The 576,716-nt window shown below is 39.9% G+C and overlaps 1 protein-coding gene and 1 long non-coding RNA gene across 5 annotated transcripts; both read right to left on the bottom strand.

The window, feature by feature from the left end:
• Window positions 1-60,699: 60,699 nt before the first annotated feature.
• On the bottom strand, window positions 60,700-459,810 carry nrg2a (neuregulin 2a). 4 transcript variants are annotated; one of them, XM_041266715.1, is made up of 11 exons: window positions 459,195-459,810; window positions 165,777-165,939; window positions 140,048-140,166; window positions 112,965-113,085; window positions 88,353-88,411; window positions 79,151-79,174; window positions 74,096-74,198; window positions 72,082-72,205; window positions 68,482-68,609; window positions 67,725-67,949; window positions 60,700-64,810 (listed from the first exon to the last, which is right to left on the bottom strand). In XM_041266715.1, exons 1-11 carry the CDS (start codon window positions 459,601-459,603, stop codon window positions 64,153-64,155), a joined length of 2,133 nt encoding a protein of 710 aa, XP_041122649.1. In that variant the 5' UTR covers window positions 459,604-459,810; the 3' UTR covers window positions 60,700-64,152. The 4 variants fall into 4 exon arrangements, with proteins under 4 accessions (XP_041122649.1, XP_041122648.1, XP_041122646.1 ...); XM_041266714.1 differs by lacking the exon at window positions 88,353-88,411 and adding an exon at window positions 88,633-88,709; XM_041266713.1 differs by lacking the exons at window positions 88,353-88,411; window positions 459,195-459,810 and adding exons at window positions 88,633-88,709; window positions 183,684-183,899 and having other exon boundaries at window positions 60,703-64,810.
• LOC121324626 lies at window positions 272,315-289,571 on the bottom strand. The gene is made up of 3 exons (XR_005951251.1): window positions 289,337-289,571; window positions 285,259-285,262; window positions 272,315-272,325 (listed from the first exon to the last, which is right to left on the bottom strand). It is a non-coding gene; the product is annotated as an uncharacterized LOC121324626 (long non-coding RNA).
• Window positions 459,811-576,716: the final 116,906 nt, after the last annotated feature.

A 576,716-nucleotide genomic window follows, 5' to 3' on the forward strand; every position in this document is an offset into this window, starting at 1 on the left:
GTTTTTACAAAGAAATGATAAGACAACAATTTACACATGCTAACCAAGATCCTGCAGCAGTCTTTAAATAACTTTAGCATAACTGAGGCAGAAGTGTTAAAGGGACTAGGAGCTCTTAAAATTGCAAATCCCCTGGGCCGGATGAGATCCACCAGTAGTAAACAAAGAAATGAAAGAAGTAATTTACAAACAGCTAACCAAGATCATGCATGCAGTCTCTTGACACTATAATAAGTACCGACAGACTGGAAAATTGCAAACGTAATACCGATCCACAAAAAGGGAAACAAAACTGAACCAGGTAACTACAGACCAGTAAGCCTGACTTCTATTATATGCAAACTTATGGAAACTGCAAATCGATAATGGATAATTCATATGACATGGTAATATTAGATTTCCAGAAAGCTTTTGACAAAAAAATGGAAAATTACCTATATGGTAACAGGGTCCTGGGAGACAGTCAACATGGTTTTAGGAAAGGGAGATCGTGCCTAACTAACTTGCTTGATTTTTTTGAGGATGCAACAGGGACAATAGATAACTGCAAAGCATATGAAATGGTTTATTTAGATTTGCAAGCAGCTTCTTGAAGGATCCCAGGGTGTCAGCTTCAACAACATTACTGGGGAGTTGATTCCAGACCCTCACGATTCTCTGTGTAAAAAAGTGTCTCCTATTTTCTGTTCTGAATGCCCCTTTTTCTAATCTCCATTTGTGACCCCTGGTCCTTGTTTCTTTTTTCAGGCTGAAAAAGTCCCTTGGGTCGACATTGTCAATAATTTTTAGAATTTTGAATGCTTGAATTAGGTCGCCACGTAGTCTTCTTTGTTCAAGACTGAACAGATTCAATTCTTTTAGCCTGTCTGCATATGACATGCCTTTTAAGCCCGGAATAATTCTGGTCGCTCTTCTTTGCACTCTTTCTAGAGCAGCAATATCTTTTTTTATAGCGAGGTGACCAGAACTGCACACAATATTCAAGATGAGGTCTTACTAGTGCATTGTACAGTTTTAACATTACTTCCCTTGATTTAAATTCAACACTTTTCACAATGTATCCGAGCATCTTGTTAGCCTTTTTTATAGCTTCCCCACATTGTCTAGATGAAGACATTTCTGAGTCAACAAAAACTCCTAGGTCTTTTTCATAGATTCCTTCTCCAATTTCAGTATCTCCCATATGATATTTATAATGTACATTTTTATTTCCTGCGTGCAGTACCTTACACTTTTCTCTATTAAATGTCATTTGCCATGTGTCTGCCCAGTTCTGAATCTTGTCTAGATCATTTTGAATGACCTTTGCTGCTGCAACAGTGTTTGCCACTCCTCCTACTTTTGTGTCGTCTGCAAATTTAACAAGTTTGCTTACTATACCAGAATCTAAATCATTAATGTAGATTAGGAATAGCAGAGGACCTAATACTGATCCCTGTGGTACACCGCTGGTTACCACACTCCATTCTGAGGTTTTTTCCTCTAATCAGTACTTTCTGTTTTCTACATGTTAACCACTCCCTAATCCATGTACATGTGTTTCCTTGAATCCCAACTGCGTTCAGTTTGAGAATTAATCTTTTGTGCGGGACTTTGTCAAAAGCTTTCTGGAAATCTAAATAAACCATGTCATATGCTTTGCAATTATCCATTATCGATGTTGCATCCTCAAAAAAATCAAGCAAGTTAGTTAGGCACGATCTCCCTTTCCTAAAACCATGTTGACTGTCTCCCAGTACCCTGTTACCATATAGGTAATTTTCCATTTTGGATCTTATTATAGTTTCCATAAGTTTGCATATAATAGAAGTCAGGCTTACTGGTCTGTAGTTACCTGGTTCAGTTTTGTTTCCCTTTTTGTGGATCGGTATTACGTTTGCAATTTTCCAGTCTGTCGGTACCACCCCTGTGTCAAGAGACTGCTGCATGATCTTGGTTAGCGGTTTGTAAATTACTTCTTTCATTTCTTTGAGTACTACTGGGAGGATCTCATCCGGCCCAGGGGATTTGTTTATTTTAAGAGCTCCTAGTCCCTTTAACACTTCTGCCTCAGTTATGCTAAAGTTATTTAAAACTGGATAGGAACTGGATGACATGTGGGGCATGTTGTCAGTATCTTCCTTTGTAAAAACTTGTGAAAAGTAATCATTTAACATATTTGCTATTTTTTTTTCTTCATCTATGATTTTGCCATTTGTATCTCTTAAACATTTAATCTCCTCTTTGAATGTTCTCTTGCTGTTGTAATATTGGAAAAACATTTTGGAATTGGTTTTAGCTCCCTTAGCAATGTTCATTTCTATTTCTCTCTTGGCCTTTCTAACTTCCTTTTTGACTTGCGTTTGCAGTTCTGTGTACTCTTTCTGCGTACTTTCTTTTTGGTCCTTTTTTAATGCTCTGTAAAGTGTCCTTTTTTCGCTGAATATTTTTTTTAATTGATCTATTAAACCATTTTGGCAATTTAGTTTTACATTTAGATTTGTCTACTTTAGGGATATAATTGTTTTGTGCCTCTAGTACTACATTTTTGAAGAACAACCATCCTTCTTCTGTGGGTGTTTTCTCTATTTTACTCCAATCTACTTCTGTTAGTCTCTGTTTCATACCTTCATAGTTTGCTTTTCTAAAATTGTAAACCTTAGCTTTAGTCATTTCTTTTGGGGATTTAAAAAACACTTCAAATGAGACCATGTTGTGGTCTGAGTTTGCCAGTGGTTCTCTGACCTCTGTTTTAGTTATTCTATCTTCGTTATTTGAAAAGACTAAATCAAGGCATGCCTCCCCTCTAGTGGGTGCCTTGACAAATTGTGTTAGGAAGCAGTCATTTGTCATTTCCACCATTTCTATTTCATCCTTCGCGCTACCCACCGGGTTTTCCCATTTTATTTGGGGGAAGTTGAAATCCCCCATTAGTATGGCTTCTCCTTTGCTACACACATTTCTAATGTCATTGTATAACAGATTATTGTGCTCACCGTCTGAATCTGGCGGTCTATAGCATGCTCCTATTATTATGCCTTTTGAATTTTTGTCTGTTATTCTGACCCATATTGATTCGGTTTTATTTTCTTTGTCCAGGTTTAACACCTGGGCTTCAAGACTGTTTCTTATGTATAGCGCTACCCCTCCTCCTCTTCTGTCCTGCCTGTCTTTCCTATACAGTGTATACCCACAAATATTATATTCGTCCCCATCACTCTCAGACAACCACGTTTCTGTAACACCTATCACATCATAGTTACCTGTTAGTGCAGTAGCTTCAAGTTCTAGAATTTTGTTTCTGATACTTCTAGCATTTAGATAAATACATTTAATGGTTGTCTTACCTGAGTTGTTGTTCTTGTTTTGATGCGGTCTCCCTTCTGTTTTTTTGTTGATTTCTCCCCCCTTCCTTTCTAGTTTAAATGCTTCCGAACCTGCTCGAGGATCTTTTCTCCGAGTAGACTGGTTCCCTTGTTATTTAAATGCAGTCCATCCCGTCTATACAGATAGTCCTCGTTGTAGAATGTGGTCCAATGATCAAGATAGGTGAAGCCTTCCCGTGTGCACCACATCTTCAGCCATGCGTTTTGATTAATTATTTCCAGCTGTCCATATGGTCCTTTGCAAGGTGCGGGAAGTATACCAGAAAATACCACAGTTTTGGTTTTCTCTTTTAATTTCCTTCCTAGCTCTCTGAATTTGTTTTGCAGGGATTTTGGTCTGTCTCTTCCAATGTTGTTTGTACCAATGTGGACGACTACTACCGGGTCGTCTCCTGTTCGTTCTAGGAGCCTGTCCACGTTTTCAGTGATGTGCTTGACCGAGGCTCCCGGAAGGCAGCACACTGTTGTAGTAAGGGGGTCCAAACTGCGAATTGAACTTGCTGTGTTTCTCAATATGGAGTCCCCAACAATCATGACCTCCCTTCTTTTTGCTGTCTGGTCACCACTGTCAATAGGGTCCTGGATGTTGTTCCTTTCATTCTCTTGTTGTTGGTTCTGCTCATCAAAATTCTGAAGTGACTCAAATCTGTTGGTTGTTTTGATTTCTGGTGGTTGTGTTTGACGAAGTTTCTTTTTTTCCCTGCTTCTGCCTACCTGAACCCAGCTGTTCTGACCTTCTATCTCCCTGGTGGCTTTCAGTCTGTTAGGGGTGATGCAGACTTCCATGAATTGTGGGTGTGCCAGTTCCTCAAGATCCTGTTGCTGTCTCACTTCTTCCAGTTCCATTTCTAGCATACTTACTAGTTTATGCAAATCCTGGATCGCGCGGCACTTTACGCACACTTGGTTTAGCTCCGCTGGGTTTTCTCGGATTTCCCACATCAAGCAGGTTTCACAGATTACTGGCTTGAAGACCATGTTGAGGTTTTTTTTTTTTTTTTTGAAGTTTAGTTTCTTCTGCAGCCGTCAACCTGCTTTCAATCTGCTTCTAAACTGCTCTGTACTTTTCCACGCCTGTACTTCTCCCACTCGCTGTCGCTTCCACTCGCTGTCGCTGGGAAGACTGCCTCGTTTAACTTCCTGCTGCGATGCGGAGCGGCTGGCAACCCCAGGCGAAGCTATCCCAGAGACCCCAGGCGATGCTGAGCCTCAGGCGATGCTGACTCCGCTACGGCAACCCCAGGCGACTCGCCCGAGCGGGGGGCTACGACCCCAGGCATACGCACTGGCCTTAGTCCTGTTCAACCCCAGGCGCCAAACTTGGCAGGGAATCAGGACAAGCTGGGGTGCGGTTGATGGCCCTCGTCTCGGCCACTGCGGCCGGACGGTTCTTCCCCGTGCTTCCCTCAGCAGACTATACAAGGGCTGCTGAGGACAACCAGCATCTAGTCTGGGTCCTTCTGGTGCAGGGAGAGGCAGCTCCTGCTCCTCTCCCCCTGATGGCGATGGAGGCAGAGGCAGCTCCAGCTCCTCTCCTTGTGATGGTGGGGGAAGTGATACCAGCAGGCATTCACCCTCTGCTGGTGGGGGAAAGTGATACCAGCAGGCATTCACCCTCTGCTGGTGGGGGAAGTGATACCAGCAGGCATTCACCCTCTGCTGGTGGGGGAAGTGATACCAGCAGGCATTCATCCTCTGCTGGTGGACACGGACCCAGCAGGCATTCACCCTATGCTGGTGGACAGGGACCCAGCAGGCATTCACCCTCTGCTGGTGGCGGAGGCAGAGGCAGCTCCTGCTGCTCTGCTCCTGCTGATGGAAATGGTGGAGGAAGAGGTAGCTCCTGCTGATCTGCTCCTGCCGGTGGAGGTGGTGGAGGCATGTAGTCTCCTGGCGACGGAGGTGAGAGCGGCGTGTAGTCTCCCCCTGTTGCAGGGGACTGGTACGGCTCTCCCTCATCTTGCAGGGGACTGCTGTGGCTCTCCCTCACTTGCAGGGGACTGGTGCGGCTCTGGAGACAGCAGTGGGACCTCTCCCTCTGGCGCTGGAGACGGCAGCAATGGCTCCTCTCCCTTTGGCTCTGGAGATGGCTCCTCTCCCTCTGGAGGCAACACCAGCAGGCATTCTTCCACTGCTGGTGGAGACTTGGGCGGTGGACACTCTGTGGTCCTCTTCCCCTTTCCCCTTCTCTGCCTCCTCCTCACCTTCCTCTCCTGTGCAAGTTCATTCTCTCCCTCTTGGTAGGGGCAGCGGAAGGGACAGTTGTCAAACAGATGGTCCTGGTCGCAGAGGAGGCACCCCGGCAAGGGCTTGTTACATCGCCGGGGATGTCTGGCCCTTAGGCGGCACTCCTCCTCCCTGTCCCTCACCTCTTTATCCTCCTTCCATCCCATTTTTTTTTGTAGTTGTTTTTTCTTTTTTTTTTTTTTTTTTACACACACACAACACCTCTCCTGGTCTGACGCTTGGAGGCGCTGTTAAATCCCACCCAGGACACCACGTGTCACAGAGACGGTCGAAGTGGGCGGTTTCAGAACCAGGAAAAGGAATGAAATGACAGAGAGGTGTTTTGGTGGAACTGAGAGAATGTTTCACTCAGCATTTAATAAACAGAACAGAAAATAAAAAGGTGTACAAACAAACACAAACACAGGACACGACACACGTCGCCAAAACAAAAAGACAAACAAAACAGACTAGACAGACAAACACGGTGAGCAGATACTTTAACTGAGCTGCAAGTTGAGGAGGTTTGTGGGGTGGTCTCCGAACGTGAGTTCACAGTTTCCATTCCAAGCGGGTATTTCTGTGGTGGACCACTTATGTTCTATTCTGTATTAACTAATAAAGACAAACATTTAACCGGGTATGATTCAAGCATGCCACTTTCATGGGTGTAGCTTGATTGTTTGATTGTTAGCATTGCACATGTTGGTTTTGTTTCTACTTTCATGCCAATTCAGTTAGTAAGCTTAGGCATAAATGATTGTAAGGTGATTTTGAAATTATTGCAGTGTGACGATTGAATAACTGGAGTGTTGAATGTAAAGTTGGAAACGCCAGCTCACTTATTGATCACAATATGGCCTCAAACGATTGGCTAAATTATTGACAAATGTTGAGATATTGATTCACTGCTAAAACAAAGATCAGCAAATATACGCGTTACTAAACCCAGAGAGAGGCTGAATAACTTTATTGTATAGTATCTGCAGCCGTAAGACCCACATTCCAGATAAGTGGAGCGGGGGGGACTAAGACAGATCAAAATATTTAGTTACGTGCTTGATGTTTGAAGAATTATCAGCCATACCAGGGTGTAATCGCATGACCAAGCTGAATATTGTAAAGCCACATCGAGTTTCAATTTGAATGTTAAAAGTAAGCCAGTTGTCACGTAGCTGATTTGATCAGTTATGCAAACAACTGTCCTTCAATCAATCGTGTTAACAGAATAGGTACTCACCTTCTTAATCAACCCTTACAAATAATGAAACCTAGTGAAGATTAACTGAAATGTGTTGTATTCCTCAAGCAGCATAGGAATAATTTAGATGTGTTGTTAATTGTCAAAGGCAGTGGAATGTGTAATTATCCATTTAACCTGACTATTAACTCTTGAATTCCCTAATTACAGGCTATACAAAGTATTACACTTGTATTGTTCCTGTGCTCTTTTATTTTTGTTTTTATATCCTGCAAGCAGTATAGGTATAACTTGGATGTGTTGTTAATTGTAAAAGGCAGTGGAATGTGTAATTCTTCACATGACCTGATTATTAACTCTTTAATTCCCAAATTATCCATTAAAAGAAATTTGTTCGCTGCAAACAGTGTAGAAATAATTTGGATGCATTGTTAATTTATTCAAGGTAGTGGAATGCATAATTCTCCATAGCATCCAGCTACTTAACTTAAATTCCCAAATTAACTATTAACCTCTTATGAGATTGTATTGTTATGCTCTTTATTTTTCTCTTTTTGTATTGTTTGTTATCCCCTTGCTATCTCATCCTTGTTCATTGTCCCTAATTTGCTTCTATCAATTGTTTGTAAGTACTTTATTATTTTATTATTTTGTACTTTATTACTGCTGCTAATCTGTTTGTCCTCTCTTTTTGTTACTGTACTATTTTGTTTCTCTTGTTTACTCTCATTTCATTTCCATTTTATTTTATTTATTTAGATTTATTTTGATTCTTTCCTTTTTATTTATTTTTGTTAATGTTGTTGTACCACAGAGTACACAATTTGAACACTCAGCAAACCAATCCTTTTTCTGAGTTTTTGTATTTCTAAATTTAGGAAGTAAATTCCTTGGCTCTGAAATTGTTAAATATTCAAGATAAGATTAGGAATAATCCAATTACTCTTTAGGGACAAGATAAATTCTTCCTAAAACAATAGTTTAGTGCCATGGAGTAGGTAATATTCAGAGTCAATAAATATACAGTATATTACACAGATGTTATTCCTGTGATATCTTTAATTCCTTAAGCTATATCCCAGATAGATCTATTTAAGGAGGAATAATTTATAGGGAACCCATTGTTCCCCTCTCTGCCATCTAGTGGTGGAGTAGTATTTATTAATTTGCCCTTCCTATTTTCAAATTTTGTAGTCTGCATTGCCTGACTAAAATAGGATACATTTTGCTATTAGATTTCCCATAGAAGCTTACTAAACAGGAAGAGAAATTCCCTGCTTCTTTTGCTCTCCATCTCTCTCTTGATCCGTTAATGACTGCTGTTAGTTCCTTGAGAATAACTCTCTCTATTTTCTTCCCCAAGCACATAGCGTAGGAGAGCCAGCCATCAAGAGACCTAGTAGAGAATCACCATTATCCTAAGAGCTACTCTCATAGGGAGGCTTGTGCTAATTCATCTGGCTGGACACCCCTCATAGAAGCGTGAGTACCCCTAGTTACACACACACACACACACACACACACACACACACACACACTACAGATTAAGTTAAGTCAGATTTCACTTGAATACTGAGTGTTACCTTCTAACTCCCAACCAATAGAGCCCCTAGTTAGAGTAGTGTAGGGATCAGAAATGGCAACCGGACATCTCCACATTCCTCTACCATGCTGCAGTCCGAGAACCCAACCATGGGCCTTATATCATCGAATGGAAAAGTTGCACCGTGGCTGAGCTGGAAAGCTACCAGCAAGAACACGCCTGGCAATGTGAGGACAACCCCAAAATGAGATCGGCATACAGAGCAACACACTATGCTGCTGTTGGTTTGCGGCCCACTGTGGATGGCAACAGGCCCTCAATGACATTGAACTCCAAAAGGACACAGTCAGAGAGAAAAACACTGAGATTAAAACACAAACAAACCTGATTGCCTCCCTCACTACTGACATAGACAGACTGGAGAACAGAGTCAAGGAACTTGAACAAGAGGTGCAGCTGAGGATCTACAAGACAGAGAGCAGCAGATAAGAGACCTCCAGCAGCAGATATGAGACTTCCAGAGACAGATGGAAGACCAAAGAGAGCAGTACAACTGCCTGGGCTCGCTGCCGCAACAACAAGATGAGGAAATCAACAGGCTCCACGAAGAGCTAGAAGAAAGTAAAGAGGATCTTGTAAAAGCAAATACAGAGATTTGCAACCTCCAAAAGATAAGGCTGCAGGTGTCAATTCAAAGACTGTCCACCAGAATTGAATCAACCTCTGCACCTACTAATAATTGAGAGCTACCTCCCAGAGAACTGGATTACCTAAGAAGGTCAGATCAGCGCTCAGACCAAGGATCCAGAGCTGGAATGACCTCCCTAACCACGAACAATACTGAGGCAGGAAGCCTACAAGAAGTAGTGAGCCAGCTCTCCAGAGAAGTGGCACGGCTCCGAAACAGAGACCAATGACTGCAAGAAGCTGCCTCAAGTGCACCACCCGGTGTGCAATGCTACACACTCAGTCACAACGGTCTCCACTAAAACGCTGCCGAGAGTGTGACCTCACTACCTGAGTACACTCCGCTACCCAGAAGGCAAGTCCCTGACAACAGAATGCAGAGCCCAGCTTATACCTCTGCAATGCACAATGGTGAAACAGGGCAACCTGAACTGAGAACTAATGGTTTGTATCAAGTGGACAGAGCACCTCACCGCTTGCTGCAATCTACCTGCCTTGGAGAAAAAGAAATCTACCGAGTCCACAAGCTAGTGTCAACCCTCAACAAATTTGACCCAGATAAAAGAGACATCACCATTGAGGGACATATCAATCACATTAGGGACAATGTAGAAGATTGGAGACTGACAAAGGACCGGCATAAAGCCAAGTTGCTGTCTCTAACACTTGTTGACACAGAACAAGAATGGACTTATACATTATCAACTGAAACTAGAAAAAACTTTGAGAAACTGTGTGAAGCACTAACACAGAGACATTCCAGCTATGGTGACTCCTGCACGGCCCTGCACACAGCCTGTCTCAGACAATGCAAGAAAGATGAGGACCCAAGAGACTTCTACGAGGAACTTAAACATCTCTACCATTTTGGTGAGCCCAACCCTGGAGAAAATGTGGACAAATGCTTCAAACAATTGTACATTTGCAACTTGCCCCAAGAAGTCAGAGTTGCTATAAGTGCAGTGGTAAATGCAGACACGCCCATGCACGACATCCTGAAAGCTGCTAGGACAGAATGGCAAAATGCACAGGTTTCCAAAATGCCTGCAAGAAAAGTACAAGAAACTCCCCAAGTAGTAACAGTTACAACCACATCAGACTTCCTTGAACCTGAGGGGGGTGAACTGCCCCCAAATAATCTTACTTGGAAGAACACACTGCCATCTAACAGCAGCCAGACATCCACAGAGAGAAACCACCCATGGTGACAAGAATATTCTGATGGGCCCCACAAGAACTACAATCAACACAAAAACTACAAACCACCTAACCATGATGGATACCACCAAGGAAACAGGAGAGCAGATGATTGGAAGGAAAAGCAACAACAGGAACTTGAACAGGAAGTGCAACACTGTGTCCGACAACACATGCAGAATTTGATGTCAACTCCTCCTCCTACTGCACCATATGCTACTGAGATGCCCCCTAGTGGATCTAGAAATTACCAGGTCAACACCTCTAAACACGCACCTGACAGCTGACTAAGCCAAGATCCCTCTACACCTAGTAAAGTAAAGGAAATACACTTGCAAGGTGTGGAGGAGGAGCTCCAACCACTCACAGAAACTCCAACACTGGAAGACAATGCACACTCTCTCCAAGAAGAAAAAGCATCCACAATCCAGGTGGAAGCAGAAGTGTCTAGTTCGACAAAACTAACTGTCACATCTCAAAAGCAAACCTATCTGGGCACCCTTATTAGGAAAGGCGGATCTGAAAGATTGTTTTCATTCAAAGGTATTCATTCAAGATGTTCTCGAAGAATAGGCCTTCCTTGACCCAGGTGTCGAGATTACCCTTATAACGAACAAACTGTCTGAGGCACTAAAAGCCAAACTGCAAATACAGGGTAGAACTACGGATGAACACCCCAGTGAAATAAAGTTCACTGGATATGGTAGCAAAGAGGTGCAGCGACCCAGATGTAAGATTTGGTTAGACATCACATTTAATGGGACAAAAATCCATCATCCAATCCACGTCAGCTACAGCGAGGGAATAGAACTACTAATTGGCATGGACTTACTGCTCAGACTGAAACCCATAATAGACTGCGATCAGAATGAACTATGGGCAGGCGGCAAAAATGGAGACAACTACCCACAAATATGCAAAATCCACACAGACCGCTACACTCCAAGTGGCAAAAGCGATGAAGATGCCATTGCAGCACTGGGTTTTGTTGTCACTGCCCCACAGAGCCAAACAGCCCATGCAGATGAGAATCTTTTAGACTTGACACTGCTGTTCCCTCCTGACTCCCAAGAGTTAACCACTAGCAGTCCCAGTATAAATGCAGAAGATGCTGCTGCAGCAAAGCCCAAGCAAGAAGACTGCTCAACCCAGGCTGCTTGTCTCCTAGATGCGGAACCAGTACCCTTGCGCACAACTATCAACAAGGGGGGAGAAACCCAGTCCTACTACAAATAGAGGACACGGTTGCTAAACTTTATCCCCTCTACTTAACATATGAACGGGCATTGATCAATGTAAAACCATTTGACAAACTTCAGAGGCTGAGAAGAGACCTTACCTTCATTGATAAAGCAGAGGACTTGCACAGTGTTCCCAACAACAAGGCCTGCAGAGCTGCAGGTAGATGCAATCTGTGGATTCGATTAGGAAACAGGAGACTCCTGCACACTGTCTTTGTGCTCCCAAACTTCAGTAAATCTTGGTGCAGACTTCCTAGTGAGACTCGACATATGCGTGGATAGAATTGGTGAACAGCTGTGGACCAGATTGCGAGGTGACCCTTCCCCAATCACAGACAGCACAGAGCAGTTGTTTTCTGGGCAAACAATTCCACAGGTCTGCCACATTATCACTGCACAAGACACAACACTCCCAGCACAACAAAGGGATATCCTAGTTCAAATCGCACCCCAAGAGGGACAAGGATTCCCAGAAAAGGAAAAAATTTTCCAACCAGGGATCTACTTCTCCAAACTGAACCTTGCAGTAGCTAAAATGGAACACATAGAGTTTACATCAAACTCTTCTTACCTTTTGGTGGACAATCTCAGTGCAGAATCAGTCACAATCCCTGCAAACACTGAAATAGGACTGGCAATTGCAAAGAACTTCCATTATTTGAAACTCACTGTCCCAGTTAAGAACATAAGAACATAAGAAAGTTTACAAACGAGAGGAGGCCATTCGGCCCATCTTGCTCGTTTGGTTGTTAGTAGCTTATTGATCCCAAAATCTCATCAAGCAGCTTCTTGAAGGATCCCAGGGTGTCAGCTTCAACAACATTACTGGGGAGTTGATTCCAGACCCTCACAATTCTCTGTGTAAAAAAGTGTCTCCTATTTTCTGTTCTGAATGCCCCTTTTTCTAAACTCCATTTGTGACCCCTGGTCCTTGTTTCTTTTTTCAGGCTGAAAAAGTCCCTTGCGTCGAAACTGTCAATACCTTTTAGAATTTTGAATGCTTGAATTAGGTCGCCACGTAGTCTTCTTTGTTCAAGACTGAACAGATTCAATTCTTTTAGCCTGTCTGCATATGACATGCCTTTTAAGCCCGGAATAATTCTGGTCGCTCTTCTTTGCACTCTTTCTAGAGCAGCAATATCTTTTTTATAGCGAGGTGACCAGAACTGCACACAATATTCAAGATGAGGTCTTACTAGTGCATTGTACAGTTTTAACATTACTTCCCTTGATTTAAATTCAACACTTTTCACAATGTATCCGAGTATCTTGTTAGCCTTTTTTATAGCTTCCCCACATTGCCTAGATGAAGACATTTCTGAGTCAACAAAAACTCCTAGGTCTTTTTCATAGATTCCTTCTCCAATTTCAATATCTCCCATATGATATTTATAATGTACATTTTTATTTCCTGCGTGCAATACCTTACACTTTTCTCTATTAAATGTCATTTGCCATGTATCTGCCCAGTTCTGAATCTTGTCTAGATCATTTTGAATGACCTTTGCTGCTGCAACAGTGTTTGCCACTCCTCCTACTTTTGTGTCGTCTGCAAATTTAACAAGTTTGCTTACTATACCAGAATCTAAATCATTAATGTAGATTAGGAATAGCAGAGGACCTAATACTGATCCCTGTGGTACACCGCTGGTTACCACACTCCATTCTGAGGTTTTTCCTCTAATCAGTACTTTCTGTTTTCTACATGTTAACCACTCCCTAATCCATGTACATGTGTTTCCTTGAATCCCAACTGCGTTCAGTTTGAGAATTAATCTTTTGTGCGGGACTTTGTCAAAAGCTTTCTGGAAATCTAAATAAACCATGTCATATGCTTTGCAATTATCCATTATCGATGTTGCATCCTCAAAAAAATCAAGCAAGTTAGTTAGGCACGATCTCCCTTTCCTAAAACCATGTTGACTGTCTCCCAGTACCCTGTTACCATATAGGTAATTTTCCATTTTGGATCTTATTATAGTTTCCATAAGTTTGCATATAATAGAAGTCAGGCTTACTGGTCTGTAGTTACCTGGTTCAGTTTTGTTTCCCTTTTTGTGGATCGGTATTACGTTTGCAATTTTCCAGTCTGTCGGTACCACCCCTGTGTCAAGAGACTGCTGCATGATCTTGGTTAGCGGTTTGTAAATTACTTCTTTCATTTCTTTGAGTACTACTGGGAGGATCTCATCCGGCCCAGGGGATTTGTTTATTTTAAGAGCTCCTAGTCCCTTTAACACTTCTGCCTCAGTTATGCTAAAGTTATTTAAAACTGGATAGGAACTGGATGACATGTGGGGCATGTTGTCAGTATCTTCCTTTGTAAAAACTTGTGAAAAGTAATCATTTAACATATTTGCTATTTTTTTTTCTTCCTCTACGATTTTGCCATTTGTATCTCTTAAACATTTAATCTCCTCTTTGAATGTTCTCTTGCTGTTGTAATATTGGAAAAACATTTTGGAATTGGTTTTAGCTCCCTTAGCAATGTTCATTTCTATTTCTCTCTTGGCCTTTCTAACTTCCTTTTTGACTTGCATTTGCAGTTCTGTGTACTCTTTCTGTGTACTTTCTTTTTGGTCCTTTTTTAATGCTCTGTAAAGTGCCTTTTTTCGCTGAATATTTTTTTTAATTGATCTATTAAACCATTTTGGCAATTTAGTTTTACATTTAGATTTGTCTACTTTAGGGATATAATTGTTTTGCGCCTCTAGTACTACGTTTTTGAAGAACAACCATCCTTCTTCTGTGGGTGTTTTCTCTATTTTACTCCAATCTACTTCTGTTAGTCTCTGTTTCATGCCTTCATAGTTTGCTTTTCTAAAATTGTAAACCTTAACTTTAGTCTTTACTTTTGAGGATTTAAAAAACACTTCAAATGAGACCATGTTGTGGTCTGAGTTTGCCAGTGGTTCTCTGACCTCTGTTTTAGTTATTCTATCTTCGTTATTTGAAAAGACTAAATCAAGGCATGCCTCCCCTCTAGTGGGTGCCTTCACAAATTGTGTTAGGAAGCAGTCATTTGTCATTTCCACCATTTCTATTTCATCCTTCGCGCTACCCACCGGGTTTTCCCATTTTATTTGGGGGAAGTTGAAATCCCCCATTAGTATGGCTTCTCCTTTGCTACACACATTTCTAATGTCATTGTATAACAGATTATTGTGCTCACCGTCTGAATCTGGCGGTCTATAGCATGCTCCTATTATTATGCCTTTTGAATTTTTGTCCGTTATTCTGACCCATATTGATTCGGTTTTATTTTCTTTGTCCAGGTTTAACACCTGGGCTTCAAGACTGTTTCTTATGTATAGCGCTACCCCTCCTCCTCGTCTGTCCTGCCTGTCTTTCCTATACAGTGTATACCCACAAATATTATATTCGTCCCCATCACTCTCAGATAACCACGTTTCAGTAACACCTATCACATCATAGTTACCTGTTAGTGCAGTAGCTTCAAGTTCTAGAATATTATACGAACAGTACCAGACAATGTGGAAATGCAAAACAATGTCACACTACCTCAAGGACTAATCTTCATTCAATCCATCTGCCCTATAAACAAAGACAATTTATACAACAGCAGGATAATGGAACACATAGAGTTTACATCAAACTCTTCTTACCTTTTGGTGGACAATCTCAGTGCAGAATCAGTCACAATCCCTGCACACACTGAAATAGGACTGGCAATTGCAAAGAACTTCCATTATTTGAAACTCACTGTCCCAGTTATACGAACAGTACCAGACAATGTGGAAATGCAAAACAATGTCACACTACCTCAAGGACTAATCTTCATTCAATCCATCTGCCCTATAAACAAAGACAATTTATACAACAGCAGGATAGAAAGGGGGGAATTGGTCCTCTCCGTCCAGGTGACTGATGAGGAGATAAACTGCCAGCCACACCACGTAAACAAAGTAGTGCCAATACCTGCAAAGGACTTATTAGAAGTCACAAAAGACAGAGTACAGACTGAAGAAATCTTCCCTGGATTTTAAGAGCAGCTGAAAGAACAGATCTCCACAGCTAATGCACTGGAGACAAATACACAGCGGCTACAACTGGAGCAGTTGATTTGTAAGCACACAAGACTTTACTCCAGAGATTCCTACGACTGTGGGGACACCAATGTACATATGGTCAAAATACCAACTGACACTGGACAAAAACCAGTTTACGTCAGACAGTACAGGATCCCCATCACAGCCCAAGAGTCAATACAAGAGACAATTGACAAACTATAGGAACGAGGCCTTATCAGGCAATGTAACTCCACCTATAACTTGCCTATCTGGCCGGTCCTGAAGCCTACAGGAAAGTGGAGGATAACCATTGATTACAGGTAGCTAAACAAACAAGTTCCACTATCTAGATGGCCCGTGACCTATTTAGATGAAACCCTTACCAAGGTTAAACAGGCAAAGTTCTTCATGGCCCTTGATGTGTCTAATGGATTTTGGACCCTGAAAGTGGACCACAGAGACCAGTACAAATTGGCCTTCTCTTTCAATAATCATCAGTTCACATGGAATAGGTGCCCATTTGGTCACTCATTCAACTCACCAGCGGAATTTAACATCTCTCTGCACAAAGTATTCCCGGATGCAGCAACAAGGAAGATTTCTATCTATGTGGATGACATTTTAACATGGAATGACACCTGGGAAGAACACCTTGAGACACTTGGATATGTACTACACCAACTAGAAAAGGCAGGTGCCAAAATATCACTTACTAAAGGACAGTGGTGTAGAAAACAGGTGAACTACTTTAGCTTTGAAATAGGAACAGAAGGCATACGACCACAGCAAAGCCAAACAGAAGCCCTGCGAGCTGTAAGACCACCTACTTCTGTAAAAGAACTCTGCAGTTTTCTGGGCATATGTAACTACTCATGTCACTTCGTGGATGACTATGCAAGGATTGCAAAACCTCTCTTAAGTTATTAAAGATCTTTCTTCAAAACAGAACTTTGGATATGGGGGCCAGAGCAAGAAAAAGCCATGACGGTACTGAAAGACTGTAATACACAAGCCCCATCCCTAGCATATTCTGATAAGAGTAAGGAATTCTACCTCACAACAGGATTCACAGATCAGAGTGTCAGTGCAGTCCTGTGCCAGATGCACGACAATGAAAAAACGGATCATAGCATACGCAAGCAAAACTCTGAGTGAGGTAGAGCTCAAATACTTGGACTGCGAGAAAGGTTTATTTGCCACAATATGGGCAATACAACACTTCAAGAATCTTGTGTGTGGCGTAAAAATCATCCTGGAGACACGGCACCGTACCATTGCCTTCCTTAACAGCTAGACAATCTGAGATGGCAGAGTGTCAACCAGCCGGATTGCATCCTGGATTTTGGCAGTTGAAGGACTCCCGATAGAAGTACTATATGCCAAGGACAAGAAGAGTGAAGTAGCACAAAATCTGGTGGAACTTCAGGACTGCACTATGTGCGAACCCAGTGCAGAAGCAGGAAACCTTACAGAAGATCCCCCGGAACCTAATCCCCATTTGAACTACAATGAGGATGTGTGCCGGGGACTGCCGAACATCTACATAGACGGCAGCGCAACCAGGAAGGGAGGAACACTGAAGGCAGGAGTAGGACCAATTTGGGAACATAACTCGTTCCAAAAAATTTACCACCTGCAATCAAAAACCAGCCAATATGCCGAGTTGGTAGGAGCTTTGCTGGCTGTCCAAACAGCTATCCAGCAGGACATTACAGAATTTGTAATCTGTACAGACTCTGCATACACAAAGGACAATTTTTTTAACTACCTGCCCAGCTGGAAACGAAAGGGCATGAGGAAACCCGACGATAAATCAGTTGCAAACCCAGAGCTGATCCTTGACTCTTATAATTAGTGTACTACTGTTGCTTGTATGGACCTGTATCAAGATTATGTATTGTGTGTTATTATTTTAGAATTGTATTTTCTTTTTTTTTCTTATTTTGTTAGATGTAGACAATGTTTTAGGAAATTGGACATTTGCTTGAACTGCACCACCACCTTCCTTGCCAAACAAAGGCAGTAACTAGGTTCTGAAGTACAACAGCTTTTTCTAACACTATTCTTCTTCAGAAAGGGGGTAGTTGTAGGATCTAGAGACATTATCATCACAAATATATTGCAAATGTCATGGACCTTCCTATGTTATGTTCTTATGATGTTATATTATCAGGAATCAACATTGAATGAACCTTAAGCTAATTTGTCTAGCTGCCTAGAGATAACGATCAACCTAACACCTTGAATGCACCAGGCACTCAGGAAACAAAAGGCTAATCAAACCAGTCTTTGTGACATAGGAGTCTGAAAAAGAGAGAAAAATAGCTTAAAAGATTTAAGACAAATTTCACATCTGTGGAAGGGTGGTGGGTAATTCACTGACACAGGAGACAGACAGGTGGATTTGGCAACACCGCACAGGTGCCCAGTTTTATTTTGGGGTGCTCTTTTTCTTTTCGCCCGCAGATGGCACTGTGGGTCCGTGGTCCGCTTACCAATGATGGTAAACAGAGCCATGGGAATACCAAGCAATGGTACACAATACCGGCACCCTTGCAGGTGCTTCGAAACAATAATTCAAAACAGAAGGCACAAAGAAACAGGAAAAATAAAACAGTAACAAAACTACAAAGAAAAAAGGTGCTGCACTTGACAGCTATATCCCAGTCGTTGCTACCTGTGCGACCCGAATCACCGTCCTACACTGCCGGCTAACTAGCCTGCTCTTTTACAATACTCCGGGGTCTGCCCAAGGGTTCCCCGCTCTCACTGTCTCGCTGTGAAACTATTTCTTTTTCTTTTTCTCCCGGCTGAGTCCCAGTCCTGGACCAGAGCTTCTGCACTCTCGGCCCGTCTAAGTGGGCAGACCTGAGGAAACAGCGGAGCATTACTTTATAGGGCTAACAATCTCCCAAGACTCGCCTCTCAGCCATTCAGAGAGGGGAAAAGCCACACACCCACTTTCCCACCTCCCTGTGTCACTGCCATGACTCACAGGCAGTTGTTGGACAACTGCCGCCCTCTTCCTGCAGCCCTGTGAACACGCTAGCAGAGTCAGCACAGATCTCCCCCTGCTACATATCCTTCCCCTCAGAATGACACCACCGGTTCATTCGAAAATCCTACACCCCCATGCCTTCCCAAGAGAAAAAGTCTGCATTTTGATGCAGCTTTCCTGCTTGGTGGACTACCCTGAAGGCATAGGGCTGCAAGGCCAAGTACCACCGTGTGATTCTGGCGTTGCTATCTTTCATCCTCTGAAGCCATGCTAAGGGGGCATGATCTGTAACCAGGGTGAAGTGTCGACCCAGGAGGTAGTACCAACTGCCCATTTTACCGTGAGACACTCCTTCTTAATGGTGCTATAATTTTTCTCGCAGGGAAGGAGCTTCCTGCTGATGTACTGGGTGCTCGCTTCCCCGAACCTCCTGCGACAACACTGCCCCGAGACCTGTCTCTGACGCATCCGTCTGCAGGGTGAACCTCTTACCAAAATCTGGGCTGCATAGCACTGGCTTACTACATAGCCTCCGCTTCAAGGCGAGAAAGGCCCTCTGGCACGACTCTGTCCACTGAACCGTATTTGGGGCAGCCTTCCGGGTGAGGTCTGTCAAGGGAGCAGCGAGTGTAGCGAAGCTCGGGATGAACTTTCTATAATAACCCGCTAGTCCCAAGAAAGAGCGCACCTGGGTTTTGGGTGTAGAAACCGACCAGTCAGCCAAGGCTTTCACCTTAGCAACCAGGGGTCTGATCTGGCCGCCCCCTACTAGATACCCCAAATACTCTGACTCACTCTTCCCAATGGCACACTTCTTTGGGTAAGCAGTGAGCCCCGCATCCCACAAGGATTGCAGCACCGCCAGTACCTTACAAAGATGACTCGGCCAATCCTCACTGTGGATAACCACATCATCTATGTAAGCAGCGGCGTACTGCTGATGGGGCCTCAAGATGCTATCCATCATCCGCTGGAAAGTGGCGGGTGCTCCGTGCAACCCAAAGGGCATGGTCCTAAATTGGTATAACCCGAAGGGAGTCGAAAACGCCGTCCTCTCTCTAGATTCAGGAGTCAGGGGTATCTGCCAGTACCCCTTCGTTAAATCCAGTGTCATCATAAAATGAGCTGTGCCTAGATGCTCCAGCAACTCATCTACCCGGGGCATCGGATAAGCGTCAAATTTTGATTTCTCATTGATTCGTCTGAAATCAATGCAAAATCAAGTTGACCCGTCTGGCTTATCGACTAAAATGATCGGACTGTTCCAGTCACTTTGGGACTCTTCTATTACCCCCAGTCTCAGCATTTCATCAATTTCTACTTTTATTACCTGTCTTTTACGCTCAGGTATACGGTACGGCCTCTGGCGAACTACAGCCCCCAGTTCAATATCAATGTGATGATGGGCTACTTGAGTCTACCGGGATGGAAGAGAAAACGTCAGGAAACTCCGCCACCAGACCGCGAGCCTGACATTTCTGCATTGGTGTCAGATTCTCAGCAATCTGTACCGATCCTTTTCTTGCCAACATAGAAAGATCAGGTCCCAGGTCCGTGACATCATCTGCATACACCACTAACAACGCCTCTGGTTGCAACCAAGGCTTTAAGAGGTTGATATGATAAACATGTTTCTCTCTCCGTCGCTCCGGCTGGCAGATCTCATAGTCCATCTTCCCAACCCGGCGTGTAACCTCAAAGGGTCCTTGCCACTTAGCCAAGAGTTTTGACTCAGAACTGGGTAATAAGAGAAGTACCTTATCCCCCAGCTGAAATGTGCGCAACCGGGCTCCTCGAATTGTCCTGCTGCTCCTCCCACATCGCTCTGACCAGATCGAGCACGCCCTGGGGTCTCCACCCATACAACAGCTCGAATGGTGAAAACCCTGTAGAAGCCTGGGGTACCTCTCTGATCGCAAAGAGAAGGGGAGGAATCAGCTGGTCCCAGTAATGCACATCACTACGAATAAACCTGCGCAACATGCTCTTAAAGGTCTTATTAAAGCGTTCCATCAGACCGTCGGTCTGAGGATGAAACACCGAGGTCCTAATTGTCTTAATTCCCAAAAAGCTTACATGTTCCGCGGATTAGCCGGGACATAAAATTGGTGCCTTGATCGGTTAGTATCTCCTTGGGAATCCCCACCCAGGAAAAAAACCTTTACAAGCTCGTTGGCAACAGACTTAGCAGACATAGATCGGAGGGGAATAGCCTCTGGATAACGCGTAGCGTAATCCAGAATGACAAGTAGGTGGGTGTATCCTGCCGTGCTCCTCTCTAATTGCCCAACTATGTCCATCCCAATACACTCAAACGGAGCTTCCACTAGGGGCAAAGGCAACAGTGGGTCTTGTAACGGCTCTAGGGCTGGCCTTTTGACATTCCCCACAACTCTCACAAAACCATTTGATATCGCCATCCAGCCCCAGCCAGACGAACCGTGACACAAGCCTTGCTTTAGTTTTATCCCTTCCCAAATGACCAGACAGGGGAATAACATGAGCCAGCTGCAACAAATCCTCCTTAAAGGGCTGAGGAATGAGCAACTGATGACGTACTTCACCAGTCTGGGGTAATTAATCAACATGGTACAGCAGGTCTCGATCAATTTCAAAGTGGGGGTAGGTGGCGGTGCGTCTGGGCTCAACCACCCGACCATTAACCATCGCTGCTTGGTCAAAGAGCCTGCCCAGCATGTCGTCACACCCTTGCTAAGAAATCAGCTCCCATGGCTTCCAACTCGGGGTCAGGTCAATACCGAGCAGAGGCAGCCGAGCCAGACCCCTGAGCTGGCTCCGCGACCTCCCCCCCAGACTCTTCACCAACCGCCCCCACCTGAAACTTCTCCAACTCCCTCCATTGCCAGCCCTCATTCTTAGCGATCCGGCGCTCCGGTTTAGTTTTACAGGGTTTAAATTTATGGCAAAACCAATCTGGATCGCGAAAGGGAAAAATCTCTCCAATTACTTCCTCTTTCTTCGACCAATAAAGAGGACGGGGCTGTCAGGGCAGTCAACCAATCTTTAAACTGCTCACAGTCCCGTCCCAGAACTAATGGTACCGCAATTGAGGACATAATCCTACCTGCACCTGCGTCACCTGCTGGCCAATAGTCATACACACATTGATCTTGGGATAGGAGCGGACATCCCCATGAAAACATTTAATATGCCCCCATCCCAATATACATTTATGCCCCGGTGAGATTAGGCTCTACTGTACTAGAGACTGACCACACCCTGAATCCAGGAGAGCCTGGGTTTTTGTACCATCCACTGTCACAGGAATAACAAAACCCGTGTGCTGAAGTGACTGAGGTAATTGAACGCACCTACCTGGTCGGCTGAGGTCACACTCCATCACGGGGCAGTCCCGGGCGAGGTGGCCCACCTCCCTGCATGTCCAACACCTCGGTGGGCTGTTTTCTCTCCCTGAAGTTTTGGCAAAAGGGGGAAACACTGGAGCCATAAAAGAGGCTTGCCGATAAGGCATCCGGGTGAGACCCCGGTCCGACACTGCAGCAGCCTGTGGGTATCCCCATCCTGCCCCAGTTCCCGGGCCGGGAGCTCCCGCCGACACCCCCCGACCAAATCCTGGACTACCCCTTCCCCCCAGTCCCTTCGCCCTCTCCGGGGCCAGTTGAGGGGACGATCCAGTAGCCGCACTCCTCCCCGGCAGTTTCGCAGGCGTTGGCTCCGCTGCCTGGTACTGCTCGGCTAGTTCGACCGCCCGATCCAGAGTATCTGGTGCCTGTCGCTGGACCCATAGCTGAGGTCCCGGGGCCAGACACTCCAAAAACCGCTCCACCACCCTGGCTTTGGTGACCGCGTCTGGGTTCAGCCAGCCCATGGCATAATCTTTTAGCCGGTGGGCAATAGCTCGGGGTGCTCCCCTGCCACAAATTGCTCCTCCCAGAATTTCTTCCGGTAGCCCTCCGGTGTGGCCCCCACACGATTCAGGATGGCTGCCTTCAGCAGGGGGTAATCCAGCATGTGCTCTGGGGACAGCGTCCTTGCAGCTGCTTGAGCCTCCCCGGTGAGTTGGGGCAACAAACAGCTAGCCCACTGGGCTTGGAGCCACCCCGCCGAGATTGCCATGGCCTCAAACACCTCCAAGTAGGCGTTAGGTCAATCCTCGGCTGTCATTTTGGTGGGTCTCTGTAGGGAGTGGTCTGGAGCTACGGGTCTAGCCGCCCCCTGCACTGCCGCGGTGAGCGTCTGTCGCAAGAGGTCCATCATCGCGGCAAACTGGGTAGCATCCATTGCCAGTCTGCTCCTTCTGTAGATGCACTGCTTGGGGCAATGCCAGTGAATCCCACTTCTAACACCACGTGTGGAAGGGTGGTGTGTAATTCACTGACACAGGAGACAGACAGGTGGATTTGGCAACACCGCACAAGTGCCCAGGTTTATTTTGGGGTGCTCTTTTTCTTTTCGCCCGCAGATGGCGCTGTGGGTCCGTGGTCCGCTTACCAACGATGGTAAACAGAGCCATGGGAATACCAAGCAATGGTACACAATACCGGCACCCTTGCAGGTGCTTCGAAACAATAATTCAAAACAGAAGGCACAAAGAAACAGGAAAAATAAAACAGTAACAAAACTACAAAGAAAAAAGGTGCTGCACTTGACAGCTATATCCCAGTCGTTGCTACCCGTGCGACCCGAATCACCGTCCTACACTGCCGGCTAACTAGCCTGCTCTTTTACAATACTCCGGGGTCTGCCCAAGGGTTCCCCGCTCTCACTGTCTCGCTGTGAAACTCTTTCTTTTTCTTTTTCTCCCGGCTGATTCCCGGTCCTGGACCAGAGCTTCCGCACTCTCGGCGTGTCTAAGTGGGCAGACCTGAGGAAACAGCGAAGCATTACTTTATAGGGCTAACAATCTCCCAAGACTCGCCTCTCAGCCATTCAGAGAGGGGAAAAGTCCACACACCCACTTTTCCACCTCCCTGTGTCACTGCCATGACTCACAGGCGGTTGTTGGACGATTGCTGCCCTCTTCCTGCATCCCTGTGAACACGCCAGCAGAGTCAGCACAGAGTCCCCCTGCTACAACATCATATTGATTTAATACCACTATGAGTACAAGATGCAAGTGTTTTTATTCTCAAATTGCCTAACAAGTATAGAATAACCCAGGTAATAAATCCCTAAGAGAATTAAACTGTTTGCAATGCCAAACCATAACCAAAACCAAACCATAACCAAAGTCGCAACCAGACATGTTTGGTGTCTAAAGAAATGTAATTTCTTATGGTAAAAATAACGGGAATTCAGAATAAAATCTGAATTATTTAGCAAAAGTTATGCACGTTTTAAAGTTTCCCCTCTCCACATTATGATAATCAGACAGAGGAAGAGGGGAGGGGCAATCAATCAAGATTGCTTTAATAAATACCATCTTTCTAAGAAGAGATTCCCAGTATTGAATCATTTGCTCATGTTGAACAAACACGATTCATGAACTTTGAACAGTCTGGAATGTGGTCTATTTTCGGCTTGTTGTAACGTGTAAATCCGCCATCGTTTTCAGAGAGCGATATTAAAAACAGGTTTGTACATTCCAATAGTACCCACAGCTCGTATTGGAGATCCCACCGAGATCTTGACTATCGAAGGTATCTCTTTATCCCCTACAGTTCTTGGAGGTCCTTTAATGTATTGCTCTTAAGAATATATTAACTGCCTACAATAGTACCCACAAATTGTATGGGTTTGATTACGAAAGAGAATGTACACTGCCTATATCCTGAGTTTGTAATTACGATCGTGTGAATTTCGGTGTAATAGTGCTGTATATGAATTCTTTCCTGTTTTAGACTTTTAGAGTAGCGTCTTTGTCCTGATTATTCCAACTGTAATTGTATATGTGTTTATTTATAAGCGACCTGTTAACTCTTGATTGCACCCTTGCACTTTATCATCAACCTGTGTATTAACTAAAATAGCGGCTATTGGAGTGGTTAGGCATTAGGCATTTTTAGGTTTTATATGAAAATCACTGTCTACTACTAGTTTTTAAAGTGTGTTATTTAAGTGCTTCATATTTTACTGTTTGGAATTATGCTTGTGGAAATCATTGTTTTTTTCTTACTGAGAAGTGTTGGTGTGACGTCACCTAGTTTAAAGTATCCTAATATTTAGGGTCTGATGGGATCACTCTTTGTTTAAAACCTGCAGTTATAGTTAAAGGTTGCTGCTATCGAATCTGCTGCTACAGGTAAAAGCTGTAATATTTTGTCTGAATAAAATCCTTGTTGTTTTTATTCCTTGTTGTCCTCACTTTACAGACTGAGCTTTCTTGATTTTTAAAGAACCTGTTATTTATTTGGAGTTATATTACGTTCAAATTGGCATAGTCATTAACTCTAATTAATTGGTCATTTAAAATAGTCAATTTAATTATAGTGATAGCTGAGGGGGTTTGTCGCTGGGTTAGTCTTTCAGGGTGTTTTGGGGGTCACTACACTTGCAAACAACCTTGCTGTGGCAGGGTCTTCCTTGGGTCACACGTGTGGGTAGCCGCTGTTTAAGCATACAGAGAGACTGAGGTGGTGTTGAAACGCCGGCACAGGCGCGCAGGATTTATTAACAAAAACAGAAAAAGAAAGTAAAATAAAGGCGGTCATGTGACGTTACCAGCGATGGTAACGCACAGAGGACAAATACAGCAAACTGTACAAAAAGTGCAAAATAAAACACAATACAACAAACTATAACTTAAAAGGTGCCATGAAAACGGCAGGCCTTGCAGCAGCTGCGATCACAGCGATCGCCATGCTTTTATATTGACGCTCTGTTGAGACGCGCCCACCTGCCTGCTGGAACAGCTGATTGCTTTCAGCTGCTGCTCCACACAGACGGGTAATCGTCCCCAGCGGAGCGCCACAGCAGCTAAACCATTAAATCAATTGTAACAATTAACACAAAAACATACAATAAACTACATATTTCCCATTGTGCAAGGCTTACGCTTTGCCACATATCCTCCCGCTCAGAATGGAACCCATAGGGGTCCATTCGACAAAACAAAAAAAAAAACACAAGGGTGGGTGGGAGGGAACATTAGAGCCAGGTGCAACCTCCATACCATCATACCAGACACCAGGCTCCAACGTTAGCATCGCTATAAACAATAAACATGCACACACATACAACCACTATCCACATACCAATAATTAACAACAATACACCCAGAATTATTATCCCCTAAACCCAGTGTCCCTTCACAGAGCTCCTCTCCGGATGATTGCCCCTCCTCATCCCGAGACGATCCCCCACAAACGACAGGTCCTCCTTCGCTGATGCTCGGCAGGCAGTTCCTCCCGCTGGCGTCCGGGCAGGCAGTCTCTCCTCCTCCCTCGCCAGCTTCCAGGACCGGAACTCCTCCTTCTGCAGCTCTCGGGAACGGACCCTCCTCGGCCTCTCTGGCATTCGGGCGGGATGTCTCGGCTCCTTCACAGTGCCTTTAAGGACAGCGGCTCCATCCCTCTCCTTCAGCAGCCCCTCAGGGTTACCTGCGGTCTGCCCTTGTCCCCCCCAAAAAAATTTCAGGGGTTTGCTCCTCCTGTCTCTCTGTAGCCATCTAGCCTTGCTTTGGCAGGATGCAGCGGAATCCACTTCCGACACCATATGTGACAAGGTCTTCCTCGGGTCACACGTGTGGTTCGCCGCTGTTCAAGCATACAGAGAGACTGAGGTGGTGTTGAAACGCCTGTACAGGCGCGCAGGATTTATTAACAAAAAAAGAAAACGAAAGTAAAATAAAGGCGGTCATGTGACCAGCGATGGTAACGCACAGAGGACAAATACAGCAAACTGTACAAAAAGTGCAAAATAAAACACTTCCTCAAACTATAACTTAAAAGGTGCCATGAAAACGGCAGGCCTTGCAGCAGCTGCGATCACAGCGATTGCCATGCTTTTATATTGACGCTCTGTTGAGACACGTCCACCTGCCTGCTGGAACAGCTGATTGCTTTCAGCTGCTGCTCCACGCAGACGGGTAATCGTCCCCAGCGGAGCGCCACAGCAGCAAAACCATTAAATTAATTGTAATAATTAAGACAAAAACATACAATAAACTACATATTTCATTGTGCAAGGCTTAAGCTTTGCCACACTTGCATTATTATTATTATTATTAGGCTTCCAAGCAGAATGGCTGTATGCCTATTGTTCTTCAAAAGATGATGATTATTATTATTATTTTCTTTCTCTCCGCTGCAATGGTAAATCTTTAACAGCCCATAAAATGAAAACCACTGCACGCAGAGACTTCTTGTTTGGAACTTTGGTAGATACCTATGGGAAGTTGATCCTGAAGTAAAATGGAGCACGTAGATAACATGGTTTGGCAGCCATGTTGGATTTTTGCAAAATTTGGGTCATTTTCAAAACTCTTCTCCTCCAAAGTGGCTTATGCTAGATCTGAAACTTGCTGTACATGTTTATGAATGGTCAATCTTTAAGTTATTAAAAGAAAAAGTTTTTGTCAATGGTGGCCTTGTTTATGACATCAGAGGTCAAAAATGAAAGTAGTCGATAACTCCTTATAGAATGCAGATAGGGCCACCGTTACAATGGAACACATATAGGAACACATAGGTGTTCTATCAAAAACAGTCATTGCCCATGACCTTTGACCTCTCAAGATAGAATTGTCATTGTTGTTATTTCTTATCATCTGCCAAGGACTTCTTATCATCTGCCTAGCCCATTAAACAAAAACCTTATCATGAAGTCGCTCACAGTTTGGTATGGTGGTACATGACTATCGCTATTTGACCCTGTGAACAGGATGACACTAGTGGTGACGTCAGACCCGGAAGAACACAGAAACCAAAACATGTAACGGTGGATGAAAACTGACTGTGGCGCTCAGTAAATTTATTAAATAATAAATAAACAAACAAAGTGTGAACAAAACACTCACACAAAACAAAGAGCGCATTGGCCAAACGAATAAACAAATAATAAACAAAACCACAGTGAACGAATCAAACAAGTATCGTGCTGGGTTTCACATATAGCAATTATTTGTAGTTTAGTTTTAAATCCCCTCGCACATACTTACATCTCTCCTCACTCTTACACTCCACCTCAAGTGCAGACAGCTGCTGGCTTTTATATTCTGGCCGATGGGATAACAAGTTATTAATTAAATTACCTTATTACCCCTCAGCCACAGTCTGCACGAGATTAAATAAGGATGCGTGACTGTCAGCTAGTTAAATAATCAGTAGCTGATCAGTCACGCATCCTCACAAGGTTTTCAAAAATAAAAACAATAACCTGGCGGACGGCGTCTCGCTCGTCCAGCCAAACAATACATAATAATAATAAATAATAATATTGGGCGGCTTTCGCCGTCGCATTAATATATAAATGAAGACAATAATAAACAAAGGGGTGGGACACTCCGTCACAGACCCTGAAAAAAAAAAATTGAGTGAATAGGTCACATGGTTTGGCAGCCATATTGGATTCTGTATATAAAAAGCAATCAGTCTTTTGGTATATTCCCCTTTAAGAGAGGCGAGCTGTGTGTGCTTGTCAGTGATCTGTGTAGCAGTGACAATTAAATACAACAGTTAAAGTGTTTTACTCTTGTTTTTGTGCAATGTGTTTATATTATAGTGCGCACGTTTGCCGACACTGGCAATGTGTTTTTGTAGCTTTTAAATGCATCTGAATTAAACAAAGCAAGCTTTTAAATGAAATGCTCATTTGTTTAAAATAGCCTTAGCAATACTCAGACCAAACTTCTTATTGTGTTGGCAATATCAAGAAAGAACACAGAGTACTGTGTCAGAGATATTAAAAAAGCAGAACTAGGGAGGAAAGAAGACATCAGTTGCAGGTTATTGTACATTTACGTTTGTTTTGATTTTTTTTTAAATCTTTGCGTGGAGATGGCTTATAGTAAACATAGCAGCACTGTATAAGTAGTCTTATTAATCTTTTTTACGTTTGTTTAGTTTTGAAGCAAATAATGTCCCCCTGCACAAAGCAGCTTGCATGTTTTTGTTTACTAACATTTTTATTCACTATGCATTTATTCTATTTATGCAGCATGTGAAAATGACATTTTCTAAATGGAGGAAAAACAGAAAGATAATAAAAGCTTGTCTATCTTTTGACTGATGAAGAGTTTCTCTAAAAACCATCAGCATTAAGCTCTACTCTGAAAAAAAAACATCTTAAACATAAGACATACAAAACTCTCCAACATTACAGCTTAAAAGCTATTAATCAGCCACAGAGAATTATATATCTCAATATTGGTGACTATCTTCCATCACTAGAACTAGTGATTCCAGATTGTACCATGACTTAATGTTTGCCAGGGCTGGGGGGCCCTCAATCTAAGCGTAGATTTTCCATAGCACTGGGTAAAATTAAGAGCACAATGCAGTACTCCGTTGTGCAAATACTCTTTCATGGACATGGTTTGAATCCAACATGGGACCATGTCAAGTTGTTTTCTTTTCTTCCTTTTCGTTTTTTTTATTATTACTAAAATTGTTTAAAATATCTTATTTAAAAATCTAAATGTTTTAGTGTAATTACATTTAACTGTTTAAGCTGTTATAAATAAGAGTTTACATTGACAACTGTACCACATTACACTACGCAATATGCAAAACCTGCTTCCAGAGTCCTAGCATGGGAGTGTCTAAATACCACAACACATAACCTGTAATAAACTAAAAATAATGTTTTGTGTTATTTTTAAAGTTCGTAGCTTGGAAGCCTTATAGTTGCTGGCAACTCTAATTATTATTATTATTATTATTATTATTATTATTATTATATTATTATTATTATTATTATGTTGTTATATTTAATATATGTTACAGCAATTATGTTATGATTTTAGTATTTTATATAAATTGTTCTGGGAGTGCTGTTTTTATATTTTGTTGACAAGTTATGTGTTCCTACTAGTAAACTGAAACATTTACATTATTTACACATTCTAAGAACTAATATTGAATAAGACATAATAGTAATAAAGGGATGCATGACTAAATAAATGTCTGGAGCTGCTGCTGCCGCCAATGCGCATTAATAGAATGAATAATTGAGATGATTAAAGGAATCGGGAGATTATTAATTAATAAGTGGTTTAATTAAGCAGAATACATGACCACCTTGCAGTGGAAGGAATGAAATGCAGCCTAAGAAAGCAGGTTGAGTAAAACGCAGGGCCCTACTTATAAAATGCTACTGTTGATTAAACATTCCTTGTGTCTACTCGTGAATGTCTGTTCATAGTAAATCCTCGATCTTTGTAACATGTCAATTAGATATTATTAATAAGAAAATTCATAAACCCAGATAAACATAAATGATCAATTATTGAATTTCTCCTACATTAATTGGTGACACGGATGTGATAAGAGTGATTTAGCACAGCAACTGCCAGGCTTTGGAACATACAGACACAAATAATTAAACTTGGAATTTAATTTGTAGTAGCATTTTTTCCCTTCCAATTATTTGTAACAAATGGGGTTGGAATTGAAAACTAGAGTGTTGCAAAGTAGATGCTTTTCCCTCATAACAGAGTATTACAGTGTTGTTAGAATAATCTTTCTGTAAACCGCATTTGTCAAATATTGATTGCCAGAATGTTGTTTGATTTCTTGTGTATTTTTAATGGTGCATAACCATGGGGTGTTTAATTTTGACTTAAACCAAGTTAAAAAGTATAGCCATGTCCGCAGTTTTAGATTCAGACACTGATGCCATGGTGGAGATTGGAAGATAGATTGGAATCTGCTTCCGAGCAGGGGCTATATGAATATTTGCTAGAGGTGATTAAACATGATACATCGAGGGCTCCTGATCCAGGGGATCTTGTCATTTCTCCCACAGAGTTGAATCTCAAAAAGGCTCAGGAAAATGTGGTTCAGCAACTTCAAGTTAAGGTTGTGAGACCTATTAGTGGAATTGCTACTATATAGTATCTATCACTAAAAGGTTGGAATTGGCACAGGACAAATGTCAAGTAGTGCAGGAGAGATGTTAGGTTTTAAGGAGAAATAATCAGGAGCTTCAGGCTGTAACTGGAGAAAATCATACGCTGAAGTGAGAGCATGATCATTTTAGAGATGAAACAGTAGCCGAAATCTAAGATCTGAGGATTAGTTAAATAGGTGTCAACTGCGTTCATAGAGTTTAACGAAGCAATGTGTAGGAATAATGAGGTTAATGGTGGTTTGATCAGTGGTAAGGCTGCTTAAAATATACACTGAACAAAAATATAAATGCAACATGTAAAGTGTTGGTACCATGTTTCATGAGCTGAAATAAAAGATCCCAATAATTTTCCATATGCATAAAAAGCTTATTTTTCTCAAATTTTGTGCACAAATGTGTTTACATCCCTGTTAGTGAGCAATTCTCCTTTGCCAAGATAATCCATCCACTTGACACATATCAAGAAGCTGATTAAACATCATGATCATTACACAGGTGGACCTTGTGCTGGGGACAATGAAGGCCACTTTAAAATGTGCAGTTTTGTCATACAACACATTGCCACAGATGTCTCAAGTTTTGAGAGAGCATGCAATTGGCATGCTGACTGCAGGAATGTCCACCAGAGCTGTTGCCAGAGAATTGAATGTTCATTTCTCTACCATAAGCCGCCTCCAATTTGAGAATTTGGCACTACATCCAACCGGCCTCACAACCGCAGACCACGTGTAACCACGCCAGGAATAAAGTTGGGAGATATCATAATCAAAGGTAATCTACCCTATTTTCCAGTTATGATGCAGGGAGCTGTAACTTGTGAGGCGTTACTAGATTTAGGTGTGGATGCTACACTAATGACTAAAGAGATGTTTGATCATTTGAATCAGGTAATTGGAAACGCAAATAGACAGGTGAGACTGACACCCAGCCAGAAGGAGTTTCATAGCTGTACGAATGATTGTATCCACCCTCTAACTGTGTCTGTTTTGAGTTTGAGAAACTCAGAGTTACCCATACTGTGTATATTACAAGCACAGCTGCAGAAAACGTGTTGATTGGGGCTCATCTATTGATAAGACTCTGACCCCTGATTGATTGTAGTGGTAAGGTGTTATGGGCCAGTGTAAAGAAACCAATATCCTACAAGAAACTGGGTTTGGCAAGTGAAGTCAGAAGTTGAAAAAAAAACAGCGCGTAAAGAGAAAGGTCAGGGTTGAATGTAGTTTATGATTGTCACCTAGAGCCCCGGTTTTCAATATGATTAGAGTCCTGATAGAAAAACAGTTCAAGCAGACCCCCCCCCCCCCAAAACCAAAACAAATGGCAATTATCCGTAGCTGACAGGCCTGAAGGCAGTCATGGGGCTGAAGAAAGCTTGGTGAAAATGCATGTCCCTCTTGACCTTAGAGCTGACAGGATGTGTGCGTGTGTGAAAGTAGAAACCACTGAAGTGGCTGATGGTGTTTTAACTCCACAGTATGAGAAAACTTTGGTCAGTCTCTTTTTGAACAGATTCAAGAAAGTAACTCACAGCTGTTATAGGTAAACAAAAGAGAGATGTTAAATGACGTCCCCTACAGTAAGCACCCCGTCATTAGCATAGGTATTAGTGCTATTAGTGTTGGGATTGGAGATAGGATGTTTATGCATTATGTGCATGTGTTCAGAGGCTTGCCAGTAAACTGTGTGGTCAGAGTCCAATTGACTCATAAGAATAGGGACACAGATTGACTTTAGATCAGGTACACTGCATGCAAGGGTTGGAGACATACATGACACAGACATAGGCATGGTAAGGGGGAGTAATTTTATGATTTTGAATTGACCAGTCCCATTTTGGGACCTTGTCCTAAATAATTGGAAAGGGGGAAAGAAGAGGTTAGTTATACTAAACCCCATCAATGGATCCAAGTGCAGTATATTTGCAAGAATGAGTCAAAGCCAGGTCCTGTTCTCTCCCCCATAGCACAGGATGCCAGGATGACTCTCACAGCCATACAGCAACCAACACAAGAAATCGTACAGCCCTTGAAAGTGCATTTAGCCTAAGTTTAGGAAGTGCTGTCCCAACATACGTGGATGCAAGGGCAAGAGAAGTCGTCTTTTTTGGTTAATTTGCCAGTGGTGAATCCGTGAATGTCTATCAATTGAAAGCTGTCTTGAACATCGGGTTCAGCATGTGCAGTTAGTCACACCACCTGTGGTGGCGGACCTGCCTACTTCCACCTACCCAAGGGAATAAAGTGCCATGTCTTTGATGAGAGCACCAATTTGGTTGATAGTGCACAGCTGGCGATATTTGTGAGAGGTGTTGATGGTAACTTTCAAGTTACGGAAGAACTGCTAAGCTTGTCTACAATGCGTGGTTGAACAACAGCAAGTGAGATCTTTCAAAACCTTAAAGACACACTAGAACACGTTGGTCTGCAGTGGCATTCTTTAGCAGGCGTAACAACAGAGCTCCAGCAATGATTGGGAAAAAGAATGGGTTGGTAGCGCTTGTGCAAAAAAAGATGGAAGATGGAACAAAACACAGAGCAACCAGTAGCATTACACTGCATCATTCACCAGCAGGCACTATGCAGTAAAACTCTGCCTCTGTCAGAGTTTGAAGACACAAAATGGATGCTTTCCTTGTTGATATCACCCAAGAGTTGAATAACCTAAACCTGAAGCTGCAAGGTCCTGGTCAGCTTGTGACAACAGTGTTTGATGATGTGAAAGCATTCACAACTAAACCTGAAACTGTGGAAAAATCAGATTTCTCAGAGTAATCTCATTCATTTCTCATCATGTAAGTCACTTCTAGAAGACCAGAACATTGAAATGCAGTTAAGTGGTGCTGAATACACTGCTAAACTTGACATGCTTTTGGAAGAATTTGATCAGCGGTTGCAGATTTCAGAAACCAAAGAGCAAGCTTCCAGTTGTTTGCTGATCCATTTTTAGTTGATGTGGAAACAGCACAAAGTGATTTACAAATGGAGCTCATTGATTTTCAATGCAACACACCTTTGAAGAATAAATTCAAGCCCAAGGAGATGTCACTCAATTCTTCAAGCAGCCACCACCATCTTTCCCACAGCTTTACAAAAGCTTTAGAAAAACCTTGGCTCTGTTCTGCAGCACATATATTTGTGAAAACTTTTTTCCACTATGAATATAAACAAGTCAAAATACAGAAAAAAAATCAACAGACTCACAGAACTGAAGTGTTGCCAGGTGTCTGGCAAACACTAAAAAATCTTTGGCAAACCCAAACTGTAAAAAATTTCTATGACAGTTCAGTGTAACAGAGAAGTCAGACAAGTGTTTTTCAATCAAAACCAAATGTTTATTAGTTTAAACAGAAAAGACAATCCCTTTGTTCAGAAGCATTCCAACTGGCAATGAACAATTCAAACGGGATTAACAGCTGGTGGAAAAGTGTTTTTGCCTGGCAATGCCTGGCCAATAACTGTCCCGACCGTTCATGCATGAGTCTCTGTCTCCGTCCCATTGTTGTCCCTTTACATCGGCGCACTCTGTCTCTGTATCCCCCGGTTGGAAGGGTGTTTGTTTACAAGTCCCGTGGTCCAGACCCCAGCCCTGCAAGTAGGTCTCTGTGGATTAGTCCTGGATCCAAATGACCAACCCCACAGTCTCTGTAGCAAACAGGGATTTACAGACACAAACAAACCGGACAGCTTTTCACAAGAGCTATGCTTAATTCTAAGACTGCAGTTCCCGGCATGAATGAAACCAGTTTACATTGGAAAAAGCCAGCCGATTAGCCATGCAGGCTCTTTTTTACCAGCCCCTCATCAGCCAGAAACTTTGTTGATAAAGGCTACAGGTGTGGGCCAGTTAAGACTAATGCTATTGCACTGTGTTTAAACCATATTCACCTACCGAACCGCACCTGCAGCCTGTTTGCCCATTAATCCCTTCACATCATGGCAGGCATGTAGCGCTGCCCACAGGTCCCTCTGATCTTTATTGGCAACACCTGTTGGCACGCCCCCAGCCTACCATGAATGCCTCCTGGTGGTGAACTTGGTAGCTAGCTCACATTCCCTCCCCGTTTGTGGCTGCATATTCCTGGAAAAGACAATAGAGTCATCATGCAGCCTTGATATCACATCAGTATTTACATGTTTCTTACCAGCCCGGTGTTAGGGTTAGGGTACAATAAGGCAAAACAATAAGGCTGGAGGGTGAAGAACCAACGTGTAAGACGTGGGTTGCTATCCTTTTGGCTATACAACCACCTAAGAGTGTAATTGTCGGTGATGAGTGTGAAAAGGTGGCCCCACAAGTAATACCTGAGACTTTCAAAGGCCCATCTTATGGCCAAGCACTCTTTTTCAATAGTTGCCTAATTACGATCACGGGGAAGGAGCTTCCTACTTAAGTAAATAATTGGATGCTCCTCACACTCGACCTCCTGTGCTAAAATTGTGCCCAGGCCGACATCTGATGCATCTGTAAGAAATGGTTTAGAAAAATCAGGATTACTCAAAATGGGTGAGAGGACAAAGCCAGCTTGAGGTACTGAAAGGCCGTTTCACAATGATCTGAAAACAGAATGGGTTTCCTTTGCATGAGTTCTGTGAGGGGTTTAGAACAAGTGGAGAACTGTGGAATAAATCTCCTATAATATCCTACCAGTCCCCAAAATGCTCTAACCTGCTTCTGGGTTGTAGGAGGAGAATAATTATGAAGGACCTTGTGGCAAAGTGTCCGCCCTTGTGTATATTTTGTGTTGTATGTTGTGTATTAATGTTGGTGTACAGTCATTGGTACACATGATATAAACAGGTCTAAAATGTATATTTGTATTTAGGCACGAGGATTGCACAGCACTTCACATGCAAGTAAAAAGTATTAATATATGAGCACAGGGAATTGCACTTTAGTGGAAGCGACAGCGAGTGGGAGAAGTACAGGCGTGGAAAAGTGCAGAGCAGTTTAGAAGCAGTAAGGAGAAATTGCATCTTTAATTGCTTTAATCAGAAAACACAGGACATTGGGGAAACACAGCAGCTCAAAGTCAAACAGCCGCGTGTGTTTTCCTGATAACAAGCTGAAACTCGTAGCAGCTGATTCAAATTCAGCGCCGTTCTGAGACACGAGCGAGGGGAGGAGCCAACAGCACAGCAGAACAACGCGGTTAAACGAGGCAGTCCTCCCAGCGACAACGAGTGGAAGCGACAGCGAGTGGGAGAAGTACAGGCGTGGAAAAGTGCAGAGCAGTTTAGAAACTAAACTTCAAAAAAAAAAACTCAACATGGTCTTCAAGCCAATAATCTGTGACACCTGCTTGATGTGGGAAATCCGAAAAAACCCAGCGGAGCTAAACCAAGTGTGCGTAAAGTGCCGCGCGATCCAGGACTTGCATAAACTAGTAAGTATGCTAGAAATGGAGCTGGAAGAAGTGAGACAGCAACAGGATCTTGAGGAACTGGCGCACCCACAATTCATGGAAGTCTGCATCACCCCTAACAGACTGAAAGCCATCAGGGAGATAGAAGGTCAGAACAGCTGGGTTCAGGGAGGCAGAAGCAGGGAAAAAAGACATTTCATCAAACACAACCACCAGAAATCAAAACAACCAACAAATTTGAGTCACTTCAGAATTTTGATGAGCAGAACCAACAACAAGAGAACGAAAGGAACAACATCTAGGACCCTATTGACAGTGGTGACCAGACAGCAAAAAGAAGGGAGGTCATGATTGTTGGGGACTTGTGGCAAAGTGGCTAGTGGAGGGGAACAGGTATAGCGGTGATGCGATGCAGGAGTGACAGGCAGACAAAAGTTTCCAGTGAAAAGGTGCTTTTATTTATAATCCAGGTCTGGTGACCGTTAAATAATAAATCCCTGGCTATACACAACAATGTGTAAAGCGTGGGGATAGCAATAATAGGGCACAGTCCCGAACAAAACGAACACACGGTCACCAGTCCTGGGTGAGTGCAGACATGCTTGTGGTGGGTGAAGACACTGTATTTAGTGACAGTTCTGTGCAGTGGTGATCCGGATTGTGCTGACCCTGGTCGACAGCTCCGGATAGGTGAGTTAACTGTCTGGTGGTGCAAAACGCAGACAATTACAAACACAACACTTAATTCTCTGTAACAACGAGAGCTCCTCTCTCGCTCCTTCTCTCTCCGAACGTTTACCTAAATGAAGGAAAAGATCAGCGTTACCCTGGCCACTATATGTAATCCTGCATGATATCTAGGTAAACGGTTGCAGCTGCCTTATTACTTGCAGCTGCTTCTCATTTACCTTTCAAATCAATACGGTCTTACAACAGAGTCACGCTTCTTTCCAGGCTGACCCACTTCCCTGACCTGGAAACGACCTGGAAACGTCAGGCCAGCCCTTCCAGATACTTCTCCTCTCGTTCTTTAGCGCCCTCACAGGTCGGGAGGAAGATTCATCACCAGAACTCATCTTTCCATCACAGGACTCCATATTGAGAAACACAGCAAGTTCAATTTGCAGTTTGGACCCCCTTACTACAACAGTGTGCTGCCTTCCAGGAGCCTCTGTCAAGCACATCACTGAGAAAATGGACAGGCACCTAGAACGAACAGGAGACGACCCGGTAGTAGTCGTCCACATTGGTACAAACAACATTGGAAGAGACAGACCAAAATCCCTGCAAAACAAATTCAGAGAGCTAGGAAGGAAATTAAAAGAGAAAACCAAAACTGTGGTATTTTCTGGTATACTACCTGCACCTTGCAAAGGACCATATGGACAGCTGGAAATAATTAATCAAAACGCATGGCTGAAGACGTGATGCACACAGGAAGGCTTCACCTAGCTTGATCATTGGACCACATTCTACAACGAGGACTCCACTTAAATAACAAGGGAACCAGTCTACTTGGAGAAAAGATCCTCAAGCAGGTTCAGATGCATTTAAACTAGAAAGGAAGGGGGGAGAAATAAAAAAAAAAACAGAAGGGAGACCGCATCAAAACAAGGACAACAACTCAGGTAAGACAACCATTAAATGTATTTATCTAAATGCTAGAAGTATCAGAAACAAAATTCTAGAACTTGAAGCTACTGCACTAACAAGTAACTATGATGTGATAGGTGTTATTGAAACTTGGTTGTCTGAGAGTGATGGGGACGAATATAATATTTGTGGGTATACACTGTATAGGAAAGACAGGCAGGACAGAAGAGGAGGAGGGGTAGCGCTATACATAAGAAACAGTCTTGAAGCCCAGGGGTTAAACTGGACAAAGTAAATAAAGCCAAATCAATATGGGTCAGAATAACGGACAAAAATTAAAAGGGCATAATAATAGGAGCATGCTATAGACCGCCAGATTCAGATGGTGAGCAAAATAATCTGTTATACAATGACATTAGAAATGCGTGTAGCAAAGGAGAAGCCATACTAATGGGGGCTTTCAACTTCCCCCATGTAAAATGGGAAAACCCGGTGGGTAGCGCGAAGGATGAAATAGAAATGGTGGAAATGACAAATGACTGCTTCCTAACACAATTTGTCAAGGCACCGACTAGAGGGGAGGCATGCCTTGATTTAGTCTTTTCAAATAACGAAGACAGAATAACTAAAACAGAGGTCAGAGAACCACTGGCAAACTCAGACCACAACATGGTCTCATTTGAAGTGTTTTTTAAAACCCCAAAAGTAAAGACTAAAGCTAAGGTTTACAATTTTAGAAAAGCAAACTATGAAGGTATGAAACAGAGACTAACAGAAGTAGATTGGAGTAAAATAGAGGAAAAACCCACAGAAAAAGGATGGTTGTTCTTCAAAAATGTAGTACTAGAGGCACAAAACAATTACATCCCTAAAGTAGACAAATCTAAATGTAAAACTAAATTGCCAAAATGGTTTAATAGATCAATTAAAAAAAATATTCAGCGAAAAAAGACACTTTACAGAGCGTTAAAAAGGACCAAAAAGAAAGCACACAGAAAGAGTACATGGAACTGCAAACGCAAGTCAAAAAGGAAGTTAGAAAGGCCAAGAGAGAAATAGAAATGAACATTGCTAAGGGGCTAAAACCAATTCCAAAATGTTTTATATTAAAACAGCAAGAGAACATTCAAAGAAGAGGTTAAATGTTTAAGAGATACAAATGGCAAAATCGTAGATGAAGAAAAAAAAATAGCAAATATATTAAATGATTACTTTTCACAAGTTTTTACAAAGGAAGATACTGACAACATGCCCCACATCTCATCCAGTTCCTATCCAGTTTTAAATAACTTTAGCATAACTGAGGCAGAAGTGTTAAAGGTACTAGGAGCTCTTAAAATAAACAAATCCCCTGGGCCGGATGAGATCCTCCCAATAGTATTCAAAGAAATGAAAGAAGTTATTTACAAACCGCTAACCAAGATCACGCAGCAGTCTCTTGACACAGGGGTGGTCCCGACAGCAAACGTAATACCGATCCACAAAAAGGGAAACAAAACGCAAACGTAATACCGATCCACAAAAAGGGAAACAAAACTGAACCAGGTAACTACAGACCAGTAAGCCTGACTTCTATTATATGCAAACTTATGGAAACTATAATAAGATCCAAAATGGAAAATTACCTATATGGTAACAGGGTCCTGGGAGACAGTCAACATGGTTTAGGAAAGGGAGCTCGTGTCTAACTAACTTGCTTGATTTTTTTGAGGATGTAACATCGATAATGGATAATTGCAAAGCATATGACATGGTTTATTTAGATTTCCAGAAAGCTTTTGACAAAATCCCGCACAAAAGATTAATTCTCAAACTGAACGCAGTTGGGATTCAAGGAAACACATGTACATGGATTAGGGAGTGGTTAACATATAGAAAACAAAAAGTACTGATTAGAGGAGAAACGTCCGACTGGATTGTGGTAGCCAGTGGAGAACCACAGGGATCAGTATTAGGTCTTCTGCTATTCCTAATCTACATTAATGATTTTGTTTCTGGTATAGTTAGCAAACTTGTTAAATTTGCAGACGACACAAAAGTAGGAGGAGTGGCAAACACTGTTCCAGCAGCAAAGGTCATTCAAAATGATCTAGACAAGATTCAAAACTGGGCAGACACATGGCAAATGACATTTAATAGAGAAAAGTGTAAGGTACTGCACGCAGGAAATAAAAATGTACATTATAAATATCATATGGGAGATACTGAAATTGGAGACGGAATCTATGAAAAAGACCTAGGAGTTTTTGTTGACTCAGAAATGTCTTCATCTAGACAATGTGGGGAAGCTATAAAAAAGGCTAACAAGATGCTCGAATACATTGTGAAAAGTGTTGAATTTAAATCAAGGGAAGTAATGTTAAAACTGTACAATGCACTAGTAAGACCTCATCTTGAATATTGTTTTCAGTTCTGGTCACCTCGCTATAAAAAGATATTGCTGCTCTAGACAGAATTCAAAGAAGAGCATCCAGAATTATTCCGGGCTTAAAAGGCATGCCATATGCAGACAGGCTAAAAGAATTGAATCTGTGCAGTCTTCAACAAAGAACACTACGCGGTGACCTAATTCAAGCATTCAAAATTCTAAAAGGTATTGACAATGTCGACCCAAGGGACTTTTTTGACCTGAAAAAAGAAATAAGGACCAGGGTCACAAATGAAGATTAGACAAAGGGGCATTCAGAACAGAAAATAGGAGGCACTATTTTACACAGAGAATTGTGAGGGTCTGGAATCAACTCCCCAGTAATGTTGTTGAAGCTGACACCCTGGGATCCTTCAAGAAGCTGCTTGATGAGATTTTGGGATCAATAAGCTACTAACAACCAAACGAGCAAGATGGGCCGAATGGCTTCCTCTCGTTTGTAAACTTTATTATCTTCTTATGTTCTAATTCACATGCAGTTGTACTGCGACTCCAATTGGATGATTGAGTAGCAATCGAGTCTCGTACAGCTGCATAAAAGCAGCATGTTTTCACTCACTCTGGGTTGTGTGTTCGGTGAGTGGAGAACGGGATTGGAGACGGAGGTAATGATAATAATAATAAATAGTAGTTAAAATATCAGCTCACCGTGTTTGTTTAGTGTTAGTCCGTTTTGTTTCATTTCTTTGTTTTGGCTACCAGTCCCGTGTCCTGTGTTTGTTTGTCTTGCAACCTTTTATTTTCTGTCTGTCTGTGCACTATTAAATTGCTGAGCAAGATCATTCGCTCAGCTTCACCAAACTCCATCTCTGTTGTTTATTTCCTGGTTCCTGGGATTCTGGTCTGATGTCACCCACTGCAGCCGTCTTTGTGACAGACCTTTTTTTTTTCTTGCGGCTTCAGCCACACCTGCCCCATAGAATACCGTAAATACTGCATCTCGGAGAAGGCTAATCTGCACTTCTTTGGATTTGCTGTTAATCCCACCTCTCAGACAGCACTGCTTGAAACCTTTTTAAATGGCTTCGCCAGTCATTACTAAAGATAACGACATCATCTAAATACACCCCAGAATATGTGACGTGAGGTCCTGGTCCATTAACCAGAAAAGGCAGAACCACAAATTCAAACAGGCCGTCTGGGGTGGCAAAGGTCGTTTTTTCACAGGAGCTCGGGGTCACCGGCACCTGCCAGTGTCCCTTAATTAAATCCAGGGTGGAGATATACCGGGCAGTTCCCAGTCACTCCAGGGGCTCATCTACCCTGGGCATAGGATAAGCATCAAATTTAGATGTTGTATTCAACTTTCTGAAATGTATACAGAAGCAAATGACCACGTCTGATTTAGACACCATAACTACCAGGCTGCACCACTCACTATGTGACTCCCGAATAACCCCCAACTCTAACATTTTACACACCTTCTCATCTAGCCTCCAGCACCGTAATGTATCTTTGTTGTACTTTTGTTCCTGGTTCAGTCTCTGTCCAGTGTTGTGTGGGGTACATGGACCCTGGGAGGTCTCAGATGATTATCCTGGATCAGCTTGTCTAATTTGACCTGTTGTTGCTTACTCAGGTGACCGTCCATAGCTACTGTCAGGGAACCCTCTGGTTGATTCTCTCTCCCTTCTAGGTCAGGCTGTCTGGGGAAAAAAAATCAATCCCGGTCTTTCCCGGGCTTCAACAAATTAATATGATAGATCTGGTGGGACTTAAGCCTTCCTGGTTGGTGCACCTTATAGTTAACTGGGCCCACTTTCTCTATAAATTCCACCGGTCCTATCTACTGGGCCAAAAACTTATGGGGGTGGTAGAAGACCAGTACCAATACTTTTTCTCCCACCTGAAACTCTCGGACCCGAACTCCTTGATTATACTTGCGCTGTTGTGTTCCTTGTACCTCCCTGAGATTACTGGACACCAGATCAGCCATCTCTGCTAGCCTACTTTAAAGTAAAGTAAAGCTCAGCCTCCCATGCTTCAGGCAATACATCGAGAAGGCCCCTGGGTTGAAGGCCAAATAAAAGCTCAAACGGGCTAAAACCGGTGGACGCCTGTGAAACCTCTCTATATGCGAACATGAGGTAAGGTAAAAACACATCCCACTCTTGCGGTTGATTAACTGTAACCCTCCGCAACATCTGTTTTAAAGTTTGATTAAAACATTCCACTAATCCATTGGTCTGTGGGTGGTAAATGAAAGTGCGCAGGGTTTTAACCTTCAGGAGCGTGCAGAGCTTTTGAAATACAAGGGACATAAAAGGGGTGCCCTGGTCTGTCAAGACCTCCTTGGGTAATCCTACCCTACAAAAGATATGCAGTGGGCTATAACTTTTAAAGAGGTCAGTGGAAGGGACATTGGCAGCAAGTGCACATAAATGCCCAAGAGCTGCAAGCAGTGAACCTGGTGTTATCTCTTTTTTGCCAGCAGTTAGTGCATGTGCTGGCCCAGACAGAAAATACTACAATGGTAGCCTACATAAACCATCAAGGCGGCCTGCGCTCGCCAGGCCTTCACCAAGCAGTGCACAGACTCCTGTCCTGGGTTCACAGAAACTTACGTTCCATTAGGGCAGTTCACCTCCCCAGTTTGGACAACAAGGCAGCAGACCTTTTGTCCAGTAGAGCTCCAGACAGCTCGAAGTGGAGGCTGCATCCTCAAGTGGTGAAACAGATTTGGGAGAGGTTTCGACCTGCACGAGTCAACCTCTTTGCCACAGCCAAGTCCACTCATTGCTCCCTATGGTTCTCCATGGAGAGAGACGGGGGCCCCCTGGGAGTAAATGCGCTAGCTCACCCCTGGCAACAGGGGCTATTGTATGCGTTCCGTCCACTACCATTGTTAGCCCAGAAACTAGAGAGGATGAGGGTGGAGAGAGCACATGTTTTGCTGGTTGCACCCAGATGGCAGAGGACCCCTGGTTTGCGCTCATCTCCGACATGTTGTCGGATAAGCCGTGGCAGCTCCCGCTGCGCAGAGACATTCTGAGCCAAGCGGAGGGGCTATTATGGTACCCAAACCCAGCCCAGTTCCAACTCTGGGTCTGGCCGTTGAACAGAGCCATCTATTCAGACGAGGTTTGCCAGATGCAGTAATAGAGACACTACAGTCTGCTAGGGCGCCGAGCACTAGAGCCCAGTACTCATATAAATGAAAAGTTTTCCAAGACTGGTGCCTTGCTGAAGGTCACAATCCTGTGAATTGCCCGATTGAGGCAATATTAACCTTCTTACAACACTTGTTTGACACAGGAAAATCAGCATCCACTTTGAAGGTATACCTGGCAGCAATATCAGTGTGCCATGACAAAATTGATTCAGTGTCCCCTGGGGCACATTTCCTGGCAGTGCAATTTCTTAAAGGGGCTCAGTGGTTTCATCCTCCCATGAAAAGTATGGTCCCCAAGTGGGATCTAGAACTGGTACAGTGGGCCCTTATGGGTCCCCCATTCGTGCCCATGGCATCAGCAGAATGTAACATTTTTAATAGCCATTACATCTGCCAGACGAGTAAGTGAGCTTCATGCGCGATGACACATCGATGGCATTCACTGGAAGTGACTCACGGGTAACATTAACAACAAATCAATCCTTTTTGCCAAAGGTGTTATCCTCATTCCAGGGGCCAGGGAACTTTGTGGGCTTTCCTTCATGTCGCCTCCTTAGATGAGTTATGCAAAGCTGCTACATGGACAGGTAGTCAGACATTTGTGCGTTTTTACCGCCTTGATGTTACAAATCAAACGAGACCCTCTGTGGGTTCTAGTTGAAGGCAACATGCCCTTAGGCGTCATGTGGGCTGTACTGTCAGTAATCTGAGGCATGACAGCTTGGTACAGCTTTCCCATTCAGAATGAAAGGTAATGTTAGGTTATTATCGTAACCCTGGTTCTCTGAAAGAGAATGACAACCATTACCCTTTGAGGTTGTGTCCCCAGCTGGCCTCTATTTTCGAAAGAAAATGGCGATGTGCTACTGTGAGGATGTTCCTCTTCAACAGGAGGCGGGAGGGGCATCCCCCTCACAGCAGGGCCCTCATAGGGCAGCTTTTTATATATGCTCAGTGATTGACGGTCAGAGAGGCTCTTCCCATTCGGTAATGGTTGTTATTCTCTTTTAGGGAAGTTTAAGTTATTTAAACTGGATAGGAACTGGATGACATGGGGCATGTTGTCTGTATCCTCCTTTGTAAAAACTTGTGAAAAGTAATCATTTAATATATTTGCTATTTTTTTTTCTTCATCTACGAATTTGCCAATTGTATCTCTTAGACATTTAACCTCCTCTTTGAATGTTCTCTTGCTGTTTTAATATTGGAAAAACATTTTGGAATTGGTTTTAGCTCCCTTAGCAATGTTCATTTCTATTTCTCTCTTGGCCTTTCTAACTTCCTTTTTGACTTGCATTTGCAGTTCCGTGTGCTCTTTCTGTGTACTTTCTTTTTGGTCCCTTTTTAACGCTCTGTAAAGTGCCTTTTTTCGCTGAATATTTTTTTTAATTGATCTATTAAACCATTTTGGCCATTTAGTTTTACATCTAGATTTGTCTACTTTAGGGATGTAATTGTTTTGTGCCTCTAGTACTACATTTTTGAAGAACAACCATCCTTTTTCTGTGGGTTTTTCCTCTATTGTACTCCAATCTACTTCTGTTAGTCTCTGTTTCATACCTTCATAGTTTGCTTTTCTAAAATTGTAAACCTTAGCTTTAGTCTTTACTTTTGGGGTTTTAAAAAACACTTCAAATGAGACCATGTTGTGGTCTGAGTTTGCCAGTGGTTCTCTGACCTCTGTTTTAGTTTTTCTGTCTTCGTTATTTGAAAACACTAAATCAAGGCATGCCTCCCCTCTAGTCTGTGCCTTGACAAATTGTGTTAGAAAGCAGTCATTTGTCATTTCCACCATTACAATTTCATCCATCGTGCTCCCCACCAGGTTTTCTCATTTTATATGGGGGAAGTTAAAATCCCCCATTAGTATGGCTTCTCCTTTGCTACACGCATTTCTAATGTCATTGTATAACAGATTATTTTGCTCACCATCTGAATCTGGCGGTCTATAGCACGTTCCTATTATTATGCCCTTAGAATTTTTGTCTGTTATTCTGACCCATATTGATTCAGCTTTGTTTTCTATAAAAAAGATATTGCTGCTCTAGAAAGAGTGCAAAGAAGAGCGACCAGAATTATTCCGGGCTTAAAAGGCATGTCATATGCAGACAGGCTAAAAGAATTGAATCTGTTCAGTCTTGAACAAAGAAGACTACGTGGCGACCTAATTCAAGCATTCAAAATTCTAAAAGGTATTGACAGTGTCGACCCAAGGGACTTTTTCAGCCTGAAAAAAGAAACAAGGACCAGGGGTCACAAATGGAGTTTAGAAAAAGGGGCATTCAGAACAAAAAATAGGAGACACTTTTTTACACAGAGAATTGTGAGGGTCTGGAATCAACTCCCCAGTAATGTTGTTGAAGCTGACGCCCTGGGATCCTTCAAGAAGCTGCTTGATGAGATTTTGGGATCAATAAGCTACTAACAACCAAACGAGCAAGATGGGCCAAATGGCCTCCTCTCGTTTGTAAACTATGTTCTTATGTTTATGTTCTTATGTTCTTTGTCCAGGTTTAACACCTGGGCTTCAAGACTGTTTCTTATGTATAGCGCTACCCCTCCTCCTCTTCTGTCCTGCCTGTCTTTCCTATACAGTGTATACCCACAAATATTATATTCGTCCCCATCACTCTCAGACAACCAAGTTTCTGTAACACCTATCACATCATAGTTACTTGTTAGTGCAGTAGCTTCAAGTTCTAAAATTTTGTTTCTGATACTTCCAGCATTTAGATAAATACATTTAATGGTTGTCTTACCTGAGTTGTTGTCCTTGTTTTGATGTGGTCTCCCATTTTTTTGTTGATTTCTCCCCCCTTCCTTTCTAGTTTAAATGCTTCTGAACCTGCTCGAGGATCTTTTCTCCAAGTAGACTGGTTCCCTTTTTATTTAAGTGCAGTCCGTCCCATCTATACATATAGTCCTCGTTGTAGAATGTGGTCCATTGATCAAGATAGGTGAAGCCTTCCCGTGTGCATCATGTCTTCAGCCATGCGTTTAGATTAATTATTTCCACCTGTCCATATGGTCCTTTGCAAGGTGCCGGTAGTATACCAGAATATACCACAGTTTTGGTCTTGTCTTTTAATTTCCTTCCTAGCTCTCTGAATTTGTTTTTGGTCTGTCTCTTCCAATGTTGTTTGTACTGATGTGGATGACTATTACCGGGTTGTCTCCTGTTCGTTCTAGGAGCCTGTCCACGTTCTCAGTGATGTGCTTGACAGAGGCTCCCAGAAGGCAGCACGCTGTTGTAGTAATGGGGTCCAAACTGCGAATTGAACTTGCTGTGTTTCTCAATATGAAGTCCCCAACAATCATGACCTCCCTTCTTTTTGCTGTCTGGTCACCACTGTCAATAGTGTCCTCGATGTTGTTCCTTTCATTCTCTTGTTGTTGGTTTTGCTCATCAAAATTTTGAAGTGACTCAAATTTGTTGGTTGTTTTGATTTCTGGTGGTTGTGTTTGACGAAGTTTCTTTTTTTCCCTGCTTCTGCCTCCCTGAACCCAGCTGTTCTGACCTTCAATCTCCCTGGTGGCTTTCACTCTGTTAGGGGTGGAGCAGACTTCCATGAATTGTGGGTTTGCCAGCTCCTCAAGATCCTGTTGCTGTCTCATTTCTTCCAGCTTCATTTCTAGCATACTTACTAGTTTATGCAACTCCTGGATCACACTTCACTTTATGCAAACTTGGTTTAGCTCTGCTGGGTTTTCTAAGATTTCCCTCATCATACAGGTGTCACAGATTACTGGCTTGAAGACCATGTTGATGGAGTTTAGCTTCTGCTAGACACTCCAAAATACCACACCCTCACTCTCCGAACTTCCTGTCTGGATCAGGATTCTGCAGCATCTCTTATTAGCCAAAATACCATGCATACACCCAAAACAGAAATCCACTAAAGAAACTTAAATAATAAGTCGATTACGTAATTGAAAGAACTGCATTAACTCTTGCTAATTGATATATATATATATATATATATATATATATATATATATATATATATATATATATATATATAGAGAGAGAGAGAGAGAGAGAGAGAGAGAGAGAGAGAGAGAGAGAGAGAGAGAGAGAGAGAGAGTAGTGCTGCTGTATCAGTACATAGTGCTATGTACCTACGGTATATTTTGTTTGTTTGGGTTTGTGGCAAAGTGGTTTATTTTATACAGGTGCAGGAGTGATGCAGTGTGTGAAAGAAGCAGACAGAGATAATTGTTATCCAGTTTTAGAAATGGATTACAATTTCGTATTTCCAGGTCTGGCGACCAAACAATAGTTCCCTGGCAGTACACACTAATGTGTACAGCACAGGGTATATAACAAGAACAGACAGCCCCAAATAATAAACAATATCCTTCCCACAATAATACAAACACGGTCACCAGTCCTAGCTGCGTGCAGTAGTGCTCGTGGTGGGTGATACAGATTTATATTTGTGACAAAGGTACAGTGTTGTCCGGTTTAGTGCTGGCCCCTGGCGACAATTCTGTAACTGTGTTAACTGTCTGGTAATGTACAAGACAAGACAATTACAACAAAGAAAACACAACTCTCACAATTTCAGAAACTGTATTTACTTTTACTGTCCTTCTCGGTTCTTACTCACTACAAACCAATGCGAAGGAACAGATTAATATACTCTGTCCCCTTATATGCTGTCACGCATGACCCCTTGGTAAACAAGTGCAGCTGCCTTTACAATCTGCGGCTGCTATGTCTTTTCCCTTCCGGATTAATTCGTTCTTGCAACTGAATCTCGCTTTTTTCCAGACTAACTGACTTTCTGAACCGGTCAGCCTATCCAAAGAATTCTGTTCCTGCTGTTTAGCGCCCTCACAGGTTGGGACGGAGATTTACAACCAAGATTCATTGTATTTCTGTCACAGGGTTCCATAAACTTTACAGTAAAATACTGGTATGCTCCAGTGTGAAATTGTATTCTTTTTAATGCATCAATGAATTATGTTTATATTTGTAATGTTTTGCCATACTGTGTTTTCTATGCATTTCTTTATTAAGTGCTGCATTTTTTTGAGCTGGGTTAGGGAAAAAATGTACATGTTTCATTACTGAGAGAGGCGTTTATTCGACAGCGGCGTCTATTACAAATCTGATATCTGAGCGAGGCGCTTATCCAAGGGATGCAGTAATTCAGTGTAATATGGTAGTGGTGAAACTGTAGATTTGGCAGGTCAGATGTTTTTAAGGAAGTAAAATCTTTTGTTTGGGGTGGGTGTTGAACTGTATAGTGAAGGCGAATGTCCAGTCTATATTGTTTTGTTTGAACTGTTTATTTTGGCCTCTGTGCCTTTTTGTTTCTTTTGTTTTTTGTTTGTTAATAAAGTGTGCCTTACGCTCAACTGCAGATGTCTTTGGGTGTCCTTCCTGCTGGGTAACAAGCCTTGGCCACCACGCTACCCTTTCACAGTTGCAAAAACAAATGCATTTTTATCCAAAGATTTATATCAAACTGATAGGAGAAAGGTAAGAAAAGTAATTGCAGATTACAATGTGTGGTTTAAGTTTGACCACAGTAGGTTCTAAATTAAGTCACACTCTCAGATTGTTATTGATTGGTACTCAATAATTGTGTAGTGGCAGCTTTGTTTTTGTGTTGTGCAATGAACACTTTGTTCGGGTTTAATTCAATTTTAATTAATATCTAAAACCTTAAACCATGCTGAATGAAATCACTTTGTAAACGAGAGGATCTGCACAGCCCTGATAAGAAGCTTGGATGAAAGCTTCCAAACGCTGTGTGGAAATGAAACATGTCTGGGCTCTGGCTGGACTGTTAAAATTCACACCAGCACTCTTATCTCACCAGCACTGTCACAGCACACTTCTGTCTCTTCCATTTTAAATTAAAGTCATTCACAATAAAAATAAAGGCTGTGAAGACACAACTGTAAGGAAAAGCACACAGAGGTAGAAATAGACTGCTTATCAAAATGCAAAGAATGCCATCAAGCCTAATGCCACCCAATTCTAACTCACAGACTGCAGATATTGAAGAGGGGCTAGTAATTCTTTCATTTAAATGATTGTTTGGGTAATTGGTCCTGTCCTAGTTCTATGGTTTCTGTTATATCGTGTCTATACAATCCAGTGTGTGTGTGTGTGTGTGTGTGTGTGTGTGTGTATATATATATATATATATATATATATATATATATATATATATATATATATATATCCTTATTCTTTCTGATACAGTTTCTGTCCCAGTGGGTAGGCTAATCCTATAGAAAGCCATCTTTAGCAGTCTCCTTGTCAGTGACACATAAACACAGGGCTACAGATACAATGATAGTATAATGTCAAACAGGACAGAAATGAGACCTCCTTCTAGTCAAAACCTTTGTCATTGAACTGAAGAAGTTTCTTTTAGCATTTCTAAGCTTAGCAATATTGATTGTTTAATAGTTATGGATGACCTCTGAGATGCCATTGCCTTTGACTGACACCAGTCTTTTACAACATGGTAGAGCCTGCATCATATTACAAAATTATTTATTTCTTTATTTTCTCTTAGAAAAATCTTTAAAACCTATATTTACCTTGAACTTCAGATATTTTCCAGGTAACCTTCCGCTGAGGAAAATTGTCCCTCATATAATTAGAATATAAAAACAACATACATGTAGAGAAAACATTATTATTATTATTATTATTATTATTATTATTATTATTATTATTATTATTTGGCTGATATATTTATTTATTTATTGGGGTCTTACTCTTTCTTAGTATAATTTATTTGGACATCAATTGTTGAATAGTCTATGTAGTATTGAGTCTGACTCAAAACTTGTTGTTGGAGGCGGGGCGTCATTCAAGCAGGCAGGGAGTGGATTGGCTGGTGCGGAAAGAACTGAAACAGTTGGCAGTTTGACTGTCTAATTTTGAGGTAGGATGTTGTCTGGAACCAGCCAATGACAGAATTGTGGACCAATCATGTCTTCCCTGTTGATTTGCTGTCCGCTAGCTGTGAACTGAGTCTTCATTATGGTGTCCTGTCACAGACATGATTTCACTTGTCTCTAGACCAGTGCCAGAAAGTATGTTTAAGTATTTTGTTATGTTATCAGATTCGTTGTAGATTAGAATGTTAAGGAAAAAGCAGGTATTCATGGACAGACTGATATAAAATTGAATTTGCAATTAACCACTTCAACCTTCCAGCGGGCATCTATGCAAAATAGAAGGCCGCTAGATCTGGAAGCTGATTGGCTTTTCGAACACGATCATTTTATATATATATATAACGACTGGAATGGAATGACAACAGAGAATTGAAATAGGAATAGGAGCCTTGCTCATGGAGGTGAGCCCGATCCAATCGGCCTCCAAGGTTAGGAAGCAAGTGTTACCTCTCCCAAGGAGAAATGAAGGGAAGGATAGTGGATAGATTAAGGAGGTGGGTGTGACCAGACTTCAGAGGCTGAGCCATGCAGGGCGACATGAACGCTAAAAGAGAGAAATAAATGGTATAGATGAAACAGATGAAAGCAAAGTGTTAGTAGAGGACAGGGTTTCTCCTTGGCTCACAGAGAGCCACTCTCGCGGAGGTGAGACCGAACCGATCAGCCACCAAATTAAAGTATTTGATTTATCTTTTATTTTATGAATAATCTCACTGCTTGAAGAAGAAGACCTCCCCTCTAGAAGGAAACCTGTGATGGTCCCACTATGTATAATAGCAATATTCTGATGTCCCAGATTCTTTATTGTAAAAGCATAAGAAAATGTAACTAAGTGTAGCAGACTGTTAAATTACCCCCCCCCCCCCCCCCCCAATAAATAAATAAATAAAATACAAAACCGAAGTTCACCAAAATGTTAAAGATCTTGATTTATGACTGGAGGGTGTTATTCTTGTAATAGGTTGGGTGGCAAAACATGTTTTTTCTAATCATCTTTCCTCTCTCATCAGCTGGTCTTCCTCTAAAGCAGGTCTGCCCCCCAATTCTATACCCCCTCATTCATTCTGTATTGGTGCAGCAACCTAATCAGCAAAAAATAATATCAACCAGTATTCAATCAATAAATGGGCTGCTGGTCCTGTACAGCAGTAGAATCTTGCAGCCACTCTTCACTCCAAGATATATCTCAGGCTCAACATAGCATAGCTAGTGTGCCGGGAGTCTCTGTCGGGACCACCAGAGGTTTCCTCCCAAAAGGTTTTTTTCCCTCTCCACTGAACGATGAGATTAGTCTTCATTAAAAAGAATCATATTTCATAATGCATTGGTAGTGCAGTTGTGTGGTGCTGGGGTCCTCTTTTGGGGTAAGTGAAGCTCAACAGCCCAGCTGTGCTGGTTTTGTCCTCTGCGAGGAAGGCTCTCAGCAAGACAAGGGGGACCCTCGGCCAAATCTGTCTGTCATCTTTCCACTTTCTCACCTCTAGGTTCCCCTTAGGGGAAGTATCACTTGCTTCACAGCCTTGGAGACTGAACCGTTTGGTCTAACCTCAGTGAGGGCTCTCCACGAACCAAGGGGAATCTCCTTACTCATCTTGAGGTTATAAGGCACATATCTCCTATTATCAATTCCCAAGGTTTTTCTCCATGTAACTCTCTGTCAAGTCCAGTGAATGGTTATTTAAATAACCATCCGCTCACTTTTAGTATAATCTTTTTTTATTTTTTTTTAAAGCAGCCAGCTAATTTTAGTACACTCCTGTGTGTTTAATTTGTGGCTAATCACTTAAGTAGCCATATTGTGTTATACTGAGATCAATATCAACAAGAACAACAACAACAACAACAACAACAACAACACAATAATAATAATAATAATAATAATAATAATAATAATAATAATAATAATAAATTAAATACGTTTACGTTTTGGCATTTTCTTTCCTTTTTTTACTCACTGTGTCAGACTCTTTTTATTGACGTTATTTTGACGTTTAACCTGGTGGATTTGGATGCTTGCAATCTCTCGCTGCTGTGTATTACCATGCATTTAGAAAACTGCTTATTAACAGTGATGTTAATATTAACATTATTTAGCATACATTGCTGGATTGCTTTTCTCCACAGAGTCTTCAGAATAGCAGCAATCACCACAAACCCAAGCAACTGTTTTGTCGCTAGTTTCCCTTGCAATAGTACATTAACCCAGTCAAGACAAATGACCCTCATCTGATTGTCAGCCCCTGATTTTCTCTGGAGCGCTCAATCCGAATAATGGGCTTGTGCAGCTCTACTCTGGAGGTTTCTGGGATCCACCAGACATCATTCCTCATATACAGGTTGTGATCAATGAGCAATTACTGCAGGAGCTCCACCTGGTGGCTGTGTTTCCCATTGTGTAGTCATACCGCTGGGTGAATTTCATCACATTTCTTGCTGGCACCACAACAAACAGATTCAAGTAAATTATGACTAATGCACTGTACAGCTGTGGCCAAAATTTTGCATCACCTAGAATTTTAGAATTGAGACATCATTAAAAAAAAAAAAAAAAAAAAAACTACATGAATATAATTTAGATCTTTTATTTAACATCATTTAATCAAAGAAACTACAAAATGATATCGCAAAAGAGTACCAGAAGCCATAATAATAGTACAGTATTTCATGTATTAAAAGTTAAAGTATCTGGGAAACTACAAAGCTGAACATAATTCAACATGTTAACATAACATTATTCAGCAGGTTCATTCGAATTTATGAAACACAATTAGCTCTATAGGGCGAAGCAACATGTTTGACCAGAGCTGTAGCTTGAAACATTGACCATGACATTATAACTGCACTTGCATTAATAATACAAACCTCACTGAGCATCTGAAATCAGTGTGGTAGTGCCTTGCATTCTGACACCCTCATTCACCAGAAACATTTAACATTTAATTTGCTTTCTGTTGAGCCTTAGGTTTAAAGTACAACTTGTATCCAATTCTAATGCATTTTTATAATGTGTGCAGGTGTGTGGCACACTTCTTAGCATGATATAGCAAAGTACAGAAACCAGGAGATAGACGAAGGACAAGAAGAATTACTTGGGCCCTTTAAGACCCAACTCGACAAAGTTTTGAGATCAATCAACTGCTAGGAACTGAATGAACTTAAATTGGACTACGGCCTCTCATTCACAAGTGTTCTTATGTTCTTGAAAGCAGCATTAGGCTTGCCCACATTGTCTTTTTGTTCTTTACTTATTTTGTAGGGTCTTCATCACGTCAGTCTGTCACACTTTACATGGTGAACTGCCTTGATTTTGCATCAGTTTCACCCAACTATTATCATGACTTCTAGCCTCTTACGGATGTTTTAGATTCCATTTGGCTGTAATTTATTTTATACTAATAACTTATACAATACTGATTTCTATAGCATCCTTAATGTGCAAGCATCCCATTCTTAATTTCTTAAAAAATTAAGAAATTAACAGTTAGCCAAAAGAGCGATCACTGCTCGCTAGTGAAAGACCAAATCAAAGAGATATGTTTTGAGCTTAGATTTTAGAATACTGACAGACTCAGCATTCCAGATAAAATTTGGAAGTGAGTTCTAAAGTGAAGAAGCTCAAACACTAAAAGTACTTGAACTGTAGGTTTTTAATTGAGTTCTTGGACTAACCAAGAAGCCATCATTTGCAGAGCCAGTTTATAGGGAATAAGTAACTCATGCAAATAGACAGGGCCTGAACTGTGAATAGTGAGGAGCAGTTTTTTGAAATCAATGCCCTGCTTCATGGAAGCCAATGAGATGACCTTAAAACTGGAAACATGTGGTAAATAGAGATTACAAAAGTGTGAACCAGCGTCTCCGTGTCAGCCTTGACAGCATAGGCCTCAACCTAACTGTACTGTACCAAAATCAAATCGTCAAAAGTCAAAGCAGGATCAAAAATAACTCCTAGAATCCTGATTTGAAACAGGAAGCAAAAGGCTACCATCGAAAGGAATAGCAAGGAAGGGAGCTGTGCCAAGGTGACTCCGTGGATTGAAAAGTAAAATTTATGATAATCCTGAGACAAAACACATCTATCTCTTAGTAGCAAGCACAGTTATGGGTTTCTGTTAGTATTGGTTTAGTAGGGGTAACAGAGGGCATCTGAACTCTGGTATTCTAAGTTTTGCTCATAAAACAGTTAAGGAAGTGCTCACATAGAGCTTCTGGATGGAGCACAACCTATCGACTGGCTTAAGAGTTAAAATACTATTTATAGTATGAAAAAGAGTTGCAGGTCTGTCCTTGCCAGCAGAAATAACATGAGAAATATAATGCCCCTACACTAGCGAGGGCTGCATGATAGCGAGCCCAGTGTTGTTCCCTTTCAGTTTGAAGATGGCCACCAAACATCGTTATGGGATACACCCCTGCCTATTGGTAGGTGTCACTGAGCTCCTATATCAAAACTGCCAATAGGCCCTCTTCCCCCAGTGACCTCCTTGGTCCCGCCTCCCGAGGGTACTTCATCATCAAGCAGGGGAAGAAAGACCCTCTCTCGTTTCTCACATTGGTAAGGTAAGACCTCTGTGTTGGTTATATAGAGCCCTATCTTCTTATAAAAAGTGTCACGTAAGCTACTGTTAGTTCCCCTGCACTTTGTGCTGAAAGCTGGCATCGCTGCTTTCCCGGAATCAATAGTTTAAAAAATCGTAGCCTTTTTATACTGTTTCTGACTATCAGCACCTGCACGCTCCACATGTCAGGCTGCTTCTTTCTGTCTGTCCGTGGTAAATATTATTATTAAGAATTGTGTGTGTTTTTCACCCCTTCTTACTTTGGAGAGCACTATTACTCCATGAGACGGGGCTTGCCTTGTTCCTGTTGTCAAGTTTGCCCACCAGCTGTCTGCGGGCCGTGGCTGGGCCATGTTTTGATTCTAGCTGAACGCGTCCCCGTATTCATGTAGAGCGCTAGAAGCTCCGTGGCTGCTTTCACCAGGCCGGCCATATACTCCTCACCACAGCTTCCCTCGTTGTTGGGTTGAGACGTAAGCGGGCTGCGCAGGCCTTCACCTTGTTGTAGGTCACTCAATCAATAGACAGAGTGCTCTCCCCCATCTGTCCTGTAATATTGAACTGTTTTTTGTATTTTAAAAACTGTTTTTATTACTGTGTGTGTAAGTCAATCGCCCGCCGCGGCTTCGTTCCTGTCCCCCTGTTGTACTCTACACGCTGCTCAGACGTGTGACCATGCGGTCAGGGTAAGCACCGCACACAGCTGCACTGGTGTTTTTAATACTGCGGTGTGTAAGACTCTGCTACTTCGGTACCATGGTGCCCATGGTGCCCATTGTCTCGCTGTACCGATACAGGCTAGCGCACTGGTGCTGCACAGTACGGGGTGCACACAGTACTTGGTGCGCTCGGTGTGCGTGGTGCCTGGCGCTGCACGTACTCTGTGCACACAGTACTTGGTGCAAGCGGTAGCCTGGTGCTTGGTGCACGCGGTGCTCGGTGCACAGGGTTATCGGTGCACAATGTGCGCACGGATTCTGGTGCCTGTGTGGGAATGCAGTGCTGCATGGTACACGTTGCACATAGTGCATGGTACTCTGCACATGCCGCTCGGGTCACATGGTGCATGCAGTGCACACAATGCTTGACCACTGCTTCAGACCTAGCGCAACAGTACCTTGTCGCCTCTACCTGTAGACAGTGCTCCACTCTGCTGTAGGTGCTCCACATACTGCCTCGGTCATGTGACTGCACATAGTCCAGGCTAGATACCCCTGTCCAGCCACTATTCTGTGTTACTCTTTTTCTGTGTAACAGCCTGCTTCACTTTGCGATTGCAGTCTACTTACCTCACAGCGCTCGCTGTTTTGCATTTTCCTCTGCTATTGCAGTTTAAAAGAAAGAGACGCATGATCCTCCATCAGACCCCGGCTCTGCCCTGCTCCACTGTAGAGTTGACTCTGCTGGACTGCCTCAGCCGCCTACTTGGGGCGCTGTTTTAAATTGGGTGTGTACATATGTGTTTTCTTTACTGCCTTGCAGCTTAAAGAGAAAATGTTGTATGGGTTCTACCGGGATCTAGCTTTGCTGCGCCCGTTGTCGTGTTGCATAGGCCGGCTTGGTCAGCCCGCCTGTATGTATGTGTATTCGTTTCTTTCTGCGGTGCAGTCAGAAATAAGTAATAATAAAGGGGATTCCTCCACGGGAACCCAGCTCTGCTGTGTCCTGCTGTTGAGTTGAATCCGCCAGCTTGTGTCAGCCCGCCGTGGTGACTGATTTTACACTCATAATTGCTGTTGTGTATATGTGTTTTTCATTACTACCTTGCAGTTTAAAGAGAAAAAGTAGCGGCTGTGTTCCCATTATTGAGTTGAATCCACCAGTTTTTTCAGCTCGCCTAATCGGCACGCGGTTTATAAAACAAAACAGAACAGTCACAAGCACTGCCGTTGTGACTGGTATTTTGCACTCACAATTGTTGTTGGGTATATGTGCTTTTCTTTACTGCCTTGCAGTTGAAAAGAAAAGGTAGCGGTGTGACTCCTCTACCAGGTCCCAGCTCTGCTGTTCTCCTATTGTTGAATTGAATCTGCCAGCCTTTTCAGCCTGCTTACTTGGCGCGCTGTTTATAAAACAAAACTGAACAGTCACACGCACTGCCTTGATGACCTGTTACTTTACATTCATGTTTGTTGTTGTGTATACATGACTCCTCTACTGGGTCCAAGCTCTGCTATGTTCCCGTTGTTGAGTTGAATCTGCCAGCTTGTTCAAGCCCACCCACTCGGCGCTACGTGGTGACTGTTATTTTACCCTCACAATTGCTATTGTGTTTGTGTGTGTTTACATGTTTTTCTTTACTGCCTTGCAGTTTGAAAAGAAAAAGTAGTAGCAGCATGATTCCTCTACCGGGACCCAGCTCTGCTGTGTTCCCGTTGTTGAGTTGAATCAGCAGGCTTATTTAAGCACACCTATTAGCGTGCTTGGTCACCCGACTGGCATGGGGAATGTATCACTTTGTTCCTGCATAACACGCCGCAGCTCCTTGAGCCTGTGCTCCACACTGGCATACGTTATGCGCTGCCACGTGGTGTGATGGCACGTGGCCCAGAACTAGGTTATCGCCGCAATGCACCATGGTGCAGTACCGTGTGCTCCCCTGTACTGCTCTCCTGATTGCCTACTGCAGTCACTCAAGCTATGTATCCACCCCGATGTATGGTATGCGCTACTCCAGGTTATGTTGACTTCACATCCACGCCTCTGTGCTTTGCGCCACAGCATGTTAATGACATTGTGTCATTAATGACATTGTGTCATTCCCGATGCTCAGTGCACCAGTAGTGTATTCCACCTCACTCAACGTCCTCGGTGCGCCTGCACCCTTGGGGCCTAAATGTTTCAATACACGGCTGAGCCGTATGGTGGCTCACCAGGTCATTGGCTCCTTCCCCCACACATTTCGAGTTCATGGATGTCACCCACGCTCCCTTGCGGCGGCAAGTGATCAGGGTGATGGATTACCTGTACGACTGGTTGATATGCCCAGTCACAGGAAGGAGTGGTGGCCCACACAGCTATTTGTAATGAAGCATCTGGTTAAGACTGGGTCTCCCCTTAATGATGCTAGAGCCAATTAATAGTAATCTCACCTGTCAGATGACAGAGTAGCAGCTCTCCAGCCCAACTTTCCCTGTTTCGACTGGATCGAGGGTGCCCCTTGTCTTGTGCCGCAGCAATATCAGCAATGGGATGGGTTTACTGTGCATTCGCCTGCTGCAAGCGTGGCTCGATGCGTTCCATCTGTATCCCTAGTGCAACAGACAACGGCGTCTTGCTTGATGAGCAAGGAGTCCGAATGGGGGCGGTTTACACCTGCAGGGTAGTGAGGACAGACCCCTCCAACTCGGGTTGGGGCATGGTCTGCGAAGGCAGAGGAGTCAGCGGACCCTGCATATCAACACGTTGGAGCTGCAAGTGTTCCTTGCTCTCCAGTACTTCCTGATCTGCACAGACAATACATCAGTGGTGGCATACGTCAACCACCAGGGTGGCCTTTGGTCCCCAGGGTTGCACCGCCTAGCCTTCAGGCTGCTGATTTGGGCCCAACAGAACTTGCTGTCCCTTCGAGCGACGCATGTTCCAGGCATAGGGAATTGAGTGGCGGACGACCTCTCGAGGGAGGGTCTGTACCCATCAAAGTGTCGGCTCCACCCTCAGGTGGTGGTGCGCATTTGGGAACGTTTTGGGAAAGCACAGGTCAATCTCTTCACCTCGGCAGAGACGACACACTACCCCCTATGGTACTCCCTCCACTGATGCGGCGGTGCCCTCGGCGTCGACGCCCTAGCCCACGTATGGCCCAGAGCGCTCCTTTACGTGTTCCAGCCTCTGCCATTGTACCCGGCCTTTCTCGAGAAGGTCCGGTCAGAGAAGGTGTCAGTTCTCCTCGTGGCCTCCAGGTTGCTCAGGAGAATCTGGTCTTCATCCCTATGCCATCTATTGAACGGCCACTGGTCAGCCTTAGGGCTTTCAGACTCGTTCATGGGTACACTGCAGAATGCTGGGGCACATTCCACTAGGTCACTGTATGCCTGTAAGTGGAAATAGTTCAAGATTAATGCCGTTCTAACGGTCATGATCCAATCTCCTCTGCAAGATCTGCTTGAGGCTGGTAGATCATCTTCCACACTGAAGGTTTACCTAGCAGCTATTTCTGCTTGTCATGCCCCCATTGACTCTGTTTCCCCGGGCAGGCATTTTTTGGCTACCTGATTTCTCAGAGGTGCTCGGCAATTGCGCCTTCCTAGGATGGTCACTCTCCCCAAATGGAGCCTTGAGATTGTACTGGAGGCTCTCACGCAGGCCCCGTTTGAGCCTATATACTCCATCGAGTTGAAGCACCTGTCCATGAAGACAGCCTTCCTCTTGGCTATCACCACCGCAAAGTGGATTAGTGAACTGCAGGCGCTAACTGTGCATAACTCTTGTATGCGTATTTGGGATGACCTGCTAGGGTGTCACTGTGGGCAAACCCTGCTTTCCTCCCCAACGTGGTTACAGCCTTCCACGTGAATCAGTCTGTGGAATTGGAGTCCTTCCATCCTCCTTCGTTTGCAACGGACAAAGATAGAAAGTTGAACCTTCTCTGCTCAGTTTGGGCATTGAGATGTTATGTGGATAAGACAAGAATGCTGCGTCAGTCTGACTAGCTCTTCGTCTGCCATGGAACACGGACCCTGGTCCCTATCCAAGCAGCGGCTGTCGTATTGGATTGCAGCCGAGTGTCATAGCACTGGCTTACCCCCACCTAGGCGGATAGCCGCACATTCCATGAGAGGTGTGGCTACATCATGGGCCCTCTTCCAAGGTGCCTCCATGGCTGAAATATGCAATGCGGCTAGCTGGGCTACCCTGCATACCTTTGCCTTGTTCTACCACCTGAATGTGATAGATCCCTCATTGCTCTCTCTGGACACTAGGGTCCTCGAGGTTGCACGCTCACGCCTCTGACCTTGGTCAATTCAACGATGTGGGGGAAAGTAGAATTATGAAGCTCAGCCGCATCATTGACAGATGTAGGAAGAGGCCCAACTAATTCTGAACTGGCAGCCAGAGTAGAAAAAGTGGCTGGAGACAACAAATGAGGCCAGTAGCTCACTACAGAACAAGCTAGTTGTGGTCGGTGGGAGACCAAGTCAAAAGTGATAAGAAAATGATCAGAGAAAGATAGACCCAACAAGTGTGATAAAGGCAGACGTTAGTCACCAAGAACCAAAAGTCTTGGCAATACAATGATTTGATCAAACATTAACTGAGAAATCAGAAATAAAACCAGGGGAACAATTTGGTGGTGGGTAGTTAATAACAACAGTGAATGTGTTGGGACAGAATAGAGAAAAATCAAGTGCTGAGTGAAGAAGAGATGCCAGCCTTCTGCCATGAACACTAAGACGTGTTTGACTTCTGCAGGACAGACTGACATCATTTAAAAATGAGTAGCCTTCAGGAAAGTCTGACATCATCATTTAAAAATGAGTAGCCTTCAGGAGAGTCTGACATCATCATTTAAAAATTAGTAGCCTTCAGGAGAGTCTGACATCATCATTTAAAAATGAATAGCCTGGAGGACAGACTCCCGAGAGACTGAAGCCATAACTTTGCCCAAGCCACATCTCAGTAAAACAAAATAGAGTATGATGATGTAATTAATGAGCAATTACTTTTTGGCTACAGACCTGGCATTTAATAATCTCACTCAGATCAGTGTGATTATGAGGAATCTCTGTATTGTGCTTGTAATGGTTATACAGGGTGCGTTAAGTAACTGAGTAGCTCAGAGCCAACAATTTTCCACTCACTCCGATCACGGATGAAATTAGCTCTGAGCTGCTCAGGGGGAGCGGAACTGAACATGTCATTAATTGGGTTCTTTCACTGAGCTGCTCTGAGTGGCTCATTTACTTAACGCAGCCACAGTATTTCAATGTAAGATTTTCATGTACAATGCAATAGATACAAAGCCTAAAATGATGTTGCTCCTGGAATCTACTCATTTCTTATGATGTAAGTCACTTGACGTGATTGCAGGCACGTGATAATGAGCAGCACAGAACATGGTTTTGTACTCTAAGAAACAATTACACTGACAAAGGCAGAAAGTGAACTATTATCTTCTTGATTTTGAGTCATACTTTCAAAACATTTACACCAGTAAAACATTTAAAAAAAAACATGAGTTTCTTAAAGTTTTGTCTTTAGCAGACAGGAATTTTGCATTAAAAAAAACTATACGTTAGGTTAACTGATAACAGTTGCTCTGTAATGCATAGGATAAGGGTTAGGGTTAGGGTTAGGATTAGGGCTCATATCTTCAGGTAGCACAGATCTGAACCATCGTAATTTGGCCAAAGCTTTCCTAACCTGTACCCACTTGCATCAGAACATCAGAACCTCATCAATGAGCTGATCTGGGTGTCCAATAGCCTACAGGTACTACAAATTCTGTATATTCTGCATTACCATGGAAATAGGAATCATGACCTCGATACAATTTGACTTTGTTTCCAATGCTGTCGTTTTACTTTTAAGATTGAGTGTTAATGTAATGAATTCTTGAATAATTATAATCTATATAATTGAAGCCTTTGGTTTAAGTACTTGATAAGTTCCACTTTTTAAAATATGTGACTGGTTTAATAAGAGTCGAGAGATTCATCCACACATACTTTGTTTTTTTGTTTTGTTTTATGGAACTATACAATTAAACTTCCACACACAAGGTAGATGGACCTGTCCCAGAAACTCTACTGTGTAAACTAACAGGGCGAAAACGGGTTCACTATCAATACACATTGGATAAAGCTTGATGGAACGCCATCATAGAAGAGGGTAATGTAATGCTACTATATTAATCTGATCATAGCTTTGGGTCCAGCACCCTGAATCCAGTAATCAATTGAGCTCCCAGAATTATACAAGTGACTGATAGCTAGGGATGCTCCTAGGGGTTCACACAATACCTTAATAAATCACTCACCTTTTAAAGTTACATATTTGTTTCTAAGCCGATCTCATCGAGTTGCAGGGGCTTTGCAAGTTAGTGAGATCATTTTCAATGTGTTCTTTGCTTCTGACCAGCAGCTGACTAAATACAGCTGGGGTAGATATCCAAACTAAGGAAAACCTGATGAAATGGGTGTCAATTAGACCTGACGCTTTCTTGTTGTTCACTTTGGCTACCAGTGTCTCTGCCCCACTCAACCACAGAATGTCGTTGTCTCGGCTGGTTAGAATCAACCCATACACTGAAAGTGGTGAAACCTGTTGTATAATTAACAGGGTTCATGGTGTTTCAATGAAGAACCCAGGTCACATGAGCACTCTGAAAGGTGAGTGATACAAAGAAACATTCAAAAACATCAAGTCCTAAAATAAACTAATACAGAAGTCAAAACAAGTTTGTGAAAAGGCTCAATTAGAATGATCAAAGCCTAATGACCTCCATAACTTTAGAAACCCTGTCCTGATAGAGATAAAGAAATTATGTTAAAAATGGTATGAATAAAGATTTATTTTTTCGTATGAATAGGTGGTTTAGTTTTTATTTTACAAGTATTTACCACAATCTGGCAAAATCTCCAGCAGTTTCCAGTAATGGACATGAAAAAGGCTTTATTGCTGAATGTTAAATTAAACACACTTTCATTTCTTAAGACTGGAAGTCTTTTCTGTTGCAACTTTACCATGCATCCGTCACTCTGAACTGCCAACGACATGCAGAAAGAAGGTGTTGCTTTTTGTTTTGTTTTTCTGAAAAAGGTCAAGCTCTAAAATAAACAAAACAACTAAAATATCCTATTGGGGCACGTTGACATGTAAACAACTAGAAACACTGTGTTCATTTGCATTACCCAAACACAAAAACAAACCAAAAAAAAAAAAAAAAAAAAACACATTGCAATTTACCAGTGACAGACTTAAAAAGGAAAGCAGATTCTATTCTAGGAAATCTTTTAATTATTATGCTAATAACACTGTGCCTTCGATAAGAAGTCATTTATATTTGTTGTAGTTCCATTTTTTTCTCAAAGAAATTGAGAATTTTGCCTTTGTGTTAGATTCACTTTATACCAGAGCAGTGTCATCATCTTATACTTGCATGACTTATGAGGAATATAATGGTATGCAGAATGCACAGCTGCTACATACAGTCCACCAGTCAAACAGGCCAGGGCTCATAGCCGGGCTCCTTAGTAGTCGGGCCCAAGTAAAACGTCATCCAACATTTTAACTACCTGTTTTGACCAGTTTAAAATAAAATACAGAATTTGTGTAAATATCTCAGCCTAAACTGTGACCCAATCATAATCTTTCTAAATCCCTTGTGAGCATTTATAGATTGGGAAGGGGTACAGGCATTGGAGTAGGGACTAGATTTAACAATAGGGTTGAGACAATCCCTAGCAATATAGGGTTTACAATTCAATCCCATATATATATAGGAGGTGAGGAAAAAGTTGTGTGCCATTGGAAACATGGATAAAGAAAAGGCTGGCCACTGGAAAGGATACCTTTAGACTGCTTTCTCATTTCAAGAGGCAAGTACTAAGAGAATGAATGGCTGGCTCCACACATTAACCAGAGGCATCAGAAGAACGAAATAATGGGGCTCAACACAAGCTGCCCTAAATAGCCTTTTATGATGTGCAACTTTTGGCCCATCCTGTATGTGTAAATATATACATGAAGAGCCAAAACGTGAAATCACCAAGTCGCATTTCTGTGATATTAAGACTAGATGTGAACTTGTGTTGGTGAAACAACAGAGGCCACTGTTTTGTAGTCAGTGCTCTAGCAATGCCCCATCGTGGTGTTAATATTAGGAGGTGGCGTCCTTTAAATAGAAGTTAAACTGTCGAGCTCATGAATCATTATCAAGGCCAATACCCTTTGTACTTATCAAAAATAAACCGCCACTCCTCTCTACTATTCTCCAGGCCACTTATTTAAATGATCCTCAACTCCCCTCCCCTATTCTCCAGGTCCCTTCAATAAAAACCTACTGTTGAAATTAAGAGTTTTAATAGATTTAACAACCCAATCAAACTACAATAAATACACTAATGTAAAATGTTGCCAGATAAGTGACTTTGATCATTGACGTTGGCACTCTTCACAGGTTTCATGTGTGTTGTATCATTACACCTTCTGTTGACACATACTCACCTCTCAGAATTACAATAGCATCCTTTTGTTAAAAACTGATTAATGCATCCATGGGTTTTTAATGTAAAAATACTGACTTATATTGCATGACAGCTTAACCAGCATGTATGACCATATTCAGCAACACTGTTAAAATGGGAAAATGCCCCCTGAAACAGAATTGGGAGAAAATGTGTCTATAAAAAATGATGAGTTTGTATAGAAAGGATACAAAAAACTCAAACCTTAGCAGGAACTCTGGCATTAGCATACAGCAAAAGGCACCACAATATTATTCTATCTTTAAGAAGTGAAAAATTGGCACATCTTCTCTCTTTTTTTGTAAGCTGTAAATCAAATTTTACATATAAATAGTTTTCCCTATAAAAAAAGTCTTTGCTGTTAGCTAGTAGACAACTTTTGCTAAAATGAAAATAAAACATTTCCTTTGTTTCGAATATCTGTCTGTTATATAAAATAAAGATATTTGTGGGAGGTGCAGGTCTCGAGCAAGTTCGTTCTTTCTTCCTCATTCTTTTTAAAGAGGAGCAGAGTCTTGTTTTGCTCTTGTGTGTGTTCCTCTGGTTTGTACATTTCCACGTGCATTATGTCTGTTAGATGAATAATAAGTCCTGCTCTCCGCCGGTCTGTATACAGTCGGCGGTTCTGTATTTTCCGCCATGTTCATGTTTTGCATACTTAAGAATGGAGTGCTTTCCCCAACGTGCTCCTCCTCCGAATCACTTTCAGACATGCAGCTTCGTGAACTATCGTCCCTCATGGCATCTCCACGGTGGGAGATATGCCCGTTGAGTTTGGACTTTTTCCACCGTTTGCTGTTGCTGGCTGTTTTCTTTGGTTGCTCCAGCGAGGAAAGGTACTCCTGGGTGGTCTCGTATTCGTCATCCTCCACCATGCGGAGGGGGCTGGATGGCAGGCTGCCCGTGCTGTCATTGAGATAGCTACGCCGCTGCCGGTACGGGTCATGTCTTTGGACATCCTGCAGCGGCACCTGGTATCTGCGTAGCAACGGTTGTTCCTCTTCCACACGGTAAGTGACGGGGGCAGCGGGGGGCAGGGAAGCAGCATGCTTGGAATTGGGAGAAGTGATTTCAAAAGTAGGCACCTGGGTAGGCAGTGAGTAATGGAGGTCCACGGGAGAGAGCCTGGCTGGTGTAGTCAGAGCCGACACGTATCTGCAGAAAGGCCAAAAGAACGGTGAGTTCAGCTCCTGCAGCCTCACCCTGCTGCATGGCTTTATGGCCCGTGTAAATCACATTTTACAACGCAATCAAACTCAGCCGTATCCTACATTCCACTGTACATCTTATTATCAAATGTTGTTGACTTTCTAATACATTTTACATTCAACAAAACTTAAATAATTTAAAAAGACTGGAACAGTTTTCACTACCGCCTTATTTCTTGTTTGACTTGAACATTTAAATGAAATGAAAGCATTTGGAAAGGCCTTGGTCGTGAAGACCGTTCCAGTCTCAAAATCCTTAATAGGCTGCGTCAGGGTACTCCAGAGTGTAGCAGCATTGCATCTAAAAGCCCTATCACCCTGCTTGCACCTCCTAGTCATTAATAGGGTTTGCAGATAAAAGCTCACAGAGCAAGCCCAGCTTAGAGGATGGAAGAGATCGGAGAAACTAGTAGAGACCAGCAGGTCAGACATGCATGAAAGTGCTTTTGATTGCATTATAGGTCAAAAGCGTTACATTAAAATGAATCCCATAATGCACTGGCCCTCAGTTCAGACCCCATGAGATATCTTCTAGGAATCAGATGAGATCTCTTAAATGAGGGCTGTTTCAAACATAGGATCTTTTCTGAAACTATTTCATGAACTGCTCTGTTTGTTCTGGTGGCAGCTTGCATATCTAACTACATTTAACTGACCACTGACCAATAACTGATCAAATGTGCAGAAGAGGGGAAGCTATTGTGGTAAACATCTCCATCACATTGAAATGAAACAAAATGATGGTCATGAAGATTCTATGCACCACCAAAATGATAGAGGGTCTTGGTGAGTTATAACAAGTGCCTAATAGGAGCATCCTTTGCAATGGTTGTTTTCTATTGTCACCATTTATACAGAAAGTGTTTCCTGAGTCTAAAATGCCTTCATCACTGTGTATAGATGTTTAGTTTGTATGATACTGTAACTAAAACCATGACCAATATTTATTTCCTGAACTTTTCTGTTATTGGTACGTGTCTATCTGAAAAGCCGCAAAGTAACATTTTAGTTATGTGGTACAAGTTGCTGCTGTTATTTCTATGGACTGCTGGGAGGGACGTGAAACATTACACAATATAAACCCAGAGCCGGACGCACTGGGATAACGCGGCTCTCACTAAAGCATTGGTCAGAACGTCAGTAGGGAGACTGTTGGTCTTCTAACAATCATATTTACTGGCAATTGTTACAGATTTTGCTTCTCCTACTAACAGCACCAGATCAGGTAGCCAGGTTTCCTCTCCTGCTGGTAAATTGCACAGTCCCTACAGCTACAGTAAGCCCTAGTTTAATTGCAGTAATGCCATTGCCCATTGCGCAAACTGCACTTTTGAGAAAAGAGAATAGAGATGATATATTTTTTGAGGAGCGTGATCGCAGCTGCTAAACTGGAAAAGATGGATATGACTTTGCTGCTGAATTTCAGAATGGTACACGTCACTGAGATAAACTTGATACCCAGGTACCAGAGTGAAGATTTGGGGATGGGCTGCTGGTGAAAACACATTGAGAAACTGGCTGTGGTGTTTCGGCTCAGGAATGCGAACGGGGCCTCTGCATGGGGGAGAGTGAGGCTCACTGACAACAGATTCAAAAGGAATGTCTCTGTGCAGGCTAGCCCTTTGCAGTCCATTTATTCAGTGCTTGTCAGGAATGTCAGGTCCAATTTATTTTCACACTTGCTGTTTATTTTACACTTGCTGTTTATTTTTATTTTTTTTCAGAGTAAAACAGTTTCAAAAGGCATTGAATCGCAATACGACACTCAATGCTGTATCTCCAGCTAAGCCCCAGTGCTGTATTTTTCACATACCTCTTTATAGACGTGCATACTGATAAATCCTCTACTGATCACTCGTTTTATCACCAAACTCCTCAATAATGTGATCCAAATCATTATTGTATTACTATAACATCTCAAAAAGCTCTGCAAATGTATGTGATATTCTTTGAGTGCTGGATGCAGAAGCATCTCCTTTGTTTATGTCCGTGTTATCTCTGTGGTGCATGGGGCTATCAGATACGCCCCTTTTTTTTCGGCTTCTCCTATCGGTTTCACTCAGCCATTGAAAGGCTTTGTCTGCTTTTTTCCAGAGAAAAAACAACTACAGACCTGTGCTTTACATCTTTTTGATGGACTGGAAAGGGAAAATTATAACGTCGGACTTGGTCCAACATAGGACTGCAAGGGGTTAAGGAATGCCTGTGTGCTGTTTGGCTGTGTTGTTACTGGCAGTACTCAGGAAGTAGAGAGAGGAGGGTTCATGAATGATGTCACTACGAGGGCGTGTATTTAAAGTTATAAACACGTACTTGACTTCAATAATATTGTTTATCAGTTTTATTTTACCCTACGTATGTGTATTATGCATTTCAGACTTCATTTATGCATCAGTTTCCTTTGCATGATATCTTTTTTGATATAGCCAATTATAAATCTGTTATTGAAACAAATATAAACATAGTAATTTCTGCCTCACCTTATTCACCTTATCTGCCTCTGTATCACCTTATTAACTTCCCTTATTGTAAACGTCATCCATAACTATAAAACACTTAATAGTGCTAAATGTATAAACACTAAACATAACTTAAAACATTCAATGGACAATCCCTCTCGAGGTGAAATGACCAGGAAGTGCAAGACAGTCTAAAAGCATTGCAACAGAGACATTTTTTTAACCTAGGGTAATACCGGTACCATGTTTTTAAAATGTTTACTCTAACATATGTTACTATCATAGCTGCACATTTGAGACCTGTATAATGAATACTGTGTTGTGGAGAAATGTTCTGTCACTATTATCATTGACCTTCTTCTCGAGGTGATGCGGTTTCAGGAATGGGAATGCTATTCGAACCTGTCGCTGTGTGGTGAGTCTAAGAGGGAGTCGATGGAGTCTCTGTACTGCATCATGGGCCGTGGGGGTTCTTTGATGCCGCAGTGAGCTGCGCGCCTGGTTCGAGCCTCGATACAGGCAGGACTGTTGCATTTACTGGTCCCCACCGATGATGACATCATGCCAGAATGGGAGTCTGAAATAATGCTCTCAGTCCGGTCCAAGCTCCAAGTGCGGTCTTCGTGTCTGTAGAGAAACAGATATAGAGCTACATCTCACAGACTTATTCATTCTAAATATCTTCCTTACTTAACTATTAAACACTCAATAACGCAATAGTGCCAGCATTAGAAACATAATAAATACAATGGCAAATGCTTCGACTAGAGGACTGGCCACTCTATAGTATTGAGAGTCTGCTTAGATAACAGTGACAGGAACTATGAACCAGCCTCATGGCTCAAGTGGGGTCCTCTTATCTGTAACACAGAAAATTGATTTATAGTGGTGAGACTATAGGAAATGGACTACAAGTGAAAAAAAATCTGAAAAATAGCCAGGGACTTTTGAGAATATGTGAGGGGTAAGAAAATGTGGTATTTTTGCATGGCATCTATAATTACGTATCAATTAGATCCTTATTTATGCCAAGCACTACCAAAGATTGTAGGGGCCTTAGTTATCACATCATACAGAATACTAACTAAGCAACTTTTCTCCAAGTGCGTTTCATTAGCAGATTTATTAACGTGGTGCGATTTCTAGATGAGGTCATTACCTGTGACTGGATGTGTGGGTCACTGTCGAAGAATGATGAGACACAGATGAAGGGTGGCTACCAGAAAATGAAGTGTCCGCGTCATGCCGTATCACATGTTCAGTAGCTGGAACGCTTTTCGAAATGTACTGGAACGGGAAAAGAGACCCCAAAGTCAATTAGAAGAGGCTATGCACACCAGCGTCTGCTTTCCAGTCCTGCTGCAGAGAGCGCCAAGCTGTAATAGCAAGGGTGTCGCCTAATGTGAAAGTGCACACCACACAAAGAAACTGCATTTTTATTTCATTTATGAAACATCCCTATGAGTTCATGACATTCCATGCCCTTTAACTGCTATGGCAGTGCATCAAGTGCTGGCTTTTTCTTTGATGCCAACACCAACACTAACAGATACACTCTAGACTACCATCGGTTACTCAGATGTTTTATTGCAATCAAATAGAAATACACTCGAATGCATTTCTCATTGTTTTTGCTTTAATTTGAGATGTAGGTACCTATTCACAGGACTTTAAGAAAAGCCAATTTTTGATTAATAAAATTAAGTTTACAGTTGCTTTAGGAAAAATTTGTTAGCTTATCTTCATTTTTCAAAGCACTGTTGACCTAAGACAATGTTTATAAATGTTCAAAACATGCCTTAAAATAATCCTGTGAATAGGGACCTAAATATCACTAAAACTATTGAATATAATGAACACATTTAATTAATCAAAATTTTTAAAAAATAATAAAAAATATAAACAAAATTAAATCCCAGAATATTTTATAAAACAATACTTTAAGGACTGTTTTTTGTGTGTTGGTGTTTAGAAGCATTCTCCTAGGTTGAAGTGTGTGTGCTTACATTTTTTTTTTTTTTTTTTTTTTATAAAAATGAGTTTATAAACAATCCCTAACCAAACATTCTGTGAATGTCCCTGTCAAATAAATACTTTTTTTTTTTTTTTTTCCTGAGAGGAATACAGCTAGATATAAAACTAGCACTAATATGATCTTAGTTGCAGGAATGAGGTGGTCAGTGATTTTTCAGAGGTGCTTTCTTATTAGCTTTCTTTATAGCCTTAAAAACACTACATTATGACTTCCGGGAAGGCTTTCACAAAGCTTTACAACATGACTCATTTGAACAATCGAGCTGGGGTGGGTTAAATAAGTGGAACTTTTCTAGACTGAAAGAAACCCAGAACTGTCTGGAACAGACGAATGCATATCAAACTGTATTTAATCCATCTTAAATAAATCACACATTTTGTGAATAAAGCTGTATGTTGCTAGTGCTAATTAAAGTCATACAGTCTTGATTTAATGCTAATTTAACTAGCGGTGCCAATTTTTTCTCAGTCTAAGTATATGCAGTGTTAACATGTACTCTCGTCATTAGCAGCTCTCACGATGAATTCAAGTCTATTTGGCCTAGCTATAAACTAATGTTGAGGCAGCTGTTCACTTCCATTTGATTGAAGGTGGCATAGTGTTACAGAATGCTGATTAGCACAAGCACCACAGTGCTGTCCTGACACTAGGAAGATGCTGCACAGACTGAGATGCAGAGTCATAGTCACTGGGCTTATGAAGACAATTGATCTAGGGTTGCACAGAAAGGCTTGCAGCCTTTCCAAGCCGCTTTTCTATTGCTTAAAAAGCACTCTCTCTTCCTAGCAGCGCAGCCAGCTCCTAATGCACTCAGTCTCATGCTACTACATTCAGCAGCAGGGAGCATGGATTAAGCTTAGCTGGAAACCACCTCATTACTTAGAAATCCAAGTCATTGATGAATGTACTTGCAGACACATCTGTCTGATGTCGTTGAGTTTTATAGCTATATATTCACTAGATGAGCCATCGCCCTGCTTGCCGCGCATTCACTAGATGAGCCATTGCCCTGCTCACTCCATCTTCCCCAGACAAGCTATCTCCCTGCTCACAGCGTCTAAACCAGACAAGCCATCACCCTGCTCGACGTGTCTTCACCAGACGAGCCATCACCCTGCTCTCCGCATCTTCACTAGATCAGCCATCACCCTGCTTGTCGCGTCTTCACTAGATGAGCCATCGCCCTGCTCGCCGCCTCTTCACTAGATCAGCCATCACCCTGCTCGCCGCACCTTCACCAGAGGAGCCATTGCCCTGCTCCCCATGTCTAAACCAGACAAGCCATGACTCTGCTCGCCACATCTCCACTAGAAGATCCATCGCCCTGCTTGCTACGTCTTCACTAGACGAGCCATCACTCTGCTCACCATGTCTTCACTAGGTGAACCACAAGTTTGTTTCTGTTGCTTCAGAAGTACCTACTCACAAATTGAACACATTGCTTCTGTGCACAAATTGATCACTGTTGTGTATTGTTATTGTATTGCACTTCCCTTAGCTACATGTGCAGTTTCAAAAGAAGCACATGGTATAGCACCGTGTATTTTCATTTCAAAACATGGTATCTGGTATCTACTTTAGGTAAAAGGAAGCTCTCGTTTTTGCTCTTGCACTTCCTGGGTCATTTCATCTCAGCAGTGTATTCTGGGTCAAAGCATGTTATTAGTTGAAAGCATGTCAATCAGTAGGGGAAGTAGCTGGTTGGCTATCAACGGGAAAGAAGCCAGTGAAGGGTGGAGACAATTTCACCGGAACACTTACTGAAAGCAAGGCTTGCAAACAGAGATGTCTTTAACTAAGTGTAAGACCATTTCTCATGTTTTTAAATAAAAATAAAATTGTACTACATGTGCTTCTTGCAAAATTGGACAGTTCAACAATATAAGTACAGAACCTGTAAGATAATCAGCGAATCCCAAAGTAACAATGAAATAGCAGATATAACCGTCCCTTTGTGATGTTCAGTTTGTGGGTAGAAATTCTTGGAGTTGTTCCCAGAGCCTTTTCCACTGGCCAAACCGACACACTACGAATACTCCTCATGTGTGTATTTTAGTTATATGAACTCCCTATATTAAGACAATTGTACACAATCTCTGATGGTGAGAATAGAATAACTGTAGTGTTTATGAAAGAACTGGTGCAGGTGCAGTCTTCACAGAGTTAGGGTTAGCACCAAGTATAACACTAGAAAAGTGCCGGCCCACCTCAGACACTGGTAGTGGACTAATCGCTGTCAGGTGCCACCATCAATACAATCTCAAAGCTTGACCCAACTTGACATCATCTGCTATGAACCATGGCAGGCTTAGATGGGCCAAATGGCCTCCTCTCGTTTTAAGTGTTTTTATATAAATTCGATTTTAGAACATTAATAAATTGTTTTAAAAGATTCCAGCACTCCCTATGAAATTCCCAGTGAAGGTTGTAAATTTCCCAAACCCAGGCTTCCCTGGCTGTACAACTCCATGCCCTCACCCCTGCCTTTATTAGGTGAGCCACTCAAGGACCTTTGCTATGGACTTGACAAGTGACACTTGAATAAGTGCATAATAATTATGGTATATGGGGTATGAGTATCCATTTTTGATAAGCATTTTTTTTTTCCACTGTAATAAAAGAGGGGTTTAGATGTGTTTTTGAACCTTTCGAAGAGAAGCAGTAAATTACAGCCTGGACAAAACCATTTTGAGAATAGGGGTGTTAAAATACTGTGGTACTCACATCGACCATGGGGATCTCCTCGGGCCCCGGGCCAGGGTGGTTGGGTCCATTCGCAAGGTTTCTGTTCTGATGATCGGCACACATGTTCTGCCTCAGATGGTTATGCATCTTCTTTCTTTGCTTCCTGTACAGAATCACACAGTGGACAACTCTCAACTACGCAAGCAAAACAAGCTGGAATTCAGGCGCCTAACCATTCATTACTGCAGGGAACACACTGCCGCCAAAAACTATTCAGGCACTTAGTAGTTTTACTGTATGGAGTAGAGTCTGACTGTGAAGAACAGGGCTACACTTGGAATGGAGAAGCCAAAATGATTTTACCTAAAGCTATGTATATTAGTAACGGTCATATTGCTTACTGCAGCAAGAAGGCAATATGCTACAATGTGAGGGAGGAAAGCTGTTTTTAAATAGTTACAGAGCCAGCACCACGTCTATATAATACCTGTAAGATATATTAGACCTTGCAGTTGTGTTCCTTTGTTCCGCATTCACCTGTAATAACCATGTTATTCAGGTATTATTTTGACATTCCTGTCTTTGTAAATTCATGCATGCAAGCCACCTCAGGTACTGCAGCTGCTTCTTCCAGACTTGTGCCTTTCTAAGCCCTGAGAAACCACAAAGTATTCACTGTGGTAGATTAGCATGCTAATTTTGACATGATTTTCCCAAGCAATGCATGAACCACACTGTACCATAGTGATTCCCATAATATGCTTTCAATGTGCTTCTTACTACACTAAAATAGTCTTCCATTGCTTAGCCTTCTATGTTTGCTTACAGCCACCAATTATAGTTTTATAAAAAAAAAGAACAATTTACCTCACTATTGATAATTATGGATGTTTTTTTATAGTTGAGCTGAACTGGTATGCTCTGGATATTAAATGATAAAACAATTCAATACAAATTAAATGTTGTTTTATCTATAACAGAGCTTCAAGATGTTATTTATAACCTCCTATAGCTGCACATGAGGGAAGAATACTGTTTTAGTAGCAAAATATATCTTTGTGCAATATAAAAAATACTAAATAAACTGCAGCTTTAATTAAAGCCAGGAAGAACACAGGTTCTTCATGTTTGAATATTTTGTTAGAATTGAAACTTTAATATTTTAATATTCTTTCATGTTGAAGTAGCTGGAAAACAAAATATAAATGATCAATATAATGGAAAAACTTGGCTGTAGTTCTGGAAGGAGAATCCGCCCACTAATCAACACATCATATCCAACCACCATAAAAACACTGTGTGGCTTTCATTCATCTCGTTTCTTTTTGTTTCAGTCATGTGCGGCGAGGCCAAACAGGGAGCTGGTTATCTTTAGAGCCTGGAGAAATGGCTACCCATGGATTCCCTAAGCTTTCCTCCTACCATCAAGCTGGAGAGGCCAGGTTCTCCCTCATTGCATTTCATGCACGGAGGGGGGGGGGGGCCGTGTTTCAGCTGCTTACTTTTCATTCATCCTTTTCCTGTTCTAGGTGTAGGTGGCATTGCACCACTGCAGTTTTTGCGGTAACCATTCATCATTTTCTTTTTTCTAGTCAAGGTTTGGTGGCCTTGTGAGCCACTTCCTATCAATGGCACTAGACTACTTGATGTCATCGTGTATTCACTAGTCAGCCAGCATTGCAGATAGCTCAGCACCCACAGACAAGGTCTCCGACCAAATTCATTATCATCATTAAAACGTCTGTTTAATTGCAATTTAAATCATCCACATTGCGGATTCTCCATACTGAGTATTAAAGTAAAAATGAATTTGTACCCCATGAAATGACCTATTAAAAATGGTGAGAAGCACTCCTGTGTACAGTAGAATGTGTGTTGTTTATTTCTGATCTCATTTATGCATCGGTTTTCTTTGCATGGTATCTTTTCTGATATTTTTAAATGATGTCACATGTTTGTTTGTTTTTGCCACTGAATACATTCTATGCTGTGTTTGTTTGAATATGTAACTTTATTTAAATATTGAATTGAGGTAAGCATACGACACACTTACTTTGTTTTGCAGTAGGCCACCACACACACAATTCCAACCACAAGCAGCGCGACACAGATACCGGTAATTGTCAGGACCCTCTTCTGATAGAGTTCCTCTGCTTCTGTGAACAGCAATCGACAAAGCAGGGTTTCAGCCTTTCTACAATATTACATTTGGAATACTTTGCCACATTTATATAATTTTTCTGTCTGCATGTCTGCATTTATTTTATAAAGCTTTGTTTTTCATTGTCAAACCTTTTAATATCACTTTAAAGGGACTCTGTAACATTGAGGACAATAAATAACCTCAAACAGAAGACTTGTTTCAAGCACTATAGACCTCACTCCATAATGCTGTTTGGTAATATCTCTTACTTTCAGAACTGTTGTACTTATGAAATGTATAAACAAAATGTAATGTTTTGCTGTGGTATATGTTTCAACATTCAAATGCTGTTTGGAACAGCAAATGTACTTGTTAGTGATCCTTTAGTATTGTTTTTACTGACTCCTATTATAATTTGAGGGAGGAGGTGTTGACAGAAGTGATATTAAACAGGCCTGACTGTACTGGTACCCACATCACTATTTCACTAAAGCTATAACATGATAGCAAATGCAGCAGTTTAAACATTTCATGTTGTAAAATACCAATACAAATAATAATAAAGTGGTCGGTAAGAATTTTAGTGCTAACCAAGGCTTTAAAATGAATTTCTTACCTCTAATTAGCTTCAGGAGCATCATCACTGGTCCACCTACTGTTGAGCCGAAGATCATTTTAATCTTTTTTTTTTTTTTTTTTTTACTTTAAATAGAGCTATGTATATACAGTGTATATTCCATGTACAATGCATAGATATTGTACTTAATTCCATACATTTTCCCACTGTGCAAATCCACTCACTATATAGGTCTTAATTGTGTAGTTTTAAAAGAAACACATGTGGTAAACTAGGGGAAAGAAATCTACTTGCAGGCCATTTCACCTAGCATGTAAAATAGGCCCCATCCCTTTAGGGCCTTCTTACCTGTCAGTAACCAACCATCTGCTTCTTCTAGTGACTGACATGGTTTGCAGCAAGTAAGAGGCTTTGACCCTGAATACACTGCTGGGGTGAAATAACCCAGGAAGCAGTAAAGCAGGCAATGCAGCTGTCAACTTTCTAAGTAATGTAGCAGGAGAGGACATTCACACTGAGACCTATATAGTGAATACAATTACACAACAGATAAGATTTATGAAATAATTTTTCAGCTACACCATTTGAAGTTGCTGCTTCCTAGTACCCAATAACTTCCTGTACTGTAGGTGACTTGATAACAGCCACACAGCTTAGGAAGTGATTTGGCACCAGGAAGGACCAGTTTAGTCCTTTGCATTGTACGCATGTACAAATCTACACAGCTGCATTAAAAAAACAAAAGAATGAAAAGATCTTCAACGCAAGAGAGGGGGGTGATAGTGCTACTGGGAGGTATAGAATACATGTTACCACCTTGTTCAGCTCTCATGTAATAATGCATAGAGAACAAACACATCAAAAGGAAATTAGGGCTAATGATATTGTAGCTAACTGACCTTCAAAATCAGGTGGTAAAGTCTGCTAGAGTTTCTGCACTCACATTTATTTATCTCACATTTCAATGTATCAAGAGGTGATCATCATTACAGTAGCTTAACCTTAAAGCTGCTGAGAATTTGCTCACTGATGTACAAAATGATTGCTGAGCACCAGGTCCCACTGAATACAGTCCAGGTCCAGACAAGGGTGCAGTGTGGATAATCAGTGTTCAGATAATTAAGGTTTTACTCTATGCTGAAGATTTGAAGTACAGTGGTAGATCAAAATGCTATTTCTATTTTCACACTGAATGTTGTCTTGGTAGCCACCATTGCAGAAACCAATTGTGTGAGCTGAACTGAATAACAGATTCCATTTGTTTTTCACTGGTAGCCAGGGGTTACAATGGGCAACACTTCTCATCTGTCCCAGTATATGGAGCTATAGAGATAATGAGGAGACAATACTGATTGTTTTATCTTTGTTCTTTTATTCTTCCTTCTCTGAATCCATTATTGCCTCTGCAACAGGAGAGAATTCTGGGAAATGTAGTTTTTTGACACATTTAATTAAAAACTATATTCTCAGCAGTCTTAAGGAGAAGTATTTTGTTTAAAGAAAAAAAAAAAACATATATCAATAAGAAATAAGACTGCCAGTCCTGTTTTACTATGAGCGTAGTCTGACAGGCCTGGGCAGGTTTATCTAATCAGGCTCAGGTGGGCTGTGTTAGACACATAGTAGAACTAGACATGGCTTAGACATTGCTTTGCCATGGGAGTCTGTATTTCCTTTCCGGGTTTAATGATCGCAAACAAAGGAAAAAAGCGTTTTTTCTAAAATTACATGCAAATGGTAATAACATGTTTTAGATATGGCCTCATCCAACATCCACTTTGATACAATTTCCATATTAATTTTCATTTTAAACATGATAATCTGACCAAACTCTGTTGGAAAAGGGATCTCTAAAACATTAACCGTTTCACCCTTTGGAACGATAACAAGATTAAAACAGCTGTTTGCAGTTGCATAACAGCAAGGAGACACTAGCGGGTGCCAGAGTGGTCACGTGGCCATGGCTAGGAAACTGTGGCTTACTTTTTGGAAAGGGGGAAAGGGTTACATTTCTTACACAATTGAATGCTTTTGAATCACAGAAACAAGAAAACAAGAAGAACATGAAAGAACGAAAGAAAAGAGAAAAGGACACAAGTATAAGATGGAAGTCATGGATGAGTTGACGAGGTGTAAGATGGTCACAGGGACTAAGTCAACTGTAGGCCTGGCATAGCATGCTTGTTAAAGAAGAAGAAAGGCAGGGGAATTAAAGGAAGAGACTTAAAGCAAACTAGAGATAGATGTGCAAGACTTCTAATAAAGCACAGGAACCACAGTTTAGCTGTTGCGCTTTTTAGTTTTTGTTTTAGTTTTCCACTCGCAGCACTCATTTATAATGTGATTATTTTTCATTTCTCTTATAAAAATGGGAAATTTTGTAATTTTGTAAAGGGAGCTCCAGATTATATGTTGGCAATACGTGTTGTGCAATGTGCTGGCACTCCCTCTCAAGACAGTTGTTCACCCTGAGAGAGAAGGGGCTGTGAGAGGTGTCTCTTTGGGCTACTGTCTCTGAAGTTTGACTGCCGTTTAACTAGGGCTGTCACCTGGGCCCATTATTACAGAAGACTTTAAGACAGTTCATGATTTTGAACTTGCCTGTAAACCTCAAATGAATTCACTTTCATGAACATGTAAAGAGTGTGAATTTTATGAGTTGCTTATTAAACAGATTGTTGTATTGCTGGAGGTGGGGATTTCATCCTGAACAATATCCTACTGGCTGAAAATGCTGGCTCTGAGGATCAGCCTTGATTTGGCCTCCCCAGTGCATCAGCATGCACAACTTTTGAACACATATATAGTGCAATTGTAACATTACAGGGAATTTTTCTTGCATTTCTGTTATTTAAAGTGTCCATAATTATGGGGCAAAGTGCCATGTAGTTTTTCAAGTAAATGACAATTAATTGAATAAGCAGCCACATTGTTCTCAAATGTGTATTGGTGACCTATGTACAGGATTTCCATGACTATAGAATGATAATAAATGCTTTTATTGATACATTGCACTTATTTATTGTCATGTTTAACAATGTACTGCTTGTTTGCCATTCAGTTTCTTTTCATATAGAATATCTAATGTTAAGGGCAAGGTTTAGGAAGATGTTGAGACACAATTTCGTAAAAGTTAAATTAATTACAAAATGTATGGTCTGTGGCCATCGGTAAATATACGCTTAAAAGTAAACTTCAGGTTAGTTTATAATTAATGATTCTCTGAAAACGACAACTATGCAAACATCTGGTACTAATTTGTTGTATCAAATGAAAGCTATTTCTTGAGCTATAATAGTGAAGTTATTGTAACGGTTTAATCTTGTTCTAATAAATGCTTGAATGACGGTGACTTTTGCGGTACCTAGAGGTCATACAGGTGCATTTACTTTGTTGAATTCTAAGAACAGAATATTTTTAATACTTGAACTGTTTTTGTGTTTTTTTCCCCAAGAAAGTCCTCTAAACATTCAAGTGGCAGATTAATTTTGCTTTCAAAAAGACTTCCAATGCTCTGTATTCACTGAGTGATAAAATCAATCTCTCTCCTCTCTGTACTTGAAAAAACTACCTTTTTTACCCAAGACATGTTTAGAAGATGAAATGAGGGGACAGTGATAATGTTTCTTGTCATCATAGTATGAGCACGACAGCTGTCAATACATCTGCATGCTAGAGCAACTACTGCTTAATACATGTATTAAAATGGGATCTATTACTAAAAGAGCTGGGCTGTCTCAACCTGAAATGGTTTACTTTTTAGAATTAAAAAAGAGCAATTCTTTGCAATGTCTTGCAATGATTACTTTACCTTAAAAATAAGCTTGTTTGTTTTAATGTAGGTTTGCGTGTGCTCACAAATGGGATAACGGTCTTATTTTCTGAGTTGTTTGCCATAAAAGTTGTTTATGTCGCTGGCAGCCTTCTGAGCGACATTATGACCTGTGGCTTTGCAGATTTACAGCTGAGAGAAGCCACTTTAGCATTCAGTGTAAACCAATCGTGAACTTCAAAGAGGTCTTCAGACTAAAAAGCAGGCACACTCCTTTAAGGGTAACTGCATGTATTTGCCCACATACATCTGCAGCAAGATTATTACAGGCTGAAATTCAGCCAAGCTAATTTGAGCTGTAGTAAAATGTACACCACTTGTAAATGTGGATAGAGGTTTGAAGTATTCACTTGCAAAATGAGTGCTGCTGAACAAAAAGCAATAGTCCTTTATGTTTCAAAGAGTTTGATCAAAAAGGATCAGATAGCTGTTTTGTATTTGTTTGGAATTGTTATTATTTCTGGATCAACCCTTCAAAGGAAAAAAGAGAAGTTGCTACAAATTATTTGTAGGCAGCTTTTGATTGTCTAGATTAAAATGAATGATTGTTCCATACCTATAAATTCTAATCCAAGATGCTCTGCCAATGCAGAAAGTTGACAAAAAAGAAAGAAAAAACAGTTTCAGAAAAAGAGTATTTTAAACATACAAAAATATACGTGTCGTGATTAGTGTGACTCGTTGATACAGTCAAACGTGGCAGGTGTTGTCTTTACATTTATATGCTAACAGAAATAGCTCTAACTCAAAGAACAGTCATCACATGGACAAGCAAGCACTGGACATGCAGAACAAAACAGGGAATCAGCAACACACTCTGCATCTCTAAGCACGGGACATGCAGAACAAAACAGGGAATCAGCAACACACTCTGCATCTCTAAGCACTCTGCTGGCCATTGGTTTAGGATTCAACTGCACTTTGTTTACACATACTGAACCCAGGGTTAGCAAAACAATACAGTACTTTCATTATTTAGTGATACTGTACTTTAAACTTTTGCCATGGCATGCGTTCCTTGGTTTAATGATTACTTAGGCAGTTCAATGTTAATGAGGCAGTTAAACATTTCTCACTGAATGCAGATTTCTGCTCTCTCAAAGCCGCATACAACTGTTCCGTGTACTGTATTTTCTCTTTCTTTTTATAAATAGAGGCTAAAAATACATATTTGTATTTAATTATCCTCGGCTGCTCTGCTGACCTAAAAATAAAGGCACATAAGGCAGCATTTCGTTTTCTCAGCTTTCTGAGCTAGAGCTCAGGGGACCCCTCAGAGATGTGACAGCGTTCATTATTTAGTTGTACATAAAAATACTGGCGAAGTACATGTGTAACAGTGCATTATACTGTCCCTTTAAAAGACATCACGTTTCCTTAAACTGTCAGCAATGTGTTACTTTACAGTTACAGTGGCTCTCAAAAGTATTCACTCTCCTTGGACTTTTTCATATTTTATTGTGTTACAACTTTGAATCAAAATGGATTTAATTAGTTTTTGCCACTGATCAACACAAAAAAGTCCATAATGTCAAAGTGAAAAATAATATCAACAAATTGTTCTAAATTAATTACAAGTATAAAACAGAAAATAATTGATTGCATAAATTCACCCCCTTTGCTATGACCTAAATAAGCTACCAATTGTCTTCAGAAGCCACATAATTAGTTGAATGGAGTCCACCTGTGTGCAATTAAGGTGTTTCACATGATTTCAGGTTAAATATACCTGTCTCTGGGAGGTCCCACAGTTGGTTAGTACATTTCCTAACAAAAACTACATCATGAAGATGAAGGAACATTCAAAGCAAATACACAATAAGGTAAGATATAAGAACATGTTCAAGGCATTGAATATCCCCCGGAGCACAGTAAAGTCCATTATTAAGAAATGGAGAGAATATGGCACAACTGTGAACCTGTCTATAACAGGCCGTCCTCAGAAACTGAGTATCTGTTCGAGAAAGGCACTAGTCAGGGAGGCCACCAAGAGGCTTATGGCAACTCTAAAGGAGTTACAATCTTCCACAGCTGAGCTGGGAGACACTGTGCATACAGTAACTACAGCCTGGGTGCTTCACAAAACTGGCCTTTATGGGAAAGTGGCAAAAAGAAAGCCACTGTTGAAAAAAACTCGCATCAAATCTCAGCTAGAGTTTGCCAGAAGGCATGTGGGAGACTCTGAGACCAAGTGGAAGAAGATTCTATGGTATGATGAGACCAAAATAGAGCTTTTTGACCTCAAAGCTAAGCGCTATGTTTGGAGCAAGGCTAACACGGCACATCATCCTGAGAACACCATCCCTACCATGAAGCATGGTGGTGGCAGCATCATGCTATGGGGATGCTTCTCTGCGTCAGGGCCTGGAAAGCTCATGAAGATAGAGAGCAAAATGGATGCAGCAAAGTACAGAGAAATCCTGGAGGAAAACCTGCTGAAGTCTGCAAGAGACCTGGGACTTGAGAGAAGTTTCATCTTCCAGCAGGACAATGACCCCAAACATACAGCAAAAGACACACTGGAGTGGCTTAAAAACTAAAATGTCAATGTCCCGGAGTGGCCCAGTCAAAGCCTGGACCTCAATACAATTGAGAATATGTGGAAAGAGTTGAACATTGCTGTAATTGCTGCCAAAGGTGCCTCTACCAAATATTGACCTAAGGGGGTGAATACTTATGCAATCAATTATTTTCTGTTTTACATTTGTAATTAATTTAGAACAAATTGTAGATTTTATTTTTCACTTTGACATTATAGACTTTTTTGTGTTGATCTGTGCAAAAACACCTAATTAAATCAATTTTGATTCCATGTTGTAACACAATAAAATGTGGAAAAGTCCACTTTTGAGATCCACTGTAATAGAAGATATCCACCTATTAGTGTTTGGAGCTCACGCTTAGCCTAGCTACTTGGTAAGTTTCTAGTCTCTTTGTTTATTTTAGTCTTTGTAACATTGGTTATGCTGTTTATTGCTTATGGCTTAATATATGTTATTGCCCTAAAATTACATATTTGAGACATGTACAAGTTCAATTGAATTGATTCAAATTCAGTCTATTACAGTAGATTGCATAAGTCAGCACTTTCACCTAACACTTTCAATTGGTTTACACATTTGGAATGCATTTATATTTCAGAGCTTAATTTTGATTTCATAATTTAAGAAGTAGGCTATTACTACAGGCTGATAAATGCAGTTTTATTAAATAGGTGCTTCAGCAAATTTCTGACTGAAGTTTGGTTGAATCAGTGACGTTTAGACAGACAGGTTTTCATACGCCCCATATCATACAGAAATAAGTGGTCAACACTGATTTATGACCACGGATTTTTGAATAAAAATCAATCATGATAAGGTTGAAAAAGATACAGTATGCTAGTGATTGGTACAGCACAGAAGGCAGCAATGACAATGGGGTTTGTTATAAGCTACATATGTGTTCAGCAACACTGTTAATTTGGTCCTCTGAGGTGGGGTGGCGAGAGTCACCACCCCCCACCCCAAAGACAGAAATAGGTGTTGGAATTGAAAAGGAGCTAAAAACACACATAAAAAAGGTAGAAATGATTGATTTGGATTGATAATGACAGATGCTATCACAGCCAAAGCCATAACTAGATGAGATTTTTTTTGTATATGCTTAATTAAAATTTTTACTTTTTAAAATGACCCATATTGTATACTAGTATTGCTATTGCTACTTCACAGCAACATGCTGTCTCTTGATGCTTCGGATCATAATGCTTTGGATCATGATTTCTCTACAGGGGGCCGTGACAGAAAACAAACAGCACTGATTTGCATTGTGACTCCACAATGTGAAATGAATTGCTATCTGCAGAGTAAGCACTTTAATTAATAATAGCTTTATCGCTACTTGCTTGCGCATTTGAAATTTGCTGCATGTGTTTTATATTAACTAATTGTGAATATTTTTAAAAATGGGTGCCATTGTTTAGTTCTATATTTGTACAAATTGACCAGGTTCTGCAGTGTTAAAACAGTTATATATACTGTAATCAAAAAACAAAAACTCAAAAAATAAATGTGCTGCCATTTTTCAGGTTCTAAAAACCCACCTAGGCTACTAATTCTCCCATGCTTGTGCTACTAGATAGAAGTGCTTGTATGTGTTCAGTTTGTTCAGTCTGTCATCAACTGTATCCTAATAGGGGCAGCCCCACATGGAGAAGGAAGTGCTCTAGAGTGTTACAGCTTCAAAGAGCTCCCAAAGACTGCAGTGCAGATCACTACTGATGGTTTCGCATCAGAACCAGGTACATAAAAAGTACCAAACATTGGGTTGGTAATAACACTTATCACACTGGTGTAGACACATCACCAGCATTGCTAGGGGTAAGGGGGTGAAGAAAATCTGAATACAAAATAATAGGGCAGTTGTAATATTCTCCAAAAGCAAAAGAACAATAAATAATCGGTAATACAAAAGGAAAAAGTGAAGGTAACAAACGCTTCAAGATGCCTTTTGTTGTCTTTAATTCCTGTTAGATTGAGGTAAAGCAAATACTTATTTTTATTTCCTTATAATGTTAATCCTGAATCTATTATGCTGCTATTCTGGAATACATAGTACATAGTCCCCTCCACCTGTAACAATGGTTCGCAAAACTTGTTTTCTGTTAATGTTGGGCTGGAGAGTGGTTATAGCTCATACAACAGAACTGCCCTGCATTCTCATCTTTATATGCTTTATACACTGAAATTTTTAAAATGTGAAACACTGTTGCTATAAATAAGCCATGGGACCTGTCTGTCTATCAGACTGGATCTGGCATCACCTTGGTGGGGCTTGTTCTCCTGCAATACCCAGGTCCCTGGAGTGGGGCTTGTTTTCTTGGAATACCCAGGTCCCTGGAGAGGGGCTTGTTGTCCTGGAATACCCAGGTCCCTGGAGAGGGGCTTGTTGTCCTGGAATACCCAGGTCCCTGGAGAGGGGCTTGTTGTCCTGGAATACCCAGGTCCCTGGAGAGGGGCTTGTTGTCCTGGAATACCCAGGTCCCTGGAGAGGGGCTTGTTGTCCTGGAATACCCAGGTCCCTGGAGAGGGGCTTGTTCTCCTGCAATGCCCAAGTCCCTGGAGTGGAGCTTGATCTCCTGGAATACCCGGGTCCCTGGAGTGGAGCTTGATCTCCTAGAATACCCAGGTCCCTGGAGAGGGGTTTGTTCTCCTGGAATACCCAGGTCCCTGGAGAGGGGCTTGTTCTCCTGGAATACTCTTCATTACTCTGGAAGGCTAAATGTTGTACTTTACTTCAGCTTCATTGTTGAGCAAGTCCACCTGGTTTGAGGATCATAACTTCAGGCCTCTTCCACGGGCACCAGAATCATTCCTCTTGTGCATATTTGGGATGAACTTCAACAATTGTCATCACAAATTGTGTGGCTACCGCTCTGCACCAGGTGTCTGAAATAATACTGGGTGAATGGCTTAACATCCCTTGAGACACCTTCCAGCATCTAGTGGAATCTATGTGTCTCGTCCCGATATTGGGTACAGATCCAAATAGAGTGGCTAGACAGCGTACTTAATTATACATATTAACAGATGACATCCATTTTTAACCTTTGGTTATTCAAAACTCCCATCTTTTATCAGGTTCTAATGCCCTCCAGACCATCTATTACCCTATATATTACTTTAAACTCAAACTAATTTCTTCAGGTGCTTTTCCTACCCCCCCCCCCCATTTTGCCACTGCTTTTTTTTTTTTAATTGGCTGTTTATCAACAAATCACATTGATGCAATCCTTCTTTTAAGACACACAAACCTAATGACTTACTGTACAGATGAAGGCATTTGAAATGAAACGTTTGTCTCCTTGACACCGTTCCTTTTAAGTTTTACCTTTCATTTGCATTCCAGGAACGACTAAGGACAATCAGACCTTGTTACTAGTCAATGTGACTTGTTTTAAAAGAAGTTAATGAGCTTGGCACGGGACTTGATTGAGTCAGTGGTTTCTCAGCTCATGCCTGAGACAATGGCAGTGCCTTGGCTCGAGCAGCTCTCGACTCATAATGAGCTGATTATAGTCCCAGGCAGCAGTCTGCCAGGAGCTCTTATTCATGTAATGCATAGTAACAGTGTTCCTCAGTATAACAGATTGGGTGTTTTGTTTGTCTCATTAACCACATCTCCTGCCTCTTGTGTAGGAAACAAGTGCTATTAATAATTATGTTATGTTACACATTTTTTTATATACACTGTTTCATCATGCTGCCTGTTAATAAACATTTAATTTGATCTCATGCACCATGCCTCAAGCACTTCCAATTGCTTTTTATAGTTTTCAGATTATTCTAGCTTCGTATAGGCATGCCGATTTGTTTTCACTCAAACTTGACATGCTGGGTCTACCAAAGTGACACTGGTTTTAAAATGCTGTTGCAGGCAAAATAATTTTTAGGGCTAACATTCTGTTTAAAAATAAGTTCATTGTTTTTTTTTGATAAGATTCTATAACCAACTTGATTTGAAATAAATATGCTGATTAGAAATGTCTTGATAGCTATTATTGTGGCTACCAGAATATTTCCATAACCTCCCAGGTTGTGTGTGTTATCTCAATGGTACAGTTTTGAAAGAATCACATTCTTGTAAACAAGTTTCTTTAAAAACACAATGGGCCATATTTTCAAAGCGCTTCATCCAGTCTTTAATTAACTCTTATTGTTCAAAGTAATATATTACTTGGCTGTTTGGTTCAAGTTTTATAAAATTACCAGTTGTTTTACCTCTTTCCAAAAACAGGACTTTATTAAAGAGGAAACGGTTTGAAAATATGGCCCAATATCTGGTACTCCACTTGGTTAAAGAAATCTTCAGTTACTGCTGAGTCAAAATGACCCAGCGCATGCACAAGCATACATTTAATAACCTAAGGTAGTACCAGATATTATGTTTTTAAATGAAAAAAAAAAAAAAAAAAAACATTTACAAGTGTTTCTTTCAAAACTGCACAATTGAGAATGTTTAGCTGATGCACCTGTAAGCTACCCTGAGTTTCAGTATTTATCTCAATCATTTCTGTACACACTACACTTTGAAATATTCTTTGACACCCTTATATTACATATTATTGAATATTTTTTACTGGAGTCATTATTTATTTAAAGCGTTACATGTATATACCCCAATAACCTTCAAGTTTTTTTTTTTTTTTTTTTTTTTTTTTTAATATTTATGAGATCATTGAAGGACACTGTAATTACAAATTTGTCCAAAGCAAATTATGAAAACGCTGTCACATACATTTTAATCTTCTAGTATCCTATTAACATTTGGGAAACTTCATAGAGAGAACAACAGAAATATATAGCAGAAGTGCCATCAGTCGCATACATTACAGGCCTAACACTTATATGTCCTTCAATTTATTGACTACTAGTACCTTCTGGTGCACCAGTGATCTTCTCTATTGATGATATTCTCCATTATGATTTGTACGGATGCATCTTATTGAATAGCCATTTTCTAGAACTGTTCTGCTTGATAAAGGAATGCTAACAAAGATGTTTATGTTGTGTTGGGTTTGCTCAGAAGATATTTTCTCTTATTTTATTTTAATACAGATATTTTCAATTTATAGATCTCTCTCTTACTGCCTGTGCTGTGGATCAGGTTCAATACAGAGATATCCCTCTTACTGCCTGTGCTGTGGATCAGGTTCAATACAGAGATATCCCTCTTACAGGCTGTGTTGTGAATCAGGTTCAATCCAATAGCCTGACTATATGAGACCTTGTTACCTGCAGTACAGGTAGGATTATTATCAGACCTTGTTACCAGAATTACAGGTAGGGTTATTATCAGAGGGTTATTATGTTTAAATGTGTTTCGTTTTGAAGGAAAACTCGATCTTAAAAAAGTAAGGGGCATCTATCGAAGGAGGCATTGATAAAGCATGTATCGAAGGAGGCATTGATAAATCATGTATCAAAGGGGACACTGATAAAGCATGTATCAAAGGAGGCATTGATAAAGAATCTATTGAACGAGGCATTGATAAAGAATCTATCGAGGGGGACATTGATACAGAATCTATCGAAGCAGGCACTGATGAAGCATGTATCAAAGGGGTCATTGGTAAAGTATGCATTGAATCAGGCATTGATAAAGCATGTATCGAAGGAGGCATTGATAAAGAATCTATCGAAGGGGACATTGATAAAGCATGTATCGAAGGGGACATTGATAAAGAATCTACCAAAGGGGACATTGATAAAGAATCTATCAAAGGGGACATTGATAAAGCATGTATTGAAGGAGGCATTGATAAAGAATCTATCGAAGGGGACATTGATAAAGCATGCATTGAATCAGGCATTGATAAAGCATACATTGAATCAGGCATTGATAAAGCATGTATCGAAGGGGACATTGATAAAGAATCTATCGAAGGGGACACTGATAAAGCATGTATTGAAGGGGACATTGATAAAGACTCTATCAAAGGGGACACTGACAAAGCATGTAGGAGGCACATTTTTACACAGAGAATTGTGAGGGTCTGGAATCAACTCCCCAGTAATGTTTTTGAAGCTGACACCCTGGGATCCTTCAAGAAGCTGCTTGATGAGATTCTGGGATCAATAAGCTACTAACAACCAAACAAGCAAGATGGGCCGAATGGCCTCCTCTCATTTGTAAACTTTATGTTCTTATATTCTTATGTTCTTATGTATCGAAGGGGACATTGAAAAGGATCTATCAAAGGGGACATTGATAAAGCATGTATTAAAGGGGACATTGATAAAGCATGTATCGAAGGAGGCTTTGATAAAGCATGTATCGAAGGAGGCTTTGATAAAGCATTTATCGAAGGAGGCTTTGATAAAGCATTTATCGAAGGAGGCTTTGATAAAGCATGTATCGAAGGGGACATTGATAAAGAATCTATCAAAGGGGACATTGATAAAGCATGTATTGAAGGAGGTATTGATAAAGCATGTATCAAATGAGGCATTGTTAAAGGAAGGACTTGAAGGAGACATTGATAAAGCTGCTCATGCTAATAAGATGGGTTTTATAAGCTTGGGTAATAAGATGGGTTTTATCAGCCCTGAAATATTTTACTGAATCTATGATTGTGTCTTCTATTCAATACTGATACGCTTCCAGGTGTTTAGAATATTGCTGTTTAAATTAAAACAGTGCTCAAATATGGAATTTGGTGCCATTGCTACTAGTATTGCACTAATGTTATAAGAAATAAAAATAAAACAAGAATCCCTTATTTGTACAAGTCTCAAAGCTAAAGCAAATGGCTGGGTTTGAGGGAATATATTGGTTGACTCTTTGAAAGATCTGAGTTTTACAATTACATTAAAGTTTCATCCAATTTAAAAGACTTCTGAACTAAACCCGTTGCGCTATTCCATGGTGCATTCCCATAACCTTAACCATTTCATTTTTACAGATTAGTAATTCACCAGTAAGCACATGCTGTTATATGTCTTTCTCTTATGTCCATTTGCATGCTGCACTGGAGAATGTTAATTAGGATTTAATGCAGCAAGATGCGAGATGATTTCTGGATTGGTTTTAAATTCAAGTCTACTTGATGCTTGGTTTAGATATCTAAAACTGTTAGGGGCTTCATAAGGAAGTAGCAAACAGACAGACAGACAAACAAATGGGCAACAGTTACATTATACAAACAGAAGCATGCTATATTTCAACATCACCATGCTACACCAATGAAGGGCAGACAGAAGAAGAAATGAACATACTGTAGAAACTGGCCATTACGTAGGTTTGACAGCGTTCACCTGTAAATTCATTGGGACACCTAACGGAAGAAAGAAAACAAAAACCACAGAGAAAGGAACAAGAAGCAGAAACATGACATTAGAGCAGAGTAACCACGGACAACAAACAGGCTTTGTGAAAGCACAGGGAGCCACCGCCGCAGGCTTCCTGCCACCTGATCAGGAGGAATTTAGAGATGAAAAGCGTGTTATTGAATAATCCCAATCAGTGGGACCCCAATGAGAGCTATCATGAACATACTTTTATTAGGATTGGGCATGTATGACCTCAGAGGCTCAGTCTGCAAGCATCGCGGTCCAAAGAATCCTGTGGGACATCTGGAGAAAGAAAAGGGGACAAATCACAGAACAAATGAAGATTATTGAACCAACGCAGGCTGGGAAACCAATGGACATGATATGAGATTAGAAACTGTTAAGATCTGGTCATGCATAGAAACTGTTAATGAAAAAGGCATTCCTACAGCCAGCACTGACTGAAGCAAATGAGCCAGACCCTTTTCCTTTTCAGCCTTGATAGTAAAACTGAAGGAGCATCTTAAATAACGTGCTAATGAAGCAATGTCATATATCTAACCCTAACCCTATGTCTTACACTCGTTGAATACACCATAATGTTTATTGTTGAAAGCAACAACTTATCACAAGCATGTATTTTATTTAACAGATACTGCTGCAATTCCTTCAACATCTTCCGCTAATGACTGATATTTTCTGACAGTAACATGCTTCTACTAAAGACACTGGTGAAGTAAAATGTCCCAAGATGTGTAAGGCATGGAAACTGAGATCTTTCTTTAACCTAATGTAATACCAGATATTGATCCATATGCATAAAAGTTCATCATATCCTTTATCATGCCAGTAATAATGTTGACAGTATTTCATCAGGTGATAATGCATAAACTCTATTTGCCTTCAAAAAACATCACTCCTCGCAATGTTAGAATAACTTTCTCTTAGAGACCAATTTTCTCATTAGCATATTATTCGTCCGATTCTTAAATCTGTGTTGTGCCTTTAATTTACCCTTACCGGCATCATAATTAACACCTCTCCCCAGACCAGGCAGAGAACGAAATGCGTCTTAATGGTATCATTTCCGAGCTTAATTTCTGCATTTAGGAACATTTATTTGGCCTAGTAATAAATCTATGTAACTCATACATTAAATTGCTTTGTTAATTCGCCTGAACAGGTTAGTTTACTTACTGGTTGGAAAACACTAAGCTGAGAAAATGTCAGGCTTCGGTGTGCTTGTGTGGGCTGTACATCAAGGTGAGAGAGATATCTTGGAAAATGATCCTCCCAGAAAAGAAAGAGAAGACCCCGTAGATCTGAGCTGCAACTTGCTCTGTATTACTCTGATGATGTCATAGCAGGTATCAATTTAACAGGAGCACAATTATTCACCTTTGTGAAGAACTAACATGAACTGAAGAGTCAAACTGCTAGAAACAAGGCTGTCCCTCTTTAATGAAAGTTACAAATTAAATTTGGATTCTGATGTTAATGAGTTTTGTATATTAAATCACTGTCCGGACGCACAAAGCTAGTACTTCAGTTTGTATATTTTTCATAGCATTCCATCTACCGATAGAGGAGCTCAAATCATTTTAAATAAATTGTAAGTCCCCCAACACATACGTTTGTTTACTATTTTCAGCTATGGCCAAAAGTTTTGCAGAAACCTATAGAATGAACTAATGCTGCTTCATAAAGTCAAATGAAACCTGCTGAATAATGTTATGTTAATTGAATAACCGCTTTGTAGTTTTCCATAGACTTTATTAAAAACTGACACAAATTTTTTAAAAAATGACATTTTGATATATCTAACATGAAATACTGTGCTACTATTATGGATTCCAGTACTTTTACAATACTGGTATCATTTTTAGTTTATTTGATTACATGATGTTAAATTAAAATCTAAGTTATGTTCATATAGTTTTGTTTTTAAATTATGACAATGCAAAAATTCTAGGCGATGCAAAATGTTTGGCGATAGCTGCCTGTATATTGAAAATTGTATATTTACCTCAAACAGAATTATTAGTTCAAGACATTGTATTTTAGTAACTACAAATAAAATACCAAAAAAATATGTAGCATTTTCTAATCCAATTTCACTATGAAACCGAGTAGTATTGTATGACAGGCAGAATCTTTCAAGCTACCTGCACTTATTTATTTATTTATTTTATATGGCAAGGTGTACTGTATGAGAAACAGATTTCAGATGTACTAGTATTGTATGTATGAATTGTGCTGGTATTTGCAAACTGAGGGAATAGAGTAACAAATAAAAGCATAGGCTATTTTCTGCCATTTAACAATTAATTGTTTTTTAATGTAACTGTGAGGTGCTTTCTTTCTGTGCTATCTGTCTCAAACAAATGTTTTTTAACCCTATTGTAGCGTGTACGGGGGTAGGGGTCAGGGCTGGTAGGCGATGCAATCTAAACATGTAGACATAAGCCCAATATGTGCTCCTGCAAGGGCGCCTGGCTCTTTTGCACAGCGGTATCGGCCATTTACTCAAAGCGGGGAGGAACCGAGGTTCGCCACAATATTATGAGAAAAATAACCAGAGCTTTCTGATGCTGCAATGCCTTCTATATGTTCTTGTGCACTGGAAAGGAAGAGTACAAAATATTTCCGATGATTACAGTTTTTTTTTTTTTAGGAAGGCATGTGCACATAAGCAGCGTTACAATATCATCATTTTTAAAATCAAAAACCCTACACTGCCCCTAACTTAACCTCTCTCTCACATCCAGCACCTTTGTGTGGAATTTATTAAAAATAAATAAATAAATAAACCTGACATCTCGATATTTCAGGCAACCTGTCTGTCTCCAGACATGTCCTCCCCAGCCATAACATGACAGTGTAAACAGACAGTGTATGCCACTGATGTTTAAGTAGGGAACAGAGCTCATTTTCATACCTGACAATTGGTTAAATAAAATCTCTCGGCAACAATACGTGATGATAAATCACATCTAAACCCATTACTAGTTTTACAAATCATGTGTTAAATATTGCCCAGTCAATTTTTTTAATGGACGTAAATTTTAAAAAGCTAATGGAAGTGCAAACGAGATGAAACAATGAAGAATCCAGCTGGACCAATGTCTCTGCTGATGAAGAATTCAGCTGGACCAATGTCTCTGCTGATGCCATGATGAAAACATTAGCAGAACTCTCCATGGCTACGGTTTTACATTACTCTAACGTGCAGACAGACTCATGTTTAGGTGGGGCTGTGATGTTTCTTGTGTGTTTGTCATTTACTGTACAGTAATGTTACACTTTCATAATAAGACAAGGTTTAATACTGATACCCACGTTATAAAGCTGTGTCCAACGGCACTCTCCTCACAAGTTTGATTTTCAAAGATTTTCTAAACCTGGACTCACTTTATAATTAATTGAAAAGAAGAAAACCTGCGTTAAACTAAAATCTATAAACTAAGGTGACACATGAATTCACAACAAACTGGAGAAAAAAAAAGTGTTGAACACTAAATGTGATTACTGTATAAATCACAGTAAGTCTGCATCCAAGAAACCAACCAAATCAAAAGCACACCCTTTCCATGCTTCGCTTTGCAGCTCTCTCACCCAAACTGCATTGGGCATTATCTCAAGATGTATTAAGTGATTGTAGAACCGCAAACCTAAATGTCTGCTATCTAGCTTCATGAAATTCCTTTGCAATGTTGTGTTGAGTGAAATATTTTCACAAATAGCATCTGTGAACGGGAGAGAATGAATCTAAACTGTAAATCTACCTTCCGACTAGATACAGTGCGCGGTGCTGCAACTGGATGGATAGAGCTCTATGCAGCGACCAGATAGAGCATAGCGCAGTGACTGGATAGAGCGCACTGCAAAGACTGGACGGAACGCAGTGCAAAGACTGGACAGAGCGCAGTGCACAGACTGGACAGAGCGCAGTGCACAGACTGGATAGAGAGCAGTGCACAGACTGGATGGAACGCAGTGCAAAGACTGGATAGAGCGCAGTGCAGAGACTGGATAGAGCGCAGTGCAGAGACTCGATAGAGCGCAGTGCAGAGACTGGATAGAGCGCAGTGCAGAGACTCGATAGAGCGCAGTGCAGAGACTCGATAGAGCGCAGTGCAGAGACTCGATAGAGCGCAGTGCAGAGACTCGATAGAGCGCAGTGCACAGACTGGACAGAGCGCAGTGCACAGACTGGACAGAGCGCAGTGCACAGACTGGACAGAGCGCAGTGCAAAGACTGGACAGAGCGCATTGCACCTGCACTGCCACATCTCCTCAACCTGAGAGCATCTCAAAAAGCTAAATCTGGAGAAAAGACTCTTAGACATGCATTCTGCAGCAGGTTTGTGCATAAAAATAACCATTGAAAAAGCATTTCATATATTTAATTTATAGTATAATACCATAGCTGTGGGCTTTCTAAACTGGTACAGTTCCCTCCAGTTTTTCTGTCAGCTTACAAGAAGCAAATCTCCCCCAAATCCAATCAACTGCAAAGTAAGTCACAGAGGGTGCTGTTGCGCTGCGGTTTGTGTGTTCCCCACGCAGTTTGAAAGGGGAGCTAATGAGCGTACAGGTATGTATGAATCTGTAACACAGCTGGTCAGTGTGGAAAACGTAGCCATGAGGAGCAAATTATCCAGCGTGGGGTATGCACATGTTATGTAGTGAAAGCCTCACAGGATAAGGCTGACAGGAGGAGGGGAGGCAGAGACTGCTCCCAAGTCATCAGAATCAGAGAACCACTGGCTGTAGAAATGTGGTAAAGGGGAAGAATGTTTCAGGTTCAGCAGCGGCAGTTCACTTATATTCATCTGGGTTGGAAAATGGTGTGGCTCTGTGTTGCAATATGTTTAAGATAAAACAAATACTTCAGTATAGTTGTGACTACAGTATATGCCCTATTGTCCCAATATTGTTTTTAAATTAAAAAAGGCTAAATAAACGTATTGTGAAACAATCTTTATATATTGTATACTGTACATTTAAGACATTTTTATATGGGGCATTTGACTGGCTTGTCAAATAATATTGTATAGTGATATGTAAATCAAGGCACTAACGATTGGTTGCAGATGCAACCCCGGTTCCCTGAAAGAGGAAATAACCATCAAGGTATGGGACATTGCCATCAGGCAGTAGGGATTGGCTGAGCTTTATAGCAAAGCTGCCGATAGGCCTTTGCACGAGCTGACGTGTAAGCCCGCCCACCTGGGAGCTTACTATATGCAGCACGGAGACTCTCTTCCTCGTAAATCTCGAAAAACTACTCACATATAAATCTTTTGTAGTCATTTTTGTATTACTTTAGTATAAATACATGTTAATTTGGATTCATACGTTGTTTTTTTCTGACTTTATGTGAACAAAAAGACACACATTTGCCCATTTTCCCATTGGAAATAGTGATATTTTGAAATATCACTGTCCTGGTCACAAAAGCAAAGTTTGTGGGGAATAATAGCCATTTTCTATACTTTTGAGGCATAAGCAATTAGGAAATAACACTTACTACCCAGAAACAAAAATTGTGTTACATAGTGTTATTTTTTCTTTCAGGGAACCAGGGTTGCATCTGCAACCTATCGTTCCCTTTCAATTCGAAAATAACCATCAACGTATGGGAACAGTGTACCCAAGCCGTCGCGAGGGAGGATTCTCGGCAGTAGGACAGACTTACGTCATAAAACAATTGCGTAGGTAATACATCTAGGCATATGCGGAGCTGCGCCTCAGCGTCTATGCTCGCAATGACATCTGTCCCGAGTGGTAGCAAACACCATACTGGCATCCTAGGGTGCCATAGAGTGTAGTACAGAAGCTCCAAATAGTGGAGCAGAGCAATCCAATACATTTAACCGGTAAAACCTCATAAAAGTATGCAGTGTAGCCCAACTGGCTGCCGCGCAAATGTCAGACACCGGCACTGCCTTAAAGAGGGCCCAGGATGTCTCCATACCCCTAGCAGAATGCGCCTTCATCTGCCCTGGTGGTGGAAGGCCTGCAGATTCATAAGCTAATTTAATAGCATCCTCTATCCAATGGGAAAGGCGTTGTTTAGACAACAGCTGACCCAAGGTCTTAGAACCATGGCATATGAACAATTGCTCTGTTTGCCTCACAGTCGTTGTACGGTCAATATAAGACCTCAATGCCCACACAGGGCAGAGCATGTGTAGCCGTTCTTCCTCTGGGGAAGAAAAAGGAGGAGGATGGAATGCCATCAACTCGACTGGCTGGTTCATGTGGAACGGGGATATGACCTTTAGCAAAAAGGCTGGATTTGGGCGCATGGAGACCTTAGAACCATCTCCTGAGAAACGAGTACATGAAGGATGCATTGACAGTGCATGTAACTCGCTGACAGGCTTAGCTGACACCACTGACAGCAGAAACGCAGTTTTAATAGACACAAGCCTCATATCCACAGTGTGGAGAGGCTAAATGGTGCCTTGGTGAGGGCTTCTAGCACCACATCAAGGCTCCATGACGGTAAACTGGTCGCCCTTGGAGGTCGCGAACGTCTTGCGCCTTTGAGGAACTGCGATGCCAGAAAATGGCAACCTGTTGATAACCTGTCAATGCGTATATGGCAAGCTGATATGGCGGCTAAATACACTTTTAGTGTAGAGGGAGATTTCCCTTCATCTAACAGTTTCTGTAGAAACTGTAATATCACTGCCATAGGACAAGATATTGGGTCATGGCCCCCCGTCAGACACCAATCTTGGAACAACTGCCACTTGTACGTGTACTGCGACCTAGTAGAGGGCGCTGAAGCGCTCTGAATGGTCGAAATCTCTGCCGTCGAAAGCCCTAAGGCTGACAGGCGCTCCCGTTCAGGGGCCAAGCCCATAGCTACATGAGCTTGGGGTTCGGGTGCCAAAGCCATCCTTCGGCCTGGGACAATAGGTCTGCTCGCAGGGGAAGTTCCCGCAGTTGACCATGCAGTAACTGCACCAAGCTCGGAAACCATATTCTCCGAGGCCACCGAGGAGCAAACAGGTTCACTGTCGCTTGCTCTACCCTGACCTTCTCTAAGAGGGCGGGGAGCATCGGAATCAGTGGAAACGCATATAGGAGGACTGGTGGCCATTCATGAGCCAGTGCGTCGACTCCTAAGGGGCTGTCGGGGTCCCTCACCGAGAACCATAGGGGGCAGTGCGTGGTCTCTCGCGAAGGGAAGAGATCTACTTGCACTATGCCAAACCATTCCCAGATGCGCTCTACCACCTGAGGGTGGAGACGCCATTCCCCTGCAAGAGGGCCTCCCCTGGATAGGAGGTCCGCTGCGTAATTGGCTCTGCCCGATAGGTGAACCGCATGCAGAGAGGTCAAACGCGACTGTGCCCATAGCAACAGCCATGTTACCATTCGGTGAAGGCAGGGGGACCGTAGGCCGCCCTAGCTGTTGATATGCGCCACAACACGTGCTTGTCTAGAAGCACTGGCAAGAAGTGCTGGAGGGCGAGGTCCACTGCTCTGAGTTCCAGAGCATTGATGTGGGCTGACCTCCAGGGTCCTGACCACACTCTGTGGGTCCCAGAGCCGTTCCAGACTGCTCCCCAACCTTGGTTGGAAGCGTCAGTCGTAACCACCTCCCTCCGGAAGATGGGACCCAAGAGAACGCCCTGGCGGATATTTGACGAACTTTCCACCAGTGTAATGCTTCCCAGCAGGTTTGGGATACCGTCAACCTGCGGTGTTTGTCTCTCCGTGGATGTAATGCAAAAGCATTGAACCAGGCCTGTAGAGGTCTCTGGTGTAATAAGCCCAAAGGATGCCGATTGTTTCTCTCAACCTAAACAGGGAGAGACACCGTTCCAGCGAGGCAACTCTTTGTGTCGATAAGGTCGCTTCCATGGACACTGAGTCCAGATGCAGACCCACGAATTCGGTCTGTTGGCTTGGCACGAGGCGGCTCTTCTCTGAATTGACCTTCAGGCCTAGCAGCTGAAAATGGTCTGTAACCATCACTGTGTGCTTGTGACAAAGTGCCCGCCCCTGTGTATATTATCTGTTATATGTTGCATAGTATTAGTCATTGGTACACGGGACATAAACGGGTTTGTGTAACACAAGTGTTTAAAATGTATATTTGTATTTAGGCACGAGGATTGCATAGCACTTCACATGCAAGTAAAATGTAATAATATGTGAGCACGGGGAATTGCACTTTATTAATTTACGTGCAGTTGTACCGAGACTCCAATTAATGATTTATTAGCAGTCGAGTCTTGGTACAGCTGCACAAAACAGCATGTTTTCACCCACTCGCGGTTGAGTGTTCGGTGAGTGGAGAACGGGAGAGTGAGGAGAAATTATTTACAACTGCTAATGCGTGCTGGTGGGACCAGCATGATACTTGTTAAATTATCAACTCATCATGTTTGTCAGTGTGTCTGTCCGTGCACCGTTTTGTTAAGTATAGTCCGTTTTTGTTTGTCTCTTTTATTTTGGCGTAGAGTGCCGTGTCCTGTTTCTGTTTGTTTGTTAAACCCTTTTATTTTTCAATAAACCGGCATAAGCAAGCGCCATCATCATTTCACATTCATCCGTCCTGTTTTGTGTATTCATTTCCTGGTTCTGACGCCGCCCACTTCGGCCGTCTCTGTGACAGTGCTGTACCAACTGCTCCTTCGACTGCGTGCAGACAAGCCAGTTGTCCAGATAGTTTAGCAGTCAGACACCTTGAGCCCGCAAAGGAGCTAAAATGGAATCCATACATTTGGAAAAGGTTCGAGGAGCTAGTGAAAGACCGAATGGGAGGACACAAAACTTGTACACTGCTCTGGAAAGCAAAATGCAGATACTTTCTGTGACCCGGGCAGATGGGAACGTGAAAGTACGCATCTGTCAGGTCCACAGTGGTAAACCAGTCGCCATGTCGGACTGACTGGATGATGTGCCTGTGCGTAAGCATCCTGAACGACAACTGCTGTAGGTATCTGTTCAGTACTCGCAGATCTAAAATAGGGCGGAACCCGCCATCCTTTTTGGGCACTAGGAAGTATTTGGAATAGAACCTCTGGTCGATCAGAGCAGGGTCTACTTGTTGAATGGCACGCTTCCTGAGCAAAGCCTGTATCTCCACATTCAGAGCTGAGGACTGAACCGAGTCCTTCACTGCAGTTATGACCACCCCCCTGAAGGGAGGAGGCTTTAACCGGAACTGAAGGGTGTACCCGGTGGAAATGAAAGTTTTGTGCACCCAGATGTCGTTGGTGCATTGCTGCCAGCAGCAGAGCGCCGACGCGTCGAGGCAGCACGCGTCGAAGAGCCGACGCGTCGAGTGTGTAGCCTCGAAGTGGCGAGCGTGTAGCGTCGAAGTGGCGAGCGTCGAGCACGTGGCATCGAAGCGCAGAGCGTCGAGCATGTGGCGTTGAAGTGCCGAGCACCGAGCGTCGAAGCGCCAAGCATCGAGCACCGACGCACCGAGTCCCAATCGCGGAAGCGCTGCACCAAGCGTCGAAGTGCTGACACCATGCAGAGCGAGTACCGAGCATCGACACGTAGCAAAAGACACCTAAGCGTCAGCTGACCCGCACAGCAGAGACGCTAGTGCTGGTACAGTGTCTTATTTGGTGAAATACTTACCTTGGTGCTTAAGGGAGTATGTGCTTGGTGGTCGTCTTCTTTATGGTGAAAATTGATTGATTTTTTTTTTTTTTTGGGGATGTACTGTCTGAGAGACTGTAAGGCAAACCGTACAGCTACCACGCGGTGGGGAACATACAGTAGTGGAAGATTCATAGAGGGCTGCAGAGCAGACTCCACACACACGCGGTCTAGCTAGGCAAGACCGAGGCTGCAATACATGTGTGGCCAAAGCCAACAACGCGCGTCCTAAAAAAAAAAAAAATATATATATATATATATATATATATATATATATATATATATATATATATATATATATATATATATATATATATAAGAACATAAGAAAGTTTACAAACGAGAGGAGGCCATTCGGCCCATCTTGCTCGTTTGGTTGTTAGTAGCTTATTGATCCCAAAATCTCATCAAGCAGCTTCTTGAAGGATCCCAGGGTGTCAGCTTCAACAACATTACTGGGGAGTTGATTCCAGACCCTCACAATTCTCTGTGTAAAAAAGTGTCTCCTATTTTCTGTTCTGAATGCCCCTTTTTCTAAACTCCATTTGTGACCCCTGGTCCTTGTTTCTTTTTTCAGGCTGAAAAAGTCCCTTGGGTCGACACTGTCAATACCTTTTAGAATTTTGAATGCTTGAATTAGGTCGCCACGTAGTCTTCTTTGTTCAAGACTGAACAGATTCAATTCTTTTAGCCTGTCTGCATATGACATGCCTTTTAAGCCCGGAATAATTCTGGTCGCTCTTCTTTGCACTCTTTATATATATATATATATATATATATATATATATATATATATATATATATATATATATATATATATATATATATATATATATATATATATATATATATATATATATATATATATATATATATATATATATATATATATATATATATATATATATACACACACACACACACACACACACACACACACACACAAAACCCCACACACAATTAAATATTAGAATATATAATAATAAAAGAGAAGACGAAGACCACGAGGTTAAACAAAAATGCAATGCCGAAGCAAAGCGTGAAAGGATATATAAAGTAATATAAATATATAATAAAATATATCTATAATTATATAACCAAAAATACCAATAAGTGCAACTGAAATAAACTCGGAGAATGGGCAAAAACCGGCTTCTCAAGCCTAAGCTTAGTGAGTACAGTCAGTTACAAGCTCTACTACCTACCGCTCTGATGCTGAAGACAAAAGAGGAAGAGAGTCTCCGCGCGCTGTGTATAGTAAGCTCCCAAGAGGGCGGGCTTATATGTCAGCTCGCGCAGAGGCCTATCGGCAGCTTTGCTATAAAGCTCAGCCAGTCCCTACTGCCTGACGGCAATGTCCCATACCTTGATGGTTATTTTCGAATTGAAAGGGAACTGGTGTTATCAACAATCTAATATTCCCTCTAACCTTTTAAGGTCGGCCCAGTGTTAAATATCCCACCGGCGACCTGGCAGTTTAACTCTTTTTACCCAGGCAATGTGAGAGACAGCCCTGCTTGCTATATGTCACTGGAAAGAGTGGATTTCGACCTTTAAAACGAGGTCCTACTTATGTATTTCCGTTAGATGACCATATTAGGAGATAACCTTGAATGCGAGTGTTTTGGAATGTTTCTGCTGCGCTGAAGACAGACCTGCCTCAGTGCAGCGAGTAAACATTTTCACATAAAATCCTTACAAAATAAGAGAAATGGCGACACTGAAGGCACAAGGACATATTTTCCGATAAATATATATTTGTTCTTCATGTTTGTGGATCAGAAGCACAAGACCAGAGCTATTTAGGGTTATGTTGCCCTGGTCGCCACCTTGCTGGCCATTCAAGCCACAGTGAACAGCCCCATCTTGTGCCACATGACCAAGGTGCCTAGGACGAATAATTTGAATAGGTTTTATTAAATCTTTTTTTTTTTTTTTATTTGTTTTCTTTTGCACATTTTCAATTAATCATTGGTTGATGTTGGTCCATTTTGTATATATGGCCATAACTCCTTTATTTTGTATCCAATTTGTTCAATTTTTCATGTTCCCTTTCCATGCTGAAGTCTCACTGTGCCCTGTCAGATTTGATCAGGCTATGCTAAAAATATTTTTTACAAAAAAGAAATAATTTTTTGTTTCTAAAAAGCATCTCTCTTTTTCTGTGTTTTTTGTTATCTGTATTGAACAGGTGAGTCTCGGACTATTTTTTTTTTTATTATTATTATTATTTTTTTAAACGAAAGCCTAGTGTGTGCACATTCATTGTCTGTATGACATGTACCTGTAATCTGTATAGTCAAAGAGCAGGGTTGGGGAAGCTACTTTGAAAAAGTAGCTAGCTAAAGCTAAAAGCTACTTCTAAAAAAAAGTAGGTAGCTACACTTAAAGCTACTTGGAAAAAGTAGCTTACTATTTTCAAAGCTACTTTTCCACTAATGAAATGATACTGTGGTTTTAACATATTTATAAGCTGTACAGAACTGTGTTTTTTTGTTTTTTTTGCTGATACTATGGTTATCATTATGGCATTAACTTACAGGTTCACATGCTGCAATCCACTGAAGAACATCTCTGTGTCCTTAACCCAGATCTTTTTATACACATAGCCATTATGGTATATATATATATATATATATATATATATATATATATATATATATATATATATATATATATATATATATAAAACAGTGATTATTATTTCTAGAAAATAAAGATCTTCTGTAATCCTCAGTTTCAAGTTTAACTCGACACTGTTCTCGTTGCACTTGGCACACCATCAGATAAAGCAATAACAAGAATTGTACTCCAACCCTTCTAGAAAATGTGCACTTTTTCACCACGGGAGACAGCAGACACTGAGCAGTGTTATTAATTCGAATCAATAATTACATATTTATACTAGCTCCATCTTCGTACTGTGATGTCCTGTTTTTTGGGAGGTTTTTTGGAGAAGAAAAAAAATCAAATGAAACGGTTTTTGCAGTTATTGTGCACAGTGTGTTTGTTTCTGTAGGCTGTATGCATATGTGCTTTTGTATTTGTAGTGTATACGTGCAGCTATTATAAGCTGCAAAAAGCTTGCCTTGTTTCACTCGACACCATACATTTTCAGTCTTGGCTACTTCGCTCTGCTTAAACTCCGGGGAGATCTGTGATGTACTCGGTTTTAATTGATTTAAATCCTGTTTGTAATGCAAAATATTTCATATGACGTCAGACCTTTGGTAATTTCCATTCTTAGCTACGCCTCTGCAGCTGTAGGTAAGTTTTTGCTATATATACATGGTGACAGTTACTTGTTAGATTTAAAAATGTGCTGCAAGAGGAAATCTCTAAATGAGTATTGTGCAACATACCCTGACTTTGAAGTGAAAACTGTAAAGAAACGTAGGGCAGGAGGTGAAGAAAATATCCTGGTATGTAAACCGATATGTAACTGCAAAGCAGAAGTCACCGCGAAGGCAAACGGAATGGTTGAACACATGCAACCACAAAGGTCATAAGAGTAGGAAGGATAGCGCTCTAAAACTGTCTTTAAAAAAAAGTACAATGGAAGCTTGCTTGGTGAAAATGCAAAATACTAGAATCCGGTGCTGGTTTCACTCCTGATTTTAATGCGTGGTCTGTGTTTTGAAGTGATTCTGCTCAATGCTACTAGTTGAGAGAGAGGTGTGGAAACATGCTATCCGAGTCCAGCTGTGAGAGGGGGGAAGCTCAGACTCCGAATAAGTGCACGTTAATTGTGTTCAGCTATCCGTTTTGTTCTGTGCATATTCTTTACTAGTAAATGTATGTTATAAAGTTCTGTGTAATCAACATTTTATATGCTGCGTTTTCTGCAGTTTATTTGTGACTTTTTTTTTTTTTTGTGTAGGATCTTTTATCTATACAGGGCACAACTCCACATTGACCAAACGTCATTTCAATTTGAATATTCTGTTAGAATGTTGGTAGGGTGGTCAAATCTAATTTTAGATTTCAACAATAAATAGTTATCGGTTTTTACTTCACTTAAACATATCTAAAAATAGAAAGTGATTTAAACGTGTAAATACTTTTTGCTTACCAAATCCTGCTAGTTTTTTCCGAGCGGCCATCTTGGATTTAAGTGTAGCACTCTACTGACTTCAGCTTTCCAAATTAAAAATAAATGAATAAGAAAAATATTAAACTTTTCAAAGAAAGTTTACTCCAAGCTTGGTTGTGTTTTTAAATTGAAAGTCAGTTGTTTTTTAATGCAACAGCCTGTCCCTAAATACGCATCTCTTCCCTCGGGCAGGATTGCCTGGAAGGCGTCGCATACACACACACACACACGACCGTGCAATAAAATGGAAAGGGGTCGTTTTTATATTCACAGGTTTTGTTTATAATTGATCGAAACATAAAATATAGCATTTTTAAAGTATTTTTATTTGTCTTAAATCATAACTATTCCAGTTTTGCAATATGTGGCAATAACAATATTTTACGTGTTAAGAATTTGTAAAGAACATGATTGGTTAAGTGCATTTACCATTGAAAGTAGATAATGTGATTTATATATAAATAATACATTTAAGCTTTTAGAAATATATATTCATTTTATTTAAACTTGTGTAAATTGTTACACAGTTGCAACTTAAAGATATATTTAACATTTATACTTTAGTATCATGCTATTTAAGAGTAGTTTAAAACAACAATGGTTAAAAATATTGATTTAATATCAATTGGCCATTTGCTGAAGCATAGTTACATGTTAAAACTACCAAGTCTAAAAAAATGTTCAAAATACATAAGAAATATGAGCTCAAACGGCAGTCTAATGACACACACAGGCTTCAATGGTCAATTGCATATTAATTATATATATATATAAAATTAAGGATGCAGTTATGATTTAAAATATCACAACACATTTCAGGGGTATCGTTTTGTCTAACAACGGCAAATACATATTTAATGTATAAATCCATTGGTCAATCTGCACATTTAACTTAATTTACATTTTATAGCAGAATTAATAACTAACTCTATTCCTAATTCCGTACAATAACTACTGATCTTCTGCTGTACTATTCTCTGTCAGAATGCTGGCGTCTGACTGGAATCTTTCTCAGCCACTGTATCGCAGATATCTGTGACGAAAACGACAAGCTTGTCGTTAGCAAGCGCATATGAAAACGCCCTAATAGGTAAAATGTCGACCATGATCGGCTCCTGGTTTAAATTACGTTTTATTATATTCACCTTCAACAACCAATAGTATAAATCATAGCTCGGCCCTGGTTGGTTTAGGTTTTGAAATCTTCGAGTACAGGAAATAAAACTAAACGAAAACACCATTTTGTATGTCATACGTCTAAGGGCCTACAATGACAGAAAGCTTATGCTGTCTAGATGTAATTTATTACATAAACACAAATGAAAATCAAAAAGGACTCATCAAACAGGAGTTTAAAACAGTAAACAAAATAAATTAAATAACTCTGTGCCTCGGACTTGCTGGTAACTCAAATGTTGCTCTGTCAGAAAGCAGCTTCAGCCGTGATGCGCTTTTTTATTTTTAAGATCACTATGAGAAAGAACTATAAGCAAAAATAAATTACATTGCACGTGTTATGTCATCTTCAAATACTATACTCAAATGTGTGTTTTAGATTAATTTTAATATTTGTATTCATTTTATACCAGCTTGAGACAATTTTTTTTTTTTTTTAAAGGGAAGTGAAACAAAACCGTCAATGTATGAGTATTGTGACTGTTATTTGTTTACCAGAATATTTCTACATATACAAAATACAGAAAGATAGTGCTGCACTGTTTTGTATTTAATTATACAACGAGTTGAAAACTGCAAAGTCCATGAGTACCACAGAGCGCTCTGAGCAGAGTTCTCCATAGAGGAAAAATCGCCTGCTTCACCCACCCTAATGTTGGGGACCATGGTTTTGTTGCATGTTGAATAAAGGGGTTTTGCAATGGCATAAACAATCCACCCCCCCAGTAATTTCTTTAAAAAATAAACGTCTATTAGTCATCGGTTCGGCAAAAATAAAAATTGAATAGTAGCAAGCCTACTTACAGTGCAGAGAAAGTTTGTGAACACCAATGATAATTATGGAAATTCCACAGTTTTACAATGATAACCCTTCTTGAATATCCAGTAGGGTTTATATTAACCAGTTGTCTTTTGAAACAAAATGATGTACGAATTAGACAACAGACGAGTAATTAAGATTCAGGGTAAGTGAGAGTGGGAGGCCCCCCCCCCAAAAGATCAGAAACTTTGTGAGTTTGGTCTTCGCCATACAGGTGTGTGGAAACATGTCATGCAATTGTACATGACCAGATAAATTATAGTAAGAAATACGTCTGTTTTAAACTTAATTTGTGTAATAAAATTTGGTATAATTTTGTGCAATTTAAAACACACAAACAAATCCATAGGAAGTGTAAAAGCATGTTGATTTGAAAGATCTTTCTTTAATCATGTACTGTACAGCTCAAAAAAAAGCCTGCATTCCTGAACAGGAGTCAAGCTGGGGACAATATCATTTTTCAAATAGTGCCTTCATTTCAGCTTCATAAAACATGTGGCCTGCTTATGGGCTTTTAATTTATTGATTAAAATAATTTACAGACTCTATTACGAGCTCTTTCATAACAAAACCATGCATCTTTACAGACAGCTTTCTGCCTAAATGAAAAACGTGTGTGTTTTTCTTTTCTTTTTTTTTTTTCTGAAGCATCTGTTCTGGCCTGTTGAGGTGCTAATGTACAGTTCTGTCACACTACGCAGTATGGCTGGGCCAAGTACTCCAATTCGCTTCGTCGACTCCATTAAGAGCTTTTTAAACCAACTGGCAGTAATTAAAACTAGGGTTGTTAAGCGATTAAAACTATTAATTTCCATTAATCTTGAGATATATATTTTTATCACGGTTAATCTTACTACATCCATCTCATTTAAGTTTATTTTATTACTGATATCATTATCATCATCCAAAAAACAACCCAGCATAAAAAATCTGTTCCTGTTCTGGATTCTCTTTTATAGTTTTATATTTATTTACAATCCAGCATTGTTAAATTGTTTGAAACTGCTAAATCGCAATGGAGTCAGTTTATTACTCGCCTTACTGCATTTAGAATGATCAGTTTCCTTTACTCATAAACTAATGTTTTTCATTGTTATAATATTGGTGCTTAATAGTTACTGCCAAAAAGTCCTTTCTTTTTATCTTATTTAGTTGTGGCAATTTGTAAACTAATCATGATAATAAAAATTACACTAATGCATGTAATCATTTCATACTGTTTCCATAATTAAGACTGCACAATCGTGATTAACACCTCCAAAATCACAAGCAGAATAGTGCAGCAAACTGTAATGCATGCAGAGCCAGCTTCTTTTAAAGAACGTTCCCCTGCACTTCATTAGCTGAAGTGCCTTTATTAAATCCACATGCCTGTGTACTGTACTTGCTATTTTAAGTCTGAGGGGTTGATTCAATCCATAACAGTGCTGTTGATGGCCTGCTTAATTTCCTGTTTTATGTAGCTATTCAATCAAACTTTGTCATACAAGTTCAAATACTTGTGGAAGTTTGATAATTTCCACCACAGATTTTATTAAAAAAAAAAAAGATGATTAACTGTCTCTGTAGAAAAGGGAAGAAACATGGATGTTTTTGATTTTATTTTATTTTATTTTTTTTACATATATAACCCCAAAGTCTAACTATGGGTCAAACCTAGTGGGTTTTTTTTTTTGTTTTGTTTTGTTTTGTTTTTTCCCTGTGCAAGTGGACATGACTAAGATTTGAGTTGCATCCCTACTAACCAACCCCGTTTTTGACAGTTGTCTGTCTGGAACCAAGAAATAACACCATCAATCTGCACAGCCTTCCACAGCTAGCACACCATAGCCTGCATGTGCACATTAACTCTGGTATGCATTAGATACAGTGCTTATCAAGGAACCAGTGTGCAGTATCAGGAACAGATGACTCCTGGCACAGAGGAACGCACTGCACAATAGGAAATAGACAGTAACTAAAGTTAAAATACATGTTTAAAAAAAATTGAGTGGGATTGAAAATGGAACTACACTGCTCTCCTACAAGGATTGGGCCAGATGAATACCTGTAGAACAACCCCACCCCACTCAATATCTTGGTATCCCTGAATAGATCTCTGTGACAGGGCAGGGCCCTGTCTGTAAATATTGTTGTGTGGTGATTTGGTGGTGGTTGGCAGGGATGGGGTTAATTTCCTATCCCTGCCAAAATACAAGTGAGAATGTGGCTGGAGCTAATTGAGTAATTGATAATTAGGCTCCAGCCACATGCTATAAAAAAAGGGGGAAATTCCTTTGTTTGGTGGATGTGTTTTGCGGTGAATGTTTCCGAGTTGCTAAATTTGTTTTGTGTTACGAAGTTCAGTGAAGGCTCTGCCCAACCTGAACAGTTTTTGTTGACCTTTTATTTTTGGCTCTGTGAGCAGTGTTTTGTTTGTCTTTCTGATTTATTTTTGTTGATTAAAACAGCACAGCAGCGCTTTAACTGCAGTTTTACTGTCTCAGAGTCTCTGTCCTCCCATCTATCTTGTCACAATCCCATATTCAAATAGATGTACTAGTGAACAACCTGTCCCACAAGTGCAGCGGTACCCCATATATCCCTATATCAAGTACCTTAGAATCCATTGATTCAATAGCTGACTCCTAGCTGATTACAGGGTGATAATGGCCCTGGAATTACAAAAACTTGCCGTTGCTTTTTGAACTACGTAATTCCAGTGGTCAAATGAAGGTGAAATGAAGAACAAATGCTTCACTCCAGATAGTCTGCATTCACTCACCTGTCCTCATATTGAAGCAGAGCTCTGAATAAGTGTCAGTAGCATCAATGGAATTTCCATTGCTTCATCCCTGTGCTATTGCACCCTGTTTGCACTCCTTCTGAGTGGATCTGGGTGCTGTTTCTTTGTTTTCTTTAATTTTGCCTTTACCTGACTTTGAGCTTGTCTACAGAATCCTAAGGACTAGGATTGAACAGACCTCATTCCATTCAAGTCACGTGACAGTGACCTTTCAACTTCTGCCCTCCCAACTCTGTCTATATAAATGTAGAGTAGAAGGAGCTGGCAGAGTTGAAAGGTCACAATGTCAAATAATTTGAATTTGACATTGTGCATGTAAAATCCAGGTAATAAACATTTAAATAAGTCAACATTGGGACAAAAGAATAATAAAATGAAATATGAAGATGTCTTCCAGTTACAAAAGCAGTGATCTTGCCTTTTGGTCCAGGTCAGAAATCAACCAAAGTCAAGTGATGCGACCCCCCCCCCCCCCCCCCCCCCCTGTCTTTTCAAGGATTGGTCTCACCAGGATTTAGTGTAGTAAGCTAAGCCTCTCCTCTAGAATAATACCGAGCCTCTAATTTGTTGAGTTCATGTTTACTAATTTAAGACAGACTCTGAAATAGGACCAAGTGCAACATTAAAGTGCCACAGAATGAAAGTCTTCATCTGGCTATAAACGATCATAGTCTTGGAATCAAAGTCCAAACATAGTGCCACCTACCATGGCCTTTAAGCACCCTGACTTGCATGAAATGGTTGGGTTAGGTAAAGCATAGCATAATATCCAGTCAGGAGAGTAGAGAGCAGTGGTTGAGGTATGTGTATAGCATGTTCAAAACCTATATAAAAAAGAAATACACTGAATCATTTTTATACAATGAGATTTTCTGAGCAGGTCCTAATAGAGGGATATCTTGAAATGCCTCTAAGAGAAACAGTCATGAAGAGGTAGTCAATTGTATCAAAATTCAATCTAAAATGTACCAACTTTTGGACACTTTATATTTTATATATGAACATAAAATATGGCTTTAAAATATCATAGATAAGTGTGAAGAAGATAGCCTAGAATATTCACACCTAAAAATGTACTTTTAAATATGCCAGCTTGCATGTTCGGAACGACCGAACAACAAATCTGCTGTATTTCAAACATAAGATACTATACAATAAATCTTTAACATGAATGTCTAGAGTGAAGCCAATTTACACATTTGTAAAATAACCAGTTTTACAAATACTGTTAAATTTGCAGTTGCTTCAGACATATTTCATTTTTTATACAGGAAGAAATGTAGCATGCAAAGTAGACAGGTATAGAAAAAAAGGTGAATGTTTTCAGAGATTTGTTCTGTAATTTCTCCTGTTTCAGTTCCCGGCATTCATGCTAGGTAGCCTGTGTGCCCTGCAAAGACCTCTGAAGCCGCGGTGCGTTAGATTAAAGTGCGTGCAGAGAAGGTTCAGGGCCCGTCCACCACCACACTTGGACACAAGGTGCAAAACAGACATTGAAACATTAGTGAACAGACAGTCCATCTTTCCACACACAGCAGTCTTATATCAATACAAGTCATTAAAGATGCACTTCCCTTTTGTGTTCTGCCAGAGCCAATACAGATTCTTTCAAACTCTGTAGTGAGAGGGCGTGGGGGGGTTTCTAAGTAAACACTTTTCACTGGGACAGCAGTTTTCCCTTGAGCAATTCTATTAAAATTCATTATTATGATTATCCTGAAGAAACCCTAGCAGGACCATGAGCAGATCATGGATTGGGAACACATATTATACAGTCGCCCTGATCCAGTGGTACTGCTATGAAAATTGCAGTGTAGAGTACATTGGTGATATTTCTACAGTTTGGACACACCAGTGGTATTATCCAATCAATGCACACTAGAGACCCAATGGTACAATATTATACAACCTTCTGTAAGTGTTATATAGATCATAAAATAACACTGTTTACTTCCTGTGCTGTCGGTCACCAGACCAATTGACAGGTACTGACAAATAGCACAGGAAATGATTAGGTACTGTGTCGGAAAACAACAGCAACATTTTATAGTAGTTATGTCTTTATATCCCAAATAATATGCAACACATGAAAATAAAAAGGGATTGGAAAGTGGATGTTAAAATCGTGGCTAGTTTAATGACAATTCAATTCACAACCTCCTGATTTGTCACAAGAATAAAATCAAAAGAGTGCTCTTCTGCTAAAATTTGAGAACCAGAGCCAAGATCCCTAGACAAACAGAACAGTACGTCTGGACAGTTTATTAAAGAGATAATACTAGGGAGTACAAAAGGACAAAGGCTCTTCTTGTGGATTGTTACATTAACATGGAAGTCAACAACATTTGAGAAAACAGTGCCGAAGCTAAGAATTCAATTATTCTGAGGTAAAACTATGTTAAGCAGACAAATGTTTCAGCCGGGGGCCGGCATCAGGGGGGGATTGCAACTGCACCCAGGCCCTGTGTAAGGCCGTTTCTTTTCTGAGCCCACTTTAGGCTAAACGTAAAAAATATATAGACGGCGTCTAATCTACTGGGATTAGAAAAATAAACAGTAGCAAGCTGGTATTGGCAGACACACAAATTTGCAAATCAGAGCTCACAGATTGTCTGTTTGTAGGTGGGACACAGTGAGCGCTTTGGCAATAGGTCATTGTTACGGTCATGTGATTGCTGTGTGGCGGATATGATGCTAACCAACGGATGGTCAAAATTCAGCATTTAAGAAAAACAAAACACATGCTTGTGGGATTAATTTAAGTGTGTTCATAGAATGTTGTTTGCACTTATTAGATGTGTTGAATGCATTTGTGCTTAGGGATAATTTTTGAGATGCAGGCATGTTTTCTTTTTATAGAAACATTTCGCCACAATGCTCGTCTCCTTGATGATTCAATGTATAAAGTCGTGTCTGAATTCCTTTTCACGACAGACACAAACTGCCCTCCTTGCACTCCTGCAGACCTGCAGCTCTGAGCTCGAGTAAATAATTTAGCAAAGAAAAATAAAATCTTAATTGAAAATACAAATTTCTCTTGGCATAGTGGACATGTTATACCTTATTATCTCCCCATCGCTTAGCCAGGGCTACGCTTCTATTTTGGTACCTGAACATATTTCTGGCAAAAGGGAAAGGCGGCACATAACTAGTGTAATCGAGCTTGTGGTCTGTACAGAATTTAGGGACAAACCACAAATACTATATTACCTTAAAGTAAGTACATTTTCAGGGTAATGTTTCAGATTTAACATTATTGTCCCATTGCTATATTTGCATTTACCATAGTTTACCATGATTTGACGAGTTATGGTTTACCATGCTGTCACTATGCTTTAATATACTTTGCAATGCTTTTACTAGGAAAACTTTAACAAGGGACACCTAGGTTCAAGCAGACTATTTCAGCCACAGGAAAAGTGAAATGTGTTTTATTATTATTATTATTATTATTATTATTATTATTATTATGACCCTTTGCCAGATTGAAATCTTTTATATTAGAATAAGCTTTGTAAATTAATAGAGTCGGTATCTTTGCTAGACTATAAAATAAAATCATGTGTCGCAGGAAACTGGGTGATGGAATCTAAAACTGCACCGGTACGCCAGTTAAGCATTGCTTCTAGATCATTTGTTAAAGTTGCCTCTAAAGAAGTTTATATTTCAAAGTGAAAGACGGAGCCATAAATAAGGGGCAGCCTGTCGTTCCTGCTTGTAAGAGAATGAATAATTACGTAGACAGACAGTGCTTTATTGAATGAGATAGCTACAGGCTACAATTCCCCACAGGCTTCAAATGCATTCTCTGCTTTTCTGAACTTGTGCGGTTCTGCAAGTGAATTACCTGTAAGAATTGAGCTACTGCGAGTTCCAATTTGTACACAACGTATCGATGGGCTGTTTCAATCCCAGCAGGATGATACAGAATAGTGTACATGAATGGTTTCTAACCCAGAGGACAGGGAGGTGCAGACAGGCAAGGTAGATGCCGTTTGCTACAGTGCAGCTCCTCTTTCCGGTGCAGGACAAGGTACAGCCGACAGCGCTCAACGAACACTAAGCATCTTTTCAGAAGGTTGGGCGCCCCTCCACTTTAATATGTTACCCAAAATTATTCAGACAGTTCTATTAGGTTTCAGTATACATTGTTTTAGATACCCTCAGTTATTTCTTAGTAAACCTTTAATTTATTTTTAAAGAACAATCTTGAGGGAGAGTAATACCATACAATTTAAAACAATTTGAGACATGGGAGAAAACACTAGAACTGGTTGTAAAGGAGACTGCCTCGATATTGTGTGACAATATCACTTCATAATATAGGTATCTAGTTTTGAGCAGTAATGGACATATGTCCTACAGAACGAAAATTGGACTTTGTGAGGTATATATCGGCAAATGTTTTTTTTTTTTTTTTTTTTTTTTTTTTTGGTGTGTGTTATTTTCAAGCTTTTAAAAAAGTTTATTTGAATTATTTTCTCTTATTGGTATGAACGTTGTGTTTCGGAGTTCCAGTTTTAATGTCTTTATTTCTCCACAGTAGCTTCAAAAGCTTCAGACAGGAAAGCATTATAATGTAGGGTGACATATTTACAGGAGTACAATGATATATGTAAATAGTTGTAAATAAAATAAATATTGTATATATGGGTTCGGGGCAGGAATTTTAGAATGAGTCCCTGTCAATTTAGCCTGAGCACATATAAGCACATATAAAGAAAGAGCTGGGAGACAGATCCTCAGTTTAAGCCTGGGACTCAAATTAACTGTCTGTACGCTCTGTCCTTTACACTACCATAGCAGTGATCCCAGGGACTCAGATAAATTAGCTGTCTGTATGCTGTGTTCCTTATACTGCCATTGCTGTGATCCCTGGGTCTCGGAGAAACTAGCCGCCTGTATGCTGGGCCCTTTACACTGCCATAGCTGTGATCCCTGGGACTCAGAAATTAACTGTGTACACTATGTCCCTTACACTACCATAGCTGTGATCCCTGGGTCTCGGAGAAACTAGCCGTCTGTATGCTGGGTCCTTTACACTGCCATAGCTGTGATCCCTGGGACTCAGAAATTAAATGTGAACACTGTGTCCCTTACACTACCATAGCTGTGATCCCTGGGTCTCAGAGAAGCTAGCAGTCTGTACACTGTGTCCCTTACACTGTCATAGCTGTGATCCCTGCAGCTATACCGACGTGTCCCAATAGTGTATTTTGCAAAGGACCAGGTCTAAATTCGGCAAAAAAAAGGAAAGTGCATCTTTAGGGTATACCACCATTGTTTCTGTTATTCAGATTTAGTTACATTGAGAATCTTAATTGAAAAACAAGGAAACCTGTTAATTTCACATCTGAATCCACTGTCTTTATTAAATAATGATGCTATCCACACTACCTAAATAAGTCATTTCACAATCTTGGTCAAAAAAATCTGCATATCAGCCTAAATATCACTGACAGACTTAAGCAGTTAATGGTCTAATACTTGCACCTCAATTAAAATATGCACTAACCAAGGCTTCAGTCACATTACAATGTCCCCCTTCATGTTTTGCTGTTAATCTTCAGTTTCACTCAGGCGATGTCCCTTTCCCTTGCCAATTCAATAAAGGACAACACTATCATTAGGAGGAATTACAAGGAATTAGAATCTCTTACAAGAAATACTTGTAATACCAGAAACACAGTAAGTGAGCAAACTGAACGCTACCATCTAACAAAGAGTGGGACAGGAAGCGGGCTTCCCTTCAGTCTGAGTGAAACATTAAATATCAGCAGTAAAACAATAGGGTGAACATGTGAGTCCAAAATTCAGAGACTAAAAGGTTGTTTTTTTAAAAAACCTTTTATAGCATTAACAAGTTTCCTTCAGTTTGAATTAATACCGTCTAAAAACACCTGTGAAGCAAATATGAACAATCAATACACTTACATAACAGTACATAACGTGACTGAAGAGAGGAAATTAGCTGTATTCAGAGGATGTAAACGGAATTGAAAGACCTAGCACAGAGAGCTGCGAGAATAGGAAGATTACACTCACTTGCAAGAGAGTTGGTTTATACCATCTATGTAGTAACACACGCCTCCATTCACACAGAAATTTTTTTCTGTTTCATTGCACCTTCTTGCATGGCCTGAACCAGGTGACAAGGTTGTTGTTACTGTAAGAGAAAAACACAGAGAAATGTTATACGATGGTGGAGAAACGATACAAAGAGAGCACACAACTTTGAATACGCCATGTACTAGCACTGCACCAATAGGGGGCACTGGTAATTTACAAGTACCAGTACCTGCTAACATGTGTTTTAAAAAGAGATACTACATTTTTGAAAAGGGCATTTTGGTGAATGTCTGCTCGACTCTTGATTTGCTCAGCATACACCCTAAGGTGGATTTGTTTGGGCATTTATCAGCACAGCAATCCCCTTGTGGCTTGTCAGGAATACCCTCTGCCATTCAGTCCTGGGATGCTCTCAAGCAGAGAGGGCTGGATTGTGTCCTGGCTTTCATATAAACAAACATTGTCCACTCAGGAGACCGGCAGATCCCTTTCACCGGTGACCTGACGCATCAGAGGTGAAAGACACAATGGGGGTGCTGCACCATATTGCCCACTAGCTTTAATTTATTGTAATAACAGAAATAATGATCATGTAACAACAATGAACCAGATCACATGAGCAGAGGATGAACTGTAACTTTTCCAAGAAAGGATAGTCCAGCATTCTGTTTGTATTGCATTGTATGTTCAAGAAAAGCATGTTCATCCCTATATCCAGCAGCTGAATTCAGAGAACTGCTTTCCTTAGATCAAGCTCTGTGTTTGGCCAGCAATGCAGCGTCCTTTGGAACACTGAGGTTCTCCCAGTCGTACTGTAGCTGGATTTGAACGAATCATTCATAACTATTAAAGATTCACTAGTGCTCAATTTAGAAATTTAAATTCAATGACAAACGTTTCGACTACAGCGTTACAAAATGTCAATTAAGTGGAAGTTTCTTTTCGTACTTCTGGATTTGAATGAATGTAAGATTACAAAAGAAAGTCATTCTGTAGAGTTGAATGTATTTATTCAACACTAGAACTACTATTACAATTGCTTTGCTAAACTGAGAATAAAATCCAGTAAGCAATCAAAGCAATACACTTCTAATTAGATTAATATGTGAATGGATATGAACTGAAATAAACCCTGTCCTTTTACTTAGTCTCCAACTTAAAATCACTCTATGCATCTGGGACCAGCAAGGGAAAGTAAATTGAATGACTGGAAACTAGGCAAATATCTACAAAACCATAACCAATTTTGTTTTACTAGATCAACAGATTAAGTTTGCCTGTTAGAATGTTGTGATTTAAAACTCTTACATATTTTACCTATGGTGACTTGCAACTTTTATACATTGTAGAATATATAATGAGTGTAGTGCAGCGGTTAGCACTAGAGGGGAGCAGTGATAATGTTGCAAGTGTTAATAGAAGGTAATATAATGATTGTAGTGCAGCGGTTAGCACCGAGGAACCACTGAGGAATGGCCAGGCTGTCTGGCTGGATTTAAATACATTACAGACTGAATCACTGCTGTCCTGGCTGCCCATGGCTGCTATAAACAACACACATATTTAGATTGGCTTGTGGTATTTTGTATAGTTCAGCTAAGTAACTATGACTGTCTCCATGAAGGTTTCAGTACCCTGGATAGCAACCTCATTGGAAAAGACATTTAAAAAAGAGGCACAAGATGGAGAACACAACTGTTTATTATTCTGCATTTGTAAAACCGAGCCCACTGACTAAGAGCCATGTCACTGCTGAGGAGGGGGTGGGTTACCTGTAAAGATGATCAAAGCTCATCTCTGAACAGCCCTGAAGAGTGTACATGGTGCCACCTAGTGTTCTCACTACTGAAATACTGACACTGAAATTGTTATTTATTCATCTGCTTATCATTCAAATCCTTGTATATAATTAACAGGTTTGAGTACAATCCCAATCAATTCCCTTGGTTGTATTTTTATGTAATCATGCAGCAGCAGCTGGCTATTTATCAATGTATTTATTTTTCAAATGCTAACAAAACAAAAGCAACATTTATTTATATGTTAAACCAATTTCTTTTTTTTTTTTTACATCGTCTTGAACTGATTTAAAAAGATCCGCAAGGCCATCTTGAAGCCTCAGTCTACAGTGTTGAACGTGGTAGTTCTACAGGTACACAGACCCCGTGTGAATGATGTGAGCTGGCACTCGACGTGCAATGCACAGAGTAAGCACCTTGGGGGAAGGAGTTAAAGTGCACAATTGGCACACTACCCTTGTGGTGAGACAAGGCTATGAGTCTGGCTCTGTTGTGGTGAAGCGTGTTCACTGGTTTGCAAGCAGCCCGGCCTGTTACACACACAGAACAGCTATTTTATAGTGCAGTGACAGGATACCTGGGCTACAAAGTGATAATAAAGAGGTCTGAAAATAATCTCAGTTGAAGGGGCTGATATTGTAACATTGCATAAGTAACATTTTTGTATAACAGATTTATGTTAGGACACAATACAACAGCTGTTTGTGTTTATGATCTTGAGGGTTAATGCCTCCTTTAGAAGATAATGCAGTTTGGTTGCCTTGCACTATACTGCTTGACAGTGACAGTTCTGCTTGACAGAAACACATGGGCCAAACATCAGAGCTTTTTCCTTCCCCATCTCTCCTCTAAAGTGCTGCCAGCCTGGGCTTTCCAAGTGCATAATTCAAGGCACACATGTCCTGATCTCTTAATACAAAACACCCTTCTAGTTTGCGATGCATCAAAAGCTGTTTTTTACGGGAAGGAAACATAATTTGGGTTGTCAGAGGTGGCAGCCCATTGATATGGACTTCATGACTTGCATTAATAATCGTTCAGCTAGGGGGATCCGGGACTGGCATGGAGCCATGCCCATGAAGCAACTGCAGGCTGTAAACACAAGTTGTGCAATGTTTGAAATGTCTTCAGATATCTCCTGCTTTAACAGGACCTGCATTTTACTGGCAGGAGTGCTGACAGATGAATTATGAGCAGTATTGCCAGCCATGGCTGTAAACACAGGACTGAGATACTAGCACTGCATGCTGGTCTCATTTTCTTTTTTAAAAAATCTGTTAACAAGACAGAGTGATCCTTGGTGTTAATTCTTCCTCCCGCCTTGTGAGGTTCCAGTGTAACGGGAACAGAGTGCCCTGGACTGGATGGCCTGATGATTCATTCCCAGGGTTAGGTGGAAGTCGGACATCTAGAAAGGGGGCACAGCTGTGGTACATTAAATCATCCCTCCAGAGGGAAAGCGATGAGGCAGCCGCGGATTGGAGGAGAAACGGCTGCACTCGCTAACCAAGGGAGCATGACTGAAGTTACAAATAGGGGACGTGGCAAGGTGATCTGTTCCTTTGTTTATGGTTAATTGAGAACCGCTGAAGGATGAGTGTAAAATAACCGTTACTGTTTTGTTTTTTTGTATAGTCATATTGTACTGTTTGTTATTTATTAGTTGGCTAAGGACTGAAGTCATTGTATTTTGTATCTTGCTCTTAATTGTACTGTAATTCTTGATATGTATTTTTTGTATACAACTGTAAGATGCCATGGGTAAGGGCATCTGCTAAGAAATTAAGAAGAAGAAGAAGAAGAAGAACAACAACAACAACATGATCCAGAGCTGTTGCTACAGGACAAATAAATTGTAAATCATCACGAGCACAACACTAATCACTCTGGACTTGTGAACGTGTGCCTTTGTATGTGTACAGCTGTGTTTATTCAATACTAACTGTGTCTTTATTTCGGGACTGCAACCCATTGTGTTTTTGGAACAGTTCAATACAGATTGCTTTGTATTGACAAGGGATTATTCTTTGTGGTCGCCAGACCAGAATTACAAAAAAAAACCTTTGGATCGTGAACTTTGTTTGTCTTCTGTGTCCTAATCACATCACCCCAATACTCCTGCGCACTGAAAACCACTTTGCCACAGCATCTTAAATAAAAACTTGCTTCAAGAAGTCTGTGTGTGTAACACTGAATGTGTTTTGGCTGCTACACCAAGGGTTTGGCTCCTATTACAGTAACCCTTGTAAAAATCATGCCTTTTATTGTATAAGTACCAGGCTCTTTCCATCTGTCAAGCTGTCATCCCCATTCACCTGTTTGGTTGCCCTATGACTGTACTTAATTCATGGTGTGATAACAAATTGTCTCTGGTTTGCTTTGCTGCCACGGTAACGGTGATACTGTAGCTCAATGTTCCATATCCTGGGTAGTTTAAATACATAGAAAAACACGAAGATGTATTTCTTAGTTATGAACTATCCCTTGACCCTGGATTTAAACCTTTAAAATCCTGAGGAAATCAGAAACAATACCAGCTAGACCAGAGCTGTCCAGTCTCTCAGGTAATAGAGCCATACGAATGATTAGGGGGAACTTAGAGCATTGAAAGGGCCTGCACTCTTCTTTATCCTAAGACTTCTTAATATTAACCTACATACCTGTCTGACAATTGACATAGTGCATATTATTTGTGTTCTGTTCACAGAGCCTTAGCTAAGGTGACCAGATATCCTGGATTGACCATGACCGTCTCCTTTTTTATCAGCTGTCCTGATATTTTTCCCAGACCCCGAACCTTAAAAAAGTCCCTGTTACCAATGGCGCCAGATTGCACTGTTTAAGTTAATTACAAAACCAGTTGCATATTGAAATGAGTTTCCAGAATAATATTTTCATATATGCTACTATACTAATGTAGCAAGTGGTTAAATTGGCTGTTTTACTGGTCAGTAGGCAGTCTGAACAGCTTGGTTTCTTATCCCATCCTTTTGATTGCTTATGGAAGCATCTACAATAAACATTGTTTTAAATGATTGTGCTGTGAGGCCTCTGTGTGTGGAGTCGTTACTGGTAAATTTTGTATCTAAAACTTTCTTTCATGTAAGTTGTTGCTGTTGTAATGTTTGCATTCTGTTTAGTGTGTAATCTACGAGTGCGTTTATTTTGCTGGAAAGCAATGGAGAATCTTTAGCACAGTCTGGGTCAACTGCAATGTACCACAAACGAGTCTTAAAAATGACTGTTCTTTGAGCTCAGTTGCAATGTACCAATATAGACCATAAGATTTTGCACAAAAATATATGCAAATCTTATAGCATACAAACAGGTTTCCAGCAAACTGGATTCTAGTAAACAAAGAGCTGTATGTAATGACATCACAAGTTTAAAAAAAAATAGTTAGCGCATACATTTTCTTGATCCGAACAAAAAAAACATTTTTATGCATTTTCATCCATTTTGTTCTATTCGCTCGGCAGACTACCGTATAGACTAGCATATAAACATTAAAAATAATCACTATAATACTAAGAATAACCATAGACGTATCTTTATTTGTTTTAATACAATGGGTGGGCCTGTTTCTGTGAGCAAAGTTATTTTAAAATTGGAGTTTTAAGAATGGTTCTAGTTTACTTTTCATAACACAGATTTACAGAGAGGGGGAAAAAATTGATTGTTTTTCTTTTGAATTGATAATTACAGCAGAAGTTGAGTTGTGTGAATTAATACTCTGTGACGTTACAACACACCCAGGTACCAACAGTCAGAGCTATGAATCTCCAGCTACAATTTTTGGATTGGCTGATTGGATATTTTTACCGTGCACCTTATTTTTGCCGAAGCATAGTTCAATGAATAAATTATCATGAAAACATTGAAAAGCTCCAGTTTAATGTTTACAGCAAATATAACCTTGTCTGGGGGATTATCTTGTCTCCAAAGCGGAAGGATTTACAATAAAACTTTATTTTTATTGTATTTGTTTTATAAGCGTGATAACACTTCAGGGCTTGTATGTTGTGTTGGTTCTCTTCGTGCCACCAACCCAACTACAGCGGTATGTTAATGCAACACAATACATGCTCTGCCATGTGTTATCCTTTACTTTACAAGCTGCTGTATTCAGTGTGCACGTGAGCGCAATATATGAAAACATCCCAGTAAAGAATACATTTTAGACACTCCAACACTATGCTCGCTGATTATTCTGGTAATATAATGTGTAGCTGGACTGAAAAAGACCACAAAGGAACCACGTATTTTCAAGAATTAACAATGAAATAGGGCAAATGTTGATTTTTTTATATATTGTAAACCGGTCGGCAATCATGGTCGTTCCAACACACAAATGGATTTTTAAGTGCTTACGTGCTATTTTTTCACAGCAAAACATGACAACGAATACCACAAACCCTTTCACTGCAAACACGACAACAAATACCAGGAACCCTTTCAAAGCAAGCACGACAATGGATACCAGGAACCCTTTCACAGCAAACACGACAACATATACCAGGAACCCTTTCACAGCAAACACGACAATGAATACCAGGAAGCCTTTCACAGCAAACACAACAACGAATAGGAATCCTTTCACTGCAAACATGACAACAAATACCAGGAACCCTTTCACAGCAAACACAACAACAAACACCAGGAACCCTCTCACAACAAACACAACAACGAATAAGAATCTTTTCACAGCAAACACAACAACAAACACCAGGAACCCTTTCACAACAAACACAACAACGAATACCAGGAACCCTTTCACAGCAAACACAACAACAAATACCAGGAACCCTTTCACAGCAAACACAACAACATATACCAGGAACCCTTTCACAGCAAACACAACAACGAATAGGAATCCTTTCACTGCAAACATGACAACAAATACCAGGAACCCTTTCACAGCAAACACGACAACAAACACCAGGAACCCTCTCACAACAAACACAACAACGAATAGGAATCCTTTCACTGCAAACATGACAACAAATACCAGGAACCCTTTCACAGAAAACACGACAACAAACACCAGGAACCCTTTCACAGCAAACACAACAACGAATAGGAATCCTTTCACTGCAAACATGACAACGAATACCAGGAACCCTTTCACAGAAAACACGACAACAAACACCAGGAACCCTCTCACAACAAACACAACAACGAATAGGAATCTTTTCACAGCAAACACAACAACAAACACCAGGAACCCTTTCACAACAAACACAACAACGAATACCAGGAACCCTTTCAAAGCAAACATGACAACGAATTCCATATTAGGTACCGTCTGTCAAAATTAGCAAATTAATTGTTTGTGGTAGAATTGACATTTGAGACTTTACCCTATATAGCTACATTATTAATAATACATGGCAACAATGGGTTTCTGCTTATTTCTGATATCCCTGTTGATCCTGTTGTGAGTTTTGGAAATCTGGTCACCCTAGGTTCAGCGCAGGAGTTATTTATTAGGAATGAAACACAATTTGCCATTCATAGAAGTGTCTTATACGCTTGATACAATATCAGTCTTTACTGTATTTACAGACCCTTATATTACCTTTAAGTTTTCTGTTTGTATATATGCAAGGTCATTTTTATTAATTTTTTTTTTTTTTTTTTTTTTTTTTTTTTATATCAATTTCCTGAGAAATTAATCAATGTATTTACAAAAAATTATATATTAAAAAAATTATATAAAAAAATAAAAGTGATAAAAATTTTAAAGCAGTTCTCCTGCATCTCTTCTTTGAATGTAAACTGTAAAGCTGCTCAAGTTAACCTGCATTAGCACTTCAGTGCGTTAAACAGAAAGCCCATGTTAAACTAAACTGGTATTTAATAACTGTATCTACCGCATGTAGGCACTGGTGCAGATCAGATCTACTGTATATAGGTGTATGTAATGCAGATCAGTATTCTCTTGAATGCCAAGTTTGGGTAAATACTGAACTATAGCTTTTGTAAAACCTGGCCATTTTTCAGTTAATTTTAAACTGAAGATAAAGGTGTATAGAAGATCAATTCTGATTCAGTTCAGGGATATTTACTGTTTCCAGTAAATACATAAATTAATAAACTCAAATGAAACCATACAGAGTGCAACCTGTCCACTATGCATTCTCATCACTGATGCAGTCAAACTCTTTCTAGTACAAGCTAAAGAACAGTGCGCATAACATTGAAGTACTTGTAACACAATGATTTCTCAAATGTGCTTCTGCTTGTTTGTGGCACACAGCTGTAAAGTACACAATGAGAGTACACAAACTGTAAGACCAGTGGAATAAGATTTCAATGAATGCATGGGATGTGAGCAGAAAAAAAAAAAAGCCTTCTCAACATTCCGCCATGAAAGCTTTCCCAGACATTGTAACCTAATAGAGTTCAGACGGCTAAACGCAGTGCTATCTCATAACACAGTAAGTACTGCAGGGAGTAGTGCAATGAACATAAAAGGACACACATAATAGAGTAATTGGGCTGTGTTTAAACAACATGCAGTATGTCTTTGTGCTTTAAGAGCGTGGTAATTCAATCTTTTCAGTTCAAGTCATGCTGTCTAGTGCAGTGGTTCTCAAACTGGGGGTGCGGTATGTACCCTGGGGGGCATGAGAAGATTCAGGAATATTATTTAAAAATAAATAATTACCATGCACATCTTTACCTACATACATTAACTTAAAGCAAATCTTACTGCTGAGCTTGCTGACAAAGTTTCTAGATGGCGCTGTGCGTATGACTGATGCCTTTTATTTAAGCTTGCATATTATTGGACAAAGTCTGCTGCCATCTGGTGATGTACGTTGTTTATTGGCTTACTACGTGGTGTGCACATTAGTAAGCATTGGGCACAATCGGCAAACTATTATTTGCCGTGTTAAGTTTGCTCTTATTAAAAATAGAAAAAAGTTTGCTCTTATTATGATGGATTGGCTGGTTCGTGCAAAAGAAAAAAAAACACAACAGCAGTTAACTACAGAGAAGCCAGTGGCATGTTGGATTTTAAAATGTTTATTACCGGGGATCAAGTACCACAGACAAGAGGAAGGTGGGGGGCACAGTCCAGACAGTTTGAGAATCACTGGTCTAGTGGACAGTGCTTTGAATAGACACAGCTTTTCTAACTGGTTTATTAAACCGTAAAGGTGGCTTATTCTCAATTTGGGATTGTCAGTGGGGCTTGATGAAGGAGCAGGCTAATTCACTACTGTAATACAATGGAGAGCATGCAGAGAGCAGAGTAGCAGTGCAGCGCATCTCCTCCCCCACACAGAGAGCAGAGTAGCAGTGCAGCGTATCTCCTCCCCCACGCAGAGAGGAGAGTAGCAGTGCAGCGTATCTCCTCCCCCACGCAGAGAGCAGAGTAGCAGTGCAGTGCATCTCCTCCCCCACGCAGAGAGCAGAGTTGCAGTGCAGTGCATCTCCTCCCCCACGCAGAGAGCAGAGTAGCAGTGTAGTGTATCCTCCCCCACTCAGAGAGCAGAGTAGCAGTGCAGTGCATCTCCTCCCCCACGCGGAGAGCAGAGTAGCAGTGCAGTGTATCTCCATCTCCATGCAGAGAGCAGAGTACCAGTGCAGTGTATCTCCACCTCCATGCAGAGAGCAGAGTAGGAGTGGAGTGGGCAGCTCACAGAGCAGGACAGAGCGAGATGGAGCAGGGCAGGAGTGTGAGGGTAAGGCGGGAGTAACTGTATTCTGAAGCCAGTAAAAGAACAAAGAAATGGTTCTGTGAAAATGGTATGTGTGCCTGAAGCTAACCTGCCTAGTTATGTACATGTGTAACACACAAACCGTACACCACCACTATACAAACAAGCTGCATTTATCACTATAGAGACTTTAACCTCATCTAATCTCACTGACAGCAGTGTATCACATATCACACAATTCTGTCCATTACATATGACCAAATATTTTACAATAAATCTGAGTTACTGCAACTTCTAAGCTTCTGTCAGCTTTTTATGGGCCAGTATGTGCCTTTTACCTCCTAACACAGACCCTTACACACATCTCTGATTTCCACCATTTTTATCAGCATAACATGCCAGTAATTTGCAGTTTAAAATTGTCAAACAGTATTGAAACATATACTGTAAACACAGGAGACTGAACGCTTCAGATGTAGAAAAAGTACATTGTGTAAACAGAATACAGTACAGTAGAAATGTATTTCAAACAAATTGTCTACAATAGAACAACACATTTTATAATGCAAAAAAATTTGACAAAGTTAACATAAAACAATTACTTCATGTTTTAAGGGGTTAAACATTAACAGATATGATTGTTATCAATGCCAAACTTAATGCATTGTACCATACAAGTATGTGGATTTTTGCAAAGTAAAAGAGGTTTATTAACATAAGGTTTATCAACATAAAAACAAGAGATTGAAACATATAGAGCTTTAGTAGAAGCTACTTAATACAAGTGTAACAGGGCGGGGGGCACCACGCATAACGCAAGCGAGCATCTTAACCACTGTGCAAAGGTCACTCAGCACCACCACCCTGTAGTTTAGTGAGCAGTGAGTTTTCAAAACCCAGCAAGAAATGTATGGCAAAACTCCAATGAAATTTGGCTCTTGTGAATACTGTTGTTCAGGCTGGGAGCCAAGAGAAAGTCTACAGAGATGCAATCACTGTTTACTAGAATGGGAAGCCAACTGAGTAATTGTTCTGCTACAGAATGAATGGAAATGTACAAACACAGTCCTTTTAGCAACATTCTCTCCTGTGTACCAATGTGTCCCTCTGTCTGAATCTTTTAAATTCTACAATACTGTTTCTTTACTGTTTGTTATCACTGCTGTTAACTAGACAGAGTATATATCAATTGCATTTTGCAGAATTTCAAGAGGAAATTGATTTCAAATTAAATACACAACATTTCCCTTTGGTGATACCTTTTCTATAGAATCAACTGCAGAGTATATAAAATACACCTTATTAAAGTTTACCACAGTGATTTTTCACATTAATGTTGCAGTTGTCCTGTGCTTTCCCCATGGTTATACGATGAATTTGTCATAGTTAACCATGGTTTGTCATGTTTTTAATGAACATACCTCTAAATGCTTTACAATGCTTCCACTGTGCTTTTTGACACTTTGCTTTTACTATGGTCTCTTCTTGAGAAACTGAAGGTAAAGAATGTCCCTCTTACTGGTCAGTCCAGCCTCAGAATGTATTTCAGATCCTATTAAATGGTCAAAACCCTTTGTTGTACTTCTTGTATATGGACCAGCCAAGCTTATCCTGTTCTATACCTATTAAAAACTGCAGAATTCTGGGGATGTGGCATGGGCATTTCTGGGGGGGGGGGGGGGGGGGGGGGGGGGGTCCTGGGGGTTCCCCCCTTCATTAAAAATGTCAAAATATTGTTTACTTTAACAGTATGTTTTGGATCAGGTATCCCCCCGTCATGACAATCTTGGACACCCCCCTCCTTCATAAAAGTCTGGATCCGCCCCTGTACCTGGTTACAAACTGCCTTATAAACGCACTGCCCCATAAAAGCTATGCAGAATTCTGGGGATGCCTGGAAGTGTCTCTATGACACCTCTTTTTTGCATATATGTGCAGAAATGCTTTTCAAATTGTGATGATTAAAAATAGCATGTTACTATTCTGTATATACAGTACTGCTGATATATGGCATGGTTACCAGCTTGTGCATCCCTTGAATTTACACCAGTAATGGGAAATGTAATGTTCCTGACATAATATACTTGATTGTACTATATATTTTTTGTTTCCACAGTGCTTTTCCCTGAAATAAGCTGTAACAAGTGTCTTGTCAAAATAGTGAGCAGTGTTCTCATATCTAGCCCCTGTTTTGTCAGATTTGCCTTGTTCTGACGACAGTACAAACAGAAAATGTTTTAAAATCATAAAAAAGTGCCTTTGGGGTTTCTCACAGGTTTCAGATGTCAGCTGCTCATCTCTGCACACCGAAAGCTCATCCACAGGTTTCAGAAGTCAGCTGCTCTGCTCTGGACACTCTCGGCAGTCAGTCATGTTGCTGTTTGTGTATTCGGGTAGTCACGCTTTTGTTAGTGATTTTAATCACTATACTGTACTCAAATTTAAGACACAGGATTAGGATGCATGCATGAAGCAAAGCAACACAACATACAAGCCCTGAAGTGTTATCACACTTATAAAACGGATACAATAAAAAATACTAAGTAACTGTATGAGACGGAAGTCTCCATTGAAAATCAGCGGAGTCGAAAATCTTGTTAAATAGAATATCTTTTGAAACGCCCTTCTAAATATTATTGACTGAAAGTTAAGTGAGGCTGGATTTTCTTTGATTAAAATATTAGCGTGTGCTCCCCTTGACTAGAAAGGTTGCAGTGTTTTCGGCACAGTGCGAGATTGACAGTTGGAAGTTTGCTTGGTTGATTGGAAATTTGCAGGTCCGTACAGCCTTTCCTACTAATCAATTGACAAATTAATTAATGAATTATTAGATGAATTAACAAATATGTTTAGGAATTACTGTATGAACTGACTAACAAATTGACAAATTCACGAATTATCAAAGAAACTGACAAACTAACAGCTGGATAGTTTTGGCACAAATGGCACTCCATACTGGTATCTGGGTGTATTGTAACTTCACAGATTATTAATTCACACAACTCAACTTTTCAGTTGTGACTTGAGAAGCTGGATTAAAGATGTAAACAACAACGCTGGTCAACTGGCCTTCTGTACTGTGCAATAGAAAGCAATGCAGATTGAAAGTGAATATTTAGACCTGGAATGTATTGGGCCATTGGTGCCAGATTTGGCCAGGAATTACTACCTGATTTAATATCATACTGGAGAAGCCCATAGGGTATATTAAACTCAAGGCCTACATTGTGGGACAAGGATAATAGGAGATTTATCACCTCTTCAAACATTGGCAGCATAGAATGAAAAGCAGAGTTCTGCTCCTTAACTAGCAGTTAAAGTTGGATTGCAGGAGGCAGCAGGGGAAGGGAAGAGGCTGGATTGCAGGAGGCAGCAGATTGAGGTTGGATTGCAGGAGGCAGCAAGAAAAGGGAAAAGGCTGGATTGCACGCGGCAGCAGGGAAAGGAAAGAGGCTGGATTGCAGGAGACAGCAGATTGAGGCTGGATTGCATGCGGCAGTTGGGAAAGGGAAGAGGCTGGATTGCAATAACTTCATCATTAGTAATTGAGATCTCACTGTGAAAATATTTCCACTAATCCCCCATAACTGACTCAACGATGAGAGTATTCTGTAAGACTGATCGAGACGATATGGTCTTCTTATGCTCCCTAAGCAAACAATACCCATGCAGACAGTGGCAAAACAGAGACATTGCATTAGTTGTATGAGAGTGAAATATGAGCATATAGAGAGATACAACTGGAAGAATGGTTCCATATGATAGAAGGGTTTTCATACATTTACCTAACATATGCATCACAGTGGTGGTTATTCACTTATACATGTTTACCACTGTAATTTTGCATAGTAAATGAGCAGTTTTCCCATGTTTAAACATTTACCATGGTGTATTAATATTCTTTACCATACCCCTCTGGGCTTACCTATACTTTGCCATGCTTTATAACACTGTTTACTATGGGAAAACTTTTATAAGGTAATCCAGTGTACTTATATGGTACCATATCAGTACCAGACAATGTGTTATTCAAAGCCATCACATTCCTATTGCTGGTAATGATGTGGTCTGATAATGGTTCTATCTGGGTTTCTACAGGGTAATACTAGCATAGTAGTAAACATTTTCCTTCATAATACATCATTATGGCAAAATGTACTGAAATTACCCAAAATATGACAAACATGTGACCATGACCAATCGATCCCCTCAAATCCATCAACATCGAATGTGCCAAAGAATCACAGCCCATCATGCTGCAAAGAGTTTTAAAATGGTTTGTTTTTAACTGCATGTTGGCCTCATTAGAGAGCTCACTGAAAAGAGCCTATTTGATGCAGCTGGGAATGTCAGTGGGTGCCAGGGTGGTCTTAATATTGAGGGTGACTGTATGTTGCTGTCAAGCTAATCAGGAGTACAAATTGTGGCCTTTATCCTGAGGTGGCAATTAAAGAGTACAGTGCAAATTATGAACATTGCCAGAATCTGCACAAACCTCACATTATTAATAACACAAGCATACACTGGCAGAAAATCCACAACAGACATAGCTGAAGAAATCAATTGCAGCTGTCCGTGGTGGACAAATGCTGGTAATTTACAGATTAGTAAAACTATGGCTCTTACACACAAACAGGACCACTGGCAATGGAATGACAAATAACTGCTAGACTCTTTGCTGCAGTGAATACAGCAATTATTCACTAACTGCTTCTGTTAACCTCCCCAAAACATAACTTATTACTTGATATACACCTGACCTACTATTAATCTTACTTGCACAGTACCTGCTGCAGATTGTAATACTGTAATAGGGATACGAGAAAATAATGCAAGGGTGTTACTAGGATTTCAATACAAATATTACAATGTAATTATGCAGTAACAATGAATCTTTACCATACTCAAACGTGGTGCAACAAAAATATTGTTGCTTAATATTTTCTATATTTAAAATCACACGACTGGTTTCACAGATCCCGCTTAGAACTATTCTTGGACTACCTTATCTAAGGTAATGTTACGTAGTCCAAGATTACTGATGAATCCAGTTCTGTGAAACAGGCTGTGCAGTGCAGTGAGTATTTTGTAGAGAGTTGTGTTATGAAAGTCAATGAGGTTCAGAATAATACAATTTTTTTTTTAATGTTAAAAAAATGATATAACAGATTCTGCCGAGTTGTTGTTAAGACAAATGAGAGGGGGTGGGGGGAAGGGAGTTATATGTAAGGTGTACGCTGTATTAGGGGGGTCATGACAGAACCAAGACATTGCAAAGGGGGTCCCAGTTTGAGAACCGCTAGTCTAGAATCAACTTAATCAGCAAGCAAACTTTGCTGAAGCATGTTTTATATCATGTATCTTTACAGGGGTACAAGATTACATTAAAATATGTATACAGTCGTTAATATAAACAAGGATCAAGCTCAAGCACTTAAAACCGTTTTAAAAATACTCTCTGCACTGTGTTGTGAATTTCCAGTGCACTGTGCTCTGAAGTGGAAATACAAACAGCCCACAAGATTTAAAACAGATCTGGAGTGCAACCAGACTAAGGCCATAAGCTTGTAGGACCAAGTCATTTGTCTGCGATTAGCAAGACAGGCCATGGCATCTTTCTGGCAGCTTTCGCCTTAATAAATCACACAGGAACAGCACATGTGCAGGTTATCACTGCACCACTGCAGACTAGTCTGGAATTCAGAGACCTGGAAAACAATATACCACTCCCTGTGGGGCTGCTGCATCTGTAAGGGACCCTGCAATCCCCTCTCGAAGAACTCAAACATACAGCGTCTCTCAAAAGTATTCACCCCTCTTGGACTTTTCCATATTTTATTGTATTACAACATGGAATCAAAATGGGTTTAATTAGAAGTTTTTGCCACTGATACTAACACAATAAAATATGGACAAGTCCAAGGGGGTGAATACTTTTGAGATGCATTGTATACTGGTCTATTATTCTCAGTATAATCAGAACCTACATTATATTTGAATCAATTACCTTCTAGAACACCAGCATCGACCTGTAGATTGAACCACATTAACAAAAGAGGGGTATTTTTGTTCAGTCCAATTGTTTGGTTTATCAAATTTGTGTTTCATCATTTAATTATACATTTAATAAAACTGTTCAAATCCATTAGGATTTAGTGGCTTTGTTTAAAGTGTTGGGTGGCTGTCTCCAATCATGTTGGGAGTCAGTTATTTTGCCCTCTTTGTGTGATAAACCTTACAGTTTGCAAGGATTTGTGTTTTTTTTTTTTTTTTTTTTTTTTTTTTTTATAAACAGTCACATTATTGTAACTGCTATAGCACGGAACCCAGTTAAAATGAGCTATAATTCTCTACTATGTAATGTACTATCTCACAACATTGTATGGTGGCATTAGGAGTCTCTTGGTCTACCCTGTCTTGGTTTGGATAATGAAAGTGGTCAAGGGTGGTCTCCCTTTCATGACGTTCTGCTTAATTAGCGCATCATTGACAGGAAGGCCACCAGCATAGTGAAGATAGCAGCTGGACGGGAGCTTGCTGAGTTTATCAAAGCAGTGGTGAATCTACATATCAGCGCTGTTTAAATGATTATAATAGAGCTCTCCTTGCCAGTTTACAAAACGCACTGAAGAGGCTTGTTTGCATTGCCTTGGAGCACAACGCAGGCAGGCCCTATGTTAAGGATGTAACGGTGACAGTGTTTAGATTCACTGATGTTGAGATTCCTGGGGCAGGCCCCCAGGTCTATCAATCACCTTTTGTTTCAGGGCTAGGAATGCTGGCAGCAGAGACTCAATGACCCAGCTGTCATAGGTTACTGAGATCAAGAGGGTAATAGTCAAAATACACTCCAGGACAGTTTTGCTTTGCTAATAGTCTGTCAAGTAGCAGCAGCTGATTTGGTGACTTTTTTCCCCTTGTTATTATTTTAAGGAAACATCTGGTAGATTTCATAAGGAATTGTTAATCTTTCATTGTTCTTTTTGGAGGGAAAAAGCTCTGGCCTTGAAAACTAATGTGAACCCCATCGCTAATGGCAAATATAATGGAGACTGGTGTTGTCTGGTGGTGTGTGTTTAATTCATAGAGAATAACATCTAAAAGGCCTAAGACTTTTACTGAGGGAGTTGGGAAGAGTAACAAAAAGACAGAAACACATATAATACTAGAACACTGCAATTTGATACTGAGGAGGGCTATGACGAAAAGTTATGTTGCCTTGTAAAAAGAAAGCGATCAGTTCCTTAACCCTGTAATGCCCAAGCATTTTTGAAAGAGAAAAGCTAACTTAATTTATTTAACTAGATTCTGTTTCTTGTACAAAACACCATTTGTTTGTTTTCTGTGCCCGGCAACACATATCAAAGATTCTGGCTTGTGAGGCAGGAATAAAAAAATAATAGGAGGTGGCTAAGCATTGTATCATATTTATTGTATAATAATGCACTGTTCTGACATCAAAAAGCCACAAGTCACTGTTGCGATGTCAGAATTATTTATTTCAGTGCCATACTCAAAAACAAATTTGATCAAAGGTTTGCAGTTCCATACTTATTAAAGCAACACTATATTGTGAAAATGAGGAGGTCACTGAAAACTGGAGTAAATGATTCAAAATACGGTCCACAAATCTAATATGAATTAAAATTCTGCTTTCTTTTATTCCCCTGTGTAAATCCAGGAACCATGTTTTTATTTTATTTGAATACAGCTCTTGTCAAAAGTTTAGTATCACTTAGGATCTCAGGATTGAGACATAATTTAAAAAATATTAAAATAATGTATATGAACATACTTTAGATGTTGTACTTAATATTATGTAATCAAAGAAACTACACAATTATACTGCAAAAGTCTACAGGAAGAGATAATAGTTTTCAATTTTCAATTTTTGTCAGTTTTCTCTTAAGTATATGGAAAACTACAATTATTACTACCATTATTCAACAAGTTTCATTCAACTTTATGAAGCAAAATGAGTTAATTCTATAGGGGGATATAAAACTTTTGGCCATAGCTTGTCATTCTTCTTCAATAGATTGTGTAATTCTAAAGAAAAAGAGCTGCAAATCCAGTAAATGATGTCACAATCAGTCCCTTGGATGGGATTATTTTCTGCATTATTATATCAAGTTGTTCTTACCTAGGACATCGACATGCAAATTATATACATCTGTACCAAACACTGGACTCCCAATGCATTGTAGCCTTAGCTAGTCCATATTTCATTATGCTTAATTAGCCACATGCTCATAGCGTTATGTTTGTGGATGCCTCAATGACAGTCACTGCTATATAATGGGAATAATAATGCAGTAGCTCAAATATCATGCCTTAAACTGTGTGGACTAACCTGGCAGTGGTCTACAATTTGGAGGACAAAAGGCCTTTTATCCAGAATGTTTTAAGCACAGGCCTGTTTCTGAATTGTAGTCCTGTGTTTAACGGTCTATTTGCCTAGTGCCTGTTAGCATGTCCCTGCTTTATTACGGCACACTTAACCCATTCCTCTGATTTCACTGGCACAGGCAGCAGTTATTATTTTATGGAGGGGTCAACAGCTATTACATGCATTCTGACTGATTTGTTTTTCATTATCTGTGACACTTCTATGCACAAGCAGAAAGTGCTGAATTGCAGGGACCCGTGTGAAGGTGTTCCACACAGTCTCTATGTCAAAATGATCTTGTAAATTGAGTATAATAACATTGGAATCATGCATTCCTTCTGTTACTGCAAGTAGGTACTGCGTGTCTCACAGACTGATATGGCTGCATGCAGGTTTCAGGGAGTGTGGTTTAATCAAAATGGACTACCAATCTGATTTGGTTCCTGATAGCGCAGAGAACAAAAAACTATAGAAGCCTTTAGTAAAATCATATTTTACTCTTTAACAAAACATGATAGAACAGTCTTTTATATTTTATTAGCTGTAACATTCTAAAATGACAGCAGCACACGACTGGAAAAAATGAAAAGCAACAATACATGGAGTTAAGGTGCTTGTTTGCTAAATATTAATTGCAGAACCTTTGCCGACTTGTTACAGGTTATGGAACATTTATTTATTTATATTTACAAAAAGGGCAAAATTGCACCATTGTTTATTTGCTGGTATATTTAGACGTAAGCCAGGCTTTTCTCATGCTGAATGCACGTATGTTCGGTTCTGCACCTTGATTAACCACGTTTTATTTACCATGCTTTACCACAGTCCCATTGATTCTCTGTGGCTTGCCTATGCTTCACTATACGTTTACTGTGCTTTTTTTATCATGGTGTGTCTGCTCACAGAACAGCCACGACTCCAGGAGCTAAGGAGCTCCTGGTAAAATGCTGATGATGATGATACACAGGATCTCTTGGGGTATTTCAAAAGTGCTGCCCTGGGGAGGCCTGCCCGCATAGAAACTGCTAATTCTGACATTTCCCTCACATAAATGTTTAGATGTCTTCAAATGTATCGTACTTTTAAAAGTTCAAGTTAAACAATAACAAAGCAAAACACATCTGGCTCACTGACATTGTGAAGAATGCGTGACAATATTAGTAAGCGGTTTAAACCAAGGTCCGGGGAAGGGCCAGCCAGCTAGAATATTATCTTCTAGAAGCACCACAGCAGGCCTTATAAACAAAGATATTAATGATATTGCATTCCAAACCAGCCTACATGAACGGAACCCATTATGTTTGCAAACAATGTGCAATCCCCAGGGTAAACAGCCAGGCCCAGTTGAAAAAGTGCAACATGAACTCTGTCCTTTTTCTTCTTTTTTAATGTGTCTTTCTCCTATTACCTTAATCCCAGCCCTGCTGATTTGCCTGGTCTTGTCTGAAACTTTGACAGAGTGGTGTTAAGAAAACCTTAAAACAAATCTAAGGAACATGTTATTACACAACACAATAAACAAGAAAGGCAAGGATGTACTTACAAAACTCCTCTGCTGCGTGAATGTTTTCTGTTTGAGATATAGGCTGTGCTTGGATCTGTGTAGCCAGAGAAAGATGGGTTCTGACCTGCTTATCTGTATGATCCAAGGTAAGGAAGGTCACGTTGGGAGTCGGAGATGCAGAGGAGCTAGAGCTCAGAGCACCTGGTGTCAACACATCCACAGACCCTTTACCAAACTGTTCTGACAGAGCTGTGGTTTGCAGGTAAGCCTCTGTCGGATACTGTTTGCCACCTTTTAGGTCCATTAGGTCTGAGGGTTTGCTTCGAAGCGATCCGTGGGCCAGTACCCACTTTAAGAAAATAATACACATCCCCAAACTGAGCAAGCAGAGTAAAAGCGGAATAAGGCAGACCTTGTCAGAAAGGAAGCACTTGGACACTTGGTTTCTCTCCATGTACGAGCAGCTGCAGCAGCAGCTCTTGGAGGGCCCTCCTGGGGAGTTTATCGTGCCACTTTGTACGTGAGATCTGGTCTCCCCTTCCATGTCTCTGGGGCAAAACGAGACCAGGAGAATCTGGACAGGAGCAGATGGCCTGAACTCCACCACTTTAGCCATTATCCTGTTTCACCGACAGCATCCAGAAACAAAAAACACAAGGCAAAATAGAAGGATGTCCGTCCACATTCAGTATATGGGCTTCCCCACAAGACTCCCCATTTCAACCTCATTAAAACGAAACACTTGTTGTTATATTATGTTTCATGCCGCTGAAAGCTCTGAAATAGAAACCTTTTCCTTCCGTGTCCTTGTTATTAATCAAAAGTGACGGGGTGAAAAAAAATTCTGTCTTCTGTTAAATGTGCACAACATCTCAGATAATACCTATATTATCTTCCAAAGCAGTAGCTGGAGTTTATCAGCTTCTTATCGGATACAACTGTATTCCTTGTGTGCAGCTTTTGCTTCTTACTTATCTGCCACATGAAGTGTTAACAGAAAGCAGCCCTGTGAGGCAGCACACAAATTCAAGCCCCTCCGATCCCTCTGTTCCTACCACTGCTGACACACCACTCCAAAGCATGCATCATCAAATTAGAGCGAATCCTCTTGACTCGAGTGCCACGGACGTGAATATGTCTTTTCAACAAGGAGGGATGAGTAATCGATTATAGCAATACCAAAGAGACTCATGCTAGTGGGCTGGCAGCTCTGACCTCGGCTCTGGGGAATGGGTCTCTGGGGATCAGCAATCAGAACTTGTGTACCAGCAGGGAAGAGCAAGCAAGGTTCATGCTCATGCTGATCAAATTTCAGTCGACCCTGGCAGATTAGGCACAGAGAACAAGGTGAAACCTGCTGTGCCGAGGCTGTTCCTTTGATTCTTTAGCCCAGTAAGCTCCAGCTGGTTAGTATGATTTAAGAAGAAGTGGTTTTGATGCTCCTGTTATTAAGCTTCCCTCACTGAGTGACTACAGGGCCCTTAGGAGTTCGTAGCGCCTGGGTGCAGATGTAGAAACCAGGACACACACAGCTGAGAATGCAATTTGCACCCCCCTGCCCCCCACCCCCATGTGACATGGTGGTCCGTAATTTCAGCAGTGGAATGGATTAGACGAAACATTTGTCTGCTTCTAATACCTCAAAATGATATGTTTCTGAGACAGATAAATCAGTCTTAAGTCTGGATTTATCTGAAAGGATAGTAATGCTCTTTCTAGACATGTTATTCTTTTTGTTTATTTCATTCCTATTCCTTGCTAATACTATATTATACGTACAGTGTGTTTATTAATGTACGGTAGTATTGTAAATCTACAGTTTGTGCATTGTCTTTAAGCTGCACAATTTATTATCAACCTCAGCAACACAAATGTTCTCTCCTATACTGTATTCTAGGGGCAATGTTAAAGCTAATACAATCTTTTTCAATACTGTGACCTCGTTTACCGTACCACCCTATTCCTTGGGTTTCCTGCAGCCGGTAATTTAAATGTATTTGCTTTCTGTCTCAATTACTGAAATACATTTCTGAGCAGCAGCCTCGTAGTCTGCACATATATCTACCCTGGCTGTGTTCACAAACAGGCTGTGAGATACCAAATCAGTCTATCGAAAGCAAACGCTGTGCTACACAAATGCTGCATTTCAGTCATACAGTAAAATAAGGATGAGTCGTGCATGGCCTCTGGCAGCTGCGAAGGGATCTCCAGCATCCAGCCACTTCCACAGCCAGAACATCAACAGGGGTTCTAGGACCACACACCGAAAGAACAACATGCTGGAAACTGACACACTGCCCCCCATTGGCCCTGAACACAGTGTTCAGGAGCAGTTACTGATGGAAAGGGCCAGGTCCACTAACAGCTAATCTACACACCAGCTACTCCTTATAGGAACTTTCCATACATTCAAAGCACCCGAGGCAGAAGTACAGTCAAATGCACAGCATTCTGGTGTTTGTGATCCAATTATATCACAGTGTGATAATATATTCTGACCCATATAATATGTTTTGTACATATTATAATATAATATTTTACCACTTTTTTTCAGTACAAATTGCACTATAATTATTTTTTTTTAAAACTTATTCACAATCATATTTTGCAGAAAACTTGAAGGATTGAAATCCAGCTTGATCACTTTCCATGGGTGTTTCCCGTGGCCTCTGTTTTGAAGATGAAGTGAGCCTTGTGGGAGGTGCTGGGGCTCTACAGGAGACGAGTGAGATTCAGTTCTAAAGAGAAGGCAGAATCAGCAGAGATAATACCACTGGGGAACTGGAGAAGGGAGGTGTTTACAACCCTGCTTCAGCCTGAGCAAGCCACAGGTAAAAGCTGTATTTATACACAAGAAAACCACATGAAAGGGACACACGCAGATATGTTTGTGTCTCAGCTGTAGTGTGACCTTGTACACACCTCCACCAGTGGTGGCATGGAAACTGTGGACTTGTGGAGGGCTCTGCAAAAATAATGTGTTCCAATCACCCATCACTATAGGCTGTCGCCATCCGTTGTAAACAAAACCATATTTCCATGGAAAATGAAACCTAGACACTTATTTCCAAAATGATTTCCTATATGGATAGGGAAGACTCCATTTCATTGTTAGTTGGTTGTAGTTCAGATGTAGTTCAGAAAACACATGTCGGCACATGCTGTCCTGAAAGTCCACGCCACTTCACTCCACCGGAAGAGACGAGGCCTCCAGTTCCAGAGACAGACCAAAAATGATATGTTGAGATGCCACAAGAACTCATGGAGTATTTTACAAGTTTTGCCTTTATGGTAAATTCACCATATGCTCCGGAACAGCATTTTCTATGAATCATGTTACGACCACATGGAAAAAAAAGTTGTATTAAGCTAAAAATGGATTTAGAAAAATTACATTTCTGAACACCTTGAAAGGGAAGCAAGGCTAAGCTGTCATAACTCCTGTTACTTTCACTCCCTCTACTTCTGTGAGGTTTTCTAGGCGTGCCCACACTCGAGCTGAGCACAAACCCGATAGAGTACAACTGAACTCTACACTCCACACTTATCACTGTGATCCCTTCTGATTGAGTACTGCCTGAACTCTACACTCTGCGCTTACCACTGTGATCCCTTCTGATTGAGTACTGCCTGAACTCTACACTCTGCACTTACCACTGTGATCCCTTCTGATTGAGTACTGCCTGAACTCTACACTCCACACTTATCACGGTGATCCCTTCCAGAGAGGGCATCAGTGCAGTGTGACTGGTCTGAGCAGCTCAATGACACATGCATGAATCATAAGCAGCAGCATCACTAATGCAGGCTGGGGTCAGTGATGACAACCACATGTGGATTAGACTAAAGCAGCTGTTAGCATGTAGTGCCATTAACTTTTCAGGGTTCAGAATTAGGTGTATTGATCATTTTAAACAGACTTGTGACCCAGTCGGTCTATGATTATGAATCTCTGATTATATAGTCCATTTGGCAACTGAACTGCAATTAAAGTCCACTGTCATCAGTGTTTGTGTTACAGCTCAGGATGTAATGGTTTAAACATTTAAACAGTAATGAAAATAAGAATTCTAAACCATGTGATATTTTACTAATCATTTAACCAAAAATGGCCTATTTTATCTTGTATTCATTTTTAAAAAGGTTTCATTACATATAGTACCTCCTCACACATTGGAAATCACTGTATTAAACATGTTAAATGTCAATGTTTGAAAGAAACATATGAATATGACACTACAACATTAAAACACTACAACAAGTCTGCTTTCAATGAAAATGTGTACAATCATTTACACAGATGGTATAAATGTTTAATTTCTTAAACATATATTTACAGCCTTAATTACAAAGTCAGTACACATATACACAGTGGACCTAGAACAAAGACACCTAGTCTTTATGAGTAATCAGATCCAGAAATCCTGAATAAGGCTGCCAATTTTAAACATCGTCAAAATAACAACCTATTTTATAAGACAAATTAGGTAAAGCTGGCAATTCTGCAATCAACCAATTTAAATACCCCTTACCACAATTAGCGGTGGAGAATTACCCACCTCTCACAATAAATACCGGGTTTGGGTAAAACCTGCGTGTGTAGGCTACACATTCCAAAAGAAAATGAATGGCACACAAAGATGAGGATGAGGATGCTCGGAAGCGAAAACTTAAATTTACCAAAATGGAATTGGAGATTTTGGTACAAGCAGTGCTTGTAACACATGAAGATGTGTTACAAGCTCGAAATACATCACCAGGACAAATGAATAAAATACGGACTGTGTGATGACTTCTTAATAAACAAATGTACCACTTCAAAGTTTGTAATAGGTTGCTACGACGCATAATCCAGTTACTGTGCTTCAGATTTATATGTTCAGCTTCTTGTTTCATATAGAATAATTCCAGGCATATAGACTTTCAAACTTCAGAAACAAGAAGTTTTACTTATTAACATCCAAGGCACTCAAATGGGTGGATAATCCTTCCACTGTTGTACAGCAATATGTTCAGCAACAATACAGCTGCCTACATTCAGTTTAACTACGACTTATATTTTCTTAAAGTCTTACGCAGTTACAACTCTCCTATGTCTTATGTTTGTCTGTATTTCTTACTCTATGTATGATTTAAAGCATATCTGTATGGTATATATGGTCGAAAAACTGTACTTGCTCTAGCTACAAACTAACTGCGGCATCTGTCCTGCTGTCCTTTTTTTTTTTTTTTTTTTTTTTTACCAATTTAACAATATTGCCTGAACCAGTATTGTTAAATACCAGAATGCCATATTACAAAAATACATTCTGTAGGCATATGGCAAAGTACCCGCCCCTGTGTATATTTTCACCACCTGGAGGAGTGGAGCAGGTGCTTCCTCTGCCTCCATCACCTTCCCTTGCAAGTGAGGGAGAGCCGCACTAGTCCCCTGCAAGTAAGGGAGAGTCGCACCAGTCCCCTGCAAGTGAGGGAGAGCCGCACCAGTCCCCTGCAAGTGAGGGAGAGCCGCACCAGTCCCCTGCAAGTGAGGGAGAGCCGCACCAGTCCCCTGCAAGTGAGGGAGAGCCGCACCAGTCCCCTGTAATAAGGGTAGACTACACGCCGCTCCCACCTCCACCGCCAGGAGACTACATGCCTCCCTTCCCCCACCAGCAGAGGATGAATGCCTGCTGGTATCACTTCCCCCACCATCATGAGGAGAGGAACTGGAGCTGCCTCTGCCTCCATCACCATCAGTGGGAGAGGAGCAGGAGCTGCCTCTTCCTGCACCAGAAGGACCAGGACTAGTTTGTCCTGACTCCCTGCCTCGTTTCGTCCAAGGATGCCTGTCTCGCTTCGCCTGCCTGGAGATCTTGGGGGAGGTCTGGAGACCACCTGCGTCCCCCAGTTGCTTTTCCGCTGCTGGACTTGCCCTGGCTGAAGGAGCGTATCGGCCCCACCGGAAACGAAACGCGCGGACCCGCAACGAACTGAGGCTCGCGAACCCCAAGCGGTCTCGCAGGCGTAACGTACCCCGTCGGACCTGCAGTGGACCTCAGTCTGTGATGCGGCCCGGAAGCCCCACGACCTTGACGGTCGGTCCTCAAGCGTCAGTGAGAAAGTCTAGGAGGTTCCCAGTCGCACCGGCCTTTCCCACCAGAGGGAGCTGCTGACTATGAAAAAGGTGGGAGAGGTCAGGAAACCACCTTCCCCCGCTGCAGTTTTGCTGCCGGAGATCTTGGGGGAGGTCTGGAGACCACCTTCCCCCGCTGCTTTTCACTGCTGGACTTGCCCTGGCTGAAGGAGTCTGCTGACAGCCGCACCATTGGTAGCATTTCCGCTGCCAGTGGTACAGCGGGAGGAGAGATTCGCCCCACTGTCAGCATGGCCAGTAGCAGCCTGGCTACTGGTAACATTGCCGCCTATCAACCCCTTAAAGTCCCTGTTCTTGGCCCAGGACTTTCAGCGAGACTTTTGTGATTTTAAGGGGGGAGGTGGCCATTGAGGCCATGTGTGCTTTGCACAGGGGGGGGATACTTGCACGAGAATTGCACAGCACTTCACGTGCAAGTAAAACGTAATAATATGTGAGCATGTGGAATTGCACTTTATTAACTCATGCGCAGTTGTACCGCGACTCCAATTGAATGATTGATTAGCAATCAAGTCTCGGTACAGCTGCATAAAAACACACATCATTGAGTGTATAAAGTTCTGTGGAGCTTTTGAATTGGCCCTACAAGGTCATGATGAAACATCATCATCATCTAATCCTGGTGTGTTTCTTGGACTGGTAGATTTTGTTTAAAAGTGACCAGGCCATAGAAACACACTTGAAGATGGCCACAGTGTTTAATGGCACCTCAAAGACTTCAAAATGAACTTCTAGGCTGCACGTTAGACATTTGCAGGGAAAATATTGTGAAAGAACTGAAACAGACTATGTTGCTATTCAAGTGGATGAAACCAGTGACATTGCAAATATTTCCCAAAGTGTACTAGCTTTTAGGTACATTGTTCCCAAAACTGGACGTGTTGTTGAGTGTTGTTTTGGGTTCACTGAGTTGAAACATGGAAATGCTGAAGCTATTTCCACTGCCATTATGCAACAGCTAGATGCCATATTCACAGAAGAAAGTGAAAAGGCTAAAATAATTGCACAGAGCTATGATGGAGCAATGCGTGGTGAGATTGGTGGGGTCCAGAAGCTTGTAAGGGACAAATATCCAAATGCACATTATGTCCATTGTTATGCCCATCAACTAAATCTAATAATTGGTCAAGCAGCAAATCAAGTTTCAGAGGCTCAGATTTCTTTTCAGAACCTCTCTGGTTTTACATATTTTTCCCTCGCTCTCCAAAGAAAAATGCTGTTTTGGATGAAGTAGTAAAGAAAAGACTTCCAACTGCTCTTCAAACTAGGTGGAATTTTTGTAGTCGAGCGGTGAGGACAGTGTTTGAACAGCATGAACACCTGCTGGAGTGATTCACTACTGTCACTCACTACCCTACAGCTCACATTGGTCAGGGTGAATTACCTGCAGTACTGTCACTCACTACCCTACAGCTCACATTGGGCAGGGTGAATTGAATGATACACAGGCACCTCTCAGTATCCTTCAACGCCCTCAATAACCAAAGTGTGAGTTCATTACAAACACCATAACAACATCAAATTGCACATTGATTGTGGAAGTTTTTTTTTTTAAACTTACTGCTCTGGATGCTGATAGTAGTCTTCATAGTTTCTTTGCCTAAAAGATTCTCCACTTCGCAGGTATAATCCCCTCCGTCAGCTACCTTCACACTGCTGATCTGGAGCCGAGAATTCTTCCTGGTCAAAGCAAACAAAACACCAGGGGTGAGAATACAATAACAATACTCTCTTACATTCAAACTCTTTCATTTTAAAATACTCTTACACTCAAACTCTATTTTTAAAATACTCTTCTACATTCAAACTCTTTCATTTTAAAATACTCTTCTACATTCAAACTCTTTCATTTTAAAATACTCTTACATTCAAACTCTTTCATTTTAAAATACTCTCGTACATTCAAACTCTTTCATTTTAAAATACTCTCTTACATTCAAACTCCTTCATTGTAATGACATAAAGCAATTGATACAATCAAGTGGTAACTCCGGATCAATAAACAAAATACACAAAATCAAAAGTAATATTTGTGAGTTATGTTGTGTGTAGCAGTATTTATTCAGATCCTGCTGTATTCTGTTCTCATAATCTCAAAGTGAGTACAAGAGCAGAGAAACCAGGACCAGAGAAAACTGGAAAAAAGCTGGAAATTAGGTGGAGACAAACTTAGGACAGATGTTAGGAGACCCTTCTTTACACTGACAGTGGAGACTTTTCAGATAAGGTTTTATTAAGGGTTCTTTCTGCTATAAAACATGCCCATTATGAAACAGTGACTGGTTGTTGAATTACCTTGCAGTGGCATTGTGGCAATGTTGCCCTGCCCCTGTGTATTTCTGTGTTGTGTTTTAATGTTGGTGCATAGTCATTGGTACAGGGGGTGTAGTATGGGTTACGAGCACAAGTGTTTAAAATGTATATTTGTATTTAGGCACGAGGATTGCACAGCACTTCACATGCAGGTAAAATGTAATGTGACCACGGGGAATTTCATTTTATTAATTCATGTGCAGTTATACCAAGACTCCAATTGAATGGTTGATTAGCAATCAAGTCTCGGTACAGCTGCATAAAAGCAACATGTTTTCACTCACTCGGGGTTGTTTGTTTGGTGAGTGGAGAATGGGATTGGAGAAAGAGGTAATAATAGTGATAGTAAATAATAATATCAGCTCACCGTGTTTGTCTGCTTAGTCTGTTTTGTTTGTCTGTGTATTTTGGCTAAAGTGTTCTGTCCTGTGTTTTGTTTGTCTTACAACCTTTTATTTTCTGTCTGTTCATTTATTAAATGCTGAGCGAAAAAAATTGCTCAGCTTCACCAAACTCCACCTCTCTGTTGTTTATTTGTTGGTTCCTGGTTCTGGTCTGACATCACCCACTACAGCCGTCTTTGTGGCAGTGAGTGAGCGAACAGAAGAAAAATCTAAATCAAATCCATATTTGGTGTGACCACCCTTTGCCTTCCAAACAGCATCAGTTCTTCTAGGTACACTTGCACACAGTTTTTGAAGGAAATCGGCAGGCAGGTTGGCCCAAACATCTGGGAGAACTAACCACAGTTCTTCTGTGGATTTAGGCAGCCTCAGTTGCTTCTCTCTCTTCATGTAATCCCAGACAGACTCGATGATTTTGAGATCAGGGCTCTGTGGGGGCCATACCATCACTTCACGGACTCCTTGTTCTTCTTTACGCTGAAGATAGTTCTTAATGACTTTCGTTGTATGTTTGGGGTTGTTGTCATGCTGCAGAATAAATTTGGGGCCAATCAGATGCCTCCCTGATGGTATTGCAAGATGGATAAGTATCTGCCTGTACTTCTCAGCATTGAGGAGACCATTAATTCTGACCAAATCCCCAACTCCAAGGTATTGTGTGTAAGCCTTTCATGTGTTTTGTATAAATATTAAAAATAGTGTGCAAGCGCTGCTTAAAAACTTCTATTTCCTTGTCCTGGGTCCTGGTTTAAAGGGGCAATGAACCGTGTGAGTTGCAGTTCTTTTATCATATATATATATATATATATATATATATATATATATATATATATATATATATATACAGTGCCTTGCAAAAGTATTCAGACCCCTGACCAATTCTCTCATATTACTGAATTACAAATGGTACATTGAAATTTTGTTCTGTTCGATATTTTATTTTAAAACACTTAAACTCAAAATCAATTATTGTAACGTGACATTGGTTTTATGTTGGGAAATATTTTTAAGAAAAATAAAAAACTGAAATATCTTGCTTGCATAAGTATTCAACTCCCACACATTAATATTTGGTAGAGCCACCTTTCGCTGCAATAACAGCTTTAAGTCTTTTGGGGTAAGTATGTACCAGCTTTGCACACAGTGTCGGAGTGATTTTGGCCCATTCTTCTTGGCAGATTTGCTCCAGGTTGTCCAGGTTGGTTGGACGACGCTTGTGGACCGCAATTTTCAAATAGTGCCACATATTCTCAAGACTTTGACTTGGCCACTGTTGGACATTCACCTTTTTGTTCTTGAGCCATTCCAATGTTGCTTTGGCCTTGTGCTTGGGATCATTGTCCTGCTGAAAGGTGAATTTCCTCCCAAGCTTCAGTTTTTTAGCGGACTGAAGCAGATTCTCTTGCAGTATTTTCCTGTATTTTGCTCCATCCATTCTTCCTTCAGTTGTAACAAGATGCCCAGTCCCTGCTGATGAGAAGCATCCCCACAGCATGATGCTGCCACCACCATACTTCACTGTAGGGATGGTGTGTCTTGAGGCATGGGCAGTGTTAGGTTTGCGCCACACATAGCGCTTTGAGTTTTGGCCAAAAAGCTCTATCTTGGTCTCATCCGACCACAAAACCTTTTCCCACATCGCAGCTGGGTCACTCTCACGCCTTCTGGCAAACTCCAGACGTGCTTTCAGATGGTACTTTTTGAGTAACAGCTTCTTTCTTGCCACCCTCCCATACAGGCCAGTGTTATGCAGAGCTCTTGATATGGTTGACTGGTGCACCATTACTCCACTCCCAGCCACTGAACTCTGTAGCTCCTTCAAAGTGATTGTTGGCCTCTCTGTGGCTTCTCTCACTAGTCTCCATCTTGTTTGAGCGCTGAGCTTTGAGGGACGGCCTTTTCTTGGCAGTGCCTGGGTGGTGTGATGCAGCTTCCACTTCCTGATTATTGATCCAACTGTGCTCACTGGGATATCCAAACACTTGGATATTATTTTGTACCCTTTCCCTAATCTATGCATTTGTATTACTTTATGTTTAACTTCTGTAGAATGTTCTTTGGTTTTCATTTTCCTTCAGATTCACAGCCTTACCAATGATCCTTCAACAGTGGGTTTTTATCCAGAAAATGTGACAGCAACTTTAATGGTTCAGAGGTGGAGGCTAATGGTAAGGTAATTGTGTCCTTGTTAGGGCAATTTCTTTCATCGGTGCAAACTGGGAGCTTCCATAGCACAGGGGTTGAATACTTATGCAAGCAAGATATTTCAGTTTTTTATTTTTCTTAAAAATATTTCCCCAGATAAAACCAATGTCACCTTACAATAATTGATTCTGAGTTTCAGTGTTTAAAAATAAAATATCAAACAGAACGAAATTTCAATGTACCGTTTGTAATTCAGTAATAGGAGAGAATTGGTCAGGGGTCTGAATACTTTTGCAAGCCAATGTGTGTATGTGTGTGTGTGTGTGTGTGTGTGTGTGTGTGTGTGTGTGTGTGTGTATATATATATATATATATATACACACACATACACACACACACTACCGGTTGAAACTTTTAGAACACCCCTTTTAGAACATTTTATTTTGAAATGTAAGCAGTTCAATTCCAGTGAATAACCTAAAATGGTACAAAGGTAAGCGGTAAACTGCAAGAGATTAAAAAAAAAAGTTTAAGTTATCAAAGACTGAAAAATAATGTACATTTCAGTTATACAAAAAGGCCTTTTTCAGGGAACAAGTAATGGGTTAACAACTTACAGCTGTTCTGCAGCAATGGAAGTAAATTAAGCCTTGAAAGTTGATGCTAACAATTCCTACAGACGTCCCAACTTTTGTTGATTACTTACAAACCCTTTGTCTCTATAAAAGCAGTGTTGGAACAGACTGTGTTACTACACCCTATTAAGCATTATTTGGACAGTATTGTACTGCAGGAAGTAGTATATTGCTATCATAATGGTGAGAAAAAGGCAATTAAGAAAGGAAGACAGACAGAGTATTATAACCCTTAAAAGTGTAGGTCTTTCCTTTAGAGAAATTGCAAAGAAAGCCAAGGTGTCAGTGAGTACAGTTTCCTACACCATCAAAAGGCACTTGGAAACTGGAGGAAACTCTGACAGGAAGAGGTCTGGCAGACCCAAAGCCACAACAGAATCAGAAGACAAGTTTCTGAAAGTCAACAGCTTGCGTGATATGCGGCTCACAGGACAACAGCTTCAAGCACAGCTTAACACTAATCGAAGTCTCAGTTTCTACTTGAAGAGAAGACTTCGAGCTGCAGGTTTGACAGGTCGAGTGGCAGTAAAAAAGCCATTGCTAAGATGGCAAAATAAGAAAAAGAGGCTTGCTTGGGCCATGAAGCACTGTCAGTGGACTACTGAAGACTGGAAGAAGGTCTTATGGACCGATGAATCAAAATTTGAAATCTTCGGTTCATTACGCAGAGTTTTTGAACGCCGTCGAGTAGGCGAAAGGATGGTTCCTTGGTGTGTGACACCAACTGTCAAACATGGAGGAGGAAGCGTGATGGTCTGGGGCTCTTTTGCTGAATCCAGAGTCGGCGACTTTCACAGAGTGAGTGGTACCCTGAACCAAAATGGCTACCACAGCATTTTGCAGCACCATGCAATACCCTCTGGTATACGTCTAGTTGGTCAGGGGTTCATCCTACAGCAAGATAATGACCCAAAACATATCTCCAGGCTATGTCAGAACTACCTTAGAAGAAAAGAACAAGACGGTAGGCTCCAAATTACGGAATGGCCAGCACAGTCTCTAGACTTAAACCCCATCGAGCTGGTTTGGGATGAACTGGACAGAAGGGTGAAAGCAAAGCAACCTACAAGTGCAACACATTTGGGGGAACTTCCGAACAATATTTGATTTCCGTTGTAGAAAGAACGCCACGAGTGTGTTCGGCTGTTATATCTGCAAAAGGTGGCTACTTTAATGAGTCAAAAATTTAGATTAAATTTTGTTAAGCAAAACAATTCCATTATTTATTTTTTATCTCCAATTGTTTATTTGTTCTATGCTTTAATTTCAGAGTACATTGAGACATTAAACTGCGTAAATTTCAATAAAAACTGGAAAAATTGAGGTGTTCTAAAACTTTTGACCGGTAGTGTGTGTGTGTGTGTGTATATATAGATTATATGTGTATAATATCTATATCTATCTATATATATATATATATATAATATATATGGTATACAGCAGGAGCCTCGGAGCCGAGCCGAATAAAAACAAATGCAAATGCACATTTATTATAAGTTGTTTTCTTAATTATCACCCACACGTAGTAGTTATTGGAACTAATTTAAAAAACACAGAATCTGGTATTTTTTTAAAAATGTTCTCAGTGTTTAGATCCTACCACTTCACCTAGTAGGCAATTCCTGCATTTATAACTCACTGTGTAAAATCCAAATGTTATGTATTCATCATCATAATCAATGAATAAACTGATTTTGGCTTTCTCTGTTAAATATTCACCATGTTTTAAGGTCTGTCATAAAACAATAGGTTATTAACATAACCATGGTTCCCTGAAATAGAAATATAACCATTACCATATGGGTATCTACCTCCTAAAGACCCTAATCCTCAAAATTGTATACCAAAGCTGCTCAGCGAGCCTGTGACACAGTCATGGCTGCCCCCAAGGGCACAAAAGGACAGCACTTGCAGATCTCAGCATCATTTTTCATTCAAACCTGCTGTAATCATAGACGCAGCAACCTTGTTGGTTAACCCTTTGCGGTCCTATGTCCGACCAGGTCTGACATTACAATTTTCCCTTTCCGACATCATCAAAAAGACGTCAAGCACAGGTCTCAAGTTGTTTTTTCTCTGTAAAAAGCACAGAAAACCTTTAAATGGCCAAGTAAAACCGATAGGAGCCGAGAGAAGTCAAAAAAAGGGGGGGGGGGGGGGGGGGCAGAGCTGAGCAATACACATAGCCCCTGCACCACAGATATAACACGGACATAAAGAAGCTGGCTGCTTCCGCATCCAGTGGTCAAAGAATATCACGGACATTTACAGTACTTTTTGAGATGTTATAGTAATAAAATAATGACTTGGATTGCATTATTGAGGAGTTTGATGATAAAATGAATGCTTTGGAGAGGATTTATCAGTATGCACAACAAGGAAGAGGTATGTGAGCAGCTTTGGTGTAGAGTTTTCAGAATTTGGGTCTTTTCGGGAACACATCATTGAAATTGTTAAAGAGTGCACACACAAACAGTACAGAGGGCCCTCATAATCTCTCAATACCTGAGGGTACATATGTGTACATTGAGAGTGCAACAGATTATAACCAAATGAAATGCAAAGTGCGTAGAGGAGATTCGGAGTGTGTCAGCAATTCTGTTCACCCTGTGCAGTAAGACCTGATAGAACTCATGCTCTGAAGAATTTCCTTATGACTTTATTGTGCTAAAGGATGCCTGTGGAAGAATGTGGATATTCACTGACATGGGAGAACATGTGTATTTGTAAACACTGCACAGGTGCCCAGTTTTATTTCATTTCTTTTTTGCATTCTTTCTGCAGAGGGCGCTGTTGTCCATGGCCTAAGTAATGACAACGGTAATCAGGTCCACAGTAATACCAATACTGGTACAGTCCAAATGTTTCCACACCCACACGTGCTCAAAAGAATAATGAAAACCAAAGGCAAAAGAAAAAGGGAAAATAAAACACAGTAATAAACCTGCAAAACAAAAGTGCTGCTTAAGCAGTGCCCCCACTGCCGCTATGCCGGTCAGCTTGGGTCTCCGTCCTACGCTTCGCTGTGCACTATACACTGGGGTGGACAAGGTTCCCCTTGGGTACGTAATATTTTATAATTCTTTTTATATTCTAAATTCTTATTTTATTTGTTTAAGGCAGGCTGTCTTCCTCAGCCATGCTTGCCTGTTTTTGGTCGCTCGTTCCAACAACCAGCCTTCTCCGCTGGCATCTCTGTGTGTTCTTAATCACGGCCACCTGAATGCACAACCAAGTCAGCACAGACCCCGCCCCTGTTACAATGCCCTAAACAAGTTGTGCCTTCCAATACCTTCATATGCCAGTACTCGTATACTAAAAAAAGTTGTTACTTTTGACAATTATAAAAGCGGTTCTCTCTCTCTCGCTTTCTATATATATATATATATATATATATATATATATATATATATATATATATATATATATAATGTGTGTGTGTGTGTGTGTGTGTGTGTGTGTTAATATATGGCTCCACCATATCCCCTTTGCTGTAACAAAGTAATGTACAGAACAATGCAGCTATTACAAACTCAGAGTACGGAGAAAGCTCCCCTTAATACTTTCTTTCCTTTACACTGCAGATGAGATTCAAGATGAGAGAATATTCCTGGTCATTTCTGCACTGTTTCGAGACAGACAAACCAGGATTGATGCTGCAGTCAAACTGGACTTGTCTAGTATGGTCTCTGCCAGCATCGGTCACTGCTGTGGAGCAATGTTTGAAGAACCTTTTATTGGGGATGAGTGGGGGGACATTCATATCAACACTAAACATGAGAATTCAGCCTGAGCCAGTTATAGTGAGTCAGCCACAATTTAATGCTTACAAAATGAATTTAAAGGATGCTATCCATCAAGAGGTGTTAGCCATTCATAATGCTCTCCTTTCCTTCGGTCTGTCATACAAGGAGTGCAAGAGACAGCACTGTCAGAATGATTAGAGGAAGCCAAGGGACACTAACAGTCATTAAAACTAAGCAAACAAACACAAACAAAAAAGCTCTTGTAATTAATGGGAAGTGAAACCCCCTTTTCTGTTGAAATTGTCCAGTCAAGGTCAAAGCAGGGCAGCTAAACAAGAAAGTAATTAATTCATGTAGACATTCTGGCATCCAGGATAACACTGTGCACTGTGCGTTCTTTTGGCTAATCATTTGGAAGAGCACTAAAAGTTTACGGTCTTTATTTTTCTCCAGAATTTTGATAACTCTCCAAGTAATGTCTTTTAAGCTGTTTATATACTGTATAATGCCCAATGTGGTAAACAACTTTAGAATAATGTGGCATTGAGAATTGAAACACCACTCTGCAAAATACTGTAGCTGCTACTGATACATTCATCAGGGACGTGAATTCTAATATGTTTTAATGCACTTCTTAAACACGTGCATTACACTGGAGTAGAAGATTTGCATATAGAACCCATGTTCTGTCTCTATCTTCACTTACAGAGAAATCCCATTGGATAACTATACAGTATTTCTCTAAGAACCCTTAGCAGAACCAATTAGCAGACCACAATACTCCCAGCAACAATCAATGTGTAATCAATACTGAACATCAGTCTTGATACCCCTTATAAAAGTATAGCGCTATGCTTTTCCAAAGGATATTTGGTTTGCTATAATTTTTTAATATGCATTACCATACACTCCTGTGCTTTAAAATGCTTACCCATGCTTTCACTATGCTTTATTGTACTTTGCTATGATTTTACTATGCGAAACGTGTGTAAGACACAGAAGCACATTGGCTGGACCTGATTCGCCTGGCATTGTTTTGCTGTCTTTGAGTCTGTAGTTCTTTAAATGTATGGATGATAATGACGATACATTGTCACTACATTGCCACAGAACACATTTAGTTTGCAAGTTTTAGTCCTCATATTTTTAATGGAAGACTTGTTACACAAACTTAATCTTTTTAAGCACCTGCTTGGTCTGGTCTATTTTTAACAAGCTTATATCACTACACACATTGAACAGTAAGCTTGTGTTTTCCTCTTTCAGATATGTCCTTGCATGTGCATTTCAAAGTGGATGCCTCTGACCCTGGCTTTGTCTTTTTATCTAAAGGTCTTAATATAATTGCTCAGGGTCACACACAGTGAGTCAGTCAGTTGAACCGGTTACCTTCTGGTTACAAGCCGTGACTTTAACCATTGGACCACACTGCCTCCTAATGGAGATAAGGATCTCAAAACCCAAGAGTTGCATAATTTTGAGAAACATTGATACACAATATTAAATATTAGATATCAATAACCAATCATCAATAAGCTGGGAACAAATGTTGCCTATTTTATCCCATTTTAGGAGCAAATGAAGACTGTAAAAGCATAGCTTTATGTATTATGAACTATGCTAACCCCATTAATAAGAACATAAAAACATAAGAAGGTTTAAAAACGAGAGGAGGCCCATCTTGCTCGTTTGGTTGTTAGTAGCTTATTGATCCCAGAATCTCATCTCAGGGTGTCAGCTTCAACAACATTACTGGGGAGTTGGTTCCAGACCCTCACAATTCTCTGTGTAAAAAAGTGCCTCCTATTTTCTGTTCTGAATGCCCCTCTGTCTAATCTCCATTTGTGACCCCTGGTCCTTGTTTCTTTTTTCAGGTCGAAAAAGTCCTTTGGGTCGACATTGTCAATACCTTTTAGAATTTTGAATGTTTGAATTAGGTCGCCACGTAGTCTTCTTTGTTCAAGACTGAACAGATTCAATTCTTTTAGCCTGTCTGCATATTTCATGCCTTTTAAACCCGGAATAATTCTGGTTGCTCTTTTTTGCACTCTTTCTAGAGCAGCAATATCCTTTTTGTAGAGAGGTGACCAGAACTGAACACAATATTCAAGATGAGATCTTACTAATGCATTGTACAGTTTTAACATTACTTCCCTTGATTTAAATTCAACACTTTTCACAATGTATCCGAGCATCTTGTTGGCCTTTTTTATAGCTTCCTCACATTGTCTAGATGAAGACATTTCTGAGGCAAGAAAAACTCCTAGGTCTTTTTCATGGATTCTCTTCTCCAATTTCAGTATCTCCCATATGATATTTATAATGTACATTTTTATTTCCTGCGTGCATTACCTTACACTTTTTTCTATTAAATGTCATTTGCCATGTGTCTGCCTAGTTCTGAATCTTGTCTAGGTCATTTTGAATGACCTTTGCTGCTGCAACAGTGTTTGCCTATCCTCCTATTTTTGTGTCATCTGCGAATTTAACAAGTTTGCTTACTATATCAGAATCTAAATCATTAATGTAGATTAGAAATAGCAGAGGACCTAATACTGATCCCTATGGTACTCCACTGGTTACCACACTCCATACTGAGGTTTCTACTCTAATCAGTACTTTCTGTTTTCTACAAATTAACCACTCCCTAATCCATGTACATGTGTTTCCTTGAATCCCTACTGCGTTCAGTTTGGGACTTGGTCAAAAGCTTTCTGGAAATCTAAATAAACCATGTCATATGCTTTGCAATTATCCAGTATTGATGTTGCATCCTCAAAAAAATCAAACAGGTTAGTTAGACAAGATCTCCCTTTCCTAAAACCATGTTGACTGTCTCTCAGGACACTGTTACCATATAGGAGGTTTTCCATTTTGGATCTTATTATAGTTTCCATACGTTTGCATATAATAGAAGTCAGGCTTATTGGTCTGTAGTTACCTGGATCTCATCCTGCCTAGGGGATTTGTTTATTTTAAGAGCTCCTAGTCCCTTTAACATTTTTGCCGCGGTTATGCTAAAGTTATTTAAAACTGGATAGGAACTGGATGACACGTGGGGCATGTCATCCGTATCCTCCTTTGTAAAAACTTGTGAAAAGTAATCATTTAATATATTTGCTTTATCTTTGAATGTTCTCTTGCTGTTGTAATATTGGAAAAACATTTTGGAATTGGTTTTAGCCCCCTTAGCAATGTTCATTTCTATCTTGGCCTTTCTAACTTCCTTTTTGACTTGTGTATGCAGATCTGTGTACTCTTTCTGTGTACTTTGTTTTTGGACCCTTTTTAATGCTCTGTAAAGTGCTTTTTTTCGCTGAATATTTTTTAAATTGATCTATTACACCATTTTGGCAATTTAGTTTTACATTTAGATTCGTCTACTTTAGGGATGTAATTGTTTTGCGCCTCTAGTACTACATTTTTGAAGAACAACCATCCTTCTTCTGTGGGTGTTTTCTCTATTTTACTCCAATCTACTTCTGTTAGTTTGTGTTTCATACCTTCATAGTTTGCTTTTCTAAAATTGTAAACCTTAGCTTTAGTCATTACTTTTGTGGTTACAAATGAGACAATGTTGTGGTCTGAGTTTGCTAGTAGTTCTCTGACCTCTGTTTTAGTTATTCTATCTTCGTTATTTGAAAAGACTAAATCAAGACATGCCTCCCCTCTAGTCGGTGCCTTAACAAATTGTGTTAGGAAGCAGTCATTTGTCATTTCCACCATTTCAATTTCATCCGTTGTGCTACCCACCGGGTTTTCCCATTTTATATGGAGGAAGTTGAAATCCCCCATTAGTATGGATTCTCCTCTGCTACACGCATTTTTAATGTCATTGTATAACAGATTATTTTGCTCACCGTCTGAATCTGGCGGTCTATAGCATGCTCCTATTATTATGCCCTTTGAATTTTTGTCCGTTATTCTGACCCATATTGATTTGGCTTTATTTTCTTTGTCCAGGTTTAACATGTGTAGCGCTACCCCTCCTCCTCTTCTGTCCTGCCTGTCTTTCCTATACTGTATAGCCACAAATATTATATTCGTCCCCATCACTCTCAGGCAACCAAGTTTCTGTAACCCCTATCACATCATATTTACTTGTTAGTGCAGTAGCTTCACGTTCTAAAATTTTGTTTCTGATACTTCTAGCATTTAGGTAAATACATTTAATGGTTGTCTTACCTGAGTTGTTGTCCTTGTTTTGATGCGGTCTCCCTTCTGTTTTTTTGTTGTCCCCCCTTCCTTTCTAGTTTAAATGCTTCTGAACCTGTTCAATGATCTTTTCTCCAAGTAGATTGGTTCCCTTTTTATTTAAGTGCAGTCCGTCCCATCTATACCGATAGTGGCATGGCTTATAGTACCAATATTTAACATGTTGTACACAACCACGGCTGTACAGAATTAGAGCATCCAGTATCATACAACCAGTATCATGGACAGACGCCTCCCAATATCCCTCTTAAGAAAAGCTCTAACATGTTGTGACAGACAGAGAAGGTATCTGAGCTGTAAATCTCCCTCCTGACCAGAAAAGGCGCTGTGTAAGGTTGGTTCTAGGTTTTCCCCCCTCGACTGGTGGACTCGATGGTTGATGGAAACCGGAAGTCGGCCATCTTGGGAAGACACGTAGCTGCAAGTACTCCAAACAACTCCATGGCGATCAGATACGACTCAGGCAACGACTGGTTAAACAATGGCAAGGGGCTGACTGTAAGGAGGAGTTTGGTGGTACAAAGGGGATGCAGTTACGTGAGTACGGCCCCTTGCGGTGATGATATTAATGTGCGGAAGCGCTGTGTTTGTTAATGTTTTTTGTATTACAGAGGAGGAGTGACAGACCCAGGAGTTGCAGCCACGGAGTCAGCATGAAAACCCTGAGCACTTGCCTTCACTGTACAAGCACAGCACAGACACGAACACTACTTTTCCCTGGAACTACAGAGCACAGTTTCATGCAGAGAAGATTGTGGTTTTGGAGTGTCATTTTTGTTTGGGACTGAAAATCTGCCATATTGGCTTCCCCTATAGGTTTGCGCGGAGTCAAGTGACTTCCGTATAGCAACTGGTAGCTGCTGAAAAAAAAAAAACGTTGTCAAGCTGTGTAACATACGATTGGTGGACATGGCTAATTATGTTGACCACCTACATGACCCAAAAAATAATAGATATAAACTAAAATGCGGTGGTGTAGGTTTAAAGCAATGCCCATATAACCTGCTGGACGATTAATAATAATAATAATAATAATAATAATAATAATAATAATAATAATAATAATAATAATAATAATAACTAGGACTTAAGCCCTAAAAATCGAATGTCTTAATTTTATGAAATCTTACAATATTTACTAAAGTATTACAGTAAGCTAATCATACATCTACATATATGTTGGGTTCATTTTATTGGAGCAACGTGGGTAAAGAACACTGCCTTGCTCAAGGGTACATCAGCAGTGTCCCACTGGGGATTGTTATTATTCATTTGTTCTTCAGTTTTTCATTTTTAATGCTCTTTATTGTGTGCCCTGTCTGTGGGTGTTTCTGACTGTTCCCTTTACAGTAACCAATCAGCACTGAAGTTATTATTACTAATAATACAATAGTAGCTGAAATGAATATAAAAGATGCACCAACATGGAGACACGCCCATATTTTGTTCAGAACACCTATACACCTCCCCTCAGCAGCTTTGTTGTAAAGATCTTGGTTTGCATTTCCAGGGTTGACAAAAGGGACCATTAACGACTTTCTTAATGGATAACCTGAATCTCAGAGTAATTTCCTTTTAAATCGACATAGATCAGATTCATCCCACAGATTTGAATGCTTCAGAATAAAGATCGGGCAACTTTATAACACAATTTGTGATTAACAAATTTTTATCGCAAACAAATTGTGTATTCAAAGAATGGAAATCCTTTCTATTTATGTATTCTGCTTCATGCATGGAAGTTGTTTTTATTTTTATATGCTTCCCATCAGGAAAACCAGCGATCTGAAAAAACTTCTGATGAGTTTCGTCCAATCTTTTGGTATTAATGGGTAAGTATACATACTTCTGCAGTTTTACAAGGAGAGAGTAATAACAGTTTACAAGGAGAGAGTGCAACGAAACTGACTGTTCTGCAGACTGTTGATTTATGCCCCTGTATCGAGTCGCCTCCTGGGTTTTCAAAAGATCTGGTAGCGAAATACCTTAAAGAGAGATGGAGGAAGTGCTACGTTTCTGGAAGATTAATGTTTTATGCTACTTTCGAGTTGATCAGTGACCTTCAAAATATGCTCACGTCTAAAATCTAAAATGGGCATAAAGGTCAATATCATTGTAATTGTTAAGGATATATGTGGTCTCGTCAAACACGCTGCCACCAAAAACTTCAAACACAATCGTGTTCCAACAGAAGTTCAGGTAGTAACAGTTGCCGTGCCATCTTGGAATGTGATTTTATGAACAGCTTACACCTACCCAAAGGTATGTGTAAAATGTAAATAACAACTAAGCTTTGTGTTATAACTATCTTACCTGGTGCAACCTGTGTAAATTTAGCAATGTGTAGAACCAAAGTTAGTAAAGACTTACTATAACTAGGGGTCTACCTAAATCACGATTTTGAGGATTTGCAGAAATCGGGAAATTGAGGATCACTGTGAAATTCACCTCTTTTAGGGGCCAATGCATACCAGAAAAGTACGGAGATAGAAAAAAAAGAAACCTTGTTTAAATGAACTACTGCATAATGCAAGCAACACAAACTATATATCTTCCTTCTGCAGATAGGGTTTTTTTAAAATGCTTTGCTCTCCCTGTATGTACTGTACTTAGGCAAACAAAAAAAAGCTTGTTTTTTACTGTTCACATAACAATGATGTTTTATTCAGCCTATTAGCGTGTCTGTACTGACTTTTCTGTGACCTATACTGTACAGTAGAGGGCGGGATAAAGTCATTGTTTTGATTTAGGTTGCTGAAATGTAGTTTTCAGCATTGGAGGTAAAATACCAGAAATGGACGACAAAGTAAAAAAATTCTAAGTATATTTCGGCTCATGATCGTGTCAAGATATTTCCTAAATAAACTGTACATGCAGAAGGAGGTAATTGTTTTGCATATCTTGTAATGTGTCTTTGGAGAAAATACGATGTATCGCAATTTAGTTTCAGAATCACACATTAAACAAGGCTACTACAGAGGATGCTCAACAGGACATAAAATAAACAGCTTTCATAAAACAAACTGGAAAGTCAGCGCAGACAAAAAGTATTGCTGTCCAAGTTCTATCAGTACTACAGGAACGATCTAGCACAGCCAACTCGCTTCAAACAACCTGCTGTTTACTTTTTAAATGCAGTTAGAATTTTAGCCCCGAATAGGCACGTTTTCTTTGTTTTGACTAGGTACTAATAAAAAAATAAAAAATACTTGATGGGACAAATAACATGACAACGATGGTGCTACATACATTGCCTTTATTAAAGTATGCCAGATGCTCTTGGGTAACTGTGTTTTGGGACTGTTTCTAATCAATTTCCACATCTGTATAACTTGGCACAGCCTTGCCCTAACTTCCAACCAATTCAGTGGATGCAGAACTTGCAGCTCAATGTATGGGCAAGTCCACATCAGAGAGAGAATGTTGGCAGCAACTGCTGAGGGATGTTACATGCTTGTCTTTAACAAATGACAGCACTCTGTTTTAGTAAGGATGCAAGTATCATTATTTTCAGGTTTTTACAGTGCTCTGAAAAATTGTCTACTTAGGTTTATTACATGTTTAAACAGGTCTGTGAAACGTCAGCAAAATCCTTATTTTATTCTATAACTTACCTGAGAAAGAATACACAAATTTACAGTGATTTAAGTAGACCCCTAGCTATAACCATAGCTGGTGTAACCCAGCCCTGGGTGATTTCGTATGGTTTCATGGACTGTGATTATCACTGCTTTTGGACTACCTAATATTAATGTAGCTAAACTATTAAGTGGTACTAAAAATGGCATTGAGTAAATTAAAGCATAATGCTCTTATTACTAAAATTAATCATTGCACTACTAACGTGTTAAAATATTGGGCTTATTATTTTTTAAGTTATAATTGTGTATTACTGTAATTTATACTGTAAGTATAACTATGTTTACCATGAATAAAATCTTTGCTGCAGATGGTTATTGAGTCTGGGGGACTCTATTTAGACCCATCTTCGATGTATTGCAGAAAGCCACTTTTCCCTTCTATCTGGGCTTAAACGCCTCTTCGTAAGTTAAACAAAATGACAGCCGCTTGTCTTTCATGTAGTCGTGGGTGTGGCATCCAACAATCACACAACTCCTCAGCATTGTATTAAAAATAGGTGGTAACAACTCTTCAATTAATAAAGGAAACAGCGTCTGTCCTGGCTTGTTTTCAGCGGCTCCAGGGTTTCTATGCAGTTACTATGTGCGTGCACACCAAGTTGCCCGGATGCCCGCACAAACCTATGGTATAGGGGAGACTGTTTACTATTTTATTTGTATTAATAAATACAGATGTTTTTCACTGAGAGTTTTGTCTGGACATTCACTCTATTCCCCACACCACCAAAGTCCTGTCACACTGTCCTTACCAAGTGTCATCACACATAGATAAGCAGTTCTCTTGATGTATCAATGTAATCATGACATAGAGCAGTATGCATGTACCTGCCTCCACTATATACTAGCTGCTGGGTAAGACAATCAATCCAGGATGTGCTTCAGCTTGTAAGCCCCAGAAACAAAAAGGCTTCTCATAAAATCCCAGTAACTGCCAGCAGTCTGCTAACAGATCTGCCGGTCACCCAATCTTCCTGATGTTGTCTGAAAAGGCAACAGTTTATCAAGCTGACTGACAGAAGGCTGATTTGGCAGCCCACCTGTTTCACTGTTACAACAGTGGAAGTAATGAAGACAGAATAACTAAAACAGAGGTCAGAGAACCACTGGCAAACTAAGACCACAACATGGTCTCATTTGAAGTGTTTTTTAAAACCCCAAAAGTAAAGACTAATGCTAAAGTTTACAATTTTAGAAAAGCAAACTATGAAGGTATGAAACAGAGACTAACAGAAGTAGACTGGAGTAAAATAGAGAAAACACCCACAGAAGAAGGATGGTTGTTCTTCAAAAATGTAGTACTAGAGGCACAAAACAATTACATCCCTAAAGTAGACAAATCTAAATGTAAAACTAAATTGCCAAAATGGTTTAATAGATCAATTAAAAAAAATAATCAGCGAAAAAAGGCACTTTATAGAGCATTTAAAAAGGACCAAAAAAAAAGTACGCAGAAAGAGTACAAGGAACTGCAAACGCAAGTCAAAAAGTTAGAAAGGCCAAGAGAGAAATAGAAATGAACCTTGCTAAGGGGGCTAAAACCAATTCCAAAATGTTTTTCCAATATTACAACAGCAAGAGAACATTCAAAGAGGAGATTAAATGTTTAAGAGATACAAATGGCAAAATCGTAGATGAAGGAAAAAAAATAGCAAATATATTAAATGATTACTTTTCACAAGTTTTTACAAAGGAAGATACTGACAACATGTCCAACATGTCATCCAGTTCCTATCCAGTTTTAAATAACTTTAGCAAAACTGAGGCAGAAGTGTTAAAGGGACTAGGAGCTCTTAAACAAATCCCCTGGGCTGGATGAGATCCTCCCAATAGTACTCAAATAAATGAAAGAAGTAATTTACAAACCGCTAACCAAGATCATGCAGCAGTCTCTTGACACAGGGGTGGTACCGACAGACTGGAAAATTGCAAACGTAATACCGATCCACAAAAAGGGAAACAAAACTGAACCAGGTAACTACAGACCAGTAAGCCTGACTTCTATTATATGCAAACTTATGGAAACTATAATAAGATCCAAAATGGAAAATTACCTATATGGTAACAGGGTCCTGGGAGACAGTCAACATGGTCTTAGGAAAGGGAGATCGTGTCTAACTAACTTGCTTGATTTTTTTGAGGATGCAACATCCATAATGGATAATTGCAAAGCATATGACATGGTTTATTTAGATTTCCAGAAAGCTTTTGACAAAGTCCCGCACAAAAGATTAATTCTCAAACTGAACGCAGTTGGGATTCAAGGAAACACATGTACATGGATTAGGGAGTGGTTAACATGTAGAAAACAGAAAGTACTGATTAGAGGAGAAACCTCAGAATGGAGTGTGGTAACCAGTGGTGTACCATAGGGATCAGTATTAGGTCCTCTGCTATTCCTAATCTACATTAATGATTTAGATTCTGGTATAGTAAGCAAACTTGTTAAATTTGCAGACGACACAAAAGTAGGAGGAGTGGCAAACACTGTTGCAGCAGCAAAGGTCATTCAAAATGATCTAGACAAGATTCAGAACTGGGCAGACACATGGCAAATGACATTTAATAGAGAAAAGTGTAAGGTACTGCACACAGGAAATAAAAATGTACATTATAAATATCATATGGGAGATACTGAAATCGGAGAAGGAATCTATGAAAAAGACCTAGGAGTTTTTGTTGACTCAGAAATGTCTTCATCTAGACAATGTGGGGAAGCTATAAAAAAGGCTAACAAGATGCTCGGATACATTGTGAAAAGTGTTGAATTTAAATCAAGGGAAGTAATGTTAAAACTGTACAATGCACTAGTAAGACCTCATCTTGAATATTGTGTGCAGTTCTGGTCACCTCGCTATAAAAAAGATATTGCTGCTCTAGAAAGAGTGCAAAGAAGAGCGACCAGAATTATTCCGGGCTTAAAAGGCATGTCATATGCAGACAGGCTAAAAGAATTGAATCTGTTCAGTCTTGAACAAAGAAGACTACGTGGCGACCTAATTCAAGCATTCAAAATTCTAAAAGGTATTGACAGGGTCAACCCAAGGGACTTTTTCAGCCTGAAAAAAGAAACAAGGACCAGGGGTCACAAATGGAGATTAGACAGAGGGGCATTCAGAACAGAAAATAGGAGGCACTTTTTTACACAGAGAATTGTGATGGTCTGGAATCAACTCCCCACTAATGTTGTTGAAGCTGACACCCTGGGATCCTTCAAGAAGCTGCTTGATGAGCTTCTGGGATCAATAAGCTACTAACAACCAAACGAGCAAGATGGGCCGAATGGCCTCCTCTCGTTTGTAAACTTTCTTATGTTCTTATGTTCTAAATGCTGATTGAGATTTGCTATTTGTGCAATTTATTAAGCTTCATCATTAGTTTATTTTGTGTTGTATGCATGTCATTATTGCAATATAACTAAACCAATATAATTAAAAAGCAGCCCCAGCAGCTGCGAAGAGGGCTAACCTTAGCACCACCAATAGTCCAGACTCCATCCAAACTGCCGCTGTCGCTTGCCGAAGGTCCGCTGCCGCCGTCGCCTGGGGTCGCCGGCTCTGCCTCGCCCGGGGACACCGGCACGTCACCGCCCAGGATGCCTGCCTTACACTGCTCAGGGATGCCATCCCGCTCTCCTCAGGGATGCCATGCCCGCTCCGCTCAGGAATGCCACGCCCGCTCCGCTCAGGGATTCCAAGCCAGCTCCAGGGATGCCTGCTGCTCCACATTGCCTGGGGTTGCCGGCAGCTCCGCATCGCCTTGTGTTGCCAGCTGCTCCTCATCGCCTGAGGCTGTCTGCTGTGCCGCTTCACCTAGGAGAACTGTTTCTGTTTTATCTCCTAGGGTATCTGATAGTCTCGCTTCATCTGGGGTCGCTGCTGGCTCTGCTTCGTCTGGGATCGCTGTGATCCTACATGACAGCAGGAAAAACTGTGGCCGGTGCTCCACAGAGGGTAGTTGCTGGCCATGAAGTGGGGGGAGAGGTCAGGAGACGAGTTCCCCTTGCAGCAGTTTCGCTGCAGGAGATTGTGTGGCTGGAGCCCCAAAAAAGGGTGCTGCCGCCCATGAAGAAGGGGGGACAGGGAGGTCAGGAGACCAGTTCCCCCTGCAGCAGTTCCGCTGTGGGAGATCGTGTGGCTGAAGCCCCGGAAGAGGGAGCTGCCAGCCATGAAGAAGTGGGGGGTGAAGGACCTCCCACCATGGCAGCCCCCATGGACACCTTGCTTCCCCTCTTCTTGGACTTTGAGACTGAGGGGGGGGTGGAAGTTAGGTCCATGTGTGCTTTGCACAAGGGGTGGGATATGTAATAGGGCGAGGAGCCCTATACATGATTGTTTATTTATTTTAGAATGGGGTACCCCTCCACCCCTGTGCAGTTTATTATTTTTTGTTTTGTATTATGATGTATTTATATGGTGTAGCTGTGTTTAGTTATTGTTTTGTTTCTGGCAGAGGCGAGATTAGGCAGCTCGTCCTCTGCCAGTGTGTAAATAAAAACTTTGTGCAAAAGTTGGCCATCTCCCGAATTAATTAAGTGACTAATTTGTTGCTAATCAGGAGATGGTCACCTGCATGAAAGCTTGCAGCGGTCTGCAGCTGGGGTGGGTGTTTGAAAGGAGGAATGAGAGTGAACGAGGAGAAAACTAAAATAAACAAACAGTGTTGGAACAACTCAATAATTGATCATTATTGGGATGATTAGTTGATTAGTCTGGGTTGATTAGTTCTCTTACTAACTTCTCTTACTGAACACACATTCACACGCAGACACAAGGAATAGTTAATCAATAGTAGTATTTTATTAAGTACATAAATAATTAACAGAAATCCAAAAAGTTAGAAAGTAAATCTCTTAGTCTACAGGCACAAAGACAATTCCAAAGCTCTCTCTACATTCATGCTTGACTAGCCGACAGCTGAGATATGACACCGCCTGTCTCCACACAAGCAGCAGTTGCGTCCGTTTCAGGCAGAGTCCCGACTTGATTCGTTTTTTTTAGTCCCGGAGTTGCAGCTTTGCTTAGCAGAGTGATAGCACCTTGTTCAGCATACGATGTGGAGTGCAAAATGTTCAATTCCGCTTTGATTTTTGTAGTCTTTCTCACTGCTGATTAGCTCTTTCATGAGGTCATTTGTGTATCTTGCTTCTTTAAACTCCCAGTATTTTGATGTTTTAATGTCCTTTTCCACCAGGACATGGCTAGTTTATGTCTTCCTTGCATCAAAACTATTGTTGTTGCACATGTGAATTATCTATACATAATTCAACTGTCCGCTCAGCCTAATCCAGTTCAGGTGCCAGTCCTCTGATCAGTTGGTCATATAGTTTCAGTATGTCTGCAAACCAGAGGCCCCTTTCAAGACACAGCAGTCTACCCTGTTTCTCAAGACACATAGTTTCATTAATGAATTCAGTTACTAATACACGTTACTAATACACGTTCATGTATTATCATATTCAGGGAATATGTCCTACAGGATTAGTAAAAGCGATCAGCCAGGCCTGACTTTGGTGTTTGGTATTTTGTGTTTGTTTTTTGTGTACCTGTTTTATTTTTGTATTTAAATAAACTACGGCAACGTATTTTGCCCTACAGTGCTGTGTTGGTTTTTCTTCCTGCATTCTGACCTGACGTCACCACTCCGCTACCCTGTCACAAGGAGATTTCATTTGAAAGACAGAAAAAAAAATACTGTGCAAAACACTGTGAAAACAAAGATGTGAATGTGGCTTGGTTTAAATGCAATAACCGCCCCACACGGCAAGTACAGCTGTTTCCTTTACTATACTTGTTTACCTCCAATAAGCTCCAATAAGCTTTCCCCAAGTACCTGCACAGCAGCAATGAAACGATTTTTCGATAGTACAATATATTGTGATTCCGAATATTTGTGATAATCGTATCGTTAACATTTTTTAATTATTTGATAATCGTAGAAAACGATATACTCACATACTCACTAACCGTGGCTGGAAGCAGAACAGACGCATTTCTCTCTAAATATGGGTACAATCATCCGTGCGTACTAGGGCTGCTACAATTACATCAAAAATCTATTTTTTGATCGATTCCATTCCTCATTATATACATGGATATAAATACTTTATGATCGATTCAATAATTACATTTTTGTAAAGCACATAGTTAACACAATTACTTAAGTTTATCAACGATCTGCGCTGAACCCACTGCCTTGCTATTTACAGTATTTCTGCCACAGACAAGCAGTGGGCGTGCTCTTGTTTTCCTGCTCGTGTTAACTAGCATCTGATTTGCTGGTCCCATCCTACCAGCGAATCAGTTTTGAAAATTCTTTGTTAGTAAAACCCAAAACAGAGCACCTTGTATCCAGAGTAGGACGACAGGCTTGTATTCCTGACAAATAGCCTGTAAATAAATTTTGCAAAGTGAAAAAACACACTGTATATAGTTTGTGCTGCTCTGGAGTTTCAACATGAACTGTTATATAATTAATATTTAACAATATTCAATAACGTTAAAAATAAATAAATAAATGATCATTTATGTTAAACACAATTTTCGAGTAAGGATCAGCTAGCGGGTATGCAATTTGTGGTAAATAAAACATTATTATTATTATTATATTATTATTATTATTATTATTATTATTATTATTATTATTATTATTATTATTATTATAATGATGATGTTTTAGGCCGGGATTTCCACATTGTTTCACAGATCGTGAAGGTTAGGTGGTACAGTATTAACAAGATGCAATGCATGATGCTGCAGCTGTCACTGAATTAAAAGAAAAAAAAAAGTTTTTAGTAAACTCGTGTCTGTTTACTGTTTGTAAAAATCTGTTTGTAAACTTGCAAGGCTTGTTGAGAATGCTGTGGGTTTTTTTTTTTTTTTTTTTTTCTCTCGACGCTACCAAGGCGTAATTACCCCTCGCATTCAATTGTTGTGCACAAGCTTTTACTGAACTGCAATGATATTAAAAAAATAACGTCACGGGGAGAGGAATGCACTGAAAATGTCTGGTACAATCATCGATATTTACTAGAACGATTATATTTCGTGTGCACAATTAATCGATTGCAATTTTGAGGTTTAACTGACAGCCCTAGTGTGTACTTTCACTACAAACAAACATATAGCGGGGAAATGCCCTTCCGTACCTAGCACCCGGTGGAGTTAAAAAACCGTCAGCAGTCAACAAGCAAGGTCACTTTAATAACTTTTTTTTTTTTTTCCCCAGTGCGGCGCCCTCCCTATACTGTACTCCATTCCACCCTCAACTGTCAGTAATAATTTTAATACATCCATTAAAATGTACACGTTATAGGCTATTATGCCACCAGAAAAACAGGCTACCTCGGGTAATGTTGACAACAATATTGAAATGTGTTTTCTAAGTTATAAATGAAATAACGGCAAAAAAAGGAATAAAAAAGGAACATGCATAAAGGACATCATGCCCATACAGCTCTATTCCATACTTACAGGTTGTACAGTACAAAATTATTTATTTATTTTGCAGACTATTCGAAAAAGAATTGAGAATAGTTAGCAATATGTGTGTAAAGCAAGTACTTTAAATGCATTGAAAGAAATACAGATGCTTCATATTTTGTAATTATGTACTGTTTCTAAATAAATAAAATGTGTAAATAAAGCAGGAGTAAAAAAGCTTGCAGTCCCATTTTGACCTTCCTATTAATGAAGGTAATATAAGGACAATTTCATTACGATTATTTGTCTTTTCATTGTTTTTTTATTCTTGCTAGAATCTTGCTCTTTTTTAAAGTCTGTAGCTTCCTTGTGTTGCAGACCATATCCCCCAGAGGAAAAAAAAACAGAACTTGTTATTTTTTTCTTTTTATTCAGTTAAAAAAGTAATTGAAAAACAATGGCTATCGTGATAACCGGTGTATCGTGAAAGAGTGGGCTCTCAACTATTCCTATCATGGAAATTTACTATTGTTTCATTATGGGTTCACCATAAAATTCATACAATTGTTCAGTTTCAGTTTTCTCACCAATAACCTGAGTCCCTCACTCTGATCAGCACAATGCCCCAGTAATCTATCTGACCAGGCTTTTATACATCCAACCTGATCAGTGAGTCACTGAACCCTTTCCTCCCTTTCTCATTGAAAGCATGGCATTCCAGGAATTTACAATGAACCAATTACCTAATTAAACTGAGCACATTTTCGTAACCCCTCTGCAGTCCTTCCTCGGGTTCTTAACAGCAGACAGGCTTTGTTCCTGGTCCCCTTTGTTTAAATTACCACTGCATGCCCTACTGTTACACAGCACCCAATATTTTTAGTTTATAACATATAGTTAAATCAGAATAAATAAACAGAACAGCCAATCTTAATGTCATTTCCATCTGATGCAAGCCATCTCATACGAAGACATTTCAGATGGCTGTAACACACTAATATCAGGATCGGTGTGTATTGTAATGCAGTGAGCAGTTTTGGGTTGACTTTGATATTAGTCACATTCTGCATGACTACCTCACTGATAAATGTGCTCAGTAGTATCAGTTCTCCCAGCAAATGCGGTAGCTTCTAAAGACAAAGTATAGGAACTAGTTTGCACTGGTGGAAGGATACATTCAATACAACTTCATTTAAAGTTTAAAAATCATTATTTTTATTTAATTGTTTGTCTTACCATACACCCTGTCACAGGTCATTGTTAATAGTATACAGACGCAGCAATGAAAATCCCTTTTAGCCTGTAGCAGTCACGACATTCCTTGCACAGGGAGTCTGTTGTTTGGGTACCCATGGGGCTACTTGAAGAATGGAGATCTTAATGATGCTTAACAATGCATGGCACTGCATATATAATTTAAACAGCAACTGCAATTAAGCCTTTAGACGAAGGTATAGAGATAGGTATATATCAATGTGATGAGTCAAAGGGGTTACTAACTTGGCTCTTTTCTGTTTTTATTCCTTTTTGTTTTATTTTTGGATTTAAGCAGAGCGCGAAGAGGACTAAGAGGCTTCCGTTCCTTTATTTTTGATTACTCCAGCACTCCCTCCCTCACATCCTTCTTTATTCTTTTTCTTTTTTTTTTCCGTGTAATATTAAATAAAATTTTAATTTTTACACGTAAATCACTGTCTGGAAAATCAATTTTTACTCACACGCCTCACAATCAATCATTGCACATCTACAGTTTGCCCTACAGGCCAATACTTATGAATACCAGATATTCTACAAGATACATGTTATTTGCTGAGGATGCTTAAATATACAACATTCATAGTTCATACTATGTAGGATGGTACTGTAATCTGTCAGACTAGTGGTCAAAATCTATTTGTTGGTCTCAGCTTAGCTCTCAGTGGGTTGTATTCCACATTATGAAACCATTGCACTCTTTTATTTTTATACAGAAACACTGGCATTTTGAGAAAGGCCCAGGACTGAAAGGCAGAGTAGGTGGCCATCTTTACTTAGGGAAGCTTGGAGAGGGGTGAGTTCTCTGGAAATAAATGCCTTGTAACTTATTTGTATGCAGCCAGGGTGAGCTGTCATGTTAAATAGAGGCTTTCTTGGGCCATGCTTAGTATTAGGGGCCGTGAGCACTGTGGATGAGATGTTAAACAGAGGTACTCAGATCCCATAGAAGCAGTGAGCCATGGTGTCCTAGCCTAATCCCAATACAGGGTAAAAAAATTCTGGACTGTCAATCTGTTCAGATTCAGTTATTCAATAAACAAAACAGTAATGCTTGATATTATTGGAAACACTGAAGGGTATTCCAAGGATGCTGTTATATTTGGATATGTTGATGCTGTTATGATGCCTGTGAGTGCGTATTACACTGAAGAAACCATAGTGCTGCGGCATTGCTAGTGTGGAGCTGCTGCATTGCTAGTGTGGAGCTGCTGCATTGCTAGTGTGGAGCTGCTGCATTGCTAGTGTGGTGCTGCTGCATTGCTAGTGTGGTGCTGCTGCATTGCTAGTGTGGTGCTGCTGCATTGCTAGTGTGGTGCTGCTGCATTGCTAGTGCGGTCCTGCGGCATTGCTAGTGTGGTGCTGCTGCATTGCTAGTGTGGAGCTGCTGCATTGCTAGTGTGGTGCTGCTGCATTGCTAGTGTGGTGCTGCTGCATTGCTAGTGTGCAGCTGCTGCATTGCTAGTGTGGTGCTGTTGCACTGGTAAGTGTCCTGTACAGTTATTAGACTGGTATTTACCTCCCAGACTTGATTTTGATCTCTGGACTCTTTTTCAGCTCTGTTCCATCCCGGTACCATTTGTAGGTGAGGGTGGGGTTACCCGTGGCCTCACATTTCAGTGTGAGTTTTTCTCCCTCCTGAAGGACCTGGTTCTTGATCTTCTTTATCTTTGGGGGAGAGGCTGTGGTGAGAAAAAAGACACATGTATTAGGACTTAAATCAGGGAAAGACTCTTGTTTAATGGCCAGTGGTACCACTGCAGTTGTAAAGCATCTCTGTTCATAGTTCAAAACTCATAAAGCCCTTAGCTTTTGAGTTGGCACCCCCCATCAGACTATGTCTTCCTTTGTATAATTTTGTTCCTTAATGTCTAGATTCCATTTCTGTGTGTTGCCAAGCTGAATAATTGTCCGTTTCGATGTAAAACAACCTATTTTGGACCTACCCTCACTGCTCTTCAGACAGCAAAATGCTGGCATTGCACATTATCACACCAAAATTTTATCAGCATCTAGTTTGCTTGTGCACTGCAACAATTACTTCTTGACTTCCCCTGGTATGTGAGGCAGTGATATGCGATGTAACAAAACATAGCATATCTTGTTTTATACAGAATATTCTTTTCATTAGTGAAACTCGACTCCCATTACAAGTACTGAATAAAAACATTTTTGGTATATTAATGTGGATCGCAAAAAGCCACATAATATGCATGTTCAGCACGTCTGCATTCAGTGTCAAAATAACAACCTTTTTTAAAAGCAGGCGTTTCTGCAATCAACTAATTTAAATACCCCTGACCGCAATTAGCAGTGGAGAATTACACACCTCCCACAATAAATAACAGGCTTGGATCAACCCTGCATGTGTAGGCTACACATTCCAAAAGAAAATGAATGGCACCAAAGACCTCAGCCTGGTACTAGCCATGGTGATGATGATGCTCGGAAGCGAGAACTGAAATTTACCAATATGGAATTGGAGATTTTGGTACAAGCAGTGCTTGTAACAAATGAAGATTGCCACTTTGGGGTACTTCTAAGAACCTTTTTTTACATGTATTTATGTTCTCTATTTGCAGACTTTCTGTTTTGTCATGTAAGCTGTGAAACATGTATTGAAAATTGGAGTTTGGAAAACAACATAGTACCGGTATTATAAAGCGTAATTTACAAACTGACTTGATTAGAAGGGTTAATAAATGAGCTCTTTGCAAAATGTTATTAAGTGTTTCTTTGTCCTTGAAAACAATGTCTCCTTCTTGCTGCAGACAAGTCTCCAACATCACCTTGCCTTTTATATAGCCTACTATCTGACAAAGGCAAATTAACACCTGCTTTTCAGAGTAAAAATAACACCATGTAACAATTTTTTTTTTTTTTTTTTTATTTGGTTCCTGGGTAGTAAGTGTTATTTCCTAATTGCTTATGCCTCAAAAGTATAGAAAATGCCTATTATTCCCCACAAACTTTGCTTTTGTGACCAGGACAGTGATATTTTGAAATTTACCTATTTTCCAGAACATTCCAGATAGATTCAGTGCTGAGTAAACTTGGAGTAACTTCTAGAACTTTCTAGAACTTTCCAGTAATATAAATAGTAGTATAAATACAGGGGCCTTAAGCCCACCAGTTCAGTTTAGTTCCAGCTGCCTAAATGGATACATATCTGCATTTTTCTGAGATGGCATCAAGAGGCTGCAAGCATCCGGTAGACGCATTTTGTTATGTCTGCGGCCAATTTATCAAGACAAGAGCGAAAAAGTACTCAGTGGAAGCATATGCTAAGATGTGCGAGGCCTACAAGGCATATTTCAGCATGCCTGTCGGGGATCAAAACAAACCCTGGGCACCTCATTTCACCTGCGAGCACTGCAAAAATACTCTGGAAGGTAAGATGGACAATTGTTGCTCGGAATTTTATGTTATAAAATTTGTTAAAATTTTTAAAATTGTAAAAGTGTTTTACAATTTTCAATGTTATTGAAAAAATATATCATATATGAAAAATGTTCGAGAATCTCTTACACATTAGTCATGGGTGAAATAAATGTATTTTTGTAGGATGGTACAGAGGGGAAAAGAGAGCCATGAAGTTCGCTATCCCAAGAATTTGGCGGGAACCCACTGACCACTCAAGCAACTGCTACTTCTGCATGGTGGACCCTTCCAAACGTCGGACTGGCAAGAATGCACCTGCTATCACGTATCCGGACCTTCTTTCATCCATTGCCCCGGTGCCACACTGCCATGAGCTCCCCGTACCCACTCCTCCGGAGAGAGAGCAGCCATCTTTAGAAGAGAACAGCAAGTCAGAGAGCGAGGAAGACGTTGTAGATCTAGATGACAATTTCAGAGGTGGAGCTGAGGAGAGAAACCCATACTACCCCAACCAAAAAGACCTCAACGACCTGATTAGAGATCTTGGTCTCACCAAGTCCAATGCCGAGCTTTTGACGTCTAGGCTCAAGCAGTGGAACTTGCTGGATGAAAGCGTGCAAGTCGCAGATCAGAGGAAGCGTCACCAACCTTTTTCCAGCTTCTTCACCCGTCAAGATGGGCTCTGCTTCTGCCACAATGTGACCAGTCTGTTCGAGGCAATCGTAATCGCCTGTAACCAGAATGAATGGCGCCTCTTCATTGACAGCTCATCCAGGAGCCTCAAAGCTGTGCTGCTCCATAATGGTAACAAGTACCCGTCTCTTCCCCTGGCTCACTCGGTGCACCTCAAAGAGGATTACAACAGCATCAAGACCTTGCTGGATGCCTTGAAGTATGATGAGTATGGCTGGGAGGTCATAGGAGACTTCAAAATGGTGGCATTCCTGATGGGTCTCCAAGGCGGTTTTACCAAATTTCCCTGCTATCTTTGCCTTTGGGACAGCAGGGACACCAAGGCACACTACCACAGGCGGGACTGGCCACAGCGGACCGAGTTCTCTGTGGGGAGGAACAACGTCAAGTGGGAGCCACTGGTGGACCCCCGGAAGGTGCTGATGCCACCACTGCACATCAAATTGGGCCTTATGAAACAATTTGTCAAAGCTCTAAATAAGGAGTCGACAGCCTTCAAGTACCTTCAAGACTTCTTCCCTAAGCTGTCTGAGGCAAAGGTCAAAGCCAGTGTCGGACCACAGATAAAGAAGATCCTGGAGAGCAATGATTCCCCAAGAAGCTCACTAGTAAGGAGAAAGCGACTTGGGACAGCTTTGTCGCTGTGGTTCGGGGTTTCGTGGGCAATCACAAGGCCAAAAACTATGTGGAGCTGGTTGAGACTCTCGTGAAGAACTACGGTACAATGGGCTGTAGGATGTCCCTCAAAGTCCATATCCTTGATGCTCATCTTGATAAATTCAAGGAGAACATGGGAGCGTATTCGGAGGAGCAAGGCGAGCACTTCCATCAGGATATACTGGACTTTGAACGCCACTACCAAGGACAGTATAACTAGAACATGATGGGAGACTACATTTGGGGGTTAGTTTGTGAAAGTGATTTACAGTATAATCGTAAATATCGAAAAACTACGCACTTCTAAATCTTTTGTAGTCATTTCTATTTTACTTTAGTATAAATACATGTTAATTAGGATTCATATGTTGTTTTTTTCTGACTTTATGTGAACGAAAAGACACAAATTCGCCCATTTCTCATTGGAAATAGGTAAATTTCAAAATATCACTGTCCTGGTCACAAAAGCAAAGTCTGTGGGGAATAATAGCCATTTTCTATACTTTTGAGGCATATGCAATTAGGAAATAACCCTTACTACCCAGGAACAAAAATTGTGTTACATAGTGTAATCAAGCAAATATGAGGCGTGCAATTACCAGCAGCATAAAAAAAATTAGAAGGAATATTTCATAGACCTCATTTGTAAAATCCCCTCCCAATTTTAGTGGTTTTGTTCAGAAATGCCCCAGAATTACATATGCATCAAGGGCTAAAGTGCACAGAGACATTAAGTGGTGTGTAAAATCTCCTTGACCCAGGAGCAAGTATCTTTATTGCATGTTTGTGTCATTGCGTGGGTTTTATAAATCCCATCCAAGAATTCAGAACCCTCAGCGCCCCATTTTACGGCCGTAAAACATGAGCAGTTCTTTTATAAATCTGGGCCTGAATGCTCATACCTACAGACTGGCAAAGAAAGTGTTCTATAATATACCAGCAAGCCAGCACAACAAAATGAAGCAAAGCAATGTCTACAATGACACACACACACATTATATTACATGCATGCATACATACATACATACATACATACATACATAGGAATAAATATGGACTGGAAAGGAGGGCTATTAGTGGAAAATTATTGACCCGAGGGGAGACGGGACTATAATGTCCAAATTGCACCCTGGAGGTAAAACAGTCTTCCCAAGAGGCATTTCATTTTCCACTATGAGCTGAGTCTGCAGTACATATTTAATATATGAATCAGTCAAAATAATGAGAGGCAAGTTGGATAGTAAACATGGATAGTTGGATAGTAAACGTGACTTTATATATGACTGTAAAGCCATAAATATTTGTAAGTTATGAGTTGTTCACGAATAAAAAAAAAAAAAGTAAACATTTTTGGCACGAATATCTTAGTGCTGCCCATATGATGAAGTAATGTACTACTAACAGTGTAACAGGTCGCCAACATTTCTGGAGCAAAATAGGTTTTATGGGTGTGATTTGCCAAATATTTTGGTCACAAATATTTATGGCTTTACAATATTTTGTTTAAATAAAGCTGAAACATCATAAGTAAATAACAGAAATAAATAATAGAAAAATCCTGTAGGAATTTTGTAATAGTTTATATACATATTTTAACAACTATTTATTCACAATGTTACTTTCTAGAGCAGAAAATCTGAGAAGATGGGGTGGGGTGTTTGTGCTCAGGAATGCAAGAGGGGCTTGTTGCTGTGTTACCTATGCAGAATAGATAGTGCCACGTTGAACATACAGGAGGAGGACTCATAAATGACCTCACTGCAATGGTGTGTTGAAAATGACAAAACTGCATTGAATATATTTCGACATGCTCAGTTTTTTATCTCGCTGTAGCCCAGAGCACTGTCCATTTAAAATTATTATTTTCTGAGCTATACAAATAAACATATATTTGTCTTGAATAATATTGTTTCTCAGTTTTATTGTTCTCTACAATCCCTTTTGCCAGCTTTGCCAGCTTTTGCCATTAGCCATATGTAGACAGGCTAAAATAATTGAATCTGTTCAGTCTTGAACAAAGAAGACTACGTGGCGACCTAATTCAAGCATTCAAAATTCTAAAAGGCATTGACAGTGTCGACCCAAGGGACTTTTTCAGCCTGAAAAAAGAAACAAGGACCAGGGGTCACAAATAGAGATTAGACAAAGGGGCATTGAGAACAGAAAATAGGAGGCACTTTTTTTTTTTACTCAGAGAATTGTGAGGGTCTGGAATCAACTCCCCAGTAATGTTGTTGAAGCTGACACCCTGGGATCCTTCAAGAAGTTGCTTGATGAGATTCTGGGATCAATAAGCTACTAACAACCAAACGAGCAAGATGGGCCGAATGGCCTCCTCTCGTTTGTAAACTTTCTTATGTTCTTATGTTCTTATGGTTCTGGATAGTTCTGGATAAGGCCTTACACTTCTCAAAGGGATCTTCTCGAGTGGATATTGTTGCTGATGTGTACAGAGAAAATTAGTTGTCAAGCTAGCAGTGAAACATGGGTGATTAAACTCAGCAATAGTACCCTTATGTTTTATGCCAGCTATAGAAGGGTTTGGCATCAGGTTATAAATGCACTGGAGTCTACACATGAGGAGGCAGACACTTGTATATTTCTTTATGCCAAACATACAGCTGATGAGGAAAACACCACTGCCCTGATCAAGACTCCAGCCACTAATGTGTCCAGCAACAATTCTGATACACACTAAAACAAGAATACGCAACTGATTTTTTCCACGTTGAAACTATTTGCAAGAACTTGAGCCTATCTGTGTGTGAAGCTCTGCCTGGTATGCGTGTTTTAACAGGCTGTGTCACAACCAACGCATTCCATGGAAAGGGGAAGGAACTCTCCCTTGACTTAATTGTCAACAATGCAGAACAATGTCAGTCCATGACAAACTATACCAGACCCTGCTGGATGGATATCTTGCCTGCTCCAAATGCCCCCATGGAGCTTGTCAACTGTGGTTGTTCAGGAAAATGTAATGGAATCTGTTGCTCCTGCATCACCAACAAGCTGTCTTGCACTGAACTCTGCAAGTGTGAATAGAGTTGTGAGCTATCTACACATTGCCAAAGTGACAGAGAATCTGAGGAAGACAGTGATACTGACATGTACAACTTTCAAACTGTTTTCCCACTACTGCAGTTTTTTAAATTTGTGATCAGAAGACATTAGTGCTTAATTTTTGTACACTAGTTATGAGGCAGAATAATCCCCAGCTGAGAAACAGGGAGGGTGGATAGTTTACTCCTCTCTCTCTCTCTCTCTCTCTCTCTCTCTCTCTCTCTCTCTCTCTCGACCTTGATTCTGCCTTAAAAGTACCACATTGTTTAAATTAATGTATCATTATTAATGACTTTATTAACAAAAGTACACATTCTTTGTTTAAAACCAGAGCTTGACTCCAGCATCCTGCTAGATTTGTATATAGCACCTTTCATAGTGGACCACCATCACAAAGTGCTTTACAAAGGTAGGCTGTGAACTGTGCATTACATGCAGAGTCACTTACAATAGGACATTGATTTAACATCTCATCCACAGGTTGGAGCAGAAGGAGGTTAAGTGAATTGCTTAGGGTCACACACACAGTGAGTCAGTCAGTGGCATAGGTGCGATTTGAACCAGTGACCTTCTGGTTACAAGCGCTGGACTTTAACCACTAGACCACACTACCTCCTTTTCCTGTCTTCACTTACCAACTGACTACAGTACTTGACCATAAATGCAATTTATACTGCATCAAAAACCTACAATCAGGATATAGTAGTACTATGTTTATAAACATGATAAATAACACTTGTCTAAGTAGACTGATCTTGTAGAAGTTAACATTGTGTAGCATAGTGAAACTGAATCCATCACAGAAAATTCCTTTAAAAAAAAATAAACATATTTTCAGATGAGAGGTCATTTCAAAATATACTGTCGCCAAGCCAAACAGACACAAACTTGGCGTGGCAACAGCCACAAATGTAATCTAGACCTGTTCAGAGCAAACTATACCAAAAAAAATGTTGTCTGACAGGGGTGCAGCCAACTTGAACATTTCTGGTCTTGTCCCATGGACTATGAAATTTTCTGAAGAGATAGCAAGATATTTAGTAAGCAAGAAGTCACTGGAATATAGACTTTATCCACTAAACCAGTTTGTAAAACTCCGGTCCTTCAGTCATTCCAACTTAAACTCTCCATTAACATAATAAATCTAATTATTTGTTCTTTTACAGTTGATGGTTTTAAAAATGCACTTGATTCAAGGTACACTGCCTATGAGACCTGGGGAATTGTTAATTGTTATGTGTCCAGTTACAAATAATTAGACCAATTAAGTAACTGAGAGCTTGGGTGGAACGAAAGCCAGAAGACACTGCGGCCCTCCAGGAACTGAGTTTGACACCCCTGCCCTAGACTGAGAAGTACAGTTATAGACCCTCAAGGTATTGTATGTGACTTGTTATAAACTGTAGAAAAAAACAGTTACCAATGCTATAAGATTTTTTGCAAGGTCACATTTTATTGTAATACACAGAAACTAGCAATATCCTGAGACAAACATTCTTACTGGCAGGTCTCTAGACACCACAACACCCCACACAAAGCCCTCTGTGTATGAAAGGCTATTGCAAAGGTGCTTCTTTCTAACACAAGGACAGAACAGTGATCACATTCAATAAAACAGACAACTGACACCTCCAGATAAGGCATTTACGGCATCTGTTTCATTCAGAGGGAATTAGGTTGGTATTAGAATACAAAATATTAGATTCCAATGGACCTAAATACACGCAAGCCAAAGTTTCTTTCTTCAATGATAGCAAAGTTTCCCATTTCTTTTGTTCATTTGCCATTGTTCTTCCCCAGGCTTGCCAGCCCTTCCTTTACTGTCCTTTGTGATGCTTTTGATCTTTTGTTCAATGAAACCAAACCACAGAATCGTACTGTTCCAAACTGCATTGCTAAGCATGGGCAGATCTACGGAAAGCAATGCTTGGATTGTTTTATTTATGGTTAAACTTCTTTTCCATAGATTGCACTTGTAATGTAAAAAGAATACTTCATGACATTTTATTGAGTGCTGTGTTTATTGCACTTGTGTATTCTCATTTGTGGAATAACTATAGTACTCTACAGAATATCCTCTATATATCCACCATGTATTTATTTATTTTTTTATTTAATCAAACCACACAAATAAAAAGGAGGTTTCGCTTCTTTTTTTTTTTTTTTTAAATAAAAATATACATAAGAACATAAGAAAGTTTACAAACGAGAGGAGGCCATTCGGCACATCTTGCTTGTTTGGTTGTTAGTAGCTTATTGATCCCAAAATCTCATCAAGCAGCTTCTTGAAGGATCCCAGGGTGTCAGCTTCAACAACATTACTGGGGAGTTGATTCCAGACCCTCACGATTCTCTGTGTGAAAAAGTGCCTCCTATTTTCTGTTCTGAATGCCCCTTTGTCTAATCTCCATTTGTGACCCCCTGGTCCTTGTTTCTTTTTTCAGGCTGAAAAAGTCCCTTGGGTCGACACTGTCAATACCTTTTAGAATACAATGTTCTGTACCAATGTTGGACAACACTACAGGTATTCAAATCTGCTGCTGGTATTTAAAATTGCTGCATCCTGGTACCTGTGCTGTGAGTCACCTGGTCTGATTGCTGCTAGCCCATTGGTGTGAGTTTGAACTGCAACAAAGGAAATGATCAGGTAGCAGGAAGCAGCAGCAACATCTCATCTATAGTGTTGTCTTTTGTTGGAAAACATGGATTGAGAATTGATTAACAGTTTGCTACGCATGTGGACTGGCAGAGCTATACTGGTGTTCTTTTCTGAAAAGAGACTAATATTGCAGATAGCAGACTGTTTGGTTCAAATTGCATGTACTGCTAACAATTGATAGAGACCTTGTGTCCTCAAGCTTCTTGCCCAGCACTGACTGCAAACTAACAAGATAACAATGCTGTGGACCAGAAGGGGCCAGGCTCTAAGACTTTTGGAATGCAAAGCATAAAGGAGCTAAAAGGCTCTCAGAGACTGGCGTTGGACCCAAAGGTTCTCAAGCAAAACGGAGAGATATGAACAAGGAAGATGACAAAAACTAGATGTATGGACCTTTTGGGGCGCCAGGGGTCTGAAGAATGTGCTGAGTTCAGAGGTTGTCACACAAGACTACACACACACACACAGTAAATTCAATATATGGTAACAGAATAATGTGTTGTACCTTTGCTATTGGTTAAGTGTCAGAGAAAGAGGAGGTGGACCATCTATACAGAAGGGTATTTAATGTCATGCAAAAATTGTAAGAACGAGTATTCTGTTTGTCCTGTACCTGGGACCAGACTCCATGCATATTTCAATAAACCTAACAACTGATTGAAGAAAAGGACTGTGTATTTTCTTGAATCTACTTACTCACCATCCTATTTTTTTAAGTTACATCATCTTTGAAATATTTGCATATTCAAAATTAAAGCATAAAGCAAAATAACTTTGACAGAATTACTTCAGGAAAGTGTCAATAAACTGCACAATCCAATGAGGGAGGGGTTTAAAGTATAATTATGGAAAAAGCATAGGCACACTGCAAAAGCAGTGTACAACTATATCACGGTAAACTTTTATAAGTGTATTAGTATTATCATACTATAAATCATGTTGATCATAATGATAATGGCTATAATTATATGCACATTTACAACTCACAGCACCATTTTAAAATGTATAGGATTATACTGTTTATTGAGTTATGCTGCATCTGTCAAAAGAACACAGTTCACTCTGTCAAGTATGTGTTGCTTGAGTCTATTCACTCGATCAAGTGTAGCATCATATTACACATCAGTCTAAATCTGGCATTTACTGATTTTTTGAAAGACAACAATACTCTAAATAGACTCATATACACTGTTAAAGTAGTTGATTTTCATAACATCCTCGTAATAATTAAAACAGCAGCAATATTCAGATCAGATGTGTCTGTTGCCGGCAATATATACTGTTGTTATGACCCATCCATTATTCAAGTTTATCACTGCAAATTTGCATAGTACATTTGCAATCTTCCCATGCTTTTCCTGTGGTTATACTGTGCATTTACTATAGTTTGTCATGCTTTATTATCCTTGCTGTTTTTTGCAATGCTAACTTGTGCTTTACCATGCTTTCACTGTGCTTTATGACACTTTGCTGTGCTTTAGAGATAAAATGACTACTAATTTGAGTGTCTTCTAGGTAAGAAATAGACAAATAGGTCAACTAATTGTCACTTTACAAAATGCGTTATACATCATGAATTTATAAGGTGAACTGTTTCATACAACTTTGTTGTCTGTACACTATATTTTAGCTTTATTATTACTATTAATGTTCTCAAATGTCCTTTAAATGTTAATGGATTGCAAGTGTACTTCTGTTCATCTAAACCGCATGCTTCACAACTAATTCCTAATCATGCGACGTGCGATTAGTCGACTACCAGGTTTTGAGTCGACTGTTACTGTTCTATTTGACTATTCAGTGCTACTATGCTTTTACTATGGGAATCTTTTATTTAAGGATTCCTAATACACCTTTTGTCTTGACATATCTTGACAGACTATTCAGTTGAACTGGGGTAAGCAGCACAGCAGGCTGGATTTACTAGTGGGGTGTTTGGTAAGATTAACAGTGTGTCATATCAATAATTAAACAATGCATAATGACGCTTATGCTAATCGTACTGAATTTGCATTCCCAAGGTCTGTCTAGAAATAAAAGAAGTCTGGACTTGCTTTTTGGTCTGTATCTGTTAGACACGCAAGAGTATATCCAATATCCAATAAAACATATGTTGGGTTGTTCATTATCAATGATAAGGTTGAAGACAACAGAAGGTTATGGATCACTGTATCCTGGCCACACTACCCGACTATGCTTTTGCAATCTCTACATTCAAATGCATACATTTATTTAAATTACAGTGGACGCTGCCTAATAGAACCACTGGCTTCATACAATGGTAAGGCTATTCTTGGTTACCTGGTTGGTTTCCAGCAGCTTTCTGTAAAATTCTTATTTAAAGCAGGAGTATCACAGTCAGTTTTGGGGAGTAACACATTGCATGTAACTCATTACAGTAATCTGATTACATGTTTCAGTAACTTGTAACTAATGCTTCCCTTTTCAGATAGGTAACCAAATGTGGTAACGCATTACATTTTAGGCGAAAAATAACATAGTCCCTTTTAGTCAGTTTTTTGTCAGGTAAATTCGACTACAGACACTTGTCCCAATGTCATCCTAGAACTTCAGATACCATAGTTATAGCTAAGGGAAGCAAATCAACAAAGAAAACAACAAACACATTACATATTTTCAAATATTTTAAATGTGTGTGAACAATACACTATTAAAGCTGTATTAAGCTGATTAAAACCTCATCAGTGATGTTACCATTAAAGCAGTATCTTGTAAATTGTAGTTGTTGCATTTCATTGTTAGGTGTGTCTGCATGTTCTCTATGTTTTCCTGACTCTTCATCACTAGGCACAAGTTTAGTCTACACTGTGAGCCTATTACTTTTGCTGTGTATAGCATTGCATGAACAATGTCAGCCTTTTAAAGGTGTCAAAGAATCATACCTAGATAATCATACAATACAACAGTGTAAAAGGTATGAAGCCATGTGGCAAAGTGCCCGCCCCTGTTTGTATTTTGTGTTATGTGTTGTGTTTTAATGTTGGTGTATAGTCATTGGTACACGGGATATAAACGGGTCTGTGTAACATGAGTGTTTAAAATGTATATTTGTATTTAGGCACGAGCATTGCACAGCACTTCATTTGTAAGTAAAAAGTAATAATATATGAGCACGGGGAATTGCACTTTATTAATTCACGTGCAGTTGTACCGCAACTCCAATTGAATGATTGATTAGCAGTCGAGTCTCGGTACAGCTGCATAAAAGCAACATGTTTTCACATACTCGGGGTTGTGTCTTTGGTGAGTGGAGAACGGGATTGGAGACGGAGGTAATAATAATCATAATAATAATAATAATAATAATAATAATAATAATAATAATAATAATAACATTAGTAGTAGTCGTTAAATATCTGCTCACCGTGTTTTGTTTAGTCCGTTTTGTTTGTCTGTTTATTTTGGCGAATGTTCCGTGTCCTGTTTTTGTTTGTTACAACCGTTTATTTTCTGTCTGTTCTGCTCACTCCTTAAATGCTGAGCGAAGCTATTCGCTCAGCTCCACCAAACTCCACCTCTCATTGTTTATTTTTGTGTTTCTGGTCGGACTTTCCCCACTCCGGCCATCTTTGTGACAAGCCAATATCACAAACTGCATACCAGAAACTAAAAAGTGTGTTCCAAACAAAGTTGGCATTAGCAGTTGAAATATGTACAAAAGCAAGGCTTTATGCCAGGAGTAATTTGGTAAAGCTATTTTTCCTAAAAACTTATGGAAGTAAATCTCTGATAAAACTTGCACACAAACACAGTAGGCGTCAAAAATAATAGAAGGCAGTGAGTGATACAACAAAGTATGTGCTTTTTACAACATGGGCTGCCTGACTTGTCTGTTCAAGAACGGGAATTAGTGTACGAGAGTGTTGGCTAGTGTGGGATTATACCCAGCTGTCTGTACGTAACTGCTTTATGTGTCTTTTAATGACAGGCACTGGAGTTGTGTGCAGCTCTTGAAGCACTGCAGACCCCCAGCCCTCCTCTGGAGTAAGGAAGATACAGCCTCTTCATTGACCACAGTCATTGATCTCTCTGGTTTAAATATTTACAAAAAGACTGACAGTGCTTTGAGTTTTCTAGAGCACGGTCAAAATATTGCTAAAAATATGCTTTTTTATTTTTTTAAAACTACACAAGGTGATGTTAAATCTATTTTAAAATACTGTAAGTAGTATGTTAATAATTACTATGTTTAAATTGTCCTCAGTCACCAGACAAAAGTAGTTGGTGTTTAATTAAGTTCAGTTATTAATGTAAAAACTTACTATGTTCGACAACCATTTAAAAGTAAAATACATGCTTTGTGGTTTATTTACTACATTCCTCAGTGTAGCCATCTTAATGTTTATCAGCTGCCCATTTAACACATCAACAGCAATGCTACTGCATCACGTACGTGTCTTCCTACAATTGACAGTTGTGAGTCAGCGCTGTAATAGATCACCTTGTGCAAGTCAAATCTCTTGTGCACTCGACTTTATTACAAAGAAACTATGACTATGATTGGAAACTTGTTTGCTAAAACATCACCCTGTGAGCCACATAGAAAAAGCAATCAATCTTTTTTGCTTATACATACAACAATGAATCAATCTTTATTGCTTATACACAGAACAATCAATCATTCTGCATTGCTTATACATGGAACAGAATGCCTTGCATTCTGCACCAGCACGTGCAGGGGATTCTGTAGCGCAGGACACTAAACAATATTTCTGTTGTAATCTTTTTACACAAAACACCCACAGAAATGAAACATTTTCAACAAAAACAAGCACATTTTCAGAGTGTAATAAAACTGTGTTGATGTAGTAGTAAGAAAGTACTCAGAACATGAATTGGCCTTCCTGCATCTTTTTACTAGCAGCCCTTACTGAAGTTTACTACAGTACATTTGCACAGTAGTTTTGCAATTTTCCAGTGCTTTTTACATGGTTATACAGTGCATTAGCCATAGTTCCCTATGTCTAAAAAAAAAAAAAAAACTTTACATACCTCTCTGTGCTTTTGATGCTGGCCTATGCTTTACCATACCTCTCAGTGCTTTCGACGCTGGCCTATGCTTTACCATACCTGTCTGTCCTATGTGATGCTGGCCTATGTTTTGCCACATTTTACTATAGTACACTTTCACAAGGGTAGTGTTATACTGTTATAACTCCTTTATGGCTTTGCACTTTACAGCTCTGTGTCCCAATACATTGTGTTTACCAAGATGCACCATACTTCAGTGTAGTAAATCATGCTAGCCTGTGCTTTTCCAGTCCCACCAAGCTCTAAGTTTGCTCTGTACTGTATTGATTCATGTTTGCCATGGTATTCTGCAGTACCGTATTAGGTTTGCACAGCCCTTGTGTACAAATCAGTAAACCTGACCTCAACAGAGTTTACTATGTGCTGCATGGGTGAATGCTGGGCAGTGCAAGGTTTAGGAAGCCTTCATAGAGTCTCAATTCTAGAAACCTCTCATTCACTGAAGCGTGGAAACCTGGCAGTTCAAGGTTGGGTGTCATTCCCCTACCACAGTGGTTTTCAGCCTGTTTTTAAAACTCTACCCTTTTGTCTTTCAGCTCAAGTACCCCTTTACAATTTTGCTCTCCTGAATGGTACCACAGTTGCAATAAAAGGCAAATTAATCGGATTACCAAATGTTATGTCACAACAGTTTGAGACTGACAAGCTGCTGCATTACAGAATACCAAACAGTAATGCTTATAACTTTTAATTACAAGTCTTTGGATGCACAAAATCAAAATACAGTATTTGGGAATCTCTTTGGAAACACTTGTATTCACTTTATATTCTGCAAATTATAAATAAGCCAAAATAGTCTGCACTGTAAATGCTTATCACATTACCATTTACATCCCATCTCAGCATAATTATGTGTACCATTTACGTTGCACATACTGTAGACTTGTGTTTTCGTTCTTTGTTTTTCTTTTGCAAGTGAGAAATGTACCATTGCTTTACTCGAGAAACAATACACAGGATAGTCTGGATGCACTCTATCAAACACAGAAAACAATTCAACCAGCTGATATTGCTGTTACATGCAGCCGTGCCTAATATTGACTGTCTAAGACTGGAAACCTGCTCAATTGAAATCCTGCATGTGAACAGGTGGATGGTACTATTGAAACTAGTGTCACTGGCCTGCTAAATAAAAATGAAATATTTATGCAGTAGTTCAGAGATAATACGTAATACCGTTAATCAATTCAAGGTCACTATTTTCTTTTATTTGTCTTGCATGTCCCCCATTGCCTTCGAAGTAGCTCAGGGGTACGTGTATCCCCGTTGAAAACCCTACCAGAACTATCAACATGCATATTAAGGACATGCGTCGTGTGTCTCCTTGCACATTCTGCACAGCGACCATATTGAATGACAAAGACAACAAGAACTCAGAACTGAAAGACAGACTCAAACAGCTAGGTGAGGCTAGTGACTGATCTGATAACACCGTACACACAGAGCACATTCGGTGTGGAGCATTCTAGCTCCATTAATCACATACAGTATGTCACTCATTCTAGAAATAGGCTGTTGAGTATATTTTAAGCAGCCCTGTGTTTAGCCTCACCTGAATGTATCTGTGCTCTGCTGCACTGGTGCTGTTTAAGAAATAAAATCAAAGTGCACTGGCAATGGTCCCCAAGATTTTATATTTCATAAAACACAATTAAATGAAATCTTTAAAAATGATTCAGAACTTCAACAGGACTATAAAAGTACTATTAAGATTTGAAAACCCATTATTTATAAGGGAGATCATCACATTTAACCATACTCTCTCCCAGCTTTGGTTCGTGATGCTCCAACTGTAGCTTGCTTTATATTAACTCTCAAAACCCACCTGTTCTCTCTTGCTTTCCATGCTCCTTAAGTTTGATATCTGTTATTAGCTGCTGCTACTATGTCACATGTTGTTATTATCATGTATTCTGCACTTTCCACTGTATTTATTGTACTATTTCATGTATTATGCACATTCCACTGTATTTAGTGTACTATGTCATGTATTATGCTACTATCATATATTATGTACTTTCCACTGTACTGTATATCATGTATAATGCATTTGTCTATTTGAAGTATTATGGATTTTCTTGTATTTACTGCATCTTGTAAAACACTTTGTGATGGTTTTCCACTATGGAAGGCGCTATATAAAATAAAGATTGATTGATTGATTGTGATTATTCTCTGTGGGGACCACATAATTAAACTTAAAAAGACCCTTAGTTTTTATCAGCTGCTCTGCACTTATTGCTGAACTTGTGTTTTTGGGCGTCGCATTGTTCAATGTATTTAGTTTGTACTGATGGCTTTAAAAGTACTTTCTTAGATTTGTCGGGCAACTTCTTTAGTCCTTGCTGGAGTAGTAAATAAGTCATTGCTGTATTTACAGGAAACATTGTGTTACATATGGTACATAAGCTACAGATAGTCTGGTACAGCTACAGGCTGCGTCATAAAGTACCATGCTTTTCCCAAGGTTATATTATGCATTTACCATGGTTTACCATGGATGTTTTGACATGCGGTACCACACCTTTCTGCTTTATCTTGCTTCTACTCTTTTTTTTTTTTTACACTTTGTACATGCAGCAATTTAACTACATGTTAGTGTTTTTTTAATTCAAGTGACCAAGATGTTAATAGTTAAGATGAACTCTGAAAGTCCCAGGAGATATACTGTAATGTCTTTAGTCTACAAACAATGATAACAGTAAAGGAAGCAACGGCCTCTTGATCTCTAATCACCCCATCGTTCACATTGTAATTATTGCTTGAAACCATAGCTGCAGGGGACATGCATATGTCCTTAGCTGTAAAGACATTAAAGGCTTGTGCTGGTTGTAATAACTTGAATCTAAAGCAGGAAAGTGTATGTCTAAAGTGCGGATAACAATCAAGCAATTCTATTAGTCTGTTTTTCACACTTCCATTCTCCACGTATGGTCTATTGAAAAACAAATCCTATGCAGAGTAGACACTGTCTTTTACAGAAATGTGCAAGATCCTTTCTAGAACAGCACTAGTAAACTCACTGAAAAGGGCACAGTGCAGATCGAAGCAGTTCACACTGGAACTGAATTGGATCTCAATATGCTCTGAGGACTGTTTTGCTTTGAAGACATTTTATTTTCAATGTTTTTATTAATAGTAGTAGAACTAAGGTGGTTTTAGAGCAAGTATATATATATATATATATATATATATATATATATATATATATATATATATATATATACAAACAAGATAAGCTACTTTTGTCAGAAGTTAAAAGTGCAATTAAGCAAACAAATTTATCAAGGAGGTAATTCTTATAATAGGAATCAATTCAGCACAAAGCAGGCATGAGTGCAAAAACGTAATAATGAATGCACCAAGAATAGCAGAATTTCACACAGATTGTATAAGCAGGGGCGCACATCGCGATCAAATAATATCAAGAGAAATAAAGTAAACCCATTCAGAAACATTGTGCTTTTCTCTCAATACAAACTCTTCATAGGATGCAATGTCTCTTACTAGTCTGTGCAGTACGTGCTGTAGCCTCAGAATACTCAAGATATGTGAAAATGGTAATGAGAAAAAAACTTTGATAAAAAAAAAATTCAGTTTATCTTTACCTAATACCAGGCTGCTAGTGAGTTGAACAACATAACTTATACAAATCCCTTTCTGAATCACTATGCTTACTGTGTACATTTATGAAATATTACAAACTCCTACCCCAACCATTTCACATTACATGTACAGAAAAATAATAGGTGATTAACCAAACAGACCTGGAGTGTGCAGCAACTTGCTTTTCTTTAAACTCCCTGTTTGTGCGTGGGGTAAACAATCTACAAGCTTTAACAAGGGGAAGTTAAAAACTCCAGCACAGAACCTGCCAATCCATTATTCAAATGCCGCTGGAGCTGAGAATACCACATTCTTTACCTTTTCCAGGTTTCCTCTCTTCTCCAGGTTTCCTGTCTCCTTTATCTTTCCGATTCTTCTTTTTCCCTTTCCCCTTTTTCCTCTCTTCAGACATTCTGCATGCGTCAGTGCTGTATAATCCCTAACCATATAATCCAAAGAGATCAGCACAGTCCCAGACTGCCTGAATCAAGACGGCTTCCACTGTGGGCTCCCCAATAGCCCTTCTGTGCTATTATATATACAGGAACACCCAGCACAGTGTGAGGATACACCTACTTTTACTAGTAGTAGGATGGGTGGAGAGACAGAGGTATTCCCATTTAACTGTCTACTTCACTGACCTTGCATGTACAGACTAGACCTCCCCACCCTCCTTCCATCTCAGTGTATTTAACAAGGGATACATATGAGGTCAATGGGTTATTTCAGATGGGCGGAAAGGCGATTAAATTACGATCAGCTAGCTCTTGCGTCTGAGTTGCTCACTTAGAGACAGGAGGGATCCATGCTGAGATCTCTTCCACAGGGTTGCCCCCTTCTGAAACATACCGTTGTTTGAGACTATAAACATTCAATTTTTTTGAAAACACTGAAAAAGACTTTGAATTGAAATGTGTGACATTGAATTTAAGTTTATTTTAGTATCTCTAAATATTTGAGTATCTTCCTTTAGTTTATCCACGATAGCTTTGCATCGGCCTCTGTCAGGATTCAGCAGACACTGCAGAATACTATTTAGGTGATGTATAGAACAGTTTTCAAGATTAATCGCAATTAATTTATTTTCTGATAAGAATACATGCCTTTTTAATTACTGTGGAAATGTACACATATTATGTTTGTGAGTGTCATGACATATACATATTATCTTAAAATGCTCTTGGGTAACTTCTAGGCTTTCAATAGTGTTTGTTTTGAAAATATAAGCAGTGAGAACAAGAATATAAATAGGGTGCAGTTTTAATTGAAAATAAAATGACAAATGAATTGCGCTAGTGCTGGGATCAAAGTGGGTTTTTCATGTTCAAATATTCTTAAAAAATTTAAAAGAGATATTCAGATTGTGGAACTCATTGCCATTTTCTATCAACGATGCTGCGTCTGTCAAAATTAATTAATCTTACTTTTATGGTTGAGCTTTTTTTTTGCTTACTTTTGTAATCATGTGTTTTATCACACTTCTTATTCAAGTATTGTTTTCTTCAATTGTTTAATATGAATTTGTTGTTGTTAATATTTATTATTATTATTATTATTATTATTATTATTATTATTATTATTATTATTATTTATTAATTTATTATTATACGATTATTAACTTATTGATACTGCATATGACATGTAAAGCACTTTGAGATACTGTCGTATAAAAGGCGTTATAGAAATAAAGTATTATGCTCTCTCTGTGCATTATTCAAGGTACAAGGAGGCAGATTCATTCTGAAGTTCTAGTGCACTTACGATAATGGCAACAGTGACAGAGAGCTGTATGTGGATTTGCCAGGCATGCAAGTTCAGTTTTACAACGGAGATGGCTCCGGGTATGAGTGGACTGTGCTAGGAGAGAGTAGGGAGAAATCTGTAAGAGACAGGGTAGCTTCTTTATGTTGAGTAGCATAATGAAGTGCCCAAGGCACCCGAGACAGAGCTTCTTCCTGCTGTAGTGTTACTGCTCCTACAATGTTGTTCATGTAAATATAAAGGGATTGGTCAATAACAAATTACAGTACACCCTCGCTATAATGAACCTGTTGGGGTCCAAGCCTTTTGTTCATTATATCGAGGGGTTTGTTATAGCAATCAAAATGACAATCAAAATGAAGGATAACCTGTTGGAGTAAGTTAATGAGATGAGATTGTGAATACAAGTTGAATTACACATAACTGTTCATCTCATGTTTGCAGTATTCTGCGTTTGCTTTATCCTATTTGTTAAAGAATACAGAATATGCAGTATAGCAAGCACCCATCCCAAATTAAAGCTAAACATTTATTCAAAATCAATCTGACACAAAATCAGTGCTTCAAATCTTAATCCAACATGCAAGAAACCCAAACTGATCTTTTATTACAAATCACCCCGGCATGAAAAGAAAGACACAAAAAGTTAATCAGATCCTCATTTTTTTTTTCTTTAATCAATTTTGCTTTGCCGCATGGTTGCTGAACAAGCCAGAAAAAGTGGTTTTTGACAACCTATATTCACAACAGAGATATGCCTGGATTACTCCTTTTTTCAAACGGTCAATATAGTTTCCAGCTTTGTTGCAGCATAAACTTATTTTAGTTTCGGAGGCATAGTTATATGCACACATTTTTTATTAAGACAAAAGTGCTGACTTCACTGAGGAGGTGGCATCCCGTGCGTACAGACTAGGATGCTGACAGTGTGTGTTTATGGTCTTTTTGTTTTTTTATTTGTTATATCTGAAGGCTTGTTATAATGAAGAGCGTTACAGTCAGGGTGTACTGTAGTTACATGGAAAATGGAGTAGTAATGAGAAAGATGCAGCTGATCAGAGCAATGCTGACTTTATTAACCCTAAATGAAACTGAATAAGAAATGGAAAAAGACTTCTAGTCGAAATGTTTGTATTTCTATAAATCAAGAGCTGTATTGATTAGGCTCAATACTCCATAAATCAAATAACTGAATATAATGTACTGTAGAAGTAATAGTAGTAGCAGCAATAGATAAACTGTCTGTGTTTTGCTGGAGATCTGAAAAACATGACCTGATCTATTGCATATTCTAGTTATAGATATAATCTGAATAGATCTTAGAGTTTTAGTCTTTTAGTATATATTGGGATAAAAAACATGCCATCCTTCATCATTTACCCACAGAGAGCTGAAGAACCCTGGCGTCACTTACCGCACGCCTACAGAGAACTGGAGAACCCTGCCGTCACTCACAGCACACCCACAGAGAGCTGGAGAACCGTGTCGTCACTTACAGCACGCCCACAGAGTGCTGGCGAACCGTGCCAATACTTGTGTACAATGTGCCCACAGAAAGCTGGAGAACCCTCACGGAGAGACTCCCATTTTCAAAAGTAGCTTGACACATTTATAGCAGCATTCTTGTAGTAACGGTGCAATACACACCAACAGTATTGGTGTAGATCATGGGTGTCAACCTCCAGTCCTCGAGGGCCGCAAAGTCTTCTGATTTTCATTCCAACTTAAGATCCCAGTTAACATAATTGATCTAATTATTTGTTCATTTGGACATAGTTCATATTTTTCAAGGTCTTTTACAGTTGATGATTTTAAAAATGCACTTGATTCAAGGTACACGACCTATGAAACATTTTGAGACTTGGAGAGAAGTGTTACATTTGTCCAATTAATCAAATCATTAGACCAATTAAGTAATTGAGAGCTCAGTGGAACAAAAACCAGAAGACACTGTGGAAGTCCAGGAACTGAGTTTGACACTCCTGGTGTCGATGAATGAATTTAGAACACCTGGGGGAGTTTATGCAGCCCTTTCTATCAAGTCTGAGATGGAAGTGTTTCTATTCGACATTCTTGTACCGCAGAAATTCAAATCTTTTTTGTGTTGTAACATCAAAAGGGAAAACATAATATAATTTGCATTAAGTTAAATTAGTTTGAATGAAAACAGCACCTTGAATAAACAGCTCCACAAGTGTTCAGAAAACTCCCTGAGCTGACTTTGTTAATTCAGACTCAAGCATAAAGGAACAGCCCAAGTAAGCCCTGTCCTTGGGTATGTAGTTAGTTACCAGTAATAAAAGGATGATAACCACAGCCCAGCTTATCAAAGGCACCACAGTTCTGTTTGAAACGTGCCCACTATTTGGACTGGAAGTACTGTAAAATAAAGCTCTGTTTATATCAATAATATTCTCTGTATCTGATATAGTGACAGCACTGATATGTGCTGTCACTACCAACTCATTAATTCATGTTCATTCACAATACTAATGCAGACAAAGAGGCTTACTCAGGGGCAGTGCCCAATGAAAGGCCTCTTGTCCCTTGTTCAATGTTTCACAAGTGGTTTTTAGGAAATGACCAGCCATCTTTCAATAATCATAACGAATGACTTTTGAGTTGAGCTCTTAATTCAAGGTATTTCAAAGAAAAACAGTAGAAAAGTTAGTCAGACCCTGTTGAATTGGGTGGGCCTTGGCATAAAAATATGTATGGCATCCATTTCTCTGCTTTAACTGTCCATTTTAGATTTTTAGAGTCTAAAACATCTAGATTAACACACATATATATATATATATATATATATATATATATATATATATATATATATTATATATATATATATTATATATATTATATATATATATAATATATATTTCGTTATTCCCATGGCAGGGTGTTGGATACACTCCAATATCGACATGCTCCGGGTGCGCTATAAGTCTTTAACAGCCCGGGGAGTGTGCATATTAGAGTATATCCCAGACCCTGAAGAGCCTTATTGCACTTAGAAAATGGATCAACCAACATTACAAAAAAAAAAAAAAAAAAATTGCATTAATTAAACAATAATAATTCTTGTAGTTCTTGGTTTATTCGTTACATTTTAAAATAAAATATTACTGCCCATTTTCATCATGACACAGCACAAATATGACTGCCTTTAAATCACGCAACACAAATAAGACTGCCTTTAAATCACGCAGCACAAATAAGACTGCCTTTATTTTAAACGCAGATCCCTCCTCACAAGATCTACAATAGTATCATCTGAGAGTGCTTTTTTTTTTTTTTTTTTTAATCATCCTTTGTTAGCCGGGGTAGTAACAGGAGGTATCCATAACAGATTTGTGCTACAGCTTCACAGTGGCGAGAAAGACGTTATTTGCATGGAATACCCGGTTACTTATCAAACTGACTGCAATTTACAGCTTGGTAACGTGGAGAACTACTGGACCAGTGTTAAGAAACAATTTTAAACAATGCAGGGCACAGCATAAAACATGACACAATCGTACCTGAACACATTTAAAAGGTATGGCAGGAACTGTCGAGATGAATTTATAAATGTTCAGCACCAGATCACACAGCTGCGCAGGGGGTGGGTCCAGTGGCAGCAGGCAGGCAGACCGAAGAATGGACTGAGGGAGCAACGGCAACAAAACATCTTTTAACCCCAAAGTCTCTTTTAAGAGGGACCCAAATATTTTGTGAAAAGCTGAAAGTTTAAAAGATATTTTTTTAACTATGTATTTTCAAAATGTGATAGTGAAACATCGTAGTTCAGGGAGAAGGGACAGAGCGATGAGAATAGCGAGTTTTGAATTGATTTGAATACTTTTGCTTTTTTTCACTACTTTAATTAATCATTGGTGTCCGTTTCAGATTCATTCAATATCTAATGCACACTTTGGTTTCCCAAAACTTCAACATTTACATAAATCTCGTCGGTGATGTTTATTGCTATAAATTCCAATATTTCTGCCGTTTTTGTTTTTAATTTCCAGTGTATGGATATCTGCGAGTGATTTGCCCGTTTTTGAAAAAAGTGCCGACCCATGGTGATATGCTGTAATATCAACACCCCCCATGTGACCTGTTTTGACCAAATCAGGATATAGTATTTAAAATACCCATTTTATATATAAAAAATATATATATATATATATATATATATATATATATATATATATATATTTATATATCCCCACCTGTGCACTCTTACATCTAACACACACAGAATGTAGATTGGTGTGAAGTGTGAATTTTTTATTGTTTAATTATTAGTTTTCCCCTGTACCTGGTGTTTATTGTAAATTAGAGCCAGGTGCAGGGTATTTAAAGAGAGCAGCCAGTCTGTTCAGGGCTGCTGTGGTGTAAAGGAGCCTGGTTGATGGTGATTTCAACTGTTACATAGGTAGTGTGAAAAAGCCATTTTGTGAGTTTGTATTACAGGTAAACAGCTTAGCTGTCCTGTTGTAGTTAGGTTCCTGTGTTGATGTTTAGTTAGTGGTCCAAGGGAGCTAGGTGTTTATTTTGTGTTTATTTTACTTGTGTATTAAAAATAGCACGCAAGCGCTGGAAAAAATCAATTTCAGTGTCTCCCAGCACCAAAAAAAATGACGAACATTTGACCCCCCCGTTGCTTGACATAGTTCTCAAATATATTATATATCTCACTATAATATTTATATATATATATATATATATAGCATATATATTATATATATATCCTCCCTCCCCCCAATTATAGCCTCCCTGCCAAAAACATGTGTTAATTGTTTTTGTTTATTATTTTATTGTTAATTATCACCTGCACATGGCTTTTCATAAATCAGAGCCAGGTACAGGGTATTTAAAGAAAACAGCCAGCCCCTTCAGGGCTGCTGTGTGAAGGAGTCCGATTGAAGAGGTGCTCAATCATACTAAGAAAGGTAATTGTCTGTTCCTTTTGTTTTGTTGTTAAACTGTGTGTTTATTTAACAGGTAATCAGCTTAGCTGTCCTGAGTATCAGAAAAGGTTCCTGATGTGTGTAGTCATCACTTCAGAACTAGGTGTTATGCTTATTATCTTTCTTAAAAATAGCGCAGCAATGCTCATAAACTAAATTTCTGGCTCCCAGTGAAGTATCCAGTAAAGTTTCTCCACATAGAATGCAGGATGCGCCCTACAGTCTGGACATCGCCTTTTGGAGAGCAGGCTATTCCACAGCCTACCGTGGAGGGGGAGCTCCCAGGGGGGCGGCACAGAATTGGCAGAGCGTCGCCCAGGGGTGGTTTAGGTCGGCCAGGGTGTCCTCGGCTCACCTGCACATCAGCGACCCCTGTAGTCTGGCCAGGAGCCTGCGGGCAACGTGCCCACAGAGAGCTAGATAACTATGCCGTCACTTATAGCACACCCACAGATAGCTGGAGAACCCTGCTTACACTTACAGCACAACCACAGAGAGCGGGAGAACCCTGCTTACACTTACAGCACAACCACAGAGAGCGGGAGAACCCTGCTTACACTTACAGCACAACCACAGAGAGCGGGAAAACCCTGCTTACACTTACAGCACAACCACAGAGAGCGGGAGAACCCTGCTTACACTTACAGCACACCCACAGAGAGCTGGAGAACCCTGCTTACACTTACAGCACAACCACAGAGAGCGGGAGAACCCTGTCGTCATTTATAGCACACCCACAGACAGCTGGAGAACCCTGCTGTCATTGATGAGACTTCCATTTTAGCAGCTGGGATTAAACTTCAGAAGTGTCGTTAAAAATGCCATTTGAGTGTGAAAACTAGGTATGAATACCATAAAAAAAAGGTGAGGAATAATTTTATGTACTGAGAAAATAGTTTAATCTTGGCAGAACACCTCTCAACAGTGGCTATCCTTAGCATTTACTGAAAAGATAAGCATCCAGACAAGAGTAGAAGCAGGGATGGAATTTTTTACTATGAGTTTAATAAGACAAACTTGAGCTTGTCACTGTCACAAAGATGGCGGGTGTAGTGGGTGATGTCAGACCGGAACCAACAGATAAAAGTTTGCAAGACAAAACAGGACACGGCACTGGTAGCCAAAACAAAGAGATGAAACAAAACGGACTACAACCAACAATAAGAGTTTGCAAGACAAAACAGGATTAACACTAGCCAAAACAAAGAGATGCTAGCAATAGCAGTGTACAGACAAACAACGGTCTCCACTTGTCCTTTGCTATTATTATTATTATTATTATTATTAATTCTCACTTCTCTACACCCGTTCTCCACTCACCAAACACACAACCCTGAGTGAGTAAAAACATGCTGCTTTTATGCAGCTGTACCGAGACTCGATTGCTAATCAATCATTCAATTGGAGTCTCGGTACAACTGCACGTGAATTAATAAAAGTGCAATTCCCCATGCTCACACATATTATTACATTTTACCTGCACGTGAAGTGCTGTGCAATCCTCGTGCCTAAATACAAATAAACATTTTAAACACTTGTGTAAACAGACCCATTTATATCCCGTGCACCAATGACTACACACCAACATTAACACACTACATGTAACATACAACACATAAATAACCCATAAATAACCCAGGGACACTTTACCACAGTCACCTATACACTGGCTAATGAAGCTCGTAGTAAAACCTAAAATGGGTGAAACTGCTATCCAATAGGAGTCTTACTTCCATCCCTGCTGTGGTTAGAGAGCTGGTTAAAGTCTTTATATTTTCTTAAAAAGGAGAGTAAATGGCTGTTCTAGTATAATGTACACACTGTGTCAGGTCTTTTTGGTGCAGTAGTGTTGTACTGTTTTAGTTTTGTGAAATTCAAGAATGGAAATCAACAAACAAAACCTGTTTATTAATGTATACGACCAGCGGTGCCAATTCAGCAAAACCTTAGGGAGGTAAAGTTTAAATATTTTCGTCTGCATTCGTTTCTGAAAGAACAACTTTGGTCTATCAGAATTCAAAACGGCATAAGAGTTAAAGATTTAAAGTTAAACCTTTCTGATTTCTGAGCTTGCAAGGTATCTGTATTTCAGTTCAACTTGAAACAATGCAGTTTGTTTCTGCAATTGAAAGGTCCTGAAACAATATACCGGTTGGATTGCCTGAAAGCTTGATACATTGTAACAAACTGAAGCACCAAACTGAATGGTTTGTTAAACAAATTAAAGAACGGCAGTTTTGTATTGGTCCGGCTGGCATTTGTATTAATTAAAAAATATGCAAGGTGCCATAATCATGATTATTGTTGGTATGAGCTCTAGGGAAGGAGTGATTATTTGATGTAAGATTTGAGATGTTCGCACCCCTTTTAATACCACATCTAGGCTGTTTTTTCTTGGTCCAGCTTTTACCCAGTCCCCTCTTCTATTCAACACCAAAAGGAAAATCATGACCTTCGTACACAAAGCATCTATTGGCTACAGCAACACTGCACACACGAAACACTTCACACACAAAGTACAAAACGGCAACAACAAAACCCCAACACACCCCACAAACACCAATGTTCAATAAAACGAACAAAAACAAATACATCTGTTGCTGTTTGGGTTGTGGACGTTTTGTGTTTACAGTTATAAGTGTGTTTTTTTAGGTGAGGCACATGAGGGGCTCGTTTTAGGTGTAGCGTGGGTAATTACGCTCTTTGATTTCGAGTTTCCAAAACAAAATCAAAAAAATAAAAAGTAAAACCACTAGGGTAATTTTGATGTGTAATACTTTAATTTTGTGGTACGATGACAGTAACCATAATTGGTATGATTGTCTAGAACAGATAGATAGGGTAGAATATATACTAATATATAATGATAGATAGATATATATATATATATATATAAAGCTTATTATAATATTTATTAAGTGTTTTTGACTACAATATTGCAGTCCTCTGCTTTTCATGGTAACAAACAAGCTTTCAGTTACCATTTCCTTCCATGCAAAAGGTAATGTTTATCTAACCTGAACACATTTCATCATATACATGAGTTACTCTGTATTAACTATTAACATGAAACTATCAACATATTAATAAACTCAATATTAACAGTTTCTAAACTAAAAAACAATGCCCTTAAAAATAAAGCATGACATATTTTCCTATAGCACTGTCTCAATACTTGTTGGAGAGTAGCACATTCAAGCCTATAATTTTAGTTTTTTTTTTTTTTTTTTTTTTTTTTAGCGGTGCTACAGATTTGAAGTTAACAAGTTTCTGCTTGTATCTGAGTGTGTGCTCTGATAATGCTTCTAAACCTCCACTCTGAAGCATGTGAGTCAAGTCAAACACAGAATGAAAAACTGAGGCAGATAAGAAAATATTTGTTTACATTTCTGAAGTCTATTTAAAACTCTTAAGAAACTAAACAACATGTTTAGAGATGAGTTTCAATATTAATAGTTATATATATATATATACACACACACACACTACAGTTCAATTTTGATTCCTGTACTTTGTCTGCAGCAATTCCTAAAACATCTGACCCACACTGAAGAATGCTATAAAATACACTAGGATGGACACTGAATGCTGAGTGAACATTTGTTTTTCTAATGCATTTTGGAATCTATGCTGTTTTCAAATCCAAGGACAGAATGACTGGACAAATTGTACAGTTCCAAATCGCATTGCTAAGCAGGTGTGGTGCTTGATCTAAGGCAATTAATGATCTGACATCAGTTACTTAACAAATATTTTCATGTAGTTCTGTGGTTAATTCACATTAATGAGGATGAAAACAACTAGGGTAGATATTGTCTTTTGTGTAGTAACTATAGGATTCCATCGACTCTCAACAGTTATGGCACATGTGTTCACACATTGTGAAAATTAACTGAATAATGTGTCAGACAATTAAAAGATAAGTTTCCATCCTGTATTATCAATGATCAATAAAAATATTGTTGAAGGCCACTGTTTGAGAGAGAAGATAATCTGACTATACTATATACAACTACACTGAAATGAGTTTAAACATTGTGCCAGTAATACCCCAACTGCACAGGCAATTCCTTGAACTGGCATGTCTCTCAATTGGTCAGTACAAACGTCACAATCCCAACTATGAATACATCTGAGAGAGCTTGCTTGACCTCAAGGACTCAAAGAACACTGTATTCTAGGACAGCCCAGGCTTGTTATGTGATGGGAGCTCTTAATCACCAGAACAGCTTTTTCGAACATCTCAGTTAAAGTACCTACCTAGTACTTCAATGGCCACAATCTGCCTTGTGCACACGATATTACAGTCAGTGTCAGAGTCCACTGTGGAGCCATTTTCATACTGCTATCCCAATAGCATGAACACAGAATACACACGGATGTACACTGCAGCACAAACTGCTGAATCAGTACAAGACACACAGTGTGCTAACCCATGAGGACCACTGTGCTTTATTTATTCCAAACCCACTGGTTCCCTTATGAAACTCCTAGGGTTCCCTATAAACATTTAGCACAGTAAATGTGCACAAGGATTTTTCAATACTATCCGTTTCCATGGTTTTCCATGCTTTTTAATATGCTTTACTATACCTCTGGGCTTTCCAGTGCTTGCCTATCATATTTCCACTCTGCTTTATTACACTTTGCTGTTGTTTTACTATGGTGCACTTTATAGGGGAATTCCTTCAAGGTATTAGATTGCCAATACAATGCGATATACAGGTAATGGGTATACACTCTGGACTGTCGTATTGCTGTGGAATACACTGATACTTTGTCGGCATTTTCAGACACATAAACACAAGAAATTCCAAGATTCTTAGTGAGTTGATGACACAGTTAAAATATCAACCTCTTTGGCAGCTATAAATCTATGATTACAGAGGATCTAGGACAAAAGGTATTGTTGTATTATCACCCAAATAATCCCTCAATTTACACTAAACATCATAAGCCCAGCTGGTTTTCTTATCCCATGTACTATATATCAATGGAAAGAGCTGTCAAACTGTGCAGTTTAGGCAGAAAATAATTGAACCCATAACTTCACATAATCCTTCATTTTTAAAACTTAAGGGAAGGCATGTTAAGAAACGTTTTAGCTAATGTCTTTATTAGTGTTAAAACAGGTTATTATATTACCTAATATAATAATAAAAACAATCTATCATTGCAATTTTAATTCTTTGAAGCTACAAGAATTGAAATTATGAATTAAGGACTAAATAGTTTCTTACAGTTAATGATTTGAGTGTTTAACTCTTTCAGTAACGAAATGCTACGATAATGAATTATTGTCTTATAATTAAAAACATATACAAATGTTAATACCAATTGATTGGTTGACTGGTCTGCTGTTCTGAAAGGATTCATCTTTCCTATATACAGCTCTGCAGTGTTGAAAGACTTTAATAAAGTATCCAAAATTTAACATTTTCTCAGTCCATTTTGAAAATACAGTCTTAGCTAAATATTATAATAAAAACAATGTTTGGAAAAATGGGGTTCCACTTCCTGAACCTCTCCAAATCCATGACCTGCAGAATAGTATTTGCAGAATCAGGCCTATTCAGAATGAGTAACATAGCAACAAGGCATGGGGAGGCTTCTCTAATGCAAAAACAACAAGGTCTTCCCTTGAAGGCAACACTATGGAAGAATGTATTTAACAAGAGATTATTTTCCAGAGTATAATCGTGTACGAAGCATAAACATGCAACCCCCCAGGTAATGTGTATTCCAGGTCAAACGCTAACCAAGTGCTTCCAATGTTTAGAAATTCGATAACTTTTGATTGAATTTATATCCGCTCGCCAGCATAGCATCTGACTGAAAATCTTTAAACGGCATATTTATTGCAGACGAATTAAAAGCATAAAGAAGGAACTTTGATCACACTAAGTATTTATAGCAGTGTAAATATCCTGGATGTATTCTTGTCTACTGGACCGATTATGTAATAGCCATTTAGGTGAGGCTGGGGTTCTGATACTGTTCCAGAGCAGACTGTGGACAGTATTGTAGTAACAAAATATTAGCTGAGATTTGAAGGATGTTGATGCCAATGTTTTTCACTGTCCCTCGCCTTTAAGAAAATAGCATTTGAGTTGTGATTCATCAAAGTGTTATGCTGTTACTTCTAATTACAAATTTGATATTTTGCACATAACCAGGGATAATATGGAGCAAACAAAGAAAATCACAGATTATTAAAGGTAATTCCAATGGCTTTTTTGTCAGGCAGAAGAAATCAAACCTGAGGCCCAAAAGGTTAGTAGCTGTATAATAAAAAAGAGATGTCAATGATGTGGAAACAATTCATTCTATCCACAGTACATCCCAGTGGTCAGCACTTACTAACTATCTACCTATATACAGTATCAATCTCTCTATAATAAAACATTCAATGGGTATATGTAGTATTAATGTTCAAATACAGTACATCTAGAAGTTATATTTTATTTTAGTATTACTACATCTATAATCTATATACTGCACAGGGTTATTCAGAATTCACACATTTATCATAGTGCTGTGTGGCACGGCACAAGCCCTGCTGCTGTCAATAGTGGGTGTGTGGGTGGTAGGGATGGGGTTAAATCTGTCCCTGACAGCTATCACATGTGTGGCCATTCCCCAATTAGGTAATTGATGCTAATTGGGCAGTAGCCACATCTATAAAAGGAAGCAAAATCCTTTGCTTGTGGGAAGAGTTTGTGCGTGAGTGTTTGTGCTGTGATTGTTGTATTTTTTTGCAACGTGGTAGTGAAGGCTAATGCCAGCCTACAATTGCGTTCTTCTTTTGTTTAAACCTTTTATTTTGGCCCTTGTGCCGTGTTTTTTTTGTTCCTGTTTGTTTTTGTGTTTAATAAACATGCGCATACGTGCTTAAACTGCAGCTTTCTGTCTCTGGGTCGAATTCCTGCTGGTAGCTAGCCTGGGCCATGACACAACCCTATGTCACATGCTGCAATTTTGAACTACAATGCTGGCTGAAAACTCAGTCCCAACCCAGCACTCTAACGGCTGTACAGTAGGACCAGGCTTGTTTGTGCAAGAAGTTGCAGAGGCTGAATATTAGCTTTAATGCACTATTCAACCCACATAGGCCATTCTTCTTTACCCTATAATAAAAACACAATTAAGGAACATATTCCAAATCTGAATGTGTTCACTGTTTTAAGGACAGTTTTAATTTTATAGCTGGTGCTACAATGTGCTGCCCAGCAGTGTGGGCCCAGTGATGATGATTAGGGCTGGGATTTAGTCACGGTGGTTGTGGGTGTCACGGATTCCATGTCTTTTGCTAGTGTCCGTGATTTTTGCTGATGTGCGTGACTTGCGGAGATGTTAGTAAATTGTGTTCAATCTGTATCTAATAAATAATTACATATTTTGAACTCCAACACCGTACTTGCTGTACTTTTTTAACTTTTTAAATTTTTTTTGGAAAAGAAAAAAAAAGTCAATCAAACTAAGCTCTTCGATTAAATACTTCTTGAAAGTGATGTTAACAGTTCATAAATTCAGTGTGTCTGTATGTGTGTGTGCGTGTGTGTGTACTTTACTAACTGCCAGCATTCACTGTGGGACATACATTGAACAGTTTCCTCTTTTTAATTGAAATTAATTCCACTTGTTTTAATTGTTGTACGGTTGCACTTAATTTAATGTACATGTCTCTTGTCAGCCCCACACCCTCTGTGTGATCCTCGTGTGTATTTCTCGCCCCCAGTGTGTTACGCTTGCCGTCTCTTATCCTTTCACTTGTTTGCGTCTTTATTCTCTGCTTAATTCAGCACTTATAAATGCTACTGTTAGTTAGCAGTCACCATTGCAGAGCAAATAAAAAAGCAACAGATTGAAATTTCATTTGCTTGTCTCATCCTTCTTTACTGAACCTGTGTGCACTAATGCTGCAATGTGCTTTTATTAAAGACAGTTATTTTATTAAATTTTTTATTTCTGTGACTTTATGCTCCCTCTGTCATTTTCTCCATGATTTTGAATGCATTGACTGTGACTGCTCCATGATTTACGTCCAAATTTTCAGTGACAAACTCCTAGCCATAACAATGATTCTAGACAGACACTATTTGAATATTAAAGTTATTTCATGTCATTAAGAATATGCTATATGGCTCTTTAGAACACAATGGGCTAAATTCTCAAAGGCATTTACTACAAATCGCCAATGTGACAGGGCATACACCCTGCACTTGTAAATAGTGTTTGGCTTGGGGTGTTATTAAATATGTATTATTTTGTATTTAGAGTCTAGCATGGATTCAATTGCAGGCTCCTTCTTCTGGGTCTCTTTCCTGCTGGGTAACAAGCCTTGGCCACCACGCTACACTTTCACAGTCATTAACACATTTTTTTTTCAGAAAGGAGAAGCACACAATAAAATTACCAAACCACATAAAAACAACTAAGGGCTCTGTAACAGGGCTTGACCTGTGCTGGCTCTGGTGCGTGCATGATCCTGCAGGGGGAGCTCGGGAGCCACAAAGGGTCCGCCTGTCAATCATGGCAGTGACACAGGGAGGCTGGGAGAGGGCTCACTCTCTCTCTCTTTGACTGGTCCAGAGGCGTGTTTTGAGCGGCGCTCGACCTATAAAAATTCCTCAGGTCTGCTTTTCTAGGAGAACAACAGTGGGAGCGCTGGTCAAAAGCTACCAGCTAGACCAAAACAGAATGCCAGCATCTGGAGCGAAGATAGCTGACCAGCAAAATAGACGGAGGAAGATAGCCCGAAATCGGGGAAGACAAAACTTTTAGTTACGGTCCCAAGGGGCACGTGTGTAGTCAGCGGGGAAACCTTGGGCATCCCCACACAGTGTTAGTAGAGGAATAGCGAGCAGGCACAGGCTGAAGACCCGAGCCATACGGGTAGTGACGGTGGGGGAATGCTGCTGAAGCAACAACTTTTATTTGTAGTTTTGTTATTGTGTTTTACTTTCTCTTTTTGTTTTTGCCTTTTGTTTGGATTATTATTTTGACGCACCTGTGTGTGTGTGTGCACTCTTCATTGGCTCCCTGTATACCATAGTTGGTATTCAGGTGAGTCAGCAGCACATTTGTCACCTTGTGACGAAATGAATTAAGTACACCCCTGTGGGGTGTTCAAAACTTTAATTTTGTGTCTGTGTCCAGTGAATTCCACAACCATCCCACAGGCTCCTTTCACAGAATGTTTTTATTAGCGTTAATTCCATTTCTGACTTATTATCAGTGCCAATAACATTCTTCAACAAATTACCTAACCCGCAAAGGTCAATCTGTTTGCTTGAGCTAGTGCTATAAAAAAAAACACATTTTAAAAGTGCTTTGTGATCACATTTGGGGCGTTCCCGTGTTAATTATATAATCTCTGCAATCCATGCAGGTGTAGGACACTTGTTAGCATCTTCTCAATGGAGCATTGTTAAAACCAGGAAAGGTCAGCTTTTGCACAATGACGTCTAACCCCATTCTTATACACAGAAGTAATAGGAAGATTTCTGTCATTCTTGGGTTATATAGATGGTCAGAAAGTAATCATTAGGCAGGGAAATCCCATTGTATGTGAGTGCCCAGAGAATACTATGGAGATTAAAATGGCCAAGTCAAGTACACTTTTTTTTAAGAGTAGTGCCTGTTCCATTATATATTAGAGGGGTATTTCAGCCCCTATTGTGCATTGTTTGACCTTTTTTCTATAATTTTTTCTTAGCTGTTGTTATTGTTTTATAAAACTCTATACAAACCACAAATGTAATATCTCCCTCAAATGTAATAATATCTCCCAAAAATCTTATACCCATCTACCAACTTTAAATTATTTATTTAAAAAAAATATATATTTGTCATTTGAGGAGTATATACTTTAATCATTGGGCAATCATTATTGGGGGTATGCAAATGGATTTTTAAAAAAAAAATCTTGAGATCCAAAACTGCTGCTAATGAATATTATTAAGTTAAACAGCTATTTAAATACATAAATGAATATGTACTTCACAAGTAATTCACAAGCATTATCATGGATGCAACATTTGTGGGAGACATTATATATGCGAACATGTGGTTATTACCCTTGTGGGAGACATTATATATGTGAACATGTGGTTATTACCCTTGTGGGAGACATTATATATGTGAACATGTGGTTATATTTGTGGGCAGTTATTATGTTTGTGATTTGTATAACCGTGCTCTCTACAGCAGTTACTGCACAGTGTAATATTACTTAATGTGTATTTAAGATTTAACTTAAATGTTATTACAGTACATGACTGAGCGATACATGCAGAGGGTACAAAGCTTTCAGTATTTTCAGCTTTTTTTTTTTAAATTTAGTGTGTCCAATTACAGTTTTCCCCCCGATTTTCTCACAATTTGGAATGCCCAATTGCTTTTCTCCTCAACGCAGCAATTCCTCACATGGCTCAGGAGACCTGAAGATTCAGCTTCTTTCTTCATAGTGCATTGGTTAGATTTTATCAGTTATTATGTATTAAAAAATGTATTGTGTACCGATATGTATACATTTTAAAGGCACTTATTCATTGTCACTCAAATTGTTTTAAATGTTTATATGTAACACTATTTGTGAACCTTTCTACAGTACTAATTTGACAGCAATGTAAGATCAACTTCAATATTAGTAACACAACAGTCCCATGCATGTTCCCTGCCAGGCACCTCCATTCATTATATAGGAATCAAATGTGCAGTTTTGAAAGAAACACATCATTTAAAAAAAAAAAAAAAAAAAAAAAAAAGGAAACTTAGTTGTATATCTGAATGGTGAATCCGCCCATTAATCAAATACATAATGATCAAACCTGATATATACCCCCTTGTCATCTCGGTTTGGTCCCCCCTCCTCCCCTGCCTCCTCCTTGCAGCATATTTTTGTCAGCATAGAGGTGGCAAACATGCTCCAATGGACAAGGCCATGAGCCAAATTCAAATACAGTGTAATCATTTACGGGCATATTTATCCATTAATTTAATAAATTGTTAATTTTCATTCTTATGGTGAATGTCTCCTTTCTGAAATGTATTTTCATTTTAAAACATGGTATCTGGTTCTGGTTAAAGAAATCTGTTTGCAAATCATGCTTTTAGACTGCCTTATACTACACACATCATTTTGTCTGGTAGGTGAAATTGTCTGACTTAATTGGCTTCTTTCCTGTCAATAACCAATCAGTTGCTTCCTGTATTGATGGGCATGCTTTGAGCCAGAAGACACAGAGGATATATGGAAGTGCAAACTGATAAGAGAATAATGCATAACAATATCAGCTCTGTATTGACCTGTACATCAGCATTTCAAAAACACCACTTTAAATAAGGAGATTGATTTTGCTTCCCTGAGCAACAGATTATGACACAAATAACCTGATGCTGCTGAAGGTAATAGCTTTACCCCGTCTGTTAAAATGAAAGAGTGACAGAATGACAAGACTTCAGACAGGGAGAGAAATGGTCTAGCGGTTGTAAACAAACTGGAAAGCGTTTGGTTCAAATACAGTGCACTGTCACAAAGACGGCTGTAGTGGGTGACATCAGACCAGAAATGAATACACAGCACTGCGAGTAAAATAATGAATGAATGCGCTGCTGTGCGGTTTAATTACCAGAAAATAAAACAGTTCTACAAAAACAGGACACGGCACTTGAGCCAGAATAAATAGACAAACAAAACGACAAAACAGTAAACAGACAAACAAATGAATGAACACTAAATAAGTACCGTGCTGGCACTTCCAGCACGTTGTAGCAATTGTTGTTTTAAATTAACTCTCCTCTCTCTCTCATCCGTTCTCCACTTCCCGAACACACAACCCCGAATGAGTGAAAACATGCTGCTTTTATGCAACTGTACCGAGACTCGACTGCTAATCAATCATTCAATTGGAGCTGTGGTACAACTGCACATGAATTAATAAAGTGCAATTCCCCGTGCTCACATATTATTACATTTTACCTGCACGTGAAGTACTGTGCAATCCTCGTGCCTAAATACAAATATACATTTTAAACCCACTTGTGTTATCCAGACCCATTTATATCTCGTGTACCAATGACTATACACCAACATTAACACACTACACGTAACATACAACACAAATAAATAGCCCAGGGGCAGAACACTTTGCCACATGCACAGAAAGGGAATTATGGATCCATGTAGTAAACACCCAACAGTATATAATAAAACACGATTGGGTGGGACACTTGCTGTAAAGATTCCACTCATCATCACTTCCAGCCTCCAGCCAGTCAGGGAAATTACAATACAGTATGTGCTTTATTCTTTGAGCATGCTTCATAAAGGAACCCCTTAGGCCTGGCATAGACAGAGCTGGAGATTAACACATTATTTAATGTAAAAGCAAACACGCTGCCAGATGTGTAAGACAGAGCTGATCTGCCAGGCTAGTAGAGACATGTCATGTTGCTCTCGTCACCACACTGACAGCCTGTGATAGATGGGAATGTAGTTTTTACATCTTTAGGACGGTTGTTATCTAATAAGTCCATCTAAAACAGTTCAATGGAAGTACAAAAAAGAACCAAATGATAAAGATGTGTTTTGTACAGCTATAACAGAAAAAGTAACGTACAACCTCCCACTGCTGAAAGCAGTAGAAGACTCCTGCTTGGAAGACAGCGGATTTGTAATGAATGGTTTTCATGTGATGTTATAGAGCACGGTACAAGATGAAACATTCGGCCTCAAGCCTCCTTAGTTTGAGCGTCCCTTGTCTGGATGTTCAAGTGAGACAATAGACCAGAGGTAACTAAAGAATGGTGGCGAATGGTGGTGGTGTTTAATACGTGCAGCAATTGTGAGCAGTCATACAAACGTTTTTCTGATTTCTAACACTCAGCTGCTTCCGTGTGCTACACTTTAACCCCACTATGCTCAAATACAAAATGGACAGAGATACAAAAACCAACAACAAAAAAACACCTTTATAGTCCTGTTTTTCTTGAGTTCAGAGTTAAACAGAGGCTGGTTTACAATGCAGCTGGAAAAGAACACATTTTAGAAATCTTGTTTCTTCCAATACAATTTGGTGTTATATAGTTATTTATAAACAGTGTATAAACACAAAGTTTGACAGTATTGTTTTTGGAACTTCCAATTAGATAACTTTAATATTACTCCATTGCTAGTAACTACAGTGTGTTAGCTTGATGGCGATACATTGCAGGTTATTATTATTATTATTATTATTATTATTATTATTATTATTATTATTATTATTATTATTATTATTTGTAGATTAATATGTGATCCAGTAATCAGGATTCCACATCATCCTTGTGTATCCTTATGGCAGGCCAGGAGCCCTGCCCATGAAGAGGGTTTTTGTGTAAATGTAAATAGTGTGTGTTTATTGTCATTACTGAAGTAGCTGGTGCTCCTGGGAGAGCCTGTCTGCTGTGTGTGGTTGCCGGATGGTCAGAGGGTTTATGTGTTCTAGCAGGGTGTCAGGTATGAAAAGGTCCTGCTTATTCACCTCATGGCTGCTGCAAAGCCAATCACAATGGGCTGAACACCGCCCACGCTGCCTGAACAAAGATGCCTTGCTGTAATCCTCTGATCAGAACGTAAAGAAACTGGGCGAGTAGCCAGAGTCTGGCTTTGTTTAAGTATTGAACAGAGAAGATTAGTTCAGGGATTGTAGATCCTAGTCATGTACAGAGAGCGAGGTGAGTAAGCAGGACCTCCCTTGTATTAGGAGTAGCGCACACCATTTTCATGTATTTATTTGATAGTTTTTGTACAGTGTTTTTATTTTGTTTTTTGTACACTAGCCGTATGTCCCACGAGAGCAACCATTGCTGGTAGCATCACGTGGGGTTCCTGTATGTTCTGTGTGTGTCTGTAACTTCAACGACCGTCAATCTCCTGCCTGTCACTCAACAGCGAATGCACGCACCCACACGACAGTAGCCTGTCACAATCCTTTTGTATTAAGGTGAATAGATTGCCAAATGTCGTTATAAACTTCACATTTTTACGCTCACCAAAAGTGATTGGAAGGTGTGCTAATCAAGGCTTAAAAATCTTTTTTTTTTTTTTTTTCTACATCATAATCAGCGGCAACAATTTCACTGACCCCCTTTCTTTTGGTATTTGTAGCTTATTTGTTCATTGATATCTGAAAGATAACTTGTATCATTCCAGGTGCGGTAGGTCAATTACACTCTGCAATCAGACCATGTGAGCTAAAACATAAACTTTTATCAATACAGTTTCTCACCCTAATATTAAAGAAGTAAACCCATACTTTTCTAGGAGTTGTCCTTAAAGAAGCTGGTAAACTTCTAAATACAGCAAGAAAGTGGAGTCCCAGGAGACTGAAAGGAGTGAATATATGGCGTGATACAACAAACAACGTGATACAACAGACAACAAAGGCCCGGATAACAGAGATGGCTTAGGAGGATTTGCAGATTAAATACCAGTGACCTTTATGTGATCCAGTTTCCAACAAGGGGTTTGAATTCTTAAGGAAAAACGGCTTACCCTCACAATTTAAATAGAGATAGAACTGAGGAAAACCTGCAATTGCGCCAAGAGCAGGCTGTGGAGAGAGTTATTGGTACCTACAGGATTCATCAATACTAATCAAACCACAAGAACATGCACATGAATGTGTGGAATTTCTTTTTTTTTTTTTTTTTGTCTCCATGCCTGAAGCTAGCCCTGGACTGAAGGGAGCACCTGTTCTCTTAGTGGGTGAGGCAGTTTGGTCTAATTGCCTCAAGCCAGCCCTGGACTAAAGGGAGCACCTTTTCTATTAGTGGGCGAGGTGGGGGTGGGATGGGTGGGGGGGTGCGGTTTGTTTTCCATGCCTCCAGCCAGCCCTTGTAGTGAAACAGATACCCATCCATACTTTCAGTATTCACAATAAGGTTTAATTGCCTTGAATTAGCTTCAGTTCTCTTTTCACTTATCATAATGGCTTTGCCACACCTATCTCTGATTTACCTTGCCTGTATGCTTTTAGTTCACCACACTTTGCTGGACTTATACTGTGGCATACTCCTGTAAACTTCTATTTGAGATTTGTAAGTATATATACCTGTCTTCTGTGTTTTCCTGGAAATGCCTCCTAAACAATTCATCTTTTCAATCCTTGAAGGGGGAGTCTGTCATCAGATTGAGGAATTAAACTATAGTGTAGAATATTTTCTTGGACTATCCAGTTGGGTAAAGAAAAAAATATAGCAATCTAACATTTTCTGACAATAATAAAATTATTTAACATTATAAAATGTACCAGAAACTACTTAATAATAATTGAAACTCTTTAGTTGATTTTGCTAGTGAGGTTGCAAACTCTAAAGGATGTTTTACCATATCATGAATAGATTCCAGATTGAATGTTTGTCTACTTGACTTCTTTTAAGTTTTGCAGTTCAGCATGTTTGAGCAAATATTTTCATATTTGATAGTACACAAGGTTAAATAAATCTCTGTTTGCAGGCCTTTCTTTCAAACAGTCTTGTACTTCCTTGGTTATCTGGAGAGTGATTCTTAGAGGGTTTCTTTCCTGTCAGTAACCAACCAGCTACTTACCCTATTGACTGACGTGATTTGAACCAGTAAAATGCTTTGACCCCTTGGACACCGAGATGACCTAGGAAGTGCAGGTGTAACATATTTCTTTTTTCCTAGTGTAATACCAGATGAAAATACAGTTTGAGATGTCTTTCTTTCAAAACTGCACATTTGTGACATATATAGTTCTGAATTTCTGCCCCTTTTACTAACAGAGAACACATTAATTTACATGCAGACTATCTGGCTAATTTACATGTATTGTGAGTGATAATTTAATTTGTACGATAATGTCCAAGACTTACCCATGACCACTGTGATTTAAAAAAGCCCCAGCAGCCCAGGTGTATCTTTTGGTCAGTAGCGCAAGGTGGAAGTGACTTACACTGACCAAAAATGAGTGCTCAGCAGACACAGCACTCAGCAGGGGACAGGCAGAGGCAACGTAAAGTGAAACTGCACTGCTTACCTTTTAACTTTAACATGTATTCTTTGTCTGATGTAAAAAAAAAAAAAAAAAAAAAAAAAAAAAAGGAAAAAATGCCCTTCCCTTTCTCCTTTATGTATACGGCCCACCCATTAGTTTCTAAAATTGCATTGTGTACAGTATCATTTTGGAATTCTCTTTTAAAACAACCAGCCTATTTATTATAATGCATATTCAACATGAGCAGTCTGCACTGTATGAGTGATACTCCCATTAAGCCAATCACAGCTCACAGAGGTAGTAAAGTAGCCAATCAAATAGCGCACAGGATCCATTTCCTCATGCAAACGTGTAACAGCAAAGCACAAATAATTTGGATTATGACAGCGAAGCGAAGGCTTGTTTAATATTTATTTTACTTAAAATAAAAACCAGTAGCCAAAATATAGTTGGAGATGTTATGGAAGAGAAACACAAGATTCTAAAATCGTGAAGCCAGATGATTATTTTTTGACGAATAATCTTGACAGCAAGGCAATATGTCTGATTTGCAGTGCAACGGTTGCAGTTATGAAAGATCACTAACATACAACGTCACTATGACATGCTGCACAAAGCAACGTATTTACTGGAAATGAAAGAAGCAATGGAAACTGCAGAATCACCTTGGAAGAAACTAACTGGGATTACAACAGATGGTGCACCATACAGTACTGAGCAAAAGTGTGCTGGAAAAAAAAAATCAAGAAAGAAATGCAGAAGTACCAATTTCCTTACACTGGATTTTGCATCAACAGGCATGATGTGGAAAAGTTGCAGAATTAAACATTTTCACTGCTTTAAGGTTTCTTTTTTTTCAATGATGTTATATTTTGGAATAGAAGTTCACTGTTGCGACGTAGCATTATATACTGTGACATCTTTTTTTGTTTGTTTTTTGAGATTTCCAGTAAAATGTCCTCCATTATATTACATTTGTGATACTGAGTTTTTCTGTCAGTGGCCTAGGAAAGCTGCTTCTAGTTATATCTGCCTATTTTTGTACTATAAAATAAATTAAGTAATATGTTGATTAATTGATTCAAACCGTGCCTACGTACTTATTGATAACTAAGAATCGTGCAGTATGGGGTAATGTGTTTTGTGTAAAGTAGTATATTTGAGTATACTGGCCTACATATAATTTGTATAAACATTTTCCAGTACATTACGATGTATAACTTTTTTTTTTGTTTACGGTGCGGCCCACCAAGTGAACAGCCTCAACTTAAAAAGCCCTTGCTGCCAGATGAGTTTGACACCCCTGACCTCGACAATCAAGTATAATTTCTGGACTTGTTCTGTTCAGACACATTTTAATAATCAAGTAATTTAGCAAAATGTATTTATTTTGCGTTAGTGAATCAAACAAACAAATCTGTTGAATTGATTCACTAAACTGAATGAATCAAACTAAGTCAGTAAAAATAATCGATCTGCACATTCATGTTCAGGCTAGAGAAAGAGGTTTAAATAGCATGCCAGTCAATGGTTAAAGCCTGGATCTATACGCATTAATTAATGATCACTTTAATGCGTGCATTAAAATAATGCCCTTTAGTAAATCCCACATGAATACAGCTCATCTCATCATTCTGAGCTGGACGCTCATTTAAATACATCAGCATGCATTACCATACAAATCACATATTCATCATGATTATCATAGTGTGAAGCACTGAATTTAGTGTGCGCCAAAATATAAGCATCACATGCGACACGAATAAAACTGCGATAGTAATACGGAAATCATTAACGTGCACCATAATGTTCAGCGCCCTTTTGTAAATGAGGCCCTAAAGGTAAGATTACATAGCCCTGAATTGGAGCAGACTGAAGATAAGATTGATTATATTATTTTGTTAGCTACAACTTTCAGAATTGCAAAAGATGCTGTTTTAATAAAAAAAAAAAATTAAAAAAATCTGACTGCTTCCCCACTACGCCTGTAACTTCTCAACAACTCAGAGGTTCTCTTCAGTCAAAGATTGTATGGTTAACTCATTGTAAATTCCACAGTCGTTCCTGAATTGGAATGAGGCTGTTTATCTGAAGAAATGTTGACTTATCATCAATTAATGGTAATCAAATTCCAATGTACAAGGAGTTTCACTGGTATTAGTCAGTTTTCTTGGGTGTCTTCTTTCTGTTGTTGAAATTGTCTTTAGTTTCTGGTGTGGGTGTTTTGTTTTGGATTTCCATGTTGTGCTCCACCCTAAAGGTGAATTTAGTTTTGTTTTGCTAGGAGAATTTACAGACATGGGAGGTTTGATGTTGAACCAAAGGATTTATATATACATTTAGGAGTTGGCTTTTTTCAGTTTGTGTATGTTTTCTATTTTCTGATTAAATAAATATAGTAAAAAAAAAAATTAAAAAAAAAGATAATAATAAACAATATAATAATAAAATAAGCAATTTAAAGACTAGTCACGTCTCATTCTTTTGGATTGAGAACTATTTTGCTTCAAATTTAACACTCACAATGCATTTTCATGGGGTGTTCCCAACTCTCACTCCTAATTTTTTTCAAATCGTACTCATTTTAATTTTCTGACATTGGAATCTCTGTATTTATAAGGGAGTTCACCCTTTAATAAATAATAATGATAATAATAATAATAATAATAATAATAATAATAATAATAATAATAATAATCGATATATTTAATATTATCATAGTTCTTTTGGGAGCAAAGTTCTCTCGTCTTATAATTATTATTATTATTATTATATTATTATTATTATTATTATTATTATTATTATTATTATTACACTATGTAACACAATTTTTGTTCCTGGGTAGTAAGTGTTATTTCCTAATTGCTTATGCCTCAAAAGTATAGAAAATGGTTATTATTCCCCACAAACTTTGCTTTTGTGACCAGGACAGTGATATTTTGAAATGTACCTATTTCCAATGAGAAAACGGGCGAATTTGTGTCTTTTCGTTCACATAAAGTCAGAAAAAAACAACATATGAATCCAAATTAACATGTATTTATACTAAAGTAATACAAAAATGACTACAAAAGATTTAGAAGTGAGTAGTTTTTGAGATTTACGATTATACTGTAAATCACTTTCACGAATCAGCCCCCAGATGTAGTCTCCCATCATGTTCTCGTTATACTGTCCTTGGTAGCGGCGTTCAAAGTCCAGTATATCCTGGTGGAAGCGCTCGCCTTGCTCCTCCGAGTACGCTCCCATGTTCTCCTTGAATTTATCAAGATGAGCATCAAGGATATGCACTTTGAGGGACATCTTACAGCCCATTGTGCCGTAGTTCTTCACCAGAGTCTCAACCAGCTCCACATAGTTTTCGGCCTTGTGATTGCCCAGGAAGCCCCGAACCACTGCGACAAAGCTGTTCCAAGCCACTTTCTCCTTACTAGTGAGCTTCTTGGGGAATTCATTGCACTCCAGGATCTTCTTTATCTGTGGTCCGACGAAGACACCGACTTTGACCTTTGCCTCAGACAGCTTAGGGAAGAAGTCTTGAAGGTACTTGAAGGCTGCCGACTCCTTATCTAGAGCTCTGACAAATTGTTTCATAAGGCCCAATTTGATGTGCAGTGGTGGCATCAGCACCTTCCAGGGGTCCACCAGTGGCTCCCACTTGAAGTTGTTCCTCCCCACAGAGGACTCGGTCCGCTGTGGCCAGTCCCGCCTGTGGTAGTACGCCTTGGTGTCCCTGCTGTCCCAAAGGCAAAGATAGCAGGGAAACTTGGTAAAACCGCCTTGGAGACCCATCAGGAATGCCACCATTGCAGCCTCTTGATGCCATCTCAGAAAAATGCAGATATGTATCCACTTAGGCAGCTGGAACTAAACTGAACTGGTGGGCTTAAGGCCCCTGTATTTATACTACTATTTATATTACTGGAAAGTTCTAGAAGTTACTTCAAGTTTACTCAGCACTGAATCTATCTGGAATGTTCTGGAAAATAGGTAAATTTCAAAATATCACTGTCCTGGTCACAAAAGCAAAGTTTGTGGGGAATAGTAGCCATTTTCTATACTTTTGAGGCATAAGCAATTAGGAAATAACACTTACTACCCAGGAACCAAAAAAAAAAAAATTGTTACACGGTTTTATTAATCAGACAGACGCTTTTATCCTAAGCAATTTACAGGGCAGTACAGGGTTACAATGCAAGATTAATATTGAAATACAATACAATGTAGTTATGGCTTCTGATTTTTGGTTTTAACTGATAAAACACGATAAAACACCAGATACAAAAAAAAAATAATAATAACCGGTGTATATCCAATAAACACGGGAAAAAACACTGGAAATTACTACTCAATTCAAGTTGAATTGATCCCGTTCCCGTGAAATAAATAACACATTTAAAAAAAAAAAAAAAAAAAAAACCTTTCCCAGTGAAGATGAGTAATGTACTTCCTTCCTTGCGAGTATCTTGCATTGATTAGTTCTGAATACATTAAACCCACCCCAACTACTGAGTGTAATTCCTACATTGTAGGACTGTACATGCTTGCGAGATTTAAAACGAGATTACAATTTAATACGGAGCATTGTTCTTGCTCGCGAGACTTAAACTACATTACAGTTCGATAAGGTTGATGTAAGCGCTCGTGGAACTTAAAAAAATATTTAAAACAGAAATTTAAAAAATGCCTAAACACTCAAAAACTCCCGAAGACTATGTCTTTGTGGAAGACAGCAAAGGAAAGAAGGTACAAGTGTACAAGTACTGCCAAGTTACTACACATATTGTGACCGAAAAAAATGCCCAAGAGTTTTAGAAAGTAACCGAAAACAATAATTTCATTTTTTATATTTCAAAAATAAGCATTGAAAAATGAAATTAATAAAAACAGAAAACCTATGTATAGTTTACAGTAAGTGCAAATAATACTACAAAAATACAATATATGCAACAAGTTATATCGACAATGAAATACAGTAGTGCAATAATGCAAGGACAGGGCACTAGCTGAGGGTTCAATAACATGGTGTTCAAGGTCTGGCAAGTCCACTGCATAGCAGAATAGTTAGATCAAGAGATCCACAAGTGCAGCTTGGGTCACAGAGCGCCTGGGAGACTTCACTGCATTAGCAGCTTAAAGTTACAAATCCACCTGCAGTGTTTACAAGAAACTCATTTCCCTCTCCTGTATCATGTGTTGTCCATTTCACAGAAATACAGTTTTCAACATAATTCTGATGGTTTTGATATTTTTTATTCACTCATCATAAGTAAATCAATTAGAGAACACAGGGTCTGATTGAAAAAAATTCAATATATCCTCCTGCACAACACAGAGACTGACTGAAAAAACATCAATATTCCCTCCTGCACAACACAGGGACTCACTGAAATGAGTTCAACATACCCTCTTGCACATCACAAGGACTGATTGAAGTTAGTTCAATATACCCTCCTGCACAACACATGGACTGATTGAAATTAATTCAATATACCCTCCTGTACAACACAGGGACTGACTGAAATGAATTCAATGTACCCTTTTTCTCGTACAATGGCAATGCCTCCCCCCTCCCCCAATATAACGATTCATAGCTGTTAGTTTTTAGTACTTTACTCGTTAGAGAAAATCATTAATCGTGGCATCATACAGTCTCAGCAGTTTGATCAGTCTTACTACTAGTATTAGCAATCTTACCAGTAGTGTCACGATTTCTGTAAAATTGCAGTGGGGCTGTGTCTTTATTCAAACACTATTCTTGTACCATACCCTCCGAATACCTTTTTACTATCCTCTCCAGCTAGATATTGCTTTGTATTGGTTTTGTATTCACCACATGTTACCAAAGCAAAGGTGAGCGGACACTGTCTGCTTTTTAACAGCAGCATCAGTACAGCAGTCCAACTTCGCTAATGAGGTATGCTTGCTTGACAATCATTTATTAGAACTGAGAAGTCAAGCGAGTGGTTTAAAGCTAGGTTGCTAAATGCAGAAACACAAAACAAAGGCTGTACCAATGTCATATCCCCAAATTATACACTGCTTGTGAGAGAGTGAATATGGAGCAGAGCTCTTCTACATAGACTGGGGTAATAAGAAGAGACAACCGCAAAAACTAGAGAGGGCTGACCACAAAAACTAGAGAAGACTGACCGCAAAAACTAGAGAGGACCGACCGCCAAAACTAGAGAGGACTGAGCACAAAAGCTAGAGAGGACCGAGCACAAAAGCTAGTGAGGACTGACCACAAAAACTAGTGAGGACCAAGCACAAAAACTAGAGAGGACTGAGCCCAAAAGTTAGTGAGGACTAAGCACAAAAACTAGTGATGACTGAGCACAAAAAATAGTGATGACCGAGCACAAAAACTAGTGATGACCGAGCACAAAAACTAGTGATGACCGAGCACAAAAGCTAGTGAGGACCGAGCACAAAAACTAGAGATGACCAACCACAAAAAGAGTGGACTGACCACAAAACAGATGCTTAGCTGAGGCAATCAACCACAGGAAAACAAACCCTTATAATAAAGTTGATCCTTCAAGGTTTTAGACAATCTTATCTTAAAGACCTCACTGTATGTTCCCACATAACACTGATATACTGGTGGTTCCAAAACCCTGGTTAAAATCAGCAAGGGCTTTTAGTTGTCATGCCCCCCAATATGGAACTCCGTTCCAATTGATACCAGGAAAGCCAGCACGATCGAATCCTTCAAATCTAGAATGAAGATGTTTGAGTGTGTTTTCTCATAGCTTGAACAGGCTCATTAGGAATACATTGTAATGTATAATTTTGTGTATTGTAATTTATATTAAGCTTAACTACTATGTGTGTTACAGCATGGCATTTACCATAAGAAATCTCTTGTGTTTTGTGGATTAGGAGGTCTGAACGGCAGGCTTGGGGGTATTGCTTCTGTAAAGACTCACTGACACTCCCCCATTGGCTGAAAGGGGGGTGAGGTGGATTAGTTTGTCAAATTTATTAATCACTTTTGCTGAAGGACTTTTTCTTTGTATCTACACTGTGAACCCATGTCACGGATCTAGCGGTTAGCAGTGCGTGGTTGTGTTAAAACCATAGATAAACATTTTTCTTGCAAGTTTTTTTTTTTAGACAACACTGTGTACAAAGGCTGGCTGTGGCTCACTGCAACCATATATAACAACTTTTATTTATTTAATATTTAGCTTTCTTTTGTCACGGAATGGATGTTACAGTGCTTCTTACTTTGTCATGTGACCTCAAACAAATCTGTCATCCTTTGATACTGAAGGTATTTTAGTTATCATTTCAACACTTGTTGATCTAAGAAAGCGATTGATAAAGAGCTATATGTGGAAGGACGGCGATAGTGAATTGCTAGCCATGGCTGTACCTGCACTACTTATAACAGGCTTGAAAAAGTAATCTGTTACAATACATATTACTGATTATTTTCTATACAGTAGAGGTCATATATGACTGATTACGTATTACTTTTACCAATGATAAGACAGCATAGCTAGAAAATAGGAACAGTATAAACGCATGCCAGTCAAGACAGTCTCCAATGCAGAAACCCACCCAACACATATTTATTCATCCCTTAGTAGTGTATTTGCCCTACTGTGTCCAAAACGATACAACTACAGGACAATTACAAATTACACTGCATTTGCAAAGCACAGTAGTTGATTTACTTGTATAAGCAGAATACTGCATGGGTGTTCACAAAGAGCTGGGTTTATTTCACCCATGAGAATACTTGTAAACTGAAGCTGATGAATGTTCATGAAGTCTGTACTCTTTTTACAGTGGCATAAAAACTGTTCAGGCAGCATCCACACTTCTATATAATATTACAGTTGTAGTTGTGTTAGTAAAGCTAGTATTGAAATATTCCTAAACTAATGTAAAAATATTGCACTAATTAAACTTGTTAGTGTTACTCAAACAATCCACACAGATATTTATAGCTGTGTACTGCAGCTCTGGCATCACCTAGAATTTTGGGATTGAGACATAATTAAAAAAAAAAAAAAAAAAAAAAAAAAAAAGAAAACCTATATGAAGATAATTTTGATATTTTATTTAACATTGTGTAATCAAAGAAACTACAAAATGATATTGCAAGTCTACCGGAAGCGATAATAGTAGTACAGCATTTTATGTTAGATTTCTAAATGTCACATTTTTCAATTTTTGTCGGCTTTTCATTAAGTGTATGGAAAACGACAAAGCGGTATGTAATTTAATACGTTCAGCAAGTTTCATTAGACTTTATGAAGCACTTTATGGGTTAGTTAATTCTATAAATTGATGCAAAACTTTCGGCCATGGTATACTACAGCAAGAAAATGGTATCACCTTTTAATGGAGAGTTTTAATGCTTTTGTTTTTACTGTATTAAAAAGGGAACCTGCATGAAAAATACTTGGTGCCACCATATTTAATATGATTTAGCATTAGTCTATTAAAAATGGCAACATATGATTTTACACATAATGAATTAGTGGTGACATAGCAAGTCGGTAATGATATACTAGAATTCTGACTAAAACCAGGAAAAGTGAACATATTAACTCTGTTTTGACCTCTTTACACTGGCTGGCTCCCTGTGCAGTATAGAATTGATTTTAAAATTTTGCTGTTAACGTACAAGGCCCTGAATGGATTAGCACCTGGTTATTTGCAGGAGTTACTGACCCCATATCTTCCAAACCGCGCTCTGAGATTACAGGATGCAGGGCTGCTGGTTATTCCAAGGGTCAACAAAAGCAACATGGGAGGAAGGAGGGCTTTTTCATGCAGAGCTCCTAAATTATGCAATGCTCTGCCTTCATTTGTCAGAGAAGCTTGGACCATTACAGTTTTCAAGTCAAGACTAAAAACACTTTTATAAAATGGCTTTCTTATCTTAGTGGGTTTTAATGTAACGTTAAAATTGCTGTTATTGTGTTATTATGTGTATACTGTCATTTAAATGGTCTGACTGTGGCAGTTGTATGTGTCACAAACTATACAAATGGATTGTTTGTTCTTTTTTCTGCTATGTACTGTACAGTGCTTTGTGATATAAAAAGAGCTATATAAATGCAATAAATAAATAAATAAATAAATAAATAAATATACTATCATGACGTTCAGGGAGGTAACACAAGAACACTGTCACAGTGCCCATAAGAAGATAAGAAAGTTTACAAACGAGAGGAAGCCATTCGGCCCATCTTACTCGTTTGGTTGTTAGTAGCTTATTGATCCCAGAATCTCATCAAGCAGCTTCTTGAAGGATCCCAAGGTGTCAGCTTCAACAACATTACTGGGGAGTTGGTTCCAAACCCTCACGATTCTCTGTGTAAAAAAGTGCCTCCTATTTTCTGTTCTGAATGCCCCTTTGTCTAATCTCCATTTGTGACTCCTTGTCCTTGTTTCTTTTTTCAGGCCAAAAAAGTCCCTTGGGTCGACATTGTCAAATCCTTTTAGAATTTGGAATGCTTGAATTAGGTCGCCACGTGGTCTTCTTTGTTCAAGACTGAATAGATTTAATTAGTCTGCTCATACCCAACGCCCTGTGAAGCACATCTCTTTGACCAGCAGCACGGCAATGTGAATCCTCTTAGAATTGTCAAAGCTAGTCATCGATGAAACACAAAAACTATCCTTTGACCTTTACTGGAGTTTGTTTACTGGAACCAAAGCCACATCAGCTGACTCCCGACACATTATTATTACAGTTGACACCCAGACATTCGGTAAACACCATGGCAACATTACTGACCATGACAGGAGAGCAATGATGATGTGATATATGCCCAGTTATTGGGCTTAACATGGTTTGGCTGTGGTGCCATTTGCCAATCATGGTCTGACAATGGTGATCAATGGTAAATCTGAACATGTTCATAGTTCATGGTGTAGCTATGTAAAAACAGTATAACATTATGTAACAGTTTCTTGGCAGGCACACTGCTAGTAAAACTATGACTGTAAACCATTGGCGACCCTTGAGATCCATTCCAGACTGTACCAATCAGGTCCTTGGGACAAGGTGAAGACCCTGTACGTGACATAAATGTATAAATAGTGCAAAAAGATGTGTTTCAATGGCTATTTGTTTTTTCTGTATGTATAGATTCTGTACCTGTTCATTCAAACGTCATTCATGACAGTTATAGATGTGCAACTTTCCATCAGAACCCACATTAAAATAACACACTTTTATTGTTTCAGTAAAGAAGGGGAAATATAATTGTTTTTAAAAACTGAAAAAAACTACTATCTTGGGTTCAGTCCTTTCACGGCTCTACATAAGTTAATTGACCTTTAGTTGGTTCAATAACTAATTTCGGGCAGCATCTTTGGCTGCAAATGGCTAACCATGTTGCTGCTGTATTAGCTGCTCTGGTAGGTTTCACACATGGAGTGAAATCTACTGCATTGAGAAACAAGATGGAGCAACAGCCTATACTCAGAGAGGTGATGTTTAAAAGCACCCCCTCATGTGTAACCACCAGAGGAGCGGTGCGACACCGGGTAGCCAGGAGCCGTCTGGTACCGCTGCGCTAATGTATGTCCAGGCCTTTACAGCTGCCCTTGTGCTACCATTGCTCCATGCCATTGAAAAGGATGCTTCATAACTGGACTTCTTGGCATCTCCATGGAGTTACTTTCTATTCTGTGAAATGTTATTTCTAATTAGTATATTAATTATTGGGATTGTGCAGGGTTATTGATCACTGTATCACTGATCCAAGCTCTTTAGTTGAATATCAAAAAAGTTAAGAGCCGAGCATGAACTGAAAATGTTTAATTAGTTCACCTTTTATACCGAAAGTCTTTCCCAATCTAATACAAGTTTGAAACAGCAGCTAAATAAACTAGCCCCCTACAGAACTCGCTGATGACTAATCGTAAAAGCCTGGTATTTATGGCACTCCAAAACCAGCTTTTCTCAGATCGTGACGTACAGTACCTAGTGCCTACAGAAACTCTCCTTGTTTAATCTCTATCATGAGATTACCGCAGTTAAAATCATGCCCTGACTAGTAGCCCTGCACCAGATTTTTTATAATCAGCAAAGGTGCATTAACTTCTCACTTCAATTAAAACATCAGTGTTAGCCAGGCAGGATATAATTAAAAGAGTTAACAATCCTCAGGTGTCCCACTTATACTGCTGAACAAGAAAGATGCTCTCTCTGTACGAAAGAGCAGCTGTGATGTCTTGTGTATTGAAAGTTTGTCAGTAATCGTGACAAGAAGCTGTGAGATAAAAATAAAAGAGCTGCTATTCCGTTCAGCAACGCCTACTCCCTATTAAAGCAAGCAGCAACTTGCATCCAGCAACACACGCACCTTCCAGCTGTTTAGTAGCCTCTCCCATAGCTAAGTGAGGGCCTATCAGAGGTGGTTTCGCCCCAGCTCCCTGTATCTACAGACTACTGCTCTATGTAGGTGGCTACAGAAACTTGATAATACAGTATCCGCACGAAGGTGTAGCTGCACTGACTATGAAAACGCAACAGTGTGAGGAATTGGGTAAACAAGAGCTGTGTAGTGAACTGGCCATGTGCATGAGTTGAATGTAGAAGAGGGCTTTCACCACCATAATACCACTGAAACTGGGGGCTTGTTAATACATGCAATCTCAATAGGTGACTGCAGAGAAAGGAAAAACATGAATGAACTATGCAGTGTAAACTGTGGAGCTGGGTAACACATGAGAGCTCATTCTGAAAACAGATCATGTGCAGGCAGTGAGAAGGACCTGCTCACTATATATCTGGCACTAAAATCATAAGCATGTCTGTAAATAATGTTTTGTATTACAGTACCATAGTTTTGCATTAGCCAGATTTAAAAGGAAAATACCAGAAACAAGGTGGAGAGGTTATTTAGAAAGTGATGAGTCATAATGTATTATTATAATACAGTAGAACAGTACTGCTGGAAATTGTAAATTAGAGTCCTCAGTGTGATGAAAAAGCTGATGATCATGCCACCCTTCAACAGCATGAGAAGAATAGTCTAGAACAAGAATTAACAGATGCAGTACAGGAAAAAAAAGTGTGACATACAGATGGACGGACAGGCCCCCTATACATCACCAGAATCTGCTATTCTCAGTAACTCACTGTACGCCTCATGATAACTGGATAAGCGGTTCAATAAACATGTGTGTGACAATACCATTCCCAGCATGCTGCTGCATCAGGACCACATAGGTGACCACTTTTCCAACAGAACATTATAGAAGTTCATAGTTACATGTATACAAATAATCTGAGACACAGAGAAAGACTCCTTGCCTTATAATGTATTTTAGTATTGCGGCCTGTACATATTCTATCAGTGATTATTTATATCCAATATAAGTTAGATCCACAGCATTTCTTGCCCTGGTGGAGTGCGGCACCCATTAAATGGTTGTATGGCTTTATATTTTAAAAAGCTAGAAAACATAAAACAAAAATGACAAAGCCCTTTGCACAGCACAGTATTTTTTATACCCTCAAAAGCATAGCTGGGAATTATTTGCCAGTCTCTATTATTGCTGCAGGGTTTTGTTTTTTGTATTCATCTAACGCTATTTCATTTTTTGTTTAGTTTATTTTTTAAATGTTTTTTGTGGTCAAATGAGTCAGGCTGCACTTGCATTTCAACACAACCTACAAAGTGAGTGGAAACCCAGTTTAAGAAAGCCGCATGATATCAATAGTCACCAAAGCCACACTGGAATTCAAGACAGAAACACTTAAATATACAATCCCTTATTTTAATATTAATTAGGCTGTTTGCATTTGGAAGGAGAATTTCTCTGGCTAAAAAAACTACATGCAAACACACACTATCTGGAAGTACTATCAAAATAGAGTGAGAACAATGTGAGACTTATTTTTAATTTTCCATGAAAACTGCCCATTGTTATGTTCATATTAAACTCCAATTCTAACATGTATTCATCATGAACAGCCACTTATTTTAAAGTGTTACCATGAATATCAATACCTGCCTTTATAAATTCATTATCCAAACACATTAAGGTGCATTAGCACCACAGACAGGGTGACATGGGGGAATATCAGAGTGCACTCTGTACCGGTTTGGAATCTACTTAGCAGTCATTCAAATGCAACGACTGAATGACCAGGCTAAGCTAAGCAGATACAGAGCTTGACCTATAGAAAGTCATTCTCCAAATTCAGCTGGTAAATATAGGTTTAAACTTTTTTCAATGCATTATATATGTATTTTCTGTGCATGATATTCTTGCTCTTAATTGTACTGTAATTCTTGAGATGTATTTTTTGTATACAACTGTAAGTCACCATGGGTAAGGGTGTCTGCTAAGAAATTAAATATTTATTATTATTATTATTATTATTATTATTATTATTATTATTATATTATTATTATTATTATTATTATTACTGTGCTGTAATTATTTCATAAGGATAATCCTAAACCACCTGTCTGGGGCTTGTGGGTTACTGTAAAACTTTTTTTCTGTTTGTCACTAATATTTAACAATTTTAACATTGAAAAGAACTGCTAATATAAGAAACATTTAAATATGTGTATAATTAATTGAGTCAGTCTGTACAGCAGAACCCATTCCATGTTGAATCTGGTACCATGCTTTGTATGGACTCCAGTACAAAGAAGGCATGCTACTGCACAGAACGATGTCTGTAAAATGGCTACAGACAGTAAGGGTATTTTTGCATATTTTATATTGTTATGAACCTTATGAATTCGCAAATACTGTTGTTTTTCATTACGGGTATGTTGGTATTTTAGGATTTCATAACCAATTATATAGACCTAAATCATGCTATAACTAAAATGTAAATTGTTTTAATGATTATTTATGATATTCCTAATGTCAAATAAGGAAAATATGAATGCAATGTGTACTACATATTGACGAGATGTGTACAAATGTTTTATTTTGAATATTGCAACTTTTTTATAGAATGGAGGCCCTTCGCCTTTTAAGACCCTTTCATACTTAATTCATTTATGAAGATCAGATTTAGAATTCACTTTCAATCTAACTAAAATGTTGCAATTTTGCATCGATTATTTTCACACCAGAAACTTTTTAAAATCAGGAATCACAGAAAAGGAGCCGTTTTGTTATGCAATTCTATATGCAGGAAAATGTGGGCTGTTATAATTATACAAATAAAGATATGGTTCAGCTGAAGTGATTCACGCACCCAAACTACCTCTAAAGTGATTTACACCACATCCAACCATGTTTGCACGAGAATCATTTTAAAATAGCAACATTTAAATGAATCACATTCATGGGGTTTCCATGCAAGTTTTTTTTTTTTTTTTTTTTAACTTGAGACATTTACACAAGAAAAATGTCTCAAGTAAAATGTTTTACTTTACTCGAGCAAACCGGGCTTTTCACACAACGTCATGCAAATGAATGAGAAAGGTGGGAGTTGATATGTACATTAGCTATGCATGAAGTATACGTGTTGTTTTTGAAGATTACTAGTGAAATTTTGTGGTTTCCGTGTGCAGACAACTGGTACACGAGTGAATCTAAGCTGCTGTAATAAAGCAGAATACCTCATGCCGGTTGGTTAATAATGTGTTCTACTGCTCTTTCCCAATTTGTTTTTCAAATGTCATTAGTGAGGTGTCACGTCATTAGCAGTCAATACTGTTTCAACTAATTTATCCGAGTTTAATTTAAAATAAACTCGGAGATATAAAATTAAACTGACCAACAGGTATTGCAGATCACCATAGCTGAAAACCAGCAGAGACGTTATATATCCCTTTCATTCAGGCAATACAGCAAGGGATCAGATGATGCTGCTTGTACTACCCTGGCTTTGATTTAGAAACCCTACAGTCTGGACGGATGACCGCTGCTGAGGAAGCACTCAACACCAGGCTTGGGCAAATACGAGTAGTGGGCACTTGAAAGGGAGGTGGCAGATACTGATGAAACGGACTGAAGTGCACAATTACTTTGTTCCCAAAATTGCCACTGTCTGCTGTATTCTGCACAAACTCTTGTCAACAGCAAAATGAGGTATTTAGGAATCAGTGGCTCCCTGTGAGACAGACGGGGAAGCTTACCAGTGTTGCCAAGTCTCACGAGAAAGAAAAACAAGCGACACTGCCTTTCAAAACAAGCCCAAAACAAGCAAACCCACGTTAGAGTATGGGTGTTTATGCTAGTCCCAACCAGCGACTCTCAAAAACAAGCCCAATTCCGCTTATTATAAGCAGACTTGGCAACTGCGAAGTTTACCTCAGCCGCCAGTTTCAATTGGACAGCAGCGATCTGAGGAGTCTCGCGCTGTCAGAGATTCTCTCCTTTCATTTAAGTTGTGTTGGATTTACTGTTGTGTTAAATACTAATGATGAAAAAAAATAAAACATAGTCAATACGTTCATTTGCAGTTTTACTTGGTCAGTTCAAAGAGGGCATCAACAACTTGTTGGATGTTGTTGCGCTGTTCATGACATCCAGTTCACCAGCTATATTTATTCTCAAGCAGCTGCATTAATACTATAACAACGGCATAACGCAGTTCATGGTAAGTGGTTTTAAAAAGAACTGTAAACCCACAAGCGATATACGACATGACAGACCAGACACAGCAAAAAAAACAATAACAGAAAAAGCCTCCCACATTATCATTAAGGTGAACTACACCACTGCTAACCATAAAATCACCCTTCAGCCACTACTTGGAATCCACAATAACAATTGACCTGCTTCCTTGCAGTATTTATAGTTAAGGATAAACACGCTCATTAACATTTACAGGTGAAATGCGGGTTTCCATGCGAAACTGGGCATGGATTTCCTGTGTGTTTCGTCATTTACACGAGTAAATGAGATTTACCCTATCCCTCTTTATCCTGATTTACCCAAGTAATTCTCCCAAAGGCGCACGCGCATCACCATTTCACGTGTAAATTGACCCGTGTTGAAACCCCATGTTTGACAAGGCATTGCTGTTTACCACAACACTTTCCACTCATTCAGTGCAAGGAAGCAGTGTGTATTACTGAATGTGAGATTCAGAGTATGAGAGTATTGTGATTTTCCTTTATATCTTGACTCCATGTATTGTTCATCGTTCACTAAAGAATGGTTTCCCCCGCGTGGCGCTACCAGTGGTTCACATTTTAGAAGAAAAACACACTCGTGGCCCATGCATCAAATTAATAGCCGGAAATGTGTTCCAATATCTTACATATAATATAGATATTAGTACTTCTTATATATATATATTAATATTATACTGGATATATTATATATAAATATATATATATATATATATTATATATATATATATATATATAGGAATATACTCATATATATAAAATATATCCTTAGTTGAGTTCTATATATTTCTATATAGTTTTGATGAGCCCCCTGTGACAGAAAGACAATGAGTAAGGTGGTAAATCTCCCCCCTGACCTGTGAGGGCGTTAAGTAATGGTAACAGAATACCCTGGACTGTTTGGCCTGACACTTCATTTCTAGGGTTAAAAGGAAGTCAGTCATTTAGAAAGGGGGCGGAGCTTCTGTGCATTAACTCATCAACCCGGAAGGGAAATGATGTCGCAGCTGCAGATTGGAGTAGAGGCTGTAATCGTTCACCAAGGGGTCATGTGTGACGGTATAAGTAAGGGACAAAGCGACGTAATCTGTTCCTTCGTTTTGGTTAGAGAACAACCTGGAAGGACCTGGACAAAAATTGGGAGTGTTTTGTTTGTTTATTGTCGTGTCGGAATAATACTGTTTGTGAGCAACATTATTATAGCAACATATATTGTCGTTATTGGATTACAAAATACAACCATTAAACAACATTGCACCTGGATTACAATTGTCTGTCTGTTTATTGATCACCTGCACACTTTTAATCACTTTGCCACAACCCCTCACCCCAGGCACTCCAGTACAGAAGCTAATAATAAGAAGCAGCTTGGCTGTCTGTGAACACTCCACTTTCTCAAAAGCAGTTGTGCGGCAGAGGTTTTCACAGCCTCCAGTTTATCTCTGCGTCATGCCATTTCAGCTTTTATGGACAAAGCTTTTAAGTCTCTGTATTTTTTTCCATCACTGACACCTGCTGTTTATCAGCCTCTACAACTTCTTGGGGTGCAGGAGTGCAGTTATCTGATGTGCTGGAGAGTGCAAAGTTCAAATAGTGCAGTTATCTGAAGCGCTGGGGAGTGCGAAGTTCAAATAATGCAGTTATTCGCTCATTCGCTGAGCACATTCCCGCAATATGTTAAGTTTCTATCGTATAATCTTTTAAATTTATACCAAAGTACTATTTTTCTACCACAACACCATTAGTTTGTACTTGGTCCTTGTGAACGGGAGTTCATTCAGGGAACTCATGCGATAGAGAGAACATTTATTATAAACACAATAACATATTGTGGCAATGTGCCACGCCCGTGTGTATTTGTGTGTTATATGTTGCGTGTGGTGTGTTGATGTTGGTGTATACTGTAGTCATTGGTACACGGGATATAAATGGGTCTGTGTAACATGAGTGATTTAAAATGTCTATTTGTATTTAGGCATGAGGATTGCACAGCACTTCACATGCAGGTAAAATGTAATAATATGTGAGCACGAGAAATTGCATTTAATTCACATGCAGTTGTACCAAGACTAGAGTCTCGGTACAGCTGCATAAAAGCAGCACGTTTTCACTCACTTGGGGTTGTGTGTTCCATGAGTGGAGAACGGGTGAGAGAGAGATGAAATTATAAATCTAAATAGATCAACTGCTACGAGTGCTGGAAACACCAGCACCGCACTTCTTTTGTGTAGCGTTCGTCCATCCAGTTTGTTAGTGTCTGTTCGTTTTGTTTGTCTATTTATTTTGGCCGAAAGTGCCATGTCCTGTTTTAGTGTCAGTGTTTTTGTACAAACCTTTTATTTTCTGTCTTTAATTAAAACGTGCAACAGCGCAATTGACATAACTCACCTGTCTGTTGTTCATTTCCTGGTTCTGACATCACCACCACTCTGCCAGACTGTCACACACATTTATGCATGTTATTCATTCATGGATAACACATTTAAACATACAATACATCTTTGGCCTCTCCTTGGGGAACCCCTGCCGATATATTTTCCCGCTGATAAGTGGAGAGGCTGTAGGGAAGCCATGAGCAGGGGGGCAGGATCGCTGTCTTCCCCCTTAAAACAATGCCAACAAACAGGTGGAGGCTGTTTGTTGATTGACAATTCTCTGGTTGTTGACACTTAATAAGCTTGATTTAATTGACTAATTACAAGTGAGTTCCTTGTCTGAACCAACGCTTTGTTTAATAGAATTAATCTGAGCTTCAAATCTTCTTCCCGACCAGGAAGGGTGCTAAGTAAGGTTGGTGGTACACCTAGAAAGGGATGGGCCGACTCGATGGTAGGATAGAACTGGAAGTCGGCCTTCTTGGGGAAAGTGCATAGCTGAAAGACTCATGAACAACTCTATTGTGATCAGATTTGTTCCATGCAGTGACTGGATAGAGCGTGCGCCGCACTAAACACGGAGGAGGGGGATGCAGCTACGTGAGTATGACCACTAACACTGAAAAATAATCCAGCCAAAGCACTGCTTTGTTTTTGTTTTTGTGTATTTTGGCAGTTGGATACCACAGGACCTGAAGCTACTGAGCCAGCACAACCAGAGCTCCAACCCCTGCACCCTGAACACTGGACTGGATAAAGCACCAGAGCACGAATCCCTGTACCCTGAACACTAGACTGGATACAGCACCAGAGCACGAACCCTGCACTGGATAAAGCACCAGAGCACAAACCTTTCACCCTGGACACTAGACTAGATACAACACCAGAGCATGAAACCCTGCACCCTGGACAGTGGATTTGTTGTGATTATTGTTTATTATTTGAAACCATTTCTTTTATTTGTGACTGCAATTTCACTGCCTGTGATTCCCCAATACCACTGTTGGGTAGCAGGGGTCACCTGTGAAAATAAAAGACGGTTGTTTTTGGGAACTACATCATATTTGTGGATATTGATTACTCCTGAACCACTCACATCCTAACAGTCCTCTATTCATGTTCTTCCTGTGTTACAGATAATCGAATCCACCTCCTGATCCTCCTGAGTCTCTAATGAACAGCACAGAATGCAAGCATAAGGCTCAGGTGGGATACTTGTACCTGTGACACATGAAGGAAGTTGGCTTATAATGTACAGGAAAAGGCAAAAAATAAAGTTTGAAGATCAAAAGCAACAAAACAAGCAACGTGTTGTGGAAATATTTGTATTCTTATTAGAGTTAAAGACATTACTTGTGAAGGCTTGGCAATTAATTCTGTAAACATTTAGTAAAATAGTAAAACGTTTAGGATTGTGTTTACTGTTACCAGTGCAGTGGTACCCCAAATATTCATAATTTACTACCAATGAAGAGACACTGGGCAGGCCATTGTCAGGGTGGTGTCTGTCTGTCACACTCCACAGTACACAGTGAGCATGCCTGCCTTGATTTTGCACCAGTCGTCAAAAAAAAGTTATAATTGTGCACTCCTTATCTCCCAGATTAATCTGATTAATTCTCAATGTTTTACAAATATTTTTTATCTTTTAGGTATGGTACGATTATTCACAACTTTTGTAAAGACTGTTATGGACAATGATATATACTGTATTATATTGCAGTCCCATGGTAGCAGCAACCCAGTCAATCATTACTCCACAAACCCAAGAAAAAAGTTCCTCGTGAGACCTCTTTCTCTTGAATATGTTTTGCATGGATGTTTTTCTTTTTTATTTTGGACTCCTGCAATGGCCCAAAGCAAAGTAATTTTGCAAATGGAAAAAAAAAAAAATGTATCTGTCTCGCTTCTGCCCTAGTTACTGTGGGTGGATGCATGAAAGTATGGCCTTTGAAGTTTGGAAGCTGTTAAATTAACAATACATTTTAATAGAATTTGCAATACAGGCTTCAACTTGATGCACCATATTCTGTAAAGATGATGAGTATTTAATATTTGACTTGTTCACTGATGGAAAGATTTAAACCAATTATTTTTGAAGATTTGATATGTAATGCTCATGAATAGCACTTGATACAGTCAGGCACAACGCCTCAATTCTGAACTAAACACTCCCTGCCTGCCACTCAGTCCTGGGTCTCTCCTCTCTCTCTCTCTCTCTCTCTCTCTCTCTCTCTCTCTCTCTCTCTCTGTCTCTCTCTCTCTTGAGCAGTGCAGTGAACACCCCCTGCCTGCCACTCGGTCCTGATCCTCTCTCTCTTGAGCAGTACAGTTACCTCACTGCTCTACTATAATGTCAAGCTACCTCACAGCTCTGCTGTGATGTCAATTGTTACCTCACTACTCTGCTATAATGTCAATAGTTACCTCACTGCTCTGCTATGTCAATAGTTACCTCACTGCTCTGCTGTGATGTGAACAGTTACCTCACTGCTCTGCTATAATGTCAATAGTTACCTCACTGCTCTGCTGTAATGTCCATAGTTACCTCACTGCTCTGCTGTGATGTCAATAGTTACCTCACTGCTCTGCTGTGATGTTAATAGTTACCTCACTGCTCTGCTATAATGTCAATAGATACCTCACTGCTCTGCTGTAATGTCCATAGTTACCTCACTGCTCTGCTGTGATGTCAATAGTTACCTCACTGCTCTGCTGTGATGTTAATAGTTACCTCACTGCTCTGCTGTGATGTCAATAGTTACCTCACTGCTCTGCTGTAATGTCAATAGTTACCTCACTGCTCTACTGGATTGTTCACTGATTTGAATATTCCAGGACACTTGTCATACCTCTTACTGAGTATGAAAGCCACCGTAATAAGGTTTACATCTCTTTGGAAAACATTAACACGTGTCAAGTACAGAAGCTAACCTCTTTTTTTTTTTTTTTTCCTCTCTGGAAGCCTGAGTTTGAGTCCACTTTAGGTCAAAGGAGAATAAATTTGATGAACATCACAAAACCCCCACACAATTCACAATCACTGTTTAGCTACAGTAATTGCACTAGAGTCCAGGTTTTTCAAAAGACCAAATTGAAAAAAGAGAACTAGTTGAAACAGAAACCTCAACAGTTGAACCTGTCAGATCCACTTTAACTGGTTCCTGGAGACCATCAGATATGTAAAACCATTTAATCTCAGAGGGCTTAGTTATACTACATTGTAGCTACTTTATTAATAGTTATAAATTAACAATGACAGGTACATCAGTGTGTCTAAAACACCCAAGTATGCTACTGTACATATACCATTCAAAGAAAACCAGTAATAATGATGCACCGTGCGTGATAACAGAAACAAGAACCAAAAGTGCATACAAACACAAACTGGCTTTGGTGATCAGTGCAAAAAATCTTGTTTCAGGATTTTAACCTTTTCTTTTTTTATATCTGCAAATGAATTCATTCTGCCCTGCTAAGAGCTGAATTTACTGATTGAGACCCGTAATAAAAAGTGCATTGATCATTTAATGTGAATGTTTGATAACTGTATAGCAGTAGTCCTAAACGTGATTGCGAGTTGAAACATCACAGTTCCTAATAGGGTGATTTCAAGTACATCGCAAGTTTAGAGTGTCATTAATTTTTACTTACAGAAACATATTTATTACTAGGCTGTCAAGAGATTAAAATAATCTCAGTTAATCTTGGTTTCAATCGCATATTTAACTGATACAATTACTGCAGCCATCTCATTTAAGTTTGTTTTATTTCTGATTCCATTGTAATGTTGTAATGTGTTTCTATTGTTTTGGTTAGGTTACAATATCTTATTATTATGATTATTTTATTAAAGTTTTTAGTGTAGATGTAATACAGCAAAAATGATTAGTTGCAACTCTGTGTTATACTGCACAGCTAATGCTACTGTAGCTTTAACTGGAAGACCTCACACACTGTGACGTGGCTGCTGAACTGTGAGGAGTTTGGTGGTGTCTTGAGAGGAGGGGGAGAGATTGTTACCACGTGGGTACTTTGAGCAAGTTTCATTGAGCTCTGTTTTGTAATGCTTTAGCTAAAAGCAACAATCCTGTGCCAAAGAAATAAAGAATGTTGCTAAGAGGGACAGGAGTGTGGTTAAGGTGCGTTAACAAATTAATCTCCCAATAAATTAACGTGTAATATAAAGCAAAGGTGATGGAAGGCTAAGAAAGGATTGCATGCATCTGTAAAAAGGCAGAGCATCTTAACCGCTATGCAAAACACCTGGGCTCATTTGTATCTGTGGTTATAGAGCTTTTAACATCATCTCATCTCACCCACAGGGGACAGACAACTCTGTTCATTACACTGTTCCTCCCTTTAACCTCAACAATCAGCTGCAGCCATTCTATGAGATCTGGGTCACGGCACCAATAAAACATACGCTTGGTGCAAACCACAAACAAGCGTCTTAACCAATATTCAAAAGACTGTCAGCAACAGGGACTAGAATTCGGTATGTCCATTGATCATAAAGCACTTACACATGTATTGATCAACATGAAGGAATACAGTACAAATTTGATCATAAAGAGGTTTTCACTTCATTAATTAACATGGTTTGCAATAGGGCCAGTCAGCTAAGGCAGAATGCTGACCAGTAGTTAGATGGGAGATCTCCTCCATTGAACCCTGGGCATTGCAGTGTATGCAGTTGAGTTTGGGGTTCACAAGGAACTCTCTCTTCTGTATCTCGGCTGTTTGGGGTGCCATGTTTGGGATGAGATGTGCTGTCTGCCGACACTTCTCAAAAAGGATTGTTATCCTGGTGTCCTGGCTATCGCACTTCTTCCACATTCCCCAAATCACCAGCAATGTGCTGCTGCATTTCAACCACCAGGAGGTGATTGCTCTGTGACTGTGATGCTTGTGTGAAAAGAGCTATGGAGATATTAGCGCCTTTACTTTCCTAAAGACTCTCAATGGCACAAAGCTAGTTTTTGTTACTCTAGTGGCCTAAGTGGCTCAGCTGCCCCAATGTCTTTCCTCTTACTTCCAGAAACAGCCAAAGAATATCAGGCACTCGTTAGCGGAGTCACAAATCTCAATAATTGCAGCAAACGTAAACGTGAAAATAAAACAATAATTAAACAATGAAACTGTTAATTACCGTGATGCCATGTCTCTTCCGTTTCCATTGGGGGTGTTTTTGCAGGGTAATTGTGTTGTGACATATATATCGGTAATTGATCCTGCTTGTGGGAAGGGAGAATGACTTAGGAGCTGGCACTTTGGAATTAATTACCAGATCAACTCCAACCTCAACCACAGAGCTAGACACACTTGTCATCATATACTTTATTTTGCAGCAGATGCTTTGAATGCATAATTAATAAAATCACCGTGCTGATAGGTCTACTCCTTGGACACCAGCTGTGCCTGTCAGTATCTTTTTTTTTCTTCTTCTTTTTGCACTTTAAGCAGGTTCGTGAATGAAACAAGTTATTTATCCTCCAGCAACATTCCCAGGGTCGAATGATAACTGAAAGCTGATACAAGCACAGCAACATGGTCCCTTTGCCTGCTTGCCTGCCATTAAGATGAAGAAATGCAGGTTCAGACAAGTGGTTTTCAGATACAACCTGCCAACTGAAACTTAATATAAGGCTCAATTTTCAAATGATTTAAAAATTGTGAGTTTCAGAAACAATTTTCAGACAGTCAAGAAACTTTCTGTTTTCTAAATACCAATATGGTAGTTGCCTGTTACACTGGGATTAACTGAAAGGCATAAACAAATCTCTTATTTAATGCACTATGGGTATGGTACTTGTCTATTACACTGGGATTACCTGAAAGGCATAAACAAATCTCTTATTTGGATATATTACATGTGACTTAGTAGGGCCTGAATCCATGGTCTTGATGTTAGGTATGTCCAGATGCAGGCTTGTGACAATTGAATGTGGTGAGACTCCCTAGTTTTGTCTCCCTAGCATGTATATAAACTCAAGCTTCACAGCAGCTGGCATCTTTTGTTCCAAATAGGCAATGCACATGCCCAAACCAGTCCTAGGGAGTCAATTATACTTACAGCCAACCAGAAGCCCGATTCACCCAGCCAGAACTGTGTAAACAAAAAGTAAATCTTTCTTTCTGTCTTTCTTCTTTATTTCATTTTACTTTTTTCCTCTCCTGCTTTTGCTGCATGTAAACCCCTCGGCTAAATTATTTATAAACCTGCCATAGATAATACACAGATTATGACTCCTGTATCCCAATCTGAATATAGTGACTTCTTATTTCTAAAAACTAAGCACTCAAGTGAGCTGCCTTAGCCTTGCCATTGCTGGCAATGATGATGCTAATGGTTCAGCTATAGTTTCTTCAGGATAATGCACTGCTAATAAAATGGTTTCCAATGGTAATATTTTCAATCAGACGCATGTTGCACAGATTGATTGTGTTTGTTCAGTTAAAACAATACGCTATTTTGTGGCCAGTTTCCCTGTCAGTGTTTCGGAGAATGCCTGCCAAAGCCAAGTCATTTTGCTTCTAGCTCACAAATACGTCTCACTGTGTTCTGAAAAAACTAAGCAAAATCATCCCTGAGTGACTGGCCTAGATTCTGATCACAGCAAGATTAACATACTGGCCAAGAGCCAACAGATTCAGTGGACCTGCAGTAAATAGGATTATTTAAAGCACTCAAAATATAAAAAGGTAAAACTAAGAAACCAAGGGTCCGATTTGATCATCCTGTACCCTGTCAGGATAACCCATAGCTGGATTTTATACAAGTGTTTCCCTCATCACAGCAACTCCACACATCATCTGAGGAGAGATCCCAGCCAATTGGATGACAAAAGCCAGCCCTGTAGGTGTGCTGTACAGTTAAACTCACTAGGCTCCTGGCCAGGAGGTATAAGGCTGTACCATGATGAGGTGAAAAGGTCAGGGTTGGGGTCAGTTCCTTTTTCTCAATTCCAATTCCATTTCGAATTCCTTTTTTAAAATCTATTCCCAATTCCAATGCCAATTCCCATTCCCTTTTAAACAATGATATATTAGAAAATGGAATTGAAAAAAGGATTTGATCACCATTTTTGTAGATCTCCTGATTGAAACAAAAATATGATTCTGAGCTAGAAAATGTGATCAAAATGTTTCATCATAATGGGAAAACTGCTCTGTACATATGTCAAATGTTAAAGTGACATACTTATTACAGAGATGGAAGTCCATCCAGACAGACCACTCCACATTTCTGATACTCAACAACTGGTGGTAAAGAATGCCATTACAAAGTTTCCCAACGATTGTATTAGCAGATGACTAGATAAATGTAAATATATACTGTAACTGTATCCATTATAGATACTGTAGAATGAACATAGAACACAAAACACACACTGAGCTGCATTGTATATTTGTATCAATGATTTCCTGGAACTCTAAGAGAATGTTCATTTCTCTAATGCAATGTGAGACTCGTAGGGTAGATCTTAATCTTTTGTCACAAGAATAAGGTCACATTTCTACCTACATTTATTTGACATACATGATATGAACAGAATCAAAGTGTTTTGTTTTTTTCATTTCCTATCTTGCAGCTATCAAGACCTATTCGTGACCATGGCAGTGGAAATGATCCGTGTTAAACCACACGGTTTTCCTTTTAGGTACACATTGGCCCATATTCATAAAACTTACTGTCTCCTTTATCGTGCCAGAAATAGTACTTAACATGACGTATTTCATCAGGTGATGCATAAATGGCATTCAGCTGTGACTTTAGAATAACGTGCCCTTAGAGACCAATTTTCTCATTAACATATTATTCGTCTGATTCATAAATCTGTATTGTACCATTAATTGATCCTCACCGGCATCATAATTAACACATGCCTCAGACCAGGCGGAGAATGAGATGTGTCTTAACGGTATCATTTCCTAGCATAATTTCTGCATTTAGGAACATCTGTTTAAGCCAATCGTAATAGCAATAAAAACATCTGTGTTTAATTATCCAGTAATTTAAGTATTTTTTTTTATTTGTAACGCATACATTACAATATTGATTTGTCTGAACAGGATAGGTTACTTACTGGTTGGAAAACATATACAGTGCCTATAGAAAGTCTACACCCCATTGAACTTTTTTCACATTTTGTTGTGTCAGTGCCTCAGAGTTTCATGCATTTAAATGAGGATTTTTTTTTCCACTTATCTACACCATACTCCCCAATGTTAAGGGTAAAAAAAAGTTTTTATTGAGAAAAAAAATTATATATTAAAAATACAAAACTGAAAGATCATAATTGGATAAGTCTCCACCCCCCCTGAGCTAATACTTGGTGGAAGCACCTTTGGCAGCAATTACAGCTGTGAGTCTGTTGGGATAGGTCTCTACCAACTTTGTACACCTAGATCTGGCAATATTTTACCATTCTTCTTTAAAAAAACTTTGGGGGGCGTTGATGGACAGCAATCTTTAAGTCATGCCACAAATTTTCAATTGCATTTAGGTCGGGCTGTGACTGTTTAGTTCTTCTTCAGTGTAGACACACTAAAGCTGGAGTTGACTCTTCTTTGATCTATGTATGTGTAAAGCACAGACATAAAAAGTATGTTGCATTATTGTTTCAATGTGGCTTACTTTGTTTACACACACTAATGCGGGTAAAATGACTCTGACAGTAATTAATGCAGATTTAAAACTACTACAGGAGGTGGATTAGTTAGCCCAGTAGTCAGTCACACTCAAAGACACACTAAGGCACAGTAAGTGTGAACAGAACAGGTTGTAAGTCTTGCTTCAATGCGCACTCAACACTGCTCTAAAAGGCAGTGAGAGAACGGTATTAGAAGCAGTTTCAGTCAGCTCACTACAAAAAAAAAAAAGAAACACTACTGCAGTTGATAAGGTACATAAAGAGGCAAACGTGGACAATGCTAATCCTAATGCTTTATGGGATTAGTTATACTATGAGGACAGGTTCCAATAATTAAATAGCTAGAAGAAAGACCGGAAAGGGATGGATTTATTTGAAGTCATAAAATCCTACAAGGAATAGATAGACATTCTTTTTGAGAATAAGAGGCCCTGTATACCAGTATTCTCTTCATAATGTGACCTATTGGAATTACAGATATGCTGTATTACTCGAGGCTGATAGCAGTGAACTCTGCATTTTTAAACATTATGTGGTTGTGCAGTTTAGTATCTTTCAAAACTACAAACATTCAGTCTGGCGAATGAATAGGTACTGGAGATCATATCGGCTGATCATCACACTAGCTGGCTGAGGAGGGGCTTCACTGTATTCTCATATTGAAGGCTGTGTTAATATGCCAGTTCCTATCCAATACCTTCTGTCTTGAAACAGTGCACATTTCTGCATGGGAATCGAAATCAGCAAGCCCCCTGAGGAATGAACAGCTACCCAGCAAGTGATTTCCAATAAGGTTGTATTGCAATAATTAGTTTTCCTTTAAGAAATACAGCAGAACTTGTAAGTATACATTATCGAATATTGCATTGGAATTCACAGTTTTGCCTAATAAGCTAGCAAAACCTCTCTGACCGCAAAGGAAGAAACTGGAATGAAAACAGAATGATTTCAGGGACTTAGTAACAATACTTGAAAGCCTTCAGTGCAGTGTAATAAAATCCAGACATGAAAGTACTCTGATGTCCCTCCTGCAGAATCACTTATTGCATCTGAAACTGACAACAGGGTTTCTCATTGGTTCAGTTAAGAGAATAAATATCCAAATAAATGTACAATCTGTGTGTGTATTAGAGCGGGCTAACTGGGAAACTAAAACTGCATTTCTAAAGTATGAGTTAGGAGAAAGAGTAACACCCACCACAAGATGTGTTCTTTTTGCGTAACACATTTAAGAAAAAGTAATTGGAAACTGCAACATTTCGTAGTTAAGCTTTCATTGAGTCGGTAATATAGCAAAAATAGTGAGGTATTGGGGTGAAAGACAAACGCAGAATGTGTGAGAATGTGTGTTCCTCCAGCCTCTTCCTGTTGTATAGGCTGACAACAGGAGTCCAAATGCACCACCAAGTCAAGTATTATCTATGACTTTTGTTACCCAACATCACTCTGGATTTTCCCAAGGAATGTCTGGGATTGTTGCCAGGCAACTCCACAGATCCCCAGATTCTGCTACTTTTTACAACTAAAGAATGTCTTACCAAGTTTCAACATACTAATACATGTATACAAAGGCTGTATATGTAATCCTACTGTGTATCTTCTCAATTTTTGTTATTAATGATTCAGGTATTGATATGACTACCTTAAGATAATATAAGGATGTCAGTATGGTCTACATTCTCAAATCTATTTACTCCAAATCATCATAAGCAATTTTTTTTTCAGAGAAGAGAAACACAACCAATAAAGTTACCAAATGAGATATAAAAAACAGAGTGTGAACATTGACTGGGGTGACCACCTATCCTGAGCAAGACAGCTAGGCCTCCTATTTATACCATGTATTGATATTTTTGGATTGTATTGTGGTTGGACAGAGGAAAATACCACGATATTTAGAAATCAGTAGAAGCTGTAGTATTTTATAACAAGGAATATTGGAGGCTAAGTGGAGACCAGAATGCAAACTCATTTCAATTATGCCCTGCAGTAAGCAGTTGGAAAGCTAGAGAGTCTGTATACAAACTGTATACAATCACAGAAGAACTGTATGAGCCAAATTCTGTTGAATTTTGCTTTGATGATTCAGAAATTCATTTAATTCAGAAATGACAGCACTCCACGGCAAGTTAATTTGCCTGCACCTGGAGGATAATTGGGGTTAATTGGGCCACTTTAACATCTAGGTGGAAGTAATTGAAGAGCAGGGGGTCTTTGTATTTCAGTTGATTATCCCAGGTGGAGAGAAGCTCGGAAAAGGGTGAGCGAGAAACTTGAGGGTTTTCAGGTTTAGATTAATCTAATACAAAAATATGAATAGACTGAATGTTAACCATTGCAGTGATAAATCATATACTGCAGTGTCTTATGTAAAACAATAACAGGGTGCTTTACAAATTCAGTGGACAAAAACAAAATTAATTTTTTTTTAGTCTGGACTAATGATGACCATCCACAGTGACACCGCAAGCGAGCATCTTAACAACTATGCACCAGAGCCAAGTGGTACACTATCAAGTTCTGGAAGGGTTACAAGATTCTGGTAGAAGCCCAGAGTTCAATCTCTGCTGTCCTGACTGGCCTTATTGTAGGACACATTGTTTAAATACATTTTATTTTGCTTTTCTTATATCATTTTTTGCAAGCTCCAGTTTCTCTGTATGCAGTTTTGTTCATTTGTCTCCTCCTGAAAACTGTATTTGTTCAAAATAAAAACAGCTGATCACAAAGAAAATAAGTGTAAATCTTCTCTAAATGCTCATTCCCTCACTGTGAAGTTCAGAAAGGTTCAGAGAGACTGGAAACGCGGCGCACGGCTGCACCTCTCCTGACCCACTTTAATCAGCTTGTCCAAAAACAACAGAAAACAGGAAGGGACATGGTGGGGAGCAAGTGTCTGGGGCGGAAGCTGCTAATCTCCAGGTTAAACTGCACACACATCGCTCGGCCGCACGCGTACACAGCCAAACGAGAACCTACATTATTCATTGGGTCCTATAATCCCTTTTATGTGAAGTTTACCCTGAAATCCAATAATCAATTCAAACTGATGGCATCATAAATAAGGCTCTCCTAAAGAGGTCTGTGAGGGAAGTCATTTACTGGGCCTTGCCAATAGCATTGGCTCTACAGTAGAATGTGTAATTGACTGAGACCTGATTTAAGTGAAGCTGTGATTACAATGAAAGCATGCCCTGGTTTTGGGGGGGGGGGGGGGGGGGGGGGGGGGGCAATCCTCTTGCCTGATTAATGTGTTGGAACACCTATCTCCTGGCTGCGACCACAGGTGCCAAGCACAACCTCACTGGGATGGATGAGGCCCAGAAGACTCATCCAATAAGCCCTGCTGGTGCTTTTCAATAAATCCCTTTGTGCGCAGTGTTGTCACCACTAAGATGAATGTTTCCACTTTTTCTTTCTAGAACAAGACATGTCTGCTTTGACAAACATGAGGAATCCTGCTTCAAAGGCCTTGACTATCCCTTGGACCACTGTCAAGACGACTATTAACAAGTGGAAGGTGTATGGCACCACCAAGACCCTGCCTAGATCAAGCCATCCCTCCAAAGTGGATGACCGAGCAAGAAGGAGACTGATCAGAGAGGCTACCAAGACCAATGGAAACTTTGCAAGAGCTACAGGCTTTTATGGCCAAGACTGGTCAAAGTGTGCATGTGACAACAATATCCCATTAAAAAAAAAATTTGTCTCTAAAGTAGTTAAAGTCACTTGATCCAATAGAAGAGAGGCGTGGCAGCAATTTCATATAGATCTTTTAAAATAATGAGCAGTTTAAATAAGATGAAAGGAAGTTTTAAATTAAAATTGATATTTTATTCATGTTAAAATAATTTGCGAACAGCACTACGCGTTTCGACATGAACATGTCTTCATCAGGTTTGTTAGTTTTCAGTATATACACAGTAGATGCCAGTTATTAGTAACCCTGATAAAGACAAATTTCGGGTACTAGCAACATTTTCCCAGGAACCAATCCCGTCCCATAGACTTTAATGTTAATGGAATTCTGATATTAGCAACTGGACGCTGCTTACTGACAACTTTACTACTCATTATTACCGAGGCAGAATCATGGCTTTGAAATTGGCTACGAACTACATATAAAGATGGAGATTGAGATGGATTTACAGCAGGTACAGTGCAGTACATTGCAAAAGCATACAACGTTGGATAATTTCTTATTTTAAAAGTGTGTTTTTTAGAATTGATTGTAAGTACAACACATATTCTTTATGTTTGCTTTACTCATTGTAAGGACAATTGTAGCATGTCGTTGTGCAGTACTATTTAAGCCTATTCCCTTTTTATTGTTGTTTTACACACCCATGAAGTAAACAGCTCTATGTTTGTATCAATGAAGAAACATGAAGAGATTATTTCTTCTCCACCTACTAAAAAAACACACACAGTAAACAAATAAACGTGCAACACTGACAATGTACATGTAACACACCCGAAGAGATGGGAGCCTCAATCTAGCAAGTAAATTACAAACTAACATACACACACAAAGTAAGCACATTTTATTTTATAGTACAGTTCTGAAAGAAAATCCAAGATAAACTATGTACAGAACAGCTGTCCTTCTAGTTATAGGTGGTTTTCTTGTTTTGTTTTCAGTTAAATTGTAATTCTTGTACTCAATCCCCTACAAACAAAAACAATGTGCTTACTATTTATGATAAGATTAAGTTTCAATTTCTCTTGCAGAGAAATTACAAACAAGCAAGTTACAGTGAGAAAAAAAAAAAAAAAAAAAACAAGTAGGATTGTCACAAAGATGGCCAGAGTGGGGGACGTCAAACCAGAAACAGGAACCAGGAAATAAACAAAGAGAGAGGTGGAGTTGGGTGGAGCTGAGTGCTTGCTTGCGCTCGGCATTTAATAAATTAACAGAACATAAAAAGGTTGTAACAAACAAAAACACAGGACACCGCACATTTGCCAAAACAAAATGACAAACAAAACAGACGACACAGAGAAACACGATGAGCTTCTATTTTACTTTATGTTATTATTTTATGATTACCTCCTTCTCCAATCATGTTCTCCATTCACCAAACACACAACCCCAAGTGAGTGAAAACATGCAGAACATGTACCGAGACTCAATTGCTAATCAATCATTCAATTGGAGTCGCGGTACAACTGCACGTGAATTAATAAAGTGCAATTCCCCGTGCTCATATATTATTACTTTTTACTTGCACGTGAAGTGCTGTGCAATCCTCGTGCTTAAATAGAAATATACATTTTAAACACTTGTGTTACACAGACCCGTTTATATCCCGTGAACCAAATACTATACCCCAACATTAACACACAACATATAACACAAAATACACACAGGGGTGGGCACTTTGCCACAAGGATATATTGAGTTTCTACAGAAATCAAGCTGATATTCTGAGGTAATTTTTGGTGCAGAAAAAAACATCTACGTCACATTCTTGGAATGAACTTCAACATCAGCACTGTCCTGCCCCTTAACAACCAATACACACTCCTGATTTGCTGGTACACTGTAGCAATTCACTTGCTCCATTAAGTGGGTGTAAGTTTCACCCACCTGTCCCATTTATTAGGGTCAGTAGCCTGGCCAGGTTAAAACTCAGTTTCCCATAGTTCCTTGCTATCACCCTCTGTTCATCCTCTACCCCCATTGGCTCATTCAGATATCCACTCCTCCAATCTCAGAGCTCCTTGGAAGCTGTACCAGTATTAAAGCTGGCTGGCTAGGTCAGGAGAAAACTCCCTTTTCTCTTGAGGAATCCAGTTACAAATAAAAGCATATTACCAAATTACAGTGTAACTTTATTTTAGATAAATATAGGTGCATCCATTAACTCTTTTGTTAATCTTGTACTTTGTCTAAACCTTTCTTTTTTGTTTACACTGTTACTTGTTTAAGTTTAGTTGCTGTTCAAGGTCTGTTTAGGGTTTGTTTTTGTTAGTGTGTTCAGTCACCATTTTGTTCCTGATCCTCCTGATATTTTCCAAACGACTGTTCACCATTCATCCCGGTACTACTTGACAGACTCACCATTTTCTACGATCGCTATTTTTTCATCAACCTTCATCCATCATCATCAGTACAGGACTCTATTCAGGACTCCTTTATTTGTTGGTGAGATTATTCCTTTTCTGTTTGCTGGTTTTTTTCTACTTTACTTTGATGCTTTGGTTCCTGTAATTTTGGTTTTGTTCTTTTGTTACTTTGGATTACATGTGCATTGCTTCACTGGACTTGTTAGGCGTAAATTTCATTTATCATCCATTGCCATCAAGACTGTCTTTGTAACTGTTTTCCCAAACGGACACCGCATTCATTTTGCTTTGGTGTTTGTTTGTTTAGTTCACTTTACTTTCTTACTCACCTGTACGTTCCACTAAATGTTCTCTGCAATAAGTTGTTGTCCTTATATTTCATTTATTACATTATAGTTTGCAACAATAAACCGCTTGTTCGTGAAATTGACACCTCTGACGTCCCTGCTTTTGCTGTCTGTCACTCTTGCTGACTTAGTTAGTTATAGATATTGGGCCAGTAGTATCTCCTTAGGGAGGACAGTACAACTGCTTCTCAGTTGTGCAGAATGATTGCTACAACAGTACTCCTTGACCTCCCAACTCCGACCTAATAGGCTCTTGGTAACTGTCAGTAAACGTATTACATTCAAGCCCAAAAAAACACACAAGAGTATAGTGCTGCAGACCGGAGCCAGTCACGGGCCACTTCTAAAATGGCTTAAATCATATAATAAAATGCAGTGTTTGTAAAGCATAGTATTATTAATAAAGGCTGGCCTCCATATAGTAACAAGGCAGGGAGGGGGTTAATATCTTCCCTATCAGAAACATATACTTGTTTAATTGTTGTTTAATTATTATTTATTGTTTAATTATCACCTGCACCTGGCTACCATTATAAGTTAGAGCAAGGTGCAGGGTATTTATAGAGAGCAAGGCTGCTCGAGGCTACTGCTGTGTGAAGGAGCTAAATTGAAGGTGTGCTCAATCGTAGAAAAAAAAAGGTACTGGGTAAAGCCTTTTTTGTAATTTGTTAAAAACAGTGTGTCTTTGTTTTGTTTGTTTGGTGTTTGTTTTTTAAAGGGTAAACAGCTTAGTTGTCCTGGTTGTTAGTTAGGTACCTGTTCATGTGTTTAGTCAGGGCTTGTGGCAAAGTGCCCAGCCCCTGTGTGTATTTTGTGTTATATGTTGTCTGTTAATGTTGGTGTATAGTCACTGGTACACGGGATAAACACGTCTGTGTAACACAAGTGTTTAAAATGTATATTTGTATTTAGGCATGAGGATTGCACAGCCCTTCACGTGCAAGTAAAAAGTAATATGTGAGCATGGGGAATTGCACTTTATTAATTCACGTGCAGTTGTACCGTGACGCCAATTGAATGATTGATTAGCAATCGAGTCTCGGTACAGCTGCATAAAAGCAGCATGTTTTCACACACTCGGGGTTGTGTGTTTGGTGAGTGGAGAACGGGATTGGAGACGGAGGTTCTAATAATAATAACAATAATAATAATAATAATAATAGTCATAGTTAAAATATCACCTCACCGTGTTTGTCTGTGTAGTCAGTTTTGTTTGTCTCTTTAATTTGGTGAAAATGCCGTGTCCTGTGTGTTTGTTTCTTACAACCTTTTTATTTACTGTTCTGTTCATGCATTAAATGCTGACTGAAAACAATCGCTCAGCTCCACCTAACTCCACCTCTCTGTTGTTTGTTTCCTGGTTCCTGTTTCTAGTCTGACGTCACCCACTGCAGCCGTCTTTGTGACAGGGCTCCAAAACTAAGTTAGATTTTTGTTTTTGTTTTGTTTATTTTCTTTATTAAAAATAGCACATCAGCGCTTCAGAACCTCAAGTTCCTGTGTCTGGGTCAATTTTTAAAGGGACAATCAACCATGGAGAGTGAAGCCCTGGATATTATATATATATATATATATATATATATATATATATATATATATATATATATATATATATATACATATGCAAGAGTAAGTAGTAATGCAATATAGAAAGGTGAGGTTCTATAGTTGCATTACTACAGGGCAATTTATCACAAAGATTCTTTTTTGTTACTTCTTTAAATTACTCCACTGAGTAGCTGCCGTAGGGCTCCACTTCTGGGATGGTTAAAGGAGTTTAATAGCAGCTGGAAGGGGGGAGGGGAGCGTTATATAAGGTAGCAAATAGCGAGGTACAAGGCTAAGAACAGCAACAGGGCAGTCGGTGCAGGGGAGAGCATTAGCGTTTGTGTGTAGAAACAAGTGTTAAAAAAAATAAACAACGTGACCAGGAGTGTGGGTTTCGTTTACAATAAAGCATCAGACCAGGAATAAATGGAATACAGTGGTGGATACCAGCGAAACAAACTATGGACACGAGAAGACAACTACGGTGCAGCAAGGTAGTTGAAAGAAACTTTTACTATCCTAAACGGGAGTGTGGTTGGGATTTTAAAAAGAGATCCGTGTCGTATATTTTCACGCTGGGGGCTGTGAGTGAAGACAGCAACCAAAGACTGTTTTATTCCTGCGATATCACAAGTGTGGAGTGTGTTGACATTATTTTGAAAAGCATGTTCATTGAATTTGGAGTGCATAGTTCAGAAGATAACCCGCTTGTAAAATAACACTGGCACCGGAGACTGTACACTTTTATAACAAGCAGCGCTTTGTGAAATTCGTGTTGGTTTTAAGGACTGTGTATTATTCAAAAGGATCACCAGGACATACGGTGATGAAAAATCCCTGCAGTATATAACGGTGTGTTAGAACAACAAGTAATGGACTGTTTTTTATAGACACTTTTTTACACAGAGAATTGTGAGGGTCTGGAATCAACTCCCCAGTAATGTTGTTGAAGCTGACACCCTGGGATCATTCAAGAAGCTGCTTGATGAGATTTTGGGATCAATAAGCTACTAACAACCAAACGAGCAAGATGGGCCGAATGGCCTCCTCTCGTTTGTAAACTTTCTTATGTTTGATAGAGAGTCAACACAGTTAATTTCAAGATTTTTATTTTTAGTTGTTGGCTGGAACAAGTACGTGGTATTTTGAGTTGGCTCTGTTGGGGAAACCAAGCCTTGTTCTTTTCTTCACTTTTACTTTATAAACGTTTCATCCTCCTTGCCCAGGACTTACCTGCTGGGGGCACCCTTGTTCGTAGATGAAACCTGGAAGCAGAAAGGAAGTTTGTGTACAGCCCTAAGCACGGATTATACAATTCAAAGAAATGAAAGAAGTAATTTACAAACCGCTAACCAAGATCAAGCAGCAGTCTCTTGACACAGGGGTGGTACCGACAGACTGGAAAATTGCAAACGTAATACCGATCCACAAAAACGGGAAACAAAACTGAACCAGGTAACTACAGACCAGTAAGCCTGACTTCTATTATATGCAAACTAATGGAAACTATAATAAGATCCAAAATGGAAAATTACCTATATGGTAACAGGGTACTGGGAGACAGTCAACATGGTTTTAGGAAAGGGAGATCGTGTCTAACTAACTTGCTTGATTTTTTTGAGGATGCAACTTCGATAATGGATAATTGCAAAGCATATGACATGGTTTATTTAGATTTCCAGAAAGCTTTTGACAAAGTCCCGCACAAAAGATTAATTCTCAAACTGAACGCAGTTGGGATTCAAGGAAACACATGTACATGGATTAGGGAGTGGTTAACGTGTAGAAAACAGAAAGTACTGATTAGAGGAAAAACCTCAGAATGGAGTGTGGTAACCAGTGGTGTACCATAGGGATCAGTATTAGGTCCTCTGCTATTCCTAATCTACATTAATGATTTAGATTCTGGTATAGTAAGCAAACTTGTTAAATTTGCAGACGACACAAAAATAGGAGGAGTGGCAAACACTGTTGCAGCAGCAAAGGTCATTCAAAATGATCTAGACAAGATTCAGAACTGGGCAGACACATGGCAAATGACATTTAATAGAGAAAAGTGTAAGGTACTGCATACAGGAAATAAAAATGTACATTATAAATATCATATGGGAGATACTGAAATTGGAGAAGGAATCTATGAAAAAGACCTAGGAGTTTTTGTTGACTCAGAAATGTCTTCATCTAGACAATGTGGGGAAGCTATAAAAAAGGCTAACAAGATGCTCGGATACATTGTGAAAAGTGTTGAATTTAAATCAAGGGAAGTAATGTTAAAACTGTACAATGCACTAGTAAGACCTCATCTTGAATATTGTGTGCAGTTCTGGTCACCTCGCTATAAAAAAGATATTGATGCTCTAGAAAGAGTGCAAAGAAGAGCGGCCAGAATTATTCCGGGCTTAAAAGGCATGTCATATGCAGACAGGCGAAAAGAATTGAATCTGTTCAGTCTTCGACAAAGAAGACTACGTGGCGACTTAATTCAAGCATTCAAAATTCTAAAAGGTATTGACAGTTTCGACACAAGGGACTTTTTCGGCCTGAAAAAAGAAACAAGGACCAGGGGTCACAAATGGAGATTAGACAAAGGGGCATTCAGAACAGAAAATAGGAGGCACTTTTTTACACAGAGAATTGTGAGGGTCTGGAATCAACTCCCCAGTAATGTTGTTGAAGTTGACACCCTGGGATCCTTCAAGAAACTGCTTGTTGAGATTCTGCGATCAATAAGCTACTAACAACCAAACGAGCAAGATGGGCCGAATGGCCTCCTCTCGTTTGTAAACTTTCTTATGTTCTTATGTTCTGATACTGGCTCGGGCAGGGGTGACCATGGCTGTCAGACCCCAAAAGTACCATGCATGGACTTACAGCACTACGAGGGCAACACGCTCACAACTGTTTGATTTATGCATCTAGCTAACTGATGGTTACAACCAGAAGTGAATTCATCCAAGCAGATGATGGAGGTCTTGGTTATGGATAGATATCTTTGTGCCTTACCAGGAATGCTACGTAAGTGGGTAGGACAAGGGGACCCAAAGGATTTGGACCAATTCATTACACTGGTAGAAAGCCAATTGGCCGCTGAGTATTTGGCCCGACAACCACAGACTGGTACCAATCAGAAACCAACTAATCAGTGGACTGTAAGGAAAGTACAACCAGACAACGACCTAGGTAAGAACCTGATTTCACTGTCTGAACCAGGAGAGCGGTTTTCAACCGTGAAGGGACTGGTTAAGGTTAACAACTTGGGGGAAGGGGCCAGGAACGGTTCACCCTGTGATTTTAATCAGTACCAGTGCTTCTGCTGTCATAAGATAGGCCAAATAACTAAGAGTTGTCCACAATTAGATGAGCCGATGCAATGTAATCGTGCTGAAATATTTTGTGGGAGTATAATTGTGTCTGGGACCCCTGAGGGTCAATACCCTTATATAATAACCACGTAGGTGAATGGAATTAAGGCTCAGGCTCTCATTGATTCAGGTAGTGCATTAACCTTGGTAGCCCGAGAGTATGTGAACACACCTAAATTGGAAAGTGACCTTAAGACCGGAATCACTTGCATCCATGGGGATGTCAAATACTATCCAACTAGCCAGGTTAAGATGAGATGAGAGTAGGAGTCATCCCTAGGTTGCCTCACCAAGTGATTCTGGGTGGAGATTATCCAGGTTTTAATAACCTGATCAAATTGAAGGGGAAATTGGAGGTCCCAATTGTAAATCTGGAAAAGAAAAAGTCTCAGGAGAGCCTTTTTAGCCTATTTCTCTTTTCTGACTCGGATATTTTAGGGGAGGAGAGAGAACCTCCTATAAATCACGCAGGCAGCGAAGACAGGAAAAGAAAAAGGGGCCAAAAGGAGTGAGCACTCAGTGTACCACCGAGGGAATAATAGAGGAAATGGGAGAGGTGGAATTGAGATAGACCCAGAGAGGGGTTTGGAAACCTGGTGTGAGTCTTTCTCTCCCAATTCTGACCATTTTGGAAGGGAACAAGGGAATGACCCTACCTTGGTGAATATAAAAGAAAGGGTGGTGATGGTGAATGGAGTTCCTGTAGAGAATGTGACTGTCAAACCATTAGAAAATTGTGTGATTAAGAATGATCTGGTATACTGGAATACAATAATGAATGGAAATCCAGTAGAGCAGTTGATGGTGCCTAAGTCATTCAGAAATATGGTTTTACAGTTAGAGCATAATCACCTCTTTGGAGCACATTTGGGAGGGGAGAAAACATAAGAGTGCTGCAATGGTTTTACTGGGCAGGGATAAGAAAGGATGTGGAGAGGTTCTGTAAATCTTGCCCTAGGTGTCAGAGAGCCAGACCCCAACCCCATCTTAGAGCCCCATTAGAGACCATGCCGATTATTGATGTTCAGTTTGAACGCATAGCCATGGACCTGGTAGGACCCTTGAACAAGTCAGCCAGGGGACACAAGTATATCTTAGTAATCATAGATTATGCTACTACATACCCTGAAGCTAGCCCATTAAGGAATATGGCTTCCAAAATGATTGCCAGAGTTAGTTCACGTGTTTACCCGTGTTGGGATACCCAAGGAGATCCTTACTGATCAAGGCACACCCTTTATAAGTAAGCTAATGAAAGATCTGTGTAGGCTATTGCATATTAAACAAATTCGTACCTCGGTTTACCATCGTCAAACGGATGGCCTTGTGGAGTGGTTCGATCAAACGTTAAAGGCAATGTTGAAAAAGGTGATCAGTCAGGACGGCAAGGAATGGGACTTATTGCTTCCATATCTAATGTTTGCTGTTAGGGAGGTGCCACAGTCTTCGACTGGGTTTTCACCTTTTGAATTATTGTATGGAAGACAACCACGAGTCATACTTGATATAGCAAAGGAGAGTTGGGAGGAACAGAAAGTTCCAGGGAAGAATATTGTTGAGCATGTGTTACAGATGAAAGATCAAATTGAAAAAGTGACACCCATTGTTCAAGCTCATTTAAAGCAGCCTCAGGCTAGACAAGCAGAACAGCATAATAGAACTGCAAAAGACGCATTTTTAACCCAGCCTATATTGACGATATAGTAATCTTCTCAGAAGACTGGGACAGTCATGTAGCTAAATTAAAAGCGTTATTACAAAGCTTGAGAGAAGCTTCATTAACAGCTAATCCAGAAAAGTGCTTCATTGGGCTGACTGAAGCTAAATATTTGGATTACACTGTGGGAGGAGGGGTTACCAAACCACAAGTGGACAAAGTAGATTCCATCAGAGATTGGCCAATTCCGCAAACTAAGAAGCAAGTAAGGGCGTTCTTAGGCTTGGCATGATTTTATTGACAGTTTGTACCCGAATTCTCGTCGGTGGCAACTCCACTGACAAGAGTTAATTAGGAAAACTGCTCCTAATAAAATAAAATGGACGGTATTCTATGTAGTGGGCCAGTATTAGGGTTGGTCGATTTTACAAAGCTTTTCATAGTGCAGACAGATGCCTCGGAAGTAAGGGTGGGAGCAGTCCTTTCCCAAATAATTGATGAAGAACATCCCATAATGTACCTGAGTAGAAAGTTGTTGCCAAGAGAACGGAATTACGTGGTGGTAGAAAAGGAATGTTTGGCAGTTCGATGGGCCATAGAAAGTTTAAAATATTATCTTTTAGGGCGTGAATTCACACTGGTCACGGATCATTCACCTTTAAAGTGGATGAAAGAAAACAGAGAAGAACGCAAGAGTGACTAGGTAGTTTTTGGCATTACAGCTTTACGGGTTCAAAATAGAACATAGGAGCGGGGTAAGGAATGCAAATGATGATGGTTTGTCTCGGGTACATGAGAAGGGGAAGGAAGTTTCGCTTAAACCGGTTGGTTTTAGCTGGGGAAAAGGATGTGTAATAAATATGCAAGAGTAAGTAGTAATGCAATATAGGAAGGTGAGGTTCTGTAGTTGCATTACTACAGGGCAATTTATCACAAAGATTATTTTTTGTTACGTCTTTAAATTACTCCACTGAGTAGCTGCCATAGGGCTCCACTTTTGGGATGGTTAAAGGAGTTAATTAATAGCAGCTGGAAGGGGGGAGGGGAGCGTTATATAAGGTGGCAAATAGCGAGGTACGGGGCTAAGAACAGCAACAGGGCAGTCGGTGCAGGGGAGAGCGTTAGCCTTTGTGTGTAGCAAGTGTTAAAAATAAATAAATAAACAACGTGACCAGGAGTGTGGGTTTCGTTTACAATAAAGCATCAGACCAGGAATAAACGGAATACAGTGGTGGATACCAGCGAAACAAACCATGAACAAGGGAAGACAACTACAGTGCAGCAAGGTAGTTGAAAGAAACTTTTACTATCCTAAACGGGAGTGTGGTTGGGATTTTAAAAAGAGATCCATGTCGTATATTTTCACGCTGGGGGCTGTGAGTGAAGACAGCAACCAAAGACTGTTTTATTCCTGCGATATCACAAGTGTGGAGTGTGTTGACATTATTTTGAAAAGCATGTTCATTGAATTTGGAGTGCATAGTTCAGGAGATAACCCGCTTGTAAAATAACGCTGGCACCGGAGACTGTACACTTTTATAACAAGTAGCGCTTTGTGAAATTCGAGCTGGTTTTAAGGACTGTGTATTATTCAAAAGGATCACCAGGACATACGGTGATGGAAAATCCCTGCAGTATATAACTGTGTGTTAGAACTACAAGTAATGGACTGTTTGATAGAGAGTCAACACAGTTAATTTCAAGACTTTTATTTTTAGTTGTTGGCTGGAACAAGTACGTGGTATTTTGAGTTGGCTCTGCTGGGGAAAATGAGCCTTGTTCTTTTCATCACTTTTACTTTATAAATGCTGGGATTACTTCATCCTCCTTGCCCAGGACTTACCTGCTGGGGGCACCCTTGTTCGTAGATGAAACCTGGAAGCAGAAAGGAAGTTTGTGTACAGCCCTAAGCACGGATTATACAATTGCAACGATTAGAAAAGGAAACTTACCTGGGAGTCCTCCTGGTGGTGAGTAGTGGAGTTGCAGGCCAGGGGACTTGCAAATGAATGAACTCTTAACGCCCCAGAGTGTGGAGGCGGTGTTTTGTGTTTGGGTTGGGTATGGGCTAGTCTTGCCCAACGGTCAAGACTAGGGCCCGGTCAGTGGGCTAGGTTTTATTTTCTGAGCACCCATTTGAAAGTGTTTTGTTCTCCACTGTAAATAAACCCTCACTTAGACTTCAATTCCTGCCTCTTGTCTGGTCTTTCATCAGGTTACCACCCCAAAACAGAGCCCCAAGCTCACTATATATATATATATATATATATATATATATATATATATATATATATATATATATATATATATATATATATTGTGATGATGTGTATGTACCAAACGTCAATTTGGAGGCTTTTGGACCCTGGGGATAGCCACACACATTGTATGATGACGAATGTAACAATTGCTTAATTGTGTATTTAATGGGCAAATGCTGATCAGATGTGAGTGATCAAGTTGGGGTTAAAAAGGTTTTCAGTTGGTGTGTTCAGGGGAGAGGGTTGAAACGGAGAGCGACGAAAGAAACTGATCGGTGGAAAGGTGTGTCGAAACAAAGGTACGAGTTCTGACAAAAGTGCTTGAATGTGATTTGGATTAGGTGATTTATGGAATTGATTTAAACAGGGGAACAGGCTTACCCTGCCCTGCATTAGATAGAACTACTGTTAACCAGTTTAGTTAGCGCCTAAAGAAGGGCTAGGTTTTGTTTTGTGTTTTTGTTTGTTTATAACTTCAGTTTGCTAATAAACGTACGCCACGGCATTTACAGAGCACTTCCATTGTGTCGTGTAATAATTAAAGAAACAGACACCTGTTTGAAAGAACAACACAGACTCCTGCTGAAAAGGTCAGAATACATCACATTTGGTACCAGAAGTGGGGCTCTGTTTTTTTTGAGTGAGAACCCCTCAACATGGAAGAGTTACTTAAAACAGTTATACAGGCAACGACAGCGCAGCAGCATGCCACAGTGGCTTTACAGGAGCATACCAAAGTCCTGGCAGAACAAGCGGCGCAGGATCGTCAAGAATGGAGACAACTATGGAGCCAGATGAATTCTGGAGACCGGGTGGGAGCAGCTTCTGAGGGACCACGTCCTATACGAGCTAGTCATGTTTTACAGAAAATGAACCCAGCAGATGACGTGGAAGCTTACCTTTTGGCTTTCGAAAGGACCGCCGAGCGAGAGGCTTGGCCACCTGAACAGTGGGCAGGCACTGTTGCGCCGTTTTTGAGTGGAGAGGCTCAAAAAGCTTATTTTGATTTGGAGCTAACAGAAGCAGCTAATTATAATCTTCTGAAAGCTGAGATTTTAGCAAGAGCGGGGGTCACCGCAGCGGTGAGGGCTCAACGCTTTCACGCTTGGAAATATGAAGATGGAAAAGCACCAAGGTCACAGCTATTTGACTTAATCCACTTAGCCCGTAGGTGGCTTCAACCCGAGAAGAATAGCTCAGCGCGGGTTGTGGAAATACTGGTCCTGGACCATTATCTAAGAAGCCTTCCAGTGGGTTTACGAAAATGGGTGGCACAGGGCAGTCCAAGCACTGCAGATGAACTAATCGCTCTGGTCGAGCGCCAACTCACTGCCCTGGAAATTGCCCAGCCCACATCTCGTTTTTCCAAAAGCAACTGGTGCCCCTCAAGCCCGAAACAACGCACCGCCGAGAATCCCGGTAAGAATGTGTGGGAAAAAGGGGGCGCTGAAGAGCGGTCTAGAACTGTGAAGGGACCTTGGGCAGGGGAGAATAAATTGTTTGAAATGCAGAGTTTTCCATATAACAGTGTGCAATGTTTTAAATGTAATGGTTGGGGGCACATTGCCAGAAATTGTCCCGAAAGGGAGAAGGTAGAGTCAATGGACTGTCATGTGGTTACTATGGTAAATAACTTATTTTCATGCAGTTCACCAAAAACAGAGTATGTGGTTGCTGTTAAAATAGGGGATAAAAGCACAGTAGCTTTATTAGATTCAGGCTGTGGGCAGAGCTTGATATCCGCTGACCTGGTGGGGGAACACTTTTCTATAGACCAGGCGGGGGTACGAATAATGTGCATTCACGGTGATATTAAAACCTACCCAGCCACCACCGTAAATCTAAAAATAGGTTCCCAGGAAGTAAAGTTAAAAGTGGGGGTGTTACCTAGGCTTCCTTATCCAGTGATTGTAGGTCGTGATTGTACCGAATTTGCTCGCTTAGAACAGTTACGAGAGGTTTTTGTTGCCAGTAAGGAGTCGGGGCCATCTAGTGGCCAGGACCAAGAATTGCCTGAGTTGTTTCCGTTTGACGAAGAGGTACTAGCTGAACCTGGAAAAACTAGGAAGACACAAAGTCAAAAGTGTAGGACCCAAGCTAAGCCGCAAAGGCTCCCTGGGGGGAAGTATACAAGCAAAAGTACAGATCCCCAAAAGCGTGCAGGGCAGCCTAACAGGGAATCTGAGTCACGGGGAAATTTAGAAGATAACCTCCCCGAAATGTGGGAGGAGCTAGCAGTGTCTACTTTTGACTTCAAACGAGAACAAGTAGAAGATAAAATCTTACAATATGCCTTTAATCAAGCTGTGGTACCGGACGAATGTTATTGGGAAAATAGGGACACTGTGACTGTACCCCATTTCATTGTTAAAAATGATCTCTTGTATCGGGTCACTAGAACTGAATGTGCGGAGTGGTTAGAACAGTTACTGGTGCCAAGTAAGTTTAAAAGTTTAATACTACAGCTGGCACACAGCCATCTGTTAGGAGGGCATTTAGGCACACAGAAAACCAGAGACCGGGTAATGATGCGGTTTCATTGGCCGGGAGTCTATAAAGATGTAGAGCGGTTTTGTATAGCTTGCCCAGAATGTCAACTAGTCGCTGGCAGGAAACCTACTCGAGCCCCGCTAGTCCCGTTACCTGTCATAGACGTGCCATTTGAGAGAGTGGGAATGGACTTAATTGGGCCCCTGGAAAAGTCTAAAACAGGGTTCCAGTACATTCTGGTCATTGTGGATTATGCCACTAGATACCCCGAGGCTATACCGTTAAGGAATACTAATTCAATGAACATAGCACAAGCGCTGATACAGGTCTTTTCTAGGGTCGGTTTCCCTAAAGAGATCCTTACCGACCAAGGGACCCCCTTTATGTCCACAGTTATGAAAGAAATGTGTAAGTTGTGCAAAGTAAAAAAAATGACTACCTCTGTTCACCACCCACAAACGGATGGTTTGGTGGAACGGTTTAATAAAACGTTAAAACAAATGATAAAAAAGGTAATGCATATAGATGGCAAAGACTGGGATAGTTTTCTTCCTTATCTTATGTTCGCTATCAGAGAGGTTCCTCAAGCGTCGACTGGGTTTTCCCCGTTTGAATTGTTGTATGGGAGACAGCCAAGGGGAATCTTAGATGTTGTCAAAGAAGTGTGGGAGGGGACACCACCTAGAGGGAACAATCTGGTTGAGTATGTATTAAAAATGAGAGATAGAATGGAAAAGGTCAGCAGGCTGGTGAATGAAAATCTGGTCAGAGCACAAGAACTACAAAAGACGTCGTATAATGCCGGTGCTCGTTTAAGAGAGTTTAAAGTTGGAGACAAAGTGTTAGTTTTGCTGCCTTCACATGCACACAAGTTTTTGGCTAAATGGCAGGGACCTTTCCAAATAGTGGAGAAGTAATGTAAACTATAAGGTGTGCCAGACAGGGAAAAGGAAACCATACCAGATTTACCATGTCAATCTGCTGAAACCGTGGATAGACAGGGAACCTTTAGTAGGCACAGTACAGTATGAAGAGTTAGAACTGGGTCCTGAGTTGCCGGGCACGACAAGTGTAACTGAAATAAAAATTGGCAAACACTTGACTGCGGAACAGAGTACTAAAATTGAAGAACTAATTAATAGATATGACGACGTGTTCTCAGACTTGCCAGGGAGAACTAATCTTATATCCCATAGTATTATTACCCCTGTGGGAGCCCGAGTCAGAATGAAACCATTTCGAATTCCAGAGTCAAAACAGGGTGATCTGGCTAAAGAAATAAAAACGATGTTGGAATTACAAGTAATTGAGGAATCAAATAGTGACTGGTGCAGCCCGGTGTTGATGGTGCCAAAACCTGATGGAACTATAAGGTTTTGTATGGATTTCAGAAAAGTGAATGAAATATTAAAATTTGATGCATACCCAATGCCGAGGGTGGATGAATTGCTAGAAAGGTTGGGAAAAGCAAAGTATATCACCACACTCGACTTGACCAAAGGCTATTGGCAGGTGCCGTTGTCACCAGAGTCGAAAGAAAAAACAGCATTTGTAACTCCACAGGGTTTGTTCCAATTTACAGTGTTGCCTTTTGGTCTGCATGGCGCACCAGCCACATTTCAAAGGCTTATGAACAGGATACTCAGGCCACATAGTCACTATGCAGCAGCTTATCTTGACGATGTGGTCATTTTTAGCATTGATTGGGAGTCTCATGTATACAAAGTGGAAGCGGTATTGAGATCGTTAAGGGAAGCAGGCTTAACAGCTAATAAAAAGAAGTGTGCATTCGCTCTGCAGGAGACAAAATATCTGGGGTTTTCACTCGGACGTGGCTTAATTAGACCACAGCAAAGCAAAATTGAAGCTGTTTTGTCTTGTGCCCGTCCAGTGAACAAAAAACAAGTCAGAGCCTTTCTCGGACTTATTGGCTATTATCGCCGGTTCATTGAAAACTTTGCCTCAAGAGCTGTGCCCTTAACGGAACTCACTAAAGCCTCTGCGTCTAACATGGTAAAATGGTCAGCAGAGGCTGAAAGGGCATTTTTAGACTTGAAATCAGCACTGTGCTCTGAGCCTGTTTTGATAAGTCCTGACTTTGATAAACCGTTTGTATTACAAACAGATGCTTCGGAAGTGGGTCTAGGGGCAGTGTTATCACAGTCCTGTGAGGGGGAGGAACATCCTGTTTTATTTTTGAGCAGAAAGCTCCTACCAAGGGAAAAAACATATGCCACAATAGAAAAGGAGTGCTTAGCTGTCAAGTGGGCAGTGGACTCGTTGAGGTATTATCTCTGGGGAAGGAGATTTACTCTGGTTACAGACCATGCCCCATTACAATGGATGTATCATCAGAAATACAAGAATGCGAGAATAACCAGGTGGTTTTTAACATTACAGCCCTACTGTTTTGACTTAATACATACAAAAGGTAAAGAACACATAAATGCTGATTTCCTGTCTAGGTTTCCACAGCCAGCAAAAATCTTATATGCCCGACCCCACGGGATCGTGCAGAGGGGGAGGGTGTATGATGATGTGTATGCACCAAACGTCAATTTGGAGGCTTTTGGACCCTGGGGATAGCCACACACATTGTATGATGACGAATGTAACAATTGCTTAATTGTGTATTTAATGGGCAAATGCTGATCAGATGTGAGTGATCAAGTTGGGGTTAAAAAGGTTTTCAGTTGGTGTGTTCAGGGGAGAGGGTTGAAACGGAGAGCGACGAAAGAAACTGATCGGTGGAAAGGTGTGTCGAAACAAAGGTACGAGTTCTGACAAAAGTGCTTGAATGTGATTTGGATTAGGTGATTTATGGAATTGATTTAAACAGGGGAACAGGCTTACCCTGCCCTGCATTAGATAGAACTACTGTTAACCAGTTTAGTTAGCGCCTAAAGAAGGGCTAGGTTTTGTTTTGTGTTTTTGTTTGTTTATAACTTCAGTTTGCTAATAAACGTACGCCACGGCGTTTACAGAGCACTTCCATTGCGTCGTGTAATAATTAAAGAAACAGACACCTGTTTGAAAGAACAACGCGGACTCCGGCTGAAAAGGTCAGAATACATCACTATATATATATATATATATATATATATATATATATATATATATATATATATATATATATATATATATATATATTATATAGTTGCCTGTTTTGCTCACAATACCCTTTTGTTGTATAATGGTACCTACTGTTAGTGCAGGCACAAGCTGATGACAGGTGTTACATTCTAAATAACCCTAAGCACTTAACAGCAGCGTTCATGGAAATGAGTTGATCCGCCCGGTCTGGGGAACATTGCTTTGTCAGGATCATTTGGGGAGATTTTCATTTATGTGTAACGGACCCCTAGGGGTCCCCGGCCGAGATATAGCGCTATGAAACAAAGACTATTATAAATCTGATCTAATACTGTTTTTGGACACAAATCAGTGAAATGAAGATGGAGTTACATGTCATTGTGTTTTATATGCAACATACATGTTACAAACCATAACATGTAAATTCCCCTTTCCGAGAGAAAATGCATCATGTAGACCTTTTCCCAGCGAGCTTTGCTCAAAGACCATAGTATGGCTTGGGTATCTTTTATGCTTATGTAGAAAATAAACACATTGTTTTCTCCCCCATAATCATATTCAGCTGAGTCCCACAACACCTGGGTCTCATTCCCAAATATTGCAGATATTTCTTCAGTATCATGCTTTGAAACATTAATGAGAAAGTGCAGTGGAATCAGTATAGTTCACCTCTGGGGGGCCTAGGATCCAAACCAGGTTATCACACACTAAATGAGTTTGGGGCTCTCAACCTAGCCCCCAGATTACAAAGCGAGCACAGCATGGAATCGCACTTTAAAGGGAAAGTATCATTCAAATCGTATTTATCTTGCCTTGTTCCTGATCCCCTGGTTACCCATGCACATTTGGTATGCACCCTCACATTTTCACTTTGCGGGAATGTACCATACCAAATATAAGAGCCAAGGTCCTATTTAAAGCACACGCTCATTGAAATTACCTTTATACAATGACAGCACATACAAGTTCCTGGGAACTGGTCTCTTGTTAGGCTGAATAAAGCTGATGCAGGGTTTTCACACGCTTGCCAATAATATGTTGACTGGCTTAACCTACCCTGCAACCATTAAGGTGTCTGTCCAGCTCCAGTAACATTGCCCATGACTCGCATTACTCTCTGAGGAAGATTGTGATTCTGTACTGAGCAGCTGCTGAAGCACAATATGCAAACGCACTATATGACAAAGCGCAACTGCATCACTCCACACAACAGGCACATGGTAGAATCAAATGTTAAACTGCATCTAGCTGTGTACATTACCACAGTTCAATTAAGTAGAAATGTAAAACACATATAGCATTGGATTTTCCATATTAAAACAAGGCAAACATTGCACTGGTAGAACATCAAGACTGGGCTGATCATTATCATCTTTGAGGTCTTTCAATCTCAAGACATATTTATCCTGTAAAGGATCTTGAAAAAGACCCTGCCAGCACTGCAGCTGAAGCCATACAGTAACAGAGTCACAAGAAGGGTGCATAAGACTACAACAATAAGGACACACCTTGAACATGATCACAAAGACTGACTGATACTCTGCCTAACAAACTGGCAGCTTCATTTGGATCAAACCTCACCAAGACTGGAAAAGACTTCAAAAACACAGTCTTCTTGTAGAGAAGCATGGTCTGTTTCACAATCTCACCCATTGTCTGCTTGCACAAGCGTGTCTGCTCATAAGGCGCATGCTAGTTTGTGTTTTGTAATAAGAGGTACAGGATACAGAGCTGCTGGAGCTGTCATCCTATCTGTGTCCAGTTTATATCATAATGTACTTTCCAGTAATGAATGTGCTTTGTTTTGATAAGCAAGCTGTTTAACTCTAGGAGTCATGTAGTTCAACATCCAAAGCCAGTGCAGAGATCACAGCTACAGCGTGTGCATAAACCAGCTCATACTGCAAGTACTGTGCATTTTCTTTTCTGCGATTAAGTCTGCAGTATAAAGTAAATTAAAGAAAATAAGTGTAAAAATGTTACCTGGTTTGCACTTGCATAAGCTAAATAGGTCTCAAATGTGCAGAAAGAAATGCATGTTAAAGCACACACATATTTTCATTTTGAAATATGATATCTGGTACTAATTTAAGTTAAAGGAAGCTCTCAGTTGCTATGACTTATTTGGGTTGTTTGCACTTGCTGGGTCATTTAACCTCAGCAGTGTCTGCTGGTTCAAAGCACACTGTCTGAAAGCATGTCAGTCAATAGAGGAAACCACTGAAGGAGTGGGGACAATTTCACCCTCCAGGCAAAATAACCAATGAACGCAGCACTAAAGGAAAGATCGTAAACAGTGATTTGTTTAACCAAGAGTAGTACCGTATATCATGCTTTTAAAACCTATAAGCTTCACTGCATTATTTTTTGTTAGCTGCAAATCACTTTCATGAACAAAAAGTTTCATTTAAAATGGTTTTATTTTTCAAGAAAACCACAGGCCACGTCAAAGCAATATCTGAGCTTAGACAAATGGCTGTTCCTGTGTGAATTTCTCCAGGATCCATTTGTGTTTTTATAAAAAGGTATTTCCTGGAAAACAAAGGCTGCAGTTATCCATGACTGATATACTTCACAAAAAGGCTTCCCAAAAATGTTGACAGTCTCACAAAGTTTGCTTAAGAATACATATAAACAAAAGCACTGCATGTCACGATAACAGCAAACAAAAGATATTATGCGATAGGCCCCTGTTATGGCATGCGTACCGGTAACCAGGCAGGAAGTCTCAATCACAGCTGGCCTTTTTCATTTTTACTAATCGTGGCCAATAATGGCAGCTACTGGGTGGCGCAGTGGCTAAGGCCAATCTCCCACTGAAATGACAGCAGAACTACAAGTAGCAACACAGTGTATTTAAACAGACCCTGTACCACACAGAGGTGCTGCCATATTACTGCAACAGATTACCCGTAGATATCGGTACGTGACACCCTTATCAAGGCAAATATGTGTGTTACCATTGGGAATGCCGCTGAAGTTTACTCAGTGTAATATACTGGTGTTATAATGGTAGGTATTTTATATCCAGTCCACTGTGTTTCCACTGTAATCTCAGTGGATCTGCTTCTAAGCTGCTGAGAGGCATGCAGGCTCAGTACTGATGACTAGACTGTGACAAGACCATCAACACCCACTGGCTGCCAATAGAAATTATGAAAGCCCTTGTGAAATGACTTTATGATAGACCCTCGCATTAACTAAAGCCCTTTGTAACACACGTGTTAGCATTGATATATAGCAGAGCTTCTAGAGCAGTGATGTACAACTCAGTCCTGGAGGACTTGTGTCCCTGCAGGTTTTTATTCTAACTGCACCCTAAAGTACTTTATCAGACCTTATTAGAAGCTTAATTGCTCCAATTAAGTAATTTAGGGTATGGTTAGAAAAAAACCCAGGAGGGACACCGGCCCTCCATGACCAGAGTTGTGCACCACTGTTTTAGAGCTACTGCAGAAAAGCTTTTCTATTCTTATCTCCACTTCAAGCAAACACATACCTGTAGTATTGTGGGAGTTACTGCACATTATGTGAAGTGGAACAAGGGGGTACCCTAATTAGGGGTGTATCCATGAATCGTGATACTTTCTTTCATGATATATTGTATTGTAATAGAGGTACATATAGTTTGTATCATGATACAAGGCCAAAAGCACAACACAGCTCATTGTAATTCAGCAAGTTGGTATGAATAGATTCTCTCCCCAGCTCCTTTAAGAACATAAGAACATAAGAAAGTTTACAAACGAGAGGAGGCCATTCGGCCCATCTTGCTCGTTTGGTTGTTAGTAGCTTATTGATCCCAAAATCTCATCAAGCAGCTTCTTGAAGGATCCCAGGGTGTCAGCTTCAACAACATTACTGGGGAGTTGATTCCAGACCCTCACAATTCTCTGTGTAAAAAAGTGTCTCCTATTTTCTGTTCTGAATGCCCCTTTTTCTAAACTCCATTTGTGACCCCTGGTCCTTGTTTCTTTTTTCAGGCTGAAAAAGTCCCTTGCGTCGACACTGTCAATACCTTTTAGAATTTTGAATGCTTGAATTAGGTCGCCACGTAGTCGTCTTTGTTCAAGACTGAACAGATTCAATTCTTTTAGCCTGTCTGCATATGACATGCCTTTTAAGCCCGGAATAATTCTGGTCGCTCTTCTTTGCACTCTTTCTAGAGCAGCAATATCTTTTTTATAGCGAGGTGACCAGAACTGCACACAATATTCAAGATGAGGTCTTACAAGTGCATTGTACAGTTTTAACATTACTTCCCTTGATTTAAATTCAACACTTTTCACAATGTATCCGAGTATCTTGTTAGCCTTTTTTATAGCTTCCTCACATTGCCTAGATGAAGACATTTCTGAGTCAACAAAAACTCCTAGGTCTTTTTCATAGATTCCTTCTCCAATTTCAATATCTCCCATATGATATTTATAATGTACATTTTTATTTCCTGCGTGCAGTACCTTACACTTTTCTCTATTAAATGTCATTTGCCATGTATCTGCCCAGTTCTGAATCTTGTCTAGATCATTTTGAATGACCTTTGCTGCTGCAACAGTGTTTGCCACTCCTCCTACTTTTGTGTCGTCTGCAAATTTAACAAGTTTGCTTACTATACCAGAATCTAAATCATTAATGTAGATTAGGAATAGCAGAGGACCTAATACTGATCCCTGTGGTACACCGCTGGTTACCACACTCCATTCTGAGGTTTTTCCTCTAATCAGTACTTTCTGTTTTCTACATGTTAACCACTCCCTAATCCATGTACATGTGTTTCCTTGAATCCCAACTGCGTTCAGTTTGAGAATTAATCTTTTGTGCGGGACTTTGTCAAAAGCTTTCTGGAAATCTAAATAAACCATGTCATATGCTTTGCAATTATCCATTATCGATGTTGCATCCTCAAAAAAATCAAGCAAGTTAGTTAGGCACGATCTCCCTTTCCTAAAACCATGTTGACTGTCTCCCAGTACCCTGTTACCATATAGGTAATTTTCCATTTTGGATCTTATTATAGTTTCCATAAGTTTGCATATAATAGAAGTCAGGCTTACTGGTCTGTAGTTACCTGGTTCAGTTTTGTTTCCCTTTTTGTGGATCGGTATTACGTTTGCAATTTTCCAGTCTGTCGGTACCACCCCTTTAATGTAGTCTTTTAATGCAAGAGTCCATCATAAATTGATCATTTCATCTTATTATTCATCATCCAAGTAGTCCATCAGGATCGCAACATGTATGATCATTCAAATCGTATTGTGACCTGCATATTGCAATGTGGACTGCATCATGAGGCTCAGTGTATCATTATAGCCTTAAACCTAAGAAAAGTTTCCCATAATAAAAGCTAGAAAAGTATAATAAAGCAAAGTTACAGTATGGTAAACTATAGATAAGCATTATGAAGCCCAGAGGGGTAGGCAAAGTATTGTAAATTATTATTTTTATTATTATTATTATTATAAAAGGACGGCAAACCATGGTAAACTACAGTAAATGCATGGTTTAACCATGGGAAAACTGCAAAATGACAGTGCAAATTTAGTATGGTAAACTTTTATAAGGGCATAACATTTATGTATCTTCAAATTACACTGGGGAAACATAGTTGCCTTGTGAGTTATTTGATTGTGTTACTCTTTGCAATAAATACTTTTTGTCCTAAGATTACACCCTGCTTTGTTTAAATGAAAAAAACATGTATGAAATGAAAAATTCTGCCATTTTAGGGATTTTGCTAATACACTACATGGGGTTCTTTATTAGTAGGTAAGCTAGGCCGCTCCTGAATATGAATGTCCATGCAACACATAAACTGTGCTCTTGAGCATGTGCAAAGCAATACAGTTACACTGTGCACGTGTGTCAGGGTCATGTTCCTGAAACCAGAATTCCTTTGGGCTTGCAGGAGATAGAGAAAGTTCCAACCAATTACACCAAGCAAACCATTACATACTGTACAGCCACAGCTGGAGTTTAAATATGGGTTTGTTTGAGGTGCGCTGCCTTCAAGAATCTTCAAAGATAAGGGTGAAAGGCATTTACACATCTGGTGTGATTCATGTTCATGTATTTTTTAAAGAAAAGAAATAATAGAAATGTGACTCAATATTATTTATTGTGATAATAAAACAGCACTATTTAACAATTGTTTTCTTGGCTCATATCTTCTACTATTGACCACTGGTCTATTTTCATCATAATACTATATAAACTACCAAAATGATGAATCTGAAATATATCTAAATAGACATCATTATATTGAATTGTCTTATAAAAATAGATATGTGTGAACTGAATAGAAGGGATCAATATTCATAATATCAAACTTTTCCAAAAAAGAAAACATGAAAAGGTAAAGTGTATATTTACAGGATTATATATATAGACAGTGCCGTGAAAAAGTATTTGCCCCCTGTCTGATTTTCTACATTTTTGCATATTTCTGACACTGAATGTTATCAGATCTTCAACCAAAATCTAATATTAGATAAAAGGGACGATGAGTAAACAAATACACTTACACTCAATAAAACTCAATAACTGGTTACGCCACCTTTAGCAGCAATAACTGCAACCAAACGCTTCCTGTAGTTATTGATCAGTCTCTTACAGCACCGTTTGGCCCACTCCTTCATGCAGAACTGCTTCAACTCAGTGACATTTGTGGGTTTCCAAGCATAAACTGCTCGTTTCAGGTCCTGCCAGAACATCTCAGTGGGGTTTAGGTCTGGACATTGACTAGGCCATTCCAAAACTTTAAATTTCGTGTTTTTCAACCATGCTGATGTAGACTTGCTTGTTTGTTTCAGATCATTGTCTTGCTGCATGACCCAGCTGTGCTTCAGCTTCAGCTGATGGATGGATAGCCTGACATTCTCCTGTAAAATTCTCTGATACAGAGCAGAATTTGTTGTCCCTTCAATGATGGCAAGTCATCCAGGTCCTGATGCAAATCATGACACTACCACCACCATGCTTGACCGTTGGTATGAAGTTCTTACTGTGGAATGCAGTGTTTGGTTTTCGCCAGACATAACAGGGCCCATGTTTGCCAAAAAGTTCAACTTTTGACTCATCTGTCCATAGAACATTGTTTCAGAACTCTTCAGGATCATCAAGGTGCTTTTTGGGAAACTTGAGATGAGCATTCATGTTCTTTTTAGTGAACAGTGGTTTACGCCTTGCTACTTTAGTGAACAGTGGTTTACTCCTCTCGTTTGTAAATTTTCTTATGTTCTTATGTTCTTATGTACTCTGCCATGAATCCCATTTTTGCCCAGTGTCTTTCTGGTGGTGGAATCATGAAGACTGAACTTAGCCGAGGTGAGAAAGGCTTGCAGATCCCTGGATATTGTTCCAGGTTTCTTTGTGACTTCCTGAATGATTTTATGCCTTGCTCTTCGAGAGATTTTGGCAGGACTGCTACCCCTGGGAAGATTCACTACTGTCCCAAGTTTTCTCCATTTGGACAATATGGCTCTAACTGTGGTTCAATGAAGCCCCAGTGCCATAGAAATAGCTTTGTAACCCTTTCTAGACTGATAGGCATCAACAACTTTTTTCCAGAGGTCTTCAGGAATTTATTTTAATCATGGCATAATGTGCCTCTAGAACATGTGTGCTGACAACTTCACTCTGATGGTAAAGGCCAAAGTTAGTTTATATTGGGTAGGGCTGGCCCAAAACAGGCCTGACTGTTAACCAAAGTATTCAAACAGCTGACCCTAATTATCCCTTTAATTCTGTTGAGTTAACTAGGGGGGGGAATAACTTTTTCACACCTGAAGATTACATGTTTGATTACCTTGTACACCAAACAAATGAAAGAAGCACCAAACATTGGTGCCATTTTTTCTTTCAGACTCCCTCTATATACTACAACCCACAAAAACATCTGACCAAATTCAGTATGAAAAATGTGCAAAAATGCAGAAAATCAGACAGGAGGCAAATACTTTTTTTTCACGGCAGTGTATATACAGTAATCAGTAATTCCTGAAAACCCCCGTTAGGTTAGGTTCTCCATGGCCTCGGTTACACTTTACACACACATGTATGTGTGTGTGTATTATATATATATATATATATATATATATATATATATATATATATATATATATATATATATACACACACACACATATATATATATATATACACACACACATATATATATATATATATATATATATATATATATATATGCATGCATGCAAGTATTCAGACCCCTGACCAATTCTCTCATATTACTGAATTACAAATGGTACATTGAAATTTCGTTCTGTTTGATATTTTATTTTTAAACACTAAAACTCAGAATCAATTATTGTAAGGTGACATTGGTTTTATGTTGGGAAATATTTTTAAGAAAAATAAAAAACTGAAATATCTTGCTTGAATAAGTATTCAACCCCCACACATTAATATTTGGTAGAGCCACCTTTCGCTGCAATAACAGCTTTAAGTATTTTGGGGTAAGCATGTACCAGCTTTGCACACAGTGTCGGAGTGATTTTGGCCCAATCTTCTTGGCAGATTTGCTCCAGGTTGTTCAGGTTGGTTGGACGACGCTTGTGGACCGCAATTTTCAAATAGGAAGCTCTCAGTTTGCACCGATGAAAGAAATTGCCCTAACGAGGACACAATTACCTTACCATTGGCCTCCACCTGTGAACCATTAAAGTTGCTGTCACATTTTCTGGATAAAAACCCCACTGTTGAAGGATCGTTGGTAAGGCTGTGAATCTGAAGGAAAATGAAGACCAAAGAGCATTCTACAGAAGTTAGAGTTAAAGTAATATAAATGCATAGATTAGGGAAAGGGTACAAAATAATATCCAAGTGTTTGGATATCCCAGTGAGCACAGTTGGATCAATAATCAGGAAGTGGAAGCTGCATCACACCACCCAGGCACTGCCAAGAAAAGGCCGTCCCTCAAAACTCAGCACTCAAACAAGAAGGAGACTTGTGAGAGAAGCCACAGAGAGGCCAACAATCACGCTGAAGGAGCTACAGAGTTCAGAGCCTGGGAGGAAATTCACCTTTCAGCAGGACAAACGCACAAGGCCAAAGCAATATTGGATTGGCTCAAGAACAAAAAGGTGAATGTCCTACAGTGGTCCAGTCAAAGTCCTGATCTCAATCCCACTGAGAATCTGTGGCACTATTTGAAAATTGTGGTCCACAAGCGTCGTCCAACCAACCTGAACAACCTGGAGCAAATCTGCCAAGAAGAATGGGCCAAAATCACTCCGACACTGTGTGCAAAGCTGGTACATACTTACCCCCAAAGACTTAAAGCTGTTATTGCAGCGAAAGTTGGCTCTACCAAATATTAATGTGTGGGGGTTGAATACTTATGCAAGCAAGATATTTCAGTTTTTATTTTTCTTAAAAATATTTCCCAACATAAAACCAATGTTACCTTACAATAATTGATTTTGAGTTTAAGTGTTTTAAAAAAAAAAATGTCGAACAGAACGAAATTTCAATGTACCATTTGTAATTCAGTAATATGAGAGAATTGGTCAGGGGTCTGAATACTTTTGCAAGGCACTGTATATATATATGTGTGTGTTTTGACATTAAAGGTCAAATGACAGGGGTCTATTGCCTCATTCCTCGACTCCTAAGATCAACTGAATAGACCCCATTGTTTTTAATGTAACCCTTGGTTTTTAAATTAAGTGCAACATAAGAGAAAAGCTTTGAAATGTATTGATACAAAAAGCTAAAGCTATTGTCATGGTAAAGTTTAGAAATGTAAGGGAATTACAAACTTACCTTACAGTTTATAAAAAATATACACTGTAAAACGTATTTTTCTCTTTTCAGTTATTACCATGAAAAACCAGTTTAATGGCTCCCTAATATGTTTACTTTTCATAATTGTTCATACATTTTAACAGAGTACCTTGCATAATATTGCAACTAAAACTAAACTGCTGAAAATACAGCATATTTACACTGCAAGACATTCTTGAACCCTACACACACAGGTCCATCACATCACATTTCTCATACAAAAGGCCTACTCAGCATTATCTTCCAATAACAATACCATCACGCAAATAGCAACAAAGGAGCTGCTTGTATGGGCAGATAAATGAATCTTGTGTCGGTCAAATCCTGTAGACAAGAACAAATAAAGGGACAACTGAACACTCCATGTCAAACTAGACAATTCCTAGATATTATCTTCAGATTGTAGCATAAACAAGTGCTGTGGTACCCGACACTTCCTTCAGGACTTGAGTATGTTATGGTTTCCATTGTTGATACACTTATTTCCTCATCATATCACGAAGTGCATAAAGACAATGGTGTTTTGCCATGTGGTAATTAAGTTCATGTGGTGGTAATATTCAGATTTGAACTACAGAGCTTTGCATCACCCACACTACATCAGCTCCTGCAGATTAAAGACGCTCAGGGCAAGCAAGAACACTACAGATATGGATGTAAACCACTCCCTCACAAATATTGTTACTATGACATCATTAAATGGTAGTTAGTGAGATGACAGATTTACAAATGAGAATCATTGCTCAACAGGAAATAACACAAGGTTAATAAAAGTCACTGACGACCGATTAGAATCAAATAATATATGACTAAAGTTATGTTAAATACATATGTATTCTATTGCAGAGGGTATAGAGTTTAAAAACATGCTGCTGTAGCACTTTGTCACCCGTATTTATTTGAAGAGAACTCAGGTGAATTCAGCAGAGTTTCTCTGGCTAAAAGAAAACTACATGCAAACACACTCTACTACTAAAACAGAGAACAACGTGAGACTTATTTTTATTTTTTGCCATGGATACCCAGCCATTGGTGCAACGTTGCAAAATTTTGGGATTTAGATACAATTAAAAACAAAAAAAACTATATGAACATAGTTTCAATCTTTTATTTATCATTGTGTAATCAAAGAAATTACAAAATTATATCGCAGAAGTCTACCGGAAGCAATAACAGTTGTACAGTATTTCATGTTAGATTTTGAAATGTCACATTTTTCAATTTTTGTCCGTTTTTTGTTAAGCACTAGAAAACTACAAAGCGGTATGTAGTTAAACGTAACATTATTCAGCAGGTTTCATTCGACAGGTTTCATTATGACACAAATTGAGTTAGTTCCTTCAGCATGGGTCTGACTTTCCTGTTTGCTGCCATTGTCTTTGCCCTGTAACCTTCAGTCACCCATTTGGCAGCCGTATCGATCCCTGTCCATGCACCTCTCGTTCATGTTTTCTGCAACTGACGTGGCCTTTATTTAAGGTAATACAATCCCCTGGCTTTCTCAGTAACAATAGCTTCTGAATGGAGGTGGCTTCTGAAGGTCGAGTAATCCATCCCTTAAAACACTCAATTAGAGGAAAACTCAGTCAAGTAGGAAAATATTTCAGCTAACATTTAGAAATACTCAAAGAAACTTAAGAAAGTCAATGATAAGTGTTTGGACTTTGAGTGTAAAGTAGAGCAAATTTTACTCCATCCTGAATGTCTCACGGCGTAAACTGGTACATTTAAATGCTATCTCAGTTGAGCAATATGTAGGTCATTTGGAGAGGCAGACATGGTAGCTCAAACTGGGCTAACCTGTCTTATAAATAAAATGTACAGGTTTTAACCCACTAAAGCCTGGGTAGCTCATCTGGTGAGGCAGAAATGACCTGTGTTGACTAAATGTCTTGACTTTATATTATATTATATTATTATACGACACATAGAATCAAATATACATAATGAAAAGGATAACTTAATGAACCAAGTTCATTATACAATGAATATAAACAACTGTACATAATGAAATAGCCAGAATCGATCTATAATTCTATAATCGTCAGGGTGATCAAAATGGGTAATGCACAACCCTAAATACTCTCCCTTGTTCTCAGTACTCTTCCTCTGTTCCTGGGTTGTTCAGGGATGTTAGGAGCCTGCACTCTCCACCGCAAGAAATACATTGCTGCCATAATGCTCTTTCCTACCAGCTGCTTTCTGACTTTTTCTTTGCGCCTGTCACAAAGACGGCTGCAGTAGGTGATGTCAGACGATAAACAGGAACCAGGAAATAAACAACAGAGCGTTGGAGTTTGGTGAAGCTGAGCGATTGATACCACTCAGTATTTAATAATTAAACAAGCAGAAAATAAAAGGTTGCAAGACAAACAAAACACAGGACACGGCACTCGTAGCCAAAACAAAAAGACAAACAAAACGGACTATATAGACAAAACACGGTGAGCTTCTATTATTATATCTATTACAATTACCTCCGTCTCCAATCCCGTTCTCCACTCACCGAACACACAATCCCGAGTGAGTGAAAACATGCTGCTTTTATGCAGCTGTACCGAGTGAATGAAAACATGCTGTTTTTATGCAGCTGTACTCATTTGCTACTTAATCATTCAATTGTCTCAGTATAACTGCACGTGAATTAATAAAGTGCAATTCCCTGTGCTCACATATCTAATTTTTAATATTAGACAAATGAGCCCCATTTACAATTTGCCCATGCATATAAGTAAGGCTTGACACACCTTAAGATGCTTTGCTAATGAGCGGAAGAGTGCATTGCAGGACAGAGTGCATTTTGGCGGTGCTAACACGGCCTTAACTTGCCAAAAGTGTCATGATACATACAAGGCAATTTTAAGGCCAGCGTAACTCTGTGCTATGGCCTTAATGCCATTGCAAATGCTTGATATATGACTCCCAATGTCTTTAATGAACAGATTGGGAAAGACTTCTAGTCTAGACAGATATTTAGACAAAAGGTCGTTCTCAATGTCTTCATTGAAGAGACTGAGAAATACTTCTAGTCTAAATGTTTGTCATTGTAATGTTACTGTTTCTTTTAGTTTAGTACTTCTGACTATGTACTAGTTATCTAAAATATCTTATACAATACTTTGAACTCTACACTATCCATTTCAGGACATTCTTAGACATCAGGGAGTCCTGTGTCAGTCATTACCCCAACTCAGTTATAAGGCATCAGTTCTTGACGGGGTACCCCCGTCCCTGGATGCAATTGGTTTATTTTGTATATTTTAGGTTGAGAGTTATTGTATGTATAGTTGCAGGGGTGCACGGGTGTGTGTGTGTGGGGGGAATATTGGGCTGGCAGGGAGGCAGCTAAAATCCTCCCTGCAGAAACAAGTGGGAATGTGGCTGGAGCCGTGAATTGAATAAATGATTGAATGATTAAGGCTCCAACCACCACAGATGTACAAACAGAGTGATCATGGGTGATACGAGGTTGGTGTGTTCAAGGAGAAGGAAATGGAGAGAGAAGGAGAATTAAAAACAATTGTTAAACTTGCTGGTTCTGCGTCAGCCCGCTACTTGTTAAAGGTCAATGTTTGTTAGTCTGTTTGTTTTGGCCAATGTGCCTTTTGTTTTGTTCAGTGTTTTCTGTTTTTTATAACTCTTATTTATTATTAAACGTGCATGTTGGAAAACATGGATTGAGAATTGATTAGCAGTTTGCTACGCATGTGGACTGGCAGAGCAATACTGGTGTTTTGTTCTGAAAAGAGACTAATATTGCAGAGAGAAGACTGTTTGGTTCAAATTGCATGTACTGCTTACAATTGATAGAGATATTGCGTCTACAAGTTTCTTGCCCAGCATTGACTGCAAGCTAACGAGATAGCAATGCTGTGGACTAGAAGGGAACAGGCTCTAAAGACTTCAGAGAGATCGAAAGAGATAATGCCACTAGGATCAAAGGGGGTCGCAAGAAGATAATAAAAGGCAGATGTATGGACTTTTTGTCTCCAGGAGTGGAAAGAATGCACTGAGTTCAGTGGTTGTCACACTAGACTACACACACAGACACACACACACACACTCACACAATAAATTAAATTACCTTGACCATTGGTTAAGTGTCAGAGAAAGTGGAGGTGGACCATCTATACAGAAGGGTATTTAATGTCATGCAAACATTGTAATGATGAGTACTCTGTTTGTCCTGTACCTGGGACCAGACTCCCTGCATATTTCAATAAACCTGGCAACTGATTGAAGAAAAGGACTCTGTGCATTTTCTTGAATCTACTTAATCACCATCATTTTCTTTAAGTTACTTCAGTGCACAACAGTGCTCAGTGCTGTCTGTCTACTACCTGGTCTGACATCACCACACATGCCATCGTGTCACAGTCTTCCTTGAGGATTTATTTATTTATTTATTCAGGGGAGAGTGTGTGTGCTCTACACTTTGGTGATTCAGAAGACAATAGGCTTGTACGTGCTCACCAACAAAACTAACTAGTAATAATTTACAAATAGACCTTGGAACACTATTCAACGACCACGCAGAATGAATTATTAACACCCAAGTCCTTGCATGTTTTAATTTGTAAAAATGTTCTCATAACATTTTTTCCTGAAGATCTTTCAGCCAGCATTGATTGCAATAACTCAAGAGACAAAACACATGGGAATGGTTTGTTTGAACTCCTTCAGGTTTGGAAAAAGGCAACTCTACTATAATTGGTCACTGTAAACCGTTCCAGTTTTACAAAGTCTATGCAGATGCATACCCTTGATTAAGGGAGGAAAGTAACAAAGTAGAAGTACTTTGTTATACTACTTAAGTATTTGTTTTTGGGATCTTTACTTTACTTAAGTATTTTATTTTTGGGGTACTTGTATTTTTACTCAAGTAGGTTTTTTTTAGAAAATATTGTACTTTTTACTCTACTACATTTCCTAGAATAAACTTTATGAACACAACAGCACAATTACCAATAACACATTTAAAAAAAAAAGTAGCTTAACAGTACTGATATCTAGCTGTACAAATATGCACTCAAATCCTATTAAAAAAAAAAAGAAAACGTTATTGATAACAAACACTTCACAAAAAGGGCTACGAACAGCTGCAATTAAACAAAATAAACACTAAGGTCAGGCTGAGCAACTGCCTTCACTGATCATTAGGTCTTTTAAGTTAATCTCTCCTCTCTCCTCTCTCCTATCTCCTCTCTCCTCCTCTAAACAACCCTTTATAAGTCTTGCAGCAAGTTGATATTAAGCTCACATCTATTTTTGAGCAAAATCGTGGAACCAACTTTTTTTTCTTTTTTTTTTTACTCTGCTTTTTGTTTTCTTTTTTATGTTTTGGTCCTTGTGAAATAAATCTTGTCCAAAGAATTATTTTTAAGATATTCTATTTCAACTATACGGTCTCTAAAGCCTGGTGCTCAGGTAGGCAGCTCGCTGCAACAATATAGGAGACCACTGGCACGAATTCCCAGCTTTGCTAATTCAATACAATTTGGGGTGCAAACGACTTTTTTGTGTTCTTGGTTGGTATCCATGATATGTGTTACTTAATACTAGTGTAACATGAATTGGATCTTATCTTACTGTTAGAATTGACAAGTCTAAGCTTAAAGCAATCAGCTATCCAATCACCCAACATGAAAATAAGCAAGTGTATACCCAAGTGTAATATATCGTATGTATATATATATATATATATATATATATATATATATATATATATATATATATATATATATATATATATATAAGTAAATTATGGACTGGAGAGGAAGGCTATAGTGGAGAATTGTTGACCCAAGGGAAGACTATTGTTACCGATAGAGGGCTATAATGCCCGAAGCTACAGGAGAGGCATTTATTTACCCACTATGGCTGATTCTGCAGTTCATATTTAATATATGAATCAGTCAAGACAATAAGTGAGGCAAGGTTGGATAGTAAATATGACTTTATATATTTTGATTAAATATAGCGGATACTGCATAAGTAAATAAATAAATACATATCAGAAATAAATAACAGAACATAAGAACATAAGAAAGTTTACAAACGAGAGGAGGCCATTCGGCCCATCTTGCTCGTTTGGTTGTTAGTAGCTTATTGATCCCAGAATCTCATCAAGCAGCTTCTTGAAGGATCCCAGGGTGTCAGCTTCAACAACATTACTGGGGAGTTGATTCCAGACCCTCACAATTCTCTGTGTAAAAAAGTGCCTCCTATTTTCTGTTCTGAATGCCCCTTTGTCTAATCTCCATTTGTGACCCCTGGTCCTTGTTTCTTTTTTCAGGCAGAAAAAGTCCCTTGGGTCGACACTGTCAATACCTTTTAGAATTTTGAATGCTTGAATTAGGTTGCCACGTAGTCTTCTTTGTTCAAGACTGAACAGATTAAATTATTTTAGCCTGTCTGCATATGACATACCTTTTAAGCCCGGAATAATTCTGGTCGCTCTTCTTTGCACTCTTCCTAGAGCAGCAATATCTTTTTTATAGCGAGGTGACCAGAACTGCACACAATATTCAAGATGAGGTCTTACTAGTGCATTGTACAGTTTTAACATTACTTCCCTTGATTTAAATTCAACACTTTTCACAATGTATCCGAGCATCTTGTTAGCCTTTTTTATAGCTTCCCCACATTGTCTAGATGAAGACATTTCTGAGTCAACAAAAACTCCTAGGTCTTTTTCATAGATTCCTTCTCCAATTTCAGTATCTCCCATATGATATTTATAATGTACATTTTTATTTCCTGCGTGCAGTACCTTACACTTTTCTCTATTAAATGTCATTTGTCATGTGTCTGCCCAGTTCTGAATCTTGTCTAGATCATTTTCAATGACCTTTGCTGCTGCAACAGTGTTTGCCACTCCTCCTACTTTTGTGTCGTCTGCAAATTTAACAAGTTTGCTTACTATACCAGAATCTAAATCATTAATGTAGATTAGGAATAGCAGAGGACCTAATACTGATCCCTGTGGTACACCACTGGTTACCACACTCCATTCTGAGGTTTTTCCTCTAATCAGTACTTTCTGTTTTCTACATGTTAACCACTCCCTAATCCATGTACATGTGTTTCCTTGAATCCCAACTGCGTTCAGTTTGAGAATTAATCTTTTGTGCGGGACTTTGTCAAAAGCTTTCTGGAAATCTAAATAAACCATGTCATAAGCTTTACAAAAATCAAGCAAGTTAGTTAGACACGATCTTCCTTTTCTAAAACCATGTTGACTGTCTCCCAGGACCCTGTTACCATATAGGTAATTTTCCATTTTGGATCTTATTATAGTTTCCATTAGTTTGCATATAATAGAAGTCAGGCTTACTGGTCTGTAGTTACCTGGTTCAGTTTTGTTTCCCTTTTTGTGGATCGGTATTACGTTTGCAATTTTCCAGTCTGTCGGTACTATCCCTGTGTCAAGAGACTGCTGCATGGTCTTGGTTAGCGGTTTGTAAATAACTTCTTTCATTTCTTTGAGTACTGTTGGGAGGATCTCATCCGGCCCAGGGGATTTGTTTATTTTAAGAGCTCCTAGTCCCTTTAACACTTCTGCCTCAGTTATGCTAAAGTTATTTAAAACTGGATAGGAACTGGATGACATGTGGGGCATGTTGTCAGTATCTTCCTTTGTAAAAACTTGTGAAAAGTAATCATTTAATATATTTGCTATTTTTTTTCTTCATCTACGATTTTGCCATTTGTATCTCTTAAACATTTAATCTCCTCTTTGAATGTTTGCTTGCTGTTGTAATATTGGAAAAACATTTTGGAATTGGTTTTAGCTCCCTTAGCAATGTTCATTTCTATTTCTCTCTTGGCCTTTCTAACTTCCTTTTTGACTTGTGTTTGCAGTTCTGTGTACTCTTTCTGCATACTTTTTTTTTGGTCCTTTTTTAATGCTCTGTAAAGTGCCTTTTTTCGCTGAATTTTTTTTTAATTGATCTGTATTGCTGTGCTATATTGCAGGAGTTCATGTACAGTTGAGGCGCTGTGCTATATTACAGGAGTTCATGTACAGTTGAGACTCTGTGCTATATTGTAGGAGTTCATGTACAGTTGAGGTGCTGTGCTATATTACAGGAGTTCATGTACAGTTGAGATGCTGTGCTATATTACAGGAGTTCATGTACAGTTGAGGCACTGTGCTATATTGCAGGAGTTCATGTACAGTTGAGATGCTGTGCTATATTGCAGGAGTTCATGTACAGTTGAGATGCTGTGCTATATTGCAGGAGTTCATGTACAGTTGAGTTGCTGTGCTATATTGCAGGAGTTCATGTACAGTTGAGATGCTGTGCTATGTTCTGATGTGTTCAGAGAGTTAGGAAGTGTGTTCCAAGTGAGGTAAGTATGTTCATGTAAAGTTTGGTTGTAAGTCATTCTCTCAAATTATATAATTAAGATGTCTAACCCAATTTCCACAAGGCTTTTGTCATGTCAATAAAGCAGTAGGAATATAGATGTCTATAAAAATTGCATATGCCAAAGAGACGGAGGAATCTAGATGACAATTAGCTGAACAAAGCTCATTTAGTGTCCATGCTTGTTAAGCGCTTCCCTGGGAGTAGAGGACCCTGCTGTATGACAAGGTCATCATTCAATCCTTGGAAAGCTGAGCTTTTTCACTGGGAGCTTTCTAGATCTCATTCACCCAAGGGGACTAACGGGAAACAGCTGCCTTTATACAGCCTGGATTTTTGGAAAAAAATTAAATACAATGATCAGCCATCTAAGATAAGAAATCTACAAAAAACAACCAGTGAACACACATACAAGGGGGTCCTCATAAACAAGGCTAAGACTATTTATATAGAATGGTTTATCAGATTATAGCAGTTTGAAACACCTATAGGAGGCTAGGACTGTAAGTGCTTGGTGCAGATTGCTATTGTGTTCCCAAGCAGGCAGACAGATAGATGGTCTTGTTGAGCCAATTGAAGGGTATAGTCCGAGTGATTAGCACCAGTGTAAACTGCTCTCTGTTACAGCTACCGGTTAAGAACATAAGAACATAAGAAAGTTTACAAACGAGAGGAGGCCATTCGGCCCATCTTGCTCGTTTGGTTGTTAGTAGCTTATTGATCCCAAAATCTCATCAAGCACTTTCTTGAAGGATCCCTGGGTGTCAGCTTCAACAACATTACTGGGGAGTTGATTCCAGACCCTCACAATTCTCTGTGTAAAAAAGTGTCTCCTATTTTCTGTTCTGAATGCCCCTTTTTCTAAACTCCATTTGTGACCCCTGGTCCTTGTTTCTTTTTTCAGGCTGAAAAAGTCCCTTGCGTCGACACTGTCAATACCTTTTAGAATTTTGAATGCTTGAATTAGGTTGCCACGTAGTCTTCTTTGTTCAAGACTGAACAGATTAAATTATTTTAGCCTGTCTGCATATGACATACCTTTTAAGCCCGGAATAATTCTGGTCGCTCTTCTTTGCACTCTTCCTAGAGCAGCAATATCTTTTTTATAGCGAGGTGACCAGAACTGCACACAATATTCAAGATGAGGTCTTACAAGTGCATTGTACAGTTTTAACATTACTTCCCTTGATTTAAATTCAACACTTTTCACAATGTATCCGAGTATCTTGTTAGCCTTTTTTATAGCTTCCCCACATTGCCTAGATGAAGACATTTCTGAGTCAACAAAAACTCCTAGGTCTTTTTCATAGATTCCTTCTCCAATTTCAATATCTCCCATATGATATTTATAATGTACATTTTTATTTCCTGCGTGCAGTACCTTACACTTTTCTCTATTAAATGTCATTTGCCATGTATCTGCCCAGTTCTGAATCTTGTCTAGATCATTTTGAATGACCTTTGCTGCTGCAACAGTGTTTGCCACTCCTCCTACTTTTGTGTCGTCTGCAAATTTAACAAGTTTGCTTACTATACCAGAATCTAAATCATTAATGTAGATTAGGAATAGCAGAGGACCTAATACTGATCCCTGTGGTACACCGCTGGTTACCACACTCCATTCTGAGGTTTTTCCTCTAATCAGTACTTTCTGTTTTCTACATGTTAACCACTCCCTAATCCATGTACATGTGTTTCCTTGAATCCCAACTGCGTTCAGTTTGAGAATTAATCTTTTGTGCGGGACTTTGTCAAAAGCTTTCTGGAAATCTAAATAAACCATGTCATATGCTTTGCAATTATCCATTATCGATGTTGCATCCTCAAAAAAATCAAGCAAGTTAGTTAGGCACGATCTCCCTTTCCTAAAACCATGTTGACTGTCTCCCAGTACCCTGTTACCATATAGGTAATTTTCCATTTTGGATCTTATTATAGTTTCCATAAGTTTGCATATAATAGAAGTCAGGCTTACTGGTCTGTAGTTACCTGGTTCAGTTTTGTTTCCCTTTTTGTGGATCGGTATTATTTTCCAGTCTGTCGGTACCACCCCTGTGTCAAGAGACTGCTGCATGATCTTGGTTAGCGGTTTGTAAATTACTTCTTTCATTTCTTTGAGTACTACTGGGAGGATCTCATCCGGCCCAGGGGATTTGTTTATTTTAAGAGCTCCTAGTCCCTTTAACACTTCTGCCTCAGTTATGCTAAAGTTATTTAAAACTGGATAGGAACTGGATGACATGTGGGGCATGTTGTCAGTATCTTCCTTTGTAAAAACTTATGAAAAGTAATCATTTAACATATTTGCTATTTTTTTTTCTTCCTCTACGATTTTGCCATTTGTATCTCTTAAACATTTAATCTCCTCTTTGAATGTTCTCTTGCTGTTGTAATATTGGAAAAACATTTTGGAATTGGTTTTAGCTCCCTTAGCAATGTTCATTTCTATTTCTCTCTTGGCCTTTCTAACTTCCTTTTTGACTTGCATTTGCAGTTCTGTGTACTCTTTCTGTGTACTTTCTTTTTGGTCCTTTTTTAATGCTCTGTAAAGTGCCTTTTTTCGCTGAATATTTTTTTTAATTGATCTATTAAACCATTTTGGCAATTTAGTTTTACATTTAGATTTGTCTACTTTAGGGATATAATTGTTTTGCGCCTCTAGTACTACGTTTTTGAAGAACAACCATCCTTCTTCTGTGGGTGTTTTCTCTATTTTACTCCAATCTACTTCTGTTAGTCTCTGTTTCATACCTTCATAGTTTGCTTTTCTAAAATTGTAAACCTTAGCTTTAGTCTTTACTTTTGAGGATTTAAAACACACTTCAAATGAGACCATGTTGTGGTCTGAGTTTGCCAGTGGTTCTCTGACCTCTGTTTTAGTTATTCTATCTTCGTTATTTGAAAAGACTAAATCAAGGCATGCCTCCCCTCTAGTGGGTGCCTTCACAAATTGTGTTAGGAAGCAGTCATTTGTCATTTCCACCATTTCTATTTCATCCTTCGCGCTACCCACCGGGTTTTCCCATTTTATTTGGGGGAAGTTGAAATCCCCCATTAGTATGGCTTCTCCTTTGCTACACACATTTCTAATGTCATTGTATAACAGATTATTGTGCTCACCGTCTGAATCTGGCGGTCTATAGCATGCTCCTATTATTATGCCTTTTGAATTTTTGTCTGTTATTCTGACCCATATTGATTCGGTTTTATTTTCTTTGTCCAGGTTTAACACCTGGGCTTCAAGACTGTTTCTTATGTATAGCGCTACCCCTCCTCCTCGTCTGTCCTGCCTGTCTTTCCTATACAGTGTATACCCACAAATATTATATTCGTCCCCATCACTCTCAGATAACCACGTTTCTGTAACACCTATCACATCATAGTTACCTGTTAGTGCAGTAGCTTCAAGTTCTAGAATTTTGTTTCTGATACTTCTAGCATTTAGATAAATACATTTAATGGTTGTCTTACCTGAGTTGTTGTTCTTGTGCAGGACACTCGGTCTATACTTCTGTTCTTTATTCCTTCGTTGGAAACTGCTCAGGATTTTTCAGCCAATCAGAGTCCATGTTTCCCTTCTGTATTCCACAATACCTCACAGAGAAACCCTATTCATGACATCATCGTGCTTGCTTTCACTTGCTACCATGCTGTATTCTCCACAAAAGCACAGCTGATGTCACCTGCTTTAAAATCTAATACCAGGGGACCTTTTTTGAATTCTATCCAACTGCAAAGCCATTTCAAAGTGGTGCCATCGAAATTGACCACGTCTCTCAGTCACATAATGGTATTGTCTTCATTAACCTTTTCCTTATTTTCAATGAAATAAAAGTAAATAAATGTAAAGTTGGTAATGATAAGAAACAAACAGAGCTGTCACTGTTTAACTTGTGTATCACTGATAAAGCAGTATGTAATGCAGTTCTAGGACTGAGAGTGTCTGTGTGTGGGATATATCAGCACTCACAGCTGGTAAACAGACCTCAGCATTCAACCTCGGACCGGTCACTTCTACTGGAGCCAGTATTACTCATATACTCAGTGCTGGCTATCCTATAACCCAATAATATTGTGGTTCAGTTTGAGAAACAAAACAGCTGTTATACAAACCGTGGGGCATTTGCCTTGATCCAGAGAAAATCAGGACATGTGGAATGTAAACAAACTGGATTACCAACAGTGTCTGCTATTTGATTAAGCAGCAATTACAGTAGTGATGGTACAATGTCAACTATCACAATATTATCCAAAAATAATTTTGGTGTTGGATTTTATATTGTACAGATTGATGGGAGTTTCTGACATTACAACTATTTCTTCCTGTAACCAACTTTTCTTGGATTTGCCCATGAAGACATTGTGGGGCTTATTAAATAAGTGGAGAAAAAGTTTCATTTTTAGTTAACTCATCGTTTAAGATATTTGCAATTTTCAGCTAATAGTGAAAAACTAAAAATGTTTGTAGTGAACAGATTGCAAAATCGCACGTAATTACCGTATACAGTAGCTATGTGTGTGTGTGTGAGTGCACGCTTCACCTTGGGTGCTGGGCATTAATTAAATAATAAACTGGACATTTTGAAGTTTAGTTGTTGCACCTCTGTAGGAAAACTGTAGTGCTTAATCACAAGGAATCCCTTCCCTTGATGTCACCTTAGTAATGTGTTCTGTTCCAGACCCTGAATACCGCTACCTGGTTGAAGCCCTGTAATCTGGCTGTTAATGAGATCGTGAGAGATTGAGTCACATGAGCTACTCCCAAAATAGGAGGGCTAACATGGGAAATCTTGTCTGGTACATTCCAACTGTCATTCACATATCCTCCCAGTGCATCCATAATATGTGAAAGAACCCTAAATAACATTTAGAAAGAAAGCTTGGGAATGTCCCTACAAACTGTAATCACAATTGGGTAAGCAGTTCAAAAGTGATAGCCAACAAGTATTACCAGTGGCATAATAAAAAGGAGTTTCAGTATGATTGTATTTCAAGGGGTTGGTTGTGCTACCTTTTCGGATTGCAAATGGCATGTTTTGCACACAAGAACCCTAGAAATAGTTTAAAAACGCCTCAAAACATTCTTAATATACACCAATGAACCTACTGAAGAAGGTATTGCCAGTTTCAGATCTGCCAGGGGCTTTATGATTAGCAGAATCTTCTTGTATTTACTGATACCTTCCACAGTTCTGAGGTCACTCTTCTCTTGATTTGTGATGATGTTGTAAGACCGTGCACAGTGCAATCATAACTGACATTTCTCTTACCTGTAAAATGTCAACATGAGACATTTTAAGGTTTAATTACCAGCTGTCACATTTAAGTAAGCCTCTGCATGCTTCAAGTCAACCGTTGTATAAACATACAGTTCCCTTTCAATTCGAAGAAGACCAAAAACAATACTTTTGGGATATGCCTGCCACAGTTATTTACTGAGCATTTTACGTCAGAGCTGCCGATAGGCCCCTCTGGGGAGTGACGTTCTCGGTCCCGCCTACTGGGGGATTAAACAGTCACTCTGTGGACATCATGGTCGCTTTTGCTTTTCACAATGAGGTAGGTAAGATTCTATGAGCGCTCACTTTGAGTTTTCTGCTAAATTCCACTGCAACTTATTGCTGGAATTGATTCCCTGAATTAGAAACTTGGCTTCAACGAGGACTATCTTTATAGACGGGACGGACTGCAAGGGAACCAGTCTACTTGGAGAAAAGATCCTCGAACAGGTTCAGAAGCATTTAAACTAGAAAGGAAGGGGGGAGATATCAACAAAAAAACAGAAGGGAGACCGCATCAAAACAAGGACAACAACTCAGGTAAGACAACCATTAAATGTATTTACCTAAATGCTAGAAGTATCAGAAACAAAATTTTAGAACTTGAAGCTACTGCACTAACAAGTAACTATGATGTGATAGGTATTACAGAAACGTGGTTGTCTGAGAGTGATGGGGACAAATATAATATTTGTGGGTATACACTGTATAGGAAAGACAGGCAGGACAGAAGAGGAGGAGGGGTAGCGCTATACATAAGAAACAGTCTTGAAGCCCAGGTGTTAAACCTGAACAAAGAAAACAAAGCCGAATCAATATGGGTCAGAATAATGGACAAACATTCAGCGACAGCGAGTGGGAAAAGTACAGGCGTGGAAAAGTACAGAGCAGTTTAGAAGCAGAAAGGAGAAATTACATCTTTATTGCTTTAATCAGAAAACAGAGGACATTGGGGAAACACAGCAGCAGCTCAAAGTCAAACAGCTGCGTGTGTTTTTCTGATAATAAACAAGCTGAAACTCGGAGCAGCTGATTCAAATTCAGCGCCATTCTGAGACACGGGCGAGGGGAGGAGCCAACAGCACAGCAGAGCAATGCAGTTAAATGAGGCAGTCTTCCCAGAGACAGCGAGTGGAAGCGACAGCGAGTGGGAGAAGTACAGGCGTGGAAAAGTACAGAGCAGTTTCGAAGCAGTTTGAAAGCAGGCTGACGGCTGCAGAAGAAACTAAACTAAAAAAAAAAAAAAAACTCTCAACATGGTCTTCAAGCCAGTAATCTGTGACACCTGCTTGATGTGGGAAATCCGAGAAAACCCAGCGGAGCTAAACCAAGTGTGCGTAAAGTGCCGCGCGATCCAGGATTTGCATAAACTAGTAAGTATGCTAGAAATGGAGCTGGAAGAAGTGAGACAGCAACAGGATCTTGAGGAACTGGCAAACCCACAATTCATGGAAGTCTGCATCACCCCTAACAGACTGAAAGCCACCAGGGAGATAGAAGGTCAGAACAGCTGGGTTCAGGTAGGCAGAAGCAGGGAAAAAAAGAAACTTCGTCAAACACAACCACCAGAAATCAAAACAACCAACAGATTTGAGTCACTTCAGAATTTTGATGAGCAGAACCAACAACAAGAGAATGAAAGGAACAACATCCAGGACCCTATTGACAGTGGTGACCAGACAGCAAAAAGAAGGGAGGTCATGATTGTTGGGGACTCCATATTGAGAAACACAGCAAGTTCAATTCGCAGTTTGGACCCCCTTACTACAACAGTGTGTTGCCTTCCGGGAGCCTCGGTCAAGCACATCACTGAAAACGTGGACAGGCTCCTAGAACGAACAGGAGACGACCCGGTAGTAGTCGTCCACATCGGTACAAACAACATTGGAAGAGACAGACCAAAATCCCTGCAAAACAAATTCAGAGAGCTAGGAAGGAAATTAAAAGAGAAAACCAAAACTGTGGTATTTTCTGGTATACTACCCGCACCTTGCAAAGGACCATATGGACAGCTGGAAATAATTAATCAAAACGAATGGCTGAAGACGTGGTGCACACGGGAAGGCTTCACCTATCTTGATCATTGGACCACATTCTACAACGAGGACTATCTGTATAGACGGGATGGACTGCATTTAAATAACAAGGGAACTAGTCTACTCGGAGAAAAGATCCTCGAGCAGGTTCGGAAGCATTTAAACTAGAAAGGAAGGGGGGAGAAATCAACAAAAAAACAGAAGGGAGACCGCATCAAAACAAGAACAACAACTCAGGTAAGACAACCATTAAATGTATTTATCTAAATGCTAGAAGTATCAGAAACAAAATTCTAGAACTTGAAGCTACTGCACTAACAGGTAACTATGATGTGATAGGTGTTACAGAAACTTGGTTGTCTGAGAGTGATGGGGACGAATATAATATTTGTGGGTATACACTGTATAGGAAAGACAGGCAGGACAGAAGAGGAGGAGGGGTAGCGCTATACATAAGAAACAGTCTTGAAGCCCAGGTGTTAAACCTGGACAAAGAAAATAAAACCGAATCAATATGGGTCAGAATAACAGACAAAAATTCAAAAGGCATAATAATAGGAGCATGCTATAGACCGCCAGATTCAGACGGTGAGCACAATAATCTGTTATACAATGACATTAGAAATGTATGTAGCAAAGGAGAAGCCATACTAATGGGGGATTTCAACTTCCCCCAAATAAAATGGGAAAACCCGGTGGGTAGCGCGAAGGATGAAATAGAAATGGTGGAAATGACAAATGACTGCTTCCTAACACAATTTGTGAAGGCACCCACTAGAGGGGAGGCATGCCTTGATTTAGTCTTTTCAAATAACGAAGATAGAATAACTAAAACAGAGGTCAGAGAACCACTGGCAAACTCAGACCACAACATGGTCTCATTTGAAGTGTTTTTTAAATCCTCAAAAGTAAAGACTAAAGCTAAGGTTTACAATTTTAGAAAAGCAAACTATGAAGGTATGAAACAGAGACTAACAGAAGTAGATTGGAGTAAAATAGAGAAAACACCCACAGAAGAAGGATGGTTGTTCTTCAAAAATGTAGTACTAGAGGCGCAAAACAATTATATCCCTAAAGTAGACAAATCTAAATGTAAAACTAAATTGCCAAAATGGTTTAATAGATCAATTAAAAAAAATATTCAGCGAAAAAAGGCACTTTACAGAGCATTAAAAAAGGACCAAAAAGAAAGTACGCAGAAAGAGTACACAGAACTGCAAACGCAAGTCAAAAAGGAAGTTAGAAAGGCCAAGAGAGAAATAGAAATGAACATTGCTAAGGGAGCTAAAACCAATTCCAAAATGTTTTTCCAATATTACAACAGCAAGCGAACATTCAAAGAGGAGATTAAATGTTTAAGAGATACAAATGGCAAAATCGTAGATGAAGAAAAAAAATAGCAAATATGTTAAATGATTACTTTTCACAAGTTTTTACAAAGGAAGATACTGACAACATGCCCCACATGTCATCCAGTTCCTATCCAGTTTTAAATAACTTTAGCAAAACTGAGGCAGAAGTGTTATAGGGACTAGGAGCTCTTAAAATAGGAGACACTTTTTTACACAGAGAATTGTGAGGGTCTGGAATCAACTCCCCAGTAATGTTGTTGAAGCTGACACCCTGGGATCCTTCAAGAAGCTGCTTGATGAGATTTTGGGACCAATAAGCTACTAACAACCAAACGAGCAAGATGGACCGAATGGCCTCCTCTCGTTTGTAAACTTTCTTATGTTCTAAAATAAACAAATCCCCTGGGCCGGATGAGATCCTCCCAGTAGTACTCAAAGAAATGAAAGAAGTAATTTACAAACCGCTAACCAAGATCATGCAGCAGTCTCTTGACACAGGGGTGGTACCGACAGACTGGAAAATTGCAAACGTAATACCGATCCACAAAAAGGGAAACAAAACTGAACCAGGTAACTACAGACCAGTAAGCCTGACTTCTATTATATGCAAACTTATGGAAACTATAATAAGATCCAAAATGGAAAATTACCTATATGGTAACAGGGTACTGGGAGACAGTCAACATGGTTTTAGGAAAGGGAGATCGTGCCTAACTAACTTGCTTGATTTTTTTGAGGATGCAACATCGATAATGGATAATTGCAAAGCATATGACATGGTTTATTTAGATTTCCAGAAAGCTTTTGACAAAGTCCCGCACAAAAGATTAATTCTCAAACTGAACGCAGTTGGGATTCAAGGAAACACATGTACATGGATTAGGGAGTGGTTAACATGTAGAAAACAGAAAGTACTGATTAGAGGAAAAACCTCAGAATGGAGTGTGGTAACCAGCGGTGTACCACAGGGATCAGTATTAGGTCCTCTGCTATTCCTAATCTATATTAATGATTTAGATTCTGGTATAGTAAGCAAACTTGTTAAATTTGCAGACGACACAAAAGAAGGAGGAGTGGCAAACACTGTTGCAGCAGCAAAGGTCATTCAAAATGATCTAGACAAGATTCAGAACTGGGCAGACACATGGCAAATGACATTTAATAGAGAAAAGTGTAAGGTACTGCACGCAGGAAATAAAAATGTACATTATAAATATCATATGGGAGATATTGAAATTGGAGAAGGAATCTATGAAAAAGACCTAGGAGTTTTTGTTGACTCAGAAATGTCTTCATCTAGACAATGTGGGGAAGCTATAAAAAAGGCTAACAAGATGCTCGGATACATTGTGAAAAGTGTTGAATTTAAATCAAGGGAAGTAATGTTAAAACTGTACAATGCACTAGTAAGACCTCATCTTGAATATTGTGTTCAGTTCTGGTCACCTCGCTATAAAAAAGATATTGCTGCTCTAGAAAGAGTGCAAAGAAGAGCGACCAGAATTATTCCGGGCTTAAAAGGCATGTCATATGCAGACAGGCTAAAAGAATTGAATCTGTTCAGTCTTGAACAAAGAAGACTACGTGGCGACCTAATTCAAGCATTCAAAATTCTAAAAGGTATTGACAGTGTCGACCCAAGGGACTTTTTCAACCTGAAAAATGAAACAAGGACCAGGGGTCACAAATGGAGTTTAGAAAAAGGGGCATTCAGAACAGAAAATAGGAGACACTTTTTTACACAGAGAATTGTGAGGGTCTGGAATCAACTCCCCAGTAATGTTGTTGAAGCTGACACCCTGGGATCCTTCAATAAGCTGCTTGATGAGATTTTGGGATCAATAAGCTACTAACAACCAAACGAGCAAGATGGGCCGAATGGCCTCCTCTCGTTTGTAAATTTTCTTTTGTTCTTATGTTCTTAATGTGGTAGATCCCTCAATGCCTTCATTAGGCACAAGAGTCCTTGAGGTTGTGTGCTCACACCATAAAGATAAGTTTGATGGTAGCGAGACGTCTCTCATCTGTCCGCTCGCGCACCCTCGTGACGGCTTTGATATACTTTCACAAAAGTATTGTTGTTGGTCGTCTTCTCTTTCAGGGAACCGGGGTTACATCCGTAACCTATCGTTCTGACCTCATAAAAGCTTCCCATAGTAAAAGCCAAGCAAAGTGTAATAAAGCACAGAGAGGTATGGTAAAGCATATAAAGAAACATGGCAAAGCATTGTATAATCATGGGGAAAACTAAAAAAAAAAGCTTTTCATTATAAAGTGAATACTTTTAAAATGCTCTGAGCCTTCGGTAATGGACTAGCCTATATTAGTATTATGTATGTTTATAAGTGTTTGGTGGCTACCTCTAAACAAGTTGAAAGTGTTTTTTATTGCACTCTTTGCTTTGTCAGATCTGTCAAACAAAAAGTGCAAGACAAAAGTATGCTCTCAACTTGATCAGAGAGAGCCACCCAACACTTGTAAGCATATTATAAGTCATTAAATCTAAATTTAAAAAACAGATGAACAGTATTAATATACAGTATTAACGTATTAACAAACGTATTGACATGCAGCTCTACACTCTCAGTGAAAAGTGCAGATCTACACTCTCAGTGAAAGTGTAGTTGCTGCTAATAGATTCCAAAGGGGGCGTGACTTATTCTTTTTCTTATACATGGCGAATGATGTACTGTATAATTTCCTATAAACTTTAGTGTTTTACAGTCATATTATACACACTGGTAGCGTGAGACCCATGTATAATAAGATTAGGTGGTGCCGCAAGACCCATGTATATAGAGTATTAACTATAGGTAAATGTGTGTAATAAGCCTGTTAGGGAATTCGAGGGGCTTTGGGACATCATAGGCCACAAGACCGTAGGCAAACTACGACCAGTACATGAATCTAACAACCATCAATATCAAAACAAACAACAACAGCCTGGAGATTTAAAGTTTCATCTGCGAAGACAGGGAGACATTTGTGGAAGAAAAGAATAAAGCAAGTGCTTCTAAAAAATGTTAAGAAGTGAGAAAAAATGTTTCTCACTTCTTAACATGTTAGGCTGTGTAGCCTGATGGCCCTCAGAAAGCAGAGGAATTCATTCAACTCCACCCTCCAGAAAAGCCAAGGTAGCGCTCTCATGATTACATGTGACCAGAAACCCTCAATAGAATTACAGCCTTATTATATACAGTCGTGTGTACATTATCCCTTATATTATTATTATTATTATTATTATTATTATTATTATTGTACAGTTTTCAAGTTGTTTCTTCTTGAATCTCCAGCTCCCAATGTAGATGAAGTGGTGTGGGCGCTAAGCTGAACCCACACCAAAGTTAGTTTGCCTGCTGCGCCACTGTACCACTCATTACTCTGATTTCTTAGCGGAATTCAACAGAAGGCTTGATTTATTTTGCAAAGAGGGTTGATGTTTTAACAGAGGGAATGGTATTATAAATAAGAGAGGGCTGGCCAATACTCTCCTAAGAGATAAGCTAAACACTCATGAAACGGGTTCTGCTGATTTTGCAATAGACCCCAGCCATTGACGACATGGTTGCATGACCAGGAGAAAGTTTGTGTAAATACAGAAACTAGCAGATGTTAGCACAACAACAGACCCTGTAAACAACATTACATCTTCAGACCAGTTTGAAGGAAGGAACAGTGTCTACATGTTCCATGAAGAGATTGCCCACTCCATATCATCTGAAAACAGTCTGAGGATCTCGCTCTAGGTTTGCAGGGATTCCCCTTGGTGGTTGTACTAATAGAGTATTTCAACTGCATCACATTAGCCAGGTCTGGGAAATACTCATATGACATATTACTGTATGTTGTTCACACTGTTAGAATTTCTATATATAAACACCTTACCCTTGTTCTTTTAGTATCGAGACAAGCTCTATTTCATGATTTAAACTATATCAAGCACTTTTTCCATTTGACAATTTTAACACATTGAACAATTAAGCACATGGTTTTAGTTCCTCTGACATAATATTTACTATGTGTGAAGCCCTATTGTTTACTCAGTATTCATTCGTGTTGTCCAGTCAAAAAGATTTAGAATAATTTTCAGACCACACTGCAAACTGTTAATTAGGCAACCAGCACAATGCCACAGCAGCAGAAGTGTCATTTTAAACCAACTTATGTCTATGGGTACAGATTGTGATGACAAAACCAATACATACAAGTTAAACTGTAAAATGTTATCTAGTGTGGCAGAAAATGCATCACCGTGGCAAACAAAAACTAGGCTACCGTATACTGTAAACTATTAATGAATTAACATAGCTCTGTTTATGTTGCCAGGTTATTAAAATCACTTATACAAATATTTAGATCTCTGCATAAAACACATTTCAGGATTGATATTTATATCTGCCAACCTTTATATCAATTTGATAAAATAACAGTAAACATTGTTTGTTTTGTTAGGGAAACAAAAAAATCTACAGCTCCTGGTCCCCCAGTTTTCCTCCTCTGGAATACAAATGGTGCAGCATTCTAAGCACACATCTGTGAGGAGCAGATAACACTGCAGGCTGCTCACATGCACTGACTCAACACCCAGGTGACACCGCTGAACCAAGCTGTGGAAGGGGTGTGGGTAATTTACTGACCAGGAGACAGACAGGTGTAATTGAAAACACCACACAGGTGCCCAGTTTTATTTCAGGGGCGTGTTGGGTTTCTTCAGCCCGCAGAGGGCGCTGTTGGTCCGTGGTCTGCTTACCAACTATGGTAAACAGAACCACGGGAATACCAAGCAAGGGTAAACAGTTCAGGCGCACTCGCAGGTGCTTCAAAACAATAATGCAAAAATCGAAGGCACAAAGAAACAGGGAAAATAAAACAGTAACAAAACTACAAAGAAAAGGTGCTGCACTCTACGTAGGACTCTCACCGTCCTACGCTGCCTGCTACCTAGCCTGCTCAGCTATCCTTATTCAGGGATCTGCCCAAGTGTTCCCCTCCCTCACTGTCTCGCTCTGAACCTCCGTCCTGTTCCGTTTGGTCGTGGACCAACGTTTCCGCGCACTCTGCGCGTTTAAAAGGGCAGATCTGAGGAAACAACAGAGCTTTAATTTATAGGGCTAACAATCTCCCAAGACGCGCCTCTCAGCCATTCAGAGAGGGGGAAAGTCCACACACCCACTTTCCCACCTCCCCGTGTCACTGCCATGACTCACAGGCGGTTGTTGGACGACTGCCGCCCTCTTCCTGCAGCCCGTGAACACGCCAGCAGAGTCAGCACAGATCTCTCCCTGTTACACAAGCATACAAGGAGCTGAAGACTTTGTATGGAACGCAGTGATAGTGTAATTGTAAAATGTGATGAAAAAAAGATTTACCACAAAAAAAATGAATCCAGAGGAGACGTGTATAATGCTCCAGTATTGTTAATTAAGCTAGTGGGAGAATGGACTGGGAACCAGGAGAAGAAGCAGTAGCTTGCAAGGTAACTGGTGTGTAAGAGACAGAATGGATTGGAAGTCTTTAGATTTTTTTAGTTGTGTAAATATCCTTCTGCCTGATACAGTTTGATGGCATATAATTTAGTGTGTCCAATTAGTTCTCCTCAAATAAGAATGTCCAGTTATGTTCCACAGTAATCCTCACAACAGCTCAGGAGAACTGAGAGTGAGTGGGTCCCCTCCAAACCATGACCAAGAACTCGAGAGCAGATATCAGGGAGCTCACAATCAAGCCCTGCAAAGCACCTGGCCAGTAGGGGCCACTGTCACATGATGAGGAGAAATTCTGATTTTAACTCTCAAACTCGCGGGAGTGTCACAGCTTTCGCCAAAACACGAACCGACGCTCCCCTGGCTCACCCTGCACACCTCGCGCTTGTGCCTTTATTACGGCAGCTTCAAACACTGGAACAGCTCTTCTGACTGAGACTGAGGGAACGAACATAGAGGTGCCTTAAATTCTCATTATCCTAGAATGAAATGGAAAGTGGAATACAGGCCGACAGTTTTCAGGTGCCAGTGTCAAGTGTGCCAAAGTGGAAAGCTCAACTATCAAAAGCATTTTGGAAGTAAAATAGTGCATTATTCAAATGATCCCAATTCATCAGACTCTTGACAAGTGTGACCTGCTGGTAGTGTAAGCGGAGATCTGTGTGGTGTTTATATCAAGGAGAAGCACTCATGAATTTCAAATGAAAAGCCAGGACCGCTATTTCAATTTGCACTCTAAAAAGGCAATAAAAATAATCATTGTAATAACAATGTTAGCCTCACGTTAAAAAATGACAATATTCTCTAGCTATGTGTTTGCTAATATTTCAAATAAATAGAAAAAATTATCCAAAGTAGAACTGTATATATATATTTGTTTCTGTAAACAATGAGTTATTCACCAAAGTGCACGACAGCTGAGTCGTACAGTCCACAGACAATAGACACTATAGCACTTGAATCCAATTATTACAGTATAAAAAGGATTGCCTTTTCTTCCCACTGTGCTCACTCTTCAGCCCTGTATACTGTACAGCACTGGATTCAAATATTACACACTTCTGTGATATATAACATTGTTTCTGGGCTCAAAGGATTGATTACAAATACAAATTACACAGTATTCTGTAACATACAACAATCGGACACTGCTTTCTCATTGTTTCCTATTAAGGTTAGACGTTCTGTTATTACTCAATAATGGAACAGCAAAAAAGATTAATCGAGACAATTAAAAAGGCTAATCAATTACACTTGTTGCGATGGATGCTTGAGCCCTGCTCTCAAATAGTCTCTCAGTGGACTGCAATGATTACAGGTATTATAAATGAAAAGCTGTAAGAGTTAGTATAATAGTGATGATGGTATGTGATACAGCATACTCCAGTATGTTTTGTGTGTCTGCTGATATCTTACCGTGCTACTATTGTAACAAGTATGCATAAACTGGTTGTTTTATACATGTAAAGAAATGTAAAAAAAATGCAGGCAGACAGACAGACAGACCAGCTGGTAACTTTGGTAACTGATAGCATTTAGAACACTATTACCAGAGGATACTATGCACCTTCTATAAAACTAGATACAACATGCAAAAATCCTCCCTTTGTATTTGTAAAATGATAGTCTACCCCTTCCCTTCCCATATGCACCCCTGCAGTAGATAATAAAATATATTAACATGCATTTCTTAATTATCCAAATAACCACTACAGCCAAGAATTTATTCTACAAATGTGATATTACTGTAGCTTCCCACAAGTAGCACTATTTCCTTACCTCAGAGTCAAGCTGTAATGCACACCCTCTTAGCAATTCCAAATGCAAAGAAGTAAATGATGGACGACCATGTTAATGCATACTACATAAACCCAGACTGGTTGACCTTCATTTTAATTTCACCTCTTGGAATAGCAAGCCCATTAAAGGTTAAGGGCCTGCCTTATTGTTTAACCTGTTCATGAAACTGTATAATTATTGAGGGCTGTTTATATTGGCGATTTGAACAGACAAATAAACTGACAAGCAAAGCCAGCATTGTTTTAGTTAAGCTTTGCTATTCCGAATAATCACTGCAGCTACAGTAAGACACCCAGTCAATCCACCACGGAATCCATCACCGGCACTCCGTTCACATGCCATATCAACGACACACTTATTAATGCATTTATTTTAGTAACTCCGAATGCACCATTATTTTACCCCCCATGTTCTTACCAATTTAGAATGTCCAATTCTGTTCCTTCGCCACAGCAGTCCCCCACAGCTGCCTGGAGGGCAATGCAACATTTCCCATCGGATCCCAAACCTGTGCACCCCTGACCACATCACTTATCCTGCACACTATGCGCTTATGCCTTTACCAGGAGAGGACCAAGACTTAACCATGGTTTTGACCCAGCTGTATCATAGTTGCTGTGAATTCCTTATGCAATGCTTGTACTCACTTGTGTTTGCATGACCCATTAATTCACAAACATAGTTAATCCTCATGTTTTTTACTTAAAAAAACTGAAATAAACTTCATAAGCACTTGCAATAACAAATGTTTCAACAATAAGCCTTTTTTCAAGGTAGTAAATTTTGAAGACTTAGGAGTAGGTTTACTAAAGTGTTGCACCTGTCACAATAGTCGCAAACCAGTCAGAAGTCTTGGGTGAAATGTACTAAACAGGAGCAATGCTATTTGAGACTTTTCAGGGAATACCTTGGGGCAGCAGTTACACTGCGTTTCAACCTTAGATGAATATGTAGTTGTGGGCGTTCCTGCATAAATCTGCAAAAAGTGTATGGAGAGTTCTCAAATATTATAATGAGATGTATGAAAGCTGCAGACAATTGCGACACTTACTCTATAGGAATAGGAAACACACCTATTCTACTAATGTGCAGGTGATTTGTAATTGTGCTCAATTTAATGCTGCACCACTGACAATATACATTTGGCTTATAGGCTACCCATGCCAGTAGTGGTATAATGCAAAATTTGTTGCTAGAAAATTGTATTAATGAAAATACTGTCTTCCTGTAAGTTTCGTAACTTCTCAATGTGGCACCATGATCTATTTTTAATTGTTAATTGTCTAGGCTACCAAATTAATAACAATAACAATTAAATAATCTATTTGCATATTCATATTTGTATATTTGCATTACACCATGTGTGCAATGCAGAAGCATGATTTATTTTGTGTTACCATACTGGCAGCCTACAAGCTAAAGTAAAAAGAAAGTGTACTCGGTAGTCATTTGATTTCATTACTGTACTGTATACTGTATAGGCCTACTGTACAGATTTATATTTTTACATATTGTAACGTTTAGCCTACCCAAAAAACATCAGTGTTATTTCAGTGCAATGATTTATACATTTAAAATGCATTGAGCACTATAAATGGATGTGTGTGTGATACATTTTTATTTTTTTTAAACCTGGTACCTCCTAATGTCAGACAAACATATCTGGTTTAACAAGAAGTGTATTCAAATAAAGATGATTTTCAGTCAGACACATCCAATTAAGCATTCCTGTGTTTTGATGTCTTCATGACATTCCCGTTACCACCTGGTCTTCAAACTTCTCAAAACTGTCTAAACTTCAAGGGGTAAGATGGGGTGTGTCTTTATATGCTGTCCAGTTTCTGCAGGAGGTACGGAGTGACTCTGAGCAACGTCACATATATCAGAAAGTTCCTGACAGATGTAATTACGTCTTAAGTACCTGTATGATAACGACTATGCTGTTCATGTGTATATATACACATATATATATATATATATATATATATATATATATATATATATATATATATATATATATATATATATAGTAAGGTGGCAGGGGGAGGGTTAGATTCCTCCCTGCCTAAAAACCATGTGAAAATGCACATTTTTTTCATTTAATTGCTTTTGGTTAATTGTATTTGTGTTAATAGTTTTATTGCCAGTCAGCCCCTGCACATTAGAGCCAGGTGCAGGCTATTTAAGGAAAGCAGCCAGTTTGCTGTTGCTGTTGCTGCTGTGGAGTAAAGAGTCTGGCTGGAAGTCTTAAGGTCTGTGTAAAACCTACGTTTGGTGTTATATAAATTTTTAGTAGTGTTTTGTTCTCGTATTATATGTCAGGTAAACAGCTTAGCTGTCCTGCATGTTAGTCAGGGACCTGCATATGTTTAGTTAGTGCTCAATGAAAGCTAGGTGTCTGTTTGTTTGATTTATTTTTTAAATAAAGTGCGCGAAAGGGCTTTAAAAATACGTTTTATTTCTGGGTCACGTTCTTAAAGGGGAACAAACCCGATCTACAGCCAGCCTGTTTACTATATATATATATATATATATATATATATATAGACAGACACACACACACACACACACACACACACAGTACTGTAAATAGATCTTTTTGCGGCCAAAATATCAGAAATGCGACCAATTTCGTATCAGAAATGTTGGCGACCTGTTGCCCTGAAAGTTGTATAACACTTCATAATATTGTATGCGCAACATGAAGACCTGATGATGGTTAATATTACTGTTTATGCCTTAAAAAAATAAACATTTTCTGTGTATTTACACATAGGCTAATGTAACACGATCACTGAGTTTGAAAGAATAGAAAAAGACACACAATACTGCATACAAAATATAATTTACTGACAGGAAAATTTATATGAAAATCAATCCGCCAAAACTGTTTAACACGACATTTAAATGCGGTGTATAGGCGTACTAGTGCAATATTAACTCCAAAACAGAACAGAATGCAAATTCTGATATCATAGTAAATCAACAGAAATGCTGCTAGAAAGTATTTACCAAAGTTAAAAAGGTTTTGTTTTTTGTTTCTTTTATACCATCTTAAAACCAAACGTTCTATTTTTTAATTTACAGCAGAGAGGGTCACAGAAAAGCTACAAGGAATGTTCTAAAAAAAAAAAAAAAAAAAAAAAAAAAAAAAAAAATAGCCCCCTACACAGTTAGAGCATTGATTTTACAGAATTATACTACGCCATAGCAAAACATGAAAATGAATACAGCTACAGTAGCTTTTATTTATTACTTATTTATTTATTGTACCAAATATGAAGCTACTTTACTGTAAACCAATCTGAAAAAAACATTTTAAATCCAGTTTTTGTTTTTTTTGGGGGGGAGGGGTTAAATGGGAATATCACTTGTCCTGGTAGTGCTGCTTTCCTTAACGGCATTCATATCCCCGAAAGAGACCAGCCTGAAATGATCTTTTTTTTTAACTAGTTCATGGAGAACAGACATAAACTGCTTGCATGCTTTGCCTTTACTGTGGATGTTTTCAGGTCCACATCAATACCGGTAATGTCTGCTACTTATGCCCTCTAGCAGTCGGATGAATTTCGTATAAAGTCAACCATTGGAAGTATTTATATATTGGAAGTATTTATATAGTGCCAAAAATGTTTGCGATTTTTTTTTTTTTTATGCGTGAAAATCATATAATAAAAGACTCGCAAATATTTCTGAATTTACGGTATGTTTAAATAGGTAAAATGAAGACGGAACAGAATCCATTGTACAGATGACATTTGTTTACATTTAACAAAAACAATGCTATTTTGATTCTTGCATCCTTACATGTATAGATGTTATCCTTCGAGTACCCTCCGCTGCAGCAAACCACAACTCAACACCCCACTAATTATTTGAACTATATGCACAACTCTCGCAATGTATAATGCTAGCGATCTCGCTAAGAAGATGCAAAAATATTTAAATTAGTTAATTGTGGCTGTCTTCATTAACATATTTTTTGCTGCAATGAAAATGCAAATTGAAGTATATTTGCGCTGCCTCTGGCCCATCTTACTACATCTAGCCCTTACAGTTGAAAAGTTTGTCATTGAATTTTTGTTTTTCCGAAATGTAGCACTATTGCACGTTTAAGAGTTAGGGATGATATACTTTACTGTATAAGGGCCCTTCACTTATACATTGTCTTCAATATGTAGTCAGAGAGCCCATCAACGTTACTAAATTATCATTTTACTACAGCATACCGCTGTATACTTTGAAAGGTGTTTCTTAACAAGTGACAAAAGCACACTCTGTCTCCTTGCATTGTTTCCCTTGCTGGGTACAGAGAAGAGGCCTCAGCCCAGCATGAGCTTTTTATAAAATCACACCACAAACGAGGCAGAAAGAAGCCTGAGATCTGAGGATCAGTCAAAAACAGCACCTCATCAAATGGATCACCAGGCTTCAGGGTCCCTACCCTCATTAGCTGGAACTGGGTCAAACCAAAAAAACATTTTTATGATGTGCCGTTAATTCACTTCTGCACATTTACATAGTTAAAGATGTGCTAAGAATATACACAGAGTAGCATATCATTTATACAACATTAATTAGGTTTCAAGACAAAGAGTTAATTAACTATGTTACTCCACTCTAGCTGGCAATCTAGTGGACCAGAATCTCATTCATTCTGGGAGTACACTGAAACATACTGGGGTTCTCTACGGTACATTATTCATTGTGACTCAGGAAGAAAATATTGGTTTTATTGGGCAACCCTCAAATGACCCTTTAGACAACATTGATCTACGTTTAACAGTATATTAAACCATGGCCTACAAACAACTCCAACAACTGTACAGTAGTAAGACCGCTATACAAAATCACTGTTTCAGAGGGGACGGAAATTATAGATGCACACAAGTGTTCTATTTACACACTATTGTACCTCAGTTCAGATTGTCAAGTTTCTGAAGGAGACCTAGTCAGCCTGGCTAATAATGATCAAACAAGTGTAACAAAGGCCTTCGGTCAAGGCTCATTTGCGCCCTTTAAAATACTGGAAGCAGACACCGAACTGAAAGTTTAGCGTGGCTGTGCACTTTTTTTAAACACAAAACAAAATAACAACCTAACTCCCATTGGAGTGCTAAACTAAACTTTTCTTCAAGTCTAAACTATACTGGACAGCTAAGCCGTTTACCGGTTCACCAAAACACATTCGGCCCATGTTACAAATGGCCATTATGTGCGAATGCTCAGAATGTGTCATATTCGAAACTTCTTTTTGCGTGCCACAATCCGTTGCGCTGTCCACAAATATAATGTATGCACAGCGCAATTTGGCAGGAGTGGCCCGACAATTTGTGAGATCGTACCATGTTTGAAAGAATGCGCTAAGCACAAAAAACTGTTTTGCGAGGCACGTCTTAACTCCACGCACATCACTCCAGGGTAGAAGGTTTCATCCACATCTATATAATGAATATATTCAAAAGAATGATTGTGATAGCAGCATAACTAGTTTAAAATACATGTTTAAAAAATAAACAAGGAAGCTGCAATTATGATCATGCTTTCGGACCGAAAGAAAACTAATCACTTTCCCAAGGACCCTTTCTTGGTGCTGAAAGAGTAACTTGCAAAACAGAATCAAGAGTACAACAAAGTATCATAGTACATACCATCGGTACGTAACACAGACCGAGCTGGCAGATACTAAACAACTACATGTATAATGCAGGAAAGCTTTACTTTAATAGACAAATACAGCAGTATATCAATCAAGCAAGTTTGTACCTCCTTACACTGCTTATACAGTAGTAGGCTAGACTACTGATTACTGTATTGGTAAATTTTGTAGGTGTTTGATTGTAATGTTAATGTACAAAAGGTGCTCCTTTTTTTTACTCCACTGCCCGTTCAACCCATTTTAATTAAGCTTAACACGATACAAGACTAGGGTGTGTGAACTATGCTTCAGCTGCAGAGTCACTTACAACAATGTCTCACCTGAAAGACAGAGCACAAGGAGGTTAAGAGACTTGCTCAGGGTCACACAACAACTCAGTGGCTGAGCTGGGATTTGAACCAGGGACCTCCTGGTTACAAGGCCATTTCTTTAATCACTGGACCACACAGCCACCATTGTAAGTGAGGTACACATATTCTAGTACGTTTTCATCATTTTGGATCTCAAAATATGTTTTTAGTCACGGACACCCTTGCGTCCAAGCCGTGCCAGATTAAGTTGACGATCGAACCAGACTTTACGCACCAATCTGAACACGGTGTCAGGGGAAAGTGCCTCAGTTTCCCGCAGACGCTTAAAATCCAGGCCGGTAATTTGGGTGGGGTGGGTGGTGTCTGACCTTGCCTTTTGTAAGAGATTTCTTGACTGGCAGGAATTATTGTTGGTTTTAAACTCGCTGTCAGCAGAGATGTTAAAATTTCTACTGTTAAATATGTATTACAGTCCAGTTCAGCATTAGTCTTTTCAAATAACGAAGATAGAATAACTAAAACAGAGGTCAGAGAACCACTGGCAAACTCAGACCACAACATGGTCTCATTTGAACTGTTTTTTAAATCCCCAAAAGTAATGACTAAAGCTAAGGTTTACAATTTTAGAAAAGCAAACTATGAAGGTATGAAACAGAGACTAACAGAAGTAGATTGGAGTAAAATAGAGAAAACACCCACAGAAGAAGGATGGTTGTTCTTCAAAAATTTAGTACTAGAGGCACAAAACAATTATACCCATAAAGTAGACAAATCTAAATGTAAAACTAAATTGCCAAAATGGTTTAATAGATCAATTAAAAAAAATATTCAGCGAAAAAAGGCACTTTACAGAGCATTAAAAAAGGACCAAAAAGAAAGTACGCAGAAAGAGAACACAGAACTGCAAACGCAAGTCAAAAAGGAAGTTAGAAAGGCCAAGAGAGAAATAGAAATGAACATTGCTAAGGGAGCTAAAACCAATTCCAAAATGTTTTTCCAATATTACAACAGCAAGCGAACATTCAAAGAGGAGATTAAATGTGTTTAAGAGATACAAATGCCAAAATCGTAGATGAAGAAAAAAAAATAGCAAATATATTAAATGATCACTTTTCACAAGTTTTTACAAAGGAAGATACTGACAACATGCCCCACATGTCATCCAGTTTCTATCCAGTTTTAAATAACTTTAGCATAACTGAGGCAGAAGTGTTAAAGGGACTAGGAGCTCTTAAAATAAACAAATCCCCTGGGCCGGATGAGATCCTCCCAGTAGTACTCAAAGAAATGAAAGAAGTAATTTACAAACCGCTAACCAAGATCATGCAGCAGTCTCTTGACACAGGGGTGGTACCGACAGACTGGAAAATTGCAAACGTAATACCGATCCACAAAAAGGGAAACAAAACTGAACCAGGTAACTACAGACCAGTAAGCCTGACTTCTATTATATGCAAACTTATGGAAACTATATAATAAGATCCAAAATGGAAAATTACCTATATGGTAACAGGGTCCTGGGAGACAGTCAACATGGTTTTAGGAAAGGGAGATCGTGTCTAACTAACTTGCTTGATTTTTTTGAGGATGCAACATCGATAATGGATAATTGCAAAGCATATGACATGGTTTATTTAGATTTCCAGAAAGCTTTTGACAAAGTCCCGCACAAAAGATTAATTCTCAAACTGAACGCAGTTGGGATTCAAGGAAACACATGTACATGGATTAGGGAGTGGTTAACATGTAAAAAACAGAAAGTACTGATTAGAGGAAAAACCTCAGAATGGAGTGTGGTAACCAGCGGTGTACCACAGGGATCAGTATTAGGTCCTCTGCTATTCCTAATCTACATTAATGATTTAGATTCTGGTATAGTAAGCAAACTTGTTAAATTTGCAGACGACACAAAAGTAGGAGGAGTGGCAAACACTGTTGCAGCAGCAAAGGTCATTCAAAATGATCTAGACAAGATTCAGAACTGGGCAGACACATGGCAAATGACATTTAATAGAGAAAAGTGTAAGGTACTGCACGCAGGAAATAAAAATGTACATTATAAATATCATATGGGAGATACTGAAATTGGAGAAGGAATCTATGAAAAAGACCTAGGAGTTTTTGTTGACTCAGAAATGTCTTCATCTAGACAATGTGGGGAAGCTATAAAAAAGGCTAACAAGATGCTCGGATACATTGTGAAAAGTGTTGAATTTAAATCAAGGGAAGTAATGTTAAAACTGTACAATGCACTAGTAAGACCTCATCTTGAATATTGTGTGCAGTTCTGGTCACCTCGCTATAAAAAAGATATTGCTGCTCTAGAAAGAGTGCAAAGAAGAGCGACCAGAATTATTCCGGGCTTAAAAGGCATGTCATATGCAGACAGGCGAAAAGAATTGAATCTGTTCAGTCTTGAACAAAGAAGACTACGTGGCAACCTAATTCAAGCATTCAAAATTCTAAAAGGTATTGACAGTGTCGACCCAAGGGACTTTTTCAGCCTGACAAAAGAAACAAGGACCAGGGGTCACAAATGGAGATTAGACAAAGGGGCATTCAGAACAGAAAATAGGAGACACTTTTTTACACAGAGAATTGTGAGGGTCTGGAATCAACTCCCCAGTAATGTTGTTGAAGCTGACACCCTGGGATCCTTCAAGAAGCTGCTTGATGAGATTTTGGGATCAATAAGCTACTAACAACCAAACAAGCAAGATGGGCCGAATGGCCTCCTCTCGTTTGTAAACTTTCTTATGTTCTTATGTTCTTAAAACTGGAGACAGAATACTGGTCCTCTATTGAACAGCTAAATGAAATAGAAGAAAACAAAGATTGAAAAAAACAAACAAATAATAATAATTAAAAAAACTACAACGTGGACTGGTTAATGTACTTAAAGAAAAAAATCTGAACATTCATTTTATGGAAATAAGTCCAAAATATCTCTTTATGCCAGAATGGCATAAAATTCCCTTATGTTGTTGAGATTTTTTTTTACTTCTTTCTATAAAATGAATGTCCATATTTTTTTCTTTAAGTACATTGTTAAGTACATCTTGTTTTCTTCTATTTCGTTTAGCTGTTCCTCATCTAGTAATTTTTCGAGATTTACAATTATACTGTAAATTTACAGTATAATCGTAAATCTCGAAAAACTACTCACTTCTAAATCTTTTGTAGTCATTTTTGTATTACTTTAGTATAAATACATGTTAATTTGGATTCGTATGTTGTTTTTTCTGACTTTATGTGAACGAAAAGACACACATTTGCCCATTTTCCTATTTGAAATAGTGATATTTTGAAATATCACTGTCCTGGTCACAAAAGCAAAGTTTGTGGGGAATAATAGCCATTTTCTATACTTTTGAGGCATAAGCAATTAGGAAATAACACTTACTACCCAGGAACAAAAATTGTGTTACATAGTGTAATGAAACATTAGACATAGATAAATGCATCTGTGCAAATTTCACATGCTTAAGAACAAAATTATTGAATTTGCGATAAGCATGACAGTTTGCAATGTGCACAATATTTCCATAGTGCCCTGTTCTCAGCAATATTAGCAAAGGGCTGCAGGGCCCAAGGGCTCAATCTGTAAAGTATCCCTGTACTTTGACACCCATGATCTGCATTCCATGCTATTGACTATGCCGTACAGGTGTGGTAGAAGCAGGGTGCGTGGTGAGTGGGGGGCAGTTGGAAGGGGTTTTCAGCAGGAGTATGAGTAAGGGATACGCATGTGCAGGCTGCATCCACAGGCAATGACCTTGGCCATGCTGAGATTCCCGACTTTGGGGCTTCCGAACAGAGTAGTGTTTTCAGCAATGTGAATTTGTTTTACAGTCCACACTTCTGTAAATATGTTTATGTATAATGTAAGGAGCATGGGTCAGAGCTACTCAGAACACAGACGCATTTCTGTAAAATAAAGTGGAATTTGATGCTTATCCAGTTAGAAAGTCGCTACAATATATTTTTATTTAAGTTATATGTTGAATGGCATACAATATCATGTGGTCTATTGTTTCATTTCTCCGTTTAGTAGCTTATTTATATATTTGTGGGGGTGGGCATGTAAATTCGGGGGTGCCAATGCTACTGTTGTGTGGTGAGCTTTGCTTCTGCATTCCATGTGCAGGTTACATTTGAGTGTAGACTCATCTGAGGAATAACGGTATGTACTGTAAATCTATGATAACTGCCATGCCAGTCCAATGTCGTGTGGTATTCCAATTCTGCGTATTCACGTGTAGCTCTTGTGCATTTCTCTTATATTGGTAACGAATGTGCAGGTGGTTTTGCGAGGCATAAACACATTTGCAAATTGAGTAAAAAATTGCTATTTTCCAACTTCATGCAACTGTTTTGTGCTGTGTTAGAAAATATAAATTTTGCGAGGCGCATCGCTTTGAATATCTGGGCCATAATATATCTTTTTGAGCTTCATACAGGTCTCTGCACAGGCTTCACACAGGCAGCCCAGACCACACATTTCTGACCTTCTTCTATACCTGCCTGCTAATTAAGCTTTACAAGATATCTCCTTAGTTCACCTAATTATTTAGTGGTCATTAAAATCTTGAATGACAGTATCCCAAAAGATTTTAATTGAGAAAAAAATATTTTAAATATACAGTATTTCAAACAAATTGCTTAACTTAAAACTGCACGTATTTGTGACATCCCACCATGGACAATGAACATGCTTTTTCATGTCTTTAAGTGCTGGAGCTGAAAGATGAACAAAGCTCAGTTAACATTAGCGCTGCTGAACCCTGAAAGATGAACAGAGCTCAGTTAGTTAACATTAGCTGTACTGAGCCTGATTAGCTGACAGGTCCCAGCATTTTGAAGATGACACTGTGCACACCATATGTTTCAATTTAAATTAACTGCTTTGTCACATGAAAGAGCTGGGCTAAGGATTACATATAGAGGATTTCTGGCTCCTAAGTGATTGAGGTAATTGTGCTGTAATTGGAAAATGGAACTTCCCAAAAGAAACAAAGCTGTTTTGGAGAAACTGGAAGCACTAGGAGCTAAATCGCTGCCTGCAATGCAATCACACCCACACACACGCGCACACACACACACTTGCATACACATGCATAATGCTGCAGGCATGCACATTCTATGCATGCTGGCAGCATTATGAACAATCTGCATTTAGCAAAAAGTGCACTTGAAGTGCATTTAAAAGGCTCTGAGGCTACGATCAGTGGTCACTGTCCTGAACCTCAATAACATTTACAGAGGTTGTAAACTGTACCCTTTACCCTTAAGATGGTTGTATAAGCACGATCTAAGGGAAATGGAAAATTAAAGTTAAAGTAACAGCAAAGCAAACAACCAAATGACTTTAGTCGCCATCTAGTGAACAGCTAATCTAAAATGAAATATTTACATGTATAAACTTGACACCCCATCTCAAGTCTGTCACCTGTGGTACTCTGGATCAAAAGAAATAAAGATATTCTTCTTTTCAATTATTACACTATGTAACACAATTTTTGTTCCTGGGTAGTAAGTGTTATTTCCTAATTGCTTATGCCTCAAAAGTATAGAAAATGGCTATTATTCCCCACAAACTTTGCTTTTGTGACCAGGACAGTGATATTTCAAAATATCACTATTTCCAATGGGAAAATGGGCAAATGTGTGTCTTTTCGTTCACATAAAGTCAGAAAAAAACAACCTATGAATCCAAATTAACATGTATTTATACTAAAGTAATACAAAGATGACTACAAAAGATTTAGAAGTGAGTAGTTTTTCGAGATTTACAATTATACTGTAAAAAATTGTGTAATTATCAATCCCATCAAATAAGAACAACAAACAATACAGAAATGGTAAAATTAAATGTTCGTACCATTGGAATGGCACCTTCTTTCAGGGCCCATCAACCAATAGTGATGAAAATTATCTGCATTATACAACAGGTACTGTCCCCCCCGCCAGCCCCCTGCAACGTGCCTCCTAACTGGGGTGGCAGACCTGCACAAAGCCCTCACTCTGTTGTGGTAAAAGAGCTCAATTTGGGAATAGGACTTTAAATTACTCAAGTCAGTTATTTTCTGGAGAGAGTTCATTGCACATAGTGTCATACAGGGATTGTAAATGGGGTTAAAACAGTTAATTTCCAGCGCACATTTGCTTACTTTCAACACAGCTCTTCGCACATGGGTATACTAGTGACCCATTATTTGCGGGTTCCTTTAGCATCAAACTGCATAAACATATTTGCTCTTCCTAAACGCACTGTCTTCAAGATGACAGCGCTTGCTTATACTGTAGGCTATAATTAGCCTTTCTATCTCTGGCTTTCCATTCCCTAAATAACAACCATTAATCATAGTAAACATATATTTGGATAATATTAAACAAGCTTTCATCAAACAACATTAACTCACAAAAGTTCTTCTTCTTTGTTTATTTCCGGTGGTCTTTATTTACATTTAAAAACAAGAATAGATCTCTTTTTTCCCCACTCTATCAGTGCAAGTTGCAAAACACAATGGATATTCTAGGCACTGTCCGCGTGGCATTTTAAAAGGCTAAAAAATAATTTCTAAATACAGTATTATTTGCACTTTGAACTTGTTTCATGTCTGCCAGAGTAAATCCTACCTATATTACAGCAGCCGTCTCTCCCAGTAAAGCAAACAGAATAGACAGAATATTATAATTAGATTGTACAGTTTACAACCGTTTAAAAGAAGCGTTGACATTTAGCTCAGTATTTAACTGGCCATCTAAATCTGAAGTTTGTATGCAAATGAGCTCCGCCCGCTTTGTGCTTTCACACGGTTTGAAATGTCCACATTCCCCGATTAGCATTACAAGAGCCAATCAAATCGCGTGAAAGCACAAAGCGGGCGGAACTCATTTGCATACAAACTCCAGATTTAGCTGGCCAGTTAAATATTTAGTTAAATGTTAAATCTTGTTAAGAGATTTAAGATGTAGTTAACTATTTAGCGAAATGTTAAATCTTATAAATTATATTGAATGTACACATTTAAAAAAATATTTATTTTCACAACATCTACAAATCTGGGGAAAAAAATACAAAATTAATTAAAACTGGGAAAAAATACAAGATTTAAGCTAAATCTGGAAAAAAAGACATGTTAAAACATGAACGTGCTTTTTTTTTTTTTTTTTTTTTTTTTTTTTTTTACACATTACACTTCAACAAATTCAGTGGATGCAGACCTGCAGTCTCTGTGTGGGCAAATCCACACCAGGCAGAGAATGTCGGCAGCAAGTGTTGCGTGCTTGCCTTTTAACAAATTACAGTACTCTATTTCAGTAAGGAAGCAAGTACCACCATTTACGGCTTTTATAATGCTATGAAATATTATCTAGATGTAGTTAATGTTTAAACAAATCCGCGAAATGTCTGTGAAATCCTGATTATAATCCTAATCCTATCTGGATGACTTGGCCATGCGCATAACATCCTTTTTGCCGATGACATAACTACAGAACTCCGTGCAGCGCATGCTTAAATTCATTTTTACTTTCGAGTTCGACTTAACAGTCGACGTGTCAAGCTTCAATCACCGTCAGTGTAATAATAATAATAATAATAATAATAATAATAATAATAATAATAATAATAATAATAATAATGCCCCCCATCGACGTGATGCTTCACATCCAGCTCGCCACCGTGTGATGCTGCGCTCTGTTTTTGCACAATTTGCAAAACGGGATTGAATCCAGTTTATTTTTCCCCACTGCGTTCGGTACGTGCACTGTGTGTTTTGTTTTTTATTGACAGGCTCGTCAACACCAGTCCCTATGAAACTTCGCCAGTAAGAAGTAAATCAAGACGCACCAAGTAAAACACCTGACGCATACCTCATCACGTGGCTGCAAGTTAACACGGTTGCATAGCCGCAAACTCCCTCAAACAACACGGCCTAAACCAGTATGCTGTTGCACCGTGAAGACATATACGAAATTTCCTAACACCTGGGTTTTCAACGTTTACGATAAAAATCGAGACAACACCTCAATCGGGATGCGGGACAAAGCCCCTAATATCGGGATGATCCCGATCTTATCAGGACGGCTAGTCACCCGATATACAGTGAAACACCCGCAACACGCATAGCTTGACATGCGAAAAGGTACCCATTTGAAGCCTGTTGTGTTATTTAAAAGGTCATTTCAATGTCATAATAGAACAGGATTATTTTGTATCTTTAGGACATTCTCCAGGATTCTAACCTTCAATGCTCTCTTTTTTCAGAAAGCAGTCCTTGCCTAATTTGCAGTTTGTTTACATTACCCGCATGGGGTCAGCTATTTTAAAGCTGTTTTTAATGTTATTTGTCTACAATATGTTTCAGCATTGGACTCAGCTGTTTTTAATGTTATTTGTCTACAATATGTTCAGCATTGGACTCAGCTGTTTTTAATGTTGTCTACAATATGTTTCAGCATTGGGCTCAGTTGTTTTTAATGTTATTTGTCCCAACCCCTTTTATTTGGCAGTACTTCAACAACGATGACCCTTTTGTGTCACATGTCAAATACAGTGCAGTGTTGATGGTCCACACATCTATAGTGTCTGAACAGCCTCTTGGTAATCTGGCCTGCATGTTAGCTAATTGACTAAGTAGGTCAAAAAAAACTAACAAAAAAAAAACAAAAAACTGCCTAGCAGGTCCATTCCGAAAGTGAACGATCCAGAATGAAATTACAATTCCCCATCACTCTGACATGTAATATCATAGAGCACCAGCCCTGTGCTCCATCATCATGCCATGCAAGAATCCCATCAAGGCATCAATCACCCCCTCCCAGGCCAGCACATCGCCAAGCAGCAGCCTGTTGCTTACATTTCCAGCTCGGCATGTCAGACTTGTTTGTGAAAGGTTATTAGAATCTCTTGACCTGTGTTCATACATAACCTGTGCTTCCACTGTTTTTAAGTCAGTTCACACCAGACCTACAATGCCAATCTGTCTTCGTAGGTGACAGTTTCTGTCACTGATGTCCTTAATGGATGCACACAGCTCCACTGCCCCAGTCTGCCTCTCGCTAGCAAGGAAGTGTTTATTTGCAAGGCCAGCAGATACATGCTGTCTGAAACCAATTACACCCACTTAGAGGCTCCAGCCTGCTTTTTAATTGCATGCAGACTCTAGTTAAGCTGACCACATTTTTAATTCTTATTCACTTTTTGTATTGTGGGAAATGGGCTTTTTTGCTACCAGCTCTTTTCTGTTAAAAATAAAAATCAATGTTATGGGCAGTTTGTTTTCAATGGGGAAAACCTGACTGCAGAGCTGAGAAGAAACATCATGTTTCATTGATACGTTGCATGGGAGGCATCTTTGCATGGCAACATATACTGTATTCGCCATCAGAGGCCTTGTCAGACTAATGTCTTTTAATGAATGTTATTGTGACTGTAACGCAGCTTTTAAATGGAAAACAAAACAATTTGTTCTTGTCAGCATTTTTTTGTTTTCCTGAACTGTTCTTGTTGTACAAACATTACTGAAAGCGTGCAGTTTTGGTACTGAACTCAGTCGAGCTGTTGCAGTATTATTTGAATGCATTATAGTGGGTACATATTCTGCAGTACATTTCTGCTTTGGTGAATATGAACAAAAAGCACTGTGCAGAAACCTATTCCAGGTAAGCAGACAGACAATGTGAATCTGATGAAGACACAGTAGTGTCAAAATGCATTGTTTGTTTGTTATTAAATTAATAGAGATTTTTTTGAAGAAAATAAACAAGCAGGAGTTAAATAATTAATCCTTTTGTAGCAAGATGACAAGAGTGTGACCATGAATGTCCCTACAAAAACTCTTTTGGTAAGCCATCTAAACTGAAAGTTTAGCTGAAAGAATGTTGACTTTTTGTATTGCCGTAGTACAGGGGTGTCAAACTCAGTTCCTGGAGGGCTGCAGTGCATTTTTAAAACCAACTGTAAAAGACCTTGAAAAATATTAAATATGTCAAATTCCACAAATAATTAGATCAATTATTGTAATTGAAAGTTTAAGTTGTAATGTTACATTTAAATGAATGTAATTTTAATTAATCACTGTACAATATGTAATCAAAATCTATCACTATACATCTGTGAATAAATTGAGTATCATAGTGTATAGAATGAGAAACTAAAAGTAGCATTCTAAGAAGCGGCTGCTTGGCTCCATGAATACTGCTTTACCTCTATTCCTCACTCCCCTGCAGCAGGAACCTTCATCTTTGATTGATGGCAGGGGCTCATACCTCAAAGTGCTGCATCATGCTTTTTTTGCTTGCACATTCATTCTTAAAAGATAAATTCCATAATCCAACTAATTGATGTAACAGGCAACAAAACCGTCTGAACAATAAACTTCTGTGCCCTGTGACAGGAAGTTATTGGGGCTGTCAGATGTGTAACAGGCCCTCAGGATCTATTAGGAGTCCCTCGAGGAACTGAAGATGCATTGTGGGCTTTTTTCAACTTCTGGTTAGCCTTCATTCTTAACATTTTCAAAAAATCTAAATGTTTTGCTTTACATTTCAAACTTTAAAGCATATTAAAAGCTGCAGTGGCCCAAAGTCCTGTTTAATGGTGTTATTATTCATTGGCCTCTGCTTCAAAGATTCTGTGGCACAGCTATTCAGCAGTTGCTATAGAAACCTTGCTTCAAATACATTTATAATCATTAAAGATAAAGAGTTCCTTTAACACTGTCCATGTCAAAGATAATGTAAAATCATCATAACAGCACAGCCAGCAGTGTCCTACGATATTGGGATGAGCAAAGATCACTGAAATCAAACTCGCATTATGGCTGCAGAACAATTGCAGTATATGGATACACTTTCTAAAACTAGTAGTTTTAGAGTTTGTAATAAACCCTACTAATCATAAACTCAGACATAAACTCTACCACACTGAGTTTCTACCACCTTCAACGGCAATGTCAATTCAAATCAGTGACATCACAATCAGAATTCTCTCAATGATCCTTTTCCCTCTTATCAAGGGCAATTACACAAGACTAAAAGTGGATTGTGTAACTTGCATGTTAACAATAAAGCATTATATACTAGAGTTTTAGGACAACGCATCTGTGTATGGGTTACATCGATACTTACATCGATATTCTCTCATACATAGATGTTAGATGTTCTGTAAACTCTAGACAGGAGTTGGATGAAACTTTAGTAAGACTACAGTAAACACTGTGCAGTGCCAGCATGTGAAGCCAGGATGGCACAGGTTCAACGTGACCAGGCTACAAAGACTTTCCATTGTTCTGGCTGGATACATGACCACACTGCTACGCTACATTTATTCATAGGCTGTATTATTCAGAAAACAGCACAACAAAGCATTTTGAAATCAGAGGACTGAGGCATCAAATATGTATACAGAGCCGTTCCCTGCTACAGCTTTACCATGTGAAGTATTCCGCAGGAGAGCAAAATTCAAACATTCCCAAACTCAACATGGACAACATCTTTGTCACTGGTTCAACCACGGCGACAATGCTGCTAATAAACTGGACATTTTATATGCAAACGAGCACACCTCTGACTGTAAGTCTCACCCTGCACCCACGCTACTGTTTTTACCAGGTCCTCCACTTGTGACCACCACAAATTAACTTTTTACTTCATTTGTAGTCCCAAATACAGTTTGCTATATAGAATGATTTACAGAGACTATTTTAATGACCCCCTTTATTCCTCAATTTAATGGTCAGTTATATTTAGAGCTTCCGTTTGCTGCCAGTCAGAAGTTGGGGTGGGTTTAAAATATTCAGAACAACTGAATGGGAGATCGAGTGAGGAAGGAGAGACTGCATCACTAACTGCACTGGGAAAGGGGTGAAGTCACCGTGAAGTGAGTATCCCTTTCCAGTGCTATTCTGGTGTTTATGGGATTTCATTTTTTTTGTATCGGGATGTTTTATCAGTGTTAAAACTGAAAATCAGAAGCCTAATTATATTCCTTCACTGCTGACCAGTAAGGTGCATGGTGTAGCATGGTGAGGGGACTCCTTCTCTTGTGGGGGCGCCAGATAGTCAGCACTCCCTGTATAATCCCCTGGCACAGGACGGGCACGACCTGCACTCCTTTGACTGACTCACCCTGCGAACCACCAGCTACCACTATTTCTTAAATGATTTACCTCCAAAGCCCTGTCACAGAATGCTGTATCTTTTGACATCCTGGAACACTCTGCGGTGACCTCATCCCACCGTGATTCCCCCAAACGTGTCTGATGCAGGACATTTCATTACGCTAACGGGCTGCTGTCTGGCTCATTACTTCTAGTGTATGTCTGACAATATGATTTCAACAGGAAACAATAACCAGCTAGAGACATTTACCTTATATCAAATGTCAGTAGTTCCAGGGCTGACACATTTTCCCCTTTCAAATCTTCATAACCCCTAAGGAACAGCAAAGTTTTTGTTTTTTAAATTATATATTTTTTTATACAATTTACTAGAAATGCAAAAACCTAACAAGTTATAGTAAAACACACTCACAAAAAATATCACTTGCTTCTCTTTGCAATTTTGCAAATATAATGCATAGCTTTATATGTGTGTGGATCTTGTATTATTGCTGTTTTAATACCGTATAGCAGTTTTAGCTACATGTATTATTTTGAAGAGGAATATGTAGTAAATATACAGAAAGCCTTGCACAGAAACTGTAATATCAGCTATTTCAACTAATCACAAACTATCAAACAAGTATAGAAATCACAAAGGTGAGTGAACAGGTGTGTGACGGGGAGCCCCGCCCCTACGTATATTGTGCTCTATTTTTATAATTTATTATTATTATTATTATTATTATTATTATTATTATTATTAGTAGTAGTAGTAGTCGTAGTAGTAGTAGTGTATAGTGTGTTTTGTGAGGACGGATGAAAGCCGTCCGATTTTATTATTATCTGTTATGTGAGCCGGTCTCATAATATAGTCACATGATTGGGGTTAAAATCTCCATTCAGAAAAACCCTGTGCAGAAGGTGGCCATCTCCCAAGTTAATTAATTGATTAATTGTTGCTAATCGGGAGATGGTCACATGTATAAAAGCCTGCAGCTGTCTGCGTCAGGGCGGAGTGTGTTAGAGGAGCGACATAAGTCTATAGAAAAGAGTAGACAATTGCTAGACATGCCTGCTGAAAACTAGCACGATACTTGTTTATTATTTGTTTGTTTATTTGTTTGGCCAACGTGCCCTTTTGTTTGTGTCTTGTTTTGTTCAAACTGTTTGTTTTACTGTTTATTTAATAAAACACTGAGCGCTGCTGTGCTTCAGTTTTGCCCCACCATTCACTGTTTTAATATCTGTTTCTGGTGTGACATCACCCCTGCAAAGCCATCCTGATCACAAAGTGTGATGCACAGCAAGGCATACATTCTCCAGTAATACCATTTCTTATTGAAAAACTTGGAGAAGGTTTACCTAACACAGCAAGTTATGCAAGAAGTATTAAGGGTAGGTCAGTCTAATAACTCATTCACAAGTTAGTCACTTCCATAGAAACACACGTCATAACAAATACCGACCCATACAAGAGAACATATTAATACTGCTTGCTTTAGAAGACCCTCCCAATGTCTTATCTCCTCAATACTCTTTAACAGTTCAAGATGCCTCACCCAAACCTATCCCAAAGAGCCGTATACCCAAGCCACTGTATTCCAGGTGTGTTAGAATTCTCATCCCCTGTATGTAATGTATAATAGAATCTATGACGCACAAAGAGAGATCAAAGTGGCAAGATCAAACGCAATACGCTATGTAATACACAGCATGTATAATCACACCATCATGGCTATCTCAATGCTGCAGCTTTACTGGGTAAACAGACATTCTCAAAAGAGCGTGCTTCAGTTCAAACCCGACTCACAAACACAATGAAATGTATTAGTGCCAGAGGCATGCATTTTCTTTAGGTGAGAGAGATTAGATACCCATGTTTTTACAGTGTATGAACAATCCTTTTGACAAACCTTTTTTATTTTTTTTAGTGTGCTTTGTAGATTGACAGAACTGAGTAACATTTTTCTTGCAAGTTTGCCCTCACAATAAACACTGTTCTATATTGGCATTATTATTTTTGCATCTCAGATAAATCCAGAATACAGTGAGGATTAATGAAAGCAGGTACACATTTGATTATAGAGTTGCCTATCTGATTCTAAGCTTGGGATTTTAGAATTATTAGAGTGCCATCTGCCCTGATACCTAATCTGAAGTGGCAATATACAGACAGGAGGGGAATGCTTTTAGCAAGCCTGCTACATGCACACTCTCCATTAGTGTCCCATATAGCATAGGATGACATTATGTTTGTGTGGAAGAAAGGCAGTTGAGTCCAACAGACTGCAGTATGGCCTCTTGTCAGCTCTACACTGGGAATGAGGCCAGGCACATTTCAGAAAAGTACCATTTGAAATGTCTTTACATTTCCGTAGGAGGAATGACAAGCCGGCCTGCACTAAGACCACCCGTACCCCAGGAGAATAAGTGGAATGGCTTTTCATTACGGAATGCCAGAACTAAGGTAAATCAAGCGTGGGTACATCATCTCTTTAGCTGGCAGCTGCATGTTTCTCAATAATTTGGTTGCTAAAAATAACAGGCTGTGTAGCTCAGGTGGGTTCTGCTGTAGCACCTGCAACACCAATGCAGCACAAGTAGCCTAACTGAGAATACCTGGCCAGGTTATTCCAATCCATTTTAGCTAATGGCTAAATAAGCTAGAGCGTTTTTCTTAATTAACAGAGGGCGAATATCAGTTTTATGCAGTAGAATGGTTAGGCTAATAGAACTCCATTATAAGCTCTGTATGTTTCCCTGCCTCTGTACAGGCCATCGTAATGTGTGTGTGGTTTATTTCTATATCAGACAGGTTCTATGACAAGTGAATTGGGTGATAATCTGCAATTAGTTCTCATTGTTTAATGAATTCAAGCTGTGTCTAATTAAGCGGTCTTTAAATACTTCCTGCTTCTCTGCTATAGGGTTAGTTGTTTGTTAGTTTTTGGAAAGTAAGGATGGGGGTTGTGTCCTTTTTTGAAGTCCTGGTTTGCCTGGCCTGTACAAAATGTCTATTGGCTTGGATCTGAACTTCTAAGAAACTGACTTTTTCTGACCTTTCAGGAAAAACTTTATTGCTTTTCACATTTGCCAAAGGACTTTGTTTTTTTGAACTCTTGTCAAGTGACTGAAACACACACAACTCAAAACAATATAAATATTGCTGTTTAATGTTTTGGAGTGGAATAATATTTGATAATTGTATTCTTTGTGTGCTATCTGTATTTATATAAATTTGCAATTTTCTGCAATTTTGCTGCAATTTTCTTGGCTCTGTCACTCAATCCTGCTCCCCTGGGTATTTACATTATTTCAGGGGAGTTCTATTAATTTTCAGTCACTAATAGCTTTTGCTGTAGACTTTGCGTTCGGATTGCTGATTGTTACATTGCTACTCATGAAATACACACCCGAAATGAAACAAACAATTCAGCTCTGAGAAATGGCACGACAACATCATTAAATACATTGCAATACATTTAGCATTCATACGTTTGTCTCATGACAATACAATGGCTCTCAAAAGTATTCACCCCTTGGACTTTTCCACATTTTATTGTGTTACAACATGGAATCAAAATGGATTTAATTAGGAGTTTTTGTCACTGATCAACACAAAAAAGTCCATAATGTCAAATAGAAAAAAAAAAAATCTACACTTTGTTCTAAACTAATTACAAATACAAAACAGAAAATAATTGATTGTATACCCCATTGAGTCAATATTTGGTAGAGGCACCTTTGGCAGCAATTACAGCCATGAGTCTATTTGGATAAGTCTCTACCAGCTTTGCACATCTGGACACTGCAATTTGTGCCCATTCTTCTTTGCAAAATTGCTCAAGCTCTGTCAAGTTGGATGGGGACCTTTGCTGAACAGCAATTTTCAGCTCTTTCCACATATTCTCAACTGGATTTGACTGAGCCACTCCAGGATATTGACCTTTTTTGTTTTTAAGCCACTCCAGTGTGGCTTTGGCTGTATGTTAGGGGTCACTGTCCTGCTGGAAGATGAATCTTCTCCCAAGTCCCAGGTCTCTTGCAGACTTCAATAGGTTTTCCTCCAGGATTTCTCTGTACTTTGCTGCATTCATTTTGCCCTCTATCTTCACAAGCTTTCCAGGCCCTGACACAGAGAAGCATCCCCATAGCATGATGCTGCCACCTCCATGCTTCACAGTAGGGATGGTGTTCTCAGGATGATGTGGGGTGTTAGGCTTGCACCAAACATAGCGCTTAACGTTGAAGTCAAAAACCTCTACTTTGGTCTCATCAGACCATAGAATCTTCTTCCGCTTTGTCTCAGTCTCCCACATGCCTTCAGGATGTGAGTTTTTTTCAACAATGGTTTTCTTTTAGCCAGTCTCCCATAAAGGCCAGTTTTTTGAAGTACCTGGGCTATTGTTGCCGTATGCAGTGTCCCAGCTCAGCGGTGGAAGACTGTAACTCCTTTAGAGTTGCCATAAGCCTATTGGTGGCCTTCCTGACTATACTGGCCTGTTCTAGACAGATTCACAATTGTGCCATATTCTCTCCATTTCTTAATAATGGACTTTACTGTGCTCTGGGGGATATTCAATGCCTTGGAAATGTTCTTATATCCTACCCCTGATTGGTGCTTTTGAAGAACCTTTTTCTGGATTTGCTTTGAATGTTCCTTCGTCTTCATGATGTAGTTTTTGTTAGGAAATGTACTAACCAAATGTGGGACCTCCCAGAGACAGGTGTATTTAACCTGAAATCATGTGAAACACCTTAATTGCACACAGGTGGACTCCATTCAACTAATAATGTGACTTCTAAAGACAATTGGTTGCACCAGAGCTTATTTAGATGTGTCATAGCAAAGGGGGTGAATACTTATGCAATCAATTATTTTCTGTTTTATATTTGTAATTAATTTAGAACAATTTGTACATTTTATTTTTCACTTTGACATTACTAACTCATTTGCACTGAATTAGTTATTAGTTACCCTTATGTTCTAGTTATAAAATAGACGTGTTCAGTTATTGTTAGTAATTAATTACTGGTTCTGTTGGGGTTGGGACGTACATGCTGTGTGTGAGTGAGTGTGTGGTGCTAGCTGTTAGCTGCCAATAAAACCGCATTGTACCTGCAACTGCTAACCGTATACTGGGAGGAAGAGGCAGAAGCCCGGAGGCTGAAGATCTCTTGCCACCACAGGAAGGAGACAGCAGCTGAGTGGGCCACCTCAAGAGAAGCACCGGTTTTTCGGTTTACTGCGGTTTAGGTGCATTACGGTATTAATTAATTTTATTCTAAACTGCAATTATCGTAACTTGGTTATATACCGGTTAACGCATTTTTCAACTGCAAACACGCTTCTTCTAAATCAAGCGATGGTACTTGCAGCCTTAGCAAAGTGTCTGAGGAAGATCTTTGTGTGAAATGATGCTGTATTTTGATAATGGTTTTGAAGGAAACTGTCAATGACACAGAATACATGTTTCAATTGCTGCGTTGTTACCCGGAGCTTGCTACAATGGCTGGTCTTCGCTGCTGTCTTTCTGACGTCACACACAGCTTTTAGAGAAACACCTTCTCCAAACCTTGCAGCATAGCATACATTTCAATGTCCTATATTTACATTTGTCTGGATTATCAACAGTCAGTTTAATATACTAGATTAACATTAACTTTATTGTAAAACTATGAATCACTTATCAAGGATTTAGTACATTATGTTTGTTAAAAAAATAGATTTATTTATTTAATATAGCGTTGACAAGGCTGTTCACGACTTCATTGTATAATAATAAAATGTTGTTCGCCTTCGCTAACAAGGTGGCAGCAGTAGTTTTAGTGAACATAAGAACATAAGAACATAAGAAAGTTTACAAATGAGAGGAGGCCATTCAGCCCATCTTGCTCGTTTGATTGTTAGTAGCTTATTGATCCCAAAATCTCATCAAGCAGCTTCTTGAAGGATCCCAGGGTGTCAGCTTCAACAACATTACTGGGGAGTTGATTCCAGACCCTCACAATTCTCTGTGTAAAAAAGTGCCTCCTATTTTCTGTTCCCTTGGGTCGACACTGTCAATACCTTTTAGAATTTTTTTTAGCCTGTCTGCATATGACATGCCTTTTAAACCCGGAATAATTCTGGTCGCTCTTCTTTGCACTCTTTCTAGAGCAGCAATATCCTTTTTGTAGCGAGGTGACCAGAACTGAACACAATATTCAAGATGAGGTCTTACTAGTGCATTGTACAGTTTTAACATTACTTCCCTTGATTTAAATTCAACACTTTTCACAATGTATCCGAGCATCTTGTTAGCCTTTTTTATAGCTTCCCCACATTGTCTAGATGAAGACATTTCTGAGTCAACAAAAACTCCTAGGTCTTTTTCATAGACTCCTTCTCCAATTTTAGTATCTCCCATATGATATTTATAATGTACATTTTTATTTCCTGTGTGCAGTACCTTACACTTTTCTCTATTAAATGTCATTTGCCATGTGTCTGCCCAGTTCTGAATCTTGTCTAGATCATTTTGAATGACCTTTGCTGCTGCAACAGTGTTTGCCACTCCTGCAGAAATATGCACTATAAGAACACGACCAATGTCATATACATATTTTTTATATTTTATTTATCCGATTGAAAAAATTAACGACATCTCTGCTCTTAAATAACCTGTGGTACATGTTTGTGTTTTAATCAAAAGACTGATTGTTTCCCAATTCTATTTCCCATCAGCAAAACAAAGTATTTATTTATTTAATTTTATATATTAAAATGTTTCAACAAACTACAGCACCACGTCATTTTGAGCAAATATTAGATCTTAATACTGTTGCAGTATAACACTGAGTGTAAAACTCGTCTTTCACAACAAACTTGCCACGTACATGTATTGTAATAAAAAATATAAATAAATAGGCTAACTTTTGTAGTTGCCTGTAGAACGAGAATTTTTGGATCATGTACAAACACCAAATTGTTTTTTAACATAACAAAGGGTTATAAACCTGGTAGTCGTTCTTTAGAGCTTTTCTAAAGCACCAATATACTAATTTACCAATATTGATTGAGTCAGTAAAACTCGTTTTAATCTACTGACAACGTTTTTGGTGACTCACACACACATTTTTTTTTTTTTGTTTGTTTTGTTTTTTTAAATTATTATTCTGATTGTCTTTATAAAAAAGAAATGTACCAAGTTATTTGGCATAGTAAAATACTAAATACCAAATGATTAATTCAGTCCATGAAAGGAAGTGATTTGTTGGTTTTATTTTTGTGAATTACGGTAATTTAAGTGATTTACATTAGTTGTTTCTTATTTTGAGTCTTTATTTGATAACTTGCATGATGTACTGTATACTTTGATATTAAGGTTACCACTGTATGTTTCTTAACAGTTATACAATTTGCACAGTATGATACCATCCCATCCCTATCTACCCAGAGGTATGTAGTTTTCTGGACCTGGCATCTTATTATCTTATAACAGAGCACAATCCTGTCATCACAATTCCCATGATTGGACATTAATAGAAATAAATACACAGTGGCATACACTGTACTTACATCAAAACCTTTTACTTAAGAAAATACATTTCTCCCCCCTGAACCCAAACTTTCAATACCGCTGTACAGCCATCAAAAACAATTTTAGAATGATTCATTATGCAATCCCTTCAAGACAGACTGAGAACATTTTTCTATCTTGCAAAGGTCCTGTATGTGTTATGCATGTGTAAAATGATCATGCGTTTAAGAAGCTTAATTAATACCACTCCCCATAGAGCCAAAACACATGTATCTATTTACTGTGCATGAAAATGGTTTTCAATAATCATTTGTGTCATAAGAATTGGAAACAGCCTTGTTTATATATATATATATATATATATATATCTTTATTTCTCCTTTTAAGTTCTAGTCATTGGGGGTGTTCTGCTGCATGAATTATATTTATGAACCAATAAACTAACAGTATGAATTAATACAATATCCAAGTTACCATATCAGTACCAGTGACAGTGTATCTAAACCACTACTGTGCAATATTACCAGGAGAAAGGGACATATTTTCAAAGCGTTTACTCCAGTCTTGAATTAACTCCTATTTTGTTTTTGTTTTTTATATAGAAGAAAATTACATGTAAATAACACACAACTGAGAAGCAAAAATCAGTAGCTGTTTTCGCTTTTCAAAATATAGTCCAATAAAGACTGGAGTAAACACTGAATATATTTCATTATGTTCTAAAATGAAATTGCTGAAACACAGCTTTCTTTCCAAGCTGCTTATTTATGACCTGTAGTGAATGGATATGCATGGGGTGGACAATGTGTAGAATTGTTGTGTTGGCTGCAATCCTTTTAAAATGTTTAGTATGCATTTGCAAGATATTTAGTTGGGAAAGGGGTCTGAGTGAGGAACAAAGAGGGAACTAATGCCCTCCTAGCCTATTCGTTCTCTATTTATTCACAAGGTGGAGGGTTTGTATTTTACTTCTTGGCTCGCTATACTACCTTTCAAAAAATGTGTCTCCAGAAGTGACCTTCATCAATTCTAATGTTTTATTCAGATGTTTCAAGAGAGAGAGAATGCAAATAGACAGGATCTCAAATAACAGACCTGCCTTAATTCAATTGAGCAGGTTGGAATGAGATCAGGTGGGCAAATCTACTGTGAACTGCATCAAACGCTTCACAATATCTTCCAATGATGTTAAAGTGTAGGGTGATCATAATGCGCTGCTGCTGCTGCTTAAATAAAAGTAAATGTAACATACTTTTATCATTTTAAATTGAAATCCGTTTGACTTTTGTATTTAACATATCTTCTCTTTGTTCCCGAGTGGCTCACCTGGTAAAAGCACAGCCACGTGGTGTGGAGGGTTAGCTATCCAGTCAGGGGAGTGTAGGGGTCCCCGAGGGTCTCCAGTGTATAAGAAATGTGCTTGTTTATGTCCATAGCATTATTAGAATATCTTTATTCAACATAGTTACCAAGCTTCCTGGTACAGCAACCCCAATAGGAGTTTCTCCATTTGTATCCTGCAAATTATACAGTGAATTCATTTGACTCTGTTAAGCCATTCAAAACCTTCTTCCTTTATATAAACCCTGCTTCATGTAGATTACTGAGACCTGCTGAGGTGTTGTATTGCAAATACAGTTGTGTAGAAACAAGGACACAACTGTACAACTGTATGCCAAGTACTATAGCCATATCTGCATAATCTGAGACAAATCAATACCTTTGTTGTTTGCAAAACTGTAAAGCTCCACGTTGAAAGCAGAAGAGAAGTGATATTCTGAATTGTTTGTATTCCTCTTTTGTCACAATTATCTTGCTCAAAGACGTAACAGGATCTGAATAAATACCACACAGGCCCCAGCTCGACTTTTAAGTTGAGACGGTGCTTTCCAAGGTAAGGCAGGCAATCCAGAAATAATTACATAGTAAAGAACAAGGGACAAGAATGTGGTGTAAAGAAAGCCTTTGACTGGACTGTACAGTACTGCACACAGTAACGCAGAGGGGACATTAAACGCGCAGGGGCATTGTGGGTTGCCTCTGGTACACAGCGGGTAAAAAGCCATAAGAAGCAAACAGATCCTCTTTTCTTCCTATTCTGTCCTGTAAACATCTTTTTTAAATTAGGCGTATCTTCTAGTAGTTGTTGACAATGTTTTTATGACTGAGAAAAGGGGCACTTTTGGAGAGCATAAGGGCAGGAAGGCAGGGGCTTAAGCCCACCTAGCACCACAAAAAAAAAAAAAATGTAAAATATTTTTTTGGGGGGATGAAATAATCGATTATGGCAACCAAACCTGTTTTAAATGATGTGTGTATTGTTGTATACTTCAGTGATTGTGTGGAGGTATGGTACACTAGGTATATGTTACTATTAAGTAAAGTTCATGTATATAGAGAGGAAACCATTCATTTGATTTGAAATAAGCTGAAAGTGTAAATATTTTAACATTCAAGCTCTTGAAAACATCTGCAGTCTTCTTACATCACTGAAGATCTTTATAGAGATTTAAACATTTCTTGGTCTAGTTTACTCCAACAATCAATCATACACTAAAGCCAAATGCATTTGGTATTGAATCAAGCTATTGATTGCATGCCCATGATTTCTGACCTTATGCACGACTGCAATATATTATATCAGAACATGCAATTATAGTGGTAAAATAGCACTGGGTCACTGGGCTAAAATGGTACCAGGTTGAATTACAATTTATGTCCAAATGTTCAGCCTTTAACCTCTGAATTAATCAATGTTTGTCAAAATGATCTGTTGGCTCATAACACACTTGTGGGAACCATGTCCTTCCAAAATACAGTGTCCAATACAGAAGTTAAATGAAACCACGCAAAACTAATTTCAGCTTATGGTTTGTTGCTGTAATATGGGGAAATCCATGGTAAATGTAGTTCATTGTTAACTGTGTAAAGCTCTGCCGTTGCGGATACCGACCCCTGTCGATCAGGTTAAAAGCTCTAGAACCACAGATGCTGACAGTCCTGTTTTCTACAATGGTTAAGACGCTCGTTTGATATGTGGGAGGTTGCTAGTTCATGTCCAGCCCCCCAGGCTGTAACACACTCAAATAATAAAATCTTAGATAATATACAAATGTGTCAGCTACTTCTAATACAGAAAAAGGCATCAATCAAAACATTTAGTTCAGAACCACTGTGTTGCCATTGATGTACATTTTGTGTATTTTGCTGTGATTGATTAAAACAGTCTTGAGCATTGTTTCTAGATAGATTACAATGTTGGATCACACTTGCATAAGCAGATAAACTAACGGACGCCTCCACGGATCATCCCCCCCAAAAAACATCCGATTTCTGTTAAGTAAGCACCAGTATGCTTCACTGCTACAGAAACCACCCCTGGTAAACTGTACACAGCCAGAGATGGAATAAAAGAAGAGTATTCTATTCTTGGAGTGGTACACGTTGCATTTCATTAAATAGTACATTTTCTATTTTAATCTAATAAAACACTGAATAACTGAGAGCAACGGTGTGTGTTTACCTCTTCAACAAGGGTATTTATAAAACTGTCATCTTAGTTCTGACCTGTAATTTGTTTAGGTTTCCAAAGCCTTAAAACACAGCATCCATCTCCATTCAACAGTATAGATTAGATCCAACACTCAGAATAATGGAAACAATTTAATGACATATGACCAGGAAAGTGACACACATCAGCACGTACAGCCAATTCACCACTGTGAAACAGTAAATTTACCCAATAGACTATCGTAGAACTTTAATATTTTATATTCACCCCCCTCAGTTGTGTTTTATAATACAATGACTATGTACTGCTCTTCCATTGTCTTCTATGGAAGTCAAACAAAGCACGCTGAGAGATGACACCTAACAATGACACCTGTTCTAACAGCACTGCTTACTAATGAAACTCTAATCTAACAGCACTGCTTACTGACAAAGCTCTACCAGCACTGCTTACTGATGAAGCTCTACCAGCACTGCTTACTGATGAAGCTCTAACAGCACTGCTTACTGACAAAGCTCTAATAGCACTGCTTAATGATGACGCTGTAATAGCACTGCTTACTGATGAAGCTCTAATAGCACTGCTTACTGACGAAGCTCTAATCTAACAGCACTGCTTACTGACAAAGCTCTAATCTAATAGCACTGCTTACTGACAAAGCTTTACACTCTTATCTGTGAGCTTCTTTCTTTGGCTTATTGAGTGGGTTCCAACATTCCACATGTGTTAAAGTTGTGTTTAAAAGTTGAGTCTAACACCCCTAATCAAAACTTTATATTCTCCTCCAGCAGCAGTTTTGTTATTGCGCCCACTTCTCCCCTTCGCATAACTAGAACTGGGAAGGGCCTTCGCTCTCCATTCACAAGGCAAGGGAGACTGGCAGCTTTGAAAAACATGGGACTTCAATTAGCCTTCCACAGTCCAAACACGGCCAGCTCAAACAACAATCTTTACAAAGGGTACAGTACAGTAGTTCCGTTAGAACTGCAATAACACAGTTTTTATTAGATTAATGTTGATGGAGCTTTGTTAACAGCATACTCTGTTAAAAACAGGTTCAAGTAGGATGCTAAATTAAACCTTACTTAAAATAGACTGAGTGATTGTGACTAGTTCATCCATTTATCCATTTATGCAAATAATAATCATTTACAATTTATAATAATAATAATAATAAATAATAATAATAATAATAATAGAGGCTAGTCAATCACAGAAGGATGTACCATTGATAGGGTTGTGTGAAATCCAAAGCAGTGTTTTAAAATGATTTACTTAATGGAAAATAATACATTTTTAGTTTGGAAAAGCAAATATGACTTTTATTAAATAGTCTAGTCTTGGTAATGTGACAGTTGGTAATTAAATATTTTCTTTAAAAGAAAAATTATTAGAATCATCCTATTTCTTGTTGATAATTTAAGGGTTTTGTAAGAGAAATATAAAATGTGATTGCAGAGGACAAGACTAACCTCAGAATTGCAGGAAGGTATCAGTCACTACAAGATTCAATCTGTATTTGTTTGAAAGCACTGGAAATAGTAAAAACGTTTTGTTTTAAAAGAGTCTGACATGTTTAAACTTTTTATGAATGAATTTTCTGCTATTTCCCATTCTAAAGAAATGAATGAATCTCTCAAGCTTGCTCTGGACATGCAACAACATGACAGGCTAAACACTGATCAACCGAGAATAACTGTTTCTCAGCACACCTCTCGTTCTTGTCACGGACAAGCAAGTCTTAACACAATCCGGAAGGAAATATTCCAATTGAAAGCTGAGATAAAGAAAGGTTTCTCATGAGAAGCTTGAGCTAATACCTGTGAAGCGCCGACTGGCTCCTCAGCACCCCCCTCATAAATAAACTGTGCTGCCCAGTGAGTTCACAGTGCACTGCTGCAAGGCCATCTCCTGAGTATTAGCAAGTACGTTTTCTTTATTTTAAGAATCCATTAGCAATCAGAGGCAATGCCTGTCCAGAACTAATCCATTCCACTGACACCCCTTTACATTTATTACACAACACTTCACAAATATCTCAGATGTGACACAGGCCTATATAATGGCTGCTGCCTGGATACTACAGTGTGTATCCAACTGCCTCATCAACATACATAGCGAGCTGTCTACCTAGCAGCACCGGCACAAAAATATCAATTCAAACTTTCAAAAAATATGTATATTTAGAAACTTCCCTGCAAGTATTGGGACAGAAACAGTGTTCATTTTAATGGATCTTAACTGAGAGAATTATAGAATACAGATGGATATAAAACTATACTGTCTCTTTACTCAATCCTAAAGTTATATAGCCTCAGCATGGCAATGACATGAGGTCAGAGGTCAATGGCACCACCACATTAATCAAACATGGTGTAATAACGTAAGAAGTCACTATCTCAAACTGTGAATGGGACGCGAGGCTTTGATACTGCGCAGTGAAAGTCAATGCCTCAAACTGTGAATGGGACATGAGGCTTTGATACTGTGTAGTGGTAGCATTGCAAAGGTACATTTCATGCATATAGTTCATATATATATATACTGAGTGTAAAAAACATTAGGAACACCTACTCTTTCCATTAAATAGACTAATGAGGTGAATCCAGGTGAAAGCTATGATCCCTTAATGATGTAACCTGTTAAATCCACTTCAATCAGTGTAGATGAAGGGGAGACGGGTTAAAGGAGGATTTTTAAGCCTTGACACAATTGAGACATGGATTGTGTATGTGTGCCATTCAGAGGGTATATGGGTGTGGCAGGCTGGCGAGTGGATAGAGGCCCAGAGACAGACTGCAGTTCAAAAAAATAACTATTTTATTATAAATAAACACAAAATGAAAGGGCACAAGGGCAAAACAAAACAATTTAAACACAAAGAAAGACAAAAAGCAAAATTTACAAAAATAACAGTTTCCAGGCTGGGCAATGCCTTCACTGGATTCAAGTTTTCCAAACAACCAAAAAAAAAAAACAACCTGCTTCCTCAGCTCCCTCTCTCCAAATGAGAAGCAGAGGCCTCCTTTTATATCAGGTGGCTGGGCGCTGATTGATCGTTAATCAACCTAATCAACTAATCAACCCCAGCCACCTGAACATAATAAACCCAGGCAGGCAGGGGAAGTTAACCCCATCCCTGCCAATTTAAAGGGCAGAGCTTTGCTCTGCCACAATGGGCAAGACTAAAGATTTAAGTGCCTTTGAATGGGGTATGGTAGTAGGTGCCAAGCAAGCCGGTTTGAGTGTGTCAAGAACAGCAACGCTGCTGGGTTTCAGTTTCCTGTGTGTATCAAGGATGATCCACCACCCAAAGAACATCCAGCCAACGGCAGGCCAATGGTCAAAAACGGCTCATTGATGAAAGAGGCCAAAGGAGGCTGACACGGATTGTGCAGCGCAACAGACAGGCTACAGTTAGTCAACTAACAGTCCAGTACAACATTGGTGCCAAAAGACCCATAAAAGAATGCACAACTCATCATACCTTGACACGAATGGGGTATGGCAGCCGACGACCTAACAGATTTCCACTTCTTTCAGCAAAACGCAAGAAACTGCGATTGCAGTGGGCTAAGGAATGACAAAAGTGTACAAAGGGGTTCCTAATGTTTTCAACACTCAGTGTGTGTATGTATATATATATATATATATATATATATATATATATAATATATATATATTATACTATATATTAATTTATATTGTGATGATGTGTATGTTCCAAATGTTAACCTGGAGGCTTTAGGACCCTGGTGATAGTTACATACACCTCATCATTGCAGAAGTAACATTGGGTTAATTGAATAATTAATGGGTAAATACTGATCAGATGTATCTGATCAAGTGGGTAATAAAAGATCACAGGTTGTGTGTTTAAAGTTGAGTGTGGAAGTGGAAAAAGGAAAAAAACGGTTTAGTTGGAAAGTGTGTTTGACAAGGAAGGATTTACTGGTAATGAAACAAAGGTACGGATTTTGACAACGAATGTGCTGGTTGGTGATTTGGCTTACAGGCTTACTATGCCCTGCGGTAGAGAGGGGAATCTTTAACCTGTTTAGTTAGTGCACAAAGAAAGGCTGGGTTTTGTTTTGAGTTTTTGTTTTGTATTCTGAAATAAGTTTCATAGTAAACTTGCGCCACAGAGGAACAGGAACAGACACCTATCTGAAAATATCTGACTCTGGTTGTAAAGCTCTACATACGTTACTATATAGATACTGTATGTATATTATTATTATTATTATTATTATTTCTATTATGATTTTGCTATTGTGTGTTTTGGATCGGCAGAAAGCCTTGAGGTAATTGTTAATTATTGATTAACTGGGCATATACATTTCCCTTCGATGTAGTCCGAGCAAAGCAAAAGACGAGGGTGGACATTCTGGCTGGAAACTTATTTATTTTAATTTGTTTCCAGGTTCATTCAAAGACGCAGCCCTACATGAGACGCCTATAGATCTATTCCCCTCATGTTTGCAGCACCGAGGGCATGCGCAATAAAACTTTCTTTGTAGTGTGTCGAAATTAGTTAATTTTAAACTCCTGAAAAGAACGGTAAAATGGCTAATAAGTCATTCATTCTGGTGCAGACTGCAATTGCACAAACTGGATGCATAAAACCGCTACTGTCTGCAAAATAATTGCGTTACTTTTATTTCAACATGTAGATGTTAGTGGAAGTTTTAGAGGAGGCAGACAAGCTGTGCAGCAAAATTGCTATGCATATTTTTACGCATTCTTAATTTAGTGTGTGTTTTGAATTCTTGAATGCGTAAAAAGCAGCTTGGCTTATCTATCCACCATCTCACAAGTCTTTTTTTTTGTTTGCTATTTTGTTTCATTCTTTGTCTTAGGCCTCTTTTCCCAGGCGGAAGCTATTGCTTAAAACATTTCAAGTGAATTTACCCTATTCTTACAGCAGCTTTACATTTAATATCAACTCCCAAGGTGATCTAAATCTTACAAACAAGCCCATCTAAAGAGCATTCATTAGTCCACATCATTCTTCTGTGCTTTTTTTCATAACTATTACTCGGCATGTGAGGCAAAAAATATTCAAGCTCAATATAGGTCGTCTATTTTTAAGTGCCAAGTACTGACAATCAATCTTCATTCACAATATAGTTTTGAAGTAAAAAAAAAAAAAAAAAAAAACAGCAGTGAAGATAGTCATTTCAATGGACGTTTATGTTAAAGCGATTTTATCTTTAGAACTGTGCTGCACTCTATATAATTCCTTTAATGGGCAGTGGATGATTTCTCTTACATCCCAATGAAATAACGAACACATCTCTACAGAAAATTTCTGGTGATGAATTCTTTCTCACTGATTTGAGATAACATTCAGTTTGCTAATACAGTGCACTCCAGATGCGCTGCATCCTTCAGTTCAGTAAAAGAATATTTTGGTGCAATGACATTTAATAAGGCACCTAATTGAAAAGGCACCTTGTCAATGTTTGTCTCCCAACTTCAAGTTTCTTTATTTTTGTTCAAGTAAAAAAGCCATGCTGTGCGTTGACACCACACTTCTACACAGCAGCCTCATATACCACCTGTGTGGTTTGAACCTTCTCCCTCCACACTATGCTAAACAGCAGCCTCCTTTACCTGCGTGGTTTGACCCTTCTCCCTCCACACAACAGCCTCCTTTACCACCTGTGTGGTTTGTTACGTTCTCCAGACCGCTGAGAACTGCAGTCATTTATCATCCTGTTTTTAACACTTCTTGGGATCGCTCAAGGTCAAAGGTTGTCTCTAGCGGGCCTGAGTTTCAGATTGTTTTCTTGAGATCAATTTTTCACTCATATGTGCAGCCCAGAACTATGGCTATGGTCCTTTGACAAGTTAGATAGCTGACTACTTCCATTGACTGATACCCAGACAACTCACTATCCAATTTGTATTTGAAGTGTTTGGCTAAGAATATTGTAAGGATCTCATTTTTAAATCTTTCTTGCCTTCATTCAAATCCAATTACAGAATCAATCAATCAATTAGTATTTATTTTATATAGTGCCTTTCATAGTAGACCCCCATCACAAAGCGCTTTAAAGAATGATGGTCACGCCACACTGTTTCTGTTCCTCAGCAGATGTAAAGCTTTATCTAAGGAAAGTCACGCTCTCGTATCAGCTGTTAAATACAGGGCTAACACTCTCTTCTCCAAACAATGTACTTGTTATAAAAACCAAAACTCCATGAAAGTTCATAGAGTTGGTGGATATGTGTGGGTTTTTTTGTTTTGTTTTGTTTTGTTTTTTTCCCCACTGACTTGACCCCTTTTGATGACAGATGGGCTATGCAGCTATCCTCATGAGTGAAATAATCACAGCGCCCTTAACGTTTATGGAGTATTCTGTTTATAAAATGAGCACAATGTTTGGAAAAAAAACTGTTTAACCCTATATAGGTAACAGCTGAATTCCTATCCTCTACACAATCTACAGGGATGGGGGAGGGGGGTCCCTCCTGCATTTGCAGATGCATATGAATGAACACATTAATACTCGTTTCTGTCAATCCAACAGTTAAATCAGTTACATTAAAACTCAAGGGGATGATACTGGGGAATTTAAACTATTTAATTTTAGACCAAAAAGAAAGTTTTCCCATAGAAATAAACATTGAAGAATGGGAGAATATTCTTCAACACTGAAGCTTTACAGCCTGAGCTTCCTACCAGGTGCAGATACAAGTAGATTTATCAGTTGCTGACTTGAAATGAACAGTAATATAGATCTCTCTATCCACTGCTATACACTAGTACACTGAGTTAAGAAAACCCCCACAGAGACAAGCAGGCTGTCATGACAAAGTGCATTGTCAATGTAAATGGGATGTGCAATAACATGTTTTTGAGCATTAAGCAACACATGTTTTTCCTCTGTTAATATTCAAACTGCTTGGGCAGGGCTTCGAATTCTGAAACAGTGTCCTAATACATTAGGAACCAAAATGTCTAGGGCAAACTCGCAGTTCCTTGGAAAAACAAAACAAAGAAAAAAACACATTTTTATCAGTCGCTTGTGGACTCCCAATTTACCGATCTGATTTCCAGTCTAGCTATCCATCCTATAAAATAAACTGCTTTGTTTGCTCTGTGACCCTGACAGTTAAACACACTGTCCCTCAACACAATGGGCCATTCTGTTTCATGTTTCTGGGCAGCTTGTGAAGTTTTTCTTTTAAAATCCTTGTGAATAAGAAGCTTGGGACTTTCAGCTCTTTAAAAAAAGCAGTGTAAATGGCATTGCTAATTTAAGATGACGGAGGGAATATCTCAAATAAATCTCAGCCAACAACCAAGACGTGCAAGTACTGCAGTCTGACTGTATCCAAACAAACCCTTCCTTATTTCACACTTGTGTCAGCCTGTTAAAACATCAATTACTTAGCATTGTGTTGTGTGATGCAAGAATGCAATGAGAGGGCTTTGAAGCTTCTCAAATAGTATATCCGCTTGTATTCAGTATCATAATGTATTGTGATCTGAGGAGTAAATCCTCTAGCTGGCGTGTGAATGTTAAGAGGGAAGCTCGACCAGTTTGTTCACTCTGTGAGAGTCTAGTGATACATGCTTTCTCTGAAGGGGAAAAAAAAAAACAAAGATTCCCAAGCTAACTGATTTCAGTATAAAGCTTTTCCTTGAAGTAATGTTCTTGTGAATGTTCTTGTTTATCGACAGTTCTGTTAATGTCTTGCTCCTTGCTGCAGTATTTAATGTGTTACTGCCAGTCCTCATTAGTCCAGCATCATGTTCGTTCAGTGAGTCTTTAGGGCGCTGCTTTGCTTTTTAGTTTTAGTTTTGCATTCTTATTCAACAATCATTTTAATCCTTATTCTGACGCCATTTCCCTCTGGTGCAAGCTGTCTGATGCAAGCCCATATCTAATTGTGTCACACATCAGTGACATCTGTGCCTTTTTATAAGAGTGATCTGTGTTGCAGAAATGCACTGCATAAGACCCAAATTGAATGGTCTACAATGGATTGGATTGGAATTCATCCAGAAGGCGGCAGAATCTCCATGTGGGAAAATGAATAAATAAAAACACTTCCCTTTGACACAATCAGGAGCAGCTATACTGAATATCATAAAAGCACCCAAGCCAGTATTATTAATTTGGACTCGCAGCACACAAAGAGCTTACTATTGTACATTGAATAACAGACTGCTAATTCGGTGGTTTAGCCTCTCTGTTTGAAAAATATCACTACTAAATGCATTGAATGCTAATGACAGGCCACCAGTATTTGTGTTACCTTCTGCTGCTTGCTACTGGCATAATGCATAAGTAAGTTTGCCTAGTAATTGAACCTCCATGACATTGAAACTAGAAGAAAACGTATAGCTGTTGTGTTACATATATACTCCTGTCATCTCCCCTTCCAGGCATACACTTTTGAATGGGCCCGTATACACCAGATACGGGCATTCCTGACACAAATTCCTTCAACTCAGTGATTTAAGTTAAAAGTGTTTTTGTAACATTGCTTTACCCATTCTTTGTTTTTTTAGCCATGTCTTTTTAGTTGCAATATGAAACGACTACAATTGAACATGCGAAGAGTGCTTTAGAATGACAGGGAAGGCAATAAAGGGTGCCTCATACCAGGGGGCATTTGTGTGGGATTAGGGGGTCCATAGTAAAATGTTGTACCCCACAGTCTATTTCCCCCATTATCAAATCATGATACTGTATGTCAATAGCATGCTTATGTATAAATTGGGCTTAAAGTTTTCAGTTTTAACTGATAATAAACAAAAACCTGAAGACCTATTCAGAAAATGTGTTTTTGATTTTTTTATTTTTTTTTTAAACCGATAAACCTGGGTTTTGGTATTTAGATTTTAAATAGTGTCAATCATGCACTGCACTCTTTCCCCATAAAGGAAAGGGCTTTTGGACGGCAGGCAGTGTGCAAAGACATTGCTACTGACCAATCAGCAATCTTTGTGGACCTATGTAATACACACTTGTCACCACAGTGTGATAGATACGCGGCCAGTAATCTGTTACTTAATTCTCTGATTCAAAATGCGCCCACATACCTTTTGAGTGGACTTAATTTTTAATAACCAAAAATAACTGAGAAATTGAAGCTCTATGCATAACATATTTTTTTGTAAATGCTCTTATATATCCCATGAGCAGAATATAACACACAAACACACACACACTGTGCAAACAGAACCCCACCAGCTCATTCGTTTAACAACCAGCCAGGGAACTGTTGCCCATTGTAAAATGAATCAAGTGGATAATGTGCAAACTCTATTTTTAATGTGGAAGTGTACAATGACTTAAATGATGGTTTAGTATCTAGTGAAACTTGCTTTCAGACCTTGTTGTGCTCATATACAAAGCACAATACACAAACTAAGAACATAACTATTTTGGGGACCTTTTTTCAAGTGGGTTCTTATGAATTCACCAATTCTATTTGCCATTTGTGCCTTTGGTTTGGATCCAGCCACCCGTGAGTTTGTTGGTCTCAGCTGAGCTCCCAAATGGACAACAGTACAGTCCACATCACAAAACACTGAGCTCATAATGGAACAGTACAATCCACATCACAAAACACTGAGCTCATAATGGACAACAGTACAATCCACATCACAAAACACTGAGCTCATAATGGACAACAGTACAATCCACAGCACAAAACACTGAGCTCATAATGGACAACAATACAATCCACATCACAAAACACTGAGCTCATAATGGACAACAGTACAATCCACATCACAAAACTCTGAGCTCATAATGGACCACAGTACAATTGGTAACATTGACAATGGTTAATTGCAAAGCGTATGACATGGTTTATTTAGATTTCCAGAAAACTTTTGACGAAGTCCTGCATAAAAGATTCATTCTCAAACTGAACGCAGTAGGGATTCAAGGAAATGCATGACATGGATTAGGGAGTGGTTAACATGTAGCAAACAGAAAGTATTTATTAGAGGAGAAATCTCAAAATGGAGCAAGGTACCACAGGGATCAGTATTAGATCCTCTGCTATTCCTGATCTACATTAATGACTTAGATTCTGGCATAGTAAGCAAACTTGTTAAATTTGCAGGTGACACAAAAATAGGAGGAGTGGCAAACACTATTGTTGCAGCAGCAAAGGTCATTCAAAATGATCTAGACAGCATTCATAACTGGGCAGACACATGGTAAATGACATTTAATAGAGAAAAGTGTAAGGTACTGCACACAGGCAATAAAAATGTACATTATAAATATCATAGGGGTCGCACTGAAATTGAAGAAGGAAGCTATGAAAAAGAAGTTTATGTTGACTCAGAAATGTCTTCATCAAGACAATGTGGGGAAGTGTCACAGAGACGGTCGAAGTGGGCGGCGTCAGAACCAGGAAAAGGAATGAATGACTGAGAGGGGTGGTTTGGTGGAGCTGAGCGAATGTTTCCGCTCAGCATTTAATAAACAGAACAGAAAATAAACAGCTGTAACAATACAAAAAACAAAAAAACAAAACAGACTTAAACAAAACAAACAATGGACTAACAAACAAAAAACGGTGAGCAGATATTTTAAATATTATTCGCACAATTATTCACTATTACGTCAGTCTCCTATCCCATTCTCCACTCACCGAACACCCAACCGCAAGTGGGTGAAAACATGCTGTTTTTATGCAGCTGTACCAAGACTCGATTGCTAATCAATCATTCAATTGGAGTCTTATTACAACTGCAAGTGAATTAATAAAGTGCAATTCCCCGTGCTCACATATTATTACTTTTTACTTGAAGTGCTGTGCAATCCTCGTGCCTAAATACAAATATACATTTTAAACACTCGTGTTACACAGACCCGTTTATATCCCGTGTACCAATGACTATACACCAACATTAAACACACAACATAACAGAAAATATATACAGGGGCGGGCACTTCGTCACAGGAAGCTATAAAAAAGGCCAACAAGATGCTCAGATATATTGTGAAAAGTGTTGAATTTAAATCAAAGGAAGTAATGTTAAAACTGTACATTGCATTAGTAAGACCTCATCTAGAATATTGTGTTCAGTTCTGGTCACCTCGCTACAAAAAGGATATTGCTGCTCTAGAAAGAGTGCAAAGAAGAGTGACCAGAATTATTCCAGGCTTAAAAGGCATGTCATATGCAGACAGGCGAAAAGAATTGAATCTGTTCAGTCTTGAACAAAGAAGACTACGCGACGACGTAATTCAAGCATTCAAAATTCTAAAAGGTATTGACAATGTCGACTCAAGGGAGTTTTTCGACCTGAAAAAAGAAACAAGGACCAGGGGTCACAAATGGAGATTAGACAAAGGGACATTCAGAACAGAAAATAGGAGGCACTTTTTTACACAGAGAATTGTGAGGGTCTGGAATCAACTCCCCAGTAATGTTGTTGAAGCTGACACCCTGGGATCCTTCAATAAGCTGCTTGATGAGATTCTGGGATCAATAAGCTACTAACAACCAAACGAGCAAGATAGGCCAAATGGCCTCCTCTTGTTTGTAACCTTTCTTATGTTCTTACAATCCATATCACAAAACACTCAGCTCCCAATGGACAACAGTCCAATCCACATCACAACACAAACAATTGAGTACAATTGGCAGTCACTGATTGACAGAGACCCAGGACTGAACAACAGGATTCAAATACTGGCAAGACCATGTATTTCAGGAAAATACATTTCCCAGCAAATAATATAACTAAAACATCACAGCTGTCATTATCATACAGATAGTATAGCCTCCTTGACCTCAACCCACAGAATATTAGATTGATTTAAAACAGGGATCCATCTAAATACTTTCAGTAATACTAAAACACACCTCATAAGTTCAATGACAAACTTTCGAATAAAGAAAGATGTCTAGTTGAAATGTCTGTTATTGAATTCGATTTTCTTTTAGTGTTTCTAAGCACTACTGAGTTTTCAATAGATATGGAGTTTCAGTGGAAGGAAACAATGCAAAGGGATCTGTAGCAGAGGTTTTCTAATTAGGAGTGTGCAGTTGAAAGCCATGTCCACACTTGAGTTTAGTTTACTACTACTGCAGTAAATGAATGCGACTCACTAACCCTTTCACTCAAGGATGTCAGCCACTACATTCATTTCCTGTACTGCCCTGATTGGAAGTACGGCTCATTTTTTACCATACTAGAAATTGCTTGTTTAGTCTTATGTCTTTGATCTTTATATTTAACCAGTAATAACCCTTTAAATAAAAAGTGTCCTAAAATGTAAAAGTGTACTAGATTCATTGGTTTCTGCTGTCCGCTTTTTATTATGACCAGATGCTTCAGATCATAAGTAAATTGGCATTAGTAAATCTGTATGTTGTTTTCTTTCTTATAGCAGAAGCTTTAACACAAATAAAAGTCTCAGTGTAGTGTAACACATAGATGTGCAGTCTCAGTGTAGTGCAGCACATAGATGTGCAGTCTCAGTGTAGTGTAACACACAGATGTGCAGTCTCAGTGTAGTGTAACACACAGATGTGCAGTCTCAGTGTAGTGTAACACATAGATGTGCAGTCTCAGTGTAGTGCAGCACATAGATGTGTAGTCTCAGTTTAGCAATGTAGGACCTTATGTGCCTTTTATTCTTTAATTAACTCCTATTTAATGAAAGGATAACAAATCATGCTAATGCTAAAACATGAAACTCAGGGTGCTGCAGAGAATATGAAATATAAAACATTGGCTCTAGTTGTGTAAAATGAACAGATGTTTAGACTTTAAAACACCTACTATAAAACTATTACCAAAGATATATATTTCAAGTTCTCATAAGCACTTTCAATGTGTTCTGTTTTTCATGTCTTTAAAAAAAATAAAACTAACGAATAGAGGCTCGTACAGTTTAATTACACACTTTCTGAATGGTTCATTTGTGGGTTGCTTTTTAAATTGTGCTCTGTCTTTTTGAATTTGGCACAATCAGATTGTCTGTGTGTTAAGCCTACGGTTTAGTTTACAGCAGTCAGTGCACATGTTTGCAAATATTTGTAAATCTGGAAGCAGTACTTATAATATATCATTAAATGCACCTCCCACACAAACACATGTGCCTTATTGCATAGTTTTACTGAAAAAAACACAGTTTGTTGAGTAACATGACAAACACTGGTCTTGCTTTGAAAAACAACTTGTAGTTCAATACTGGAATTTTTGAATATTTTTAGCTTGCTCCAAATGTGTCAATACATCCTCGAGAGATCTGATCTGGAGAGTGTTAAGCTGACAGGTACATCTGTTAAATTACTACAGTTGTTGGGGGTCTTTTTTTAAACATGATTTCAGAAAAAACATGGGATCTCAGGAAAAACATGAAAGATAAAAACGTGTATGACATGTTGCTGCCAACTGTCAGCATCAGCCCCCCACCCCCCGTTGCCAAATCAAATACCCAATACTTCAGATGTGTGCTGCACTCTCACTGCCACTGTGCTGTGGTTTCTACGTGCGCAGAGTACAAAAGTAATTGTAGATGCATTACAAACCAAAAGTCTAGACAGAATTCAAGTGCTGCACATAGATGTGCAGTCTCAGTGCAGTGTAACACACAGATGCGCAGTCTCAGTGTAGTGTAACACACAGATGTGCAGTCTCAGTGTAGTGTAACACATAGATGTGCAGTCTCAGTGTAGTGTAACACATAGATGTGCAGTCTCAGTGTAGTGCTGCACATAGATGTGCAGTCTCAGTGTAGTGTAACACATAGATGTGCAGTCTCAGTGTAGTGTAACACACAGATGTGCAGTCTCAGTGTAGTGTAACACATAGATGTGCAGTCTCAGTGTAGTGCAGCACATAGATGTGCAGTCTCAGTGTAGTGTAACACATAGATGTGCAGTCTCAGTGTAGTGTAGCACATAGATGTGCAGTCTCAGTGTAGTGCAGCACATAGATGTGCAGTCTCAGTGTAGTGTAACACATAGATGTGCAGTCTCAGTGTAGTGCAGCACATAGATGTGCAGTCTCAGTGTAGTGCAGCACATAGATGTGCAGTCTCAGTGTAGTGTAACACATAGATGTGCAGTCTCAGTGTAGTGTAACACATAGATGTGCAGTCTCAGTGTACTGCAGCACATAGATGTGCAGTCTCAGTGTAGTGTAACACATAGATGTGCAGTCTCAGTGTAGTGCAGCACATAGATGTGTAGTCTCAGTGTAGAGCAGCACATAGATGTGCAGTCTCAGTGTAGTGCAGCACATAGATGTGCAGTCTCAGTGTAGTGCAGCACATAGATGTGCAGTCTCAGTGTAGTGTAACACATAGATGTGCAGTCTCAGTGTAGTGCAGCACATAGATGTGTAGTCTCAGTGTAGAGCAGCACATAGATGTGCAGTCTCAGTGTAGTGCAGCACATAGATGTGTAGTCTCAGTGTAGAGCAGCACACAGATGTGCAGTCTTAGTGTAGTGCAGCACATAGATGTGCAGTCTCAGTGTAGTGTAACACATAGATGTGCAGTCTCAGTGTAGTGTAACACATAGATGTGCAGTCTCAGTGTAGTGTAACACACAGATGTGCAGTCTCAGTGTAGTGTAACACATAGATGTGCAGTCTCAGTGTAGTGCAGCACATAGATGTGTAGTCTCAGTGTAGAGCAGCACACAGATGTGCAGTCGTAGTGTAGTGCAGCACATAGATGTGCAGTCTCAGTGTAGTGTAACACATAGATGTGCAGTCTCAGTGTAGTGTAACACATAGGTGTGCAGTCTCAGTGTAGTGCAGCACATAGATGTGCAGTCTCAGTGTAGTGTAACACATTTATGTGCAGTCTCAGTGTAGTGCAGCACATAGATGTGTAGTCTCAGTGTAGAGCAGCACACAGATGTGCAGTCTTAGTAAAGTGCAGCACATAGATGTGCAGTCTCAGTGTAGTGTAACACATAGATGTGCAGTCTCAGTGTAGTGTAAGCACACAGATGTGCAGTCTCAGTGTAGTGTAACACATAGATGTGCAGTCTCAGTGTAGTGCAGCACATAGATGTGCAGTCTCAGTGTAGTGTAACACATTTATGTGCAGTCTCAGTGTAGTGCAGCACATAGATGTGTAGTCTCAGTGTAGAGCAGCACACAGATGTGCAGTCTTAGTAAAGTGCAGCACATAGATGTGCAGTCTCAGTGTAGTGTAACACATAGATGTGCAGTCTCAGTGTAGTGTAACACACAGATGTTCAGTCTCAGTGTAGTGTAACACATAGATGTGCAGTCTCAGTGTAGTGCAGCACATAGATGTGCAGTCTCAGTGTAGTGTAACACATAGATGTGCAGTCTCAGTGTAGTGCAGCACATAGATGTGCAGTCTCAGTGTAGTGTAACACATAGATGTGCAGTCTCAGTGTAGTGCAGCACATAGATGTGTAGTCTCAGTGTAGAGCAGCACACAGATGTGCAGTCTCAGTGTAGTGCAGCACATAGATGTGCAGTCTCAGTGTAGTGCAGCACATAGATGTGCAGTCTCAGTGTAGTGCAGCACATAGATGTGCAGTCTCAGTGTAGTGCAGCACATAGATGTGTAGTCTCAGTGTAGAGCAGCACACAGATGTGCAGTCTTAGTAAAGTGCAGCACATAGATGTGCAGTCTCAGTGTAGTGTAACACATAGATGTGCAGTCTCAGTGTAGTGTAACACACAGATGTTCAGTCTCAGTGTAGTGTAACACATAGATGTGCAGTCTCAGTGTAGTGCAGCACATAGATGTGCAGTCTCAGTGTAGTGTAACACATAGATGTGCAGTCTCAGTGTAGTGCAGCACATAGATGTGCAGTCTCAGTGTAGAGCAGCACACAGATGTGCAGTCTCAGTGTAGTGCAGCACATAGATGTGCAGTCTCAGTGTAGTGTAACACATAGATGTGCAGTCTCAGTGTAGTGTAACACATAGATGTGCAGTCTCAGTGTAGTGTAACACATAGATGTGCAGTCTCAGTGTAGTGCAGCACATAGATGTGCAGTCTCAGTGTAGTGTAACACATAGATGTGCAGTCTCAGTGTAGTGCAGCACATAGATGTGCAGTCTCAGTGTAGTGTAACACATTTATGTGCAGTCTCAGTGTAGTGCAGCACATAGATGTGTAGTCTCAGTGTAGAGCAGCACACAGATGTGCAGTCTTAGTAAAGTGCAGCACATAGATGTGCAGTCTCAGTGTAGTGTAACACATAGATGTGCAGTCTCAGTGTAGTGCAGCACATAGATGTGCAGTCTCAGTGTAGTGCAGCACATAGATGTGCAGTCTCAGTGTAGTGCAGCACATAGATGTGCAGTCTCAGTGTAGTGTAACACATAGATGTGCAGTCTCAGTGTAGTGCAGCACATAGATGTGCAGTCTCAGTGTAGTGTAACACATAGATGTGCAGTCTCAGTGTAGTGTAACACATAGATGTGCAGTCTCAGTGTAGTGTAACACATAGATGTGCAGTCTCAGTGTAGTGTAACACATAGATGTGCAGTCTCAGTGTAGTGTAACACATAGATGTGCAGTCTCAGTGTAGTGTAACACATAGATGTGCAGTCTCAGTGTAGTGTAACACATAGATGTGCAGTCTCAGTGTAGTGCAGCACATAGATGTGTAGTCTCAGTGTAGAGCAGCACACAGATGTGCAGTCTCAGTGTAGTGTAACACATAGATGTTCAGTATCAGGTATCAGTGTTCTGCAGTCAAACCAATTACTACAAACAGAAATATGATCGGAAGCACTGGGCTGCAGCTAAAAGGGAAAAAAAAATCAGCCCTATTTAATTTAAAATGGTCCCTAGGGCAACGGAATGACAGATGTAAATGCAATTACCTTTGCAAAGAGAATGTGATAAAGGTAGAAACCCTGAGTTTGAATGGAGCTCGCTGGCATGGCAGGCTAGTTCGCTATCTTCTTGCGCCTGTCACCTCTGGAGGCCGGGGTTCGAATCCACCTGGGTTTGGTGTAATTGTTATTGCAAAGGCACCCCAGAAGAAAGGAATGGCATTATGAGGCCCTCACCACTAATACAGCAGAACCACATGGGGAATGGGCATTGTCTGTCTGAAACTATGTGTGAGCATTTAACGTGACCTGAATAAAACACCTTTAACCTGAGGAATACAAAGAAAGATGAAGAAGCCAGGAGAGCTGTGTTTAACTCAGGACTTCTCAAACTGGGGGTCGCAAAGGATTTGGTAGATTACATTATTTTAATTTTTATTTTTTTATTACCTTTCATGCACATCGACTTACAAAAACAGTATGCCCTCCTTATAGTACTATTAATTAGTACGTTCAACTTTCTTCTCCTTCCTTCATATCTGGAGGTTACGTGCTAAACTGTGAAGGGTGAACAGGGAGTCTCTTTAGAATTGGGTATAATAATGTGGCCCTTTCCTTGACATTTCTCACCAATTATTCTGGAAACCATAAAAAAAACATTGATAATAATATGAATGATTTTTAAAAAATCCTGCTTCTAAGATGGCCAGTGAGGAATATGAGCATGGAAGTAATGTTTCAAAAATATATTGAGCTGCAGTACATATGCTGGATCCATGACTAACTCGCACCCGCAGCGTGTTCTTTGTTGTGAAATACGTGTTCATGAAAGTGTGAAGCCTTCAAAAATGTGTCATCATTTAGAAACCAAGCATCCTTCCCTGAAGGACAAACCAATAGATTTTTTTTCCAGAGGAAATTCGAGTACAAGGGGGACGCGTCTACATGAGTACGGCCCCTTACACTGAAGTTACTAACACGCCAGAGCGCTGTTTTGTTTTTGTGTCGCAGAGGAACAGGAGCCAGAGAGCTGCAGCCACAGAGCCAGCACAAACTCTAAAGCATCAACCTCACTGCACAGCACAGCATAAACCCGAGAGCATCACCCTCACTGCACAGCACAGCATAAACCCCAGAGCATCACCCTCACTGAACAGCACAGCACAAACACCAGAGCATCACCCGCACTGCACAGCACAGCACAAACACCAGAGCATCACCCTCACTGCACAGCACAGCACAAACACCAAAGCATCACCCTCACTGCACAGCACAGCACAAACACCAGAGCATCACCCTCACTGCACAGCACAGCACAAACACCAAAGCATCACCCTCACTGCACAGCACAGCACAAACATCAGAGCATCACCCGCACTGCACAGCACAGCACAAACACCAGAGCATCACCCGCACTGCACAGCACAGCACAAACACCAGAGCATCACCCTCACTGCACAGCACAGCACAAACACCAGAGAATCATCCTCACTGCACAGCACAGCACAAACACGGGAGCATCACCCGCACTGCACAGCACAACACAAATACCAGAGCATCACCCTCACTGCACAGCACAGCACAAACACCAGAGCATCACCCTCACTGCACAGCACAGCACAAACACCAGAGCATCACCCTCACTGCATAGCACAGCACAAACCCCAGAGCATCACCCTCAACAGAACACATTGAAAGTGCTTATGAGAACTTGAAATATATATCTTTGGTAATAGTTTTATAGTAGGTGTTTTAAAGTCTAAACATCTGTTCATTTTACACAACTAGAGCCAATGTTTTATATTTCATATTCTCTGCAGCACCCTGAGTTTCATGTTTTAGCATTAGCATGATTTGTTGAGGTTCAGTTTCACTATCAGTTAGTGCCTCTGCTTTATGTGGCCCATTGTCTTTCCCTTCTTTTTTGAGAAACTTTTGTTTTGCAGTTAGTGTTTCACGAGTTTGGGGGAAGTCCAGGCTGTTTCCATAAGCAATGTTATGTAAATACCTGTGTCTCTTCAGGACGCGATCAATGCTGCCTATTATTCCCCTCAAAGTATGGGGTTCATACTCTTCCCTATTTTGTCATATTGCTGCACACATAAATTGTGCAAGAATCTGATCCAGCTCGTCGTGAGGGATTGATTCTACCGGTCGCAGATCACTGATTTCTGCCAAGTATGATCTGAGGATGGCAAGATTGGAGATGGTTTTCCTTATAGTGTTGGTATTTTGCTGCTGTGCTACAAAGTTCTGCCTTTCAGCCTCTGACACAACGGTAAATCGAGAGGACCTTTTTTCTTTTCTTTTTTTTTAAACAAACAAGCTTTTTATTTGAAAATTGTCTACTTGAACTTTCAAAGCACTTTGAAACTGTCAGATAATTTTAAAAACGTTTTTAAAATATGTTCATTCCATTTACGTCAGATCACGCCTGTAATCAGAACTATCAGTGCAATCTGTCGTCATAATACGGATTACAGGATAGTACTGTCATCACAATAGGGATTACAGGATATTACTGTCGTCACAACAGGGATTACAGGATAGTACTGTCGTCAGTAGTAGCCTGTAATCATAGAATTAAGAATCAGGTTTTATAGGGAAATATCAGTTACACTGGTATTCTAGTATTATTACCCATGCCTAGACCCAGGTTTAACAGCAATGTCATCATGCAGTCCTTCTAATTATAAAAGCAACCAATCATTCAGAAACTTCAAAGGACAGTGCATGAAACTGAGTCACTCGGGACGCTCAGTGATTCTCAAGCTGTTCGGAAGCAGCAGAACAGTGTGGAACACCACTGAAGCTGTGCTTGGAGAGAGTTTCTGTAAGAAAGCCAACTGAATATAAACATTACAACAAGTAAGTACATTTTACGAGGTATGAAGCGTGTGAGATCACTGCCTACAACTCATCTAAATGTTTGAATGTGTATACTGCACACATCTGTTGCATTTGTTTAGAGTTAAGATAATCAGTAATGATTACAGTTTATCCTACGCGTGTGGGTGTTCTCAAACACAATTATTTTACATACACATGTAGGTGCCACGCTCCAGTATTGGACCCAATGACCCATTGGAAGAATATATGAGCTCTCTCCCCTCTAGTATCATTTCACAGTGCTCCATAATATAACTGGCTAATCAATAAATTAAAAGTAAACTTTTATTTGTAAGTACTACTCATTTTAATAGCTGTGGCAGACAAATCACAGGACCTACTGTATTAAAAACTGTCTGGGTGGATTAAATCAAGGCTATAGACTAGGCTAGACTGGTTCCTTAGCAGTCGAGAAATGCATTTTTTTTTGTCACTGGATCTATATGTCAGTCATTGAGATAATGAATGACAATCTGAGGTTTTATGGGTCAATATAAGGGCGTTAAAACGGAAGACTGCCAGATAAACAGCTCACTCGCTTCTATTTGTTGTAAACCCTTAACCCTTAAAGTACACAAGGAATTGAGCGCCTGTTCAAACGGTTTCTTCTAAAAAAATATTTGAGAGTGACTCAAGTATCATGAGGAAACTGACAATGTGGATTTTAAATGTGTGGAGCACCTCATCGCAAAAATAAGAAAGTTAGCATTTTTTTTGTGGGACCCTTGTACTGTAAGGGGTTATAACTGCCAGGAACCATGTAGAACTGGAGCAGCTGATCTGTGTCCCTAATAGACACATGTGTAACATACAAACAGACAGACACTTCCACTTGTTCCCTGAATCTCACACAAAATTATTAATACCAGGTTTCAGTACAGTCTGGCAAATGGTTCCCCATAAATATGAAAAATATAAGTAAATCATAAAGATGGGGTGATGTGCGGACAGACAGACACCTCATATCTCATATATTCCCAGAATCTGATCATCTCAATAACTTGTGCTAAATAATGTTTATTCCATGTTTTATGACAATTTAATAAGCACTTTTCTGATATGGAAAAATGTGTGGTGTGACATACTTGTGTTTGCTTGGTTTTGTCTTCGAGACTATATAAGAACAGAAGAACATTCATGAACGAGAGGAGGCCATTCGATCTAGCTCATTTATAGTATTGATCAAAACTTTGTCAAGAAGGGTCTTAAAGGATCCAAGTGATTCTGCCTCAGCAACATGACTACATATGTTTGATATTTACTACTAATCAACAACTTATTATTATTATTATTATTATTATTATTATTATTATTATTATTATTATTATTATTATTATTATTATTATTATTATCACAACAACACAACCTTTTAAATGCAGGTGAAATAACTGATTGCAATTCTTTCTATTCAGTGTTCTGATCAGATGGGCATGCAATCTGTGGCTGAGGAAGCATTAAATTGGGCAACTGAAGTGTTCAATCATGTAGCACAGATTGCCTCTTCATCAGGGTTTTGTTGTTTCACTATTACTATCAGTGTTTTGGAGACTAACTTTGAAATATCAACTGGGGTTTTTGTAAATGAAAACGTCTCCGTTGGGTTTCAGTCTGTAACCTCAGCTAAATACAATGAAACCAAATCTTAACTCAATTTGGGCTTTCTGGTGTTTTTCTGTTATGGAAATGGTTATTATAACACAGAAAAGCTGCATTCTAATACATAGTTAATGATCTGCTTGGAGGCAAAGCAATGGAGGACTGTGATGCTCGCAATGTCACTATAGTTACTTTATTATGCTGCATTCACCTTAACTAATGGGCATAACAAAAGTCTTTGCCCTTGGTAGTATAACATTCCCACAAAGCTGTTATTGTTGTTTTAAAATCGCTTTTCTATGATCTTTTGGTCTTTAATTATTAATTCATATACATATTTATCCAGAAGAATGCTAAAAAAAATGTTTCTTCCTGTTAGCTGGGCACTTTCTGTCGTAAGTCACATGGTCTGATTGCAGCTGTTGGAGAGAAGAAAGTGGTTTCTAGGAAGTAACAGCAAGTTTTTATTCTATAGCATTGTTATTTGAAATGTCTGCATTTGTCAAACCCGAGTAAATAATATCATTTAAAGATATAATTTAACTGAGAAGAAAGACCTGTGCTAATAAAAAGTAAGACTATAGATTTTAAAATCAGGTGAAGCAAATTACAGAGTGGAAAATGTTTTGACATTGCACAAAGTCAGTTAGATAAATGTTTTGGCTAAGCATTCCTCGGTGACAGACACATTTGTCTATTTTAATTTCCTAAAGTTTTATGTCAGGAAAAGTTCTTAACAAAAAAAAAAAAACGTCTTCATTAGAACAACAGATTTGCAATAGTATTTGCTGTGTTTAGATAACGGTGGAGGAGTTTGTGGGGGTTGTTTTCAATCCAGTAATAAATAACCCCCCTCAAACATCTCTCCTAAACACAGCGAATGAAAAAGCAAAAAGACACAGATTTACAACACAAAGTCAATTATCTAAATGACTATGATCTAAACAGTTGTGTTATCTCCAGAGACTCCAATGTTAATGATATTGGAGAGTATGAAACACAGAGATAAATTGTGGTGGACGAACACATCCATTAAGTGAAGTGTCTTGTTCCTTCTCTTTACAGCCAGTAAAAGTACAGAACATTGTGTATTCAGCGCTGAAATACAACACTAAGAGGCTTGTACTGGGGGTTCTTTAAATTGAGTTCAGGCCAGTGTGACCTCAAAGTCCGTCCCTCTGTCTTTGGCAGGCAAAGTTGTACAGGCAGAAATAACAGCGACACAGCAAATTCCACCAAACAGTGGACAGCAATCAACCACCCCTATGGTGCTCTTTCTGCAATGGTGAGTGTCAATGCTGCTCAATCATTGCAGAATCCATGATGAAGAACAATTATACAACAGCGTTGAGATCACATCACTTGCACGTTCGCTGCTGCAGAGAGATTTATTTAATCTTTTCTTCTCATTTTGGAATCTAACTTGCATTCATTCAAATCCAGCGATAGCCCGGTGAATCGCACTGCTGTTCAGCAGATGCATAGCTTGATCTAAAAAAAGTCAGTGCTCTGAATTCTTCTGTTACATATTGCTTTAAACAGGCTTTCTTTTTAAATACATTGTGCTTGTTAATACTCCATGAATGCTCATAGAGTGCTGTGGTTCTTCCACATAAGAGGGGCTTGTGGGTTATTCAGCTGTCCACATTTGTGAAAAATATTATCCTGTCTGCTTCCAATGCAATAGTAAACACAGTATTTAAAAAGAGGGAGGAAAAATAATACACTGTGGCTGCCAATAAGAGAATCTTGTTACGAGTGCTATGTAAGCTTTTGATTTGTCTCAAACATTTCTTTCATTTGGAATAATAAACAAAAGAGGGATAGTAATACATATTTCTTTTTCTTGTTGTAATTAGAATGATATTGAAATCATTAGACAGATTAGCGCTGCTGTTGGTTCGCAAATCCCAGGAGCGATATTTTATTATTAGCTGCATAAGAATGAGCTCTAGTAATGAATATGTTTTTGATAGTGACTCAGCCTGCTAGGATTGCAGCATTTGTCAGCACACACTGTGCGGGGAGCTGTAGCAGGGAATTATGGATCGCAACAGACAACAGAGTGGCAATGTCCCTCGACTCCTGCCGCTTCTGTACAATTCTGTAATGTTCCCAATCCTTCACTCACATGCCAAGAACTCAGTGTATTTTTCACGTTGCAAGCAAGATGTGCTAATACACTTCAAACAATATGATTAATTAATTAAGCAGTAAGACGGAACAATCTGGGAATGGCTGGGAACGCAGAGCTGAGCTGAGAGCTGAGACCAAGCATATTGTGGGCATGTTGTGAGCTTTTAAAACCTTGATCTCTTAGAAAATTACCTCTTTAGCATTATATCTGGTCCCTATTTATTGTGCAGAAGATCTTTTGTTCTTTTATTTGAATACTAGCATTTTTAATTGTAAAGCTGAGGGAGTGATTTTGCACATGACATATGTAATGGGCGGAGGCTGGGCGCAAACCGGCGCCCCTGAAAACGAGTGTCTAAACCATGGTGCAAAAGAACGTTTAACCTCATCTCATTTCACCAATGGGGCTCGACCCAATCTGTAATGGCAGTGTGACAGTGTATCACACAACACTGCCTGTTACACATACTGGGGGGGGGGGGGGGGGGGGGGGGGGGGGGGGGGGCAGAGGGTAGTGATGGTTCTCATGCTATTAAGAGGTAAGAAAATTATTCTAAAATCTTAGTTAGCATTTTTAATATATTTCTGTTTTCTTATCAGAGTTTTTATATAAAAACCCAACACCGTATTAAAGCACTTGAATTCATTAAATATAAAGGATAAACCAGGAGTACTAAAAAGAAAATTAGGCAAACATTTCACTGGGAAATAGCAGGTACTTCTTCTGTACTTTGGCTGCCGTTGTGTTGGGTCATTTGTAGTTCATTCATTTTAAATACAGATCTGTGGTAGGATTTGAATAAGATCCTTTGCTAAACAGGACACTGCAGCTGATTTCCAAACAACCGTAACAGTATGCAGGCACTGAATTCTCTCCGCAGATTACATACAGAAACATGCTGCACATGGAAGCAGCATCCCAGACAGGAATTTTTAGTTGGGAAAACGTTGGCATTTAGTCATTTTCCCCAGGTGGGCCAACGTTGGTATTTAGTCATTTTCCTCAGGTTATCCAATGTTTAAAGTAAATTATATTTTATTACAAGCCTCCCAACACGTATGTGTTTTTACTATTTACAGCTATGGCCAAAACGTTTTTTTGCTTCATAAAGTTGACTTTATTTTGCTTCATAAAGTCGAATGAAACCTGCTGAATAATGGTTAATATATAGAATTGCATACCGCTTTGTAGTTTTCCATAAACTGTACTTGACGAAAAAGTGACAAAAAAAGTGACATTTCGAAAAGTAACATGAAATACTGTACTACTATTATCGCTTCTGGTAGACTTTTGCGACATCATTTTGTAATTTATTTGATTACACGATGTTAAATAAAACATCTAAATTATATTTATATACAGTATATGTATGCAAAACTTCTGACCATAGCTGCATATTGAAAAATACATATTTGTGTCAAACGGGAGTTAATTCAAGAAGTTGAAACATGTAGCGTTTTCTAATCCATGGCTCGTGCCTCGCAAGGTCCTGGAGTGCCTGGGAGAGGTGGTCTACTGTGTTCAGCTGCCACCTAGGGGAAGAAAAGTGGTTCTGCACCGGGACTGTCTAGATCCTTACTTGGGGCGCCTTTCCAGCCAGCTTGTGTCTGAGGTGCCGGTCAGTGGTCCCCTGTCACCCTTATGTGTCCTGCCCTCATCCCTGCCTACCAGCCCTGTCCCCTTGTTCCAGCCAACCAGCCCCGTGTCCCCACCCACTCCTGAGGCAATTGGGAGTCCTCCAAGCTCTCTGGGGCAGAGGCATGGAAGACGGCGTAGACAGCCGGGTCACTTCTGAGACTTTGTGTTCCCTTGGGGACGAAGTAACTAAGGTGAGAGCTGTGTAGCGACTCGATCAACTGAATGGGATCTTGTTGGACTTTTGTGTTGTACTGGTTGTTTGTCCCATGCTTTGGTGTTTTGTTTATTGTTAGGGTCTGACCATGCCACCTAGGGGGAATGTGTGTGTGTGTGTGTGTGTGTGTGCACGCTTGTGTGTGTAGGTGTATGTGTATGTAAGGGGGAGCTGCGATTGGCCGGACGGGGGATAGAGTGGGCGAGACAGTGTGAGAGACAGATAGCGACACTGACTGACAGAACAACAGAATGAGAAACTGAGGTTACCTAACCTGTCGTGTAACTGATAGGAGAGAGAGCGAGTGTGTTATATGGAGAGCGTGTGAGGAATGAGGAAGTACCGTTTACTTAGCAACCAGGGAGTTTGTTATTTTGGAAGCGTGGTCCTGACCCAAACAGGGACTCAGGACTGTAGTGAATTCTGGTCAGAAATAAATTACTGTCACTTAGCACTGAATACCTTGTCTCCAGTGTCATCTATCCTGTTGAGAGCTTGGGTCGTCACAATATGTTAGCAGTTATTGGACGGTCTGTTAGGAGGGAGCAGTTTCAAAATAGCAGGCAATTCATCGCTATGTATTAAAACAGTTGCTTTAAGCCAGTTTTTATATACATTTTTTTTTTTAAATGTGCACAGACTAGCCAATTTGGAAGTAATTTAATCTCTGCACATAAAACATAAGAAAGTTTACAAACGAGAGGAGGCCATGAGGCCCATCTTGCTCGTTTGGTTGTTAGTAGCTTATTGATCCCAGAATCTCATCAAGCAGCTTCTTGAAGGATCCCAGGGTGTCAGCTTCAACAACATTACTGGGGAGTTGATTCCAGACCCTCACGATTCTCTGTGTAAAAAAGTGCCTCCTATTTTCTGTTCTGAATGCCCCTTTGTTTAATCTCCATTTGTGACCCCTGGTCCTTGTTTCTTTTTTCAAGTCGAAAAAGTCCCTTGGGCCGATATTGTCAATACCTTTTTACCTTACACTTCTCTATTAAATGTCATTTGCCATGTGTCTGCCCAGTTCTGAATCGTGTCTAGATCATTTTGAATGACCTTTGCTGCTACAACAGTGTTTGCCACTCCTCCTACTTTTGTGTCATCTGCAAATTTAACAAGTTTGCTTACTATACCAGAATCTAAATCATTAATGTAGATTAGGAATAGCAGAGAACCTAATACTGATCCATGTGGTACTCCACTGGTTACCACACTCCATTCTGAGTTTTCTCCTCTAAACCTCTAAAATGGCGATTTTTGCTTTATATTTTGATGTTTTAAAAGTATATCTCATTTATAATACCAAAAGTTCACGTTTTATACATTAGTAATAGCAGAAGTAATGAACCACTGAAGCATGTGCATATCTCAAAATAATGCCAAACGGATGGCCAAAGGTGCTTGCAGCATGCAGCATGCAAATAATATAGCTACCTCTGTGACTACGAAGGGTAGTTCTTATGTTTAAAGCGATGTATTTATTTAAATTGCACCTGTCTTTAAAAACATGGATTACTTAAATGGACAACAAAAGACATGTCTACTTACATTGGTTTAAAGGCAGCAGGAAGAGCTTCGATCTGCTTTTCTTTTTTTGCTCTCAATACCAGCAACAGCTACTTAACCAATTATATTTAGACATATTTTCCTCCCATTTCAGGTCTTTATCATCTCCCTTCTTTTCCCTTCTTTAATTTCGCTTTACTTACTAGATCTATCAATTTGTTTCTTGTTTCAGATACTGTTCTCTGCTTCTCCCTTAAAACATTTACTGCATCCGTGATTATGTGCCACTTTTTTTTCTTGTCTTCGTTAGTTAAACTTCCAGACAACTTGTATTGGCCAACCATTTCTATAATTGTATCAATTTGTTCTTTGAAAATAGTTTTCCTTTGTACCCCTGTCATTGTGTAACTACCTAATCGGTCAGTGGGCTTTAGTGGATTACCGAGTTACTGATTTTTTGGAGCGCAGATCACAAAACAGTAAAATCATACATCATTTTAACTGATTATGTCTATTTATAATTTGCCATATTTATTTTACATTGCATTGTTTGTGTTAAAGTACGTATTATTATTCACCCATATTTAAGTAGCAAAACCAAAAATACTATTTTTGCATTTTTTTCTTACAACAGAATATTATACAACTGTACTTTGATTTAATAAAAAAAATACATATATTATATGTATGCACTGTTTGCTATTGTTATGAATTTACTATTCATCAATATTACAAAATCAACTTGGCTCATCAGGCGCCTTAGGTTTTTTTTAACATGTTTCTCACACAGAAATGTCTGATAAATAATGACATCATTACTTGCGCAGAAATGCACCAAGCTCCTACTGCAGTTGTTTTAGTGCAGTTTTAATACACACACAGTTGCTGCGCATTAACTAACCGAACTGAATTAATACTCACTACCAGTGCGGTTGTCGCTGCCTTTTGCAACCGAACTGTGCGTGTACTCAAACCGTACTAAGAGCAAAAGGTGAAATCACAACCACATTTAGGTTGTGTGTGTATGATGAGAGACCTCAGATGGAATTCTGAGAAAACCAAATTACTCACAGAATAATGAGGAAACCGTTTGTATTCATTAGCAACAAAAACTAATGCTGCATAAAATAATGAAAAAAACAAACAAACAGAAAAAACAAACAGAAAAACTGTAAATGTTATTTTTTTTTAACATATCTATTTTCTAACAGCAATATAACCCTCATAAGAGAGCTTTATCATCTGGTAAAGAAAGCCCTTCTCACCTTCGGTTTGGGACATTTAACGACACTAGTTAGGCCTTGCCAGACGATAATGCCCCCTTCTCTGGTTCTATTGCTTATGTAGTAAAACCTGAGCTGTATAAAGAGCCTTTATTAACCTGCTTTTGGGTTATACTGCTGAAGTATTTAGAATTAAAGTTGCTAATTCAAAAGTATTCATACCCTTTGATGCTATGATAGTATTGTCTACAAGGTGCTAGAAATTTCAATATGATAATGCAGAACTTAATTCTAGAAAAGTCTAGAAAATGCTGGATTGCAGGTGAACATTCTTAGGGAGTATAAAAGCGTTAATCATAGGCTGTTCCAACACAACAACAATCCGAAGCACACATCAAAATCTACTTCAGAATGGTTAAAGAAAAATAAAAATCAAGGTTCTGGAATGGCCTAGTCAAAGTCCCGATCTACCGGATTCTGCCAAGTCAACGCCCCTGTTTGAGCGATCGCCCCATCCCAACTTTTAGCTGAAGGTCAAATTTTTACCATGGTGTGATGGGGTCCCTTTGTTTTGATATTATCATTATTACTGTTTTCATTATGATTTTCATTATTATTCTTTTTCATTATGGATCGGCAAGGAGGGGGTAAATTCCTCCCTGCCAAATACATGTAAGAATGCGGTTGGAGCCTTATTGGGATAACTGTTAATTATTGGTTAATTGGCCTCCAGTCACAGACTATAAAAGCCAGGTGGGGTCTGTCTGTGGAGTGCTTTGGTTTGGAGAGTGGTTCCCTGCAAAAGTGTGTATATAGAGATACAACTAGTTGTTTAATTTGATTTATTTTTGTACCAGTGTTTTGTTTGAAACCTTTGTGTTTGTACCTTTTGTTTAGCCCTCGTCCCTTTTTACACATGGATTTCCAGTTTTTAATAACCATCTACAAATAATACCTGAGGGGAAAGATTGTGGCTCATGTGAATAGAAAAAACTGCCCAGAAGTAGTTGCTCTGTCCATTGAATGATTCAGGGTTAGGGTTAGGTTAGGGTTATCTTTGCTTCAGATAACGAAGACGTGCAGTTTGGTGGTTTGGGATCAGATGATACAGACTCTGCAGTCTCATTGATTACACTGTCCTGATGTGACGCTACAATCCATATTTTGGATTTTATTTAATTTTTTTTGACACTGCGAGAGCTTGTAACTTAGGCTCATTTTTTGTATTGGACATTTTAATGCTACTTAGGATGTTAATTTATTATTTAGTTTTGTGTTTTGTTTTCACACTGGACACTGCCATTATTTACTTGCAGAGATTATGTAAAGCCCTTTATTTTAGAGAACCGAAAATTTCACATGTTTTCTATATTTTTAAATGTAGCGACTCTTTTATTTTCCCTGATGTTTTGCACTAGATTCTCCAACTTTAAAGTTTTTAATATTTGTTTTATGAAAATATTTGAAATGACAAATGAGTGGACATACTTCACCAGTCATAAATATATTAACTACACTTCTTGATTCTTTATCGTGACTGCGTGCTGTGCTCTATCGTTTGAATTTTATTAAATGCCTAATTGTAAACTTAATCTATCTGCCTAATGTTAAAAGTACTCTGCAATAATTCCCGTAATTTCACCCCTGTTTGAGTCAACACCCTCCCACACTTTTGCCTTAATGACAACTTTATGCCGCTCTGGGCGTTGACTCGGCAGAATCCGATAAATCCAATTGAGAATCTTTCTATGTGTTGAAGAAGGCTGTGCACAAGAGAAGTCCTCGGAATATGATTGAACTGGAACAATTTTGGGTTGAAGAATGGTCAAAAATCACTAGAGTCAAGCCAAAAGCTCACTGACAACTATCCTAATCGTTTAAAAGAGGTTATTATTGCTAAAGCTGTCTCAACTAGCTATTAATTTAATTTTCCTTCACAGGGTATGTACACATTGTTTTCTTTTCATGGAAATGTTTACACTCAAGTAAGAGGTGTCAGCATGGGAACTAAAATGAGACCATCATATGCCTGCTTTTTTGGAGAATCATTTGAAAAAACATTTTTACAGCAATACAATGCAAACACACCAGATACATTGATGACATCTTTGTAATTTCAACTACCTCTTATGAAGATTTGAAACAGTTCATTCAGTCATCATCAAATTCCCACCCAGCTTTAGAATACACGTAGGACATCTCAGAGACCTGCACCAGTATATCGTTTTTAGACATTTCCATCACAACTGAGAATTCCACTATCAACACCTCTATTCACACTAACCCTAACTCTAACCCTATATGACTCCTCGCACCCAAAGGCTTACCGTGGCTCAATTCCCTATTCCCAACTTTTAAGACTCAGACGTATTTGCAGTGATGATCAAGACTTTCATTAAATATGAGGAAATGTGTGGGATTTTGCAAATTGCAGTTTTCCAGACGAGAGAAGTTTCAAACATCAACAGTGCTAAATCCTGTGTTTCGTTTTTACACAGAAAGCACGCTTTACATACCACTAAAAAACACAGTGAACAGAATTCCTATAGTCCTCACTTACCATCCCACCAATAGAGTACAGAAAATTTTGCAAAGAAATTTTAAAATTCTACAGCAAGACCCATCTACAGCACCTATTTACATGGTCCACAAGAATACATGGTCCACAGTGAAATTCGCTCTTCTGCAGAATCTTTAAAAGACACAGGACCATGCAACAGACCACGATGTACGACATGCAAATATATTAACTCCCAAACTGAGAACAGAGGCCCTAAATCATCATTCCACATCCACCAGCCCTTTACAGGTACTTCTCAAGGAGTACTGTTCTGCACAATTATACATTATGGAAATTGCAAGATGTTTAGCAGGTCCTGAAATAAATGTTTATTTTTATTTGTATTTTATTTTTTTCTTCTTATCAACACTTTTTAATTGATCAAAATTCACTTAAATAACTCTTAGTTTCAAAGTACTGTAGATACTTCATGTATTCTTTTTCAGTTCGGTAAATTTGATTAATTATTTTATTTTGTATTGAAATATTTTATACCAGTAAATGAATGCCTGATAAAATACATTAATTGCCCATTCATCCAAGCCTGTTTGCAAATGTAGCGTCTCCTGGTTTTTCAAAGTAATTATTTTTGGCTTATTTTTGGAATCTAATTTGAATACAAAATAAGGAAAGCAGTTTTGAATGAATGCTTTTTGTGTCTCAACAATACTGTCTGGATTACAACCTAGCATGTGTGTCCCGTTCAATGAGAGCAGTGAAGTCCATTCAGCAGAGACGACAGGGCGTGGAGGTGGGAACTGGAACACCATAGTTCCTTCCACATACATCATTTTTTCCTTTTTTATTGAAACAGATGGTCCATAAAGCTTTAAACAAGGATTCTAGAGACAGAAACAAAAAAGAAATGCGCTTGTCTGAAGCCCTGAAATCCTGGGTTTGTTCATTTGGTTTAGGAGGCTTTGTTATCCCACGACGGGACTGAAATTACCAGGCTAAGTCTTTGTCTTCCTAATATGCTTCCCCTTGACATCAGGCATCAACTACAGACAGGGGGATTCATAAATCTCTGAACAAGAAAGCCAAAGACAAGGCAGGCAATTCAATACATCCATCGACTGTACAGGGCTTGAGGTATCCACTTTGATCTTTCCACAGGTTAAGATGCTTCATCATCCCATAATGTACTTTAAACTGTCTTCAGTGGCCTCCCCAAAGGAGATGTTTGCAGCTCTCACCTTAGCATCCTCCAGCCTACCTTCAGGCTTCACAGTCTTCAATCGCTCTCCCACTAGCACCCACACATCTCATAACACAGCACCCTGGTAACCAGTGCTCTCTGCGATCACTCCCATTATCACCAACACATCTCATAACACAACACTCTGCAATCACTCTCCCGGTAACACCAACACATCTCATAACACAGCACCCTGCAATCACTCTCCCGGTAACACCAACACATCTCATAACACAGCACCCTGGCAACCAGTGCCCTCTGCGATCACTCCCATTAAGACCAACACATCTCATAACACAACACCCTGCAATCACTCTCCCGGTAACACCAACACATCTCATAACACAGCACCCTGGCAACCATCTCATAATTAACAGCAACACCTCTCATAACACAACACTCTGCAATCACTCTCCCGGTAACACCAACACATCTCATAACACAACACTCTGCAATCACTCTCCCGGTAACACCAACACATCTCATAACACACCCTGCACCTCTCCCGGCAATAACACAGCACCCTGGCAACCAGTGTCCTCTGCGATCACTCCCATTAATACCAACACATCTCATAACACAACACTCTGCAATCACTCTCCCGGTAACACCAACACATCTCATAACACAACACCCTGCAATCACTCTCCCGGTAACACCAACACATCTCATAACACAGCACCCTGCAATCACTCTCCCGGTAACACCAACACATCTCATAACACAACACCCTGCAATCACTCTCCCGGTAACACCAACACATCTCATAACACAACACTCTGCAATCACTCTCCCGGTAACACCAACACATCTCATAACACAACACTCTGGCATTCAACTAGGCAGGATTTGAACTCAAGTCTTCAGTGGTAAAATGCTAAATAAGTGCATAACACAAAACTACCCCACAATTCAACACAAATCTCTGAACTGAATGCAGGAAAGTGCTCAGGTCAGGTTTGAGGTGCACTTTTCTCCTGCAGAGCTAAGAGGAAAACCACAAGCTATCACAGTCCTTTGAATGCAGCTGTGGCTGGCTAACTCCTACTATTTCTTTACAGTCCCATGCAGTGTTCTGGCTACATGAGTCCCTGATTGAAACTGCAGAGCTCACTGTTGTAATAGAGAACAGGCTCTGCTGCAGCTAAGGAGACTCTGTGGATCATTGGCAGATGTTTAATGGGCCGAGCTGGGAAAACACTATAATTACATCCTCTTGCAAAACTGGGTCTGCAGCGCCTCAGAGCGTGGAAAGAAAAGAATTAGGAATCTTCAGATGTACTGTACAGATAGTAGTCTCAAGGTGCAGTTCAATATTGGGCATCTAGGGTTTTTTAGGGTCCTCGTTTAAAAAAACGATCTGTCTGTCTGTCACACTTGACATGGTGAATATGACAGATGCCTTGATTTGCACCAGTGTTCAAATCCTCCTAGCCTCCTATTGATCCTTCTCATTGTACTCAGCTATAATATGATAAAATATGTGTAACCTTTCAGGTATAGTGCAATTATTCCAGTGCACAAACAGTTTCTTAAATCACTGATACAGTGAATATAAGACCCAGGAGGGATCCTAATATCTGTTGAACAGGAAGTGACCTTACAGTGTTGTGGCAAGCTACATTGGCTTCATTTAGTGATTTATAGTCATGGTTAAAAAGCCCATGTTGAAAAGATGACCTATAGTTTATGGTGTACAATGTTATCAGCAAAAACACAAAGGTAGAAAAAAACCTGTTTGCTTTCTGAGCTATATCTGAGAATATAGAAGGACAGACATAACCTCCTACTGCTGCAAGTAACAAATGGACAATAACACAGATACTGTCTTGTAGACAGTGCAGATGAAATACATTTTGGGAATGGAAATTAACTGAAATACAAATAGCCATCTGCTGACTAAATAAAAGAAAAAAAAAATAGTAAACTTAAACCAAAGAACCATATTTTACGGGAAACTTTAAAAACTGTAGGCCTGTGGGGAAAATAAAGGTTCAATATACAGCTGTTAATATTTATGGACGGATCGTTCTAGAGAGCCCTACTCTCAAATTCAACTAAAAAAAGCACACTGGTACTTTTAATACTTTGCTGTCCATCTTAATTGCGTGTTCTGTGGCCATTTAAAAATAAAATGGAATACTCGCAGACCCCTCAAAACAATAACTACACTGCATTTTGTTCTGAAAGATAAAGTTTGTTTCTGTGCTGAAATTATCTCTGTGAAACCACAATGACTGTAACAACCCTGTTAGTATGATATTAACTGATCTCTGGTTTCATGATTTATGTAATCCCATAGCTGCCTTTGTTGTACTGCCCCTGTGTGGTGAATATGATACACATACATACTATATATATATATATGTACAGCCATGAATCTTGGTAAGCCTTTTATTATATGAAATGGCACAAATATCAAATTCCACTAAAAAATACATACTTTGTAATTTGCAACAGGTCGTCAAGATTTCTGGAGCAAAATAGATTTTATGGGTGTGATTTGTCAAACTTTTTGGTCATAAATATTTATGACTTTACAGTATCTTTTTTATCACTGATTTCAATGAAGGAACTACCAGTTTTAATTAGAACACTCCTGAGTGTTTTTCAAGACAATCGAGGCATGGACACACAGCCAGGAAAATGCTTAAAGAGCCAAGAGGGTCCTCACGTTCAATAGATACAGAATCAGTCAGGATAACAACAAATACCAAAAGGCTTTCCTGCAACATCTTTTGGTAAGCTCTCAATTCTGGAGAAATTTTAATTAATGCGGTAACAATAATTTTTAACAATTCATTTGAAATTTTCATTTTACAGCACAACAAAATTCATTTCAGCAATTTAACAGTCATGCGGGATGAGAATGCATCGCTAGTGAGAAGTGATTCACCATTAACATTGATTTATATTATTATTATTATTATTATTATTATTATTATTATTATTATTATTAAACATCCCCTATCACTTTAATGATACAAGAAATCTCCATGTCTCAGCCATTCTCTGAAGGCAAGCAAGCAATTGGAAACAGCAGAAAATAAGGTCGACTGCTGAGGTTGTTTACTGCACTGCAGATTCTGATGGTTGTATCTGTCCTTTATGCCCAGTAACAGCAGCTCTTAATAAAAGCATCAAACCACCGCTCAGTAGAGCGCAGATAACCCCATAAACAAATACTACACAGAACAGAACAAATGAAGCAGTGTTTAATATAGAAATACTACCCAGAACAGCAGAAATGAATCAGTGTTTAATATAGAAATGAATACTACCCAGAACAGTAGAAATGAATCAACATTTAATATAGAAACAAATACTACCCAGAACAGAAGAAATGAAGCAGTGTTTATAAATGAATACTACCCAGAACAGCAGAAATGAATCAGTGTTTAATATAGAAACGAATACTAGCCAGAACAGCAGAAATGAAGCAGTGTTTAATATAGAAACAAATACTACCCAGAACAGCAGAAATGAAGCAGCATTCAATATAGAAATGAATACTACCCAGAACAATAGAAATTAAGCAATGTTTAATATTTACTGTATGTTGTTTGTGAATGGATCTCACGTCCCAATAAGCACCACTACTAATGACTGCTCATAGTACTTGTTAAAGGGGTTTTGATCAACTCAGCACGACCCAGGAACAGCTGTTCAAAAGCCTCTGTATGCAATGAGAGCAAATGCTTTAGCATCGGAAACATTACCAACATTATTACCAAGAAAACATACATTTTTAACTGCAGCTGAAGAACCACTGCAAAATTGGTTTATCTTAGGACTGAACAGTGCATTATACACAAATAATGATGTATTCAGCATAACTAATCTAAATATAAGGACAATTGTAAAAAAAAATACTATAAAACAAGTCAGTGTGATATTCCAATGTATCTCTAAGATTTACCCTTCTGCTGTAAAATATAACAGTCCCCACAGTTTCTTGCTTATGCAGTAGACAGTTGTAGTCAAAAGTTTACATACCCCAATGGAAATGTATAATTTCTAGAAATGTATCGAAAACAAAGAATTTTAGAAAAAATATTTTGTAGCAAAAGTTTTGCTTTTGTGGATGAGGAAAACAAAGTTACAAGAAGTAGAAGTAGCAACACTCCAGAAATGCTAATTCAACAGTACTCATACCCTGACAAGGAAAATGAAATGTTCAGTATCTTCTGGACACTATGGAATCATTTTTTACCATGTATTGAACCAACATTTCCTGAGCATTTGGTGGAAAAACTGCCCCATAGAAGGATATTGACAGTAGGTATGGTGTTCTATTATTTGAATGCCTCACCAGACTTTCTCCAAATGTAATGACTATGAGTGTGACCAAATAATTTTATTTTTGTTTCATCACTCCACAAAACCTTTGACCAGAACTCATATCCATCATTCAAATGCTGTTTTTCAAAATCTAAGCGATTGTCCTTGTGACATGTTCCTAAGAGTAGCTTTTTCCTTGACCTGCAACCATTGGGACCTTCACCATGCAATACTCGACCTATGGTTGAAATGAAAACCCCAGTCCCACTTGTAGCCAATTCACTTTGAATATCTTTGCCAGTCAATCTTTGATTGTTGTTAATGATCCTCACAATTCTTCTACTTGTTCTTGGTGAAAGAACCTTCTTTCTTCCACACCGAGGGAACATTGTGACAGTACCAAGAGTCTTGTACTTCTTGATAATAGAAACAATAGTTGAAATTGGGATACGCAAATGCTTGGAAATCTTCTTGTATCCTTCTCCAGCTTTATGACAATAACTAATCTTCTGCCTAAGGTCTTCGGATAGCTCTTTACTTTTTCCCATACTGACTTATTGGTAATGGCTGCAATCATCCTATGCCTAACCCTTTTATACTCTCTAAGACTGTTCACCTACAATCCAGCATTTTCTCTTCCATTTTTCCAATTCTATTTTAAAGCCTTGGTAACCTGTACTTTATAAATCCTTGGTTACCTGCACTGTGTAAAGCCTTGGTTACCTGCACTTTGTAAAGCCTTGGTTACCTGCACTGTGTAAAGCCTTGGTTATCTGCACTGTGTAAAGCATTGGTTATCTGCACTGTGTAAAGCATTGGTTATCTGCACTGTGTAAAGCATTGGTTATCTGCACTTCTAACCACTGTTTATGCTTCAAACATGCAGATGATGCATACTGCTGTGTCGTTTTTGAATAACATGAGAAAAACAAGATCTTGGAACTGTATGGTACAAATTATTTATACCGGTAGAACTTTCATCTGGGACACACATCTCTTTAGGCTGAATTCTTTTTTCTTATTGTTCTCAAGTATTGGTCTAATTGGTGCACGGTCATTTCAACTCCAAGTGTGCATGTGTGGGTACACCTGAGGAGAGAACCGTAAGGGAAACATCAGACTTAGAAGAAGAAGTCGTCACAGGATACACAGCTAATGCTGTTCATCCTCTAGAGTTGGTGTTGATCATCATGCAGTGGATAATGTCCATGCCTGCAGAAACACAGCAAAGCTGGTCAACAGAGGGCCTCAACTAGTTTACTAACAGGATGACCTTTATTTGTTTATTTAACCAGGAGGTTTACCCGTTAGACAGAGGCCTCATTTACAAGGAGGTCCTGGAAAGCAATAAAAAGTACAAGCAACACAATAAAAACATGTGCGGTTCAAACTTAATCAGCCGCGTACAGAGATCAAAGAAAATAATAAACAGGACATATCTATTTGTTAATGTGGGTTAAAGGAGAAGCATTGGCTAGAGTTTCTAAGCAATTCCCAAATATTATAATAATATATATATATATATATATATATATATATATATATATATATATATATATATATATATATATATAACCAAAGAAAACCAAAGAAAGAAAATGTATCGAATTCCAAATGCATACTATGTCTTCAGGAGTTGATATGAATGCGAATTCTCTCAAACGTGTTTGAACCCTTACAACAGACAAATTAACAGAATCGGCATAAACTATAACCAACACTAGCGCTTTCTACCAGAGCACTGTAATAAGATGTCATAAAAATAGGTAGATATAAGATATAATATGGTACCAAGCCTTTAAAAACCTTAAATTCAGGGGCTCTCGAGTGGTGCATCTGGTAAAGGCAATCCGTGTAGGATGCCCCCTATAGCCTGGAGGTCACTGGTTTGGGTCCAGGCTATTCCACTGACGACCATGGACGGGAGTTCCCAGGGGGCGGTGCACAATTTTCCAAGCGCCGCCCAGGTGGGGAGGGTCTAGGTCAGCTAGGGTGTCTTCAGCTCACCGCGCACCAGCTACCCCTGTAGACTGTCCGGGCGCCTGCAGGCCTGCCAGTAAGCTACTGGGAGCTGCGTGATCCTCCGGCACTGTAGCTCCGAGGTGATTGCATGGCGGGCCCGCAGAGGTAAAAGAAGCGGACGGATAACGCACACGTTTCGGAGGATGCGTTTGTCCGTCTTCGTCCCTCCCGAGTCAGCGCGGGGGTGGCAGCGGTAAGCCAGTTTGAAATAAAAATAATTGGACATTTCAAATTAGGGAGAAAATAAAAAAAATTATTGGAAATTCCAAAAAAAAAAAAAAAAAAAAAAAAAAAAAAAAAACTTAAATAAAAACAATACCGCAGAAAAAGCCTCTGATTTGAAAGTAAGAGCCAGACTGGTAAATACAATCACGATAATAAAAAACAGAGAAAATAGTAGCAGTCACTAACTTTAACCTGCTAGATTGAAAAAAAAAGTTTTCTTGTTCCTAAAAAGAAAACCTAATTATCAACATGGTAATTAAAAGCAAGATGCTCATTAATCCAGCTCTCCATGTAGTGTAAAAAGAGCCCAAGTCAGATTTCTAATCTGACTCCTATTAGAACAGAACAGCATTGTTTTTATTTTATATATATTAACTAATAATCTGTCCTGAAATTGTCTGCCCTGTACAATATTAAATGCAATCTGTAAATCCCCCTGTACTGCCTGTATGGAGTATCTGGCCATATCCAAAATAGTATAATTAGCATATAGATGTACTTGTATATTAGCATTACCCAAATCAGATCCCAGGTCATTTATATAGAGGGTAAAGGATTGTTCCAAGGACTGAACCCTGAGGTAACCCTTACATAGCGATTCAAAAGTGGAAATAATTCCATTTTAACCTGCAGTTAATAGAATCTGGATTGGTAAACAAACACACTACTGGTGATGAGGCCTCAAACAGGATAATGACAGTCTTTGTACACAGAGAATATGGAGTTGTATCCCTTTTTTGAATTATTAAAGACCTAAATACATTGTTGGAGTGGAACAGTGACATATTGGGAACTGAAACAATAAACATAGTCGGTAAGTCCGGAAGACTTTGTTTCAGCATATAACAAATCTGAGGAGCAATTCTGGTGGAATTCAAGAAAATTAAAAATGGAACACAAAATAGTTGAGGGTGGGAGAAAAAATAAAAATATCAGAACAATATTGGTCATCAGAAAAATTCAAACTGCTATTCATTTTGAGCATAGTTTCTATCGTTGCTCCTAAAATGCTTCCCAGCTTTTAATGACTGGAGAGAGGGTGTTTGTAGTCTTCAGTATATAAGCACTCTTAGCTTTAAAATGTGCTCTGATCAACTATATCAATAACTTGGGTTTTATTATTAATTCCAGAGCCTATTTTAAATCACTGAGCCAACACACAAATAATGAGCAAGCCAACCCCAGCCCTGAGCATCATCCAGCTTTTGGATTAAAATGTTGGCTCAAGTCATATGAAACCGCTATTAGTGTGCATTACTTTATGTGCGTGTTTGAGTTTGTCTTTTGCTAGATCTGTGTTAATTGCCCAATAATAAAGCTTTGTAATGCTTTGTTCAAGGCAGTTGCCAAGGAGAAAGACTTGCATTGGCACGGCATTGTTTAGATCCAATTTCTGGAAGATGTCTAAATCAGTGTTGGTGCCACTGCATATTCTTCCTTATAAAACAAACGTTGAGGGATGTAGCATAACGTTTTCATATTCGGTGATCCTGAGTGAACATTTTGGAAGTCACATTCATTCAAATCCAATAACAGAATGAGCGGGTGAATCGCACTGTTCTGAATGACGCTGTGTTGCTCAGCAGATGTGGAGCTTGATCTATGGAAAGTACATTTCTGAATTCAGTTGTTTAAGGTGTAAATATATTTTGGCTTATTTAAACAGAATAACCCTAAACATTCATAGCGTCCTGTAGTGATTTCGCTCACAAGGACAACTGTAAACCCCTATTGTGGCTCGGAGGTTATTATATCCTCACTGGTGGAATAACTACAGTACTCTATGAATATTCGTGATGCATCCTCTTGTTTTATGAAGCCTGGAAAGTATTGCTATGACAAATAATACCATTTAAAATAGACTTTATATGCTGTATTTGGAAGTGCTAAGCAAGTCTTTAAAATCCATTTCTTACTTTTTATCATATGCAACATTATTTCTAGCCCCCCAGTCTTTTATTTATTTATTTATTTATTTTTAAAAATATTTTCAGTTGCTGCCACTTATTTTTTTGTTATTTTCTCCCAATTTGAAATGCCCAATTATTATTTAGGCTCAGCTCACCGCTACCACCCCTGCGCTGACTCGGGAGCGGCGAAGATGAACACACGTTGTTCTCCGAAGCGTGTGCCATCAGCTGACCGCTTCTTTACACACTGCGGATTCACCATGCAGCCACCCAGGAGCTACCACATCAGAGGACCACGCAGCTCCCAGGCAGCTTACAGGCAAGCCTGCAGGTGCCCAGCCAGACTACAGGGGTCGCTGGTGTGCAGTGAGCCAAGGACATCCTGGCCCCCCAAGTGACACTCAGCTAATTGAGCGCCGCCTCCTGGGAAATTCGTGTTCACGGTTGGCTGTGGAATAGCCCCAACTTGAACCAGCGACGTCCAGCTATAGGGAGCACCCTGCACTCACGCAGAGTGCCTTTACTGGATGAGCCACTCAGGAGCCCCTCTCCCCAGTCTTTAGTGCAAAAGACTTTGGTTTCTCACTGACTGCTTGATTAGACCGCAGGACTAATTCTACTACACAGGCAATGATGTGGAACAACAGAAACATCTTATATAACCATTTAAGATTAGGCGTACTTGATAAATTGAAATTATCAATGCATTCTGGGAGCTATAACATAGTCTGAATGCACTATTTATAAATTCCAAGTAGCAGCTAGAGCCTGCCGCTGATGCAACAAGAAAAAGGTTTCGACTAAGACTGGAGTATATGCACCAAATGGACTTCTGATAAAGCAGAGTGTAACAAAGTCAGCAAGAAATTATATTGGAGTTAAAACTGAACGTGATGGTGAGCTTCAGCTTTCAGTGTGTTTCCTGTGCCTTCATAACTAAATCACTTCTCTGAGCCTTTTTTCTTTCCATCTCCACTCAATTACAAAAGTACACTGGGAATGTGCCGTTCAGCTGCAGTGAGCCAGGCACACGGTGTAATACACATTGATCCAGGCCCAACAGCGCACTCAAACTGATGGGCTGTGACCAAATAAGAGCGAAACTGTCAGCTCCACACAGCCACAGCCCATATTTCATACATTGCAGAGAAAATAAGATAGGAGGGCATATTCCCAGCACCTGCCTTTAAATAAATGCCATTACTTGTTATTACGACACAGCTCCTGATTTCCACACTAGGGCAGCTCATATTAGATTGTAGCCCTTATTAGAGATTCAAATACGTCCTGGAAACAAAATTGCCACCTGCCTCATTTTCCCTGAGATAGGTGTCCCTGGATTTCAGCATGCCTCCAGGGTATACAATGGAGGGTTTTAATTGTGTCTGGGTCATCAACAAGCATTGCTTTGAGAACTACAGACAGGCAGACAGCCAGCAACCAAATGCCAGTCAACTGAGAAATAAAGACACCTGATACACAACCGCTCAGGAAAACTGAAGGTCAGTGGGTGTCGACCCCACGACCAAGCCAATTGCCTATTTACACTCAAAACTCAAGAGCAGATATCTGGAGGACAAAGGTCAGCTCTGCAGGTGTCTGAGCTCACCTGGCACCTGAGCAGTAGGATCTGCTGTAACGTGATAAGGAGACACAGTCGCAGCAAAGACCGCGCACAGCCAGCACGCAAACCTGTGATTCACACACCTCTGCTTTTACCAGGTAAGCCACTCATGGACCCCTTAAGCCACACTTTCAACACTTTTATATGGGGTTCAAGAGCATCATAGCAAGTTTAACAAAGTATTTTAGTTTGCAGTGAAAATAATCATGTATTATAATATTACATGTCAAAAAACAAACAAAATTGCACCTGGTATATGAGGGAGGTGCTCAAAGTAGCTCATCTTGTGAGACACAATGTAATCATTTTCTAAAGGAAAGCCCTATTGTTGCATACTGACCCTCTAACCTATTCCACATATTGGTTTTGTTGTGAGGGTAAGGGTTCATTAATGCTTCGTGTGTTTGATTGTTTTTGACTTATCTGCCTCTGCTATGAAATGAAAGCCCTCAAAAGGCAGTGTAGCCAGAGAGGAGGGGAAACCTCCCTTCCAGTCATTAATGAAAATGGAAATGAACCCTAATTATTCATGAGCCAAATAAGCAGCTAGCTCCATCAATTAAACAGACAGTTAGATGTGTCAAAGCCAAGTGAGTGTTTGAATTTATACATTTTAAATAAGACTCAGGAAAAGGTGGGGTGTCACAAACAAAAGAGCTGTAGCTGCAGTGTTGCCAAAGCGAGACAGATTGCCACCTGCAGCAGGGACCAGCTGTGTGTTTTGTTTCTTTCTCAGCCTGAGATACTGATGTGCTGCAATCCTTCTGGAATAATAATCCTCAGGGCCAGGACATGTTATTCACTGAACTGCAATCGGAGTGACAGTCATAGGGTTATAAATTGGCACTGGTATTTTGAGACCGTTACCCTAGGTCAATATGGATAGTCTTTTATCTTCACATCACACCTGTACTAGTTTTGTCTTTTTTGGCCATTGCCAACAGTAGAGGTAATAATATGTTATGATTATGATGTGTCTTATAGTATAAGAGATATTATACTGTGCAGTTTGGACGACTCATAACCTAGTCAGACACCCAACACACAACAACTGATTATAAATCATACACAATGACAGCAGTACTGGGGAACTGCTTTTACATGTAAAAAAATGTGCATATCGTTAGAAGTGTGTATGGGATGACATCTGTACACACTATACTAGAATCTGTTTTTCTTGCTACACAGCAAGTGTGGAAAGTCCATCTTTTAGGATAGTAATTAAATGTTTTAAAAATAAAGGTGCATTTGTTAACTTATTAAAGAGATTAAAGAGAAAAATATCCCTAGAGTCTGCGAGAGCGGGGGTGGAAGATGACTCAACGTTGGATAACACGGTTAACAATTTAGGAATGGAAATGGATATGAGAATGGAGAGCACTTCACAAAAGACTAGTTCAAGATCTGCAGTTAGCAAAGACATGGAACTCCAGGTTTGTGTCTGCGGCTGGAGCAAGGTAACAACGGTCAGGGGTTTGAAGATTCATCAAGGGAGAATGAAATGCTTGAGGGAGAAGGGACAAGGGCCTCTCATTGATCAGTACTTCTTACGAAGTCAGTCAAGTCAGTCGAATGAAATCCAGTGACAGGAAGCAAACCACAGCTCGCAGGATATCACCACTCCTGTCATAGACGTGAGGAGGACTTGCGTGGATACAACTAGTGATGAACCTAATGATCCTTGAGAACCCGGTCAGACGAACCAGCGTAAGAGAGAAAAGAACCTCAACGGGCACAAGCCTGGAGTTAAATGGCAAAAAGCTTGTAAGAAAGCTGCGTGGGACACAGTAAACACGGATCTCTGCTTTACTTTGGAAAGGTTAAATAGAACAGTTGAAAAGAAGCTGGATAAATTTGGGTACATCATCTACGCATATAAGTGAAAGGTCTGGAATTGAAAAAAGGAAGGAAAAAGTACAAACTATTCCTGGAAAGTCTAGATGCAGCAGGAGATTGAACGCTTAGTTAGAGAAAGGAGGCAGTTGAGGAAGCAATGGAGAAAAGCAGAAAAAAGTCAGGAGGGACTCCATCTGTTATAAAGGGCCATAAAAGATAAGCTTGCAACATTGCGCAGAGCTGAGTGCCTACGGAAACACTACAAAAAGAAAGAGCGTGCGAGAACTAACTTTTATAAAGATTCATTCAAATTTGAAAAGAAGATATTCACCAATGAGAAAAATGGCACACTAAAATCATCTAAGGTTGAGCTGGAGAGATATCTGGAGGAAACACATACAGATTCAAAAAGGCAGGAGCCTATGTCAATTCCTTCAGACATCCAACCTATCAATCCACCCGAATACCAAATGGAGGACTGTGCACCTAAGTGGAAAGAAGTGGAGCAAGCTGTGAAAAAAGCAGGGCCTAATGGAGTTCCATACAAAGTGTACAAGAGTGTTCTGGAGTTCTACGAATCCTGTGGAAATTGATGAAAGTGGCATGGTAGAAACAGGTTGTACCAAGAGCATGGCGCCGAGCAGGTGGAGTCTTTATATCAAAAGAAAAGGATTCTACACGAATTGGTCAGTTTCGTCCTATTTCCCTATTAAACGTAGAAGGCAAGATTTTCTTCAGCATTATTGCGCAGAGATTGTCAACCTACCTATTAAATAACTGCTTCATTGACACTTCAGTACAAAAAGCAGGAATTCCAGGTTTCCCGGGATGCTTAGAACACATCAGCATAATCTGGCAAAACTTACTCAATCAGCAAAAAAGGAGAGGAGGGAGCTCCATGTGACATTCCTGGATTTGGCTAATGCATATGGTTCAGTGCCACATGAACTTCTTTGGGCAGTATTTTATTTTTTCAGCGTACCGATGACAATAACAAATTTAGTGAAAGCTTACTTTGGAGATTTGCAATTTAGTTTTTCAACTTCAGAATTCAGCACTACATGGCAATGCCTAGAAGTTGGAAAATTGGCAGGATGTACCATTTCTCCACTGGCTTTTACCATGGCAATGGAAGTATTATTAGGGCATCAAAATGGGTAGTGGGAGGAGAGTGCTTGGCTTCTGGAATATGACTACCACCAATTTGAGAATACATGGATGACATGTCAACAATGACTACAACCGCAGCCTGCACTAATCAGTTATTGGGCAAATTAACCAATAACATTGAATGGGCATGAATGCAATTCAAGCCCACTAAATCAAGGATCATCTCTATAATTAAAGGCAAAGTAGTAGATAAAAGGTACTACATTAATGGTGAGGCAACACCAAAGGTGTCCGAGAAGCCAGTGAAAAGTCTAAGGAGATGGTACGACAGGGATCTAAAGGACAGAGTTCGTGTGGGAGCACAGACAGTAGCACTTTACCAGGCAAACTGAAACTCTGGTGCTTTCAGTTTGGTCTACTGCCAACACTGCTCTAGCCACTGATAACAGTTTCCTTGACAACAGTTGAGAAGCTGGAAGCTTTAATCAGTTCATACATCAGGAAATGGTTGGGAGTTCCATGCTTCCACAGCTGAGTGTGACTTTATGGTAAAGGAATACTGCAGCTACCGATCTCTGCTCAAACCGAGGAGTTTAAGTGCGCCAAAGTCTGACTGGAAATGACATTAGTAGATTCACGCGACAAATGCGTAAAGGAGGCAGCACCTGTGTTGAAAACTGGAAGAAAATGGATTGCAAAGAAAGCTGTAGAAGATGCTAAGGCTGCCCTTTGAATCTGAGATATTATGAGGCAAGTTCACCATGGAAAAGGAGGTTTTAGTCTCAGTTCAGCTCCTCCTACATGGCACAAGGCAACCCCAGCTCGATGGAGTAAGCTGGTAGTCAATGAGGTGCAAAAGCAGGAGGAAAGGATCAGGTGTGTAAAGGCCATTTCCCAGGCCAAGCAGGAAGAATGGATTAGATGGAAGAGTATGGAACAACACAAGATTAGCTGGCAAGACCTGTGGACAATGGAACAGAGCAGAATCGGTTTCCTCATCAGATCAGCATATGATGTTCTCCCATCACCACAGAACCTAAACCTCTGGGTGGGTGAGGATCCCCCATGTCCTTTGCGTTCATCATCTGCAACAATAAGGCACATTTGACAGGATATAAGGTGAGTCTTAGCCAAGGATGGTTTACTTGGCGCCTTGACCAGGTGCTGTGATGTTTGGCCTTAGCATTGGAAGACAAGCTTTACCTGACAAATAAGTTGTCACCAGTTCCATCAAAGCATTACATACAAAAGGCAATATTCCTCCGTCCAGGAGAACAACCATCAAGAAAAGGTGTTAAAACTAAGCCTCGCCCAGGACAACTGGAAGCTGCTAGAGACTGGAAGATGCTGGCAGATGTTGGTCAACGGCTTATTGACGGCTATAAGGCAAAATGAGCTGATCCCTGGAGCCAGCATTACACTTCAGCAATCAACACCCGACAGCAGGATATCTACATCATCAGATGGAAAACAACGCAAATGGATGGAGATGCAGATGGATCACATTCGTTTACTGCAAAGCTTCGTCTTAGTTGGTGCTTATCTTGGCAAGCGCCGAGTTCAAATCAGCATGAAGTTCAACATCTATTCTCATGTAATGGAAATCATGCTTCATTAGGCCATGTTTTTTTTTTTTTTTTTATATTACAATTCCAGTCCTGGTCCATTTAGATTCTATGCTCTAGCTGTAACACATATAGTGGGGTTGCCTGACTATACCCTATACATTTCAATAGGTGTAGTCTATTGCAAACAGAATGAGTAAAATACAAACTTTCACATTTAAATACCAGGAGAGACAACAGCTGGTGTTACTATAATTTTAGATGGAAAATTTGAGTTACTTTTAACAAACAATTGCTACTGATCGACTGGTACATCTTTCAACCATTAAAAAGTGTATTGCTGCTGCAGGTATTCTTGATAACATTTCTTTAAAAAACAAACAAGAACATGAGCACATGGTCACTGTTGTGTGAAGTAGTCAATTAAACCCAGCCTGCTTATTTTATTTGACTTCTTTGTTATTTAGCCAAAAAGCTTACTTAAAACACAAGCTATGAACAAACAGCATCTGTTGTGTGTGTAAAGCTCCCTGACACTGTCTGAGAGGACTAGCTCTGTTTTCAGAAACGTGTAATCTTGTTTTCAGTTTACAGCTCTGTTTATGCATTGCACATTCAGCACTCTATCCCTTCAGTCAATAATCGCATCGCACGCCTGTTCTATAAATAGACAGGCACAGCCAGACCCTGTCAATTATCCATGTTCTCTCAACTAAAGCAGCCCACTCATTTCCCCCTCTGCATCTGTGCAGGTGTTGAGTTCTGACTCCGGTCACGACGCTGCCGTGTGTCTGAGACGGAGTAATATTTTCACTATATTTATTATATAATATTTTCATTATTGTGTTTGTTTCTTAAAGCCCATTCACCTCTGTAGTAGTATTAAACAGGCTTCATTAAGCTGCCATGTCCCTGCAATCATTACAATGCTCTGGTGTCTGTTTCAATACATGATGCTTTCTGTGCACTCCCCCTCATAATCTTGTTCACATCTCACTTTGTTTACACTGATATATGGTTCTTGTGACTGAAATGCAATATCAGTGTGTTGTCTACGGCAATATTACATTTTATAAGTTATGTTGCTACAAAAGAATACCACATTTGAACCTTTAAAAAACCATAAAACTAATTATCGAAAATAGTTAGGTTGTGGTATCGTAAGAAATGTAATGAAGATTAGATCTATATACACCTTATAATATATATATATATATATATATATATATATATATATATATATATATATAATATTGTGGTAGCAGGGAGGGGGTTAAAAATCCTCCCTGCTAAAAGCATGTCAGAATGCACGTTTGGGTGAATGGGCTAAGGGTTTTATTTGTTTAATGTTTTAGTTAATCCCCTGCACCTGGTGGTAACTGTAAATTACAGTCAGGTGCAGGGTATTTAAGAAGCAGCCAGTCTGCAGGCTGCTGAGTGAAGAGCCCGACTGTGTGAGTGAAGAGCCCGACTGTGTGTGTGTGATCAGTCATATTGGAATAAGGTATTGTGTCAAACTGTGTGAAGCCTGTGGAAAGTTTTGAGTTTGTGACAGGTAAACAGCTTAGCCGTCCTGTGGGTTAGTCAGGGATATATCGGTGTATAGTCAGAGCTCCAAAAGAGAGCTAGGTGTTTGTTTCAGTTTGCTTAATTTTTGTTTTGATCTGTGTGTTTATTAAAAAGTGCGCGTAAGCGCTGAAAAATCAATTTCTGTGTCCTGGGTCTTGTCTTAAAAGGGCAACGAACTCTGAAAGTGGTGCAATCTTTGTGAGGATATATATAATATATATATATTATATATATATATAATAGTATATAGAAATATATATATATATATATATACGCGTCTGTCCAGACTTTAAGAGGTTCATGGGCGGCAATGTTACCAGTAGCCCGGCTGCTACTGGCAATGCTGTCAGCAGTTTCTCCTCCCGCTGTACCACTGGCAGTGGAAAGGCTGCTGGGGTTGGTGGTCTCCAGACTTCCCTCCCCTTCTTCATAGCCGGCAGCTCCCTTTTGTGGGTCTTCGGCCACAGTACATCTTGCAGCGAAAGTGCTGCAGTGGGAGCAGGTCTCCTGACCTCCCTCACAATCTCCGGCAGCGAAACTGCTGCTGGGGTTGGTGGTCCCCTTCTTCTTGGCTGGCATATATTTTAAATAACTTGTGTTACATAAACCCATTTATATCCCGTGCACCAATATCTATACACCAACATTAACACACCACACGCAACATATAATACAGAATACACACAGGGGTGGTGCACATTGCCACATTAATTTATCAAATAAACAAAACTGAAAACAAAAACCCAGCTCTCTCCGAGCACTAACTGCACAGTTCAGGATTCTAACTAAATAACCAGACAGTTAAGCTGCTTACCGGTTTACAAAACAGTTTCATACATAAAACAAAAAAAGCTTTACACACTACCTTTTGAATACTACTGACCACACTCTCAGTCAGGCTTCTTCCCACAGCAGAGCCCTGAATAGACTGGCTGCTGTTCTTCTATACACTGCAGAAGGCTGCAATTTGCAATAATAGCCATCTAACAGTAATAAACAAACAATTATCAATAATACAATTAATAAACATGCACTTTTTTTTTTTTCTCACAGGGCCTTGTGCCCTGTCTCAGTGTGTATATATGTATGTGTGTATAAATATATATATATATATATATATATATATATATATATATATATATATATATATATATATATATATATACACACACACACACACACACACACATACAGCGCCAAGAAAAAGTTTGTGAACCCCTTAGGATTTTCACAAATTTCAAACATAAATTGTTATTAGATCTCAATCTAAGTCCTAATAATAGATAAAGATAACCTGATTAAACAAATGACACAAAAACATGATACTTTTTCAACATTTATTTATCAGCAAATGATTCAACATTCAACATCCATGTGTTAAAAAGTATGTGAACATTTAGATTCAGTAACTGGTGGCACCCCCTTGAGCAGCAATGACTTCAACTAATTGTTTCCTGTAACTGTTTGTCAGTCTCTCACATCGGTTTTGAGGAATTTTGGCCCATTCCTCCTTACAGAACTGCTTCAACTCTGTGACATTTGAGAGCTTCCTTAAACGGACAACTCACTTCAGGTCCTGCCACAACATTTCGATGGGGTAGGTCCGGACTTTGACTAGGCTATTCTAAAATATGGAATTTCTTCTTCTGCAGCCATTGTTTTGTAGATCTGCTTGTATGTTTAGGATCATTGTCTTGCTGCATGATCCACTTTTAGTTTAGCTTCAGCTCATGTATGGATGACCTGACATTGCCTTTAGAATCTGCTGATACAATGCAGAATTCATGGTTGTCAATGATGGCAAGCCGTCCAGGTCCTGAGGCAGCAAAGCAGCCCCAAACCATCACACTCCCGCCATCATGCTTGACGGTTGGGTTTTGACAAACATAATGTTTCTCATTGAAGCCAAAAAGTTCTACCTTTGACTCATCTGTCCAGAGAACATTGTTCCAGAAGATTTGTGGATCATCAATGTGCTCTTTGGCGAACGGGTAGCAATTTTCATTTTAGAGATCAGTGGTTTCCTCCTGGATATCCTTCCATGAACACCATTTGTGTTCAGTCTTTTTGTGATAGTTGAGTCATGAACACTCACAATAGCCAAGGCAAGATTTGTCTGCAGATCCTTGGATGTTACTCTGGGGTTCTTTGCGACTTCCTTGATGATTTTCCAGCTCATGGGTAGAATGACACTGGTTTTGAACTTTCTCCATTTGTAGAATGTAGAGATCTGACAGCAGATTGGTGGAGCCCAAAATGCTTAGAAATGGTTTTGGAACCTTTTCTAGACTAATAAGCATCAACTGTTTTTCTTAGGTCCTTTAGAGATTTCCTTGAGATCATGAAATTACATGTTTCCACACACATCTATAGTGGTGAAGACCAAACTCACAAAGTTTTTGATCTTTATGTAGGGTGGGGCCTCCCAAACTCACCCCTGAAGATCTACCTAATTATTTAAAAATCTGATTCTAATTATCCCCTAATTGAGCTGATAAAACTTGGGGTTCACTTACTTTTTCACATACCCTGAATCTAAATTACTCATTGTTTGTCTAATTCATACATCATTTTTTTTCAAAAGACATGGAGTTGGTTAATATAAACCCTATTGGAATTTCCATAATTATCATTAGGGTTCACAAACTTTTTCTCTGCACTGTGTGTGTGTGTGTGTGATATATATATATATATATATATATATATATATATATATATATATATATATATATATATATATATATATATATATATATATATATATATACCTCAAAAGTAATTGGAATAAAAAAATAACAATTGACCTTGCCCAAAGAGTTGAAAAGGAAAGTTTTGAGTGAGGAAAAGAAGGGTTCAGTTCTGGCTTTACTGGCAGAGGGATACAGTGAGCGTCGGGTTGCTTCCATCCTTAAAATTTCAAAGACGGCAGTTCATAAGAACAAGGTCAAGCAGCACACAATGGGGACAACAAAGCTACAGACCAGCAGAGGGCAAAAACGACTCTCCACTGACCGGGATGACCGCCAACTCATTCGAATGTCACTCAGCAACTGTAGGATGACATCAAGTGACCTACAAAAAGAATGGCAAATGGCAGCTGGGGTGAAGTGCACGGCGAGGACGGTTCGAAACAGGCTCCTAGGGGCAGGGCTGAAGTCGTGCAAAGCTAGAAAAAAGCCCTTCATCAATGAGAAGCAAAGAAGAGCCAGGCTGAGGTTTGCAAAAGGATTGGACCGTAGAGGACTGGAGTAAGGTCATCTTCTCTGATGAGTCCAATTTTCAGCTTTGCCCAACACCTGGTCGTCTAATGGTTAGACAGAGACCTGGAGAGGCCTACAAGCCACAGTGTCTCACACCCACTGTGAAATGTGGTGGAGGATCTGTGATGATTTGGGGGTGCTTCAGCAAGGCTGGAATCGGGCAGATTTGTCTTTGTGAAGGATGCATGAATCAAGTCAAGTACAACGTTGTCCTGGAAGAAAACTTGCTTCCTTCTACTCTGACAATGTTCCCCAACTCTGAGGATTGGTTTTTCCAGCAGGACAATGCTCTATGCCACACAGCCAGGTCAATCAAGGTGTGGATGGAGGACCACCAGATCAAGACCCTGTCATGGCCAGCCCAATCTCCAGACCTGAACCCCATTGAAAACCTCTGGAATGTGATCAAGAGGAAGACGGATGGTCACAAGCCATCAAACAAAGCCGAGCTGCTTGAATTTTTGCGTCAGGAGTGGCATAAAGTCACCCAACATCAATGTGAAAGACTGGTGGAGAGCATACCAGGATGCATGAAAGCTGTGATTGAAAATCAGGGTTATTCCACCAAATATTGATTTCTGAACTCTTCCTAAGTTAAAACATTAGTACTGTGTTGTTTAAAAATGAGTATGAACTTATTTTCTTTGCATTATTCGAGGTCTGACAACACTGCATCTTTTTTGTTATTTTGACCAGTTGTCATTTTCTGCAAATAAATGCTCTAAATGACAATATTTTTATTTGGAATTTGGGAGAAATGTTGTCAGTAGTTTATAGAATAAAACAAAAATGTTCATAAAAAATGTAGTAAAACCAGAGAAACAGATAATTTTGCAGTAGTCTCTTTAAGGGCCTGTACTTACTCCAAACTGTTTCACACAGAGAATTTCCCAGCAAAGCCCAACACCTTTAATGCAGTGCTTTTAAAGTGTAAAGGCCTGGGAAGCCCCCAGGATATAAGCACTTTGCTGCATTATGTAAGGTGAGTTTCACCATTTTGGGGTCACTGTTAAGAAAGAGGATCTGCAGTTCCCTTCCCAGCTTTGGGAGCCTCCTCTAATGAAACACTGCTACCACGTTCCTTTACTTTTTATTAATTTCCCCTGGTGAGGCAGGGTGTTTTACATTGGGCTGCACACATGTATGCATATTCTTTTTAGGAGGTAACAGTTTTTTAAGTATTAAAAGACAATCTGACTGGCCCCATTTCTTTGTGTGTAATCTTTTGGTTCTTTTGTTTGTATAATGTGTTTACCTATGCTTACTAGTGCAAACAACCTGTGCATGTATAACACAATGAACAGCTGGCAATGCTGTGCTAACAGCAAGTTTAAAAAAATACATTTCAAAACTAAACTCAATTTAAATAATCAATTTTCCACTGTCACAAAATATGGCTAAAAATTATCTAAATGTAATTAAGAACTTGTCAGAAAAACAAAAGATTTAGTTACTTACACACCCAAAGATAGTATTTTGGGGTTCATCTGCTGTGTTTGCGTGCATAGGTGGAATTATGGCTTTTTAAGATGGAGCCTTAAGATAATCCGACACAAAGAAAAGATTCAACCTGTCCTTGCATATCCACACATCAAAGGCAGCAGCGAAAGCTTTCATTAACACATTTAATCCAGACTGCGAATGTGTCACAGGTTTTTCTGGCAACACGTTAATTAAAAGTTTACTGTGAAACAAGTGTCAAAATAATTATAAGGAAGATAGAACATGCACACAAGATTTCTTTCTTGCTTTTTTCCTTATTTGTGCTTGAAAACGTATCCATGACTTCACACACCCAGATATACAGAAGTACTAAAAAGTGAGTCTTTACTCTTCTTTTTAACACCACAGCAAGTTCTGTACTAGCTGTCTACATTGAATGAAATATATCTTTGCCTAACTGCCTTTCTTTTCGAGTGTAGCTGCCTGTGTACTTAATGCAGTAATGCTGGCTGTACAGTCAGAATCTGGTATCCTATCAGAATTTGCTACACCATAAAAAAATCTGACGGGCTCCCGAGTGGCACATCCGGTAAAGGCGCTATGCCTGGCGTGAAGGATGTGCTCTATAGATTGGAGATCGTCGGTTCGCATCCAAGCTATGCCACTGCCAGCCGTGGACGGGAGTTCCCAGGGGGCGGCGCACAATTGGCCAAGCACTGCCCGGGCGGGGTAGGGGTTAGGTCGGCTAGGGAGTCCTTGGTTCACCGCAAACCAGCGACCCCTGTGGCTGGCCGGGTGCCTGCAGGTCGGCCTGTACACAATTAAGAACTGCGTGGTCCTCCAACACTGTAAGTTCTGGCTGTAGGGCGAGCTTGCAGAGTGAAAAATAGCAGACAGAGTGCTCGTCTTCGTCTCTCCCGAGTTAGTTCGAAGGTTGCAGCAGTAAGCCAGGTTGAATAATAACTGGACATTCCAAATTGGGAGAAAAATTGGAAAATCAATAAAAAATAATTGCCAAAAAATAAATAAATAAATAAATCTGACAAACATGAACATCAAAATGTACCTTGCCACAAATCTCAAACTTTTGTCTTAAAATATAAAATTCAGATTCCGCTTTGTATTATCAAAAATATCTTTGTATTTCTGTTTTAGTCATTTAATATTACCACCATTTAAATTGCCTAGTTTAGGACACATGAACGTCATAAAAGCATAAACAAAAATATTTATTACAATGTTCCTTATCTTACGTTATACGTATTACTGGGACAGTGGGAATGGCACAGTAAATGATCTTATTAATTACTCTGTATGTCCTGCAATTATTGCGTGATTAATTGAAATAGTAACCAAAATAGTGAACAAAAATAATTTACTGTCCTGTGCCACAACGGCAGGTAGGAGCTGCTGATGGATGTAGTGTAAGGATTGTCATGTACAGCAGTATTGTGCAAGCCACACACAAGGGTTAAGGCCATATTTCAACAGTACAGAATACAAGGACAGAAATTCCTGGCTTTACTAGGAGTTTAATAAGAAGCACCTGAGCTTGTTACCTATACACTGCGGCTAATCAAGCTTGTAGTAAAACCTGGAATGTGGAGAAACTGCTATGTAATAGGAGTCTTATTTCCATCTCTAGAATAGTATAGAAGAACAAATGGCAGTGAATGGGCTCATTCAAAGTGGTTCCATAAGTGGTAAATAATAATAATAATAATAATAATAATAATAATAATAATAATAATAATAATAATAATAATATATACCAGTTCTTCATTTGAAAGCTTAGTCATGGATGGTTAACAATTGAGAAGGCAGATTCATGGACAGAGCTGACTGGTCAATAAAACTCTGGTAAAGGACCTTAGTTGTTATCATTCAAACTATGTTTCATCTATGTTCCAAATCAATGCACAGGAAGATATGTAAATACAGTATTCATTTATGTAATTTACCTGTCAATATTTTATGAAAGAAAATATCTGTTCTAGTACAAGCCATCTGAATGTTGTCTTTCAATGTTGATTAAATTCTGCTTCCTCGCAGTCTTATATGCTCAAGCTGTCAATTTAATTTTAGTACAATAAAGTGAAAATAAAATTTGGGTTCTAGTGCTTAATTAAGTCCCACCCAGTTGGAACCTGACAGCGGGAACAGTACAGTCCCCTCTTTTAGAAGCACGTTCTTGAAATCAAGTTTAATCTGATGTTTATTACAATCAGACTTTCACCTTGCAAGACCGGCCACAGCAGGAACAGCACTAAAACGAGCCAACTTTAAACTCCAGCAGGAAGAAATATATTCCCCTCAGTCCAAGGAGAACCAAAACAGCGTTCTCTAGCAGCATCCAGATGTGATATTTGCTGACACACCCCCTTGTTAAAGCAGTGCTTTGGTGATGTGAAACCCAGCCCGCCAGAGGTAACTGGCAGTGATTTTAGCCTGTAGTGCAACCGAGTCCACTTAAAAAAAAAAGTGATTTCTCAGACCATTCATCTGTCAATTCCAAACCCAAACAAAATAGGAGGAGTTGGACCCTAAACAGCTGCCTGACCTCACTACCTCGTGTTGTGTGCAGATGTGTGGATTCCGTCAATACATGGAACATAAAATTAATCTCTAGGTTTATGTAAATGGCATCTAACAATTGTAAGTACATGTCAAGTACTGCAACTGCAGACATGCAAGCCAGAACATTATGCAACAGCTTAATATGCAACTAAATGTAACATGGACCCAATATCGTCAGTATGTTGACTAATGCTGAGTAATATCGTCAGTCAACCCTCACGGAGGTGAGACCGAACCAACTGGCCTCCAAGGCTGGAAAGCAAGTGTTACTTCCCCCAGGGGGAAAGTGAAGAGGATAGAAAATACACTTAAGACTAGAAGTCGCCCCGACTAGCAAAGTACGCCTATGACAGAGCCCCACGAGGCGACAGGAATTCTAAAAGAGAGAATACAATGAACACGCAAAGGGGCCAGAGAAGAATGCTGGCATAGATGAAAGCAAGTGGTTTGTAAAGAATACAGACAGTATGCTGACCCCAGGGGGAACCAGTGATAGAAAATGGAGATTTGAGAAAAGTGCAGGGTTACCCCCTGGTTCAGGGAGACACCGCCCTCTCAGGAGTTGAGGCCAGCTCTGCTGGGCCTAAGGTTTGGAAGGGACAGTCACTTGCCCGCAGAGGGATACTGTTCCGGAGGCGGTGTTATGTTTTGGAAGAAGGCGAGAAGGAAGGTAAAAAACAAAAAAACAGACAAAGAATAAGTGTTCAACCCCAGGTTTAAATAGGGAGGTTAATTAATTGATACATTGCTTGGTTAACTAAGGAGAAACCCGTGCACCCCTGAACAACACATTATGGTTACAATTCAAAATACACATTCCTGCAACAAGAGGAGGAGTTCTCTAATATATATCATCTCTGCCACAGTAAAAGGTGAAATACAGTATATAAAATCAATAAATAATAATGAAGGATCCCATTTGTGTTAACACCTTGCAATGTAATATGCTTCTGGTGAGGGCAATATAACTTATATGTATGGGTGGTGTGAGATGCCTTTAAGAGTGTATTTCTGACTTTAGAAATGCAGTACATAACCAGCAAGCCTTATGACTATAAATCACAAGTACAGCGCAGGGTTGAAATGCATGCACACCTCATTGTGAAATTAATAACCTATATACAGAAATACATAAACATAATGAAGGTCTTACAAAGTGTCATGTGCTCTTGAAATACACAGATAATAACATATTATTATGGATATTTGCAGGTATTTCCCTCCTTGGCTCTGACTACATTCACTGTAAATGTCAGAAGAAAAGCTTTTGTATCTGTACTGTTTGTGTACAGGGTTATTTGTGTGGCCAAAATGTATGGGGGGGTGGGGGGGGGGGGGGGAGGGTGAGGGGGGGGGGGGTTTAGTAAAGTTCTTAAACACAAGACATGGGGGGGGGGGGGGGGGGGGGGGTATTATGGGATCTGAGTCATATGAACTCAAGAAAGAACCAGTTATAAGCCAATAAGGTTTTCAACAATTGTGTCCTAAATCATAAGGTGTTTGCTGTGCCTGTATGCCTACTGCGTATCACGTGTGAAATATGTAACCCAATGGGACTCATAAAAAAGCCTTGTTTGTGCTGGAGTGATGTGTGCGGTGCATTGAATTGAAAAAAAATAAAAACCTCTGCAAATGGCCTCATTGAAAGAATGCCTTGCCTTCTTGTCCCTGTTTTTAACATATCTTTTATAAAGCTGACCATGCTACCTGATGCGAGTTTACAGATAACTTGTTTTTATAAAATAATTATTAAAAAAAAGTTTTTACATTTCTGTAACACATCAATCATTCTGTTATAGAGGAAGAGCCAGAAATACAGCCCTTCTTTATGATTCGTGCTATGCCACTGCAGCTGCCCGTTGCAGTCTGAAAGACCTACTGTCTTGCCATTGAGGATCATGGGCTGGGCTGCAATCTATAGCCCTTCTCAAGGACTCTTAAACCTGTGTGAAATGTATCAGTTTGTGTTTGTGGGACAGACGTGTTAAAAAGCATTTAGAGACGTATTGGATCCCAAATGAAATCGAAAGCCGATGCTTTTACATTCCACTGTAACAGAAGCACTTTCCGGCTTTATTGATTGTATGCAATGATGCACTTCTAATACAGACAGCCCTGGAGGAAGTGGTCAGAGGTGTCAGGGGGTGCACTCTGGAGGGGCTGAAGGTGAAACACAAAGTTTTAAACTCTATATTGATTTCTTAATGAGCTGCTCTGAGTCAAAAATACAAAAGTCACGGGCTGCAAACCTAAAAAGGCCACAATGGCTCTTTTATTAGAAAAAAAAAAGACTATGCTGCCATTCAAATCGTTAGAAAATGCCAGTGTTTCAGCTCTGTTGTATGTGCTCCATAAAGCAATGCAACAGAAAAGTCAATTCTCACCTCCAGAATGGCTTTTTTATTAAAAGTGATGTATTGTTTTCTCACTTTAAATTTTTTCTTCCTCCCGACCTGTGAGGGCGCTAAAGAACGAGAGGAGAAGCATCTGGAAGGGCTGGCCTGACAGTTCATTTCCGGTTCGGGACTGTGCCCTGTTTTTGTTATCCCCGCCCTTTACACATTGTTGTGTATAGCCGGGGATTTATTATTTTACGGTCACATGACCTGGATTATAATTAAAGCACCTTTTTCACTGAAATACCATTGTCTGCCTGTCACTCCTGCATCGCATCACCGCTACACCTGTTCCCCTTACCAGCCACTTTGCCACATGTGGTGTCAGATCCGTGATCATGGATCGCAACACACTGGCGGAGCTGCTGCAGGCGCTGGAGAGCAGACGGGATGCAGAGGAGAGAAGGAGAGAGGAGCGCTACACGACGCTCATTGAACGGGTAGGGCTGGCCATGGCGGCAGTAACAACCCCTACCCGAAGGCTAGGGTGATGAAAATGACGGCGGAGGATGACCCGGAGGCATTCTTGGTGGCGTTTAAGCAACTGGCCACCGCGGCAGGATGGCCGCGGGAGTTCTGGGCGAGCCAGGTGGGACACTGCCTGATTGGGGAGGCTCAGGCAGCTTACCAAGCCCTGAGCGACCAGTACGCAACCGATTATGACCTGGTCAAGCAGGCTATCCTCCGCCACCTCAACATTACAGCGGAGACTCATCGGTCATGGTTCCGGGAATTCCGGAGAGCCCCGGAGACAAGCCCCAGGGTGGTCGCAGAGCGGTTGTGCGACCACATCGTCCATTGGCTGACCCCCAACAAAAAGACCGCGCAGCAGATGGGGGAAACCATTGTGGTAGAACAATTCTGCCATGTAGTCGGCGCCGAAACCCAGGCGTGGATCTGGCGCCACAACCCCGACCTGTACCTGAGTAAAAAAATGTTATCCGGGAATGCAACTACTCCGTAGTCGAAAAAGAGTGTTTGGCCATTAAATGGGCTACTCATTCTTTACGATACTACCTGCTGGGACACTCATTTGATCTGGTCACAGACCAGGCCCCACTCACATGGTTATAAGCACAATGAAGGACAGCAATGCCCGGATAACTCGTGGTATCTGGCATTGCAGTCCTTCATGTACCACACGGTACACCGTGTGGGGAAAGACCACCAAAATGCTGATTATTTTTCCCAGGAGGGGTGAGTAATGGGGAAGACAGATTTAGCCGAGTGTTCCTTCGGCTCCACTCTGAGCGGTGGGATATGTGACAGAAATATGAATTCTAGTGATAAATCCTCCTCCCGACCTGTGAGGGCCAGTGTTTCAGCTCTGTTGTATGTGCTCCATAAAGCAATGCAACAGAAAAGTCAATTCTCACCTCCAGAATGGCTTTTTTATTAAAAGTGATGTATTGTTTTCTCACTTTAATTTTTTTTTTTTTTCAGAATTCTTCTAGGAAGATGATGATAACTACCTGTGACAGAAATATGAGTTCTGGTGATAAATCTTCCTCCCGACCTGTGAGGGCGCTAAAGAACGAGAGGAGAAGCATCTGGAAGGGCTGGCCTGACAGTTCATTTCCGGGTCAGGAAAGTGGGTCAGCCTGGAAAGAAACGAGACTTTGTTGTAAGACCGTACTGATTTGAAAGGTAAACGAGAGGCAGCAGCAAGTAATAAGGCAGCTGCAACCGTTTACCTAGATATCATGCGGGATTACATATAGGGGCCAGGGTAACGCTGATCTTTTCCTTCATTTGGGTTAAACGATTGGAGAGAGAGAAGGACTGAGAGAGGAGCTGTCAGAGTGGATTGTGTTTGTGTTTTGTATTGTTGTGTCTGTCCGTGAAACTGTCTGTTTTCGTATTCAGCACTAGACAGTTAAGCACACCTCCGGAGCTGTCGCCAGGGTCAGCACGATCCGGAGCACCACTACACACCACACAGCCTGTGTCTGCACCGAGCACCTGCACGTCTGCACGCACCCAGGACTGGTGACCGCGTCTTGTGTTTTGGTTCAGGACTGTGCCGTTTTCGTTATCCCCGTGCTTTACACATTGTTGTGTATAGCTGGGGATTTATTATTTTACGGATTATAATTAAAGCACCTTTTTCACTGAAATACCATTGTCTGCCTGTCACTCCTGCATCGTATCACCGCTACACCTGTTCCCCTTACCAGCCACTTTGCCACACTACCATATTTACCCTAGTTTTTATTTGGAACTAAATCAGCTATCAGTATTGCAATGTCACACTTAAAATGAAAAGTCAGTGTTTAACCATGCAAGCTATCAGCCAAACCCTTTGTCTACTTGACTTTGCTTTTACAGTTTTAATTCATTATATGGTTATTTGTAAGAGATCAGTATTTAGCAGTGCAGTTACTGAACAATGCAATGCAATACCGTTTGAATTCGTTATATGGTAAGTATGTGAGGAAGTAATGTCCATATTGAAAATATTTGTGTTGAACTGAGTTTATTAGATTATAGTCAAATCTGAAACATCTATACAAGGCTGAAGTGTACTATAAAAGTTTGGTGCATACAAGGCAGTTATTGTGTTCACAGTGTATTGTGGTTGTGACAGATAGACAAAATTAAGGGATAATGGCATTGCCGTGGCGTGTTGCAAAGTAATGAAGTTATTTATTTATGTACCTGTTTGTCACTGCAGTCCACTGAAAGAGTTTGCTTTTTGAGAGAAGGGCTCGAGTCTCTGTGAAGCAGTTCATCAGTAAGCAGGTTTGAGAACACGTGTCATTAATTGCGTCATCTTTTCAGCTGTGCTTTATCTGCCATTTTGTTACTGAGTTATTGTTTTAGTTCACATCATACACCCTATCAGTACACATTTTGGTTTTGCTATCCTGCTAAGTTGCAGTAGAATGTTGGAAGTGGGGGTTCACATGGATACCTGACCTGCACATGTTTAATTTCCGTTTGTAAATCACCTCGCCACCCAGTGACGGGCAGCACCTGACCTCTGCTGAAATGATTAACACCTGCACTGGCATTTGCCACATCATTAATGAATTGGTTTGTGCTGCCTGGGTGTGGGAGAGCACATAATGAAAAGTCTAGTCCAGGGCACAAAAAACAATAATTACAACTCTCAGCAACAGGCCTGGTGACTAGAAAACGTTGCAGATGGTTGCCTGGACAATTTAGATTTTAAGGGTTTTAATAGGAGACCTATTTGTGGTAGATTTATATTGAAGAATATACTGTGTTTCTGTATGGCACTGCAGTAAGTGCATAATGAATATACTGTGTTTTTGCATGGCACTGCAGTAAGTAAGTGCATAATGGCTATACTGTGTATCTGTATGGCACTGCAGTAAGTGCATAATGAATATACTGTGTATCTGTATGGCACTGCAGTAAGTGCATAATGAGTATACTGTGTTTCTGCATGGCACTGCAGTTATCAGAGGTTCTTGTCAGCCCCTCCCTATTCCTCCCGTCACTGTCTATGACAGCCACCTCAAAGAGAACAGCAGGGGCTAAAGAACCAAGTCACGTAAAAGATAAATCCCATTCCATCATTTCATAGGGGTTATAAATAGCCAGCCTATTTTTAGCAACTTCCATTTTCCTTGAAGGATTACAGCTTTTAATGTTTCAATTTCTGTGGCAGCCCTGTTACTTCAGGGAGCTGCAAAATAAAAAACTGAACAAAAAATAGACTTCCCAAAGAAATCATGTAGCCTAATTTTGAAAATCAGTCTTACATACAGATCTGCCAGTACTGAATACACTGTAATTCTTTACAGGAACATTTATACCTTATTAAAGTTACCCAAATATTGCATATTTTCATTCTTTTTGAAGTGACTAGCAAGCACGTGGTTATGTATGTAGTGTGATTAGGATCATTCTACAGATCCCAGGTTCAATATAATTAAACCTCTACTGGTAGTTTATTGGAATTCAAGAGGTCTCTTCATCCCTGTGATTGGGTGTGACTCATGAATGGGACCCAATTCCAATAGGCACTATAGGCAGCGATCATGTTCACTCACCTGCACTCTTCTTAGCCGTGTTTCAGACTCACACAAGCCCTGAAATGCTGTAGCACAGCACTACCAGAAATGTTGGTATCTAATGACGAGAGACTAATGCATGCCTTTGTTTCATCTAGAATTGATTATTGTAATGCACTTTTTTTCTGATGTTCCAAAACGTGTGGTATCCTGCTTGCAGCTTGTTCAAAATACCGCTGCTAGAATTCTGACTAAAACTAGGAAAAGTGAACATATTACCACTGCTTTGGCATTTTAACACTGGCTCCCTGTGCAGTATAGAATTGATTTTAAGATTTTGCTGTTAACCTACAAGGCCCTGAATGGATTAGCACCTAATTAACTGCAGGAGTTACTGAACCTGTATCTTCCAAACTGGGATGCAGGGCTGCTGGTTATTCCTATGGTCAACAAAAGCAACATGGGAGGTAGGGCTTTTTCTTGCAGAGGTCCTAAATTATGGAATGCTCTGCCTTCGTTTGTCAGGCACGCTGGGACTGTTACAGTTTTCAAGTCAAGATTAAAAACGCACTTTTATAAAATGACTTTCTTATCTTAGTGGGATTTAATAACTTTAAAAAAATGCTGCTTTTGTATTATTAAGTGTATACTGTTATTTAAATCTGTTCTTCAGCGCCGTTTTGAGACACGGGCGAGGGGAGGAGCCGACAGCACAGCAGAACAACGCAGCTAAACGAGGCAGTCTTCCCAGCGACAGCGAGTGGAAGCGACAGCGAGTGGGAGAAGTACAGGCGTGGAAAAGTACAGAGCAGTTTCGAAGCAGAAAGGAGAAATTGCATCTTGAATTGCTTTAATCAGAAAACAGAGGACATTGGGGAAACACAGCAGCAGCTCAAAGTCAAACAGCCGCGTGTGTTTTTCTGATAACAAACAAGCTGAAACTCGGAGCAGCTGATTCAAATTCAGCGCCGTTTTGAGACACGGGCGAGGGGAGGAGCCGACAGCACAGCAGAACAACGCAGTTAAACGAGGCAGTCTTCCCAGCGACAGCGAGTGGAAGCGACAGCGAGTGGGAGAAGTACAGGCGTGGAAAAGTACAGAGCAGTTTCGAAGCAGTTTGAAAGCAGGCTGACAGCTGCAGAAGAAACTAAACTTCAAAAAAAAAAAAACCTCAACATGGTCTTCAAGCCTGTAATCTGTGACACCTGCTTGATGTGGGAAATCCGAGAAAACCCAGCGGAGCTAAACCAAGTGTGCGTAAAGTGCCGCGAGATCCAGGATTTGCATAAACTAGTAAGTATGCTAGAAATGGAGCTGGAAGAAGTGAGACAGCAACAGGATCTTGAGGAACTGGCACACCCACAATTCATGGAAGTCTGCATCACCCCTAACAGACTGAAAGCCACCAGGGAGATAGAAGGTCAGAACAGCTGGGTTCAGGTAGGCAGAAGCAGGGAAAAAAAAGAAACTTCGTCAAACACAACCACCAGAAATCAAAACAACCAACAGATTTGAGTCACTTCAGAATTTTGATGAGCAGAACCAACAACAAGAGAATGAAAGGAACAACATCCAGGACCCTATTGACAGTGGTGACCAGACAGCAAAAAGAAGGGAGGTCATGATTGTTGGGGACTCCATATTGAGAAACACAGCAAGTTCAGTTCGCAGTTTGGACCCCCTTACTACAACAGTGTGCTGCCTTCCGGGAGCCTCGGTCAAGCACATCACTGAAAACGTGGACAGGCTCCTAGAACGAACAGGAGACGACCCGGTAGTAGTCGTCCACATCGGTACAAACAACATTGGAAGAGACAGACCAAAATCCCTGCAAAATAAATTCAGAGAGCTAGGAAGGAAATTAAAAGAGAAAACCAAAACTGTGGTATTTTCTGGTATACTACCCGCACCTTGCAAAGGACCATATGGACAGCTGGAAATAATTAATCAAAACGCATGGCTGAAGACGTGGTGCACACGGGAAGGCTTCACCTATCTTGATCATTGGACCACATTCTACAACGAGGACTATCTGTATAGACGGGATGGACTGCATTTAAATAACAAGGGAACTAGTCTACTCGGAGAAAAGATCCTCGAGCAGGTTCGGAAGCATTTAAACTAGAAAGGAAGGGGGGAGAAATCAACAAAAAAACAGAAGGGAGACCGCATCAAAACAAGAACAACAACTCAGGTAAGACAACCATTAAATGTATTTATCTAAATGCTAGAAGTATCAGAAACAAAATTCTAGAACTTGAAGCTACTGCACTAACAGGTAACTATGATGTGATAGGTGTTACAGAAACTTGGTTATCTGAGAGTGATGGGGACGAATATAATATTTGTGGGTATACACTGTATAGGAAAGACAGGCAGGACAGAAGAGGAGGAGGGGTAGCGCTATACATAAGAAACAGTCTTGAAGCCCAGGTGTTAAACCTGGACAAAGAAAATAAAACCGAATCAATATGGGTCAGAATAACAGACAAAAATTCAAAAGGCATAATAATAGGAGCATGCTATAGACCGCCAGATTCAGACGGTGAGCACAATAATCTGTTATACAATGACATTAGAAATGTGTGTAGCAAAGGAGAAGCCATACTAATGGGGGGTTTCAACTTCCCCCAAATAAAATGGGAAAACCCGGTGGGTAGCGCGAAGGATGAAATAGAAATGGTGGAAATGACAAATGACTGCTTCCTAACACAATTTGTGAAGGCACCCACTAGAGGGGAGGCATGCCTTGATTTAGTCTTTTCAAATAACGAAGATAGAATAACTAAAACAGAGGTCAGAGAACCACTGGCAAACTCAGACCATAACATGGTCTCATTTGAAGTGTTTTTTAAATCCCCAAAAGTAAAGACTAAAGTTAAGGTTTACAATTTTAGAAAAGCAAACTATGAAGGCATGAAACAGAGACTAACAGAAGTAGATTGGAGTAAAATAGAGAAAACACCCACAGAAGAAGGATGGTTGTTCTTCAAAAATGTAGTACTAGAGGCGCAAAACAATTACATCCCTAAAGTAGACAAATCTAAATGTAAAACTAAATTGCCAAAATGGTTTAATAGATCAATTAAAAAAAATATTCAGCGAAAAAAGGCACTTTACAGAGCATTAAAAAAGGACCAAAAAGAAAGTACGCAGAAAGAGTACACGGAACTGCAAACGCAAGTCAAAAAGGAAGTTAGAAAGGCCAAGAGAGAAATAGAAATGAACATTGCTAAGGGAGCTAAAACCAATTCCAAAATGTTTTTCCAATATTACAACAGCAAGAGAACATTCAAAGAGGAGATTAAATGTTTAAGAGATACAAATGGCAAAATCGTAGATGAAGAAAAAAAAATAGCAAATATGTTAAATGATTACTTTTCACAAGTTTTTACAAAGGAAGATACTGACAACATGCCCCACATGTCATCCAGTTCCTATCCAGTTTTAAATAACTTTAGCATAACTGAGGCAGAAGTGTTAAAGGGACTAGGAGCTCTTAAAATAAACAAATCCCCTGGGCCGGATGAGATCCTCCCAGTAGTACTCAAAGAAATGAAAGAAGTTATTTACAAACCGCTAACCAAGATCATGCAGCAGTCTCTTGACACAGGGGTGGTACCGACAGACTGGAAAATTGCAAACGTAATACCGATCCACAAAAAGGGAAACAAAACTGAACCAGGTAACTACAGACCAGTAAGCCTGACTTCTATTATATGCAAACTTATGGAAACTATAATAAGATCCAAAATGGAAAATTACCTATATGGTAACAGGGTACTGGGAGACAGTCAACATGGTTTTAGGAAAGGGAGATCGTGTCTAACTAACTTGCTTGATTTTTTTGAGGATGCAACATCGATAATGGATAATTGCAAAGCATATGACATGGTTTATTTAGATTTCCAGAAAGCTTTTGACAAAGTCCCGCACAAAAGATTAATTCTCAAACTGAACGCAGTTGGGATTCAAGGAAACACATGTACATGGATTAGGGAGTGGTTAACATGTAGAAAACAGAAAGTACTGATTAGAGGAAAAACCTCAGAATGGAGTGTGGTAACCAGCGGTGTACCACAGGGATCAGTATTAGGTCCTCTGCTATTCCTAATCTACATTAATGATTTAGATTCTGGTATAGTAAGCAAACTTGTTAAATTTGCAGACGACACAAAAGTAGGAGGAGTGGCAAACACTGTTGCAGCAGCAAAGGTCATTCAAAATGATCTAGACAAGATTCAGAACTGGGCAGACACATGGCAAATGACATTTAATAGAGAAAAGTGTAAGGTACTGCACGCAGGAAATAAAAATGTACATTATAAATATCATATGGGAGATATTGAAATTGGAGAAGGAATCTATGAAAAAGACCTAGGAGTTTTTGTTGACTCAGAAATGTCTTCATCTAGGCAATGTGGGGAAGCTATAAAAAAGGCTAACAAGATGCTCGGATACATTGTGAAAAGTGTTGAATTTAAATCAAGGGAAGTAATGTTAAAACTGTACAATGCACTTGTAAGACCTCATCTTGAATATTGTGTGCAGTTCTGGTCACCTCGCTATAAAAAAGATATTGCTGCTCTAGAAAGAGTGCAAAGAAGAGCGACCAGAATTATTCCGGGCTTAAAAGGCATGTCATATGCAGACAGGCTAAAAGAATTGACTCTGTTCAGTCTTGAACAAAGAAGACTACGTGGCGACCTAATTCAAGCATTCAAAATTCTAAAAGGTATTGACAGTGTCGACCCAAGGGACTTTTTCAGCCTGAAAAAAGAAACAAGGACCAGGGGTCACAAATGGAGTTTAGAAAAAGGGGCATTCAGAACAGAAAATAGGAGACACTTTTTTACACAGAGAATTGTGAGGGTCTGGAATCAACTCCCCAGTAATGTTGTTGAAGCTGACACCCTGGGATCCTTCAAGAAGCTGCTTGATGAGATTTTGGGATCAATAAGCTACTAACAACCAAACGAGCAAGATGGGCCGAATGGCATCCTCTCGTTTGTAAACTTTCTTATGTTCTTATGTTCTTATGTTCTTTAAATGGTCTGACTGTGGCAGATGTATGTTTGACATGCTATACAAATGTATTGTGGTTTGCCCTTGTTTTCTTCTATGTACTGTACAGTGCTTTGAAATTCTTTTGTATAAAAAGCACTATATAAATGCAATAAACAAAATAAATAAAAAAAAATAATTGTACAGTGACTGTCGCGGGGCTGTGGGTTGTACAGTGACTGTCGCGGGGCTGTGGGTTGTACAGTGACTGTCACGGGGCTGTGGGTTGTACAGTGGATGTCACAGGGCTGTGGGTTGTACAGTGATTGTCGTGGGGCTGTGGGTTGTACAATGGCTGTCGCGGGGCTGTGGGTTGTACAACGGCTGTCGCGGGGCTGTGGGTTGTACAGTGACTGTTGCGGGGCTGTGGGTTGTACAGTGACTGTCGCGGGGCTGTGGGTTGTACAGTGACTGTCGCGGGGCTGTGGGTTGTACAGTGGCTGTCATGGGGCTGTGGGTTGTACAGTGACTGTCGGGTTAGGTTTAGGTTTCAATGTCAATTTGCGGGTCAGTTTGGTGGTCTAAGTAAAAATTTTCCTGACCATGAGCACTGTTCCATTGCAAAGCAGTCCTCAAATAATACAAAACGCAATCATGCTTGTAAAAGAACCATTTTTTGAATTATCAAATTGCTTAGTAAATTGTGATTACATATTTCATTGGCATTCATCCTATAGTATTTTACAGTACATACTGTTGATACACATCCTGGTCATCACCTTTTTCATCATCCTGATAGCTCTGATGCTGATTGTAAAGCCGTGGTGATGGGGGATGGATACTGACAGGCTTGTTTTTAAAAGAAAACCCCCATTGATCACTTCAAGAGCTATTTACCACTTTGGAGTGTTCCACTCGTTGTTTTTTTTGTTGTTGTTTTAGTATCCTCAAACTCTAAAATGCATTTATATGTTATGCTTAAACAGTGATCTTAAAATGTTAAAATAATGAATTTGCATAAAATGAAAGCATGCTTTAGTTTATTTTCACTGTAGTAGATTTTTGTCTTTAATGATTTGCCTTTTCCGCAGTAGCTGTCATGTAAATGATATAAAACTGAGACGCACCCAGCTTTAATGTTCATAAAAGGCCATGAATTGTACTAGAACTAATTTGGTTCTAGTTTTATAAAAATCAGCAGCTTTATTAAAGACTAAAGTAAACCCTTTGAAAACATAACCCTTACAGTGGTATGCCATAGTGAAAGCATAGCATGTAGTAAAGAACCCTGAAAGCATGGTAAAGAAGCATGGTAAAAACTGTGCTCAGCAGTGAACCACAGAAAAGGGTAAACACAGATTTAACCAAATGAATCAATACAAATAGTGATGGCTCGGAGCTCTGTGTCCAGCTGCAGTCGTTCCCTTGAGTCTGCTTAAACATTTTCTAAACAAAAACAAGCTCTCCAGTTGCATTCACTCCACTGAGCCTGACACATACATTTCAGTCCCCTGCAACATAAAACTCTGACTAATATGAGCATATATTCCCATAAGCATATTTGCGATATTGTAAATCTTTGGGACAGCCAGCAGTCTCTTCTCACAGTTAAACATGGCCTCGCCCCCCATAGCCTGTTTCTGCCCATTTCATTTGTTTTTTCTCACACAAGGTGGATTCTGAGTTCATACACATTTAATGAAAGTGTGGACTAATCTTTATGACAAACTGCTGCTAAAAATAGGAATTGGAGCTGAGAAAATGTGACAGACGTGTGACAAATAGCAAAGCAGAATTCCAAGCAAAGATGAGCAAACAAACAAAATACAACAAGAGAAAGCCATTATCAATCAGCAGGCAAAGGTTTTTCGTCATCAGACAGTGTGTGCACAGGCTCAGTTGTATGGAAATATTGTTTTGCTTACTTCCTGCTTGGGGCAGGGAGTCAAAGTTAGTGACCTTGAGGGTTGCATTTGTCCCCACCTCTTCAATGTCTTCTTTCCTGTTATTACCAACCAGCTACTCCCCCCACTGATTGACATGTTTTCAGCCAGTAACGTGCATCGAATCAGAAGACACTGCTTTGGTGAAATGCGTATAAACAGACAACACAAGAAAATAGCATAGAAACTGAGAGGCCAGATTCCATTCCATTGAAAATGCATGTGTGCTATAACAACACATTCCTAATTGCACATTTGAAAAGTACTTGGCTGATAAAAATGAGAAACAGGTAAGAATTATGAAATTATTTTGTAAAATAGCTACAATTACTTCTTGCAATATTTCTTTTCCCGTTTTGAAGTAATCTCTAACGTGTTCAACCCTTCCTGGAGTTATATCGCTGAAGGCTTCATTCAAAAGTAAGAATACTTCAAAACAACATTGCATAAATGGAAAGCAAAACGTTCAGTCTGCTAACCTCAAGGCTATGGGCTACAGCTCGGTCTCTGAGGATGAGGGGGGTTCAGGACAGAGTTCAGTTTGCTAACCTCAAGACTACGGGCTCCGGCTCGGTCTCTGAGGATGAGGAGGGTTTGGGACAGAGTTCAGTCTGCTAACCTCAAGGCTATGGGCTCCGACTTGGCCTCTGAGGATGGGAAGGGTTTGGTACAGTTTGCTAACCACTAGGCTATGGGCTCCAGCTCAGTCTGAAGAGAGGAGGGTTCGGGACAGAGTTCAGTCTGCTAACCTCAAGGCTATGGGCTCTGGCTCAATCTCTGAGGATGAGGAGGGTTTGGGACAGAGTTCAGTCTGCTAACATCAAGAATATGGGCTCCAGCTCAATCTCTGAGGATAAGGAGGGATTGGGACAGAGTTCAGTTTGCTCACCTGAAAGCTATGGGCTCCAGCTCGTTCTTTGAGAATGAGGAGGGTTTGTGACAGAGTTCAGTTTGCTCACCTCAAGAATATGGGCTCCAGCTCAATCTCTGAGGATAAGGAGGGTTTGGGACAAAGGGAAGGTGGCAAAGAATGACTGGATGGCTCAGGCATTCTCACACTGTGTTGGCTGTATCTAGTTTAGGCTCAGTCAAGCTGAAATACACAGTGTCTACAGAAGAGGCTTGTTACTACACTGTAGGTTAGAAAACCAGAAAACTTTAATGTTTGATCTGGTACATCTGCTATTATATAAACCCTTTCTTACCTTTAGGTATCTTTTACATACTGACCAGCCCACCACTGACTTCATGCGACTTCATTAAGTATGCATCTTTTTATATTCTTTTCAATTTCACTGATGGAACAGAATTGCATTATTCTGCAAAGGCCTCAGTTTCAACAGTAGAAAATCACCCAGAGACAGCAGGCCCATCTTGGTCCTGTGCCCAACGATATCCAGGTATTAAATGTGTTGCCAGTTCCTACAATACTGGCAACACAATTGAAATCACTTCCAAGGGGACTGGTATCGGAATGGAAACCTGCTACTGGGAGCTGAAGACATGTTCAGTTCAATAGCAAAGCAGGAGGCTTGCACTGAATTCTGCTCCAGAGAACGCAGTTCAGAGTTTGAGATCAGCAGCATCTCTCTTCAGTCACACACATCATTAACTTCCGATCCTGAGGGTCGTTACAATATTTCTTCCTTTTAATTTTCTCAGCGAGGTTCAGCAATATACCCTGGATTAACCAGCAATTGTTTTATGAAGGTAAAGTGGGGAAAATGCTCATGACGAAGACCTTAACCTTCACATACAGTGTTTGTCCCTCCCTTACTGCTTACTCATAATCAGGTGCATCATTCATCGAGCCTGTAATGGATGTGCCGACTGTAAATAGCTGTAACTGTGGCATTAACCTCTGTGCTCGTATTCTATTCTGTGCACCTTATTTATCATCAGAATTGGCATGAAAGGTTCAAAACAGTCTGGCTGCAGCAGTGAAAACCAGACCCTAGCCCAGGTGAGTAACGCTGAGTAATGCTGACCAGGGCTCTGGGGCTGAACCCAAGCTCCTATTCTTATACAGTACTGTGGACTACTTGTTAACTTCCCCTGCCTACCATTTCAGTCCTGGGTCTCTCTCAAGCACAGGCTGGCAATGGTGCTGAATTGTGGAGTAGTGTTGTGATGTGGTCCACTGGGACCACCATACTGACTTCACTTGTAGTTTCGAACCGAGGCCTTCAGATTACAGACATGAAAGGCTGGAAAACATCTCATCGCCCCGCATAGCACTCTTTCATTATATAATCCAGCCCAAGATTTACAAGCACCAGTTTCCCTTTTCACCTTTTATTCAAAGAACAGTCCACATTACAGACTGCCTCTCATCTTATTGTTTAATTGGTGGTAGAATTACATCCCTTATACCAGCACATTGGACCACGTGTCAATATTTATATATAAGAGGCACCTTCAAAATAGGTGATTGTGCTTAAACATTCCTGATTGTAGTGCAGATAAGGCCACAAAACTACATTTAAAAAGGAATACTGCTATGAAGCACATAAAACTATTTTTCAAACCGTATCAGGATGCTGTCGCTTTAAGAACTTTAAGAATTATTTAACTGCGACAGGTGAATATCTCTCCTCTCCTGTTAGGCTCTTAATGGGACTCCAGAGCCAAAGGTAGATTGTAGTTTGGGTTTCATACTGTAGGCTTGATATGGAAGAGTTGTGCTTGAAAATGAAGAACCACCACCAGGAGAGTTTTGACATAGCCCACACAAAACACAATTTAATAGTCAAGAAATTGAGAAGTATTTATTTTTTTTTAATCAGAATAACTGATTAACCTGCCTGACTGTCTGGTATTGTATAAGAATGAACAGGTTCCTGCTCTGATAAGGTACCACAAACACTGTTTTCCTTCATCAACTGATGACAGGGTGTTCAAAGTTTAACCATTTAAACACTGGCCAAGTGTAAAACAATTGCTTCCAAACATGCCCAATATGTTAGCGTTCACAACCCCTATAGAAAGGGGGAGGGGGGGGGATCCAAACAAATCTTTGAGTGTACATTTACAAAGCACTGATTCAGATTCCCTTATAGAGAGGAGGAGGGGGTTCCACAGCTTGGTAGCTTATTGAGAAAACAGCGGGAAATGCACTCCCTAGGTTACTTAAGATGAATTCTACTCTAACATAGTGCGGGGGGGGGGGGGGGGGGGGGGGGGGGGGGGATGGGACATTCTGGGGAAACAAGCACATATGAAACCAATCGACATGGGCAAGCACTTTCCAGTTGTATTTAACTAATGAAACATTACTTACCTATGCAATTTTTGTTTTAAGCAGACAAATCCGTTTACTTAGGAACAATAACTAATACAGTGCTATGTTAAGTACTTTCAATGGGTCCAGCTCCTCCCGTCCGGGACCGAAGAGTTGTTAGCAGTGGTGAGCTCACGGTTTAGCATGGTTCTGAATATTAAAAAATTTTCTTTAACCTGAAAAATACGTAAATACAGTATTCTTTTACATATCTGATGTTTTGCTGCTTGATGAAAAAAATCTATGTTCTAATACAAACCCTCTGAATTGAGGGTTTTCATGTGATGTCATCACAGCATGGCATGGCCATACTGGCGGTCAAAAAGCATTGGCGGGCAAAGGCAACTTAACTAAGCGTGATCATTAAACTACATTTTACAATGCCAGATGTGTGTTATGCTGTTGGGTGCACCGATTAGAAAAGAACAACTTTGCCCTCCTGTCTGCTGAGCCTGTCTGCTGAGGCAAAGTGGATTTCAGCCATTAGAACACCATAAGACACCAACTCAGTCATTCGTTTGTGTAGTGAGCACTTCATGAAAGGTCAGTATCACCAATACATTGGTAGTTAGTTCTGGTTTTACATTATTATTATTATTATTATTATTATTATTATTATTATTATTATTAATAATAATAATAATAATAATAATAATAATAATAATAATAATAATAAGTGTAACACTCTTAATTGTATAACATTTAAATGGAGATTAAACTTAAGCAGGTTGGTGATTCCCAGTCTTTATATAAAATATTACTTTACTGTTAAAATAATGCATTATGCAACAGTACTTATTTTACTGAACTTCAATATGAATTCACGGAACCATCAGTTAACAACATATTTTAATGCACAAACAATAATGAAAACTGCAATCATAGTCTACTGCTTATTTAAAGTTTGCAACAACAGTACTACTATACCACCACGATGACAACTACTAATAACGAGCTTGTTATCTCAATGTTGGGTAGTGAGTGGTATCCCACAAACACTGTTTAATTTACTTCAAATTAAATTAAATATTTATTTTGTAAAACAAACAAAAAAAGAAAATGACCATGTACAGAATTAACATTGATAAAGAATATATTGGTACTGTCTACAAAGTATTTGTTTAGCTTTATAGCCTATGGAGCTATTTTTTTTTTCAGTTTTTTTTTTTTTTTTTTTGTGTAAGTTCTACGGTTATTTGCTGCTTCGGACACAAATCAGCCTACATGAAATTGCAACAAATGTATCAACATGTTTCAACAGTTCTACAGTGTTACAAGATGCCGAATGTAGCAACAATCGCTGCCACACACTCCTAGGTCTAGCCAGCGGTCCCTCTCAGGGGCCAGACTCATAGCTGGAACCTGCCTAAGACAGCCAAAGACAGCCTTTCATCTGACTGAGGAGATCCAAACAAAGTAGAATCTCCCAGGGCTAGCCGTGCAACAGCTGGCACAGGGTCGAGAACCATATTTCTCCTGGGCCAACTGGACTTTTTTTCTTCTCCAACTGGACTTTTTCTAGAAAAGCCAGGAGCAGCGGTATAGGCGGGAAAGTGTACACAATCGCTTTGGGACATCCGTGCACAATGGATGTGGACCGCTCCTGGAGAGGAGATCCGCTGCCCAGTTCACTGCCCCGGGAATGTGCATCGTCCTTAGGGACAGCAGATTCCTCTGAGCCCATATCAGAGCTTGAAACCGAAAGCCAGGACCGAAAGCCACCCTGATGGTTGACATACACCACCACTGCTGTGCTGTCCATCCGGATCAGCACATATGTTCCGCTCAGCACTGACAGTTTTTGAGATTCGGTATTGGGCCGAATCTTGTGAGATGGATTCTGTATTCGGCCAATTCCCCAAAACTTGGATTCGGTGCATCCCTAATTAATTTAAAACACATTGCATAGATGCTGTATTAATTTAAAACACATTGCATATATTCTGTATTAATTTTGAACACATTGCATAGATGCTGTATTAATTTGAAACAAATTGCATAAATGCTGTATTAATTTGAAACACATTGCATATATGCTGTATTAATTTGAAACACATTGCATATATGTTGTATTAATCTAAAACACATTGCATAGATGTATTAATTTAAAACAGATTGCATAGATGCTGTCTTCATTTAAAACAGATTGCATAGATGCTGTATTCATTTAAAACACATTGCATAGATGCTGTATTAATTTAAAACATATTGCATAAATGCTGTATTAAGTTTTCATTGAATTCGGTTTTTGATGTTTAAATTGAAAGATGTCATTGTGTTAAGATAAAGGAGCACTGATCCTTCTTTGAAATATTAGCACCTCCCTCCGTATACACAGTCAAGCAAAGTTTTTTAATTGACGCCTGTTAGCCATGTGATATGTGATTATTCTGTATGAAATTATGAGCAAATCCCATGTATCCATTGCTGGAAATTTCTTTTCTATTTGAATGAACTGATATGATATACACATTTTCCTCTGTTAATACTGCTTTGTTTAAACATCCTGTATGGTGTGACAGTGAAAATCAGGACTATGACTTCCCATAGTCGTACCCTATAGCACGCTAGACTCAGTGACAGTGAAATCAGGATTACGAGTTCCCATAGTTGTACCCTATAGCACGCCAGACTCAGTGACAGTGAAATCAGGACTACGACTTCCCATAGTCTTACCCTATAGCAAATCAGACCAACTGTTTGATTTCCCATGTACACTAAAATATATGTTGTTGCAATTCTGTGTTAGTCTTTAAAATTGCGTATAGTTGAGAGCTGGCATATATTTCAAATACTGCAACAAAAACAGAGTGGTATAGCTTAAATAAAAGGTTCTCACTTGTTAAAGCTAATAAGTAAAATTTTGCTGACTGTGCTGCATCTGTAGAGGCCTACAGTCATGTGCATTCACACTCCTTGATCTCTGATTTCCACGTGTTTCCAGTTTAGCATTCTCTGTTGGACAGAACTCCCCTCGTCCCTTAAACAACCCTTAAAAATAACACCTCCAAACTTAAAAAATAAATGAATTGAACTATAAAACCCTAATCAACCTATCTGGTTATCCTGGGGTTAACCCTAATCCCGTACTGTAAAAAGCTCTAATTGTGTAGATATTCACACATTTGTGTGGCCGTGGATTCCATCAATCTCCTATTTGTGGATATTCTGGGGTAATGCAATCCAGAGGGATTCCACAGTGCTGTAAAATACTCCAATAAAATCCAGCAATGGGATACAGGTTAATGAAATTGACCCCCTGGCCTCCTTGAAACAGTGACTCGTAAACTGGGGTCTGAGGACTCCAGGGTGTTCAAGAAAACTGCCTGGAATCTTCTCTTTTCATCCAAGAAAAACAATTCTCCTGCAATCACATTCTGTATTTGTTGTCTGAACAGACCTTACACCATTCGTATTTGTAGCAGGCTCAATCTGAAGCTATTATTTAGCTTTGCAAAAGTACATTTTTGTCTCAGTGTGTTTTTCATGAGGAGTCACCCAAAAAAAGGAGGTTTAGTTAATTGCTAAGCACAGGTTTGTACAGCCAGGAATGAACATAGCAGCATGTACAGCAGGAAAATAAGCCACAGCTGTGTCTGTGAACCAACTATATGTGTCTGACAGAAATACCTCAGCCTGCACTGTCCACACACAAGTCTTACTCAATGGCTCTTACTTGCTTACAGAGACAACAGCTCAACAGCTCTTACTTGCTTTCACTGTAATTCTGCTTATTCCAAGGGCAGATGGCATTTAAGATACCAACGTACTGCTTGTGAAGCTGGCACAGCAGTTAGGAGCCCCATCGTTTAAACCTAGCCGAAACAAGATAATCACTGCTGCAGAACCCAATACGAAGTACAGCAAACTAAATCACTGCTGAACCCAATACGAATACAGCAAACTAAATCACTGCTGAACCCAATACGAATACAGCAAACTAAATCACTGCTGAACCCAATACGAATACAGCAAACTAAATCACTGCTGAACCCAATACGAATACAGCAAACTAAATCACTGCTGAACCCAATACGAATACAGCAAACTAAATCACTGCTGAACCCAATACGAATACAGCAAACTAAATCACTGCTGAACCCAATACGAATACAGCAAACTAAATCACTGCTGAACCCAATACGAATACAGCAAACTAAATCACTGCTGAACCCAATACGAATACAGCAAACTAAATCACTGCTGAACCCAATACGAATACAGCAAACTAAATCACTGCTGAACCCAATACGAATACAGCAAACTAAATCACTGCTGAACCCAATACGAATACAGCAAACTAAATCACTGCTGAACCCAATACGAATACAGCAAACTAAATCACTGCTGAACCCAATACGAATACAGCAAACTAAATCACTGCTGAACCCAATACGAATACAGCAAACTAAATCACTGCTGAACCCAATACGAATACAGCAAACTAAATCACTGCTGAACCCAATACGAATACAGCAAACTAAATCACTGCTGCAGAACCCAATACGAATACAGCAAACTAAATCACTGCTGAACCCAATACGAATACAGCAAACTAAATCACTGCTGAACCCAATACGAATACAGCAAACTAAATCACTGCTGAACCCAATACGAATACAGCAAACTAAATCACTGCTGAACCCAATACGAATACAGCAAACTAAATCACTGCTGAACCCAATACGAATACAGCAAACTAAATCACTGCTGAACCCAATACGAATACAGCAAACTAAATCACTGCTGAACCCAATACGAATACAGCAAACTAAATCACTGCTGAACCCAATACGAATACAGCAAACTAAATCACTGCTGAACCCAATACGAATACAGCAAACTAAATCACTGCTGAACCCAATACGAATACAGCAAACTAAATCACTGCTGAACCCAATACGAATACAGCAAACTAAATCACTGCTGAACCCAATACGAATACAGCAAACTAAATCACTGCTGAACCCAATACGAATACAGCAAACTAAATCACTGCTGAACCCAATACGAATACAGCAAACTAAATCACTGCTGAACCCAATACGAATACAGCAAACTAAATCACTGCTGAACCCAATACGAATACAGCAAACTAAATCACTGCTGAACCCAATACGAATACAGCAAACTAAATCACTGCTGAACTCAATACGAATACAGCAAACTAAATCACTGCTGAACCCAATAGAATACAGCAAACTAAATCACTGACAAATTTACCGTTGACTTGAGAAAACAGCAATGTTTATTTACCGTTGACTTGAGAAAACAGCAATGTTTATTGTATAACAAACTTATCTCATCTAATCACTTAACGATTCATGATTTAATTGGTCAGCGTTTCATTTTTATTGTTATATCCAAAAGAAGTACTGCATGTAGAAAAGTTGCACGTATGTCTTGCTCTGAAATGTGCATACCGCTGACAACAATGTTCCTCTTAGAGCTTAATAATAGTGTTCTTATGAAATTCATTACTTGGAGAGGATTTTTTTCTGCATATATTCTGTTTAAAACAGAGTAGCTATGTAATAAGAAATATGTAGGTTATGGTAAATATATAATGCTTTGAAGAGATGTTTTTTTATTGCCTTTCAAATATATGGCAGATGTGTAGAGGCCTGGATTTTTTACATTTTTATTATTAAGTTCAAAACACAATAAAGTTGAAAGCTGGAACAGAACAGAGAGAAAAAAAGCAAGTAGCATATTTGCTGGAGCCATGGATTATAGCCAGTTATTGCATTGAATGTAAGGACGGTAACCCATGAAATTGTTGGGAAATGTTGCTGTTTTGAACTGTTTTAAAAAAATAAATGTATAAACTTGAACTGCTATCTATCCTCCCCCTGGAATTGTGGAAGCTTTGCTATCTGACTCCTCTCCCTGGAATCTGTGGAAGCTCTGATTTCTGACTCCTCTCCCTGGAATCTGTGGAAGCACTCCTGACTCCTCCCTGTGGTATCTGTGGAAGCTCTGTATCTGACTTTGATCATCAACGCTCAGAGACTTTTCTGGAGGAACATGTAGTGTCAGTGCCACAGATTTCTGTTATGAGGAGCTGCACAGTAAATATGCTGGCTGCAGAGAGGTGGCTAATTTTCTCAGCTCAGAGGTACACACACACACACACACACACACACACACACACACACACACACACACAGCTGTGAAAAACAACCCGACTCCCTTGGCAACAAAGCAATCAATTACCACCATTTAGTCCTGGCCATACCTCACATTTCATTAAGAGATTTAATTAAGAGATAGTAAATGTGAAAATACAATGTTTATTTTCAGAACATGGTGAAGTATAAAATGGACTTTAATATAGCTGTGCTTTTTGCTTCTTTACTATTTTATTCACATATTTTGGAGATCAGAATGATGGTAGAAAAGAATGGCAGATTAAGGCAAACCCATTGTTTGGAGGAGGAGACAATCATTTGAAATTAGAAAAACCAAAAAGGTCTATATTAAAAACGATATATTTAAATGTTTCTTGGTAGTATATCATATGAAGGGCTGCCCTGTCAATGGCAGTAAAACAAAAGTTTGATTTACTGAAACAAAAGATATTCTACAGATTAAATCAATACAGTGTTTCCTCTTCTAGTATTTCATGATCTGGCTTCCCCGTCATAAACACTAAATATTGAAAACAATGAATTAGTGAAGTGCTCTTATACAGTATAGTTATTGTACCATTTACTGTCAACATAACCATGATTTCCAACTTTGTGAATTACCGAAAAAAATAACGAGGGAGTACTGTGTTTGACTGTTAGTTTGCTGTAAAAGGAGCAAGATTTTAATAGAACAATTGCAAATGATTACCACAGAACAGCGTTCAATTGACAGTAGCACAGGTTAAGTGACTACCATAATTCTAACAGACCAAGCATTGGATACAAGCCTAACACCAGTTCCTCACAGCAAGAACGACCCAACGCTGAATATAAATGACTTCAAACAACAAACACATTTAAAAATGAAGTGTGAATCTTTCAGAACTCAAGGACTGGGGACAAGCATAGTGAATTACATATGGGGAAGACTCATTTACAGCAATTTCTCCATTATTTATGCATTTACGACTTCAAAGATCACGCAGGAGAAGCACCAGCTGACAAAGGTTTTCATGTAAGGGCTTCACTTGGGAAAATCACTGTGAAGCCATCTGAGGACCAGCCCCCTCCATCCCCGCAAAGGAGAAGTCTCTTGTTATTCTGCAATAGCTTGTAAATGTAACGAAGAAAAAAAAAACATTGACTTGTAGTAGGACTTTTCTCTCCTCTTGTGACTTTCATTATAATCTTTTGTTGCATCTTAGAGAGTAGTCTGCTGTAATTTAAACAAGCATCTACAGAACCCACATACACTACAGCACAGTATATAAACAAGCATCTACAGAACCCACATACACTACAGCACAGTATATAAACAAGCAGCTACAGAACCCACATACACTACAGCACAGTATATAAACAAGCATCTACAGAACCCACATACACTACAGCACAGTATATAAACAAGCATCTACAGAACCCACATACACTACAGCACAGTATATAAACAAGCATCTACAGAACCCACATACACTACAGCACAGTATATAAACAAGCAGCTACAGAACCCACATACACTACAGCACAGTATATAAACAAGCAGCTACAGAACCCACATACACTACAGCACAGTATATAAACAAGCATCTACAGAACCCACATACACCACAGCACAGTATATAAACAAGCATCTACAGAACCCACATACACTACAGCACAGTATATAAACAAGCAGCTACAGAACCCACATACACTACAGCACAGTATATAAACAAGCATCTACAGAACCCACATACACTACAGCACAGTATATAAACAAGCATCTACAGAACCCACATACACTACAGCACAGTATATAAACAAGCAGCTACAGAACCCACATACACTACAGCACAGTATATAAACAAGCAGCTACAGAACCCACATACACTACAGTACAGTATATAAACAAGCAGCTACAGAACCCACATACACTACAGCACAGTATATAAACAAGCATCTACAGCTACAGTTATCACACTGCAATGCTTAGCATATGCTAGAATCAAGAGTGCCACAATATGAAAATGCTCCAGGCTCTCCACATTATAATAATAATAATAATTTGTACTTTTTACAGCGTAATTCATACAGCACATCTCAAAGCGCTTTACAATTTAAAACAATACACAGTGAAATTAGTAGCTTGAAAAGCAGTGAAAAACTGATTTCATTACAAATGTTTGGGGTAATCGATTATAGTATCACCTGTTACCCTTAACAATTTAAAACTATTGCACAGTACCTCTGTTTCATGCTACATAACACACATGAGCCTACCCCCTGCAGGGGTAAATCACAGCTAGATCTCACTGCACCGAGAGCATCTTGGATTGCATCACCTAGTATACCTGCTTATTCTGGGATTACCCCACAAATAAGTGTCTGATTCAATACAAATGTATTTTCTTAGTGTATGGGTTCATCAAATCAGCCCCTAAGAGGAGCCTAACACATACCTTTACGTTGTACAGCAAATGCCCTTCTCATCCCTTTTTAAAACAGCTGAAACTGTCTTACCCATTCTGACTGAAACTGGCTTGAAACAGGGAGATGCAGCTTTACTATATTACAGAATTAGGATTTGCCCATATACACAAGAATGCATGCACCATACTGCAGGGCTTGTGTTAATCCGTGTACTGCACATGTATGCATTCATAATGAAGTTTCATGTCACTGTGGCTGGTGGTTTTGGCTTTGTTAGCTTTGTGGGGAGTAAATTACAGTTGTAAACATAAATGCACAATTCACCATAGTCATACAAGTATATAACCACCCCCCTACGACTGTCCTCAAACAATTTGGAGTTCTCACTCTGCTCTTTTCACTCTGCTCATGTGACAGTATCGTAACGTTCTCAGATTCACTCTGCTCGTGTGAACCAACAGTGTCGTAACGTTCTCAGATCCACTCTGCTCATGTGAACCAACAGTGTCGTAACGTTCTCAGATCCACTCTGCTCATGTGAACCAACAGTGTCGTAACGTTCTCAGATTCACTCTGCTCATGTGACAGCATTGTAACGTTCTCAGATTCACTCTGCTCATGTGACAGTATCGTAACATTCTCAGATTCACTCTGCTCATGTGACAGTATCGTAACGTTCTCAGATTCACTCTGCTCATGTGACAGAATCATAACGGTCTCAGATTCACTCTGCTCATGTGACAGCATTGTAACGTTCTCAGATTCACTCTGCTCAAGTGACAGTATCGTAACGTTCTCAGATTCACTCTGCTCATGTGACAGTATCGTAACGTTCTCAGATTCACTCTGCTCATGTGACAGCATTGTAACATTCTCAGATTCACTCTGCTCAAGTGACAGTATCGTAACGTTCTCAGATTCACTCTGCTTATGTGAACCAACAGTGTCGTAACGTTCTCAGATTCACTCTGCTCATGTGACAGCATTGTAACGTTCTCAGATTCACTCTGCTCATGTGACAGCATCGTAACGTTCTCAGATTCACTCTGCTCATGTGACAGAATCATAACGTTCTCAGATTCACTCTGCTCAAGTGACAGTATCGTAACGTTCTCAGATTCACTCTGCTCATGTGACAGAATCGTAACGGTCTCAGATTCACTCTGCTCAAGTGACAATATCGTAACGTTCTCAGATTCACTCTGCTCAAGTGACAATATCGTAACGTTCTCAGATTCACTCTGCTCAAGTGACAGTATTGTAACGTTCTCAGATTCACTCTGCTCAAGTGACAGTATCGTAACGTTCTCAGATTCACTCTGCTCAAGTGACAGTATCGTAACGTTCTCAGATTCACTCTGCTCATGTGACAGTATCGTAACGTTCTCAGATTCACTCTGCTCATGTGACAGTATCATGACGTTCTCAGATTCACTCTGCTCATGTGACAGTATCGTGGCATTCTCAGATTCACTCTGCTCATGTGACAGAATCATAACGGTCTCAGATTCACTCTGCTCATGTGACAGTATCGTGGCATTCTCAGATTCACTCTGCTCATGTGACAGTATCGTGACATTCTCAGATTCACTCTGCTCATGTGGACCGACAGTATCATAATGTATTTAATGTGTTTCTTCTCTCCTTTACCAGCTGACGATTACAGAACTTGTTCACACAAATGTTTTATCCATAACTTCATTTCAATGAAAGGTAAATGCTCAGCACATGAAAATTATATTTAAGACCCTTTTCTTAGCAATATTTCTAATTGCAGCTCGCAGTGAGCTTGCCAGTACTGTATGCAAGCTGCTTTTGAGGGTGTTCCAGGATTCATTAATTGTCCAGCTCTCCATAAAAATGAGACACGTATAGCAGTTCCAGAGGAAAGGGGGTCTCAGAGTCTCTTGTTATGGTGCCATTGATTAAAAAGTGGTTCATCAACCTGCAATACTGAAATCAGAGAATTGCCAGTTAATAATGCAGCCCGTTGTCACGGCAAGCACCAAATGCAGAATTTCTTCCAATAAATTAGCGTGCCTCAATGGCTGAATCCAACTGAATACAGGGTCCATTTATTGTTTCATTGACAATTAAATTGAAATGACTTAATTTCATCTGTGATAAGCTGTACCTTGTCCTTTGTACAGGACCAGGATTCCATTAAATCTTGTGCTGGCATTGAGCCCGAGAGTGGACAGTCAAATTTATGTATGCAATAAAAATTAAGCAGCTTTTGCTGGCAAAAACAAATATGTTCTAAATAAAAGATGCAGTTGTTGCCACATTTAGCAGACACTGCAGAAATGCTTAAAACATTTGCCGCAAATGACCCTGACTGGGACTGATGACTTCAAGGTGTTTTTCATTTTCTGAAGAGCTTTTATTGTGTGTGTAAAGTTGTTTTATACTTGTACAGGTATGTTGTATCATGGTTCCAGGTTTTATAGAAATATGGGTATGTCAAAAATGAAAATGCTCCCATCATTGTATTATTTCATTCTATTCTGCATTATTTTAATAGCAGTCCCATACCATTGTACACTGGCTGCTCTCATGCTTCCATGTGGCTCATAGCAGACAATCGGTACATTGAAAAGCATGTGTTAACGGTCATAACTACTAATGCCATTCATTTCTTTAGTTGCCCTCATCATTCGGGGCAGTTTTGCCATGTTCTGATAAAAATATCACTACAGCAGCAAATTCAGAATGACTGCAGACATCATAAGGTAAAGCAGAGGTAAGCATTATGTAAACGTAGTTGGCAGCTACTCTAAAAGATGCTGTTATTTTAAGACAATCATAATTTCTGAATGATTGTGTTTGCAATGCAGCAATTGAGTGAATGGACGAGAAGGCGGTTCAGTTCCATGTTGGACATAAATACTTCAAATATAAATCATAGCCTTTTCTTTAAATATTGGTTTAAAAAGCATACCAGGCTTGGAAATCATTGTAACTATTTATTGGAAACAAGAACAAATGCACAGATCTCAGCATTTTCACTTGCAGAGAGGCAGGGTGCCATCATGCAGCCTGCACAGAGAGGTATGCAAGGAGTCAGGGTGATATCATGCAGCCTGCACAGAGAGGTATGCAAGGAGGCAGGGTGACATCACGCAGCCAGCACAGAGAGGTATGCAAGGAGGCAGGGTGACATCACGCAGCCTGCACAGAGAGGTATGCAAGGAGGCAGGGTGACATCATGCAGCCTACAAAGAGAGGTAGGCAGGAAGCATGGTGACATCACGCAGCCTGCACAAAGAGGGAGGCTGGGTGACATCACGCAGCCTGCACAGAGAGGTAGGCAGGGAGATAGGGTGACCACGCAGCCTGCCCAGAGAGGTAGGCAGTTAGACAGGATGACCACGCAGCTACACAGAGAGGGAGGCAGGGTGACATTACACAGCCTGCACAGAGAGATATGCAGTTAGGCAGGGTGACATCACATCTGCCAGCCCACCTGGTGAGGAGGAGCTAAACTCAATAGCACAGCACAGAGTGCAACGAGAGGTACCTCTAAATGTCCCTGGCTTGAATGCTGTTGGAACTGATACTGATTGAAGGTTGAAATTAATGTAGGCGTTAGTGCCTGAAACTTGGCATGGCTTTACATGGTGGTGGGGAGGAGGGGGAGATTGATAACAAGGACACCTTGTATTGAAGCCCAAGTTCAAATATGTTTATACATCTGTTGCTGACGGAAACAATTGGGGCAACAACTGATCAAGTTTAATCCCAAGATTGACAGTTCTTCAGCTATACAGTATGCAAACCCATCTGTAAATGTGTACAAGCACACAGACAGGCATTTAGATAAACAAGGTCCTGACAAGGTTTCATTGCAGTGGTTGTTTAGATATCTTTTAAAATGTGTGTGTGTGTGTGTGTGTGTGTGTGTGACACACATACACATAGGTAGCTCTGCAATACCCTCTGCTGTGGATAATTAAGTGCAATCCAGGGTGTATTTAATCACATTAGATTTTTGATTTTATTATTATCTGGAATTGCTAAAGGGTTTGTCTGACTTACAATAAAATTCAAGCAAGTAAACAAAAATGGAACCAGCATATTTCTGCAGGGCCACAGTGACGACTGGCTCCACATTCCAGGCAATTTTAACAGGAGAAGAAACTTTTTTACATGATTTAACTAAAAGGTTGAACAAAGAAGGAAGTCATCTCTAAGCAAATCTGCAATGGCAGTCCTAATTATCATGTGACATTTCAGATCCCAAGCAAAATAGTGCCTCTGGCATTTAAGCATTTGTATGTGGACTAAGATAAAGACATTTCTACATGCCTGGTGTCTGCAGCCTCTTCATTTTCCTCCAGACCTATTAAACATTCAATATTGCTGAATTAAGAAAGGTTAGGCTTGATAAATCTGGCCCTATGCATGTTAGTGACAAAGGACATCCTTTTAACTTTGCACTGAATGGTTTCGAGAATGTCAGGGTCAATTAATGCAATTTTCATTTACTGCAAAATGGAATATTCAACAAGCTATTTCCAAGAAAAAGGTACTAAAATCAAGACTGTAACTCATCCCAAGATACAGCAATTCGAATAACGAATGGTAAGACCTACTTTAGAACTATGTCACTCTAACGAATGATGTACAACTTTATCAGGACCCTTTTGGGATATCTGTTCCAAATACATTGTGATCCTCCTGCTGGTAATTCTGCGGTTCTGCAAGCTAAAGTTTATTTGGGTTAATACATTGGGATTACAATGGGATTTTCAACCTTTGCTTTGGTGTGCGATGAGCTCCATACTGCAGCACCTACTACTGTATAATACAGGTTAGTAAAGCAACTCCTATGCTACAGCACACTATTTCATGTGTCATTAAAACTGTCTTCTTTCACGGTGGCTCTCCAACCATGGCTATGTACTAGGTAAGGCAATAACCACTTGTGAATCCTATATCCTTCCGAATCAAGTCATACAAACCAAAGAGAGACGAGTCCGCAGCAGAGGCCGTCTGCCGAATTATGACAGGGTGGCCTGTGATCACAGCTCAGCTCTGCAAGCTTGTGACTGTGATTTTAAATCAAGCATGCAGTAAAATGGCAGTTTAATTCTACAAATGAAACATTCCCAAGTGGAATGATATCAATCCACCCACAAATTGAGATGATAGGAATAGAAACTACCCCCGCTTCTTGTATTTTCTCCAGTGACGCTTTACCCAGTGATTACCATAGACTGACACTCCCTTTAATCGTACTGCAGGAGTACACTGTGCAGAGGATTGGCTGCATGCAGACCCAAGCACAGGGAATCTTGCACAATGGTGCACAGCTCTCTGGAGCAGGGTGGAGCAGGCTGCATGTAAACACACGTTTCTGTATGTACACTGGCACTAAAGACTGATTAAAAGCATGATTGAAAATTAGGGGTGTAAAAGATTAAACATTAACCAATCTTTTATCAGCAATAAGCAATCAATCATTCTTTACAGTCTGCTACAAATACAATGAAATGCTGCATACATGCAGTCTTATACAGACACACAAGCTGCAGTCATTTACATAATAGTGGTGGATGGCTTCTTAGGATGGCTTTCCTGACAGGTTACAAACATTAACAACATGGGAAAGTGTACGCGTTTAATAACAACTTTTTAATGTTTAGGAAAATGAAAAAAAAATTAAAACCCCTATTTCACAGCAACGACTCAAAGAGAGAGAGAGAACTGGTTTGGCAACGGTTCAAAGAGAGAGATAACTGATTTTGGCAACTGTTCAAAGAGAGAGAGAGAACTGGTTTGGCAACGATTCAAAAAATATTTACTACAATTTACAGGAATTCTTTTGTTAAGTCTGTGTGTCATTTAAGCAGTCCCAAATGTTCATATTGTGATCACATTCTAATGAATTGGCATCTCAGCCCGATGAATTGAATGGAAAGGCAAGTGCTGGAGCCCTATGGTTCAAAGACTAACGTCTTGCCACTCAATTAAAGAGAAACAAGAATGAGCCTTCTGCTGATGCCAGTATTACCTCATCAGCCGCTCGGATTCAGAGCTGTTTAGAGCTTGGTTGGCAATAGCTGATATCAAACATATATGTTTCAAGTCCTTGGATTTCCTAACAAAATATTTGTTGTGTGTTTAGTAAACTACTAGAGCCATCTGCCATCCTCATACCAACTCCAGATCTTTGAACCTGCCATGCTGTGCTTGATTTATTTTTTGATGTGTTTTAGTAGGCATGCGCAGGGACTTGTTTGTTTTTTAATTGAATGTGGTATCGGTTTGACAGTCAGCACTGCAAAGTCCCCATCTAGTCATTCATTCATTCACACTGTCAGTGGCAATAGCGTAACCACAAAATTATAGTAACTAGTCTCCATTTTCAATGACGAGTTGAAATCAAACAACAATACGCAGTCTGATCAGTTTCAGCAACTTTATTTAAGCAAATCACAGTAACAACACAGGCACGTCACATCTTTTCTAAAGCTAGGAGAAGGCGGCTTTGACTTTATGAACACACACTGTGAACAAGTAACTGAACAAACAGCGGGATCAGGATTAACACATACTTTTTTTAGTTACTTAAAAAATTATTTTTAATTAGTAAAACTTTTTATTTGATTGATGTTCCTAATAAATGTTAGGACCTATCAGTATCTTAAATACTGAAATGTACACAAATGCACGAACATGCACTCAAATGCAAAAAAAAAAAACTTCATGTCCCGCTAGAAAATGAATCAGCTGCTGCTATGACACAGATCAGGGAGGGTGGTATTTTACACTTTACATGTAGTAATGTCAATGCCATGTAATAATGTACCTTGTGTAATTATTATAAATAATAAACGATTGCCCTATGTGCCTCTACCTCTTCTATTATTATAACAATCTACTGTGTCCTCAAGCATTTTAGGTATTTTAGGCATTTTAGGTTTAGGTATTCTCTCTGCAAGTGACCTACAACTTCCTGTTTTGACTTGCGCTGGTTGTTCCTGCTCTGTGCTCCTGCTGCTCAACATCAGTGATGCAAGCACATTCTGTCTCTTAAAGGGATTGTTGCCTGGCTCTGATTGGATAGCAGATTCCCCAACCAACTCAGTATTGATTGGCTGGGTACTGCAACTGTGCCACTAAAAGGGCTTGCGCTGGGTTTTTACTTTGATCAAAATCACATTTTTGGAGAAGCCACGCTCTACGGGGCAGATGCGTTTGACTTTAACCACTGCGTCTGCGATGGCACTCTTTTCAACAGAATCATGCCCTATGAGTTTAGTTAAATGCTTAGTAGTAAAAGCATAGCAAGTGTAATAAAGCATAGTGAAAACACGGTAAAGTATAGGTAAGTATTGTTAAGCAAGAAAGGTACAGTAAAGCACTATAAAAAGCATAGCAAACCATGGTAAACTATAGTAAATACACAATGTAACCACAGGAAAACTGCAAAATCATAATGCAGGTTTACCGTGGCAAACTTGTATAAGGGATACTGAAGTGTCCTATCTACAGTATATAGGCATCTACATCTACAGTATATAGGCATTTTTATACTTCTTATGAATTACAGTGTTATTGTCTGCGGCAGTGTCAGATATTAAAATGTCATTTAAAAATGCTGTGAATAAGTAGCTCTAAAATGTGGTCATTTTACTCTACTTGTTCTTATATGCATGAAACTTGACCAATGGGAGACCCCCAAATAATCTTTCTTTAAGAACAGTGGGGTTACGTTTTCAGAATACAATTGTGTTTGACTGCGTAAGGTAGTACAGCTTTAAAATAAAAACTGAAGCTCTATTTGGCTGTGCCTCTGCAGGTTCTCAGTCTCACATTGTTTGTGAAGAAAGCTATCGTATAGTGGAAGAAAGGCGCTACATAAAATTGCAAGCTCTAAGTCATTCCATTCTGTCGCTCCCTTGTCCCTGGCATACAATCGGCTCGGTGATCCAAAACATAGATATTGAAATGTGACGGTTATTGAGCTGTTTGCATACTCGGCCTGTGCAATCAGGGACTGGTAGCAAGACAATACTCCCAGTGCTCATTGCTGGTAGGTGGTATATTTTCATACGCACATTGTTAATGCTGCTGCGAGGGGAACTGAAAGGGATTGGTGGTAGCCTAGAACAAGCAGAGGAAAGTCACAGCAGATTGTATCAGAAATACAACAAGCGCTCTGCTCAGATATTATCTGGCTTTGTTTTAAGCTGGAACAGGCAACTCCTGTTTGCTAGGACAGAGAAAGAGGCTTTCATGTCCTGAAAAAGCAGATTTGAAATTATTTTAGATAATAAAATAAACTGTATATATCTCAGATGTGCAGTTTTGAAAGAAACCTGTTATAGCAAACATATTTTCATTTTAAAACATGATATCTGGTACTACATTAGGTTAAAGAAATGAGGTGAAATGACCCAGAAAGTGCAAACAGATAACCCAAGAATAAAACTGAGCTTCCATTAACCTGAAGTAGCACCTAAAAATACATGTGTACTACTGTATAACCTGTGTTTCTTTCAGAACTGCACACTCAAGCCTATGTGGCTCACGGAAGTGCAATATGGCTAAGATTTCTGGAATTATTTTCTTAGCTATAGTTACATCAATTAGGGCTTACTGGCTACCTCTCATCATGACGAGCCTGCATTCACACTCACTTTTACCTTCAGACTTAATTTAAATTATAGCGCCACTATCCTTTGTGGCAGCTTTTAAGAAGTAACAATAACGGTGTAATTACTGAATGCAGACACTGCATAAAAGACCAAACAGACATCAGTTACCTTTAGCTGTTTGTTCTGTTTCAAAAGCCACCATAAGGTAGCAGTATCATAATTAATATTTAATTGTGGAGTTCGTTATGTCAGCCGTGCAAGTGCATGCGCTATTGAAGTACACTTTTTGGAACGGTGCTGTATATGTGAAAGCCCTTACCAATGCTTTTACTGCAGTATGTTTACAATTTGATATGCTTTTAGTATACCACAATAAACCTATATATGTATTCAGCATTGGCTAATGCCTCTTAGTTAGCTAAACATTCCCATGTTGTTCCCCAATTTCTGAGCATTGACACATGTGCGTTCCAAAACAAAGAAGGAAGTCATTGTGAATGTGCTGGATACGCTTGCTGCTGAGTACATAGGTTGGTATAGGTGAGCTTGGGGTTGTGTACTTAATCGAAGCTTTCATATCTTCATTTATTAAACAAAACAAGTTATTTTTAATAAAAGAAAAACTAAAAGACTAGTAACCTTTTGTTGTCCCATTAAGATCCCAGCGTGATTCTAAAATGAAAATGCCCTGCTGTACCCGGGTGATTAACATGTGACCTCACCCTAACCTTTTACAAGTAAAACCTCTCCCCAGTCAAGCATCGGGTGCAGTCAGCCTTCTAGCCCAGCCATGGCACCTCCCCTGGGCTTGACGTGGGATACGAAGCCAGGACAGGCAGTCCTAATTTCAAGATCTTTATTCACGTGTGCTCTAGGCCAGGTAAAGCCATACGAATAATAATGTTACACTCTGAAGAAATGCAATGTCATTCCACACTGCTGCCCTGTGCAAGTCATTCTGGGTGTTCTAGCACGATAACAACTGCAAGCCCCCTTCACATTAATAAATGAATGACCTGCACTGAACAGAGGGTCCAAAGGGACTCCTGAAATGATTACGTAGCAGGACCTTAACCCTGCACATCCTTTTCGAGACTCTCTGAAAACAATGGCAGCTGGAATACTGTCTCTATTGTACTGTGCGAGACCTCTGGGACTTGCTCCAGGGTTAAGCATCGAATCAGAATGGCCATTACTGAGTGCTGCTAACCACTTGCTAGAATCCACAGCATTATAAGGGCTGTACCAATAGTTTTTGGACTGCAATAGCTATATTCTTCACTGTGATTTTTGAGTATTTCATAACTATACAGCATTCAAGCACTGTTAAATCTATAGTTATAAATGATGAATGAAAGTATCCAATTCAGAAACATTTCAGGGCATCTTCAAACAAGGTGTGACTCAGCCCATTCTTCACGGCTGTGCTCGATGTGCTCACCTGGACACATTCTCTTACATTATAATCTAGCAAGCAACAGCTCACCATACAATAAAACCATCTAAACTTCCTAAAAAGAGTCAACAATTCAACCTTACAGTAATGAGCTGTTCTATAAATAGCAGAGATGGTCTGGTGAAGCATTTTCTATGACAACTGGACAGAAGAGCACAGCACCCATCAGAACAGGTTACTAAGGGGCTGTTTGGATAATTGCTATTTTACTGTTTTCTAAGTGCTCTTCCCTGAACCCTTGCTGTTATATCCTTGCTACTAATAAATGCAAACCCTTGAGCATTGGTACCTTGTCTGTAGTAAATAAGAGCCAGACAAAACCTGCAAACAGTTTGCAGCATGGAAAATACAGAGTAGCACTTGAGTATGATTGAGCCAGCACAGCTAAGCATGGGAAGCTAATACATGTATAGGATACGTTGTATTTTAAAAGATCCAGTGTTATGACAGTTACTTTTTGAAGACAACAAAGAGCAGATACAAAAAAGCTATGAAAACTGACTGAATTAGTTCTGTGCATCTCAGTCCAGATTCCAGCGATCTCAAAAACATGACTGGCCTCAACCATCACTATACGCACTCTGCAACTTCACTGAGAGTTCAAGGGTTGGATGAGACAGGAGACCCAGTGAAGGATGCCCTAACCCTGTGTGTGTGCTCTCTCCATTGACTGAGGTACTGTACACAGGCTGTGCTACACAGGGGGTCTCACTGGGTCATTGACTGAGGTACTGCACACATGCTGTGCTATACAGGGGGTCTCACTGGGTCATTGACTGAGGTACTGCATACAGACTGTGCTATACAGGGGGTCTCACTGGGTCATTGACTGAGGTGCTGCACACATGCTGTGCTACACAGGGGGTCTCACTGGGTCATTGACTGAGGTGCTGCACACGTGCTGTGCTATACAGGGGGTCTCACTGGGTCTTTGACTGAGGTACTGCACACAGGCTGTGCTACACAGGGGGTCTCACTGGGTCATTGACTGAGGTACTGCACACAGGGGGTCTCACTGGGTCATTAACTGAGGTACTGCACACAGGCTGTGCTACACAGGGGGTCTCACTGGGTCATTGACTGAGGTACTGCACACAGGGGGTCTCACTGTGTCATTGACTGAGGTACTGCACACATGCTGTGCTACACAGGGGGTCTCACTGGGTCATTGACTGAGGTACTGCACACAGGGGGTCTCACTGGGTGAAACAGTGTCTCTAATGTTAAACTTTTAGCATTTATTGAAACATTTGTATGTGTCCAAAACGTTCATATACAGTATTAAAAGATTAATGGAGTTATCATTTAAACATTTCTTTATGGCTAACTATATGAGACACTTTAGCTTTGAATAACCAATTTTTGATTTACAAACATCTGTTTTCATATTTTAATTCAATACATCTTTTCTTTTCGGTTTGTTTTTTGAATAGTTGATGTAGCATAAATATAGCATCAAAAACAAAATACATGCATGTATTTTTTTTTTATGTATCTGTTTAAATTAAACAAAAAAAAATAATAACTTCACTGCATTATTTGGACAACTTGTAAACACCAGCAAGTACTGTAGACATGACATTGAGCAGCATCCGAGAAGGTCATCTGAAAAGTGCATTTAGTCTACAGAACATTCACCTCTAAAAATCTAGAGGTACAGAGTAGGAACTGTATCGCACAGATAACTAAAGTCAATCTTACTGATTGATTCTAAAAAAAAGCTTCACTTAAATAAAGCGTGTCTGGTTTGTGTGAACATGATGGCCCCCTGGTGGTTTATGAAAAAATCTCAGAAGCAGCCTGCAGTTTAGACAATAAAAATAAGCTGGTCCAGAAAGAGGTACCTTCATATTTGTGAAGAGGGTGCAAAGAGCAGAATTGCTACCGCATGCCCAAAATCATTTTCAAGACAGCAAAACAGACCCACCTCAAGGATGGCAAGCGCTTCTATATCAAACATCCTCTGAGCCGAGGATGTACATCTCCAGCATGGGATAGTAAGTTAAAGACATTCATCTTTAACTACAGCTCTAAAATACTCATTTCAAGGAGTATAATGCTTTTGAAGTCATTTTGGATTTTGACATTTTTTCCCCAATGTACATCCCAACACTTTGTAGACTCAATACAAATGCGAAACCGGGTCATATCTGCAGGAAAGATGCAGGCATGCTTCTGCTGTTGCCTGAAGGAATGGAGCTAATTCTATTTAGTTTGTAGTTCATTGCAGCCTACTGTATACAAGCAATATGTGTGTGTCTGTGTGGATTTGTGCATGTGTACGTTGTGTCAAAAATTATTTTAAAGTTCAGTAAAAAAGCACTCAGGACTGAACATCTGTTGTTTGCTCAAATTACCTTTGCAAGTGCAAAGGAGAAGTCAGAGTGGCATTGTATTGGAGCTACAAGGTGGGGGAGCTTAAGACAACGTTTACTGAAAAGCCTTTTACATGAAGCGGTCTTCCTCGTCTTATTTTTAGAACAGTTTTAAAAAATCTGGAAAAGCTGCCTAACAAAGCAAAGAAAGTGGACGGTATGATTCCTGCAGGTGCAAGCTACAGCCGAGTGCTGTTTTAGTGATGCAATACTGCGAGGTGACACTGTCTGTGCTATAAGGGGAAAAAAAACTCTATGTTGCCATGGAAACCATACATGAGACTGCAGTATGACGATTCCAAAGCCATAAAGGCAGACCCACAAGCAGACCAAACAACATCTTGCATTCATAAAATCCAACTTCCCTGGCCTCTGCTGAAAGATCAGAAACTGAAAACATAAAACAGAATGGAACAGAATCAACACTACAACCTTACCAAAACCAGAATCCCCTTTTTATATTCACAAATGTCATCTGTGTGTATTCATTTCAAATCAAAATGTTTCTGTTTGGTTTTTCGGACGAAGCACTCATTCCTTAAAAATAAACGTCTCTATCTTTGCAGCTGCTGTTGCAGAATTCCACTTATGAAGAGCAAGGGCAGTCACTCTGTGTTGGTTATCAATCAATAATGACCAGGGGAGCAATGCACTCATAAGACGATTTGCTCATAAAATGTTTTGCATATATCTGAAAACTAAACAAGTATCTATTTATCAAGAAGGACGCCTGGCACACGATTGATATTATTGTGAACTTGATGCTTGCAGTTCCTTCAATTTGGAGTACAGCATACAGAAAGACTGGATGTTAACAGAAAATATGCATGTTGTTAATATTATTGAACGTAATTCTGAAGATATCTATAAATATTGCTTTTAAGATATCTTATTGGGTTCAGAAAAGGGGCAGCACCAACCACGTTAAAAACATTGAGTACCTGAACGCTAGGTACTCAATGTGATAGGAATATCTTGGGGTATATTAAAGAAACATAACCCAGAATAGAGCCATTACCACCCAGTAGCCGACCATGTCAGGAAGAGCCCAAGCCATAGGCTTCAGATCAGGAATGGCTGCTGTTAGAAACTGGCCTTGGTTTCTAATTTAAATCACAGATGTTTTGGTTAGTTTTCCTACAGCTCTGTGAATTCCGTGATTGTGCACTGCTAGATAATAGGGCTTTCTGACTGTTGGCAATGCACATTAGAAGTAATATGACCATGTATTTCAATACAATGCCTTTGCTATACAAACTTTGCACTGAATACCATTAGGCCCCCTAATGTAGTTTTGTTGTACTGTATTATTGAAATTGGGGTTCATTCCTCACTTTGCATCACTGTGTTTTCATTCCATGTGATTCTATGCCGCCCCTCCCTTGGTTTAAACTTCATGTTTCAGTCACTGCAGTACTGATTGCCCTCGGGATAGTGTTTTGCTGAATCTTTCATTGCTCCTCACAAGCAGCTTCCACATGGAACAGAAGGCATATGTCTGCTGCAGTGCCTCAAATGGTTTAAGGTATATTCATATATTTCAACAATCACCATGTTGTAAAAATAGGCTTCCTTGCCACCCTGCCCTTGTTTGTACTGCATTAACTGACATGTGAAATATCAGCAGCATTACAGAATAGAACAGGATAACAACTAGCAATGAAATGTTTAATCACAATTTAAAAGCATGTCCCCATATTCATGTGAAAATGTAAGTGTGACTTACACATGGTCAAATGTATGGACAGACAGAGACACCTACACACATACATACACCTGGGATCTGATGTTCTCAAAAGCATATGATAAACAATGTCAATACCAAATGTCATGGCATTTGCATAAGCGGTTCTCCAAATGAATGCATGAAGGTGTGAATTGTGACATGTGTAAGTACAAGCTGCTTCGCTAGATCTCCTCATCCCCAGTGTGGGATGCAGGGTTTCTCATTATGCTTGTAAGGTGATGGGTACAGGGTTCATTTCAATCCTGAGACATGCTGTAATTCTGCGTTGAACTGTATTATACATGATCTAAATTACAAAGCTATTTCACTATTGAAGCTGGAGACATGCTTGTGCTGCCAGTGGAGTACAGCATAACCTCCTGCTGCTGCGGCTAGTATCAGGAGCAGGTCTGACTGGTTCAGGGGCAAGAAGGCTGCTTCAAGGTGGGGGAAAGCTGTGTGTCTGCAGCTGGAACTACCTTTAGGGAATGTAAATGTTTTTAAGTACACAGAAACCTAAACTACAGGAGAATCATTAAGTGTAACTCAGGAATCATTTCTGAATATGGAGTGTGGGACACTGCAGCTGTTAGTATTCAATCACTATTTCAGTTAGTCTCTAGAAGAAAACCATGAACCAGAAGGGTGCTTTCCTAAGACAGCAAATGCTCATGAATATCTTTCAATAGCTAGCTGGTGGGATTTTACAGTGTTCAGGGAGTAGGTATTGTTATAAAAAGCTGTAACTGTGTGTAACAAACACCCCAACAAGAAAAACACTAAAACCCATGTGTGTTCTATGCATGTAGCTTCTGTAACAGGAGCGGAGACTGGGCGTGAATCAGAGGCCACGCACACCGCAAGCAAGCCTCTTAACCACTGTGGAAAAGAGACAGGTCTTAACTACTGCGGAAAAGAAGCACGTCCTAACCACTGTGGAAAAGAGGCAGGTCTTAACCACTGTGGAAAAGAGGCACGTCTTAACCACTGTGGAAAAGAGGCAGGTCTATCTGCATCCATCACTCTCAAGCTCTTAACTCAGCTCACCAACAGAGGGCAGAATCCATAAGGCAGTCCATCACATAATACTGCCTGTAACAATCCCACACATCAGTGAATGAATGTATTACTCAACAAAGTGTATACAATAATGTTGTAAAAAGGAAACACGCTTCAGACTGAACAAGAGAACCATATTAAAAGATACCATATTAAAATGACACTTAATAATATTGTATGAACATACAAAGCAAACACAGTATAGAGTGAGTGTTAATAAACATTAGTACTGGGACACATTTTCAAATGTTCAACAGCTTTAAATGTATTCGGATGTGGCAAAAATTACTGTGTTTTTATTCGTTCATATAACAAAATGACTGACTACACCGTGTAACAATTTTTTTAAGTTTTTTTTTTTTGGTTCCTGGGTAGTAAGTGTTATTTCCTAATTGCTTATGCCTCAAAAGTATAGAAAATGGCTATTATTCCCCACAAACTTTGCTTTTGTGACCAGGACAGTGATATTTTGAAATGTACCTATTTTCCAGAACGTTCCAGATAGATTCAGTGCTGAGTAAACTTGGAGTAACTTCTAGAACTTTCTAGAACTTTCCAGTAATATAAATAGTAGTGTAAATACAGGTGCCTTAAGCCCACCAGTTCAGTTTAGTTCCAGCTGCCTAAGTGGATATATATCTGCATTTTTCTGAGATGGCATCAAGAGGCTGCAATGGTGGCATTCCTGATGGGTCTCCAAGGCGGTTTTACCAAGTTTCCCTGCTATCTTTGCCTTTGGGACAGCAGGAACCCCAAGGCGCACTACCACAGGCGGGACTGGCCACAGCGGACCGAGTTCTCTGTGGGGAGGAACAACGTCAAGTGGGAGCCACTGGTGGACCCCCGGAAGGTGCTGATGCCACCACTGCACATCAAATTGGGCCTTATGAAACAATTTGTCAGAGCTCTAGATAAGGAGTCGGCAGCCTTCAAGTACCTTCAAGACTTCTTCCCTAAGCTGTCTGAGGCAAAGGTCAAAGCCGGTGTCTTCGTCGGACCACAGATAAAGAAGATCCTGGAGTGCAATGAATTCCCAAAGAAGCTCACTAGTAAGGAGAAAGCGGCTTGGAACAGCTTTGTCGCAGTGGTTCGGGGCTTCCTGGGCAATCACAAGGCCGGAAACTATGTGGAGCTGGTTGAGACTCTGGTGAAGAACTACGGCACAATGGGCTGTAGGATGTCCCTCAAAGTCCATATCCCTGATGCTCATCTTGATAAATTCAAGGAGAACATGGGCGCGTACTCGGAGGAGCAAGGCGAGCGCTTCCACCAGGATATACTGGACTTTGAACACCACTGCCAAGGACAGTATAACGAGAACATGATGGGAGACTACATTTGGGGGCTGATTCGTGAAAGTGATTTACAATATAATCGTAAATCTCGGAAAACTACTCACTTCTAAATCTTTTGTAGTCATTTTTGTATTACTTTAGTATAAATACATGTTAATTTGGATTCATATGTTGTTTTTTTTCTGACTTTATGTGAACGAAAAGACACAAATTCACCCGTTTTTTCTCATTGGAAATAGGTACATTTCAAAATATCACTGTCCTGGTCACAAAAGCAAAAGTTTGTGGGGAATAATAGCCATTTTCTATACTTTTGAGGCATAAGCAATTAGGAAATAACACTTACTACCCAGAAACAAAAATTGTGTTACATAGTGCTATCAAAAAAATGCAAACGAAACTAAATGGCACCTGAAATAAATAACACACACTCTACTGTTTAATCATTTAATAGGGTAATCCTGAGAGACATGGTAATATGGTACACAATAGAATATTCAACTATTTGTTTAAAATGTGAAAGAATATTCAAATGTGAAAAACCCATGTTTGCCCCATAGCTGATACATCAGTGCAAGTGCTCTTCTGTGACTGGTGAATACTTGACCGCAATGAATTATTTCACACTCCCTTCAGTGTGTGCATCCTCTGCTGCTCTTCCTGACCCTGTGCCTGTGCCTCTCCCCCTGTCTGAATGAGGCACTGGGGAAGACAGCATGAACAAAGTCCGCTGGCTCATGTAGGATTTGTGTGCCAGAGTTCCACCTGAGACTGCTGCGGACCTCATGGATACAGACAGTGCTAAATATAAACCTGGCAAATACAATTCTGCACCAGCGCCGTTGCTGTCCCTGCCAGATTGGAGAGGGAAACTACATGCTAGGGATGGACGTCTGTGCTCTTCTTTACGGTACAGAGGACAGCATGCTGAACGAAGCTCTGTGTCAGGTCCAGGAGGAGTCTGCACACTCCCCTTGGGTGGAAGCAGAACAACACCGCCTGAAAAAGTGCATACAATTCTGTCTCCGCTGTAAGCCATTAGATCATTAGAAATGGGTGCTTTTGCATCTTTTGAATCGATTCATCGGAGAATGTGAAGAGCAATTGAATCGATTAATCCCATATCGAAAATATGATATGAAATTATAATAATCAACACCAAAGCATTCTAAATAAGAATTTTTATATTCAAGGCTGGTTTTCAAAGATGCCTCTTTCTGTCTACATTTCTAGTTTTTAAACTTGTCTTTAATGTATTTAGTGTTTACTTCATTATATTGTAGATTTGCTTACTCAATTACCAAGAATTGTAAAGACAGTAATTTGTGCAAGTTCAGTTATTTAGCTCTACTCAAATATCTAATAGAAGTGCATTAAGAATGTCTTTTTTTAGTTTTGTTGAGAAAAATGAAATTGTTCATTCTATTATCATTATTTGTTTAATTAGCAGACACCTTTATCCAAGGTGTCTTAAAGAGACTAACTAGGGTGTGTGAACTTTGCATTTAATATTAAAACCCGCCGGACGATGGATGAGTTGAGCTGGGCTAGGTCTGAAATGACACAAGCTCAGTGGACGGGGATTGGTCAGATTTAACACGACCCCTGCCTGGATAGTTGATTGAGTCAATCATCCTGGAGGCCTACCGAGTATGCCATTTACAGCAGAGCTTTTACAATTGCCAAGAAGTCAGACCAAACCAAAGAAGAAAAATGAAGAATTTACTTTGGACCTATAATATATATATATAATATATAGATATATATATATATTATATAAATATATATATATATATATATATATATATATATATATATATATATATATATATAATAAACAAAAAAAACATATATATTGTGCAAATTATCAATTCTACTGCACGAAACCGCATTTCTCTCCTTTGTTTAGCAGTCCAGTTAACCAATGAAAAATGAAAGCATAGTCAAATATTAATTTGTAACAGGAAACCTAGTTATTTGGTGGGACACTGTGAACACACAAAATAATACTTGTTGCTTGAAGCACAGACACATGCCAAATGACTTTATGGGTTGGAAGATTTTCCATTTATAGGTCCTGTTAGCTAGGTGTTCCTCAGAGTCATACATTGGAATCCAATGCATGTTTTCAAACATTTACGAAAGGGTGGTGCTAGCAAAAAAACTAAATCAAAATAGGAAAATACCCCAGAATTTTCCCAAAAGATCAAACAAACAGCTCTGTACATTTAATAAAGCACCCGTTCAATTACTGTGTTTGCTATGCAGCTACCCATACTTATTTCTTATTTTGTAGTTCTAAATAAGGATCCATAACTAACAGCAAGTTAGATTAGCCAAAATAACTAATGTTACATATGCTGTGTGCTCTCTCAAAAGAAATGTCAAATCGTTTTTTTTATTATGATTAACAACAAGTGTGCAATTTTCACACTGAAAACCAGTGAAGGAAAGTACCTGTGGAAAATACACAAGGGTCACCACTACAAGCTGGCCTTTACAATAAATAGCTTTTGAACACCCACACTTGAAATATAAATAACAAATAAGACCACCTGAGAGACTAGGCACAGCTTATACAGCTACAGGAGAGTTTGACAAATCATGCATGATTGCATTAAAATACCAGTCTACTACCATAACAAACTCTAGCAGAACCTATAACAGGCCACCATTACAAGTAATAGCATAATAATGGATTTGTAAAAGCATTATACAGTAGTTCTGTTAGCACAGTGCCTTGTACCTTGGCACTGTGATAGGTTACCAGTCGTGTGTATTTGGGTCATTGTGGCACCATTGGCAGGCTGCCCTTGTGTTTACATTATCTCGTAGTAGTGACCCACTGCATTGCTGCTGTACCCACTGCTGCAATGCTACTGAAGATCTTTGGGAAGGAATCTCCCAATGGATTTGTAGCCTAAATGAAGGCAGGACTATATTGTAGTTTCCACCTGTCACTGTTAAATCGACCAATTCCTGTTAAAATCTCTTGTTTGGAGTATATATTGATGTGCTCCATAAATCAGAGGCAATGTACAGTACCCTCATGTTTCCACTGGGACCAGGTTAAAAGGTCCTGAATGGACAGGGGAGTGTCAAAGGGAGCGCTAGGCTCTAGTGTGGGCGAGGTGCCGAGAATAGCAGATGATTTCTATGGTTCTTTTGGGAGCTTTAAAGGTGGTAAAGCCATTTGGATGGCTGTAAGGATTGACTTATTTATTCACTTCAAATTCTTTTACCAGAAAAAACCAGTACAAAATTGTATTCTATAGTGTTAGCAGCCACCCTGGCTTTCATAGCATTGTCACTGCTTACTGTGGCAGCCTGCTGCTTAGTATTGCTGCAAGTTTTTTTGTTTTTTTTTGTCTTATATTTTTATCCATGAACCAGCTGTTCAGCAGGTCTACACATGAGCGATCTGTTGCTCAGCTTGGTTGTGTGCAGCTGAATTGCTTATATGTGGATGTTTCTGCAACCAGTTGCAAACAGTTGCACAACTGGTTGCTTACGGTAGAGACCAGTTCAACTTTCAAGCGATCTGTTGAACGATTTGTAGTGACATTTTTATCACGTGCACGGTTGGTGACAATCTACTTTCTTGTGGTAAAGAGGCTGTGAATTTAAAAAGAGGCTAATTGTAAGTCGCCCTCTGGGAACTCCCGGCCAGTCTACAGTGGCATAAAAACTACACACACTTCTAAAAGTGAGAAACTTTTTGCGCAACTAGTTGTTCAGGTGAGGACCCGGCTTTAGTCATTTGCACTGTGTTCAGTTTTCACCTCCATTTTATTTTATGAATGTACTATTGGGTGTAGAATCAGTCACCAGCAGGTGAGATGAAGAAGCTCTATTACCAGGCGGTCCCCAAGTGTCTACCCTGGTAAAAGCAGTACGGGGTGCAGGGTGGGGTGCAGGGTAAGTGGGGTGCAGGGTGAGTCATACAGTCAGGGGACCACAAGTTTGTGTCCTGGCTGTGCAAAGTCGACGTTCTTTGTTTGGGAATCTGGAGTATTTGCAAACTTACTGTATAAAAGACTCTTAAATTAACTTTGCACCCAGGATCAATTTAACCTACTACTGGGTATCCCAGTATACCTTTTCAACAAAGCAAATCATGCAGAAGCTATTACTCCAAGTATTATATGAACCCCAATTTCCTTATCAACATGAAGGTGCTAAATAATACATTGTGAATGCACTATTTTTATCGTTCGGTTTCCTCCTAAAGATCCGAATCCTGAATATTGTATGTGATGCAGTCATGGCCCACCCCAAGGGCACAAAAGGACAGCATGCACAGATCTCAGCATCATTTTTCCTTCAAACCTGCTGCATTCATGGACGCAGCTACCTTCGGGGAACCAGGGTTATAATAATAACCTAACATTCCTTATCAAGTATGAAATGTAACCATTACCAAATGGGTGAGTGTACCAAAGCCGTTGCAAGGTCAAGATTGCAGATGACTGGAATGCTACATGGCTAAGCCAAAGGCTCTATGTCTGTGTTGTACGGGTCGACTGAGAAGTGCCTCTTAATACTCCAAAACCAGGGTTTTGAGGATACAAATCATTAACCTTGTAAAGGTATGGGGAGTAGCCCACACCGCTGCATTGCAAATGTCTCCGACAGATGCAACAGGGGGCAAGTTGGCCAGCTCATAGGCAGTCTTGACCGTGTCTGCAATCCACTTGGACAGCCGCTGCTTAGACAGGGCTTGACCATGGGACCATCGGAATGCCTCCAACTTTTCGTCCTGTCAACATAGTACACCAGGGTCTGCACAGGCCAGAGTGTATGGAGCTGCAGCTCTACATCAGACTGGAAAGGAGGTGAATGGAAAACCTCCAATTCTACAGACTGGTTGAAATGAAATGCTGAGATGGTCTTTGGCAAAAAGGCAGGATTGGTATGGAGCATAACCTTTGTCATGGCCGCTGTAACAATAAGCAGGCTTTCGCTATTGAGAATGTTTGCATCTCACTCAGCCGCTTTGCGGAGGTGATACCGAGCAAGAAAGCCTTTTTAAATTATACAAATTTCAGCTCAGCTGAAAAATGGAGGCTTCATGAGTGCATTAAGCACCATGTTTAGCCTCCAGTGAGGAACAATGTCCTTCATAGGCGGCTGAAGCCGCCAAGCCCATTTTAAAAATTGCCCCGCCAAGAAGTGAGCTCTGGGGAGAACAAATTAATCTGTCAGCTGAAATAGCTGACACATAAACCTTTAATGTAGAGGGGGATTTCCCCTTGTCAAACAGGTCCAGCAGGTCATGGTGCTTCGGCAGTCTCCATGGCTGGTCGCTCAGGAGCTGCATCAGGATTGAAAACCAGAGTCTTCTGGGCCAATAGGGGGCTACTAGGAGCACTTTGGCCCGATTCTGCCTGATTTTCTCCAGACACAGCAATAGCAGGGCAAGCGGTGAGAAGGTATATAACAGTATATAATGTCTCGGCCACTGGTGTGCCAAGGCATCTATTGCCAGCAAGTCTCTGCCTCCTATTATGCAGAACCAGAGGGGACAGTGGGTTGATTTCTGGAAGGCAAATTGATCTATCTCTGCTTTTCCGAACCTATCCCAGATGAGGCTCATTCCCTCTGTGTGAAGCCTCCACTCTGAACAGCTGGGGACTCCTCTTTAAAGTAGGCCCACCACCCAGCAGATGTACTGCCCGCAGTGAGATGAGGTTCTTATAAGTCCAGAGAAAAAGCTTGCCGGCCACATGATGGAGACTGGACTGGGATGTAGGCAACCACTGTTGTGTTGTTGGTATGGACAACCACGTGTCTCTCTCGAATCTCCTGTGCAGGAAACCCAATGCAAGGGTCTCGGAAGCTGCTGCCATTTTGAAGTTTCTGGAGAATCACTACCACAACTGCTCTGTTGAGAGGCAAGAGCTCCAAACAGGTGGCTATTCTCTGCACTCTGCCATCTGACAGAGTGGACAGTATGGACCTGGAGTCCAAGCACACTCCTAGATAGGTGGCTGTCTGAGAAGGCGTGAGCTGGCTCTTCACATGATTCACAGTAAGGCCTCTACCTATGCTGGAGACTGGGCACAAATTAGTCTCAATGGGGCTAAGGTATTTTCCATGCACTGAGAAGGCAGGGGGAGCTAGGGAATTCATACGCTCTTCTCTGAAAGGCAAACTGCAGGTACTTCCTGTGCGCTGGTTTTATGGGTGATGTGGTAATAGGAATATCTGAGGTTCACCGTGGTGAACCAGTTGCTGGCCTGATTGACTGCAACAGCTGTTGCATTGTCAACATTTTGAGCCTCCTTCGGCTCAGATACAGGTTGACCTGTCTGAGGTCTGAGGTCGAGGATCTGATCTGTCTGAGGCCAACATCCCGCTTGGGCACTAGGAAATACTTGGAGTAGAACCCTTCCTCCAACTGGAGGGGGTCTATCATGCAAACAGCTAAGTTATGCAGCAGAGCTGCTACCTCATGAAACACCACAGCGATGTCCTGTGGGTCTATGGCTGATGTTGCAGTCATGCCCCGATAGGTAGAGGGACTATGCTTGAACTGCAGGGAATAGCCTGTCTGAATGGCAGTAAGCACCCAGATATCTGTGGTGCACTGATGCCAGGTGGTTCCCTGAGAAGGGTCCCTGGGCCTGTGGCAGCAAATTCCTAAGACATCACCTTTGGCAGCAGTCTTTAAGGCTGCTGGGGCCGAGGGCACCAGTTTGCTGTTGGTTCACATGCCAGATGTGGTCCCTTGGGAAGCAGACGAACCAGCTTCTTAGTAGATTCCCACTCGCAGTGAGAGCGCTGCAGCATCTCGTCCAGCACAGGACCAAATGTATGCCCTGAAGTGATTGTGGTGTCCAACAGCGGTGCTTTGTCCCGTCAGGTACATGTGCCTGGGAAAGCCAGGCTTAGCTCTTCCAGCTTTTGTGGTGAGGGCCTGATGTTTGAGGATTACCTCAGGAGACACAACACTGCCTGTTAGGTAGGGTAGGAAGCATCCTTGGATAGGAGCGTCAAAATAGCTGCCTGGACCAAGGCAGTAATAGAAGCCTCGACCAGTGGAAAATGGGCCACACCCAGCTTTTCTGCATCATGCACCCTATGTAGGGCATCAGTCAACCGAGAAACAGCAGGCGCTGTTGCCGGATGGTCCCAGGAAGACTGGATCTCAAAGAGAACATCCAGGTGAATTGTAGTGGATATGAGAGAGGTGGTAGTCTCATCATCAAAAATCGACTGCTTTGTTTCCCCTGCTGTAGGACAGGGCACTTGCAAGGTTGTTAGTGGCCCTCTTGATTAGCGGTGTATGCTCTGCTGACAGGGAGAGCTAAACCACAGGGGACGTGCTGTCGGACCACGTCCTCAGACGGGAACGCCAGCTCCTGTTTGGCCACCTCCTCAGAAGCAGCACTGGACAGTATGGGGCAGGTGGTGCCGAACGTTCCCACAGTAATTCAACGAGAACTGTTCCTTGGTGTAAATCTATCTGGTTAATTTACAGACATTCCCGTACAATTTGAGGGCATCTACAGCAAGCTACTCAAGAATATTTTTATCCTGCTAAAATTAAGATTACAAACTGCTCCTCACTGAACAAAGAGCTTGCATACAGACAAGGCCTCATTATCGTGACTACTGTAATAATAACACCATCATACCACCACCCTACCTCTCCTCTAATGGACAAGGCTTCAGAAACAAAACTTCAATTCTAGTCATGCGTCTAGATTATTGTGTAGATCACTGATAAGAGACTGAACTAGAAGTAATAATGAATCAGGAAGAAACAAGCATATTCAGATTTAAAATATGAAACAGCAAGTTTAAAACCAAGAAACATAAGCAAAGGTGGACTTTGATAGGGCTGCTTTTGCTACTAAGGGGTTATTGATCTTAACATTTTGACAAGCAGGTTGGATATTTGTTCTTGATTTTACCCACCAAAGAATGTGTTTTTACAATGATGACTGTGAGGTCAGATATCACACGTAATGCTGCACTCGTCTTGGCTGTTGCAATTTCAGAATAGATAGACAGATATCCCAGCTAATATGTCTTTATTGGTTGTAAATTGATAACATTTGTGGTACCACTGCACTTGTGGGACATTTTGCTTATTAGGGTTGAAGAGGGTTGATTCGAAAGCAAAAATGTACAGCAATCCCTCCACCCCACAGCACCACAAACCAACAAAGATTTTTTCTTTGGGTCATGATAAGTGCAGACCTCATGTTTCCCAGGAATAGATGACAAACATGAGGTCTGCACAGAAAGACCTCAAGGTCCCATAACTGCTCCCTAGGCCCTGTACTAGCTGACAGTCAATGGCCTGTAGTGGGGGAACAAGTGGAAGAGCAAGGCCATTCCCTTGCTTGATTTAAACAGTAGAGGTCACAGACACAGTTTATCACCACTCTGTCCCTACAAGGAAAAATGACTAGCCAGTGTAAGTATCCTCGACATCGGAATGCCTGCATGAACATTGATGAAGCTGGCAAGGTCCTCTTACTCATAAGAACATAAGAACATAAGAAAGTTTACAAACGAGAGGAGGTCATTCGGCCCATCTTGCTCGTTTGGTTGTTAGTAGCTTATTGATCCCAGAATCTCATCAAGCAGCTTCTTGAAAGATCCCAGGGTGTCAGCTTCAACAGCATTGCTGGGGATTACTCAAAACTGATGTTAACAGTCTTTGTACACTGTGAGTATTACAGCATGCAGACTTCAAGAGAAATGAAATATGCCACATTGCTACCTGTCCCTGCAGACCTAGTCACAATAGAACTGTGTTTATTGGAAATGTCTAAATGAAAAAGGAGAGGGGGGTCTAAACCAAAGTATTGAAAGGAAATCCCACATTTCAGTGTTCTACTATATCCTCTGGAGTCTGTACTCACTGCAGTATGTCAAGGGTTTATTGCAGTTGAGAAATCAAACATTCCGACATTGTTTTCTTTGGTGTTGAGCAAGGCAGTCGCTTCACTGTGAGATAACCCAACTGTTCTGCTTCAGTTTTTCCCATCTGGTCACAATGCTGTTAAAGGGTGATCTGGACCATAATCAGAAAGAGCACTTACCTAATTTAGCCATCAGCAAAGTACTATCAGAGGGGCAATCACATCTCTTAAGATTAGCTAAACCAATGAATCGCTGGAAAAGGATGAAAAACACTGGCTTGTAATCTAAAATAATGTCTAATAGGAAGAATAATAGCTGTCAACAACTTCTCTAAAGTCCCTTCACAGACAGCATGAACAAAGCAGAGCTCAGACGTTTTAACTTGCAAATCTTTTCCACTGAATCCTAATAAAGTGCTAGTTCATTCTGTTCCTGCAATGTGTAAGCACTGATCCATCCTTTACTAAACCCACCTTTTTTTTTCTTTTTTTTGGTTTGGAGCAGAATAATCCCTCGATCAGACTCAGCACAGGTCATGAACTGTTCTACCACCAGCTGTTGGAATGCTGTGCTCAACCTGATCAGAAACGGAAGGCAGATACACCCGAGCATTCTGTAAGCATCACATTTTTTATTTAAGAGGCTCCTTTCAGCAGCATAGGTACAGCATATTCAATTGTTCCAACCAGCACCAGTGTGTAAATACCACTAGTATTTAGATCCTTAAGATAGGGCCCTCTTTTGTACAAAACGTACAGTGGGTTTCTCTACTACTCCTCTGTCTTAAATATATACAAACCCCAGGGAGGGAGGGTCTTGTTTTAATAATTGTAACTATGGCTACTGGTAATATCAACACCAAAGTCCAGCCATTCAGTAGTATTAAAGGGAACAGCTATATCAGATACCCACATCCCCCATTACAGTTGGAAATGCACAATTAGAGCTATCAGTAGGTATGGGAAAATGTGGTAGAAAAAATTAAATCCCTACAATGTCAACCCATTAGAAATAAAAGTAAAATAACACCATGAACTGCATCTACGAATATGAGGAAACACTCATCAACACTGATCCAAGTAACATAACATGATCTGAAAACAGCACCACATATTTAGTGAAACCAAATGCTGAACAGTTTCATTACGTACAGTGGCTCTCAAAAGTATTCACCCCCCTTGGACTTTTCCACATTTTACTGTGTTACAATATGGAATAAAAATGGATTTAATTAGGAGTTTTTGCCACTGATCAACACAAAAAAGTCCATAATGTCAAAGTGAAAAACAAAATCTACAAATTGTTCTAAATTAATTACAAATATAAAACAGAAAATAATTGATTGCATTAGTATTCACCCCCTTTGCTATGACACACCTAAATAAGCTCTGGTGCAACCAATTGTCTTTAGAAGTCACATTATTAGTTGAATGGAGTCCACCTGTTTGCAATTAAGGTGTTTCACATGATTTCAGGTTATATACACCTGTCTCTGGGAGGTCCCACAGTTGGTTAGTACATTTCCTAACAAAAACTACATCATGAAGATGAAGGAACATTCAAAACAAATCCAGAATAAGGTTCTTCAAAAGCACCAATCAGGGGTAGGATATAAGAACATTTCCAAGGAATTGAATATCCCCCGGAGCACAGTAAAGTCCATTATTAAGAAATGAAGAGAATATGGCACAACTGTGAATCTGTCTAGAACAGGCTGTCCTCAAAAACTGAGTATCCGGACGAGAAGGGCACTAGTCAGGGGGGCCACCAAGAGGCATGTGGGAGACTATGAGACCAAGTGGAAGAAGATTCTACGGTCTCATGAGACCAACATAGAGCTTTTTGGCCTCAACGCTAAGAGCTATGTTTGGAGCAAGCCTGTGAAGCATGGTGGTGGCAGCATCATGCTATGGGGATGCTTCTCTGAGTCAGGGCCTGGAAAGTTCGTAAAGATAGATGGCAAAATGGATGCAGCAAAGTACAGAGAAATCCTGGAGGAAAGTCTGCAAGAGACCTGGGACTTGGAAGAAGATTCATCTTCCAGCAGGACAATGACCCCAAACATACAGAAAAAGCCACACCGGAGTGGCTTAAAAACAAAAAGGTCAATGTCCGGGAGTGGCCCAGTCAAAGCCTGGACCTCAATCCAATTGAGAATATGTGGAAAGATTTGAAAATTGCTGTTCACCAAAGGTTCCCATCCAACTTGATGGAGCTTGAGCAATTTTGCAAAGAAGAATGGGCAAAAATTGCAGTATCCAGATGTGCAAAGCTGGTAGAGACTTATCCAAAAAGACTCATGGCTGTAATTGCTGCCAAAGGTGCCTCTACCAAATATTGACTCAAGGGGGTGAATACTTATGCAATCAATTATTTTCTGTTTTATATTTGTAATTACTTTAGAAAAAATTGTAGATTTTATTTTTCACTTTGACATGGACTTTTTTGTGTTGATCAGTGGCAAAAACTCCTAATTAAATCCATTTTGATTCCATGTTGCCTAACTTTAAAAATTGTTCCATGACAGCACTGAATCTGTACAAAGCCAGGACTTCTGATCTCTGGACACCAGTGAGAAGGGTTTGAAAGGGTCAAGTGTATTATTGTGTAACATCAAAGGTTGGATGTTTTTAAAATTAATAGAATGATGTGTATGAAGCATTTATGACAAAGCTGAAAACGTTGTGAGAATTCAGACAAAATTCAGACAATTTTTTTGTACACCATTATTTTTTCATATACAGTGATTTATTTGTATAGACAGTACTTTTTTTGATAAGTGTTTTTTTTTTTAATATATATATATATATATATATATATATATATATATATATATATATATATATATATATATAGAATTTTTTCTCAATAACAGTTGGTGAAATTCAGTGCTTACCCAGCATATTAACACCCTGCCTCTGCTCACGAATGACTGGACTGCTGTCAGATCTTTCACTTTCCCATTGGCTACTCACTCGCCTTTAATTTTCCTGCAGAATACCATGAACGGCCTCTGATTATGATTGTACAGCTGAGTAAAACTTGGCAGATATTTGACTCTCCTATTGGTTACACTTACTGTCAGTACCTGCACCTGAAACAGACAGTTTATGTCTCGCCCAGCTAATAAGCGAGCAGCACTGTCAAGTCTGCTGTGGCGCTTTGGTTGGAAAACGTGTTTAAAGCTTTCCTTATTTTCCCACGCTACGACCCACCAGAAATGTGTTCACAATCCATTATTAAAGAACAGCTACCGCGTGCACAATGCCATGGCTCCGCGGGCACCACTTTGAGGACCACTGGTATAGACTGTTTTTTGTATAGACAGTGTTGTTTTGTATAGACAGTGTTTTTGTATAGACAGTATTTTTTGTATAGATCGTGGAATGTGCTTTTTTTGTATAGACAGTGTAGTTTTTCTAGACAGTGTTTTTTGTACAGAGTGTTGTTTTTCTATAGACAGTGTTTTATGTATAGACAGTATTTTTTGTACAGTGTTGTTTTTGTATAGACCATAGAATGTGTTTTTTTTTGTATAGACAGTGTTTTTTTTTTTCTACAGACAGTGTTTTTCTGTACAGACAGAGCTGTTTTTCTATAGACGTTTTTTTTTGTGTAGACAGTGTTTTTTTTTTTTTGTATAAACAGTGTTTTTTGCCAACATTTTAATTGTTGTTATTGCCTGTATAGTTTGACTAAAGTTACTAAAGAAGTCTGAACTACTGCGGTATATGTATTAGCAATATTGATATAGACTAGAAAAGGCATTGCTTTTAAGACACTACACAAAGACTTACATATTAACTACATGCACCATGCTGTTTCATTAATGCATGTCCCAGTTTAGTCCAAATAATGTTAAATCAAAATACAATGAATACTTTCACTATCTAAAGCACCAAACACACAACCCGCATGTAAAATGACATCAGCTCTTTCAGGAGTGCGATGTGATGAAAATGTCAAAAACAATGCTTAACTGACTAACTACTTCCATACAAAAAATGCAACCCAAACTCCACAATATTGCACGAGAGTAAATTAGTGATGTTTCTTAACATTTTAGGTGGGAAACAAGTTCTGATGCCCCTGCCTCCCAAACATCCCTGCATTAATGCCTGCTATTACATTCTCCTCTTAAACTCCAGCTGTCTGTGATCATCTCCAGGGATTAGACATTGGTTTCTACTTGTGAAACAGAGAAAAATAAATGATTATTATAATAATAGCATTCCAACCGGGGACATCCAAGTCATTTATTAACATAGGTTGATTTGCATTGGCGATACAGACAAGTCTTTTTTAATAGAACATTTTTCAAAACCCCAAGTGAATTTAAAAAGCTGGAGGGTGGAGTGTGTATTATAAGTCTGTCACCTATGAATACAGCGGACTAAAGAGAGTTAAATTCCTTGACTTCAAATTGTTTCATTTGATTGCAGTCTTGGTCATACACACAAGGCACTGGCAGGAACCCTATAATGTGCAGTCTGTTACTAAAGGACTGTTAAAGAGTAAAAGCTATTTTTAAAATGTTCGCTCTAGTGCACTGGGGTTTGAGATCTGTCCTCTAAATCACTGCAGGAAGAGGGATAGTGCTCTTTGTTACCTGTTGGACAATGTGGGCAATAATCCTTACACTATCTGGGCACTAGAGAATTTTGAAACAGACTTTAAAGTTATAGGTGTAAAAATTAGGATGCTACAATGAAAAGAAAAATGACAGGTACGTTGTTTAAGCAGTTGTAGCAACACGTGGGGATGTGTAACACTATATTTACTGGAAATGTATAACAGAATGCTGGCACAGGCAATATTTTTAAAACTTAATGATGTTTAGTTTAAGGTCTTTAAGACAGTTTTTTACATCGGTGTTCCCTTAAACCCAGCGGCTGTCATCTGGTGGACAGGCTTCCCTAAAGGGGGGAAGATTTCTGTTGAAAGAAAATGTAATTTTTTTGTAACCTTGGTGTGTTATTTGTGGGGCATGAGTGAGGGCTCCTTCTCCCTGTTTGCTTCCTGCCAATAACATCTGCTAAACCCTGGCCAAAGCTATCTAACTCTGTCATCTTCCCATTTTCTGCAGGTTCCCCTTAGGGGAAGTATCGGTTGCTTCCCAGCCTTGGAGACTAAATGGTTCGGTTTCACGTCCGCGAGGGCGGCTCTCTGCGAGCCAAGGGGATCTCCTTACTCCTCTCTAAGTTATAAAGGATACCTCTCCTATTATCTTCTTTCTTCCTGCAGCCCATGCTCGTGTCCAGTCAAAAGGATCTATGTAAAAACATTTTTTAAAAGCTTCTATAGATGCCCCTTTGTGTGTTTTTAAGACAGATTATATCACAACTTTCTCAGGTTTGGAAAAAAAATCTCAGTTTTTAGCATACAGAGGAAGAGAACCAAAACAGGATGAAGCTGACACACACCCACATGTTTCAATATTCTGGCAGCATTTAAAAAGTAGTTTTTCATTTAGAATTAGCTGGAAGACACAAGTAGAATTTGTACCACATTAAAATAAAAACAATCTCTCAAAAATAAACTAACCCTGGTACCCTATCAACGACCCAGTAAAGAAACGAGAGATACACTCTTCTGTACTGTACACATTGGGGTTATTTATGCATCAATTATGCAATGTTTTATTTTTTAAAGATACATTTTTTCCAGCATTGAATAAGATGGAGACTGTAGTGAAAAAAATGATAAGAACATTACTGGAAAATAAAACTATTTCTGCTTCAGTTAGTAGAAGACATGCATATAGGTCATTTCAGCTTATGTGGTCCAGTGGGGGTTACATAATCTTTTACATCAATGTATTATTATTATTATTATTATTATTATTATTATTATTATTATTATTATTATTATTATTTAGGGAAGCCATCTGTTTAAACATGAGAATAATTGTACAACCTCCTATGGCAAAATCCAGACTTTTCATTAGCAGATTTTTCAACACAGCTCTTTTTTCACATGCACACCACCCCCATTTTCCCAATGTCAGGTAGTTCATGCTTCATCAAACACCAATAGAGGAAACACTGCCCCAGAATCCATTTGTGCTGGAGTGACCCCTACAGTCCTCTCTTCAGCTGAAACTATAACCTTGAAGGTAAACAAACATCGCTGTCAACAAACACAGCTTACTGAAACCTAACCACAGAACTGTAGAATAATGTAGCCATGAAGTTTAACTACAAAACTGTGGAATAATGTAGCCAAGAAGTTTCGTCTAGCCAAGAAATTATGTTCTAGTGTAAATTCCAACATGATCATATGGTCGATTTAATATCCATGGGGACCGTACTCTATCATTTTGGTTTGAAAGGAGATTTATGCTTTCAGTCTTCAAAAAGCAAACTAGAAAGCAATCCATAAATGATTTTGACAAACTCTGCAATAATCAGATTTTACTGGAAAGATATAAAAAGGGTTTGGTTTCTGCTGTATTGGTGTCGTGCAATGAATGAGGCATGATGGCTGATTGATTTTTCTGCCTCTTACAGAGTGTCATTGCATACCATACATTATGTCACAGAGTACCTCAGCACAACGATTTACCTTTGGGATTTTCTGTTGCTCAATACTAATCTATCATGGTTTATAAATCCCAAACCTTTTTATTATTCTATCTTGATTATCAGGTATTGCATATCAAAAACCTCATTAAGATAAAAGGCTTTTTTTTATTGGTTTGGTTTTAGTAATGCTTTTATTAAAAATGAACCAACACTCTTTTACAACATGTTACAATCCCTTACCATAAAGTCCCATTGGGATATCATTATTTATAATCTACTTAATATCATTACAGTTCATTGTATTTCCATCAGAACCATTAGCTGACTACAGGAATCCCAACAATGAATGTGGGTGAAGCTTTGCCCTGTGGTTCTGATACATGAAGCCACTGCAACAGTGTGCCTGTGTGCACTGCATAGGATAACTGATCTGATACACGAAGACACTGCAAACAGCGTGCCTGTGTGCACTGCATAGGATAACTGATCTGATACACGGAGTCACTGCAACAGTGTGCCTGTGTGCACTGCATAGGATAACTGATCTGATACACGAAGACACTGCAACAGTGTGCCTGTGTGCACTGCATAGGATAACTGATCTGATACACGGAGCCACTGCAACAGTGTGCCTGTGTGCACTGCATAGGATAACTGATCTGATACATGGAGCCACTGCAACAGCGTGCCTGTGTGCACTGCATAGGATAACTGATCTGATAAATGAAGCCACTGCAACAGCGTGCCTGTGCGCACTGCATAGGATAACTGATCTGATACACGAAGCCACTGCAACAGCGTGCCTGTGTGCACTGCATAGGATAACGATATGATACACAAAGACACTGCAACAGCGTGCCTGTGTGCAGTGCATAGGGTAACTGATCTGATACATGAAGCCACTGCAACAGCATGCCTGTGTGCACTGCATAGGATAACTGTTCTGATACACGAAGCCACTGCAACAGCGTGCCTGTGTGCACTGCACAGGAAAACTGTTCCAGGCTACAATACAGGAGATTAATCTAATAAATTATGTTGGCACCAATACCTCAGAACATACAAAAAATAGAGTTGGGGTATGCCAGCGATGACGGGTGAATTAGATAAATATTGATCCTCATAGCAATCAGCTATCCTAGTTTATAAATGTAAATTAATTTAATATGGTTCATTTTGTAGAAAGCAAAGGGTTCTCTTAGATGAGTTGGGAAGTGCGTTTCCCCAAAGCAGCCTCAAAAGAAGACAGAGCAAGTGGTAAGTACCTCAGTCATACAAATCAAAGTTTAATTCCATTCCCATTCCTAAACTAGAACAGTTCTCCCGCTGAGCTAGTCATTGCTTTATCATCTGGTTCTTGTTCTCTTTTATTAAATGCAATTGAATGCTAATAAGATATCAAGCAACACAAGTAGGTTATAAGTATATTGATACCAGACGTGAAACTAGAACAGTTGACCAATGACAGCCTGATACCATCGCCCCCTAGTGGCCTAGTACAGGGCTACTGCATTCCCACTGTGGTTGCGCTGATATCTGTCTGATTAAAAAGACAAACTCGGATTGACATGCACTCGTCACGCCCATGCATTTGTCCTTCATAGAACCTTTGGGCCACTCTAATTTATTGCGTGTTCAGATTCTAACGCGCTGGTGAATGATCATTTTTGGATCAGAAATTACCAGAAATAATGTTTCAATAGTGACAGATGGCGTGAAATTTGCAAGCATTTATTTTTTATTTGCTTCAATTAATATTTTGTGAGTGCCCGATAGGCAGATACTTTCCAATGAAAAGTCTTCCTAATTTATATAAAGCTGCTTGAATTAGCTAGGCTAACCCGAACAGAAGCAGCATTGTATAAAGTTGCTTGAATTAGCTAGGCTAACCTGAACAGCATTCAGGTTAGCCTAGCATGGACACTTGTGATCCAGGATCTTCTGCTCCAGACATGTCAGGATGCATTACTACACATGCAGGCCTCTCTTTTTCTTTGCTGTGCTTTTAGTGTTTATTTATTTTTATTTTTCATGCACAGTGTTTTCAGGGCTTTTATTTTTATACTATGCGAAACATGGTTCTGCTATTGCCCAGTTGTGCCCCTTGGGAGTTTTGATGGTTGAGCCATCTCAAGAATTGCTAAAATCAAATTACAACACAGCAGGAATCACAGAGAGCATTGTACCTCATTTGCAACAAAACATGATCTCACGGGAGGGTGTGCTGAACTAGCATTATGTAAGATACTGCACTGTATAACCCCCAATATCATTAAAAAGAGGATATAACAACCAGATGGACAAGCATGCCTTTTTCATGTTGTAACAGACCAAACCACTCCAGAAACATCATATCATTTATAACATTCTGGCAGTCCCAGAGGGGTCGCTTATTTGCGTTCTGATGCTGTGATCTTCCACACGGAACTTCAGTGGTCAGAACGCAAAGCAATCCGCATATTATTATACACCAGAGTATCGTTTCAGAAAAAGTAACAGCGCTGCTATTCAAAGCTTTTTTTATTGAAAATAAAATAAATCTTTTTGACTGGACAGTTTGGGCCATTAAAAGAGACACAGCTGCTTTTGGTTCTTAAATTCAAATCATTTGATATAAACCCAAAACAAACTAGTCATCAACAGTTTAATAGTGGACAGTTCCATTTAATACGGTGTGTGTGTTCCACAGACCTCTCCTATTGGTAAATCAACACTCACAAGGGCAAATGATTGTGTCTGATTAACAGCCTGCAGGAATTCCAGCTCTCAGAGTGTGGACTGGACCCTCATGCTAGCAGGGCTACAGGACACACAGCTGTTTCTGCTCAGGTTTCTGGTACTGGTTCTCTCATTCATGCGACATCGCTGTGTGTTTACTAATGCTCACACAGATGGACTGGCCCTGATGAAATCGTATGACTATCATGCACATAATGAAAGATATTGAAATCTGCCTTGATAAGGGGGCTCTAGGTAGCGGGCTAACTCACTCACACTTCTGAAGACCTGGGTTTGAATCCAGCACAAGTGGAATAAAGATTTATTTTTTTATGTTACCACTTAGCCTTCAGTAGACATCAGTTCTCTGCTTGAGAGAGGCTTGAGAGAGGCCCAGGACTGAATGGAAGGCAGAGGGTGTTCAGCTCAGGATTGAGAGGTGCTTGCCTGCAGAGCTGGGGGGGAGCTCTCATGGTGCCTGCCTAAATAAAGCCAGTGTTACTGCCCCCCACCTATCATGATCACTAAACTGCGGATTCAAAGCTGGTTACAAATTTTTAGGCGGTTGTACTGATGGGTGAGAAGTGGCCATGTCTGTAAGTGTAATAATATTTGAATAAACCATCCCACATATTGTAAATACTTCCCTGGTGCTAGTGTGCTACATTCCTCCACTGTTTAGGACACAAGCTTCTTCATCCTTTGAAACCTGCTCACCACAAAAAGACATGATCTTGTTACAAGACAAAAATGTGAAAACAAAATCTCCCTGATATTTGTTGTTATGCTGATAACATTTTACCGGAAACACAGCTTACATTCACTACACCTGACATATTTATATGCAATCTACATTAATAGGACCTCAAACTTTTATATTGTTGACAAGAAGATACTGAAATTCACAATCTTCAAGCCATTGAGTTTAAAAGCTAATGATTGCCCACAGTTTTGAATGAACCTTGCTCTTGGAGTTGCATGGGCAAACGCTGCAAAGCTTGTAATGAAATGTGTGCTGGATCTGATGGAGTGATCCTCAGTAGTCTGCAGTGTAATCGGCCAATGCAGGACCCTGTCTCCTTCTGCAGCTGTGATATTAATGCAGATGATGTTGCGGTATCTCAGGGCAGTGACAACACTGCACAAGGGGTCAGAGAGGGGAGCAAATACACAAATTACAGTAATGTGTGGAAAACACCATGATGACACACAAGCTAAACCACCAGAATTACGAATCTACAACTAAATGGCAAGCTAATCGTGTGCTGCTGCTTCACTGTTACCACACACACAGTGGCAATGCAAGCTGTGATAAAAAAAAAAAAAAAGTTGAAATGTTGCTGCATTGCAGCTAACAGGGTATTGGAGACTTTGACTTGAGATCACGATGGCTATGGTAGCACATGTCCTGATATGGTGGCACAGTGTTTGTCTGGTACTGATGTGCCTGAATGGAACAGCGAAAGCAGATTTTTTTTTTTCAACTAAGAAGTTTCCCTGTATCCAGGACTCCAGCAATCTGTCCTAATTATAAAACACAGACAATACAACACACCATCTGTCCACAAATAACTTCTACAGTAAATGATAGAAGAGACTCCAGGTCATCACATCTGATTAATGAAAGTATGTATTATAATACAGCTGCGACCAAAGGCTTTGCATCACCCTATAGAATAAACTCTAATTTGAAATTCTGTACTATTATTATAGCTTCTGGTAGACTTTTTCTTTAATTAGATTACATTACATAAAAGATCTACATTGTTTTCGTATAATTTCTTTTTTTTTTTTTTTTAACTGAGTCTCAAACCTTTATGAATATTGTTCCATCACCGGGAGACATATTTTTTAAAAGCTCTTTTTCCAAATACTGTATGCACCCTGGAGACTTGAGTAAGACCAGTTCATTGTGATAGGAGCAAATGTTATTGACAGATCAACAATAAAACCAATACACAGCAACACAAATATATCGCTCTGAATGACCTCACATGAGTTTATACAACAGTATATATAAGCCACTTGTTTTGTCCAAGTTATCCCTGTTACAATATTGCTCTTGGCTTCTGTCTATCTGTCACTGACACAAATGTACTCCTACCACAAAGATTAAAACAATATGCATTTGTGTGAAGGTCTCTCTGCTTGCTCCGCAACACAGTGGTGGTGTCTGACAGTGATGCGAGGGATTCATCTTGCCCAAGGCATGGTCTAATTTAAGCAGGATCTTCACAGTGACCTCTGCATCGGCACTCCAAAACACAATGCACTGTTATTAAAGTGCCAAAGTTACTGAAACAATTACTGGCTGATACATTAGCCAGCATACCATAATCACAGTTCTCACAGCTGGGCTGTACATTAGTATTATAGTTATGTCTGTGTGTGTATGTCTGTCTGTGTTTGTGTGTGTGTGTGTCTGCGTGTGTCTGTGTCTGCATGTGCATGTGTCTGTCTGTCTGTGTGTGTGTGTGTGTGTGTGTGTGTGTATGAGTGTATTGGGGCATTTCAATATGAAAACAGTTTTATTAATGTTCTACCAAGTTTCATCAGAATGGATTAATGTTCATTTAGATAGAAGTGATGTTTGCCAACTGTACCACTTACCCTAAATGGACACTATTGGCACTATCCGTGAACCCTGGCTTTGTATCTGTGGCAAATATGTCTTTAGAATGATAACATTCACAAACTGTGTTGGTACTTGTGGCATTGTGGAAGCCCTGCCGGTGTAATGTGTGGGGGTGTGTGGGGAAGATTGGGTTGGCAGGGAGGGGATTAAATTCCTCCCTGCCAGAACACACATGGAAATGTGGCTGGGGCCATAATGGAATGATTAATGATCAATTCGGCTCCAGCCACAGGTGTATAAAAAGGGCAAAAAACAGTTTGAGTGTTGGGTGCTTATCAACACCACAACACCAGACAAGGGCACATGCACTTTTCATAGCTTTAAATTAAAACAAAATGCTGTATGTTAACTCAATGAGCAGTTCTGATTTGGTATAAACAAATTAATTGTGTTTGTGTTGGGTTATAAGGTGAATGTCCAGTCGTTTTTGTGTTTGTTTCAACGTTTATTTTGGCCTCTGTGCCGATTTGTTTGTTGTTTTTGTTTAATTAAAAGTGCTTAAACTGCATCTTATTGTGTCTGAGTCTCTCTCCCTGACAGTAACAAGTCTTGCCAGTGACGTTACCCTCTCATAGTACTCCAAAGGACTTTTCCCCCTGTCGAAAACACATCCAAATCCCAGAAGACAGCTAAAAAGCAAGAAGAAAGCTTGCTTTTTCTTTCTCTTGTTTGATAAGGTCTTCAGCAAGCAAAAATACAAATGGCAGGAAATGCTGTTGACTAGAATGGCAGAAAATGCTGTAGAACCTGGGTTCATCTGCAGTAAGTGGGGGTTTGTTTACATCAGCTCAAAACTGCTCTTTGAGTTAACGAGCTGTGTTTTTTTTTTTTTTTTAATTTAAAGCTATGAGGCATTGTCACAGAGACGGCCGAAGTGGGCGGCGTCAGAACCAGGAAAGGTAATGCAATACACAAAACACAGGACGGATGAAATGAAATGATGAAGACGCCTGTTGGCGCCGGTTTAATGCAAAATAAAAGGTTTAACAAACACGAAACACACAGGACACGGCACTCTACGCCAAAATAAATAGACAAACGAAAACAGACTAAACTTAACACAACGGTGCACGGACAGACACTGACAAACACGGTGAGCGGATACTTTGTTGTTGTTGTTGTTATTATTATTACTACTACTACTTTCCTTATTTCCTCCGTCTCCAATCCCGTTCTCCGCTCACCGAACACCCCACCCACCAGTATGTGCCAACGTGCATCTATATATACTATTGTGCTGGGATTCAATTACCAATTAATTATTCACTTGAATCCCAGCACGTGAATTAATAAAGTGCAATTCCCCGTGCTCACATATTACTACATTTTACTTGCACGTGAAGTGCTGTGCAATCCTCGTGCCTAAATACACATATACATTTTTAAACACTCGTGTTACACAGACCCGTTTATATCCCGTGTACCAATGTCTATACACCAACATTTAAACACACCACACGCAACACATAACAGATAATATACACAGGGGCGGGCACTTTGTTACATATACCCCCTCCTGTGCAAAGCACACATGGCCTCAATGGCCACCTCCCCCCTTAAAAGCCCAAAAGTCCCGCCCAAAGTCCTTGGCCAGGACCAGAGGCTTCCAGGGGCCCACAGGTCGTAATGCTGTCAGCAGGGTAGCATTCTCCTGCCAGGGTAGTCCTAGCAGCGGAAAGGCTGCTTGGGGTGTGGTCTCCTGACCTTCCCCCTCCTTCGGCGCCGGCAGCTCCCCTTGGTGGGGCTTCAACCACCGTTCTTCCTGCAGGGAAGAAACTGCAGAGGGAGCAGGTCTCCGGACCTCCCCCACGATCTCCGGCGGAGAAACTGCTGCTGGGGTTGGCGGTCTCCAGACCTCCTCCCCCTCCTCCGGCAGCGAAACTGCTGCTGGGGTTGGCGGTCTCCAGACCTCCTCCCCCTCCTCCGGCAGCGAAACTGCTGCTGGGGTTGGCGGTCTCCAGACCTCCTCCCCCTCCTCTGGCAGCGAAACTGCTGCTGGGGTTGGCGGTCTCCAGACCTCCTCCCCCTCCTCTGGCAGCGAAACTGCTGCTGGGGTTGGCGGTCTCCAGACCTCCTCCCCCTCCTCCGGCAGCGAAACTGCTGCTGGGGTTGGCGGTCTCCAGACCTCCTCCCCCTTCTCTGGCAGCGAAACTGCTGCTGGGGTTGGCGGTCTCCAGACCTCCTCCCCCTCCTCCGGCAGCGAAACTGCTGCTGGGGTTGGCGGTCTCCAGACCTCCTCCCCCTTCTTCGTGGCCGGCAGCTCCCCTTCGTGGGGTTCCGGCCACAGTACTTCCGGCTGTGATGCGGAGCGGCGGGCAACCCCAGGCGATGCAGAGCGGCGGGCAACCCCAGGCGATGCAGAGCGGCGGGCAACCCCAGGCGATGCAGAGCGGCGGGCAACCCCAGGCGATGCAGAGCGGCGGGCAACCCCAGGCGATGCAGAGCGGCGGGCAACCCCAGGCGATGCAGAGGCATCCTTGGGCGAAGCGAGGCTGGCATCCTTGGGCGAAGCGAGGCTGGCATCCTTGGGCGAAGCGAGGCTGGCATCCTTGGGCGAAGCGAGGCTGGCATCCTTGGGCGAAGCGAGGCTGGCATCCTTGGGCGAAGCGAGGCTGGCATCCTTGGGCGAAGCGAGGCTGGCATCCTTGGGCGAAGCGAGGCTGGCATCCTTGGGCGAAGCGAGGCTGGCATCCCTGGGCGAAGCGAGGCTGGCATCCCTGGGCGAAGCGAGGCTGGCAGTCAGGACAAGCTGGGGTGCGGGTGTTGGCCCTCTTTTCGGCCACTGCAGCCGGGAGGTTCTTCCCCGTGCTTCCCTCAGCAGCCTATGCAAGGGCTGCTGAGGACCGCCAGCATCTAGTCCTGGCCCTTGTGGTGCAGGGAGAGGCAGCTCCTGCTCCTCTCCCCCTGATGGAGGTGGAGGCAGAGGAAGCTCCAGCTCCTCTCCTCGTGATGGTGGGGGAAGTGATACCAGCAGGCATTCACCCTCTGCTGGTGGGGGAAGTGATACCAGCAGGCATTCACCCTCTGCTGGTGGGGGAAGTGATACCAGCAGGCATTCACCCTCTGCTGGTGGACAGGGACCCAGCAGGCATTCACCCTCTGCTGGTGGACAGGGACCCAGCAGGCATTCACCCTCTGCTGGTGGACAGGGACCCAGCAGGCATTCACCCTCTGCTGGTGGGGGAAGTGATACCAGCAGGCATTCACCCTCTGCTGGTGGGAAGTGATACCAGCAGGCATTCACCCTCTGCTGGTGGACAGGGACCCAGCAGGCATTCACCCTCTGCTGGTGGACAGGGACCCAGCAGGCATTCACCCTCTGCTGGTGGCGGAGGCAGAGGCAGCTCCTGCTGCTCTCCCCCTGCCGGTGGAGGTGGCGGAGGCAGAGGCAGCTCCTGCTGCTCTCCCCCTGCCGGTGGAGGTGGCGGAGGCAGAGGCAGCTCCTGCTGCTCTCCCCCTGCCGGTGGAGGTGGCGGAGGCAGAGGCAGCTCCTGCTGCTCTCCCCCTGCCGGTGGAGGTGGCGGAGGCAGAGGCAGCTCCTGCTGCTCTGCTCCTGCCGGTGGAGGTGGCGGAGGCAGAGGCAGCTCCTGCTGCTCTGCGCCTGCCGGTGGAGGTGGCGGAGGCAGAGGCAGCTCCTGCTGCTCTGCGCCTGCCGGTGGAGGTGGCGGAGGCAGAGGCAGCTCCTGCTGCTCTGCGCCTGCCGGTGGAGGTGGCGGAGGCAGAGGCAGCTCCTGCTGCTCTGCGCCTGCCGGTGGAGGTGGCGGAGGCAGAGGCAGCTCCTGCTGCTCTGCGCCTGCCGGTGGAGGTGGCGGAGGCAGAGGCAGCTCCTGCTGCTCTGCTCCTGCCCATGGAGGTAGGAGCGGCGTGTAGTCTCCTGGTGGTGGAGGTGGGAGCGGTGTGTAGTCTCCCCTTGTTACAGGGGACTGGTGCGGCTCTCCCTCACTTGCAGGGGACTGGTGCGGCTCTTCCTCCCTTGCAGGAGACTGGTGCGGCTGTGGAGACAGCGGTGGGACCTCTGCCTTCCTCTTCCCCTTTCCCCTTCTCTGCCACCTCCTCACCTTCCTCTCCTGCGGCAGTTCCTCCTCTCCCTCCTGGTAGGGGCAGCGGAAGGGACAATTGGCAAAGAGATGGTCCTGGTTGCAGAGGAGGCACCCCGGCAAGGACTGGTTACATCGCCGGGGATGTCTGGCCCTTAGGCGGCACTCCTCCTCCCTGTCCCTCACCTCTTTATCCTCTTTCCTGCTTCTCCCCATTTCTTTTTTTTTTTTTTTTTGTAATCCAAAAACGCCCCTTTTTTTTTTTTTTTTTTTTTCCCACACAAAAAAAAAACCTCTCCTGGTCTGACGCTTGGAGGCGCTGTTATGCTGACACCACGTGTCACAGAGACGGCCGAAGTGGGCGGCGTCAGAACCAGGAAAGGTAATGCAATACACAAAACACAGGACGGATGAAATGAAATGATGAAGACGCCTGTTGGCGCCGGTTTAATGCAAAATAAAAGGTTTAACAAACACGAAACACACAGGACACGGCACTCTACGCCAAAATAAATAGACAAACGAAAACAGACTAAACTTAACACAACGGTGCACGGACAGACACTGACAAACACGGTGAGGATACTTTCTGTTGTTATTATTATTACTACTACTACTTTCCTTATTTCCTCCGTCTCCAATCCCGTTCTCCGCTCACCGAACACCCCACCCACCAGTATGTGCCAACGTGCATCTATATATACTATTGTGCTGGGATTCAATTACCAATTAATTATTCACTTGAATCCCAGCACGTGAATTAATAAAGTGCAATTCCCCGTGCTCACATATTACTACATTTTACTTGCACGTGAAGTGCTGTGCAATCCTCGTGCCTAAATACACATATACATTTTTAAACACTCGTGTTACACAGACCCGTTTATATCCCGTGTACCAATGTCTATACACCAACATTTAAACACACCACACGCAACACATAACAGATAATATACACAGGGGCGGGCACTTTGTTACAGGCATGCTTTCATCTTGCTTGTTAGCTGTCTCCTGGGATTTGGATGTGTTTGTGACAGGGGGAAAAATCCTTTAGAGTACTGTGAGAGGTGTTGGTAAACATTCATGGTATTGATATACACTGCAGTTTGTCTGTTCTGGACTATGAGAGGTGTTGATATACACTGCAGTTTGTCTGTTCCGGACTATGAGTGGTGTTGATGTTCAAATGTATAAAATCTGCAGTTTAGTTTCCTTCTGCGTTTTAGCCCAGTACACTGAAGAAGGAACTGGCTGAAACATGTGCCTTCTTCACTTAGTTTTACCTTTAAAGTCCCTTGTTAAATATGAATTTAACACATGCTGTATTCCTGTTGGCATGTACGTCTCATGGTTTTCACAGATTTTGTTTAAATCTCAAATAACAAATAATGTTAAAAACATGGTGCTGGATACCTCCTGATTACCTTTTACCAATGCCTATGATCCTGAGCAGAGCCTGACTGAGGCGATGATCACTGAGGTTTCTAATATATTCAGAAGGACGGCACGATGCAGTGGGTTTGAAATCCTGAACCTGCTAATTAGCTTCATTATGTTATAGAATTGATTGGTATTCATTTCAATAATGTTTAATTCTTCGCTCATTTTAATAAAACACAAGAAGCAGTCAAATATACAGACTCCTCCAGCTCTGCAAAGAGGGGTTCAGAAAATCAACTTTGCATTGGACTGTGTGAAAGAATTGATCATTCATATCCACTAAAATAAAACAAAATACAGGTAATCTTACTGAATTCATTCATGTTATAAGGGTCAGTAGCCCCAATATTGTCCATCTTCACTGTCTAATGACATCCAAATGAGCCAACATATGTAACATGAAACACAGCAAAATATGAGCAAGGTTTTTAGTAGGATTTTAAAAGCACTAGCCAAGATGGATTTATGCTACATTCAGTACCAAATGGAAGAATAGCAACACCAAGACTTATTTGAACACAACTGGATCATTCTTCTACAATGATACTGTTGGCAACATGAAATCTGTTCCGATAATCAAGAATATTGGATTCATCACGTTTGGATAATTGAGTGTCTGGTTTGTTTTTAGGGTCCTGTGACGGAAAGATGAGTTCTGGTGATGAATCTTCCTCCCGACCTGTGAGGGCGCTAAAGAACGAGAGGAGAAGCATCTGGAAGGGCTGGCCTGACAGTTCGTTTCCGGGTCAGGGAAGTGGGTCAGCCTGGAGGGAAGCGCGACTCTGTTGTAAGACCGTATTGATTTGAAAGGTAAACAAGAGGCAGTTGCAAGTAATAAGGCAGCTGCAACCGTTTATCTCGATATCATGCAGGATTACATATAGGGGCCAGGGTAACGCTGATCTTCTCCTTCGTTTGGGTTAAACGAGTGGAGAGAGAAAAGGACTGAGAGAGGAGCTCTCAGAGTGGATTGTGTTAGTGTTTTGTATTGTTGTGTCTGTCCGTGTAAATGTCTGTTTTTGTATTCAGCACTAGACAGTTAACGCACGTCTCCGGAGCTGTCGAAAGGAGAGCACTATCCGGAGCACCACTGCACTGAGCACCTGCACGTTTTCGATCACCCAGGACTGGTGACCGTACCGTTGTTTTTGTTCAGGACTGTGCCCTTGGTTTCATTATCCCCGTGCTTTACACATTGTTGTGTATTGCCGGGGGTTTATTATTTTTGACGGTCGCCAGACCTGGAAAAGAGCAATAAAGCACTTATTCACTGAATCACTGTTGTCTGTTCATCACTCCTGCACCGCATCACCGCGACATCTGTTCCCCTTACCAACCACTTTGCCACAGGTCCACATTCAAAAGAATGGGGATTGTTATGCGCTGATAGTGTCTGTCTGTCTGTATCTGTCTGGCAAACTCAACATCATGAACATGATAACTGCCCTGATTTTGCACCCTCATCAAACTTGTATCACACAGTCCTAGCCTCCATTTCAGATTTGCATTCAGCTAGAATCTTCTAAACTTGCAAATTCAGAGAAATATTTGTAATCTTTCAGTTACTGTGTGATTATTCAGCGATTCTGAGGACTTTTTTTATTTTATTATACCGGAACTGATAACACAAACTGTACACTGTTAGAGATGATAGTTCCGGCACTAGGCTCATAAGGAAACAACCTTCATAAATATGTAAGCCTGATGCTGAAGCATACTGTTAGTGTCGTGAGGAAGCTATTGCATCACTAGGCCTGGTCCGAAAGTGGGCCAATGTATCTGAGGTCCAGCCTGTTTTCAATGTGTCAGGAATGGCTTGTCTGAGATGTGCTGGGCTCCTCCCCCGTCACTGAGATACTTTACTGGGATGTGTGCTCCACACAGTTACACCCTAGTACAGGTTTTCTTTATAGGCATTCAATCTAGGCTGAGCCTTGAGGGACCAGCATATTTTTATCCCTATAATTGAAGTAACCAAGCGCAGCTGTCAGATTAACTGAGACATATCCAAGATTACAGACATTACATTGAACATTAAAACAATTATTTAAAATGACCTGCAAAACATTTGTATTTAAGGAGAAGAACTCAATTTTATTGAATGTACAAGCAATTTAATGGTGGTGTTGAGCAGAAAAGGTGTAATTAAAATAGGAAACTGCTTTTAAACATCTTAAATATATTTGGCTACCTTTTAAAAGAAATAATTATTTGTTTTCAAGTGCTTTTTAATAGTCCACTGTTTCCAAGCTCAGAATTAGCCTGGATAGCAATCTGTTGCTAGGTAATCCTCAGTCACAAGATTTCTGACAATTATCTAAAAGCTGTGCTGTTACTGATTAGTTTGGTGCTATCTGGTGGACTGAAGGCCATTATTTGCATCTGATTGGCTGGGGATGAAGTAATTTGGAATCTTGTATTATAATGAGATGCTACCAGGCTGCCATGTATATGTACTTGGTTTGGTTTCTTGTAGTACACTACCTTTAAATTCTAATGAAGTGGAACAGTTATTAATTTATATTTACCAAATACAGAAATACACTGCTAAACTATGTGTATGTAATCAAAATGCTTCCAATTTTAAATCCAATCCCTTTCTACTAATTCATCTCTATACCAACAAACATCACAGATGTGTTCAATGATTCTAATCTTGGAACACTCTGGAAAAAATTAAGAGACCACTGCAAAATTATCAGTTTCTCTGGTTTTACTATTTATAGGTTTGTGTTTGGGTAAAATGAACATTTTTGTTTTATTTTAGAAACTACTGACAACATTTCTCCCAAATTCCAAATTAAAATATTGTCATTTAGAGCATTTATTTGCAGAAAATGACAACTGGTCAGAATAACAAAAAAGATGCAGTGTTGTCAGACCTCGAATAATGCAAAGAAAATAAGTTCATATTCATTTTTAAACAACACAATACTAATGTTTTAACTTAGGAAGAGTTCAGAAATCAATATTTGTTGGAATAACCCTGATTTTCAAGCACAGCTTTCATGCGTCTTGGCATGCTCTCCACCAGTCTTTCACATTAATGTTGGGTGACTTTATGCCACTCCTGGCGCAAAAATTCAAGCAGCTTGGCTTTGTTTGATGGCTTGTGACCATCCATCTTCCTCTTGATCACATTCCAGAGGTTTTCAATGGGGTTCAGGTCTGGAGATTGGGCTGGCCATGATAGGGTCTTGATCTGGTGGTCCTCCATCCACACCTTGATTGACCTGGCTGTGTGGCATGGAGCATTGTCCTGCTGGAAAAACCAATCCTCAGAGTTGGGGAACATTGTCAGAGCAGAAGGAAGCAAGATTTCTCCAGGACAACCTTGTACTTGACTTGATTCATGCGTCCTTCACAAAGACAAATATGCCCGATTCCAGCCTTGCTGAAGCACCCCCAGATGAGTCAAATTTTCAGCTTTGCCCAACACCTGGTCATCTAATGGTTAGACGGAGACCTGGAGAGGCCTACAAGCCACAGTGTCTCGCACCCACTGTGAAATGTGGTGGAGGATCGGTGATGATCTGGGGGTGCTTCAGCAAGGCTGGAATCGAGCAGCTTTGGTATGAATCAAGCCAAGTACAAGGTTGTCCTGGAAGAAAACTTGCTTCCTTCTGCTCTGACAATGTTCCCCAACTCTGAGAATTGTTTTTTCCAGCAGGACAATGTTCCATGCCACACAGCCAGGTCAATCAAGGTGTGGATGGAGGACCACCAGATCAAGACCCTATCATGGCCAGCCTAATCTCCAGACCTGAACCCCACCCAACATCAATGTGAAAGACTGGTGGAGAGCATGCCAAGACGCATGAAAGCTGTGCTTGAAAATCAGGGTTATTCCAACAAATATTGATTTCTGAACTCTTCCTAAGTTAAAACATTAGTATTGTGTTGTTTAAAAATGAATATGAACTTATTTTCTTTGCATTATTCGAGGTCTGACAACGCTGCATCTTTTTTGTTATTTTGACCAGTTGTCATTTTCTGCAAATAAATGCTCTAAATGACAATATTTTAATTTGGAATTTGGGAGAAATGTTGTCAGTAGTTTCTAGAATAAAACAAAAATGTTCATTTTACCCAAACACATACCTATAAATAGTAAAACCAGAGAAACTGATAATTTTGCAGTGGTCTCTTAATTTTTTCCAGAGCTGTATATATATATATATATATATATATATACACACTGAGTGAACAAAACATTAGGAATACCTGCACTTTCCATGAAATAGACTGATGAGGTGAATCCAGGAGAAAGCTATGACCCCTTATGATGTAACCTGTTAAATCCACTTCAATCTGTGTAGATGAAGGGGAGACAGGTTAAAGAAGGATTTTTAAGCCTTGACACAATTGAGACATGGATTGTGTATGTGTGCCATTCAGAGGGTAAATGGGCAAGACAAAAGATTTAAGTGCCTTTGAACGGGGTATGATAGCAGGTGCCAGACGCACCGGTTTGAGTGTGTCGCTGCTGGGTTTTTCACGCTCAACAGTTTCCTGTGTGTATCAAGGATGGTCCACCACCCAAAGAACATCCAACCAACGGCAGGCCAGTGGTTGAAAACGGCTCATTGATGAAAGAGGCCAAAGGAGGCTGACACAAATTGTGCAGAGCAACAGATGGGCTACAGTTAGTCAACTGACAGTCCAGTACAACATTGGTGTCGAAAGACCCATAAAAGAATGCACAACTCATCGTACCTTGACACAAATGGGGTATGGCAGCCGATGACCTAACAGAGTCCCACTTCTTTCAGCAAAATACAAGAAACTAGTCTATGGAACAAAACCACTGAAGGATTGGAAAAAAACATTGCCTGGTCTGATGAATCCCGGTTCCTGCTGTTTCATGCTGATGAGAGGACTAGGGTATGGAGAAAACCACATGAGTACATGCATCCATCATGCCGCGTGTCAACATTGCAGGCTGGTGGTAGTGGTGTGATGGTGTGGGGTGTGTTTTCATGGCACACATTGGGCCCCTTGATAAAAGTCGAGCAACATTTGAATGCCACAGGATATCTGAACATCATTGCCAATCAGGTGCATCCCTTCATGTCAGCAGTGTATCCATCTGCTAATGGATTTTTTCAGCAGGATAATGACCCATGCCACAAGGCTAGGATTGTCCAGGAATGGTTCCATGAACATGACAAGTGAATTCAGCTTACTGCAGTGGCCTGCCCAGTCACCAGATCTCAATCCAATTGAGCATCTGTGGGATGAGATGGAACGAGCTATTCAGAGTAGAGATCTACTACCAGCCAACCTGACACAACTGTGGGAAGCATTGGAGTCAACATGGGCCAGCATCCCTGTGGAACGCTTTAGACACCTTGTAGAGTCCATGCCCCAACAAATTAAGGCTGTTCTGAGGGCAAAAGGGGGTGCAACTCAATATTAGGTAGGGGTTCCTAATGTTTTGTACACTCAGTGTATAATATATATACAGGTCTGGCAATGGAATGTGAAACAAGCAAATTGATTGGTCGAGCAAGGTTCCAGCTGTCCATATATTGGATGGATACGGATAGCTGGAGCCTTATTACATACTAGTAATCACTGCGCTGCCTCACGGAATTTACAATACCAGCAGCCATCTTGTTTACAGCAACTATAAAACTGAGTGACCAACTACCACCCAAAAAATCCCAATAGTAGTAAGCAATAATTAAACTGATTTCGATGAAGGACAATTAAATAAACTGGAAGACAGCAAAAAAAAAAAAAAAACAGAAAGAAGTTGTCTCAACTGTGGACATATTAAGGAAATCTTAATGAAATCTTAAAGAAAATACTAAAGGATTTCTATGTGTATATTTGTAACATGAACAAATACCTAAATACCCTCATCTCATTCGCTGTAGTAAGCATACATTTTTTACTCGCCGAATGTGGATGCCCATTTTTTACTGCTCATCAATGGATGGGATGTCTGTCAAGCACATTTCCTGCCAGCGAAAAACAAAACTGCAAAAAACAGTACCATATAGTCTGCTTATTTATTTAGTCTATCACGTTGAAAAGACTTTGCAGATGCACATAACCTCCTGCACGCTATTCTCACGAGAGTGATAAATCTGGACTTGGTTGCGCTCCACGTGGATATCGCGGGATAAACAGCTGGGTGATTAATAAAAAACAAAATATGATTGTTTCCTCTACTCTAAGGATTTTAATGAACAATCTGACTCAAGTTAGGTGGGACCCTAAATATTATCCATGTACTATCAATGCTGAATGACTGTGTGGAGCATTTGTTCTCTATTTTACACCAAAAATAATTTTGCTGAGCGATGACAAAGGCTGGTACAATGAACAAAAATATGAACACAACATGCAACAAGTTAAAAAGATTTTACTGAGTTAAAGTTCATATAAGGAAATCAGTCAATTGAAATAAATTCATTAGGATCTATGGATTTCACATGACTGGGAATACAGATATGCATCTGTTAGGTCACAGATACCTTAAAAAAAAAAGGTAGGGGCACGGATCAGAAAACCAGTCAGTATCTGGTGAGACTACCATTTGCCTCATGCAGCGCGACACATCTCCTTCGCATAGAGTTGATCAGGCTGTTGATTGTGGTCTGCGGAATGTTGTCCCACACCTCTTCAATGGCTATGCGAAGTTGCTGGATATTGGCAGGAACTGGAACATGCTGTCATACACGTCGATCCAGAGCATCCCAAACATGCTCAATGGGTGACATGTCTGGTGAGTATGCAGGCCATGGAAGAACTGGGACATTTTCAGCTTCCAGGAATTGTGTACAGATCCTTCCGACATGGGGCCGTGCATTATCATGCTGAAACATGAGGTGATGGCGGCGGATGAATGGCACCACAATGGGTCTCAGGATCTCATCACGGTATCTCTGTGCAAGATTGCCATCAATAAAATGCAATTGTGTTCGTTGTCCTTAGCTTATGCCTGCCCATACCATAACCCCACAGCCACCATGGGGCACTCTGTTCACAACGTTGACATCAGCAAACTGCTCGCCCACACAACGCCATACACACTGTCTGCCATCTGCCCGGTACAGTTGAAACCGGGATTCATCCATGAAGAGCACACTTCTCCAGTGGCCAATGAAGGTGAGCATTTGCCCACTGAAGACTGTTACGACGCCGAACTGCAGTCAGGTCAAGACCCTGGTGAGGACGACGAGCACGCAGATGAGCTTCTCTAAGGCAGATTCTGACATTTTGCACAGAAATTCATCGGTTGTGCAAACCCACAGTTTCATCAGCTGTCCGAGTGGCAGGTTTCAGACGATCCCGCAGGTGAAGAAGCGGGATGTGGAGGTCCTGCGCTGGCTTGGTTACATGTGTTCTGCGGTTGTGAGGCCGGTTGGACGTACTGCCAAATTCTCTAAAACGACGTTGGAGGTGGCTTATGGTAGAGAAATGAACATTCAATTCTCTGGCAACAGCTCTGGTGGACATTCCTGCAGTTAGCATGCCAATTGCACGCTCCCTCAAAACTTGAGACATCTGTGGCATTGTGTTGTGTGACAAAACTGCACATTTTAGAGTGGCCTTTTGGTCCCTAGCACAAGGTGCACCTGTGTAATCAGCGTGCTGTTTAATCAGCTTCTAATAAGCCACACCTGTCAGGAGAACGGATTATCTTGGCAAAGGAGAAATGCTCACTAACAGGGATGTAAAAAATTTGTGCACATAATGTGAGAGAAATAAGCTTTTTGTGCGAATGGAAAATTTCTGGGATCTTTTATTTCAGCTCATGAAACATGGGACCAAAACTTTACATGTTGTGTTTATATTTCTGTTCAGTGTAGTGTCCTTAGTCAGAAATGTATTTCTGGTAGTCCTTAGTCAGAAACATATTTCTGTGGTAAAATTAAGAGCAAATACCCAGTCATTCCGCATTGGTAGTAAGTGGATCATATTTGGGGTACCACAGCACTTGTGGGAGAGGCTGTCCATTAAAATTTTAAAGAGGAGACGATTTTCTATTCAGGGATACCAAGATATTTGGTGGGCAAGTAGTCTGAGTGAAGATATCAGGCAAAAAGCTCCTTATCCCCAAGGTACTGCTTTCCTAGAAGAAGAAGAACATTTCGGGGTACCATTCTACTTGTGAGTTGTCTTGCTCATTAAAATATTTAGCATACCTATTTACATTTCTATGGTCCCATAAATCATTCCATTCCCGGGGCTCCCTCCTTTTTTAACCGGGTTCGAAGTCTGGAGTGGGTATCAGAACAAGCCAACCCGTCCCCTAGAAACTCGTAATGTATCTAATGTTATAATATATATATATATATATATATATATATATATATATAATATATATATATATATATATATATATATATATATAGGGCGTAGGAACCGCAGGGGCCAAGGGGGGCCAGGCCCCACCAATATTTTATTTTGGGGGGCCAGATTATCTTTTAGTGCCACAGAAATTGGTGTCACAGTTATTTTTTTTTTTTTTTTTAACAGTTTGCTAGTCCCAGGGAAGTAACAGTAATTTGTTGAACTTAAAAACAATGAATGATAGAGGTGCAACGAGACCGGAAATCACAACACACCTTTGTTCACTTGCAAGGAAGTCTTCTTGAAGATGGTTGCCTGGCAACAGTTCAATGAAGAGCTAAGGTATGTATTTTACTATTTTTCTTAAGAGGAGAATATTTAGACTACTAACATGCATTAGCCTACATGTCAGCCCCTTGACTGTGCTGCAATATACATTTTTCTCTTTTTGGGTGATATTTCAGAAGACGTTATAACCCTAATTTATTAATCAAGTTACTGTCACCGCAGATACGACATGGTGGCACAAAAGCAGTTTTAAGTACTAACTGTGCCTGCAGATTTCCTTAGCTTTTCTCTTTGCTAAGTCATCATTATCATGCATAATATGGCACCTTATCCATGGCGACTTCCAGGGTTTTTCAAGCATTAAAATTATTTTGCACCCGTAAGCATATTTTTCTTTTTTTTTTTATTCAATTTTTTCTGCACTAATTTCAATATTAAGTGCCTGAAACTAATTTTAAAAATGTAATCGGGTTGATCATTATATTTTATAAACTATGGGTAATAATATTATTTTATACATGACATGTTGTTACAGATAACTGAAATATGGCCAAGTAGCAAAGAGGCAAAGGCTGGGAGCAACAAACCTTGTTTAGCTTTGGCATTAACGCTCTCTAAGAGCATCAAGACCTACTTGAGGACCACCGTGACTCAACAGCGTCTGAACCACTGTATGCTGCTGCATGTACGTGCCTGACAGATATTGCCAGCATGTTTGATTTTTTTTTTTTTAATAACTTTGAAATCTGGCCCCCCCAAAGTCAAACATTCAAACATCTTCCTATGTGTATATGTGTGTGTGTGTGTGTGTGTGTGTGTGTGTGTGTGTGTGTGTATATATATATATATATATATATATATATATATATATATATATATATATATATAGACACACACACAAAATTATTGGACATTCCAAATTGGGGTGAAAATTGGGGCTAAATAAAAATAAAATAAAAATCGAGAGTGGGCAGGGCCTCCTGTGATGAGCCACCGCAGATATACCTATACTACACACTGAAGTACTGTGCTCTCTTTTTTACTTTCTGTCTTACAAATAAAAAAGTTAAATATTGAATTAGTGAAGGACCCTTATACTTGTGCAATTCACTGCTAATATGGTCTGATTATAGAAACAGGATCAAATGTCATGTTTCTAGAAGAGAGGCAAAAATGACCACGCTCAATATACCATGCAAAGGTAACCAATGCAAATGAGGTCAGAAATAAGTAACCCATTCTACTGTACAGAAGAGTGGTTCACTCATTTGTTTAGCCATATAAGGATGCCACATAAAAAATTGCAATTACAAGATGCAATTTCTGAATGTCTCCCATTTTAGTTATGGGTACTTGTGACAGAAAAAGAATGAATCTTGGTTATACATCTCCCTCCCAACTTGTGAGGGTGCTGTGTAAAGGGAACAGTGTGCCCCGGACTGGATGGTTTGACAGTTCATTCCAGGGTCAGTGGAAGTCGGCCATCCAGGAAGGGGGGCAGAGCTACAAACAGGAAGATATGTGGCAATCGAGTATTGGAGGAAAACGATTGCACTCGCTAACCAAGGGGGCGTAGCAAAAGGTACAAAAGGGGATGTGGCCGAGCGAACTCCTCCTTTGTTATGGTCACGGACAAACCGATGAAGGACTGTGATTTTCTGTGAGTGTTTAGTACGACAAAACAAACAAACACTAATTGTACTCGTCTGTGCAGTGAATACGTACCGGGAGCTGACGCTAAAGACCAGCACCAACCTAGACAACACTGCACTACTGTTCACAAATAAATGTATTTCACCACTTGCACTTAAAAAGCACTCACTTTGGACTTGTGACTGTGTCTGTGTTCTGTGTGTGCATTTACTATAATTATTATTTTGGACTTAACCCTCTGAGTTTTACTGGGCAGTACACATAGCTATGTATTGCCAGTTATTATTGTTTACAGTTGTCAAGTGACTCTGAATTATAAATAAAACATCACTGCACCGTGAACGTTGTTATTTGTCATTACTTGAGCACTGCATCACCTCTACACCTGCACACTGCAAACTGCTACTGTATTTCACTGACATTAAAAAGGGGGGGGGGCAAGATTTAGCCAAGTCCAGACCACAGCAGATTCTCCATCAAGAGAGAAAGAGGTCATATTTTTTTATAACAAAATATGGTGCTGTTTGTTTTCAAGCTTTTTTTTTTCCTGGGAAGACGAATGGTGACTGAATCACATTAAGGACTCTGCAGTGGTTAGTCAGCATTTGTAAAAAGCCCACCTTTTAATCAGCAATTAAATATTCATGGAATGCTACTGTAGATTACCCCTCTGTGGAACGAATCCCAATGGCTATCTCATTGAAGGTCAAGTGAACCAAATGAAATGTGTTTCTGGAAGATTGCTTGGGAAGTTGCATGGGCCAATATATATGATAACAAGCACGTACAATGTTGAGGATACACTGGAGCCCTTGGGATATGCAACAGCACTCATTGATTGGCCTGAATTGTTCTATTTTTGGAAGTAAAAGGATTTGTCAAAAAAAGTATTTTACCTTCCAGCTGCCTTGAGAATTGTATTTTTGTATGTCAGTTTCTGTAAGAACTATAGAAATGTCTGTTGAAATAGGACAAGCTGACAAAAAAAGAGGAGATGGAGGACATATTTGAACCTCAGCTCCAAATTATGCCCATTTTTCCCAAAACTGAGTTTAAAGCAAGATGTCCACAGAACTGATTTTAAAGCCAGATTTCCACAGAACTGATTTTAAAGCTAGATTTCCACAGAACTGATTTTAAAGCTAGATTTCCATAGAACTGATTTTAAAGCTAGATTTCCATAGAACTGATTTTAAATCTAGATTTCCATAGAACTGATTTTAAATCTAGATTTCCATAGAACTGATTTTAACTCTAGATTCCCACAGAACTAATTTTAAAGCTAGATTTCTACAGAACTGATTTTAAAGTTTGATTTCCATCCAGGTTTCAAGTACAATGTCACAGATCAGAGCTGGTTATTTTGTTTGTTACCAGCTATGATCTGACAGAAAAAGAGTTTTACAGAAAATTATTTTATCCTTGAAGGCCAGCTCCTGCAGCAGTAGAAGGTTATAAGTAACACAGCACACGACAGCATGTCTGGTTATGCTAAATATACAGCACAGGGGAGACGGTGCGTATTATACAATGACTACTGCAAATATTTGAACAATACTGTTGGGATTATGAGGGTAAGTAGCATGTTACAGAGGGGATGTTTACACTGGCAGTATAGACCTGACATAGGGAATCTCAGCATCCATATGAGCAGTGAACAGGAAGTCAATATCTTGTGCATTAGGCCTTGATCAGCATAAAAACAAATGGTCACATGACCACAATATGGCAGCCATATTAGATAGGGTGACCAGATGTTCTGGTTTAGCCGGGACAGTCCTCTTTTAGCCGGGGCAGTCCTGTTTTAGCCGGGGCAGTCCTGTTTTAGCCGGGGCAGTCCTGTTTTAGCCGGGGCAGTCCTGTTTTTCTATCCCGATGTCCCAATCTTTTTTTCAAAATCTTAAAAAAAGACTGATACAGCCACTTCCTGCAGAGCCAACCATTCTAAATACCTTGTTCAAAATAATGTAAACCAGTGAAAACAAATTAAATAAAAAAGGCACTGGGGTATTCAAGAATATTATTTTTAAAAAATGCTTATTCCTCAGTGCGCCATGCATTTTCATTTAGTTTATATTCAATAAAAATCCATAATTGTGCGTAATAGTCATTTTGTAGCTGTTCAGTTCTGGTGGGATTCAGCGCAGGCACAAACTAGGCAGAGCAGCGAGAGGGTACAAGCATCCAAATCCACCAGGTTAAACCACATCAACAACATCAATAAATAGAGCCATCCTGATGTAGTTTGAGTAAAAAAGAAAGAAAAATGCCAACATATAACTCTATTTTAACGATGATCTACAGAATTAATTATTTTATGTATTAAACTAATTAGCCACAAATTATACACCTAGGAGTTTATTGAAATTAGCTAGCTGCTTAAAAAAAAAACTAAAAGAGTGAGAGGATGGCTATTTAGACAACCATGACATATTCTATATTTAAACAGTTTAATTAATCATCAGTTATTTAACAATGTATCCCAGTTTTGAGCTTTGAAAATCTGGTCACCCTGATGTTAGGTTGCATGTCAAAGTGAAAGTTGCCATTAGATTTGGTCTGCAGTTTTCACAACAATGAAAATATGAAGATGGAAATATATAAATGGCTCATGAGATTATAACAGTAGGTGACGCAGTGACATTAACATTGAAGCTCCTTTTACATAACGTACCATGGCAAGTTCCTTTGAGATGAGATTGAAGTCTACAAATGTAGGCAAGTCAACATAATGTAAGAAAACAGCATATACTTTGTTAGTAAAGCAGTAAGAATAATTGAGGATATAATGACAGGCTTGGGTTGCAGTACGATGAACTGCCTGCTACATGAAGGCTTTATTATACCCGAGCTGAAAACTATGGCACTTCCTGTTATACAAATATAGTCTTATTAATTGCTAGGGAATTGGTATTATAAGCTGTGTTTTTCTACTACAATTATGTTACGGTGTAGGCGTGTTAAAAATGTATATCATTGTTTTACTGAGAATTGACAGGATTATCAGAACGCATCCCCAAGAGTTTGACTGGCTTATTACATTGTTTTACATTGTTTTATCTATATATATATATATATATATATATATATATATATATATATATATATATATATATATATATATATATATATATACACACACACACACACACACACACACACACACACACACACACACACACTACTGGTCAAAAGTTTTAGAACACCCCCATTTTTCCAGTTTTTATTGAAATTTAAGCAGTTCAAGTCCAGTGAATATCCTGAAATGGTACAAAGGTAAGTGGTAAACTGCCAGAGGTTAAAAAAAAAGTTTAGGTTACCAAAACTGAAAAATAATGTACATTTCAGAGTTATACAAAAAGGCCTTTTTCAGGGAATAAGTAAAGGGTTAACAACTTACAGTTGTTCTGCAGCAATGGAAGTAAATTAAGCCTTGAAAGTTGATGCAAACAATTCCTACAGGTGTCCCAACTTTTGTTGATTACTTACAAACCCTCTGTCTGTATAAAAGCAGTGTTGGAAAATACTGTGTTACTACACCCTCTTAAGCATTATTTGGACAGTGTTGTACTGCAGGAAGTAGTATATTGCTACCATAATGGCGAGAAAAACGCAATTAACAAAGGAAGACAGACAGACCATTATAACCCTTAAAAGTGTAGGTCTTTCCTTTAGAGAAATTGCAAAGAAAGCCAAGGTGTCAGTGAGTACAGTTTCCTACACCATCAAAAGGCACTTGGAAACTGGAGGAAACTCTGACAGGAAGAGGTCTGGCAGACCCAAAGCCACAACAGAATCAGAAGACAAGTTTCTGAGAGTCAACAGCTTGCGTGATAGGTGGCTCACAGGACAACAGCTTCAAGAACAGCTTAACACTGGTCGAAGTAAGCAAGTCTCAGTTTCAACTGTGAAGAGAAGACTTTGAGCTGCAAGTTTGACAGGTTGAGTGGCAGTAAGAAAGCCATTGCTAAAATGGAAAAATAAGAAAAAGAGGCTTGCCTGGGTCATGAAGCACCGTCAGTGGACTACTGAAGACTGGAAGAAGGTTTTATGGACCGATGAATCAAAATTTGAAATCTTCGGTTCATCACGCAGGGTTTTTGTATGCCATTGAGTAGGCGAAAGGATGGTTCCTCTGTGTGTGACACCAACTGTCAAACATGGAGGAGGAAACGTGATGGTCTGGGGATTTTTTGCTGGAACCAGAGTCGGCGACTTGCACAGAGTGAGTGGCACACTGAACCAAAACGGCTACCACAGCATTTTGCAGCGCCATGCAATATCCACTGGTATACGCCTAGTTGGTCAGGGGTACAACCTACAGCAAGATAATGACCCAAAGCATACCTCCAGGCTATGTCAGAACTACCTTAGAAGAAAAGAACAAGACAGTAGGCTTCAAATCATGGAATGGCCAGCACAGTCTCCAGACTTAAACCCCATCGAGCTGGTTTGGGATGAACTGGACAGAAGGGTGAAAGCAAAGCAACCTATAAGTGCAACACATTTGTGGGAACTTCTGCAACAGTGTTGGGAATAACTTTCCAAACAATATTTGATTTCAATTGTAGAAAGAATTCCACGAGTGTGTTCGGCTGTTATATCTGCAAAAGGTGGCTACTCTGATGAGTCAAAAATTTAGATTAAATTTAGAGTACAATGAGACATTGAACTGCGTACATTTCAATAAAAACTGGAAAAATTGAGGTATTCTAAAACTTCTGACCAGTAGTGTGTGTACCAGAGGTTTCGAACCTCAGATTTAGGTTACTGCATATACCCTTTTTATAGATACTACAATACACATGGAATATTTCCCATGCTAGAATATAAACACTTTCCAATCAGGTGCTAGTACTGTGACAACACAGCCCAGATTCTGTTACCCTCAATAACCTTTGCTAATACTTGTCCACATAACATTTTACGACAATTGATGAGTGCTGAACAAAATACTGGAATAACACAAAAAACAAATGGACAGCTCTCTACTATATTTACATTAGCTTTATAAAGCAATTGAAATGGAAATAGAAAACAATAAAACATGACGGTAAAGTAAATTTTGAAATAAAGCCTTTCTGCCATTTTGGAGGTCTTGTTCCTACAATGGCTTCTAGACAGACATTTTGAATAGAAGGTTAAGGGCAAGGTAAACTAACAAGGGGGGTCCTGATGATAAGAAGGGTAAGAAAGTGTTTTTGAAAGCCAAGGTTATCAGTCCTTTAATGAAAACATGCATTATAGAAAGGGTTCAAAGTACTGACAGTCAAAGCTCATGTAAATCAATGCACGCTGAAAAGAAAATAGTTTATGGCCTCCTCACTTAAGCAGCAAAGTGATTACCAGCTGATGTATAGCAAAGTGAGTGGGCTAATCCAATATTGAATTCAGTCATTCCAGAGGTTATTTCCCATTAGGGTCACCTGGAGCAAATGTGAGACCATTTTCTTTTCCTGAGCTTAGTTTTCTTCCATTATTCAACGGTGGTGAAACTACAAGGTACCTTTGGGCCTGACTTATCAATTAGAAGCTATTCATTAGAACTGTTTTCTCTGCCAAGCATTCCCCTTATACAAGTTTAAAAGTGAAAGCATGGTAAAGCATAGGTAGCATTGTAAAGCCCAGAGAGGTATGGTATGGCATATTAAAAGCCATGATAAACTCTGGTAATGAATAGAATGGGAAAATAATGCAAAAATACTGTGCAAATTTACTGAGGTAAACATTTATAAGGGTAGCTGTGTCTCATTTTCTAGGTAAGAAACTAAGGGCTAGTTTCCCAGACCACCATTAGCACTAATCTGGGACTGTCTTACGTAAGAGAAGGAAGTGCCCATCATTAACCAGCCTGAGGTCAAGCAGACAAAGCGTTGGTTACTTGATTTTCTTTCTTACAGCTTTACCTCAACACTCCTGACGGATAAGAATAATATATTTAAATATTAACAACATTATAGAAGACATCCGACATGGCTTTAGGAAGGGTAGATCTTGTTTAACTAATGTACTAGATTTTTTTCAGGAGACGAATACTAGAGGGGACAAGGATAGTGCGTACAACATGATCTACTTAGATTTTCAAAAACCATTTGACAAAGTATCGCACGAAAGACTATATGTAAAGATTAAATCAGTAGGATTAAATGGTAAAGCAGCACCATGGATTCATAACGGGTTACAAGATTGAAAGCAGAGAGTTATAATTAGAGGCCAGGCACTGAACTGGAGTAACGTAACAAGTGGGGTACCACAGGGGATAGTATTGGGACCACTGCTATTCTTAATCTATATAAATCACCTGGACCAAAACATCATTAGCAAACTACGCAGATGCAGACAACACAAAACTGGGATGGGGTAGCCAACTCCCAGTCAGCAACTTCAATAATACAAAGAGATTTAGATAAGAGTCAAGCTTAGGCTAACACATAGCAGATGAAATTTAATGTGAATAAATGCAAAGTCTTGCACATAGGGTGCAAAAACATTTGAGGAAAGTACAGCATGAACCGTAACAAAATAGAGAGGCTATGTATGAAAAGGACTTGGGGTAGTAGTGGATGAATCTCTTAAACCAACTAGACAGTGTGGAGAAGCCATAAAAAAGGTAAATAGAATGTTAGGTCATATAGCCAAGACAGTTTAATTCAAGTCTAGAGAGGTTATATTAAAATTAAACAATGCACTCTTACGACCATGCCTAGAATAGTGTGTACAGTTCTGGTCCATATCATAAAAAAGACATGAGAGTACAGAGGAGTGCAACACAATTAATTCCAGGATTGAAGGGTATGTCATATGAAGATAGATGGAAATAGCCTAGAAAGAAGGAGAGCCAGAGGGGACTTAATAGAGGCATTTCAAATTGTCAAGGGATTTAACACAGTAACTTCTGAGAAGTATATTTCACAGGACACAGAGAACAGAACCAGGGGCCTCAGGTGGAAGCTGAAGAAGGGCATATCCAGAACCGAGGGGAGAATGAGATTTTTCACAGAAAGCATGGTGAACCATTGGAACAGGCTCCCAGACAGAGCTGTTGAAGCACAGACTATAGGATCCTTCAGGAATACACTAGATCCTGTCATGAACAATACTGTATAACCCTTTCTGTGACCATAATAGAGGAGCAGTCCAGAACTACAGGAGCACAACTAGAACAGTGTTTTAAATGGAGCAGTCCAGAACTACAGGAGCACAACTAGAACAGTGTTTTAAACAGAGCAGCCCAGAACTAAGGCAGATTCAGTAATACTGTTTGCATGCAGTCCTTCATTCATTCTAAAGCGCACCTGCTATTCGACACTGTTTCTCATGAGAACAGTCTCTAAGGAGAACAAACCTGTGACATTCAATTCACTGAGCCAGTAGACTGCTGCAGCTCCATCCAATAGCTCCATGTGATTATTTACACTGTTCACTTCTGCTACTTATTTTGTACCACAGATGTTGTACATAGAACACTGCTTTAGTACAAGGCATCAGAGGTTTGAGATGGAATTGTATTTACATATATTCTGCTTTTGAACATGATTTAAACACCCATCAGATTGAATGCATTGTCCTTGCTGGGTGACCTGTATTTGATACCCCTGTATCTTGCAGTATATGTATGCAATAAAACAGTACAACATACCACTGGATTGTATTATAATAATAATAATAATAATAATAATAATAATAATAATAATAAGAAGAAGAAGAATTATACTTGCTAGTTAGTCAGAGAATATTCGTACACATATTTTTTAAAAAGCATTAGGCCTTGTTGTATTAATGCACACAACAACACTGCATTCTGCACACAAATATGTTGTTTTAACATTCAAATAAATAATATGGCCACAAACTAAGAACACATCATGCAGTTATATTAATCCAACTGCCTTACATGATGGGCTATATTTCAGTTCATTTGAGTCATGTGTACAATAGCTGGTGAAATATCACCCTATACAATAATAATATAAAATAATGAATGACATGTCCCAATTACCTGTAACACAATGATACCAACGGTTTTAATGTATTGAGCTAGAGAAACGCTTCAAATGTTTGTTTTAAGAATGCATTGTGTGTAGACTACAGCTGTAGCACTCTGCTACTACGTGCTTAAGTTATTGGAATATTATGTAAAGCATCTACAATTACTATGCAATAAAATGGAACCACTATAAAACAGGTTGGTGTGAAGAATGCCAACCTAGCCTTCTGTTTCAATCATTACTGTACATTACCACCTCTCGAAGATGTACAGATGTACCGTTGTTCTTATATGCTGCACTGTAGCAAACCCTAACGAAAACAGAACTCTATGGCTGGTCACTTTAGTCTAATTAACCTGCTAAAGTGCAGTCATTCTACTGTGATATTTTCTCGTGCTTTCTGCTTCACTCGAATGCAAACGCTTTCGCCATGAGGTAAGGGAAGACGCCGCATGCAGTGCAAAATAATTAAACTAAAACACAACATATACAACCTATTTGATAACTTTGGTATATATTTCACGCAGGTGAAACAGAGAAGGTTTTATGTTAAAAGTCAGTATACAGTACCCAGTAATATTTAAATGCATTATCTACATAATTTCCTTTTGAAGTGAATCCAGTGTTCTGTGCGAGTCCGATATGACCACCTATCTAAGAGGAAAGCTGGCTCGTGAAACCACAAGCAAAGGTTACAGTCCTTTATGTAATGTGCTCTTGGCAGCGCCACAGTATCTTCTAGATTATCTGATAAAAGAAGCCCTGTTGTGTCTGCCTCTGTCTTGGGTACAGTGACAGACACAGGAATCTTCTACAGCGAATTCCAGTACAAACAAAACACATTAACATAGAAAACAGCTAATCATAAAATAAACACAAACAATCATATTTTAACCACAACTCTCCAAACCATTACTGCAAATATACAATTACAGAAGAAGAGACGCCCCATCTGTTTGTTAGTTTAATAATCATTTAATCTTATTAGCAAAGCACTTGGATATCGGTCGTTTACGCACACTGGTTGCAACATGTAATTAGAACGCAATTCACTCAAACAGTACTGTCATAAGCAATCTGCAGTAATGCCCGGGTACTACTGTAGTGTAAGAAAGAATAAACTTACCGCAGTCTTCGCACAAGATCCTCCCAACATCTTTTTTTAGATTCTTCCCGCTGGTGTCTAGAGGAGCGAACGATGCCTTGAATACCAAGGGCTTGTCAGTTAGGTCCATGAAAAACACGTATTTGTGGTTATTTTTCACTTTGATGCACGGAGGCTCCGAACCAAAATCCCCGATGGTCACAAGCTGGTTCCTTTGAAGCCCCCCGCTATTAAGGGGCCACACGTCCAGCACTATGACATTCACACTGTAGGGCTCCTTGGTAACATTAGTGGGTAGAGACTGCACCTTTCCTTCAATGACTACCGCCGATCTGTAAGCCTGGTCCTGCAAAGAATTTAAACTCGGGGAGTAGCAGGCGAAGGATACCCCGATGACCAGCATGGAGAAATGGACTGGATCAAGCCTCATGCCGTCTGCTTGGGCTCGGTAGTCGCTCTTGCTGCTGCAGTGCTTTCGATGCTGTTGGTTGATGATGATGGAGTTCAGTTGAAATAGGAGACTGCAAATAGACCCCAACAGAACGGCAGAGCAGCAGACCTTGCGTAAATGTCCATGCCATTTGGATCTGCTGCTTTTCCAATACTTTACAATGGGGAAACACCAGCTAGGAACCGGAAACGGCGTAATGGTACTGGATTAAAAACCCTGTCTCTGCATTCTGCCACTAAGTAATTCTAAAAAATAAAAAATAAAAAAAATTCAGAGAGATATTGCATAATTATTTATTTGTCAGGCTACCGCTAGCAATGCTAAGCCCATGCTTTCATGTTCGCTCTTTTGTTTTGTTTTTTTGTTTGTTTTTTCACACACAAACGAAGGAATTAAGTAAGCGCTACAATCAGACCTAAAATAATGCAAACCAAAAGTCTCATACACACAACTGATGCGCAGAAGAGCTGCAGAATATATCCTTGTAGGTGTCTCTTCGTTGTGTGCGTGTCCACCTGCACTGTAATGTGATTGTGTCGGAGAAGACTGAAGATTCGGTTCTGTCGTTATCAAAGCACGTAGCTTTCGTTTGGGTTTGATGCCCCTCTCGCCCTGCACAAGCGTCTCCGCTTGCCTTGTGCACACAGCAAGCACCTGTCTGCCTGCAGTTTCGTCTAGTGGAAGTTATTACAGAAGAAAACAAACTATATATTTTAGTTTGATGTTACAGTATTAATTATATGATGTACTATGTAATGTATAACCTGACAGTATCATTTTAAACTGTTGCAATACATTCAGGCCAATCTGTTAATGTCCCGCACATTAAACGTTTTACCTAAAGCATAGCCTCCTTATCTATGAATGATACCGGTATTCTGTAAAAGACTTCCAAATATCACTGCTTCAGAACGAACACACACACACACACACACACACACACAACCTGTTTGCATTGCTTGATACGCTGGCAAACGCAGATGCAATGCCAAGATGTTGTTGCGTTTCTCGAAAAATGGATTTGAAATCAGTTGTGCGTCTCATTCCATTATTAAATCATACAATGCATTCAGGTCACATCTAGTCCTCTGCTTCAGATAAACAGATATCAGAACGTCAGTGCTGCATTCTATCCATATTTGAAGACAACAGCAGTGTTACACTGTACTCGGGTTTGGCGCTGAAAAGGTCTGATGACAAATAATCATTTATTTAAAAAAAGAAAAAAGAAAAACGTAATGAACACTTGAAAACGCCCGGTTTATTAAATGTGTACATACGGATAACAACCTGTGATTTCCCCTCCCCCACCCCTTACGTCTTTAGACTGCAGTGCCATTTACATGAACAAATAGTTTTGTTTCACTGTAGCAGTCAGTCTGTTAACATGCGTCAATTTAAGCGCCAAATAAATAGGCCCAATATTTTATACATCAGTGGTAAATTAGCTTTGCTGTGGGAATTGTCCAGCGTGTGAAACTGTGCGAATGTAAAAACCTGCCAAGGACTTACACACAGCGCCCCCTACTGTTTCAAATAAGTTTACCTCTGCAGGTAAGGAAAAATGCTGCATTCAGCCTCACCTCTCCAGCATCCTCAATTCAGCAACACACAGACGCACAAAACAAATAACAGTCGATAACTTAACTGACATATTCCCAGTAATGTTACAAATTATAGTACACAGTGTCTGCACAGGGGGAATAGCAGAGTCTCAGCAGACATGCATACATTTACCACACTTTTACCATATATAATGCAAATCAATATTCCTGCTGGGTGTTATATCATATATTGTAAGCAGCAGCATTCCACAGTCGTTCTGTTTGGCAAGAAGCAGTAGCTTATGATTCAGTAACAAAAAAAAAAAAAAAAAAACAAATTATACAGCTTTTCTGTCCCACTTATAATATTTAACATCTTTTAAAAACAGAAGTGAAACACTGTAGAGAAGTAAATATAACCCACTTTATCTTAACGTGGTAATAGCCTATTACCAGTTATACATTAAATATACAGCCACAGAGTCCAGGTGTCATACATGTTAACATCTGGTAGCACTGCATTCAATTAATCACATGTTTTAGTCCTAATGGGGCGCCTCTCAGAGGAAGATTGAGTCTAAACGTTCAGCTTTATGCTTCTTTCCCATGTATGGTGACATGCTTGGTATATGTGTTTTATATTACATGCTTCTAAAATTGTAGGAATGGTTGAATTGGAGCCTACCTGGTATTACCTTTGCATGATTGTATTCCAATTATATAGAGTGTACAAAACATTAGGAACACCTTCCTAATATTGAGTTGCACCCCCTTTTGCCCTCAGAACAGCCTCAATTCGTCAGGGCATGGACTCTGCAAGGTGTCGAAAGCGTTACACAGGGATGCTGGTCCATGTTGACTCCAATGCTTCCCACAGTTGTGTCAGGTTGGCTGGTAGTGGATCTCTACTCCGAATAACTCATTCCATCTCATCCCACAGATGCTCAACTGGATTGAGATCTGGTGACTGGGCAGGCCACTGCAGTAAGCTGAATTCACTGTCATGTTCGTGGAACCATTCCTGGACAATCCTAGCCTTGTGGCATGGGGCATTATCCTGCTGAAAAAAACCATTAGCAGATGGATACACTGCTGCACCGAAGGGATGCACCTGATTGGCAATGATGTTCAGACATCCTGTGGCATTCAAACATTGATCCACTTTTATCAAGGGGCCCAATGTGTGCTATGAAAACACACCCCACACCATCACACCACCACCACCAGCCTGCAATGTTGACACATGGCATGGTGGATGCATGTACTCATGTGGTTTTCTCCATACCCTAGTACTCCCAATTGTGTGAAACAGCAGGAACCGGGATTCATCAAACCAGGCAATGTTTTCACAATCCTCCAGTGTCCAGTGTGTTCGTTCCTTAGCCCACTGCAACCGCAGTTTCTTGTGTTTTGCTGAAAGAAGTGGAACTCTGTTAGGCTGCCATACCCCAGTCGTGTCAATGTACAACGAGTTGTGCATTCTTTTATGGGTCTTTCGGCACCAATGTTGTACTGGACTGTCAGTTGACTAACTGTAGCCTGTCTGTTGCTCTGCGCAATCCATATCAGTCTCCTTTGGCCTCTTTCATCTGAGCTGTTTTTGACCACTGGCCTGCTGTTGGCTGGATGTCCTTTGGGTGGTGGACCTTCCTTGATACACACAGGAAACTGTTGAGCGTGAAAAACCCAGCAGCATTGCAGTTGACACACTCAAACCGGTGCACCTGGCACCTACTACCATACCCTGTTCAAAGACACTTAAATCTTTTGTCTTGCCCATTTACCCTCTGAATGGCACACATACACAATCCATCCTCAATTGTGTCAAGGCTTAAAAATCCTTCTTTAACCTGTCTCCCCTTTATCTACACTGATTGAAGTGGATTTAACAGGTTACATCAATAAGGGATCATAGCTTTCACCTGGATTCACCTCGTCAGTCTATTTCATGGAAAGAGCAGGTGTTCCTAATGTTTTGTACACTCAACATATAGTACATTAACCAGCCTATGCTGTAGTTTTTTTGTATGTTTTTTGTTCAATCTTCGTTTTCTTCTATTTCATTTAGCTGTTCCTGATATACTGTTGTATCTACTCTTGCTAGTGCACTTATTTTATTTATTTATTTTTTTAAATGGTCTGCTGTCATCATTCAGAAAGCTGGTGTTGTACCAGTTATGTGGAGATTCATCGCCAAATAAATTAAAGGAAATAGGTGAAATGTCACTTATTTTTGGCTGTGGTTTTATAACTAATAACAAATAAAAGGGCCATTTGACATGGAATTTAGAATGCAGAGGTGTGTATATATATACAGTGCCGTGAAAAAGTATTTGCCCCGTCAGATTTTCTGCATTTTTGCATATTTCTGACACTGACTGTTATCAGATCTTCAAACAAAATATAATATTAGATAAAAGGGACCCTGAGTGAACAAATAACACAAAATGTTGATAATTATTTAATTTTTTTGTTAAAGAAAGGTATGCAACACCCAGTGCCCCCATGTGAAAAAGTAATCGCCCCTTAGACTCAATAACTGGTTATGCCACCTTTAGCAGCAATACTACAACCAAATGCTTCCTGTAGTTATTGATCAGTCTCTTACTGCACCCTGGAGGAATATGAGAATAGGATGAATAGGAGGATTAGAACAAACGTGTGTTGGAATAATAAAATAATTCATTGGCTCAATTGTGCAGTTTTGAAAGAAACACATGTTATGGTAAATTGTGTGGTACTACTCTTGGTAACATACATCTATTTTTGCAAGCCATGCATTCAGTTGGTGTTGCACTTCCTTAGTCATTTCAACTGGAAGGTGTATGTGTATCAGGCTTTCAGTTATTCATTCACTAGAAGAAACTGCTGAGGGGAAAAGAGGCAGGAAGTGCAAGTGTGACATATATAATTTATATATATATATATATATATATATAATATATATATATATATATATATAGATAAATCGTAGATGAAGAAAAAAAAAAAAGCAAATATATTAAATGATTACTTTTCACAAGTTTTTACAAAGGAAGATACTGACAACATGCCCCACATGTCATCCAGTTCCTATCCAGTTTTAAATAACTTTAGCATAACTGAGGCAGAAGTGTTAAAGGGACTAGGAGCTCTTAAAATAAACAAATCCCCTGGGCCGGATGAGATCTTCCCAGTAGTACTCAAAGAAATGAAAGAAGTAATTTACAAACCGCTAACCAAGATCATGCAGCAGTCTCTTGACACAGGGGTGGTACCGACAGACTGGAAAATTGCAAACGTAATACCGATCCACAAAAAGGGAAACAAAACTGAACCAGGTAACTACAGACCAGTAAGCCTGACTTCTATTATATGCAAACTTATGGAAACTATAATAAGATCCAAAATGGAAAATTACCTATATGGTAACAGGGTCCTGGGAGACAGTCAACATGGTTTTAGGAAAGGGAGATCGTGTCTAACTAACTTGCTTGATTTTTTTGAGGATGCAACATCGATAATGGATAATTGCAAAGCATATGACATGGTTTATTTAGATTTCCAGAAAGCTTTTGACAAAGTCCCACACAAAAGATTAATTCTCAAAATGAACGCAGTTGGGACTCAAGGAAACACATGTACATGGATTAGGGAGTGGTTAACATGTAGAAAACAGAAAGTACTGATTAGAGGAAAAACCTCAGAATGGAGTGTGGTAACCAGTGGTGTACCACAGGGATCAGTATTAGGTCCTCTGCTATTCCTAATCTACATTAATGATTTAGATTCTGGTATAGTAAGCAAACTTGTTAAATTTGCAGACGACACAAAAGTAGGAGGAGTGGCAAACACTGTTGCAGCAGCAAAGGTCATTCAAAATGATCTAGACAAGATTCAGAACTGGGCAGACACATGGCAAATTACATTTAATAGAGAAAAGTGTAAGGTACTGCACGCAGGAAATAAAAATGTACATTATAAATATCATATGGGAGATACTGAAATTGGAGAAGGAATATATGAAAAAGACCTAGGAGTTTTTGTTGACTCAGAAATGTCTTCATCTAGACAATGTGGGGAAGCTATAAAAAAGGCTAACAAGATGCTCGGATACATTGTGAAAAGTGTTGAATTTAAATCAAGGGAAGTAATGTTAAAACTGTACAATGCACTAGTAAGACCTCATCTTGAATATTGTGTGCAGTTCTGGTCACCTCGCTATAAAAAAGATATTGCTGCTCTAGAAAGAGTGCAAAGAAGAGCGACCAGAATTATTCCGGGCTTAAAAGGCATGTCATATGCAGACAGGTTAAAAGAATTGAATCTGTTCAGTCTTGAACAAAAAAGACTACGTGGTGACCTAATTCAAGCATTCAAAATTCTAAAAGGTATTGACAGTGTCGACCCAAGGGACTTTTTCTGCCTGAAAAAAGAAACAAGGACCAGGGGTCACAAATGGAGATTAGGCATTGAGAACAGAAAATAGGAGGCACTTTTTTACACAGAGAATTGTGAGGGTCTGAAAAAAAAAAAAAAATCCTGAGAATAAGGCATGGGAACTGAGAAATGTCATTAACCTAAAGTAGTATCAGATATCATTTTTAAAAATTAAAATACAAGGTTTCTATAACCTGCAAACATGTTTTCTAAAACTCCACATTTCAGATCTGTGTAGTTAATGTAAATGAAAAGGTAAGAGCTTTAAGCATTGGCTTTACTGTACAGACCAGGTCAGCTACCAAGGTAATCAGTTGTATAAGAAACTGGAACACAGTTATTGTTATTTTAAAAATGTGCTTCAGGTTTATTTACCTTTTTATTGTTTTGCTTTTTTAATAATAGACTCTTGAAATTCACTTGTTCACTGCTTTCACTCCTTGATTGCTTTTATATGTTTTTTTTTTTTTTTAATAACACGTGGCACAAGATTTAAACTATTTGTTCTTAATGTATTTTATTTACAGTTTTTTTTTTTTTTGCACATTAATATTTTATTTTTATGTAAATCTATCTAACACTATTAATTGATGCAGTCTGTTACTAAGTATAGCGTGTGTTGTCATTGATTTCAATTGTGGAAAGCTCACTTGGTAATTAACCAGGTGGTTTATATAAAGATGGACCTGTTTGAATGTACAATGCAAAGGCAATAACAATGCTTACAGACAATAACATTAGTTTTTTACTTTTTGAAAAAAACTTGATTTAACAATTAAATAGAATACACAAAATCAATATTTATAAAACAGATATTGTCATGAAATCAATTCAGATCCACCCAAGGTGAACAAAACAAATACATAAAATACCGTGGTCACATAAAAAGTCACATTACAGATACTCCTCCAGATCACCATCCTTAATAGCACACAACATATTGTCTACACACCAGGCTTCCTCAAACATAGCTCTATTATGCATTGCTTTATAGAAATTAAAATTCAGTCTAACCCGTGTTAATACAAGAATTCTAAAATGACAAAAGGATCAGAATTTATCATTCATCAGTCATTCATTTTGTTGTTTCTGCTCTTTCAAATTGCTGTCCAATAATAAAATTCACCAGCTGGATTGACTACTTTCTGTTTTTGCAATACTTAAAACCAAAAATAAAAAACATCTCAGAGAACACAAAACCCAATCCAGCAAGCAATTCCTTCAGCAAACAAAGGCTCACAGACAATAACAATGCTTACAAACAATAACAATGCTTACAGACAATAACAGATAATTACAATGCTCACAGACAATAACAGACAATAACAATGCTTACAGACAATGACAATGCTTACAGACAATAACAGACAATAGCAATGCTCACAGACAATAACAATGCTTACAGACAATAACAATGCTTACAGACAATAACAGACAATATCAATGCTTACAGACAATAACAGACAAAGACAATGCTTACAGACAATAACAGACAATAACAATGCTTATAGACAATAACAGATAATAACAATGCTTACAGGCAATAATAATGCCTACATACAATAACAGACAATTACAATGCTCAGAAAATAACAATGCCTACAGACAATAACAGACGATAACAATGCTCACAGACAATAACAATGCTTACAGGCAATAGCAATGCTTACAGACAATAATAATGCTTACATGCATAGACAATGCTTTCAGGCAATAACAATGCTTCTTCCAACTGTTAAAACTGCTGGGGCCAGAGCTTTTTGCTGTTGGGCTCCTCGGTTGAGGAACTCTATTTCGATTACCATTAGACTTGCTGAAACACTGGATTCTTTTAAATCTAAATTGAAAGCATGCTTACAGGGGAGAGTAATGCTCACAGGAAATAACACTGTACCTGACTGTGTGAGTGTTGCTACTACACTGCTAGGAGACACACAGCAAAACCAGCTATCTGTTGTTTTTACCTTTAACTAGGCTTACATACAGCATTCACTGTGTCATCAGGCACTGTGCGAGACTCAGTTAGGAGGTTAGCAACATCATCTGCACTGAGTTGCCTTCTTGCCATTTTCTCCCCAAAATATAAGGTGATCAGATTTTTAAATCCTTAAACTGGGACAGTATGTAAATACTGTGAATAACTTCCAACTTCCAAGCCACGGGGAAGCTCTGGGAAGCTTAGAGACTCATGATGATATTCAGAGTGGAAACTTTTACTTTAAAAAACTTTTTTTTGAATAAATGATCTTATTGTCTTTGTAACTTCATTTGTACACAACAATTATAGTTCCCTTTCAAGTCAAAAATAACCATCAAGGTATGGGACATTGCCATCAGGCAGTAAGGATTGGCTGAGCTTTATAGCAAAGCTGCCGATAGGCCTCTGCGCGAGCTGACGTGTAAGCCCGCCCCCCTGGGAGCTTACTACACGCAGCGCCCGGAGACTCTCTTCCTCTTTTGTCTTCAGCATCAGTATGGGTAGGTTATTAAAGCTTTGCACTGACTGTACTCATTAAGCTTGGGCTCGAGAAGCTGTTTTTTTGCTCCTTCTCCGAGTTTATTTCAGTTGCACTCATTATTTGTATTTTTGGTTTATATAATTGTGTATATATATTTTATATTACATTATATATTCCTTCACGCTTTGCTTCGACATTGACTTTTTGTTTACCCTCGTGGTCTTCATCTTTTCTTATTAATATAATTATTCTAAATATTTATTGTGTGTTTTTTAGCCCGATATATATCTTATCCACTACTGTGTGTTCCCCACCGCGAGGTAGCTGTACGGCCTTCCCTACAGTCACAAAGCACTTGCTGCAGCATCCCAAAAAAAAAAAATAAAATATCTCTTTTTCACCATTAAGAAGACGACCACCAAACACACACTCCCTTTAGCACCTAGGTAAGTATTCACCTATAAGACACTATACCAGCACTAGCGTCTCTGCTCTGCGGGTCAGCTGACACTTAGGTGTCTTGTGCTAGCATTTCAACGCTCGGTACTCGCACTCTGCATAGTGTCAGCGCTTCGACGCTTGACGCACACACCTCGACGCTCGGTGCTTCTACGCTTGCCGCTTCGATGCTAGACGCTCAGCACTTCGGCATTCGAAGCTCAGTGCTCAGCGCTTCGACGCTCAACACTCATTGCTTCGGCGCTCGTTGCTTCGACGCTCGACGCTCGACACTCAACGCTCGGTGATCGATGCACATTCCATGTTCGTTGAGTCACGCTCAACGGAGATGTTGGGAGTTCATCGTTGCACGACCTGTCAGGCTAAGCTGCCTGCCAGTGATCCGCACAATGATTGTGTGGCGTGTCTCGGACCAGAACATGCCGCATCCACGTTGGCGGATAGGGCTTTTTAACATCTCTGTGCTGGCTTCCAGGCATGCACCCTTCGCCAAAGGGCAAAGAAATCAGTGGGTGGGCACTCTCCTTACTCTGGATCATCCCACACCATTTCTGCCCTGCCGTCGTCTACGGCGACGCCGCAAGGGCGGCTGCAGCTCTCCAGGAGCTTGTCCTCCCAACTTACACCTGGTCAGAGGTCCCCTACCAGATGCACTCGGGAACACAGCCCCTCCCTTTCTAGGGTACGCCCTCGTCGGGAGTCTAGGTCGCACTCCAGATCGCCACGATGCAGAGGACGCTCTCGATCCCCTCGTCGCGACAGGCGTTACAGAGACAGGTCGGGGGTGGTGGAGCTAACCTCCAAGATGTCTCAGTTTATGGAGGTTATGATGGGACAGCAGTCCATCCTCATGTCCCTAGCAAATACGGTACCCCGAGCCCTAGAACAACCAACTGGGTCTGTCGCTAGCGAGCCAGTGGCTCCTCCATAACCTGCACCGGTCGTTCCCCTTCCACTGCAACCTCAAAAGGAGTGGGATATCGATGCGGTTTCCAGAGACGCATCTGACATCCTGGAAAGGGACAGTGTAGAGGCTGAGGTAGCCTCCCAGCACTCTGAGAAGGACACTGAGCTTGTGGTGCTAGATACCGATGACCCTACGTGGTCTGTGGTGGAGAGAGCAACCCGACACTTAGGTATCGAATGGCCTAAGACAGAACTTTCCCAGCGATCACTGTTTGAGTCGCCTTCAGCCCAGTCCCATCACTCCAGGATGCTCCCAGCATTCCCAGACTTTGTTAAGGAGGTGCAGTCTCCTTGGGGGGCCCCAGCCTCTGCTCCTGCGACTTCTCGCAAGGCTTCGGGCTTTACTATGCAGGGGGCAAGTGAAGCTGGGTTAGTGTCCTTCCCACCAGTGTTTGCTGCATTCGCCTCTCGTGATCGAGTACAGCCAAAACAGCCCTGAAACCTCCAGGCAGCTGTTAGCCCACCCCTACACTGTTCCACAGCTCCAGTTCTGGCAACAGTGCACCAAAGACACCTGGGTGTGCAAAACTATATACACCGGGTACACCCTTCAGTTCCGGTTAAAACCTCCCCCCTTCCAGGGAGTGGTGGTAACTGCAGTGAAGGACTCGGTTCAGTCCTCAGCTCTGAATGTGGAAATACAGGCATTGCTCAGGAAGCTTTGCCATTCAACAAGTAGACCCTGCTATGTTCAACCAGGGGTTCTATTCCAAATACTTCCTGGTGCCCAAAAAGAACGGCGGGTTCCGCCCTATTTTAGATCTGCGAGTACTGAACAAATACCTGCGGAGGTTATCATTCAGGATGCTTACGCACCAGCACGTCATCCAGTCAGTCCAACACGGCGACTGGTTCACCACCGTGGACCTGACAGATGCGTACTTTCACGTTCCCGTCTGCCCAGCTCACCGGAAGTATCTACGTTTCGCATTTAAGAGCAGGGTGTACGAGTTTTGTGTCCTCCCATTCGGCCTGTCACTAGCTCCTAGAACCTTTTCCAAATGTATGGATGCAATTCTAGCTACCTTGCGGGCTCAAGGTGTCCGACTGCTGAAGTATCTGGACGACTGGCTCATTTGCATGCAGTCGAAGGAGCAGTTGGTACAGCACACAGTGATGGTTACAGACCATCTTCAGCGGCTAGGTCTGAAGGTCAACTCAGACAAGAGCCGCCTCATGCCAAGCCAACAGACCGAATTCTTGGGTCTGCATCTGGACTCATTCCATGGAAGCGACCCTGTCGACACAAAGAGTTGCCTCGCTGGAGCGGTGTCTCTCCCTGTTCAGGTTGAGAGAAACAATCAGCATGGAGCTGCGTCAGCGCATGCTGGGGCTGATGGCTGCCGCCTCGCAAGCCCTTCTCTTGGGCTTATTACACCAGAGATCTCTACAGGCCTGGTTCAGGAGAGACAAACATCGCAGGTTGACAGTATCTCCAACCTGCTGGGGAGCACTGAGCTGATGGAAAGTTCCATCAAACATCTGCCAGGGCGTGCACTTGGGTCCCATCTTCTGAAGGGAGGTTGTCACGACTGACGCTTCCAACCAAGGGGCGGTTGGGGAGCAGTCTGGAATGGCTCAGGGATCCGCGGAGTGTGGTCAGGACCCTAGAGGTCAGCCCACATCAATGCTCTGGAACTCAGAGCGGTGGACCTTGCCCTTCGGCACTTCTTGCCAGTGCTTCTAGGCAAACACGTGTTAGTGTGGCCGGACAACACCACGGTTGTGGCGTATATCAACCACCAGGGCGGCCTACGGTCCCCTCGCCTTCAACGGATGATAACACAGCTGTTGCTATGGGCACAGCTGCGTTTGACCTCTCTGCGCGCGGTTCACCTACCAGGCAGAGTCAATTATGCAGAGGATCTCCTATCCAGAGGAGGCCCTCTTGCAAGGAAATGGCGCCTCCACCCTCAGGTGGTAGGGCGCATTTGGGAATGGTTCGGCATGTTGCAGTAGATCTCTTCATTTCACAAGAGACCACGCACTGCCCCCTATGGTTCTCCGTGAGGGACCTCGACAGCCCCCACGAGTCGATGAACTGGCTCACGAATTGCAGCCAGGGCTCCTATTTGTGTTTCCACTGATTCCGATGCTCCCCGCCTTCTTAGAGACGGTCAGGGTAAAGCAAGCGACAGTGATCCTGGTCGCTCCTCGGTGACCTTGGAGGATATGGTTTCCGAGCCTGGTGCAGTTGCTACATGGTCAACCGTGGGAGCTTCCCCTGCGAGCAGACCTATTATTCCAGGCCCAAGGACGACTTTGGCATCCGAACCCCAAGCTCATGCAACTATGGGCTTGGCCCCTGAACGGGAGTGCCTGTCAGCCTTAGGGCTCTCGACGGCGGTGATTTCGACCATTCAGAGTGCTAGAGTGCCCTCTACTAGGTCGCAGTACACATACAAGTGGCAGTTGTTCGAAGATTGGTGTCTGGCAGGGGACCATGACCCAATATCTTGCCCTATGGCAGTGATATTACAGTTTCTACAAAAACTGTTAGATGAAGGGAAATCTCCCTCTACACTAAAAGTGTATTTAGCCACCATATCAGCTTGCCATATACGCATTGACGGGTTATCAGCAGGTTGCCATTTTCTGGCATCGCAGTTCCTAAAGAGCGCAAGACCTCCAAGAACAACCAATTTACCGTCATGGAGCCTTGACGTGGTGCTAGAAGCCCTTACCAAGGAACCATTCGAGCCTCTCCACACCGTGGATATGAAGCTCATGTCTATAAAAACTGCGTTTTTACTGTCAGTGGTATCAGTCAAACGCATCAGTGAGTTGCATGCACTGTCAGTGCATCCATCATATACTCGTTTTGCAGGAGACGGTTCTAAGGTCTCCATGCGCCCAAATCCAGCCTTTTTACCCAAGGTCATATCCCCGTTTCATATGAACCAACCAGTCGAGTTGATGGTGTTCCATCCAACGGTTACACATGCTCTACCCCGTGGGGGCATTGAGGTGTTATATTGACCGTACAACGTCTGTGAGGCAAACAGAACAATTGTTCATATGCCATGATTCTAAGACTTTGGGTCAGCCATTGTCTAAACAACGCCTTTCCCATTGGATAGTGGATGCTATTAAATTAGCTTATGAATCTGCAGGCCTTCCTCCACCAGAGCAGTTGAAGGCACATTCCACTAGGGGTATGGCGACATGGGCCCTCTTTAGAGGAATGCCGGTGTCGGACATTTGTGCTGCAGCCAGTTGGGCTACCCCGCATAGTTTTATGAGGTTTTACCAGTTAAACGTACTGGATTCCTCTGCTCCGCTATTTGGAGCATTTGTTCTACACTCTATGGCACCTCAGGATGCCAATAGGGTGTTGACTATTCCACCTTAGGACAGGTGTTATTGCGAGCATATACACTGAGGCGCAGCTCTGCATATGCGTAGATGTATTGCCTACGCAGTTGCGTTATGACGTAAGTCTGTCCTACTGCCGAGAATCCTCCCTTGCGATGGCTTGGGTACACTGTTCCCATACCTTGATGGTTATTTTCGACTTGAAAGGGAATGATAGATTGCGGATGCAACACCGGTTCCCTGAAAGAGAAAATAACCATCAAGCCGCAAAGGTCACTCCGAAAGCCTTCAAGGCCTGAAGAGCAAAAGAGGAAGGGAGTCTCCGCGCGCTGCGTATAGTAAGCTCCCAGGGGGGCAGGCTTACACGTCAGCTCGCGCAGAGGCCTATCGGCAGCTTTGCTATAAAGCTCAGCCAATCCCTACTGCCTGATGGCAATGTCCCATACCTTGATGGTTATTTTCTCTTTCGGGGAACCGGGGTTGCATCCGCAACCTATCGTTATTACATAACACTGTAGAAATTCTATAAAATACAATTCATATTCTCAATTTACCAAAAAATCTATTTTATTGCCAATTATTGCTGCAAACCTTTTCTGATTAAGAAACTGCATCATCTCTGTCTCTTTCTCTATCTCTATGAAATCCTCCAGTGTCCAATCTGCAAACCAGACCCTTGCTGTATGAAAACATTATCTGCGTTACTGCTTGGATTATTAGATACTGGGAAATTATTCATTTCAGTCACTTTCTACTATTAAACAAAACATTTTAGGTTATGTGGTCGAAAGCCTAAATGTGATGAAAGGTGTTAAATATCATATCTTTTGACTGTGTGCAATAAATGAAGCCCACTGCATCACCCATAAGCTTCCCCACCTTTACACAGATAAGAAGATGAAGCTGTCTTGATTACAGGATCAGGAAAGTAGTTGTTAAGTCTGGTAGATAGTAATCCAGGTAGGCAAACCCTTTATGTTTCTTTGAATAATAGTATTTCCAAATCCCCCTTTTCACTTCACCCCCCCCCACCCCACCCCCCCATCACTTAAAATAGAATGGAACCTCTAAAAACGCGTTCATTGCATGATGAAATGTCCTGCATACTCCATTATTTTTATTCTAAGCGTCTTCTGACTATCTGAATTACATAACATATCTTACGAAGGCTGATCTTGGCTGGAGTCAACAGCGTAGGCTGAGACATGGATCAAGTTGTAATAAGATTAAATAATATTAATTTTCTGATCAAATGGAATGTTGTGAGTTTTTTACTTACTAAGGAAAACTATTTGATCTTCCTTAATATAAACATAAGTATTAGCCTGTGTAAATTGCGCAGAGAAGTTTTCAGATTGTCAGGAGAAGCTTTCTCTATCATTGATTGGTACTGAAAAACTGCATAAACAAGGTAGGAAATGGAATTATAAAATTAACACATTTTTAACAGGTTCCGTTCTGTTTTAAGTGTTACCTGTCAACTTCAAACTTGTTAAAAAGGTCATTTTGAAATAAAAGTATTTGGAGAAACTTAAAGGGATCGACCCCCCCTCCAGCCCCCAGCAATTCAAGCCCTGACATTTACCTCTTGCTGCAGGAAAAACATGTTTTTATCAATGTGTTGTTTTTCTTCTGTTAAACTAATAGCAGTGATAAAGTTAAATACTAAAATAAAATACCTTATATGGCTATCAAACTTATACGACAGATAGCATTAATATTAAATTTGAGTATTCCATTGTCTTTTTTTATTATTAAACTTTTCAGGATAAAATACTTAACTTCTATAATACATTTAACACAGAAATTAAAATAAGGGGTCACCAAATTAAAAAGAGATGTATCCTGCCTCTAAGGTTTATTTAGATCTTTCTAAGGAAGAAAAGTAGAATTAAATGAGGATGTGGTTCTTTTTTCTTGTTTTAGACTATTTGTATGATAACAGTACTCAATTATCAATGTAAATACATTTTTCAAGAAATTAAATGTGAATCAGTGGATAAACCCTCCAGCAGTTCTGTGTTTGGTTGCAAATATGCATGTTGACTGTTCAGTAATTATCCAGATTTGCACTCCGCTGTGCAGCCGCTTTTTAGTGCTACCTTCAGCATTCTCTTTAGTTACATCAAGTGTCATTGTAATATTGTAGTAACACTGCAGCCTGCATGAAAATGCAATAAAATACAATATTCTTACAGGTGTATCCAATTCATTACCCCCTCATTAATGAGTATCCCCTGGCGCAACGTGCATGAGTAAAGTGAGATCGGCCCACAGGCAAGGCTGATTTTTCTTTTGCCCCTGTCTAAGTTAAATATGAATTATGTAAACAGAGGCGACTCGTGGTTTGAAAAACTGGTTGGGGCACAGCCCCACCCCCCAGAAAAAGAAACAAAACCGTGCTCAAACCCGGTGCACGATTTTAACAATTTTTATGTAAACATTAAGCTAGCTTTCTAACATTACCAGATATTTCATCACAAACAGTTATATACCAGATTGTCACAACCAAGAGAGCTGCAAACAACACTTTACAGGCAATGGAAGGTTTGTCACACTCCCGTGCTGTTAAAAACCTTCTGAACTACAGAAGTCAGGTTCAGTTTCTGTTGATGTCTCTGGCGTTGGTGGTTTAGCTTTTTTCTTGCAGGAAAACTCCAAATGTAGCTGTCCTTTTGCCATTAGTACACTGTTCACTCTGTTTTAGCACATATTTTTGCTGACTGACACTCTTTGGTTATGTTATTAAGGTTTGAAAGTTTGAAATAAACTGCGCACTTACATATTCTCTACCCACTTACGAAAAATATAAAAATATATATTTTTTATTTTTAAATAATAAACCCTGGCAGCAGGGGCATACCCAGGATTTTATTTCAAGAGGGGATGAAAATGGTAACTTTAAGGTGAATAATCAAAGTGTTGCAATCGGCAACCTGATTTCTGATTCATGCATTGACGTTTTATTTTCGAAAAATAAAGAACAGTCTTTTTTTTTTTTTTTTTTTTTTTTTAACATTAGACCAAATACACTGTTGTGCAAAACAGTTAAATAATTATTCAGTTTAGAACACTTCTGTTTAAAAACACAAAAGGAAATACAAAGCAAATTACTTGAACTTTTAACATGTGCATCACATTTCAATTTCACATGATAATAAATAAAAATAACTATATATAATTTCATTCGTACTTATGGTTGTTCATTTTTGTTAACTAACATTTTGTGTTCAAGCAAAGCAAACCATTTTATTTAATCTCACAAATCCCGACTCATTTAATTACCATTTGACTGGCGCAGGACTGTCAGTGGTAGCTGCTAGCTTGTTGTCTTCAGACGGTTCATCAACAGTTTTCTGTCATTTAGACCAAAACAAATTGCTTTTTTAAAATTATTTTTTCCTTTCCCCTACCATTGCAAGGCCATACTTCATATCTCTCACTCAGTGTTCCGTCACGTTGCGTGTCCGTTTGTATTGTAAAGTGTAAAGCTGTGTGCATTGTCCAATCAGAGGAGTTCAAGGTTGAACTTCTCACGAATGACAGTAAATAGCCCAATCACAAACAGAAATTTGAAACACGCGCTTTAGCAGACAGCAAGCATGTCATTGGTCAGTTGAGAGTGGCGGTTCATGTTTACTAATTGAAAGCTGTACTCATTGAAGTGTATTGAGGCCACTAAATACATAATGTTGCCTGGCAGAAATCTGGTCACACGTCACCTCTGGATGTAAATGTGCAGTACTTGTCAGGTGCATTTTACAATCATTTACTAACTAAGGTTTTCAACAGGACACAATTTCTTTGTAGTATGTAATGGTTTGTTTTCATTAAAAACGTCTTTGACGTGTTATTTAATACGCAACTTATCACAATGATTTTACTTGAGCAACTTTTTTACTTGAGTTTTGTCTTGGTTAAAAATTAGTATTTTTGTTTTTTGTTTTTGTTAATACAAGCCTACATGATATTACTTGCAGCTAAAATAATACACTGAAGCGATAGTGCCCGTCGATGATGGCTCTACCATTTGATGACCGCAACATATTGTCAGCTGTCTAATTTCTGTGTTTCTCCCTATAAATACACCCAATATCAATCAAACCATTTGTGTGTGCCGATGGGGCATAAGTAGACATACTGTGTGAGTTTGACATTTCTAGGAGCACCATTGCTTGAAATATATAGGGGGTACCAAATAATACAACCACAGACTATGATATTGTCAGCTATCTAATTTGATATCCTGTGTTTCTTGCTGTAAATAAACCGATCATCAATCTTGTGTGTGATTGTTATGTGCGTACTGTATATAAAGTATAGCGTGGCTCTCAAAAGTATTCACCCCCTTGGACTTTTCCACATTTTATTGTGTTACATCATGGAATCAAAATGAATTTAATTAGGAGTTTTTGCCACTGATCAACACAAAAAAAGCCCATAATGTCAAAGTGAAAAATAAAATCTACAAATTGTTCTGAATTAATTACAAATACAAAATAGAAAATAATTGATTGCATAAGTATTCACCCCATTGAGTCAATATTTGGTAGAGGCACCTCTGGCAGCAATTACAGCCATGAGTCTATTTGGATAAGTCTCTACCAGCTTTGCACATCCGGACACTACAATTTTTGTCCATTCTTCTTTACAAAATTGCTCAAGCTCCATCAAGTTGGATGGGGACCTTTGGTGAACAGCAATTTTCAAATCTTTCCACATATTCTCAATTGGATTGAGGTCCAGGCTTTGACTGGGCCACTCCCGGACATTGACCTTTTTGTTTTTAAGCCACTCCGGTGTGGCTTTTTCTGTATGTTTGGGGTCATTGTCCTGCTGGAAGATGAATCTTCTCCCAAGTCCCAGGTCTCTTGTAGACTTCAGCAAGTTTTCCTCCAGGATTTCTCTGTACTTTGCTGCATCCATTTTGCCCTCTACCTTCACGAGCTTTCCAGGCCCTGACGCAGAGAAGCATCCCCATAGCATGATGCTGCCACCACCATGCTTCACGTTAGGGATGGTGTTCTTAGGATGATGTGTGGTGTTAGGCTTTCTCCAAACATAGTTCTTAGCGTTGAGGCCAAAAAGCTTTATTTTGGTCTCATCAGACCATAGATTAGTATTTTTGTTTTTTGTTTCTTCTTCTTCCACTTGGTCTCAGAGTCTCCCATATGCCTTCTGGCAAACTCTTGATGTAAGGTTTTTTCAACTGTGACTTTCTTTTTGCCGCTCTCCTATAAAGCCCAGTTTTGTGAAGCACCCAGGCTATTGTTGCCATATGAACAGTATTTCCCAGCTTAGCCGTGGAAGACTGTAACTCCTTTGCAGTTGCCATAGGCCTCTTGGTGGCCTCCCTGACTAGTGCCCTTCTCGCCCAGATACTCAGTTTTTGAGGACAGCCTGTTCTACACAGATTCACAGTTGTGCCATATTCTCTCCATTTCTTAATAATGGACTTCACTGTGCTCCATATTCAATGCCTTGGAAATGTTCTTATATCCTACCCTGGGACTTTTTTTGTGTTGATCAGTGGCAAAAACTTCTAATTAAATCTATTTCGATTCCATGTTGTAACACAATAAAATGTGGAAAAGTCCAAGGGGGGTGATTTCTTTTGAGAGCCACTGTATCTAAACAATGAAGTTATATCTAATACATTGTGCATTTTAATATAATTTACACGATTGTCACAGATCCACAACCTTAAATTCATTCTCACATTACTCATTAGAAAACTTTCATGATCATTTACTTTCAAGTTTTGAAATCCAAAAAAAATATAGACTACTTTCAAATTAGTACAATCGTTTATATAACAGGCAGGGGCGTCGCTAGGCATCGGCCCACGGGGCACATGCCCCGAATGTATTTACCAGTGTCCTGAATCTATTTAAGAGGCCATCACTGTTAAATTAAAAACGGTGGACCAGTAATGTGTTTGTTCTTTTTTTTTCCTCAAGCTAAATATGTCAAATGCATGGGGGAGTTGCTAACGCAGCATAACAGTCGGTTTAATTACATTTTCATCATTGGGCGATGAGAAGACCGTGTCATAGTGTGACGCATTTGCCTAGCAACATGCAGGCTGCATAGAGAAAGTTCCAGATTGTTCCTCACCATCCATGGTAAATAAAATAAGCCCGCCCCTATCTTTTTTTTTTTTTTTTTTTTACTTTTATACAGCAGCCGTTGAGAAAGTGCTGTAACTTGAGTGTCAGTGTAATAAGAGGGAGGTAGATGAAAATGTTGAAAGCTATAAAGTAGCTTTTATTACTTAGGTCCTCTAACCTGACCTCTGTAAACCTATAATAACAGTTTAGATTATATTAGTTTAGCTAAAACTGTAATAAACTATAAAGAAAATGTAGGCCTATTGCTTGTCTTGGATTGGGGGTGTACTTTGTATATTTTTATTGCTATATTTTTAAGTTTTTAAAAACTGATTGATGGAGTAATATCACAGTACATGTCGTTTTTTCATATACCGGTATACAAAAGGTGAACTATCAAAAATGTATTTTAAAATAGACGGTGGGGAAAATATCTTCCATGAAATGTCTGTTGTTTTACGGAATTTTCCACTTCCATAGGGAAAATGAATATAAGACAGTTTTTTAAACCTAATGAAGCACAGGGTGAGCAAACAGGGAGTGTAGACCACCAGCTCAAACAGAAACCATCAGGGGCAGAACCAGGCCAGATTGAGGAAGCAGGCCAGATTGAGGAAGCAGGTCAGAAGCAGGTCAGATTGAGGAAGCAGGGGCAGAAGCAAGCCAGATTGAGGAAGCAGGCCAGATTGAGGAAGCAGGGGCAGAAGCAGGCCAGATTGAGGAAGCAGGGGCAGAAGCAAGCCAGATTGAGGAAAAAGGGAAATCGAGTGCTGACAGGTCTGTGGATTTCAATAAAACTGAGCTGGGTTCTGGCTGCATTTTGTTTTACATGCAAAAATTTTGGTCCAAAACACAGGAGATGACGTATATGTCCACTGTTATGCACACAAACTCAACCTTGTGCTTTACTACACTTGTAAAGCTATCAAAGAAGCTACTGAGTTTTTTTAGTACATTGGAAAATATGTACACCACCTTTATTGGTTCACTAATAAATCACAAAAGATTCTGCGATGTTCAAGCTCAACTAGGATTAAAGCAAAGTGAACTGGTACAGCTTTCAGATACTCGTTGGTCTTGCCAGATACGTTCTGTGAATGCAATGATAACAAACTTTCCAGCTGTTATCCAGTGCCTTTCTGATATCACCGTGTAACAAATTATTATTATTTTTTGGTTCCTGAGTAGTAAATGTTATTTCCTAATTGCTTATGTCTCAAAAGTATAGAACATGGCTATTATTCCCCACAAACTTTGCTTTTGTGACCAGGACAGTGATATTTTGAAATGTACCTATTTTCCAGAACATTCCAGATAGATTCAGTGCTGAGTAAACTTGAAGTAACTTCTAGAACTTTCTAGAACTTTCCAGTAATATAAATAGTAGTATAAATACAGGGGCCTTAAGCCCACCAGTTCAGTTTAGTTCCAGCTGCCTAAGTGGATACATATCTGCATCTTTCTGAGATGGCGTCAAGAGGCTGCAATAGTGGCATTCCTGATGGGTCTCCAAGGCAGTTTTACCAAGTTTCCCTGCTATCTTTGCCTTTGGGACAGCAGGGACACCAAGGTGCACTACCACAGGTGGGACTGGCCACAACGGACCGAGTTCTCTGTGGGGAGGAACAACGTCAAGTGGGAGCCACTGGTGGACCCCCGGAAGGTGCTGATGCCACCACTGCACATCAAATTGGGCCTTATGAAACAATTTGACAGAGCTCTAGATAAGGAGTCGGCAGCCTTCAAATACCTTCAAGACTTCTTCCCTAAGCTGTCTGAGGCAAAGGTCAAAGTCGGTGTCTTCGTCGGACCACAGATAAAGAAGATCCTGGAGTGCAATGAATTTCCCAAGAAGCTCACTAATAAGGAGAAAGCGGTTTGGAACAGCTTTGTCGCAGTGGTTCGGGGCTTCCTGGGCAATCACAATGCCGAAAACTATGTGGAGCTGGTTGAGACTCTGGTGAAGAACTACGGCACAATGGGCTGTAGGATGTCCCTCAAAGTCCATATCCTTGATGCTCATCTTGATAAATTCAAGGAGAACATGGGAGCGTACTCGGAGGAGCAAGGCGAGAGCTTCCACCAGGATATACTGGACTTTGAACGCCGCTACCAAGGACAGTATAACGAGAACATGATGGGAGACTACATTTGGGGGCTGATTCGTGAAAGTGATTTACAGTATAATCGTAAATCCCGAAAAACTACTTACTTCTAAATCTTTTGTAGTTAGTTTTGTATTATTTTAGTATAAATACATGTTAATTTGGATTCATATGTTGTTTTTTTCTGACTTTAAGTGAACGAAAAGACTGTTTTCTCATTGGAGATAGGTACATTTCAAAATATCACTGTCCTGGTCACAAAAGCAAAGTTTATGGGGAATAATAGCCATTTTCTATACTTTTGAGACATAAGCAATTAGGAAATAACACTTACTACCCAGGAACAAAAATTGTGTTACATAGTGTATTCAGTCTACAACAGCTGTCGGTCTGTTAACCAAACTGCGCAAATTGTCTACAGTGTATTGTATTTTTATGTTCCATTCTCTTCTTACTACAACCGAGGGCTTTCATAATCTGCCCCAAAAGAAAACCTTGATTTGGCCAGAGCAGTAGATTTTAAAGAAGTTGTATACAGCACATTAAAGAACATGAGAACAGATGAAAAAGTTAAAGAACTATGATAAAGCAAGGGCTTGGTGCCCCAACAATGATATTGACATCCAGGAAACAGCTCAGAAAAAGAGGAAACAAAAACGCATGGAAGATTTTGTGGCTGGATCTGCATGTGGTGTAGGCGAGGATGTCATTACAATAAATAATTTCAGGATAGAATTATTTTATTCTTGTTTAGACAGGATGCTTGCTGAACTCTACATGTTCTCGAGCATTAAAGCAGAGCTAGTGATGGGAATTTAGGAAGGCAGCCCCCCCCTCACCAAACTTTTTCTTTGTGGAAGACTTAACAACTCTTACTAAACACTACAACATAGAAAGAAAACAAGAGGAAATACTTGTTGCTAAAAATTACTTGGCCCGCAAACAAGAGAATGGTAAGAATTTCAACATGAAAAGTGTGTATCAGATTCTGGACCCTCATGTTTCCAACTGTTAAAAAAATGTTACAAGTAGCACTTAGTATCCCTGTCAGTCGATGCAGCTGTGAAAGATCATTTAGCGCTTTAAGACGTCTGCACAACTGGCTGAGAAGCACAATGGGGCAAAACAGACTGCAACACCTTGAAATGCTTTCAACTGAAAAATGTGCGTTGGAATCTGTGCTAGAGAATGCTGTTATTGACCGCTTTGCAAAGATGCACAACAGAAAGTACTCGCTAACGCTTCCTGAAAAAAGATAAAGGTAGGGAGTTTACAAAATATAACATACACAGTAATAAGTAAAGGGAAGCTTTGATATTGTGTCAAATATATTTGAAATTAGGTCTAATAATTAATTAGCGCCCCCAGGTTTCCGCGATCGCAGAAAAAATCATGGAATTAGCTTCCGCCCGCAGAAGTTTCAATTTTATTCAATTGCTTAGAATCAATTCCAAATGTGGTGAAAATTATTATTTTTTATTTTTAATTATCACAACTTGCGTGTTTTGTTTTTGTGGTATAGGAAGGTAGCGATTGTGTATAGAAACAAGAGATGTTTTCTGATTGGGTCAGCGTCTCAGTGCTCATGCTCGCAGACAATAAGAGTTTGTTTCCAAGCTCTTCAGTATGAGGAATGAGAGATGTGACACAAGAGGAATGTGCTTTCTGATGCAGAGATGTTTCATGCTTTGAGGGGTTATGTTTTTTGATTTAGTAAACAAAAATGCTTCTAAATACAAAACTAATTGGTCAAATCAAATATTGCTTTTGCTCTTCGGTGTGTGTGTGTGTATGTTAGAAGACGCTCTGTTTCTTAAACATTGACGTGTAACTTGGTGACTAGATACTAGCAAGGGAGGGCGTTCGAAAAAAAAAGAAGAACGTACAGTACAGAACAGCTCTAAATGAAACAAGCAGTAGGCTTTGCGTGACGTGTGCAGTGGTAACAATTCGTTTTTTATTTTTATCAACACGTTACATTTGTTTACTAATTAAAGATCTGAAAGGCTGCCTTGGTTTAGATTTAATCAGAATACCAGATTTACACCGTTTTTCATTAAAAAGACACACCACGGAAAATGCACTTTTTTCTTTTCAGATTTTAGGAAAATGTACCACGGATTCCTGTGGGGACTAATTAATTGTAATTATAAAATGTAAGTTTGCAGTTTTGCAGAATCAAGCAGCGTTTACAGACGGACACATTGTATTTGATTACTGTTGTTTGAATTCACTCACATAACTTTACTGTTATAGCCACAGAACTGTCTTAAATAGCCTGGGGGCGGGGCCAAGGTCCCTAGCGACGCCTCTGATAACAGGTAGGTCGCATTGTTAAAACAATAAGCATTAATTCGTTAGACTAATTATGAGTATACTATTTTAACTGCAAGTAATATCATGTAGGCGTATATTAGCAAAAAAAAAAAAAAAAAATGCTTTTAACCAAGACAAAACGCAACAGGTTGCTCAGGTAACATCACTGTGATAAGTTGCTGTGGCAAAGTGCCCCTGCTATTTATTTGTGTTGTATGTTACGTGTTATGTGTTAATGTTGGTGTATAGTCATTGGTACACGGGATATAAATGGGTCTGTGGAACTCGAGTTGTTTAAAATGTATATTTGTATTTAGGCACGAGGATTGCACAGCACTTCACATGCAGGTAAAATGTAATAATATGCGAGCACGAGGAATTGCACTTGATTAATTCACGTGCAGTTGTACCGAGACTCCAACTGAATGATTGATTAGCAGTTGAGTCTCGGTACAGCTGCATAAAGGCAGGGGTTGTGTGTTCAGTGAGTGGAGAATGGGTGTGGAGAGGAGAAAAGTAAAAACATAAATTAATTTAACTCACCGTGTTTGTCTGTTTGTCCACTCGTTTGTTTGTCTGGTTAGTGTTAGTACATTTTGTTTGTATATTTATTTTGGCTAAAGTGCCGTGTCCTGTGTTTTGTTTGTCTTATAACCTTTTATTTTCTGTTTGTTCATTTATTGAATGCTGAGCGCAACCAGGCACTCAGCTTCACCAAACTCCACCTCTCTGTTTATTTTGTGTTGGTTCCTGTTTCTGGTCTGGCGTCACCCATTGCAGCCATGTTTGTGACAGTTACATATTAAAGAACACATCAAAGATATTTTTAATGAAAGACCATAGCTGACTATACACATCACAAATAAGTCATGTCGTCCTGTCGAAAACGTTTGTAAAGGATTGCAAAATGCAGCCGACAACTGCTGTGTATGCACATCACTCGTCATGTTAACCACTCCCTAATCACTCAGATTAGGGAGTGGTTAACATGTACAAAACAGAAAGTACTGATTAGAGGAGAAACTTCAAACTGGAGCAAGGTAACCAGTGGAGTACCACAGAGATCAGTATTAGGTCCTCTGCTATTCCTGATCTACATTAATGGCTTAGATTCTGGTAGTGTAAGCAAACTTGTTAAATTTGCAGATGACACAAAAATAGGAGGAGTTGCAAACACTGTCGCAGCAGCAAAGGTTATTCAAAATGATCTAGACAAGATTCAAAACTGGGCAGACGCATGGCAAATGACGTTTAATAGAGAAAAGTGTAAGGTACTGCATGCAGGCAATAAAAATGTACATTATAAATACGATGTGAGAGATACTGAAATTGAAGAAGTAATCTATGAAAAAGACCTAGAAGTTTATGTTGACTCAGAAATGTCTTCATCTAGACAATGTGGGAAAGCTATAGAAAAGGCCATCAAAATGCTTGGATAAATAGTGAAAAGTGTTGAATTTAAATCAAGGGAAGCAATGTTAAAACTTTATGGTGCATTAGTAAGACCTAATCTAGAATTTTGTGTTCAGTTCTGGTCACCTTGCTACAAAAATGCATGTAGTATGCAGACAGGCTAAAATAATTTATAATTATAATACATTTTTTAAAAATGACCAGAAGAAAATACATGAAATCAATAATTACAATCAAATCAAAGGGAGAAAAAAGATATCCCGAAAAGTTTTCGGGGGGGGGGGATCAATATATATTAATCAATCGTTTTTCAAAACAAAACAAATTCAATGTTATTATTATTATTATTATTATTATTATTATTATTATTATTATTATTTTAGTAGTAGTAATCCTCTTTAATGTCCAGTAGGGGGACTACACTGGCAGCTGGTGCACCGGCTGCTCAAATGCTGCTGGTGAAAAAATTTAGTTTAGCACCCCCTGAACAAAAGGGGGTGCTAGCAAAAAATAGCCATTAACTAATTAAATGAAATCCAGTTCAAAGGTCTGTAAATTAAAAGTTCAAATGAAAAGGGGGTTGTGGTACAGAGCACGCCACCCAGAGCCCACTGGTCAACAAAGGCGGGCATGTCGCCAGCGGACTCCACGTGGGCGTGCTCCAAATTAACCGTGGAACAGACAAGAGTCCTGAACATAGCCTCACAGTCAAAGAGACCCTCCCCAGTGATCTTACACTTCTTGGTCTTGTAGATGGCAAGTCTAGCAAGAGCCAGGGGCAGATTCACCAGGTGGTCTCTCGTCTTGGTGGAGCCACGAAAAGGGTGCCCAAAAATGAGGACGGTTGGGGAAAAATGCAGCCAGAACTGCAACAGCAGATTCCCGAGAAGCAGGGAAAAGGCTGCAGCCTGGTGCACAAAAAATAAATATGACCCACCGAATCGGACTGACAGCAAAAAGGGCATGCGGTGTCCGAGTCAGTAAAGTGACACAGGATCTCTCCTGATGCGAGCGCTCAATGCAGCATCCTCCAACCCAAGCCCCCAGCTCCTTTCGGGACAAGCGGGGAGTACAGGGCCTCCCACTGGGGACTTACACCCTCCGGGAGTCGGAGGGGCTCACGCCAAGCAGTGTCCCAGTGGGAGACAAGGGTGAGAAAGTGGAGGGTGTGGAGCACCATCACGTACAGGGTTTTCCTCGACGCAGATTGAAGGGGGGTTGAGGAGAACCCCAAGATCCTGCTCAGATTATTCTCGAGGGGAGGCCAAGGGGGGTTCCGTGCCTTGGGTTCAATCAGCAGGACCGGAGAGTCAGGGGTAGGGAGGGAAGTCGGCTCCCCGGTCCTGAGGACCCCCTCGAGATACATGACAGGGTCTGGGTGCAATGCTGCTTTGCAGTCACTGGTTGCCATGGCGGCTCAGGGACCGTCAGAACGGCCCACCGAGCAATCTGGGACTGCAAAGCAGCACTTGGAAGTCAACCACTCCGAGAGTTGGCAATCCAGGAGATCCCAGACTCTGGTCACTTTGGCCAAGATCAATGGTTTCCGCACCGCGGGGGATTCCAACGCCTGTGCATCTAGATAGGGGTTGTGCAGCAGGGACTCCAGAAGGAATTCTTCATCCTTAGTCGGAACGGCATCTCGGCCAACGTTGAACATGATCTGAGTCTTGAGCAGGTCCTGGTAAAAGACTGGCAGCACAGGGAGCACGGTAGTGCAGCTGGCACAGGAGGAGGGAGGCCAGCGCATACCACTGGTCTCAGGGACCCAGTGCTTTCTGCCCAGAAGAAGTCCATCAGCTTCCTCTGGACCCTGGCCAAAAAACTTAGAGGGTGGTCTCAGGATGGTAAGTCGATGCCAGAGCATCGACGCCACCAGCTGGTTGATGACCAGAGCCCGTCCCCTGAAAGAAAGCAGTTTCAGCAGACCCGACCATGACCTCAGTCTCGCAGTAACCTTATCCTCCAACTCCACCCAGTTGGCTGCAACCGAGATCTCCGCGGGGCTCAGGTGGACTCCCAGATATTGAATTGCTGGAGTGCAACAGGAAGGAAGTCCACCCGCCAGGGACCTACTAACAACCTGGAGCATTTGTTCCAGTTGATCCTGGCAGAGGATGCGACCGAGTATATGCTCTGGCAGCTCTGCATCCTCTCCAGATCAACCGAATAGGAGGCCACTTGGAGCAAGTCGTTGGCGTAAGCCAACAGGACCACCCTCGCATCCAACGCACCGAGCACCATCCCCGTGAACCTCCTGCAAAGGAGGCAGAGGAAGGGCTCGATGTACAGCGCATACAGTTGAATGCACAGAGGGTATCCTTGAAGTACTCCTCTCGTGAAACTGAGGGGTATCGTCAGAGACCAGTTAACCTTCAACAGGCACTCAGTAGAGGTGTACAGCATCCGGAAAAGACTGATAAAGCATGGCCCAAATCTGAATGCTCACAGGGTTCCAAAGAGATACTTGTGATCCACCTGGTCGAACGCCTTCTCCTGGTCCAGAAACAAAAAGGCCCATGACCAGCCGGTCCTCCTGCAATAGTGCAGCAGGTCCCAAAACAGGAAGATGTTGTCAAATATCGTCCAGTTCGGGACTGTGTAGGACTGCTCAGGGTTGATTACGTCTGCCAGCACGGACTTGAGCCTCAGGGAGGAGGCCATGGCCACGATTTTGTAGTCCGTGCACAGCAGCGAGACTGGGTGCCAGTTTTTGAGGCAGCGCAAATCCCCTTTCTTCGGTAGCAGCATAATTACCACCTGCCTCATCGAAAGGGGCATCTCCCCGGTCTCGTAGGCTTTTGCCAGGACCCGCGCAAAGGCAGGCCCGAGCAAGTTCCAAAACTTCTTATAGAACTCCATGCTCAGCACGTCGATGCATGCTATTTTTTTGTAAGGCATCTGAGGGCATCGGAGAGCTTGGCCAGGGTTAGCGGGCCCTCGAACTCGTCCCTGACGCCCCTCGTAAGGTGCTCTTCTTCTTCTTGTACGTGCTCTGCTCGAGTTGTTCCCTGCGAGCCAGGCAGCTCCAGATAGAGCAGCTCCCATTCCAGTCGCTTGATCCATAAGTCTCTCCGCCTGTTTGCACCCCTTGTGTAATCCTGACAGAGGATCTTGATCTGCTCTTTCCCCATGTCCCACCACTGACTCCACGTGGGGAATTGAGATCGCCTGCTGTGCCAGACCGTTCAAAAGTCCCAGAAAGACCACTCAAAGTGCTCGTCCTCCAACAGGCTGTTGTTAAAGTGCCAGTAGGCAGCACTGTACCTAGCTGACACCCGGGCCACCGTCACACCCTCCAGGTTGTGGTCTGTGAACGGCGTCGGCCTTATGTTGGAGGAGCGACCGAAGTGAGCGTGGAACCTGTCAATCTGGGACTGAGACATCTGTCCCTCCCTGACCCTGGTGTAGGTGAAGACCGAGACGTCCGGGTGTTGCCGTTGCCAGATGTCGACCAGAGAGAGTCGAGCAATCAGCTCCCTCAGAGCTGCCGACGAGAGAGGGTAAGGTTCTTGCCCCACCCTGTCTGCGGCCTCGAGGGTGCAGTTGAAATCCCCCTCCGAGGACCACGAGCTCGTCTACACTGATTTTGTTCATGTAGGTCGACATCTGTCGAAAGAACTGGACCATCGCCAGACCCGTGGACGGAGCGTACACGTTCAAGAGGTGAACGATACTGTCTCCGTCCCAGATCCGGTGGTGTAGCAGACTGCCTCCTCCCTCTCCTCCAGTTGCGAGGGGGGCAATGGAGAAGCACAACGTACTCACATTGGTGGGTGAGGGCGTTGCATCTTATTTTTATCTTTACCGAGTCCCCCAGTGCCTCAGGGAACCGTCTACACCCTCGATTTAGGGGGTGCAGACGGGCAGTTGGGGAACACCGCCTAGCCCGACGGTCTCGTCCCAGGCCTGGGTCCGTCTTTCAAGGGCCGAGGCACTGTCTCAGGCCCGTTCCTGGTCCTCAGAGGTAGTGGATCAACCCTCTGGGGTTCTTCCCATCCCTCTGTGGCGGTCACCGGACCGGGGCCCACTGTCCCCTTGTCGCCGCCAGAGGGGAAGTCTGAGGCGGTTGCTGTTTCAGGGGCCCCTCCTGTGCCCCCTCTCTGACCGTGACTGGAACCGGCCCCTCTGTGGTGGGCTGGGGACCAGAATCCTGGTCAGTTTGTTCATGGGGGAGAGGATCTTCCCCGAGAGCACTGCCCAGTGCGCTCACAGGTTCTTCCCCTCCCCCCGGCCCCTCGGCAGGTGTTTCCTCCATCCCCTCCTCGGCGCCAACACCCGGTTCGGGACCCGCATTGTCACGGTCGGAAGGAAGCAGAGCCTGAGGCTGCTGTTCTTCTGGCGGGGGCCCTTCTGCAGCTTTGAGGGTGCCGTCTGACCCTCCAGTCTGTCAAAGGGAGCCTCTTCCATGGGTTCCGTTTCCTCTGCTGCTAGATCCTTAATGGTGGAGTTGGGGCCGGTTTGCTGCACTTTCGTGCCACCGTGGGCAGGTTAGCCTGTGCCTTCCTCTTCCTAGAGATGGTCCTCTGCCGTGTTGCTGCGGTGGGGATAACGTCCCTGGTAGCACAGTGCTCCTGCACCTCGGGGTGATTAGTTTTGCTGCCCTGCCTCGCAGGGAGTTCCAGCAGGGGAGTCTCCTTCTTGGAGCCTCCCCCTGACTCAACTCCAGATGGTGTGGGCTCTGTTGCCCCATGCTTGGTCTCCCCATGAGCTTGGCCATCTTTTTTCTTTTCTGGAGGGTGGTCCATTCAGCGGCCTTCTCGCCGCACACTTTTGGGTGGCACGGAGGCTTCCTCTCCCTTCCCCCATTGTGATGTTGTTGAGAGGTGGGCAGGTGATATTTTACCCTCTCTGTTGGCCTCTGTGAGGGCCCCGAGGGTGAGGTAGACTCGGAGGGGCGTGGTGCCACCGCAGGTGGTTTGGTGCCGTGCTGGAGCTTAGGGCACCTCTTTTTCTGGTGCCCCAGCTCCTGTCCACTCATGACTTAATTTTTTGTTTTATTTATTTAATTATTGTTATTTATATGTATTTATTGTTGTTTTGATGTTTATTTATGTTGTTTGTTTATTTGTTTATTGTTAATGTTTATCTATTCATTTATTTATATAATAAATAAACAAAACAAAAACAGACACACCAAAAATGATTTTATTTATTTTTAATAAACAAACAAAATACACACGAAAACACAATATGCCTGCCCTTTCCCCACTTTGCGCAAGAGCAGGGGATTTAAAACAAAATGATTTTTAAAACAAAAAATAAAATGGTTTTGTGACTAAAATTAATTTTAAAAGAAACTAAAAGATGCTTTTAATAAAAAAAAAATTAAAAAGCAACAAAAATAAAATTGTTTAAAGTAAGAAAAATTAAAGAAACAGTGGCACTCAAAAGTATTCACCCCTGTGGTGGAGTGTCCCGCCACTTTATGTTTATTAGTGTTATATGTTGTATGTAGTGTGTTTAATGTTGGTGTTTATGTATAAAATACATGGGATATAAATATGGGTTGCGAGCACAAGTGTTTCAAATGTATATTTTGTATTTAAGCACAAGGATTGCACAGCACTTCACCTGAAGTAAAATAATATGTGACCACGGGGAATTGCACTTTTATTAATTCACGTGCAGTTGTACTGAGACTCCAGTTGAATGATTAGCAATCGAGTCTCGGTACAGCTGCATAAAACTTGCATGTTTTCACTCACTCTGGGTTGTGTGTTCGGTGAGTGGAGAATGGGTATGGAGAGGAGAAAGCAAAAGCATTAAGTAAAGTAGATTATAATTTCACTTTGTTTGTCTGTTCATCTGCCGTTTGTTAGTGTGTTTCGTTTACTGTTTTGTCGTTTTCTTTGTCTGTTTTGTTTGGTGTCAAGTGCCGTGTGCTGTTTTGTTTAAATCTTGTTTATTTTGTTTATTAAATGCTGAGCACAGCTCAGCTTCACCAAACATCCACGTCTCTGTCTGTTCTGTGTTATTGTTTCGGGTCTGACATCACGTACTACAGCCATTTTTGTCACAACCCCCCTTGAACTTTTCCACATTTTATTGGAATGGAATCAAAATGGATTTAATTAGGAGTTTTTGCCACTGATCAACACAAAAAAGTCCATAATGTCAAAGTGAAAAATAAAATCTACAACTTGTTCTAAATTAATTACAAATACAAAACAGAAAGTAATTAATTGCATAAGTATTCACCCCAGTGAGTCAATATTGGGTAGAGGCACCTTTGGCAGCAATTACAGCCATGAGTCTATTTGGATAAGTCTCTACCAGCTTTGCACATCTGGACACTGCATTTTTTTCCCCATTCTTCTTTGCAAAATTGCTCAAGCTCCATCAAGTTGAATGGGTCCCTTGGTTGAACAACAATTTTCAACTCTTTCCACATATTCTCAATTGGATTGAGGTCCAGGCTTTGACTGGGCCACTCAAGGACATTGACCTTTTTGTTTTTAAGCCACTCCAGTGTGGCTTTGGCAGTTGGGATTCAAGGAAACGCATGTACATGGATTAGGGAGTGGTTAACATGTAGAAAACAGAAAGTACTGATAAGAGGAAAAACCTCAGAATAGAGTGTGGTAACCAGTGGAGTACCACAGAGATCAGTATTAGGTCCTCTGCTATTCCTGATCTACATTAATGGCTTAGATTCTGGTAGTGTAAGCAAACTTGTTAAATTTGCAGATGACACAAAAATAGGAGGAGTTGCAAACACTGTTGCAGCAGCAAAGGTCATTGAAAATGATCTAGACAAGATTCAGAACTGGGCAGACACATGGCAAATGACATTTAGTAGAGAAAAGTGTAAGGTACTGCACGCAGGAAATAAAAATGTACATTATAAATATCATATGGGAGATACTGAAATTGGAGAAGGAATCTATGAAAAAGACCTAGGAGTTTTTGTTGACTCAGAAATGTCTTCATCTAGACAATGTGGGGAAGCTATAAAAAAGGCTAACAAGATGCTCGGATACATTGTGAAAAGTGTTGAATTTAAATCAAGGGAAGTAATGTTAAAACTGTACAATGCACTAGTAAGACCTCATCTTGAATATTGTGTGCAGTTCTGGTCACCTCGCTATAAAAAAGATATTGCTGCTCTAGAAAGAGTGCAAAGAAGAGCGACCAGAATTATTCCGGGCTTAAAAGGCATGTCATATGCAGACAGGCTAAAATAATTGAATCTGTTCAGTCTTGAACAAAGAAGACTACGTGGCGACCTAATTCACATTCAAAATTCTAAAAGGTATTGACAGTGTCGACCCAAGGGACTTTTTCAGCCTGAAAAAAGAAACAAGGACCAGGGGTCACAAATGGAGTTTAGACAAAGGGGCATTCAGAACAGAAAATAGGAGGCACTTTTTTACACAGAGAATTGTGAGGGTCTGGAATCAACTCCCCAGAAATGTTGTTGAAGCTGACACCCTGGGATCCTTCAAGAAGCTGCTTGATGAGATTTTGGGATCAATAAGCTACTAACAACCAAACAAGCAAGATGGGCCGAATGGCCTCCTCTCGTTTGTAAACTTTCTTATGTTCTTATATTCTTATGTTTGGGGTCATTGTCCTGCTGGAAGATGAATCTTCTCCCAAGACCCAGGCCTCTTTTAGACTTCAGCAGGTTTTCCTCCAGGATTTCTCTGTACTTTGCTGCATCCATTTTGCCCTCTATCTTTATGAGCTTTCCAGGCCCTGACTCAGAGAAGCATCCCCATAGCATGATGCTGCCACCACCATGCTTCACGGTAGGGATGGTGTTCTTAGGATGATGTGCGGTGTTAGGCTTGCTCCAAACATAGCGCTTAGCATTGAGGCCAAATGCTCTATTTTGGTCTCAGCAAACCATAGAATCTTTTTCCACTTGATCTCAAAGTCTCCCACATGCCTTCTGGCAAACTCTAGCTGAGATTTGATGCAAGTTTTTTTCTACAATGGCTTTCTTTTTCCAACTCTCCCATAAATGCCAGTTAAGCACCCGGGCTATTGTTGCTGTATGCACTGTGACTCCCAGCTCAGCCGTGGAAGACTGTAACTCCTTTAGAGTTGCCATAGGCCTCTTGGTGGCCTCCCTGACTAGTTCCCTTCTCACCCGGATAGTCCGTTTTTGAGGATGGCCTGTTCTAGACAGATTCACAGTCATGCCATATTTTCTCAATTTCTTAGTAATGGACGTTACTGTGCTCCGGGTGATGCCCACCATGGCATTTTTTCACATTAGCCTTCTGCATAGCACAACTTCAAAAAATGAAAACTATAATAAAATAAACATTTCTAAAGAAAATATTGTGTAAACTGGTTATATGTAGGCCTACATACAGAACTGTAAATCGAAATCATTACTTATAAAAAAGAATATATCTCCATTCACATTGTTAACGGGAATGGTCAGTCAAGGAAACATACTTCAAAGTAGCCCCCATATTATCACAATCCACACAGATGTAACGCTTATCAACTTGTCGTGTGCATTTACAACATACTGCTCTTTCACACTGGGCACAAATATCAGACTTTTTTTTTTATTTTTATTGCATTTAGTTACCTGTCATTGTTTTCTGTTGCACGTGTCACTTGATGCGCATTGTATCCAGGTTCAGCTGCGTTTCTCTGCCATTTTGCAGCTTTCTGATCAAAATGTTTCTGCCAAAGCTCCGTGGCTTGCATGATAAGATGATATTTTCCCTGGAGCATTCATTGTACAAAACGAAGACATTGACGGCTGCCATTTACACTATGTTGTAAAATCAGTAACAGGACACCGGTGATTGCTTTCACGGAGTACTAAGCTTTGCGCAGATGGTGGAAACTCTCTTCTCGCTTCGTTTACAGTTCCAACCAAGCTGTATTTTTTTATTCTTCAACTGTTTTGCTAATTACAGTGAAATAAAAATTGTCATTGGTAACATTCATCCCTTTCCCTAAGTACGGTTACATCAGCCTAAGCACCATATTGCCACCCAGTCTCTGAACAGCTGGACGAGTTTCATCTTTGCACAGGTATGATCCGCTGCCAGCCAAAACTTGATCCCAAATTTGACAGGTTTGTTTGACGTGTATTTTGTCAAAAACTGCTGCTTGTCCATGTATTGTTTTATGTTTACCTTGAAACAGGCAATGTTGTTTTTAGTGAAGTCGTTACAAATTCCTGCTACCAATGTAAATATATCTGTAATTGCTGTCAAATCAAAACGCAAAAATATTAAGATTTCTCAAAAAATTCTTGCAATAGTAATATTATATGACAGCAGACTATATGCTCGCGTAGACAGCCAGATGGCAGCTCTCCAAGGAATTGATAAGATTACAATAGAAATTTTTATAACACATATCTAGACTTCAAGAGCAATATTTTACTCAAATGCATACTGCTGTAAACTCAGAAGAGGTAGAGATAACAAACGGGCTTGTATACATATACAACATAATGTATTGTAGGTTATATTGGCAAAAGCATGTATTGTAACACGCTGTCAAAATGAATACTTTTGGTGGTTCTAGTTAGAAGTGCTTAAAACTTTTTGCGATTTTGACTTTCAAATGCAGTCGGGATATTTAATATATCTATTTAGGAAAAGTCAAGAACAGACAACCGCTGATCTTTAACACACACATGATTTCCATTACGTGAGAGTAGATGTTAAAACTTCATGCTGATTTGAACTTATCTCTCGCCAAGATAAGCACCAACTAAGACGTAGCTTTACAGTAAACTAATGTGATCCATCTGCAACTCCATCCATTTGCGTTTCTTTCCATCTGTTGATGTAGATATCCTTCTGCCTGGTTTTGATTGCTGAAGTGTAATGCTGGCTCCAGGGATCAGCTCATTTTGCTTCCCCAGCGCATCAGCACACACAACGGCTGCAATGTTGGCTCCGGGGATCAACCACAGTGCTGTCTCCCCAGCGCATCAGCATGACAACTGTCTGGATTGAGCTAAGTAGGGTACATTTCTGGGGTCTTCAAGTGGGCACCTTCTGTACTCGGTGTTTCATCGACTAGCCCACGACACCTCAAGAGGGCTCAACAGTGATTTTGGGGTCCCAGCATCATCCCCCCTTCTCTCCCCCACTCAACTCAGCCCAGCTTACTTACTCGTACATCAGCATTGCTTTCTTTCTATTGTGCTTGAGATCCCCATCCAGAATCTTTCCGTCTCAACCACAGCCAGTTGCTGCTCCTTTCTGCTGCTTCAGATAAGTTCTTCACTGTGCGACGCAACTCTTGGCCACTGAAATCGACATCTCTTAGAGACCTGGTTGTAGAGGATGCACTCGTTGCCATTATTTTTCATCATTATCTTGTTCATCAGCTTCATTGTTGGATATATATTGCTTCATGCTCTTTCACGTATTCTTGTAGCGAGTGGAGCGATCAAAAAAAGAAGCCAAGTTAGAAGCAACAATTGTGTGAATGTTGGGCCCCAGCACTTTTCCAATTGTGCCTATTTGCTTGATGTTTGAGAAGATTCCTTCTCCTAACTTGGGCTTTTCTGTTTGATATCACCACTTTAAATGGCTGTTGCGTTTCTCTAACTTGTTTTTTTACATTGACAATGTTTGTTGTTTATATATATATATATATATATATATATATAATATATATATATATATATATATATATATATATATATATATATATACGCAGTGAGGAGAAAAAGTTTGTGAACCCCAATGATAATTATGGAAATTCCATAGTTTTACCATGATAGCCTTCTTGAATCAACCAGTCTTTTCTTAAATATCCAATGGTTTATATTAACCAATTTCATGTCTTTTGAAACAAAATGATGTACGAATTAGACAAACAATGAGTAATTAAGATTCAGGGTATGTGAAAATGAAGTGAACCCCTGGTTTTATCATCTCAATTAAGGGGATAATTAGAATCAGGTGTTTAAATAATTAGGTAGCTCTTCAGAGGTGAGTTTGGGATTCCCCACCCTATATAAACATCAGAAACTTTGTGAGTTTGGTCTTCACCATACAGGTGTGTGGAAACACGTCATGCCACAATCAAAAGAAATCTGTGAGGACCTCAGAAAAACAGTTATTGATGCTCATCAGTCTAGAAAGGGTTACAAAACCATTTCTAAGGATTTGGGGCTCCATTAATCCACTGTCAGACAGATGGAGAAAACTAATCCACTGTCTACAAATAGAGAAAGTTCAAGACCACAGTCACTCTACCCAGGTGCGGTCGTCCTACCAAAATCTCTCCAAGAACAAATCGGAAAATCATCAAGGAAGTCACAAAGAACCCCAGAGTAACATCCAAGGATCTGCAGGCCACTCTCACCTTGGCTAATGTGAGTGTTCATGACTCAACTATCAGAAAAAGTCTGAACAAGAATGGTGTTCATGGAGGGATAGCCAAGAGGAAACCACTGCTCTCAAAAAATGAACATTGCTGCCCATTTGAAGTTCGCCAAAGAGCACATAGATGATCCACAAGACTTCTGGAACAATGTTCTCTGGACAGACGAGTCAAAGGTAGAACTTCAGGAGATTCAGGCCATCTGTCCATGAGCTGAAGCTGAACCGAAAGTGGGTCATACAGCAAGACACTGATCTTAAACATACAAGTAGATCTACAAAAGAATGGCTGCAGAAGACGAAATTCGGCGTTTTAGAATGGCCTAGTCAAAGTCTGGGCCTAAACCCCATTGAAATGTTGTGGCAGGGCGTGAAGCTATCTGTCCATGCAAAGAAGCCCTCAAGTGTCATTTTGAAGCAGTTCTGTAAGGAGTAATGAGCCAAAATTCCTCAAAACCGATGTGAGAGACTGACCAACCAAAGGAAACGCTTAGTTGAAGTCATTGCTGCTCAAAAGGGTGCCACCAGTTACTAAATCTAAAGGTTCACATACTTTTTCACACATGTATATTGAATGATGACTCATTTGTGGATAAGTAAATGTTGAAAAAGTATAATGTTTTGTGTCATTTGTTTAATCAGGTTATCTTTATCTGTTCTTTGGACTTATATTAAGATCTAATAACAATTAACAAAATGCAAAGTGAGTGAACAGAAAAAAAATCTACATCAAATCAATATTTGGTGTGACCACCCTTTGCCTTCAAAACAGCATTAATTCTTCTAGGTACACTTGCACACAGTTTTTGAAGGAACTCAGCAGGTAGGCTGGCCCAAACATCTTGGAGAACTAACCACAGTTCTTCTGTGGATTTAGGCAGCCTCAGTTGCTTCTCTCTCTTCATGTAATCCCAGACAGACTCGATGATGTTGAGATCAGGGCTCTGTGGGGGCCATACCATCACTTCCAGGACTCCTTGTTCTTCTTTACGCCCTAAGATAGTTCTTAATGACTTTTGTTGTATGTTTGGGGTCATTGTCATGCTGCAGAATAAATTTGGGGCCAATCAGATGCCTCCCTGATGGTATTGCATGATGGATAAGTATCTGTCTGTACTTCTCAGCATTGAGGAGACCATTAATTCTGACCAAATCCCCAACTCCATTTGTAGAAATGCAGCCCCAAACAGACACTCATTTGTGTACCGCTCTCTAGCCCTTCGGCGAACAAACTGCCTTCTGCTACAGCCAAATATTTTTAATTTTGACTCATCAGTCCAGAGCACCTGCTGCCATTTTTCTGCACCCCAGTTCCTGTGTTTTCATGCATAGTTGAGTCGCTTGGCCTTGTTTCCATGTCGGAGGTATGGCTTTTTTGCCGCTAGTCTTCCATGAAGGCCACTTCTGACCAGACTTCTCCGGACAGTAGATGGGTGTACTAGAGTCCCACTGTTTTCTGCATATACTGAGCTTATGGCATTGCTGGATATCTTCTGATTGCGAAGAAGTAAGCATGAAGTGTCTTTCATCTGCTGCAGTAAGTTTCCTTGGCCGACCACTGCGTCTACGGTCCTCAACATTGCCCGTTGCTTTGTGCTTCTTCAAAAGAGCTTGGACAGCACATCTGGAAATCCCTGTCAGCCTTGAAATATCTGCCTGGGAGAGACCTTGCTGATGCAGTATAACTACCTTGTGTCTTGTTGCTGTGCTCAGTCTTGCCATGGTGTATGGCTTTTGACAGTACTGCACAGTACTGTGTGTATATATATATACAGGCACCTACAAAATTATTGCCACCCTTGATAAAGCAAAAAAGACTGTACAAAATAAACAACACAGATAATAAGCTATATTTTATGCTCAAAAATATGGGAAACTATATTCTTTTATACCAATACAATTGCTCAAAGAAAATGTTTATTTTTAACAAGTAATTTTTTTTTTTCTCAAAAATATAGGTATCAAAATTATTGGCACCCCTACAGATTCTTATAAATCAAATCAAACAAAATTAAATCTGCATTAACATTATACTTTAAGTACATCTCAGTCTTAAGTAACTGTTGTTGTATTGTGGCCTTCCATGGCTTCCTGTTTCACTGGGGTATAAAAATGAGGTAACACGCATGTAAAATCCATTTGTCACCCATCAACATGGGAAAAGGCAAAGAACTCACAAAAGAAAATAGACAAATGGTTGTTGACCTTCATAAGTCAGACAATGGGTACAAAAAATAGCTAAAAACCTAACTATACCATTTACCACTATTAGGGCAATAATTAAGAAGTTCTAAACCAGTGGAACAGTGGTAAATCTGCCTGGTAGAGGACGCAAGTGCATCTTGCCTACACTCACAGTGAGGAAGATGGTTTTGGAGGCAAAGAAGAATCCAAGGGCCACAGTTGGAGAATTAGAGAATTTGGTTGCATCTTGGGGTCACCGAGTCTCCAAATCTACAATTAGATGCCACCTTCATGCCAATCACCTATTTGGAAGGGCTGCCAGAAAAAAAGCCTTCATTGAGAGCAACCAACAAATGTAAGTGCCTGGAGTTTGCTAAACGGCACTAGCACTTGGATTGGAACTGGGTGCTATGGTCAGATGAGATGAAAATAGCTCTTTCGCCACACACAGCAGCGGTGGGTTTGGCGTCGAAAGAAGGATGGATATGCAGAAAAGAACCTCAGACCTACTGTAAAATGTTATGCTGGATCTTTGATGTTATGGGGCTGCTTTGCTTCCACTGTTCCTGGGGTTAAGGTCAACGGCATCATGAACTTTACCAAGTACCAGGACATTTTAGCCAAAAACCTGGTTGCCTTTCCAGGAGGCTGAAACTTGGCCACAAGTGGATCTTCCAGCAAGACAATGACCCCCAGCACACGTCAAAATCCAAAAAGAAATGGTTAATTGACCACAAAATCAACATTTTGCAATGACCATCTCAGTCTTCGGACTTGAATCCCATTGAAAACCTGTGGTTTTGAATTGAAGAGGGCAGTCCATAGGCGCAGACCGAAGGATATCAAGGATCTGGAAAGTGCCATTATCCTTGCAAGGGGAGGGTGCACAAAATACTGAAAACAAGGGTGCCAATAACTGTGACACTTAATTTTTTTTGGAAATAAATTTATAATTTGAGAAATGTGTAATTTTGGTTGATTCTCTTGAATCATTAATAAAGTACAATATATTCCACATGTTGGAAAATTACAATATAGCTCATTGCCTGTGCTGTTTATTTTATACAGCCTTTTATGCTCATCTTTATCAAGGGTGCCAATAATTTTGGAGGTGCCTGTATATATATGGCACTGACGATATTTTCTTTTCGGTGCCGATACGAACAGCTGGGGGAATAATTTCAGACTGATAATCAAGGCTCCATCAGCATGTTTACTGTAACAAAGAAACATTTTATCATGCAGCCAAAATATTGAGCAGAGCACATGTAATTACAGGGATTGATACTGAAGATGAAGAGTGTTGATGGAAATTATACAACTTCTAAAAAATAAATTTCCAAAAGCATGAAAACAATGATCCATCATTTTCTAGCCTTCAATAGTAATATATTCTCCATTTTGATAATATTATAAAAATGATTTCTCTATTTATCTTGCAATAGGCCAAACAGTGGCAGCCCTACTACAGGCTAAACAGTATACCACACAGTGGAATGAATCGGCATCACAGCCCATTCCATTGAATGGAGTGAGGGCTGCACCTGAACCGCAAACTAGACGCTTCAAAGTCAAAAGTCTTAGCATCCAACTAGAGAGCAGGCTCTGTATCTGAGACAGCATTCAACTAGAGAGCAAGCTCTATACCTGAGAGAGCATTCAATTAGAGAGCAAGCTCTATACCTGAGAGAGCATTCAACTAGAGAGCAAGCTCTATACCTGAGAGAGCATTCAAATAGAGAGCAAGCTCTATACCTGAGAGAGCATTCAACTAGAGAGCAAGCTCTGTACCTGAGGGAGCATTCAACTAGTGAGCAAGCTCTCTATCTGAGATAGCATTCAACTAGAGAGCATGCTCTGTATCTGAGAGAGCATTCAACTAGAGAGCAAGCTCTGTACCTGATAGAGCATTCAACTGGAGAGCAAGCTCTGTATCTGAGAGAGCATTCAACTAGAGAGCAAGGTCTGCATCTGAGAGAGCATTCAACTAGAGAGCAAGCTCTGTATCTGAGACAGCATTCAACTAGAGAGCAAGCTCTGTACCTCATAGAACATTCAACTAGAGAGCAAGCTCTTCATCAGAGAGAGCATTCAACTAGAGAGCAAGCTCTGTATCTGAGACAGCATTCAACTAGAGAGCAAGCTCTGTATCTGAGACAGCATTCAACTAGAGAGCAAGCTCTGTACCTGAGAGAGCATTCAACTAGAGAGCAAGCTCTGTACCTCATAGAGCATTCAACTAGAGAGCAAGCTCTGCATCAGAGAGAGCATTCAACTAGAGAGCAAGCTCTGTATCTGAGACAGCATTCAACTAGAGAGCAAGCTCTGTACCTGATAGAGCATTCAACTAGAGAGCAAGCTCTGTACCTGAGAGAGCATTCAACTAGAGAGCAAGCTCTGTATATGAGACAGCATTCAACTAGAGAGCAAGCTCTCTATCTGAGACAGTATGCATCTAGAGAGCAAGCTCTGTACCTCATAGAGCATTCAACTAGAGAGCAAGCTCTGCATCAGAGAGAGCATTCAACTAGAGAGCAAGCTCTGTACCTGAGAGAGCATTCAACTAGTGAGCAAGCTCTGTATCTGAGACAGCATTCAACTAGAGAGCAAGCTCTCTATCTGAGACAGTATTCATCTAGAGAGCAAGCTCTGTACCTCATAGAGCATTCAACTAGAGAGCAAGCTCTGCATCAGAGAGAGCATTCAACTAGAGAGCAAGCTATGTATCTGAGACAGCATTCAACTAGAGAGCAAGCTCTGTACCTGAGACAGCATTCAACTAGAGAGCAAGCTCTGTACCTGAGAGAGCATTCAACTAGAGAGCAAGCTCTGTACCTGATAGAGCATTCAACTAGAGAGCAAGCTCTGCATCAGAGAGAGCATTCAACTAGAGAGCAAGCTCTGTACCTGAGAGAGCATTCAACTAGTGAGCAAGCTCTGTATCTGAGACAGCATTCAACTAGAGAGCAAGCTCTCTATCTGAGACAGTATTCATCTAGAGAGCAAGCTCTGTACCTCATAGAGCATTCAACTAGAGAGCAAGCTCTGCATCAGAGAGAGCATTCAACTATTCAACTTGCTCTCTAGTTGAATGCTCTCTCAGGTACAGAACTTGCTCTCTAGTTGAATGCTGTCTCAGATACAGAGCTTGCTCTCAAGTGGAATGCTCTCTCGGGTACAGAGCTTGCTCTCTAGTTGAATGCTCTCTCTGATGAAGAGCTTGCTCTCTAGTTGAATGCATTTCAATGCATTGTTCCCATATTTTGAAATATCACTGTCCTGGTCACAAAAGCAAAGTTTGTGGGGAATAATAACCATTTTCTATACTTTTGAGGCATAAGCAATTAGGAAATAACACTTAATATCCAGGAACAAAAGTTGTGTTACATAGTGTTATCTTTGCAAAGGAGAAAAGCTCACTAACATGGATGTAAACAAATTTGTGCACAAAATTTGAGAGAAATAAGCTTTTTTGAGCGTATGGAAAATTTCTGGAATCTTTTATTTCAGCTCATGAAACAGGGACCATCACTTTCAATGTTGCTTTTATATTTTTGTTCAGTGTGTATATATATATATATATATATATATATTATATATATATATATATATATATATATATATATAGTGCCTTGCAAAAATATTCACACCCCTGGCCAATTCTCTCATATTACCGAATTACAAATGGTACATTGAAATTTCGTTCTGTTTGATATTTTATTTTTAAACACTGAAACTCAGAATCAATTATTGTAAGGTGACATTGGTTTTATGTTGGGAAATATTTTTAAGAAAAATAAAAAACTGAAATATCTTGCTTGCATACGTATTCAATCCCTGTGCGTGGAAGCTCCCAGTTTGCACCGATGAAAGAAATTGCCCTAACGAGGACACAATTACCTTACCATTGGCCTCCACCTGTGAACCATTAAAGTTGCTGTCACATTTTCTGGATAAAAACCCCACTGTTGAAGGATCATTGGTAAGGCTGTGAATCTGAAGGAAAATGAAGACCAAAGAGCATTCTACAGAAGTTAGAGATAAAGTAATACAAATGCATAGATTAGGGAAAGGGTACAAAATAATATCCAAGTGTTTGGATATCCCAATGAGCACAGTTGGATCAATAATCAGGAAGTGGAAGCTGCATCACACCACCCAGGCACTGCCAAGAAAAGGCCATCCCTCAAAACTCAGCGCTCAAACAAGAAGGAGACTTGTGAGAGAAGCCACAGAGAGGCCAACAATCACTTTGAAGGAGCTACAGAGTTCAATGGCTGGGAGTGGAGTAATGGTGCACCAGTCAACCATATCAAGAGCTCTGCATAACATTGACCTATATGGGAGGGTGGCAAGAAAGAAGCTGTTACTCAAAAAGTACCATCTGAAAGCACGTCTAGGGTTTGCCAGAAAGCATGAGAGTGACCCAGCTGCGATGTGGGGAAAGGTTTTGTGGTCAGATGAGACCAAGATAAAGCTTTTTGGCCAAAACTCAAAGCGCTATGTGTGGCTCAAACCTAACACTGCCCATGCCTCAAGACACACCATCCCTACAGTGTAGTATGGTGGTGGCAGCATCATGCTTGGGGATGCTTCTCATCATCAGTGACTGGGCATCTTGTTACAATTGAAGGAAGAATGGATGGAGCAAAATACAGGAAAATACTGCAAGAGAATCTGCTTCAGTCTGCTAAAAAACTGAAGCTTGGGAAGAAATTCACCTTTCAGCAGGACAATGATCCAAAGCACAAGGCCAAAGCAACATTGGAGTGGATCAAGAACAAAAAGGTGAATGTCCTACAGTGGCCCAGTCAAAGTCCTGATCTCAATCCCATTGAGAATCTGTGGCACAGGTTCAACCAACCTGAACAACCTGGAGCAAATCTGCAAAGAAGAATGGGCCAAAATCACTCCGACAATGTGTGCAAAGCTGGTACATACTTACCCCAAAAGACTTAAAGCTGTTATTGCAGCAAAAGGTGGCTCTACCAAATATTAATGTGTGGGGATTGAATACTTATGCAAGCAAAATATTTCAGTTTTTTATTTTTCTTAAAAATATTTCCCAACATAAAACCAATGTCACCATACAATAATTGATTTTGAGTTAAAGTGTTTTAAAATAAAATATCGAACAGAACGAAATTCCAATGTACCATTTGTAATTCAGTATTATGAGAGAATTGGTCAGGGGTCTGAATATTTTTGCAAGGCACTGTGTGTGTGTGTATGTATATATATATATAATATATATATATATATATATATATATATATATATATATATATATATATACACACACACACACACACACACACACACACACACACACACACACACACGTGTACAAAACATTAGGAACACCTTCCTAATATTGAGTTGCACCCCCTTTTGCCCTCAGAACAGCCTCAATTTGTCGGGGCATGGACTCTACAAGGTGTCGAAAGCGTTCCACAGGGATGCTGGCCCATGTTGATTCCAATGCTTCCCACAGTTGTCTCAAGTTGGCTGGTAGTGGATCTCTACTCCGAATAGCTTATTCCATCTCATCCCAAAGATGCTCAATTGGATTGAGATCTGGTGACTGGGCAGGCCACTGCAGTAACCTGAATTCACTGTCATGTTTGTGGAACCATTCCTGGACAATCCTAGCCATGTGGCATGGGTCATTATCCTGCTGAAAAAATCCATTAGCAGATGGATACACTGCTGCCATGAAGGGATGCACCTGATTGGCATTGATGTTCAGATATCATGTGGCATTCAAACGTTGTTCAACTTTTATCAAGGGGCCCAATGTGTGCCATGAAAACACATCCCACACCATCACACCACTACCACCAGCCTGCAATGTTGACACACGGCATAATGGATGCATGTACTCATGTGGTTTTCTCCATACCCTAGTACTCCCACCAGTGTGAAACAGCAGGAACCGGGATTCATCAGACCAGGCAATGTTTTCACAATCCTCCAGTATCCAATGTTTTCCTTCCTTAGCCCACTGCAACCGCAGTTTCTTCTGTTTTGCTGAAAGAAGTGGAACTCTGTTGTGGAACTCTTGCCCATTTACCATCTGAATGGCACACATACACAATCCATGTCTCAGTTGTGTCAAGGTTTAAAAATCCTTCTTTAACCTGTCTCTCCTTCATCTACACTGATTGAAGTGGATTTAACAGGTTACATCAATAAAGGATCATAGCTTTCACCTGGATTCACCTCGTCAGTCTATTTCATGGAAAGAGCAGGTGTTCCTAATGTTTTGTTCACTCAGTGTGTGTGTGTGTGTGTGTGTGTGTGTGTGTATGTATACCATATATATATATATATATATATTATATATCTATATATATATATATATATATAGGTTGCCTATAGGTACATTTAGCAGCGTAAAGTGGAAATGAAGACAAACCAACCCTAACCTTAGGGGTAGCAGTGTAGAGTAGTGGTCAGGTGGGGGACACTGCTGCTGTACCCTTGAGCAAGATACTTTACCTAGATTGCTCCAGTAAAAACCCAACTGTATAAATGGGTAATTGTATGTAATACAATTATAATTATAATTATAATAATATCACTATTTCCAATGAGAAAACAGGCGAAGTCTTTTCGTTCACATAAAGTCAGAAAAAAACAACATGAATCCAAATTAACATGTATTTATACTAAAGTAATTGAGTAAAATGACTACAAAAGATTTAGAAGTGAGTAGTTTTTCAAGATTTACAATTTTACTGTAAATTTACAAAGTTTGTGGGGAATAATAGCCATTTTCTATACTTTTGAGGCATAAGCAATTAGGAAATAACACTTACTACCCAGGAACAAAAAAAAAAAAAAAAATTGTTACACGGTGTAATTTATCATGTATATTAGGTTATAGTTTGTGGTATAGTGGCGTGGTGGTAGCGCTGCTGCCTCACAGCTCCAGGGTCCCAGGTTTGATTCCCATTTCAGGGGAGTTTGCATGTTCTCCTCGTGTTCGTGTTGGTTTTCACCAGGCACACCGGTTTCCTCCCCTCATCCAAAAACATACTGGTCAGGTTGATTGGTCACTCTAAATTGCCCTCTGTGTGCATGCTTGTGTGAGTGTGAGAGCTGGCCAGTGATGGACTGGTGTCCCATCCTGGGTGTAGTCCTGCCTTGCACCGTGTCTGCTGGGTTAAGCTCCAGCTCACCCTGTATTGGATGAGGTGGTTATTGATGATGGATGGATGGTTAATATTTGTAATAATGCAATTATTGACATCCACATGTTTGATTAATAAACATTTGGACTGAACATGTTTCATTTTCCCCCATACATAAATTGTCAAAATTCCACATCAAGTATATATATATATATATAGTGGTGCACAATTCTGCTCCTCTAGAGTCACAGTCAGTCCAGCAGGTTTTTGTAGCTGTCTGTAAATCTCCAACTGCTTAAGAGCAAATGAAAGGGTTAAGCTTGTCCAATTAAGCAAATTAATTAAAATCAGGTAATGAACGCCTCAGGGGGATCAAAAAGTAAAAACCTTCTTTCCCCAGAGTTATGCAGCCCTGACAAAGTAGATGTTAACACAGTCATTCATTCACAGTTGTCGGAAGGTTTTTTTGTATTATTATTATTATTTCAAAGCACTTATTTATCTGTTTTGATTGAAGTCCTGCTTTCCTGTCAAAAGTACTATGAAAATAAACAAGGAAATCAAAATTGCAAACAAATAACTATTACAAATATATAATGTACTTTGGATGCAGTATTTATTATTGGCTTCAAGTTAAACCATTGAAATTATTTTTATCTTCAAAGAACTAGATTTGTCCCAGGTCTGTTGAGGAGTCCCTCTGGCTCTTTCCTTTATCTTCAAACTGCATGCCACAGTCCTGTGAGCAGTACCCAATGAAAGATTGGCCACTATAGAAGGCCCTGACGATTCCTCTTTTACCATTACCTAAGTAACCTGTGGATTGTCTTTAAATGTGGTGCTGCAATGCAGGCACTCAATTTTAAAAAATCCTTGTAATACATAGCCTTTTTCCAAATCCGTCCAATCTGAAATGCCTGTAAGTAGGAAATATATACATATTAAACTGTTTATGTTAGGCAACAATCATCATTAGGTATCAATAAATACGTGTTCATGAATCATTACCAACACATAGCCATTACTTAAACTGTGGTAATTCCCTAGTATACCTGTTAGACCCAAAACAAGCCTTGCTTAAACTTGCTAATACATAGTTGATTTTCACTTTTAAATAACTTGTAAAGGGACAGACAGTTAATCAGGGGCATCATAATAACACAAGACCTTCATGAATAGACCATGCAGCCCATCTGGCTTGCTCGGTTTCTATGGCTAAATTAAAGCAGCAGAAAACATTCTACTTAACAGAAATATATGTTTACTCAATGGAAGTATTGAAAAGTATTATCAATCTAATCTTACTGTCAAGCCATGCAAAGTGGCAGTCTTTTAAACCACTGTGTCCCTACAGCAGCTCTGAATCTTTCACATATTGGTATAGTAAGCAAACTTGTTAAATTTTGGTATAGTAAGCAAACTTGTTAAATTTGCAGACGACACAAAAGTAGGAGGAGTGGCAAACACTGTTGCAGCAGCAAAGGGCATTCAAAATGATCTAGACAAGATTCAGAACTGGGCAGACACATGGCAAATGACATTTAATAGAGAAAAGTGTAAGGTACTGCACGCAGGAAATAAAAATGTACATTATAAATATCATATAGGAGATATTGAAATTGGAGAAGGAATCTATGAAAAAGACCTAGGAGTTTTTGTTGACTCAGAAATGTCTTCATCTATACAATGTGGGGAAGCTATAAAAAAGGCTAACAAGATGCTCGGATACATTGTGAAAAGTGTTGAATTTAAATCAAGGGAAGTAATGCTAAAACTGTACAATGCACTAGTAAGACCTCATCTTGAATATTGTGTTCAGTTCTGGTCACCTCACTATAAAAAAGATATTGCTGCTCTAGAAAGAGTGCAAAGAAGAGCGACCAGAATTATTCCGGGCTTAAAAGGCATGTCATATGCAGACAGGCTAAATGAATTGAATCTGTTCAGTCTTGAACAAAGAAGACTACGTGGCGACCTAATTCACGCATTCAAAATTCTAAAAGGTATTGACAGTGTCGACCCAAGGGACTTTTTCAGCCTGAAAAAAGAAACAAGGACCAGGGGTCACAAATGGAGTTTAGAAAAAGGGGCATTCAGAACAGAAAATAGGAGACACTTTTTTACACAGAGAATTGTGAGGGTCTGGAATCAACTCCCCAGTAATGTTGTTGAAGCTGACACCCTGGGATCCTTCAAGAAGCTGCTTGATGAGATTTTGGGATCAATAAGCTACTAACAACCAAACGAGCAAGATGGGCCGAATGGCCTCCTCTCGTTTGTAAACTTTCTTATGTTCTTATGTTCTTATGTTCTTATATTAAGGACAGGTTCAAATTTGCAGGATCACCCTCCTCCTGCACCATCTCCATTAATATTTTTTTTTCTAGAACTTCTTCTGGAAGCTGTCAAAACAAACAATTTTAGACTTTAAAACTTAAAATAAAAGCTTACTTATTTCTGAAAGAATTTTAAAAGTGATTAAACGCCGTTAACAATGTACTCATTTTAGTTATTTTACATTGTGAACTATGTTGCTATGGCTTTCAGTAGGAAACTAATTTTAAAATGTCAACCATGTACCTGTAACAGATGCAAGTTTTGCAGCAAACACTGCCCTTGATTTGGGAGATGATCCTATCAAAAAAAAAAAAAAAAAGTGAACAGCAATGATACAGTTTTGGTTAAATTGACTGTTTTACATGAAATTGTAAAAATGTATGAGCCTCAGACTATATACACACTCACCTTTGTGGTACTGGCCTGGATTTATTTTTCTAAAAAATAAAAAAAAAAAAGTACAGAAAAAAGAATAAGAAAAAGAATAATTAAGTATTAGCCTTAACTCTAAAATAAACAATATTACTCCAGATTCATATGTTCCACTGACAAAAATAATACACAAGATAGATTTCATATTTTCTGCAATGCGTGGCTTAACTGTGCATTGCTTTTTATGGACATCAAGCAAAAAAATATACCTGACTGTTGTCTCTCCACATGGGAAGTGTCCACCATGGAGGCCTGGTTTTCTTTGGTAACATGTACAATCTGCTCCTCCACCCCTAGCAACATTTCATTAGCATCGTCTGGCCAATGAGCAAAACGCTTTCCATGCCTGTTAAATACAAATTGCAAATATATCCTCCATAACTCCAAACACAGGCACTCATTCACCTTTTTTTTTTTTTTTTTTTTTAATATAAATACGTTTTTCAAAAACCTGCATATACTTTTTTCCATTAACTTTGCCGTTATACACTGGAGAAAAACAGGTATACAATTACATATACAAACCTAACCTAAACCTAAAAAAATATTTTTCAAGACTAAAATAAATCAGCTATATGTTTTGAAAAAAATTATAAAGTCCTGTAATAATCATACTGTATGGGAGATGATATCCAATTCATTTTTTTTTAAGGACACATTTGTTGATAGTAGGTCTGAAGACAAGGCAATTACAATTGAGATACAGATCAAGGTTCTCAAAGTACACACAAAGTACTCCATGGAACTAAAGCCTTACCTCACAAGACTGAAGTTTTCTATTAATAGCAAACACCACCACTTTCGTATGGAACGCATGTCCTGCTAGAAAAATAAAATAACTTCACTGCAAGAATCCACACAACCCATTTCCAAGTCTTCTTCTGTGGTAGGCAATTCTCTACTTTTCACAGTTCTGAAGAGTTGTTTTGGAGTTTGGAAAAGGTGCCATTTAGCAGCACGCTTGTGTGGACAAGACATGTGTGGCTTTGCACAAGGGCAGTGCCAGGAATTGCTTTGGGAATCATAGGTCACAAGAACTCTCCCAACTGACTGTGATGCTTTACAGAAGGCTCATAGATAGATAAATAGTATGTTGTTGTCTCGTCTCCAAGTTTCACGTGAACAGAGAGAGGGATATTTTCATTCATAGCTGCTCTTTGCCTTGCCAAGCAGTCTTTTTTCTTTTCTTCACCAAACCATTTTCGATGAACCATTTCAATAAGAATATCTTCCTGTAGACATTCTGGGATTTGTTCAGAAAAGCAGAACTCTACAGGTTTTAAGTGGCTGCACTGAAAGGATCTTGATCCACTTCTAAACTGGAATGACTGGATGTTCTGGTAACATTTACTTTCACAAACAACCCTATGTGTTCTGCCCCACTTTTTTTTTTTTTTTTTTTTTTTACATGCAATTAACCAGTTAGGTGTCCTGATTGCACACCTCTCCGCACCACGACCAGGCAAAGTTAGTAGATCACGATTCACTTATTGTCCCACCCATCAAAAATGATTGACACTAGCATGAAATGCAAGGGTGAAAAGATTGTGCCAAAATTAAGATGGAATAAATAAAAAACTAAATAAGTTATTAAATCACGAAAAAAATAAAATATATATTCAATAAAGATAAATAAATAAACAAAGATAAATAAATAAAAACATAATAAACAATATTTAATGAATTAATTAATAAACTTTAAAATTTTTTTTTGAATTTTTATTTTGTTTTTTATTTATTTATTTATTTTGGCACAAATTATCCTCCATACTGCAGTAGTTTTATATGCATTTTAATATAACATAAAAAAAGGCCGCTGCAGTAGTTCTAGGTATGTATGTACGCCCGGTAGTTAGAGAGCAATGCAAGTGAGCAATATAAAAAAAAAACATTTAAATGGCTTTTTATGCTTTTTCCCTGGAAGTGAAACCTTAACTGTGGAATGGCGGCCCTGTATTGACTGTTAGTTCCTGTGATTGATTCCTGGACCTGCTTCTTCCTGTCTATCCCTAGCGGTCCTGCCGTTTAGCAGTAATCTTTTGAGGTGACCTGATTGTGCCTGTAAATACTGAACCATTAATCTGATGCATGCATTCTACTGAATTGTTAATAAATGGAAAGTCTGACCACTTCTCTGTATTGTGTAATGGTGTGCAGCAGGCTGTGTCCTTTGTAATTCCCTTTTCTGCGTCACCCAACAAATGTCCACATGTTTGGTGCCAAACAGCTGGACTCTCATTAGTCCCCTATTTGATCCCATTACTACTTGAAGTTTTTTTTTATTTTATTTTCCAGCTGAGTAACATTTTGCAAAGTGACTCAAAGCAATGGTTAGGAAAGCTGTACTGCTCTCCTCAATTCTCACTCATTTAACCTGGGTAAAATAATCATCGAGATCAAGGATCACATTTATTGTATTGTACAGCGTGGTCTGGCAACAACACTGTGAAGGTTAGGCCCTCACATTATGGATCTTGCAATGGACTGCAAATACTTTCCTTTAATTTTTTTATATACTGTATTATCTGTGTCTAACAAGTGAGAAAAAAATAACTTTTCACTTACCTGTTGTTTAGGGTCCATAGGTCTGCAGTTGTGAGTGCCTTGAAAAAAAATGTAAATGTTCTCTGCATGTAGTTGTACTGGGAGGGTGCATATTTCTAAGACAATGCATTTCACTAACTGTTGCTAATATAACCTTTTAAAAAGAAACCAAAATCATTTTATTAAGCATTTGTTTATATGCATGATTGAACCTACCTGGAGTGGGGTGTGGTGGTGAGGTCCTCTATTTTGTTACAGGAAGTGGGGAAACTTCCCTGGGTACTGACTTCCTGTAGTCAGGGCAGTCCCTTATGGAACAAAAATATATATTTTTAATATATGGTAGAAAAGTATTATACTTATACTTTTCATATATAGAAATTGGCCCCTTTTTATATATATATATATATTTAAAACATATTTTAGTCTGTAATCCATATATTTATTTTATATGTTGAAAATATATGGTGCACCATATATTTTCATTAGTCTGTAATCCATATAAGACCTGGATTATATATATATATATATATATATATAGTATATATATATATATAATATATATAATATATATATATTATAACACAATCACCAACAAACACAATCACCCTAACTCCTAGAGATCCAGCAAATACATCCCTTTCTAGATAGTCACATGACTCCTAGAAAAACGATGCACAAGTCAAGCAACACACCCCTTTCTAGACAATCACATGACTCAAGTCCAGCAACTGCGAAGTAAAAACATACAGGGCTCAAGTGTCCATGGAAAGCGTTGCATCAGTAAGAAATGGTTTTAGAACAGGTGTCATTAGTACGTGTCATCTGAAGTGTTATTTATTGCAGTTCCGTTATTGAGTATTAACGGAAGAGATGACCAAGGAAACAATGGGAGAGCAGGGTCCCCTTATTCTTTGATTTAAATAGAACGGCTGACCTCCATAGGAAACAATGGGACAGAATGCAAGGTGCGCATGATGTAATGCTGTTCCAGTTTCATAGGGCACACGTATACTTACATCACCCCTTAGTATTTAATTATATAACGAGTTGAAAACTGCAAAGTTCATGAGCAGCGCAGAACGCTCTGAGCAGAGCTCGCAATACAGAATCACCAGATGCCGGCTTCACTCAGTCGAACATCAGAGTGGCAATCCGCTCAGCCGGAATCACACATGCGTACAGATGGATGTTCATTTTGAAACTGTACTATATATTTAATTCAAGATCATTATTTTCTTTCACTTTAATTTCATTTTTCACATTTCCCCCTATGACCCTTAGAACCCTGTTGAAAACCCTGCTCTTCAGAAACAGTAGCTTGGTTTCTATGGAAAAATAAAAATAAGTTATAAGTTAAATAATTACATTTCTCATTTTTAGTAGTACCTTTAGGGTAATATAGTTTTCGTTTTGGGGGAGAAATTCTCATTCCATATGCAAACGACCTAATTAATATTAAAATATATGAGGGTATGTGTAACAAAGTGCCCGCCCCTGTGTATATTATCTGTTATGTGTTGCGTGTGGTGTGTTTAAATGTTGGTGTATAGACATTGGTACACGGGATATAAACGGGTCTGTGTAACACGAGTGTTTAAAAATGTATATGTGTGTATTTAGGCACGAGGATTGCACAGCACTTCACGTGCAAGTAAAATGTAGTAATATGTGAGCACGGGGAATTGCACTTTATTAATTCACGTGCTGGGATTCAAGTGAATAATTAATTGGTAATTGAATCCCAGCACAATAGTATATATAGATGCACGTTGTCACATACGGTTGGTTGGGTGTTCGGTGAGCGGAGAACGGGATTGGAGACGGAGGAAATAAGTAAAGTAGTAATAATAATAACAACAAAGTATCTGCTCACCGTGTTTGTCAGTGTCTGTCCGTGCACCGTTGTGTTAAGTTTAGTCTGTTTTCGTTTGTCTGTTTATTTTGGCGTAGAGTGCCGTGTCCTGTGTTTTTCGTGTTTGTGTAAACCTTTTATTTTGTATTAAACCGGCGCCAACAGGCGTCTTCATCACTTCATTTCATCCGTCCTGTGTTTTGTGTATTGCATTACCTTTCCTGGTTCTGACGCCGCCCACTTCGGCCGTCTCTGTGACACGTGGTGTCCTGCGTGGGATAACAGCGCCTCCAAGCGTCAGACCAGGAGAGGTTTTTTTTTGTGTGGGAGAAAAAAAAAAAAAAAAAGGGGGCGTCTTTGGATTACAAAAAAAAAAAAAAAAGAAAGAAATGGGGAGAAGCAGGAAAGAGGATAAAGAGGTGAGGGACAGGGAGGAGGAGTGCCGCCTAAGGGCCAGACATCCCCGGCGATGTAACCAGTCCTTGCCGGGGTGCCTCCTCTGCAACCAGGACCATCTCTTTGCCAATTGTCCCTTCCGCTGCCCCTACCAGGAGGGAGAGGAGGAACTGCCACAGAAGAGGAAGGCAGAGGACCCACCACTGTCTCCAGAGCCGCACCAGTCTCCTGCAAGCAGAGGGAGAGCCGCACCAGTCCCCTGTAACAAGGGGAGACTACACACCGCTCCCACCTCCACCACCAGGAGACTACACGCCGCCGCCACCTCCACCGGCAGGCGCAGAGCAGCAGGAGCTGCCTCTGCCTCCGCCACCTCCACCGGCAGGAGCAGAGCAGCAGGAGCTGCCTCTGCCTCCGCCACCTCCACCGGCAGGGGCAGAGCAGCAGGAGCTGCCTCTGCCTCCGCCTCCTCCACCGGCAGGCGCAGAGCAGCAGGAGCTGCCTCTGCCTCCGCCACCGGCACCGGCAGGCGCAGAGCAGCAGGAGCTGCCTCCGCCACCTCCACCGGCAGGCGCAGAGCAGCAGGAGCTGCCTCTGCCTCCTCCACCGGCAGGCGCAGAGCAGCAGGAGCTGCCTCTGCCTCCGCCACCTCCACCGGCAGGCGCAGAGCAGCAGGAGCTGCCTCTGCCTCCTCCCACCGGCAGGCGCAGAGCAGCAGGAGCTGCCTCTGCCTCCTCCACCGGCAGGCGCAGAGCAGCAGGAGCTGCACCTCCAGTCGACGGAGCGGATAGTAGCCGTTGCCGATCTCCTCGAGAGCGGGAGGCAGCAGGAGCTGCCTCTGCCTCCTCCACCGGCAGGCGCAGAGCAGCAGGAGCTGCCTCTGCCTCCTCCACCGGCAGGCGCAGAGCAGCAGGAGCTGCCTCTGCCTCCTCCACCGGCAGGCGCAGAGCAGCAGGAGCTGCCTCTGCCTCCTCCACCGGCAGGGCGCAGAGCAGCAGGAGCTGCCTCTGCCTCCTCCACCGGCAGGCTGCAGAGCAGCAGGAGCTGCCTCCGCCACCTCCAGGGACCGGCAGGGGGAGAGCAGCAGGAGCTGCCTCCGCCACCTCCGCCGGCAGGCGAATGCCTGAGAGTCCAGCAGAGGGTGAATGCCTGCTGGGTCACTGTCCACCAGCAGAGGATGAATGCCCGCTGCTATCACTTCCCTGTCCACCAGCAGAGGGTGAATGCCTGCTGGTATCACTTCCCCCACCATCACGAGCAGAGCTGGTGAATGCCTGCTGGGTCCCTGTCCACCAGCAGGAGCAGGGCTGAATGCCTGCTGGTATCACTTCCGGTCACCAGCAGAGGGTGAATGCCTGCTGGTATCACTTCCCCCACCGGCAGAGGAAAAGAATCTGGCCTGCCAACTGGGTCCACCTCCATCCCACCAGCAGAGGGTGAATGACTGCCAGCAGCCCTTCAGGCTTCGGGGAAGAACCTCCCCAAGTGGCAGAGGAGGGCCAACACCTGCACCCCAGCTTGCCTCGCCCAAGGATGAATGCCTGCCTCGCTTCGCCCAAGGATGCCAGCCTCGCTTCGCCCAAGGATGGAGCCTCCTCTGCCTCCACCTCCATCGCCTGGGGTTGAGCAGCCGCTCTGCATCGCCTGGGGTTGCCCGCCAGCTCTGCATCGCCTGGGGTTGCCCGCCGCTCCGCATCACAGCCGGAAGTACTGTGGCCGGAACCCCACGAAGGGGAGCTGCCGGCCACGAAGAAGGGGGAGGAGGTCTGGAGACCACCAACCCCAGCAGCAGTTTCGCTGCCGGAGGAGGGGGAGGAGGTCTGGAGACCGCCAACCCCAGCAGCAGTTTCTCCGCCGGAGATCGTGGGGGACGGAGACCTGCTCCCTCTGCAGTTTCTTCCCTGCAGGAAGAACGGTGGTTGAAGCCCCACCAAGGGGAGCTGCCGGCGCCGAAGGAGGGGGAAGGTCAGGAGACCACACCCCAAGCAGCCTTTCCGCTGCTAGGACTACCCTGGCAGGAGAATGCCACCCCGCTGACAGCATTACGACCTGTGGGCCCCTGGAAGCGCTCTGGTCCTGGCCAAGGACTTTGGGCAGGACTTTTGGGCTTTTAAGGGGGGAGGTTGCCATTGAGGCCATGTGTGCTTTGCACAGGAGGGGGTATATGTAACAAAGTGGCCCCTGTGTATATTATCTGTTATGTGTTGCGTGTGGTGTGTTTAAATGTTGGTGTATAGACATTGGTACACGGGATATAAACTGGGTCTGTGTAACACGAGTGTTTAAAATTTAAATTTGTATTTAGGCACGAGGATTGCACAGCACTTGGTAAAATGTAGTAATATGTGAGCACGAATTGCACAATAACCGTTAATAATAACAACAAAGTATTAGTCACCGTGTTTGTCAGTTCTGTCCGTGCACCGTTTGTTAAGTTTAGTCTGTTTTCGTTTGTCTGTTTATTTTGGCGTAGAGTGCCGTGTCCTGTGTTTTTCGTGTTTGTGTAAACCTTTTATTTTGTATTAAACCGGCGCCAACAGGCGTCTTCATCACTTCATTTCATCCGTCCTGTGTTTTGTGTATTGCATTACCTTTCCTGGTTCTGACGCCGCCCACTTCGGCCGTCTCTGTGACAGTATGTCTAAATGTTTCTACTTGCGTTCCAGTTGTCCTTGCGCAAAGACTGATACTGTGCAGAAGTTGTGTTAAAAAACTGCAAGTGCAGCCTGTCTCATTTGGCCACCCAAAAAATGTAATAAAAAAGCTATGATAAATTTGTTATACACAGGCATATATGATATATACACATTTTCAACACAACCGTAGCTTAAGCAATTCTGACCCTCATAATTTACGAACATAGGTCAAATCCAGCACTTGAAGTTAATGATATCAAAATGATCCTGTCAATATATTTTGAAAAAACTGCAAGGAAAGCCCCTTTTTGAACAAAATCTTGGAACCATTTTTTTTTTTTAGTGGAACCAGTTTTTTTTTTTCTTTGTTCTGTTTTCATTCTTCTAAACAAATCTTGCTCAATAAATTGGGTGTAAGAGATTTTACTTCCGCTCTATAGGTGGTCACTCAAGCCTGGTGCTGTTGATACCCGCAGCAATAATACAGGAGAGTATCAATTCCCAGCTATGCTAATTTAATGCATTTTGGGGTACAAACTTTTTTTGTCCTGTGACCGTGATAGATGTTATTTCAGACTGGCGTACAATGGGTTCTATTCATTAATGCTGGTTTTACATTACACCAACGTTAATTTTCTAACTAGGAGATTAACGATGTAAATGATTCATTCTCATGTTTTTTTGTTTGCAGCTTTGTGCCAACATGGAACTTTAGTTACCTCACGTTTTCCACCAACAACTAACGTGTTCTTAATTTAAATATGTGATTTAAATTAAGAACTGTAATTATTTCGGATTGATTGATATATTTGGCTACCTTGAAAAAAGGCAGTGACTCATTGCTATTATAATGGATGATGAGGAACAAGAACTAAGGTAGAAAAAGAATCTATGGATAGGAAATATATTTTATGACTATACCAGATGTAGAGATAAAACAGAGGGTCAGATTAATAAAAAGGTAAACACAAACATACTTCTCTGTTTTTTTTTTTTTTTTTTCCAGACAAGACACTGCTATTTATTCACACCTTCTAAAATGCAGCCGAGGGATGAATACCTTTTAACCCTCTTACATGAAGTAATAGGAGAATGCTAAAAGAGCGTGCTCCTTCTTGTATTGACGGTGTGCTATAGGCTATTTGTCTACAAAGCAATACTTTACATAATTTTTCCAGTATTTTTTATACATGTCTGCCTTTTTTTGTTTCTGTTCTACGTTTCAAACCTGTATATTTAATTGGCCTTTTCTTTAATAACTTTTTGTCAGATTGAGTCAATATATACCGTTCTGTCTGGGTTACCTGCGATATTTTGATGAGTGTTTTTTTTTTTTTTTGTTTGTTTGTTTTGTTTTTGCAACTTTCTGCAATTAAAAATATAACATTGGAGAGTTATATATTGTTGTCCTCAAACTGTTCTGACCAGATAACAATGTAAAGAAAATAATGAGTTATGATGTGTGTGACAGGATAGCTGGGTGGTGACATCAGGCAAGATGCAGGAACCAAAAACACACACACTGCGGTTACGGGGCAATGGTGCTTGCGCCGTTTTATTTTTAAATAACTAAAATAAAATCAATATTTAAATAAAAACACACTTCTCACAGAGCAAAAACAAAGGTTTTAAATAAAACAAATCTCGCACACAAAAACACACAGGTCAGGCTGGGCAAATCGCTTTCACTGATCCTGTTTTGTATTTTTAGTTTCGTTTTGTTTCTCCGCTCGCTCTCTCATACTCGCCTCTGTACTCCCAGCGAGTGCATCCACACTGCAAAACAATAACAAAATATTTTGCTACACCTCCATATATATTTTTAACTAACTACCAAAATGAAACAAAACAGATACAAAATAATACACACTAAACACGGGGGTGGAGGGGTACCCTGTTCTAAAATAAATAAATACATTTTTAAATCATAATACAAAACAATTACATTTACAGAAGGGCTTTGCCCCGCCCCCTTTTATGTACAGAGCTGTTTACCCGATGTTTAATTTGTAAACCAGCATTGTGTTATTACAGGGGTTTTCAACTTTTTTAAAAACTGTACCCCTTCTCTTCAAGGTTTAAGCTCAAGTACCCCTTATATAGTTTTCGCTCTAATGGTTGCAATGTTAATCATGAGAGTTAATTATGTTCTCAAACTGATTTCTGTGGTTAGATATGTGTGATTCATTTTAGACAGTAACAAGTTACTTTCAGACAGTCTGGATTTCATGGTTCAATGCGTAACCTTTTTCATTTTTAGCTGGGGAATTTATAACGTACTGATTGGTACACTGCAGTGGTTCCAATAAATATGGACATAGTGCATTTTATAAGATCACACAGTCTACTTAAATAAACAAATAAACAGACACATGCAAAGTAATAACTTGATTAATATGAGGCCATTTTTTTACAGAGCCTCTCAAGTCCTGCCAGCGCTTGTGTGCATCGTCGACACTACGATAGTATAATCCTCAAGTACAGTGTGTCTCTTATGGATTCCTATATTGTTTTTCTTCCCAAAGGTGATAAAGCTTTTGATCCAAATAAAGAGGAACATTTTTTAACCACCTCCTTTATTAAAAGACCATTTTGATTTGATATGACCTTAGCTGTTGTGTGGCAGATTTTCATTTGTGTATCGCTGTATGAACAATCATTTTGATCCATCTCGAGCGTGCCCGATGAAAGAGCAGATTTACTTTTATAAAGGTGTGTGATCAACAGCATCATCAGAATGCAACGTTAATTTAATTAATATCAACAAGGGGGCATTTCCATGATTCATTCAAAGTCATTCTCAAATGGTGTACTGCCTATTTCTTTCATGAATGCATAGTAAAAGCATGTGCGATGGGGTATCACAAAACCACCAAAACCACGACTATTAATGAATAAAGCCCAATGAATTGCATCTTATTGCTAAGGGGCAGAAAAGTCTAGGCTTAAGCAATCAGCTATCTGATGAAAAAATTTAAATAAAAGTGTAAAGCATGAAAAAATCTGTCTGGCATTGCAATGGGCTTTGTTATTATTGTATGATATTTATGTATTTATTTATTGTAAAGGTTGCATTTTTCAACTTGTAGTAACTTCAGTATGTTTTATAACCTTATTTATAAAACAATTAACTGTGAAGCACTTTTATGAGTCATCATTTTAAACATTAAATAAATGTGCCTGTCACAATCATCGCAAACCAGTTTCAAATGAGTTGGAAGTCTTGGGTGAAATGTACTAAACAAGCGCAATGCTGTTAGTGACTTTTTACGAAATTTTGTGAGGCAGCAGTTTTTCTTTGTGGTTCAACCTTAAATGAATATGTAGTTATGGGCGATCCTGCATAAATTCACAAAAAGGGGGCGGAGATAATACAAATAAGGGTTCTCAAATATTGTAATGAGATATACTAAAGCTGCAGGCAATTGTGACACTTACAATTGCATCAATTTGTTTAGAACTTTTGAAAGCATGTTTTAAACAGTTGCAATTGTTGCTGGCATTTTCCAGTCCACTTTTTCTCATGCGTTGTCAGTTGAGCTCATGTTTGCACTGCGACTGGCCCATCTTACTACATCTACTCCTGAGTTCTCTAATTCCCTCATACTATATGCTTATTGTTTCCTATTTGATCAGATAAGCTGCCAAGGATACTTCCAGCAGACCTCAGTAATTAATAAAGAACTGCTTGGTACTGCCTTTAGTTATAATAGAAAGTTGCATGAGATTACGTCACAAATTGGATCTTCTCTGCTGAAGTCGCATGAGCATAAGGTAAGGCTTTCTGACATGTTTCCATGCAAAAAGAAAAAGCTACATTTGTGGTCAATTTGCGCGGCTTTTTAGCGTCAGAAATCAATTGCCCCTTAAGTGGTATCATGTTTTGGCTGTGCACTTCCTGAAGTGTGAGGAATGTGTGTGATATGTGCTGCTACCTCAGATTCTCACAACAATGGAGAGAGAATTTGGAGTTTCTAAACTGCATGAAAAAGCTACCATTGTTCAGTGCTCTGTGAATGCTCCTTAATGCATCAGCTGATCCATTAACAGAGCATCTTTACATGATCTTGTGTTAGAACCAGTGCTGGCTTTCCATAAATGTATTAATTCCTGCAGTGTAGTGAAGTAAGAATTATATATAATATATATTATATATATATATATATATATATATATATATATATATATATATATAATATATATATATATACTATATATATACTTTGTAAACATGTCTAAATGAAAACAGTTCTACTCTTCTCTAAAACAGTTATAAAAGGTTTTGTAAGCTGAACCTGGAATTAATAAATCATGGTGGACTTATCAAAACATTCCTTAAAACAATCCTTAAGGTTTTGTGCCTCTTAAAACAGTGTATAAATACAATATACTGTATTATTTTAAAGAATCTAGAAAAATGTAAGATCAAATGTAAGATGTAAGATGTAAGATCTGCAGATGCATGACTATATTTGCTGGAACAGTAGGTGCAACTTAAGTATTTTAAGTTTCTGCGACAGTGTCGTTGGGTGTTTTCTGCATCTACTTTGGACTAGACAAAAATTTTCATGCGGGGAGTTCAATGACTTCTGACCTAAAAACAGTGTGGGCCTGTTAAAATGAACTGCTAGATTTTTTAACCTCTGAGCATAACCAAAAAAACACATGGTTTAACAATAAGTTTGCAGTTTGGTAGATGGCGATTTTCTAGGAATTATTTTAACTTCCATTACAGGTGTTATTCAGAAAACAACAACCATTTCTCTGTTCAAGCACATGAAAATCCATGAATAAGAGGAGGCCGGCCATCTGTGCTTGTCCGGTTCCTAGTAGTTGATTGACCTCTAAATGTTGTCAAGTTGAGTCTTAAAGGGTCCACCTGATTATGCCTCAAGAACACAAATAAGTAGCCCATTCCAAACCCTCACCACTCCCTATGAAAAAGTGTCTCCTTTTTGTCCTAAGTGTATCTCCACTTCATTTTCAACTATGCCCTCTGGTCCTGGTTTCTGTGCTGGCTGTGCTTAAAGCATTGGTTTGGTTTAATTATGTCAACTTCTTTTAAGATTTTAAAGACTTCAATCATGTCTTGTCGGATTCTTCTTTGTTCCAGGCTAAATAGGTTCAGTTCTTCAGCCTCTCTTCATATCTCAGTCCTATAAGTCCTGGGATTAGTCTGGTTGCTCTTTGTTGGACTCTCTCCAGGGCCACAATGTGCCTGTGGTGCTGCGGTGACCAGACTTGGACACAGTATTCCAAGTGCAGTCTCAGCAGTGCATTATACAATATCATCAAAACCTCCTTTGGATTGTACGCTACCCTATTGGCTATATACCCAAGCATGCCGTTTGCTTTTCTGAATGCTTCCCTGCAGTTTCTGACCAGCTCTCTATGTGGTCTCAGTGTTTCTGCATTGCTTGGGTTTGTTAAATACATCATAGTTTAAGACGTAGAAGTGCATTTACAGTTGATGCACTGGTGTTTTCTGTTCCCACTTCCCTGTAACGTACTTTTACATGAAATTTGCCCTGGCTGCATCCTCAAGGAATTTATTAAATCACTATTCCAAGAATCATGTTTTCAAACAGAGATTTAAAGAAAAGAAAAAAACACCGCACACAACTATATTACAAGGACTCATATCTTAAGCAAGGACTTAAGGTTCCGAGCTGAAAAAATATTTGTCACATGGGCAAAATGTGACTTGTGTACAGACCAGGCAAGTTTCATGAACGTGGCCTCATGGCCTGGACAACACAATACCACTGTTCAAAAGGATCTCATTGTAACCTGAACACAACCCATAATACACAACCACACACACACATTAAATTCCACAATCACATTTTATTAAGACAGGTTAAAATCAGAACACAATGCATATAATGAGGATGGTTCAGTAACCCATATCAAACCTCCCCCACAAGAAAGATATGCCAAAAAAGTCTACACAGTGCTCATAATTAATATTGCAATGAGTTCCGGTGCCGGTATAGTCCCACAATCATACTGGCTTATTGCATAATTATAAATTTCATACTTTAGCTAACACTCAGCCTGTGTTCTTTCAGCACACGAAAAAAGGGAAAGAGTAAAAATGCTGATTACTACAGCGGCAAAAGACTATCTCTTCCAATTCTGCTCACACTGATTTAAAAAACAAAACAACAACAAAAAAAACACAATCTACTTTCATACTTCAGCTAACACTCAGCGTGTGTTCTTCAAGCACACGAAAAAGGGAAGGGACTATCTCTTCCAACTTGGCTCACACTGATTTAAAAAAATAAATACATAAATAAATAAAAACACACTTGTTTCCCAACCGGGGACCTTTTGCGTGTGAAGCGAACGTGATAACCACTACACTACGGAAACACCTGGAAGAACACTCATCCACTTATCAAAGACAACAAACTAAAAGAATATTGTACTTTGCCGTTTGGGATACATGTAAAATAGCGTGTTCATAGGATTTAGAAAGTAGGCTATAAAACAGTCCACTGGGTGCCAATATATTTTAAAATAGGTTTTCAGTAAGGGATAGGCGAGTTGCACATGATTTATTGATAAAGCAGTTAGATGCATTAGATTAAGTTTCAATGTACCCCAACGCTGGGTATTAAATGCAATAGTTATTCCTGACCTTCTGTGTTCACTCTGTGTACTAGCACACATGGAGCTCATTAGTACCCCTACTGTGAGTGGTCACATTTACAATGCAAATAAAATGTGTTAGTCTTCAGCCCCAAGCCATTCATTGCTGGTGCTGGAAAGAAGAAGCATTTCCACATAAGTTACTCTGTAAACTTTATGGGTCTAGATGACATTGTTTGCCTGTGTTTGGCAGGGTTTACCTTGGGGGAAATTAGCACACCAATCCCGCTTTTGTGGTCTCTATGGCTGCCTGGTGCACAATAAGATCATTAGTCCAACAGACAACAATGATATATTAGTATCACATGCCGGTCAACAGACACCTGTATTCTAAATCCTTGCCCCAGGCTGAATAATAACCACTTCACTGGTTCACTATCGGTGTTTCAGGAATTGTTCGCTGTATCCAGGCCTGTTGATGCCTGTGTCATTCCTTCAAGTTCTATTAGATTTAAAAGGTACCGTATTACAATTTTACACTGCAGTAAATGTTTAATAGATGTATCTGGGGTTTACAGTCCTACACAATTCTTGTGACCCACACATCTTGGGATATAATAATACCAGTTAAAGTCCAGGGCCCCGGCCAGATTTGCCCCATGAGGAATAACATTTCCCTCATGTTGCTTTGACAGAGGGACCCCTGTGGATCCTAATGAGGTGGTGAGACAATGATAGACCAGAGGCAGGGCCAAGATATCACATGACTTGTAGAAGCATAATATTGCCACTATTTTCAGACTTATGGTCATTTAATAATGGGGGTAGGACGATATATTCCACAATTGTGTTTCAATTTTTTTTTTTTCTGGTGACCCTGATAATGATCCCTTTGCTAATGAAAGTGGAAATAAGGTCATGCTGTTATTAGTTACTAGCTCATTCATTTTCATTAATATTTACTGCTGATAATAGTACCTTTTCTACTAAACTACTGATCCAAAGAAAAATTGCTTCTAAATGTGAAATATAGTTAGAATTACCTAGTACATTCCTTTAACCTTGTATGGGTCCCATGCTAGAAATAAAGATGCAACAAGGCATGGCATAGATTTCACAAGGTTCCTGTATTTTAGACATCCAGTTTGAAGCTGTCATATAACTGTTGCCATTGCTTTCACACTGCATCGCTTATATTTCTTTGTTTTATATTCATTAAAACACAAATGTTTATAGGTAACATTATTGGCCAATTGCTCTACAGCACAGTACAAGCAAAGGGAGGTCTTTTTAGGGTATGTATGATAATTTGTAGAGAATTTTTAAGGCAGATGTGGATTTCAGTGAATTACTATTACCTGTTTAATGTCTCCATCAGAGTCACACATTATCAATAGCATGTAAGGATTTGGCAGCTATCTCCATACATGCATTCACATGCTTCTCTGCAGGCTAGGCTGTTCTGATTATTGTGTCCACATGAGATGATTGCAGCAGCACATCAGGGGCTGCTTTAAGGAAGGATCGAACCTTTGCTTGTACTGATTTGCATAATTTACTGGTGATGTCACCGTAGTGATCAAATAGATGTACATTAAGTATATTTACCTTAATTCGTAAGTATACATCATATTTTTTATAACACGTAATAACATTTTAGTAATAAATAATAAAACAATTATTTTTACACATACGCCTTTATGTATATAATAGATATAGTATAATATATATATATGATATATATATATATATATATATATATACATACATAGATATATATATATATATATACATATATGTATATATATTATTATATATATATATATTATATATTGTATATACTATATATATATATGTATGCATATATATATATATATATATATATATATATATATATATATATATATATATACACACACACACACACACACACACACAGCTCTGGAAAAAATGAAGAGACCACTGCAAAATTATCAGTTTCTCTGGTTTTACTATTTATAGGTATGCGTTTGGGTAAAATGAACATTTTTGTTTTATTCTATAAACTACTGACAACATTTCTCCCAAATTCCAAATTAAAATATTGTCATTTAGAGCATTTATTTGCAGAAAAGTGGATAGAGGTCCAGAAACAGTCTGCAGTTAAAAAAAAAAAACTAATTTTAGTATAAATAAACAAAAATACAGGTGCACAAGGGCAAAACAAAAAAATCTTTAAACACAAATAAAAACAAAAAAACAAAATTCACAAAAATAAAGATTTCCAGGCTGGGCAATGCCTTCACTGGATTCAAAACTTTCAAACTTTCAAAAATACCCCAACAAACCATCCACCTGCTTCCTCAACTCCCTCATCTTTAATGGGAAGCAGAGGCCTCCTTTTATGTCAGGTGGCTGGGTGCCGATTGATCGTTAATTAAACTAATCATCTAATCAACCCCAGCCACCTGAACACAATGAACCCAGGCAGGTAGGGGAATTTAACCCCATCCCTGCCAATTTCTAAAGAGCAGAGCTGTGCTTTGCCACAGGCTTTGTATGGAAACATGTGAGAAAACTGTACTTTATGTTCACAAGACTTCAGCAGTGAAGATCCCATTTGTGGCATAACCTCACGCAACTTTCTACTATAACTAAAGGCCGTACCAAGCAATTCCTTATTGGCTGGAAGTAACCCTGGCAGCTTGTTTGACCAAATAGGAAAAGATAATTGCCGTTTGCTCATAAAAGGACAGTGCTTTATAGTTTAGCTGTTTTATAAGCAAGGTTATAAAAAAGATACTGATATTTATATTTGGTCTTCGGACAGCTGATTGCTTTATATGGCCTATACATTTCTGTCCCTTAGAAGTATGATGCAATTAACTCTACACTAGATTTAAGTATCATATATCATGGCATATCCCAAGGACAAAAAAGTCAAGTATGTACCGCAAAATGTATTAAATGACCACAGCTGGGAATTTGTGCCAGTGGTCTCCTGTATTACTGCTGCAGGCTACCAACAATACCAGGCTTGAGCAACCACCCATAGAGTTGAAATAAAATCTCTTAAATCAAATTCATTAAGCAAGATTTGTTTAACTTCAGCTTGCTGCAAGACTTACAGAACTAAGTTCCAGAAAGTTACAAAAAATGCCAGTGTTGATTAGCAGTATACTGGATCACCAGTAACAACAACAACATAATATATAACCTCATTCAATAACAAAAAAAAGATTATATATATATATATATATATATATATATATATATATATATATATATATATATAATGTCTATACCCCCTTGAACTTTTTTCACATTTTGTTGTGTCAGTGCCTCAGAGTTTCATGCAATTAAATTTTTTTCCACATATCTACACACCATACTCCACACTGTTAGAGGGAAACAAAGTTTTATTGAGAAAAAAAATGATATATTAAAAATACAAAACTGAAAGATCATAATTAGATAAGTCTCCACGCCCCTGAGTTAATACTTGGTAGAAGCACCTTTGGCAGCAATTACAGCTGTGAATCTGTTGGGATAGGTCTCTACCAACTTTTCACACCTACACTTGACAATATTTGACCATTCTTCTTTACAAAACTGTTCAAGTTCTGTCAAGTTCCTTGGGGAGCGTTGATGGACAGCAATCCTCAAGTCATGCCACAAATTTTCAATTGGATTTAGATCAGGGCTTTGTCTGGGCCGCTAAAGGACATTTACCTTTTTGTTCTTTAGCCACTCCAATGTAGCTTTGGCTGTGTGCTTTGAGTTGTTGTCATGCTGAAAGGTGAACTTCCGTCCCAGTTTCTTCTTTCTTGCAGAGGGCAACAGGTTTTCCTCAAGGACTTCTCTGTACTTTGCTCTATTAATTTTCCCTTCTATCCTGACAAGTGTCCCAGTCTCTGCCGATGAGAAACATTCCCATAACATGATGTTGCCCCCACCATGCTTCACAGTAGGGATGGTGTTCTTTGGTTGATGCGCTGTGTTGGGTTTGCGCCAAACATAATACTTTGGATTTAGGCCAAAAAGTTCCATTTTAGTTTCTTCAAACCACAAAACTTTTTACCACATGGCTACAGAATCTCCTGAGTGGTTTTTTGCATACTTCAAACAGAATTCAAGGTGGGCTTTCTTGAGCAATGGTGTCCTTCTTGCCACCCTACCATACAGGCCACATTGGTGGAGTGCTTGGGATGTTGTTATCACATGCACACTTTGACCAGTCATGGCCATAAAAGCCTGTAGCTCTTATAATGTTGCCATTGGCCTCTTGGTAACCTCTCCTTCTTGCTCAGTCATCCAGTTTGGAGGGACGGCCTGATTTAGGCAGGGTCTTGGTGGTGTCATACACCTTCCACTTCTTAATAATAGTCTTGACCATGCTCCAAGGGATATTCAAGGCCTTTGATATTTTTTTATACCTATCCCCTGATCTGTGCCTTTCAACAACTTTGTCCCGGAGTTCTTTTGAAAGCGCCTTTTTGATCATGGTTGAGTTTTTGCTTTGAAATGCACTACCCAGCAGAGGGAACCTACAAGAACAGCTGCATTTATCCTGAAATCGTGTGAATCACTACAATTAAACACAGGTGGAGGCCACATAGCTTGTTGTGTGATTTTGAAGGCGATTAGTTACACCTGAGCTAATTTAGTATTGCTATTACAAGAAGAGTGGACACCAAGCTGTTTCAGTTTTTATTTTTAATTAATTTTCTACACATTTCTAGAATATTTTTTTCACTTGGAAGTTGTGGGGTAGGATGTGTAGATAAATGAAAATTAAAAAAAAAAAAAGTTAGAAAATACAACAGCCATTTAAACTGGTGATATCAAACACAAAATCCCAAGCATCAAACAAGGACCAGGGGTCACAAATGGAAATTAGACAGAGGGGCATTCAGAACAGAAAATAGGAGGCACTTTTTTACACAGAGAATTGTGAGGGTCTGGAATCAACTCCCCAGTAATGTTGTTGAAGCTGACACCCTGGGATCCTTCAAGAAGCTGCTTGATAAGATTCTGGGATCAATAAGCTACTAACAACCAAATGAGCAAGATGGGCCGAATGGCCTCCTCTCGTTTGTAAACTTTCTTATGTTCTTAAGTTAGAAGAATCAACTGGGGCAACCTTGTCAAACATCAAGCAAATAGGATAATTGGAAAAGTGCTGGGGCCCAATATTCACACAATTGTTGCTTCTAACATGGTTTCTTTTTTTGATTGCTCCACTTTACATTGAAAAGGTCATTCCCTTATCATCTGCGTTGTAACCAGAATAAAGATTTTGAGACACATATGTGCCAAGGAAAGTGCTCAACACAGACTGAAGTGTTCTTGGTTTTCCTTACAAGCACTACTACAGAGAGAAAGACAGACAGGGAATGGGAGAGGCGTCATCACAGGCGCAGACAAGTATGCTTTGGGAAGACACACGGACAACATGCAGGTAAGGCACAGTTAGATGAGGGCACTCATGGACAGATAGTTAGCCCATACATACAAGAATGGCACACATGGCCAAATACACATGGCTCTCAAAAGTATTCACCCCCCCTTGGACTTTTTCACATTTTATTGTGTTACAACATGGAATCAAAATGGATTTAATTAGGAGTTTTTGCCACTGATCACCACAAAAAAGTCCACAATGTCAAAGTGAAAAATAAAATCTATAAATTGTTCTAAATTAATTACAAATATAAAACAGAAAATATATCATGAGAAAGAGAGTTAGGTGCTGATTGCTAAGATCGGGGCTATGACAGAACCTCCTTTTTGGAAATAGCACACACCAGTTTAACACATATTTTATTTATAGTTTTGTATTTTGTGTACACATGGCCATATACTTTATCCTCGGTACCATTGTTGGTAGTGTAGGTAAGTGGTCTGTGTTGTAAATAAAACTGTGCACCTGTGCAGTGTGTTCAAACCGCATCTGATGAATGAAGAGCCTGAAGCAGTCAGTCTGCTCTAGGCTGCTGCTGTTGAATAAAGAGCCAGTAGCAGTCAGTCTGCTCGGGGCTGCTGATGAATGAAGTGCCTGACGGAAAGTTGTGAAGGTCTGTTTAAAACATGTTTGATTTTATAAAAATTTGTATCAGATTGTTTTGTTTTGGTGTTATATGTCATGTTAACAGCTTAGCTGTCCTGCACATTAGACAGGGACCTGCATATGGGTAGTGAGTGCTCAATGAGAGCTAGGTTTTTGCTTGGTTTGTTTGTTTGTGTATTGAATAAAAGTGTGCAGAAGCACTAAAATCAAAGTTGTATCTGGGTCACGTTTTCTAAGGAGCAAAAACACAAAAATAGGGTCAATCCTGTCACATATGGTGCCGAAACCCAGGAACGACCCTGTTGACCCAGAAAAGAAGAAAGAAAATGGATACAGAACTAAAAGAACTGCTGAAAGAAATAAAAATAAATAATGCTGCTCAGGAGGAGAGCAACAGGCAGTGAAGAATGGAATGGGGACTTTCAGAGCCAACAGAGCTGCAGTTAATGTTCCATAGTGGGTGAGGTCAACACTGGAACCAGAAGTACCAGTGCCAGAAGGAGAAGCCCCGCTGTCTTCAGCGCCTGAGGGAGAAGCCCCACTGTCTCCAGAACCTGAGGGAGAAACCCCGCTGTCTCCAGCGCCTGAGGGAGAAGCCCCTCTGTCTCCAGCACTTGAGGGAGAAGCAACAAACAAGGGGAAGGAGGTGAAGAAGATACTTCCACCACAGCCCCAACCACTACCCCTGAAAACCAGTCCTTTGCCAGATGGTGCGGTTCCTTGCCCCGACATCGTGGTTCCCCTTCCGAAATGCCCAGACCTCCCTCTGCTTGTCCTAACTCCCAGGTCGCAGCATTGCCAGGCACAGTTACTTGCCTGATCCCCTACTCCACTCTGCCAGGACTTACAGACGTCATGACGTGAGGGTCAGACTTCACATGCGAGCCAACTTTCCCTCACTTTGTTACCCCTGAAACTCCAGACATTGCTGCAGGTGCCACAGTCGCACACCTCTGCCTGTCACTGCCTGCTCCCGGTTGGCGGCCTGCACTCCAGTCCCCCGGTCAAGCGGCCCTGGTTCCCCCTCGCTGGTTTGCGATCCCTTCCAGAAGATGCCGGAGGGACCAACCCATCCTCAAGCACGCCAGCAGGAAGGGGCAAAAATTAAAATTTGTGAACTTGAGGGTGGGTGGTTGTGTTTTAGGGGGGAGGTGGCCTAGGAATGGTCGATGTGCATTGCACAAGGGGGAGGATATGTAACGCATGTAGCAGGACAGGGGGCCTGCAATATAAAAATATTTTGTTTATACATTAAATATTTTACATGAAACTTGTACTTTTTATATAGGTATATAAATGTCAATTGCTGTGGATAAACACATCAGCCAAATCAATTAATAGGACATGTATTTTTCTAGCTTGTTATTTATTAATTTATTTTTAATTTATAATACTGTAGCAAGCATGTGAATTATTGGAGACACACAAAGGATCTAGGGTTTAATGCAGTTTATTAGGCAGTTAATAGCAAGGCACCATCCCCGCACACTCCCACATAGTCACAGACAGCCCTTCCCCACCCCAGAGCACTATTCTGCCTCTCAAGGTGACATCTATATATTACATTACACAAATAACACAGAAAGGGTAATAACAATTACAGTGTAATGCATTTAACAATATTGGAACTTTACAATAACTAATAAAGAAACACAACAATAATAATTCAGCCTTTCCCTACCATATTTCTCGCTCCCAGCATCCTCTACTACACATTAACCTAAGTATAGAAAACTCTCTGAGTATGGCAGGTGACAACTGAGAGTCAGTCCAGCCGTGCCCATTATAATATAAACATGTATTCATTTCTACATTTGTGTATTTAAAAAATGTATTTCTAAATGCATTTATTCCTCTATAAATAAATACCCATCAACCCTGGTTACACACATGGTCGTCTGTGGTTTCAGCATCTTTGTTCTCCTTTCTTGGCGGTGCTGGAGGCGGGTTGGGGTAGGGTTGCTACTTGTTGTGTTTTTTGGTTATTTTAATAATATTCCATTCACGTAGTATGGTACTTTCACAAACCAGGAATATGGTAAAAGCACAGCAACAGAGCTGATTTCAAGGTACTGTGTGATTGAAGAAATTAGCTTTTCAGCTTTAAGTCATTTTAATCTTTGGAAAGCATGTCTCTTACACTTGGTAAACTTGTAGTACACCTTTATTGAATTGATTGTTGACCCCAACAGCAGATGGTGAATTAGGTTGCCCTTTTCTCCGGAGGGTTCAGTATGGGTGCTGCAGCACAAAGATTAATTCATTAGACTGCTGAGTGAATTCCTGAAACTGCAATTCACCTTTTATCAACTGGGCTTCAGTAATACAAGAAACTGAAAACTCCATGGCAGAGCCCTACCACACAATAGATCACCACAGATCATTCTGACAGAATGCCTGGCTTTAAAAACATGAAACCGAAGGGAAGTGTAGAGTGCTGCTACTTGGGGTAAACAAACAACATTTAGCCGGGACAGTCGAGGTTTTTTAATCAAAGATCCTTGTGTTCCGATATTTTGCTCAAAATCTTTAAAAAGTCCCAGTTTTCAGCCACTTCTAAATAACTTTAGTCAAAATAACTTTAACAACCGCTTTTAGTTCATGGCACCTGCAGTGAAAACAAAATAAATTGACAGGTACTAGGGTAATGAAGAACATACGTGCTTATTCCAGGATTATCCCCAGGAATTCTGTACAGCCGGGCGGCAGAACATTATAGCTGGGAGCACTTAACGGAGAAATAAACTTGTCTTACCTTAAATATATAATACAACAAATAATTTGAATATGTGTTGTCTTTTGTTGACTATATACAGTTGTGCTTTTTTATGTTCTACATTTCCTTTTTCATGACTTTTTTATGATGGTAAATTACCATGCTCATTTAGGCACTCTACAATTTGACTGGGGAAAGATAACATAGGTTTATTGGAGTTCACTAAAAAAGGTTGACCTTTTCCCTTCCTTTTTAGCTTAATTTTTTAGTTTATTGCTTCATCTAAATTGTTTACTTTAAATTTTCAGGGCATCTTGTTAATGCACATCTTTCTATTTTCGCTGTTCTACATTTTTTGAATGCAACAGTTCATTTTAGCCTTTTTTTTTTTTTTTACACAACAGTACTCACACACATTTGGTCACCATGGTAACTGTTGCATGAAACTGGAGTGTAATAATCCAGCACCTCTGCACTTAAGCATTTGTATGTCAGCTGACAATGTTCAGCTGATATGGCATCACGACTTTCTTCTTGAAGACGTACAGCCTTTATATATGAACCCCCATCTCCCACAAGCACCTGGGTACATATTGTTGATATCACAACAAAAGGAATATGCTTTTTTTTTTTTTGGTGCATACGACAAAAAATTAACTGAATGATAATACCCGAAAATAATCTTTATTTTTAATAAAATAGCCGGCTCAAATATGGTATTAGGCAGTGGATTGTGCCAAACGCTGGCTTATTTTGAAAACCCTGCATTCATGTCACTATTTTTTATTTGAAAATAATCTTTTTTTTTTTTTTTTGTAGTCATTTTAACGTTTTAGCCTCTCGATGTGCTGAACACCAGAAAACCTGCCCCTTCAACTCTCTGATTGGTTAAATGTTGTGTCATTTTTTTTTTTCACCCAGCAACGCACAAGTGCTCAGCTAGCAGCGCAATCAATCCTTATTGTTAAAGGCACAGTAGCCTCTGCAAGGCGGACAGATTGGGTTTTTTCAGCCGGGCGGCAGCAACCACTTCGCTGGGTGGTCAGCCCGGCTGAAAAGGCCTGAGGAGAACCCTGTATTGCTCAGTGTACCATGCATTTTCATTTAGTTTATTTATTCAATAAGAATCTACAAATGTCTGTAATACAGGAATTTATTAGCTGTTCATTCCGGTGGGATTTAGCAAAGACAGTAGGCAGAGCAGCAAGAGGTTGCAAGCATATCAACAATGAGCCATCAATAAACAGAGCCTGGCACAATGAGTAAAAAAGAAAGTAAAACTGCCAAAACGTAATGTATTTTAAATATTATTATATTATTATTATTATTATTATTATTATTATTATTATTATTATTATTATTATTATTATGATTATCAATAACAAACTCAATATAAAAATAGAACTACATATATAACACAATAAGACAAGTTTATACCTGGGAGTGTACTGAAATTAGCAAACTGCTTTAAAAAAAAAAAAAAAAAAAGATAATGCTAAAGTCCCTTTCACACTGGCATGCTCTACTTGGGTCAGAACCTCCTTGGCTCAAGACCAGTGTCATGAAGATCGACTACACGACTTTTGTTAAAGCAGAGTTGACCTAGGTGACAGACGCAAGTGCAAAATGCGCATATCAATGCTCCAGAAGCAGCTTGTTACGGGCACTTACATCCCAGCTTCTCTGGATTCAACCGTTGGCACAGATGTTGATTAGAGTAAATGTTTCTTCATCCCTGCTGCAATCTGGCTCTTGGTGTTATAAATTTGTACAATTTGTTTCGGTTTTAAGCTTTCAAAATCTGGTACATGTTAAAAATGCTCGCTCGGTGCTATTGCACGTACCTGGTGTGTGTTGAAAACGCTCGCTCAGTGCTATTGGACATACCTGGTGCGTGTTGAACGCTCTCTCAGTGCTATTGAACGTACCTGGTGCGTGTTGAAAATGCTCTCTCAGTGCTATTGAACATACCTGGTGCGTGTTGAAAACGCTTTCTCAGTGCTATTGGACGTACTTGGTGTGTGTTAAAAACGCTCGCTCAGTGCTATTGCACGTACCTGGTGTGTGTTGAAAACGCTCGCTCAGTGCTATTGGACTTACCTGGTGTGTGTTGAAAACGCTCTCTCAGTGCTACTGAACGTACCTGGTGCATGTTGAAAACGCTCTCTCAGTGCTATTGAACGTACCTTGTGCGTGTTGAAAACACTCTCTCAGTGCTATTGAACGGACCTGGTGCATGTTGAAAACGCTCTCTCAGTGCTATTGAACGTACCTGGTGCATGTTGAAAACACTCTCTCAGTGCTTTTGAACGTACCTGGTGTGTGTTGAAAACACTTTCTCAGTGCTATTGAATGTACCTGGTGTGTGTTGAAAACGCTCGCTCAGTGCTATTGAACGTACCTGGTGCATGTTGAAAACACTTTCTCAGTGCTATTGGACGTACCTGGTGTGTGTCGAAAACGCTCGCTCAGTGCTGCCGGACATACCAGGTAGGGCCTACGTCCTTATTATTAACATGTTTTTTAAAAATAAATAAAAAAAAAAAGCTTAATTGCCACTGTTTCACTTGGGGTCACTCATCGAGAAGTTCTTTCAGATAATATTAGGTCGGTGGATCAATTTCATTATGTTACATGGATACAATATCTTTGATGTGACAGAGTTGTGAAACGTAATTTAAAGCCTGCTAGTGAATTTAAAACAAATCTGCATGAAGCTTTCATTTCTGTTCAATGAGGATCGATAATAAAAACATTTTCATTTGACTAGGAGCTCTGTTATAAGCTCTGTTTCATGAAGTTAACACATCTGATTATTTTCTACATCTTATTTTGTTGATGTGACATACAGGAAGATACTTCCTACTTCTGAGGCTGTCATATCGACATCATTGTAACTTATCACGTGTGTGGGGAGATAGTTGAAATCTTGTGGTTTCATTTGTGGTCATTAACTCAGCGACTGAAAATAAACATGAGCAACCACATGATTTGTTTTTATAGCAGCTACTGTACTTGAAACCTTGTATTTCAGACTTGGTTGGTCTGGTTGAGTTTGTGTTGGAGAGAAACGTCAGTTAGCTAGTGTTAGGTTTGAGCCACACATAGCGCTTTGAGTTTTGGCCAAAAATCTCTATCTTGGTCTCATCTGACCAGGAAACCTTTTCCCACATCGCAGCTGGGTCAGTCTCCTGCTTTCTGGCAAACTCCAGACGTGCATTCAGATGGTACTTTTTGAGTAATGGCTTCTTTCTTGCCACTCTCCCATACAGGCCAATGTTATGCAGAGCTCTTGATATGGTTGACTGGTGCACCATTACTCCACTCCCAGCCACTGAACTCTGTAGCTCCTTCAAAGTGAATGCTGGCCTCTCTGTGGCTTCTCTCACAAGTCCCCTTCTTGTTTGAGCACTGAGTTTTGAGGGATGGCCTTTTCTTGGCAGTGCCTGGGTGGTGTGATGCAGCTTCCACTTCCTGATTATTGATCCAACTGTGCTCACTGGGATATCCAAACACTTGGATATTATTTTGTACCCTTTCCCTAATCTATGCATTTGTATTACTTTATCTCTAACTTCTGTAGAATGCTCTTTGATCTTCATTTTTTTTCAGATTCACAGCCTTACCAATGATCCTTCAACAGTGGGGTTTTTATCCAGAAAATGTGACAGCAACTTTAACGGTTCATAGGTGAAGGCCAATGGTAAGGTAATCGTGTCCTCGTTAGGGCAATCTCTTTCATCGGTGCAAACTGGGAGCTTCCACAGCACAGGGGTTGAATACTTATGCAAGCAAGATATTTCAGTTTTTTTTTTATTTTTCTTAAAAATATTTCCCAACACAAATCCAATGTCACCTTACAATAATTGATTCTGAGTTTCAGTGTTTAAAAATAAAATATCAAACAGAACGAAATTTCAATGTACCATTTGTAATTCGGTAATATGAGAGAATTGGTCAGGGGTCTGAATACTTTTGCAAGGCACTGTATATATATATATATATATATATATATATATATATATATATATATTATATATATATATATTATATATATATATATAAAACTGTCACAAAGACGGATGTAGTGGGTGACATCATACCAGAAACAGGAACCAACACAGAAGAGACACAGAGAGGTGGAGTTCTGGTGAAGCTGAGCGCTTGCTTGCTCTCAGCATCTAATAATTAAACAGACAGAAAATAAAAGGTTGCAAGACAAACAAAACAGAGGACACAGCACTTTAGCCAAAATAAAAATACAAACAAAACATACTAACACTAAACAGATAAACAATTGAGTGGATGAACAGACAAAAACTGAAAATTAATTTACTTTAAGTTTTTACTTTTCTCCTTCTCCACACCCGTTCTCCACTCACCGAACACACAACCCCGAGTGAGTGAACATGCTCCTTTTTTGCAGCTGTACCGAGACTCAATTGCTAATCAGTCATTCCGTTGGAGTCTCGGTACAACTGCACGTGAATTTACTTAGTGCAATTCACCATGCTCACTTATTACATTTTACCTACATGTGAAGTGCTGTGCAATTCTCGTGCCTAAATACAAATATACATTTTAAATCACTCGTGTTCATAACCCATATTATCCTGTGTACCAATGACTATACACCAACATTAACACACTACACGCAACATACAACACAAATAAATAGCCCTGGGGTGGGGCACTTTGCCACAAAAACCCATGTCACAGTTCGGAACAATATTTCTCGCAACTTCGGTTCAAGGAACATCGAAACAAAAATTTACATGAGAAAACCCTATTGACATTAGTAATAACAACAATAATAACAAGAAGTTGTACTGAACTGTCCAGTCAGAGAGATGGATGCAGTTACTGGGTTGAACATGAATGATTAGCTGATTCACGTTTCACAATGTTTATGACAAGCGATCTAAGAGCTGGAAAGCATACTCAGCAGAGTGACTAAGAGTGTAAGTTAAGTATGTAATACATATCTAGAGTTTAATAATTTGTTTAAAATAAATTAGGCATATATCTCACTAAATATTTTATATAGTCATGTCATCAATGAAAATACATTTTGAAATATATGCCTGTTTTCTTGTGTAGTTTTTATGAATGAGGTGAGTGAGTGAGTGACGTAGCTGTCTCTGTCCCCTGAAAACATAAAATAAAAGATCTTTCAGATTCATTTCAGACTTTGACCAAGCATTGTTGGGTACTCCTAGATCTGCCCGGGCAAAACCTGGAATGAAAGATCTTTGGCATTTATTTAGAACTTTTCCCTGACAATTTGTGAATCACCTGGGCAATCTGCAAATTGCCCAGTTTCGGGGTTTGCCCATAACACATACATGATACATAATGCTCCAGATAATGTTCTGGGTCATTGAGTAATTTATTCTCCAATTTAGACACTGTGGCCCATATGATTAAAATATGTAAATGTCATACACCATTATATCTACAGGACATGTCTATAATAAGTGCACAAGTGCTGGAGGTGAGCGAGAGGTTAGGTTAGTGGCAGTGTACGCTTTTTGATTTAAAAAAAGATTAAATTTTTATATAGCTTATACGCACATGCCTTCCTGAATAAGAACTGTAACCACCAGAAATGTATTGTTTGTAACAGTTCATATTTTACTTTTGGTTGAGAAAAAAAAGGATCCTCTAATGTTATCACAAGTTTCCTTTCCAGCGCACAAGAAGGTATAGAAGGCATTGGAGCGTCCCGCAAGCTCCGGTTATTTTTCTCATGTGTTTAAAACTTTAGTTTGAATGATAAATGGCACAGAAAGACAGCACCACACAGTTACACTAAAATATAATGAATTGTTTAATGGAGTGTGAACAGGCTGGCTGGTTGTTACGTCAGGCCAGGAAATGCAGGACACAGGCAGGACTGGTGAGTGAGTGTGCTGTTGTGCTGGTTTATTACAAAATAAAAGGTTTAAACAGAAAACAAAACACTGGAACAAACAAAACAGCCAAAGAAAACATACATATCCAAAACAATGACACAAACAAGTACCGTGCTGAGCTGTTTCAGCACAAGTAACAATTGTTATAATATTTTAAATTATTTTTCTCCTTCTGACTCTCTCTCTCCCGTTCTCTCCACATTTAATACCCAACAACCTTGTGTCACCCATGATCACTCTATTTATACACCTGTGGCTGGAGCCACAATTAATCTTTTAACCACTTCCCTGTCACCCACTATTCCACACACACATCCCCGTACACGTGAAGTGATTGTGCAATCCCTGTGCCTAAATATAAATATCGTAAATCTAATTGCCGGGTCTCAAATACATAGCTGGTCTCCAATACATGCTGGGTCTGCTGGCAAATATTGTAAATAAACACCAGAGGCGTTTAATTGAAGTTTTGCGTTATACATTTTAAATCACCCATGCTGCATAACCCACACTCTGTGCACCAATACATACACACCACATAACCAATACCTAGAAGCAACATAACCAATACATACACATCACATAACCAATACATACACACAGCATAACCATAACCAATGTCATTTTCCATGTGTCTGCCCAGTTCTGAATCTTGTCTAGATCATTTTGAATGACCTTTGCTGCTGCAACAGTGTTTGCCACTCCTCCTACTTTTGTGTCGTCTGCAAATTTAACAAGTTTGCTTACTATACCAGAATCTAAATCATTAATGTAGATTAGGAATAGCAGAGGACCTAATATTAATACAGCCGAGCTGGCCTCAACCTCAACCTCCAAGAGGAATGTTCGAGTCGAGAACCAGAGGAAACCCTTGGCCAAACCTCTTAACAATCTCTCTATCATTCCAGGTTCCCCTGAATGCAGCATACATGCTCCCCTGCCTTGGAGGCTGATCGGTTTGGTCTCATCTCTGAGAGGGGTTTCTCCAATGAAAGTGTGGCTCTCCTTCAGCCAGGGGGAAACCCTGTATTCTTTACTAACACGTTGCATTCATCTATGCCAGTGTTCCTCTCTGGACCCTTTGCATGTTCATTTGCTTCTCTCTCTCAGAATTCATGTTGCATGATGTTTGTGAAATATTGCCCAAACAGTGCACTTTATGCAGAAGGATTGTGGAGGTAAATTGGATAGTTTACATATAGACAGGCACATAACTAGTAGTATGAAAGTGCAAAATATAGCAAGAGTAAATTAAGAACCTGAAATTTCCTGGTGCCAGACACAGCAGCCTGTGGTTAATTCAGCTCATCAGGTGGCAGATTATAATAATGATCAAACCACAATGGGGAAACTCAAATCCCTGCTAGAGAAGTTTCTCTCCAGCCAAGATTCCAGTGAGCAGGAAGCCCAAATTGGTCCATCTCAATGCATAGCCTCAGCACCCTCATCCGTTACCTGTAGAGTACGTAGTGATACATTTCACTCAATAGATCACACTGTATGAAAGATAATCTCTGATTTACATGTAATTTAAATGGTCAAATGAGCAGGGACTGTCCTCAGAAGCACCAGTTTAAGAGGGGTGCAGCTCCAGAAAAACATTTTCCCAACTTGAACCAGAATTCAGCTCCCCAAGGGCACAGAAGAGATATACCAACAGATACAAAGAGTAACGCGCAATAGCCTGTTTTATACTCCTGTGACTGCACAGGGTCCAATTGGATTAAGAGCCTGTTTTATACTTGCATGACTGCACAGGGATCGATTGGATTAAGAGCCTTGATTGATAGACGCTCTATGGCGAATCAGCTGAGCAAAGGTTATTGCAGCAAACTGTTCTAAACCAGGTGTTGAATAGATTTACTCAGATTATCCTCATAGGATGTGGGGAAAAACTAGCAAAGCCCAAATGTGAGTATGAGTTGCTCATAGACTTGTTTAACTGTAAAATGCTGGCACCAGTTTTAGTAGTATCTGGGCAAAACAACAGACTGACAAATGTTATAAAACACAAACTAAAAGCTGTTGAAGGATATTGGGAAATCCTTTCACAAGCTGTCAATTGTGTTTCTGGAGAATCTAATCTTTTTTCTAGACATGTTAGCCAAACTAGATTGCTGGCAAAGTAGCAAAGTACCTAACAAGGTTGGCACTGTTATACTTAAGCAAAGTGTGACCCTCTTGCCTAAGCATGAACACTTGAAAGAGAAAGTATCCTTATCTTCACAGACAGCACCAAGTAACGTCCTTGTTGGGCAAGTTGTGTGTCCTTTGTGTGTGATAAGTGGGTTCCCATGAAAATGATCAGTGCTGTCACCTGTTCATCTGCACTGCCGTAGAGTGAACAGGAAGGATCGCCCAAGGCTGCGATACTCAAAAAAATCACAGCTGTGATTAACTAACACGTTTTATTCCATTTAAATAAAACTCTAAAAGGCAATTACTTAGAAAATGTGTGTTTCTGCACACCCCTAGTTAAAAATACTAATGGAAACCACTCAGCTAAGAGCTGTATTTGGAGAGAAAGTCATTGGTCTATCTGGTTGTTTCATTTCATAAAATACATTAGACCAGCAGCTCCATTCCATGACAACTATCTGAATGCCAAGATTCTTTTTTTCAATGAATGCTATTTAGAGGCACAGACTTTTCAACAGAAAATAACAATTGATCTTGGAGTAGTAGATCTAGTTCTGTGAGCCAAGAAAAAACTATTATCTCAGTATGAAATGAAGGAGGGGACACCTTTTCACAGCCACAGCGAAACCTAAAGCCTTTAACTGCTAAGTGATTGCTTGATAGCTGCCTCCCAGTACCATCTTCGAGGTTGTTGTACACGATTTTTCTCACAGTCAAGATTGACAAGAAGTGGTCCACATCGGCCTACAAATCCTGGTCATCAGATTGGCACCGAAGCCCCTCTGCAACCTTCAATCGGCAGATTATACGACAACTGTCGAGAAAACCATTTGCCAGATCCCACCAACGCCGGCTAACTAAAACAGCTGCCAATACCAGTTTTACACCCCTTGCTGGTCACCTCAAAGCGAAGCACTGTTCCAGCAGTACAAAGCCGACAACAATCCAGACACCGCGACTGCACTGCTAAAGTCAATGAACTCATAAAGGAGATCTGGCAGACCTTTTTACCAACAGTCACAGTTCTGGCAAAATGCACAAAGAATGGAATATTACAAGACTACCGATAGTCGATGACCCCAAAAGCTACTGATCAATATCCTGTCAAAGCACTTGCTACTAGCTGATGGAGCAACTTCTCTGGGGAAACATAATCTGATACTGGAGCAAGTGAGGTTTCAGTGCCGGTCGTAACTGTTGTGATCAGGGGCGCGTTCAACTAGGCGAACGTTTGCAGTGAACGGTGTTAGGCTAGTTGAACAGTTTACTGAACATTCCACGAACATTTAAAAATGGCGCTTAGATCAACTTCGGATTTAGCTGCACTAATGGCTTCATCAGTCATATTAGAAGAATTTATGGATGATAGCGACCTTAGAAGCGTTCAATTGGTTGAAGTTTTTAACATAACGTCACTTAGATAAAAGCATCCACCCAATAAATAGGTTTTATATTGAGTAGCCAAATAAACCATGAGAAACTCTACATGACTTTTGAAATAGTTTAGTAATCGTATAATTTAATAGTGAAACCTACAACACAATACATGACGGCTCAGCTGTAGAGCTGGTACACATATTTTGTCATTTAATGCCATTTCTGTGCAAGGCTGTGTTTTGAGTAGCCTATTTAAAATATTTAAATCATCCTTAGTCACTTTATTTAAAAGGGGGTTTGCTTTATTATTCTTTTATTTGACTGGATTCCAAATTTGGCTTTCTCTTTTTCTTCTTGGATTTCTATGGCAGTTAACACTAACAGGTAAAAAAACAAAAAAAAAGACGACAAGGTTGGTGAACTGAAGAACGTTTATGAATGTAAAAATAAGCTAAGCACCATTAAAATAAGTGCTTTGCTTATTTAAAATTCATAAACGTTCTTACATTCACCAACTTTTTATTTTCCTGGTTTCAGCCTAGGTTGCGGTTTAATTAGCAGCTTTGTATTTACTGCTGTATACTATCTTGCAACGTTGTATGTGCTGCGGTGTAAATCCTGCAGTTTAATGAATAACTAGTTTGTAACCATTTATAAACTCAAGAAGATCAACCAACCAATTTTTTTCTTTCTTTTTAAATTATGTAAACTAACCCTTCTACAAATTAGATATTAGAGCATTTTAGACTAATTAGTTAATATTTATCATCAGCAATATACATAGGACTATATATTTTACCATTTTCTAAAACATATTTTACCAATTTTATATAAAAAAAAAAAACATTTATTTTAATTCACTTTATATTATAAGCATAACATATAATATAAACATACCTGGTGTAACTCTTTCTGCTTCTTGCTTTGTCATACATTGACAAAACATATCCATTGCCAAGAGTCAAGAAATGTTCCCCCATCCAGTAGCCATTTTTGCTCTCATTAAACTGCTTCTTTAGAGTGTTCACCACAGTTAACAAACGTTTGCGGCGAACAAACCACAAACACAAATAAGTTTGCAAACCCAGGTTCTGACCTTGACAGGCTACTGTGGCAGTGTGCTCCGCCCCTGTGCGTATTTTGTGTTCTATGTTGGGTGCGGTGTGTTAATGTTGGTGTATAGGTACTGGTGCACTTAAACTTTATGGTTTTGCTTGATCGTAGAATCATCCTTTCAGGTTTCTTTTTGGTATGGGCATTGACAAATGTGTATTTTTGCATCAAAATGTTTTCTTTTACAATCATTTTACCAGTATAGAACCACTCAAAACAATAATTTAACAGTTTTGTTCTACTTTTTAGTTTGCTTTAATAATGTTTATCGTTGTATTTCATTTTGAATAATTTTGCTTCAAAATAATGCCCAATTTCATTTTATTTCACAAGACAAATTTACACACATTATGTGAAGTCCATGTTGATAAACCTTGTACCATGTCTTCCTTCTTTCTTCTGTATCTTTGAATAATTTTGACGGTTGACTAACAACCTGTTTTCAGCATTTGCAATGGTGGTCTTTCTCTGAATTTTATCAAATTACTGAAAGTCCCACAGCCTGCATAGGATGCAGAGGAGAAGAAGAGGGTGATGGATCAATCACTTCCCCTTCACATAGACAGGATTGTGGTGCTGTATAGAGCCACCTATATTGTATACCGTACTCCAGTTTCAAAGGCATGACTAGTTTACATCTATGAGTATTGAGAGCTTTGATGTATTCACCTCTGTGACAGGGAGGACCCTTGAGCAGACAGGCTCGCCTGGCACTGAGCTGATTGCGTGGTCCAGTTTAACGTGCCCGGGGAGGCTGTGTGCAATTCAAATAGTGACTGCTCCACAGCTGGAGGCAACTGCACCACAATGCTAGACAGAGGGGAGCTTTGTTTATATCAAGGAGGAGAGTATCCACTCTGTAGGATTAATTACTACAGAACCCTTGAACTGCAAGAGTGCCTGTGAAGGCTCTGCTCAGCCAAGACCATCACAATGACTGGGAGTCACTGGGAGGCTGGGACTTTTGGAGCATCAGTAGTAGGTTAGTTTAGGGGATGTTGATCCCAAATAGTATAGAGAGGGTTTGCATAGTGTAGTAGGTTCCGGGAGGGGGGCGTCTTTTAGTGAAGCTAGCGCTCGCCTGCTATGGCAAACTTATTTTTAGCTTTGTTTTGTTTTGTTTAAATGTGAGACTAAGGCTGCCATTGTTTGTACCCTAATGTCAGCACTTGTATTGAATTAAATCTGCGTGCCTGTGCAGCATGTTATCACTCAATGATATGTATCTGCCTCATCATTATTTAGTGATGACCCATGTAGGTGATATCGCCCTGTTACAACCTCTGACAGGATTCTAACCTCAATCCCAAGATTTATCATCCATGATTACTAAACAAAGAAGCACACATACATTAACCAGAGAGAAAGAGTCCATGTGTAACATTCCATCAGGAATGTAGAGGATGTATTGCTGAAATCTAACCATGGTGAATGTCATTTTATAGCATGAAATATTTTGCTGAACCCGTCTGACAGTTTCATTCTTTGCTGTTTATACTCGTCGGAGAAAAGCATGTTTTCAGTAATGAGATAATAAGAGATGCAGCGATGCAAAGTAATTGCACATTCTGCTTAATTGACTAAATGAAGAAAGAAACCGATCTGCGCTTTCCAATGGAAGACATGACAATTCTTATACACACCAGTGCCAGGGAAAGTCCCCACCCCATTATAACCCTTATATGCACTATACTTGTTGACTCTAGTAGTCATCCCCTGAAAGAAATCTAGTAAATTATTTAAACAAGATCTACCCTTCCTATAATGTTGTTACTACAATAGAAAAGCATTCTTGTATGTCTGAAGTTCCCAGGGTAACATCGATCTCCCTTTTAAAACATAGGAACAGTATTGCAAATTCTCCAGGCCAAGGGATCTCTCTTTTTAAATATAGGAACAGTATTGCAAATTCTCCAGGCCAATGGAATGGCTCCTTTTACTTATATATGATGTTACACAATACAAATATATTCATATAGTCATCTAATTACCTGAACTTATCAAAAAATAATGACATTTGTGTTAATATTAAACACAAAGTGGATACAGAGCAAATAAAAACACAACCTTACCTGTAAATACAAGCCTGGAATGGCTAGATTAATTGCAGACGAGACATTTGCATTTTTTTGCCTTTTATGTACACAATCGTGAAGATAACCTTTATACACAAACAAATTGATACAAAAACAATGTATTAGTAACATTTCAAAATAATATTAATCAGTCTTGCAGCCTAGCAGTGTTTTATTAAGATTTACAGCCTAGCAGAGTCAATGGTAGAATTCCAAACATTTTCTTTATTACACTCAGGATTTAAAGCCACTGTACTCATTTACATGTATCCTCTGTTACACTGGCAAGCTCTGTGCTTCACATGTTACTTATTAAATAAATATGAAACTTAATAGCCTGGCGTCAGTTACCCTATACCAGCGTATTGCTGCTAAAAACTGTAAAAAATGCCTTTATTTTTATATATTTAAACACTTTAAATCTCTAACAGGTTTATTTACATTTAACTTGTTTGTTCTCTGGTTTGTTTTTTAAAGTTTGACATTATATCTGAAAGTTAGGCTGTCAATCTCTGTGTGGCAGTGCCTTGCAATGCTGCCTCCTGATTGGTGGATGTAAGTTGTGGATGGTGGATGGACCCAAATGTGGAGGACATCTTCAAATCTTAGCTCAGAGTTACTGTTTGCTGTTTTTCCAGTGGAACTAATGTGAAAGCAAGAGAGTCTTTCCAAAATTGAAGAATCTACATAAAGAGTGGCAGAAAAGGGATACTTTCTGTGAAGGACATGATGTCAACTATCAACAAGAGTGTTTCAGAAATGTCAAATGTTACAAATGTCCTTTGGCACTTGAATGGATGCTTAAAATGTGGCAAATAATAAATACATTTCTTGTTTTGTAAAAATAAAACACACACATTAGCAGATCATCATATTTGTCCCAACTGGTTACCATATTTCTCTCCAACAAGTGATGAAAAGTAAAAACTGTATTTTACTTCCTTTGAGCCAAACTCTGGATAAGAGTCAAACTAAAAAGATGGTTCACTGTTCCAAATCCTGTCTAGCAATGTCTATCAGAACACCCACCTAACAGCATTTCAGTAAATCTCATGGAAGTAATCATGTGTAGAGGTGCCATCCATTGTGGGTGTATTTATCTAAATAAATAAAGAAAGAGTGTTTAACAAGCTGTTACTGAAACTTAATATGTCAGCAACCTTTATCTCTCTGAAACGTGTGTGTTAATGTACAGAAACCAGGAGCAGAGGACAGCTGGGAATTAAGTGGAGATAAACTTAAAACAACTTAGAGGGAAGGAAACACATCTTCACATAGGTTATGATGAGGGTATGGAATGGGTTACCTAGTCATGTTGTTGAAGCACAATCACTTGGAACCTCTAAGATCCAACTTAACAAAGTTCTGAGATCAATCAGCTACTTGGAACTGGGTGAGCTTAGATGGGCCAAACGGCCTCCCCTCATTTGCAAATTTTCTTATGTTCTTAAAGATTTACATGCCAGTGTACTTTATATATATATATATATATATATATATATATATATATATATATATATATATATATATATATATATATATATATATATACTGTATATATATGATGCTATGAAAAGATGACATACAGTGGCTCTTAAAAGTATTCACCCTCTTTGGACTTTTCCACATTTTATTGTGTTACAACATGGAATCAAAATGGATTTAATTAGGAGTTTTTGCCACTGATCAACACAAAAAAGTCCATAATATATATACTAAGTGAAAAATAAAATCTACAAATTGTTCTAACTTAATTACAAATATAAAACAGAAAATAATTGGACTGCATAAGTATTCACCCCCTGAGTCAATATTTGAGAAGCACCTTTGGCAGCAATTACAGCCATGAGTCTATTTGGATAAGTCTCTACCAGCTTTGCACATTTGGACACTGCAGTTTTAGCCCATTCTTCTTTGCAAAATTCTGAGGGGTTTCCAGGCCCTGACTCAGAGAAGCATCCCCATAGCATGATGCTGCCACTACCATGCTTCACGGTAGGGATCCTGCTCTCAGGATGATGTGCGTTGTTAGGCTTGCGTCAAATATCGCTCTTAGAGTTGAGGCCAAAAAGCTCTATTTTGGTCTCATCACACCATAGAATTTTCTTCCACTTGGTCTCAGAGTCTCCCACATGCCTTCTGGCAAACTCTAGCCGAGATTTGATTTTAATTTTTTTCAACAATGGCTTTCTTTTTGCCACTTTCCCATAAAGGCCAGTTTTGTGAAGCACCCAGGCTATTGTTGCCGTATGCACAGTGTCTCCCAGCTCAGCCGTGGAAGACTGTAACTCCTTTAGATTTGCCATAGACCTCATGGTGGCCTCCTTGACTAGTGCCCTTCTCACCCCCGGATACTCAGTTTTTGAGGACAGCCAGTTCTAGACAGATTCACAGTTCACACACAGTGCCATATTCTCTCCATTTCTTAATAATGGACTTTACTGTGATGAAAAAAATGGGCGTGTTGCTTTGGTGTGCAAAAAAACTACAGGTTGTTGTTCAACGACACCTATAATGTACCATTGTATTCTACACCAGCAAGCGCTGTGTGCGAAGGTGCTGAAAATATATCACATAATGGTAACAGTTGTGAAAACGATCAATTTCATCAGGGCTTGAAACACCTGCAATTCCAAAAGTTGCTTGACGAGCTTAATGCTCAATATGGTGATTTGCCGCACCGCACCGAAGTTCACTGGCTTAGCCGCAGTACAGTACGTACAAGGTTCTTTGAATTGGGAAGAAATTAGACAGCTTTCAGATACAAAGTGGTTGTGTGATTTGGGATTTCTCTACGGTATAACCGAACAGCGCAACAATTTAAATGTGAAACTGCAAGGCTGTAAACAAGGCATAACTGAAATGTATGATGGTGTTAAGGCACTTCAGCTAAAGTTGCATGTGTGGGAAAAACACATGCAGCAAGGAGACCTTTCCCGTTTCCTAAAGTGCCAAGGTGTATGTGACTCTATGGTGGATTTTACTTTTCCTGGTAGTGCGTTTGCTGCAAAACTAAACATGTTGCGTGTGGAATTTGAGCACTGTTTTTCAGATTTTCACAAGTAGCAGTTCCAGTTTTTTTTTTTTAATTGTTTGGCGTAGATGTGGAAACTGCCCCAGAAGACATCCAGATGGAAATTATTGAATTGCAGTGTAATAGCGCACGGAAGGCTAAGTTTGATTCTGTCTCGGCTGAGCAGTTTTACTTGTTCCTTCCAGCCACATTCCCATAGCTCTGCATTCAGGCTACATACGTCATGTCAATGTTTGCAGTACGTACTTTTGCAAACAGGTATTTTCACTGATGAAGATTAATAAATCCTCTCAAAGATCTCTCCTGAATGACAAGCATCTACAGTCCATGCTAACGATTGTTTCAGCACAAAACACAAATCCAGAAAGCTTGTCTCACGAAAAAGGTGCCAGATTTCTTCAGTAAATGAGAATGCACAGGGCAGCAACTAGGTAAGATAGATAACATGCGTTTTAAATTAAGTCATATATAAAGTACATGTGTATGTATTAAAAACTGTGAATATAAACATGTGTTTTCTATATCACCTATTACAATGCATGTGTATATGTAAAAGGTGTGCATTTTGTGGCCCGCGAATCAAATGTTAAATTAAGATATGGCCCTTGGTAAAATTGAGTTTGACACCTCTGCTTTAAATAGAAAACAAACAGAAATGCTGAACACAGTAAAGACACCACTAAAGTTAATACAGGACATGCAAACAAGATGGAACACAGGGCCTGATCTTCGAACTTCACACAATCCCCTCGCTAAATTAGTGCCTTGCAAAAAAATATCACTTGGTGCAAAAAGAGAGATATTCCAATACAGCACAAGGCAGTTGCGAGACATTGAAATATAGCAGTTTTTTGTGCAATTCGCAAATCTGATTGTTTCTCGTAAAACTGTGTGCGCATTCACTACCAATATAGCAACTGCACACAACAGCCAAGCGAGAATGCAGAACAATCGACCGTTACCATTACCCAGACAAGCTGCTATTATAGTGTACAGTATGTACACTGCAGCATTAGAATATAGTATTTATTCAAAGTATAACTTTAATATATTGTAGCGACTTGCTAACAAAATATGTCAATAAGGAGTCGGCTTTTTTAGTAGCTCAAAATTATGCTACATACAAACATGCCTCGTCTCTTTTCACTAACCTTTTGTCGTGGTTGTCAGCACTATGGAGTACATATATTTATAAAAGCATAGATTGTAAAACAAATCCACAATGCCAAAAACACTCATCTTTTTGGAAGCCCCAATCTGCATGCATCTCTTAATCATTCTCCTGTTGAAAGTCTCCCCCTTCCAACTGCCCTGCATCACCATGCCCCCTGCCCATATCATGGCACAGTACAGGCAATGACATGGAATGCAGATCAAGCATGTATACTGGTAGGCCTACTTGTTATATTAATGAGAAATAAATAACACTATTAAAAAATAAAATCAACACTCAGCTGTGTCCTTATATCTTGTAGAATTTCTGGGTGAGGGGCTTGAAAAGTAAAGGGAGCCTTCGGTTGAGCCCCGTAAGCACTGTGATGTAAACTAGCCCCACATAGCTCTTTAACAAAACGAATGTTGCTGAGGATCGGCATTTAGCAACATACGCATTTTATGGAATCATTCTGTGCACTGCAAAACCCTAACGACCCTCGTAAACTTTGCCCTATTCGTTCAAATTTAGCCTTTCGAGCAATTCAAATAATTCAGCGCAAATGCATGTGACATTTGTCTACACTGTTTACTGAGGTGAATTAACGATGCCTCTGATTTTGTCTTCTTAATTTTAACAAGTGTCTCACAAATATGAGTAGGCTGCATTTCATCTATTCAGTTAATCAGTGCAGTGTTTTTTACTTTTTAGTTTTCTGTTACATTCTGTTACGATCTGTTTTTTTCTCCTGTAAAATGTACCAGTGACCATCTGCATGTTTTGTCCATCCATAATTAAATATTCTGCTGCAGTTACTACTTGCTCGTATCCAACTTTGCTCTTAAATATAGCTATATTTACTGTATTGCAACTGCTCTTTTTGAAACTGCCCTTAAACTGATTTACGCATTCCATTTTGTACTCGTTATTAGTCCTATTTGATCTCAGTTCTGCTTCCAAGCTGATAGCTAGGAAGCCAGTTGTTTTTAATAGGATTAATATTATAGCCTACTGAAATTGCTGTTAATTCATTTTTATGATGTGTTTTTTAACTATAAATCACCCATAAGAGCATCTGCTAAAAAAAACCAAAACACATACATCTAATAACAATAATGGTAATCCTGGAATCACCTGTTTATATATATATATATATATATATATATATATATATATATATATATATATATATATATATATATATATAACACAATTCATTTGAATCAAATAAAACAGGTTGAATGAGCAGTGGAATGAATGCAGCCCCTCTCGAACAATAACTTTGCATTCAAAACGTCGACAAATCCCCAATCAGTAATCAATATCCCTGATATTAAAATCAATGTAAATATCAAGGTAAGGAAATGCAAACTGTATATTGATCGATGTATACTGTATACTACTGTGTAGGGGTCTATTTTTATTGTTGTTGATTTAATTATACAGATAGTTGTTTTGTATCTGCCAGCTTGGTCTATTTTACATACCGTACTATACTGTACTACTGTAGGCCTACTCCTCATTAAGCACCAAGAATGTACTTGCTGAAGAGAGGGTCTAGCTCAGCTATTTAAGCCTGATTTACCATAGACTCAAATTGACGCAAGCACTGGACAGTAACGTTAAAGCCCTCTGCCCAGTATACTTTCTGCAAGTAACAGTTGAACTTCTTAGAATGTTCACCGCGAGGTGTGCACGGGCTACTGGGGTGAACAGTGTGTGTTGTCGGACCACCCTTTGACAGAGCGGGACATGCTGAATCGGTGCTGTCTGAGAGTTTGAGGAGAGGGAGAGGAGAAGATGAGGAAGAGAGAGGATGGGAATGAAACTGAGAGAAATCTACATTAAATAGTATTAACAAAGCATTTGAATTAGCGGTTCACAAAGTTATTATATAGGTTCCTATTTACTGTTTAACGATAAAGAAAACTAAACAACTAGGCTACTACTTGGAGAATAGTTAGCTGTTAATCATTGTATTGAGACCTGCCAACTCTTCAAACTGTGTGTTTACTCGAAAATAAAACACAGAGGCTTCATTCAAGAGGATCGACGACCTGTCTGGATCCCTGTGCCATCGAAATCCAGCTTGTGGAGTTGCCTGGCGGATCGGAGGACAAGAATACCTACCAACGCCAGCTGTTTTCAGTGCTTCTGGATGCACAAGTACCTTGCTACTGGCAGGCTGTTGTAATGCAAATAGCAATACAATAAAGGGAGATACTACTTTTTTGATCAGGACTGAACTATATATTTGTGTTTAGAACAGAGATACTACTTTTTGATCGGAAATTAAATAGTAGCCTAATGTTTCGGTCTGAAAGAACGGTCGAGATAGCAGCTTCCTGCAGCTTTTATTTTTTAAACGTGTATTTTAAAACAGTGAAGCAGCTATCACAATCATTCTTTTGAATTCTTGTCCTATAATCATATATAATAGGTCTATTGTAGATGTGAATGGAGTTTTGTGTCACCGCTGGGTGTTTTCCATAGTGGTACCATGGAAAACTGCAGTTCAGTGCTTGTGTGAGTGCTGGAGGGATGTGCGCTGAGTTAAGGCTTGCTTTTTAAAAGCGTTATTTGGTGCCTCACAAAACTGGTTTTGTGCTTGGCACATACCTTCGAATATACCAGGATCACGCGTATTGTCGGCCACTCCCCCCATATTGCGCGATGCATACATTTTATTCCTGCACAGCGCAGAAAGAATTGTGACATGCAAAAGGATGCTCCGAATATGGCAATTTGGCACAATTTCGGCACAATGGCCATTTGCAATGTGAATACCCCTCTGCATGGTGTGCAAGCCCTTCGAAGATCAGGCCCACAGTATGTTAGGTGTTGAACATATGCTTGAGTTGAAGTGGCCAGTAATTGCAGTGTTGTCAAACCCTGATTTGACCAAAAAGTCTGATGCCGTTACTTTAGATCTAACTACTGAGCAGTGGAAGCCAATGGCCGAGGTACCCCCTCTACTTCAGCCATTCGAATTAGCTACAGTACTGTTAAGCGCAGAGAAAAACACTATCGCTAGTTCCATGTACCCAGTTGCAACAGGGATAAAATACAGACTGAGCGAAGTTCCCATTGACACTTGGGAAGGGGACACAACACCTGCTTTGTCAAGTCCAAATGCACAAAGTCTGCTAGAAAAACTACCGTGTAATTTATCACAGTGATTTCATTTACATCAACTGAATGACCCAGGCAATGAAGTTTTGACACTGATTTTTGCATGGTTCCTTGATCCCCGATTTCAAAATTTAGATTTCCTATCAGAACACGCAAAAGCCACTGTAGCTGAAGCAATGCTTTCCAGACTAGCAGACAGCATTCCCGCTAATGACACAAACTGTGCCACTATAACTACAAGTGACTTGCCAGTTAAAAAGAAAACAAAGACAGAACAAGCATTTGCATTGCTATTTCATGGGCAGCAGCACCAGAGATGACCTCCGAGGAAAGCCTAGTCAGACATGACATATACCTTTGAAACGAAGATCCATTGCTGAGCTGGAAAAATAACCAGACACGCTTTATAAAACTAGCAACCTTGGCAATGAACATATTAAGTATACCACCAAAATATGTCCCAAACGAGGGGTGTTCACCAAGGCCAGGATAATAGTTAACAAACTCTGTTCTTCTATGATACCAGAGAAGTACATCATTTTGGACCCTGGACTTTATTAAATAAGTTGGACCTGTGAATAGTTAAATTAGTTAAAGTTGAATTGGTTAGTGTTCCCACTTTGTTGAATTTTATTGCAAAGGATTTTTTTTCTAACCGGTTGCTGTCAGTCAAGACATCTTAGGTAAGAAACATTTTAACCATTTGTGAGAATGAGAAACACGCTGGGTGTCATTCGATTCATATTAACATAGGAAATGTCTAAGGTTTTTTCTCTAAAATTAGAAACTTCCGAAACGTTTAGTTTTCGTGCTTACATCAGATATCTGAAAAGGTGAGATTTGTTTATTCTGTAATATCGTATGTTTTGCATTATGGAAAAAAAAAAAGATGCCACGCCTCCTTAAGAAAACAATGCATCCATCGATGGTAGAAAAACCACCATCGTCCCAGCCCCACAGTTTATAATAGGAATGTGCATTTTGGAAAATCTTTTGAACTTTTAAATGCTATGCAGTGTCAGTGTTTAAACCATATCTACATAAACACACTCTTATATTACATTCTGATGTATACTGACAGCCCTAGTTAGTATTTTCTAAGCAAAGAAACCCTAAATAAGCAAATAACGTTTTAACATTGCAAAGACTTACCTACAAAGTAAAAAAAATAAAAATAAACATGTACTCGCCAAACTATATATTGAAATGTTTATATTTAAATGTCCTCTTCTGGAACCTCTTCAATTTTTCACACATGCGTTACACTACATTGTTAAAAAGAGATGCCTGGCCTAACTGAAGTGCCACTCACAGGTCCTTTATTTTAGTGCAGTAGTTCCAATATGCAAACAAATATTATACTAAACATAATGGCTGTTCGGTCCAAAATCAAATTTCAAGTGAAAAAACCCATCCACCTATAGGAAGATTGGGGAATGGAGTCCACGGGTCTGTTCTCCCTATGAGTTTTGTATAAACAGCTGCAGCACTCAGCCTCACTGTTATTGTTTTACACATCGGCACAGTATGGCTCAGCATTTCATCACTTCTCAAAATGCATCACCTTCTAAAAAGCGAAGTCTGGAAATTCAATGGCCATTTAGAAAAATACTTTGTGTCGAACATAATCTAGGTGAATGTACAATCCAAAGAATGCTATTTTGTGAGATTTCTATACCATTTTGAGAAATTATTATTACGATTAATACGGTAGTGTGGCAATGTTGCTCCATCCTTGTGTGTATTTCTGTGTTTTATGTTGTATGTAGTGTGTTAATGTTGGTGTATAGTCATTGGTACATGGGATATAAATGGGGCTATGTAATACAAGTGGTAACATGCTGCTCCCACCTCCGTCACCAGAAGGCTTCACGCTGCCACCTCCACCGCTTCAACCGGCAGGAGCAGAGCAGCCTCTACCACCACCGTCAGGAGCAGAGGAGCAGGAGCTGCCTCTTCCTCTACCACCTCCAGGAGCAGAGCAGCAGGAGCTGCCTCTGCCTCCGCCACCTCCACCAGCAGAGGGTGAATGCCTGCTGGTATCACTTCCCCCACCATCACCATCATGAGGAGAGGCGCTGGAGCTGCCTCTGCCTCCATCACCAGCAGGGGGAGAGGAGCAGGAGCTGCCTCTCCCTTAACCAGAAGAAGGACCAGGACGTGATGCTGACATTCCTCAGCAGCCACTTCATAGTCTGCTGAGGGGAGCACAGCAGAAAACAGCCTGGCCGCAGTGGCCACAAAGAGGACTAGCACCACCGCAGCCACTGCCACAGAGGCCAACCACAGCACCACGACTGGTCCTGATTCCGTCATCGCTCGGGGATGCCTGCACGACACCGCCCAGGGATGCCTTCACGTCATCGCTTGGGGATGCCTGCCTCGCATTGCCCAAGGATGCCCACCTCACTTCGCCCAAGGGTGCCCACCTCGCTTCACCCAAGGGTGCCTGTTGCCTCGCTTCACCAAAGGATGCCGGCTGCTCCACATCGCCCGGGGTTGTCTGTTGCTCCACATTGCCTGTGGAGCCACCGGTGGCAGGGTATGAGGGAGAAGCGGAACTCCCACTGCCACCCCTATGGTCAGGGGCTGCACTTCTGCTGACAGCCTCACCATCGGCAGCATTTCCGCGGCTAGTGGTAAAGCGGGAGAAGAGACTCACCCCACTGTCAGAACGTCTACTGACAGCATTTCCAGTAGCAGCTTAGCTACTGGCTAAAGTGCAGCCCATGAACCCCTTAAAGTCCCTGTTCTTGGTCTGGGACTTTGAGCGAGACTTTTGGGATTTTAAGGGGGGGGTGGGGGGAATGTGGCAATGTTGCCTCGCCCCTCTGTATTTCTGTGTTTTATGTTGTATGTAGTGTGTTAATATTGGTGTATAGTCATTGAAACATGGAATATAAATGGGTCTGTGTAACCTGAGTGGTTTAAAATGTATGTTTAGGTACAAGGATTACACAGCACTTCATGTGCACGTAAAATGTAATAATATGTGAGCACGGGGAATTGCACTTTATAAATTCACATGCAGTTGTACCGAGACTCCAATTGAATGGTTGATTAGCAATCGAGTTTCGATACAGCTGCATAAAAGCAGCATGTTTTCACTCACTCTGGGTTGTGTGTTCGATGAGTGGAGAATGGGTATGGAGAGGAGAGAATTAAAACCAAAAGTAAATACGTGATTTCACTCACCGTGTTTGTCTGTTCATCCGTTGTGTTAGTGACTGTTTCGTTTAGTGTTAATTCGTTTTGTTTGTCTGTTTATTTTGGCCCCAAGTGCTGTGTCCTGTTCTAGTGTGCTGTTTTTCTGTTTAAATCTTTTATTTTGTTTATAAAATGCTGAGCGCAACCAAGTGCTCAGCTTCACCAAACTCCACACCTGTCTGTCCTGTGCTATTAAATAATAAATAATCATGTCGGACAGCTTTTGTCCATCCGCACATAAACACAGTATACAATAATAATAATAATAATAATAATAATAATAATAATAATAATAACAACAACAACACACACAAGGGGTGGGCATCCCATCAAAGTGAAACAGTGCTTGATTTCAAATCACATGACATGAAGCTGTGCTGATTGTTCAGTTGTGTAGTTGTCGCGCGACGAATTTGCTAAAATAGGACCAGGTTCTATTTATTTTTTTCCCATCGCTCATGTTTGCGTTGCGATGACGTCACTTGTCGTGAAGGGCGCTATTGAAAAGCAAAGGTTTTATTGATTTTCTCGTGTCCCTTTGTCATGTTGCTCTTCGCGTTGCGTCTGGTGTGTGAGGCCTTTACTCTGACACCACAGCAGTCGGATACGCCACAGACTACATGACGTGATAAACGATGGGAGGACATGGTTAGTTGTACAGCTAAGAGAATAACCAGCCTCCCTCCCCCACTGAGACAGGGGAATCCAGTTGTTACTGTAAATTTGATGCACTATGAATTAGTGCTGTTGTTTTAATATATATATATATTTATTAAACGTTTTACCAGGTAAACCCTTTGACAAGTGCCCTGGAACAGAAGGAAGCACAGTCAGGAGATCTCAAGACTGAATTGATGAACAGGGAACTAGGGAGATAGCAGGATACACGTGACCATTATTTAAGGATTGCCATCTCCTTAGCTCCAAGGAAATCCGCAGAGAAATCTCCAAAAGGGTCCATTGAGTTCCTCGTGAACCTGCTAACTCAGCGACTGCCATCACCCCTCTTATCAAAGTCTGTCAGATCGAGCCCATCGTGAATGAAATTGACTAACAAGGGGAGGAAGCAGATTTACCAAAAAACATTCCAGGGATTTACAGATTTTTCAGTCATGTTCGGAACAATGTGTTAACACGCTTTTTTTTTTTTTTTGTCTGACCTGTGCAAATAGTCCAGACCTTGTCTCCAGTATGTTCCTTTATTCGGTCCAGTGATGGCGCACCGTACTGGTTGAAGGTTCAGTTGTGCTGAGGATTTGAAAGCTTGTGTCTTGAGCAGATGCTCAATGTCCTCACATCACTTCAGGCACCGAGAATCTAGGCTTTGTAGACCAGCAAAAGCAGAGATGGAAAGAAATAATAATATTTAATTGTTAATTGGCTGTGTACTCTGTCAATTCAAAACCAGTCCCAGCACCTCAGTTTGGTATTGACTATCTCATTTTTGACTTGCGTCCTTCTTTATTGGTAGCAGTCCCAACCCCTCAGTGCCACATCCAATCAGAGTCACTGCCGGAATTGAGGGAGCCAATAATACAACACGACTGGTTATTGAGGAACAAGTCAGTTCAGATCTGAACTACACTCCACTCCAGTTACAGACTACAGTCTAAATACTGTATACTCAAATACTAAGTACTGTTTCGTCTACAATGTCTGTATGAAACAGGTAATATGTTCTTGTTGACATTCAAAGAATTCCATGCCGGTATTGTTCCGCACAATTAAATGTTTGTTTGACTGCATCTAATTTTCTCATGTACCAGTACAATGGAACGGTAATGTTACAGTTTAAAATAACATCATTGTACAATCACAGCTGTGTTTTAGCAGATTACAGACTGGGTGCTTGTAGCCAATAGTAAAACCAAGCAAGAAATGTGTATAACGATGTCAAGCCAAAACATTACTTTTAAGATTCACAGTCATGTTTCTGTTGAATATTTGCCTGCACTATAGCTAATTCCAAACGCAGCACAAATTATAGTATTCAATGATGTCAAAACTGTTAACCATTTCAGCACTCTAGAGGTCAATCAAAATACTTTTAATTACCTGATCACAATTATATTCCCGCTCACAATAAGCCATATATTAAAAGATAGACTTGGGGTAAGACAGTAATCCTTGCAATAAATATGCATTGAGGCAATAAAACAAACTACAAATATAATATAATAGAAATACTGGATTACAGTTAAACTGGTAGAGCAATAAGATAGATAAGTGAAGAAAAAAAATAAATCACATCGCACAATTACAGAGCAATACATCAACTGATCAACTGGCCCCCCAAAAAATGGAGTCCTTGATCGCCAAATGACCAGAGTTCCAAAAAATACAAATAAAAAAATAGAAACCACAATGCCCCAAAATTGTCCCCTGTCTGACTGTCCATGCACAGGGTATAATAAAGTAAATAAATACAATAAACTGGATCTTCTGTCCTAAGGCGCTAGTTGAACCCCAATGAAACAACAAACAAACAAAAAAAAAACCTATTTGACCAGAACAAAAGGTATATAACCAATCCAGGCAATTAAAGAAAAAAAAAACATAAAAAGAAAATAATCCAGCAGCAGAAAAAGAGTAAACTGGTTAGATCTCAACCAGCATTCAGGAAACGATAGAGCACCAAAATCATCCTGGTTTGGAAAAGTCGATCCAACAAATAGTTTCCCAGTGGTGAGGCAGCTCGAATGGATAATCCTTTTAAATCCCAAAAGGAGCGGTTTGGTGAGACAATGAACAATAATCCAGAGGGTGGACATAAAGACTTCAATAAATCTCTATTAATTTGCTAAAGCAAAGGTCAAACTCAGTTAAGAAGTTAATTGTAGCGTTGATTCTGTTTTTTGATATAAAATTATATCCTACCGGTAAGTGTTTTTTTTTATTCTTCAAAAGCAGTAGATTTTCGAGCACACACACATGCACGCATGCACATAGCCACCACATCCTTATCTCTCCTCTTTACACAAAAACGGACTCTCTCTTAACCAGTCAGGTGCTTGTAATAAAGAGATTGCCAAGTGGTTTTATGAGACAATGATAGTCAATTAAAGTAGAACCAGAACATTGCTATAAGGACATTTAAAACAATTAACTAGATTAATAGGAGAACAGGTGCTGGGATAACTTAATAACTTTCAGCATTTACCGGGAAACCTCAAAAAAGAAAAACATTTGTGGCTTTGATATATAAATGCTTAATACGTTTTCAATTAAACTTTGATGACCTGGCCAGGTTTTCTGCCATCCATTTAAGTATAGCAGACTGCAAAATTTTATGCTGCATAAATATAACTAATGCTAAACCTAAATCCAAGATAATAACTCCAAAGACACCATATCAGATTTGCCTCTGACTTCATTAAGCTTTAATTGCATTTGCCTGTTTTGCAAACCTTCTATTTTGTTGAGAAAATCACTCAAAAAAAAAGTGTTCTGGCAAATTACGAAAAGCAAAAGTGAGCATTGATTGAGGAAAAGGAGTTCAATTACTACACCTAAATATACTGCTCCTTAACCTCTATGACCTTAACCTTAATCAAGCCCACCCAGTAAATATTTCAATTCAACTGTCCACATAAAAAATGAAGGGGCACTGACCCTCCTTGCTGAGCACCATCCTTTCCTGAGAAGACAATGAGGGGCACTGACCTTCCTGTAAGATTCGATTTCTTCTTAAAAATAATAAATAAGTCTTTCAGGTAATTTCAATCAAAAGATTTTTATTCAGGAATAAAGCAAATCCAAAGATAGTATATAAGAACGTAAGAAAGCTTACAAACGAGAGGAGGCCATTTGGCCCATCTTGCTCATTTGGTTGTTAGAAGCTTATTGATCCCAGAATCTAATCAAGCAGCTTCTTGAAGGATCCCAGGGTGTCAGCTTCAACAACATTACAGGGGAGTTGATTCCAGACCCTCACAATTCTCTGTGTAAAAAAGTGCCTCCTATTTTCTGTTCTGAATGCCCCTTTGTCTAATCTCCATTTGTGACCCCTGGTCCTTGTTTCTTTTTTCAGGCTGAAAAAGTCCCTTGGGTCGACACTGTCAATACCTTTTAGAATTTTGAATGCTTGAATTAGGTCGCCGAGTAGTCTTCTTTGTTCAAGACTGAACAGATTCAATTCTTTTAGCCTGTCTGCATATGACATGCCTTTTAAGCACGGAATAATTCTGGTCGCTCTTCTTTGCACTCTTTCTAGAGCAGCAATATCTTTTTTATAGCGAGGTGACCAGAACTGAACACAATATTCAAGATGAGGTCTTACTAATGCATTGTACAGCTTTAACATTACTTCCCTTGATTTAAATTCAACAGTTTTCATAATGTATCCGAGCATCTTGTTAGCCTTTTTTATAGCTTCCCCACATTGTCTAGATGAAGACTTTTCTGAGTCAACAAAAACTCCTAGGTCTTTTTCATACTCCTAGGTCTATTAGAAGGATCTCATCTGGCCCAGGGAATTTGCTTATTTTAAGAGCTTCTAGTCCCTTTAACACCTATAGCTTGGTTATGCTAAAGTTATTTAAAACTGGATAGGAACAGGTTGACACATGGGGCATGTTGTCCGTATCCTCCTTTGTAAAAACATGTGAAAAGTAATCATTTAATATATTTGCTTTTTTTTTTCTTTGTATACGATTTTGCCACTTGTATCTCTTAGACATTTAACTTCCTCTTTGAATGTTCTCTTGCTGTTGCAACATTGGAAAAACATTTTGGAATTGGTTTTAGCTCCCTTAGCAATATTCATTTCTATCTCTATCTTGGCCATTCTAACTTCCTTTTTGACTTGTGTTTGCAGTTCTGTGTACTCTTTCTGTGTACTTTGTTGTTGAAGCTGAGTAATGTTGTTGAAACTGAGTAATGTTGTTGAAGCTGGCACCCTGGGATCCTTCAAGAAGCTGCTTGATGAGATTGTGGGACCAATAAGCTACTAACAACCAAACGGGCAAGATGGGCCGAATGGCCTCCTCTCATTTGTAACCTTTCTTATGTTCTTATGTTCTTATGTTCTTTCTTTTTGGTCCCTTTTAAACACTCTGTAAAGTGTATTTTTTTGCTGAATATTTTTTTTTTAATTGATCTATTAAACCACTTTGACAATTCAGTTTTACATTTAGATTTGTCTACTTTTGGGATGTAATTGTTTTGTGCCTCTAGTAATACATTAAAAAGAAAATATAGCCATCCTTTTTCTGTGGATGTTTTCTCTATTTTACTACAATTTACTTCTGTTAGTTTCTGCTTCATACCTTCATAGTTTGCCTTTCTAAAATTGTAAACCTTAGCTTTAGTCTTTACTTTTGGGGATTTATAAAACACTTCAAATGAGACCATGTTGTGGTCTGAGTTTGCCAGTGGTTCTCTGACCTCTGTTTTAGTTATTCTGTCTTCGTTATTTGAAAAGAGTAAATCAAGGCAAGCCTCCCCTCTAGTCTATGCCTTGACAAATTGCGTTAGGAGCAGTAATTTCTACCATTTCAATTTCATCCGTCGTGCTCCCCATCAGGTTTTCCCTTTCTATATGGGGGAAGTTGAAATCCCACATTAGTATGGTTTCTCCTTTGCTACATGTATTTCTAATGTCACTGTATAACAGATTATTTTGCTTGCTGTCTGAATCTGGTAGTCTATAGCATGATCTTATTATTATGCCCTTTGAATTTTTGTCTGTTATTCTGACCCATATTGAATCTGCTTTGTTTTCTTTGTCCAGATTTAACACCTGGGCTTCAAGACTGTTTCTTATGTATAGCGCTACCCCTCCACCTCTTCTGTGCTGCCTGTCTTTCCTATACAGTGTATACCCACAAATATTATATTCGTCCCTGTTGGAACATTTTATTTAGATATAATTTAATTTTTTGTCTTAGAATACAACTCACAGAATGGGTTAAAGATTAAGCCAGATTCTAGTTAAATTCCCACTTAGACAGTAGAAACTAGAAATAAAACAGGTTTTCTTAGGAAATGACAGTTGATTTTATGAGGGTTATAAAAACTGTCTACTTCAGTCTGCCCCGCCTATATAGATAGTCCTTGTTGTAGAATGTGGTCCAATGATCAAGATAGCTGAAGCCTTCGTGTGTGCACCATATCTTCAGCCATGCATTTAGATTATTTATTTCCAGATGTCCATATGGTCCCTTGCAAGGTGCTGGCAGTATCCCAGAAAATACTACAGTTTTGGGCTTGTGTTATAATTTAATTCCTAGCTCTCTGAATTTGTTTTGTAGGGATTTTGGTCTGTCTCTTCCAATGTTGTTTGTACCGATGTGGACGACTACTACCTGGTCATCTCCTGTTCATTCTAGGAGCCTGTCCACATTCTCGGTGATGTGCATGACAGACTCCTGGAAGACAGCACAAGACAGTGAGGGGCTCCAAACTGCGAACTGAACTTGCTTTGTTTCTCAATATGGAGTCCCCAACATGACCTCCCTTCTTTTTGCTGTCCGGCCACCACTGTCAATAGGGTCCTGGATGATGTTCCTTTCATTCTCTTGATGTTGGTTTTGCTCAGCAAAATTTTGAAGTGGTTCAAATTCGATGGCTGTTTTGATTTCTGGTCGTTGTGTTTGACGCAGTTTCTTTTTTTCTCTGCTTCTGCCTATCTGAACCCAGCTGTTTTTACCTTCTGATATCTCCCTGGTGGCTTTCAGTCTGTTAGGGGTGGTGCAGACTTCCATGAATTGTGGGTGTGCCAGCTCCTCAATATCCTGTTGCTGTCTCATTTCTTCCAGCTTCATTTCTAGCTTACTTACTAGTTTATGCAAGTCCTGGATCACGCAGCACTTTACGCACACTTGGTTTAGCTCTTCTGGGTTTTCTTGGATTTCCCACATCATGCAGGTGTCACAGATTACTGGCTTGAAGACCATGTTAATTTATTTATTTATTCCATTTATTTTTTTTGGAAGTTTAGTTTATCTACTGCAACTGCCAATCTGCTTTCAAACTGCTCTGTACTTCTCTCATACTGTCGCTGGGAAGACTGCCTCGTTGATAGCTGTGTTGTTCTGTTGGATCCTCCCCTCCCCCCATGTCTCCGAATGGCACTGAATTTGAATCAGCTGCTCTGAGTTTCAGCTTGTTATTAGAAAAACACATACAGCTGTTAAACTTTAAGCTGCAGTGTTTTCCCAATGACCTGTGTTTTCTGATTAAAGCAATTAAAGATGTAATTTCTCCTTACTACTTCTAACTGCTCTGTACTTTTCCATGCCTGTACTTCTTCCACACTGTCGCTTCCACCACACAACGCAATCACAACAGTACTGTAAGCAAACTTACAGGTCTCAGCAGAAGGAATCTTAATTTGAAATATTACTTTGAAGTTCTCAATTTAATTCTCAATAACGGTCTCTATAATAAGCAATATTGCACAAATTCAGCTATTCTTACACCACTTACCCTAGCATATGTATGTCTCGCCTAATGAATGGACAGCTGCAAAACTAGGCAGATCTTTGACTTTCCCATTGGTTAAACTTACTCAAGACCTTCAGACAAGGCAGAGAATACCTTCAACTGTTTATGTCCTCAGTTCACTTATGTTTGGACTGCTACAGAGAAAATGCAGATCTTCTATTGGTTGATTTTATTTTATATAAAAATTTAATTATGCATGATTAAATTGTAAAAAAAAAAAAAATCTGCAATCAAGTCTTTAGTTGATGAATCGGTTTGATTTAGACTATTAATCGGCACAGCCCAAGTTCATTTTAACAAAGGAAAAACACACCTGAAATAAAAAAAAACACACACTTTTAATTTATGGAGCTTGTGTTTTTTCTGTTTCATTTTGCATAATTTTCTATTTCAGTCATCAATTCCTGGTAACGTTTTAAAATCACACCAGTTGCCTCAATAGGACTCTCAGAATCATGTCTAAGTTCTTTCACAGATGAAAATATTTAAATATTAGCTGGAAAACTAAATATAATTCATACAGATTCGAAACTAGTAAAATAACCGTGGTGCGGCACCGAAAGGAGAAAAACACTTCTGCACAGTAAAATGTGAGGTATTCATTTGACATAATTTATGCATTGATTTCCAGGCATCATTTGTGACCGGAAAATTGTGTCTGTTTATACACTGTTTATACAGTCTGCTGGTTAAAACTGTAACAGTATATACAGCAGAAGTACTATCCAGGCATACCCTGCAATTCAAGGATTGTAATCATTTTAATTTTACTTTCTCCATTATGTAAATAAGGATTGTACTGTCAATGTACCTACCCATGAATATGTGCGTATTAATGTAATTTACTTGATTATGAAGTTAGAAAACAAAAATCACATGACTTTGCACAGGACTATACAGTCAGCTTCACATTGGTTTTAGGCAGACAAGACTTGCAAATCACATAGAATGCTGTGTGGTCTGGTGTTTAAAGAAAAGGGTTTGTAACCAGGGTTCCCAGTTCAAATCCCAGGTTGTGCAAGTCACTTAACCTCCTTGTGCTCTGTCTTTCGGGTGATCTGTTGTTGTAAGTGACTCTGCAGCTATTGCATAGTTCACTCACCCTGGTCTCTGTAAGTCACCTTGGATAAAGGTGTCTGCTAAATAAACAAATAATAATAATGCCGGATTATAGTGGACACCACACCATTCATTTCAATAGGGATAAAGTCGAATTCTACATAGGGGCTGGTGCAGTATGTGGAACGGCTAGATTAGACAGGTTTTACTGTATGATGTCTTTTTCATACAGTCAGTTATAAATTCTGTTGTATGAATGAATATGTTCATGGACTTTTTTTTCATGGACCACCAATTCCATTTAAAGTAGTGTTAGCTTGAAAATTCAAATACTAGACCCTGCACTATTCTGAGTCAATAACTCACAATGCAAACAGATGAGGCTCCTTGACAGTATATAATATATAGGTATTTATATTGAATTTGAATATATAGGTTATATCAATCATGTCTCTCTAGAGTGTTGACCTTTGTGAAAATAGCATAAGCAGCAATTAACATCAACCGAGGCACTTATTCAAATGAGTGAAATGTATCATGTAACACATAGCCACATCATGGGAGATCAAGACAGCAGGTGAATAGGAGACAGGTGCTCCCTCCTCATTCCAGACTACACAGCTCAACACTGATGTGATCCCTGGTAGGAATTAAGGTGGTAATCCTTGAGGAATGCTCACCTGCCATTTCAGAATTGTTCAAATGCCTTACAGGCACGTCCAATCAGTGTTGTCTTAGCTGCCCATGGTGGCTTTATACCCGATTGACTAGTTACAAAATAAATAAATAAATAAATAAAAATAAAAATACTACAAAGCTATAAGAATATAAGAATTTTTTAAGGATTAAGCTATTCAGCCCATCAGAGCTCACAATTTTCTTAAAAGTAAGTAATATCACATGGTATTATTGCTAATTTATTCCATGCATTAATATTAAATAATAGTGTTTAAAACTGTACTTTAAAACTAAATAAAGCCTGCTGTGCAATTTTAACTTTTCTTACATTTCAACAAAATACCAGCAGAAGTGTTTTTTTTAAAACAATTCACTGCTGCAAGTCATTCTTTGAACCTTAAGAAAGTCCATCATAGTCTTTTCAGAGTATCACAATATCACTGCGAATCCAAGACCGCACAGACATCACTGTGAGGGACATTACAGCACAGACCATTACAGCGACTGCACATAACAACGCTATGACATCACAGCGACAGACAGTACAGAGCAGACCATTATAACGGTAATCCTGTAAACTGCTAGAATAGATTTATACCGTGTGTGTGTGTGTGTACAGTGGTTGTCCAAAGTTTGCAAACCCTAATTTACAGAAGTGTAACACCCTACAATTAATGTTGAGTACATGTATCTAGTATATTCCTATAAACACCCCTATTTATTTGTGGTAAATATATGTAGATGGTACATTCTTAAAATCCCCCTATTCTTCGTTTTTCTAATATAAAAAAAGTTCCAAAACAAAAAAACAGTTCAGCTTGTTACAGTTATGTTCTGCTTTGTTTGTGTTGTGTTCTTGTAGCTCTAAATAAATATATTTTCAAAGAAACAAGTAATCACCATTTAATGTGTGCAACAAAAACATACATTGGGATACCTTTGACAAACAACTGTGGATATCGGCCAATTGCAATATACGCTGAGGCCTTGAGGCTTGAACACACATTCAAATAAAGATATGAATGCACATTAATAATAATAATAATAATAATAATAATAATAATAATAATAATAATAATAATAATAATAATAATAATAATAATAAAACTACATGCCAAGCAAGTACATAAAAGGGAATTATCTGACTTCAACATTTTAATTTCAAACAGCAAAAGAGAACTCACTCTGGATAAAAGCTTCATGCTAGAAAGAAAACGTTCAGCTAGCCGCCCAGCTAGCCGCATCACAAATCTTCAATAGCTGGCACAGGAATGAAAACCAGATTCTCCTGGGCCACTAGGAGAACTGAAGCCTTCTCCGACCTGACCTTTTCGAGAAAGGCCGGGAGCAATGGCAGAGGCGGGAACGCGTAAATGAGCGCTTTGGGCCATACGTGGACTAGGGTGTCGATGCCGAGTGGACCGCCGCAGCTTGGAGGGAGTACCATAGGGAGCAGTGTGTCATCTCCGCCGGGGCGAAGAGATCAACCTGCGCTTTTCCGAACCGTTCCCAAATGCACTCCACCACCTGAGGGTGGAGCCGCCACTCCGACGAATGCAGGCCCTCCCTCAAAAGGAGGTTCGCTGCCTGATTCTCCACGCCCGGAACATGTGTCACTCGAAGGGACAGTAGGTTCTGTTGGGCCCAAATCAGAAGCCTGAAGGCTAGGAGATGCAACCCCGGGTATCGAAGGCCACCACTGATGTATTGTCTGTGCAGATCAGCACGTCTGTTCCGCAACACGGGGTAGGAAGTGCTGGAGGGCAAGGAACACTGCTTACAGCTCCAACATGTTGATATGCAGGGACATCCAGCGACCTGACCAGGGATTGCTGACTCCTCTGCCTTCGCAGACCGCGCCCCAACCCTAATTGGAGGTGTCCGTCGTCACTACCCTGTGGTTGTAAACCACCTCCATTTGGACTTGACGCAGGTGAAAGGGAATCCTCTACCAGCGCAGGGCCGGCGTATATGCGAGACATATTGTCAGCCGATGGTGCCTGTCGCATTTGGAATGTAACCTGAACGCATTGAGCCACGCCTGTAGCGGGCGCATGCGCAGTTAACCCAGCTCGATGGCTGATGCTGTTGCCATCAGACCCAGTAGTTGCTGGCACAAAACAAGGGGCACTTTCACCTTGCCGAAACAGGGAGAGGTGGTGTTGTTAAGCAGCTACCCAGTCGTATGCGCACATTATAGTGGAGTCCAGCCGGAGCCCCACATACATTATGCACTTCACCGGTGTCAGCCAACTCTTGGCATTGTTGATGCTGAGGCCCAGCCTCACTAGATGCTCAGTCAAGAGTGCCATGTGGGCCACCGCACCCTCCCGCGACTGGGAACAGATCAACCAGTCGTCAAGGTAATTCATCACTCTGACTCCTTGCAGCTGCAAGGGAGCGATGATAGTGTCTACGCACTTTGAAAACGTACTGGGAGCTGGGGAGAGGCGGAACGGCAGCACGGAAAACTCGTACGCATTGCCCTGAAAGGCGAAGCGGAGGTATTTCCTGTGCTGTGGATGAATGGGAATGTGAAAATCTTACGCATCCCGTAAGTCCACCGTGGTGAAGCAGTCTCCCGGCTGGACAGACTGGAGTATGTGACGATGAGTCAGCATGTGGAACCCCTTCTGTTTTAGAAACTGGTTTAGAAACCACAAGTCCAGGATGAGGCAAAAGCCTCATATCTCGAGTAGAACCCCTCTCCGAGAGAGGTGGGATCTATGAGACGAATGGCGCACTTGCCGAGCAAGGCTGCCACTTCAGTCTGGAGTACCAAGGCCTGAAGCGGGTCCGTCATGAACTTAGTCGTTACGCTGCGAAAAGGAGGGGGGTCCCAAACAAAACTTAAGTGTGTAACCATATTGTACGGTTGTGAGCACCCACACATAGGAAGTGCAAGCGCCACAGCAGTACAGCTCTTGTGCCTTGAATTGGGTTTGAGACCGTCAGACGAGAAACGCAGCTACCTGTCTCGACACCTTGCATTCCCTAAGGCTCTGCTGTAGGATCTTCTCCACTGCTGGGCCGAAGGTGTGGCCTGGTGCTATGGGCGCGTCCAACAGTGCAGCCTTATCAGCATCAGGCACCCACCCCTGCGACAGCCAGTAGTGCGCGCGACCACTAGGCCTACCAAGCTCCGGCCCAGGGTCTGACCTTGCAGACCGGAGAGCTGGAGCAAGATGTGTGAAAGTAATCACAGCTCCGTGGCCACTGGCTCTGGGAGCAGGGTATCATGCAAAATTCGATTCAGGCATGCAGTGAGCATGCTAGACATGTTTGCTAGGCAGGTACTTTTGGCTCGCCCCACATAAGCTCTTCGGACATGCGTCTCCGTGATCCTGCACTGCAGGTTTGGGCACACAGGATCTTTGGGCATACCTCCCACTGGTGGAGCCTTAACCAAGGCTGCAGTGGTGGAGTCCACAGGGGGGCCCAACTTCTCTGCTCCTTCCAGAGAGGCCAGAGGAGAACCATGTCTCAATTGCGCTGGCGCTGTATCTGGATGGTTCCAAGAGGAACTCACCTCCTCCATGAAATCGAGGAACGCTGGGAAGGGTTGAGTTTGGGGAGCCACATCATGCGGTCGAAAGACGGAACTGCATGGCTCTGTCTGTGCTGTCCAGGGGACCTACAGGTATGTCGCCGCACAGCCCATAAGCGCGGAAATGGACCCTGCCAGTGGCTGTGCGCTAGTAACCAAGGCAGCCTCGGAACTAGGGGCCATATCAGCATGGAATTCAGGCTCTGCCTCAACCTCCATATCCAGAGGGAAAGCAGACTCCCCCCACGAGGCAGCGATAGAAAGCGTATCCTCATCCGTGTAGAGAGCCTGGTTGATCCGCTCACCCTGCACTCACCCAGAGGGGTCAGGGGTCAGTGCAGAGACTGCGATCGGCTCAGGGGGTGGGGGGGACGCCACAAGGGGGTCCACGGCCAAAGCCAGTGAGACCTGTCCGGAGGTTTCGGTCCATGATGCATCCAAATGTATCCACATAGTGGAAATAACGATGTTTGCTGGCCACCGGTACAAACTTTGTCCCAGTGGAATTCCCTATAATATATATATATATAGAGATATATATATATATATATATAGATATATATATAGATATATATATATATATATAGACTTGGAACCTACATCTGGGACTGCATATGCTGGCCTCAATACTGAATACAGCATAGTCTTCATATTGAAAGTGGTTTTATAATGATGTCTGAAGGAGCAAATCAGGACTTTACTGCATTTCCGTTAGTTTCCTCAGTTGCTAAAGCACAAATACTGAAACTATTACCACAGTTTAGGAGAAACCAAAACCGTCTTCTCATTTTCAAAAATGCACAGGCATTTGCAAAATTAATTACCCTTTTCAAATGTTAGTATACATCTTGCAAAATCAAATACTTGTATGAAATCTTCAAATACAAAGATATGTTGCATTTAAGTTTTACAAGAGTAATACATGCACATGGATATTACTGCAAAATGATAATGTGAACAAAATTCTATTCATATTACAAATTAGTACGTTCTGCAATGTGCACTTCCCTATTTTCAGCTTGAAATGTACAAATGATAGATGTACAAATGATAGTTGATCGCTTCACATTGGTTGCACTACGAGCCCAACTTCTCTTATCGTCAAATTGCTGTTAATGACATGGTCGACAATTGTTGCCCTGATTTAATTTGAGACATCTGAGGAGCCAACAGCACTCACCTTTTCTTTTGAGCTGACTGTACTTGTAATATTGAAGACAGAGCTGTGTTAGTCTTCATGAAGCATTTGTGTAACAAAATAATTACTGAGAGAGAATACACAATGGTTACATTGTTTACCATCCAACTATTTCCAAATTTGCTTTTCTATTTCTCATTATATGTGGCATTGTGGAAGGGGTGTGGGTAATTCACTGACCAGGAGACAGACAGGTGTATTTGGAAACACCACACAGGTGCCCAGTTTTATTTTGGACCGGTTCTTATTTTGCTCCGGCAGAGGGCACTGTTGACCGTGGGCTGCCTATCAACGATGATAGACAGCACCACGGAAATACCACAGCTGGTACACGAACAGCAAATGCACTCGCAGGTGCTCAAAGAAATAATAATGAAAACAGAAGGCGAAAAGAACAAGGGAAAATAAAACAGTAATAAAACTACAAATAAAAGGTGCTGCACTCGGCAGCGTTATCCCGGTCGCCGCTACCCGCACGACCCGGATCACCGTCCTACTCTGTCGGCTATCTAGCCTGCTCTTTTACAATATGCCGGGGTCTGCCTAAGGGTTCCCCGCTCTCTCTCTTTCTCGCTGTGGTTTATTTAATCCCGGCTGATTCCCGGTCCTGAATCAAAGCTTCCGCACTCTTGGTGCGTCTAAGTGGGCAGACCTGAGGAAACAACAGAGCGTTATTTTATAGGACCAACAATCACCCAAGACCCGCCTCCCAGCCATTCAGAGAGGGGGAAAGTCCACACACACCCTTTCCCACCTCCCCGTGTCATTGCCATGACTCACAGGCGGCTGTTGGGCGACTGCCGCCCTCTTCCTGCAGCCCGTGAACACGCCAGCAGAGTCAGCACAGATCTCTCCCTGTTACAGGCATATAAATGAATTTTTGGTCTTACGCTACAACTAGATTCTGGTTAAATTCCCACTTAGACAGTACAAACTAGAAATAAAACAGGTTTTCTTAGGAAATTACAATTGATTTTATGATGGTTATATATCTGGCTACTTCAAAGATAAACTGGATTGAACCATTTGCTTTGAAGCAAGGGTTAGGACAAATGGGCAATTAACCAAGTGAGAAGAGATTTGTGTCTTTCTGATTGGTTTAAGGAAAAATCATGATGTCACTGAGAGACTGCATTTAAACTGAGAATACTGAAATGTTCTTTGTATTGCTCTGATCTGTGCTTGGAAAGAGGATACCTGCAAACTGGTGTCACCATGTAACCTTTAAGATGTCTGGTTGTAACTTTGCAACTCAGAACTTTTATCTTCAATAAACTGTACTTTTTTATCTGGAATCAAAGAAGAAGCTTGCGACTTCTCTTTCCTTTCTTCTTTTATTTCTCATCTCAACACCAATGTTTCAATGAATGACTCCAGTCTGCTAAAAGCAATTACTCTAAAAGTTGAGTATTTTATGCTGGTATTTTTGCTCAAATATCATCAACAGAGAAAAAATATGCAAACCCCCACCATTATATCGATTTGTCTTTCCTCAAAAATATTCACAATCAGTAATGGGGAAAAATAAATATCATATAATTGTGCTGAAAGCTCTGGAATTCTTTCTGAACCAGGGGAATTCTAAAAGTGTGGTTGTTGTAGCCTTTGTTTAAGAGCACTTAATGGGAGATTTAACCCCTGGATTGAAAATCAATAGCCAACTGAAGGTTAGGTTTAGGTTAAACCCTTTTTGCTCCTTTGGGAGCATACGTCATCAATTTTGATCCTCCATCTGGTTCTGTTTTGGGCTAGTTTCTTCAGTTCCTTCCAAGAGTATCCAATCTCCTTCAATTCTGCCTTTGTTGATCTCCTCCAGCTATTTCTTTTTCTTTTGGGTTTTCTTTTCCCTCGTGGGTTCCAAGTCAGTGACTGCCTGGTTATGTTTGTTGTTGGTTTTCTGCATGTATGTTCAATACAGCACCCCTTTCTTCTCTTGTTTTGTGTTTCTATGATTTATTGTGTTTTTTCTCAAAGATCTTTGTTTCTGATGGTGTATGGCAATACATTCCTATGGCATTGTGAGGCAGGAAGGTCGCAGTGTGCAGGTGCATGGTGATGTCACGGACCAGGAAGAAATGAGACAAGAAACAAGTGAAGCTGAGCACTTGCTTGCATTCAGCATTTAATAAGTAAACAAACAGAAAATAAAAACATTTTAACATAAAAACACAGAACATGGCACTTTACGCCAAAAATATTGACAATCAAAACGAATAGACACTAACAAAACAGATTGGACGAACACTCCACAAAACAAGTACAGTGCTTCCAGCACTCATAGCAATTGATCTTTTATTTTACATAAGGTTTCTCCTCTCTCTCTCTCTCTCTTTCCCGTTCTCCACTCCCGAACACACAACCCAGAGTGAGGGACAACAACAATCATTCAATTGGAGTCTCGGTGCAACTGCTCGTGAATTTACTTAGTGCAATTCCCCATGCTCACATATTATTACATTTTACCTGCACATGAAGTGCTGTGCAACCCTCATGCCTAAATACAAATATACATTTCAAACACTTGTGCTCATAACTCATATTATATGCTGTGTACCAACTACAATACACCAACATTAACACCATACATACAACATACCATATAAGTAATTTTCCATTTTGGATCTTATTATAGTTTCCATAAGTTTGCATATAATAGAAGTCAGGCTTACTGGTCTGTAGTTACCTGGTTCAGTTTTGTTTCCCTTTTTGTGGATCGGTATTACGTTTGCAATTTTCCAGTCTGTCGGTACCACCCCTGTGTCAAGAGACTGCTGCATGATCTTGGTTAGCGGTTTGTAAATTACTTCTTTCATTTCTTTGAGTACTACTGGGAGGATCTCATCCGGCCCAGGGGATTTGTTTATTTTAAGAGCTCCTAGTCCCTTTAACACTTCTGCCTCAGTTATGCTAAAGTTATTTAAAACTGGATAGGAACTGGATGACATGTGGGGCATGTTGTCAGTATCTTCCTTTGTAAAAACTTGTGAAAAGTAATCATTTAACATATTTGCTATTTTTTTTTCTTCCTCTACGATTTTGCCATTTGTATCTCTTAAACATTTAATCTCCTCTTTGAATGTTCTCTTGCTGTTGTAATATTGGAAAAACATTTTGGAATTGGTTTTAGCTCCCTTAGCAATGTTTATTTCTATTTCTCTCTTGGCCTTTCTAACTTCCTTTTTGACTTGCGTTTGCAGTTCTGTGTACTCTTTCTGCGTACTTTCTTTTTGGTCCTTTTTTAATGCTCTGTAAAGTGCCTTTTTTCGCTGAATATTTTTTTTTAATTGATCTATTAAACCATTTTGGCAATTTAGTTTTACATTTAGATTTGTCTACTTTAGGGATATAATTGTTTTGCGCCTCTAGTACTACATTTTTGAAGAACAACCATCCTTCTTCTGTGGGTGTTTTCTCTATTTTACTCCAATCTACTTCTGTTAGTCTCTGTTTCATACCTTCATAGTTTGCTTTTCTAAAATTGTAAACCTTAGCTTTAGTCTTTACTTTTGGGGATTTAAAAAACACTTCAAATGAGACCATGTTGTGGTCTGAGTTTGCCAGTGGTTCTCTGACCTCTGTTTTAGTTATTCTATCTTCGTTATTTGAAAAGACTAAATCAAGGCATGCCTCCCCTCTAGTGGGTGCCTTCACAAATTGTGTTAGGAAGCAGTCATTTGTCATTTCCACCATTTCTATTTCATCCTTCGCGCTACCCACCGGGTTTTCCCATTTTATTTGGGGGAAGTTGAAATCCCCCATTAGTATGGCTTCTCCTTTGCTACACACATTTCTAATGTCATTGTATAACAGATTATTGTGCTCACCGTCTGAATCTGGCGGTCTATAGCATGCTCCTATTATTATGCCTTTTGAATTTTTGTCTGTTATTCTGACCCATATTGATTCGGTTTTATTTTCTTTGTCCAGGTTTAACACCTGGGCTTCAAGACTGTTTCTTATGTATAGCGCTACCCCTCCTCCTCTTCTGTCCTGCCTGTCTTTCCTATACAGTGTATACCCACAAATATTATATTTGTCCCCATCACTCTCAGATAACCACGTTTCTGTAACACCTATCACATCATAGTTACTTGTTAGTGCAGTAGCTTCAAGTTCTAGAATTTTGTTTCTGATACTTCTAGCATTTAGATAAATACATTTAATGGTTGTCTTACCTGAGTTGTTGTTCTTGTTTTGATGCGGTCTCCCTTCTGTTTTTTTGTTGATTTCTCCCCCCTTCCTTTCTAGTTTAAATGCTTCCGAACCTGCTCGAGTATCTTTTCTCCGAGTAGACTAGTTCCCTTGTTATTTAAATGCAGTCCATCCCGTCTATACAGATAGTCCTCGTTGTAGAATGTGGTCCAATGATCAAGATAGGTGAAGCCTTCCCGTGTGCACCACGTCTTCAGCCATGCGTTTTGATTAATTATTTCCAGCTGTCCATATGGTCCTTTGCAAGGTGCGGGTAGTATACCAGAAAATACCACAGTTTTGGTTTTCTCTTTTAATTTCCTTCCTAGCTCTCTGAATTTGTTTTGCAGGGATTTTGGTCTGTCTCTTCCAATGTTGTTTGTACCAATGTGGACGACCGGGTCGTCTCCTGTTCATTCTAGGAGCCTGTCCACATTCTCAGTGATGTGCTTGTCCGAGGCTCCCGGAAGGCAGCACACTGTTGTAGTAAGGGGGTCCAAACTGCGAATTGAACTTGCTGTGTTTCTCAATATGGAGTCCCCAACAATCATGACCTCCCTTCTTTTTGCTGTCTGGTCGCCACTGTCAATAGGGTCCTGGATGTTGTTCCTTTCATTCTCTTGTTGTTGGTTCTGCTCATCAAAATTCTGAAGTGACTCAAATCGAGTTTCAGCTTGTTTGTTATCAGAAAAACACACGCGGCTGTTTGACTTTGAGTTGCTGCTGTGTTTCCCCAATGTCCTCTGTTTTCTGATTAAAGCAATTCAAGATGCAATTTCTCCTTTCTGCTTCGAAACTGCTCTGTACTTTTCCACGCCTGTACTTCTCCCCACAGTTCGTGTGGGAGAAGTTAGACAACAAGCAGGGAAGGGTTGAAGAGCATAGACAGCAGTGCATTACCAGGCAAACTGAAACTCTGGTGCTTTCAGTTTGGTCTATTGCCAAGATTGCTGTGGCCACTGACTGTGTATGAGGTTTCCTTGACAACACTTGAGAAGCTGGAAGCTTTAATCAGTTCATACATCAGGAAATGGTTGGGAGTTTGATGCTGCCTCAGCAGAGTGGGACTTTATGGTAAAGGAATACTGCAGCTATCAATCTCTGCTTAAACCAATGAGTTTAAGTGTGCCAAAGTCTGACTGGAAAAGACATTAGTAGATTCATGCGACAAATGCGTAAGGGAGGCAGAACCTGTGTTGAAAACTGGAAGAAAATGGACTGCAAAGAAAGCTGTAGAAGATGCTAAGGCTGCCCTTTCAATCGGAGATATTAATATCAGAGATATTAACCTTCCACCAGGTTAGAGGATTTCCATTGAGAGGTATGGGTGCTGCTCTCTCAAATTCTTGTGGTTCACAGATAAGTCTCAGATAGACCTCTTCTCCAGGGTCAATGTTATCAGGTGCATGTGGTTCACAGATACAGTGGCTCTCAAAAGTATTCACCCCCCCTTGGACTTTTCCACGTTTTATTGTGTTACAACATGGAATCAAAATGGTTGTAATTAGGAGTTTTTGCCACTGATCAACACAAACAAGTCCATAATGTCAAAGTGAAAAAAATAAAATCTACAAATTGTTCTAAATTACAAATATAAAACATAAAATAATTGACTGCATAAGTATTCACCCCCCTTTGCTATGACACACCTAAATAAGCTCTGGTACAACCAATTGTCTTTAGAAGTCACATAATTAGTTGAATGGAGCCCACCTGTGTGCAATTAAGGTGTTTCCCATGATTTCAGATTAAATATACCTGTCTCTGGGAGGTCCCACAGTTGGTTAGTACATTTCCTAACAAAAACTACATCATGAAGACGAAGGAACATTCAAAGCAAATCTAGAATAAGATTCTTCAAAAGCACCAATCAGGTAGGATATAAGAGCATTTCCAAGGCATTGAATATCCCCCAGAGCACAGTAAAGTCCATTATTAAGAAATGGAGAGAATATGGACTATGAATCTGTCTAGAACAGGCCGGATACTCAAAAACTGAGTATCCTGGCGAGAAGGGCACTAGTCAGGGAGGCCACCAAGAGGCCTCTGGCAACTCTAAAGGAGTTACAGTCTTCCACGGCTGAGCTGGGAGACACTGCATACGGCAACAATAGCCTGGGTGCTTCACAAAACTGGCCTTTATGGGAGATTGGCAAAAAGAAAGCCATTGTTGAAAACAACTCGCATCAAATCTCAGCCAAAGTTTGCCAGAAGGCATGTGGGAGACTCTGAGACCAAGTGGAAGAAGATTCTATGGTCTGGTGAGACCAAAATTGTGCTTTTTATCCTCAACACTCCATTCAACTAATTGTGTGACTTCTAAAGACAATTGGTTGCACCAGAGCTTATTTAGGTGTGTCATAGCAAAGGGGGGTGAATACTTATGCAGTCAATTATTTTCTGTTTTATATTTGTAATTTAGAACAATTTGTAGATTTTAGTTTTTCAAGTTGACGTGAACTTTTTTTGTGTTGATCAGTGGCAAAAACTCCTAATTACAACAATTTTGATTCTATGTTGTAATACAATATAGATGGAAAAGTCCAAGGGGGGTGAATACTTTTGAGAGCCACTGTAAATCTTGGGTAGACTTCTCCAGAATCAGCATTATCAGGTTCATGTGGTTCACAGATAAGTCTCTGGTAGGTCTCTTCTCCAGGATAAGCTTTATCAGGTGCATGTCGTTCACTGATAAGTCTCGGGTAGGCCTCTTCTCCAAGGATCAGTGTTATTAGGTGCATGAGATTCACAGCTAAATCTTGGGTAGACTCTTCTCCAGGGTCAGTGTTATCAAGTTCATGTGGGTCACTGATAAGTCTCGGGTAGGCTCTTTTTGCCTGACAGAGTGGGATTCTCTAGGTTTCTTCAGCTCAGGCTCAGTGTCACACAATGGAAGCATTAAAATCAATTTAAAAAATGCCACACTAATATTGGTAGCCTGGTAGCCTCCCCTACTCCCTCTCTCTGCAATTCCAGATCAAGCATGGCTGTGTTCTCTGAGTGCAGCATGGGGAGGTGATATGCTCTTAGATATAATAAGAGGGAAGAAAATGAATTGTATCTCATTGCTCAGCACTCCTTTATCACAAAGACAACCCCAAACATGTATTTTCATTTCCAGTTCCTCTCAGAATTAACTATAACAATGTGTTTTTCAGAGCCCAGTGATAAAGTGACATGTCACCAAGAAGCTTGACAAGGTGATAACAACACAACTTTTAATGTGCCTCCGTTAAAAACACAAACTTTCAGTGGCCTAAATCAGGTTTTAAGTAGATGTAGATGTGGTCACTCATTTACATGCTGCAATGGCAGTACATTGGCTTGCAGAGAATGAATAACCTCTGCATGAATACATGGTAATAACTACTTTCCTGATTTTACTTCTGTGGAATGGCCTTAAGAACAACATCTTGTAATTGTGTGGTAAAAGCATCTCTTTAATTAGGCAACCAAGGGGGGGTTAGGGCTTACAGTAGAAGCACCATACATAACCATGTCAAAATTTCTCTAAATAAGCACTGTACCATAGGGTTTAACCTTTATAAAAAAAAAACAGGGGTCCCTTTGAGATTAAAACCTGTTTTTCAAGGGAAACATGGTCAAGAATGTGACATGTAATTCAAAAAACACAAAACAAACAAATAAACAAAAAAAACCCCCACAAATTCAAAATGAGCACAACCAATACAAAGAAGTTCAAATTTCAATAAACAATTTAGAAGCACCAGCTGTCTAGGCTCCATACAGTGGATGTCAGTTTATTGTTTGAACTCCTTTAAAAGGTATCAGGACATTAATTTTCAACTCTTCCTGAAGACCATGGAGCATGAAGACCATACTGAGTGCCTGAATTCCGTACAAACTTTAGGAACTGAACATTTTGAACAGTGAGATCTAAGATTATAAGTAATACTAGAGGTAATTGGTAATTATTAAGATAATAGATTTTTGCCAAGGATAGCCTTATAAACAATGAAGTAGCAGTACATAACTCCCAGTGGTGAACAGAATGACCCAGGCTGGTTATAAGTCAGAATGGTACCAAGGCATTTCTTATGACCTAGTAGTAGATATTTTATAAATGTGACTGTAATGCCACTTTACTAATAATTCCCTGCAGCAGTGCAATGTCACCATTTAGTCCTGACCCCCAGTTTGATAACCACTGCTATAATAAAAGCAAAGGAGAAACAGATATTACAAACAGCGACCCCTATGGGCTTGCATGCAAGAGCACAAGAAAGAAAAGAACATACAAATGTATAAACGAGATGAGACGATGCAGCTCATCAATACTTGTCCAGTGTCTCGTAGCTGATTGATCCTTAAAGATTCCAGTTATCAGCAACATAACTAGGCAGCCTGCAACAATCATTCTGCACAACTGAGAAGCAGTTGTACTGTCCTCCCTAAGGAGATACTACTGGCCCAATTTCTATAACTAACTAAGTCAGCAAGAGTGACAGACAGCAAAAGCAGGGACGTCAAAGGTGTCAATTTCACAAACAAGTGG

Source organism: Polyodon spathula, chromosome 12 (assembly GCF_017654505.1).
Source record: "Polyodon spathula isolate WHYD16114869_AA chromosome 12, ASM1765450v1, whole genome shotgun sequence".
In the NCBI taxonomy this organism is placed as follows: Eukaryota; Metazoa; Chordata; class Actinopteri; order Acipenseriformes; family Polyodontidae; genus Polyodon; species Polyodon spathula.

Coding starts and splice junctions, on each gene's coding strand:
- nrg2a (XM_041266714.1), bottom strand. CDS start 459,603: ATGAGGCTTGATCCAGTCCATTTCTCCATGCTGGTCATCGGGGTATCC. Junction 68,610..72,081: donor AGGAGATCCCCATGGTCGAT/GTGAGTACCACA, acceptor TTCCCGTTCCAG/TACATTTCGAAAAGCGTTCC. Junction 64,811..67,724: donor GACTCACCACACAGCGACAG/GTTCGAATAGCA, acceptor GCCTTTCTGCAG/ATACGTGTCGGCTCTGACTA.